Genomic DNA, 576,716 nt, shown 5'->3' with positions numbered 1-576,716 from the left:
AGTGGGCCTGGTTGGCAGACATCTGCCATGTCCTTGGTAATTTTGAAGAGTCTACCCAGGTGGTGAGCGGCGATGCTACAATCATTAGCGTCACCATTCCTCTGCTATGCATCTTGAGAAATTCCCTGCAAACCATAAAGGCAGCTGCTTTGCGCTCGGAAACGGGGGCGGTGGAAGACAGTATGCCGCTGGATAGTCAGGGCACCCTCCTGTCTATTTCTCAGCGCGTACAGGAGGAGGAGGAGGAGCATGAGGAGGATGAGGAGGAGGGGGAAGAGACAGCTTGGCCCGCTGCTGACGGTACACCGGCTGATTGCCTGTCATCCTTTCAGCGTGTATGGCCTGAGGAGGAGGAGGAGGATCCTGGCAGTAATCTTCCTAGTGAAGACAGCCATGTGTTGCGTACAGGTACCCTGGCATACATGGCTGACTTCATGTTAGGATGCCTTTCTCGTGACCCTCGCGTTGCACGCATTCTGGCCACGACGGATTACTGGGTGTACACACTGCTCGACCCACGCTATAAGGAGAACCTGCCCACTCTCATTCCCGAAGAGGAAAGGGGTTCGAGAGTGTTGCTATACCACAGGACCCTTGCGGACAAGCTGATGGTAAAATTCCCAGCCGACAGCGCTAGTGGCAGAAGGCGCAGTACCGAGGGCAAGGTAGCAGGGGAGGTGCGGAGATCGAGCAGCATGTACATCGCAGGCAGTGCAACAGTCTTTAACCCATTTACGACCAGCCACTGTATATATACGGCGGCTGGTGCTGGGCTTAAAGGACCACCGATCGTAAAAATACGGCGGTGCTCTAAGTCTCCTTCCTCTGCAATCAGTCAGAGGCAGGAACGGGTTATCAGCTGTTAGTGACAGCTGATAACCTGGAGCAGAAGGCAGGAGGGGTTTTTAACCCTTCCTGCCTTCTGCTTCCCCGATATACAGTGCTCAATGAACACTGTCGGGACAAAGTGAAAGTAAGAAGTTCTTTCACTACGGGAGCCTCGGGGGGTCATGTGACCTCCCGGGATTCCCTGCTACTGCAGAGCTGGAGGGTCAGACTTAGACCCTGGCAGCTCTGCAGGTGACTAATGTCACCACAGGGGTTGCTTTCCCCTGTAACTGAGGGTCCTATGGACTGCCCAGCTACAGTGGGAAAATGTCAAATAAAGTTTAAAAAAAAAAAAAGTGAGTGTCCCCCAGAGGTCTTATATGATGTCATGGGGGACACAGATAGTAAAAAACACAATTCCATACATAAGTAAAACAAAACAACAGAATAAAACAACAAAACATACATAAAAAAGGGAATAACACAAAGCAGACGCCAACAAAAAACGTCACCGTATGCGCCCTATAAACCAAAACCGTACATACTATATATCAAAACGTCCGAAATAAATAGAGGAACCCATTTCCATATTTTATTTTAGTGTAAATATAAAAACAATTTTTTAAAAAACTATAAATGTTAAAAAAATCATTTTTTTTAGCATTTTACCCCCAATAAAACTAAAAAACGGGAAAAAAAGTCAGTGAAAAAGATATTAAAAAAATAGTCCTATATGTCACGGAAAAAAAAACGCAGCAAAAATAATTTTGGTAGCTAAAGGAAAAAAAATAGAGCAGTAAAACCGCCACATAGGTAAAATCCCTAAAAAGTGTCTGGTCCTTAAGGTACAAAACAACCTGGTCCTTAAGGGGTTAAGGGCCTGGCCAGCTTTATGGCTCCCCACCAAGACTGTGTCACCGCTCCCCAGTCAAGGCTGAGTCGGCGGGAGCACTGTAAAAGGATGGTGAGGGAGTACGTAGCCGATCGCACGACCATCCTCGGTGACGCCTCTGCCCCCTACAACTACTGGGTGTCGAAGCTGGACATGTGGCCTGAACTAGCGCTGTATGCCCTGGAGGTGCTTGCTTGTCCTGCGGCTAGCGTCTTGTCGGAGAGGGTGTTTAGTGCGGCTGGGGGAATCATCACAGATAAGCGTAGCCGCTTGTCAACCGACAGTGCCGACAGGCTAACACTCATCAAGATGAACAAAGGCTGGATTTCCCCAGACTTCTGTTCTCCACCAGCGGACAGCAGCGATACGTAAGCAATACGTAGGCTGCACCCGCGGATGGAAGCTACGTTCTCTCTCACCATCCAAAACGGGGACATTTCTGCTTCATCAATCTGTGTCTAATATTCCTCCTCCTCCTCCTGCTCCTCCTCCTGAAACCTCACGTAATCACGCTGAACGGGCAATTTTTCTTAGGGCCACAAGGCTCACTCAAATAATTTTTCTGAACAATTTTTATAAGTTTCAATGCGCTTAAAAGCGTTGGAACTTTAACTTGAACCAATTTTTCGTTACACTGGGCTGCCTCCAGGCCTAGTTACCACTTAAGCCACATTAACCAAAGCGATTCACCTGCCATCTTGGTTGGGCATGGCCAATTTTTACTGAGGTACATTAGTACTGTTGGTACACCAATTTTTTGGGGCCCTCACCTACAGTGTAATCATAGCAATTTGTATGTTCTTCGCCTGCACTCATGGTACAGAAAGGTGTGTGGGGTTGGCCTACACTTTAGCTACATAAATGTAACTTGGGCCTTGGCTATACTAAGGCTACTGAAATGGAACTAAGACTGCGCTCCCACTATACTGCTGCTTCAGAATTGTTACTGGGGCCTGTCTTGAGTGCTACTATTGCTGACATGGAACGAAGACTGCGCTCCCGCTATACTGCTGCTTCGGAATTGTTACTGGGGCCTGTCTTGAGTGCTACTATTGCTGACATGGAACGAAGACTGCGCTCCCGCTATACTGCTGCTTCGGAATTGTTACTGGGGCCTGTCTTGAGTGCTACTATTGCTGACATGGAACGAAGACTGCGCTCCTCCTATAATGCTGCTACTGATATGTTAGTGGGGCCTGTCCTAATGCTACGGCTGAAATGTTACGAATTCTGGGCTCTGCCTATACCGCTGCTAATGGTATGTCTCTGGGGTGTGGAAACAGAGGCTTCCCAAAGACATGATGGCGGCGAGGCCATTTCCCACCAACGCGGTTACTGTTAAGGTGCATATAACCACGGACACGTGGAGAGGACACGTAGTGCCTCAAAAACATCCCCCTCCTCCTCCAACAGGGAAAACATTCTTGGCAAATGCCTTTGCATTGGTTCGTCTGGTGGCAGTCCAAGAATTTCACCTTTACCGACACAACAAGAGAGCCCCCACACCATCCCCCCGCCACGGCCCACTTAATCCTGGCCGCATTCCGAAAACCAACAAAATACAACCGTGCTACTAGGTCCGCAGTCACCACCACATTACCACCAACGCGGTTACTGTTAAGGTGCATATAACCACGGACACGTGGAGAGGACACGTAGTGCCTCAAAAACATCCCCCTCCTCCTCCAACAGGGAAAACATTCTTGGCAAATGCCTTTGCATTGGTTCGTCTGGTGGCAGTCCAAGAATTTCACCTTTACCGACACAACAAGAGAGCCCCCACACCATCCCCCCGCCACGGCCCACTTAATCCTGGCCGCATTCCGAAAACCAACAAAATACAACCGTGCTACTAGGTCCGCAGTCACCACCACATTACCACCAACGCGGTTACTGTTAAGGTGCATATAACCACGGACACGTGGAGAGGACACGTAGTGCCTCAAAAACATCCCCCTCCTCCTCCAACAGGGAAAACATTGTTGGCAAATGCCTTTGCATTGGTTCGTCTGGTGGCAGTCCAAGAATTTCACCTTTACCGACACAACAAGAGAGCCCCCACACCATCCCCCCGCCACGGCCCACTTAATCCTGGCCGCATTCCGAAAACCAACAAAATACAACCGTGCTACTAGGTCCGCAGTCACCACCACATTACCACCAACGCGGTTACTGTTAAGGTACATATTACCAGTCTGACTGGGGCATGCAGACACCTTGACAGAATGAATAGTGTGTGGCACATAGGTTCCCCATTGCTAAGCCCACGTGTGCAGCTCCTGATGGCGGTGGCACAGGATTATATTTCTCATTGCTTCTGTACAGCATTGTGGGCTATCGCCCCGCCCCTTTTAAAGAGGGTCGCTGCCTAGCCGTGCCAACCCTCTGCAGTGTGTGCCTGCGGTTCCTCCTCATGGCAGACGCACTTCTAAATAGACATGAGGGTGGTGTGGCATGAGGGCAGCTGAAGGCTGCGCAGGGACACTTTGGTGTGCGCTGTGGGGGGGAGGGGGGGCGGTTGGTCAGCATGTAACCCAGGAGAAGTGGCAGCGGAGTGTCATCCAGGCAGTGATTGTGCTTTGTTGTAGCTAGTGTGGTGCTTAGCAAAGGTATGCCATGCTAATGAGGGCTTTTCAGAAGTAAAAGTTGTTGGGAGGGGGGGGGCCCACTCTTGCCGGTATTGTGGCTTAATAGTGGGACCTGTGAACTTGAGATGCAGCCCAACATGTAGCCCCTCGCCTGCCCTATCCGTTTCTGTGTCGTTCCCATCACTTTCTTGAATTGCCCAGATTTTCACACATGAAAACCTTAGCGAGCATCGGCGAAATACAAAAATGCTCCGGTCGGCCATTGACTTCAATGGGGTTCGTTATTTGAAACGAACCCTCGAACATCGCGGGAAGTTCGTTTCGAATAACGAACACCCGAACATTTTGGTGTTCGCTCATCTCTAGTAATGATCATGGAAGTTTGTTTAATGACGCACATGCTGACCAGCTGTCCCATCTCATCCTTGACATAACAGAAGATATACCTGTACTTATTTTTACAGCAAAAATGGCCTCTTCTTTAATCACACAAAAGCAGGCCTCTTTACAAAGGGACATTTGAGCCAGTGGGTCTCATACCGTTTTTTCTATTAAGGTATAATGTTTATAAACCACAAAACAAAAAATGTAAATATACAAAACAATTACAAAGTTAGCAAGCTAACCATCAATAACATTTTTCGGACTTTTAAAAAATGGTACCTGACTTTCTCTGTGGTCCAATGCCACATACCTGGTCTCCTCTGCTTTGCTTCTCGCTGAAACAGGACTTAATGATGTTACATTTGTTGCTCACATGACCACTGCAGCAAATCACTGGCCCCAACAGTTACGTGTGCATAAAGGCTATGTGACCACTAATTGTATAAAGAAATAATACAGAACAACAGAAATCGTTTAAAAAATGGGCTGAGCAGGGATTGTGGAATGCTCCAAACCCCAGGGTTAATCATTGATATCTCATTGGGTTAAAGTTGATGTGTCGGTCCAGTATAAATGTTTCTTCCCTGCAAAAAGGAAAATATGCTAGAGATGAAACAAGGTATTAAGACTTATCACTGTAGTTTACATGATCTAAAATATGAGTCAGAATTAGGCAGAACAGCCTTGCTAGTAAACAGTTAACCATTAGCAACTGGCCTCCTAAACTTGTTTTGCTGCATGTACAGCATCTTCAGGGGTAAGGGGCTAAGTACAAACAATACTGAGGCATGCTTCCTTGTAATAGAGGGTATTATTTATTAATATACTTCCTCCTTTTCGACCAGTTTAATCACTATTGATGATTTCTCTTGTAGTGACTAAGAGCCATTGTTTGCATCTAAATCTGTTTCCTTCCCACCTTAATTGTATAAAGGCCCATTTGCATGCAACGATTATCGCTCACAATTCGCTCAAAAGCCATCGTTTGAGCGATAATCGTTGTATGTAAATGCTCCCATCTTTTACTCTTCAGTTGAACAATGATTTTTAAGTGAGCATAAAATCCATGGTTCAGCTGGAAAGAAGATAACACAGACTGCATGCTGTGTTTGCTGTTCATGGTGCTATATCCTCCATGGAAGTGCTGATTACATTGTATTCAGCTTGCAGCCCTGTGGCAGAACAAAGGAGCTGAATGTAGAGAACAGACCACCTGCTGTTCTCTGCATACAGCTCCCAGAGGCTCATTTACATGCAAATGAAGGTGTTAAGCTGCTAATGGACATTAGTGTCCATTAGCAGTTTATGCAAAAAATAATCACTCAAAACCTTTTGGATGATTATCTTTGCGTGTAAACGGGCCTTTACAGTCTATTCCAATTGTTTAAAATCCTCTGCTACTAAATCCACAAACAAATTTATATTGTGGTTGTCCTTTGATGGTGGAGTGTTTTTGATTGGTCCCGCTGAGCCAATGAGAGGCAGCAGTCACTCACCCATTCATGGCTGTGACCAATTAGAGGCAGCTCATTCAGCAGGCAGGGATTTTAAAGCCCCGGCTGCTGAATAGTATAGAGAAGCAGTTCAAGAGAACTGCCGGCGGCCGCAGCTGAACTCCGGCTGCAGCGGAAAGGTGAGTATATATATATTTTTTATTTTTACACATTTCAGGATGAATTGCAGGGAAGGGCTTATATATTTAACCCCTTCCCGACAATTCATCCTGCGATCGCCCGCAGCGCATTGCTTTCAATGGAGCCGGCTGTATTGCCGGCTCCATTGAATTCAATGGGCTAACATGGGCTAACAATCAGAGGCAGCTCATTCAGCAGGCGGGGATTTTAAATCCCCGGCTGCTGAATACTACAGAGAGCAGTTCAGAGAATTGCCGCCGGCCGCCGCTGAACTCCGTCTGCCGGGACTGGGTGAGTATATATATATATTTTTTTTTTACACATTTCTGGATGAATTGCAGGGAAGGGCTTATATATTTAACCCCTTCCCGACAATTCATCCCAGGATCGCTGTATTGCCGACTCCATTGAATTCAATGGGCTAACATCTTTATGCTGACAGTGCGGGGGGGGGGGGGGGCACTCTTGCTGCTATTGTGGCTTAATAGTGGGACCTGGGAACTTGAGATGCAGCCCAACATGTAGCCCCTCGCCTGCCCTATCCGTTTCTGTGTCGTTCCCATCACTTTTGTGAATTTCCCAGATTTTCACAAATGAAAACCTTAGCGAAAATCGGCGGCGATATACAAAAATGCTTGAGTCGCCCATTGACTTTAATGGGGTTCGTTACTCGAAACTAACCCTTCGAGCATCGCGGGAAGTTCGACTCGAGTAACGAGCACTCGAGCATTTTGGTGCTCGCTCATCTCTAGTAGTTTCCAAAAGGGAAGCATCAGAAACTGGGAATTAGGGAGTGTGGTCACTTACAGTCTGTCACATTAACTATAATTTGCATAGAAACCAGCATAAAATATGGCAGAAATCCATGCCAGCTTGCAGCTGGCATAGATTTATTATCTGACAAATGGGCAGCCTGAAAGATGTGCCAAATGTATTAAAAGGCTTGCACTGCTTAATATATTTGGCGCACTTCACGCCAGCATTGGGTTTACTTACACCAGCATATAAAATGCCAGTCTAAGTAAATCTGAACCATAGTCCCTAGAAATTCCAACATACTTTTCATTGATTGGAATTATTTAAAGTAGCTAAAATATAACCCTTATTAGTTAGCCAATTTTAAAATTATTGAGCACAAATTGTATAAAGAAATAATAAAGAACAAATATTGTTTGTTTTTTAACAAAAATTGTTAAAATGTGCTAAATAGGCATTAATCATCTATATCCTATTAGGTAAAGGCCCATTTACACCAGTGATGATCGCTCAAAGATCGCTCAAATAATAGTTCGAGTGACAGCTTTGAGCGATCATTTTGCATAAACTATTAAGTAGCTACTCAGCTACTTAAGAGCAAGTAAGTTTGCAAATGAAGCTTTAGCTGAAAGCAGTTAACAGCCCAGGGCTCTTATCTGCATTCAGATCCTTTGTTCTCCAGCTGGAAACAATGCTATCAGCACTCCCCGTGGAGAACTGCTAATAAGGCTGAGTGGTGATTTTTAGTTTGGCCTGAATTTAACGATCAGCTAGCAGTGCACCAAAAGTGCAAGATGGGCGCACAGTTAGACGCAACGATTATCGCTAAAAGGATCGCCGATTAGCGATTTTTTAATGATCATCGGCTGGTGTAAATGGGCCTTCAGAATTGAATATTTTACATAATTTGTCCACTCTTAGAAATTTCCATAATTGACTAACCTAAGCTCCTCACATAGATCGTCCATTAGTAGCATTTCTCACCACTTCATATAAGATGTAGGAGAGTAAATACAGTTAGAGGTTCTTGATAAGGGAGAGAGCTATTAAAGAAAGAGCGAGCACTTTAGCATTACTTCTACCTACGGTATCCCTACCCTTTCTTGCATGACTGTTACTACTTGGTGGCTGAAGATGGGCCTATAGACTTTTTACTGAGCCCATATTTAGTTAGTGAGCATGGACAGTGCGTAGATTAGAACTTCCGCTGCCTTGTTCTAGCAGTTGGTGGGGTTCTCAGCATCTGGTCACTCCATGATCAAAACATTTGATATATCTCTAAGACATGTCTCTCGTGCCAGAACGGGTCCAGGGTGACATCAGCTGTTATTTAGCACTAGACAACAAAAGATTAATTTCTTCCTCTGGTGATAGCACTGATAGGGTGGGTGGGTTGTTTTTTACCCATTCAGCTTAGGAGATGTACCTGTAGTGTATATAAACTGGACCCTTAGTTCAAAGGTCACCAGTTATGCTGCCTGTATTCTGACCCTTCATTGTGCCAGAGTGTTTAGTATTTAGGCACTCAGTGGTTCCACTTATTTTTTTCATCTTAGCTAGGTTTAAAGTTCAGTGTAGTTGTCACTAGTTAGTCTTAGATTAGTGTCCAGTCTCTCTCCTGTTGTGGGGTTGCCCTTTTTGTGGTGGGTGCTCCACTTGAGGGACCAGTCTAGTCCAGGCGAATATGGTGCATTTGTTTCTAATGCTCCTTGTACTTCACCATATTTTATCCTGTTATCCTTTGGTAGTTTATAAAGATTCATATAGTTGGTTACTGTTTCGATCCTCTCTATTTCTTCATAGCTTGTCTCCTCCGGAGGTGCAAACTACTCAAACCAGACATTCTACTCCCTTTGTCAAACTTTTTTGCTAAGCACAGCGGCACTGTAAATGGGATGGGAGGTCTCTCTTAGATTAGATGCATATATTGTACAAAGCATCAGGAGAAATTCATTATATGTGAAGAGAAAGGGATTTATGCATCTGTATAGGAAAGGGTTCTTTATGACTATGGAATGTCCTACCCCAAGAGATAGTAACAGCAGATACTATGTCAGCATTTCAAAAGGACTAGCTGCTTATGTAACAATAAATAGTATTGAGTGCTGTAATTAATTTAGCATATAATTATATAAGGATGGCTTACATGGGCCAACTATCAGACAAAAAATCACTCAAATAAGTGATTTTCAGCAACATGTAAACGCGGGGCCTAACAGGGTACTGAGTGAAAAATCACTTATTGGTCTCTGGTTACTTGGTTTTAGCTCAAAGAAAATGAAGTGACTAGTGAGCAACTCTCACTCAGTCTAAACAGGCAGTCATTCATCATTGAATGACTGCCTAATCATAGTGAGTGGAGGCGGGTGTCTTGAAAAGACCTCCGGTGCACTCCATCTCTATTCACTGAGCAACTGTTGCTCCTGTGTAAAAGCCCAGGTGCGATAGTCATTGGGTCAACTGTTAGATGCTTCTGCACCCGACAGTTGTCCCATGACTCTAACTGGATGGACCTGTGTCTTTTTTTCAGTCTACGTAACTATTTTATTAGGTATTCATGTTGAATAGTTTATTGATATCTTTATATCTATTATGGAGATCAACGTCCTTTAATTGAAATATTTGCTTCTTTAAAAGGCCAAATGTCATGCTGTAAATTTGGGTGAAGGGTAAACATTAAACAATCACCCCCAATTTGCCTACCTTTCATCAAAAGTCATCAGATGCATGTCAATATTGTTTACTTATGCAGCTACTTTGCTAAACACAATCTAAAAGCACTATTTTATTTGAGCTCATATTCAGTCGCTGCCCTAAGGAGTTTTGTGTGCTGTTGAGCAATGCTTTTCTAACTCTTTTGAGACAACATCAATTTTATGTGTGCAAGCACTGCATGATTTATAGATCAGTATGCTGTGAGGGAAAACTTAAGACATTTAACTCTTGATCAGTTCAGATATCAAGAAAACAAGACGTTATGGTTGAGTTTAGACAAGGCTTTACAGTTTCCTTCAATTCAGCCTAATGTGTAAAATGCTTTGCTAATTGCTATATATCTATTAAACCACAGTTATTTCTAAACATCTGTTGAATCCTAATTCTAATTTTGATCTTCATATTTTTCCTTGCAATCATCCATAGTCTTCATTTAGTAATGCTGGTAAATCATTTTTGAATATCACAGGCATGGTCTAAAGCTTTGGTTGGGTTCCCAATGCAGAATGTGTACCAGAGCCTTCCTAACCATAATATGTAAAAGTTCACATTGCACACCAAGTGATGTAGGATTTCAATTTATTAAAACAATGAGAGACTTTTTTTGTAAAATAAGTAAGTACTGTAACATATTTTTGCACTGCCCTTGCCGTACGCTTAGGTGGTAGAAAGGCCTTATGGGCCCTTAACGAACTAGGCCAAGGAAGCAACTCCCGCTGCAACCATTATAGCTACTGTATGTTAATTATTAATTTACACAAGTGTGTATCCAGTTTGTGTGCTGTCTGAGTCTACAAGGAACTAAACTCTGACCGAACACAGAACCATAGTATTCAATGTGCAATTCACGCATTAGGTTTTCCGTCCATCTTTATTTCAGAGGTCCGTTTAATGAATTGGAGTTTGTTTCTGGTTTTGTTCGCAGACATGAAAAATGAAGGAGATAGGGAGGTAAAAAACAGACATAAAGACTACATAAGGACATCATACGGAACTGCACACATATCAAGACATTATTTTTTGTGGACTCAACACAGATGAGTTTTTATACACTTGTGTAATTTTGGCCTTATGGCCGATTCAGATGGCCATGGTTCAAAAAGATGGTAACCTGTCACTTCCAACTCTGATGGTCTCTCACTCCTGGGTCATTTGGTGCATCTTTTACCATTCCCACACATGATAGAGGAAATGTCTCTGGTCTCACAATTTGTGTATCTGCTCACTTGGCAGCAAATACAACAAACTGAATCCAGGCCATCTGTCTCCTGCCCAGCACTGTGGTGGCTGTTATACCTCTAAGGCCACTGTATACAGAGGTGAGTGCTCTCCATTCTAAGGCCATTTACCCTTGCTTCCCAGCGGACCTCAAAAAGTGAATAGCACACAAGCCAGGATGTGTGCCTGATTGACCACACTGGTTCCTGCTATGTGTTAGACTTATCTTAGGGATTAAGGTGAATACTAGAAATTGACATCACTGATGGAAGGGCTCACTAAAAGGAGGTAGGAGACCCAGGGCTGGGAAGACACTCTCACAATGCTGTATAAAGGTTGAGTATGAATCCATACTCCACTGCAGGCTTAGAGCGTGTATAAGGTGCACCGCATAACCCAAGAGTGAGAGACCATTGGAGTTGGAAATGATGGGTTGACATCTGTTTGAACAGCTCTGGTGTGAATGCTGGCTGGGACTGGCCTAAGAGTCTGAGCCTGGCAAGGTATGTTGCAATGGAGAGTAGCATGGATGCGGTTCCTGAGTATCTCAGGAGAAGAGCATCATAAATAGACTGAGTTGGAGCACCACTAACAGACGATGCAAATTCTGTGTATTACTGTGCTCAATTAAAGGCTTGTACTTCTCAGTGAGAACCACTAAGCTTTATTATGCCTGTTGTATCATGTTGCCACATCGAGGCTGGAGTCAGGTAAACAGAGACTGGCAGCGGATCCTGGAAATTTCGGCACAGGATTGATAAAGTATTACTTCTTTTGTTATTTTATAGCATAGTAAGCCGACTCTAGCTACATTGATTGATACAGATTCTACCATTTAACTGATGTAGTTGGATGATTAACTTGTTGCTCTGAAGCAAATGTGCACTATTGCCTGGACTATGAACGGTAACGTACTATTTAAATTTAGGTACACATGAACACTTTTTAAAATGTTGCGTCTTGTTGCTGGAAGTGTCTAGGAAGTGCTTGAGGGAACTGGATAATGGAAGCCTCTAAGTGTAATATGCAGGGATGGGGACGATACTTCAAATGGCTGGTTCTTGTCCACAATGGCTAATACCAAATATTTCACTCCTTAAGCTGGTTATTCACACTTTGAAATATTGGAGTGGATGTTGTTGTGCACTGGGCTGACTCTGTTTCCTGCTGTAGGTGTTTGTAGTGCAGTCCAAACCCTAAGTAATATTCCAGAGAGACAGGGAGGTTAGGTAAAAAAAAACTGACACCTTGATTGTCTAAATAAGTTGCAAACATCCAACATGGAGGTACTTGAAAAAGGCTGTATTTAGCCAAAACGTGTAGTATTGTTAGTGGCTCCCCAGTTGGGGAACCTTTTGTTTATGTAAATAAATCCATTCCTATATCATTTGAATCACCCATGGACTTGATTTGTTCCTGGTGGATGTGGATCTGGATCATCTTTATTCAAGGCTACCCTGGACCTTGAGAGGGGAGAATTGCTGCCCAGTTGTCTGGGTGCCTACTCCCCTCTCAAGTGAGTACATTTTCATTCTGTATGTTTGGAGCGCAGCTCGGTTTACAATTCTTGCAACATGGTATAGTTTTTGAACATTGACATTGGATTAGGCTTCAGTACTGATAGTGGCTGTTATCCCTATTTAGATTCATACTCCATACTGCACTATGAGCTGTCCCCACAACCCTGGAGTCTCCAGCCTCTTTTACAGGAACCCTTCCATGAATGACACTAATTCCTGGTATTCACCTGAATCCCTAAGATAGGTTTAACAGGTAGAGGAAACCGGTGTAGCCTGGGCCTAGATTTCTACTACCCAAAAGTAGGCCTCAACACCTACTTCCCCTAGAATGTGAAAACAACAGGAAAGCTACATGTAGTGAACCAACCAGAGGCGTAACTTGAAGCTTCTGGGCCCCAATGCAAAATCTGTAATGGGTCCCCCAATAATAATGCTTTATTCATAGTACTGTGCTCCCTATATGAAAAAGCAAAGCCTTATGGGCCCCCTAAGGCTCGTAGACCCAAGTGCAACTGCATCGCCTACAGTTACACCCCTGGAACTAGCCTAAACCTCTAACCAGCAAACTACTGTCTAAACTAGGCATGTGTCTGCCTTTATATAACTTTAGCTCCTCCCACTTGCCTAGGTCTGATTGGCTGTCTTTGTTTGGGACCAGAAGCTATCTGTTTAACCCTTACTATGGAGCAGCCACCATCTGTAAAATACTGTACAGTGAGCAATATACACACCATTAGACACTATACAATATTACAACACATCACCCTTAAAAGGAATACATTTTATAGTAATAAAGTTCAGTTCCCAGGTGCTACAACTATATTGAAGGTCTCTGGGAAATTGCAGCTTTTTTCCTTCCCTCTAATCTGGCTCTGTTTGTTGGAAATTAATTTAACATATCCGCTGGCCCTGAGAGTTTTAATATTGTGAAGCAATATAAAAAATGATGATGAAAGTAATAATAATTATCCCCTGTTTTAGATGCATTTCAATAGTTTAAAATTCTAAAAGCATTGTAACTTTCCAGTCTTCTATTAGGAGTGTGCCCATCTGACTTTTATGGCATATAAACAGGATATGCCATAAAAGCCTGATAGGTGCAGATGCCACCTCTGTGACCCATTTGAGCCCCACCATCTCTGCTCTCCCTGAAAATGGTAGCTGGAAGTTCAGAGGGATGGAAATAGCCAAGCTACGATGTTTCAATAACTCTTATAGAAATCAATGGCAGATACCAAACAGTGAAACAAAGCAAGCAACACACATTCCGTAACTAAGGGGTTGTGTAATATTTACCCTTGATGGGAACTTGGCTTTAAAGGGATATTCTATGGCATTCCAACATGGACTTAATTATGATTGTGATTGGTCAAAGTCAATTAAAATAGTACATAGTGGTCATGCTCAGTCTTATGCTTTCACTGCTTGAGTACATAGCATTTAACTAGTGGAAAGGGCAACAATAATTTGGAGAAGAATACCTTTAATCCTTTAAAGGGGTTGTCCCGCTTACCTGAATCCCCGCGCTTCAGTGACTTCTTACTTACCCGGTGAAGATGGCCGCCGGGATCTTCTCCCTCGGTGGACCGCAGGGCTTCTGTGCGATCCATTGCCGATTCCAGCCTCCTGATTGGCTGGAATCGGCACGTGACGGGGCGGAGCTACACGGAGCCGCTCTCCGGCACGAGCGGCCCCATTGAGAAAAGAAGAAGACCGGACTGCGCAAGCGCGTCTAATCCGGCGATTAGACGCTGAAAATTAGACGGCACCATGGAGACGAGGACGCTAGCAACGGAGCAGGTAAGTGAAAAATTTCTGATAACTTCTGTATGGCTCATAATTAATGCACAATGTACATTACAAAGTGCATTAATATGGCCATACAGAAGTGTATAGACCCACTTGCTTTCGCGGGACAACCCCTTTAAGTTTAAACATATATGATGTAGGGCTCCCGCACACAACCGTGTTATTACAGCTCACGGGAATAACCTGTACCAATTTGTCATAGACTCCCATGCTGCCAACTACACATATTGCATGAAATACGTTCACAATAAAGAATGTACCATGTTCTATCTTGGCGCATAGTACGCTCGCATACACACCAAGATACTACATAGCAATCGGCACCTCGCAGCAAGCACGCAATGTCATTGCATATTTGCTCTGTGCCGAGCGACTGTTACATGTGGGTGGCATGCAGCGAATTACGCTCATGTGCAACCGGAGTTAGGCTGCCTGTCCACAGGCGTTGCGTTTTAACGCAAGTGGATTTACACTTAAGGTCACCACAATTTTCCGCGATGAACCTATCACTATGACCAGCATGCCACGATTTTTATATGCAAGCGGAAAATCGCGGTGGATTTCTGCTCATGTACATCGGGCTGCGCTTTCCATAGGTGTCCTATGGAAAGTGTTTCACACATTACTCGCGTGTGGATTATCACCACGGATAACGCAATGAAGAATCGCCCGTGGACAGGAGGCCTTACTGACACAGAATAATTTTTACCATTGTAAACATATTTTTATTTTTCCTTTACTGCTCACATGAGAAAACTCAATAAACACTATTTTGGATCAGTTCCAAGTTACTGCAAGTCCTTTTTAATTAGGGCCAATTCAAGTTTTAAAGCAACCACAGAGCAGAGGTCAACAGCCCAGGGACCCGTCATTATGTGAAACTCTTGTGTGTGTGTGATGCGTATACTGTTTACCAACATTAGTATTGGAATACTAATGGATATCACAAATGTAAACGAGCTAACAAAATTTTGTTTTTTGCTCCTGGGAATTTTACATTAGTTTTATGTTGCCTAGGTCACATGTCATTGGTGTGCATTTATTGAGTTATAACTTTGGTTTTGAATGAGTTGAGCTGGTATTTTATTTGGCCCTACATCCAATGTAGCATCTCACTGCATGCATTGCACTCAGTCGCAGAGGTGTAGCTAGGTTTTGCTGTCACGCAGGGCAAAGATTTAGTTTGGCACCCTTCCTCCCCACGATGTGGTCAAAAAATGCACTGACCCCAAAATAAGCTTGAGATATTTTTATCACACCATGAATGAATTTGTGCATATATATACACCTAAGTAGTTCAGACAATACCATAAGGACTGAAACGCCTATCCTCCTTTTTACAGTCTTCCTCCACCTCTGAGTCATCCCAATGGAACTCCGAGCTGCTGCCTATGTCAGACTACAGGTACCACGAGAAAAGACCTGCAAGTGCTGGAGGGAGAAAGGAAGAGCATGAATGAAATTCTCCATGGTGGAGGACGCTCCTGCTTCAGCCTCCCAATTACAGGACTTCCGGTGCAGAATGTGACAAGTTCTGCACCCAACTATGATTGATGGAGCAGCAGACTGACAGCTGCTGCTCCACCAATCAATGAAGCACTGCTTTGAGACAACAGTAGGGAGGAAGGAGAACCTTGTTCCTGTCTCCCTCCCTCACTGATTGGCTGAGCTGATACCCCCTCTGGCTCTCAATCATCATGGCACCCAGGCAGAGGCGTAACTTGAAGCTCTTGGGCCCCAATGCAAAACCTGTAACAGGGCCCCCAACTATAATGCATTCTTCATAGTACTGGGCTCCCTATATGGAGAAGAGAGGCCTTATTGGCCCCCTAAGCTTCCTGGGCCCGGGTGCAACCCATCCCCTGCATCCTCTATAGTTACGCCAGTGCACCCAGGGCAAATGCCCACTTGCCCCTTCAGCTATGCCGCTACCCAATTATGGCAGGTTTGTAAACAAAAGTGCCATTGCGCACTGTACACGCATTCCTTTTTTTTAAGTCTGTAGCTGTCTATAATCTTAAGTGTACTTTCTGTTGTTTGCAGGAGACAATCAGACCCACAAAGTATCTGCATTGGTTTTCCCATGGCCTTGAGAGGTTGTAACTATAAGCAGATGCATGCACCGTAGGCAATGACACGTTTATGTATAATCTGCCATGAAAGGGTGTCATGTGTACAGTGATATACAGTCAGCTAAAATATTGTCTCTATTGATACAAAATCTAAGTTAGAACTCAATAAAACCACATGACCAGTTTCATGTGACCTAGGCAATACAAATTAGTGTTAAAGTCCTGGGACCAAAAAAAAACGTTTTTGTCCTACCTAATGTTATTCGTGTATAAATAAAAGTTAAAGAGGTTATACTAGAATTAACCTTTGTCACCTATCCATAGGCTACCTCTCTATTTATTTTAATGGGGCTGATGGAAATAACAAAGTGCTTGTACTCGGCTATCTCCAGCAGTCCCATTAAAAATGAATGGAACAGCACAGTGCATGTGCGACCATCACTCTATTCAATCTCCTCCTCACTGCTGGGGATGCAATGAGCCCACAGTGAGGATGGAGGAAATAGGACCCCCCTTCTTGGGATCGGTGGGGGTCTCAGCAATGAGACCTCCACCAATCAGACTTTTATTACTTATCCCATGGATTAGTGAGAAAAGTTAATTTTGGTACAACCCCCTTAATGGTACTTGTTTTAAATTAGGTTTACTGGTTTTACAAACAAGAATAAGAAAAAAAAATCACAGGTTTTATTGCATAGTAGGAATTTTTCAAATAAATCATTTTTATGATCACAAATAGAGATGAGCGAGCACCCAAATACTCGGGTCAGCGTTATTCGAGTCGAGCTTTTCGTAAAATTCGAGAGCTCTACTCAAGTAACGAACCCCATTGACTACAATGGGAGACTCAAGTATTTTTGTATGTGGGACGCCGGGTGCCAAACTTTTTTTTTTCTAGGTTCGTGTCTCTCTCTCTCTCTCTCTCTCTCTCTCTCTCTCTCCCTTCCTGCCAGACAAAAAATTTGCCAATGACACGCGCTGCTTCGCGGCGGGGAGGGGCCAAAACAGGCATGTCACAATGGGGAGGAGCCAAAAGCTGGGGCGGGGTTTAACACGGCTTGATGCTCGTTCGAGTAACGAGCACCATTGAGTACGCTAATAGTCGAACGAGCATCAAGCTCGGCAGAGTATGTTCGCTCAACTCTAATCACAAACCCAAAGTTTAAAGCTACTAATAGATATTTGCTAAATGTTTGTGACATAAGACATCAGAAACTAAGAGTTGCAACCTGGGAACAAAAAATGTGTTACATAATGTTATCATTTCTACTTCTATTGGCTAAGATACTGTGTGCATATAATTTAATGTGATGGGTACAATAGATTTCCCAAAAAAAGAAGTAATCCTATTTTATTTTATTCAAAATATATATTAAAGAAATCCATCATTTACCTTGATAACAGTCTGGCACACACTTGGCACTTTCTGAACCAATTTGTTTAGTTAGCCTCCAGGCTTTTCCAACAATTTTGCAGGAGATTGTATGTGTGCAGAGCACTTGTCACCTGTTTTTCTTTGTCTCATGGCCCAAGTCATCCCAAACCATCTCTATTGGATTTAGGTTAGGATACTGTGGATGCAGAACGTGATCACTCCCCTTTTTTATCTAGTACCCCCTACATAGCCTTGAGGCGTGTTGTGGGGTCATTGTTTTTTTGAAAAATAAATGTTGCCTTCAGATTGTTGCGTTATCCATGCTGATTAAGTGTGCCTTCAATTCTGTATAGTCCAACATGAGTGTCTCCAACAAAGTACTCACGCACCATCACACCCTTTCTACATGGTTGACATTGGGATGCACACCTTCATACATTATCAGTTCAGCTTTCTGAAAAATCTCAACTTTGGACGGAGCAAGCCAAAGAACAGTGAGGTCTGATGTCACTGCCTGTGCTCCTTGGCCCACGCAAGTCTCTTTCTCTTATTTATCTGCCTGAGAAGTGGGGTTTTTTGCATCAATTCTACTTTGAAGGCCTGGTTTATATAGCCTCTGCTGAACAGTTGAGATTATCTGCTGCTTCAACTCATAGACAAATTTAGCTGGGCTGTAATTAGAGATGAGCGAGCGCACTCGTCCGAGCTTGATGCTCGTTCGAGTATTAGCGTGTTCGAGATGCTCGTTACTAGAGGCGAGTACCACGCGGTGTTCGAGTTACTTTCACTTTCATCTCTGAGATGTTAGCGCGCTTTTCTGGCCAAAAGAAAGACAGGGAAGGCATTACAACTTCCCCCTGCGACGTTCAAGCCCTATACCACCCCCCTGCAGTGAGTGGCTGGGGAGATCAGGTGACACCAGAGTATTAAAGTCTGCCCCGCCCGCGGCTCGCCACAGATGCATTCTGACAGAGATCAGGGAAAGTGCTGTCTTGCTGTAGCTGCTATAGGGAGAGTGTTAGGTCTTATTTTAGTCTTCAAGAACCCCAACGGTCCTTCTTAGGGCCACATCTGACCGTGTGCAGTACTGTTGAGGCTGCTTTTAGCAGTGTTGCACAATTTTTTTTTTTGTATATCGGGCGTGCAGACTATTGCGTCCTCAGTCTGCAGTCATTGTACAGAGTATAGGGGCAGTACTGGTGAGGCAGGGAAAGAGGGAAAGGTGAAAGAGATATACTGTCTATATAGGCAGTGGGCTTTTTCAAAAAAATTGGGGAAAAATACTATATTTGGGCTGCCTGTGACCGTCTTCAGTGTACTGCGTGTCTGCTGGGGGTAGTAGTCCTAATTAATACGCAGCAAAGCGTTACAGCAGGCTTGCGCAAAATTGTTTCCTGGGTCTGCTGTGCCCGTTACATCACCGCCGTCATAGCGCCAGAGGGAAACAGTATACAATATATACGCTGCATACAGTATCTGTCTGGTGTTTCAGCTCACCATTTAAAAAAATTGAAGCAAAATACTTAAGGCCTACCACTGCCCTTTGGCCACTTGACTGCTTCTGCGCTGTGAATTCCACTAGCTCAGTCCTACGCACCTACGTCTCACTGCAGGCGTGCGCAAAATTGTTTCCTGGCTCTGACTGGGGCATGCAGTGTGGGCCGAAGCCCACCTGCATTAAACCTCACGTTACCTCAGCTGTGCTGGGCACTGCAGTGGGATTTATTTATGTACCGCCGGTGGGTTCCAGGGAGCCACCCATGCTGTGGGTCCACAGGGACTACACATTAGGGATTTGTACCTGCCAGTGTCTATGTATTAAAAACCCCGGTCAGACTGGGGCATGCAGTGTGGGCCGAAGACCACCTGCATTTAATCAGACGTTAGCTCAGCTGTGATGGGCAATGCAATGGGATATATTTATGTACCGCCGGTGGCTTCCTGGGACCCACCCATGCTGTCGGTCCACACGGAGTTGTAACTGCATATGTCTACTTATAAAGAACCCCAGTCTGACTGGGGCATGCAGTGTGGGCCGAAGACCACCTGCATTTAATCAGACGTTACCTCAGCTGTGTTGGGCAATGCAATGGGATATATTTATGTACCGCCGGTGGCTTCCTGGGACCCACCCATGCTGTCGGTCCACACGGAGTTGTAACTGCATATGTCTACTTATAAAGAACCCCAGTCTGACTGGGGCATGCAGTGTGGGCCGAAGCCCACCTGCATTAAACCTCACGTTACCTCAGCTGTGCTGGGCACTGCAATGGGATTTATTTATATACTGCCGGTGGGTTCCAGGGAGCCACCCATGCTGTGGGTGCACACGGAATTCCTATTGCGGAGTTGTACCTGCCTGTGACTATTTATAAAAAACCCCGGTCTGACTGGGGCATGCAGACCCCTTGACAGAATGAATAGTGTGTGGCACATGGGTTCCCCATTGCTATGCCCACATGTGCAGCTCCTGATGGAGGTGGCACAGGATTGGATTTCTCATTGCTTCTGTACAGCATTGTGGGCTATCGCCCCGCACCTTTTAAAGAGGGTCGCTGCCTGGCCCTGCCAACCCTCTGCAGTGTGTGCCTCCGGTTCCTCCTCATGGCAGACGCACTTATAAATAGACATGAGGGTGGTGTGGCTATGAGGCCAGCGTGTGGCATGAGGGCAGCTGAAGGCTGCGCAGGGACACTTTGGTGTGCGCTGTGGACACTGGGTCGTGCAGGGGGGGAGGGAGGTTGGGCAGCATGTAACCCAGGAGAAGTGGCAGCGGAGTGTCATGCAGGCAGTGATTGTGCTTTGTTAGAGGTAGTGTGGTGCTTAGCTAAGGTATGCCATGCTAATAAGGGTTTTTCAGAAGTAAAAATTGTTGGGAGGGGGGGGGGGCACTCTTGCCGCTATTGTGGCTCAATAGTGGGACCTGGGAACCTGAAATGCAGCCCAACATGTAGCCCCTCGCTTGCCCTATCCGTTTCTGTGTCGTTTCCAGCACTTTCTTGGGTTTTGCAGATTTTCACAAATGAAAACCTTAGCGAGCATCGGCGATATACAAAAATGCTCGGGTCGCCCATTGACTTCAATGGGATTCGTTACTCGAAACGAACCCTCGAGCATCGCGAAAAGTTCGTCTCGAGTAACGAGCACCCGAGCATTTTGGTGCTCGCTCATCTCTAGCTGTAATCTGAGACACTGGTGTAACTATAGGGGATGCAGGGGATGCGAGCCTTAGGAGTCCCATAAGGCCTATCTTCTGCATATAGGGAGCCCAGTACTATGAATAAAGCATTATAGTTGGGGGTCCTGTTACAGGTTTTGCATTTAGGCCCAGGAGCTTCAAGTTACGCCTCTGTGTTAGTGGGTTAAGAGAAGTTGGGGGGCCCCAAGATAAACTTTTGCACCTGTGTACCTGGGCCAATTTAGCTACGGCCCTGAGAGGGGTTTTGTTAATTAATGAATTCTGAGACTGATAACTCAAATATACTTGTCCTGTGCTGGAGAGGTAATTCTTGTTCTGCATTTTCCCTGGTGATCTTCATTAGAACCTATTCCATCATTCATCATAATGCTTAATGTTTTTTGTCACTGCACTTGAAGACATTTTCAGAGTTCTTGCAATTTTCCAGATTGATGGCCTTCATTTTAGAGTAATGATAGCGTCTCTTTTTACCTTTGCTTGGTTGTAGCCACATTTCAAAAGCACTCATCTTACCTTGTAGACATTGCTGATAATCATTAGGAATAAAGTAGGACAGACATTCCATAAATTACAAAATTTAAAGGGCCACTCTGGCAAAAACAGACTTTTCCATCTCTGCCCCCATTACCTGATTGCTTATCGCACTTTGGAGGTCTACTCTGTGTATTGCAGCCACTTCCATGCAGTGCAAACCACTATCTGATACTTATCAGGCAACATCTAGATGCTGAGAAATTTTGGTTTAATTTTCACATCAGTCCCATGATGTATAAACACAGCATCAGCAAGAGTCTATACCATTTCTGCCTGTTGGGTGGACAGTTTAATTCATTACCTTGTATATTCACCTAAATGTGAGGGGGTCCCCAAAATAAACAGAAGTCGATTTCTGGTGGGCAGGCCAGGGTTAGTACAGGCTTCTGTCACTAGGCAAATTTCTGCAAAACCCTTCTCAGGCGCTATGTCAGTCAACATTGTAGGGGAAGTTTGCGACCAGCCTATTTGCCTATTTTGTGATGGCTAATTCATACAAACAGCTGTGAAATTCTGTTTCCACTTCAACTGCTCAATGCACTCGTAAAAACAAAAGTCGCACAGAGTGAGATTGGGTAAATACGGAGAGTGAGGCAAGGGTGTCATTCTGTTTTTCATCAACAGTTGCTTAACACTTAGCGATGCGTGGGCAGGTGTGTTTTCATGAAGGAAGAACCAGAACAGACCAATACATACATTCAGGAGGCTGAGCTGTGATCTCCTCTAGTACAACTATGCAACAGGAGCTGTATAATCATCAGTAACTGTGATGGGAGTGCTTGGTCACCCTCTAGGCAGTACTGTGGTGGGAGCCATGTAACAAAATCATACAGACTGAGAAACTGACTAGTAACTGAAAAAAATAAAACCTAACTAAATCTGAGCTGGTCAGAGATTACATAGCTATCTGGGGAAAATGGAGTTTGAGATAGAAAGGAATAACTAACCAAGATAACACTAGCTGTTGAAGCCTGTAATTGGATGTCAGTCATGTGCACATGATCGCCTGCTTACTTCTTCCAGGTTCCGAGCAGCAGGGACTAGGATTCCAGCACTGGATGGGGAGCTGCTGGAGCAGGTCAGTATACATTTTTTCTTTATTTTACACTATTTTAAGCTATAAATATTTTTTTTTCCTGGTCAACCCTTTTAAATGCAGTGCTTCTCTCCATTGCAACCAGTAGATGTTTGTGGCAAATCTGGTGACACTCCATTTTAATGTTTTTGACAAGTAAATCAGCTTGGTACCTTGTACTATATATACTGTGTTTGTCAAATGGGCTTGAATGTACTGCATCTGCAGAAGTAACCAAGTATACATTTATTAACATATTTGTTATATGCTGCGTCATACTATCCTTTCTGATCACTAGCAATTTGCCTTCTTCTATGTTCTGAAAATATGGTTTAACCCCTTGAGTGGCACGCCCGGAAATTTTCCAGGAGGAGCTCCACTGCTCATAGTGACATAGCCCGATTTCCGGGCTATGTATCACTATGGGAGCTGCAGAGCACAATGCCACAAGCTGTGACAGTGTGCTCTGCCTGCACAGACCCACACAGAGCACTGCAAGGGCTTTGAAAAACCAGCAGAAGATATTGCCGATATGTCGGCAACCTCCTGCTTTGTTTACAGGTTGCCATAGAGACCATTGGCTTGTCAGAAGCAAGCCCATGGTCTCTGTGCCAGGGAGAGCTTGGTGCTTGTCTGTCAGAGGACAGCTAGGTACCTGCTCTTACAGCAGAGATCAGAGAAAACCTCCGATCTCTGCTGTGTTAACCCTTTACATGCTGCAGTCTATGTGACTGCAGCATGTAAAGGGCTTTCACTGCAGCATGTAAAGGGCTGTCACCATCGGACCCCTGGAATGTGATCAGGGGTCCTGATGGGTCCCTGTGGAAGTCCCCTAAAGGGACAAAAAAAAAAAAAAGTTAAAAATTATTACAAAAAATAATAAAAACACTTGTCTCCCTTTACTTTGTAAAAAATCAAAAATACAATCACATATGTGGTATCCATGTGTCGTAATGACTCAGAGAAGGAAGTTAATACATTATTTAACCCCTTAATGACATGGCCCCTTTTTTTCTTTTTTCCCCATTTCTTTTTTTCCTCCCCCCTGTTTAAAAAAATCACAACTTGTCCCGCAAAAAACAAGCCCTCATATGGCCATGTCAATGGAAAAATGAAAAAGTTATGGCTCTTGAGACGCAACTGCAAAATTAGTTGAAATTCAATGATTAGACCATTTTAAAAAACCTGCCCTGGTGGGCACGACAGGGTGGTAGGAAACCCGCCACTCAAGGGGTTAAACCCCTCAGAGACCAGACAGTTTTTAGGGATTTTACCCATGTGGTGGTTTTATTGCTCTATTTTTTTTCCTTCAACTACCAAAATTATTTTTGCTGCATTTTTTTCCCCATGACATATAGGGGCTATTTTTTGATAAATAGTTTTTCACTGACTTTTTTTCCACTGTTAGTTTTATTGGGGGTAAAAAGCTAATAAAAAATTATTTTTTTTTACATTGATAATTTTGGTTTTTTTTTAAAATCAGTATATTTATGCTAAAAAAAAGTATGGGATTGAGTTCCTCATTTTGTTTTAGACATTTTGATATATAATATGTACAGTTTTGGATTATAGGGTGGATATGGCGACGGTTTTGGTTGGCGTCAGCAGTGGGTCCATTTCTTATGTATATATTCTTATTTTACTAGATTGACCCAATGTTTGCTACGTGAACATAAAAAATGTATGGAAAAATAGTTGTTGTGAACTTCTCAATCTGCTTGGCTATGTGATTATTTTGAGACTCACTTTGTATTTGAAGAAGATCTCTCTTTCTCTCTCTCTCTCTCTCTCTCTCTTTCTCTCTCTCACTCTCTCTCTCTAACTGCTTCTTTCTCTCTCTCTCTTGCTGCTTGTCTCTTTTGCCACTTCTCTTTCTCTTTCTCTCTCTAGCCGCTTCTTTCTCTCATGGCTTCTCACCTCTCATTGAAAGCAATGGGAGAGCTCTGCGATCCTTTGCCATAACTGGGGAATCCCTTCAGCTACAGCTAGGGAAATCCTTCAGCCACAACTGGGGAATCCCTTCAGCCACGGCTGGGGAAATCCTCCAGCTGCAGCTGGGGAATCCCTTCATGCCCATGTAATGATACAAGGCTGTTTTAAGATGAAAACACCTTGCATCCACGAAGCTTTCCCATGGTTGAAAGTGCATTATTGGGCTGTAAATCATGGCACGATATTGCTCTCACTCGTGTGAAACGCGCCTCACTCTCTCCTCCTCTTCGCTTACGTCTTACGCTGCTTAGCAACACTTTACACTTCCTAGTGCCGCATGCCTATAGACTTAACGGTCCAACTTTGAGCTGCCCTCCCAGGTCACTTCATATATCAGACTCAAATTTTAGGATTTTACGGCAGTGGTGAGGATGTCACTAATCTAATAACACCAAAATCATCCACCAAAGTTCACGCAAAGGAGTCAAAGTGTGATGCAAGAAAAAGCCTGTAGGCTTTTTTTATATTAGATTCAGTAATTTTTTTAACTTATTTTTGTAATTTATTTTTTTCTCCATCTATGTCCCCAATGACATCATATAGGAGCCCCAGTTACAGGCAAAAACATTCCCCTGTAGTGACAATAGTCATTAACAGAGCTGATCAGGGGTCCCATAGTGGAAATAATATTTCTACTTTTTAGTACATGATGCTCATTGAGCGCTATGTACCCAAGAAGGGAGAAGGTTGAAGCAGTTAAAAAACGCTTCTCCCTTCTCCTCCGGGTCCTCAGCTATGACTAACAGCTGAGCACCCAACCTGCTCCTCTTGATTGCAGGAGTAGAGGCTTTAATCCCGCGCCGTATATCTGCTATCGGCTGGGAATTAAACCCCAGGACCAAGCGCCATATTTTTACTGTGCTTGGTCCTTAAGGGATTAATTTTACCTCCCAAAGAGTAGAATGCCTACGGTTTTACACTTTTGCTTTAGACTCATTTCTTTTTCGGGGGGAACCAAATGTGCCACATCATGTCACAATTTCTGTGTGTGAGCCTAGCATAATTGTTTTGTGCATCTGAATTAAAAGGTGAAGTGTAGAGATGTTCTGTATGAAATATCTGATATTAATAAAGCATAAATCTCTGGCTGTATCAAATGAAATAAGCAAAATCAGCCATTGAAAACAAGTCGGTGAATTTATTCTAAAAATGAACAGTTTCTCAAAATTACAAAGTGTCAAAGTCTATTTTGAGAGTGTTATTCATATGTCTATTCATAACTACTATTAAATGTAGGTTACATTGAAATATAAATCCTAGGGAGCAAATCTTACAGAGAGGAAGTGAAGGAAAAAACAAATTTATCCTTTCGCTTCATCAACTTTTACACTATGCACCTCTGTCTTTGACAAGAGCTTGAAACTGAACTTCAAACACATAATGCTTCACAGGGCAACAAGTCAGAATGTTCTAGAGCATTAAAGGGGTTGTCCACTCGTAAACTAATGATGGTCTAACCTTAGGATAGGTCATCAATTGTAGATTAGTAGGGGTCCATCACTAGGAACCCCCACTAAAAAAGCTGTTAGCAGGGTCATGCTATCATGCACTGAGCTGATTTCTTCAAGGACAGACTGCTCTGTTCTCACTGTAGTGGCAGGCCTTAGTATTGCAGGCCAAGTTTTCATTCACTTCAATGTGAACTTTGCCTTCAATACCAAGCCTAACCACTACAGTGAGAACACAGAAATCAGCTCAGTGCATGAGTACGGTGGCCCAGAGAACTGCTTATCGGCAGTGGTCCCTGGTGATGGGCCCCTGCTGATCTATTATTCATTATCTATAATAGTTTACAACTGGACAACCCCTTTAAAGAAACTGCTTAGGAAAAAGCTGCAAAACAAGACAGAGTTGTTCTGGTCATTGATTGATTCTGGTCTGGGGTATTGTGGGCATTCAGAACCAGATACTGCTTAGCCATATTGAGTACATGTTAGCTTAACAACTAGAATCTTTCACTTTTTGGACTACTGATAACATTTTTGTTTGGAAAAATATTACCCTAACATAGTTATTTTTGTGTTGACTATTATTAGAGATGAGCGAGCACCAAAATGCTTGGGTGCTCGTTACTCGGGACGAACTTTTCGCGATGCTCGAGGGTTCGTTTCGAATAACGAACCCCATTGAAGTCAATGGGCGACCCGAGCATTTTTGTATATCGCCGATGCTCGCTAAGGTTTTCATTTGTGAAAATCTGGGAAATTCAAGAAAGTGATGGGAACGACACAGCAACGGATAGGGCAGGCGAGGGGCTACATGTTGGGCTGCATCTCAAGTTCCCAGGTCCCACTATTAAGCCACAATAGCGGCAAGAGTGCCCCCCCCCCACTGTCAGCATAAAGATCATTCTTCTCTGCCATAGCTGTAACAGCTGTGGCAGAGAAGAACGATGTTTGCCCATTGAATTCAATGGAGCCAGCAATACAGCAGGTTCCACTGAAAGCAATGGGCTGCCGGCGATCGCGGGATGAATTGTCGGGAAGGGCTTAAATATATAAGCCCTTCCCTGCAATTCATCCAGAAATGTGTTACAATAAAAATATATACCGGCGTATAGGGCGACGGGGCGTATAAGACGACCCCCCAACTGTCACCTTATACGCCGGGAATACAGCGGAGCAAAGAATAAAAATCATTACTCACTTCTCCTGGTGTTCTGCGCAGCTGCTGCAGGCTGTCGCTCCCTCCTGGTCCCCGGCAGAAGAATGATTTGTCTTCTATATGTTCTCAATGGGGTCGGCGCTGCTGCCGCCGGCCCCATTGAGCGCATATAGAGAAGAGAACAGAAATCGCAGATCGCACATAGGTGTGATCTGCGATTTCTATGGCCTAAGTAGGACCGTTGGGGTTCTTGAAGCCTAAAATCACTCCTAACACTCTCCCTATAGCAGCTCCGGCATCAACAACACTTTCCCTGAACTATGTCAGAATGCATCTGTGGCGAGCCGCGGGAGGGGCAGATTTTAATACTCGGGTGACACCTAATCTCGCCAGCCACTCACTGCAGGGGGGTGGTATAGGGCTTGAACGTCGCAGGGGGAAGTTGTAATGCCTCCCCTGTCTTTCTATTGGCCAGAAAAGCGCGCAAATTTGTCAGGGAAGAAAATGAAAGTAACCCGAACACCGCGTGGTACTCGTTACGAGTAACGAGCATCTCGAACACCCTAATACTCGAACGAGTATCAAGCTCGGACGAGTATGCTCGCTCATCTCTAACTATTATCTAACAGCAATTTAGAAATATTACAAGACCAATTTAGGGAAACTTGGTCAAGGCTACCATTGATAAAGGCTAGCATTAAAGGGGGATAAGATTGGGGGCCATACGGGTGTCAAGGCAGCTAGGGGCCTTCTGAAAGGCCACAGGGCTGTCTTACCAGAATTTCTATCAAGCCATGCCTGAGGCAAGGTTTAATAGAATGCCTGTTAGAACGTGGTATAATGTAATGCTATTGCATTACATCATATCGCAGGAGCGATCAAAGCATCGCAAGTTTCTTGTGCCCTCTGGGGACTAAAAAAGAAAGTGAAAATTACTTTTTAAAAAGTTTTACTAATTATTATTAAAAAAAGATAATAAAAGGAAAAAAAAACCCTTTGCCATATTCATAATACAAAAATACATATTTGGTAACGCTGGGTCTGTAAAAGTCAGATCCATCAAGGTAATGCATTATTTAACCCACATGGTGAACGTCATCAGATGAAAAAATAAAGAACGCTAGAATTGCGCTTTTTTTGGTCACCCTGTCTCCAAGAAAAAATGTAATAAAATATATACTTGTATGTACTCGTGAATGGTAAAAACAGAAACTACAGGCCGTCCCCCACAAAATGGGACATTGCACAGCTACGTCGACAAAAAAAAAAAAGGTATAACTTTAAGAAGATGGTGGCAGAAAATAATTTAAAAAAATTAAATAGCTTTGAAAAAAATTAGTACACCCAAAAAAAACTATACAAGTTTGGTATCATAGTATGCGTACTGACCCATAGAATAAAGTTATCAGGTCATTTTTGTTGCAGTGTATATGCTGTAGAAACAAGATGCACCCAAAAATGGCGGAATTTCATTTGTTTTCCATTTCACTCCACTAGGAATTTTTAAAAAACTTTTTCAGTACACTATATGGTTCATTATATAGCGCCATTGACAAATACAACTCATCCCGCAAAAAACAAACCCTCAGATGGCGGCAGTGATGGATAAATAAAAAAGTTATAATTTTTTAAAAGGGGGTAGGAAAAAATGAAAATGGCTGCAGAATAGAGATGAGCGAATGTACTCGTCCGAGCTTGATATTCGTGCGAATATTAGGGTGTTCGGGATGCTCGGTACTCGTAACGAGTACCACGCGGTGTTCCGGTTACTTTCAGTTTCCTCTCTGAGACGTTAGCGCGCTTTTCTGGCCAATTGAAAGACAGGGAAGGCATTACAACTTCCCCCTGTGACGTTCAAGCCCTATACCACCCCCCTGCTGTGAGTGGCTGGGGCGATCAGATGTCACCCGAGTATAAAAATCGGCCCCTCCCGCGGCTCGGCTCAGATGCCTTGTGAGTTAGCTGAGGGACAGTGGTATCGTGCCGGAGCTGCTGTAGGGAGAGCGTTAGGAGTCAGTGTAGGCTTCAAGAACCCCAACGGTCCTTCTCAGGGCCACATCTAATAGTGTGCAGTACTGTGTTAGCACTGTAATTTTTTTTTTTTTTTCAAAATTGGATCTGTAGAGCATTGCGCCCTGCAATAGGGACAGAAGTGGTGGTTAGGCAGGGAGAGTGTTAGCAGTGAGTGTAGGCTTCAAGAACCCCAACGGTCCTTTCTAGGGCCACATCTATCCGTGTGCAGTACTGTCCAGGCTGCTGTTAGCAGTGTTGCATTTTTTTTTTTTTTTCTCAAAACCGGCTGTGCAGACCATTGCACCCGGCATTAATACTACAGGGATAGAATTGTGTAGGCAGGGCCAGAAGACATACATTATTCATTGAATAGACGCAGTGTGGCTTGTCCTTTGAAAAACAAGGGAAAAAATTATATTTCGCCTGCCTCTGACAGTCCTCAGGGCTCTGGGTACGTGTGTGCTGCGTGCAGAACGTTAAAAAAAATCAGACGCAGCCAGCTACGTTTTACTGCAGGCTTGCGCCAATTTTTTTCCTGCATGGGAAATCCCTGATCTGCTGTAGCGAATAACTTTGCATCACTGCAGTCCTCTGACACATTTGCAGGGCCACAACACAGTTATTAAACTTAGTAGTATTCATTGAATACACGCAGTGTGGCTTGTCCTTTGAAAAACAAGGGAAAAAATTCTATTTGGCTGCAGGCTTGCGCCAATTTCTTTCCTGCATGGGAAATCCCTGATCTGCTGGAGCGAATAACTTTGCATCACTGCAGTTCTGTGACACATTTGCAGGGCCACAACACAGTTATTAAACTTAGTAGTATTCATTGAATACACGCAGTGTGGCTTGTCCTTTGAAAAACAAGGGAAAAAAATCTATTTTGGCTGCAGGCTTGCGCCAATTTCTTTCCTGCATGGGAAATCCCTGATCTGCTGGAGCGAATAACTTTGCATCACTGCAGTTCTGTGACACATTTGCAGGGCCACAACACAGTTATTAAACTTAGTAGTATTCATTGAATACACGCAGTGTGGCTTGTCCTTTGAAAAACAAGGGAAAAAATTCTATTTTGGCTGCAGGCTTGCGCCAATTTCTTTCCTGCATGGGAAATCCCTGATCTGCTGGAGCGAATAACTTTGCATCACTGCAGTTCTGTGACACATTTGCAGGGCCACAACACAGTTATTAAACTTAGTAGTATTCATTGAATACACGCAGTGTGGCTTGTTCTTTGAAAAACAAGGGAAAAAATTCTATTTTGGCTGCAGGCTTGCGCCAATTTCTTTCCTGCATGGGAAATCCCTGATCTGCTGGAGCAAATAACTTTGCATCACTGCAGTTCTGTGACACATTTGCAGGGCCACAACACAGTTATTAAACTTAGTAGTATTCATTGAATACACACAGTGTGGCTTGTCCTTTGAAAAACAAGGGAAAAAAATCTATTTTGGCTGCAGGCTTGCGCCAATTTCTTTCCTGCATGGGAAATCCCTGATCTGCTGGAGCGAATAACTTTGCATCACTGCAGTTCTCTGACACATTTGCAGGGCCACAACACAGTTATTAAACTTAGTAGTATTCATTGAATACACGCAGTGTGGCTTGTCCTTTGAAAAACAAGGGAAAAAATTCTATTTTGGCTGCAGGCTTGCGCCAATTTCTTTCCTGGCTTGGAAATCACTGGTAATACAGCATGCTGAGGGGTAGGGGTAGGCCTAGAGGACGTGGACGCGGCCGAGGACGCGTAGGCCCAAGTGAGGGTGTGGGCACAGGCCGAGCTCCTGATCCAGGTGTGTCGCAGCCGACTGCTGCGCGATTAGGAGAGAGGCACGTTTCTGGCGTCCCCACATTCATCGCCCAATTAATGGGTCCACGCGGGAGACCTTTATTAGAAAATGAGCAGTGTGAGCAGGTCCTGTCGTGGATGGCAGAAAGTGCTTCGAGCAAGCTATCATCCACCCAGAGTTCTGCGCCGTCCAGTGCTGCAAATCCGAATCCTCTGTCTGCTGCTCCTCCTTCCTCCCAGCCTCCTCACTCCACTACAATGACACATGCTCAGGAGCGGGAAGACTCCCAGGAACTGTTCTCGGGCCCCTGCTCAGATTGGGCAGCAGTGGTTCCTCTCCCACCAGAGGAGTTTATCGTCACTGATGCACAACCATTGGAAAGTTCCCGGGGTCCGGGGGATGAGGCTGGGGACTTCCGGCAACTGTCTCAAGACCTTTCAGTGGGTGAGGAGGACGATGACGATGAGACACAGTTGTCTTGCAGTGAGGTAGTAGTAAAGGCAGTAAGTCCGAGGGAGGAGCGCACAGAGGATTCGGAGGAAGAGCAGCAGGACGATGAGGTGACTGACCCCACCTGGTGTGCAACGCCTACTCAGGACAGGTCTTCAGAGGGGCAGGCAAGGGCAGCAGCAGGGCAGGTTGTAAGAGGCAGTGTGGTGGCCAGGGGTGGAGGCAGGGCCAGACCGAATAATCCACCAACTGTTTCCCAAAGCGCACCCTCGCGCCATGCCACCCTGCAGAGGCCGAGGTGCTCTAAGGTCTGGCAGTTTTTCACAGAGACGCCTGACGACCGACGAACAGTGGTGTGCAACCTTTGTCGCGCCAAGATCAGCCGGGGAGCCACCACCAACAGCCTCACCACCACCAGCATGCGCAGACATATGATGGCCAAGCACCCCACAAGGTGGGACGAAGGCCGTTCACCGCCTCCGGTTTGCACCGCTGCCTCTCCCCCTGTGCCCCAACCTGCCACTGAGATCCAACCCCCCTCTCAGGACACAGGCACTACCGTCTCCTGGCCTGCACCCACACCCTCACCTCCGCTGTCCTCGGCCCCATCCACCAATGTCTCGCACCGCACAGTCCAGCCGTCGCTAGCGCAAGTGTTTGAGCGCAAGCGCAAGTACGCCGCCACGCACCCGCACGCTCAATCGTTAACCGTCCACATAGCCAAATTTATCAGCCTTGAGATGCTGCCGTATAGGGTTGTGGAAATGGAGGCTTTCAAAGCTATGATGGCGGCGGCGGCCCCACGCTACTCAGTTCCCAGTCGCCACTACTTTTCCCGATGTGCCGTCCCAGCCCTGCACGACCACGTCTCCCGCAACAATGTACGCGCCCTCACCAACGCGGTTAGTGGCAAGGTCCACTTAACTACAGACACGTGGACAAGCACAGGCGGGCAGGGCCACTACATCTCCCTGACGGCACATTGGGTGAATTTAGTGGAGGCTGGGACAGAGTCAGAGCCTGGGACCGCTCACGTCCTACCCACCCCCAGAATTGCGGGCCACAGCTCGGTGGTGGTATGTTCGGCGGTGTATGCTTCCTCCACTAAAGCACCCTCCTCCTCCTCCTCCTCAACCTCTGTCTCGCAATCTAGATGTGTCAGCAGCAGCAGGACGTCGCCAGCAGTCGGTGTCGCGCGGCGTGGCAGCACAGCGGTGGGCAAGCGTCAGCAGGCCGTGCTGAAACTACTCAGCTTAGGAGATAGGAGGCACACAGCCCACGAACTGCTGCAGGGTCTGACAGAGCAGACCGACCGTTGGCTTGCGCCGCTGAGCCTCCAACCGGGCATGGTCATGTGTGACAACGGCCGTAACCTGGTGGCGGCTCTGCAGCTCGGCAGCCTCACGCACGTGCCATGCCTGGCCCACGTCTTCAATTTGGTGGTTCAGCGCTTTCTGAAAAGCTACCCACGCTTGTCAGACCTGCTCGTAAAGGTGCGCCGGCTCTGCGCACATTTCCGCAAGTCCCACACGGACGCTGCCACACTGCGCACCCTGCAACATCGGTTTAATCTGCCAGTGCACCGACTGCTGTGCGACGTGCCCACACGGTGGAACTCTACGCTCCACATGTTGGCTAGGCTCTATGAGCAGCGTAGAGCTATAGTGGAATACCAACTCCAACATGGGCGGCGCAGTGGGAGTCAGCCTCCTCAATTCTTTTCAGAAGAGTGGGCCTGGTTGGCAGATATCTGCCAGGTCCTTCGAAACTTTGAGCAGTCTACCCAGGTGGTGATCGGCGATGCTGCAATCATTAGCGTCACCATTCCTCTGCTATGCATCTTGAGAAGTTCCCTGCAAACCATAAAGGCAGCCGCTTTGCGCTCGGAAACAGAGCCGGGGGAAGACAGTATGTCGCTGGATAGTCAGAGCACCCTCCTGTCTATATCTCAGCGCTTTCAGGAGGAGGAGGAGGAGCATGAGGAGGATGAGGAGGAGGGGGAAGAGACAGCTTGGCCCACTGCTGACGGTACCCATGCTGCTTGCCTGTCATCATTTCAGCGTGTATGGCCTGAGGAGGAGGAGGAGGATCCTGAAAGTGATCTTCCTAGCGCGGACAGCCATGTGTTGCGTAGAGGTACCCTGGCACACATGGCTGACTTCATGTTAGGATGCCTTTCTCGTGACCCTCGCGTTACACGCATTCTGGCCACTATGGATTACTGGGTGTACACACTGCTCGACCCACGCTATAAGGAGAACCTTCCCACTCTCATTCCCGAAGAGGAAAGGGGTTCGAGAGTGTTGCTATACCACAGGACCCTGGCGGACAAGCTGATGGTAAAATTCCCATACGACAGCGCTAGTGGCAGAAGGCGCAGTTCCGAGGGCCAGGTAGCAGGGGAGGTGCGGAGATCGAGCAGCATGTACAGCCCAGGCAGTGCAACAGTCTTTAAGGGCCTGGACAGCTTTATGGCTCCCCAGCAAGACTGTGTCACCGCTCCCCAGTCAAGGCTGAGTCGGCGGGAGCACTGTAAAAGGATGGTGAGGGAGTACGTAGCCGATCGCACGACCGTCCTCCGTGACGCCTCTGCCACCTACAACTACTGGGTGTCGAAGCTGGACACGTGGCCTGAACTAGCGCTGTATGCCCTGGAGGTGCTTGCTTGTCCTGCGGCTAGCATCTTGTCGGAAAGGGTGTTTAGTGCGGCTGGGGGAATCATCACAGATAAGCGTACCCGCCTGTCAACCGACAGTGCCGACAGGCTAACACTCATCAAGATGAACAAAGCCTGGATTTCCCCAGACTTCTCTTCTCCACCAGCGGACAGCAGCGATACATAAGCAATACGTAGGCTGCACCCGCGGATGGAAGCTACGTTCTCTCTCACCATCCAAAACGGGGACATTTCTGCTTCATCAATCTGTGTCTAATAGTCGCCTCCTCCTCCTGCTCCTCCTCCTGAAACCTCACGTAATCACGCTGAACGGGCAATTTTTCTTAGGGCCACAAGGCTCACTCATCTAATTTTTCTAAACAATTTTTATATGTTTCAATGCTCTTAAAAGCGTTGAAACTTTAACTTGAACCAATTTTTAGTTAAACTGGGCTGCCTCCAGGCCTAGTTACCACTTAAGCCACATTAACCAAAGCGATTAATGGGTTTCACCTGCCCTCTTGGTTGGGCATGGCCAATTTTTACTGAGGTACATTAGTACTGTTGGTACACCAATGTTTTGGGGCCCTCACCTACAGTGTAATCATAGCAATTTGTATGTTCTTCGCCTGCACTCATGGTACAGAAGTGTGTGTGTGGTTGGCCTACACTTTAGCTACATAAATGTAACTTGGGCCTTGGCTATACTGCAGCTACTGAAATGGAACTAAGACTGCGCTCCCACTATACTGCTGCTTCGGAATTGTTCCTGGTGCCTGTGTAGGCTGCTACAATGACTTAAATGGAACTAAGACTATGCTCCTCCTATACTGCTGCTTCGGAATTGTTCCTGGGGCCTGTGTAGGCTGCTACAATGACTTAAATGGAACTAAGACTATGCTCCTCCTATACTGCTGCTTCGGAATTGTTCCTGGGGCCTGTGTAGGCTGCTACTATTACTGAAATGGAACGAAGACTGCGCTCCCACTATACTGCTGCTTCGGAATTGTTACTGGGGCCTGTGTAGGCTGCTACTATTACTGAAATGGAACTAAGACTGTGCTCCCCCTATAATGCTGCTAGTGATATGTTAGTGGGGCCTGTCGCTAATGCTACGGCTGAAATGTTACTAATTCTGGGCTCTGCCTATACCGCTGCTAATGGTATGTCTCTGGGGTGTGGAAACAGAGGCTTCCCAAAGACATGATGGCGGCGTGGCCATTTCCCACCAACGCTGTTACTGTTAAGGTGCATATAACCACGGACACGTGGAGAGGACACGTAGTGCCTCCAAAACATCCCCCGCCACGGCCCACTTAATCCTGGCCACATTCCGAAAACCAACAAAATAAAACCGCGCTACTAGGTCCGCAGTCACCACCACATTACCACCAACGCGGTTACTGTTAAGGTACATATTACCAGTCTGACTGGGGCATGCAGTGTTGGCCGGAGCCCACCTGCATTAAGCATGACATTACTACCTCAGCTGTGTTGGGCAATGCAATGGGATATTTCTATGTACCGCCGGTGGCTTCCTGGCACCCACCCATGCTGTGGGTCCACAGGGAATTATAAATGCATCTGTTTCCACTTGTAAAGAACCCCAGTCAGACTGGGGCATGCAGTGTGGGCCGAAGCCCACCTGCATTAAGCACGACATTACTACCTCAGCTGTGTTGGGCAATGCAATGGGATATTTTTGTGTATCGCCGGTGGGTTCCAGGGAGCCACCCATGCTGTAGGTGCACACGGAGTTTAACCTACATGTGTCTACTTGTAAAGAACCCCAGTCTGACTGGGGCATGCAGTGTGGGCCGAAGCCCACCTGCATTAAGCACGACATTACTACCTCAGCTGTGTTGGGCAATGCAATGGGATATTTTTGTGTATCGCCGGTGGGTTCCAGGGAGCCACCCATGCTGTAGGTGCACACGGAGTTTAACCTACATGTGTCCACTTGTAAAGAACCCCAGTCTGACTGGGGCATGCAGTGTGGGCCGAAGCCCACCTGCATTAAGCACGACATTACTACCTCAGCTGTGTTGGGCAATGCAATGGGATATTTTTGTGTATCGCCGGTGGGTTCCAGGGAGCCACCCATGCTGTAGGTGCACACGGAGTTTAACCTACATGTGTCCACTTGTAAAGAACCCCAGTCTGACTGGGGCATGCAGTGTGGGCCGAAGCCCACCTGCATTAAGCACGACATTACTACCTCAGCTGTGTTGGGCAATGCAATGGGATATTTTTGTGTATCGCCGGTGGGTTCCAGGGAGCCACCCATGCTGTCGGTCGACAGGGACTTCACAATAGGGAGTTGGACATGCCTGTGTCTATGAATGAAAAAGCCCAGTCTGACTGGGGCATGCAGAGACACCTTGACAGAATGAATAGTGTGTGGCACATAGGTTCCCCATTGCTATGCCCACGTGTGCAGCTCCTGATTGCGGTGGCACAGGATTATATTTCTCATTGCTTCTGTACAGCATTGTGGGCAATCGCCCCGCCCCTTTTAAAGAGGGTCGCTGCCTAGCCGTGCCAACCCTCTGCAGTGTGTGCCTGCGGTTCCTCCTCATGGCAGACGCACTTCTAAATAGACATGAGGGTGGTGTGGCATGAGGGCAGCTGAAGGCTGCGCAGGGACACTTTGGTGTGCGCTGTGGGGGGGAGGGGGGGCGGTTGGGCAGCATGTAACCCAGGAGAAGTGGCAGTGGAGTGTCATGCAGGCAGTGATTGTGCTTTGTTGGAGGTAGTGTGGTGCTTAGCAAAGGTATGCCATGCTAATGAGGGCTTTTCAGAAGTAAAAGTTTTTGGGAGGGGGGGGCCCCACTCTTACCGCTATTGTGGCTTAATAGTGGGACCTGTGAACTTGAGATGCAGCCCAACATGTAGCCCCTCGCCTGCCCTATCCGTTGCTGTGTCGTTCCCATCACTTTCTTGAATTGCCCAGATTTTCACACAAGGAAACCTTAGCAAGCATCGGCGATATACAAAAATGCTCGGGTCGCCCATTGACTTCAATGGGGTTCGTTACTCGAAACGAACCCTCGAGCATCGCGAAAAGTTCGTCCCGAGTAACGAGCACCCGAGCATTTTGGTGCTCGCTCATCTCTACTGCAGAACAGTATGATTCAATAGTTGGAAAATGATTGGTGTGGTGGTCAAAAGGAATCGAAGGAATCTTATTATAAAGCATAGACTGACCATGCTTACTACAAACCATGTTTCATTCTTTTCTTCTGCTTCCACAAAAAGCATTAGACTGCAGTTGATATATATGAGGCCTTGTAAACAAAAAGTAATCTATTATATTATATGCTGCTTAAAAAACTTTAAAAGCATTGTTAATTACTCAGACACATTTGTAAGATTTAGGTTTGATATTAATAATGTATTAAGTATAAGAGCAATGTATCGTGCTTTGGTTACTTCTGTTCTCTACGCGCATTAGAATGACTGTATTAGGATGCATTAGGCAATAAGCAGTGTTATTCAGCCATGAAGTTTATGACTGTAGATAGCTATTAAGAAAAAGTTCTTCCGTAGATGGAGTGTTTACTACAAACGAGCTGGCACACAGAGATGTACATGTAGTCAGAGAGAGTTTACTGGTAGAGCTACAGTATATCATAGACCAACATATATAAAAGTGCTAGTGAGGATGTCTCTATACAGGGAAGAATAGAATTCATAGCAGATCCGTAAGAATATCTACAGTACTTGTATTCTTCTTAACAAAAGCTCAACTTTTTAATAACTCACAAGCTGAAGATTTAATAATTTTGCACATTTTGGTACTTTTTTTGTACTGATCTTATGTTGTGTGATGTTTTTTGTTCTTAAAGCAAAATTCTGAATTCTCCTCTTTTAGGTTAGCAGGAAGCAGTACATTGCAAAAGCTTAAATCTAGTATCATGGCTTCTACTTCTAGCAGAGCCAAGTCTCTTCTCGGTAAGATTAGGGAAAGTTTTTTGTTTTATCCCATTTGAAGATCTGGTAGTTGTGTCCAGTAAACTCCAGACATACAGTATAGTAAGCAGCATATGATGCACAGGAGCAGCAGAGAGTATGGGACCTAGGAACATGGTATGTAAAGTTGAAAAAAAGACATATGTCCACCAGGTTCTCTTTGTTATCCTTCAATGTTGATTAGAGATGAGCGAGCATGCTCGTTCGAGCATTAGCATACTTGAAAGTACTCGTTACTCGAGCGAGCACCACAGAGTGCTCGGGTGCTCGAGAAAAATTTCACACTCTCCTCCCCACATGTATATAGTATTTTGCATACACTTTAGCAAAAAATAGACAGTGTAAAATGAGTAGTGCAGATGGACAGGCCACACTCTAAATTGTGTGTCATTCATTCGGCGAGAGCTGCCTGTGATTGGCTGAGCACCTCAGCCAATCACAATCAGCTCTTTCAGCAGGCGGGGATTTTAAATCCCTGTCTGCTGATAGATCAGCACTACAGAGTCGGGGACAGCGGAGAGAAGACGCGGCAGCTGAAGGGAGGTGAGTATGTATTTTTCTTGTTTTTTTACACTACTTTCACTGGTTTTTCAGGGAAGGCCTTATATTTAAAGCCCTTCACTGAAATTCAATGACAGGAAGCTGGCAGCAGGATCCTCTACCGCAGCTGTCATTTGTGACAGTTGCGGTAGGGAATTGAAGAATTTCTCTGCTGCATCTGTCACAGATGTGGCAGGTGCAGCAGGGAATCCTTTTCCTAGTGGGGATGAAGAAAACCTCTGCCGCATGCGGGGACATGGCAGCGGCGGACAGGTACGTTTTTTATTTATTTATTTATTTTATTTTTACACTAAAATTATTGTTTTTCAGGGAAGGGCTTATATGTAAAGCCCTTCCATGAAAAACAATTTAGGGGTGCTGGCAGACCATTGTTTTCAATGGAGCCGCCGGCAGCAGCCACAGCTCCATTGAAAAATGCTCGAGGCTCCCATTGACTTCAATGGGGTTTGTTACTTGAATCGAGCTCTCGAGCATTACAAAAATCTCAGCTCGAGTAATGAGCACCCAAGCTCGCTCATCTCTAATGTTGATCCAGAGGAAGGGAAAAAAATATGAGGCAGAAGCCAATTTTTCTCATTTTAGGGCTCCTGCACACAAGTGTTTGAGCAAATACGCTTGATCCTGTACAACGTATTTGCACTGTAAAAAAGGCTTTTTTATGCATTGTATATTTTGTTCCGTTTCCAACATCTGCACATTTGTGCATGTATTAAAACTCACTAGCACTATGTCATGCTGTCATCATTGACCCAGCTCACTGTAATCACCCATAAATATTCAACATGTGTTGCGAGATGCTATCCTACAATGCTTCTGGTACTTTCTGGCTTTGGGAAACAGTAGCTGAGGTTGCAGACATGTCTTCTAATAACGAGGATGTCCTTTTGCCTTGGTAGCTGCTGCGCAGGTGTTTCCAGGCACGTGAGATGATGGTAGAGTTTGTTCCAAAAAGAAGGAGGAGGAGGTTCATGGTTCATTCTCTGGGGTACCAGAGTGCCGGCCTCTAAGCTATGAAATTTATGAGCAATTCAATCTTCAAACAATTGAGAAACCTGCCAAAAGGAGACTGTCCTAAGCACTATTCAAAATGTCTGCTGTGTCTTCCCTGCAATAAGCTTCAAACTTTATAGAGCCCTGACAGGTGGCTTCAGAAAATCGACGATTCCCACACGTTTGTTCACAGTTTGGGCACATTTCCAAGCCCCTATAGACTCCTATAGGGATTTTGGTGCACAATTTCACACAAAAATAAAGCATGCCGCATATTTTTGACGATGACAGAAATGCACTCAGAAAAACGAGCAATGTGAGGGAACACATTGAAATCCATGGGTTTTAATGGATGTGGTTTCTGTGACTGAAATTCTGAGAGTTCCACAGTCTCACTGCTCTTACAGTAAAGAACCCCCTTTCTGTGTTGGTGATAAAACCTTCTTTCCTTTAGACGTAAAGGATGCTCTCTTGTTACAGTCACAGTCCTGGGCATAAACAGAATGTAGGAGGGATCTATGTGTTGTCCCCTGATATATTTATACATAGTTATTAGGTCACCCCTCAGTTGTTTTTTTCCTAAACTAAATAACCCCAACAATGTTCTCATCATATTCACCTATGTGTTTTTTGATGCATGGGTCTATTCTCTTTGGCAGCAGATGCCTGGCACTGGTTGCTCCAGTTAAAGGGGTATTCCAGAGACTGGGCAAATTTTTCAAAATTTCCCTAACATTTTCACTTATTGCCATTATTCCAAAAGCCTAAATTATGAAATGGAACTCAAAACTTTTTTTTGACAACCTGTGCTACCACAGCTTTCCAGACAGCTTCAAATTTATAGATTGTTTTTTAAAATGGCCACCAGGGAGTTCAAAAACTACATCCCCCACAATGCCCCATTGCCAGTTACTGACACGTGTGCATAAACAACTATACACAAACTGCATCATTATTGCAGACACTGAAGGCCTTTAAGATCTGATGTGAAAATGAGCCCTGCTAAGTGGAAAACCACATTACTAAACTTTCAGAGTGAGACTGGGTAAAACCTCACTGCAGTGTATGCAAAGGCCAGTGTTTTAGAAAACTGTTGCGACTGTCAACTATAACCACTGGATACCAATAGAGAACTACGCTGGGCATGGAATGGGGGCAGTTAGGACAATGACAAGGAAAGCAATATCTCTGAAGCTTTGTAAATCAAGTTATGAGAATGTATTGCAGAAGTACATATTATCGCCTTATGAAGCATATAACTTTCACTGAGTTGCCAGAATACCCCTTTAAGTTTACAGTTAGCTGAGATCCTTAAGTCCATTTCCATGTCAGTTAGTATACAATTGTGACATGCATTTCCTCTGCCCATGTGCATAGCCTTACATTTATCAGTGGTAAACCTTATTTGGCACTTTTCTGCCTTCAACCTATCGAAATCCACTGGTAACCGCATTCTGTCCTCTCTTGTGTAAGTACTTTTCATAGTGTTGTATCATCTGCAAATATATTGATATTTTACTGCACAATTCTTCTACAAGGTCATTAAAAAATATATTTAAAAGAATAGAGCCCAATACTGCCCCCTGTGGTATGCCACTGGTAACGGTGACCCAATCAGAGTATGTACCATTAATAACCACTCTCTGCTTTCTATCACTGAGCCAGTTACTTACACACATTTTCCCCCACATCAAGCATTCTCATTTTAAAAGGTGGGCCATGGGAAAAGTAGCCCGCCTCTGGTAATACTGCAACAGGAACAACAAAACAGTGTTTTTTCCAAAGCTTTACCGATTCACTCACATGTTACAACACATGATGGAAGTGCTGCACATTAACTTCTATGCCCCTGTGGGCATGTTGCAACATGATGTTGGCTGATATTGCCTGCAGCTCTTCAACAGTGATATTGTGGACAGTAAGTGGTACTGTGACCACTTTCTCACAATTTCCTCTTCCGTAAACAGTTCATAAACCTCTGGGATCAGAGACGGCCTACTTGTCTGTAGCCTAGCCTGTATATACCAACCTTTTATGTGGCACAGTATCAAACTCTTTGGAAAAATCAAGATATACAAGATCCAATAACTCTCCCCAGTCCAGTCTCGAACTTACCTCATTTTAGAAGCTGATCAGATTGGTTTCAGAGGACTGATCCCTCATAAACTCATTCTGACAGCTATTTTCATTGAGGAACTCCATGATAGCATCTCTTAGACACCCGTAATAATTTTTTTACAGTAGAAGTTAAACTTACCTGCCTGTAGTTTCTGGGTTCATTTTTAGACCCCTTTTTGAATATTGGCAACACATTTACTATGCAGATCCTGTCACAATAGTCCTTAACCCCTTAGTGACGGCCCTATCGTAAAACTACGTCCTGCTGTTGCAGGACGTGTATGGAGGGAGGTAGCGGCGCTATCTCCCTCCATACAGCGCGGGCATCAGCTGTTTATTACAGCTGACACCCGCGGACAATAGCTGAGCTCGGCCGTTCGGCCGATCGCGGCTATTAGCCCTTTAAATGCCGCTGTCAATTCTGAGATCGGGGGAGCCGTGCAGGTGTCATGGCAGCCGGGGGCCTAATGAATGGCCCCAGGGCTGCCTTAGCAGACTGCCTATCAAGCCATCCACACAGGGTGGCTTGAAAGACTGCCTGTAAAAAAGCAGTATGACGTAATGCTATAGCATTACGTCATACTGCAGGAGCGATCAAAGCATCGCATGTTAAAGTCCCCCAGGGGGACTTCAAAGTAATGTAAAAAAAATAATCAATAAAGTTTTTTTAATTGTTAAAAAAAAAAGTTATAAAAGTTTAAATCACCCCCCTTTTGCCATATCCATTATTAAAAAATCAAAATCATAAAATAAAAATATGTATTTGATATCGCCGCATCTGTAAAAGTCGGATCTATCAAAGTAGTGCATTATTTTTCCCGCACGGTGAACGTCGTCTGAAAAAAAAAATAAAGAACGGCAAAAATACACTTTTTTAGTTACCCTGTCTCCCAGAAAAAACGCAATAATAAGCGATCAAAAAGTCGTATGTATTCCAAATTGGTACTATCGGAAACTTCAGGACATCCCGCAAAAAATGAGCCCTTGCTCAACTACGTCGACGAAAAAATAAAAAAGGTATTGCGCGCACAAAATGACCGCAGAAAATAATTGAAAAAAATTAAATATCTTTAAAAAAAATAAATAAAAGTACTACAGCAAAAAAAATACAATATAAGTTTGGTATCGTAGTAATCATACTGACCCATAGAATAAAAATATCAGGTCGTTTTTGTTGCAATTTGTGTGCTGTAGAAACAGGACGCACCGAAAGATGGTGGAATGTCGTTTTTTTCCCATTTCTCTCCACTCTCTACCCTGTCTCCCAGAAAAAACGCAATAAAAAGCGATCAAAAAGTCGTATGTATTCCAAATTGATACTATCGGAAACTTCAGGACATCCCGCAAAAAATGAGCCCTTGCTCAACTACGTCGATGAAAAAATAAAAAAGTTATTGCGCGCACAAAATGACCGCAGAAAATAATTGAAAAAAATTAAATATCTTTAAAAAAAATAAATAAAAGTACTACAGCAAAAAAAATACTATACAAGTTTGGTATCGTAGCAATCGTACTGACCCATAGAATAAAAATATCAGGTCGTTTTTGTTGCAATTTGTGTGCTGTAGAAACAGGACGCACCGAAATATGGTGGAATGTCGTTTTTTTTCCATTTCTCTCCACTAAGAATTTTTTAAAAGTTTTTCAGTAAATTATATGGTACAATAAATAGTGCCATTGAAAAATACAACTCATCCCGCAAAAAACAAGCCCACATACAGCGAGGTCGATGGATAAATTAAGGAGCTACGATTTTTTAAAAGGGAGTAGGAAAAAACAAAAATGGAAAAAAGCAAAAAAGCTCCATCACTAAGGGGTTAAATATAATAAATAATAGTCTATTGTATTACTTAATTTCCTTAGAACCCACAGCTGTATGCCATGTCTATTCTAATCTTTTTAAGGCAACTTTGTATTTCTTCCTGGGTTAAACTAGTGACATTTATCAATCTGCATTTGATCTGATATTTCATTTTTATCTGTGACTACATTGGAGAAAAAATGTATTAGATTTGCTTTTTCCTCATTACCCTCTGCAATTCCTTCCTCATTACTTTTAAAGGGCCAACACTTTTAGCTTTAATCATTCTATTATTTATAAAACTGAATAACATTTTAGGATTAGCTTTAAGGGTGCGGGCAGACGAGCGTAGGCGTATTTACGTTCGCACGAGCGCAACGTATAATCGCCCGAGCGATCGTTTTTCACCGATCACGACCAGAGCTAGAAAGCGTATTTCCGTTTGTTCCTACTTTGCAAACGGTCTTTTCGGCGATCGAATATGCGTTGGCGCGTATTTCGGTCGCATATGTTCCGTTTTTTTTCGAATTGCCGTTTTTACGCGCCGTAAAATCGCCCATGTGAACGAATACATTCGAAACCATTGCCTCAGATGGTCACGTATATACGTTTGGTCGCAAAAACGCGCCGTTTATGCGCTCGTCTGCCCGCACCCTAATGATGAGCTTTAATGATGAGTCTCTGTGTCCACCATTGTTGCTTTTATTTTCTTCTTACATCATTTATTTTTTCCTTGTAGCGTTTTAGTGCTACTTCACTGCCTTCCCATTTTAGTAGTTTTAAAAAGTTGTTTTTTTTGCCCCTTTTACATATTCATTTAGCCACACTAGTTTTCTTCTATTCTTAACCCTTTTATTCCCGTAAGGTATGTACCTCTCACAGTGAATATTTATGATGCTTTTAAAAATGTATCATTTATTGTCTCTATTCCTATTTTTGAGGACATTGTCCCAGTCAATAAGGTTAAGGGCATCTCTAAGCTTATTGATGTTTGCCTTCTTGAAGTTCAGTGTATTTGTAGCTCTTCAACAAAACGCTCTATTGAAAGACATGCAGAAGTGAAAATGCATTATATTATGGTCACTATTTGCTAGGTGCCCCCTGTCGTCCACCTTTGGTATTCTGTGAGGTCTTTTCATTAATATTGAGTCTAAAAGGGCCATCCTTCTAGTTGAGGTCTGCACCACTTGAAAAGGGTAATTACCTTATTTTATTGACTGAAATGTTCCTTTATGAGATAGGCACATTTCAGTTTCCTATTTTATATTCTGATAGTTGAAGTCCCCCATAATAACTACATCATTGTAATTTACTGCTTCATTTGTTTGCTTTAGTAATAGATTTTCAGTAGATTCTGTTATACTTAGTGGCTTAACCCTAATTAGGATTTTATTATTGTTTTTTCCTTCATTTTCTTCTACCTATAGATACACCACATATTCATTTCACTCACATATACTTTCCCAAAGTATGGACTTTAAATAAGACTTTACATAAAGACAATCCTCTCCCCAATCCGTTTTTTACGATCCGTTCTGAACAAAGTGTAATCCTATAAGTTAACTGTCCAGTCACAGCTTTCCGCCAACCAGGTCCTTATCAATTGTACTAACCCCTCCTACCTTTCCAACCCCATTTTCATTACTTAGTCACAGGTCACTATCTATACTATCTTCCCCTCTATATCTGTGATTACCCTCCCACAGACCATAGTTTAAACATTTTTTCAACCTTCTAACCATAATGTCCCCCAGCACAGTTGCCCCCTCCCTATTGAGATGCAGCCCATCCCTATGGTAGAACCTGTAGCCAACAGCAAAGTCGGCCCAGTTCTCTAGAAACCCATTCCCCTCCTTACTACACCAGCTCCTGAGCCACTTGTTTAATTCCCTAATTTCCTGCTGCCTTTCTGGTGTGGCACATGGTACAGGTATTTTAAAAAATATCACTTTAAAGGTACTTGCCTTTAGCTTACAACCTAGGTTTTTAAGGACCCTTCACCTACCACTGGCTTTGTCATTGGTGCCAATACGCACTATGAACACTGAACCAGCAGGATTTCTAATGGTCCAGAAATTCCTGGGCACTTTGTACAAATACACCAATTTTATTCTGGTATCCATGCAAAACAAATCAATGTGCCTGTGAATTTTTTGAGGCAGTTACTACTTGAGCAGGTTATTATGACTTTAATTATCATCATTTTACATCTCACAGTGAATGCTGATAATATCATATCAGTTTCCGACCTATCAATATGTATCATTTATAATCTTCATCATTTAGTATGGTTTTCCAATGTGTCCATAAAAAATGTTAGCTGTCCATGATTTTTTAATAACCTGTCCAGGAAAAAGAAAACATCGGGTTGGTAACCTGCTCACAAGACCCTCTCAATAATTATAATTAGATTATATTATGTCAACCAGATCTAAAATGTGTTAAACTCAAGTAGCAGGAAGACAACACACTGTTCGACAATCACAGTCTTTTTGACAGATTGCCCTGTCCGGCGCCATAATAATTGAGTCTCTTTCTACCTATACTTGTCTAGCCTGTCCTGTGCTCTTATTCCTTTTCTTACTAAGGGTGCGTTCACACGAGCGTGTTTTTGTGCGTACTTAGGTGTGTACATACATACGCACCTAGGTACGAGCAAAAACATGCGTGAACACAGATGCGTGCTTGTTGTCAATGGAGCCGTGGCTGCTGCCGGCGGCTCCATTGAAAACAATGCTCTGCCGGTCCCCTGCATTCTTTTCCAGGGAAGGGCTTTACATATAAGCCCTTCCCTGAAAAAGAAACATTTTAGTGCAAAAAACCCAAAAACTTACCTCTCCGCCGCTGCCGTGACCCCCGCGGGCATGAAGAACACATCTGCCGCATGCTAGTTAAAAGAATTCCATGCTACTACATCTGCCATATCTGTGGCAGATATAGCAGAGGAATTCTTCAATTTAAATCCCGGCTGCTGATAGCTGAGAACTACAGAGCCTGGGACAGCGCCAGAAGTCACGGCTGAGCCCCGGCAGCTGAAGGGAGGTGAGTACTGATTTTTTTTTATACACTTTTTTAAATGGCTTTTCAGGGAAGGGCTTATGAAGCCCTTCCCTGAAAAGCCATTGACGGGGATGCCGGCAGCAGGATTCTCTACCGCAGCTGTCATGCGTCACAGGTGTGGTTTAGAATTGAAGAATTCCTCTGCTGCATCTGCCACAGATGTGGCAGATGTAGCAGCAGGAAATTCGTTTACTAGCGGGGGTGAAGGAAGCATGCGGCAGATGTGTTCTTCATGCCCGCGGGGGTGACGGCAGCGACGAAGAAGTTTTTTTTTTACACAAAAATGTTTCTTTTTCAGGGAGGGGTTATATGTAAAGCCCTTCCCTGAAAAAGAATGCAGGGAGCCGACAGAGCATTGTTTTCAATGGAGCCGCCGACAAGAGCCGCGGCTCCATTGAAAACAATGCGTGCATACCCAATGGTGCACGCATGTCCTATCTTTGCAGGCACGCACCTGAAAAGTACGGACATGTGAACACTTCATAGGGAATGCATTGATGTAAATTAGAGATGAGCGAGCACCAAAATGCTCGGGTGCTCGTTACTCGGGACGAAATTATCGCGATGCTCGAGGGTTCGTTTCGAGTAACGAACCCCATTGAAGTCAATGGGCGACCCGAGCATTTTTGTATTTCGCCGATGTTCGCTAAGGTTTTCATGTGTGAAAATCTGGGCAATTCAAGAAAGTGATGGGAACGACACAGCAACGGATAGGGCAGGCGAGGGGCTACATGTTGGGCTGCATCTCAAGTTCACAGGTCCCACTATTAAGCCACAATACCGTCAAGAGTGGCCCCCCCCCCCAACAACTTTTACTTCTGAAAAGCCCTCATTAGCAATGCATACCTTAGCTAAGCACCACACTACCTCCAACAAAGCACAATCACTGCCTGCATGACACTCCGCTGACACTTCTCCTGGGTTACATGCTGCCCAACCCCCCCGCACGACCCAGTGTCCACAGCGCACACCAAATTGTCCCTGCGCAGCCTTCAGCTGCCCTCATGCCACGCCACACTCATGTCTATTTATAAGTGCGTCTGCCATGAGGAGGAACCGCAGGCACACACTGCAGAGGGTTGGCACGGCTAGGCAGCGACCCTCTTTAAAAGGGGCGGGGCGATTGCCCACAATGCTGTACAGAAGCAATGAGAAATATAATCCTGTGCCACCGCCATCAGGAGCTGTACACGTGGGCATAGCAATGGGGAACCTATGTGCCACACACTATTCATTCTGTCAAGGTGTCTGCATGCCCCAGTCAGACCGGGCTTTTTAATTCATAGACACAGACAGGTACAACTCCCTATTGTGAAGTCCCTGTGGACCGACAGCATGGGTGGCTCCCTGGAACCCACCGGCGGTACATAAAAATATCCCATTGCAGTGCCCATCACAGCTGAGGTAGTAATGTCATGTTTAATGCAGGTGGGCTTCGGCCCACACTGCATGCCCCAGTCAGACTGGGGTTCTTTAGAAGTGGAAACAGATGCATTTATAATTCCCTGTGGACCCACAGCATGGGTGGGTGCCAGGAAGCCACCGGCGGTACATAAAAATATCCCATTGCATTGCCCAACACAGCTGAGGTAGTAATGTTGTGCTTAATACAGGTGGGCTTCGGCCCACACTGCATGCCCCAGTCAGACTGGGGTTCTTTACAAGTGGACAGATGTAGTAACAACTCCCTGTGGACCCACAGCATGGGTGGGTGCCAGGAAGCCACCGGCGGTACATAAATATATCCCATTGCATTGCTCAACACAGCTGAGGTAGTAATGTCGTGCTTAATGCAGGTGGGCTTCGTCCCACACTGCATGCCCCAGTCAGACTGGGGTTCTTTACAAGTGGACAGATGTAGTAACAACTCCCTGTGGACCCACAGCATGGGTGGGTGCCAGGAAGCCACCGGCGGTACATAAATATATCCCATTGCATTGCTCAACACAGCTGAGGTAGTAATGTCGTGCTTAATACAGGTGGGCTTCGGCCCACACTGCATGCCCCAGTCAGACTGGGGTTCTTTACAAGTGGACAGATGTAGTAACAACTCCCTGTGGACCCACAGCATGGGTGGGTGCCAGGAAGCCACCGGCGGTACATAAATATATCCCATTGCATTGCTCAACACTGTCGTAGAATTCCTTTGCGGAATCACGGCTTACTCAATTTGGAATGTTTACACCCTTCCATATTATTTCTGAATTGATAATGCGCATAAGAAGTTCCCACACTGACACGAGGTTCAGCATGCATAGCTTCCTCAATTCTAACTTTAATGATCGGCGTGTAGCCTATTTTAAGAGTTTAACAAATCCGCCCATCTGGGCAGGTCAAAGATTACATAGATACAACGTATTGTTTAATTATTGGATAAGCATCTTGCAATTCTTCCATCCTCCGGTCATCTGTGATTGGCCATCAGGTGGTGGATGAAATGAGTGGGTTGTCTTGGAGCCACGTGGGGTTCCTTCGATATGATTGGATGTTACATCATGAACTATAAATTGCACAAACCTCCCATGTTATTTGCATACGTTTCCAGTAAAATTGCTTGGGTAATTTCTGCGGTTGTCCATGTCTGAGTTACTGTCCTTCAAAATTGCGAAACCGATGGAAAATGTAACGTGTTTATACTATATATTATCTTGTCAGCGTTTTGAGTACAGAAGTTTCATGTCAGCAGAGTTATAAAACAGATACTTTCATATGTAGGAAGTACCTATTGCACAACTGTCATGAACTATATTTGTAGCAAGACAGAAAGCTGTCTACTGCCGAGGCCCACCGATCCAAAATATAGAAATACTGGACTTCCACCACAGACCCCCCTTGAAACTATCTGTTTCACCAAACTCGCCCTGCTCCGTCCCACCCCAATCCCCCACTGCTGACCCTAGACTCGCATTGTGTTGTAGACAACTGGGCCTACTACTGCCATGGGGGTATAGGATGGTTCGACATCATCACATTCTGGATCCATGATGACGACGGTTGCGCTGACCGTGGGCTTTTTGTTGGACGTCGTAGTGGGACAGGTGGACCAGGCAGTCATCAGGGTCGGAATACACTGTATGCAACGACAAACAGAAATTAGAATGACTATAAAGGTGACAACCATAATTAGGTTAGGAGAGGTGCGACTTTTACTATCTCAGGTAAACACTGCATAACTTGTATAGAACCCCGTCTTCTTGACGTTACCTCGATTCATCAACAAAAATGCAAAATCAGGACTATGTAATAACTGATCAACATGACTGAACCCCTGTCTCATTAGTAAGTGCATGATCGTATATATTAGTCTGGAAGGAAAGAGCTACAAGCTGATTATTCCCACTTCCCTTTTCCAGAGGCGGCAAGGTAACAGGACCAGGGGCGTTGTAACACCGGCATGTTGTGTGGACATAAGCAGAGTGCACTGCAGATAAAATAAAGTAAAATCTTAGCGAAAACCTATCACAGTGTTCTAAATACACAATGTTTTAAAACTTATTTTTCCATATTTTTTCCTTCTCCCGTTAGGTACTTTACTGAGGAAAACAGACTAAGGTTAGCTCTTTTTAGTTAGTGCGGTCAGCTTCTTAATGGCAACTGCGTCTTTACCTGCGGGTCACGTTTTGTCTGGGATGTAGGTACAAGTCTCCCCTATCATCTTACAGACTCTCCCTTTTTTGGCTAAAATCGTACCTAGTGCCATTCTATTTTGAAAAGTCATAGTCGAGGTAGGTCCTATTTGTCGACTAGTCCCTATAAGGCGTCTCTAGTATAATTTATAAACCGCTGTTAATTATAATAAACATAATTAATCCAGTCAACATTTATTTACCCTAATGATCGGGAAAATGGACTCGAATCTAGTTTTAACTTGGTCTCTAATTTTTTTTAAAACTTGCCAGGTACCCCCCTTGGCTATTCTATGATGTCAACGTACATGTGTGGGTCAAAACTATCACCAGGAGCCTCTCCTCTCACTCTAATGTGCTGTACTAGAAGTACATACTAGTAGTGTGCACAGGTACGCACGGCGTGGGACTCCTTAATCTTCACCCACACCAATGTCCCTCCTGGAGATAGTCCTAATGGTGAACACGTTCAGTTCGCCTCACCCTTGCGTCAGGGTTTTCCCACTGCCCGTACGTCCCTACTCCTAGGGGGGGGGGGGGGATCCCTACCTCACCTCAGAGGGAGGCCATGGATTCCCTGGGCTCATTTCCGGGCATCCATACCCTCTATCTGTACAAGTTAACACCCCACAGGGTGTGCCCTCGCCGGAACCTAAGGTCTTCTGCACTATCCCTTGGCAAATGGGAATTCCACTGACAATCCATCTTAGGAGATCGGGGCAGGCACAGTACTAGTACATTTCTCCTTTTCTTTGGTAGCGTATGTGGTTGGCATTATCGGAACTGGCTCTTCATCTTTTTTAAACAAGGGAAATATTGGTGAGTTCCCCAAGAATCTCCCTCTACCCTGCCTAATTGCCTGGCAGGTGTAGTTTCCAGGGTAGTCAGTAATACTCTCTCCGGTGCAAAACACTTAAGTAGTTATAGAGTATTCCTTCTTCCATTTCTCACGGACAGTGTAATTAGCGGAAATGTTCGTGAAGAGACTAATAAACCACTCTTCAGCATCTACAGGGAGATCTAGGGGGACCATCCCCGAGTGTAGTCGGGCACTACCGCACACGCAACAGTTAGACTTGTTGCTCCTGTTAGCATTGTACCTCATCAACTCCAACCAGAGATTCTGGTCAGAGTAGCCAGTCGCTACTGTCAAGGTGTCCTCAAAAGGTAGGGTCGGCTATGATCATCATGTTCGTCAAGGTCTTTATCTTACGGCGGAGGGGGTTAATTATGGGGCATGGGACTAAGTGAAGGCTTCCATTCGGCTGCATCTACCATACCCCTTATTTTAAACTTCCCTAAGGGACCTGTCCTCCCGTACCGGTTATGTCCCCAGACGTCCCCCGGGCTTGGATCTCCCATGGTTAATGTAAAAACCGCATTAAAACCAAGCAACATTCTAAGTTCAAGACACGGGACCACAGTACAATAGTCGAAGGAATATGCGGCTACTTGAGCATTGAACGAGTTATACTAGAAGGTAACCATACCCCCATATCCTTCCGACTAAGGATTCCAGTTGCCACCCTCCTCTCTCACTAGCCCTATCCAGAGTAATGTCCTTGGCACGACTAAGACTGGTCTCCCGGATCTGAAGCTTTCTTACAGTATGAAGCATGGATGGATCCATGTAAGTCTTTCGGCTAGTTTCACAGCTGTGGCAGTAGTCAGAAGCACCTGGTAGGGGCCATCCAATCGGGGCTCAGGAGGGTGCTTCCTGGGGAACTTCTTGATGCGCACCCAATCCCCAGGCTGCAAGATATGTGTCCCAGTGTCTGCCTCTGAGTCTGGAAGAGAACACCTGTGTACCTTCGTTTACCTCATTCACTTCCGGTACCCTGTATCTGCAGATTACCTCATTCATGAGCTTCTGTGTGGTTATCTGCTCATTTACCTTAGTATCCGGGTGGGCCTCCAACCTGAAAAAGACTCGAGCAACAACAAGCACATATTCATACTCCCCAACAGGTGTGAGCTGAATGTGGTCAAATTGGCAATCTCTGAAATGCGTAGAGTGGTCAAGGCAAGTGTTATATGGCCACCTTACTTCTGTCCGGACTCGCACATGGCAAAGATCATGCTAACTGGACAAATGATGCAGCAGCTACAGAGAACCCAGGTGTCACCCATTCTTGTTCAGTGTCGCCGTCATCGCTGCTTTTGATTCTGTATACCAGCTGGGCCATCATGGGGAACAGGGACCTCTGTAGGCAAGTTCTGTTGATTGTTCGCCATACGCCGTCCTGTGCTGTCGCTCCCGTATTTTAGCCCATCTGCTTTCTTTCCTCGTTGACTTGTGACTGTAAAGTCCTTGACATATCAAAGTCCAAAGTCTTATCACTGACTCATGCTGTCAGTATCTATTCTTCTTTCTTCCACGGCTTGAGGGCCGCTGCCTTTGCTGTGTTGTCGGCGAGGGTGTCATCTCTCGCTTCTCCGTTGTAGAAATCGGTGTGGATTCTCCATTGCCAGGTAGTAGTAGTAGGGTTTCCATGAGACTCTGCACCGCTGCACCATTCTTAATTGGCTGTCCTACTGAGATAACAAGCTGTCTGGCCTTCCATATTGGGCCATAATCATGAGCTATGCCAAATGCATTCCAGGAGTCAGTGTAAAAAGTTGCCGACTTACCTTCTACCACTCCACACGCCCCAGTGAGGGCCTCCGGTTCCGCTTCTTGCCCTGAGACATGCGGAGGCAGAGCTCCTGCGTTTAGGACATCTTGTTGTGTGACCTCTGCATATCTGGTTCGGAATCATCAATCCTCACCCTGATACCATCTACAAAAGAAAACTCAAAATATGCATCATTAACAGTGTGTACATCACTACAATAATGCTATTTAAAAAATAGCTGATCTGCCATACTCAAATCACCTATGCCTCCCCTCCCCCCAGGAATACCTGATTAAAAGAAGAGTAGCCGGATTCAAGGTATTACAACATTGGGAAGCTCAGAGCAATCTTGGGGGAGGCATGGAAAGAGCACATTGTAGCCGGATCTAATAGGCCAGAGATAAGTGCTTGGGTTGCACTTGCATGAGTATGTTCTGGGTGTCATTTGGGGTGTGGACCACTAGGGGGTAGTCCAATACCAACTTAGAAGATTTGTCAACCATTGCCTGTACTGCTGCCACCGCAAAAGCAGATGAGGGAGCTCCTCAAGTCACTGGATCCACCCTCATGGCTGTGATTGTCCTCCGTGCTTTTGTGTCAATACTGTCGTATAGGCGGCAGTATGAAACAAGGTCCAGAAAGGTGCGGAATTTGGCAACGGGTGTATGTACAGGTATGGCCTGCAGAACTTGGTTAGTCTTTGGAGGCCTCCAGGCCTTACAGCCTTCTGCAAGAGAAATTAACAGTGAAATTGTGGCCGGTTGGCAGTTTTTTTTCCAAAGCATCAGCACACAGCACCTAACACCTAACCCTTTTTTTTTTTTTTTTATCTAGGGGGATACTGTTTGACCCAGGGGTGTGTATCTGGGTCTCGTATATATTATCATGGTCGATACATTCAATTTCCCTATGCCTGTCTTGTAGGTGTCCCATAATTTGTCAGGAACCGTGGAAAGCTGAGTTTGGGACAGGAGAAAAAACAAAACTTTTTCTTCTGGCTATCTATGATTCTTACCCCCTCCTTGGATAAGAGACGTGTTCTTGCATCATCTAGCTCCACCCCTCTGAGTGTGGCTAATCACTTACTTCCTTATTCCCTCATTCAATGTTTGGCAGTCCTTGGGTACACATCACAACTCAATAAAGATAAAGTCTTATGCACCACACAATTTACATTTTACAAATTACGGGTCAATCTGCCCCGTTCCTCCTGTGGATACCTGGCCTTATCGTTACCTGCTTGTTTCCTATTCCTTGGCTTCTCTACCGTCTCTCTTTCTCCCTGTAGTTTATTTATTTTATATTGTCTGTGAATATACGTTACTTGTGCTGGGACTACAGGGCAAGTAACTTCCTCTTTTTAAGGGCAGCATTGAAAAACGGAAATCTATGTACACCAGGGACTATAAGAAGCTGGGATTTACTCATGTAATCAGAGCACAGAATGCGATCAATAATGAGATGGCACACCAGCTGTATGTACTTCAAGTGCTCACCTTCAACTTACTGGAAGATCGGATGATGACAAAAATGGATCCTCAAGACCAAGCCCAGAGGGATATTATATTTGAACTACGTAGGATTGCATTTGATGTAGAACAAGACGAGAATAACCTTGGTGACAGCAACAGCTGGGATTATAAGGCTAATTTTTACTTTTACAACAGTTTTGTCCCAGACTTCCGGCGACTGGGCAGATGCAGTCTTAGATGCCGGGCATCTCCATCTGATTGGTAATGTACTGCAATTCTCTCTGTTCACTAAACTGGTGTCTTTGGCGTGTATTAATACAGACGCCATTGCAGCCCACCTTCACTTCCTCTTTTTAAGTCTCTTAGGGAAATTCTAACGTCTAATGCATAAATCACATATATTATGTTGTAACTTCTGTCACAGCGGTGACCACCTAACATTGTATGTGGTTACAATTGAGTTGGGGACTTGGCAAACATAGATGTATTTTCTTGAGGGCATGGTGGGCTACGCAGTCTGTATTCTTAAGAGCCCCCTCAGGATGTGAGTGGCATATAACTTTTTACATTTATGACGGGCGTATGACAAAGATTAGATTAGATTACGGATAACAAGACATACTAGTAGTTTTAACATCCAATATTAGTTAAATAACTAACAAATGTTACAGCACAAGAATTGCTCCGCTTCTATTAAGAGTTCCACTTCCTCTTTTTAAATGAAGTTAGCAGCCTCTTTTTTTTTTCTCTTCCTCCAAACACACTTACGGGCACAAGCCTATACTTCTATGCTATTATTAACGTTTAACAATTCAAAGGCAATATAGTTTAGTAGTCTGTCTTTTACTAGAAGGGATCCAATAATGCAACCTAACCTATAAAGTCCAAACCCACAGCGCGCCGCTGTGTACGGTGCATTATCTTGGCTATAACCAATTGCTAACAATCCCTTCTTACAGTTACTGATACTAATTCTATATGACAGACAAACCAACAGACTATTTCTATACAACAACTCAGCAGGATTAGCTCTACACAACAGACAAGCACACTAACTTTATATAAAAGACAGATAGGACACTCAGAAAGATTGCTTGATTAATCAATGATAACTTGACTCTCCACCCCTTTCACACTTTCCTGGAGGGTGTAAGAATTAACCTTGGCTCATTGTTTGCTGCCTTTCAATTTCAATCATGGCTGCCAAATTCATGATTATAGAAGTCTCCTCAGACGCCGGACACAGTATGCCCCGCCCTAGAGTCTCTAGCATTTCTGTCGCTACACAGTTTATCAATCTACCCTCAGACGGAGGGATCTACTCGTGGACATTTAAACGATAAACAAATATTTGTGGACACACACAAATAGACAGAGCACCAGTACGGCTGGCTTTAGTCTTACTGCCCCTCGGGATCCGGTCTGTCAGTTCCCTTTCTTCGGAAGCCTTTTACCAGACTTTACCGAAGTAGCGATACCTGCCCAGACGTTTGACGGCTTCCTTACTCTTAGGCTTTGTAACCAAACCAGACCAGAGCAGGACAGCCTTTTAGTCAAACTACCCTCACAGGTCCCTTACTCTTAGGTTTTGTAACCAAACCTGGACCGAGTAATCGGGACACCTGCGCAGGGTCAACCCCCCCTTAAGGCAGCTACTGACCTCGCCACTCGACCAGTACTCTCAACACAACAGGCATGTAAACATTCCTTTATATCTTATGACAGGTTCTTATCATGTGATCGAGACTTAAAGAAGTACCTGTCGTCGTGCGTCTCCAAATCTATCGGCCTGGCACGGCACATAGGCAAGCCCGGAGTTAGCCACACAGGTATAGATAATTAATTTATCTCACCGTGTATTTGGTGGGCCCGCCAAGTCCAAGGTTGTCCATGTCCGTGCCTTGTGTCCGATTTCTTCGGAGCCTATCGATCACAGTCCCATCTGGGGTGCCAGCTGTCGTAGAATTCCTTTGCGGAATCACGGCTTACTCAATTTGGAATGTTTACACCCTTCCATATTATTTCTGAATTGATAATGCGCATAAGAAGTTCCCACACTGACACGAGGTTCAGCATGCATAGCTTCCTCAATTCTAACTTTAATGATCGGCGTGTAGCCTATTTTAAGAGTTTAACAAATCCGCCCATCTGGGCAGGTCAAAGATTACATAGATACAACGTATTGTTTAATTATTGGATAAGCATCTTGCAATTCTTCCATCCTCCGGTCATCTGTGATTGGCCATCAGGTGGTGGATGAAATGAGTGGGTTGTCTTGGAGCCACGTGGGGTTCCTTCGATATGATTGGATGTTACATCATGAACTATAAATTGCACAAACCTCCCATGTTATTTGCATACGTTTCCAGTAAAATTGCTTGGGTAATTTCTGCGGTTGTCCATGTCTGAGTTACTGTCCTTCAAAATTGCGAAACCGATGGAAAATGTAACGTGTTTATACTATATATTATCTTGTCAGCGTTTTGAGTACAGAAGTTTCATGTCAGCAGAGTTATAAAACAGATACTTTCATATGTAGGAAGTACCTATTGCACAACTGTCATGAACTATATTTGTAGCAAGACAGAAAGCTGTCTACTGCCGAGGCCCACCGATCCAAAATATAGAAATACTGGACTTCCACCACAACACAGCTGAGGTAGTAATGTCGTGCTTAATACAGGTGGGCTTCGGCCCACACTGCATGCCCCAGTCAGACTGGGGTTCTTTACAAGTGGACAGATGTAGGTTAAACTCCGTGTGCACCTACAGCATGGGTGGCTCCCTGGAACCCACCGGCGGTACATAAAAATATCCCATTGCATTGCCCAACACAGCTGAGGTAGTAATGTCGTGCTTAATGCAGGTGGGCTTCGGCCCACACTGCATGCCCCAGTCTGACTGGGGTTCTTTACAAGTGGAAACAGATGCATTTATAATTCCCTGTGGACCCACAGCATGGGTGGGTGCCAGGAAGCCACCGGCGGTACATAGAAATATCCCATTGCATTGCCCAACACAGCTGAGGTAGTAATGTCGTGTTTAATGCAGGTGGGCTTCGGCCCACACTGCATGCCCCAGTCAGACTGGGGTTCTTTACAAGTGGAAACAGATGCATTTATAATTCCCTGTGGACCCACAGCATGGGTGGGTGCCAGGAAGCCACCGGCGGTACATAGAAATATCCCATTGCATTGCCCAACACAGCTGAGGTAGTAATGTCGTGCTTAATGCAGGTGGGCTTCGGCCCACACTGCATGCCCCAGTCAGACTGGGGTTCTTTACAAGTGGAAACAGATGCATTTATAATTCCCTGTGGACCCACAGCATGGGTGGGTGCCAGGAAGCCACCGGCGGTACATAGAAATATCCCATTGCATTGCCCAACACAGCTGAGGTAGTAATGTCGTGCTTAATGCAGGTGGGCTTCGGCCCACACTGCATGCCCCAGTCAGACTGGGGTTCTTTACAAGTGGAAACAGATGCATTTATAATTCCCTGTGGACCCACAGCATGGGTGGGTGCCAGGAAGCCACCGGCGGTACATAGAAATATCCCATTGCATTGCCCAACACAGCTGAGGTAGTAATGTCGTGCTTAATGCAGGTGGGCTTCGGCCCACACTGCATGCCCCAGTCAGACTGGGGTTCTTTACAAGTGGACACATGTAGGTTAAACTCCGTGTGCACCTACAGCATGGGTGGCTCCCTGGAACCCACCGGCGATACACAAAAATATCCCATTGCATTGCCCAACACAGCGTATGTAACGTCAGCTGTAATGCAGGTGGGCTAAAAATTCATTTGATTACACTGTAGGCGAGGGCCCACAAAAATTGCTGTATCAACAGTACTAATGTACATCCAAAAAATTGGCCATGGCCAACCAAGAGGGCAGGTGAAACCCATTAATCGCTTTGGTTAATGTGGCTTAAGTGGTAACTAGGCCTGGAGGCAGCCCAGTTTAACGAAAAATTGGTTCAAGTTAAAGTTTCAACGCTTTTAAGAGCATTGAAACATATAAAAATTGTTTAGAAAAATTATATGAGTGAGCCTTGTGGCCCTAAGAAAAATTGCCCGTTCAGCGTGATTACGTGAGGTTTCAGGAGGAGGAGCAGGATGAGGAGGAGGAATATTAGACACAGATTGATGAAGCAGAAATATCCCCGTTTTGGATGGTGAGAGAGAACGTAGCTTCCATCCGCGGGTGCAGCCTACGTATCGCTTACGTATCGCTGCTGTCCGCTGGTGGAGAAGAGAAGTCTGGGGAAATCCAGGCTTTGTTCACCTTGATGAGTGTTAGCCTGTCGGCACTGTCGGTTGACAGGCGGGTACGCTTATCTGTGATGATTCCCCCAGCCGCACTAAACACCCGCAGGACAAGCAAGCACCTCCAGGGCATACAGCGCTAGTTCAGGCCACGTGTCCAGCTTCGACACCCAGTAGTTGTAGGGGGCAGAGGCGTCACGGAGGACGGTCGTGCGATCGGCTACGTACTCCCTCACCATCCTTTTACAGTGCTCCCGCCGACTCAGCCTTGACTGGGGAGCGGTGACACAGTCTTGCTGGGGAGCCATAAAGCTGGCAAAGGCCTTGGAGAATGTTCCCCTGCCTGCGCTGTACATGCTGCCTGATCTCTGCGCCTCCCCTGCTACCTGGCCCTCGGAACTGCGCCTTCTGCCACTAGCGCTGTCGGATGGGAAGTTTACCATCAGTTTGTCCACCAGCGCCCTGTGGTATAGCATCATTCTTGAACCCCTTTCCTCTTCGGGAATGAGAGTGCAAAGGCTCTCCTTATACCGTGGATCGAGCAGTGTGTACACCCAGTAATCCGTAGTGGCCAGAATGCGTGTAACGCGAGGGTCACGAGAAAGGCATCCTAATATGAAGTCAGCCATGTGTGCCAGGGTACCTGTACGCAACACATGGCTGTCTTCACTAGGAAGATCACTTTCAGGATCCTCCTCCTCCTCCTCTTCCTCCTCCTCAGGCCATACACGCTGAAAGGATGACAGGCAAGCAGCATGGGTACCGTCAGCAGTGGGCCAAGCTGTCTCTTCCCCCTCCTCCTCATCCTCCTCATGCTCCTCCTCCTCAACGCGCTGAGATATAGACAGGAGGGTGCTCTGACTATCCAGCGACATACTGTCTTCCCCCGGCTCTGTTTCCGAGCGCAAAGCAGCTGCCTTTATGCTTTGCAGGGAACTTCTCAAGATGCATAGCAGAGGAATGGTGACGCTAATGATTGCAGCATCGCCGCTCACCACCTGGGTAGACTCCTCAAATTTTCCAAGGACCTGGCAGATGGCTGCCAACCAGGGCCACTCATCTGTAAATAATTGAGGAGGCTGACTCCCACTGCGCCGCGCAAGTTGGAGTTGGTATTCCACTATAGCTCTACGCTGCTCATAGAGTCTGGCCAACATGTGGAGCGTAGAGTTCCACTGTGTGGGCACGTCGCACAGCAGTCGGTGCACTGGCACATTAAACCTATGTTGCAGTGTCCGCAGGGTGGCAGCGTGCGTGTGGGATTTGCGGAAATGTGCGCTGAGCTGGCGCACCTTTCCGAGCAGGTATGACAAGTGGGGGTAGCTTTTCAGAAAGCGCTGAACCACCAAATTAAAGACATGGGCCAGGCATGGCACGTGCGTGAGGCTGCCGAGCTGCAGAGCCGCCACCAGCTTACGGCCGTTGTCACACACGACCATGCCCGGTTGGAGGCTCAGCGGCGCAAGCCAGTGGTCGGTCTGCTCTGTCAGACCCTGCAGCAGTTCGTGGGCCGTGTGCCTCTTCTCTCCTAAGCTGAGTAGTTTTAGCACGGCCTGCTGACGCTTGCCCACCGCTGTGCTGCCACGCCGCGTGACACCGACTGCTGGCGACGTGCTGCTGACACATCTTGATTGCGAGACAGAGGTTGCGTTGGAGGAGGAGGAGGAGGAAGGTGCTTTAGTGGAGGAAGCATACACCGCCGCAGATACCACCACCGAGCTGTGGCCCGCAATTCTGGGGGTGGGTAGGACGTGAGCGGTCCCAGGCTCTGACTCTGTCCCAGCCTCCACTAAATTCACCCAATGTGCCGTCAGGGAGATATAGTGGCCCTGCCCGCCTGTGCTTGTCCACGTGTCCGTTGTTAAGTGGACCTTGGCAGTAACCGCGTTGGTGAGGGCGCGTACAATGTTGCGGGAGACGTGGTCGTGCAGGGCTTGGACGGCACATCGGGAAAATAGTGGCGACTGGGAACCGAGTAGCGCGGGGCAGCCGCCGCCATCATGCTTTTGAAAGCCTCCGTTTCCACAAGCCTATACGGCAGCATCTCTAGGCTGATCAATTTTGCAATGTGCACGTTTAACGCTTGAGCGTGCTGGGGCGTGGCGTCGTACTTGCGCTTGCGCTCAAACTGTGGCACTAGCGACGTCTGGACGCTGCGCTGAGAGACATTGCTGGATGGGGCCGAGGACAGCGGAGGTGAGGGTGTGGGTGCAGGCCAGGAGACGGTAGTGCCTGTGTCCTCAGAGGGGGGTTGGATCTCAGTGGCAGGTTGGGGCACAGGGGGAGAGGCAGTGGTGCAAACCGGAGGCGGTGAACGGGCATCGTCCCACCTTGTGGGGTGCTTGGCCATCATATGCCTGCGCATGCTGTTGGTGGTGCCTCCCCAGCTGATCTTGGCGCGACAAAGGTTGCACACCACTGTTCGTCGGTCGTCAGGCGTCTCTGTGAAAAACTGCCACACCGTAGAGCACCTTGACCTGTGCAGGGTGGCATGGCGCGAGGGGGCGCTTTGGGAAACAGTTGGTGGATTATTCGGTCTGGCCCTGCCTCTACCCCTGGCCACCGCACTGGCTCGGCCTGTGCCCACACCCTCACTTGGCCCTCCGCGTCCTCGGCCGCGTCCACGTCCTCTAGGCCTACCCCTACCCCTCAGCATGCTGTATTACCAGTGATTTGATTTCCCAGGCAGGAAAGAAATTGGCGCAAGGCTGCACTCAACCGTAGCTGGTTGCGTCTGATTTTTTTACGTTCTCCACGCAGCACACACGTACCCAGAGCCCTTAGGACTGACAGAGGCAGGGCAAATATACTTTTTTCCCTTTTGTTTAAAAGGATAGGCCCACTGCGTCTATTCAGTGAATAATAAGTTTAATAACTGACACTGTGTTGCGGCCCTGCAAAAGTGTCACAGAACTTTACTGTTGCAGAGTTATTAACTGTGGCAGAGCAGGTATTTCCCAGGCAGGAAAGAAATTGGCGCAAGGCTGCACTCAACTGTAGCTGGTTGCGTCTGATTTTTTTACGTTCTCCACGCAGCACACACGTACCCAGAGCCCTTAGGACTGACAGAGGCAGGGCAAATATACTTTTTTCCCTTTTGTTAAAAAAGAAAAGGCCCACTGCGTCTATTCAATGACTAATATAACTGTGTTGCGGCCCTGCAAAAGTGTCACAGAACTTTACTGTTGCAGAGTTATTAACTGTGGCAGAGCAGGTATTTCCCAGGCAGGAAAGAAATTGGCGCAAGGCTGCACTCAACCGTAGCTGGTTGCGTCTGATTTTTTTACGTTCTCCACGCAGCACACACGTACCCAGAGCCCTTAGGACTGACAGAGGCAGGGCAAATATACTTTTTTCCCTTTTGTTTAAAAGGATAGGCCCACTGCGTCTATTCACTGAATAATAAGTTTAATAACTGACACTGTGTTGCGGCCCTGCAAAAGTGTCACAGAACTTTACTGTTGCAGAGTTATTAACTGTGGCAGAGCAGGTATTTCCCAGGCAGGAAAGAAATTGGCGCAAGGCTGAACTCAACCGTAGCTGGTTGCGTCTGATTTTTTTACGTTCTCCACACAGCACACACGTACCCAGAGCCCTTAGGACTGACAGAGGCAGGGCAAATATACTTTTTTCCCTTTTGTTAAAAAAGAAAAGGCCCACTGCGTCTATTCAATGACTAATATAACTGTGTTGCGGCCCTGCAAAAGTGTCACAGAACTTTACTGTTGCAGAGTTATTAACTGTGGCAGAGCAGGTATTTCCCAGGCAGGAAAGAAATTGGCGCAAGGCTGCACTCAACCGTAGCTGGTTGCGTCTGATTTTTTTACGTTCTCCACGCAGCACACACGTACCCAGAGCCCTTAGGACTGACAGAGGCAGGGCAAATATACTTTTTTCCCTTTTGTTAAAAAAGAAAAGGCCCACTGCGTCTATTCAATGACTAATAACTGTGTTGTGGCCCTGCCTACACAATTCTGTGCCTGTAGTATCAATGCAGGGTGCAATGCTCTGCACCGCCGATTTTGAGGAAAAAAAAAAGCAACACTGCTAACAGCAGCCTGCACAGTACTCCACACAGTTAAATGTGGCCCTAGAAAGGACCGTTGAGGTTCTTGAAGCCTACACTCACTCCTAACACTCTCCCTGCCTAAGCACCACTTCTGTCCCTAATACCGGGTGCAATGCTCTGCACTGCCGATTTTGAGAAGAAAAAAAAATGTCTCCACTGCTAACAGCAGCCTGCACACACGTAGATGTGGCCCTAAGAAGGACCGTTGGGGTTCTTGAAGCCTACACTCACTACAAACACTCTCCCTACAGCAACTCCAATAGAACAGCACTTTCCCTCAGCTAACTCACACGCCATCTGAGGCGAGCCACGGGAGGGGCCGACTTTTATACTCGGGTGACATCTGATCGCCCCAGCCACTCACAGCAGGGGGGTGGTATAGGGCTTGAACGTCACAGGGGGAAGTTGTAATGCCTTCCCTGTCTTTCAATTGGCCAGAAAAGCGCGCTAACGTCTCAGAGAGGAAACTGAAAGTAACCAGAACACCGCGTGGTACTCGTTACGAGTAACGAGCATCCCGAACACCCTAATATTCGCACGAATATCAAGCTCGGACGAGTACGTTCGCTCATCTCTAATGTAAATACAAGCGTGTTTTTGTGCGTGCGTATGCACGCACAAAAACCCGCTGGTGTGAACCCACCCTAAAGTAGACATTCCCTGTGCATTCTACCTATTCTAGTCCCAGATAACCTGTTCTATCTTGACTATTTAGATACGTAATATGGAATCCAGAAGGATGAGTATTTAAGTGAGGCTGCTATGTATATGCATATACATCAAGGCTTGCAACTCTTAGTTTCTTACTTACTGCTACAGCACCACCAAAAATCAATGAACTTGTTATCCAAACCTTCAGTTTCCCATTAGTCATCCATTATTTTCCCAAATCCATTACATGCACATAGAGGAATTACCATAAAATTGCCAGAAAATTAAGGCACTCTCCAATGATTTCCATATAAGAGAAAAGTGTTTCTTTCAGATTCTAATTAAACATCAATTCTTAAATTATATTTTTTCTCCAAACTAGCAGCATTGTGCAGAAAATTAAATAACCTATTTCAGCTAGTTAAAAAGTTTTGACCATTATACTTTCTCAAAGTGATGTACTGTGTAATAAAGTGGTCAGATGACAATAATTCTTTATGCTATGTAATTATACGACAATTGCAGCCTAGCTATTGAATCACAAAATCCCTAATATGCCGTGAGTGCCGAAGCAAGGATTGAACTGCTTGTACTTTTCTGACCAATATTCGGTCAATGCATTTATAAGTGGTCAGTCCTTACGGGTTTTAAGCCACAGTGTGTGACCTGGACCCCACACAAAGATGATGCAGATAATGATATTTATGCAACAGGTTAACCAGAACAGATGTGTGTTATTAGGCACCAGGCATGGCAGTACACTCTCTCATACACTCCATTTGGGTTATACCCGAGTGCATAGTCTGTCACTCTTAAACATGCGTCATGGGGTTTTCCATTTTGCAGGGCTTATTTTCATATCAGATCTTCAGTGCGACTTGTTCCACTCGAGCAGGCCTCTCTATACCTCCAACACAGGAATTCTCAAAGCAGCAAATGGGATAATCAACATGGCTCAGGTCACACACTCAGGGACTCTTTGGGCATCGGCTGCAACCACCTTTGGGATGCCCTCCAGATATAGCTTCCCCACTCTATTCCTCTATCTATCTGGACTCTGTCTATCACTAGTCACCATCTCCAGGGCTACTTCTTAGGGCAGAACAGCATGCCCAAATTTTCTCAGTCTCAGAAGCCTTCATGTAGCTCAGAGTAGACCAACTAAGATGGTGCAGCCCTTCTCTGTGTGCTACTTGAATCTAGAATCGTCTTAATAATGACCCCTATGCTTCCCGTTTCACTCTATGTATTGTCACAAGGTGCTCTGAACAACTTTTAATACATGTCCCTAGTCATAGAACTGTGTAGCATGATCTTAGTGTGTCTGCACATGTGTCCGAATACCCAGCCAGGAGGCTCACCTAGTGCCTTCAAGAGGTGTTCCTATCTTGGCCAAACATGGCTGAGATGGGAACACTACTGATTATAAGGTGGCTGGGTGGTTAGGATGATAGAACTAGCTCAGCTTGGCTGATCTACACTGTTTCTGTGCCTTCAATGGAAATCAATGGGAGGTATGTAAAAAAAATAGTATAGTAAGTTTCGCTCTTTCTGTAGCTTCTTAGTTACAGAACCCGAAACAGCATAGCCTGCTGTTCTATGCTCTTGGCATAATTTCCATTGACTTCTATGGGAATTAAGGAAACAACTCGGCTGTCTCTGTCATTCTAATTACCCCCGCCCACTGCATTGAGATGAGACTGCCCCTTTAAAGTTAAAGTGTACAATTATAATTACGAACTTTGTAGGTAAATATACATTTTCCAACCAACATTAGGTGAATGAAGTGCAGTTAATATCAGCTTTGGAAACCTCAACAGTGCAGTGTCATACATAGACAAAATTACTGTATAGCAGTTGCTATGGGGCCTAGCCGGAGTGGACTAGATCAGAAAGCAGAGCAGGGGCGGACTAGATCAGGGTGCAGAAAAAACATTATTACTCACACTGCTGACTGACAGAGAGTGGCTCTGTGTTTAGCCTTATTTTGTGGGGATACAAAGGCACTGCTGCTTTGTGGGGCACATAGGGAGCTCTAGTTGTGGAGGCACAGAGAATGCACTATTACTTTGTGGAGCACAGAAAGTACACTATTACTTTGCAGGGACACAAAGGGGTACTATTAATTTGGGAGGCAATATTGCTTTGCTGGGGCACAGAGGACTACTGGGGAACAGAGGGGATATTATTACTTTTCAGAGCATCGTGTGGGCATTATTACAATCTGAGGGGAACAAAGGTCAATTAATAATATTATTAGTGCATTCAGGGGTATTATTAATGTGTGGTGGCACAAGGGAGAGCTTTATTATTGTGGGGTACAAAGGAGGCATTAATTCTTGTGTTGGTCACTATAGGGGAATGGCTATTTGTAGTGGCAAAAACTGGAATACTAGTACTGTTTGAGACACAAAGGGGCATTATTTCTATGGAGAGGAGTATTGGGTGTAGCAGCAGGATGGGAAAAGTATGCAGAGACAAGTCATGGTTGGAAAAAGCTGTCATGGTGGTCTGGGACCAGATAAAGAGGAAAAGGGAAAATGGACAACTGCAGTGAGAGTGGTCACCTAAGTCATTGAACGTAGCTGTACTGTAAGCCCTTTTCTATGTGTAGAGCTGGTATCTAACCTGTCATGCTGTGGGGCCATGGCCAAGGCTACTGACTTTTAGTTTTCCAAATCAGATAGGCTGCAGTCTACTTAAGGCGCTGTCCCATACTAGAGGGTGTCTGAGCAATTAGTGTACTACTCTGCAAAGGCGTTTGAGTTTTCTTTATCCTATGCCTGTCCCACTTGGCTTCACTGACTTCTCCTTTCTGACTTCGGCTAGGTATTTGACTATGAATATTTTGTCTGCTGCCTACCCTGAATCTTGGTCTGATTCTTTATTTGGAAAGTACTCCACCTGCCCTGTTACATAATAGTGGTCCTCCGAAATGAAGACCAGATCCCAATTAATGGCATTAAAGGGTGAAAAACAGGGAACCCCATGTGCAGTCCTAGATCTAGTATTAAGCCAAATCACAATTAATCTATACAGGTGATGGTCTCTCTTATGAATTGATGATAAAGCTTTTCAGTGTGATAACTCTTTAGGAATATTTTGGAGAGGTGACGGTTTTAATTGCAAATGCACTATATAGTGTCAAATACTTTTCCTACATGCAAACCAAATATAGGGATGGATTGATTAGGCACCGGAACATCTAAGAAAGAAGTGGCAGAGGTGATATACTTCAAACTACTTATTGACTACATAAATGTTGGAGCCCAAAGCAAGAAATTCAGCTAACACATCAAGTCATGATTTGAACCACAGTGATCTCTATATACTACAAACTGACATGCTTTTTTCTTTTCACCTTACGCTTCTTCTAAAGTTTTGTTTTTCTATGGTGAACCATTAGTGTCTCTGGTGAAACCCCACTTAGGTGCATAAATACAGCAGCTGCAAAAGTTGCAGTCTTAGGCCTCATTCAGACAACTATTAGCCGCAAGAAAACATTGCCTTAAAATTGTGAAAATGTAATGCATTGGATTCTAATGCATTCATTTACATGCGCGATTTTTAGTAGTAAAAGAAATCGTGACTTAAAGGATCGCTGGCGGTTTTCAGCCGTGATTTCTTCTCGCGGCGTCAAAATATAGGCCATGACCTATCTTTTGACGAAATTTGCAGGGAGCTCCCGTAGATTCCCATGGGAGCTGAAAAAAAGGGAGGGAGAGGGAGTTTACCTGGGTCCGGCATTGAAGAAGACATTTTGCTATATTTAGCTATTTAAGCTAAATAAAGCCATTCTGCTGAACGACGATGCAGCGTCCTTTTCACGTGATGCGGCCGTGTGAATGGACGAGAAAACACTAATTCTTTTGGATTTAGATCGCAGCAATGCAGCGTTGCCCCGATTTTGTGGTGTGATGCAACCTGTGTGAAAACGCATCGCTCGCGTAGAAGGGGCTTTACCTGGGCCCCGGCCAACTAGAAGATCATTGTAAGGCCTCATATCCACAGGCCGATCGGATTCCGCATGCAGAAATCTGACCCTGCCCACGGCCGAGGACACCTTACACGTCTGAGTCTTTTATTTCCTTCACTGCTGATATGTGCAGTAGCACCAGCCATGCGCAGTGGAGTTTTTTTTTTTTTTACTCCTCTTTCCCACAGAATCTGTGGCCTGTCCACAATTCAATTGCAGACGGGCCACGGATCGGACGGCTTCCATTAACTTCAATGGAAGCCGTATGTGCAGGAACTGCACTGAAATTGAGCACGCTGTGATTTTTTTTTCCAAAAACAAAAGTTCCGCAAAACAAATCCTCATGCTTTAATTCAGCTGTGGACGCCCATGTTTCTCTATGGGTGGCTTGAACTGCGGATCGTCCATGTGGGTACTCCGCACGCATTCTGTAATTGAAATTTCCCCTTGGACATTGGGCGTAAATGGAAGTTAATAGTAAGTGGTCCTGTTACAGACTTTGTATGGAAACCTAGGAGCTTCAAGTTATATCTTGTACTCAAATCTTGGTTAGAGAAGAACTGTAAATGATGTTGCTGAATTTGTCTACCAGGAGCTGCTGCTCATTACATAAATGTGACCGAGAACCCCAAATTTAGCAAGGTTGTTAGCTAAATATTTACATGCACTGAAATTTGGGCAGCTAAGGGCCTGTGGGTTGGAAAGAAGAAACAAGAAGAAATATTGGATTTTGTATCTACTTTAAGCCATAGAAAGTGTTGCAACACTTTCACATTGTTCTAGTGTAAAAGTGATCAATTACAAAAGTGAGTGTATGCTTAAAGAACTTCATATGTAAGACAGACTCTTGTATATTTGGACAGGGCAACAATATTTTTCTCACACTGACTATTCCATTTCTTCTGCTGAGTATGAAAGCTGGAGCAAGGCTGTGTCCAACTGAGCAGGTTCAGCAGAGGTTTCTGGAAAATCCAATCCTAGGCCACTAGGACATTAGCACAGGGGCCTACAGGTTGATGGCTCACAGGACTCTTTAAGAGGGCTCTCGCTGTCGACCTCCTCAGCCCAGCTCAGGACTCTCAGCACCAGAGACACAGTGGGAATACGTGGCGTAGTTGCTAACCAGAACATATCCCAGTTCTCACACTCGCTGGTCGGCACATCAGGAGACATAGAAGCGGAGGCCATAGTTGCAATACCAACTGGAACTGTTTATTCCACATTTCTACGTGTGTACTGGGGAACAACTTGTGGTACTCTCAATGGCCCATTCATCTCTCACTTTTGCCTCTTGCAACTTTTCTTGAGCGCAGCTCTTACATATGTCACTAACTCTGCTTTCATTTTCAATTCTGAACTTTCAGACTGTCCAAAGGGTGATAGAGGAAAAAGACACGTTGCACCAAACACAGGTTGGCCTGCCTAGCACATAGGGGCACATGAATGAACAAGTTCCAACAAGTAAAATGAAAACTATCCATCGCCATCAGTACAGGATGCCAAGCACTTACACATGACAGCTTTTACAAGTACACAGTAACTCTAGAACATTTATTGTTGATATTTTGTATTTTATTTTTAAATCTTAAACATGGTACGTTGAGTAGGTGGGTGAAAAGGAACATCTTGCAAACACAGGACAGGTGGGCTTCTTAATTAGCAGTCCAATAAGTTATGCTTCTCTCAAAGATTAATTAATGAGAAGTAATCCGAGCCAGATTTCTCATTAAGCACAAGAGACACGTGCTTCCATCGCTACTGGAGCTGGATTACTGCACATACAATGGGAGTCAGTGTGCTAGTTTCCATTCCCTCCTTACTGTATGTACTTGAATGTAGCTCAAGAATACTCCATTGTACTGCATGTCCTAACATATTAACTCCTACATGTTATTCAATAAACACCTAATAAATATGAATATACTGAAATATAATACAATTTTAATTAATGTAATCACGTACAGATTCTAGGTTTATGCAAAAGCTTATTGATTTTGAGTGTATCAGTGCAAAAAATGAAGCAGAATGAGCTTAAAGAATACCTTCCACCTTCAATTATGTTGCATTATTTAGTTACATGACTTACATTTTGAATTCCTTAAAGGGGTTCTGTCATTAAAAAAAAAAAAAATCTATACTCCCCTATTTCTTCCCCATCATTCTCCCTACCACATCTACTTCTGGCTGAGCTTCTCCAGTGCCTCCCGGGTCACCTCAGCCCACCCTGGCTGGGTTGCTATGAAGCTGGCATTTCTCACATTCTCCTCCGGCCGGGTCAGTGAAGGTCACATGTTGTAGCGTTCACTGCCTAGGAAGGAATGCTAATCTATTGCCGAGACAGCGTGCATGAGCAATCTTTGAAGTAGATGGGAACTCCCCCTGCTGGCCTGTGAGCTGTGACATAACATACATTGGCTGGCAGGAAGAAGGCTGCCGGCAATGTACGTACCCTCACAGGAAGGAGAAGAATCAGCCAGCTGAAGGTGAGGTGATCCCCCTGGACTGCAGGAGGCAGGAGAAGATCGGTGAGGTCAAGATTTGGTAAGTAGACTGATGGAGAAGGAATAGGTAACTATAGAATTTTTTTTTTACTGACAGAACCCCTTTAAGGACTTTGCCTATTTTGATCTTAATGACGCCACAATTTTTTTTTTTGCTTTATCATTGTTGCATTCTGAAAGTCATTTTTTTTGTAAATGTAAGTGTTGAAAGGCTTATTTTTTTGAAGGACAAGTCATTTTCAATGGCACCATTTCTGGGATACATATAACTTACTAGTTAACTGTTAGGCCTCAGTCAGACGGGCGTTTTTTCGCGCCATTTGCGCATGTGCATGCGTCCGGCGATTTTATAGAACCATTGCTTTGCAATGGTATCGGACACATGAACGCTTTTTATGCGCTCGTCCGATAAATTATAGAACAGAAATCGCAGATCGCACCTATCTGCGATCTGTGATTCCTGTTCTCTTCTCTATATATTCGCTCAATGGGGCCGGCGGCAGCAGCGCCGACCCCATTGAGAACATATAGAAGACAAATCATTCTCCTCTGCCACAGCTGTAACAGCTGTGGCAGAGAAGAATGATGTTTGCCCATTGAATTCAATGGAGCCGGCAATACAGCTGAATGACAGCTGAGAGCTGCCCCTGATTGGTCCCTGCGCTGAGCCAATCAGAGGCAGCACTCACTCACCCATTCATGAATTCATGAATGGGTGTGAGTGAGAGCTGCCTCTGATTGGTGAGGCTGTGATCAATCAGAGGCAGCTCATTCAGCAGGCGGGGATTTTAAATTCCCGGCTGTTGAATACTACTCAGAGCAGTTCAGGAGAACTGCCGGCCGCGGCTGAACTCCGTCTGCCGGGACCAGGTGAGTATATATATTTTTTTTGTTTTTACACATTTCTGGATGAATTTCCAGGAAGGGCTTATATTTTTAAGCCCTTCCCGAAAATTCATCGTGAGATCGCCCGCAGCCCATTGCTTTCAATGGAGCCGGCTGTATTGCCGGCTCCATTGAATTCAATGCGCTGGACAGCTCCGGCCCGTTTCTAATGAAACACGGCTAGGAGCAGTTCTTTTGGGCGATTTTTCGGCCCCGGTCACGCGATTTGCGGATGCGCATCCGTCATGCGATCCGCAAATCGCAGGAAAAAACGCCCATGTGACTAAGGCCTTATTCACTCTTTCAGGGAGGATTGAAAACCCCCTTTTTAAAAATATATAATTTGTTTTTGCGTTGCCGTATTCTGAGAGTCATAACTTTTTCATTTTTCCATAGCAGGACCTGTGTGAAGATTTTGTTCTTTAAAAGGAACAAACTGTAGTTTATATTGCTACAATTTTAGGATACATACACGATTTTGTTTGCTTTTTATTCCATTTCTTTTTTAAGAGGGGACCGAAAAAAAGCTATTCTTTTTTGACACTTTTATAGCATTCGTTTTGCATCATAAATAATGCATAGGCCTTTATTATTTTTATTTTTTACACAATAAAGCGTTTTTAATAGAAATAAAGTTGTTCTTTAGTACTTTTTAAACATTTTTTAAACATTTTTTTACATCTTATTTATTTCCACTATGGTACTTAACCCCTAGGGCAATCAATCACTATCACTTCTGTTTTGCAATGCATTATTCTTGTCAATTTACCACTGATAGGCATTCTATTGGACCATGCCTCAGGTAGGATCTAATGGGCACATAAGATGATCAATATAGAAGTCTTCATTATGCCCCCACAGCAATGAGAAAATGACCACAGAGTGCTAACGGGGGTGACAGTATCTCTGTCAAAAGCTTCAGATGCTGCAGTCACTATTAACCATGGCACTTAAAGGGCTTAAACAGAGGGGATTGGAGTATGATACAGTTGATACCTGCTGCTGGTGAAATGGTCCTATCTCTTGAGCTTGCTCCATTGCAATGTGGAAATAGTATGGTATTTTGTGTTTAGGCCTACTCATCTATTATGGAATATGTCATGGGGGAGGGGACCATGTTTGAAAGGTATTTCCTTAAATAATTTTCTTATTTCTTTAGGAACAGTAGATGCAGTAGAGTCATAGAGAATAACTACGTAAATATATTAAAACATTTTAACTGGTTTTTCTATGACTAATATACTCATGACTAAAGGCCCATTTACACGCAAAGACAATCTTTCAAATGATTGAAAGATTGACAGTTTAAGCGATCATTTTACATAAAATGTTAATGGACACTAATGTCCATTAACACTTTATTAGCTTTGTTTGCAAGTAAAAGGGCCTCTTGGAGCTGTTTTCAGAGCACAGCATTTGGTCTGAGCTCTGCACACAGCTCCATTGTTCTTGCATGGGCTGTCGGCAGAGTACAATGTAATATTCGACTCCAGTGCAGAATACAGCGTGCGGTCCCTGTTATCTTCACTGCAGCTGAAAGATGGCTTTTAAGCTCCCCTTAAAATCATCGTTCAGCCAAAAAGTAAATGATGGCAGCATTTACACGCAACGATGATCGCTCATATGCCATCATTTGAACGAATTTTGAGCGACAATCGTTGCGTGTAAATGGGCCTTAATCCTAAGGATATCAGATCACTGGGGGTTCATCACTTGGGCCCCCCTCAGTCAGCTGTTTAAAGTGGAAACAGTGCTGTTTAATGTATAGCGGCTATTCCTGGTATATCAGTTCTATTCTATTCACTGGAATGGGACTGAGATGTTTTTAGGTCATGTCATCAGTGAACATGATGTCACTTTGCATGTCTGAGAAGAGGCCGCAGCGCTCACATGAGCTCTGCAGTATGTTATCCTAAAGGGTGGAATCCCACAGATCTGATATTGATAGCTTATCCTGGGAATAGATTATCAATATCTTATCCCAGGAAAGCCCCTTATTTTTATGAGAATTTGTAGTAATTATGGTATTCAAAAAGGGGGATCGTTTTCTCAGCACATAAGCAGATATGCACAGGGTATGGCTGTGTCACGAATGATCAAAATCCAACTTGATGTTATGGAGCCACTTCGGCAAATTCACATTTTCCTTCCCTGCGCAGCTCACCTGATTGCCTGTCACACTCTTGACATCTCCTATGAATTGCAGTCACTTCCATGTAGTGCAGCCTTCTTTCTGAGGCGTATCAGGCACCATCTTGATGCTGAGATTTCTCCCTGCTTTGTCTTTCACTATTTTGTACTATCAATCCCATGATGCATCAGCACATCATTACATAAGAAGCTAGAGCCTGTATCATCACTGCCTGCTGGGAGGACACTGCCATAACCATCTGCATTCTATATTCATCTAAATAAGCTACAATACATATGTATACAGTCAGGAGGATAAACTATCATCTCTTTTTCATTATAGCTGTGTGACAGACAGGAGCCTCTAATCAGGAGTAGTAACTGTGATAGAAGTTTCTGTGTCCCCCTCTAAAGAGTTTGTGTGGTAGAGTCCATCACACAAGCATTATGCTTTCTGAAAAACTGACTAATTTGGGAGCACATATAGTTAAATAAATCTGAGGTGGTCAGAATGAGATCATATGACCCACCTGAGGAGAAGGACTCCTGATAGAAAGGAGTAACTAAACAAGGTACCGTATATACCGGCGTATAAGACGACTTTTGAACCCCGAAAAATCTGCTCTGCAGTCGGGGGTCGTCTTATACGCCGGTAATTCAAAAAAAAAAAAAGTGTAAAAAAAAAAAATTCATTACTCACCTGCCCCGGTGTTCTGTCGCGCTCCGGCAGGATGTCGCTCGCTCCTCGTCCCCGGCGCAGCATAGCTTTCTGAATGCGGGGCTTGAAATCCCCGCTTCCAGAAAGCTAATACACACGCCGGCAGCCATGACAGCATTGAATGGCTGTGATTGGCTGAAGGCGCACGTGTTAGCAATCACACCCATTCAATGATGTCATTGAATAGTGTGATTGGCTGAAGCCACGTGCGCTTTAGCCAATCACAGCCATTCAATGATGTCATGGCTGCCGGCGTGTGTATTAGCTTTCTGGAAGCGGGGATTTCAAGCCCCGCATTCAGAAAGCTATGCTGCGCCGGGGACGAGGAGCGAGCGACATCCTGCCGGAGCGCGACAGAACACCGGGGCAGGTGAGTAATGAATTTTTTTTTTTTCTCCACTGAATACCGGTGTATAAGGTGACAGTTGGGGGGTCGTCTTATACGCCCCGTCGCCTTATACGCCGGTATATACGGTAATACTGAATATATAATGAATGGGGGAAAAATCACTGGAATGGCTCTTTAAGCTGTAGCTTCAAGACAGAATATATTCACTCATTGCTTAGGAGAACTATTGGTGGGTGTCAGTAAACCTCTCCTACATGTCTAGGAAGGAGATTTGGAGCTCTGTATTCAAAAACAAGGTGCTCCATTTGCCATATAAATAATCAGTTTAGAATGGTGGACTTTAATTTTAAAATTAACAAATGAATATGTATAATCTTTATCTAACATATCATTTATAACCTTTAACCCCTTAAGGACCAGGCTGTTTTGTACCTTAAGGACCAGACACTTTTTAGGGATTTTACCCATGTGGCGGTTTTACTACCCTATTTTTTTTCCTTTAGCTATTAAAATTATTTTTGCTGTTTTTGGCCGCCTGCAGACGAGCGGGTCGGATCCGGCAGCGAGAATTCTCGCCGCGCGATCCGACCCGAGCGCCTGCAGGGACGAGCGTGTACTCACCCGCGCCTGGCGGCCCCGGCTCTTTCATGTGCCGGCTGCCCCGCAGAAAATTAGGACATGCCGCGGTTTGTTTGCCGCGCGAGAATTCGCGCGGCCAAACCGCGGCCGTCTGCATAGGAGTGCGTATTTTAATGCACTCCTATGCAAACTTTCAGCGGCGGAAATCCCGCGGGAAATCCCGCGGCGGGATTTCCGCTCGTGTGCAGGCGGCCTTTCCGTGACATATAGGGTGATTTTTTTTAAATATCTTTTTCACTGACTTTTTTTCTGTTTTTTAGTTTTATTGGGGGTAAAATGCTAAAAAAAAGGATTTTTTTTACATTTATAGTTTTTTTTTTTTTATTTAGTGTATTGATGCTAAAATAAAGTATGGTAATGGGTTCCTCTATTTGTTTCGGATGTTTTGATATATAATATGTATGGTTTTAGTTTACAGGGCGCATACGGCGACGTTTTTTGTTGGCGACGGCTTTGTGTTATTTTCTTTCTTGTGTATGTATTGTTGTTTTATTCTGTTATTTTGTCTTACTGATGTATATAATTGTGTTTTTTACTATCTATCACCCCCATGACGTCATGTAAGACCTCTGGGGGACATTCATTTTTTTTTTATTTGAAACATTCCCACTGTAGCTGGGGCATCCATAGGAGCCCGAGCTACAGGGCAAAACAACCCCTGCAGTGACATTAGTCACTAACAGAGCTGGCCAAGGTCGAGTATGACCCTCCTGCTCTGCTGTAGCAGGGAACCCAGGAGGTCACATGTCCCCCCCCCCCCCCCCATCTACCTGGGCTCCCGATGTGAAAGTTACATGAGCACTGTGTACTCAGGGAAGTAGAAGGCGGGAAAGGTTAAAAACCCCTCCTGCCTTCTTCTCCAGGTTATCAGCTGTGACTAACAGCTGATAACCCATTCCTGCCTCTGACTGATTGCAGAGCCAGGAGACTTAAAGTGCCGCGTTATTTTACATACGGTGGGCTTTAAGCCCAGGACCAGGTGCCATAAATTTACATTGCCTGGTCCTTAATGGGTTAAAACAAAACTATATATCTGTACTACACAGTTCAACCTGTATATGAAAATCATCTGAACATATAGCAAATTTTAATGGTGCAATTGTTAAAAGCTTCTGATACATCATGAATGCATATAAGAGGATAACAATGGTAAATTTTGATTTCCAGAAAGAAAAGAGTACGTCTTTGACTTTTCTCCTGTTAGAGTATTTAGTTCACTTTGCATAATACTCAAAGGATATTGTAGCCTCATCAATCAGGTATGTCTAACCTGTACAGTGCACTGGAGAAGAACTTGGACACAACGCAGAAGTGGTTGAGTAGCAGCTCTGACCTCTTCTGAACTACAACTTCCCTTTCTTATTTTTGAAGACAAATGAAGAACATTAACCAACAATATCAGCCACAACCTTCTAGTTATCCAATGACGGATTTGTCAGTGAATGATCTTAAAGGATCATTAATATATGATGCATGAATTTATTAATCTTATGAGCGAGCGAATATCTCTAACCATATATAGTAATGCCTTAACCCTGAAGATTTTCTGCTCAGCAACTGCCCTTAGAAAGGCCGAATATAGTTCGGTCTACAGGATGTTCCTTTTTCTCGACTGTTTATAAATCTAAGTAAAATTGCAATAACCCAAATGAATAATGTGTAAAACTATTTAAAGGGGTTGTCCCGCGGCAGCAAGTGGGTCTATACACTTCTGTATGGCCATAATAATGCACTTTGTAATGTACATTGTGCATTAATTATGAGCCATACAGAAGTTATAAAAAGTTTTTCACTTACCTGCTCCGCTGCTGGCGTCCTCGTCTCCATGGTTGCCATCTAATTTTCGCCGTCTAAAATGGCCTAATGGCCAAATTAGACGCGCTTGCGCAGTCCGGGTCTTCTTCTGTTCTCAATGGGGCTCCGTGTAGCTCCGTGTAGCTCCGCCCCGTCACGTGCCGATTCCAGCCAATCAGGAGGCTGGAATCGGCAATGGACCGCACAGAAGAGCTGCGGTCCACGGAGGTAGAGGATCCCGGCGGCCATCTTCAACCGGTAAGTATAGAAGTCACCGGAGCGCGGGGATTCAGGTAAGCGCTGTGCTGTTCTTTTTTTCAGTCCCTGCATCGGGGTTGTCTCGCGCCGAACGGGGGGGGGGGTTGAAAAAAAAAAAAAAACGTTTCGGCGCGGGACAACCCCTTTAAGATAGAATACTCTTACACTCCAAATTTCTGATTCTCAAAATCTGAGACCATTTACTCTGGGAATCTTTACTCTGGAAGTCAGGGGCAGTCCAAGATCACAGGCCTCACCATTGTGATCTTTTCACTTGCATCGATCATATTCAGCACATTACATATCTATATCTGGTCATTTGCATTGGTGCCATGGTTTAACATGTTAAAGGGGTTGTCTCGCGAAATCAAGTGGGGTTATACACTTCTGTATGGCCATATTAATGCACTTTGTAATATACATCGTGCATTAAATATGAGCCATACAGAAGTTATTCACTTACCTGCTCCGTTGCTAGCGTCCCCGTCGCCATGGTTCCGTCTAATTTCGGTGTCTTCTTGCTTTTTTAGACGCGCTTGCGCAGATGGATCTTCTCCCTTCGGATCGTCTCGGAAGCATCGGCGGTTTGGCTCCGCCCCCTTGTACGCGTCATCGCGTAGCTCCGCCCCCGTCACGTGCCGATTCCAGCCAATCAGGAGGCTGGAACCGGCACATGTCATGGGGCGGAGCTACGCGATGACGCGTACAAGGGGGCGGAGCCAAACCGCCGATGCTTCCGAGACGATCCGAAGGGAGAAGATCCATCTGCGCAAGCGCGTCTAAAAAAGCAAGAAGACACCGAAATTAGACGGAACCATGGCGACGGGGACGCTAGCAACAGAGCAGGTAAGTGAATAACCTCTGTATGGCTCATATTTAATGCACGATGTATATTACAAAGTGCATTAATATGGCCATACAGAAGTGTATAACCCCACTTGATTTCGCGAGACAACCCCTTTAAGAACCATGGCACCAATGCATAATAGAACTGAAGATAGAGAGGAAGAACTCTAGAAAGTGAAATCTTTGCCCCTTGTGTTAAATTACATGTTTCTAGCACTTTAAGAACTGTGTTATATTGGCAGTGAAAAAGTTTCAAAAAAGAAACTAAAGCAATGAACTAGACTCCCCGGTTTATGTATTGCCAGCCAATCGATATATTATTCATCAAAGCAATAATAAAAAGCTTTCACATCTTCTTTGGCTGCTTTCACTTATTGTAAATCAGGACAGGATTTGCCTGATATAGCAAAAAAAGCAAATGTGATATATTATTGCTCTAACACTAATGTTCATGCATTATTGTACCATAACTTTCTGGTTTGAATCAAACTGAGAATATCGCATGGGCTTCCACACATGGATTATATACCAATATATGCATAATAGTGCAGATAGTGATGTACAATATTGCAATTAATTCACGTTTCTAAACAGAACTTGTTATAAGATTTACAGGTAAAGTTTTGGCGTGTACTGTAGAGTTCATGATCTCATATGCAGTTAGAAAGCAAAATATGATTATCATGGACTCTCATGCAAAAAGGTAGCTGTTTGTTGTACTCTTTCAGGCAAACTTTCTCTACAGCATATGTTAAAGAGCGGTTAGCAATAAACATTGAGCAAAACTTTAATGACTTATCAGTTTCCTTCTTAGCTTAAAAGACGGCTAATGTCTGAATATCCAGACAGGTCATCTCTGGAATATGTATTTGGATAAATAAATTAATCTTGTTATTTTTATAGCGCCAACTTATTCATCAGCGCTTTTCAGGTAATTTATTCATTACTTAACATTGCAGGATCATTAGACAAGTCTTTGAAAAAAGTGTGACATATTAGTAAAAGTGACTACTACCTGAAAAGAACGTCTGCTAAACATTGAATGTATAAATCAAATAAAAAAGGTTAAAATTTGTTGTCTCATCAAAGACAACTCCTTTCAGATGACGGCTTCTACTCACAGCACCACTAGCAAACAACTTATTTTGCTGGGTCAAGCCTGGACTAGCCAGGCCTTTCCCCTTCAAATGAATGGCCATCAAAGTAATACAAGGCCAGTGAAAGTTCACCAGAGTAGAAGCCCCTCACATAAAGTTATTCAATGTCATGGGATCTTGAGCAGAGATGGATCTTGCTTATTTATTTGCTTGCATTTTGGGTTCACTTAATGGCATTCATAGGGTGAGAGGTGGAAAATGTGATGTGGACGCTCATGGCAGTATCACCGCTGAAGTCAGTGATTCATTGAGTGGTCACATGTACAGTGAATGGCACATGGCCACTGCAGCCTCTTCTGGGACCGGAGTGGATTTGAATAAGGGCTACGGCACTAGACTGAGGGGAGTCCTGACCAGTAAGAATGTATTTTGTTTTTTTATTTGAGCTCATTCTCTGACCAGAGAATATTTTCTACTCTCAGAAAACCCCTTTGATTGAAAGAAATGCCTGTTAGAATTTTTGTTATACAACATAAATAAACCTATATTTGAAATTATGTTTTCTAGAATTGTTAGTTATAGATATGCAACATGCAGGGGCATAAGTATAGGGATGCAGAGGATGTGGTTGCACCCAAGCCCAGGAGCCTTAGGGGGCCAATAAGGCCTCTCTACTCCATATAGGGAGACCAGTACTATGAAGAAAGCATTACAGTTGGGGCCCTTGTTACAGATTTAAAATCGGGGCCCAGAAGTTTCAAGTTACACCTCTGGTAACATGTATGACATCCTACAATATCTCATATAACCGGCACATAAGCCTGTTAATGTGCGATATCTGTTTAATTCTAGAAAGCTTATAGGCTTGATGCACGGATCACATATTAAAATGTCCAAGATAAGGAATTATTGACCAAAAAGCTGGTTGTATTTTGTTCAGCTAGTGCAAATGACATACTTCTACACAAATCTGTAGCTTTAAGATAATTTATAATGAATTTCAAAAAGTTATATGTTTATTTAATTTTCTCTCAATAATGTCATTGTGTTTCTTTTACAAATGAAGTATTTCAAAACATATGACATATACTATGCAATATGTAATCTTCTTAGCACACTGTATATGAAGACTTAGATTTGAAAAAAAATAAAAATTTTCAAATCCTAGTAGATGTGGCTGATATCCTTCATATATTTGTCTATTTATTTCTGGCTAAGAACGGGAGCAATACCCACTATAGTGAAACAAATATTAAAGAATACAGTTTTACATTTTTGCCTATTGAACTGAGTATATATCTCATCATCTGCTTGCTTTTAGATATTTGTTTTATTTTAAAAAAACAACTTTTTCCATTCCATGTTCTTGATAAATTAATATGCATGTAAAAGTATTCATCTTACATACCTTTGATCATACTATTAATTAGTTAAAAGTATTGATTAGAGATGAGCGAACATGTCCGTTACGGACACATCTGCACCCGGACACCGGCTTTGCCGAACACTGCAGTGTTCGCGCGTAAAGGTCCGGGTGCCGCCGGGGGGCGGGGAGATGCGCGGCGGCGCGGGCGGCAGTAGCGGGGAACAGGGGGGAGCCCTCTCTCCCTCTCCCCCCCACTCCCCGCCGCACCCCCCCGCGCTGCCACGGCGGCCCCCGAACTTTTTCGCCCGAACACTGAAGTGTTCGCAAAGTTCGGTGTTCGGGCGAAAAAGGGGCGGGGCCGAACGTGTTCGCTCATCTCTAGTATTGATACAAAATTATTATGATTATTATTACTAGATTGACCCGATGTTTGCTACATGAACATAAAATACTTCAAAAGTGGTGGTTGTGAACTTCTAAATCTACTTGGTTAGGTGATTATTTAGAGTGTCACTTTGTATTTGGAGTAGATATCTAATATAAAAAAGTATACAGGTCTGTCTCTGTTTGCCCATCTTTCTCTCTATGTATCTGTCTGTCTCTCTCTGTATGTCTGTCTCTCTCTCTCTCTGTATGTCTGTCTCTCACTCTGTCTCTTTCTGTCTCTTTGTCTGTCTCTCATTGTCTGTCTCTCTGTGTTTGTCTCTCTCTCTGTCTGCCTCTCTCTCTCTCTCTATCTGTTTCTGTCTGTCTATCTCTCTCTCTCTCTCTTTCTTTCTCAGCATCACTCTATCTCTCTGTCTGTCTATCACTTTCGTTATCTTTCTGTCTCTCTGTCTCTTGCTCTCTCTTTCTGTCTCTATCGTTTTCTCTGGGTCTTTCTATTGCTCTCTCTGTCTGTCTATCGCTCTTGTTCTGTCTGTCTATTGCTCTTGTTCTGTCTACTACTATCTCTCTTTCTTTCTATCGCTTTCTCGTTCTTTCTATTGCTATCTCTCTCTATTTGTTTCTCTATCACTCTCTGTCTGTCTATTGCTCTATCTCTGTCTCTCTACACTCTCTCTCTGTTTCTCTGTCTCTCTATCGCTCTCTCTCTCTGTCTGTTTCTCTCCCTATCACTATCTCTGTCTCTCTATCCTTCTCTCTTTTTGTCTGCCTCTCTATTGCTATCTCTCTGTTTCTCTATCATGCTCCCTCTGTCCGTTTCTCTCTCTCTCTCTGTTTACCTATTGCTCTCTTTCTGTATGTCTTTGTATTGCTCTCTCTATCTGTCTGTCTCTCTATTACTCTATCTCTCTACTGCCCTCTCTCTGTCTGTCTCACTATCTACTTCTCTCTTTCTGTCTATCGCTCTCTCTCTGTCTCTCTATCACTTTCTCTCTGTTTTTATCGCTCTTTCTCTCAATGTCTCTCTCTCTATCTCTCTCTGTCTCTAGCACTCTCTCCCTCTGTCTCACTATTGCTCTCTCTATCTTTGTCTCTCTCTCTATCGCTGTCTCTCTATCACTCTCTCACTGTCTCTCTCTCTATTGCTCTCTGTCTCTCTCACTCTGTGTCTGTCTATCATTGTCTCTCTCTCTCTATTGCTGTCTCTCTATCATTGTCTCTCTCTCACTGCGCCTCTCTCTCTATCACTCTCACTCTGTCTCTCTATTTCTCTCTCTCCGTGTCTCTCTATCGTTGTCTCTCTCTTTATAGCTGTCCCTCTCTCTGCCTCTCTATTTTTTTCTCACTGTCTCTATCACTCTCTCTGTCTCTATTGCTCTATCACTCTGTCTCTCTATTGCTCTCTCTCTGTCTGCCTCTCTATCGCTGTCTCTCTCTCTGCCTTTCTATCGCTCTTGGTTGGGCAGTGTATGGTGCAGCTTAGCAGTGTATGCAGTGTTGCTTAGCAACACTTCACTCATTCCAGCGCATGCCTGAAGCACAGCAGCACCGCCCATAGACTTAACCTTGTAACTTTCAACTCGCCTGACAGGTTCCTGAATGTATTAAACTCACATTTGATGATTTTACGGCACCGGTGAGCATGTGTGTCATCTAATGACACCAACATCATACACCAAAGTTAAAGTAAAGGGGTCAAAGTGTGGTGCAAGAAAAAGCATGGAGGATTATTTATATTAGATTGAAGAGTAGCTAAAGGCTCATAGTGCTTATGCAAAGCATGACAGAGGAGGACGCCTCTAGACTCCCCAGGTGAGAGGTGGTGATGGATACCCTGTGGATTGTGAACCCTGAGGACTGTATGTGCCAAGTATTGAATGTGCTGTAGATGGAATAAATACTGGCAGGCGCCAGAACCTAAAAGAAACTCCAAATCTCCTGAGTCTTTTATGCACATGTGCCAAACATCCTTACTGAAAGGTGGCAATCTAATAGGCGAGAAACCCCAACTTGCCACAGTCCTCACAGACTGGTGTGATGGCAGCCAATAACAGGGTTCAGCTTCAGGTCTGTTCATTACTGAAACTTCTATAGCTACTATACTCCACTGTACACCATTATAACCTGCTTTACATTATGACACCAACCTCTCTGTAAAGTACCCCTGGAAATTATGTCATGTTGACTGCATAAAAACTGTAACATCCTTGTAAATATTTAATATCAGTACTTCCATTCCCACTTATCTTTCACTGCTGTTGTGTCAATGTACATTTCCGATGCTTGTATGCAAGAAAGGTATTAAATAACTGTAAGCTGGTGCTGCTGTTCCTGCCTCAAAACGAAAACATCAGCAGTCACAGTCTCTAGTCCTAATGATGATCAATAACCTAGCTAACAGAGTCAAACAGCACATGTCACACTTACAAAGACATTGAACAATTCCTGTCAGCACAGTGAACGTTTAATAAATAATATGGCAAGGAAAATGACATATAAATGCTCATAACTAAGGAAGCTACAGTCACTTTAGTATCTTGAGGAACTTGTTTATCCAATTACCATGTTTATTGAATAAAAAGTATGGCAAATCTATGAAAACATAGAGCAATGTGTCATCACTCGTACATACAGAATTGCCTATATTTGTATAGAATTATGAAACTTAAATAAAATCTTGGAAGTCGAGATGGTTCAAGATTTCATCCTCCTTGGATCCAAAATCAATTGCAACAGGCAATCTAGACCTGAGATCAAGAGACAGATTAGATTTTGTAGGAATGCAATGCAAGGAATGGAAAAGATCTGGAAACGCAAGGATATTAGCATTGCAGCAAAAACCAGACTGGTCAATGCAATCGTCTTTCCCATCCTAAAAGTTGGATGCTCAGGAAAATTGATGCGTTTCAACTATGGTGCTGGAGGAGAATGCTACAGATACCTTGGACTGCCATCACAACGAATAAGGTAGTGTTAGATCGCGTCAAACCGAAAATATCACTAGAGGGCAAAATCATCAAACAGCGGCTCTCTTTTTTTGGACACATGATGCACACTAACTCACTGGAAACAGTACTGATGCTTGGCAGAGTCAGTGGAAAGAGAAGATCAGGACGACAAGGAACAAGATGGCTAGATACAATCAAGGCCACCACGAACATGTCAGTTGCGGAACTGAAAGATGCGGTGAAAGTCAGGAATGTGTGCAGGACATTTATTACCCCTTTCCAATCCACTGTTTAACGTCCAAAGACATTATGATTTAAGGCTGTACAGCTCCAATGTTGGAAGACGCCCATCGAGATCTCTTACTGTATATTGCCAGCCTCCCTATTGTCGGAGCCTATCCAATGTGTCACCTCATGCAGTACTGGCTTTAGCCAGCAGATAGCACCGTTGTATAACAGCAGAAAAAGAGTAAGCCCCCTAGGAAAACCAGGATACAAATTGGATTGGAAAGGGTTAATGGAGTGACCGAGGGTCTGATGCAACTGTACGGAATTCAATCAATCATGAAGCTTAAATTGTAATTTTTGAAATTTTTGAAAATACTTGTAACATTTTGCAGACTAGAAGAGAGGATGGGGTCTAGTTTTTACAATATATGAAGCAGCTTATTACTACAAGCACAAGATAAATTTTGCACATTTCACATAGTATACTAGATACACGTTGAGCTGACTTTCTTTTTTAATGGAGTGATACAGATCATCAGTTTGAAACTTTATTGGTATGCCATACTTTTAGATTGCTCTCCAATGCTGTTTTTTTTAAACATCCTGCAGCCAATATAGTCTACATTAGAGATGAGCGAGCGTACTCATTTAGGAAAATTACTCTAGCGAGTATGGGCATTTTCGAGTACATGCCTGCTCGTCCGAAAAGATTCGGGGCCGGCGGGGTGAGCGGTGAGTTGTGGGAGTGAGCATGGGGGAGCGGGGTGGAGAGAGAGAGAGAGATCTCCCCCCCCCCCCCCCCCCGTCCCCGTCCCCCCTGCCGCCCTCCGCCGGCCCCCAAATCTTTTCGGGCAAGCAGGCATGTACTCAAAAATGCCCATACTCGCTCGAGTAATTTCCCTTAACGAGTACGCTCGCTCATCTCTAGTCTACATGTATTCAAGAATACGTCAACTATTTAAGTGCAACTTTTAAGCTGCTATAAAGCACTATTATACGGTATATCTCTCATTCATAAGGTTTGTGGCAGTAAAATCTGGACTCTCAGGAAAAAAGTATTAAAATCTAAAATTTCCCTTTTCTGGAGTCCAAAGGCAGCATATCATGAGTTATATTTTCCATCTCTAGTTAAAATCAGAAGTGACAATTAATTAAGAATAAATTAACAAGCTTTAATTAGGACGCTATTTAGGCACACTAAAGAATGGCACCAGTAGCATTGTATGCAGTTAAAATAAAGAACATTTTTGGGAGGAAAAATTGTAATGCCTACAAACTTCAGGAAATTAAAATTTCAGGTAAGTAAATTTTATTCTTTCCTGGATGTCCTGCAGCAGCACATCATGGGAATTCAAAAACTATATATGTTAAATATCGAATTGTCAAGTGAGAATAGGCATATTGAATTCACGAGAGCCGAATCCTTTTAAATTTAGCTTTAGAGTCTAAAAGAGAACTTGCAAGTTTCTAATGGGCACAGACATTGTCTAATCAGGACTGAACTTCACGGAAAGAACTAAGTCTTTCTTCTAGGTTCGTGCGATTGTTTGCTTTTCAGCTAAAAAAATAAATGTGAGTAACTTAAATTGTGATTGAGTGAAAAAAGGGGGTTTCCCATGTAGCAAAGCCACCAAAAGTTCTCTGCTTAATATAAAGCCTGAGAGGCTCTGAAGAAGTGCAAAGACCTGGTCAAATGTGGGCAAGAGCACCAAGTATGTAGAACATCACCAATCTCAGAGCACCTGTGGAATCCTATTGCAGGGTAATTTGGTATTACATAGGCAATATGATTAGGAACTTAATGTGCATTTATACACACAGATGATCATTCAAAATTCACCAGAAGCTGACAGTTTTGAGCGATCATTTTGCATAGGTACTAATGGGCTAAATCAGCCCTTTAGTACTTCACTTGCATGTATTTAGAGAACAGCCGGTGGTCTGTTCTCTAAATACATAGCTATTGTTCTCCAGGGGGACAGTGGTTGTTAACAGCTGTTAAAGAATGTTATCAGCTGTTATCAGCGCTGCCCGCAGAGAAGACAGTGAGCGGTCCCTATTATCAGGGATGAGGATTTCAAGCTTACCTGAAGTCAGCGATGGATGAAAAGTGCATGGTAAGTGTGCAATGGGCACACATTTGCACACAACAATTATCGCTCAAAAGATGGCTTTTGAGCTAATTTTGAGAGATAATCGTTGTGTGTAAAAGGGCCTTAAGAAATAACACATAATTACCTTGGAGGCTGTTTCCCTTGTAGTAATGTTAATAAAACAATGGGAAATCCTGTCCTGTATGGACTCCCAATCTGCCCATTCTATAGTAGTGCCCAAATTGCCCACATATGTATGTGCACACAGAAATGTTGAAGCTTATTTCATGAGTGGAATCTTGTCTAGAATGTCTTCTCTACATACACTTTCTTCTAAATCTTTGGATAACTGACAACCAAATTCTCAGGGCCTTGGCTACCTGAATAGTAGCTACAGCTACTTTGGAAACTACTGCTGAGGCTAGATGGTCCTTTTTGTGCATTGGATTCATCAGTAAAGTTCCTTTGTATAGAAAGACAGATTTTTGTTTGCAAGCTTGGCTACTGCCAAAGCTACTTTGAGAGGTTTGTTTTATCCAAGTTTCAGATGCACTTTGATCCGCTTCATAAACACCAGTAAATCTTGAGCCTGTGTCCACTTTCACTTTTGGTTCCTTCCAATCCATTTTAAACAAACTTTTTAGCAATGGATGATCAGAAAAAATAATATTTTCAGAATGTAGTACAGTGCTTCTTTCTTTGATTTCCCTTCAGTAACCTAATTGGATTCAACGGTGTTTGACAGCTTTATGCATCAGTGAAAAGATCAGCTTGTGAGGATTCTTCAGGATGTTGGAGAGGGAATATAAGATGTGAGCTTCTGTTTATGCTTATTTAACTTGTATATGTCCAAAGGTTTGTCAAGAAAAAAATAGCTGTGCTTCAGGTTTAAGCTCCCTCTCAGCAGTCAGTGATATATAAAGTAACGGGTTTGAGCCTACATTAAGAGAGACCCTTTGCAGAAAATGAGCAGCATTACTGCTCTGATGCTGCTTGAGCCTTCCTTCCAGGTATTCTTATAAGTAGCTGAACTGTACAAGTACTGACCACTAGATGATGTTGCTGCACCACCAATGAACAGAGGGGAGTGATAGCCCCATGTATTAAGTAAGTGATGTCCAGAGTAGGATGGGCCCCCATTTAAGCTCGGGACAGAACCAAAGTGAATAGTTCGAAGCATGTTACGTGGTAAACACTCAATCCCTTCTTGGGGCTAAGTGTCAGAGAGTCCATGCGGTAGCAACTTCGACAGCCGGAATGCCTTATACAGAAGGTGCAGTATACAGTAGAGAGGCCAGTAGACAGTTGAGGCCCATCTAACACCTACCGTGTTTCCCCGATAATAAGCTCTACCCCTTGCTAGAGGCAGGGTATTCAACCCACGTTACCAGGAAGAGAATGCTCTTTCACCCGTGAGGATGACACTGAAGACTGCCGGCGTGTTTGGAGAGCACCGAGAGGGACAGGGACGCCGCTGCGAGGTGAGTATTAAGACAGCCCCCGAAAATAAGATACTGTGCCTCTTTTGGTCCAAAAATTAATATAAGACAGTGTCTTATCTTCAGGGAGATACGGCAGTAGACCAGGCCTGGTCCGAGTCTCTTACTGGGAATGAGCAATGGTCACCATGACTGCAATATTCAGATGTCCCTGTAAGAGTCTCCTTCCCACTTGACCAGTGAATAGTGATGACAGCAGGGGGATTATACTCTCTGCTTGTGTATCCAGGGCCTAGTGTTTGTCACCCTTTCCTGAGAGTCAACAGTGGAGATGGATCAAGGAGACAGAAAGCCAAAACCAGAGATGGCCGGGCAGTGAGTTATCTTTAGGGGCAAATGCAAAGCTGGGCGCTGTGCTGGTGAGTTTTTACTTGAACGGTGGGTTGTAGTTTGCCTCAGGTCAGTGCACTGGAACACAATAGAGGAAGTCACCAGAGAGCCCTTATCCTACATAATTATCCTTTAGGGACTAGGACTTTCTAGCCACCACTACCATAGCACCATGTGGTGCAGCTGTAGATAATAATAGGAGATTGATTGTAACCCTTATGGCAGTAAGACCTACTATCAGTGGCGTAACTAAAGGCTCAGGGGCCCTGATGCAAAACATGAGCTGGGGCACCTCCTCTATCTGTATCTGTACTTGTACCCATACCTAAACCATGCTTCACATAGACATAACTTGGAAGCTTCTGGGCCCCAATGCAAAACCTGTAACAGGGCCCCCAACTATAATGCTTTATTCATAGTACAGGGCTCCCTATATGGAGAAGAGAGGCCTTATGGGCCCCCTAAGGCTCCTGGGCCCGTGTGCAACCGCATCCCCTGCACCCTCTATAGTTACGCCCCTGCCTACTATCCTATGTGAACTGTTACCATTTAATGCAACCTTCAAAGTGTATATGTTCTCCCAAAGACTGATAATGTATAAATTATATGCAGGAAAGTTTATGTTGTATATAAAATAGGACTCCACATAAATTCAAATTGAGGGCTTCTTCAGACAGGCGTATACACAAATATGCTTGGAGCGACTTTGCGCATAAACCTGTCAAAAGTCTTTTTTTAATGTTCAAACTTTGCGCTGTGGTGAACAAAAAAAAATAAACAGAAAGATAGGTCCTGTCCTATCTTTCTCAAACGTATAAACCTACATGCGAGAAAGATAGGACAAGACCTATGTTGCGAGAATCATGCTGGTGAAAACGAAACCATTGAAATCAATGGTTACATTTTGTCACGTTTTGCAGGCGTGAAAATCCATCCTGCGAATTGTGACAAAAACACGGTCATCTGTTTAAGCCCTGAAGAAGTTAAATTTGCCAGACATCTGCATGAAAAACTGCAGCAAATCGCCGATCTGTGAACGCAGCCTAATAATACAGAAGAACGTAGCTTACTTAAGGAGCGACCCTACTTATATTGGTGGACAGCAAGCTCAGCTCCCTGGCAGAATATAACTAGACAAAGAAAATAGCTGTGTAATATTAAACTGTGGGACTCGGAATACTTTTGCAGTCCTACACATTTAACCCTGTTCACTTTCAGCCGCTTAATGACTGAGTCATCTGTGTAAGAGAGTACCAAGAGTCAAGCAGTCAATCCGGGGTCTTCATATTACAGTGAGGGGCAAGAAAGCCACATTGTCATACCAAGAGGGAGCGCATCAGTAGAGGAGGCAGGCTAGTTCAGTGGCATCATCCTGAGAGGCAGAGTTGCTGGAGTGGGGTCCACACAGTAATAAGGAGAGGGGTCTCATTCCAGGCAGCCAGATCATTCCCAATCAAGTAGTTAACTCTGGACACACTTCCTCAGTGCATAACACCAGAGACCACTCTATCTAAGGCTAGCTTCACATGGGTGAGCACGATATAGGACCGTAAATCCTGCCCCCATATCGCGCTCACCATCCATGTGAAGTCCCCATGCATGCGAGGCGTTTTCATTGGAAAACAGCCTTGCATCACTTTGGGGGTGAAGCAGAGGCGTAACTTGAAGCTCCCGGACCCCAATGCAAAACCTGTAGCAGGGCCCCCAACTATAATGCTTTATTCATAGTACTGGGCTTCCTATATGGAGAAGAGAGGCCTTATGGGCCCCCTAAGGCTCCTGGGCCCGGGTGCAACCGCATCCCCTGCATCCTCTATAGTTACGCCCTTGGGGTGAAGGAATCTTCTGCTGAAGCTGTCACAAATGAGGCAGAGGATCATGGAGTTTCTCTCATTGCTTTCAGTGGAGCCGGCGATGCCATCCCTGGCCCCATTGAAAACAATGGACGCTGCGATACGAGAGCACGCACTAGGTAAAACATGCTGCGATTTGTTTCTCGCATAGTGTCGCATCATGATGCCATGCACGAAAACATCACTTATGTGCATGACCCCACAAATCTTGCGCAATTTTGATGCCCATGTGAAGCCGGCCCAATTCATTGATCACCATTCAACTTCTCATAATGTGGTTCATTTACATATGCAAACACTATTATAGGAATTAGTATTGGCAACAATTAGTATTTGTAAACATATTGAGGTACTACAGGAAATAAAGCAATGGTAGTGTTACAGTAATTACAGGGGACGCTACCCTAGTAGCTATTTGTGTGGCAACACCGTTTTGAACACGAGATGAATGTAGAGCTTTCACCCGGGTTTGTGGCTCCCTTTCCTGTCACCCAGTTTCCTACACTACAGACCAGTCAGCTGTCTAAAAAAATAAAAATGTACTATACTCACCTCTCTTTCACTCATCCTGGCTGCTTCAGGTACTGTCTCCGTTGGGGAGATGCCAGAAGGTCAGCTGACATTCCCCAGCCACATGGCTCCAGCAGAGGTGGGCTGAGAGATGTATAGCAGAGGCAGCTGATGGAAAGCAGGTCTGGAGCTACAGCGAGAATGCCTCAGGTGGAGAGCAATTGAAAAGTGCATGGGGGGCTGTAAGAGCTTTTGGGGGCACAGGAGGCCAGGGTGTTTCTGGGTTCATTACATGAAAAGCACATGGCAGGGAGCTGTGGGATTCTTGTGGAGGTGCACTGTGTGTTTATGTGGTGCGGGCTGTAGGATGCTTTTGAGGTGCACTTTAGCCCATTTTGTTCTAGACCCGACTATCCCCCGCTGGTCTCCAATCACTTCCTGCAGCTGACTATGTAATCAGCTGTGTGAAAGACAACAGAAACTAGTGAAACAGTGACATGAACAGCCAAAATGGAGGACCAAGAGGTGAGTTTTCTGCCCAGCAGAAATCGAAGTAACATAGCAGCCCATTTTAGGTGTTTAGTAACCACTAATCTAGCACCATCTAGCTGTGTTCAAAATGTATGACACCTTGTTTTTCTATCATAAAGACTAATATATTATGGGTAGTTTGCAAGGCATTGTGGGAAAAGGAGGAACTTCCAGCTTCAAGACAGACTTGCCTTCTGCACTCTCCTCTTCAAATTCCACTATCCTTGTAAAAGTATATCTGGTAAAAAAGTTACCTTTGTTTCTGATACAGTATGTTAAGCAGAGATGTTCCGTGGTCAGTTGTGTTGTTACTCACGGAGTTATAATTGTTTAGTTAGCCATGTAGCACTATGTGTAGCAGCCATTTTACCATGTACCTTCATGGTAATGTTATGTATGTTATGTGTGCTTCCTATGCATCATATGTCAATTATCTGTATTCTTATAGTTTTACCATTATCATCATCATCATGACATACTCATTCTATGATCTGTTAACCAATAAACCTGTCAGATTAAGAAGAACAGTTTGTTTATTTGGAAGACAGAAATGGTTAAACTGAATGTCAGACTGCATACCGTGTGAACGTGTAAGAAGACAGAACAGTGAGTATAGTACTTTTTTTTATTTCACCACTTTGGGGCCTCAACGGGAGTCATCTAAATACCAAAGGGGCTACATAAGAGACATTTAATTACTATGGGAGCCATAATTATGGAGGCATGGTGTGTAGAATAAGTAATTTCTATGGGCATGGTGTGTAGTATAGTTAATTTCTGGTGTTATTGTGTGTATTTTAATTTATTTCTGGGGCACTTTGAGGGGCGTTGTTTCCAGATTACTCAGTGTCTGATGCTATTATTTTCAGAAGAGCCAAAGACATCTGAGCCACAGACTCCACAGGGACAAGAATTTGCTGGAAAAGTCATGAAAGTTTGGAGCAGATAGAAGACAAGGAAGGAGTCCAGAGCAGGTCACCTGTGAGTTGCTCAGTGTTAATGTATATTCTGTTGTAGTGGTCGAGCCGTGGACCGGGCCGTTGCAGGTGAGGCCATGGGGTTCTTAAGGTGGTTGTCACGGGTGGCTCTGTGATCTCTCCCTGGCAATGGTGGAAATAGGGCCAGCTCAGTTGCACACAATGTAAAATACAACAGTCAAATGGTAAACAATGATAAGTCCCAAACGGTGTTGTCACGTGATTCCAGTACCTCTGTTCTAGCAAACGGATAATCGTAGTTAAATAAGAGAGTCCACAAACCAAAAAGATAATTTTCAAACTGGAGTTACATGGTTTCTCTTTACTCACTGAATCCAACTTTGATATTTCCAGAAACAACATAAGTTAACAGTCTTAGACACGACACTCCTGAGAGCCTTCTTTTCTACTTCCATTTGGTTACTCACACACACATTCTCTTAGGAGACACTTCTCCTTCCTGTAATCTAGATGTCCTCAGTCCAAGTTATCTAAGGTACAATCCCTGGGGAGTATTCTCCTGACACGGTGGGGCAACACACAACTCTTGCCTTTTTCCCTTGCATCTAGTTTCTCCTCGTGACTTGTCATAGCAGGGGTTGTTACTCTGCGCTTCGGTTCCCAGAGGGAAGATTATCTCACGGAAAATTAGATAGGCCCACGGTTCTGCATGGGCAGAAGCAAAAATGAGCTTCAGCCTCCCGCGGACACATCCTCCTCCACCGACTACATCTCTGCACCCTCTTCAAATCACACTTACTCTAGACTACACCTCCCATCTACTTCTAAATTCCCACAATACAACACACAACCAATAAGTTAAGCGAGACGGGACTGCCGCAACAAAGCTTGTTAGCACTACACAGATCACAAACCATCACAGATACACACATGTACATAAAAGACAGCTTACACATAACGAACATACAACTACCATAAAGACACCCCAACTCTGGGCCACTACAGTTCCCCTCTAATTAATGGAAGCCGACCCCGGTATCCTCTGATAACAGAGGGAAAAAGTCTGGAGCATGGGGTATTACTCCCAAGTGTAATACCCCATTATCTTAGACATCTAACCACCCAGTAAAGAAAGTATCTACTGACTCCAATAAAGAGCAGGCTGAAGACTAGAAACATCACTAACCCAGACATGGTGATGACATGGCTGAACCACAGCAGACTCCTCCTTTGGTTCTCTCTCGCTCTCATTTTCTTTCTTTCTCTCTCATTTTCTCAATGTCCATTCTCTATTTCTTTATTTAACAGCTTCACACCCCAGGACCTATATTTACATCTTGGGTACATACGGTTTGCATGAGGCGAGACCAGGAGCCTAGCCCGCTCCATACACAGCCAGTATAAGCCATGTTTCGCAGCTGACATGCAGCTGTTGACCCCTTATATGCTGCTTTCAACACTAAAAGCAGCTTTTAAATGCCCCAATTGGCATTTGGGGGCTCTGAACTGCCCTCTCACAATGAGAGCAAAGGGTGCTATTCGGTAGTCATTGCAGCTGGGAGGCTTCTGAAGGCCCCTAAAGCTGCCATGTATTTCTACCTACTGAGACAGACCTGTGGTCTGCAAAGTGCTTACAGAAAACCATATACTGCAATACTGAAGTACTGCAGTATATGGCATAAGCGATCAAATGGTCGTAAGTCCAAGTTCCCTATAGGAACTAAAAAGAAAAGTTAAAATTGGTGAATTCTTTTTTAACTGCTGTAAAAAAAAGAATACTAAAAGTTTAAAACTAAAGCTAAAAGCATTTTGTAACACTGCATCTATAAAAGTTCGATCTAACAAAGTAACAGATTATTTATTCTACAAGGTGAATGCCGTCAGGAAAAATAATACACAACGGCAGAGCTGTGCTTTTGAAAAGTGATCAAAAGTTGAGTGGAAGAATCCATCATCACAGGACCTACAGCTTCCACTGTTTAACTCCATCTCCATGTGGGATCATCACAGGTCTTTCAACCCCACTGCCCAGCAGCATACATCCTAGTTACACCGCTGAGCTTTGCCCCACTTGTGACATCACCAAAGATCTTTATCCACTTATTCTCTACATTGCAGGTCTTCTTTTCTCCTGTGTGTTGTGCCGAATTCTCCCTTCCCGAATTCTCCCTTCCCTGCCCTGAGGCAGAAGGTTTAACTTGCCTCATTAATGACATGACACTGCATACAGTATAGAAACTTAGGAAGGGACAATACTTATTGAGATCTGTTAATATTTCTTACTGATTATATCGGGGTATCCAACTCGCTGCCCGTGGGCTGCATGCGGCACATAGTAGCTAAGAATGTGACCCACAGGGGTAGATTGACTGTTTACTACACCGGGAAGATTCCCAGTGGGCCGACCTCTATGTTGCGTTTTATTATACACAGGTCCATCTGCTGTCAGTGACAACTTGACTACATTTGTCTGACCCTGTGTGTAAGAACCGCAGTGGCCCGTCTACCCAACTATGTGTGACTGTTAAGTAACGGAGTACGGAGACACTGGCACACAAAGGGGAGTAGCCCGTGAGTTGCCACTTACAGTTCAACTGCTGCTGTTGCTGCTCAAAGCTAAAGGAGAGCAATTGTGAAGAGGAGAGCCAATAGGGAGACATGTTGGCTGAGTCTAAGCGAGCGAGCCCTCTCATTGGTCCAGGGCTTAGTGGTCCTGTCTACAGGCCATGCTGATAAGGTGACACACTGCCCACCTTGGGGCATTGAGACATAGTCATTGGAGCAATAGCGAGTCACCTGGCCCCATTGTTAGCTCCGCCTCTTCCTGCCCCCTCTCTAATGCTCTATCGGGCTGCAGCTAGCCAGCACCAAGCGCTCAGTAGTAATACTGTGAGTTAGGCTGTGTGAGATAATGAGCGGGCAGCCAGTGTAGAAAGCAGCTAGTAGACTAGCCAGGTCAGTCATCCTAGCTGCATTAATTTATAATTCATCAATTCAGTGCTGCCTGCCTCTGTGTCTCAGGTGGGTATTAATTGATTATGTGAATCCTAAGAGTATGTTCACATTGTGGAATTTTGACATGTGAGAAGAACTGCAGCAAAATCCATATCTTCCTGCCGTAGTTTTTACCATGGATCTGCATGTGAATTTAGCCTTGGCAATGGGTAAAATTCACATACGAAATTCAAATGCATTTCGTTAGTGTTCGTGTGTTTAATACCTATCACAAGATAACTCATTTTCTTCCAATGCGGTCCAGAGACACCAAAAGGTTGGACACCCCTGGTTTATGTAGTGCCAACATATTCTGCAGTGCTGTTCAGATACTATCATCACTCACATCAGCCTCTGTCCCTAATGAGCTTCATAGTCTAAATTCTCTAGCTCACACACATGGGCCACTTTAATGGCAAGCCAATTAACCTATAAGGATGTTTTTGGACTCTGGAAGGATACTGTGGTTACTGGACAAAGCACACAAAAATAGGGGGAGCACATACAACTCTATGCTAATGTCCTAAGTTGGATTCAACCCCAGTATTGCAACGCAACCGTGCCAAGACTCATATCTTATTACAAAAAGATAGACTGAAAATATAGATTGCCTTTTTTAAGTAAAATTTTGTAGTGTCTTCTCTATAAACACAGTATTCATACAACCTTATTCCAAAGCTGGAATGGAAATTATTTCAGTGCTTTAAAATTAATCATTCTACTTTACTTGCTTTGACACTTCGTTAAACTTTTTATGTATCCACCTCTATGAGATACAACCCCTTGCCAGACAAGCCAGAATTACTGCAAGGAAGGCTCCTTGTCACACATGATATAGCTGTCATCTTTCCTTAACCCTCCATACTGTAAACAAGTAAGTGCTGGCCGTGGATCATAAACAGAACTGTAATCTCTATGCCTCAGTTTTCCACATGCCTCGCCAAGAAAGGTATCTCTCCATGACATCATTTCATCTCATCTACTTAACTTTATATCTTCCCCTCAATTCACTTCATATTATTGTCATTATTATTTTTGTTTGAGGAGTGATTGACTATTATTGAAGTAATAGATATTCTTAACTAAAGACTTCTTTTTTTTACATTTCATTGTGTTTGCTCAATAAAGAAGAGTAAAAGATAGCAAAGACCAATAAACATGTAGTCATGAATCTTAAAGTGAATGTTTTTATCTAAATAAGTCCACTATTCTGTGCAGATTACTTTTTAAGTATATCTTTATAGAGGTTGGAGTTCTGTTTTTTTCTGATACAGAACTCCAGATTTTCTGCATAGACATACTGTTAAATGATAAATTCTAGCTACTTCCAGGCACAACTAAGGAAAGCTCATGAGCTTACTGTTCAATGTTGATATATTGAGCTCAATAATAAAATGTACTATGCAGTAAACTCCTAAATTTCCTCTAATGGTGATGGGAGACATACAGAATGCTTTCATTTAACTCTGTGTATGCAGGGGATTTGGAGGTTTAGATCAGAAAAACAGAGCTCTAAGCACTTTGCAAAAGTAAAACTAAACTTTTTAAATATAATTTTTACAATATATTTTAGCAGGGACTGCCACCTGGGTCCCTGCTAATCAGCTGCCTGCTAGGCTAGTACGCTTGTGCACTAAGCTGATTTCTGCAGGAAATTGACTGTAATACCAAGCCTGACCACTGTAGTGGGAACAGAGCTGTCTGCTTCCTGCAGAAATCAGCTCAGTGCACAAGCACACTTGCCTAGCAAACAGCTGATTGGCAGGGGTCCCATATGGTGCACCCCCACTCCACCTGTTAGGTCTGGCAGACGTGGGTGTTGTTCTCTGAATCTGTGATTGCCTTTTTTCCAGCACTGCCATGGTTAAATTGGTTCTGCCTCTTCCACTTAGCTGCAAATTCTTGATCATCTCTTCACCGCTACATAGAGGCCTCTAACCTGCCAGCCCCTTCTGCAGTGTTGATGTATGAGCCTTCATATATGCATGTGTCACAGCTGCTCCTGTTTGTTCCTGTGTTTGCTGTTTATGCTTGGTCTACAGTTTGCTCTAGTACTTCCAGCTTGGTCCTGAACTTGCTCACTCCTTGGTTCTACAGATGGCGTGGTGTTATCCAACTTCCTGGCTTACTGGTGATCAGTCCTGACAAGGTTAATCAGTGCCTAGGTTCCCATGCAGGGCTGCCCTTGTCAGGGCGATTCTCCTCAGTATATGCACACAGAGGTCAGTGATATTCTCTTTCATATATACACATAGAGGAGCATTAGATTCTCCTCAGTAGATACACACAGAGGTGAGGGAGATTCTCCTCAGTATACAAATCATTTCCCTAGGCTTTATGGTTTCTGAGGACAGAACTATGTCATGTATTACGGATTTTCACAGTTTTCCACGCTTAGGATAATGAAGTTGCAGACCCTTTACTTTTCCTATGTAGGACCTAAACAATGGTTGTGCCAAATTTCAAGTTTGTACAACACGGGGAACCAGAATAAACAAAATATATATATGGTTCTACACTCTTTATATGGATAGGATGTGTATACAAATTTCCTTTTTATGTTTTAAAAGAAGCCCTTATTTCTTAGGGAGGTCGCCTCCTTGGAGACCTCCCTTTTTTTAGTTGAAAAACCCTTAAGGTATCTCCACCGACAGGATGTCCAAGTCACAATCATCCGGAATTAGCAAACTCTAGTTTTATAGAACAAACAAAAATACCATAACATACATCACAAATGGCCTACACATGGTGATGATGCAATACGTTTCGGGACAACAGCGCCCCTTTTTCAAGCACGAGGAAGTTAGAGAATTAGATTAGGTGCATTACATAGGGGTGCACTTACTTTTGTACTTAATTAAATAATCAAGTTGTGCCCCTTTTACTTTTCCTATGTAGGACCTAAAGAATGCTTGTGTCAAATTTTACGATTGTATGACACCAGGAAGTTACATAACATAGGAGTGCACTTACTTAAGCACTCAGCATTGAATAAACAAGTTGTGTCCCCTTTACCTTTCTTATTCAGGACCTCAAGAATGGCTGTGTCAAATTTCAAGTTTGAAAGACACTGGGAAGTTAGAGAATTAGGTTCATTAGGTACATAAGGATGCACATACTTTTGCGCTTAGCATTGAATAATTGAGTTGTGACCCCTTTACGTTTCCCATTTAGCACCTATAGGATGGTTGTGCCAAATTTCAAGTTTGTACAACATCGGGAAGTTGGAGAATTAGATTAGGTACACAACATAGGGGTCTCTTACTTTTGCAATTAGCTTTGAATAATCAAATTGTGAGTCCTTTAATTTTCCTATTTAGGACCTCAAGAATGGTTCTGCCAAAATATCAAGTTTGTACGACATCGGGAAGTTAGAGAATTAGATTAGGTACATTACATAGGGGGTCACTTACTTTTGCACTTAGCATTGAATAATCAAGTTGTGATCCCTTTTCTTTTTCTATGTAGGACCTAAAGAATGGTTGTGTCACTTTCACGCTTGTATGACACCGGGAAGTTACATAACATAGGGGGTCACTTACTTTTGCAGTTAGCATTGAATAATCAAATTGTGACCACTTTACTTTTTCTATTTAGGACCTAAAGAATGGTTGTGCCAAATTGCATGTTTGTAGGACACCAGGAAGTTAGAAAATTAGCGGGGAGTCAATGAGTGAGTGAGTCAGTCTGTCAGTCAGTCTGTGAGGGCTCTCGCCTTTATATATATAGATACAGTGGGGGGGGGGGGGGGTGTAGAGAAAGAGCCTGCATAATTACACCGCAACCTAATTGACTTTTAGAGTGTACTAAATCAAACACTCCAAATTCTAAAAGTGTTTTTGTCTTATATGTAGAATGCAGGTCACTATAAAAACAAATTGTCACCCAACCCTAAGATTCCTGTTTATAAAGACAGAAGACTGTAAATTAGGAAATAGTTTTCAACACACTTCAATGCCCACAGTTCAAAAATATGAAACTTTGCTAACTGAATTTTATACATTCATAGCTTTCTGGAATACATAAAGTTCTACTTGACAACAATTCACAACACACTGGTTATGCCTCCCATGGTGCACATGCAGCATTTTTGCAGTTTTTCCTTAATATATTATGTAGTTTCATTATGTTTGCCTTCTTTACTGGAAGAAACTTAAAATATAGTCCTCCCTTGAATTCAAGCAGGAACTGATTGAATAAATGTTTAAAGCACATACTTTTTCTGATAAATGTCTAGTAATTGTACACTTATGTGTGTATCCTTAGTGGGAGGGCAGCTACTAAAGACTCACACTCCTAGGAGAGCCCCCAGCATGTTTTATTATGTGACTGCAGAAATTCAATATTATCTGCAATAGAACTTAACCATTGTTAACCAGTTTGTATTACAATTAATAAGGAATTTAGAAATGCTCTTTGGTTTGTAAAACCCCTGACTAAGGTCACTGTCGGAGATGAAGGGCAAGCAATATTGTGTCCCTAACTTATTGCTTTATTGATGTTTATTTTCCTCTTTTCAATTCCTTTAAGGGCCACACATTTTTCATTTCTGTGCCCCTCACCTAACTGCCTGTCACTTCTGAACTTCTTCTATGTATATTGCAGTCACTTTTATAGACTACAGTCTCCTGTCTGATGATTTTTTTTTTTCAGTTTCACATCAATCCCATGATCCATCAGCACAGCATTAGTTAGAAGCTACACCCTTTCTGCCTGCTGAGTGGACAATTTAATTATCATTGCCTTCTATAGTCTTCTACAAAAACTACATTCCATAAATATGTAATCAGGAGGCTGAGCTGTGATCTCCTCACTAATAACTGTATGACAGGAGCTGTGTGATCATCATCAGTAACTGTGATAGTAGTATCTGTGTCCTCCTCTAAGCAGTTTATGTGGTAGACTACATGTAAGACTGCCTGTCCACGGACGGGTTTGAATTCCATTCCCCGCAGCGATGATCTGGCCGCGGGGAATGCAGTGAATGCTCTCCGTAGCGTTGCTATGGAGAGCGCACCCCCCCCTGTCCACGAGCGGAGAAGGATTGCGATTCTCCGCTCACAGACGGCAAATCGCAGCATGCCGGCTCCTGCTCCCGGGTGGTGGCTCCGGCAGGATACCGCAACGCCCGTGGACAGGCAGCCTAATAGACTGAAAAACTGACTAGAAACGGAACACATAAACCTAAGTAAATATGAGCTGGTCAGAATGAGATCACATGACCATCTGACGAGATAGAAGCCGGGTGTTCAGATAGAAAGGAATAACTAACTAAGATAATACTAGCTTACTTATCTATACTGGAGGGATAGCTACATGATGAATAAAAAAATAATTTAATCAGAGCGGCCCTTTAACCACTTGAGTGGCGGGTTTCTTACCACCCTGTCGTGCCCACCAGGGCAGGTTTTTTAAATGGTCTAATCATTTAATTTCAACTAATTTTGCAGTCACATTCCAAAAGCCATAACCTTTTCATTTGTCCATTGACGCAGCCATATTAGGGCTTGCTTTTTGCGGGACAAGTTGTACTTTTTGATGGCATCATTTTTGGGTATATATAATGTATTGCATAACTTTTGTAAAAAAATTTGTAGGGAGATTGGGGAAAAAAAAAGAAATTCTGCCGATTTCATTTTTACGGCGTTCAGCGTGCAGAATAAATAATGTGATATCATTATTCTCTGAGTCAGCATGATTCTGGTGATACCAAGTTTATACACTTTTTTAATGTTTTGCTATTTTAGCACATTTAAAACATCCAAAAAAAATACAAGTGCTACAGCAAAAAAAAAACTGTACACGTTTGGTATCGTAGTAATCGTACTGAGCCATAGAAAGAAAGTTATCCTGTCATTTTTGTTGCAGTTGGTGTACTGTAGAAACAAAACGCACTGAAAGATGGTGGAATGTCATTTTTTTTTTCATTTTACTCTACTTTTTCAGTACATTATATGGTACTTATGTAGCACCATTAAAAAATACAAATTGTCCCACAAAAAAACAAGCCCTCATACAGCGACGTTGATGGATAAATAAAGGGGTTATGATTTTTAAACGGGGGGAGGAAAAAAAGAGATGGGGAAAAAAGAAAAAAAGTGGCCGTGTCATTAAGGTGTTAAATAATGTACTAACTTCCTTCTGTCGGTCATTACGATGCAGGGATACCATATGTGCAATTTTATTTTATTTTACATTTTTTACAAAGTAAATGGAGACAGGTGTTTTTATTTTTATTTTTTAAATAATTTTTTTCCTTTTTTTTTATTTTTGTCCCTTTAGGGGACTTCCACAGAGACTCATCAGGACCCCCTGATCATATCTGGGGGGTCTGATGGTGACAGCCCTTTACATGCTGCAGTCGCATAGACCGCAGCATTTAAAGGGTTAACACAGCAGAGATCGGAGGTTTTCTCTGATCTCTGCTGTAAGAGCTGGTGTCTGGCTGTCCTCTGACAGCCAAGCACCAGCTCTCACTGCCACAGAGACCATCGGCTTGCTTCTGACAAGCCAATGGTCTCTATGGAAACCCTGTAAACAAAGCAGGACTTCGAATTTAGAAGCGGGAGATTTCCGGCAGACCGGTCCTACACTATTCTGTGTGGGTCTGTGCAGGCAGAGCACAATGCCACAGCTTGTTGCATTGTGCTCTGCAGCTCCCATAGTGAAACATAGCCCGGAAATCTTTCGGGCTATATCACTATTGGCAGTGGAGCTCGCCCCGGAAAATTTCCAGGCGTGCCACTTAAGCGGTTAAGAAAGGGTGGGAGGGGAATGGGAAAAGAAAATATGTATCAAATTAACGTGTATTCAGTGTAACATTTTTGTTTTTAGGTTTGTAAAAGCACATTTATAAATTTGTACTCTATGGGCTCCATTTAAAATGAGGCTGTCTTGCAGGAAGAAGGTATAATGTGCAGCCGTGTATGTGCAAGAAAGGTAAAATTGTGTTTGTACCAGTCAATTGAAAGGCCATCAGGAGGAGATTTATTATTAGGAAAGAATTTGATAGTGTTTTCTATTTTCTTCACCATTATGTCTTTAATAAAGTCACACTGCGTAAACATAAAGTAGACAAGGAAAAAAAAACACCTGTATATAGAACTCTATTTATTTTCCATTTATTACATAAATGGAACAATAAAAGTGGGCGAACAGCGTATTAATCTATTATTAGGTACCTGATGTACCACAGCTATTGGAGCAGCCACTATATAATTCCTGGCCTGGTCAGGAAATTGTCATTTCATCCTTGTTCAGCGAGGTCATACAGATTTACCAAGTGGTATTCTTGTATCTTGTCACCACCAGGCTGCTGGATGGAGACAGGTTGAGGTGAAGGGAACGCCCAAAGCTTCTTATTGGCAGCCACATACATACCCTCACTGCTGTACCCAGAGCTCTGTGCTAGCTGGTAATTGGCTACTTTTACACACACCTTCAGCCACCTTCAGGGAGCTGCAGAGAGCAGCAGCTCGATAAAGAGGCTTCACAGAGGGAGGGAGCTCCCTCTGTATCGCTGGGTTGTCATGCTAACTGGACGCCAGATATAGGCGTCCTGCTCTGCCAGCGACTAAATCAATAGTGTACAAAAAATAAAATAAAACACTTTTTTTTCTTTTTAAAAAAACCCTCTTTTGCTCTTCTTTCCCCTATTTTCATGAAGCACATTAAACATTTCAGCTAAACCCCACATATGTCATATTGCGCTGGTCCCCTTTAGGGCGGGATTTCTGCAGAGGTTCCCACAGCGGCATGATGCTGCTGGCATGGAAAAAAAATCGCGGTATGCTGTATTTCAACATGTTTTTCTGATGCGTGAGGTGCCCATTAATATAGTATAAAAGGAGACCTTGCAGACACCGCAGAAAAACACTTTTCCACAATCGCCAGCAGGGACTTTTTGGTTATCTTTGCGGTATTCCGGCGGCTTTTAACTGTAGGCATATCCCACTCCACCAGCGGCATATCGCAGCGGAGTCCCACACAGTATCCCAGAAGACCCCATACTCACCTCTCTGGATCGCATGCCGCGCGAGTGGTAGCTGGTGACGCGTAATCACGAGATACTTCCGCTGTGCTTACAGCGTAAGTATCGCGTGACAGAGGACTTTCATATAACTTCAATAGAAGCCGGCCACACTTTTTTACCGTGGTACTTCCGCTCACAGCGGAAGTATCGCGTGACAGACGGTTTCCATTGACTACAATGAAAGCCGGATGCACGTTTTTTCGTGCAATTAGAACATGGCACGGTTTCTTTCACGCTGCGGAATTCCGCAGTGTGAATATTGAGCTATTTGGCCAGATGCTCACGGCCGGAGTGGGATTCTGCCCCTGCGGGGATAAACAAAATAGTCTCCGCTGGCGATCGCGGAATAATGTGCGTTATTCGGCGGTCACCGGGAGATCTCCTTTAATACTGTATTAATGGAGACCCACGCCCCGGAATAACGCGGTAGAATAGTACATACCGTGATTTATTTTTTCGTGGTGTTAATCCTCGGCAGAATCTCGCTTGTGAGCACTGAGCTATTAGGTTCAATACAACTTAACAGCAGCATTTTTCCGCCGTAGATTTACGCCGCGTGAACTGTGGTAGAAATCCAGGAGTAGGCATTAGCCCTTAGGTTCAATAGAACCTAATGGCTGCGGGATAACGCCACGGATTTCCGCCGCGTTAAACACGGCAGAATTCTGTCCATGGGAATTATAAGGCCCCCTGTCCATGGGAGCTGGGGGAGAACTGACAGGTCTCTGTTGTGAACTTATCTGATAGATAGGCTCACCGCGGAGAATTGCGGCAAATCGCAGCATGCCACGATATGAATCCCGCAAGCGGAGAATCTTAATGATTCTCTGCTCGTGGACATTGGGCTGCACTTTCCATGTTTAAGTCTATGGAAAGCTGTCACTGCGTTACCCGTGGCCAGATTATCGCCGCGGATAACGCAGTGACATATTGCCCATGGATAGGAGCTTAAGGCCTAATTCCTACTGCCGGATTTCCGCTGCGTAAAACATTTTTATAAATGTTTTCCCCTATTTTTATGTAACACATTAACCATTTCAGCAAAACCACACATATGTGGTATCAATGCGCCTGTAACGTCCAGTACAAGAATTTTAGCACACTAATAATCCTGAGCATAAAAAAAAACAGAAAAAAGAGGCAAAGTGCTTATTGTAATAATTTTACCTTCTAATCAGCGCGATAACAGCAAGCAAGAAAGCCATATGTACCCAAAAATGATATAAATATAACCTACAGCTCATGACGCCAAAAACAAGCCCTCACAGAGCTCCGTACATGGAAAAATAACAAACACATGCCACTTTTCATGTGACGCTTCAAAAATAAGTATCATTTTAAAAACAAAAGGTTTTTTGACTGCAGAAGAGAAAAAAACACACCAAACTCATAATGTTTTTAGTATTGTTATGCAGCCCATAATTGTGACCAAATTTCTGTACCTGGTGCAATATGGTGTTGCATAATGCCCTCTACAGTTCGGCAAAGGACGTGGAAAAAGAAAAAAAATAGTATTTCATTTTTTGTACACTATTGATTTAGTCGCTGGCAGAGCAGGACACCTGTATCTGGCGTCCTGTTGCCATCACAACCAGGCGACACAGAGGGAGATCCCTCCCTCTGTGAAGCCTTTCCATGTCTCCACTGAGCTGCTGCTCTCTGCAGCTCCCTGAAGGTGGCTGAAGGTGTGTAGAAAGGCAGTCAATCAGCAGCTAGCACAAAGCTCTGGGCACAGCAGTGAGAGGGTGTATGTGGCTGCCAATAAGAAGCTCTGGGCGTTCCCTTCACCTCAACCCCTCTCCACCCAGCAGCCTGGTGGTGACAAGATACAAGAAAACCACACACATGTCCCAATTAGAATCAAGCTGCTAAGTTTTTTTCTTTTTCTTTTAACTGTTGTAGGAATAAAAAGCTTGGAAGCAGAGAGCCATTAATGGTGGTAACACTAAACAGTTTCATAAGAATAAGCTGTAGACATGCCTGGTTTTAAAAAAATAATTGTTTTTATTCAAGTAGTTAGCAGATGTTTATTTTAGTAGGTATTCTAGTTAAAAGCATTACAGGGTTCCAACGAGTTATCTGCTATCTATGGGATAGGAGATAACTAGCTGATCGCTGGCGGTCCGACCAATGGGACCCCCACGGATCAGAAAAAAAAGGGGCTCGGTCGGAACCCGAATGAAGGCAGCGCAAGTTGGGCAGTGTAGGAAGAAGAGGTCGGGCCAGCACATTGCACTCCATACATTTCAATGAAAGTATTTGACTCGAGAATCCTGACCAATCAGCTGAGTGGGCGTATGCTTTCAGCGCCGCAATAACATAGAGGTTGGAGCGGAAGCAGCAGAAGTTTCCGCGCTGACCTCTGTGTAGTTGCCGACGCTTGTAACTGCAGATACGGCTCTCATTGAAGTCAATAAGAGCCGTGCCTGCAGTTACAAGCGCTGGCCACTACATATAGGTCAGCGTGGTGACTTCGGCTCCGACCTCTGTGTTATTACACTGCTGACAGCATACCCCTCTCATTCCTGTAACATTGTTGTGTTCAGAATTGCTCGCTCCCTATCCCACAAACCCCCACCACCACCCTTCCTATCCCACAAACCCCCACCACCTGCCTCCTTATCCCACTAACCCCAACCACCTCCTTCCCTATCCTACAAACCCTTCCCTCCCCCTCCATCTACCATCTGGTACTTAAAGTGGGTTTCCAGTGAAGTACTATTGATCATCTATCATCAGGATAGGTCATCAATAGTTGATCGCCTGGGGTCCGTCGCCCAGGACCTGACCGATCAGCTGCATAGGCGCATGCTGTTAGCGCTGCAATAACACAGAGGTTGGAGCGGAAGCCTCCACGCTGACCTCTGTGCAGTTCCCAGCGCTTGCAACTTCAGGCACGGCTCTCATTAAAATCATTATTGTGTTCAAAATTGCCTGTTCAGCAACTGCACTTCCACAGCCAGACTTGGCACTGGCTACTCTGGATAGCAGGATCTAGGGACTGCAGGTTTTCACCCTTTAACCCCTGTACAGGGATCTGGACTTCGCTGCTATGAATCCCTAGTTTGCATCTCCAGATTAGTCGCTGACTGGTGGAACAAACAGGCAACAAAGAAAACAACAAGCCCTGGAGTCAGTGCTGGGTAATCAGTAGAGATAAGCATCAGGCCAAATTAGACTCAACAAACAGAATCGGCATCTATGAGTAAAAATGCTTGACCTATACACACCGTCCCTCCCTAATCCCACAAATCCCCACCACCTCGCTCCCTATCCCACAAACCCCCACCACCCCCCTCCCTATCCCACAAACCCCCACCACCCCATCCCTATCCCACAAAGCCTGCCCCTTCCCTCCACATACCATCTTGAACTTAAAGGGGTTTTCCAGTGAATTAATATTGATGATCTATCATCAGGATAGGTCATCAATAGTTGATCGGCTAGGGTCCGTCGCTCGGGACCTGACCGATCAGCTGAGTGGGCGCATGCTGTCAGCGCCGCAATAACAAAGAAGATAGAGCGGAATCAGCGGAAGTCTCTGCGCTGACCTCTGTGTAGTTGCCGGTGCTTGTAACTTCAGGCACGGCTCTCATTGAAATCATTATTGTGTTCGGAATTGCCTGTTCAGCAACTGCACTTCCACAGGCAGACTTAGCACTGGCTACTCCGGATAGCAGGATCTAGGGGGCACAGGTTTTCACACTTTAACCCCTGTACAAGGATCTGGACTTCGCTACTACGAATCCCTAGGTTGCATCTCCAGAGTAGTCGCTGACTGGTGGAGCAAACAGGCAACAAAGAAAACAACAAGCCCTGGAGTCTGTACTGGGTAATCCGTAGAGATAAGCATCAGGTCAAATTAGACTCAACAAACAGAATCGGCATCGGTGAGTAAAACTGTTAGACCTATACACACTCTTCCTCCCTAATCCAACAAAGCCCAAACACCTCCATCCCTATCCCACAAACCCCCACCCCCTCCCTCCCTATCCCTCAAAGCCTGCTCTTTCTCTCCATATACCATCTCAAACTTAAAGGGGTTTTGCAGTGAATTACTATTTATGATCTATCATCATAAATACACCCAACACCTGACCAATCAGCTGAATAGGTGCACGCTGTCAGCGCCTCAATAACACAGAGATTGGAGTGGAAGCAGCGGAAGTCTCTGCGCTGACCTCCGTGTAGTTGCCAGTGCTTGTATCTTCAGGCACGGCTCTCATTGAAATCATTATTGTGTTCGGAATTGCCTGTTCAGCAACTACACTTCCACAGGCAGACTTGGCGCTGGCTACTCTGTATAGCAGGATCTAGGGCCGCAGGTTTTCACCCTTTTGCCGCTGTACAGGAATATGCACTTTGCTGCTACGAATCCCTAGGTTGCATCTCCAGAATAGTCACTGACTGGTGGAGCAAACAGGCAACAAAGAAAACAACAAGCCCTGGAGTCAGTACTGGGTAATCAGTAGAGATAAGCATCAGGTCAAATTAGACTCAACAAACAGAATCGGCATCGGTGAGTAAAACTGTTAGACCTATACACACTCTTCCTCCCTAATCCAACAAAGCCCAAACACCTCGCTCCCTATCCCACAAACCCCCACCACCTCCCTCCCTATCCCACAAACCCCCACCACCTCCATATACCATCTGGATCTTAAAGCGGGTTTCCAGTGCAGTACTATTGATAATCTATCATCAGGATAAGTTATCAATAGTGGATCGGCTAGGGTCCGTCGCCCGGGCCCCCGACCGATCAGCTGAGTGGGCGCATGCTGTCAGCGCTGCAATAACATAGAGGTTAGAGCGGAAGCAGCTGAAGTTTCTGCGCTGACCTCTGTTTAGTTGCTGATGCTTGTAACTGCAGATACGGCTCTCATTGAAGTCAATGAGAGCCGTGCCAGCAGTTACAAGCGCTGGCCACTACAAATAGATCAGCGTGGTGACTTCGGCTCCGAACGCTGTGTTATAACACTGCTGACAGCATACCCCTCTCAGCTGATTGGTCAGGGTCCTGAGCGACGGACGCTGACCAATCAAATACTGATGAGCTATCCTGATGATAGTTCATCAATAGTATTTCACTGGAAAACCCTTTCAGCTTCTATTTATTTACTCTCACATTTCCTATAATGCTAAATTCCTCTAACATTGTTGTGTTCTAAAATGCCTGTTCAGCAACTGCACTTCCACAGCCAGACTTGGCGCTGGCTACTCTGGATAGCAGGATCTAGGGACCGCAGGTTTTCACCCTTTAACCCCTGTACAGGGATCTGGACTTCGCTGCTACGAATCCCTAGGTTGCATCTCCAGAGTAGTCGCTGACTGGTGGAGAAAACAGGCAACAAAGAAAACAACAATCCTTGGAGTCAGTACTGGGTAATCAGTGAAGATAAGCATCAGGCCAAATTGAACTCAACCAACAGAATGAGCATTGGTGAGTAAAAATGTTTGACCTATACACACCCTCCCTCCCTAATCCGACAAATCCCCACCACCTCGCTTCCTATCCCACAAACCCCCACCACCTCCCTCCCTATCCCACACTCCCCAACCACCTCCCTCCTTATCCCACTAACCCCAACCACCTCCCTCTCTATCCCACAAACCCTGCCTTCCCCCTTCATATACCACCTGGTACTTAAAGTGGGTTTCCAGTGAAGTACTATTGATCATCTATCATCAGGATAGGTCATCAATAGTTGATCGCCTGGGGTCCGTCGCCCGGGACCTGACCGATCAGCTGCGTGCGTGCATGCTGTTAGCGCCGCAATAACACAGAGGTTGGAGCGGAAGCAGCGGAAGTCTCCACGCTGACCTCTGTGCATTTCCCGGCGCTTGCAACTTCAGGCACGGCTCTCATTGAAATCATTATTGTATTCGAAATTGCCTGTATAGCAACTGCACTTCCACAGCCAGACTTGGCGCTAGCTACTCTGAACGGCAGGATCTAGGGACCGCAGGTTTTCACCCTTTAACCGCTGTACAGGGATCTGGACTTCGCTGTTACGAATCCCTAGGTTGCATCTCCAGAGTAGTCGCTGACTGGTGGAGCAAACAGGCAACAAAGAAAACAACAAGCCCTGGAGTCAGTACTGGGTAATCAGTAGAGATAAGCATCATGCCAAATTAGATTCAACAAACAGAATCAGCATTGGTGAGTAAAAATGCTTGACCTATACACACCCTCCCTCCCTAATCCCACAAATCCCCACCACCTCCCTCCCAAATCCCACAAACCCCCACCACCCCCCTCCCTATTCAACAAACCCCCACCACCCGCTTCCTATCCCACAAAGCCTGCCCCTTCCCTCCGCATACCATCTTGAACTTAAAGGGGTTTTCCAGTGAATTAATATTGATGATCTATCATCAGGTTAGGTCATCAATAGTTGATTGGCTAGGGTCCGTCGCTCGGGACCTGACCGATCAGCTGAGTGGGTGCATGCTGTCAGCGCCTCAATAACACAGAGGTTGGAGCCGAAGCAGCGGACGTCTCAGCGCTGACCTCCGTATAGTTGCCAGTGCTTGTATCTTCAGGCACGGCTCTCATTGAAATCATTATTGTGTTCGGAATTGCCTGTTCAGCAACTGCACTTCCACAGCCAGACTTGGCGCTGGCTACTCTGGATAGCAGGATCTAGGGACCGCAGGTCTTCACCCTTTAACCCCTCTACAGGGATCTGGACTTCGCTACTACGAATCCCTAGGTTGCATCTCCAGAGTAGTCGCTGACTGGTGGAGCAAACAGGCAACAAAGAAAACAACAAGCCCTGGAGTCAGTACTGGGTAATCAGTAGAGATAAGCATGAGGCCAAATTAGACGCAACAAACAGAATCAGCATTGGTGAGTAAAAATGCTTGACCTATACACACCCTCCCTCCCTAATCCCACAAACCCCCACCACCACCCTCCCTATCCCACAAACCCCCACCACCCCCCTCCCAATTAAACAAACCCCCACCACACCCTTCCTATCCCACAAAGCCTGCCCCTTCCCTCCACATACCATCTTGAACTTAAAGGGGTTTTCCAGTGAATTAATATTGATGATCTATCATCAGGATAGGTCATCAATAGTTAATCGGCTAGGGTCCGTCGCCCGCGACCTGACCGATCAGCTGAGTGGGCGCATGCTGTCAGCGCCGCAATAACACAGAGGTTGGAGTCGAAGCAGCGGAAGTCTCTGCGCTGACCTCCGTATAGTTGCCAGTGCTTGTGTCTTCAGGCACGGCTCTCATTGAAATCATTATTGTGTTCGGAATTGCCTGTTCAGCAACTGCACTTCCACAGCCAGACTTGGCGCTGGCTACTCTGGATACCAGGATCTAGGGACCGCAGGTTTTAACCCTTTAACCCCTGTACCGGGATCTGGACTTCGCTACTACGAATCCCTAGGTAGCATCTCCAGAGTAGTCGCTGACTGGTGGAGCAAACAGGCAACAAAGAAAACAACAAGCCCTGGAGTCAGTACTGGGTAATCGGTAGAGATAAGCATCATACCAAATTAGATTCAACAAACAGAATCAGCATTGGTGAGTAAAAACGCTTGACCTATACACACCCTCCCTCCCTAATCCCACAAATCCCCACCACCTCCCTCCCTAATTCCACAAACCCCCATCACCTCCCTCCCTATCCCACAAACCCCCACCACCCCCCTCCCTATTCAACAAACCCCCACCACCCCCTTCCTATCCCACAAAGCCTGCCCCTTCCCTCCGCATACCATCTTGAACTTAAAGGGGTTTTCCAGTGAATTAATATTGATGATCTATCATCAGGATAGGTCATCAATAGTTGATTGGCTAGGGTCCGTCGCTCGGGACCTAACCGATCAGCTGAGTGGGTGCATGCTGTCAGCGCCTCAATAACACAGAGGTTGGAGCCGAAGCAGCGGACGTCTCTGCGCTGACCTCCGTATAGTTGCCAGTGCTTGTATCTTCAGGCACGGCTCTCATTGAAATCATTATTGTGTTCGGAATTGCCTGTTCAGCAACTGCACTTCCACAGCCAGACTTGGCGCTGGCTACTCTGGATAGCAGGATCTAGGGACCGCAGGTCTTCACCCTTTAACCCCTCTACAGGGATCTGGACTTCGCTACTACGAATCCCTAGGTTGCATCTCCAGAGTAGTCGCTGACTGGTGGAGCAAACAGGCAACAAAGAAAACAACAAGCCCTGGAGTCAGTACTGGGTAATCAGTAGAGATAAGCATGAGGCCAAATTAGACGCAACAAACAGAATCAGCATTGGTGAGTAAAAATGCTTGACCTATACACACCCTCCCTCCCTAATCCCACAAATCCCCACCACCTCCCTCCCTATCCCACAAACCCCCAACACCCCCCTCCCTATCCCACAAACCCCCACCACCTCCCTCCCTATCCCACAAACCCCAACCACCTCCCTCCGTATCCCACTAACCCCAACCACCTCCTTCCCTATCCCACAATCCCTGCCCTCCCCCTCCATATACCATCTGGTACTTAAAGTGGGTTTCCAGTGAAGTACTATTGATCATCTATCATCAGGATAGGTCATCAATTGTTGATCGCCTGGGGTCCGTCACCCGCGACCTGACCGATCAGCTGCATGGGCGCATGCTGTTAGTGCGGCAATCACACAGAGGTTGGAGCGGAAGCAGCGGAAGTCTCCACGCTGACATCTGTGCCGTTCCCAGCGCTTGCAACTTCAGGCACGACTCTCATTAAAATCTTTATTGTGTTCGAAATTGCCTGTTTAGCAACTGCACTTCCACAGCCAGACTTGGCGCTGGCTACTCTGAATGGCAGGATCTAGGGACCGCAGGTTTTCACCCTTTAACCCCTGTACAGGGATCTGGACTTCGCTGCTACGAATCCCTAGGTTGCATCTCCAGAGTAGTCGCTGACTGGTGGAGCAAACAGGCAATAAAGAAAACAACAAGCCCTGGAGTCAGTACTGGGTAATCAGTAGAGATAAGCATCATGCCAAATTAGATTCAACAAACAGAATCAGCATTGGTGAGTAAAAATGCTTGACCTATACACACCCTCCCTCCCTAATCCCACAAATCCCCACCACCTCCCTCCCTTATCCCACAAACCCCCACCACCTCCCTCCCTATCCCACAAACCCCCACCACCCCCCTCCCTATTCAACAAACCCCCACCACCCCCTTCCTATCCCACAAAGCCTGCCCCTTCCCTCCACATACCATCTTGAACTTAAAGGGGTTTTCCAGTGAATTAATATTGATGATCTATCATCAGTATAGGTCATCAATAGTTGATCGGCTAGGGTCCGTCGCTCGGGACCTGACCGATCAGATGAGTGGGTGCATGCTGTCAGCGCCTCAATAACACAGAGGTTGGAGCCTAAGCAGCGGAAGTCTCTGCGCTGACCTCCGTATAGTTGCCAGTGCTTGTATCTTCAGGCACGGCTCTCATTGAAATCATTATTGTGTTCGGAATTGCCTGTTCAGCAACTGCACTTCCACAGCCAGACTTGGCGCTGGCTACTCTGGATAGCAGGATCTAGGGACCGCAGGTCTTCACCCTTTAACCCCTGTACAGGGATCTGGACTTCGCTACTACGAATCCCTAGGTTGCATCTCCAGAGTAGTCGCTGACTGGTGGAGCAAACAGGCAACAAAGAAAACAACAAGCCCGGGAGTCAGTACTGGGTAATCAGTAGAGATAAGCATGGGGCCAAATTAGACTCAACAAACAGAATCAGCATTGGTGAGTAAAAATGCTTGACCTATACACACCCTCCCTCCCTAATCCCACAAATCCCCACCACCTCCCTCCCTGTCCCACAAACCCCCACCACCCCCCTCCCAATTCAACAAACCCCCACCACCCCCTTCCTATCCCACAAAGCTTGCCCCTTCCCTCCACATACCATCTTGAACTTAAAGGGGTTTTCCTGTGAATTAATTTTGATGATCTATCATCAGGATAGGTCATCAATAGTTAATCGGCTAGGGTCCGTCGCCCGCGACCTGACCGATCAGCTGAGTGGGCGCATGCTGTCAGCGCCGCAATAACACAGAGGTTGGAGTCGAAGCAGCGGAAGTCTCGGCGCTGACCTCCGTATAGTTGCCAGTGCTTGTATCTTCAGGCACGGCTCTCATTGAAATCCTTATTGTGTTCGGAATTGCCTGTTCAGCAACTGCACTTCCACAGCCAGACTTGGCGCTGGCTACTCTGGATAGCAGGATCTAGGGACCGCAGGTTTTCACCCTTTAACCCCTGTACAGGGATCTGGACTTTGCTACTACGAATCCCTAGGTTGCATCTCCAGAGTAGTCGCTGACTGGTGGAGCAAACAGGCAACAAAGAAAACAACAAGCCCTGGAGTCAGTACTAGATAATCAGTAGAGATAAGCATGAGGCCAAATTAGACGCAACAAACAGAATCAGCATTGGTGAGTAAAAATGCTTGACCTATACACACCCTCCCTCCCTAATCCCACAAATCCCCACCACCTCCCTCCCTATCCCACAAACCCCCAACACCCCCCTCCCTATCCCACAAACCCCCACCACCTCCCTCCCTATCCCACAAACCCCAACCACCTCCCTCCTTATCCCACTATCCCCAACCACCTCCTTCCCTATCCCACAAACCCTGCCCTCCCCCTCCATATACCATCTGGTACTTAAAGTGGGTTTCCAGTGAAGTACTATTGATCATCTATCATCAGGATAGGTCATCAATAGTTGATCGCCTGGGGTCCGTCACCCGCGACCTGACCGATCAGCTGCATGGGCGCATGCTGTTAGTGCGGCAATAACACAGAGGTTGGAGCGGAAGTCTCCACGCTGACATCTGTGCCGTTCCCAGCGCTTGCAACTTCAGGCACGACTCTCATTAAAATCTTTATTGTGTTCGAAATTGCCTGTTTAGCAACTGCACTTCCACAGCCAGACTTGGCGCTGGCTACTCTGAATGGCAGGATCTAGGGACCGCAGGTTTTCACCCTTTAACCCCTGTACAGGGATCTGGACTTCGCTGCTACGAATCTCTAGGTTGCATCTCCAGACTAGTCGCTGACTGGTGGAGCAAACAGGCAACAAAGAAAACAACAAGCCCTGGAGTCAGTACTGGGTAATCAGTAGAGATAAGCATCATGCCAAATTAGATTCAACAAACAGAATCAGCATTGGTGAGTAAAAATGCTTGACCTATACACACCCTCCCTCCCTAATCCCACAAATCCCCACCACCTCCCTCCCTAATCCCACAAACCCCCACCACCTCCCTCCCTATCCCACAAACCCCCACCACCCCCCTCCCTATTCAACAAACCCCCACCTCCCCCTTCCTATCCCACAAAGCCTGCCCCTTCCCTCCACATACCATCTTGAACTTAAAGGGGTTTTCCAGTGAATTAATATTGATGATCTATCATCAGGATAGGTCATCAATAGTTGATCGGCTAGGGTCCGTCGCTCGGGACCTGACCGATCAGATGAGTGGGTGCATGCTGGCAGCGCCTCAATAACACAGAGGTTGGAGCCTAAGCAGCGGAAGTCTCTGCGCTGACCTCCGTATAGTTGCCAGTGCTTGTATCTTCAGGCACGGCTCTCATTGAAATCATTATTGTGTTCGGAATTGCCTGTTCAGCAACTGCACTTCCACAGCCAGACTTGGCGCTGGCTACTCTGGATAGCAGGATCTAGGGACCGCAGGTTTTCACCCTTTAACCCCTGTGCAGGGATCTGGACTTCGCTACTACGAATCCCTAGGTTGCATCTCCAGAGTAGTCGCTGACTGGTGGAGCAAACAGGCAACAAAGAAAACAACAAGCCCTGGAGTCAGTACTGGGTAATCAGTAGAGATGAGCATGGGGCCAAATTAGACTCAACAAACAGAATCAGCATTGGTGAGTAAAAATGCTTGACCTATACACACCCTCCCTCCCTAATCCCACAAATCCCCACCACCTCCCTCCCTGTCCCACAAACCCCCACCACCTCCCTCCCTGTCCCACAAACCCCCACCACCCTCCCTATCCCACAAACCCCCACCACCCCCTCCCTATCCCACAAACCCCAACCACCTCCCTCCTTAGTCTACTAACCCCAATCACCTCCTTCCCTATCCCGCAAACCCTGCCCTCCCCCTCCATATACCATCTGGTACTTAAAGTGGGTTTCCAGTGAAGTACTATTGATCATCTATCATCAGGATAGGTCATCAATAGTTGATCGCCTGGGGTCCGTCACCCGCGACCTGACCGATCAGCTGCATGGGCGCATGCTGTTAGGGCCGCAATAACACAGAGGTTGGAGCGGAAGCAGCGGAAGTCTCCACGCTGACCTCTGTGCAGTTCCCGGCGCTTGCAACTTCAGGCACGGCTCTCATTAAAATCTTTATTGTGTTCGAAATTGCCTGTTTAGCAACTGCACTTCCACAGCCAGACTTGGCGCTGGCTACTCTGAATGGCAGGATCTAGGGACCGCAGGTTTTCACCCTTTAACCCCTGTACAGGGATCTGGACTTCGCTGCTACGAATCCCTAGGTTGCATCTTCAGAGTAGTCGCTGACTGGTGGAGCAAACAGGCAACAAAGAAAACAACAAGCCCTGGAGTCAGTACTGGGTAATCGGTAGAGATAAGCATCATGCCAAATTAGACTCAACAAACAGAATCAGCATTGGTGAGTAAAAATGCTTGACCTATACACACCCTCCCTCCCTAATCCCACAAATCCCCACCACCTCCCTCCCTATCCCACAAACCCCCACCCCCCCTCCCTATTCAACAAACCCCCACCACCCCCTTCCTATCCCACAAAGCCTACCCCTTCCCTCCACATACCAACTGGAACATAAGGGGTTTTCCAGTGAATTAATATTGATGATCTATCATCAGGATAAGTCATCAATAGTTGATCGGCTAGGGTCCGTCGCTCGGGACCTGACCGATCAGATGAGTGGGTGCAAGCTGTCAGCGCCTCAATAACACAGAGGTTGAAGCCTAAGCAGCGGAAGTCTCTGCGCTGACCTCCGTATAGTTGCCAGTGCTTGTATCTTCAGGCACGGCTCTTATTGAAATTATTATTGTGTTCGGAATTGCCTGTTCAGCAACTGCACTTCCACAGCCAGACTTGGCGCTGGCTACTCTGGATAGCAGGATCTAGGGACCGCAGGTTTTCACCCTTTAACCCCTGTACAGGGATCTGGACTTCGCTACTACGAATCCCTAGGTTGCATCTCCAGAGTAGTCGCTGACTGGTGGAGCAAACAGGCAACAAAGAAAACAACAAGCCCTGGAGTCAGTACTGGGTAATCAGTAGAGATAAGCATGAGGCCAAATTAGACACAACAAACAGAATCAGCATTGGAGAGTAAATATGCTTTACCTATACACACCCTCCCTCCCTAATCCCACAAATCCCCACCACCTCCCTCCCTATCCAACAAACCCCCAACACCCCCCTCCCTATCCCACAAACCCCTACCACCTCCCTCCCTATCCCAAAAACCCCAACCACCTCCTTCCCTATCCCACAAACCCTGCCCTCCCCCTCCATATACCATCTGGTACTTAAAGTGGGTTTCCAGTGAAGTACTATTGATCATCTATCATCAGGATAGGTCATCAATAGTTGATCGCCTGGGGTCCGTCACCCGCGACCTGACCGATCGGCTGCATGGGCGCATGCTGTTAGTGCGGCAATAACACAGAGGTTGGAGCGGAAGCAGCGGAAGTCTCCACGCTGACATCTGTGCCGTTCCCAGCGCTTGCAACTTCAGGCACGACTCTCATTAAAATCTTTATTGTGTTCGAAATTGCCTGTTTAGCAACTGCACTTCCACAGCCAGACTTGGCGCTGGCTACTCTGAATGGCAGGATCTAGGGACCGCAGGTTTTCACGCTTTAACCCCTGTACAGGGATCTGGACTTCGCTGCTACGAATCCCTAGGTTGCATCTCCAGAGTAGTCGCTGACTGGTGGAGCAAACAGGCAACAAAGAAAACAACAAGCCCTGGAGTCAGTACTGGGTAATCAGTAGAGATAAGCATCATGCCAAATTAGATTCAACAAACAGAATCAGCATTGGTGAGTAAAAATGCTTGACCTATACACACCCTCCCTCCCTAATCCCACAAATCCCCACCACCTCCCTCCCTAATCCCACAAACCCCCACCACCTCCCTCCCTATCCCACAAACCCCCACCACCCCCCTCCCTATTCAACAAACCCCCACCACCCCCTTCCTATCCCACAAAGCCTGCCCCTTCCCTCCACATACCATCTTGAACTTAAAGGGGTTTTCCAGTGAATTAATATTGATGATCTATCATCAGGATAGGTCATCAATAGTTGATCGGCTAGGGTCCGTCGCTCGGGACCTGACCGATCAGATGAGTGGGTGCAAGCTGTCAGCGCCTCAATAACACAGAGGTTTGAGCCTAAGCAGCGGAAGTCTCTGCGCTGACCTCCGTATAGTTGCCAGTGCTTGTATCTTCAGGCACGGCTCTCATTGAAATCATTATTGTGTTCGGAATTGCCTGTTCAGCAACTGCACTTCCACAGCCAGACTTGGCGCTGGCTACTCTGGATAGCAGGATCTAGGGACCGCAGGTCTTCACCCTTTAACCCCTGTACAGGGATCTGGACTTCGCTACTACGAATCCCTAGGTTGCATCTCCAGAGTAGTCGCTGACTGGTGGAGCAAACAGGCAACAAAGAAAACAACAAGCCCGGGAGTCAGTACTGGGTAATCAGTAGAGATAAGCATGAGGCCAAATTAGACGCAACAAACAGAATCAGCATTGGTGAGTAAAAATGTTTAACCTATACACACCCTCCCTCCCTAATCCCACAAACCCCCACCACCCCCCTCCCTATCCCACAAACCCCCATCACCCCCCTCCCAATTCAACAAACCCCCACCACCCCCTTCCTATCCCACAAAGCTTGCCCCTTCCCTCCACATACCATCTTGAACTTAAAGGGGTTTTCCTGTGAATTAATATTGATGATCTATCATCAGGATAGGTCATCAATAGTTAATCGACTAGGGTCCGTCGCCCGCGACCTGACCGATCAGCTGAGTGGGCGCATGCTGTCAGCGCCGCAATAACACAGAGGTTGGAGTCGAAGCAGCGGAAGTCTCTGCGCTGACCTCCGTATAGTTGCCAGTGCTTGTATCTTCAGGCACGGCTCTCATTGAAATCATTATTGTGTTCGGAATTGCCTGTTCAGCAACTGCACTTCCACAGCCAGACTTGGCGCTGGCTACTCTGGATAGCAGGATCTAGGGACCGCAGGTTTTCACCCTTTAACCCCTGTACAGGGATCTGGACTTCGCTACTACGAATCCCTAGGTTGCATCTCCAGAGTAGTCGCTGACTGGTGGAGCAAACAGGCAACAAAGAAAACAACAAGCCCTGGAGTCAGTACTAGGTAATCAGTAGAGATAAGCATGGGGCCAAATTAGACGCAACAAACAGAATCAGCATTGGTGAGTAAAAATGCTTGACCTATACACACCCTCCCTCCCTAATCCCACAAATCCCCACCACCTCCCTCCCTATCCCACAAACCCCCAACACCCCCCTCCCTATCCCACAAACCCCCACCACCCCCCTCCCTATCCCACAAACCCCCACCACCTCCCTCCCTATCCCACAAACCCCAACCACCTCCCTCCTTATCCCACTATCCCCAACCACCTCCTTCCCTATCCCACAAACCCTGCCCTCCCCCTCCATATACCATCTGGTACTTAAAGTGGGTTTCCAGTGAAGTACTATTGATCATCTATCATCAGGATAGGAAATCAATAGTTGATCGCCTGGGGTCCGTCACCCGCGACCTGACCGATCAGCTGCATGGGCGCATGCTGTTAGTGCGGCAATAACACAGAGGTTGGAGCGGAAGCAGCGGAAGTTTTCACGCTGACATCTGTGCCGTTCCCAGCGCTTGCAACTTCAGGCACGACTCTCATTAAAATCTTTATTGTGTTCGAAATTGCCTGTTTAGCAACTGCACTTCCACAGCCAGACTTGGCGCTGGCTACTCTGAATGGCAGGATCTAGGGACCGCAGGTTTTCACCCTTTAACCCCTGTACAGGGATCTGGACTTCGCTGCTACGAATCCCTAGGTTGCATCTACAGACTAGTCGCTGACTGGTGGAGCAAACAGGCAACAAAGAAAACAACAAGCCCTGGAGTCAGTACTGGGTAATCAGTAGAGATAAGCATCATGCCAAATTAGATTCAACAAACAGAATCAGCATTGGTGAGTAAAAATGCTTGACCTATACACACCCTCCCTCCCTAATCCCACAAATCCCCACCACCTCCCTCCCTAATCCCACAAACCCCCACCACCTCCCTCCCTATCCCACAAACCCCCACCACCCCCCTCCCTATTCAACAAACCCCCACCACCCCCTTCCTATCCCACAAAGCCTGCCCCTTCCCTCCACATACCATCTTGAACTTAAAGGGGTTTTCCAGTGAATTAATATTGATGATCTATCATCAGGATAGGTCATCAATAGTTAATCGGCTAGGGTCCGTCGCCCGCGACCTGACCGATCAGCTGAGTAGGCGCATGCTGTCAGCCCCGCAATAACACAGAGGTTGGAGTCGAAGCAGCGGAAGTCTCTGCGCTGACCTCCGTATAGTTGCCAGTGCTTGTATCTTCAGGCACGGCTCTCATTGAAATCATTATTGTGTTCGGAATTGCCTGTTCAGCAACTGCACTTCCACAGCCAGACTTGGTGCTGGCTACTCTGGATAGCAGGATCTAGGGACCGCAGGTTTTCACCCTTTAACCCCTGTACAGGGATCTGGACTTCGCTACTACGAATCCCTAGGTTGCATCTCCAGAGTAGTCACTGACTGGTGGAGCAAACAGGCAACAAAGAAAACAACAAGCCCTGGAGTCAGTACTGGGTAATCAGTAGAGATAAGCATGAGGCCAAATTATACGCAACAAACAGAATCAGCATTGGTGAGTAAAAATGCTTGACCTATACACACCCTCCCTCCCTAATCCCACAAATCCCCACCACCTCCCTCCCTATCCCACAAACCCCCAACACCCCCCTCCCTATCCCACAAACCACCACCACCTCCCTCCCTATCCCACAAACCCCAACCACCTCCCTCCTTATCCCACTAACCCCAACCACCTCCTTCCCTATCCCACAAACCCCCACCACCCCCCTCCCTATTCAACAAACCCCCACCACCCCCTTCCTATCCCACAAAGCCTGCCCCTTCCCTCCGCATACCATCTTGAACTTAAAGGGGTTTTCCAGTGAATTAATATTGATGATCTATCATCAGGATAGGTCATCAATAGTTGATTGGCTAGGGTCCGTCGCTCGAGACCTGACCGATCAGCTGAGTGGGTGCATGCTGTCAGCGCCTCAATAACACAGAGGTTGGAGCCGAAGCAGCGGACGTCTCTGTGCTGACCTCCGTATAGTTGCCAGTGCTTTTATCTTCAGGCACGGCTCTCATTGAAATCCTTATTGTGTTCGGAATTGCCTGTTCAGCAACTGCACTTCCACAGCCAGACTTGGCGCTGGCTACTCTGGATAGCAGGATCTAGGGACCGCAGGTTTTCACCCTCTAACTCCTGTACAGGGATCTGGACTTCGCTACTACGAATCCCTAGGTGGCATCTCCAGAGTAGTCGCTGACTGGTGGAGCAAACAGGCAACAAAGAAAACAACAAGCCCTGGAGTCAGTACTGGGTAATCAGTAGAGATAAGCATGAGGCCAAATTAGACGCAACAAACAGAATCAGCATTGGTGAGTAAAAATGCTTGACCTATACACACCCTCCCTCCCTAATCCCACAAACCCCCACCCCCCCTCCCTATTCAACAAACCCCCACCACCCCCTTCCTATCCCACAAAGCCTACCCCTTCCCTCCACATACCATCTGGAACTTAAGGGGGTTTTCCAGTGAATTTATATAGATGATCTATCATCAGGATAGGTCATCAATAGTTGATCGGCTAGGGTCCGTCGCTCGGGACCTGACCGATCAGATGAGTGGGTGCAAGCTGTCAGTGCCTCAATAACACAGAGGTTGGAGCCTAAGCAGCGGAAGTCTCTGCGCTGACCTCCGTATAGTTGCCAGTGCTTGTATCTTCAGGCACGGCTCATTGAAATTATTATTGTGTTCGGAATTGCCTATTCAGCAACTGCACTTCCACAGCCAGACTTGGCGCTGGCTACTCTGGATAGCAGGATCTAGGGACCGCAGGTTTTCACCCTTTAACCCCTGTACAGGGATCTGGATTTCGCTACTACGAATCCCTAGGTTGCATCTCCAGAGTAGTCGCTGACTGGTGGAGCAAACAGGCAACAAAGAAAACAACAAGCCCTGGAGTCAGTACTGGGTAATCAGTAGAGATAAGCATGAGGCCAAATTAGACGCAACAAACAGAATCAGCATTGGTGAGTAAAAATGCTTGACCTATACAAACCCTCCCTCCCTAATCCCACAAATCCCCACCACCCCCCTCCCTTTCCCACATACCGCCACCACCTCCCTCCCTACCCCACAAACCCCAACCACCTCCCTCCTTATCCCACTAACCCCAACCACCTCCTTCCCTATCCCACAAACCCTGCCCTCCCCCTCCATATACCATCTGGTACTTAAAGTGGGTTTCCAGTGAAGTACTATTGATCATCTATCATCAGGATAGGTCATCAATAGTTGATCGCCTGGGGTCCGTCACCCGCGACCTGACCGATCAGCTGCGTGCGTGCATGCTGTTAGCGCCGCAATAACACAGAGGTTGGAGCGGAAGCAGCGGAAGTCTCCACGCTGACATCTGTGCCGTTCCCAGCGCTTGCAACTTCAGGCACGGCTCTCATTAAAATCTTTATTGTGTTCGAAATTGCCTGTTTAGCAACTGCACTTCCACAGCCAGACTTGGTGCTGGCTACTCTGAATGGCAGGATCTAGGGACCGCAGGTTTTCACCCTTTAACCCCTGTACAGGGATCTGGACTTCGCTGCTACGAATCCCTAGGTTGCATCTCCAGAGTAGTCGCTGACTGGTGGAGCAAACAGGCAACAAAAAAAAAAAAAGCCCTGGAGTCAGTACTGGGTAATTGGTAGAGATAAGCATCATGCCAAATTAGACTCAACAAACAGAATCAGCATTGGTGAGTAAAAATGCTTGACCTATACACACCCTCCCTCCCTAATCCCACAAATCCGCACCACCTCCCTCCCTATCCCACAAACCCCCACCACCCCCCTCCCTATTCAACAAACCCCCACCACCCCCTTCCTATCCCACAAAGCCTGCCCCTTCCCTCCACATACCATCTTGAACTTAAAGGGGTTTTTCAGTGAATTAATATTGATGATCTATCATCAGGATAGGTCATCAATAGTTGATCGGCTAGGGTCCGTCGCTCGGGACCTGACCGATCAGATGAGTGGGTGCATGCTGTCAGTGCCTCAATAACACAGAGGTTGGAGCCGAAGCAGCGGACGTCTCTGCGCTGACCTCCGTATAGTTGCCAGTGGTTGTATCTTCAGGCACGGCTCTCATTGAAATCCTTATTGTGTTCGGAATTGCCTGTTCAGCAACTGCACTTCCACAGCCAGACTTGGCGCTGGCTACTCTGGATAGCAGGATCTAGGGACCGCAGGTTTTCACCCTTGAACCCCTGTACAGGGATATGGACTTCGCTACTACGAATCCCTAGGTTGCATCTCCAGAGTAGTCGCTGACTGGTGGAGCAAACAGGCAACAAAGAAAACAACAAGCCCTGGAGTCAGTACTGGGTAATCAGTAGAGATAAGCATGAGGCCAAATTAGACGCAACAAACAGAATCAGCATTGGTGAGTAAAAATGCTTGACCTATACACACCCTCCCTCCCTAATCCCACAAATCCCCACCACCTCCCTCACCATCCCACAAACCCCCCCCCCCTCCCTATTCAACAAACCCCCACCACCCCCTTCCTATCCCACAAAGCCTACCCCTTCCCTCCTCATACCATCTGGAACTTAAGGGTTTTTTCCAGTGAATTAATATTGATGATCTATCATCAGGATAGGTCATCAATAGTTGATCGGCTAGGGTCCGTCGCTCGGGACCTGACCGATCAGATGAGTGGGTGCAAGCTGTCAGCGCCTCAATAACACAGAGGTTGGAGCCTAAGCAGCGGAAGTCTCTGCGCTGACCTCCGTATAGTTGCCAGTGCTTGTATCTTCAGGCACGGCTCATTGAAATTATTATTGTGTTCGGAATTGCCTGTTCAGCAACTGCACTTCCACAGCCAGACTTGGCGCTGGCTACTCTGGATAGCAGGATCTAGGGACCGCAGGCTTTCACCCTTTAACCCCTGTACAGGGATCTGGACTTCGCTACTACGAATCCCTAGGTTGCATCTCCAGACTAGTCGCTGACTAGTGGAGCAAACAGGCAACAAAGAAAACAACAAGCCCTGGAGTCAGTACTGGGTAATCAGTAGAGATAAGCATGAGGCCAAATTAGACGCAACAAACAGAATCAGCATTGGTGAGTAAAAATGCTTGACCTATACACACCCTCCCTCCCTAATCCCACAAATCCCCACCACCTCCCTCCCTATCCCACAAACCCCCAACACCCCCCTCCCTTTCCCACAAACCCCCACCACCTCCCTCCCTATCCCACAAACCCCAACCACCTCCCTCCTTATCCCACTAACCCCAACCACCTCCTTCCCTATCCCACAAACCCTGCCCTCCCCCTCCATATACCATCTGGTACTTAAAGTGGGTTTCCAGTGAAGTACTATTGATCATCTATCATCAGGATAGGTCATCAATAGTTGATCGCCTGGGGTCCGTCACCCGCGACCTGACCGATCAGCTGCATGGGCGCATGCTGTTAGTGCCGCAATAACACAGAGGTTGGAGCGGAAGCAGCGGAAGTCTCCACGCTGACATCTGTGCCGTTCCCAGCGCTTGCAACTTCAGGCACGGCTCTCATTAAAATCTTTATTGTGTTCGAAATTGCCTGTTTAGGAACTGCACTTCCACAGCCGGACTTGGCGCTGGCTACTCTGAATGGCAGGATCTAGGGACCGCAGGTTTTCACCCTTTAACCCCTGTACAGGGATCTGGACTTCGCTGCTACGAATCCCTAGGTTGCATCTCCAGAGTAGTCGCTGACTGGTGGAGCAAACAGGCAACAAAGAAAACAACAAGCCCTGGAGTCAGTACTGGGTAATCGGTAGAGATAAGAATCATGCCAAATTAGATTCAACAAACAGAATCAGCATTGGTGAGTAAAAATGCTTGACCTATACACACCCTCCCTCCCTAATCCCACAAATCCCCACCACCTCCCTCCCTAATCCCACAAACCCCCACCACCTCCCTCCCTATCCCACAAACAACCACCACCCCCCTCCCTATTCAACAAACCCCCACCACCCCCTTCCTATCCCACAAAGCCTGCCCCTTCCCTCCGCATACCATCTTGAACTTAAAGGGGTTTTCCAGTGAATTAATATTGATGATCTATCATCAGGATAGGTCATCAATAGTTGATTGGCTAGGGTCCGTCGCTCGGGACCTGACCGATCAGCTGAGTGGGTGCATGCTGTCAGCGCCTCAATAACACAGAGGTTGGAGCCGAAGCAGCGGACGTCTCTGTGCTGACCTCCGTATAGTTGCCAGTGCTTTTATCTTCAGGCACGGCTCTCCTTGAAATCATTATTGTGTTCGGAATTGCCTGTTCAGCAACTGCACTTCCACAGCCAGACTTGGCGCTGGCTACTCTGGATAGCAGGATCTAGGGACCGCAGGTTTTCACCCTTTAACCCCTGTACAGGGATCTGGACTTCGCTACTACGAATCCCTAGGTGGCATCTCCAGAGTAGTCGCTGACTGGTGGAGCAAACAGGCAACAAAGAAAACAACAAGCCCTGGAGTCAGTACTGGGTAATCAGTAGAGATAAGCATGAGGCCAAATTAGACGCAACAAACAGAATCAGCATTGGTGAGTAAAAATGCTTGACCTATACACACCCTCCCTCCCTAATCCCACAAATCCCCACCACCTCCCTCCCTGTCCTTCAAACCCCCACCACCTCCCTCCCTATCCCACAAACCCCCACCACCACCCTCCCTATTCCACAAACCCCCACCACCCCCTCCCTATCCCACAAACCCCAACCACCTCCCTCCTTATCCTACTAATCCCAATCACCTCCTTCCCTATCCCACAAACCCTGCCCTCCCCCTCCATATACCATCTGGTACTTAAAGTGGGTTTCCAGTGAAGTACTATTGATCATCTATCATCAGGATAGGTCATCAATAGTTGATCGCCTGGGGTCCGTCACCCGCGACCTGACCGATCAGCTGCATGGGCGCATGCTGTTAGTGCCGCAATAACACAGAGGTTGGAGCGGAAGCAGCGGAAGTCTCCACGCTGACCTCTGTGCAGTTCCCGGCGCTTGCAACTTCAGGCACGGCTCTCATTAAAATCTTTATTGTGTTCGAAATTGCCTGTTTAGCAACTGCACTTCCAGAGCCAGACTTGGCGCTGGCTACTCTGAATGGCAGGATCTAGGGACCGCAGGTTTTCACCCTTTAACCCCTGTACAGGGATCTGGACTTCGCTGCTACGAATCCCTAGGTTGCATCTCCAGAGTAGTCGCTGACTGGTGGAGCAAACAGGCAACAAAGAAAACAACAAGCCCTGGAGACAGTACTGGGTAATCGGTAGAGATAAGCATCATGCAAAATTAGACTCAACAAACAGAATCAGCATTAGTGAGTAAAAATGCTTGACCTATACACACCCTCCCTCCCTAATCCCACAAATCCCCACCACCTCCCTCCCTATCCCACAACCCCCCCCCCCCTCCCTATTCAACAAACCCCCACCAGCCCCCTTCCTATCACACAAAGCCTACCCCTTCCCTCCACATACCATATGGAACTTAAGGGGGTTTTCCAGTGAATTAATATAGATGATCTATCATCAGGATAGGTCATCAATAGTTGATCGGCCAGGGTCCGTCGCTCGGGACCTGACCGATCAGATGAGTGGGTGCAAGCTGTCAGCGCCTCAATAACACAGAGGTTGGAGCCTAAGCAGCGGAAGTCTCTGCGCTGACCTCCGTATAGTTGCCAGTGCTTGTATCTTCAGGCACGGCTGTCATTGAAATCATTATTGTGTTCGGAATTGCCTGTTCAGCAACTGCACTTCCACAGCCAGACTTGGCGCTGGCTACTCAGGATAGCAGGATCTAGGGACCGCAGGTTTTCACCCTTTAACCCCTGTACAGGGATCTGGACTTCGCTACTACGAATCCCTAGGTTGCATCTCCAGAGTAGTCGCTGACTGGTGGAGCAAACAGGCAACAAAGAAAACAACAAGCCCTGGAGTCAGTACTGGGTAATCAGTAGAGATAAGCATGAGGCCAAATTAGACTCAACAAACAGAATCAGCATTGGTGAGTAAAAATGCTTGACCTATACACAACCTCCCTCCCTAATTCCACAAATCCCCACCACCTCCCTCCCTATCCCACAAACCCCCACCACCTCCCTCCCTATCCCACAAACCCCCACCAGCCCCCTCCCTATCCAACAAACCCCCACCACCCCCTTCCTATCCCACAAAGCCTGCCCCTTCCCTCCACATACCATCTTGAACTTAAAGGGGTTTTCCAGTGACTTAATATTGATGATCTATCATCAGGATAGGTCATCAATAGTTGATCAGCTGAGTGGGTGCATGCTGTCAATGCCTCAATAACACAGAGGTTGGAGCGGAAGCAGCGGAAGTGTCTGCGCTGACCTCCGTGTAGTTGCCAGTGCTTGTATCTTCAGGCACGGCTTTCATTGAAATCATTATTGTGCTCGGAATTGCCTGTTCAGCAACTGCACTTCCATAGCCAGACTTGGCGCTGGCTACTCTGGACAGCAGGATCTAGGGACCAAAGGTTTCACCCTTTAACCCCTGTACAGGCATCTGGACTTCGCTCAACAAACAGAATCGGCATCGGTGAGATAAAATGTTAGACCTATACACACTCTTCCTCCCTAATCCAACAAAGCCCAAACACCTCCATCCCTATCCCACAAACCCTAACCACTTCTCTCCCTATCCCACAAACCCCAACCACCTCCTTCCCTATCCCACAAACCCTGTTGTCACCCCCCATATACCGTCTGGAACTTAAAGCGGTTTTCCAGTGAAATACTATTGATGATCTATCATCAGCATAGGTCAATAGTTGATCGTCTAGGGTACGTCGCTCAGGACCCTGACCGATCAGCTGAGTGGGCGCTTGCTGTGAGCCCCGCAATAAAACAGACGTTGGAGCGGAAGCAGCGGAAATTTCCCTGCTGACCTCTGTGTAGTTGGCAGCTCTTGTAACTGCTGGCACGGCTCTCATTAAAGTCAATGAGAGCCGTGCCTGCAGTTACAAGCGCTGACCACTACATATAGGTCGGCATGGAGACTTTGACTCCAACCGCTGTGTTATTACAGTGCTGACAGCATACCTTGCTCAGCTAATTGGTCAGGGTCCTGAGCAACGGACGATGACCAATGAACTACTGATGACCTATCCTGATGACAGTTCATCCATAGTATTGCACTGGAAAACCCCTTTAACTTCTATTTATTTACTCTCACATTTCCTATAATGCTAAATTCCTGTAACATTGTTGTGTTCAGAATTGCCTGTTCAGCAACTGCACTTCCACAGCCAGACTTGGCGCTGGCTACTCCGGATAGCAGGATTTATAGACGGCCGGTTTTCACCCTTTAACCCCTATATAGGGATCTGGACTTCACTGCTACGAATCCCTAGGTTGCCTCTCCAGAGTAGTCACTGACTGGTGGAGCAAACAGGCAACAGAGAAAACAACAAGCCCTGGAGTCAGTACTGGGTAATCGGTAGATGTAAGCATCAGGCCACATTTGACCTAACAAAAAGAATCTGGATCTGAAAGTAAAACTACTTGCCCAATACACACCCTCCCTATCCTACATACCCCCGCCATCTCCCTCCCTATCCCGCATACCCCCACCACCTCCTTCCCTGTTCCACATACTCCCCCACCACCCTACCTATCCTACATACCCCACCACCCTCCCTCCCTATCCTACAACTGCCCCCCACCATCACCACCTCCTAACTATCCCACAAACCCCACCACCACCTTCTCCCTCCCTATAGGAGGCGCACTATTCCTATTGGGGCCGGTAAGAGGGCGCACTATTGCTATTGTCGCCGTTAAGATGGCGCACTATTGCTATTGGGGCCATTAAGGGGGCGCAGTATTGTTATTGGGGCCATTGATGGAGCTCACTATTGTTATTGGGGACATTAAGGGGGCAACCCTAACTACTAATGACTTACCCAGCAGGAGGTAGCGGCAGGATTACATCTTCATCTTCATATTGAGCTCCATTTGTCTGATACGTTGTTGCTTCCAGGTGTTGTATGTTTCTGTAGCAGATGGAAGACCCCCTAAGAAGAAATGTAGAAATGTTATGAGAAAATACCTTTATAAAAAATATGCGGTTAGAGAATTTAGGATGCTTGATTATCTATGAAGTACGATGTATGGAGGTGACCCTTTAGGGCCGCTGCAGGCCATAGATTGCAAGCTCTTCTGGGCAGGGTTCTCTTATAACTGCTGTATTGTCCTGCGGTTTCGCCCCTTTCGTACAGCGCTATGTAGCATGTTTGGTGCTTTATAATAAAATAATAGTAATTATATCGCCCCCCTCATATTTCTCTTCTGATCCAGCTGGTTTATGGAATTTTTACTAATCATTTAACGATTTATAAAACAAATCTCTCTGTCCTCGTAGGTTGTTGTTTCTTTTTATGCTCTATCATTTCCCATGTTACCTTCTCTGTCTACATTTAGGCCCAGGAGCTGCATACCCGTTTATCAAAATGGCTGCTGCTGCCATGGCAACAGTAGTAGCAATGCCCATACTGGCTCTCTGACTGTCGCTATGGATATAACACATGTATGTCCCCCCAGGAATGAGTATAGCAGGTGGGCTTGCAAAGTATCTGGCCCTAATATTGGGTACCAGGAGGGGCACCAACAAACCTCAGGCCTGATGAAGACATAGAGGTGGGGCAGGAAATGAAATCTTTGCCCCGGGTTATAGAAAGCCTCATCCTTCACGCCGTCAGAACTTTGTATTGGCTGGTCCACACGTGTTTCTTCAAATTTTACTGTGGCAGATAAATGGTTAATGATGCATTGTTTTCCATGGTTGGCAGTTGAAAATGATGCATCATGGGATATAACAGCTAATCTAACACACAAGGGCTGGGGATATGCATGACATCATCTAAAGTCAGTTATCTTTGTTGCCCATGGCAACCAATCACATTGCAGCTTTTTACTAATTACACTACTGTTATTATATAGGCCATTTTTGCTATCTGTTGTGAGTTGAGAGTCCCAACTGAGGATCAGTTACTGCGGCTGACGGTAGAGACTGCTAGGCCTCCTGCACATGGGTGGTTCGGACCCTGCATGTGGGATTCCCGCAGCGGAGATCGACCCAATGCCCGTCCAGTGACCCCTGTGTACCTGTCCAGTGTCTTCTGTTCTGCGCTGTGGATGTGCTGGTCGGCACTCCGTCGCGCCGGCGTTCTGCAATGATGCGGATCCCACAATACTCCTGTAGTGCTCACTGCGGAAGTGCCGCAGGATGGACAGCTTCCATTGAATTCAATGGAAGCCGCTTGTGCGTAGCCTGCACAAAATCGGAGCATGCTGCGATTTCTTCTCCGTGAACGGAAAATTGCAATCAATTTCTGCTTGTGGAGCTGAAATGGTGTTTCGCAATTGCATGCTATGGGACGGCATTTGGTGTGGAGTCCGGAGGCGATCACCCACCGCGGACTCCGCAATGAAAATCCGCCCTTGTGCACGAGGCCTTACTTAGATTATGTGTAATGTATGGCAGTGCGGTCTGTATTTACCCCCATTACACAATGCACAGTGCGGCATAGTCGATACATACACAATCATATTTATATCATTCTCTCAGATTTCTACTCTTTCCAGAGGTTTCAGTAATTTGTATTAATCACGTTTTATTTACTTCATATAATAAATCTCTCCTCGCCCTCCAGTTATCCTGTTTCTCTTTACATTCCGCCTTTTTCCACCTTCTGACTTATCGGCTCGGTTTACATTCAGGTCTGCATGCCCTCTCCCTCTAACTGACTATACTAAAATGGCTGCTGCTACCATGGCAACCGTGGTAACAATGCCCATTTTATAGAGAACATTTTGGGGTATGGCTGCCATTAACTTTGGTGGCCTAATTTATCCTCGTTGCTCAAAGCAACCAATCACAGCTCAGCTCTCATTTTTTATACTGCTGAGATAAAATGAGAGCTGCGCTGTGATTGGTTGCTATTGGTTGCTAGTCCCGTGTACCCTTTGGAATGGGTGTAGCAAGGGGCTTTCATGGTAGCACTGGGGGCACACTATATTATCAGGAGGGGCACCAACTGACCCTGGTCGGGGTATTTAGACTAAATATGGGGCAGGGAGTGAAATCTTTACCCTGGGTGACAGAAAGCCCAACTACAACTACATGTAAGTATGAGCTGCACCTTCACCTTCACCGGATTCACTCTGTCTGTTCGTGGGTCCGCACAGGTTTCTCGCTCTTCATATTTTACGGCAGCAGATTGCCAGCGGACGATCTGTTTTCCTCGTGTGGCAGATGGAAATGATGCGTCATGGAATCTTAATGGCCCCTAGCAACCAATCACAATGCAGCTTTCACTGCATATCCTGCTATTGAAAAATGAAAGCTGCTTGTTCTTTGACAGTTTTCAGAAATCTTTCGCAATAATCAATATTATCGTCGCAGATGCACCAATCGGTTCTAATAGTGTAAATTCACAGCAGCCTTTCTAAAAATGTGCCATATTTATCAGCATGTCCAATACTGGATGATAAATTTAATGCATCCTCAGACACGTCTATCTAAAGGCTCCTGCACACTTGGATTTTTCTTGCGCATTTTTTTCACGCGATATCGCTGCATTTTTTTCATGCGATTGTCAATGGGACTTTCTAATGGCAAAAACGCATCACACAAAAATTGCAAAGCACCAACTTGTGATGTGTTTTTAACAATAGAAAGTCTCATTGACAATCGCGTGAAAAAAAATGCAGCGATATCGCATGAAAAAAATGCGTCCTAACTCTACACCCCCTTATTGGTTGGCTTACATTGAGCCAAACTTTTGGTGCACACTGTTACATTTACGTTATGACTGCTTTCTCACTAAAACGCATCCTAGAAGTTACTGGATACTAATAGTCCGTAGACTGATAGACCTAATAAGATATGTTATTTCTATCAGACTAGAACTGCTCTGCCTCACTGCTGCCCCAACAAGAAACAATGGCCTGTATAATACCCAAAGAACATTAAAAATAATCCAGATTTTAATCCTCTGTTGTATAGAATAGTTTTTGCCACCTATGGCTAGCAAGGGGTCAAAATTGAGAACTGATTACCATGACTGGCATAAAATACACTATTTTTATGTTATTTTTATCCATGTCATACTACTATTGGTATCCAGCAGCAGCATCAGCCCCATTGAAGACGGTGGGAGAACATCGCGATCTCCTGCCTGGCTGTGACAGCTGTGGCTGAGATGAAGAGAACCCCTGCAGTGATCCAAGGCTGTTTCCATGTGAACACCCCTCGCATCCTGGGGGTTTTAGAAGGATTGTGGGGACAATATTGGGCTGTGACTCATGGTATTGCTCTCGCCAGTTTGCAGGCGTCCTTACAGTCACAGTCCTGGGTGTAAACAGATGATGGGAGAGATCTCTGTATTGTTCCCCCAAATCTCCAAGTCCTTTTCCAGGTCAGTGTTTCCCATTTAGGGTAACTACCCACTACAGTTTTTTTCACTGCGAAGTTCGCAGCGTTTTTTTTTCTGCAGGGGTCTATTGTATCGGCAGACTTAGCAGTGGCGCGCCGCACAACCCCCATGTCACTTTCACCTGTGCTTTGCCTTTTGAGCCAACGGACGGCAGCAGGGAGAGGACAGCGGCAACAACATACAGGCACAGCCGCCGTATGTCGTCCCTGCACTGGCAGCACGTCAGAGCACAGTGAGGAAGCCAGGGCCGCTGTGGCCTACAACAGAGGAATGCAGCGGAGAGCTTCTGGGGAAGCCTGTAGGAGTGGTGGGTGACAGTGTGGGAGAGGCTGTGGGGAAGCCTGCAGCGTGTGGATTGATTGTACGCGGCCATGCTGGTTTAGGGTGAGGGATCTTTGTCTTCTTAGGCTTATATTATTAGCGGAAAATGCCATGTTACAGCTGTAACATGGCAGCATTTACAGCTTATAATGTAAGCCTAACTGGAGAAGGAACCGTCATCATAAACCTGCAGGGATAGCTAACATCAATGTACACGCTGCTAGGACCTTAAAGCTTTGACCCAATCGGGAGCTAGGGGTGTGAAAGGGGCATTCCTCCTGTCAAACCCCTACATTCCTGGTGGCGTCAAGAAACACTAATACCGTGAAGGTCATCATACCACAATACATGAATGGTGAACACTACAGGGATCTGACCATCTGCACCCAAATCTTCAGGAAGTCTTCCTTGACCACAGTGCCATCTTTCGACCAGGCAATGCCTTAGGTTATCTAGCTTGGATCAGTAGGAAGTGATTGAAAGAACATGACAAGGAATTCTGATCTCAAACTCGCTGGACTAACTCTATTGAACATGTTTGTGATATGCTGGAAATGGCCCTGAGATCTGCTCCCACTTATCTGCAAAATGTGCACCAACTGATGGAGCTGCACGAGGCATGGCTTGAGTTGAGTATGGAGAATGTTTGCTACCTTGTAGAATCTGTTCCCTAATGTCTGCAAGAGGTTATTGCCCAAAAAGGTGGACCAGTCCATCATTCAGTAGGTGTTCCTAATGCATTGATCGTTCAGTGTATATTGGAGAAAATGAAATAGTAATTAAAGATTATCCAACCTGCACTTATTCAGGTCCCAAAGGTCATAGCTTCACTCAGATTGGAATGCTATAAATTCAGTAAAATCAACTAATCAGTAATCATCTCGGACAATCTTGCTGCTAAGTAATCATGTATTAGGTTACGAAAAACAAAGTACCTATTTGATCTTTTATTTTCCTAGTGAAGATATCTACCCTTCATGTCTATCACAGTGTAGATACAGAAAACGCTCAAACATGAGAACATTCAATCTTCTTGGCTCCAGGCAATAACTGAAGAACCCTTAATTTCGAAGATATCCCAATCCAAAATATTTCTAGTACATCAAGTATACAATGACAAGTTGTAAATTAAAATAAGAATAATAGGAAGCAAGACTAAAACCATTTACCAAAATGTTGAAAATAATGGTTACAATGCAGGGAGTAGCTATTAGCCTAGAGGGCAGAGACTCACTTTGCAGAACAGCATTTAGAAGAGCCAGCAATGTTCCACAGTGACGAAAGTCCATCATGAAGGGTGGGGAATATAGGTCGGGAGAATCTAGAAGCAGAACTCCCTGTGATTTGTTAATCAGAGGCTGCTTTCCTAATCAAAGACTTTTTTAACAAAAAATGTATTTTCCTAATAGAACAACTAGTTTAAATGGAGAGTCCAATTTCGATTCTTACTGGCTTTATAGTCAACAAAATAATCATTTATTTTGTCATATTAAATATCTTCATTATGTTTTTTTAGCATGTTAAAAGTCATTTTTCACTCAGACAGAAAATTTCCTGTTGCTTATACAAAGAGATTAAAAACCTTTACAGACAAAGTCCTGCAGTAGATCCAGTTCTGTTAAGTGTAGATAATCCTCTGTGAACTGAATATATTAACAATCCAAATCTCTCTTCTGGTCTAATAATTTACTATATTGCATTATTCACTGTGCAATGTTTGCCAAAATTATCAACCTTGCATTCAAGATACTTAGCTCACAAAGAACAGCCTACAGTTGATACAATTGTTTCTTCTCAGTTTATGTCTATACAGCTTTCAGCAATCTGGATGTAAACAAGAATGTTTTCATTCATGGAGGACAATCATGGATTTAAAGGGGTTTTCCATAACATTACTATTGATTACCTATCCTCAGGAAAAGTCATTAATAGTTAGTCGGCATGGATCTACCGCTCAGGATCCTCACCAATCAGCTGATATTTGGCCAGTTGTAGTTACAGACAGAGTGAAGGCAGACAGTGCTGTCATTAGTGCAGTAGTCTGGTTTAGTATTGTAGGCACAGTTGCCATATTTTCATGTTTCAACTATGTTTCATCAGTCTGAAGAGAAAGCGCAGGTGTGAGACAGATGTTCCCCATACTTAATATATGAGATATGTGGATATTCTGACACGTTCGACTGTAGCATAACATTAATAATAATAATATAATAATAAACTTTATTTGTATAGCGCCAGCATATTCCGCAGTGCTTACAAAAACAGGGGGAATGAAGAAAGACAAAAGTACAAAAATTACAGAACCACGGTTACATAGTAATCAGTTGATGGAAACAATAGGAGTGAGGGTCCTGCTCCAACGAGCTTACATACTACGAATAGTGGGGTGATACAGAAGGTAAAGGGGCTGGAGATGTGCATGGTATGGCGAGGTCGGGAGTGAGGGATGCTATACACATAAACAATGATCAGACATTCAGCTGTGTGCCGGCAGGATCAGTATGACTGCAGGGGCAGTTGGTGGTGGCTAGCAAGGATTGCAGTCAGTAGGTCAGGGAGCATGTTATCAGGCGGCGTACAGAGGGGTTTGGTTTAGGGGATGTGATATGCCTCCCTGAAGAGGTACGTTTTTAGAGCATGCTTGAAATTGGATTGCCATGTGTGTCCACCCTTAGCTATATGGGAGAATCAAACAGTTATCTATATTAAAGCATTAATAAAGAGGTTGTCCCAATCAGTTTCAAATGTGAATCCAGAGGGAAGAAAGTATTCTGCCCCATCGTGATAGTTTGTGCTCTCGGGTCCTGTAGTACTAAGCACTTTCAGGAACACACTGCTGCAGCAGTGGTTGATTTGGCTGGCTGTTGTGTGGATTGCTTCAGCCAGCCAATCACAGGGTCTTTGCACATAAATAGCAGTCCCTATTGTTAAAGGGTGCTAGTCATACATTATACCTCATCATTTCCTTTATGAACACTGGGTAGAGCATGCATGTGTTTCTGTCTGAATCCCTTTCCGTCCATAGGTGAGTAGATGCCTCAATTCTCCTTCGTCTCTAGGTGTGCAGTTGTTTGGTCTGAATTAGGGCTCCCACCCACTGGCATTTTTTTCTCCACTGCGATGCGATTCTAAAGTTAAAGTCTCGCATCGCAGTGCAAGAAAAACGCAGGCAGATATCCCAAAATTGCTGGGACATCGCCAGTCTTTTCAATGGGGCCAGCGGCAGCAGCGCTAGCCCCATTAAAAAGATATGGAGAATGCCGCAGACTTCTGCCACTGCTGTGACAGCTGTCACAGCTGTGGCAGGAATTTCCTTCATCCCCGCGGGAATCCTCTGTCACAGCTGTGGCAGAAGTCCGCGGCATGCTATCCCATTGCTTTCAATGGGATCGGCACTGCTGCCGATCCTATTAAAAGTAGTGGTTTCTGACAAGCCCTGCAGAATGATTATCGGAGAAGGGCTTGAAATATAAGCCCTTCCCCGATAATCATAAAAAAGGGGTTAAAAAAATAATAAATAAGTTACTTACCTCTCCTGCTGTCAGCCGCGTCCTCCGGCTGGCTCCCCGGGACTGCTGTCCAGCACTTTCAGCAGACGGGGATTTAAAAATCCCCGCCTACTGAAAGGGCTGTGCAGATTGGCTGAGGGCTCAGCCAATAGCAGCTACTGCTTAGCTATTGGCTGAGCGCTCAATGACAGAGAGCTCTTAGCTATTCATTCATCATATCCCACGGGGATGAAGGAAACTCCTGCCACAGCTGTCACAGCTGTGACAGAAGTCCGCGGTATTCTCCATAGCGCTGCTGCCACTGGCCCCGTTGAAAAGACTGTTGCAGCGATTTTCTCGCACTGCTTTGCGAGAGTTTTCACTTACTCTCGCAGCGCAGTGGAGAAAAAAACGCTAGTGGGTGGGAGCCCTTACCGTATGTCCTGTTTGGTTATGTCCTTAGGTGTGAGGACGCCGGAATTCCCCTCCTTTCCCGGATGTGTAGATGCCCATGTTTGAATTATGTCTAGAAGGGTATCATCTCTTATTAAGTAGAGCACCAAGAAGGTGTGAGAGGAGACTTACAGTATAAGGCCATACTTGCTCCCCTGGGAAATATGTAATTCCCAATTCTTATTATAAAGACAGTCTGACATTGATTTGCAGGAATGCTGCATTTCAATAGATGGCGCTGCAGAGGTATTGTCCCATCTTCCTTATTTGCATATTTCTCAGAGAAGCATGCATGGCCTTATAAGTTTCCTCACGCACCTCCTAGGTGCTCTCCTTAAGGAGTGATGATACCACTCCAAACTCACATCATACACATCATAGGCCTCTCACTAGCCAAGCCGGAATCCTACTGCACATTGATGAGGGGGAAAAATGCACCCAAACAGCTGTCTGTGTATGGATTCTGGCTTAGTTTTAATTTCCGAAACATTGTTATGAAGAATTGTATAAAGGGTCTGGCATTGGCTTGCAGGAATGCTGCCTTCCAATAGGTGGCACTGCGGAGGTATTGTTTCTTCTTCCTTATTTGCATATGTCTAGAGGAGCAAGCGTGGCCTTATAAGTCTCCTCACTCACCTCCTAGATGCTCTCCTTAAGGAGTTAATGATATCCTTCCCATCTCACATTTTTGACCTCTCACTAGCCAAGCCAGGATCCTACTGCACACCGATGAGAATCAAAAAACATGAAACAGCTGTACGAGTATGGTTTTCAATTCCCAATTATTGTTATAAAGACTTGTATAAAGGGTTGGACATTGATTTGCAGGAATGCTGCCTTCCAATAGGTGGCTCTGCAGAGGTATTGTTCCATCTTCCTTATTTAAATTATGTCTAGCCTGATTTGTTCCCTGGACTTGAGGGTTTGCCTGGGTTTGTTGCTCATGTTGTTCTGTTTGCTGGAGTTTGTATTAAGTGTGAACTATACCACTGCTCCCTGCTACCTTTAAGGGAGAGAGAGTTCGGCCCCAGCTTCCTGGTGTAGGACTGTACTTCTCGGGTCGATTACTTATAGGCAGGTTTTCTCTATTGGTACAGACCAGGTTCAGATGTTTCCTTGTTGTTATGACAATGTAATTGTATGTTGTATAATTGTCTTGTCTGATATAACTATTATGTGTTTGGTATATCCGAGTGGAATCTATATATGTCTAGACATTCTTGTCGGCAAGGTAAATAAGCCCTGTGAGTAAATGTAACAGTATGTTTTTGGAGCCGTCCTTTTTTTATCTCACAGTTCTGAGCGAAGACTATATGAACCAATAGGTTTAGGAAAAGGGCCATGGCTTAGGTCTAAGCTCCAACAATTTTCTTAAGGACTCTCACTTCTGCACATACCAGCCATAGAGAGAACTAAGGTGTGAAGAAACTCTGGTTCTGTTTACTTTCTACAAAACAGTGAGGCCCTTGTAAAAGTCAGAGCATATTGCTCCACATTTGCTGTAAATTAGCCCCTATATCTTGCAAACTTGTAAGCTGTGGAAGTTGGCGATGGGGTAGACCATGGAAGTATGGCAATGTTGTGGAGACTTTCCTATGACATACTTGCTGTGTTTTGACAATGAGTGTATTGTCTTGTAACTGGAGGGTGGGCCCTACCCACCCCACCCACCCCAGTTCAACACTGCCCATGTTCATACAGTAAACTAACATTTTCACCTGCAAATGTAATGTAATTACTCTTCTGTACAAGTTGTACATTTGCAAATAATGTAAATGGAATAATACCGCTATTGTGCCACCTATTGGAAGGCAGCATTCCTTAAAGTAAAAGTTAGACTCTTTACACAAGCCTTGTAACAATGAATTGAAAGCAAAGCCAGAACCCATGCACATATGGCTGTTTCAGGGTTTTTGCCCTTCATCAGTGTGCAGCAGGTTTCCGGCTTTGCTCATGAGAGGCCTGTGATGGGGGTCAGAAACGCTATCTTTTCAGCGTTGACATCTTGGTTGGTGGGTAAGATGAGCAAGGTCGGCCAGTCCACAATGTCGATCACAGGGAGTCCAAGTGCTTCGCAAAAGACTGGAGCCTCATCAGGATATCTCAGCTCTCTTGTGACCCTTCTGTGATGAACCTGCAGATGAAAGGGGAATCCCCAGCTGTAAGCCATATCACGGTAACGGAGTTCCTCCAGTAGCAGGCAAAGAGCCCTCCTTTTGGCCAAGGTGATTCTGGAAAGGTCAGGCAGAATCTGTAGTCATATCCCTTCATATAGTATGGCTTCCTTCATTTGGAACCGGTGTATCCTGCAGACAACATCATGCGGGTGGTCTGGATCTCTGGAACGAGGACTGAGAGCCCTTTGGCATTTGTCCAGCTCTAAAGGGGCGTCTGTAGGGCCCCCCCCCCCCCCCCCCCCCCGTAGATCATTGAAAATTTGTTGCACTGTTTCTTCCAATTAGAGGAGTTCTATAGCTTCAGTGTGGCCTCTGATACGAATGTTATTCCTGTGCCCCTGGTTCTCTATATCGTTAAGATAGTCCATAAAAAACTATAGCTGGTGAGATACGGTGGCCAGAGCGGACTCATGGTACTCCACTTTATCAGCAAGGGACGCAACAGCGCCCTCAGTCGTCGAGACCCTTTCATGCAGGTGAAGAACATCCTGGCAGACAAAGCAAATTTCGGTCTTGTATGCAGATTCTAGATGAGAGAGAGAGAGTGAGTGTTGGCGCTATGCAAATAAAGATTATTATTATTATTGTTGGCTATGACCCAAGGCTGCAATTTAGTGCCAGAACATGATGACTCCATACCTATCCTCATACTCTGTACTATATCTTGAAGACCTACGGCATGACAATCTTACAGCCTCACGCATTGTTGGTGAGCGAGTACATTTTTGGAGCCAATTTTGGAGCTGCACGTCACTGCGGACTCAACGCACCATAAGTGCGACATGACACCTTCATTTCACATATACTCAAAATTAGCGCAGAGTGGCACTGCCACGGATTGCCCTGTTCCCCGTCACATTTTTAAACATCACATATTAACAGTAAACATCAAATGTCACACTTCCCAATTAACCTCAGTCCCCTCAGGGAGGTACTCCTCCAGTCTGTACTCGTCCATCATAATGTCCCTAGTGTGCACACACTAATGTCTGAGACTGGTCTCATGTATCTAGCAGCTCTATTGCTGTCACGAGTCCATGGCATAGACCACTTAAAGGACTATGTCACCTTTGGAAATAGAGACTACCTCTCCTCCCATGCGACTTGCTACTGTACTTTTTGCCCCTGGGTCATCAGGGCCCTTCAGCATTCACCATCAGTCATCAGAGATCTTTTTTGCAGTCCTCTTGTGCAGCTTCCTCAGTATGGGGACAGCACCTTGGTCACCTCTCAAAATGACCGTTGCCATGTGCTGTGCAGTTCTCTGCATTTGAGCCTTTCCTGTGTGCTGCTGAACAGCACACACTGCTGCTGACACTATCTCACTCCCTGCTCCCAGACCCTGCGACGCAACATTATCACCTTTTATAAGGAGCTGACAGAAAGCCCCCTGAACATTTGAGGCCCCAGGCAGGCAAGGCGATGCCTAGCCCCATTCATCATCATTGTCCCTATTTTCAGTCCCACGTCACAACCCACATCATCAAGGGTGGAAACCCTCCTCTTTACACAGCTTTGACTGAGACTACAAGGAAATACCACCTGTCACCCTCTCTTCAGCACTCCTTAGTGCTACTTTCCTCCCTGCTACTGCTCTCTGGTAGGGAATCAAGAGAAGGACTCGAACCCATGCCTCCGTGCATCTCTTCACAGCGTCAACAGGTGCCTAGCACTCCTGGCACTTGGTTGGTACTTCAACTCTCTGCTCCCGTTTCTGGCTGGGTACCGGACTGGAGTGGACATGGTTTCACGGGGCAGCTCCTGAACCACAATCAGGTTGTCTGAGCCGCAGTCTACAGTAAGGGGTGCATTTCAGCGCTACCCCTTTACAGCTATTGCCAGCTTAAAAATGTTAAGATTAGAGAGTCAATTTACTGTAGAGGGAAAAATACAGAAAACTAATTTTTTCAATCCCCTTATTACATACATACTGCAACAACATATTAAGCAGCCAAACATTTGCTATAAGGAATTAGGTTTTTCTGATACAGAGTTAATTACTCCAGTAACTTTCTCATAATGTAAAACTTCCATCCATTTTATTAATTTTAGTCCCAGATGTTGGTTCCTTTCCAGCTTCATAACATCTTTTCCATGAAACGCTGCCCAGATCATTAGGTCATATTAAATAAAGGCTCTGATTATTGATTTGAGTAAAATAATACCTTGCATTAATTTATATTATATATTTATATAGGGAGAATATTCCCTGCAACCCTAGAGAAAGAAAAATTACAGAATTAAATTTTTAACTCTGCAGAGCAGTAAAGGAGAGAGAAATCTTAAACGTTTGCTCATTAATATGTGATGCAGGTGAATATATTTCCATCCTGGACTTTTCTATTTACATTGATGCAGCAATCTGTTATACATTTAGATTTAGATTTAGACGAGTGTATGCGTATTTAAGCGTGCATTATGTGCATGTGAACAAACCTATTGAAATCAATCAGTTCCATTCTCTGTGTATTGCGCGTGCAATTTTTTTGTGCGCAAATACATCTGTATGAATAAGCCCAAAGGCCCCCTGCATTTTTGCAGGATGAACTATGCTATTTTGTGTGCACATCAGTGTACTTTACTCCACTTTTTGCACCATCAAGGCATGTTCATTTGCGCGCCGTAAACAAAGACACACGGATTGAAATGGCTAATTAGTCTAATGAGTTCCACATTTGTTCTTTTTCCTGTACAATCCCGCATTGTTTCACGCATCTCCTAGTGTATTGTGCATGCATTTACACATCCGCAGTGACTTCTATGGGGAATTTGGGTGCCAAATGCTTAGGAAAATAGAGCATGCTGCATTTTTTGCATGACCAAAATATGCTGGAAAAATATGTGCATGTGAATGAACCAATTGAAATAAATGGTCTTGATTCCCTGTGAATTGCGCACGCAAATTTGCCCACAAATATGGTCTTCTGAAGAGGGCCTAACCCTAGGACAAAAAACCTCTTGAGAACTGTTCAATACTACCGTAGCATGTAGGAGCATTGAAACATTTGGGAAGTAGAATAGTAATAGAAGTTGTCCAATGAAGTTCACCTCATTTAAAAAGGAGCTAGCAAGGACAGTCCAGCCACACATTCTCTTCTAGCAGCCCAAAATAAAGCCGAGCATGCTGATCATTCAGGTGAATTGCCTTCCATGTAATTGCATGAACATGTTTGGTCTGCCATAGTGAGAACCACTCTTACAAAGCAGCTCTCTGATTTGTCACATAGAGTGGAGTTCTAAGCAGGAAACCCCTCTATAATGCCCATATGCTCTAATGAGGCATATGAACAGGTATTATCCTGATGGGACAAGCCCTTTAAATATTAGGCCAGATTCGTTCATTCAATTTTGATACAATTTTTGGCACAGTTTTTGCCAAGCAAAAAGTGGATGTGAATGAGAAAATAAATCTTTCCTCTGTACTTTTCCTCTCTCGGGTATCCACTTTTGGCTTTGGCTCAAAACAAAATTCTTAGGGCTTTAACACATTTCCATAGGCGCAACAACGTTTGGCAGTACGGAGGGTAGTTGTGCCTGCACAAGAGACATTATTTCTCCCTCACTGGCTTTTCAAATCTGCGCCAGGAGTTTGAAAAAAGAGGTGGGAAAATAGCAGCTGCCCGATCTTCCCCGCATGATATATTCACTACTTTGGGGAACATAGGCATGTCCCAGCTTTTCTCGGCCATAGTATTCATGGCAGAGAAATCCCAGCAGTTAAAACGAAACTACTGAACTCCTATTGAAGCCAGTGGTTTAGTTTTGTTCCCTTATACGGCCATGATTATCATGGCCATATAAGGGGAGTAGAACATGCTCATGTGTTTAAGCCCTAAGTAGTATTATTACTGTAACCAATGGCTACATTAAGTTTACATGTGCAAAGAGGGCTGCATAGGCTATGTTTACACGGGCTATATACTCCTGGGATTTTATAACACAAATGTCAGTAAAAATCTGCATCAGAAATCTGCATGACTGGGGATGGCTAACCCAGATTTTTATGTGTCACATGCGGATTTAAGGCTTCTTCACATGAGCCTGTTTTAGTCTCATTAGGCGTCTGTGATTATCAATTGTTTAGATTTTATTAGCTGCATTCTCGCCTGTAATAGTATGGGCAAGAAAAGATAGGACTTGCCCTATCTTTCTTGCACATAGTTAATATATTTTTTTTTTAAACTCACGCACTATGGCGCAGATTTTGAAGGGCCCAGAAAAAAAACAGCCCATTCATGTGCAACTACGCTCCGTAGTGGTGAGCGTAGTTGCACATACGCCCATGTGTATTTGCCTTTAGCCCAGTCAATAGGCAAAATCTACATGCAGATTTTCAGAAGCAAATTTGGTGCAGAATCTGCATCAATCAGTCACATGTCGCTACTCTTTGTTCTGCATATACATTTTAAGAAATTCTTCAGATGAAAGACTGTATTTGCGCTCATAAAATATACGCGCGCAAAACACAGAATAGAAGCCATTGTTTTAAATGGCTTTGTGCTCATGAATCTGTTTTGTGTGCGCAGAAAAATGGGACCTGTTCTGTTTTCTGTGTATTTGCACACCATAAAACTGTTTGAGAGGCGAGCAAATACGCAGTCAATACCTGCGCAAATGCAGGGAAAGGAACACATCTGGACCTCAATAAATAGTCTTTTAAATCAGGGTGTGGGTACTGATATGCACACAAAAATCACTCGTTCATGCGCAAAAACGTCTGGCTGAGGCAAGCGTACTTGTGCATATGGTCATCTGGAGCCGCCCTAAATCAGAACACTCAAAAAATCCATGCTTTACAGACTATGATGTGGATTCCCATTCAAGTCAATGGAACACTAGCTGGTGAAGATTTTTAGCAGATTCCATGCAGGTTCTATGTCAATTCTGTGTCCAAAGTTTTACATGTGAACGTCCCATTATAGTCTCATGTGGCATTTTAATGCATGATTTATATTCTTGCCAAAGACTCTCCATTTATTGAACTTCTCAACTATTTTTAGTCTTTTCCCAAATTTGATTGTTTAAAAAAAATTCCTCTCCTGAAGGTGTCCGTAGCCTTTAAGTTATCAACCAATAATGTGCTGTTTTATTAAGCTGCAGCAAAAGTAATTTTGTTACTTATCTGTTTAGTTTAACAGACATTTGTTGTCACAGCATGTTCTGAAAATGCTCTAATAATATAACTAAACAGAAGTGTACATGAGAAATATGCACCCAAGTATAAGTGACATTGATAAGCGATACGCAGTATGTTCTGGCAAAAACAAAGTATTCAAAAAAAAACCAATGACTTTCTGTACTGGAGGAATGGCTGAGTGATGACACCTAGTGGCACCAACAGATGAATTAATTTTAAAAAGGTTTATTAGCAAGCTGTTGTTAATAACACATTAGGATATTTATTGGAATATGTGCGTTCTAGAGGCTAAATGTTTTCAGTAATAACAAGGATACAATGTAACATAGCCCTGAAGGTTAGCACATAATGCTAAAGCTGCAAAATTCTAGACAATTTCATATAACGCACACCGTAAACCATGGTATTATCAATGAATATCACCTTTATCGTATAGTATGATATGCTATATTTTTAAAAAATATCTATTTACCTGCCATTCATAAAATATTCCAACTAGTTCCATAATTTTAAACTTTCATTTAATTAGATTTTGAATGGTGTCCAACACGTATTGTTTTGAAATGTTGCATGGCTCTATACTAACAAATATTCTAAAGCAAGCACAAGCCACAGTGTGTGTCAGGTCTGATATGCTATACATTTACTTCAGACTAAAATGAAAACATGTTGACATTAATATTAAAGATTGATATTGTAACTATGTTGCAGAAGTTGGGAAGCTGGAACCATGCCATCTCCCTCGAATTGCCATTCTGAAATGCAAAATTCAAAAATACTAAAAGGCTCATGCACACTATTCTATTAGATTTCTCTATAGCCTCCAAGTTGTAAAGGGCTGTAATATAATGTCCATAACAGTGTATGAGGCTCTATTGTATCTCCATATGACTAACTTATGTTCCATTGAAAAACCATACATGCGGGAAAGATAGAGCAGGTCCTATCTTTTCTCAGCTGTAGTATTAACGGGCGAGAAAAGAGCTAGTGAAAACAAAACCACTGAAATCCATTGAAATCAGTGGTTTGGTTTTGTCCTATTATATGGCCATCATTATCACGGACACATAAGGGGAGAAACACAGGTTCATGTGTTTAAGCTTTTAGGAGTAATTTTTGAAGTTCCATATAATCATGCAGCAGTTTGAATTTGGCACATACCCTTTGCAATAGTTTCTAAACACCACTTTCTCACCTAGAACATAATAATAATAAACTTTATTTGTATAGCACCAACATATTCCGCGGCGCTGATGAATTTTCTTCAATGTCTTTTTATTATGTGATTGTTCTCAGTTAGAGAAACAAAGTAATCTTGTAGATATGATACCTTTTAATGGTTCTTCCTCAGGCTTAATTAAATAGACCCCAAGAAGCTGTCTTCCCAGGTGTGGTTGTGTTCAGCTTTCTCTGTTCTCATTCTCTGTGTGTGGTGTGAACAGGTTCTATGTGTGGTGGCTGTAAGAAAGGTTTGTGCCTTGTGATTTTGTTTGGTTGTGTTGCTGGACTCATGGTTAGTGTAGGGACTAGCAGTATAGCCAGGAGCCATGATGTGGCCCACTAGCTTCCATATTTTGATCAAAATGTCAACTAATACCTGGCATTTCTAGCATTTACATCTGCTACTAATTGTTGCATATTTGCTACTGTATGGTGTGATTCTGGCTGTGTGTGTCTTCTTATCCTGTCTAGTTTGTCCCTATCATTGGTGTCATGTGTATGTGTCCTATCCATGGGGTGTGGGTTCCTAGGAGCAGCATGGGCCCAGACTGCTGGGCTGCCCTTCAGTGTCACTTACCCTAATAGAAGATAGGGAGAGGCATTAATCTGTGTGTGCTAGTTTCACCTGGTGTTCTTTTTCACTCTGGGTTAGGTTTGTGTGGGCCCGGTGCTCACTAGCCTACATGAACGTAACAGCCATCCTGGCCACCATGGATGTGGAATCCTTATATTCCAACATCCCACATGAGCATGGACTGACTGCCTGCCAGGTACACCTTGTGGCCAATGTGGTTGCCTCTCAATCTGTATTACAACTCACAAGATTCATCCTCACGCACAACTATTTCTCCTTTGGCAAAGAGATATACCTTCAACTCACCAGAACCAGCATGGACAGTAAAAAGGCACTGCAATATGCCATTTTTTCATGCCAAAACTGGAAAGTGGCATTGTGGCCTCCTGCTCCAGCAAACTATTGGCCTATTTACGCTACATTGATGACATCATAATCATCTGAACCAACTCTGAACAAGAACTAATAAAAATCCACAAGAGATTCAATTCATTCCACCCTACCATAAACCTGACATTGAGCTACTTGTATAAAGAAATCAACTATTTGAACACCACCATAAAAATTTTAAATAATTCAATACAGACATCCCTGTACCAAAAACTGATTGATCACCCCACATACCTCAGATGGACAGTTTCCACCCCAAAAACATCAAAAAGTTTATAGTCAACAGACAGGAGATCATAGGCGTAGCGTCAGGGGGTGCTGGGGTCGCCATGGCGACCCGGCCCCTGCGCTCAGGGGGCCCCGGGGCCGCCCTCCGCCATACCCACATGCACATTCAGTGCATATACCCGGCCCTTGAGCTGAGGGGGGCCAGGGGATCGGCGCTGTCGGCCGCATGATGGCTGAGAAGGGAGAGGAGAGAGACCGGAGGCAGCGCTGCAGGTCGGCAAGAGAAGAGGGGAGGACTGTTACACGTGGAGCCGGCAGCCAATTACAGGCTGCAGACTCCCACGGCGCGGCCCTCCAACTGATAGACTGCAGCTGTGAGTGGTCACAGCTGCAGTCTATCAGTCTCTGCCGACCAGCGATTACCAGGGGAAGGGGCTACTGCGGCTCTACTCACCTCCGGAGCGCTGGATGCACAGGACCTGGGAGAGGATCTGTGGCTGCAGATCACATGACCAGGCTCTGGTCATGTGATCAAACGACGGGGGACTTTCCATTACAGGCTGCCCAGAGACTGCTGCAGAGGTGAGTAGAGAAGGAATTGTAATTATATATGTATGGCTGGTATAAGTTATACCAGCTGCACATATATAATTATATACAGGGAATACACAGGTTACACCAGCATGGGACATGCCACTATATACAGGGGGATACACATCCTGTATATAGTGATATGGACCATGCTGGTGTAACCTTGGTATATAATTATATATGTGCAGCTGGTATAACATATACCTCTCCTGTATATATATATAATTATATACAGGAGATACACAGGTTACACCAGCATGGGACATACCACTATATACAGGGGGATACACATCCTGTATATAGCTATATGTACCATGCTGGTGTAACCTGTGTATCTCCTGTATATAATTATATATGTACAGCTGGTATAGGTTATACCTCTCCTGTATATAATTATATATGTATAGCTGGTATAACCTGGGTATATACATGCATTAAAATACAGCACGCCATGCTTTTTCCTCCGTGAGTGGAAAACCGCAATTGCTTTCCGCTCATGTAGAGAAAAAAACACTTTTCCATAGCATGCTATGGGCGGTACATGCTGCGGAATCCGTAGGCGGACGCCCACTCCATATTCCGCAATGCAGATCCAGCCGTGTGCAGCCGGCCTTGGGCTAATTTCACACGATTGAGTCTGATATTGGGCCGTGAAACTCCGCCCCCTATCACACTCGCCAACGTATGCCGTCCCCACAGATGTGAGCGGTTGTTGTGTTAAAACCAGCTCGCATCACATCATCATATTCTCGTGCGATGCAGAGAAAAACAAAAAAAACATCGCTCCTGTGTATGATCACATTCAGAAGAATATGCGATTTGTACGTCTTGCAACGCACCAATCTCACGCAATTTGTGCGGCTGTGTGAAAGCAGCCGAAGACATTACCAACAGCTTGTTACGTAGTCAAGGAAAGGAGTCCTGATGAGAAGGCTTACGCCAAGGGGCTGCATCATGTTTGTAAATTAGCACGGTTTAGGTATAGGTACGGGTACAGATGGAGAGGGGGGGGCCCAGCTGAACTTTTGCACCCGGGCCCCTTAGGCTTTAGGTACGCCCCTGCAGGAGATCATATACAACCCGGATCTGCTCTAACCCAACAGACAGAGATGAACATTTATACCATCTTAAAAGGATATTTTTAAATCAGGGCTACCATCCCATCTCAATTGATGATCATATCATCGAGCCAACGGGATACCCAGAAGTTAACTACTCTGATAAACAAAGCAAACGATTTTTTTAAAGTATTTCAATCAACTTTTGATTTACGCAGGTGCATGGCAGGAAGCTGACCTGAATAGATGTGTAGCTCTGAGGCTCCTGGATCCCACCAACTGCACATGAGCTTCTTTTTTTTATTTCAATGGCACTGTGGGGAGAAAATGTCCCTCGTAAGAAGTCTGGATACCGTCTGCTATCTACTGCTGGCACTGGGTCTCAGACTTTAGACAACTTCCTCCATCGCGTGCTCCAGAGCTGCCATCTTCCCCAAACATGGCTGCCTCTGACCACTCTTCTCCTGCTGCTAACAGCACACTCAGCGAGCCTGCAAGCCATTTGCATCACTCCCCCTCTCCACAGCACAATTCATGCAGGGGCAGTGCTTCCAACCCTGTCACCAGCACTGCAGTCCTGCACTGTTTCTCGGGCTCCTCTCTTTCTGGAGGCCACCGAGTTTCATCCCCTCCACATGACAAAACTCGTCAATACATCACACAATTACAAACAACTATTGCTTCCCAAGCCAATGCTTTTAAGACTGCAACTAAACATCTAGAGGATCTAGACAACAGAGAGCACTGCAATAATATACGTGTCTGGGGATTCCCTAGGGTAATAGAAGATGAAGATCTAAGACAGTGTTTCCCAACTCCGGTCCTCAAGGCACCCCAACAGGTCATGTTTTCAGGATATCCTATGGAAAGAACACTTGTGGCAATGTCTGAGGCGCTCACAAAAATTACATCACCTGTGCAATACTGAGGAAATCCTGAAAACATGACCTGTCGGGGTGCCTTGAGGACCGGAGCTGGAAATCACTGATCTAAGAGCTATGTTGAAGGCCATCATTAATCTGATCTTAGGCAAACCCTCCAGCCATAAAATTAAACTGGATAGACCGCACTGAGCACTCTAACCTAAAGAGTTGACTGCATGCCCACGTGATGTTACCTTTTGTGTACAGAATTTTGAACTTAAAGAAGTTATCATGTCATAGGTCCATCTAGATGCTATCTTACCATTTACTCTGTGAATTTTGGTTATCATTGCATACCATCTTGTTATTTTCTGTCCCCCTTCACTATTGGTAGATAGCTTTTTCTTCTTCTACCTGTTCTAACATGCTAGAAGAAGAAAGGTATTATTAATACATATCCAACTTTGATTTCCTGCTTCAGTACTGTTTTTATACCTTCCAGGATACATCACTGTCCTGAGTATTTTCAACATATTAGCTTTGCAATGTTTTTTTTACGTTCCTTGTGGTGTCTGTCCTTTTATTTTATTTTCCTTACCTTGTGTTGTTCCTTCTAGAATTTTGATAGTTTTCACCGCAGTATGTCAACATCGCTACTGGGTCTTCCTATATGCTGGATGCCAAGTGTCACGTTCGTGCGGCTCACAAGCACCAAGCTCAGCACAGACGCAGGGTGATGTTAACAACTGCAGTAGTAGATAGATAGATGCACTGCCGAACAGTACGTACCACAACTGAAATACGTAGCCCAGATGTAAAGCCCCTGCGACACCAGAGCACGGCGCAGGGCAACACTATGTAGATCAGTAGCAACACTCCAGGGGGATAGGAAGCCTGGCCCTAACCTAGCAGGGAGGTGACAGGTCCCTGCCTAAAGCAGAGTCATCGCCTTGATAAAGGCGGCCCCACTGTCTTCTTTCTGGGCCCCGATTGTCCCTATAGGAACCCCTGGAGAGATAAACTGACACCACAAAGCAAAACAGAAATGAACAGCAGGAAAACAACTGAAAAGGAATCCTGCAGCAACTTATCTGTGAGTCGCAATACACCCAGCAAGGAAGAGCTCCAAGGACTTCACCATGGAATAGAATAAGGAGCACTGATCACCAGGAGGGGTGAGAATATATAGCCACTCTGCACCTGAAAACTAGCAGAGTGAATAGAAAACCACACCTCCACCCTACTCCCAGGCATGACTAATCCAGCATGCATCCATGCAGCAAAGGCAGACAACAGCAGCAGACTATGCACATGGGGCATTAACCATTGACCTGCTTAACAAGGCAACTGGTTTTTACCTGTGTTGAGGCAACCATACCACAACGTTGTCGCGACTGACAAGCCGTGACCAAGCCTCGGTTGCATGACAGTACCTTGTGTTCCAGCTTGGTCTTGTCTGGGGTGATTTACCTACTTTTGCTTCCTGTTTAGTCCACCACTTTTTTAATGATAAAGAATGTTTTCCTAAAAATCAAGGGCCTCAATTCTAATACAAAGAGGTGCTTGGTACTTACTGAGCTACAGACCCTTAAGCCAGACATAGACTTTCCACAAGAGACCCATTTAACTAGACATTGCTCATTTAATTTTGCTCTCCTATACTACCCTAGTATCTACTCTGCGACTCAGAAGAGGAAAAAGGTGGGGGTTGCTATACTCTTCATAGATGTTGCCAACCTCACAAAACTCCCAGTTCTAATGTTAAGCCTTGATGCTTAAAAAGCGTTTGACCAAATAAGTTAGCTTTTTATATTTAGTGCATTAGGGTATATGGAATCAGGGGGCCATTCCTATATGCTATTTGGCACCTATATTCATGCTCTACAGCCGCAATTGGCTCTACTTCTACAACAATCCTGATTAAAAATGGAACATAACAAGGCTGTCCCCTTTTGCCCCTCGTTTTTTGCATAGAACCACTGGCAGCTTCTGTTCAAGCTAACCCTGGTATCAAAGGGATAAGGGTCAGAGGGAAAGAATTTAAGTTATCTTTGTTTGCAGAAGACATCTTGTTATCCCTCACTCATCTGTATACTTCTCTTTTATACTTGACTAAAACAGAAGCACTCCCTCTTAATCTTTCAGACACTCTCCTCTCCCAATTGAAAACTTATTTATTCTATCAGTAGTGAGATACGTCTATGATCTACCTGGGAACTAAACTAACCCCTTCATACTCCTCTCTATACTCTGCTAATTTTCCTCCACTATATAAAGACATTCATTGCCTTCTTGACAAATGCAAATATCTCCTACTATTGGGCCAGATTTCATCACTTAAAATGACAATACTCCCTAAACTTCTCTTTTTGAGACTCTCCCCATCACTGTCCCTCTTCGAGGCCTCTACACTTTACAGGCATACATTGTATTTGGTTGGGAAAGCATCAATTTTACCTGCTAGTAAAAAGAATTATTATTATTGGGCTTCCCAACTTTGGAGAGCACCAGCTTGGTATTCACTTCCAGCATATACTAAATCGATGCAAATAGAGAAGCTATTGTTAGCTCCTTTCCATCCTAATTCTCTTCTTTGGAAGAACCATTATAACCCTCTTTCTGCTGGACCCCATTGCCTTGCTAAGGGACACTTGGCAGACCTGTGTACAGTAAATTCCCTTGATGTCCCCTAACTCTCCATTGACCTCCTTATTTTATCCAAGCCTTTCTGATAGCTTCACTTCTCCTTTCTCTTCATCCTGGTTCCCATATTCTTTGTTTGTGTTTGCTGATATTATGAACCCTATTACTAGATCCTTAATTCCATTTGCGGATCTGCAAGCTAAACACTAGCTGCCTATTCATAGTTACTTCCACTATCTTCAGATTCATCATTTTGTGGTTTCTATGTTTGGCAGCACCATTTGAGAAACAGTCAATTTGTCTCCTCTACTAGGAGACTCATATCAGCCATCTATCATATCTTCATAAGTCTTCCCCCAGATGCAGCTACCCAACATTCATATATAAATTATGGAAGAATACTTGGATGAGGCCTTATTGGGGGATGTGTGGAGAATTATCTGGAGGTGAACAGCTAAAACCTCATTGTGTGTGACCAACAAGGGGAATCAATATAAGATATTCTTCTTTTGGAACCATACTCCTGACCTTCTCCATAAAGTTAATACAATAATTTTGCCACTTTGTTGGAGGTGTGGAGGCTCTAGGGGGAACTATATTTCAACTTTTCTCAGACTGTTTTCTTGATACACCTCTTCTGGGAAGAGATTTAAATTGTTATCCATCAGATTTTTGGTTGTGATATAGCATTTTCCCTTAACCCCTTAGTGACTAAGCTTGTTTGCGCCATAATGATCAAGCCAGATTTTGGAAATCTGACATGTGTCACTTTAACATGGAATAACACCGTAAAGGTTTTGCATATCCAAGTGATTCTGACATTGTTTTTTCACTACATATTGTATTTCATTAAGGTGGTAAAAATAGACCAATAGAATTTGTGTACTTATTAAAAGCGCCAAAATTGGAAAAAACTTTGAAAACAATTGTCATTTTTTCACATTTTCAAATGCAATATCTGAAATTTGTGCAAACATAATATAGAAATTTTTGACCAGATATATATTTCTATCTGTTTACTTTATTCTGGACGCAAGTTTTTTTTAACCATTTAGGAGACGTACATATTTAACATTGATTAACATTTTGGAGAACATTTTGTTTTCCTACAGCAAGCCAAGATTGCAAAGGCTCATAGGTGTCAGAATGATAGATACCCCCACAAATGATGCCAGTTTAAAAAATACACCCCTTAATATATTCACTGAGTGGTGTCATTTTGACCCCACAGTTTCTTTTCAGGAATTAATGCAATTTAGGCCTCATTCAGACGAGCGTGTTTATGTGCGTACATACATCTGCACAGAACCACACATCTATTAGAATGTGTTCACATGTCCGTGCTTTACAGGCATGCAAATGCATGTACCTGCAAAACATAGGACACGCGTGTACCATAGGTTCGTGCTCAGCATCAATATTCCCCGTGGGGAGTCCCCTTGCCACAGAACACTGTGACAGCACTGTTACAGTGTTCAGTGACAAGGGGACTCCCTGTGGGGAGTAAAGAATCCCCTGCCAAAGCTGTCACAGCTGTGGCAGAGTATCGCAAATCTCTCCCATAGGTTTCAGTGGGGTCCGCCGCTGTTGCCGCTGGCCCCATTGACAGCAATGACCTTCCAGCAACCCCTGCAGTGATTTTCGGGGAAGGGCTTTAAATATAAGCAGTTTCCTAAAAATCATCCCTAGCATGTGTAAAAAAATAAAAAATATATATACTTACCTGTCCGCCACTTCCGGGGCTCAGGTGCGTCTAGCTGCTTGTTTTCCTTGCACTGTAATGAAGTACTTTTAGCAGATGGGGATTTAAAATCCCCGTCGGCTTAAAGGGCTGCCTGTGATTGGCTGAATGCTCAGCCATTTAGGTGCAGCCCTTTAAGTGTCTGAATGGCTGAGTGCTCAGCCAATCACAGGCAGCACTCAGCCATTCATTGAATGACAGCTGAGCACTGCCTGTGATTGGTCACAGCGCTCAGTCAAACACAGGCAGCGCTGGGCCATTTATTCAATTCAAGGCAGCGGCGGACAGGTGAGTATATATTTTTTTAATTTTTACTACAACTAGGGATCATTTTCAGGGAAGGGCTTATATTTAAAGCCCTTCCTTGAAAAATCACTGCAGGGGTTGCCAGCAGGCTATTGCTTTCAATAGGGCCACCGGCAGCAGTGGTGGCCCCATTGAGATAATGTTTTGGCACGTGCGTGGATGCGTGTATTTGTGCGCACCTATACACATGCAAGTGCGCGCTCGTGTGAACGAGGCCTTAGAGGAGAAAAGAATGAAATTTCATATTTTTGCAAATATGTCAGTTTAAAGACAGGATTTTTTCCCATAGTGCACATGAAAATGAGGATTTGCACCCCAAAATGGATACCCCCATTTGTCCTGTGTTCAGAAACATACCCATTGTGGCCCTAATCTTATCTGTGTATGCATAATGGGGCCCAAACCGAAAGGAGCAGCCGGTGGCTTTCAGAACAGACATTTTGTTTGAAGGCGTTTTAGGCCCCATTGCACACTTGTAGAGCCCTTGAGCAGCCAAAACAATGGAGAAATCCCACAAATGACCCCATTTTGAAAACTAGACCCTGTAACAAATTTATCTAGGGGTGTACTGTATATCTTGACCCCATAGTTTTTGAATGAATCTAAGCAAAGCAGAAGGAAAAATTACAATTTTTATTTTTTTGGCAATTGTGTCATTTTAAAGTTTTTATTTTTTGTACAGCACACGTATGAATAAAGACTTTCACCCCTGTTTGTCCCACGTTCAGAAATATACCCATTGTGACCCTTATCTTCGGTCTGGCTGCACAATGGGGCCCAAACTGAAAGCCGGGATAACATCCACGTATAAATCTGGGGGCCTTAGGTACGTAATTTCATCTTCAATTATGAATGTGATTCATGAGGGGAGATGAAACAAACTTTTTCTTCTTACACATTTTTTTAATTTTTACATGATTACTGTTATCCATTTGACAACAGCGAACATGTGACCAGGAACTGCATACAGCAGTTCCCGGTGACAGCTCACTGCTCTCACAGAGAGTTTCAAAATTTCCCGGCCCTCTGCGCATGCGCGTGACATAATAATGTTTGGCGCACATGTGCAGATGGCGGCGTCAGGTCCTGGACGGCCAGAACACCACGGGACATCTTGGAGGATGGGGGTGAGTATTCACAGCTCCCCTCACAAATCCAATCCGTGAGGGGAGTCGAAACTTTAATTTTTTTTAAACTTTGTATTCATTTTAATGCGTTTGCTGGTGATCGCGTGACTGGGGGGGGGGGGGGGGGGGGGCTTCCCGCAGCCCCCCAAGACAGCTCCAGGTTGTCAGCCACCTTCGGGAACTGACAGCATGGAGCCGTCATGCCCACAGCCTGCAGGGCTTTAATTTCCAGAGTGAGCATGTTTTTACAGCCCTGGGGATTAAAGCCCAGAAAACCAGGACGTAAAAAATCTATGGGGAGGTCACTAAGGGGTTAAAAGGCACTAACTTTTCAGACATCTGCTCATCTACTAACTTGTGTTAATTTAATTATTTCTGTAATATACTTACATTAGAAATATGTTGCTTTACCACTGTAAATCATGTTTGAAGTGGCTGCCACTATGGGTTTCCCTTCCAGCTTCTCAACAGAGAATTTATTGCAAAGTACAGAGCTTCTGTAGTAACAAAGACACAGGGATGTTTCCTTAGCAATGGGTGAGGAGCTATCTTGATAAGGGTGCACTCAGAGGCTGCAGGCTGACAGATCTGCAAACAATGTAATATGATCTCCACAATCATTGCCTCTCCTGTGTGAGTAGACACATTATATTGCGTTTACTCACCATTTGGCCCAAATGCCTGAATCGTCTTGGGAGAGCAAAGAGGCATTCATATACTGTAACCTGCTGATTGGACCATAGACTGTTCAATGTAACATTAGATGTCAGGGCAAGGAAGTGCGGGACAGTGAACTACTGGCAGAATGCTAAGCTTGCTACATGGTCCCTGCATGAAAGTGGATTGCAGGCAGTAGGACAGCAGTAAAGTGGGGAAGATCACCTGAAAAATTCCAATTTAGAGACATGAAACGGTGCAAACCTCAGCAAATGAGGGGGTAAAGAGAACCTGTTATTTTAGAAAACTTGTTGAAAACTCAAGCTTTAAACTTTTAATACAATTTGAGCAATTCTGAAGAAAAACTATAATTGCCAGTCATCACTATAGGCACAAGAAGTGCCTGCAAGATCTTTCTTATTATGTGAGCCCTACTGGCTGAAATATGTACATATGAGCTGTCAGTGAAAGGCTCAGAAGGTTAATAGGTACAGTCATACTAGCCAAACACTATATAGTATAGCAGGATTCATAAAGGTCGGCCTTGTCAAGTTGGAAACATTACTGCAAAGTAGCTCAATTACCTGACCTTATATTGTCTAGATTCAGAAGAGGGGGTGAGACAGGGCATTTGACCTCTTTGGAATCTTTTCATACCTATTATCAGTATTACCAACTTTTTCATTTATTGACAGTCAATTAAAAAATTAGCTCTCCAGAGATCTTTAAGCAGAAGAGTTTCAGATATGGTTAACATATCCAGTACAGTAGAAATATACATTTGCACATACAGAACTACAATCAAAAAGAAAAGTGACGAAGTGGGTGATGCCAATACCTACATTGACAGTGGCATCACGTGAATAATCTCCTGTCACATTTCACTGCCAGGACGGTGAATGTATCCAAAATGTCCTAGACAGCCAACAATATGCAGGTGTAAGATGAATTGTAGATCTGTAATAAAATGGAAACAGTGAATATGAGTCCCACGCAGTCAGCATTTCATCTGATTACCAGGCTTAACAACTGTCCCATATGTGACAGAAAAAATGTGAAATAATTGGGGCTTCCTGTGTCAGGTTAGATTCACACAGAACATTTCCGTAATGTTTTTGTGACATTAATCACATTATTTGCTGTATTCTAACCTTAGAATGTAGCATCCCGATGTTTGATGGTGGTCAACAGAAGAATATGAAGTCCTATGTAATATATTTGTACTTCAAGTTTATTCTTGGTAAGGCATTTTTAAAGTTTTTCTACTTATCGGCCAACATATTTAAAGCAGTTTATTTTACGATTTGCAGCGAAAAAATATCACAAATAAGTTAGTAAGGGAGACAATGTCTATCCAGTTCAGCCTGTTTCCACCACCCCTCTGTTGATCCAGAGGAACACAAAAAACAATGAGGCAGAAGCCAATTTAGCCCATTTGGGGGGGAATAAATTCCTTCCCGACTACATAATGGCAGTCAGAATAATCCTTGGATCAACGTTTTGAACGTTCCTACCTGACTCCTAGACTCGGATCAACAACCCCGCTGGTTATTTAATGTCTATTTCCTGTAATGTTGTAGTGCTATAGAAAGGCATCTAGTCGCCTCTTAAACTCCTATATGGATTTTGCCATCACCACATCCTCAGGCAGAGAGTTCCACAGTCTCACTGCTCTTACAGTAAAGAGCCCCTTTCTGTTTTGGTGATGAAACCTGCTTTCTTCTAGATGTAGAGGATGCCCTGTTGTTACTGTCGTAGTCCTGGGTATAAACAGGTCATGGGAGAGAATGTGACAGTTTAGAGCCACAAGTGTTAAGAAAAATTTAGGTGAAAATAGTGCAAATGTTGGCACAAATCTACACCTGCTAATAGCAGTTATAGATGAGACTTTCTGTTAGGGCGGTATTACGCGGTTGTGTTTGCGCAGGTATCTGCACACACAAAATCTGCGCTCGCTAAACACAGAGAATAGAACCCACTGGTTCCAATGGGTTTGTTCTCATAAGTGCATTTCGTGCATGTGCAAAAAATAGATCCTGCTCTATTTCCCTGAATTTCGCGCAGCAAAAGTACCATAGAAGTGTATGGCAAGTGCGAAAATACACAAGCGCAATGGAATGACACTGTGCAAAACACAGGTAAAGGAAGACAGCTATACCTTATTAGGCTTAAATAGTAATTACATTCCACAGAAGGGTGTGTCAGGCGCGCATGTACATTGGCCTTGTGTGCGCAAAAACTACAGTAAAATGCGCAGACACGCACACATGCTCATTATAGTCCTCACTAATACGTATAGTTGTCACTAATACTCTGCGCTGTGGTGAGCCCTTGTGTGCAAATGTTCATGTGGCACCACCCCTATGGCAGCCTCACATGAGCAAATGCGCAAAAATGCTTGCATAGGTGCAGCACATTTGCACTGTGAATAACACGCTTTTGCGTGTGTGCTTATGCACATATTACTGTACTTTATGCGCTGGTAGGGCATTTCACATGGGCGTAGGACACATCCACGCTGTACAGCGTATTTAGCAATTGCGCGGGTATTAAGTGCACATTTGCTCGCCTCCCATAAACTTTTATGGGGCCCTTGGTGCGCAAATACACAAAAAAATACAGCATGCTGCATTTTTTTGGCGTGCGTGTAATTGGCGCGCAAAAAATGAGTGATAGAGATGGATGCATGGAAATCAATGAGCTATATTCTCTGAATATTTTGCACACAAGTCCACGCTTATACAGTGAATGAATCCTGCCAGGATGTGCAGACATTTTGATGGTAATGAAAGTGAATGATGTTTTTTACTTAATCATGTTCTGCAAAAATCAGCGTAGAATAATGGACACACTTTAAAAACCGCAAATTGTCTTTGACTTGATGTAGACTCCACATGGAAAAAGGTGCAGATTAGCCCTATTAAATTACAATGCAGATATCATGTTTGCTTTTTTGTCTTTCTCCTGTCCATTCTTCACCCAAATTGCCCCCTCTCCTTTTCTCTCTCTTATTTGCTCTGTTTGCTCTGTTTTCCTATTTTTCCAAAGTAAAAAAAATTCCTTTACCAAGTGTTTTATTTAAAAAATATTTTATATATATAGATAGATAGAGATATATAGTACTGTCATAATTGTAACAACTCATGGAATACAGTTAATATGTCATTTCCACTGCAGGGTGTCAGGTGGGTGGATGTGGATCCACTTTGCCACACACTGGCTTGACTTAGGATACCCCGGTTTTCACCTTTGACCCCACCATGCGTGATAAAGTCTTTGCTGTTGGGTCCCCAAGCTGTTAGTCATCCAGTGCTGGTAGTATGGTTGCCGATGCTGCACAGGGCCGAGGCACGGTAACTAATGGTATGAACTGTGGCGTAGTGGTCCAACAGGCAATAGTCAGGGCTGGCAGGACAGATGCGGTAACAGGGTATGGGCAGAAGGTCAGGGCAGGCATTATAATAGCAAAGCCCAATAATTAGAGAAAGGGTCAGGGAGCACAGAAGTCAGAATCCACAGGGTTCAAGTATCAGTCATAACTGGAGAAACACAAGGGGAGGCTGTGTCACAATGGTTGATGTAGACCAATTGCTTAGGCATCATCTATGGGGGGAGGTTGTCTAATACAGCAGGTTGTGGATTATTGTTAGTGGGGGACTGGATTAGGGAGTGAGCCTTGGCCTTTTAAAATATGGGGTGGGAGTGTGCGTGACCTATGGACAGGAGAGAGGGAGCAAGCAGAGGGTGCACAACATGGTGTGGATAGAGTCTGGTGTGCAGGACAAGAATAGCAGAGACTGACTGAGGCTCCATTGACAGGTGAGCCACGGTGGTAGAGTGCCATTGCACATGGTAGACACCCTAAAATCAAAACTAAAAAAAACAACAGATTCCTTTGTTCATCCTTCCAAACATAATATGAGTTATATGAAACCCTAAATGGTGGGGTTAACAATACAACTTTACCAACAAAATAGTAAGTCCTTGTTGTATGGCTATAGTGACTAAAAAATAAAAAAGTTAGTCTTCAGACTGCAAAGATAAAAAAAATGCTGCTTCCTTACAGCTCGAAACATTGAATTTACACTTTGAAGCCTCATTCACACGAGCATTTTTACACTGCTATTTTGCTGTGATAAATCCCGACTATGTGAAGCATTGGATTCCAATGCATTCATTCAAGGGGGCAAATTTTGAGGATAAAAAAAAAAAACAGAAAAAAAAACCGCACCATTAAATCAATAGCCATTTTTGGTTGCCAATTTTTCACGCTGCGTCAAAAGAAAGGTCTTGGTCTATCTCTTGACAAAAAATGGTGAAGGCTCCCATAGACTCTTATGGGAGCTGGGGAAAAAAGGGAGGGGGAGAGCTTACCTGCATTCGGCGCTTGAGAAAGAAGATGGCTCTCTTTAAGCATTAGAAGTTATTATGAGGATTTCTGCCAACTGACGGAATTACGCGCTGCTGCATTTTTTTTCATGCAGTACACCTGTGTGAATTGATGAGAAAATGCTAATTAATCGCAAAACTAATGAAGACCAGAAGGGGGGTGAGTATATCTGTCTGATGGTGGTGCTATTACTACTCGGGCCTCCAACATGGGGGACACCACTACTGGAGCTAAAACAGGGGACACTTACTATTGGGGCCACCAATATGCGGGGCACTAATACTCCTCGAGCCAATATAGCGAATACTATTATTACTGAAATGGACAGTATAGAGGATGCTATTACTACAGGGGGCGGTGAATATAGGGGATGCCATTACTACACGGGGCGAATTTGCCGTGGAATTTTCAGTAGCTGTAGCAGCAGTGTGGATAATATTTTGAAAATCTCATCCACATGCTGTGGAAAAAAAATGCATAATATCCATGCGGAAATTGAAATGCAGTGTAGAATTTAATTCCGCAGCATGTCAATTTATCGCTTTTTCTGCTGCAGAAATCACCTCTTCTCAATGAGGCGGTGAATTCCACACAAAAATACGTGAAAAAACCTGTGTCAAAATCTGCACCAAATGATGTTGGTATTGAGGCAGATGTTCTACTGCTGATCCTCTACAGAATGTCTGCTGCTAGGAAACAACCACAGGGTGTTCATCCCTGTCTTTTTTAAAGCATCCCTTCCCTTTTTCTTAACGACGGAGGTAAAATCATGCTATATGATAAGCTCCGCCCCTGACCACACCCCTCTGTCCTGCTTTGACCCTGGGAAATTCCGATCAACTTAATATAACCTTCCAGTAAAAGCTTTAGCTAACAAATAAAAATAAACAAATCCAATGACATGCTTAGTAAAATCTGGTATAGCAATCTATGCACCGCTTAGAAAGACAAAAGACAAATGCCAGATTATGTGGAAGTTGTGCGATTTGCTTCCAAGTGAACAAAATAAAGCTTTGTGCAGTTGTTGTCATAGTAACACATTACATGTCAACATAATTCTTTATCGGTTTGAAGCAAAAACATGAAATGTAAGAAACAACGTATTACATTCGATTAGTGAATAAGTTCCGGAAGGGATGTTTTTTGTTTTCACTCGCCTTAACCCTTCCTAGGCTGTTTTGTGAACCTACAAAATGACTACAGTCTGAATTTTTGGGAGACCATCACCTAAACGCTAAAGCTAAGAAAAAAAACTCAATGTTTCATTTCTGAAGATCCAGACACAAAAATAACATTACTCCATTGTAACAAAACATAGACGTGACATCAATAAATGTTACAGGGTGGTGTCCGATGCCGAAGAAGGCATAACATTCTGATATAATCTAGCCCTGGTTTGGGTTGCGTCCGTGTAGGTAGTTTACCTCACAGCCTTTACGGATGAGACAAATACCCTCCTTGCCCGGTCTGTACGTTTTGGTGCGCAGCCTTCTCTAGTCATGTTTGTAGTTGCACTATAACCTCCGTGGCAAGTTGGAGTCATTCGCCTGCTGTTCACCGACCTCTCAGACCGGAAATGGCACACCTCACATAAAAATAGGCTCCAAGACACTTGCTTTTCTTTTATAATCTGGCGCCTGCAGCACAGCAACGTCACAGCATACACGGCATATCATATAGTCCATTTACAATGTTCAGGGTACACAACCCACAGGGTTCCGTCACTAACTCCACCTGGGGCGTCCTCCTCCATCAGACAGGTGACAGGCCCACACTGGACCTCAGGCTCCAAGTCCCTGATGCAGCTCTTTCACCACCTCTCTCTGGTCCACACTGGACCTCTGGCTCCAAGTCCCTGATGCAGCTCTTTCACCACCTCTCTCTGGTCCACACTGGACCTCTGGCTCTCTCTCAGCCAACTTCTCTCTTGAGTGTGCCGGGAACAGACTTTTATTGCTTCCTGCCACACCCAGCAGGTGTTAACCCTTTCAGACAGGCTCAACAAAAGCAGTAAGCTGCACCTTGAGGCCTTCTACGGGCCACTTTTGCTACTGCCTTGCCACACCGCCCTTAGGGTGAACACCCACTGGCAATCCGTTACCCTTGCAATACGAGAATGAGTGAAAACGCATGCTAATGAAACCAATGATTTTCAATGGGTTCATTCTCATTTGTGATGTTTTCACTGTAACCTCGCATCGCAAAGAAGAATTTGCGATATCGCCCACTGTTCTCAATTGGGCCAGCGGCTGCAGCGCTAGGCCTATTGAAAACATAGGGAGAACATTGCAGAGAGGGGCAGCATATATCGGCCGGGTGTGAAAACCTGACCGATGTACGCCCGTCTCAATAAGCCCTTGATAGCATGCTATATAAAACTGCTTTTTCGTGCCCACGAGTGGAAATCTATTGCGATTTTCCGTTCATGGGGGAAAAAATCACAGCATGCTCTATTTTTAGGCAAATTTCTCACAGACAGCTTCCATTGAAGTCAATGGAAGCCGTCTGAACCGCAGCCCTTCCACAGTCATCATTGCGGAAAGGTTGGAGGATCCACATCATCGCCTACCGACGGTGCGGCATTATCTGTACTGCGCATGTGCACGGGCCAGCACATCTGCTGTACAGAAAAGAAGAATGCGGACAGGTACGCGGGAAGTCACCAGCAGGGCACAGGGTCGGATTCCGCTGCAGGATCTCGCATGCGTAATCCAACCCGGTCGTGTGCAGCCGGCCTTATGCAAAATAAAGTCCTGTAATTTAGGCAAAAACATCCTGTAATGAAGATATTGATTAAGTATCGAATTGACTAAATGACATCTGAGGACTTTTTGACTCCTCTTCGTGCTTCCTTCCCCTTTGACAATCCGGATACATGTTGCACACAGAAGCCGCTGTTGCTTTTATCACAGTTGTAAAGCTAATCACAAAATTTGATTCCTTTTATTGCTACCATTTTCTGAAATTGTCCATCGCAGGGAACTTCAGTCCTCGCACACAACGTTCAGTATGCATCAAGGGTTCTTTCTGCTGGAACCAGATCAAGGTCAGTGACATTTATCCCTGTGGAAAAATTGTTGACAGGATATATTGAATTATTTGGGTTTCTGTAATTTTCATGCCAGAACGGAATGTCCATTAAACAGGCATGGCATTCCAGTCATGTCCCCTCACTGAGTTCTGGGAGTTTTTCTAAAAGTTGCAGTGAACAAGAGTCCAATGTGGCATAATTCTGGAGACCACCCCATATTTCCCAATAATAATTGGTCTTGATTGGCTCTTCCTAAAATAGTCTTAGAGCTTCTGCAACCGGAAGATTTTGTTGTGCACAAAATAGTTCGGACAAAGTGCAGAGAATAGAACCCATTGATTTCAAAAGGTACCCTCACATTCTGCGTTTTTGCACTCAATTTTTGTGTGTACGAAAATACACACAATATGCTTTTTTGTGTGTGTATTTACACACCCAAGGCACCATTCTGGACCCCTTCATATTGTCATACATGTCTGTCTTATGTGGATGCACTGTGCAAAACTGTCATGTATATTTTCTGTATGTGTGTTGCACAGCTGCAGTGTCTGAAGGGTTAACTCCCTTAAAATCATTGCCTGTGAGCTTTGCTGCATGTAGAATGTATCTATCTTTCTGTGTCATGTGGTACAAGTGAGGAGATAAATGGGGGTATATGTGAGCGGGAAAGGGGTTGGTGGTCTTCCATCTGACCATGCTGTTGTAGGACCCACAGTTATGCAGGGAAGCATCTTCAGCTTCCCTGTATTGAAAATAAAGAAGGAGAGGCTCTCTAGTAGGAGCTGAGGATCTTCCCTCTTCTCCAATCAGCTGGAGAAACCGCAGGGGTGCAGAGAGACATCTCTGGTTTCTTTGCATCTAATATGGAGGAGACAGAGAGACCGCCTAACCATATGTGAAGCGAATGGGAGTGAGTGAGCCTGAGTGTTTTTCCCCCCAGAAGTCCTACCGTATTACCAGAGAGCCATTGTAAGTAACTACCTCTTCTAGTGACTTGTACGTTTCCTCAAGCAAGGCCAGAGCAGAAGTCTACCAAACCTCTGAAAATAATTTTATGTCTGTTTATAATTCCTATGTGGCCATCTGAAGTCTGGATCACCGTATAATGATACACCTTAAACTGATACCCACACGTATTGAAGTCTATGAGAGTCTAAGTTTTGCTGAAAAATACTAATTTGCCTGCACTGTAAAGTCTGCCTGCTCAAGTGTGTTGTTTTAAAAGTCACTAGTAAAATTTTACCGGGACTCTACCATTCCAGAGGACCCGAGGTACTATACACTTGTCCAGTGGTTATTGATTCGCCGTGTATGCATGCTGGTGTGTGGAACAGTGGCGTCATGAACTGACAACTACTACTCCCTTCATCTTGAGGACTACTGGCCCCATTCTTTGCTGCAGTAAGTTGGTAAGTGCCACCATGACAGGTCCATGCACTACACCCTCCCAACTCCAGCTGTATGCTTGGGTTAGCGATTCATCCCCTGCAGTATCCCACTCCTCCGTATTGTAGAAGTTTGGTGTCTCTAATAGGCCACCACAATTGCACAGATGTGCACCCCATCTGTAAGAAATAGTGCACTGAACTACCTGATTTTGCAGTGTTAATGGGGATTAATTAGGCTGCACAGCCGGTTCAATCACGATAAAGGTGTGTCTTGCACCGATGTGAACAGGCCCAGCAGACTAGAAAATTACAATAATATGTGCACGATTGCCGTCAAGAGCACTCCTTTCATAGCGCAATTATGTGACACTATCACAAGCCTATCTAAGCATCGGTGTGTCTACAGAAGCCCTTACTATGGGAATGAGATTTGTTAAAATATCATCCACATAGTTTGTATTGTAGCTTCTGAAGACTTTTCATGCAGAAACTCTGTAGGAAATCTGCCGCATTTACGCCGTGTGGATTTCACCCTTTCAATGTATAGGAGGAAATGCACTTCACAGCAAAATCCTCAAGTAAGGGCTTCTTCACACCAGCGTATGCACAAATACGCTCCTCCCAGAACAACGTATTTGCGCATGAATGGGGTTGGATGTTTGTAAACCAAACCCTAAATACAGCCCAGATAGCGCCTCCATCAGGGTTACAGTGCTTTCAGCCAAAATCAATGAAATATTGTATTGTCATCAATACTGAATATGTAACAAAGAGAATCAGTTTGGTAAACAAAGGGGTAAGCTACAGTAAATAAAATCCTTTATTATTAATAATAAAAACTTCCAGCTTCTCATCCTATTCTTTCAGCCATGCATTGGCCTTAGAATGGAAATCTGAACCGTTAGGTTGTAGAGGCTCCCTTCACACATAGGGAGGAAAATTTATTAAGATTTGCATTTCAAACACTGGTCTTTGGCCTCATGCACACAGGCGGATTTTTGCTGTGAAATCTGGAGTGGGCGTTCTGCTCCAGATTTTGCAGCAATAAACCTCCATAGCATGCTATGGAAAAATAATTTTTCATGCACAGGAGCGGAATGAAAAATCCCAGCATGCTGCATTTTACTGCAGTTCCTGCACGGACCGCTTCCATTAAAGTCAATGGAAGCCGTCCAACCAGCGGTCAGTCTGTAATGTGAATTTTCTGCAGGAAAAGCATGAGGTTAAAAAAAAATCTGTGCTGCGCATATCCGATGGCGAGCCGTCCAGACCAGCCACAGCTCAGAAAAAGAATGCAGATTTCAGGTACGTGCGGATGCCGCTGCGGGCTCCCGCATTCGGAATCTGACCCACCCGTGGACATCAGGCCTTAGAGCTCCTTCACACAGGCATATTTTTCATCATACTAAATATGATTAAAAAATAAACCCATGTGAAGGCGCTCTCAATATAATTTTTGCAGGTGCAACACATACCGTTTGTTTCAAGAGGCGCACACCTTGGGCTATCCATGCACCTAAAAAGAAATCTAAACCTGCTTTGAGCTTTAGATTTCTGGTATAATTTATGCCAGAAACTGGTGGGCCAGGGCAACCTGCTGCACCCCTTCCAGAAAAGGCATACTCCTTTTTCCTAAATGTGACGAGTGGTGTAAATATTAAAAAGTCACAAAATGTTTGCACAATCCAGTGTTGCTCCAAAATTTGTGACTTTTGTATGACAACTTTTACTTGTGTGGCATTTTTTGCTCACATGTAAAAAAAAGCGTTTTTGGAGGTGTTTTGGGGTGGCGCTTATTTCACAAACATATGCATTTGCTTCTGGTATTTTTTCTTACAGAGAAATCTATTTTTTAACTGCCACAAAAACTCCATACCTAAAACATGCTGCAATTTAAAAAATGCCATGCGCAGAATATGCACCACAAGTTAGAAATAACATCACCAAAAACTGCACTGCTTGTAGTGTACTGCTTCATCCCCTATTAATCTATAGCTAACATTTGAGTGTTGTACTTTTTGCCTAAAAATGTGGCAAGAAATAGCATTGTTGAAAGGCCAAAAATGAGGGGATTTTGAAATACAAAAGCCTGATGGTGCAACTGTAGTACCCCAGAGATTGGGTACCACAGCCATGCTATTGCTACCTCATGTAAAATGTGTGTATATATACCTTTAAATATGTAAACTGTGTTAAATTATGTGTGTACTACTTTAAATGGTTAATAATGAGTTAACTTTTGATGTTCCTATCACCTTATACTGCAGGACTGTGCATAAGACACCCTAACCTGCTCTTTTACCTGTCAGTCATCTCTAGCTAGCCGGGGATTGGATAGTCAAAGTTTCCCATAGCTTAGGATTGGTTGAGGAGAAGGGTATAAAAGTTACAGAGTTGAGGGGTTAGCCAGTCTACTCTTAGAGATATCTGAGAAAAGACAGCCAGAGATAGAGACCAGGGAGGAACAAGGCAAACATCTTCACAAAGTCTTCTTGGAGCAGTCTCGTCCAGGCCTGGAGAAAGTCTAAACAGCTCAGGAGAGTCTGAAGGAGACCGGGAAGGAACAAGGAGACCATCTTGACTAACAGCCAGTGCGGTGGGAAGTTGGAGCAGCTAAGTGTGAGTACCTAAAGCAAAGTTGTGTTGGGGGGTGAGCAGTGGAGGGAGATAAAGGGAAAGAAGAGAAACAGAAGAGCAAAGGAGAAAGAAGCAAGTCAGTAATTTATCTGCAAAACATTAGTCAAAGCAAGGGATGAAAGATGGAAGTGTTTTACTACAATGTGTTGCCACAGCCCCTTGGGAAAGTATTTTAATGCAATATCTACTAATGTAATTCCAAGTCATCAACTACCTCAAGTCAATGTGATTCCACAGTTACTACAACTAATTCTAAATTGTGTTTATCTACTACATGGTCCACAGTCCCTCTCTCTCCTTGCAATAAAGAGTTACACTGTTTTCATCATCTAAAGTCTGCTTCCTGGAGTTCCTTCCTATCACCAACATAATGCACTAGAGTACCACACTACAAGAGAGTCAGGACCATTACCCCCATTTTTGTTTATTTCTCTACTTTTTGTATTTTTTATTTTTTCCTAGAACGGGTCCCTACCCATATACGGACTGGTGTCACGACAACTTAAATCTTCCCCCATGGGGATGGGTAGCTATTTTGCTATTTTATTTATTACTGGCGTACTTAAATCCTAACACCGGCCTGTTTTTCCACTTAGCCAGCAGGAAGAGCAGAGCCACCGTGACTACCATCTCATTTTCCTTTCGCTGCTTAATATCTCCCAGGTCTGGGTCGCTACACAGTCACTTTGCTTTCAGCTGGTAGATTCTGAGGTTTTCACCAAGTTAGTGATGCTAGCTCAGTAATGAAATGACAAGCTCATACATGCTATCTATAGTCATATTGAAGAGCAAGCGAGACAGCCTCTAGAGTTTTCTGACTCGCATTAAGACCTGGAGTAATAACCTCACAGGTATAGTATAATCTCACAGGAAAAACTAATATGTCTTTGGATAAAAGCAGAGGCTTACCCAAGTACCGTACGGCCCTACGGATCTCTATGGTAGCGCTATTGCATCTTACCAACAATCTACTTTTTGCCTGATATAATAGCTAGAAACACTTCACTGTTCCGTAAGTTTTTAGAGTACAGCTAACTTTCTTAGCACCTTATATTTTGAATGATTGATCTAATTTTCTGCATTAAGTGAAGTATTTGTGTAGCGTTGTATCAGAGCTCTCTATCATTATTGCTGTATAAAATCAGAAGCATTATACACCGAATCAAAGACAGTTTGCTGAGCTATAGGAGAAAATATGAAAAATCACATACTCAATATGTGTGCAGGAGGACAAGCAAATATTGATTGATTGATCCTGAGGCTCTATGCGCTTTGAGGACATAAATGTGATTATGTTGTAGGCTGCTAACTGCACAGTTTTATGTGTGGCTTACTTTTATTGAGCATTGATTGACTCTTTGAAGCTGCTATTCTATGCAGTTACAATTGCAGTATGAACAGATGGTTTGCACCACAGTGTCTGAATCAATGCTGTTTACAATTAATTTTACCATTCAATTTTTTTCAATTTTTTAAAGAATACTATGCCGAGAGTGGAGCCGGCTCGGGGAGGATTATCGGAACAAGAGCAGTTTGCAGCTCTAATTTGACCTCAGGAGGGAAGTGGAAAACAGAACAGTACAGTAGTAAGGAAAACAAAATTGACAATTATTAAAATTGGCAAATGGCCTAGTAGACTCATACTGGCATGTTAAAGTGAGGCGTAAAGGTTTCCAGAAACCTAATTGTCAATGTGAAATGGCACTGCTGGAGTGTGCTGAAAAGCTGCGGGAAACTGAGATGCGAGAGGGGAGGGAATAAAGGAAATTGCAATTATGACAAAAAGTATTCATTCTGCCATACTTTTAGGTGCATTTCTCCTTTAGTGACCTTGTTTAGTTAGGAGTTCCTAATACAGCCCTGCTTAGTACTGAAAGACACCTAAATCTACTTTCTGTAGTTCAACCTCTGGAAGAAACACTAACCTACAGTAAAGCTGAAAGGAAGGAGATTTTTTGCAGGTCCTGCAGCAAGCAGTCCTGGGGCCTTTTCACGTTGGCGTGTTTTAGTCCTGTTATGCAGTCTTAAAAATCATGGCCGCATAACGGGCCGAAACAAAACCATTGCTTTATATGCTTTCTAGAGATGAGCGAGCACCAAAATGCTCGGGTGCTCGTTACTCGAGACGAACTTTTCGCGATGCTCGAGTGTTCGTTTCGAGTAACGAACCCCATTGAAGTCAATGAGCGACCCGAGCATTTTTGTATATTGCCGATGCTCGCTAAGGTTTTCATTTGTGAAAATCTGGGAAATTCAAGAAAGTGATGGGAACGACACAGAAACGGATAGGGCAGGCAAGGGGCTACATGTTGGGCTGCATCTCAAGTTCCCAGGTCCCACTATTAAGCCACAATAGCGGCAAGAGTGCCCCCCCCCCCCCCCGACAATTTTTACTTTTGAAAAACCCTCATTAGCAAGGCATACCTTAGCTAAGCACCACACTACCTCCAACAAAGCACAATCACTGCCTGCATGACACTTCACAGCCACTTCTCCTGGGTAACATGCTGCCCAACTCCCCCGCACAACCCAGTGTCCACAGCGCACACCAAAGTGTCCCTGCGCAGCCTTCAGCTGCACTCATGCCACACGCTGGCCTCATAGCCACACCACCCTCATGTCTATTTATAAATGCGTCTGCCATGAGGAGGAACCGCAGGCATACACTGCAGAAGGTTGGCACGGCCAGGCAGCGACCCTCTTTAAAAGGGGCGGGGCGATAGCCCACAATGCTGTACAGAAGCAATGAGAAATCCAATCCTGTGCCACCTCCATCAGGAGCTGCACACGTGGGCATAGCAATGGGGAACCCATGTGCCACACACTATTCATTCTGTCAAGGTCTCTGCATGCCCCAGTCAGACCGGGGTTTTTTATAAATAGTCACAGGCAGGTACAACTCTGCAATGGGAATTCCATGTGCACCCACAGCATGGGTGGCTCCCTAGAACCCACCGGCTGTACATAAATGTATCCCATTGCAGTGCCCTGGACAGCAGAGCTAACGTCAGATTAAATGCAGGTGGGCTTCGGCCCACACTGCATGCCCCAGTCACACTGGGGTTTTTTATAAGTAGACAAAGGCAGGTACAACTCCCTATTGTGAAGTCCCTGTGGACCCACAGCATGGGTGGCTCCCTGGAACCCACCGGCGGTACATAAATAAATCCTATTGCAGTGCCCAGCACAGCTGAGGTAACGTCAGGTTTAATGCAGGTGGGCTTCGGCCCACACTGCATGCCCCAGTCAGACTGGGGTTCTTTAGAAGTGGACACATGCAGTTACAACTCCGTGTGGACCAACAGCATGGGTGGGTCCCAGGAAGCCACCGGCGGTACATAAATATATCCCATTGCATTGCCCAGCACAGCTGAGGTAACGTCCGATTAAATGCAGGTGGTCTCCGGCCCACACTGCATGCCCCAGTCTGACTGGGGTTTTTAATACATAGACACTGGCAGGTACAAATCCCTAATGTGAAGTCCCTGTGGACCCACAGCATGGGTGGCTCCCTGGAACCCATCGGCGGTACATAAATGTATCCCATTGCAGTGCCCTGCTCAGGAGAGCTAACATCACATACAATACAGGTGCGCTTCGGGCCACAGTGCATGCCCCAGTCAGAGTGGTAATATGTACCTTAACAGTAACCACGTTGGTGGGAATGTGGTGGCGAATGCGGACCTAGTAGCGCGGTTTTATTTAGTTGGGTTTCGAAATGTGGCAAGGATTAAGTGGGCCGTGGCGGGGGGATGGTGGGGGGGCTCTCTTGTTGTGTCGGTAAAGGTGAAATTCTTGGACTGCCACCAGACGGACCAACGCAAAGGTATTTGCCAAGGATGTTTTCATTGTTGGAGGAGGAGGGGGATGTTTTTGAGGCACTACGTGTCCTCTCCACGTGTCCGTGGTTATATGCACATTAACAGTAACCGCGTTGGTGGGAAATTGCCTCGCCACCATCATGTCTTTGGGAAGCCTCTGTTTCCACACCCCAGTGACATAGCATTAGCAGCGGTATAGGTAGAGCACAGAATTAGTAACATTTCAGCGGTAGCATTAGGGACAGGCCCCAGTAACATATCACTAGCAGCATTATAGGGGGAGCACAGTATTAGTTCCATTTCAGTAGTAGTAGCAGTCCAGACAGGCCCCAGTAACAATTCTGAAGCAGCAGTATAGGGGGAGCACAGGATTAGTTCCATTTCAGTAGTAGTAGCAGTCAAGACTGGCCACAGTAACATTCCCGTTGCAGCAGTTTAGGGAGATAACAGTCTCTTTCACATTTCAGTAGTTGCAGTATAAACAAGGCCCCAGTTACATTTATGTTTATGTAGCAAATGTGTACGCCAACCCCACACACCTTGCTGTACCATGAGTGCAGGCGAAGCCCATAAAAATTACTAGGATTACACTGTAGGCGAGGGCCCAAAAAAATTGGTGTACCAACAGTACTAATGTACCTCAGAAAAATTGCCCATGCCCAACCAAGAGGGCAGGTGAAACCCATTAATCGCTTTGGTTAATGTGGCTTAATTTGTAACTAGGCCTGTAGGCAGCCCAGTTAAAATAAAAATTGGTTCAGGTGCAAGTTTCAACGCTTTAATGAGAATTGAAATGTATAAACATTGTTTACTAAAGTAATATGACTGAGCCTTGTGGGCCTAAGAAAAATTGCCCGTTCGGCATGATTACGTGAGGTTTCAGGAGGAGGAGCAGGAGGAGGAGGATGAATATAATACACAGATTGATGAAGCTAAAAGGTCCCCGGTTTTGATGGTGATAGAGAACGATGCTTCCATCCGCGGGTGCAGCCTACGTATTGTTTAGGTACCGCTGCTGTCCGCTGGTGGAGAAGAGAAGTCTGGGGAAATCCAGGCTTTGTTCATCTTTATGAGTGTAAGCCTGTCGGCACTGTCGGTTGACAGGCGGGTACACTTATCCGTGATGATTCCCCCAGCCGCACTGAACACCCTCTCTGACAAGACGCTAGCCGCAGGACAAGCAAGCACCTCCAGGGCATACAGCGCGAGTTCAGGCCACGTGTCCAGCTTCGACACCCAGTAGTTGTAGGGGGCAGAGGCGTCACGGAGGACGGTCGTGCGATCGGCTACGTACTCCCTCACCATCCTTTTACAGTGCTCCTGCCGACTCAGCCTTGACTGGGGAGCGGTGACACAGTCTTGCTGAGGAGCCATAAAGCTGTCAAAGGCTTTGGAGAGTGTTCCCCTGCCTGTGCTGTACATGCTGCCTGATTTCCGCGCCTCCCCTGCTACCTGGCCCTCGGAACTGTGCCTTCTGCCACTAGCGCTGTCGGATGGGAATTTTACTATCAGTTTGTCCGCCAGGGTCCTGTGGTATAGCATCACTCTCGAACCCCTTTCCTCTTCGGGTATGAGAGTGGAAAGGTTCTCCTTATACCGTGGGTCGAGCAGTGTGTACACCCAGTAATCCGTAGTGGCCAGAATGCGTGTAACGCGAGGGTCACGAGAAGGGCATCGTTACATGAAGTCAGCCATGTGTGCCAGGCTACCTGTACGCAACACATGGCTGTCCTCACTAGGAAGATCACTTTCAGGATCCTCCTCAGGCCATACACGCTGAAAGGATGACAGGCAAGCAGCATGGGTACCCTCAGCAGTGGGCCAAGCTGTCTCTTCCCCCTCCTCCTCATGCTCCTCCCCCTCCTCCTCCTCCTCCTCAACGCGCTGAGATATAGACATGAGGGTGCTCTGACTATCCAGCGACATACTGTCTTCCCCCGCCTCCGTTTTCGAGCGCAAAGCGTCTGCCTTTATGCTTTGCAGGGAACTTCTCAAGAGGCATAGCAGAGGAATGGTGATGCTAATGATTGCAGCATCCCCGCTCACCATCTGGGTAGACTCTTCAAAGTTTCCAAGGACCTGGCAGATGTCTGCCAACCAGGCCCACTCTTCTGTAAAGAATTGAGGAGGCTGACTCCCACTACGCCGCCCATGTTGGAGTTGGTATTCCACTATAGCTCTACGCTGCTCATAGAGCCTGGCCAACATGTGGAGCGTAGAGTTCCACCGTGTGGGCACATCGCACAGCAGTCGATGCACTGGCAGATTAAACCGATGTTGCAGGGTCCGCAGGGTGGCAGCGTCCGTCTTCGACTTGCGGAAATGTGCGCTGAGCCGGCGCACCTTTCCGAGCAGGTCTGACAAGCGTGGGTAGCTTTTCAGAAAGCGCTGAACCACCAAATTAAAGACGTGGGCCAGGCATGGCACGTGCGTGAGGCTGCAGAGCCGCCACCAGGTTACGGCCGTTGTCACACACGACCATGCCCGGTTGGAGGCTGAGCGGCGCAAGCCAGCGGTCGGTCTGCTCTGTCAGACCCTGCAGCAGTTCGTGGGCCGTGGGCCTCTTCTCTCCTAAGCTGAGTAGTTTCAGCACGGCCTGCTGACGCTTGCCCACCGCTGTGCTGCCACGCCGCGCGACTCCGACTGCTGGCGACGTGCTGCTGCTGACACATCTTGATTGCGAGACAGAGGTTGCGTAGGAGGAGGAGGAGGAGGGTGGTTTAGTGGAGGAAGCATACACCGCCGCAGATACCAGCACCGAGCTGGGGCCCGCAATTTTGGGGGTGGGTAGGACGTGAGCGGTCCCAGGCTCTGACTTGGTCCCAGCCTCCACTAAATTCACCCAATGTGCTGTCAGGGAGATATAGTGGCCCTGCCCGCCTGTGCTTGTCCACGTGTCCGTTGTTAAGTGGACCTTGGCAGTAACCGCGTTGGTGAGGGCGCGTACAATGTTGCGGGAGACGTGGTTGTGCAGGGCTGGGACGGCACATCGGGAAAAGTAGTGGCGACTGGGAACCGAGTAGCGCGGGGCCGCCGCCGCCATCATGTTTTTAAAAGCCTCCGTTTTCACAAGCCTATACGGCAGCATCTCCAGGCTGATCAATCTGGCTATGTGCACGTTTAACGCTTGAGCATGTGGGTGCGTGGTGGCGTACTTGCACTTGCGCTCAAACAGTTGCGCTAGCAACGGCTGAACGCTGCGCTGAGAGACATTGCTGGATAGGGCCGAGGACAGCGGAGGTGAGGGTGTGGGTGCAGGCCGGGAGACAGTAGTGCCTGTGTCCTGAGAGGGGGGTTGGATCTCAGTGGCAGGTTGGGGCACAGGGGGAGAGGCAGTGGTGCAAACCGGAGGCGGTGAACGGCCTTCATCCCACCTTCTTGGGTGCTTGGCCATCATATGTCTGTGCATGCTGGTGGTGGTGAGGCTGGTGGTGGTGGCTCCACGGCTAATCTTGGCGCGACAAACCTTGCACACCACAGTTCGTCGGTCGTCTGCACTCTCAGTGAAAAACTGCCACACCTTTGAGCACCTCGGCCTCTGCAGGGTGGCATGGCGCGAGGGGGCGCTTTGGGAAACAGTTGGTGGATTATTCGGTCTGGCCCTGCCTCTACCCCTGGCCACCGCACTGCCTCTTCCAACCTGCCCTGCTGCTGCACTTGCCTCCCCCTCTGAAGACCTCTCCTCAGTAGGCTTAGCAAACCAGGTGGGGTCAGTCACCTCATCGTCCAGCTGCTCTTCCTCCGAATCCTCTGTGCGCTCCTCCCTCGGACTTACTGAAATTACTACTACCTCACTGATAGACAACTGTGTCTCACCGTCATTGTCCTCCTCACCCACTGAAAGCTCTTGAGACAGTTGCCGGAAGTCCCCAGCCTCATACCCCGGACCCCGGGAACTTTCCAAAGGTTGGGCATCGGTCACGACAAACTCCTCCGGTAGGAGAGGAACCATTGCTGCCCATTCTGGGCAGGGGCCTGAGAACAGTTCCTGGGAGTCTGCCTGCTCCTCAGAATGTGTCATTGTAATGGAGTGAGGAGGCTGGGAGGAAGGAGGAGCAGCAGCCAGAGAATTCAGAGTTGCAGCAGTGGACGGCGTAGAAGTCTGGGTGGTCGATAGATTGCTGGATGCACTTTCTGCAATCCACGACAGGACCTGCTCACACTGCTCATTTTCTAATAAAGGTCTACCGCGTGGACCCATTAATTGTGAGATGAATCTGGGGACCCCTGAAACGTGCCTTGCTCCTAATTCCGCAGCAGTTGGCTGAGATACACCTAGATCAGGAGCTCGGCCTGTGCCCACACCCTGACTTGGGCCTCCGCGTCCACGTCCTCTAGGCCTACCCCTACCCCTCAGCATGGTGTATTACGAGTAGAGCAGAAACCGGAAGCTGTAATTAAATATGCCGCTTATTGGCCTGTGGTTGGAGGCTGACTTCGCTTACGGAACGGGCACAGCAGAGCCAGGAAACAATTTTGCGCACGCCTGTAGTGAGACGTAGGTGCGTATGACTGAGCTAGTGGAATTCACAGCGCAGAAGTAGTCAAGTGGCCAAAGGGCAGTGGTAGGCCTCTAAGTATTTTGCTTCAATTTTTTTAAATGGTGAGCTGAAACACCAGACAGATACTGTATGCAGCGTATATTATGAATACTGTTTCCCTCTGGCACTATGACGGTGGTGATGTAACGGGCACAGCAGAGCCAGGAAACAATTTTGCGCAAGCCTGTAGTGAGACGTAGGTGCATATCACTGAGCTAGTGGAATTCACAGCGCAGAAGCAGTCAAGTGGGCAAAGGGCAGTGGCAGGCCTTAAGTATTTTGCTTCAATTTTTTAAAATGGTGAGCTGAAACACCAGACAGATACTGTATGCAGCGTATATTATGTATACTGTTTCCCTCTGGCGCTATGACGGCGGTGATGTAACGGGCACAGCAGATCCAGGAACCAATTTTGCGCAAGCCTGCTGTAACGCTTAGCTGCGTATTAATTAGGACTACTACCCCCAGCAGACACGCAGTACACTGAAGATGGTCACAGGCAGCCCAAATATAGTATTTTTCCCCCATTTTTTTGAAAAAGCCCACTGCCTACATAGACAGTATATCTCTTTCACCTTTCCCACTGTCCCTGCCTCACCAGTACTGCCCCTATACTCTGTACAATGACTGCAGACTGAGGACGCAATGGTCTGCACGCCCGATATACAAAAAAAAAAAAAGTGCAACACTGCTAAAAGCAGCCTCAACAGTACTGCACACGGTCAGATATGGCCCTAAGAAGGACCGTTGGGTTTCTTCAAGATGAATATAACACCTAACGCTCTCCCTATAGCAGCAGCATCAGCAGCACTTTCCCTGATCTATGTCAGCATGTATCTGTGGCGAGCCGCGGGCGGGGCAGATTTTAATACTCGGGTGACACCTGATCTCCCCAGCCACTCACTGCAGGGGGGTGGTATAGGACTGGAACGTCACAGGAGGAAGTTGTAATGCCTTCCGTATCTTTCTATTGGCCAGAAAAGCGCGCAAATGTCTCAGAGATGAAAGTGAAAGTAACTCGAACATCGCGTGGTGCTCGTCTCGAGTAAGGAGCATCTCGAACACCCTAATACTCGAACGAGCATCAAGCTCGGACGAGTACGCTCGCTCATCTCTAATGCTTTCGTTTCCATAGGACTTGCCCCATTTTTCTTGCACATAGTTTTTCTACGTACAAGAAAGAAAGGGCGGGACATATCTTCCCGATTTTTTTTTTCAAATTTGGAATTTAAATAGTCAAGAAAAAAAACAAAAAATCCCAGTTCATGAACCAATATGTTCCATAGTGGTGAGTGTATTAGCGCATGCACCCACGTGTTTTTGCCCTTAGGGCTCTTTCATACAAGACTCAATATTGTACAGGATGTTGCAAACTATTTTGCTATCTAGAAAAACTGCACCAAAATTCTCATGTTTAGGGCAGGGACATGTTTTGCGCAAATATGCTCACCGCAGAGTATTTGTGCATGAACGACGGTTGAGCAGCAACATAATCAGCATCTTTCCCGCATGTCTGTGCCTATTAAAGTAATTTTTGCGAACACAAGGTCAGTTAACACGCTTGACACATCCTTTCTGTGGAATTTAATGGCCGTTTAGGCCTAATTAGGTACAGATGTCTACTGTGGCAGTTTCACTGCGCAAAACACAGAAAAATAGAACAGGTCCTTATGAGGATGATGCAGCATCCAATAGGGAGACCCCAGACACCTGACATATGTAGGGAGCTGGGAGGGTTAAGTGTTGGCTTGTCACAGTGGCACTTACCAGACTCCTTTCCCTGAGGGATAACACACAGCCAAGGCCAGAGTACATCTGCAGGCCACCTAGGATAGGGAATGTCAATAAACAGGAGGATGGGGGTAGTAGTTGTCACGGGTGACGCCACCATTCCCACACACAGGAATGATAATCAGCAGAGAATAATTTCAGACACAGACAGTCTTTGAGTACCTCAAGTCCCCAGGAACGGTTAGGGCCCGGTATAAACTTTACTTTGGCAAACTTGCAAAACAGTTATTACAAGGCAGTTTCACTTATGTTTGTACAGTGCAGGCAAGACTAGAGATTAAAGGTCAGGTAGGAAACTCAGGATGACACTGGTCCTGCAGTCTATGTTATCTGTCAGGAACCGCTCCCGGAAGGGGAAAACTCTGGTGGAGGAAAAAGAGTAGTCATTCCACAGACACTCTGTCAGCAATTATTAACTTGAAGGGAGTACTTCTACGCAGTAATCCTGGCTCTGAACGACCGCGTAGAAAAACTACAGGATTTAATTAGTACCTCTGCACTGGCCTTGTTTGGAGAATTACAACTGCTCACTCTCTCTTTGGGGCTCACTCCACTCACATCCAGAATTCAGTCATCACAGGATATCTCTCCTCTGCTTCCATCTTCACCACAAGGAAGCTAAAGGTGCTTCCATGTGGCTCTGTGTTTGGTGGTCATCCAGATGGAACACAGGTTGAAGATGAAGACAATTCCTTTCCCGCTCTCAAGCACTCCCATTTATACGCTCTCTCATACCACATGACATGACAGACTAATACATTTACAGGCAGACTATGATTTTATTTGAGTTAATCTCTTAAGCGCTGCAGCTGTGCAACACACACACTGGAAATAACAAGACAGGCTTTGCACAGTGCATCCACATGAAACCAACATGTATGACATTTTTGGAGAGGACCAGGATGATGTGACAGGCCACTACATTGAACCCATTGAAATCAATTGATTCTATTCTCTGTGTTTAGTGTGTGCAGATTTTGCGTGTGCAAAAACGTACGCAAAAATGGCTGTTTGATGCCACCACTTAAAATAGTTTTTAATGCAAAATTGAAAATGAAAGAATTCAGCTAGCAATTCTACATCAAAATCCACCAATATTAAGAAGGGAATGTTCAGTCCCATGTGAAGGCACCCTTAGGCCCCTTTCACACGGGCTTAATATTTCAATCAGGACACAGCAGAATTCTGCATCAAAATCCACACAGCTAACTAATTTAAGCCATTTTCATTTTGCATCAAAATCTGCATGGAGCTGTACAGATTTTGATGCAGAATTTATTGCGACTTGCAGTGCGGAATGCAGAAAACTCCACCCATCTGAAAAGCCCCTTTATAGGGATGACAGGTATTAACCCCTTGATGCTCCTTTTTTCTATTATGAGTGTGCTTACTGAAATATATGTTGTGGAGTCTCCCAGGTTCTGCCACTCTACCCAAGAGATCAGCAGCAGGTGCCTGGCTCATATGTATTACTAGGCTCCAACCGTAACTACCAGGATATAAATTAGCTCTAATCCAGGCAATTTAACCTGTTGGATGCTATGGCTGACTGTGGCATCTAAGTTGTTGACAGAGGAAGTGGGGGTTGCTCTGTCAACCCATTGGCTAACCTTAGAAATGAAAAAATAAAGAGTAACTATTTTCCTCTTACATGTCAGTTTTGAAAAAAATGTAAACAATAAAAAAGACAAATAATTGGTATTGCCGCATTTGTAACAACCTGAACTATAAAACTAATACACTATTTATTGCACATAGTGAACAATGTAAGAAAAAAAATAACAATACCAGAATGGTTATTTTTTGTCACCTCACTTTGAAAAATATATAGAATTTAAATATTTAATCAAAACTACAGCTTGTCCCATAAAAAATAAGCTCTCATTCAGCTCATTTGACTGAAAAATATAAAAGTGCTGATGATGCAAGAAGAAAAATTTAACGAAAAATGCTTTTTTTTGGTGAAACAGTAGAGAAAAATGTAAAAAAAAAAAAGGTATAACTTTTCTGTGGTTATGACTGTACTGACCTACGGAATAATGTCAGGTTATTTTTGCCACAAGGTAAACAGTAACCTAAATAGAAAAACAATGCCAGAATCAAAGCTTTTTTGGTCATCTCACCTCCAAAAAGATGTCATAAGAAGGATTCAAAAAGTCACATGTCAAATGGTATTAAAGGGGTTGTCCCGCGCCGAAACGGGTTTTTTTTTTTTTCAACAGCCCCCCCGTTCGGCGCGAGACAACCCCGATGCAGGGGTTAAACAAGAACACTAGACAGCGCTTACCTGAATCCCCGCGCTCCGGTGACTTCTTACTTACCTGCTGAAGATGGCCGCTGGGATCTTCTCCCTCGGTGGACCGCAGGGCTTCTGTGCGGTCCATTGCCGATTCCAGCCTCCTGATTGGCTGGAATCGGCACGTGACGGGGCGGAGCTACAAGGAGTCGCTCTCCGGCACGAGCGGCCCCATTGAGAAAAGAAGAAGACCCGGACTGCACAAGCGCGTCTAATCTGGCGATTAGACGCTGAAAATTAGACGGCTCCATGGAAACGAGGACGCCAGCAATGGAACAGGTAAGTGAAAAACTTCTTATAACTTCTGTATGGCTCATAATTAATGCACAATGTACATTACAAAGTGCATTAATATGGCCATACAGAAGTGTATAGACCCACTTGCTGCCGCGGGACAACCCCTTTAATAAAAACTACAGTTCAGCTCATTAAAAAGAAGCCCCCAAGCAGGCCTAGCAATGCAAAATTAAAATAACAAGCCATGGCTTCTTGAATATGGCAATGCAAGAAAAAAAATATTCTTGAATGAAATAAGATTTCTATTACGGTAATTCTGCATTTCATTATATCTTATGTCTGCTTCTACCTAGGCTCATTCTAATTGCTGCTATCGCTCCCACTATTTGGCTTATATACTGGGCTACTAGGTCCTTCCTAACTTAGCATATATTATTATAGCACTCTTATACTATTTCCTCCCACCACTATGCATTTACTTACATAGTAGATTGCAGTGCTCTCCTCATGATAGCCTAATATACTTTTTAGGAGATTCCTCTATTTTTACTGCTCTGTATACTCCTATCTGTTATGTGCTAGCTTTTAATTTTACTCCTTTGATGCTTGTAGCTCATGCTTTCTACTGTCACTGCCCTCCTTTTTTAAGTCCTAGGGACCTTTTACACGGGACGACATGTCGGACGCAGATGCCTGACAGGCCAGCCCAGTGATGATCATTTTTGTGCTTTAATACAGGAACTATCATGGCTCAGTGAATGGAGGTGCAGAGGGCTGGGGATCATTCCCTCCTGCCCTCCTCCATTCCTAGTAAACAGTCATTCATAGATAAATGACTGCCTGTGTACATGGGCCAATTCGTCATTCAGTCTGTGCATGCTTTTATACTAAATGGCGATCATTCCGATTCTTACTGATTACGGTAGTCTCAACAATTTGTCGGCCCTTGTAAAAGCTCCCTTACTTGGCACTTCCTGACTTTGCATTGCGCTTTTGTAAATTTATATTACACTTAATAGGGCAAAACCTATTTATGCTTAAATTTATATCCTACTCCTTTTAGAGGGATATTATGGTTGTCCATCTTCCCCCTGAATCTTGAACACCAGCCATTATTTGCTTTATGTTTGTACGTTTCCAGATGACTGCATTTTGGCCTCATAATATTTTTTGTAACATTATGTGCTTTCTTTATACAAGTATTTCTTTGTTTTATTATTACTTGAGAAAGGGCGTCTAACGCAAAATGTTGCCTTTTACTATGTGACACCAGTGAAGGCTTGATAGATTATATATTATTTGCATGTGCTCTTTTGATTTTGGTCTATAATTGTGGATCTGTGGCACTGTGAAACCCTTTTGGAAATAAGGAAAATGGAACAATAACTGCAGTGACACCTATTGGAAGGCAGCATTTCTGCAAGCCAATGTTAGACTCTTTATACAAGCCCTATAACAATGACTGGGAATTGAAAACTTAACCAGAATCCATACACATACAGTTGTTTCGAGATTTTTACTCTCTATCAGTATGCAGTTGGTTTCTGACGTATCTAGTGAGAGGCCTATGACGTAGGTCGTGAGCACCTAGAAGGTGTGTGAGGAGACAACTAGAAAAGTTAGTGAGGACATTTTTAAGACTATCCATGCTCCTCTGGGTAATATGCAAATAAGGGAGATAGAATAATACCTCTGTAGTGCAACCTGTTGGAAGGCAGCATTCCTGTAAGAGAATGTTAGACTCTTTATGCAAGTCTTCTAACAATGAGTTAAAAACCCCAAAACAGCTGTCTGTGTATAAATTATGGCTTAGTTTTCAATTCACAATCATTATTATAAGACTTGTATGAAGAGTCTAACATTGGCTTGCAGGAATACTTCCTTCCAATAGGTGGCACTGCACAGGTATTGTTCCATCTTTCCATTTGCATATTTCCCGAAGGAGTGTGGATGGCCTTATAAGTCTCCTCACTTACCTCCTAGCTGTTCTCCTGAAGTAGAAACTATACCCTTCCCGACCCTTTTGGGAAAGCATTCTCCCATGTCATCAGAGTAATTTTCAGAGAACCTATCATTATAACAGACTAGAGATGAGCGAGCGTACTCGTCCGAGCTTGATACTCGTTCGAGTATTAGGGTGTTCGAGATGCTTGTTACTCGAGACGAGCACCACGCGATGTTTGAGTTACTTTCACTTTCATCTCTGAGACATTTGCGCGCTTTTCTGTCCAATAGAAAGACAGGGAAGGCATTACAACTTCCTCCTGTGATGTTCCAGCCCTATACCACCCCCCTGCAGTGAGTGGCTGGGGAGATCAGGTGTCACCCGAGTATTTAAATCTGCCCCGCCCGCGGCTCGCCACAGATGCATGTTGACACAGATCAGGGACAGTGCTGCTGATGCTGCTGCTGCTATAGGGAGAGCGTTAGGAGTTATTTTAGGCTTGAAGAACCCCAACGGTCCCTCTTAGGGCCACATCTGACCGTGTGCAATACTGTTGAGGCTGCTTTTTGCAGTGTTGCACTTTTTTTTTTTTGTATATCGGCCGTGCAGAGCATTGCGTCCTCAGTCTGCAGTCATTGTACAGAGTATAGGGCCAGTACTGGTGAGGCAGGGAAAGAGATATACAGGTTATATAGGCAGTGGGCTTTTTCAAAAAAATTGGGGAAAAATACTATATTTGGGCTGCCTGTGACCGTTTTCAGTTTACTGCGTGTCTGCTGGGGGTAGTAATCCTAATTAATACGCAGCTAAGCGTTACAGCAGGCTTGCGCAAAATTGTTTCCTGGCTCTGCTGTCTCCGTTACATCACCGCCGTCATCCTGCCAAAGGGAAACAGTATACATAATATTATACACTGCCTACAGTATCTATCTGCTGGGGGTAGTAGTCCTAATTAATACGCAGCTAAGCGTTACAGCAGGCTTGCGCAAAATTGTTTCCTGGCTCTGCTGTCTCTGTTACATCACCGCCATCATCCCGCCAGAGGGAAACAGTATACATAATATTATACGCTGCCTACAGTATCTGTCTGCTGTATCAGCTCAGCATTTAAAAAAATAGAAGCAAAATACTTAAGGCCTACTACTGGCCTTTGGCCACTTGACTGCTTCTGAGCTGTGAATTCCACTAGCTCAGTGATACCACCTACGTCTCACTACAGACGTGCGCAAAATTGTTTCCTGGCTCTGCTGTGCGTTCCATAAGGGAAGTCAGCCTCCAACCACAGGCCAATAAGCGGAACATTTAATTACAGCGTTCTGTTTCTGCTCTACTCGTAATACACCATGCTGAGGGGTAGGGGTAGTCCTAGAGGACGTGGACGCGGGCGAGGACGCGGAGGCCCAAGTCAGGGTGTGGCCACAGGCCGAGCTCCTGATCCAGGTGTATCGCAGCCGACTGCTGTGGGATTAGGAGAGAGGCACGTTTCTGGCGTCCCCACATTCATCTCACAATTAATGGGTCCACGCGGTAGACCTTTATTAGAAAATGAGCAGTGTGAGCAGGTCCTGTCGTGGATGACAGAAAGTGCATCCAGCAATCTATCGACCATCCAGAGTTCTACGCCGTGCACTGCTGCAACTCTGAATCCTCTGGCTGCTGTTCCTCCTTCCTCCCAGCCTCCTCACTCCATTACAATGACACATTCTGAGGAGCAGGCAGACTCCCAGGAACTGTTCTCGGGCCCCTGCCCAGAATGGGCAGTAATGGTTCCTCTTCCTTCCACCGGAGGAGTTTGTCGTGACCGATGCCCAACCTTTGGAAAGTTCCCAGGGTCCGGGGGGTGAGGCTGGGGACTTCTGGCAACTGTCTCAAGAGCTTTCAGTGGGTGAGGAGGACGATGACGATCAGACACAGTTGTCTATCAGTGAGGTAGTAGTAATTTCAGTAAGTCCGAGGGAGGAGTGCACAGAGGATTCGGAGGAAGAGCAGCAGGACGATGAGGTGACTGACCCCACCTGGTTTGCTAAGCCTACTGAGGACAGGTCTTCAGAGGGGGAGGCAAGTGCAGCAGCAGGGCAGGTTGGAAGAGGCAGTGCGGTGGCCAGGGGTAGAGGCAGGGCCACACCGAATAATCCACCAACTGTTTCCCAAAGCGCCCCCTCGTGCCATGCCACCCTGCAGAGGCCGAGGTGCTCAAAGGTCTGGCAGTTTTTCACTGAGAGTGCAGACGACCGACGAACTGTGGTGTGCAAGGTTTGTCATGCCAAGATCAGCCGGGGAGCCACCACCACCAGCCTCACCACCACCAGCATGCGCAGACATATGATGGCCAAGCACCCCACAAGGTGGGACGAAGGCCGTTCACCGCCTCCGGTTTGCACCACTGCCTCTCCCCCTGTGCCCCAACCTGCCACTGAGATCCAACCCCCCTCTCAGGACACAGGCATGACCGTCTCCCGGCCTGCACCCACACCCTCACCTCCGCTGTCCTCGGCCCCATCCAGCAATGTCTCTCAGCGCAGCTTCCAGCCATCGCTAGCGCAACTGTTTGAGCGCAAGCGCAAGTACGCCGCCACGCACCCGCATGCTCAAGCGTTAAACGTGCACATAGCCAAATTGATCAGCCTGGAGATGCTGCCGTATAGGCTTGTGGAAACGGAGGCTTTCAAAAACATGATGGCGGTGGCGGCCCCGCGCTACTCGGTTCCCAGTCGCCACTACTTTTCCCGATGTGCCGTCCCAGCCCTGCACGACCACGTCTCCCGCAACATTGTACACGCCCTCACCAACGCGGTTACTGCCAAGGTCCACTTAACAACAGACACGTGGACAAGCACAGGCGGGCAGGGCCACTATATCTCCCTGACGGCACATTGGGTGAATTTACTGGAGGCTGGGACAGAGTCAGAGCCTGGGACCGCTCACGTCCTACCCACCCCCAGAATTGCAGGCCCCAGATCGGTGGTGGTATCTGCGGCGGTGTATGCTACCTCCACTAAACCACCCTCCTCCTCCTCCTCCTCCTACGCAACCTCTGTCTCGCAATCAAGATGTGTCAGCAGCAGCACGTCGCCACCAGTCGGTGTCACGCGGGGTGGCAGCACAGCGGTGGGCAAGCACCAGCAGGCCGTGCTGAAACTACTCAGCTTAGGAGAGAAGAGGCACATGGCCCACGAACTGCTGCAGGGTCTCACAAAGCAGACCGACCGCTGGCTTTCGCCGCTGAGCCTCCAACCGGGCATGGTCGTGTGTGACAACGGCCGTAACCTGGTGGCGGCTCTGCAGCTCGGCAGCCTCACGCACGTGCCATCCCTGGCCCACGTCTTTAATTTGGTGGTTCAGCGGTTTCTGAAAAGCTACCCACGCTTGTCAGACCTGCTCGGAAAGGTGTGCCGGCTCTGCGCACATTTCCGCAAGTCCAACACGGACGCTGCCACCCTGCGCACACTGCAACATCAGTTTAATCTGCCAGTGCACCGACTGCTGTGCGACGTGCCCATACGGTGGAACTCTACGCTCCACATGTTGGCCAGGCTCTATGAGCAGCATAGAGCTATAGTGGAATACCAACTCCAACATGGGCGGCGTAGTGGGAGTCAGCCTCCTCAATTTTTTACAAAAGAGTGGGCCTGGTTGGCAGACATCTGCCAGGTCCTCGGAAACTTTGAGGAGTCTACCCAGATGGTGAGCGGCGATGCTGCAATCATTAGCGTCACCATTCCTCTGCTATGCCTCTTGAGAAGTTCCCTGCAAAGCATAAAGGCAGACGCTTTGCGCTCAGACACGGAAGCGGGGGAAGACAGTATGTCGCCGGATAGTCAGAGCACCCTCATGTCTATATCTCAGCGCGTTGAGGAGGAGGAGGAGCATGAGGAGGAGGGGGAAGAGACAGCTTGGCCCACTGCTGAGGGTACCCATACTGCTTGCCTGTCATCCTTTCAGCGTGTATGGCCTGAGGAGGAGGAAGAGGATCCTGAAAGTGATCTTCCTAGTGAGGACAGCCATGTGTTGCGTACAGGTACCCTGGCACACATGGCTGACTTCATGTTAGGATGCCTTTCTCGTGACCCTCGCGTTACACGCATTCTGGCCACTACGGATTATTGGGTGTACACACTGCTCGACCCACGGTATAAGGAGAACCTTTCCACTCTCATACCCGAAGAGGAAAGGGGTTCGAGAGTGATGCTATACCACAGGACCCTGGCGGACAAACTGATGGTAAAATTCCCATCCGACAGCGCTAGTGGCAGAAGGCGCAGTTCCGAGGGCCAGATAGCAGGGGAGGCGCGGAGATCAGGCAGCATGTACAGCGCACGCAGGGGAACACTCTCCAAGGCTTTTGACAGCTTTATGGCTCCTCAGCAAGACTGTGTCACCGCTCCCCAGTCAAGGCTGAGTCGGCGGGAGCACTGTAAAAGGATGGTGAGGGAGTACGTAGCCGATCGCACGACCGTCCTCCGTGACGCCTCTGCCCCCTACAACTACTGGGTGTCGAAGCTGGACACGTGGCCTGAACTCGCGCTGTATGCCCTAGAGGTGCTTGCTTGTCCTGCGGCTAGCGTCTTGTCAGAGAGGATGTTTAGTGCGGCTGGGGGAATCATCATGGATAAGTGTACCCGCCTGTCAACCGACAGTGCCGACAGGCTTACACTCATAAAGATGAACAAAGCCTGGATTTCCCCAGACTTCTCTTCTCCACCCGCGGACAGCAGTGGTACCTAAACAATACGTAGGCTGCACCCGCGGATGGAAGCATCGTTCTCTATCACCATCAAAACCGGGGACCTTTTAGCTTCATCAATCTGTGTATTATATTCATCCTCCTCCTCCTGCTCCTCCTCCTGAAACCTCACATAATCACGCCGAACGGGCAATTTTTCTTAGGCCCACAAGGCTCAGTCATATTACTTTAGTAAACAATGTTTATACGTTTCAATTCTCATTAAAGCGTTGAAACTTGCACCTGAACCAATTTTTATTTTAACTGGGCTGCCTACAGGCCTAGTTAAAAATTAAGCCACATTAACCAAAGCGATTAATGGGTTTCACCTGCCCTCTTGGTTGGGCATGGGCAATTTTTCTGAGGTACATTAGTACTGTTGGTACACCAATTTTTTTGGGCCCTCGCCTACAGTGTAATCCTAGTAATTTTTATGGGCTTTGCCTGCACTCATGGTACAGCAAGGTGTGTGGGGTTGGCCTACACTTTTGCTACATAAACATATTACCAGTCTGACTGGGGCATGCACTGTGGGCCGAAGCACACCTGTATTGTATGTGACGTTAGCTCTGCTGAGCAGGGCACTGCAATGGGATATATTTATGTACCGCCGGTGGGTTTCAGGGAGCCACCCACGCTGTGGGTCCACAGGGACTTCACATTAGGGATTTGTACCTGCCAGTGTCTATGTATTAAAAACCCAGGTCAGACTGGGGCATGCAGTGTGGGCCGAAGAACACCTGCATTTAATCGGACGTTACCTCAGCTGTGCTGGGCAATGCAATGGGATATATTTATGTACCGCCGGTGGCTTCCTGGGACCCACCCATGCTGTTGGTCCACACGGAGTTGTAACTGCATGTGTCCACTTCTAAAGAACCCCAGTCTGACTGGGGCATGCAGTGTGGGCCGAAGCCCACCTGCATTAAACCTGACGTTACCTCAGCTGTGATGGGCAATGCAATGGGATTTACTTATGTACCGCCGGTGGGTTCCAGGGAGCCACCCATGCTGTGGGTCCACAGGGACTTCACAATAGGGAGTTGTACCTGCCTGTGTCTACTTATAAAAAACCCCAGTGTGACTGGGGCATGCAGTGTGGGCCGAAGCCCACCTGCATTTAATCTGACGTTAGCTCTGCTGTCCAGGGCACTGCAATGGGATACGTTTATGTACAGCCGGTGGGTTCCAGGGAGCCACCCATGCTGTGGGTGCACACGGAATTCCCATTGCTGAGTTGTACCTGCCTGTGACTATTTATAAAAAACCCCGGTCTGACTGGGCCATGCAGACACCTTGACAGAATGAATAGTGTGTGGCACATGGGTTCCCCATTGCTATGCCCACGTGTGCAGCTCCTGATGGAGGTGGCACAGGATTGGATTTCTCATTGCTTCTGTACAGCATTGTGGGCTATCGTCCCGCCCCTTTTAAAGAGGGTCGCTGCCTGGCCCTGCCAACCCTCTGCAGTGTGTGCCTGCGGTTCCTCCTCATGGCAGACGCACTTATAAATAGACATGAGGGTGGTGTGGCTATGAGGCCAGCGTGTGGCATGAGGGTAGCTGAAGGCTGCGCAGGGACACTTTGGTGTGCGCTGTGGACACTGGGTCGTGCGGGGGGGATTGGGCAGCATGTTACCCAGGAGAAGTGGCAGCGGAGTGTCATGCAGGCAGTGATTGTGCTTTGTTGGAGGTAGTGTGGTGCGTAGCTAAGGTATGCCTTGCTAATGAGGGTTTTTCAGAAGTAAAAATTGTTGGGAGGGGGGGGCACTCTTGCCGCTATTGTGGCTTAATAGTGGGACCTGGGAACTTGAGATGCAGCCCAACATGTAGCCCCTCGCCTGCCCTATCCGTTGCTGTGTCGTTCCCATCACTTTCTTGAATTGCCCAGATTTTCACAAATGAAAACCTTAGCGAGCATCGGCGATATACAAAAATGCTCGGGTCGCCCATTGACTTCACTTTACTCGAAACGAACCCTCGAGCATCGCGAAAAGTTTGTCTCGAGTAACAAGCACCCAAGCATTTTGGTGCTCGCTCATCTCTATAACAGACCTATTAAATTAAGGACATACATATGATACCCTAATAGAGTTATTAAATGGGAAACATAAATGAAAGGTTGGCATGTTTTTTTAAAATATTTGAACACTAAACATGCATTACTACAGTGCTTGAGACTTGCCTATTGCATCCTGAGTTTTTTGATGAAATGTTTAAATATGAGAGATCCAGTGAATGAGTTAACAAAGCTCCAGTATCTTGCAATAAGTTCTGTTTGCACAGTAGGCAATTTTCTTTCCTGAAGTTAGAAATGGCAGAATTAACTCTATGAGCAATTTATCTGATTTTTAACATATGCTTTTGTTTTTGTAGAGGCGCTTCTTGCTGCATGCACACGGGATTAATGACACATACCTATAATAAATCACTGCGATGAGTAAACAAAACGTGACATTGATAAATCAGTAAATGTGTCGACTATCATACTAATATCTAAAATGGCTACAGTCTGCATTCGTGTACCTTAAATAACCTACTTTACGTCTGTGCTTTGAGCATTGCTTACAATATAATAGCTGCCCGGAAAATTCTTACCACAACACAAATTCTTTATTTCACAGAGCACAGAAGGATTACTTAATCAACCACTTTTATGACCAAGAAATTACTCGGAATTGTAATTGCTTTATTAAATAATAAGCACATCTCTCATATCCAAGAATAATTAAATGCAAATCAAAATTCAGTTAAGAAGAATCTAAATATGAAAAGTACAAAGGGAAAATAAGGATGTCACCCGTAATACTCATTCACTACTTAATAAGCTTTAAATAGGAAGCAACAATTAGCGTATCCTTATCCATCACTAGCTTGCTGTATTGTCTTGTAGAGGTGATTGTGCAACAGTTGCTGGGACCACCCACACGCTATCTACACTATCCTACCAAAGTAATTGGACACCTGAGCAAATACTAAAAGTTTTTTTTTTTTTTCATACGTTAATACTTAGTGGGGCTCTTTTGGCCCTAATGACATTGGATACTCTCCGTGGCATATTTTTTGCTAATGGCCGATACACTTTAGCTGGTATTTTCTTCCCTTCTTCTGGCAAACAGTTCTCTCAAAGAAGATGGATATTGTTCACATTTCATGACCAATGTACTGATTCATCCCATGGATGTTCAGCCAGGTTCAGGTCGGGTTGGGCAAAACTGACACTTCCAGTGTCTTTTTGACTAAATCCTAACCAAGACTGACATATCATATGACCCTCTTAGCATTTGAAACATCTGAGTTAAATTCCATTTGGCAGAGTTAAAAATGGCCTCCAAAAATGTCTCCTCTAACAAAAAATGCAGCCTTTCCCCCAATTAATACTTTCACACATTCCTTATTATTACACTAAATAAAGGGGTTGTCCAAGTTGTAAGATCTTGTTACAAGCCCTTCACCATGCAGTAACGTTGTTATTGTTGTTGTTAGCCGTTTGGTCGTTCATGACCCCTGGCAACCCTAAAGGTGGGCTCCCTCCCTGTTTTTCAGTTTCGCAATGTTTTTTTTCAGTTGTGCGATATCCATACCAGTATCAGCTTTGACAGTATCAGTCACTGAGTAATATACTTACCTATCCCCGCTCTCAGTCCCCTGCTCCCTACACTCCCGCCTGATTTACAGAGCTCTGTTATCCACTGCTGCCCCTGTCATATCCCGTAAACTAGGTGGGAGTGCAGCTGTAAACAAAGACCAGAGCAGAGGACCAAGCATTGATTATTTCTAATGATGCTGCTTGGGGAAAGGGTTGTAATGAGATTTTATAGCTCAGACAATCCCTTTTAAATGGGTGTATCCAGACTTTTGTCTCACATTGTATAAAAGATTTATGGGCACATGTCCTGACAATAGCAGTATGAGCATGCAGACCCGTGGAGCTCCCACTGCAAGGCTTCAGACCAACAATAAAGGCACTGGAAGTCTCCATGGGGAAGAGGCAGCGAAGAGGCATCTCTACATCAGGGCATAAGAGTTCAGAAGAGGCACAGAAATGCTTACACTGCTTCTTTAAGGCTGGGTTCACACAGGACGGATTTCCAGTGTAATTCTTGCCGATTGGCCGCACCGAAAATCCGCGAGGATTCCGCTGGAAAACCACAGCTGCAGCTTTTGCATTTCCGCTGCGGCCATCTCTCCCCATAGAAAATTGACATGCTGCGTCTTTAATTTCCATGCCGCATGGCCGTTTCCGCATGGTTTGGCCACAACGGATTGGCTGCAGCATGTGGATGAGATTTTGGCAAAATCTTGTCCACTTTGCTGGCTAATTCCGCGATTAGGAGCCGCGTGCAGAATTTCCGTGCGGACAATCCGCACAGAAATTCCGCAGCGAATCTGTCCCGTGTGAACCCAGCCTCATGGCGGGTGTGATAGTGAAGCGGTGGTAGCAGGCCGCAATCTGGAAGTGGCACTTTTTGCTCCATCTCTACAGCAGCAAACACACTGGTTCTAAGCAAGGCACACTGACACAGGAGGTAAGCACCCCTGCATTGCACCCTTCTTCCCCTGCATCTTACCAGGAGGTCAGCACTATAGAGCCTGCACTATCTCTCATTCCATTGCCACAAGGTAGTCAGAGCTCTCTTCCACAGTGGCATCACATCTCCCCTCCCACCACCCCCAACATGAGCTCGACCTCACAGCATGAGTCCTCTCCATATCATGCTTTAACTGTTCCATCACCCCAGTACAGTGATACAGACTGGGAGTGGAAAGAGCATGTAAAACACTTCCCGGTATTACTACAGCATGTATCCACTTTGCCATTTAGCATGTGTCCATGTAAGGTTTTTAACACAGAAACGGTCAAGAAACAATGTCAAGCATCAAGAACTTCTTTTTGTTTTTGTTTCCTTGCTGTTTGACATTGTTTCTTGACCAGTTTCTTTATTAAAAGCCTTATGTAAACACATGCTAAATGGCAACGTGGAAACATGCTGTAGTAATACCACAGCTCCCTACCAGACAGATGGAGAGCTTTGTGGAGAGGCTAAAACAATCACATATGAGGTAAGCTCCATGAAACCACCATCCAAGGCCTGGACATTAAAGTACTGTAAATTATGTTGCCTCAACTCAGGGATTTGGATCTTCCATGGTCTCTCCACAAAGTGGGACATTCATGACCAACACATTAAACAGCTATATCATTTACATGACGATTCTGAAAACCAGAGCAGGAGAAGTACAGTAATATCAGGACGCGGGCTTTCTGAAGCAAATAAAACTATTGATCTTGTCTTTTCTTGGATTGATTGATTGATAGAAGAGCTGGAAATAGACAGAGCCCTGTGGCATGTAAAACCCAATATTTATGAACCACGGGACGTAATCTATCTCCTTCACTATTACACAGTGCGAAGTACAAAAAAATAGACTTGACAAAGATCCCTGCTGGGATGGAAACGTCACTGTCTGCTTTATATCTGGACCAAATGGAATAAAGTGTCTTTTTACCATTGCACAAGTGCCATGGATGCTGCCTTTTTTTGCATTATATTAGAAGTACAAAAAAGGGACAGTGCTCCTGAAGAAACGTAAAGGGAAGGGAAACAAGCAAGATCCTCGTCTAATATAGACATCTACTTAGGAGAGCATTAAACACATCCGACTGTCCAAAGCAATGGTCCGTGGTCAGCGAGATTCAGGAAAAAGAGAAAAACAAATGGTAGAGAGTGCTCAAAGACAACTTTTGTGCAGTAACTGGGGGAAGGAATGAATAAAAATCAGTAAACTTACTCTATTAGGAAGGTGTGTGGGCCCTAGATGGGCCTTCACATGTGCATAGATCCACATAGGTGTTCCACAAGGCAGGATTACACAATGCAAGTGTAGTGTTCAGTGGAAGGGTTTATTGACAATGATATCAATATATAAATGGTACTAAAAATACTAGTGTTTAATAAAATAAACATAAAATAAATAAAATGTTAAAACTAATAGAAGATACTAACATGGTACATAAACTATATAAATATAAGGATAACAATACAACGCGTTTGGGGGGTAGACCATTCCTCCCATTCTCAAGCATCAACAGAAATGATACATTTGTCAGGTTTATATAGAGCTAAGGAGCCTTCTAAATTGATGTACAAATGGCAGAAAAACGTTGTGCTGAGAAAGAATCCCTCAGATGCGTTCCAAAGGCCTGAAGTGGCCGTTGGACCTCACCAAAAGTTGGTGATATTGGAAATACAAGAAATGTCTATAGATACATATACAGTTACAGCAGTGTTGGATTACATAAACTGATGACAAGAATATTCAAAAAGATAACACATATTAAAAACAAAGGTAGATACAGAAATGAAGATAAAAATACAAATAAAAAGTGCTACTTGTCCTAATTACTAATTAGTAATCCAATCTTATAACACAATGGTTAACAAAAAGAAGAGGGGGTTATGTTTATGGGTTGAAGCAAACATCTCAATGTACCCTTGATGATTATTCCCACAACGTTTCCATCTGGGGGGCACTATGGGTTCCTATAACGCACATCGTAGCAGAAGCTTTGGTGCTCCTTCAGTATATTACCTAAAAAGTAGCAAGTAGGCCTGGGGACTTATTTCAGTATTCTTCTCATACATGTTATCTTTTGATGACATAATTGCAGTTTTTCTAATGTTCAACTTATTGGGCTTTCACTTAGTTATGAAGGGTCCAGACTCCAGATACATCACCCTTAGGCCTATACATATGTCAGTATTTTTCATCAGTATGTAGTAAGCCAAAACCAGGAACGGATCCAAAATATGGAAGGCGAAAGGTCAATGAGGAGATTTTTAAGACCATCTTTGCTCCTCTGGGAAATATGCAAATAGAGAAGATGGAACAATGCCTCTGCAGCGCCACCTATTAGAAGGCAGCATTCCTACAAGCGAATGTTAGACTGTATACAAGTCTTATAACAATGAGTTGAAAACCCCAAAACAGCTGTCTGTGTATGGGTTCTGGCTTAGTTTTCAATTCTCAGTCATTCTTATAAGACTTGTATAAAGAGTCTAACATTGGCTTGCAGGAATTCTGCCTTCCAATAGGTGGTGGTGCAGATACAGTATTCCATCTTACAATTTACATATTTCCCAGAGGAGTGTGGATGGCCTTATAAGTCTCCTCACTTACCTCCTAGCTGTTCTCCTGAAGTAGAAACAATACCTTTCCCAACCCTTTTGGGAAAGCACTCTAACTTGGGAGAGGCAGCGATCTCCGCTTTGTGTTCTACTGACTGTTTCTTGCAACTGTATAGTGAACGTTATATCAAAGATATCCAGTGAAAATATGGGAATATGTGCTACATGACTTTATTGAGCAGCATCCATGCTTATGTAATGTTTTGGTTTTTTTTTTAAACATTAGGTTTTTATTAAGTGTTCAACATAATAAGTGATAAGTAAAAAGAGAAAGAAAGAACATGTGACCGGCTTCATTGACGGTCATGTGTTCTTTCTTCAGCGCTGGGGGGAGTCATCCGTCTTGAAGTACGGCCGTCTTCTTCCTGCAGTAAGGGCTCAGTCACACGGGCGCAGCGGCGCCTGTGTACGGGTGCCAATGCGCCCGTGTGACTGAGCCCTAAGAGTAAACATTAGGTTATCAATTAAGGAAAAGAACAGTAAGAACTTTGAAACTTTTGGCTCTAAAGTTCTTACAGAGGGATTTTCAGAGAACCTGTATAACAGACCTATTAGACTAAGGACATACATATGATACCCTAAGGGTGGACACCCACTGGCGATATTTTCTTTCTTGCACTGCGAGAGCACGGGAAAACTCTCACCTCGCAGCGCAAGAAAGACGCCGGAATAGAACCGGCATATCGCTAGTGCTTCCAATGGGGCCAGCGGCAGCAGCGCTGAAGGGCTTGAAATATGAGCCCTTCCCCGATAATCATCAATAAGTGGTAAAATTTTTTTTAATTACTCACCTCTCCACCGCTCACACGCGTCCTCCGGCTGGCTCCCCTGCACTGCTGTTAAGCTCTCTCAGCTCTCTCCTGAAAGGGCTGTGCTGATTGTCTGAAGGCGCAGCCAATAGTAGCTAGTGCTTAGCTATTGGCTGAGCACTCAGCCAATGACAGATAGCCCTTAGCTATTTATTCATTCATGAATAGCACTATGCTGAGCTTAACAGCAGTGCAGGGGAGCCTGCCGGAGGACGCATGTGAGTGGCGGAGAGGTGAGTAATTTTTTTTTTTTTTTTTTTACCACTTATTGATGATTATCGGGGATGGGCTTATATTTCCAGCCCTTCCCCGATAATCATACTGCGGGGCTTGCCAGAAAGCAGTGCTTTCAATGGGATCGGCAGCAGTGCTGATCCCATTGAAAGCAATGGGATAGCATGCCGCGGACTTCTGCCACAGCTGTCACAGCTGTGGCAGAAGTCTGCGGCTTTCTCCATTTCTTTTCAATGGGGCTAGCGCTGCTGCTGCTGGCCCCATTGAGAAGACTGGCGATATCCCGGCATGATGCCGTTTTTTTTCTCGCACTGCGCTGCAAGACTTTTCCTTTACTCTCGCAGCGCAGTGGAGAAAAAAACGCCAGTGGGTGTGAGCCCTAACAGAGTTATTAAATAGGAAAAATAAATGAAAGGTCTGCATTTTGTGCGGATCCAAAAGATGGAAGAAATGCGAATCTTTCCATTATGCTTTCTCTCTGTACGTTCTACTTCTGGTTTTGGCTGACAAAAACCGATGCAAAATACTGCCATGTGAATAAGCTCTTATGGCGGAGATGCGGCATTCGGGCTCCTTGGTTTAAATATATATAAAGTTATTAGCTACCGTAAATAAATGCGTACCTTCTGAGCCTGTTCAGTTATTTTTTTCTGTTGGCCTTGTAGTCTCCTTTAAGCTGCTGTTAAAAACACCGTCCCCTAATAGGGATAACACTGGATGGCGTTGTATCCCCTTTATAGGGTTTTTTAATATAACTGTGTTGATTAGTTCCTATATTGTTTAATGAACCTGTCTGTGATTTCATTGTTCTCTTTGTCTTTCTTTAGCCTTCTTTTTTCTTTCCCTGTTTCTTCCACTCAAACTTGCTCCATTTAATTTTTGTTCTTCCAGTCAAATTGGCTTCTCTGAATGTACAGGGATTTAATATTCCTCAAAAGAGATTGTAAGTGCTTCATGGGATGCACAAAGAGCGGGCACAAATTCTATTGCTTCAGGAAACTCACTTTAAATTCCATGTTATAGAAAAACATAGCTCACTGTGCTACACTGTTTGTGTTACCTCCATTGGCAAAAAAGTTGTCAGCAGCACAATATGAGTACCATATGGTTTGAACAGGTATCCTGCACGCCCACTGGGTTTGGGATCCAAGCCAAGCCGCTCTTTAGTACAAATGTTGATGAAGTAGTGGAAACAGCAGATCAAGGTGCAAAGCAATGAAGTTTCTTTATTTCTTTCCTCCCAGACAGAAAAACACGACGTTTAGACTCGTTGAAACGTCGTGTTTTTCTGTCTGGGAGGAAAGAAATAAATAAACTTCATTGCTTTGCACCTTGATCTGCTGTTTCCACTACTTCATCAACATGTGTTACCTCCATTAACTTCTATGGGAGTTACAGAAAAGGAGTCACACAGCTGTTTCCTCAATCCCGACCACCTGGCGGCGTCACACGTTACTAGGGACGGCTTGGCAATTTTCCCAGTGGGCTGACCACCCCTGTAATTATGTGCTGGGCTGGCTGCTATGATTTATTACACATACGGCTGACCGCTGTCACTGACAGGTAACTAGAAGTGACCAGCCCTGTAACTGAAGTAATACAGCAGACCATGCTACCATGCTGACAATATGAGAGGGAGGAAGGGGTCGGGGCACAAGGCAGAGAAATAGCATTTCCCACCTCCCCTCTCTGTCTGCTTTTGGACAGGAATGAGCCAGCAGCACTGATTAGTGAAGCAGCAGTCAATCTGCTGCTCCACCAATCACTGTACAGAGCTCTGTCACAAGTTTGAGGTAACAAGGCACGGCTTGCAGTGCTCTGCTTGCATAGTCATTTACAGTTTGGAGATACTGTTTTATAGTATTTCATGCAGTTCTTTCTTTTGTGGCATTTCAGCGCCACCTTGTGCCCAAAGAGTGTGATTGTCCCACTGTTATAAATTTTATTTCAGTAAGTGTGATTCAATTGGCTGGTGGCAACGAGGAGCATGGTATGATAGGTAAGAGCCTTGGGACAGGAAGAGAAGAGACAGGACGTCTTGGTGTATCTTTTGCCTGCAGTCAGTGACATGGCCTCTGAGCCAGCCCTGGTTTGAGCAACTATAAATAACAGTCAACGACTTTCAGTGAGCGGCTTACAGCCATGACTGTATGAGGGACTGCGAGAAAATTCAGAAGTGACTGTGTTCTGGCCCGAAGGAACAGTGAATGTTCTAAAAGCTACAACTTTTGGAACTGCTTAATTATTCTGGTCATGTGATCCTCACACCGGTGATAATGCTACGGTACATGTATCGGAGCCCCGTCTTGTTATAATCTGTGTACCTGTGTCTGCATGACCAGAACAGATTTTCATCCACTGAAAGTAAATAATGATACAGAAAGCTTATGGCAAAATTGTATAAAATTTAACTATACAATACATAGCCTATATTTGCTGAAGCCAAAATATCCCCTTAAGACCTCCTGAATTGTATATTACAAAACTGCATGAGCAGCAACTTACAATTTCCCATGCTTACCCAGTAAACTGTTTAGCAAACTGCAATCACCAGCTGCTGTAACACAATATGTGCTGGGCGACCCGTCCTCAGATGAATACTTTTATCTACTTATATAGAACACTCCAATAACTCTAACAATTTTCTGATTGGTTAATCAGTGATGAAAGAGATTTCCACGAGAAGGAGACCTACTGGTTGCATCCCAGTTATTGTCTCTGTGTGCCACTATCTATGATAGTAGTCTGATTTGCTAATCATCCTTTAAGGAAGATGTGTCAGCTCTCCTGCCATTGCCTGCTTTAGTAAATACTTGTATTCTTCATGAAATAATAACCCTTACTGACTTACATCATAGGCCTCTTATTAACCAAGCCAGGATCCTACTGCACACTGATGAGGGGCAAAAACCCTGAAACAGCTGGCTTTGGTTCACAATTCCCAGGCAGTAGTGGTAAACCTATGGCACGTGTGCCATAGGGCACCATTGGTGCGGACTTAGACTGGAAGGCAGCCGTGTTATCTACAGCTGATCTCATACTATGCGGCGCTCCCCCTCACCTCCTCCGAAGGCTTCCTGCTGTCAGTGCACCCCGGCTTCCAATTCCCTCCAGCCTGGTCAGGTGAGGCGTCACTGGTCAGGTGATGCTGGTAAGGTGACGCCAGTACAAGCCGCTGGAAACTGGGAGCCAGGGAGCACTGACAGTTGGAATCCTTCAGAGGTGAGGGGAGCTCCACATAGTATCATATGAGCTGCAGTTACGCAGCTTATTTCCAGTCAAAATCCGCACAAATGGTACTCTAAGGTTCCAGCTAGCTCTGTATTGTGCTGCTCCTCTGTTATTCCTCTTAGAATCTGTTGATAAATCGACAGCTGAGTGTCCCGCCATGCTCTGATATCAGTGCTGACAGTACCAGACTGTAAACTTCCAAAAATCCACAAAGGGTCTGCAGCACAATAGTAAAATTAAAGTTTATTGAAACAGAAGTTAAAAACAGAACTGGTGTGCATCCAGTAACAGCTTACATGTTTAGTATTAAGATAGATCCTTGTTCATGGCTGAAGAACAAGTGTTTTAGGCACATACTATGCACCCAACTTATTTGAAAGAGACCACTCCTCATTCTTCTGTTAATGAGGAAAGGTTTCACCTGAGAGCAGGTATCAGCTTGGTTTAGCTCTGTATTAAGCCCCATTTACACGGGACAACTGTCGGGCAAACGATGCCCGACACTCGTCCCTGCAAGTACTCGCTCCCGTGCTGCTGCACAGGAGCGAGTATCGTCGCAGCACGGCAGCTGGAGGAGATTTCACTCCTCGCTCTCCCCCGCCCCTCTCCATTCACTTAACACAGCGGCCATTCAGTACTGAATGGCTGCTGTTTACACTGAACGATCATTGTTCAAGATTTTAAATTGCATAAAATCCCAAACAATGACTGTTCAGTGTTTTGAACGGTTGCTGGTAAAGTGAATGGAGAGAGGCGTGGAGAGAGCGAGGAGTGAAATCGCCTCCAGCCGCCCTGCTGCGAGCCAGTGATACTCGCTCCTGTCCAACAGCATGGGAGCGAGTACATGCACGGACGAGTGTCGTCCAGTGTAAATGGGGCATTAAAGGACAGGTGTACAGAAAACAGAGAGGTATAGCCAGAGTATGTGCTAATTAAGAAATATAGATTAAATGGTCACTAACCTTTCAAACAACTTGTGCTTATATGATACCAGTGTAAGAGCTAGCAAACGTTAATTTCATTTACTAAAAATTACTTTTGTGTGCTAAAAATCCCTCTAAAATGCTGGTCCATGGGTGTCCACTGCTTACTATCAAATGTGTCACTGGAGATGGGACTGTGATAGAACAGGAAGGGTAATGAGATATCCTGTTCATTGAAGTGTACAAAGAGCAGAGGGGAGGGGAAATCAGGAGGGAAGGAGAGATTTCCACAGACATTGTCTTCAGCTTATAGCAAAGGCCCATTTACACGGAGCGATGATCGCTCAAAGATTGATCAAACGACAGTTTAAGTGACAGCTTTGAGTGACCATCTTGCATAAACTATTAAGTAGCTACTCAGCTACTTAATAGCTTATTAGCGTGCAAATGAAGCCTTTAGCTGAATGCAGTTAATAGCCCGAGGGCTACTATCTCCCTTCAGCTCCATTGTTCTCCAATGGGTAACAATGCTATCAGCACTACCCTTGGAGAACTCCTGATAAGACCACAGGACGATTTTTAGGTTGGTCTGAATTTAACGATCAGCTAGCAGTGCCCGAGAAGTGCATGATAGCTGCGCGTTTAGACGCAACGATGATCGCTCAACCGATTGCTTTTTAGCCATTTTTGAGTGATCATCACTCCATGTAAATGGGCCTTTAGTGTATATTAACTAATTAAATCACATCTGCTCAGTACTTTTGTAATGACCTCCATTATTTTATGTCTGCGTGTATGTTACAGTTAGAAACAAAGATTTGTAGTTCTTTGTGCCCAATCTACAGAACATAGCACACACAGCATTGCAGCTAGGCTGCTCCCACCAGTCTTGAGAGAAATGTGTGTCAGATGTTCACTCAGTATTGGGGAAAAATGCAGGATACAAGTCACATGATACTCAGAAATAGGGTTATTTATCATGTACACACAAGGTAGATTATTCTCAAAAGGCAAATGAAAATTTAGGCATGCTTTAAAGGGCCACCCTGTGACTTTTTTCATCCATTATGTAGCTATTGCCCCAGTATATGTAAGTCAGCTACGGTAGTATTACCTTGATTAATTTTGTCTTTCTATCTGAAACTCCAGGCCTCTCTTTTCTCAGGTGGGTCATGTGATCTCAATGTTGACTAGCCCAGATGTACTCGGATTTATGTAAGGGGAAGTCACCAGTAAATGACCAATTTTAATTATTCTGTTTGTTTTTGCTACAGAGACAAATTAAGTATTTCAATTGGACCCTGACATCATGTATACAAAATCACATTTTTTAAAAAGTTCAAAAACAGCGTTGAATATACAACTGTTAGACCAGTGGATGACTGGGTCTGTTTTGGTCCCAAACATCAATGTAAGAAATTAAACATTGGTCTCTATCTAAGTGTATCCCAGCTACAATATTTTTTAATTTTTGAAACTCTGTAATGTCCATGATCACTAATGACAGTTCGAGACAATATTACCTGTTTGATTTTTGTCTATTTTTTGAGTCTAATTCCAGTGTGTTTAGTCATTGTGTTCACTTCATAATCTTCTTCCGATTTGCCTGTCACAATTCCTGGAAAGTACTCGCCTTCATATTGTACAAATAGAAACCACTTTACTGAAATGTATGCAGCATGGAAAGGACTGTCTGTGTGTTGCTTCATTTATGTGTACTGTCGAATCCATGCTTGGCACATCGTTGGCCATTCACTGGAGTTTTACGGTTACCATGAACCACTGTCTGACCACCCCAAAAAATGTTTCTAACAAAGGCATCTGCCAAATTTTTATGTTAAGGCCCATTTAGACACAACGATTATTGCTCAAAAGCCATCCTTTGAGCGATAATCGCTGCGTCTAAATGTGCCCATCTTTCAGTTTTCTGCCAAACGACTGTATTCAGTTCTGCTTGAAAACCATCTCTCCGCAGAACAGCTGATAAGCAGGACTGCACACTGTGTTCTGCCTGGGGAGAGCTGATTACAGCTGATTGCATTGTACCAGCTGTTCTCAGCTGTCAACTCCGCTGGAAGAACAAAGGTAATGTAATCAGGGAACAGCGGGTGGTCTATTCCCTGACTACAGCTCCCAGTGGCTCACACGCTGTTACTTGACGCTAATAGGCATTAGTACAAAGTAGTAGTTTATACAAAATGATTGCTTAAAGCCATCTTTTGAGCAATCATCTTTGCAGTGTAAATGCACCCTTAGTCAGGCTTCTAACAGCTCCGGAGATTGAATGCTAATGTAGATTAACATAATGACTTAAAGGGAACCTGTCATGTCCCCACAACACATTGGCACAAGACTCAGAAAAGAGCCAGATTTTCAGGAAGTGTGTGGACTTCACAGGTGACAGTGCTGAATTGTGTGATGGGGTGCTTCAAAAATGTACAACACCTAGCTCACTTCCAGAAAAAAGAGTTGTACAAGCACCACTCACTTATTGCCCACAGGGCGGGATCTGGCAGTGCAAAGCCACAAAAAGGGAACCCGGACTATAGTTCCAAGATAAGGCATAAGAGACACCTAGTCTACAGCAGCACGATGATGCAGTAGAAAAGTAAAAAAACTTTTATTCCTCCATTTCAAAGCATGGCTGCAGCGTTTCGACCAGTATACCATCGGTCTTTGTCAAGCATATCACATATCTTAACTGCACCATAACTTAGTTAATTTTTTTCACTGACTTTTTAACAGTTTTTTAGTTTTATTGGGGGTAAAAAGCTAAAAAATGATTTTTTTTTAACATTTATAGTTATTTTTTTTTAATTAGCAAATTTACACTAAAATAAAGTTTTGGAATGGGTTCCTTATTTTGTTTCAGACTTTTTGATATATAATATGTATTGTTATGGATTACAGGGTGCATACGGCGACAGTTTTGGTTGGTGTCGGCTTTGGGTTATTTTCTTCTTTATGTATATATTTTTATTTTATTTTGTAATTTTGTTTTACTTCTTTATGCAATTATTTTTTTTTACTATCTATGTCTCCCATGATGTCATACATACTTCCACTCTCACTTCTTAGTACATAGCGCTGATTGAGTGCTATCTACCCGGGAAAGGAGAAGGCAGAAGTGGTTAAAAAACACTTCTCCCTTCTCTTTTGGGTTCTCAGCTGTGACAACCCGACCTGTGTAACAGCTGACAACCCGACCTGCTCCTGCTTGATTGCAGAATCCCTTTTTACCGTGCTTGGTCCTTAAGGGGTTAAGCCTTCATGATGAACATCCTATGTACTGTAAGAAGCATTGTTGGTACTCCAAAAGATATATAATGTGGGTGCTGTCACAGTTAGTAAATGATTTAATCAGGAAGATGGAAACTGATCAAATCTAAATTCTGTAGTTAGTAGTAGAGATCAACATAGTGCAAATGTATTTTGTCCACAGTAAGACAGCACCAGGCTGTGTAGGGACATACACCTTCGACAGGCGAATAGTGACATCCAGATGTCCATTTATTCATTAATATTCATGTAGAATAACAGGAACAGCATAGCGTTATAGGAAAGGATGCTCCAGTTATTTTTCGGGGGAAAACAAGTATTTACTCAGTCTGACAGAAGATAACGTCTATCAGTTCCATTATTACCATCATTATTGTCTTGTTTTCACAAGACTGGCTATAGCACACGTCAACTGAAAAATTCTTGAAAATTTTCATTGTGGTGCAACTTTTATTAATGCATATGAGGAAAAAGTCAACATTTTTGTACAAGTGAGACAAAAACGCCTCATAGAGTACTAGTGTAACAGTACATTACTGTAACCCTTGGAACCTATCCTAGCCATAGTATCTACTCTATGCCTTTTAAAGGTCTTGTACAGTTATCAGACAGCCTTTCCTCTGTGGGTTGAGCTGTACGTAAATTGTCCTCATTACCCGTAGGACAGCACGGCATCCTCACCACAGTCCCAGTGTTTTTTATGGAGAATGGCATCACCGGATGTCACATGACCACTGCAGTGTTCTTGTTCTCAACTTCTGGCATCATGGCGCCCAAGATGTAAGCAATGATGCGAGGAAAACAGGCAAACAGCAATCACCCAATCTTTACTATAAAAAATATTCTGGTAGATGAGTTACTTAGGTCTCGTAGGAACTGTTTCATAACAAATGATGCTATAGATGAACATGAGGCTGGCTGTCATCAACGCAGGAGCGGGGATATTCCCCATGGGTGCTGAAACGGGCATTTAATATAGCCGATAATAAGCCAGGCCAAGAACTATGGGAAAATTCCCCTATCTCGAGTTTCGTTGAGAGAAATAAGTCACAGTTTATGTGACTGGTTATAGTCCCCAGTACAATCGATTCAAGAATACTGTGTGTAGATACTTACTGGTTCTTTCTGATGATCATAAACCTCGAGAGATTTTACCTGATGGGTGTAAATTTGCAGACAAAAAGGCACCTCCACTTGCCAATCTTTTATCCCCTGGCCTCTATGTTTTGTCTAATTCTATTAGGGATACGTGGTTACATCTTCGGGGTCTCTTCACCCTGTACATGTACTTTTGTTAAACTTTCAAAACAGTTTCACGATTCTGAAAACAATCATAATTGTAGATCAAAGTGACATTAGTTGTAACACGATGGAGTGCGCAATCTGCAATACATTTTCTTTGGGGTGTACTTCCAGGACGCTTCGAATACGCTTTTTGGAATACTTAAATGATTTAGTGACGCCTTCTTATCGACACATTTCTAGTGCTTTGAGGTGCTCATAAGAGATCTGCATCCCCTTTAAGATTGGTTGGTATTGAGAAGGTGAGGCGCTCAATAGGCGGAGGTGATATAAGACATCTCCTTTTCAAATCACCTTCACAATCTAAATAGTTTTTACCCCACGGATTTAACATCAGAAGTGACATTTTGAATGCTTTTTTGTATTCTTTTTTCCATCATTATTTTCAGTTATAGCTTTATTTATTCTTGTCTTCTCATTACATGATGGTTGTTTGGGTATGGGTGGGATATGCAGGTTTTGCTTGATATTAACGAAATCCTTTAGTTGTTTTTCTTTTTACATATCACATATCATTTGTTAGGGCTTTGTATGTATAGCTAGGGTAGATCAGCATCATGCATTTATATTTCTGGACCATCCATGCTTTGTTGATCTAGACCTGTGGTTGGACATTATTGTTTTTCAGTATTACTTGCTTGTCAGAAAATAGCTGCTAACCTTATGCAAGATTTTAGTTCCGCTGACCACCAATAGTGTTACATAATTACTATTTTATTTATGTGACATTAACAATATTTTGTGCCTCATGACATGTGGCTTCAGCTCTTTTAGGTAAAAGGCACTGCGTCCATTAATTAGTATCATGGTAGGACTTCTATCCCCTGTATTGCGGACGTCTGGACAAGTAAGGGCATCCGTGATTCCAGCACTTCCTGAGCAAGTCGTGAGAGGGTGCCGCTGCATTAGTGATACTACTGTTTTCGGCGAAGCACGTTTTTGCCATTGCATAACTGAGGAACTACAGGTAACAGTATTCCTGTTTTGGTTTGCATTACAAGTGTCAGGTAATTAAACCGAAGCTCTGGGTAACATGTGCAGTCTGTCTCAGAACACCTAGTGCATGATGTGCAGTATTCATGTTTGGGAACACAATGTTTAAAGTCATCTAGTTTTGTGATTGTACTTATGAATATTTACGAGCTTTATAGAATACATGAATGGCCATATCTTTTCTGCTGCGCTTCATTTGCTGTACGTATATAGATACTATGCAACTAATTTGAGATGTTTTTTTATTGCTCTATCATGTGACCTGTTAACCGGTGCTCAAGTGTATCGTAAGCAACTATTTTCTTATTAAACGGTCTGTTGGTGGTTCACCTCTGCTACAACTAAGGGCGCAGTTACGTGTAAAGAGGTTTTCTGTAGTGGTGGTCATATTTCATTTTTTAATATTTATTAAATAAAGTAGTTTATTTTATATCTTTTGGGTCTCTGGATGATCTGGAATTCCCTACAGGTGACAGCTGCAGCAGTCAGAAGACGTCATCCATCACAGCAGATGTGACCACAGTGCTGGATTGTGGGGGCTGAGGACAGGTAAGTACAGCTTTTTTTTGCACAGCTGGACCCATAGAGGGAAGGCTGTTTGGTAATTGGACAACCAATTGAAGGCCTCGTTTACATGGGCGATGTTTTTGTCATAGCCTTGCTATATTCGTGTGCCTTTACTCGTGTGAACGAGACCTAAGTAGAAGAGTAGAAAATCTATCAAAGTTATCTAAGAGAAAAAAAATGGACATGTTTCTCATAACCAATCACAGTGCATCTTTCACATTTACAGAATTTTGGGGGGAAATGAAGGCTAATCCCTGATTGAATGCTATGGGCATGGGCGACAAGTCCAGTTTTCATGTCAAAAAGTGTTTGTACTGTAAATGAATCCAGTTGTATTATCTGACAGGCATATTGTCATTGTGCGTTGCGCAGGCAACATGTGATGCCAATAGCCCCTTGATTTCTATAGATCCCCTCTCACCTTGCGGAATGTCCAATGTTGATGTGTATTACACGCACATACACGCCAAGATAGTGTATGAGGATTGGTGTTATACAAGCAGTATGCACGTGGTTGGGTACTTCTTGCATGAAGTGCGTGATCCACAGGTAAATACGGTCATGTCCCCCTGGCCATACTCTGAGTTGTGCTGTTAATTAATGGTAACAGTAGTTATATATGATATATTTTATATCATTTAGGCTGGTCACATGACTGGATTTGTATTGTGGATTCTGCGATCGGTGCCCACGCGGACGTTTTTTGCAGTAAACTGCGTGTATTTTCAATTTTTACTTCACACTCAGATACGAATTGCGCATTCCGTGAGCGGAAGCAAAATCGCAGTCTGTTCTATTTTACCGCGGAATCCACGCAGACAGCCTCCATTGATGTCAATGAAGTCATCCAACCAGCAGCCCACACGTAATTAACATTGCGTATGGGCTGTTAGTACTCTTGTCATCGCTAAGAGATGATGCGGGAAATACAAGCAAAAAAAAACTGTACTGCACATGACCGCCTGTGTGCCTCCGCGGTCATCCGCAATACAGTTTAGTGACATACGCAGGGTCACCGGCCAGACTGACAGCCACAATCAGCTGCAGGCCTCCTGCATGCGGAGTCTGAACCCCTTGTGCAAGCCCGCCCATGCGGAGTCTGAACCGCTTGTTCAAGCCCGCCCATGCGGAGTCTGAACTGCTTGTGCAAGCCCGCCCATGCGGAGTCTGAACTGCTTGTGCAAGCCCGGCCTTAGTTTTTATTTATTGTAGCAAACGAGTTGTCCTCTTCGATGCTTCGTAACGTCTGAAAACAGCAACATATTTTTAAAGCAAAAGCCAACAATAATGGACATGAAAAGTAAATTTTATTAAACATGTTTACATAACATGAGTTGGAAGTTTATTTAAAAGCACAGGGGGGTGTTAAGACAAGTGGTCAAATAGAAAGATACTACCCAATTATAATTAGTTCAGTTGTTTTGGCCACTAAGACAGTACATAATCTAGTAGTGCACCAGTGCTTCAGTTCTTCCTGCTCAGCAGGTCAAGCAGTAACCTACCTATGCCCTCCACAAATATGGGCATAATGGTTTCAGCCTGTATATTAACAATAAATAATTCACTTGGTGCAGGCAGTATGTCTATGAATCAAAACCTAGTGTGTACACAATTTCTACATGTGTTACAGCCCCACAGTAGGAATTTACACCAAAATATTAAGTATAAGGAATTTGGTCCGTACTACATTACGTTTCCATAGGGTATAAAATAATGTCCATCTATAGGCATTTAGCACCAGACTAAGACTTCTAGTCTGGTAAAAACCTGCAAAATGTCTATCAGAAAAATGGATGGCTTAGATTTCTTGGTTATGTCATTATCATTACGGTCAAACTGTACAAGTACATGCAACATACAAGCCAGCCTATGTGGAACTAACACACATTATTAAGTAACCTTTTTTTTTGTCTCTTTAAAAAAAAAAGAAACAAAAAAAACAAAAATAAAAAACATGCATGCAGCGTTGAATTACTCCATGACATGCTGCTCTACTCGTGTGATCACAAAATTGAATGGCCCAAAAGAGGAGGGAAACATTTTCAATGCACCTGCACAGTCTGCAGCTTTTTAGCACACGTACAGAGATCACGAGGAACTTCAAGGCCAAAAAGAAAAAAAAAGGAACAAAAAAAGAAAAATGCAAATTGAAATTTAAGTATTTTCTTTTTTTCTCCCAAAAAAGTAAAATATTTTGCGTTATAAAATCAAGCCTTGTGCTTGCATCAATCTCAAACAAATGTAAACGAAAATCTGATAAAAATATTAGTAAGTGCAGAATATCTCAACTGGAATTTCCAGTGATTTTTTTTTATATTTTTTTTTTAAACAGCTCATACCATGCTCTATCCAGGACGGACAAAAAGTGTCTAAAGTGACACATATCAGAGACCTGGATACAGCTCAAAGTGTCATATGCTCATCCCCACCATTGGTCAGCATTACGGGATGTAAACTATACAATTTATACACAGAAACAAGTATAGCAATTGGCTAATGATAAAAGAAAACAGCTCAGACGGTACATTATCTGGAAATGCCAAAGGAAGGAATTCTCTTGCAGCAGCAGCAGCATTAGTTGCAACAAACAGGACTTCTTCAAATCTCTCCCATGCACAGAATCAAATCAAAAGGAAAAAACGTTAAAGCCATAACTTGCACTGCAATCCAAAATATACAAAATTAAATGTGGAAAAAAAAATATTTGTACAATTTTTTTTTTTTTTTTACATTTTTTTGATAAAGCATAATCAATCATTCTACAGTTTCTCATACGGCAACGAGGAGTAAAACACAAACATGTTGGCATTTTTCAGATGAGAAAATGTTGGCAACACAAAACATATCCTGTATCGGTAAAATAATGACAGCTATTGCATCCACCACGACAATTCTGTAGTGTTAGTCACATCATGTAAGAACATAGATGCATTTCATTGCCCTGGACCGTTTCTAAAGGGGGTCTGCTTCATGCGACTGCCGCACTGCAGCATCTGCATTTCTCCCTAGCCCTGATGCTAGAATATGGGGTTAGTGCTGACAATTGCTGTGCTCCAATAGAATTGCAGCATGCAGTATAATACATAAAATACATCTGTGGTTCCCAGTGGTCAAACACTACATGAAAAAGCAATGTCAGTAATAACAGGAAAGCACTACATAGCAGTGCTCTTCAAAGTCACTGTCAGGATTTCAGGCAACAGGGAATATTAAATGGAACCACAGCCATCATCACTTCTGCAATGCTCAGCTCTTACGAAATCAATAACCGAAGGACGAAAAAAGCGGTATGTGAGAATTATCACAAATGCTTTTTATGAAACTGGCAGATTAACACATTATAAAAAAAATAATGGAATTAACAAGTATAAAATATGCTGAAATACCAATATGATAACACTGCTTATGGTCTGTAAAAATGTATCACAAACATTTCTAACAGAGTGAAAGCTTCCAGTTTGTAATTCAATGTCACCCTTACTATCCCATTGAGCATGTGTGACTTCAATAGTGCTGAACTGTATTTCATTTACAGTACTCATATTCTTGCTTTCCTCTGCCAATAGGACTCATTTTCAGAACTTTTTTTTTTTTTTTGGATCGTTACAACAGGCAAAAAAATAAATGATTGTCTGTCTCCAGCAATGCTTTTGATCATACATATACCGTTCAGAATCTTTTATTGGGCATTAACATTGTGATTACATCAGGTTACACTGCCTTCTGGGTCGCTATGACCTAATGGAAGGAGGACCTGTTGAACTTTCAAGAGATGATTGGGAAGCCCTGCGAGTAAGGGGTGTCATTGTTGGATCCACCAGTGATGAGGGTGGAAACAACTTATACCATCCAATCACCACGCTGGACAGGTCAAGTTCTTCCAGGAGAATCTGTGCAACACCCATGAAACTTTTGTGATCCATTCGGCCATAGTCTCCCCAGACAATCACCTTAAAAATGACAGAAAACAAGCCAAGTGTTAAACATAGTATAGTAGAGTACAGCGTACTATATTGTATATTACTTTCAGTTCCATGTTTGTGACAGAGGTAAAAAATGTGTGGTGTACAGATGTAGAAAAGTTTAACTAATGATCATAACTTTCTGTGACAAGTTACCTTAAAGGGACACTCCGGGGAAATTTTTTCATTCATTATGTAACTAGTCCCCCAGTATATGTAAATCGGCTAGTATTACTTTTATCTAAAACTCCTGGCCTCCTTCTCCTTAAGTGGGTCATGTGATTTCAATTCTGACTAGCTGAGATTTACTTGGGTTTATGTCTTCTCAAATTAGTCAGTCCTGTCTGATGGACTCTACCACACAAGCACTTTAGACTGGGACACAAAAACTTTAACCACAGTTACTACTGATGATTAGAGTCTCCTGTAATGCAGTTAGAATGAAGGGGATAACAGTTGAGCCTCCCAACTGTAAACTGATACTCTGTATCTTATTTAGGTAAATATGGAATACATAATGGCAGTGTTCTCCCTGCAGGCAGAGAGGGTACAGTCTCTACTGGTTCATGTAATGTTTTGCTGATGCATCATGAGAGTGTTAGTCGAGCATAGAAAAAGTGAGCAGGGAGAAATCTCAGCATCAAGATGGTGCCTGCATGGAAATGACTGTAGTATACATAGAAGACCTCCAGAGTGTGACAGGCAATCAAGTGAGAGAAGCAGGGCTGGAAAAATGTGTTTTTGCCAGAGCGGCCATTAATTAAAATAAAATACATGTTAAGCTATTGAAAGTGGGTTCATGCATTCAGTATATGTCAGGAGATGTTGCAGATGTGAATGCCATGCATGCACTGAGCCTAACTTTATATAATTTAAATATAAATTGACAGTGAAAAAAAAACTAAAAAAAAATCACATCCTTCTGCTTTGATCAGAAAATGTAGTCTCATAGACTAAAATGTGATAAGTCAGTCCTCATTTTCGCAGTGAATAGTTTTTAGTGACCACACAAACTACGGAGCTCAGACAGTAGTGACTACCAGAGCCTCAGAAGCAAAGTCAAGAGCGGTCTAAGATCTCTCAATGTCTTTCTGCCCACTACTGTACTCAATGAGCAGTGTGCATCGAGTATGCCAGGTAATTCTCCCATCGATAAGGAAAATAAATACGAATTAAAACTTCAACCTCAAATGTATCATATTAACCTATCCGTTCATTTACTTTAATCTGAATGGCTTCCAACAGATCTGTCTCCATGCTGACTGATCTCACAATATACGTAGGAACTCTGTCAGAGCTCAACATCTCCGGCTTCGCCTCACATAGCCATAGCTTTACAAGACAAAGTCCTGTTGGTCATCACCAGGTGAGTGCTGCATAGTTTTGCCTTCAGCAAGCTGCAGGCCTTTAGAAATGTATTATTTAAGTCTATGGCTTTGTGAACAGAAGCAGGGGATTTGGAGCCCTGAAACAGAAAAACAAGGACAGAGGCAAGTCAGTAATTTGTAGACAAGCTTAGGGTTTCTTGAGATGAGAATGTCTGAATTTGGTCAGTGAAAGAAGGACTGGTTCCAATTCATGTGCACGCCTGTGTTGCATGTGTACGTGTTCTGTGTGTCTGGTTTATTATTTCTATAAGTCATCCAATTTTTTTTCTTGAGTGTGAAAAAAAGGAAGGAAGTCAAATTGTTTTTCTGGGATCGCTTTGCAATGATCAGTGAAAAACGTTATCTGTAGCGCTTTCTTTTTTTATTTGCATCCAATGACTTGAATGGTTGACTTGTGTCCGAGAAATCGAATCAGAATAGGTCATGAATGATACAATTTTTTTTTTTTTACATGGAGCACTTGTATAGATAGCCCTATTGCCTGTAATTGGTCAGCTGATTAAAATCACGTAAAATTTGTGCGTTGTGAGACGCACAACTATGAACCCCATTCTTTTGAATGGGGTCATACACATGAGCGATGTTTTTCTGCATGGCACCACGATGCGATACTGTGCAAGAAACAAATTGCGGCATGTTCTATCTTGCTGCATGATCTTGCATCGCAGCCCCATTGTTTCCAATGGGGCTGGCGGCAGCAGCGCCAGCGGCATTGAGAACCATGGGAGAACTATGTGATCCTCTGCCACGGCTGTGACAGACATGGCAGGGGATTCCCTTTATCCCCAAAGTGAGGCGAGGCTGTTTTACATGAAAACACCTCAAATCCACGAGGCTTTCACATAAATGGCGAGTGCGATATGACGGTGGGATTCACGGCCCTATATCGCGCTCACCTGTATGAAGTTAGCATAATATAGCTTACTTTTGAAAATGAGGGCTGCAGTCATAAGAATAACAATAAAATAAAAAAGGAGCAATTTCCATTGCAGAAATTGCAAAATGTTATTTGATCATTGGGGGCTATATACTTTGTTCAAGAAGCTTATAAACCAGAGAACCAATTCAAAGGAGAAAATATCATCATTTCTACATCAACTGGATCAGTACAATTGTACCAATGGAAATCTACATGCTACCTTTATAAAGAAAGAAACGTATATTCTCATTTAGGATATCATGTATCATCTGAAAATTATGTATTATTTAGCAACATATGATTTTTTTTCTACATTTTAGTACTTTTTTTTAACAGTTTCCACATTAGGATAAGGAGCACATACAATTAGAATGACATTCCTGGTTTTCAGCAGACTTATACATATTGATGTATTTTTTATGTGGTGCGGCCTGTGGCTACATTTTCTGGGACGTTATGGAGGTTATGTCACATGACCTTTATCAGAGGTGCCATACAATGTATGCTGTGTTTATCAAGTCATTCCATTCTGTATTATTTGTTAAAACGATGAAAACTACACTTCAAATTAGTACTTAAACTGCAGCAAGATACAAATAGCTAAAGGATTATAATTAGAGATGAGCGAGTATACTCGCTAAGGCACATTACTCGAGTGAGTAGTGCCTTAGCCGAGTATCTCCCTGCTCGTCTCTAAAGATTCGGGGGCCAGCGGGGGGCGGGGAGCGGCAGGGAGGAACAGAGGGGAGATCTCTCTCCCCCCCTGCAACTCACCTGTTACCCGCGCCGGCCCCCGAATCTTTAGAGACGAGCAGGGAGATACTCGGCTAAGGCACTACTCACTCGAGTAATGTGCCTTAGCGAGGATACTCGCTCATCTCTAATTATAATCCTTGGTCACATAGGATGCAAATGTCAAAAGATACCATGGACAGCTTTACCTGGAGGACCTTTCCATGAGGGCTTTCTTCGAAAACCAAATTCTGTTGATAGAGAGGATCAAGGGTTTTCCGTGCAATCCTTGTCTTCTTCTTGGCTATACAAGCTCCATTTTCTAATAGATATACCTTCACATATGGAGCTGAAAATAACGTGGCACATTAAAAAACTTTTATTACTGCATTTTATGCTACATTCATGTCACATTTCACATTTTCACGCTCCGTTTGACAAATACGCTGGCAAAGTCTTCCAAGGTATACCTTTGACAGAAGGCTGCCGTGTATCCCGCTGCATAGAAATACAGTGGGATACATCGCCCATTGCCTTCCATAGTAAATCGTATATCATGCAGTATACTTTTTCGTACTGTATACCATAAAAGTCATTAACATGGTGTGAACAGAGCTTTACACCATATAAAGATCCATATTCCACTGTTGATTTCCACCTGCAGGCTGTCCAGTTTAGAGTTACTTAGAGGAGTTGCACCATCTGCCATCCTATCAGGTCCCATGGATATCATGGGGGTTCCTGCTTAGAATCCCATCTATTAGCCAGAGTTATCAATCTGCAGGACTCAGTCTGATCATATATTCATGGTCAGCCATATGAATGGGTGATGTTCAGTACTACATTTCAATGGCAGCTTCATCCCTAAGGTGACTGCATTTAGAAAGGGTGGGTTCTAAAGTGTGGGAAAGCATAAACCATTTCTTAGATCTACTCATTGTTTGGCTAAAAAATGAATTCTGCCATGGATAAATTCAGGAATATTTCCAGTGTATTTGGGGATGCTACAGTTTTCCAATGTCAAGAAAAATCTGAAAACAGGTGTAACTTAGTGCTTCTGGACTTCAATACATATTTGTTCCAAGGCCCCCACCGATCATGTGCCACTTACAATACTAGTGGCAGAGATGGCTTTCGGCCTCCTCAAGCACAAGAGCTGGGTACAACTGTTACCTCTCTACCCCAGTACCTGCCTATAACTGATGCTTCAGCCACTGTGAGCATGTGAAATGTGGGATACTCTGGATTGGCACAACTGCTGAAGTATCACTAGTTTGGTTGATATTAAAAGCAATAATAATTAAAGGGGTTATCCCAGAATTGACTACAAATCTAACTGATGGGGACTCACCACTGAGATCCCCACTAATTTCGAGAATGGAGGTTCCGTGTTCCCTTCTCCTTCTCACTGCACCCTTCTCCATTAATTTCAATGGGACAGCCGAAGATAGCCAAGTACTAGTACTCCAATATCTCTAGCAGTCCCACTGAAATTAATGGAGTATTAGTATACATGCATTCAAGCACTTCTCACTGCAGGGGTGCAGTAGGGAAGAGAAGGGGACATTCCCCCTCCCCCTCGTTCTTGGGATTGGTGGGAGTCACAATAGTGAAAAGCCCACTGAGCAGAGTTTTATCCCCTATTGAGTGGATAGGGGATAAAAATGGATTGTTGGGTAACCAATTTACTGCAAATAAAAATACTCATTCTTACCTGGTGTGGATTTGGAGCCTGGCTTTTGTATGAGGCCTCGAGCTCTTATTACTTCAACCTCTAACTGTCCTTTCTTGTCCACCATTCCTATCTGTATGTCACCTGGAAGACATGATAGGTTATAATATAGTTGTATATGTCTGCTTTTAAAATAAACCACTAGAACATATAACTTAGAAATTAAATGTTTTAGGCCCCAGCAAGAACCATGGATGACACTGAATTAATTTCATCCTATAACATACAGCCTGAAACTGCTTTAGTTACTATGTACCACAACACATACAGTACTTAATGGAATGTGAAGTGTTTGGCTAGGGAATAGATAACTATAAGTTCACTGAAGGGGAGCAATAAAGTTCTATAAAAGTATGCAATGTGTAATTACAGACACAATTAATCAAGTAGACCATTACATTAACTACAGTACCCCCAAGTCTGCAGATGGATGACTAGTTAGATAAGATATAAAACATGTTTTCACAGTGCAGAGACATTGAAGAATAAAATATAATGTAGAAAAAAAGAGAGCGCGAAGTCAGTAAGATATAATGCAAGGGGGATTTTAGCTCAGGCCCGATGGCGTGTGCAGACTCTGGCATCTAAACAAGATCATATTGATATGCCAATGGGTATAGCTATGCACAAACTGTAATCTTAATTTTTACAGCAAACTGCTACAAGGAAACAAGATGGCAGATCATAGACACCCATGGATATAAAAATGTGCTTACAAAAAATATATTATTTTTTCCATTACTTTTTAACTTGATTTGTATGGAGCCACATGAAGTCCCTATGAGCCAGGATAGAATACCACTGTACTACAGGCGGTAAACAAAACTCTATATAAATCAGGCATAGCCTTCTATGGGAGCTTTATTACGACTTTGTGCGTCTACGAATATTGATAGTGAGTATTAGATAATACCCTGTTTCCCTGAAAATAAGACATAGCATGATTTGCCAGAATTTTTGAGGATGCAAAATGATTTTTCAGGCTTTTTGAAGATGCTTGAAATATAAGCCCTACTCCAAAATTAAGCCCTGCTAACAGGTAATTAAAAAAAGTCAATTTAAATAGTGTCAAGGCAGCTATACATGTAAAAAAGTTAAACCTTTTTGAACAAAAATTAATATAAGACACTGTCTTATTTTCGGGGAAACACGGTAGAGCCACAGAGTTCCATGGAGGACTTGACAGTTCAGTTTGGCCTCCAGCCTCAATGATGTTGAAGTTTCGTGATAAACAGAAAAGCAGAACTCTTGTAAATAAAGCAAAAACTTCCAAAATGGCAACCTCAATGTCCTCATAATAATTTGCTCAGGTCAATGATTTGTTTGCTTACAGACCAACTAAAACAACATTTTCCCGATACAGTAATATTTCATTTGATATTTATCTACTATGTTCAAAAAAAGACATATAAAAACAAATGTTACGGTCTAGAGATGTTATCTACGCACTAAATGTTCCATCAGCAGCTATTTACGTAAGTGGAACACAGTAGAACTCAAGTACGGTCGTCACTTTTAATATAATGTCAACACATACTGCATGAGTGCTATACACAATCCCCGCGCACAGAAGTATGCTGCGGACCTCCATGCAAACATTTCTTAAAGAAGTATTCCTAGACTTGCTTCTATGTGTTCTGTTTGCAATAAGCATGACCGTGATTTTACAAGTATGATGTATGATGCAGTTTTTATCAATGGGGAAGAAACCTAAGGGAAAGAAAAAAAACCCTTGTGGAAAGCACCATTCCCCAGAATATCTTATTTCTGTTTACATATAGAGATGAATGTCATTTACATCAGTCCCTCTCTCTAATGGGGCTCACAAGCTAATTTCCATATCTCAGACACACTAGAGCAAATTGCATAGGAAGCCAATTAACCTATCAGTATATCAGATCAGAGGGATTGGGGAAACCTGATAACACAGAAGAAACTGTAGTCAACTTGGGGAGAACATACAAACTCAATGCAGATGTTGCCTTTGGTTGGATTTGAACACAGAACCCCCACTGCTGCAGGGCAACAGTCCTAATCACTGAGCCACCGGACTTCTGGTCACATTAGGACACTTTAAAAAAAAAAATCTGTGCCAGTTATAGCAGAATTGTATGGCAGGTCGGACCCGGGGTAGTTTCTCTGAAGGCGCACAGAGATTCTACGGATACTCATAATACATGAAGATGACTGCGCCAATGAAAATTGTACTAAGCATGGAGTCGGAACTGGCTTAATAAATTTACCCCCTTGTGTGTTTAATATAATGTCACATCTGGCGGCTGTAACTAACAGCATTTGTTTGTTTCAGGGATGGTTTAAGTGTGTCACAGTTGGGGGGGGGGGGGTAGGTAATATATATGGGCCCCGGGCTACTAATGAGTACAAATATTTACAATATATTAGCTATAAGTAACAAGTTCTGTAAACTCATATGAAGGCCCAGTAAACATGTATGTCAGATGTTATGACCCTCATGAACATTTATTAATGACATATACTTGATACTATGTGCCTTGCGATTGTAATAAATAAAGGCTGGTTTCATTCTTCCATATAAACATCCGGGCGCTGCAGTGCTTACTCTATTATTTCAGGATTTGAATGCACTCATAAAATACTGACATTCCAAAGTAGTCACTTGTCTTCTACACACTGCTTAAATAGGAGCTGGACCGAGCCCCGCGTGTTCCATAGACAGTAGATGGTGCCAGTACGATACAAGAGAGGAAGCACTTGTACTTGCAGCGTGTAACATTGTAACTAAATCTCCATGAGAATTGCTCTATTTTTATTGTTGGAAGCTCTCATGCTTGCAATTGTGATTCCCATGTTCAGGAATAGTGGAGCACAAATCAGATAATATATGTTAATCTGGCATACACAGGGGATTACATTTATTACACACTGAATAACCACATACTAATTCCCTGGTTTAAAATATTAATGTGCGGCTTTGAAAATGTTTTCAATTGTTATTTTCCCCCCATAACATCAATAAAATAGGCTCTATATGTTAATGCATATAGGCACAAGTGAATGAAAAGCTGTCCCACTTCTAACTATTGAAGACCTATCCTCAGTATAGGACATCAATAATAGACCTAGCAGGGATCCCATTCACCTAAATGGGACTTGGCCAGCAATATTAACAATAAAAAGCACTTTCAAGCATGGGATAAATGCAAACAAAACAATAATTACAACGTGAGGTACAATCAGTATGAAACAAATGGAGTGTGGGGGTGGTACAGGAAATACAAGGAGGGGCGAGGCATGGAGGAACACAGGCAGTAGGGGATTTCATGTGGAAATCAGTTATTAGAAAGCAAACGGGGTGGAGCGGTAAGGAGGTGCAGGGGTAGAGGTCGTATGGTGTGGGGAGCCATAGGGAGGGGCATGGGGACTACGTCAGGGGATTTGGTATGCCTCCCTGCAGAGGTGCGTTTTTAAGGCGTGTTTGAAATTTCGTGCATCGGGAATTGTCCGGATGCCTTGGGGTAGAGCGTTCCAGAGGATGGGTGCTGCTCTGGTGAAGTCCTGGAGGCGAGCATGTGAGGTTCATATTAGGGGAGTGTTTAGTCTGAGTGTGTTAGTGGATCGGAGTGAGCGGGCTGGGTGGTGTACAGACAGGAGGGAGGCGATGTATGGTGGCCCGGCGCCATGCAGAGCTTTGTGGGTGAGGTTATGGAGGTTAAATTTAGTTCTGCAGTGGATGGTCAGTCAATGCAGTGACTGGCATAGTGCAGAGGCGTCTGAGTAACCCAGGAAAAATGTACAATGTATGAAGCTGCCTGCTTCCGACAACATGGCAGACTAAACCCCAAACCTTTTCTTGCGACTTTTCGAAAGCAGCAAGATTGGTGAAAATGTAACAGAAAAAGTTGCAAATTTTAGTACGTATATGGTGTACGCCAACATTTGCAACTTTCTTACACAAGAAAATGGATCCTGCTAAGATACAAGCTGGAAAGCCCCAGGTTTCTTGAAGTTGCTCCCACTGGGCTTGAAGGGAGCTGACACCAATGATTGTCCTGCGTGCCCTCAAGGCAGGCTATGAGTTGCTCACAGCTATCAACATGTTACCTGAGAGTTCGGTGTAACAGTGTTTATTGCTATAAGAGCATTAACCAAAACTGTGCGTAACCATATTCGACTGATCCTGGGAAGGGAGATATACCGTACTGCACTGTATATGACTATAGGCCCCCAGATGCTGAAACTATCAGTGGATGGGGTCTGCAGTTGTGATATTCCTTGAGGTAGATGGGGGAACCTCTGAAATCCACTGAGACGCGTCGACTCTATAGAGCTGCTGCTTGGATGTGGACAGACTCTGGTAAAAACTGCCATGTAGTCAAGTTCCCTTAGGTCTCAACTCATTCCAAAAGCTGCTCTGTGTTTATATGGCACTAATAAGGTTGGGTTCCCATATATCAGTTGTATCCAGCCAATGCTTTCATGTTGGAGCTGGATATAACTGATGTAAGTTTGGTGCACTTTTTGCACTGGCCCACCCTCCATAACCGGACAGAAAAACACTACATGAAATGTTTTTCTGTCTGGTGCAGGGAGGCATCCAGTATCAAAATTGCACTGTATGTCATGAAGTGTCTCAGAGAAAACTATGGGATCAGATTGGCACCTGTTTCCTGCCTTTATTTCACTGCAACACTGTAGGGAAAAAGCCAGAGGGGTATTCATATGGACACCGGCCTGCGAGTACAGGATTTGACATTCTTATTTTGGTACTGTACACCTTGGGCATTTGGGCAATGCACAGTCTCTATGTATAATATTATTGAGCAGTGCACAAGTTCTCTTTTTTTTCGATAGGGGTATTTCCTGATGTTTGCTATAGGGTAAATTACCATGAAACCAGTATTTTTTTTTTTTTTTTTAACATTGCAAGATGTGGATGCAAGCATGACACTCTTATGTTATTCTTACCCATTGCAGGTGTTGCCAATGTTTGTCGACCAACTAATTGAGCAGGTCCAAGTCCATCTAAGAAGTCACTGAACTGGCTGTCGACCCCCAATCTTACGCCTGGAAATATTAAACTAGAAGAAAATAAAATATACTGAATTAGACTGGAAATATTTATTTTCCTTTACTTTGTTATGTCTGTAATATTATCATTTTTTATCAGATTGCTATGTATGGTAGGCTGATGGCTAGATGAAATGAAGGCTTTTTCTTGGCATCTATACCAGCTACTTTTGCCTTTTCTGCACATAATCATAGAGGTGCGTTCAGGGGCCTCAATGCAAGTGTTACGTCCGCCGGGCACACGAAAGTGCCACGCCTCCGTGCGGACGCAAGATTGTGTCCATTTTAAAACAGCAACAACTCTCATCATGTGTTGCACGCACCAATTGCACCTCGCCAGGCAATGATGGAAGGACCCCTGTCCCTTACTAATCAGAGAAAGATGGGAAACCCCTGCCTACAAGTGTAGTGCTCGTCCTGATAAGGTCGGCCCAACTGTCTTCATCTGGGACCTGGCTATATCCCTGATTAGGAACCTGGCGAAGTGCACAAAAGACACACAGTCCATGACACTGATCACACACACTGAATACAGAACAGGAATGCACATAGAGCACGTCTGGCCATCTGCACAGACATATCACATATCACTGTTCACACCAACAAACATGGTTGTGCATACAACATATAACGAGAACCGCATCCAGAGCTCACATGCATACAGATGGTAAAGCAGTGCTAGCCCAAGTGTCCTCGCACCAGGGGAATAGGGAGAGTCAGTCACCATGCTAACATAGGGAACAGTGTCAGGCATCACCCATCTGACCATCACATAGGATATCAGACATCTGGAGGCATCACCTGCCCAGGGATAAGGAGAAACCTGCGGGTCACCTGCACCTGTATGGTCACTATACCACACAATACTCAGCGCACGCACCCCAGAACGCAAGGAGGGGAGGAACAGTAGGTGTCCAGACCATCTTCAGGGGAGGAGAGAGGGACACTACAGACAAGCATGCAACCACCAGCTATGAGTGGGATTACACAAAGATACAGGGAAGCACTAAAATGACCAGCAATATCACCAGAGTTTGCTGGTATTTACCTGCCACAGACCGGGGGGGATTGGCTGGTGAAGAATACCCCATTAACCCCTAACTGTGAAGGTGTGCACAAGGAAGCCTGTAGAACCACAGGTCCCAGATGCACAACCTTAACAGTAAGATCTTTAAACAGGTTCCTCAATTTAACAATCAATTTCTATTAGTGGAATCATATTTTGAAGCACTTGAACCATTAGGCCATCACTGCTTCCAGGTGCAACTGCAACATCGGCATCTCATATACATACACTCCTGAATATAGACACAGCGAAGTTACCAGACAGAAATAATTCTTAGTTACATCACAGATCCTGGAATATGCACACCCCAATCTCTTATCACAGGGATAATAAGAGAGAGACAACACCCCTCTTGACCAATATCTATAGGCCTTTCACCAGCCCAGCCAGAAACCTACTGCGCACTGATGAGGGGTAAACACCCTGAAACAGCTGTCTGTATATGGATTCTGGCTTGATTTCCTATTCCCAATCATTGTTTTACAGACTTGTTAAAGAGTCATACATTGATTCGCAGGAATGCTGCCATCCAATAGGTGGCGCTGCAGAGATATTGTTCCATCCTCCTTATAGGAGTACTAAGGACAGTTTTGTTACAGCACAATGATAATAAATACAACCTAATAACAAGAGGATAATGCATGCAACAATGCCATTGTAATGAGGTAATAAAGCACTGCATTAACTCATGCAGCAGATTGTTTATTAGGTCCTCAGGCCTATGTCCTCTGTGCGTCAATGGGAATAACTTGTGATCCTTTGACGTGCGTGAAGTACATGCATGAAGATTGCAATTTCACAGATGCAATGCAATGCCATTTTTGACCAAAAATGTTTTGCATTGCCATTAAAATCGCTCATTGGCAAGCGTGATATTGCGATCGCCCGTGTGAATGCAGCCTTAGACCGTTTTGATAAATGAGCTCCATAGTGTCTGTGGTAAAAGCAGTCCAGAATTTCATTCCCTAAGTAAAAACAGGTCCTTTTCCCTGCAAAATCAATTAGACGCTTTAACAGAAAAGCAGCAGTGACTCACTGACGACGGGCCCGTGTTACCGTATCCAAACATTGCTGCATGATGGGAATTTAGTCTGTGACCGGCATCCTTTCCACATTAACGCATTTTACAGGAAGCAGAGTGTGGAAGATGGATAACTGCGACATTTATTTCATCCCACAAAGGAGCTCATACGTCTGGAGCACAAACCGACGAATGTATATGTACTACCGTACCATGGGTGCCCAACGTGAACCGCAGCTCATACGTGTATACTAGGGCAGCACAGCAACTAGACATAGTGCTAGTAAGTGATGACTATGGATGATGAGAGGGGATGTGGAACATAGAATGCAACCCGATTTCAGGCTACATTCACACCAGCGTGAATCTCACACCAGTTTTGTGCATTGCGAGAATATGAACTCCATTCTTTTGAATGGGGTCATACACATGAGTGATGTTTTCCCTCACAGCGATGCTGCATGTTTTAATTTTTCACGTTCCCTGGAACGCATTGCCCATTGTTTTCAATGGGACAGTCAACCACATTGCATGCGGTGCGATGTGATGTTTTCCAATGAAATCAGTGGAAAAAAATTGCCGATCCTCCCACACGCGTGAAACAGGCGCCAGAGGATCGCAATTTCACAGAAGTAATGCCACAAAGTGTTTTTGCATGAAAAACGCCTCACATTCGCAGGTAAAACGCACGGTATTGGGCTGGGTTTCTGGATTTTTACCATGCAAAGGGAAACCTTAAAGGGAATATGTCATCAGAAAATGACTGTGAGGCCAGGCATATGCGATCGAAAGATTACCACGTATTACACGTGCGGTGTATGCGCATATGATATGTGGTAATTCGAAAATAATCAAATACATTGCCTTACACTGCTACACTCACATTTGTATGTAATAATTGCATAATAGGTGAGTGCAAAAATGAACGCAGCACGTTTTATTTTGCCGTGTATTACACGCGAGAGAGCCCATTAATCTCTATGGGCACATAATCAATGTCGCCCATACGCAATTATATTATATACGCGCTGTTGTGAAGTGACAGAGCAGAAAATTTACGCATGAAAAAAACCAGAAAGACTGTGCAAGACAGCATGCGTGAGATACGCTGTCATGCGCAGTACAATATCGCTGCCATACGCAGCGATAGTCCCACTCCACAGCTGTGGAGTCACGCTGGGTTTTCCGTATACAGCCATGTCGGCCTGGCCTTATTGTATAAAATCAGGTTTCTATGTTAAATGTAATTTTTAAAGACAATTTGGTGATTTTTTTCTGCTGTCACGATCTATATTTTAAACTAATCCTAAAATCCTGCAGTTTTCCCACTGACCAATAAGCTTAATAATAAACTGACATTTCCAATTTTTTAGAGAAAACTTTGAAAAAATAAAGATAACATAGGATTCATCATTCACAATAGGTGATGATCACAGCTCACCTCCTCCCCCTCCCTGCTCAGGTCCAGGCCTGTATTTGTCACTAGGCACTGAAGGTCCAGTGCCTAGGGCGTCTATGTGGGAAGAGGGTGGCTCAGGAGCAGACAGTTATTATTTTTTTTTCATTTGTTTTCCTTGGGACCTCGGTCTTCACAGTGACGCGCACATGCAGATTTGCAACCTATTTCCCCCTTATTTCCTGGGGATTTCACCCCCTCATCTGAAGAGGTGGAATCCATAGTGGAAATCTGGAGCAAAGATTGACATGTTGTGGATTTGAAATCTGCACTGCAGGTCAATGTTATGCTGGTGATTGTTCCGGCAGCGTGTGGATGAGTTTCCTGAAATCTAATCCACATTTCTCGTACTATTACACACAGTGTAGTTTCCATATGCAACTCCACAACAGAAAATCCACAGCATGCCCAGGACTGTGGACGTATCCTAAAGTTGTCTCGGGTATTTGGAAGATGCGTTGTTATGTGTGCTGCGGTACTACGAGTACAGATGTAGAAGTGTTAACACATGGTGCGTTAGTGTGCTACTCTGCTAATGAGTCACGCTGAGCCGCTATGATAATTGCATAGCACTGCCACCATTCACTTTGAATAGCAGTGGCCACGCTAAGCAATGATACAGCATGCCAGCAGGCGCTGGTCAGCCCGTGCAAAAGATGCAGCATGTCAACCTTCCGTGTTGGCGCTGCTACATCTGTATGTAAAAGGGCATCACTGTCTGAAAACATTTGGATGTCTGTGGCTTATTTTCAAAATCTGTAACTTGCATGAGATTTGTACCATGTTTTAAACTGTATCGAAATATGGTTTACTACATAAAAGGGAATTTAATTACATGCTGTTTTTGGTGGATTCTCTTTTACAATGGCAGTGGAAATATTTTTTATGACAGAGGTAAGCTCAGTTCTGATACTATGTCGATGTAGTAAGTTTCCTTCTGTTATTGTATCTATGTAATAAGCTTGGTTCTGGTATCTTTTCTATTTAGCTAGCTTGGTTCTGGTATCATATCTATGTAGTAAGCTTGGTTCTGTTATTATATCTATATAATAAGCTTGGTTCTGGTACCGTATCTATGTAGTTAGCCCGGTTCTGGTACTGAATCTATGTCGTTAGCTTGGTTATGGTACTGGGTCTATGTGGTAGGTTTGGTTCTGCTATTGTATCTATGTAATAAGCATGGTTCTGGTACCATATATGAGTAGTAAGTGCAGTTCTATTAACATATGCATGTAGTAAGCTTGGTTCTGTTATTATATCTATATAATAAGCTTCATTCTAGTACTGTATCTATGTAGTTAGCCCGGTTCTGGTACTGAATCTATGTAGTTAGCTTGGTTATGGTACTGGGTCTATCTGGTAGGCTTGGTTCTGCTATTGTATCTATGTAATAAGCATAGTTCTGGCACCATATATGAGTAGTAAGTGCAGTTCTATTAAAATATGCATGTAGTAAGCTTGGTTCTGTTATTATATCTATATAATAAGCTTCATTCTGGTACTGTATCTATGTAGTTAGCCCGGTTCTGGTACTGAATCTATGTAGTTAGCTTGGTTATGGTACTGGGTCTTTGTGGTAGGTTTGGTCCTGCTATTGTATCTATGTAATAAGCATGGTTCTGGCACCATATATGAGTAGTAAGTGCAATTCTATTATATATGCATGTAGTAAGCTTGGTTCTGTAATCCTATTTATACAGTAATCTTCATACAGATATGCCCTAGTGTGATATGTGGGACAAACACCTTAAAGCTTTTGTCTGCCAGAATCTGACTGATTCCAAATCACATCCAACAGAATTTTGAATGTACTTCTGAATGTGGAAGGAGAACTCAACATGGCGCAACAGAAGGTCAGTTCAAGTACAAAGGCTTCTGTAATATTATGTGTCGGTTCCGACAGTACATTGATGTTCAGAAGTGTAGCTAAACTTTACTGTCCTCTGAAGATTAAAACAACTAATTCAGTGACCTAAATCTCCACCAGCGGCATGAATATAATGTATTATGCTTTGTACATATTTTCTATTCAAGTTCACATCTGTGGAAATCTATTCAGCATAGAGAAAACGTGTTCTGTCATTCCATTTCAGAAGATCCAGAAATCACAATTGCTGATTCTTTTTTGTATGAGATTAAAGGAAATGCGGAGTGTTAGCAGACATATTGCTATTAATCTTCCTCCACCATGTACTTACTTTCCCTCAGAGCTGTAACTGTTAATACTTCCATCTGTCGACTCTCGGCTTGGCTGCCGCACCATACGACTCCTCATTTCAGCTGCCATTCCCGTCTCTGTGCTTCTCTGAATTGTACTTTTGAACTTTTTGTTGCCAGAATCTACAGAAGTAAATGAAGATTTAGTTAAGTGACACAGAGCCAATATCCTCTTATTAACGCCATCAACCAAATCCACGGAATTAATACAGAAGCAAAAGGATAAATAGTGTTTACCAAACTAGTATTGTATCACATCAAAGACACCCCAATTAAATTTGGGAGGTACAGAATATTGTTAAAGCTAGTCAAAAACATAAGAAAGAGAAGAGAAAAGGTAAATATACTAAAAGTTTTGTCTGCCCATTGAAATATCAAGTTGAAACACAAAATTTGTGGCAGATTTAAGTTTTCCCTTTGTTTTAGATGAGTTCAACTCTTATGACACTCTGAGCCGCCGGGCTGCCTTCCGGTTAGATAGGTTGCCAATTTACTTAAATGCAGTAATAGCAGAAGAGGTTTTGGCTTCTTCTTTCACCTGCGAATAATGATCTCCTATGAACTATAAGTGAGATCAGCCTACAGCTACCGAAAACAGATAAGTGAAGCCAAAAGTAGGTTTCATAGTGTATTTGTATAGAGATACACAAACATAATGCACTTGTCTGAAATAAACGACTGAATATAAGACTAACACCAATCGCGGTGCAGTGTGTAACTGGATGAGAATAATCTAATAGAGCTCCTTATTTACCTTTACCAGTAACATGCGTCCTTGTATGCCAGAGCTATGATGCACTGATACTAATAAACAAGGTGGGGCCCTTAAAATTACACATTTACACCCCAATAAAAAAATATAATAAGCGTTATTTCAGTAAAATATAAATCTTACGTAGAAAGTGTCCTAATACACATATAGTACAAGAGTAGTGTTTGCTCAGCAATGCTTAAGAGTTTGGCAGCTGTATAGCAACAAGATGGCTACATTCTTGTGCAGATCAGAATAGTCAGCACAAGGGCACCTGGAGTAGCAACTTTTGCATTTTAGGCCGGCTCCACAATAGTGTATGCAGATTTACGCACGCCTGAGTGCAACTTTTTTGCAAGGTTTTTTTGAGCGTGTATCAGCATACTTTACTGTATTTTCCCGGCCGCAGGACATGTTCATTTGTGCGCGACAAACACAGATCCACTAATGGCTAATTAGACTTAATGAGTCCCATATGTGTTCACGCATCTCTCTGCTTATGCAATTGTGCACCACCATTGACTTCTATGGGGACCCTTGGTGCGCAAATATGCAGAAAAATAGAGCATATTGTATTTTTTTCTGTGCGAACAAAAAGGCACGTGCAAAATACAGAAATGTGAACAAACACACTGAAATCAATAGGAGCTGTTCTTTGCAAACTGTGCGCGTAAAATTTGCATGCGCAAATACATCCATATGAAGAGGTCCTTAAAGAAGAACATCGCCTCCTTTCTCCGGCTCTGGAGTGGTGGTTATATTAGGTTCGTTTTTTTTTTAATTACTGATCAAGTTTGTGTTGAAAGAGTACTGCAAATGTTCTTCTATCAGTAGTTGTGATGAGTGGGGCCCGGGGGTTGAAACCTCAACAAGCTATAAGACAAGGGCTGTAGCTCTTCAATTTCCCAGTTACCATTGGCGTTCCTTAGCTCTCCAAGAAGAGTGGAATCTGGGGCAAATGCTGACTATGGAACCACTAACTAATACATAGGAGAAGTAACGGTGGCTCCTGCAGGATACTAGCAAGTACTTTTCTGCAGTCCTACAGGCTTTATAGTCAACAATGCTTTTGTCCAGAGGCGTAGCTAAAGGCTCATGGGCCTGGGTGCAAAAGTTTATCTTGGGGCCCCCAACTTCTCTTAACCCCTTAATGCAGACGTGTAACTTAAAGCTTCGAGCCCCAATGCAAAACCTGTAATTAAGCCCCCAACTATAATGCTTTATTCATAGTACTGGGCTCCCTATATGGAGAAGAGAGGCCTTATGGGACCCTAAGGCACGTGGGCCCGGGTGCAACCGCATCCCCTGCACCCTCTATAGTTACGCCAGTGTTCCTGTCAGATAATGTATGTCTAGTAAGAAATGGATCATATTCCTTAATACATATAATATTTAAAGTGGCATGAGTTTTCCGAACATTATACAAGCCTTACTTGTAACTGTTTCCAGAAAAGGAAATGTTGCTCCAGTTCACACAATAAAATAATAATGTATAAAACTCCACAAGATCCATTTAGGTTCTTCTTAAACAGCTGAGCGGACTTGCTAATAAATATTATGCAAGTATAGCATGGCATTAATACTCTGAAGAATGTAATAAAAGTTCAGTAGTTTTCTGGAGGATCAAGCCTTAAATACATACATAATAAATTTTTATTCTGAATAACGGCTTTGAGTACACGTTAAAATAACTGCGCCATTCCAGTGTGATAAGGAGCGCCTGTGAGCGCACATACCCACAAACCTCCCCGCTTCTTATGTAAGCTTAACGGCTTTTAGAATATAACATTCGCTTCAATGCACCAATGTTAAAAGCAGCTTGCCAGACTTTGAATATGTTTTGAGAACATAATGTGCTTTGTGAAGATTAAAGCGCGTTTCCAGTCGGAGTTGTTATTAACATCAATGATGCAGTAAACAACACTAAGTAAAATAGTAAAGATGCTGTAAAAGTCAGTTTTGCTAAATGGCTATGAAATTCAATCCCTTTATCACTCAGAGCAGGACAAAGATGGAAAAATTCTTTTATCTTGTGCTCAGTGTTTCACCCTGCTGGACAAAGATACACTTTGTATAAAGCGTACAAGAGAGAAGTGGTAAATAATCAAAGCAACTATTATGTTTGACAACAACATAAAAAAAAGTTTTCACCAGTACAACTACTGTCATCCTTTTTTTTCACATGTATTTAAAGGGACCTGCCACCTCCCAACAACTGCATAAACTAAGTTGTGGTAGTGTTAGGGTAGGTTACAAGGAGGTGGGTGATGTATTTTTTTATACTCACCAGCTCTCCCGATCCTGTGCAGTCATTTAGATAAGATTGCCATGCAGGTGCTCTCTCATAGAAGTCTATGGAGAATCTGAAAAGGGTCAGATTTTCATGCTCCCTTCATGATCTTCAACAGGTACAGTGCAGGTGTAGTCAAAAAGACTGATCCAGCGCTATATCTCAATATTGGTATCCTATGTTGAAAGAATAATAGCATACTTGAATAGAAAGGCATAGATGCACTGCACAATGGTATGGCTCACCGGCCCGTGGGAAACCTGGAACTTGGATTTCAATTTTGTGTAAAACCCAACAATATGCTTTTCTTACTTCAATCACAGCTGCGGTCCCACCGGACCTAGAGAGAAGCATAATGCTTTCCTATTCAACTAAGCCATTGTTATTTCAATATAGGACACCAGTATTGAGATAACGCGCTGGATCCGTCTTTTTAACTGCACCCTGTATAGCTTGCATACAGAGGTTACCAGTGTTAATAAACCAGATTGTGGCCTTATTATTAGTACATTGTTAATGTTGCAAACTAAAGGAGTAGAATAAAAAGAGAGGAAAAGAAAAGAGCGAAGACGTTTACTTTTTTGCTTTTAACGTCTTAGTGGCGAAGCCTGTTTGCGCCATAGTGGCCGACTAATTTTTCACTGTCATATTCCAGGAGCCATGAGGGCTTATTTTTTGCTGGGCGTGTTGTATTTTTAATGACATTATTTTGAGGTACATATAATATATTGGGGTAAAAAACAAAATTCCAACATTTGTTTTTTGGATTTCATTTTTACGGCATTGAGTGTGTAAAATAAATAATGCAATAACATTACTCTCTAGGTCAGCATGGTTCCAGGGGTGCTAAGTTCATGCAGTTTTTTTATGTTTTGCTATTTTGCACACTAAAATCACTTTGATTTTGCAGCAATCCAAGAGCTATAGCATTTTATTTTTCCAGTTATGGAGCTGTGTAGGGGCTTGTTTTTTGCGGGATGAACTCTAGTCTTCATTTATCCAATTTTTGGGAACTTATAAGATTTTGATTTCTTTTTATTCCATTTTTTTAAAGGCAAGATTAACAAAATTAGCAAATCTGGTATGCTTTTAAAAAAAATTTGTTACAGCGTTCACAATGCAGTATAAATAATGCGCTAAATTAATCCCTGAATGCCAGTACAATTACACCAATATCAAATTTATATATATATTTGATATTGATATTTTACTGTACAATCCTTCTACCAGGTCATAACTAAATACATTAAAAAGAATAGGACCCAAAACTGCCCCCTGTTGTACCCCACTAGTAACAGTGACCCAATCAGAGTGTGTACCATTTATAACCACCCTCTGCTTTCTATCACTGACCAGTTACCTACCCACTTACACACATTCTCACCCAGACCAAGCATTCTAATTTTATACACCAACCTTTTATGCGGCACAGTATAAAACGCTTTGAAAAAGTCCAGATACGCAAGATCCAGTGACTCTCCCCGGTTCAGTCTAGAACTTACCTCCTCGTAGAAGCTGATCAGGTTGGTTTGACAGGAGCGATCTCTCATAAACCTGTGCTGAAATGGAGTTATACAGCTGTTTTCCTTCAGGTACTCCAGGATAACAACTTTTAGAAACCCTTCAAAGATTTTACCCACAATAGAAGTAAGATTTACTGGCCTGTAATTTCCTTCCTGGGTTAGACATTAAGTGGAGAGTTTACTTTATCACTCTGCATCTCATCTGACATTTCACTTTTCTCTGTGATTACACTGGAGAAGAAACTATTTAATAGTTCACCCTCTACAATTTCTTATACATTATTTAGTAAAGGGCCGACGCTTTCAGTATTAATCTTTTTACTATTTATATAGTTAACAGTTTAGGGTTAGTTTTACTCTCTTTGGTAATAAGTCTCTCTGTCTCCATGTTTGCTGTTTTTATCTGATTTTTCCATAATATATTTTTTTCCTTATAGGTTTATAGTGCTTCTTCACCGCCTTCTTGTTTTAGCATTTTAAACGCTTTATTTTTACTGTTATTGCCCCTTTGTAAAGGATGCGGGAAACAATTCCGCTACCTCTGGCAAGCAAAGGGAGAAAAGCTTTGAACGAGAAAAGCAATGATCGCTATGATAACACATTGCAGGACTTATGAACTACAATGCCTTATCGCTTACAATAGCAATCACAGGCCATGGAAGGCTGATTATATAGCGGGGGGGGGGGGGGGTCCAATTATGTCACAGAGAGAGCGTGCTCTCAATGTGAACCCATTACATGTCACAACATGTAAGGGATTAACAGCGAGGGTCAGTGTTCTCACCAATCTCTGCTGTGGGATCACTTCTAAGTCCATGACATCCACGGGATGTAAGTTTACATTCTGTTGCATTAAGTACTATGCACCCAGGACGTAAACTTATGTCCTAAGGCATTAAGAGCTTAAAGTCCAATTTCCGTAGGTAGGATGTGTTCCAGAAAACTGTGTAATATAGCATAAGAATGCAAAATCCTGAACAAAAGCAAAACTGGAAAAAAGAGAAAGAAAAGTGGAGAAAAGGGTGAGAAGTTGATAAAAGGTATTAAAACAAAATCAGCCTACACTATGCTGTGCTATGAGTGAGCATCCCCCTTGACTCAAACATACATGGCAGTAGATCAGAATGTAAACCAGTAACACCACGTTTTAATGAAGAGATCATATAAATCCATATAGATTGCTATCAATTCCTCCATGCACATAATACAATTTAGACGATCTGCAAATTCTATTCTGGAAGAGATAGAGCATGAGTCCAATGGCTGCGAATCACAATTCCCACAGCACTCATAAAGTGATGTAATAAGCCTCTTTTTGCCCTATAGATAGGATCCAGAAACTGCCGCTGACTGTTACATAATTAAAAAATTGCCTTGCAGAAGGGCTGTAGGACTGGACAGTCCCACAGATATGCCTATATGGCCCAATTGCAGATAAGTCTGGGGTCATGGGGAAAATCTTATGCAGGGTCTTTCATTTATACCATCTGGACAATATTTTGTAGTTCCTTTCCTGACATTTTCCAGATATTGTAGATTTATGTTTCAAATAAAAGATTTTATATTTCTCTTCTGAGGAAAGGTCCTGTTAAGTTCTAATTCCCATTTAAGAATGAAGGAGGGACCTCCAATTGGAGAAGTATCATCCCCAGTGCATAGACCCAGGAAAAAGTGTGCAGCAGAGGAGAGTATTCAAATTGAGTAAAAGAACATAAAAGTGGCTGAGGGGGTTAAAAGGGTTCTGCCATTACAATAAAAATTCTATACTTACCTATTCCTCATCCATCAATATAATTACCATATCTTCACCTCCACCTATCTTTTCCTGTCTCCTGCAGTCCAGGGGGGGTTCTTCACCTCCAGCTGGCTGATTCCTCTCTTTCCTGTGACGTTACATACATTCACAGGCAGTCTTCTTTCTGCCAGCCAATGTACGTTACATCACAGGCCAGCAGGGCGAGTGCCGATCTACTTCAGAGATTGCTCATGCACGCTGTCTCAGTAATAGATCAGAATTCCTTCTTATGGCAGTGAACACTAGAACACACGGATGTGACCTTTACTGACGCTGCCGGAAGAGAATGTGAGGAATGAAGTCTTCATAAAAAGCCAGCCAGCGTGCAGTGAGGTGACCCGAGGCACTGGAGAATCTCAGCGATGAGAAGATGTGGTAAGGAGACTGATGGAGAGGAAATAGGTGATAGTTTTTTTTTATGACAAAACCCCTTTAATGTAGCTAAGAGGTGTTAAAGTTGAATACATAATAACCAATCCCTATGCTGAGACCTAAAAAGTTCTGACAGGTAGTGCAGATTAGAAGGATCTATAACATCTCTAACTCTTAAAGAAATGAATGAAGATCTCTGCACTCTGCTGTTCCTCTGTTATTCCTACTAGAATTTTAAAAAATAAATTGTCAACTGAGTGTTACCAGTTGGGGTGTGTCCTTACACAGTCTGACATTGTCCAATCATTGCTGATGATACAAAACTATGAAGGGAGCAGTACCTCCCATAATCTCCCCAATACGCCTCCCAACAAACTCAAACGCATCCATCCATATCAGCCCCTTCCCATATCCATAAATATGTATGCACATTTGTTTAGTCCCCTTTCCCCCCTTCCCCCTTTTTCTTATTCACTCTCTTTCTTCTTCTAGCCTCCTTCCTTTTTTTCTTGGCCTCTTTCATATAAACTATATTACCGGTATAAATCCAAGGAAATAGGGTACTTTATTGAAAAAGTGTCCTGCTTTATTAGATGAACGTGACATAAAATACAGGAATACAGAGAACACGTTTCAAACCCTTCAAAAACCAATCGAATGGTTCGAAACGCGTTCTCTATATTTTATGTCACGGTAATCTAATAAAGCAGGACACTTTTTTCAAGTCAATCGAGTACCAGATTTCCTTGGATTTATTATCATGAAGCCACTACGACTACGCGGGATGATTTGACAAGGAGAAGTGTGCCTGCGAGAGCGGTCAGGTGCAAGTTCCCAGCAAAGATGAGCTCTTTTTTTCTTTACTTTGTATATTACCGGTAGTCCACTCTGAAGTTGCTACAATATTGGGTTCAGCTGTAAAGCAATAATCCACTAAAACGATTATGCACCACAAGTAATTTCATGATGAGCAATTTGCTCTGACGAAGAGACTCATAGCATAAAAAGTAACTTTACAAGTGCTACCAAAGAAATGTCTGGGAACGTTAATCCAACAGTTTTTCAGTTGTTACATGCCTGTTGTTATCGTTTTGGAAGGATTTAAGAAACGCTGGAAAAAAGGAAAAAAAGATGTACAAAGATGGACTACTTGGTACAACCATTGCTATGGAATTCAAAGCCGTGCCTTAAAAATCTATAATTGTACCTCTGCTTAAGAGTTTTAGGATGCTGAAGAAGGATTATTTCATGGAGAATACATATTTAGCAGAACAGAGATGACAGGCCCTCTTTAATGTTAGGAACTGTACAATATATCATTCAGAAGAGAATTCAAAGAGATGCATTTTGGATAATATTGCGTTAATTATTATTACTGCCATCAGTAAAATGTGGCCAATTCAAACGCTCCCGCATAAAGTAACGAGGCAGAATCCTTCTCGCTGTGCTAATGCTTTTATCAGAGTCACAAGCTGTATTCCCAGGCTTGTGATCGCACTTTCATCTTGGCTTTTTCAGAGGCTGAAGATGAAATTTAATTTACCAATTTGGTAAACAATACAGTTGTTACAAACATAAGAAGTTCAGAGCTCTAAACAATCCTCTGGTGAATACATGGAAACTCCACTCGTTCTGATGGAAGATTAGAGGCGATGTTTATGCCCCAGTGCAAGACAATTCCTTTGGACATTTCTGTATCACATTTCTCTTCCCACAGAGAAAAGTTACTTCAATGTATTCTGTGGGAAAACTCTGAAAATAATTATTTATAGTTTTGTGGCCTAAACTTTCTAATTGGTGACATTACTGTCAGGACTGAGAACATGCTCCATTGTGACTCTTCGGAGCTGATTTATTGTGACATTATTTAGATTATGTAGAGAAAAAACAGAGAACAAAAAGACAAGAGCAATATGTGTGTGGAAAGCTTCCCGAATGTAAATAGCAAGCGTTGTACTGTACTCACCTGCTATAGCTTTGTGCAAGGGGGGGCACAACTCTTATATGGTCATATCAGTCTAGAGCACTGCGTACCTGCCGCCATCCTGGCGGTCTTCCGGGCGAGAGCCGGTACCAATGGAGAGGAAATTCTACACAAGAAAAGGGGAATTGCTGGCGCTGGTATCCCAAGTATTAATGAAGGGATCCTGAGCAATATAAAAAAACACACCATCCTTTATTACATATCTAGAGACTAGCTACAGGTAATCAGACAACGCATCTCCTGCCCATGCAGAGCACTTCATAAAGTCCAATAAAAAAGGGTGGTGTGTTTTTGTTTTTTTTAATAAAACCGCGTCCCTTCTATAAGGCCAGACTCACACAAGCGTATTTGAATTGCATATATTTTGTGTGCGATGTACGCACGTATCTTAGGCAGTACATCACGGTAGTTCAAAAACACAGATTTTTGCTGTTACACTCACACTAGCATTTTTTCATTGCGTATAATACGCAAATAAAAAGAGGCCAGCATGTTCTATTTTACTACATATTACGTGCAATAAGTGCCATGCTGTTCGCTATGGGTGTATACTAAACGCCATACATATGCAATTACATTGGTAATATGTGGTACTTATATGTAACGTTGCTAAGTGACAGAGCGAGAAATAAAAAAAAATGCAACCAGGAAGACTGCGCATGACAGCGTGCATCAGATACGCTGCTATACGCTGTCAAAAATCGCTGCCTTATGGCAGCCCACAGAGCGGTAAGATGCGCGGAAATGGAGCAGACAGCACTTGAAAACTGTGGCGTTTCTTGCTGGTCTGCAAGGCCCCATTGCGGTAAAAAGCGGGGAGTGTGAGAGCAGCCTTAGGATACCAGTAGCAAGAGTTCCCCTCTTCTTGTGTTATTTATATTATATATTAATAACTAATAATTTCTCAATCTCTGGCCTAATGTCCACGGGCGGATCTGATTTGCAGAATCCATGTGGGTCACCCGCACAGAAGATCCGCAAATCAAGCTGCCCATAGGGAAGCATGGGCATGCGAACAAGCATGCAGATTTGTTTTGCAGACTTTTTGGTCTGGAAAACAGATTGCAGTATGCTCCATTTCAGTGTGGTTCCGCATGTGCGGTGGCGGGCCAGACGGCACTTCCGCACAGATCTGCAGTGAAGAAGATAGAAGACCCGGACAGGCACGCAGAAGACCCGGACGAATAAGCAGTTTCCTCTGCCGTGGGCAGGGTTGGATTCCGCTGTGGGCTCCTGCATGCAGAATCTGATCCGCCCGTGGACATTGGATCTCTCTCTGTGTTTAGTGTATTTTGAAAACATTCTTACTTTGCAGCATTTTTCCCACACCTGTCTAAAACGTTTGCACAGTACTGCATATGTGGCAAATTCTGCAGAGATGAGTCATAGTTGGAGGAAGTAGTCACAGTACTCTGGGTTGAATGTAGAAGAAAAGAGACAGTGAAGGACTCCAATCAGAGATGATGTCACCTTATGTGTCACTGAATTTAACAATATTGCTTTCACTTATATGATCTGGTATTTCGTTGTTGCTGTTGTCAGTAATATGGGTGCTACATGGCGGTATTTGTTTGCTGGTGAGCTACTAGCATTGGCATGGATTGATTGCTGAAGAAGTCCTGATCTACAGATTCCTTGTTAATTGCTTATCTTAGCCAACAAATATGTAAAGTCAACTGACATTTTATATATAGTTACAAACAAGTTCTTTGCTTACATTTTTAAAAACATATACCGAAGATAAGACAGTACTGCATGTCAGACACTAGAGAGGGCTTGGCATGTGGCAGCCACTGGAGGGAGCACTGGCATGTAGTACTGCGCATTTACCACTAGGGGGAGATCCAGCATTGGAAACAGCTGAAAGATGATACCGGACAAAGAACAAAACAGACATGGTAAGTAGTTGCTTTGAGCAGTTTTCTTACCCTGTAGAGATTTGTTTTCTATCTGGTTGTAATTTGTGCTTACATTTAAAACCGTTATGCTGAATAGCCGGTTTAAAGTGTTAGTAAAAGAGAGACGTCCTGATATCCTGTGGAGATTATTTGGCTGCACAGGAATGAAGCTCTCACTTCCAAAGAAGGCGATAAAAGTAAGTGTTAGCACCCCAAGGGACTCCATTTCTTCATTTTTGGAAAGCGACCACCCCACAACTGTAGCACAATGTTTTGCATTTGCTGCCCACATTCCTTTTACAATAATGATCTAAAAGGGAATCAAAGAAAAAAGCAAATATGCAAATAAAAGGATGCTAGTTGTGCGCGGAGGCTTCAATAGATACTGTATGTCTAAATATGGTCATCAGCAAAACCTTTGGCAAGTCTGTCAAAGACAATGAGTTATGATACTCCTTCCCTGTACTCACAAGTACTGTATGACAATCATAGCATCATGTGTATAATCCAAGTATCTTGAAATACAAAAAAGGAGAGAAAACAAGAATCATTAGACTACTATTCCTCTATCCCTGGCAAAATGCACCGCACATGAAGAAACTAATCATTTAATTAAAAAAAAAGTTTTATGGTTAGAGTATCTAGAATATTCAGCCCAAACTACCACTGCATGGTACAATGTTTGCTATTGACTACAAACATTACATTCCGCTTACAGAACTGACTGAGGTTGTGTTCGTCATGGCAAATACTCCCAACGTATATAGTAATTGCCTCCATATACTCTGAGGAGATGACATATGCCAGAAGACTGTCAAAAGAAGCATTACACGATGCCATATTGTTGTTTTCACTAGTTAATCCCACAAAACTAGCAATCTAGAGGCGACATACACAACTGTATAGCATAGAGATAGGTAGGGTTAAGTGCATTGCAGACAGTGGAAGGAGCACAGTTGTTCTATGGTAAAACTGATCAATCCTAACTATAAATTCATAATTCGGACCTGATGTGATATATACAACAGCAGTTACCATATATAAGCTTATAATGTTCAAGTTATTCTTCAGAGACATAATACTATATATTTCATAGAAGTACGCTGCAAAAGTTCTATTAGCTCCCAGAACTGCCATTCACACCACTACAGCTGGAACATATTGCTAACAACATCAGAAATCCAGCCAGAAAATGTTTGGCTTTTATTTTGAACATGAAGACCTCATACAAAGAAACCAAAAATAGTACTTTTTTCTCACTCTTCAAGTGTGTTAGCGGAGGCGCCTCGCAGTCCTTCATGAAACGTTTCATTAAACCAGAGCTATTAGAGACACAATATGCCTTAAACGTTCACAAACTAGTAGTCATCTTTCCGTCAGTAACAGAATATCTCCAGTGTAGACATTCAGCAATGTAACATAGTAAGTCCATCTAGTTCAGCCTATTACCCCCCAATGTATGTTACACAATCTATTTGTTTATGAAATGTAACAAGTAAATTACACATTGTATAACATGCAGCTATATAATAAGCTAAGGCATACTAAGCATAAAATATAAAACATCCCGTCTCTTCAGCCTCTGTTCTCCAGAGGACAGGATATTCAGTATTATATAAAGTGCTTGAGACTTCCATCGAACACGTTTTCAAAAGTACAATATATACAGACATAGCAAACACTTATCATGATGTGCCTGTTATGTAATAGCTGCTAGAGCTGTAGGCTTTCTGATCTAAAAATTCTAGGATTGTGTTGTTGATTTTATCATTTTTGAACACCATTAAAATTCAGGAATCAGAAGCCTGATATACAGTATTTGTAAGGGGCCACCATAAGACAGAAGGCAGCATAATCCAACGCTCATAACATGGTGTATGGAACAAGCTGAGAACTAAACTGCACTTCATTCATTTCAATATACAGTACCATTGTAAGTCTTCATTTTTCATTACTGAACATACAAAGCTAGTTTGTGCTGAATGGCCAATGAAAACTGTGATCACTACTAAAGCCCCATTTACACGCAAAGATGATCGCTTAAAGTTTGTTCAAAAGATAGGATGAATGACGGTTTGAGCAATCATTTTGTATAAGCTGCTATTGGGCATGAATGCCCATTAGAAGTTTATTACCTCCATTTGCATGTAAATGAGCCTCCCTGAGCTGTATGCAGAGAACAGCAGGCGGTCTGTTATCTGCATATGGCCCCTTTGTTCTGCGGCGAGAGTGATGCTGAATACAATGTTATTAGGGCTCCCTTGGAAAATCACTGCGTGCCGTCCCTGCTATCAGCTGGCTGGCCAAACGGTGGATTTTAAGCTTAACATAACATCATCGTTCAGCCGAAAAGCTAATGATAGTAGCGTTTACATGCAATGATTATCGCTCAAAAGACATCATTTGAGCGAATTTTGAGTGATAATCGTCCCATGTAAATGGGGCTTATGTGCGGATGCTTTGATAAGAGAAAAATGCAAGGAAATCAAGGCTCAATTCATTTGCAAATAATGGGGCAGATTTGCTATTCAAAATGCAAGTTTTCTGGCACAAATTGTACCATAAAGCTGATTTACATCCGCTTTGCCACATTTAGTATGTGTTTTAATGATGGAAAGGGGGCATGACCAAAATTTGCAGCAGGAGTAGACTGACAGATAGCTGGCCCCTGCTGTAATAGTGGGGATCATCAAGAACACTGATTGCTGCTAATAACCTTTCACATTCTGCATTGTTGATCATGGCATGCATGGAGTTAACGGAGTACAGGCTCTCTGGTCTCTGGTGGCCTAACATTGGCATCTGAGTCTGACATAGCAAGTGCTGGCAAGGAAATCACACAATACAGTGCAGCATAGAAGTAATGCAGTATATTAACTGAGCGATTCGAAAGATTGCAGGTAGAAACTTTCCTATATTTACGTAAAAAAAATTAAATACATTTGTAGTCTCATAATCGTATTCACCTGAAGAAAAAAGCTGTGGCATTATTTATACAGCATATTGAAAGCAGTAAAAAGAAAATAGACAATGGCAGAATTCATGTATTTTTTCACCCTGCTCTCCCCAAAAATTAATAAGAGTGATACAATACATTATATGTACAAAAAAAGCTCCCCACGCATCAAGCAAGCCCTCATATGGCTATGTCAACAGAAAAATAGAAAATTGATGGGTTTTGAAAAGTGGAGATAAAAATCCCCAAATATTGTCATGTCCAAAATAGGTTACGTCATTAGGGGGGTAAGACTGTCAGTAGAGATGAGCGATCGTACTCGGTTCGGGCGTTTTTGCACTCGAGCACCACTTTTTCCGAGTAACTGACTACTCGGATGAAAAGATTTGGGGGGCGCCGGGGGCGGCGTGGTGGAGCGGGGGGTAGCAGTGGGGAACAGGGGGGAGCTCTCTGCAACCCCCCGCTCACCCCCGGCGCCCCCCGAATCTTTTTGTCCGAGTAGTCAGTTACTCGAGTGCAAAAACACCCGAACCGAGTACGCTCGCTCATCTCTAACTGTCAGCCTTAATTAGTTTGTATTGTCTAAATGTGTCACTATGTGTACAAGTATAAAGCAGGTTGATTTGTCCTATTTCTGGTGTAATAAATTATGAGCTCTAGTGTATATTAAATGTTAATAAATATGTAGGCCAAACTATTTTTATTTGTCCCAGAAAAAACAAGACTTCAAAAAAAGTTATGGTTGACAGAATGCAGGAAAGAAAAATGAAAAAATTCCCATAGACCTAAGTTATCCTTCAGGGGTTCAATTGTAATACTAGTGTACCAGTATTATCTTTATGAAATAAAAGTAAACGATAAACTGGTTTCATTGTAGAAAATGTTTATGGTCATTACTGTAAATATAAGTTCATATCTATTCAGTAGATATAAAAAAGAGGAATGACTTCTGATTTATTCCCACCTTCGATATGACCCGTTATCTGTACAATTCCATTGAAAAACAAACTGAAATCATTTAGGGTGGAAAAATAACAAAACTAAAATAATGCGGTTCTATAAGTGTGAACCCCCTCTAATATTAGGGGATGTGGTTGTGTTCAGAATTAGCCAATCACATTTAAACTCATGTTAAATAGTCAGCACTCCGCTGCCATTATTTACAGTGATTCTGATTTACCCCATATAAAGTTCAGCTCTTCTAGATGGATTTTTCTGACATTTTCTTAGTTGCATTTTTCAGCAAAAGTCATAATCTGTAAAAAGCTTACAGCACATCAAAGGGATCTGATTGTGGGAATGTATTAGTCAGGAGAAGGGGCCAAAACATTTCCAAGGCATTACATATACAATGGAGCACAGTGAAGGCAGTCATCAAGAAATGGATTTAATTTGGCCCAACACTGACATTACCAAGAACTGGACGTCCTTTGGAAATGTATGAAAACCAGAGGAAAATTGGTCCGGAGGCTGCCAAGAGGCCTACAGACACATTAAAGGGGCTGCAGGAGTCTCCGGCAAGTACTGGTTGTGTAGTGGATGTGACAACCATCTCCCATGTTCTTCATATGTCTGGGTTGTGGCGTAAAGTGGTAAATTGGAAGCCTTTTCGAACAACGAAAACATCGAAGTCCAGCTATGTTTTGCTAAAACCTACATCAAGTCTGCTAAAAGTATGTGGGAGAACGTGTTCTGGTCTGATGAGACCAAGGTTGGTCATTTTGTCCATAATTCCAAAAGGTATATTTGGTGCAAAGCCAACTCTGCCCATAACCATTATGACACCTACCCACAGTGAAGATGGTGGAGGTAGCATTATGCTTTGGGGCTGTTTTTCTGGAAGTAGAGCTTTAGTCAAGGTGGAGGGAATTATTAACAGTTCCAAATATCAGTTCATTCTGAAGAGGAATTTCACTTTTCAGCACGACAACGACCAAAAGCATACCTCCTAATCAACAAAAGAATGGCCTTGTCAGAAGAAGATTAAAGTTTGGAATGGCCCAGCCAGAGCCCAGATCTGAATCCTATAGAAAATCTGTGGGGTAACCTAAAGAGGGCGTTACACATGAGATGCAATTGCAAATTGACAGATTTTAAATCCTTTTTAAAGGAAGAGAAGGCAAAGATTGTCAAGTCAAGATGTGCCATGCTGATAGACACCTACTAGAGATGAGCGAGCATACTCGCTAAGGACAATTGTTCGATCGAGCATTGTCCTTACCAAGTATCTCCCCGATTGGAAGAAAAGGTTCGGCTGCCGGCGCAGGTGATAGGTGAGTTGCGGCAGTGAGCAGGGGGGAGCGGGGGGGAGAGAGGGAGAGAGAGATCTCCCCTCCGTTCCTCCCCGCTCTCCCCCGCCGCTCCCCACCCGCTGCCGGCAGCCAAATCTTTGCTCCCCAGGGGGCAGGTACTCGCTAAGGCCAAGGCTCGATCGAGCAATTTCCCTTAGCGAGTATGCTCGCTCACCTCTAACACCTACCCAAAAAGACTGAACTGTCATAAAACAAAGGGTGTGCATATTTATGCAACCACATCATTTGGGCTCACACCCACTGGCGTTTTTATTTCTTGCGCTGCGAGAGCGAGTAAAAACACTCACCTCACATCGCAAAAATAAAACGCTGCGATAACGCCAGTGTTTTTATAATGGGGCCAGCGGCAGCGGCGCTAGCCCCATTGAAAACATGGAGTATATCGTGGACTTTTGCCACTGGTGTGACAGCTGTGGCAGAAGTCTAGGATGCTATCCCATTGCTTTCAATGGGGTCGGCGCTGCTGCGTCAAACAGACATGTCAAAATTCGCACCATGGGCGGATCTGCAGCAAAGTTCATCCCTTCAATTGAAAGGGTAAAACCTGCTGAAGATCCGCATCAAAATCCTTGGAGGGCATTCCGTACCATTTTCAACTACATGGGAATATACCCTCAAACTGATATTTTAGACATAGTGAAGTAAGCAGCAAAATAACATAGAAAAAAGAAAAGCATTAAATCTTAAAAAAGACTAAAGAACAACAAATCTTGCAATGATCCCAAAATAAGAGACCAATGCTATATGAATGTATGATGCATATGAACAGAATGTATGGGAAATGTTTCAGAAAGGTCAGCTAGCAACTGCCATTCATCTAATCTGGTGCCAGCTTGTCCATTGTCTATGCCACGCCTGGTAATAACGCCCACCATGTTGTGCTACTAGAAATCCACAGTAAACCACCTACCTGACTGTGCTCATGAAGGTAGTTCTGAACTATGCACTGAGTATTCCATGGAGGCCTGATAGCTTCACTTTGCTTAAGGCTTACTCAGACGGCCGTATTTACGCAGGTATTTCGGCACATAAAAAAATTGCCCATAAAACGCGACAATGCAAAACATCGGATTTCAATGGGTTCATTGAGACGACTGATTTTTTTGCCAGGTAAAGTAATCGTGCGGTTGCCTTTTTTATAAGGCGCGTGAAAAGATAGGTCTTTCCTTATCTGTTGACATGATACTCGGCGATCAGAGGGGGAGGGAGTTACTCTGCGCACAACGCTGGAAAAAGAAGACAGCTGGCCGTAATTAAGCATTATTGGCCATTCTGAGCATTTTGTAGCGATCATTGGTTTCTATCGCTTCTGCGTGTTTTTTTAGCATTCACATGTGTGAATGAATTGAAATGCGCGAATATAGATCGGGACTCGGTCGAGTCAAATCTTCATTCACGCAATTATTCGATGCGTACAATTCATTTTGATTATTCCAATGGGTGAGTGAAAAAACACATGCGGTCATGTCAAGGAGCCTTAATGTAGTATTCTGCTACCAAGGACAACAATTTTAATGGGAGCTTTCATGCAGGATGGAATCAGTCAATGTGGACATTTCCGCATCACCATGTTATCCCTATGGGGCTTTAATTTAGAACCTGTTGAAATCTGCACATCTTTACTTCAAAACCGGAAGATTAATTTCTTTGGTGGAAAAGCTTTCTGCTGCAGAAGTGAGGACGTCTTACAGAAGTCTTGTTGCGGATTTTTAACATATAGGAGATCTAATTCATCAATTAAAGTCTGTGTAAAAATGCACTAGAAGTTCCGCAGTATTGAACGGCCGCTATTTTAAGGCAATGGAGAGGGTCGGGGGAGAGCGAGGAGAGAAATATCCTCCAGCCTCCCCACTGTGAGCCAGTGATGCTAGCTCCTATGCAGGTGCTTGCTTGCCCGACATTCGTCTCATATAAATGGCCCTTTAGTCCACGGTGATCAGACATTGATCACCTGTCCTGTTTATTTAAGATTACTGATGTTTATATACAAAGTAAAAATGGCAAATTTTGCTTTGTTTGGTCAATGTCCTCGCCACTACCTTATAGTAGGCCCCTCTGTCAACCTGCCAACTCAAGAAGGAAAAGGCAGCAAAACATAAATACTTTACCGCACAGTCAGGTATAGGTAAACATTTGCTAGTTCACTTAGGAACAAGTGTACGCTACAACTCTACAAAGACCCATATAGCCAATAATACCATCATACAGTGACCATATAGTGGTCAGATTCCAGCTTTACACAAGTGCTCTGCAAAGTGTAATCCAGAATACACAAGGGAATAAAACACTAATCGGCCATATATTTATGTGCAGAATCAGGGTGTCATGAGGCGAGTTGAGCCTCTTCCCTCAGGGCGGCGCTACCTAATGTGCAAGGGAAGCGGTACTGGAGCACCGCACTTTACAGTATATAAGTAAAGAACTGCCCAAGGATGCTCCTCAAGAACACTGAGTGTGACATATCCTGGGCTGAATCTCCTGAGAGTGAGATGGCAGATTATAAGGGACAGTTCGGAAGGAGGTACAGGGTGGCATGAGCGGGAGTGCAGCAGATACAGAAGAGTCACATAAGCTGAACTAACTCAGCCTTAGCGTAGCTTAAACAGTGTGGTCACAACTCCTGCTTCCTTGTCTCCATCTCCCTAGCTCCTCAGATGAAGTGTTTTCTTCAATTGGTGTGCAGTCAGTGTTAGTTAGTCTGTAATATTTCTCTGAACGAACCTTGAGTCATCCTCTTCACCAGAGAGACCCTTCCTGACAATTGATGTACATATACATCATCAGTGGGAGGTGGTTCCCGCAAACTGGCGTACATATGAGTCATGATGATTGCGGAGGCTCAGTGATTGTGCCCATTGGTGATTGATAGTTGGACTCCTACCATAAAGGGCAGGATCAGAGAGAACTCTGATCCCTGCCATTTAACCTCTTAAATGCCACAATCAATGATGATAGTGGCTTCTATGTGGTTTAAAGAGAAAAGGTCCATTTACACGGGATGACTGTCGGGCAAATGGTGCCCGACACTCCTTCCTGTGTGTCCCTCAATCACCCCATGGCACCCCTGTGATGTGAACCAGCTGTGCTGATTGTTGCTATGACAGCCAACTCCTAATGATGCACTGCATAATACACTGCAAGACAAAAGCATTTCAGAGTATTATAGCAATCAAATAATTTAAGAAAAACTTGAAAAATAAGTAATATTAGAAAAAACACTAAAAAACCTTTGCTATGTTATTATGTAAAAGTATCTAAACAATAAAAAAAGGTTCACGACTGATATCAACATGTCCATAACGACTCAAGCAATAACATTGCTATGCGATTTAAAAAAAAATAAGTTTATGTTTTTCTTCCTCTTTCCTTTGAAAAAAATATATTAAAAAGTGATCAAAATGTCGTATGTACCCCAGTACATCAAAACCACAGCTCACAGTGCACAAAAAATCATGCACTCAGCTCCGATGACAGAAAAAAGAGAATGTTATTGCTCTCAGAACATAAACACACAGAACAAGTTGTTAAAATTATATTTATTGTAGTAAATCATAAAAACATGAATTTTGGTAGTTAATCATATTAACCAAAATAATAAAGTTAACAAAGCAGGCACCAGTTCTTGCTGTGATCGATACTGGGTAATTATTATTGTGTGCCAGCAGTTTTACTTTGTGGGTTACAAGAGGGGGCACTTTTACTGTAGAGACACTATGGGGCCATGGGGCTAATGAGAGGATGGGTAGAGTGTACAGAGACAAGTTGTAGCTTTAAGAAATCTTCATGATAGCAATGGAAAGTGAAAGTGGATGGCACCAATGAGAAAAGATATGACTTGTGATCACTGGACATAACTGCTCCATAATCTCGAGCACTATAATTCCCTCCTGTCTACCATCAAGACAGGAGTTGCTGTTCTTTCTCTCTTCTTCCCACTTTGCTCTATCTCTAACTGGATTGGTTTTTTTTTTTAACCTTTTGTTTTGGAGCACTCTCCATATATTGTGGAGACTCTGTTCTGTTTGGGATATTGTTCCCAGGATATTACTTTATCCTAGCACCTTCTAGTGAGGAATCAGTGCAACATTTGTAACGCTCATTTCTCCATAGGTGTTTCAATCAGCCTGGTTAGTTTTTATTTTTATGAGCATACTCCTTATTTTTCTGGGAGTTTTTCTATTATTGGGGGAAGTGGTATTTTGGTACATTTGTTCTGTTTTGGGCAATTGATCATCTTTTTATTTGCCCATACGGATAGGTACCACCTATTTTACCATATAACAGCATAGCTCACAGCATAGGGCATCTGCTTAGGTTAATCCAATTATACATGAGATAGATATTTTCACTATCAAGGACAACTATTCTTTTTCCGTATCTTATGACATTATCAAGCATTAAGGTTCCTGATGAGTCTGTATGAGACAGAAACGCGTTGAACCAGTCTGAACCAATCTTGAGACAATTTTTCAAAATATCTTTTTTTTTTTTTGCTAGGAGAACCCAGTCTGATTGTCCACTGGTGTTCTGAACTTGTCTTTTATTGGTCTTTGAAACCACACGTTGCATGAGAACCCATCTTATCTTTGAATGGGGTTCTCCTGCTGTTTCATTAGAAACTATTGTATTTCTGGATTGATAACCTGTGGCTTTTAGTCTATCAGCCACTTGTGTTTATCTCTCGGAGGTACTCAGCGGAAGCATTGATTGGTGTCCTTGTATTCAGAACTAATTTTCATCTAGTTCTGTGGATAGAAGCCAATCATAGACTTCTGCTGGTTTCTCGTTCTGGGATTATTTCTTGCCCGCTACTATTACTTAAACAGGGCATTCCTCTGGATAGAACCGCACTTGTCTCTTACCGGGACGTCATTTTCATAGCTCTGGGGCTTTCACTGGGTCACTTGCTCATTTTTGCTCCTGGTCTAGCTTATGGGACATAGGGCGAACCCAGGGGCTCGCCACCACTAGAAGCTGACTGTAAACCACCCACTTGGTGGAATTTTTTTCCGCTTCCATCTTTTCTACAAGGGTAGACCTTGATATGGTCCTCTAATTAGATTTGAATTGATTTTGGAGCGGTTGATATAGTGAGTCGGTAGTGTCTTATCCATCAGTACACTCCCGTACTACCTTGGAGGGATTAGCTTCGTAGATTTTTTCTCGGTTCTTTTCCAGGGTTCTATCTCCTGCTCTGTTTCTGTTTTGTTTTGTTTTGTCTGTTTTTTGTGAGGCCCAAACATTTTATATATATTTGTCAATAAAAGTTATATTTTAAGGGATATACCCAGTGAATAATCTCGAGCACCGTGTAGAACTGATATCTGACTATTATGGTGACTGCATTATAAAAAGGTAACTAGAGTTGAGCTGCTGTATGTAAGCCGCTGTCTGATTTTATATAATGTATTCATTTCTTTGGGTGAACCATAGCTGGTAGCTACGCAAAGTAGCTTTGGGTGGGGGGCAGTAAGGAAGCCTAAGCCAAATGTTTACACCCAGGCACATGTGCCTTCACCTACACCTTTGCCCCACACTATACCCTAAAACTAATTCAGACCCTAATCCAGCCCCCAAAATGAATCAGATCCCCGATTAGACCTCCTAAATTAATTCAGGACCCATATCAGACTCTCCCCCAACCCCCTCCCCCACAAAAAATATCATCAGGCACCAGCCCTGACTCCTAACGTCATACCAGAGTAAAAAAAAATACCTAGACCTCAACCAGACACCTCCGTATACTCACTACTCTTTGCTCTCCAATTCTCTTCAGATCTCCAAATAAATACAGACCCTAGACCAAAAATTAATTCAGGCCTCATACCTTCTGTTTTATTTAGACTTCACACCAAAACTCCAAATAAATTCAAACCCCAGATCGGACTCCAAAATGTATTCAGATCTCGCATCAGATTCCTCAGACCCCATACCACTATCAAACTAATTAGACCTCTAAATCAATATAAATTCAGAGGAGACCCCAAAGTTAATCAAATCTGGAAAATGCTATCACATCACGATAAAAGGGCATGCAGATACAAGGAAAAGTATAAACATCAATTTGGTGTTGGTAGCTGTCCTTTTAAAATAAAGTACCATTTTTCTGACTATAAGAAAAAAAATGGAGATGTCGATAAAATCTCTGTGCGTCTTACCTTGTGAATGTAACTTTTAAGATAGCTGTTTAACCGTCTTTTGAGGAGGAGGGGAGGTCTGGGTAGTTTTTATGGTTATGTTCTGAGAGAGTCCTTATCTCTCTCTCACTGTGTGTCCTCTTGGGTCACCTGTACTTCGGGCTACCTTTAGTGTGGAGGCTAGGGGAAGGAAAGGGGATACGCGGCAGAATGTATCCCTCTGTGCTGATTGATTGGAATTTTCAGAGTTTTGTTGCCTTGCTACTGTTAGTTTGATGCCCGAGGATGGAGGGTTGGGAGAGGTCTCTCTGCACTAAAAATCTGCCACTTCATATTTGAGTCTTGGCATCCATCAACTAACTTCATCTTTTAATCCTACTTCTAAAATTTTCCAGCACCACGCGGTTCCAGTGACTTGGAATGTAATACAAAGAGGAGCAGAGAATAGGCTCTGCTTTCTGTCAATCAGCAGTCAGTCCTACATTTTTCTCTGGCCAGCCTGCTTTTGTATATAACAATAGGAAGCAGCCATAACAGTACGAGTCCTCCTGAAAGTATACTGCTGCTTTGTATTATTGATACATTGGCAAGTTATATAAGAGGCAACCAGTGTGATATTCAAGGTACAAATCCCCCAATCCCCCACCCCCACCTTAATATCTACATATATTGTGCATTATAGTAGAGACCACCATGTCCCTATATCAGAGTGTCGGCTGTAGATGTCCCACTAACAGTGTGTCGGCTACAGATGAATACTCTGTTAAACATTTTTGCACACCACTTGGTTTGAAATATTTTTTCTTACTTTCTTCCAACTAAAACTTAGGTGCTTCTTATGGTCCAGTGCATCTTATAGTCTGAAAAATATGTTATGGCTTTGTGATTTTATGTTCAAAAAGATTTTGATGAATTTTCATATGTAAATTACTTTCAACATTTGAAAATGGGACATTAGCTGTTGAACATTTTTATAATTACAGAGACATTTTTCACATACATATTGACATTGCTAGGTTTGATGTCTTCTTCTGTCCCTTCATTTGCTTGTATGTAACATAAATACATATTTTAACCTTTTCTATATCTTGCCCAATGATTCCTCCGCTAATGGGTCCCCCTGGTCATCTGGCAGTGGGAGCCCCCCATAGAAGGCCCATTAGGGACACTAGCTTCCCTCTTGTCCCATTTAGTCCAGTCCTGTGTAACCTTATATTCGTAAGATTTGGGTGAGAAAACAAAAGAAAGTGAGAAAGAAGAAAGCACAAAGAGGGGACATTTCGAGGGGTAAGGGAAAGGAAGGTGCCCTAGGTCCAAAGACCAAAATTGATAACAGAATTTACTCAATCACCTGGGGTCTCTCATGTTATCGCTCCTCTCCCCAGCCATGACATGAGGGAGGGAGACTCTCGGAATTCTATCCAGATGGCTCAAGTAGCATAGAATCTAGAGCATTCCGCTTCCATGTCAGTACATTTAAGCTCCTCCATAAATTTCAAGGAGTCCATGGCCTCCAGCCACGTTACTCTCGGGATTGCGACACTCTGTCTCCAATACCTGAGGATAATCTGTCACATAGCCATAATAAAGTGCCTGAGCAGTCACTTTTTGAGCTGAAAACTGGGCCCATGGCTTTGTGAACAGCCGCTGTTTAAACTGATGATGAGTGATCAGCTGATCATCCATCATTTATGAAGCATAAACGATAGACGATGAGCTTCACCGCTCATTGTTCAGTTTAAACAGCGGCTGTTCAGTAGCGAACATCCACTGTGTTATCTCAATGGAGAGGGGCGGGGGGCAAGAGGAAAGAAATCTCCTGCACTGCTCCACCCCACTGCTGGCCGCTCTGTGACCCAGCCAGCTGTGCTAGCTCCCATGCAGGAGCACAAGAGTGCAGAGACACAGGGACAAGTGTCGGGCATCATTTGCCCAACACTCCTCTAGTGTAAATGGACCTCTAGTGTAGGGACTCACAAGATAGCAAGAACCCATAATGCAGGTTGTGAGCTTGCATATTTTGGCCAAAATATCAACTAATACCTTATGGTAATTATTTTTGCCAGTTACAATATGGCTTTTAGTTGTTGATGAAGTCTGTGTTGTCAATACTTTGTGTGGTGTGAGACAGTCCGCCTAATCTAATAGTATGACAGTGACTAATAGGCTGGAAGTCAGCATGGTGTACTACATGTATCTGGATGACTGGAACCCTTTAGAAGTCTTATCTATGTGCAAGTATAATACTAAGCAGCCCCCACCCCAATGAATGGTAGATGTGTGAGTGATTGTTCATCAGTATTTGGCACCTGTACAATTGGAATTTGTGTTTGCACTTACTCTTTTATGAGGAAGTATGGCCTTTTCCCCTAAATTAATCAGTCCCCAGATCAGAACCTCAAATTAATACCAACCCTAGACCAGACTTCTGAATTGAATCAGACCCAAGATTTGACTCCTGAATCAGAAGAACAAAATATTCACAACGTAGACCATTCATTGCTCCCTCCAGGCACTGGGGCATAGTGGCTCATCTAGTTTTAGAATGAATGTTGAATGCTCCACCGCAAACTGTATTTTCTGTGGGTGCCAATACTCAATCCACAACATATGAATACATTTACATTCATATATGGCTTGTAATCTTATTTATATTATCATTCTCTTTCTGCAGAAACGTTTTCCAATATGTTTTGCTTGCCCAATAAGTAAACTATTCAAGGCTGTAGATAATCTCATATTAGGGCCCTGGCATATATTGTGCTGCCTTATACAGTATGATTTAAAATACTGTAAGCTTCATTATTAGCCACGGCAAATCTTAGACGCAAACTATTGGCAGCGTAAACTGAAACCTTTTGGGAATTAATATTATTTACTATTTCATTTTAAGCTTTTCAAACAAAACTTTCATATATTACGGGATCATTTGTATTAATCACCAGCTTATTGTAGCAATAATGAATTACTAAGCTCCATGGAGACCCAATTTCCCCGTTACTTGATTAAGTAGAATATTGCTCTTCTAATTTAATTTCTGCAGTGTGTACATTGCCTAAAGCACTGAGATCTGCAGGGCTTCACATGGGTTTTTTTTTTTTTTAAGATGCAAGTATATTTTGTAAGGTGCCTAATTTGCAGGTGAAATACAAAACACAGTAACTATGATTCCATTTTGTTTTGTGGATTTTAAAATTAGATACATTTTCCTTAAAGGGGTTTTCTCACTACTTAAAATTGCTTCACAACCACCATTTATTTCCGGGTTGCTTCTGAACATGTGACTGCAGCAGCCAATCACTGGCTATAGAAGGTCACTGCTGTGGCCAGTAGGTGGCTGCAGCAGTCACAAGTTCTGGTCAGCAACACCGAGGAAGTACAGAGTGACTGTGTTGCAATTTTAAGTTTTGGGAAAACCCCTTTAAAGTTTAACCGTCATTTTTTTTTTAATGTACAGATTAGTTTATTCTAAGCATTTTTTATTTGCTTTATTAACTTAATCTGTACATTCTTCGTTCAAAACACCTCTTTTGTTATGCTAGGATGTTGCTAGGGAAATCTGCATTCACCTGACTATGTAGCAGAAGAGGAAGTAGAGGGCGCTACAGTTTTTTCTGCACTGTACTTGATACAGGCTTGAATATAACTCCTACTGTGATCCAAATCTGCATATCTGTCCCCAGTGCTCGTGTTAAGTATATTTCTTTTTCCTCTGCTCATATGTCTACCGGCATAGTACTATGTTTGGAGAAGCCATTTTATGCCAACGGCTTCTCCCCTTCACAGTGCATCCACTGTCCGCCCAACCCGATGCACTATCGGGGCTCTCAGATCATTGGCTTGTGACATATAGTACTGTACATACGATGGACTGAAAGCCCTGTCAGTGCATCAGGTCTAGTGGGGAGTGAGCGATCTGTGAATGGGAGAAGCCATTAGCATAGAACAGCTTCTCAATGCATAGCGGGCTGCAGGGGAACAAATGACTGGAGGAAGAAGAAATAAACTAAACACCAGCACTGGGGACACATGTGCAGATGTGGGCCACAGAAGAAATTATATTGAAGACTGAATAAAATGTATGCAGCAGGTTTCAAGTGTTATAATAGTAACATCTGTGTCTAGAGAGAACAGTGCAGACACAGCTAGAGTGCCCTCTACTGACTCTTCTGCTATGCAGTGAGGTGAATACGGATTTACCTAGCAACTTCCTAGCAACATACTCACCTATACTCACATATTGCAAAAATGTTAAGAATCACCAATACTGTTTAAAATAAAATTTTAAATCATAGTTACACTTTAAGGACTCATTCAGACAAGCCTGTTTATGTGCGTACAATCGTGCGTCCATTGGTTCTCTATGCTGTGTTCACATGTCTGTGTTTCACAGGCGTGAAAACGCGTGTACCTGCAAAACATAGGACATCTGTGCACGTATAGCTCCGTGCTGGGCGCAACATTTCCCGAGGCGAGTCCCCTGGTCACTGAACACTATGACAGCACTGTCCCAGTGCTCAGTGAGGGGAGCAAAGAATCCCCTGCCACAGCTGTCACAGAATGGTGAGAGCTGCCTGTGATTGGCTGAGCACTGTGACTAATCACAGGCAGCGCTCAGCGGTCATTCAATTAGTGGCTTAGCGCTGCCTGTGATTGGCTGAGCACTCAGCCAATCAGATACAGCCCTTTCAGCAGGCGGGGATTTTAAATCCCCGCCTGCTGAAAGAACTTCACTACACTGCTGGGAGATCAAGCGCACATTGATCTAGACGCACCTAAGCCCCGACAGCGGCGGAGAGGTGAGTACATATTTTTTTATTTTGTACACAAGCCAGGGATCAATTTCAGGGAAGGGCTTATATTTAAAGCCCTTCCCTGAAAAATCACTGCAGGAGCTGCCTGCAGCCCACTGCTTTAAATGGGGCCGCCGGCAGAAGCGGCGGCCCCATTGAAGGTAATGGGCATGAACCTGCATTCACCTGTGTTTTGGCACGCCCGTGGACGTGCGGATTTGTGCGCACTGAAGGATGCCTAAGTATAGGGGACATTGTGCAGCTCTATACAGGAAAAAAATGCATATGTTTTATTAATAATTTAGTATAGCACAATTTACCTGACCTCTATGTATTAAGAAAGACGTAAATACATTTCCATAGTTACTTAGGTTATAAAAAGATATGGGCCCAGCAAGTTGAAGGGGGTTTCCCACAAATCCAACTAACTTAGATACTTTTGTGACCACATGCAGAATACATTTAAAAAATTGGCATATGTTAGTGTAAAAATCCTAACTAGAGATGAGCGAGCACCAAAATGCTCGGGTGCTCGTTACTCGGGACGAAATTTTCGCGATGCTCGAGGGTTCGTTTCGAGTAACGAACCCCATTGAAGTCAATGGGCGACCCGAGCATTTTTGTATATCGCCGATGCTCGCTAAGGTTTTCATTTGTGAAAATCGGGGCAATTCAAGAAAGTGATGGGAAGGACACAGCAACGGATAGGGCAGGCGAGGGGCTACAGGTTGGGCTGCATCTCAAGTTCACAGGTCCCACTATTAAGCCACAATAGCGGCAAGAGTGGGTATCCCCCCCGCACTGTCAGCATAAAGATCGTTCTCCTCTGCCACAGCTGTAACAGCTGTGGCAGAGAAGAACGATGTTAGCCCATTGAATTCAATGGAGCCAGCAATACAGCAGGTTCCACTGAAAGCAATGGGCTGCCGGCGTGCGCGGGATGAATTGTCGGGAAGGGCTTAAATATATAAGCCCTTCCCTGCAATTCATCCAGAAATGTGTTACAATAAAAATATATACCGTATATACCGGCGTATAAGGCGACGGGGCGTATAAGACGACCCCCCAACTGTCACCTTATACGCCGGGAATACAGCGGAGCAAAGAATAAAATTCATTACTCACCTCCCCCGGCGTTCTGCGGCGCTGCTGCAGGCTGTCGCTCCTTCCTGGTCCCCGGCAGAGCATTGCTTTCTGGACGCAGGGCTTGAAATCCCCACCTCCAGAAAACACACGTGCCTTCAGCCAATCACAGCCAATGACAATGATGTCATTGAATGGCTGTGATTGGCTGAAGGCACGTGTGTTACAGCTGTGGCAGAGAAGAATGATTTGTCTTCTATATGTTCTCAATGGGGTCGGCGCTGCTGCCAACGGCCCCATTGAGCGCATATAGAGAAGAGAACAGGAATCGCAGATCGCACATAGGTGCGATCTGCGATTTCTATGGCCTAAGAAGGACCGTTGGGGTTCTTGAAGCCTAAAATCACTCCTAACACTCTCCCTATAGCAGCTCCGGCATCAACAGCACTTTCCCTGAACTATGTCAGAATGCATCTGTGGCGAGCCGCGGGCGGGCAGATTTTAATACTCGGATGACACCTGATCTCGCCAGCCACTCACTGCAGGGGGGTGGTATAGGGCTTGAACGTCGCAGGGGGAAGTTGTAATGCCTTCCCTGTCTTTCTATTGGCCAGAAAAGCGCGCAAATTTCCCAGGGAAGAAAATGAAAGTGACTCGAACATCGCGTGGTACTCGTCTCGAGTAACGAGCATCTCGAACACCCTAATACTCGAACGAGTATCAAGCTCGGACGAGTATGCTCGCTCATCTCTAATCCTAACTATTTGTGGGTCTCTTTGTCCTCATTAGATCTTTGCACTTCCTGCCTCTATCTGTAGGGTGTCAGCGGGTAGCGCCTTCCCATAGTTAGAATGTGCAAAGCTCCATATGCTGCTAAAGTAACCTTTATTTTCAAACAATTGGGGATAATTATAACTTTTACACTATAGAAAGGCAACTATCTAAAGAAATATTTTCTCTGGTTTGCTTCCAGGGTTGGGACGGTGTGGGGAGTGTTTGGGCTGATGTATCACCTGTGCATATGGAGTGTACAAACAAAAGGCGGAAGGGCTTGTGCATGCACTGAAAAGATGTTGGGTATGAGAATAGCAGTGACTATTCAGAGGCATATAGAGGGAACTGCACATGTGTGATCACCCACTTAAAGTACCACTAGTGGATGTCACCACCATCAACAGGAATTCAAAACAATATATGAAAAAAGGACCAGAGGTGTGCCAATATGTTTTCAAAATTGATTAAGATGATAGACTTCAATGTTTTAGAAGGCTCTAATGACTTGACTAGATTTATGTTAGTGGGAAAGCCCCTTGAAACCTGTCTCTGACCCAGTTACCTCATGGCAGTAGAACAAATTCCTAAGTTCAATTACTATATACACCATTCATTGCCTTATTAATTTTAATTCTAAATGCAATTTGTAATTAGATTTGTAGCTATTTTTAAATGTTGTCATAGAATCTGCCATTATTAGCTTTTGGGATAGGGCTCCATGTTTTGACTGCTCTAACTGTAAGGAACCCTATGCTATATTGATGTCTGAATTGTCTCCACATATAAATAATGTCCCCGGGGCCTTTGTGCAGTTCTTTATGTGCCAATTATGTGCCATCTCTTTATATGGATTATACATATAGTTATACATTAATCTATACTGATATTTAAATTGTAACTCTAATATAGGGGTGCCTTGAATAAAATATTTTGGAACTGTATTACAATCAATTTATTACATTGTTGTCCTTAGCCAAACACAAGACTTATGTTCTCTAGGGTTTGATCACTCCTAATAGCATTAGATAGTATTAGGTAATTTAATATAATGCCATTTCCTATATTTGTTTTAGTGAAAAGAGGCATGCTATAACACTAGCCCTTTAAAGACAATATGAATATGAATTATGCCATTTTATAAAAAGAAAAATAACAAGGGGGAGAGTGAAGAAAAGGGAAAGGAATTCTTATATTTAAGGGGTTGTCCAGTTAAAATTAACTTTTTTTAAATCGGACCCCAACAGATATCAGAGATTGCAAGCCTGCAGCATTGGATCCCTTTGTTTCATTGTTTTAACCTTTTTGGCTATAATTTGAAATAGTTAATTCTAATTGGACAACTCATTTTATCTGGTAACTATTTAGGAATGATAATCTTGTAATCTAGTCTTAAATTAAACAAAAACTGAAGGAGAAGAATCTAGATTTAAATTTAGTAGCATAGAAGGGCCAAGGAAAAGTGTTGTCTTATGTATATGTGTAAATCTGGATTTACACTTTTGGCTTCTGATTCAATGCACATAGGTAGCAATCAATAACATGACTGGCACATTAGGATAACTACAGTGCTGTAAATCAAGTTATCATAACACCTGAAATCTCAAGTTCGAGCTTGTTACATCTGCTGAGCTCTAGACATATGAGTTTCCTATGAGCCAACCCAAGGCACCGGTCACCAAAAGACTGTTGAGCCATCCATTAAATAGATACCTTGTGAGCATTTTCATGATAGATCCATTAAAAGGATACTAGTATAACCTATGGTATCAGAACAGCACCTGGACAGGGCAGTATAGAGATGTAAAAAGGTTGAAAATAAGGGCACTCACCCGGTGCAAGCAGCCAAACCCGAGTAGGGAAAGGGGGATGACTGCTAGACCCAGAAGGCATCCCAAAGTCTTGATACAGATTTCTTTTAGTACTCACGGTCCCTGGAGCTGCAGGATCCAATACCAGACACCAGGAAGAACAATATAGAGAGCAAATAAAAAAGGAATCCACACTCCTTCTGGGGATGGTAGTAATAATAAAGTGAAGAACGAATAATCATTTACTTAAATGAGGGTCCTCTCCATGAAGACCCCCAACAATGAAAATGAATCCCATCAAGGGTATAAAACTCAGTGATGATGTCCAGAGAAATCATATTAGCCAATAGGTAGTCGATGCCACTGACATCCATTGCATGCACCTATTTAACAGTTATGTCTCGAACATTTCCATAGGTTTTCATTAGGGATCTCTTAAACAGATACAGTTATAGCATTTGGGTGACAGAGCCGTTAAATGGATGCCTAACAATGGTATCACTCACCCATAGGTTATACTATAGAAAGCAAATAAAAAAGGAAACCACACTCCTTGTGGGGATGGTAGCAATAATAAAGTGAAGAACGAACAATCACTTACTTAAATGAGGCTCCTCTCCACAAGGACCCTCAAAAACAAAAAGGAAGCCACTAGAGGTAATAAAACCCAGTGAAGATGTCCAGATCAGTCCAAGGGAATGACATAAAGGACCATTTATTAACTGAACATAATAAACGGAGACACACATGTCTCCATTTATTATGTTCAGTTAATAAATAGTCCTTCATGTTCAGTTAATAAATAGTCCTTTACACAAGAGTTATAACTCACTGAAATAGCCGTATAAGTTGTATTTTTTAATGACACCCCTCCGGGGTATAAATAATGCGTTGTATAGCTTTTACTAGTTTATCTTTTAGGCGGAGATTGAAACCCCTCCTAGAAATTCCACCATGTTTTTAAGCAAAAGCAATTGAGTCTGCATCGCTGCATTCTAAGACCCATAACATTTTTAAACAAAACTTTAATGAATTAAGGGTTCATTTGTATTAATCTCCAGTTTATTGCAGCAATAACAAATTGCTAAGCTCTGTGGAGACCCAATCTCCCCCTTACTGATTAAATAGAATGTTGCTCTTCTAATTTAATTAAGTAAGGTCTTGTTTTTGTAGGAAAAGTTGTAGTTTTTATTTGCACCATTTTAAAGGTAGATGTGGCTTTTGAGTTGCTTTTTATTGCACTTTTTGGGAAACAAACACAAGAAAAATAGCAATTCTGGCATTACTTTTTAAAAATATATTTTTACAGCATTCACTATGTGCGTTAAATAACAAGATATTTTTACTGTCTATGTCATTACAAATGCGATAATACCCATTATGTGTAGCTTTTTTGAAATTTTGGGGGGACTTTAATCTTTTTTCAAAAAAGTTTTTTTATGGGGAAAATGTATATTTTTTTAAACTGGATTTTTTTCTCTTTCAATTAAACAGTATTGAACTTTTTTTGATGGTATTTTTTTTAGTCCTTGTAGGGGACTTGAAGATGCAATCATTTGATCGTTAGGATAATACTCTGTATTACTTATGTAGTGTATTCTACTAAGCCTATGACAGCAGCTTATTAGACTCTGCTGGAGGTGAAGCCTAATAGGCTGAGTTACATGGTAGACATGTAAGCCTTTGTCAGTCTTCTGGCTGCCATGGTACCTTGTCATTTGTACTGTGCAATTGCACTGTGGGGTGCCAGTAAGTAACAGAAGGAGCCCTTTACCCCTGTCATCTGCTTACGTGCTGCAGTTGTTATTGATTGTGGCATATAGGGGTTAAGCTGTCAGGATCAGAGGTTGCTTCACTACTGAAGATCACAGCAGGAACCTGGCTGTCAGTAGTCAGCCAAGCCACCACCTTAAGGCTGCCTGTCCATGGCCGAGGCGGAATATCACTAGCGATATTCTGCCGCGGGGGAGCAGGGGGGAGAACTGATAGGCTCACCGTGGAAAATGGCAGCATGCTGCGATTTGAATCCCACGATTCTCCACTCATGGACGTCGGGCTGCGCTTTCCATAGTTAGCCTATGGGAAGCATGTCAAGCGAGGTCCATGGGCGATTTATCATCATGGAACTCACAATGACAACTTGTCTGTGGACAGCCAGCCTCAAAAGATGTAAGTGCAGGTTTAAAGCTCATTAGTGAGGCCAGTAAAAAGGCGTATTGTCCATCATTAAGGAATTAAGATTACTCACTGCACAATGCAAATACTACTGTGCTGTTTGGCCCTGGCAGGACAATGTATAATGCACTGTACAGTATAGCAAATTTAGCAGCTTCTTTGCCATACAAAGTAGTCATGTCTCCTAGCAGAGGAGGTATAAGAACTTTGGAAAGTGTTGGGAAGACGGCACAGAACAAGAAAGCAGCTCCTAGTCATATTTCTGCCTATATTTAGACTGTCATGTCTTCTTATAATCAACATCCATGCAAATGTTTAACTGCAGGAGATAAATGCCCCTCTGCTGCTAAAACTGTCTTGTGTTAATGAACAGTAGAGTACGGGCGCACAGTAACAGCTTGTATAACACACTCAGCTTCATGCATTTTAAATGGGATCTATTTTTACTTACCTGATCTGCTTTATTTCATGGCAGCTTGGATGCTAGTGGAGAGAGCATCACACTTAGGGTCATAAAAGCCAGACTACTGGCCTTCTACATCCTTCACACTCCAACCTTTACGCTTTTTTTTCTAACATGGCTCACATTAAATAAGGCGAATCTCTTCTCTGCTCTATTTCTTATTTCAATCTAATATGCTGTTGTCAATAATCCACCTTATTAGCTGCAGCATCTGCTAGATGTCTAAGGTTGGCCATATACTTTGACTAGCAGATACACCCGGCTTTGCCCGAGTTAATTTGATGCAGGCGTTACGTGTTGTTGGCACTGAACATTTTATGAAGTCAGGGATACTTTAGAGGAAACGAGGAAAAAAATATGTATACACATAGAGGAGCGTTAGATTCTCCTCAGGATGCATGTATGGATGTCCCTCTGCAGAATGTGCCACCCCTCCCACTCTCCTCATTTAGGACCTAAAGAATGCTTGTGCCAAATTTTACGCATGTACAACACCGGGAAGTTACATTACATACTTAATTTGCGCTTAGCATTGAATAATAGAGTTGTGAACCCTTTACTTTTCCTATTTAGGACCTAAAGAATGCTACTGCCAAATTTCACGTTTGTATGACACCGGGAATTTAGAGAATTAGTGGTGAGTCAGTCAGTCAGTGAGGGCTTTCACCTTTATATATATAGATAACTGTTGGCTCAACACTCATTCCGTCATATACAATCACTCTTGACTTGGCCAAGCATGCATGTGTTCTCAATAGGGAGAGTGTCGTAAACCACTGCCATACACCTCTGGTGGTGGCTTAACTCCCCAATGAACAAAAGGATTGGGCATTTTGAAATTCAATATGCTTGCCCTTTCTTTTGAAAGTTGTGATGACATCCTACATATTAGATGGTTGGCCAGTCCCACCAAAATCAGCTGGTTCAGCAGAGATTCATTGAATGGACATAGCCCTCTTAAAGCCAACATATACATTAAAACTTTATTACGAGTTAAAATTCATCGAGCAGCTCATGATCCAGCGTAGTAATATATGATTTACACTATAAGGCCTTAGTCAGACGGGCGTTTTTTTGCGCGATTTGCGCATGCACATGCGTCCGGCGATTTTTTAAAAACCATTGCTTTGCAATGGTATCAGACACATGAGCGCTTTTTATGCGCTCGTCCGATAAATTATAGAACAGAAATCGCAGATCGCACCTATCTGCGATCTGCGATTCCTGTTCTCTTCTCTATATGCGCTCAATGGGGCCGGCAGCAGCAGCGCCGACCCCATTGAGAACATATAGAAGACAAATCATTCTTCTCTGCCACAGCTGTAACAGCTGTGGCAGAGAAGAACGATGTTTGCCCATTGAATTCAATGGAGCCGGCAATACAGCCGCCTCCATTGAAAGCAATGGGCTGCCGGCGTGCGCAGGATGAATTGTCGGGAAGGGCTTAAATATATAAGCCCTTCCCTGCAATTCATCCAGAAAAGTGTTAAAATAAAATATATATATATACTCACCTGCTCCCGGCAGCCGGAGTTCCGCGCGGCCGGCCTGCAGTGGGTGTGAAGGGGGTGTGAGTCAGACCTGCCCCCTGATTGGCTCAGCGCTGAATTTTAACACTTTTATGGATGAATTGCAGGGAAGGGCTTATATATTTAAGCCCTTCCCGACAATTCATCCCACACTCGCCCGCAGTGCATTGCTTTCAATGGAGTCGGCTGTATTGCCGGCTCCATTGAATGCAATGCGCTGGACAACTCCAGCCCGTTTCTAATGAAACGCGGCTAGGAGCAGATTTTCGGGCGATTTTCGGGCACCGGTCACGCGATTTGCGGATGCGCATCCGTCATGCGATCCGCAAATCGCGCGAAAAAACGCCCGTCTGACTAAGGCCTAACACAGTCCTGCAGCATAGTGTTACAGTTTGCTATCTGTAACAGGTAGTGGAACCAGGGTGGCATTATTACGTCGGCCTGATGTACTTCGCTATGCTTTCACTTTTGCTGTTTGTTTCTTAAGGTTACCTACACACACAACCGAGCGCGATATCGGGCTGTGAAAGTCGGCCCAATATCATGCTTAGAAACGTGCAATGTACACGCGGATGCGAGGCATTTTTGTGTCTAAAGCATTCAGCCATATCAGAGGATCAGCAAGTTTTTTCCACTGTTTTCAATGAGAAACCTTGCATTACATTTGCGTGCACATCACATTGAAAACCTTGGGCGATGTGTTCCTAGGAACATGAAAATATCTCGCGATTTTCCCCTCGCACCGCATCACTCATGTGTATAATCACATTCAATAGAATGGGGCTGACACTCATCTGAGATTTGTGCGTCTCGCAATGCACAAATCTCACACAATTTTCTTGGCTGTGTGAAAGCGGCCTAGCTGCAAAAGGACCCTTTGAGATTGTTTGCTGGAAATACCTCACTGGAGCCTTCTTCTCCACCCTGCTGTAACATCTCCTATGGTGTATGGACTGATTGCTCAACAGGGAGGTGTGTGTCCTGGTTGGCCAATCAAGTTTACATAGTTTGAGTATATTTAACCTTGTTAAACTCATACTTAGGTGTGCTTCATTCTGTTGTCTGTGCAGTTGATTGGATCCAGTTTGGTGTGTTAGGGTCCCTTTCCATGGGTCGATAAATCATTCAGATTCCGACAGTAGGAATGTGATCGATTATCGCTCAGTGTAAATACATGCTCCGACTAAATGACAAACGAGAATTCATTTGCTTTTCGTTTGTCATTCAGTTTCTGCATGCAGAAAATTGAATGAGGGATTGGCTCATGTAAACAGGTAGTACCACTTATGGACAACTGCCTGCTTAGTGTGAATGGAGACGGACAGACCAGAATGTTCCCCGGCCTGCTCCGCCTCCATTCACTAGTCAAGCTTGTTCCTGTGTAAAAGTACAAGAACGATTATTGCTGGGATGACCTGTTGGGCATCTGTTGCCTGACAGATCGCCCCATGTAAAAGCACCCTTAGTCTACTTCTATATAGACTGTTTGTTGATGTTTGAGCTTAGACTAATGTTCTGCTTGGTGTTGTTTGTGCCTCTCCATCCATAGTTGTGCTGTGGGCATGGGATGCTCTCTCCGTCCATAGTTGTGTGGACCACAAATCCCCCTCTGTCTATAGGTGTGTGGACGCCCAAATCCTTCCCTGTCCATAGGTGTGTGGATGCCCGAATCTCCCTTTGTCCATTCGTGTGTGGACGCCTGAAACCATCTCTGTCCATAGCTGTGTGGATGCCTAAATGCCCTCCTTCTATAGGTTGTAAACGCATAAATTCCCCTCCGTTCCACAGCTGTGTGGATACTTAGTCTTGTCTTAACATATCCCTTCCGTCTGTGGGTGTGCAGATGCATGGTTTAAATGCATTCCTCCTGTCTGTTGGTGTGCAGATGCCTGAATCCATGTTGGTGTGCAGACACCTGAGTCCATGTCTTGTTTGGTGCTGTGCATTATCCCTATTTGTAGTGTATGAGGAGTGTATGTGGACATCTGTATATCAAGTAACTTTGGGCTTATTTCCATCTGCCTAGTCTGTCAGCTTCTCCTTCAGCTGTACTTTATCCCTGTCTTCCATTTAGGGACAGACTAAGCCCTTAGGTACGACATGCAGGGTTCTTCTTGTCAGGACGATCATCCTGCTTGTAGGCAGGTTCTGCTCCCTCAAAGGCTGCCAGGAATAATTTTCCCTTATATGTTTGCAACTGTGGTTCATTTTGGACCGTTATATGAACTCCTTTCTTAGTTTATTTGTGCAGGCCAGGTGGATAAGCCCTGCATGAACGTAACACTATCAGAAAAAAGACCATGATACATACACCATAGCATGCTGCATATTGCAAAAACAGCAACTGCCTTAAAAACTTGCTCCTCCTCCATCACTGGGATCCAGTGCTGCAGCTGTGGTTCCAGTGTCTGTTGTGACAGATGACGTCACCGGAAGTCAGGTGACTGGTGCAACCAATTAGAGGCTGCAGCATCATCGCATGTTCTCCTGGGTGCCATGATACCAAGAGAGACAAATGGTGATACTCGCACTGCAGCCTCTGATTGGTTGCAGTGGTCACCTGATTTCCGGTGATGTCATCTGTCACAACAAACACTGGGACCACAGCGTAGCTGCAGCTCTGGATCCCAGTGGCGGATAAGCGTCAAGTACTGATCAGTTTGTGATTTTACTGTAGTGAGCACTATTGAAGAAACATTGTCAGGTAACACCTAGCCAAAGAGATTTTGGCCAAGAAAAAAGTACAACCAAAAACACTGTGAAAGACTACAAGAAAATGTAGTGTTTTTCTGAAAAATGTTATAAATGAAACAGTCCTTAGGTCCTTTTGGACTTTAAACTAATGCAAATATTAGTAGCCATCCATGTGATTAGAAAACAATGATTAATTTTTCACTCTTGCTAACCTGGTTAATTAGTTAACATCAATTAAATGCCCATACATATTTCTAAATAATGACTGCAATTTTATGTGTTGACTTTTTCAGTTGAGCATTCACATAAACAGACCATTCATTAAAACAATGTAATGCATATCAGTAGTACTTCATCATTAATGTACTGTATATATCAGCTTTGTCGCCCTGAGTCAAAAAAATTTCAACAGAGTTCCCCAAAGATACGGTCCAAGGAAATTACTTGGCATGTATCCAGAGACTCAAAACTGTTTGGTTGATTCTTCTTGGATTTAAGAAAATTATTTTCCTAAGCTTTGGGTGACGTTTTCAGAGATCGTTACCTGCGCAAATATGAAAATCATTTTACATGATAAATATAGGTGGCTCAATGTAATTTTTCACAACACAGCGTTGTCATGGAATGTAAAGATCCTTTTACACATACCAATGATAAGGTTCAGACGGTAATCTGAACACTCGTTGTTGTAGGTCCAACAGAAATGCGTTGAACCCACTTGAACCTCTTCATTAATTTTGTTTTTGGCTCAACCATTTTGAGTCAGGGATTAATTCCCGAACTTCTATCTATCTCTATAAGGTGTATCAATTGTGTTTTATCATAGTAACTAGCTCTGCTTGGATTTGGAGGACTTGTTATTTAAGCTGAGTCAATCCACGAAACAGTCATTAATAGGAAATTGGAAACACCTGGTTTATTCCTACATAAATTCTGGATACCTTTGCTTTCAAAATTAACCCTGATACATAGCATACAGCCACATTCCAGTAGGACACCTCTCTGGCGTGGGGGTTAGAGACAATCCAGTCAGGGAGTTTTTGAGCTTGGGGTTGTCCTACTCCTTGGAGCTATATACTCCCATTTAGGGATCCATCCAAAGAAGGTTGTGGAGGACAGGTTCTCCAACTGTGATACTTATATGTTATGTTTTGTCTGTTTTACTTGTTAATCTGTAGCCCTTAGGGCGCCTACCCACTTGCGATTTTTTTTCCTGTGATGTTTTGCGTTTTTTCTCAAGAGCAATTAGTATAGAATGTGTTCTTGTCCATCTGGGGTTTTTTTTCCGTTTCGTGGGGTTTTTTCACATAGGAACTGTCAGTTGCATATGTCTCCATTTTTTTCTCTTAATGCACCCATGATTGTCAATGGAGGGCTGCAAAAAACGCCACGAAAAACGCGCGAAAATGCCGCGTTTTTCACGAGCGAAAATCGGCAACGCAAGTGGGTAGGCGCCCTTAGTTTTAATTTGATATCAATAAAGGTTCAATTTTAGGGCACTCGTCTGTATTTAAATTTGGGTTCCCTCTGCGTCAGCGAATTAGTCTTTTAACCCCTTCCCTCCATATGACAAAAGGGTACGTCCTTGAGGCGCAACTGGACGTACCCTTACGTCATGTGGATAGCAAGAGATCATAAAAAAACTCGCGCTATCCGGCAGTGGGAGCTGGCTGTCACTGGTAACCGGCCTCCTGCTGCAACAGCGGGGGTGCATCGGAGATGCGCGCCCCGCTGTTAACCCTTCCTTGCCGCGATCTATATAGATCGTGGCATGGGGAGGGTTCACAGAGGGAGTGCGCTCTCTCTGTGATGTTATCGGGCTTTCGCGATGTAATTGCAAAGAGCCCAGCTGGTTGCCATGGTAATAGGATGTTACCTACAGGCATCCTGTATTACCATTGCCTATGATCGCTGTAATAAGTGATAAGGCATTGCGGCAGAAAAGTCCTGCAATGCCTTATGATAGCGATCATTAGTGCTATGGTGAAAGTACCCCAGAGGGACACAAATACCGGTAGTGTGAAAAAAGATAATAAAAATCTACAAAAAATAAAAATGTAAAAAAAAAACCTTTTTGGGGTCTTTTTCTCATGTCAACATAAAAAATTTTAAAAAATTCCACATATTTGGTATTGTCATGTCCCGTAATGACACGTACAATACGTTGAATGTGCTTTTTATCCTGCCCGGCAAAAAGCGTAAAAAAAAAATGCTAAAAAACTGAGGCAAATTGCTAATTTTTAGCATTTTGCCTTCCAAAAAGCGCAATAAAAGTGATCAGAAAAGCCATATGTACCCCTAAAAATGGTACCAATAAAAACTACAGCTCGTCTCGCAAAAAATAAGCCCTCACAGAGCTCCGTCCATGGAAAAATAAAACAAGCTATAGGACTTTGAAAGAAGCAATTTAGAAAAAGAAAAGATTTTCAAAAAAAGAGTTTTTATTGCAGAAAAGTGGAAAAACCTAAAAAAAATAAGAATTTTGGTATCCTTGTAATCGTACCGACCCACAGAAAACAATGTATTGTATCATTTATACTACATAATTAACACTTTAAAAAAAAAAGAAAAAAAATCTATGGCAGAATTGATGCGTTTTCTCTCCCTGCAATTATAAAAAAAATAATAAAAGTTTTACAATATAGTCTTTGTACCCAAAAATGGCACCGATAAAAACTACAGTTCGCCTTGCAAAAAACAAGCCCTTATACGGCCGCGTCGAAGGAAAAATAAAAAAGTTATGACTTTTGAAAAATGGAGATTAAAATCCACCAAAAATCGTTGCCCAAAATAGGCCATGTCATGAAGGCTTTAAAGAGAATCAATGAAAGGTATTAATTAGTAAAATTATCTTTTGAGGACATCTGAAGCTTTAAAGAGGATATTTTACCATTTTGTTAAGTTATTTCTGATGCGATAATAAATCTGAATTCATACACATTGCCCTAAAATATTTCATAAGTTGACATTTCATACTTTTTAGTGCCTCATTGAAGATTTTTAGGAAAAAGTAACAGCAATGCATTTAAAGGCATTGTGTTTCCCGTCATCCCAGAGAAGGCCTATGGTAAAAACCATCCACAAATCTACAAACATAACCCCAACCACATTCACACTCAACTGTCTGCATATATTGGAGGGTGCTAAATTCAGGAGCCAAATAATGTGATAAAGATTTCTAAGCTGCATTTTACTTGAAGTGCATTTTACAGCACCTTTGCAAATGAATTGCCCAAAAATCTTGAAACTCGGCAAATTAATTAAAGAAAATAATCATCACATAGTTCAAAATATACTTATAATATATTATTAGTCTAAGCATATAAGAACTATTACTATGATGGATATCCTTAAAGGGGTTTTGTCACAGTAAAACATTTTGGTATACTTACCTATTCCTCCCCACTCAGTTTCCATAACAGGTCTTTACCTTCCTACAGGTCATGTGACCATGCCAAATGCCGATTCTGCTGCTTCCACTGAGGTAGCATACAGTCACAGCATTGTACTTCCTGACAGGTCAATGTACATTATGTCATTAGTGCTGTAGCGTACATTCCCTGGCTGGAAATGCTGAATCCTCGGCGGCCTGTCAAACACTGGGCATGCGCGGAATCATGCCAGGAGTGCGCAAGCGCTATCAATCTGCACTGTGCAGAGCAGGGAAGTGGGTGGAAGTAGCGCTGTGAGGGCGGAAGCAACTCCCTAGCACTAGTATTTCTGTGAATTGACCCTGCTGGCCAAATGGAGGAAGTACTGCAGATGTAAACAACGTTATGAAGAGGAGAAATGGGGACAAGGTAAGATTTGCATAGAAAAAAAACATATTATGTGTATAGTCTTATCACACTTATGCTAGGCAGGGCAGTATAGTGGGAAATGCAAAGTGCAGCTTTTAAAGACAAAACTCCTTTAAACTCCCAAATCTTTTACCAGCTTTTACCATCAAGTTATGAGCCGACAACAAAAGCATAACCAGAAACTCCTGAGCTCTGATGTACAACATGTAACAAGGCACCCACTTACCATGTGCCATTGTGTGTATGTGGTTGTTGCAGAAGTGTGTGTGTATGTAGCAGAGTTGTGTATGCTGCAGCGATGTGTGTGTATGGAGCATGTACAATGTGCGTGCAGCAGTGCTGTGTATGTATATAATGTGAATTTATGCACTTGCACCATTGTTTAAATGAACACACTAGGTTTAATAAGAAGGGACTGTTAAATATTTCCCACTTTTCTATACTAGAACATAAAAGGTAATGATGGTAGCCCCTCCACTTTGTTAGACCCCCAGAGACATTTAAATTAACATGAAATATTATTTTCTGTTGTCTAACCTGGGGTCGTCTTATAGTCTGAAAAATATGGTAATAAAACATGCCAGGAAAAGTGACACACCCTCCGTAAATTCCATTTCCAAATAAATACCAGCAATATAATGAGATCTGTTGTAAATAATATAGCAGCTGTAATTTGAGAGATATCCACAATATATATACAATAGGTACAATTACAAAAATCCCAGATGACTAGCCTTTTAGATGATTAACTACAAAATACCATAAAGGTATTTGCTAGAGATGAGCGAGCATACTCGCTAAGGCAAACTACTCGAGCGAGAAGTGCCTTATTCGAGTACCTGCCCACTTGTCTCTAAAGATTCGGCTGCCGGCGGCGAGCAGCGGGGGAGAGCGGGGAGGAACGGAGGGGAGATCTCTCTCGCACTCTCTCCCCCCACCCCCGCTCCTCCCTGCTCACTCCCGCAACTCACTGCTCTCCCGCGCCGGCAGCCGAATCTTTAGAGACGAGCTGCACTTAGTAATATAAAAAGCATGAAACAGTAATTTATCGTTTCTTAATTTGGTCATGCTGGATCAATCATGCATCGTTTACTTGAAATATATACATTGATTCCCTTGGAATCTTACGCAGTACGGTAATGGATGTACAAAAAGGTTATTTCCATCTCATGAAGTGATAACACATCACGAGGATCCCTTTGTAATAGGTGGGCGATCAATCTCTGGAACCACCACTGAATGGGGCCATATTGGAGTTCTCTGCACAGCAGGTTCACGTTGTGCATGGAAAACAGTGAAGGGAGTGCAGCAGTAAACCTGCACTGTGGTCCTTCCATTCTCAGGATTGATGAGGGTCCCAGGGGTTGACCTCCCCCCAGCCAGGGGAATAACCCTTTAGCACATGCTTCATTGCGAGAGAAAAAAAAATCACGGCATGCTCTGTACGGCCACAATTTGCAATGTTTTGTAGCCCATGTTTCCCCCTATGGAGCCTTCCTTCATGTTGCATTGGATCACGCGAAAAACCCGTTTTTTGTGTGGTGCGATGCAACTTTTACAGTAGAAAGTCCTACTGTTTGCATCCTAAAATAAACCCTAACTGTATTAAAAACCTTCTCTAACAGGCACTGTCCGCTTCGCCGCACTTCTCCTCTGCAGCTCCGACACACTTGTTTGTAGTCTTCAGCCAGTGCTTTCTGGTCAGGGGTTTCAAAAAGCCCGCCTCCAGGAAGCGCTGGCTCCGATTGGTTGAGCAGCAGCGCTCGAGAACCAATCATTGCAGTGCTCGATGAACCAATCACAGCCATCGCATTGAATGCGGTGAAGCACCTGCTAGGTAATGCATTGTTTTTTGTTTTTTTTTAAATGCAGATAGGGCGTATATTTCAAACAACCCCCCCTCCCCCACCCCCCACCCCCATCCGAAAATTCTGGTAAAAGAGCACTACATAGTTGCGATAAAAAACAACTATGGGATTCCAGTCTCTTAAAGGGCATGTCCAAACATAGCAGAAATGCAGCAGATTTTCAGCAGCGAAAAAACTTACAGTAATACCCGCAGCATTTCTACATCAAAAACTTCTTAAAAATCCAAATCATTGGTAACTGCTACTGAGCACCTCTGTCACTTTTCATGTGATGAGGAAGTGCTATCACATGACTGGCGCATCACATGAATGCCGACAGCAGTACTCAGTAGTTGTTACTGGTGTGCACTGTACTCTGGGTACAGCAGTGTGCAGTATTGGGAGGTGAGAGGAGCGCAGCGCAGGCTAAAATAAACTATGAAACCGCAGCCGATTTTGAGTCAAAATCGGCACCAGTGGAGAAAAGTTTGCTTTGGAATTTTCTACTACAGAGAATCCACAGCATTTCCGTTACATGTGAACAAAAAGATGTATTCAAAAAGATACATACGAAATTCAATAGTGTAAAGTATTAGACCACTTTACAGTAAATAACTAGTGCTGGGATAGTCCTAGTAACATACATAGTAACATAGTTCGTAAGGCCGAATGAAGACAATGTCCATCTAGTCCAGCCTGTTTATCCTCCTGTGTTGTTGATCCAGAATAAGGCAAAAAACCCCAAGAGCAGAAGCCAATTAGCCCTTTTGGGGAAAAAATTCCTTCCCAACTCCCTAATGGCAATCAGACTGTTCCCTGGATCAACCCCTAATAGTTCCTACCTGCCTGTATACCCGGATTAACAATTAACCTAAGATTTATAACCTATAATATCCTTCCTCTTCAGAAAGACATCAATTCCCCTTTTAAACTACTCTATGGATTTTGCCATCACCACTTCCTCCGGCAGAGAGTTCCACAGTCTCACTGCTCTTACAGTAAAGAACCCTTTTCTATGTTGGTGATGAAACCTACTTTCCTCTAAACGTAGCGGATGCCCTCTTGTTACCGTCGCAGTCCTGTGTATAAACAGATCATGGGAGAGATCCTTGTATTGTCCCCTAATGTATTTATACATGGTTATTTGATCACTTCTTAGCCGTCTTTTTTCTAGAGTAAATAATCCCAATTTGGATAGCCTCTCTGGGTATTCCAGTCCCGTCATTCTGTTTATTAGTTTAGTTGCTCTACGTTAGTCCTCTAATGTTAGTGAGATACTGCCTGCACTTGGCATAATAATATTAGATTGGAACATCTGATACATTTAGAATAAAATCTAAACACCTGAAGTCTGATGACAGTGTGACAGATGCTGCTTCTGGCTGCCCTGCCTCTAATAAGCAGCGATAACATGGTTATGGTATTACAGGGTTGCTTGTCCTGAGTCACACAGAACTGGATCAGCAAACTATCAATTATGTTCATGTGAATTTCAAATGCATTCACAAATTCAAATCTAATCTGTTCCTGATAATCTCACCCAAAATATAAACTCCGGTAATAACCGTTAGAATGTTTCAAAGATAAGAAAAAGGAGAACAAAGGAACAGGTAACTTTGTTAAAGCAATGGGACCACCGTATTAAAATAAGACATAACAAAGGTCTATACATACAGGTTGATTTAAGGTTCCGTTTACATTAGCGTATTTGTTTCCGATTTTCTGCTCTGTTAAGGAAGCGGGGAAATGCAAACTATTGTCTGAATGTCAAACAGACACCACTAATAGGGTTCTTTGGTTTCTACATGACTTGTGTTCAGAAAGTGCTTGTAGTTGACAATGATATAAGAAGATCCATTAGTTGTGTTGCCAAATACTGTACAAGTTAATGTATGTGCAAACCAATGTGTACTAAAGTAAGACGTGATAAATCTATTACCAGGCACATGCCTCTTAATACATTTTGCACATATAAAACTGCCTATGCACACAAATTCATATATCTATGAGTGCTATGAGCAGAATAGTAAATCTCCCGTCTCCCCAAAAATAAGACAGTACCTTGTATTATTTTTTGTTTCAAAAGGCTTTACTTTTTTACATGTGTGGCTGCCTGGAGACTATTGAAAATGACTTTTCTATGAACTGTAACTAGAGTTTATATTTCAAGCATCCTCAAAAAATCTGAAAAATAATTTTTTCAAGGTAGGTCTTATTTTCAGGGAAACGGGATCGTATCTGTGGAGGCCCTGACCAGCCTGCTAAACCTCACCCACTTTTCTTACCACTTTTGAAAACCGGTGATAGAAGAGTAAAACAGCAAAAAGTAGCAAATTATTGCGGAAATGAGATATACGCCTTAATTTGTGCCTTTTGAACAACACAATTTTGGTGCCAATTTTCTATTAAACTTCCCCCAGAGAGTCCATATTCATGAAGACACTATAAGTATGATCAGTAACATTATTTGAATTTTGGGATAAAAATCCTTAATAAAACAAGGAATGAGTTAGTTTCTAGAGAACAGTAAGGTCATAATATAATTCACAAAAATATATGTAAAAGAACAGTGTTCAGTATTGTAACAAGATGGCATTCATCTATTGTATGTTGGCTACAAACACATAGACTATAGCAACCAGGCAAAAACCTAATTCAACATAAAATTATACTAAATGTGGGCAAAACACATATTTGGGCACGAATTGCAACAAAAAGCACATGATCAAACATTGGCTTACTACAACAACGTTACATATCATAGATTCCTGAATATTAGTAAATACCTGTCCGGAAGACATGAATGAATATAAAGTTTTACTACAGCTAAAAAGTAAAACTAATGCTGTTCTTGCTATAAAGCTGTAACAGGATGCAGTGGCATTCAGATTCATTAACTGCATGTCATAAGTCATTAGAGCAGAATATATACTCACTTGTGCTGACCGTGATCCAAAGAACAGCCAAACACTTAAAGCAGAGAGCACAAAAAAGCCTAAGACAGCAAAGTAACGTAAAATCCCAAATATTCACTGTGTTTCTGCCACACGTTCCATTCTCGTGGAAGGAAAGAAAACTATGCACCATGCGTTCAACTACGCAGAAAGGTTTGTTTAGAACATGAGCCCTTATTAGGTAATCTTTTTTGAAGATGAGTAAGTAGAATCAAACTGTGTCTTTAATCTATTAATGGCGGAGAATTCTATTAATGGAATAAACTCTTCAGCTTCATAAACATAAAGGAACATTTGATAACATCTTTACTCAAAATTAATGTGATTGATACAAACAAATAACACATACATGGTAAAAAGCTAGACAATCAACATGTATACACATTACAATAAATAGGATTTAACCCCCCAACGGTCACGTCAGAAATAGAAAAACCTAAGTGAAAATATTACTAGATTGTGAATTAAAGGGGTTGTCCCGCGCCGAAACGGTTTTTTTTTTTTCAATAGCCCCCCCGTTCGGCGCTGGACAAACCCGATGCAGGAATAAAAAAAAAAAAACGGCCAGTACTTACCCGAATCCCCGCGCTCCGGCGACTTCTTACTTACCTAAATAAGATGGCCGCCGGGATCTTCACCCACGGTGCACCATGCGGTGCACTGTGCGGTCCATTGCCGATTCCAGCCTCCTGATTGGCTGGAATCGGCACACGGGACGGGGCGGAGCTACGAGGAGCCGCTCTCCGGCACGAGTGGCCCTATTCAGAAAGGAAGAAGACCAGACTGCGCAAGCGCGTCTAATCGGGCGATTAGACGCTGAAAATTAGACGGCACCATGGAGACGAGGACGCTAGCAACGGAACAGGTAAGTGAATAACTTCTGTATGGCTCATAATTAATGCACAATGTACATTACAAAGTGCATTAATATGGCCATACAGAAGTGTATACCCCAACTTTGTTTCGCGGGACAACCCCTTTAATGTTTCATTTACAAATATTTGCCGCAGAACTTAGTCGACTTAAGAGCTTTCTTAACTCCTTAGTGACGTAACTAATTCTAGCCTTAGGAGACAGTAAATCGTATCTCCTTTTGTGTTCTAGTGGTCATAACTTTTTTGCTTTCTGTCAGTGTAGGTGTATGGCACCTTGTATTATCTAGATTGAGTTCTTGTTTTTATAGGAATTCATTTCAGGTACATATGATGTGTTCAATAACTTCTGTTACTTTTTTTCTGGGGCGATGGGAAAAAAGCAATTTCACCATTGTTATTTGCTATTTATTTTTATGGCATTCACAGTGTGGAATTATTTACTGTTACCTTTATTATGACAACACCAAAGAGGTTTTATTATGTTTTACCACTTTTGCACAATATACTCTTTTTTTTTCCCACAGTACGTTTTGTGTGGCACCACATTCCAGGACCAGAGCATTTTTATTTCTCAGCAGTAACGCACATGTTTTTGTAGGACAATTTATAGTTTTTTATTGGTACCATTTTGAGGTATATGACTTTTAAATTATTTTTATTCTTGTGTAGTGAGATGATGGGAAATCTGCTATTTTGCTTTTTTTTTCTCTATCGAATTTACCATGCTGGATAAATAATATGTATGGTTTGTTATGGATGTGGTGATACCAATTATGTACAATTTTTTTTATTTTTTGAATACTTACAGCCTTGTGTAAGGGGAAAAAGTTTTTACATTCTTTTTCTGTAAAAAACATTTAGATGCTAAGGTCAATAATGACTGAAGCATCTGTGGGGTTAAATGATGTAAAGGAGTGATTAGATTATTAGCAAGTCCTTATATTTTCATTCCTTTTGTGGGGAAAACACCATACGTGACAATCAGAGTGATGTAGGGGGGTAATAACATGAACTAAAATTCATGTCACCCCTCTCCCAAGAAAGGGGGACACACAGGAGAATCACAGATCTTCTCCCTCTCTCCTCTAGGCACAATGATTGAAACTGATACTTTGTTTCCCTGAAAATAAGACAGTGTCTTATATTAATTTTTGTTCAAACAGGTTTAACTTTTTTACATGTATAGCTGCCTGGACACTATTTAAATTGACTTTTTTAATTAACTGTTAGCAGGGCTTAATTTTGGAGTAGGGCTTATATTTCAAGCATCCTCAAAAAGCCTAAAAAATCATTTTGCATCCTCAAAAATTCTGGAAAATCATGCTATGTCTTATTTTCAGGGAAACTGGTTATCTGCAAATTCAGTATTCTCATCTAAACTTTGAACAGCTGTAGATCCGATTCTGTAAGGACTTTAAGGTTCTGTCTACGGACATGCTTTTGTTGTCATTTTTAAAGTGAAGTATCTTAGCTTTAAAATGACACCAAATTCATGTTTGTGGCTCTGATAGAACCAGAGCTACAGCCATATAAACAAAACACCTCTGTTCGTCCAAAACTAGTATCCTTTTCCATCAGAAGGAACACAGCTCAGCCTAAACTGCCCAGGGGTTAAGATTAAGTAGTACATTAGACTCATTGCTAACGTACCCAACTGCATTACAGCTCCCTACAACCCCCAAGTGGTGTGGAACTGTAAAGGTTCAGCAGCTGATCTTGGCTTGCACAGTGCTCCTCTTTCCCCCAAAATATTGCACCCTCACTGTAGCACCAAGAGTGCAGTGCATTAAATCTACAGCACTTCCGCTATGTGTGAACATACCCTAATATAGCATGTATAGAAAACTGTGGGGTTCTATTGTAACTCCTATTTTATTATGCAGGATTCCATTTGAATCAGATATAGAAATAAATTGTGTCATGTTATCTCAAAGGCCATTTACTCCGTCATGAGGCCTAATAATACGCTGAGTAAATAATGATGAATTCCATACAAAGAGGACCCTAGTGCACTGGAGCAGATTAAGGGCTCAGTCACATGGGCGTTTTTACGCGCGTAAAAATGTTTGTACTGCGTTCGTCAAAAAAAAAAAATCGCACCTACAAAAGATAGAACATATGGGTGGCAATGGACATGGTCACGCGCTTCTTTTACGCGCGTATATAAACGCCTGTTAAAATGCCCGTGTCACTGAGCCCTCAGTATAAACCATATATATATATATATATATATATATATATTCACAGTAAAGTAATAAAATGAGACCACAGTAAAATATGAGGTCAAGTTACTTGACCACAGCAACGTACTTGCAAAGTTAAATAGACCCACAACAATCTATACAGACCTGAAAAGGCATTCACTAAAACTACTAGGTTCCCTAATGCAGTACTTCATGTCCATCCTAAGGGCTCGGTCAGACGAGCATGGTTTACACGCTGCTGTCATCCTGAAAAAGATTGCGTGACCGGGCTGCTTCTAGCTTCATGAAGCAGCCCAGTCTCACATCCGTGGTGCGAGCTGCGTGCTTCCACGGCTCCCATAGGAGCCTATGGAAAGCACCCTGCATCGCTGCGCATCATGGAGCTGACAGGCGAGTCGGAACTCGCTGTCCATTCTTTTTTAGAAGAGCACATTCTGCGTTTCTAAAAAGGGTCTGTGTGAGCGCTTCCATAAGAACCTATTTGTTCCTATAGCAGCGTGCTGACCGAGTACTATAGCTGTATTCAGACCAGCGTTTATAAGTACCTAATTTAGCCAGGGTAAAAAATAGAGACCATATGAAGCATTGGATTCCAGTGCACTTCATTAGCTACGTAAAAACGCCAGCAAAGATAGAACGCCAGCAGACAAATACGCCAATGTTTTCACGCGGCTGGAAAAGATAGGTCTTGCCCTATCTTTCGGCCTCCATCAGCCGGCAGCTCCCATAGGCTTCTATGAAAACTGCCGGCAAAGGGATGGGGAGGGAGTTTAGCACCGGCTAGTGCTGCTAAACTATGTCAGCTGGCTCTATTGAGCCAGTTGAAGTATTTCTACCGACCAAAGGAATTCTCGGCTGTCGCGTATATACGCCTCAACTGTGAATGGGTGAGAAAAAGCAAGATTTAGCTGCGACTTGGTAGCGCCTTCTTCTCGTTCATGCGATGCAGGCTGCCAAAAATCGCAACACTCGTGTGAATGAGGCCTAAAGCAGTACTGCCTAGGTCCCACCAACAAATCTCAAGAGTCATACATTCACAAACCTCTCTATAGGTTTTCAAACATAAAGTTAAGGAAGAGTTGTAAAGTATATCCTCAATTGTTAATCTACTTCCTATTCTTATTTCTATTATGATGTTTGCTTTTATTCCTAGAGAGCATGTTTTTCTCTGGCATGTACTGTATGCATCTTTACAATATAATTTTTCTCGTGTCTAATGTAAATATAGTATTAATATTATAATTGTACACACAATACCAATTATAACACTTGCCACAAAATTCCTAGACCTACTCACTTCATTTCTGCACTACCAATTATTCTTAACTATGATATTATTCCAATATGTTTAATTCTATTCTCAATTATATGTACTACTTGTCTAGCCTTTATACCTACGGTTATTAAATATTTAAAATTTCTTTGTTGCTATCACTTACACACTACCCTAGCATAGCATGTGACATGCCTGCGACTGCAAGGGTTTATCTATTTCGCACAAGCAGTCTCGTGCTTACATTCCGTTCAGGTTACAATTTGAGACTAACACAATCCACACACCCTCAAATACTTACTGTTACCACTTCTGGTGAGGCCAGAAGATTTGCATACACACATTCCTTTCCAGTGTTAATGCTATCAAAGGCCATGAGGTTCAGAGCAACAAGAACTAAGCTTATTAAAGTTTTAAGCTTTGATACAAAAAATGCAGTGCTTACAAAAATATAAAATGAAGAAAAAATAAAATTACATAAAATACAAGCCAAACAGTTCTAAACAGTTATAAAAAAAAAAAGAATATATAAAATTATTTAGAAATACAAGCAAAACATTTATAAAATAAAATGGAGAAAGATACAGAAGACCAGAAGCAAGTTCTTAAAGTCTTTGTGTCCCCAAGGCTGGGATGAAAAATGGAACATGTTTTAGCATAGACTGGCCTCGCAAATATGAACATATTTCTATTATCCAACACATGTTTTATAGTATCTCAGGTTGAGGAACTGCCCATGAATTCCTGACCTAGGATTGAACACTAAGGCAATAAGTAGCAATTTCAATTAATATTCAACAGTCCATCTTCCTGTAATCTTCCTCCCTATCAGGTGATGAAGGATACTCGATTTGGATGGACAGATGTCAATCTTATTTCCCTTTGAAACTTTTCTAACCAGACTTTAGGTGATACTCCTCTCCAAGGAATGATATCCCCCCCCCCCCCCCCCCCCCCCAGAGCTCCTCCCTGCAATAAAAGTTCTTGGCCAGTTTAAAAAGCTTACAAGTCAAAATGAAGTTAGTTCTGTGCAAACCACTTACATACAAATACATGTTAGCCTTCATCCCAGTTGTGCTGTCCTATTATTATAATATACTACTACTGTTATTAGATATTTGGTATATTATATATATGCCGATTCAGTTTAATTGTCGTATTACTTGTTGATAGTATTACTGAAATTATATGACATATTTGATATCACGAACTAACTCTAGTATAATTTATTTTTGTTACTCTTGAAAAACTCCAAAACAAATGAAACATAAAAATGAATTCTAAGCTAATATGATTCCATTATTATATACCGGTAGTAGAGTCAATTGGCTTTTATCTTTCATTTAGTTAAAGGATTAACTAATTTTAGCATTCACTCCCTTGAACGTTACTTACATGCCTTAAGAATGAGGTATTTGCAACCTGGACAGTGCCCCTTTAACAGAAAAGAAGCCTCACCTTACTACTGATTAGAGCAGGGTTTCTCTCTCTGTGGAGCCCTTGGTGTTCTGCAAGAGCTTCTCAGGGGCTCTGATGGAGGATATCTGGATAGTTTGTACCAAGGAAATCGACATGCAAGACCTGCGGTCAACATAGCAACGCGGATCACATGAGCTGGCTCCGGTCATGTGATTAACGTTGCTATGCCATCCACAGGTCCTGCATGCTGATTTCCTTAGTACAGGCTGTCAGGACACCACTAGAGGGGTGAGTAGAGCCGGGAACAATGGCGGGTTATAATAGGGGTGACTGCCCCGGGCCCGAGACTCCAATGTGGCCCTCGGCCGCCCCAATCGCCCATATTGTAATCTGCCCTGCTTAACCTCTCCCTCCCAATGAGGGACCCTATAACTACTGGAGCTGCAATAGGGGAGCCTATTACTACTGGGACAGCAATAGGGGTCACTATTACTACTGGGGCCAATATAGGAGATGATATTACTACTGGGGGCAATATATGGGACACTATTACTACTGGGACCAATATAGGGGACGCTATTACTACTGGGACTGATATAGGGAACGCTATTACTACTGGGGCCAATATAGGGGACACTATTACTACTGGGGCCACCAATATAGGGGACACTATTACTACTTAGCATCAAGGATATGTGGCCCTTCTTTGTGTGAGTCAAACGTATATACTAAGGATGACGCTTCATGATACTTAGCACATTATCGGGTGAGGCATTGTACAGTCATTTTCTCATCACTTGTAATATGAAGCTTCTTCAAATTTTTATTTTCTTAAGGAATGTAAGCAATAATTAAGTGATTGAATGATAAAATCAATTAACCCTTCAGCTAAATGAATGCTGAAAACAAATTGACTATACTATACAAAAAACGGCCAAAAATTCCTGTAGTTTTACTGGCAATCAACTTTATGTGCCAAATTCTGATTCCCTGGACATGAGTGTTGCAGGTTCTTGCTGTGCCCCAGGGTGCTGCAGCATCATGGTTGAGAATTACTGGTCCATGCGTGCTGTCTGGACCACTAGGTACAACAATATCAACTCAATTGTCTAGACAGAAATGAGAAATATTTCACGCAGCTCTATCTATGCAGCTAATACACTTCCTACACAATTTAGGGAACATATGGCAATGATAGTAGGGCAATGTAGTACAGCTAGTATTGTTAGCTCTCAGCGGGGAGGCTGCAGAAGATTTCTCTTCTTGCACTCCCCCGTCCCTCTGCATTGACATGTGTGATCATTCTCAGTGAGAGAAACCACGTAATCTTGTAGATATGATACCTTTTAACGGCTAACAAAAATGCATGATGTTACAGCAAGCAAGCTTTCGGGAATATCTCGCCCCCTTTGTCAGGCTAATGAATAAAACTAGTTTGGATGGCAGATAATTATAACATACAGATGCAGAGGGGAGGAGAACACACTCCTCTTGATCTAATTAAATGGTCACACAGAAATTTGAGACTGTTTTGTACTCAAAACTCAAAACAACAGACAAACTGAGCTGAGACATAAATCCCAAATCAGTCCACTGAGCTCAGGACAGTTTTTATGATGTGTCTTATCTCTCCTTCAACCTGTACATGGAAGGAAATGCAGCACCACCTATTGGATGTCAACATTATTACAAGTCAAATTCTGAACTTTTATAAATTTGTAATGCAGCCATCAGCTCGCCAATCGGATTATGCCCACTTCAAAAAATAGATGATATATAATCATTTTAGTATTTCAAGTCCCAAAGGGTTTATAGTTCATAGAACCTTTCTTGGACTCAGCAAGACGAAGAAAGTATTCTTGGTATAGCAAGACTGGACCTGGAATCCAAGAAAGTCCCATTGATTCATGGACACAATCTCACTGCAACTGGATGGCACTCGGTTAGGAACTTGATGAGCAAAGGGAGGAAGCAAAGCCCCAGAGACATGCTTATATAATCATACAGGCTTGCAATGTTAGAAAGAAGACTGGGACACCAGTCTGTAGCGCCATGAGATATCAAACTTGCATCATACTTCCTGGCCTTCAATGACTGAACAATACTGGAGGAGAAAATGTAAAATTTTGGAGAAAATGACTTTACATACTTACTATACATGTGAATTATGGAGCAATTTTCAGAATTGGCTACAAATTAAACGGTTAATAAAATACTCAGAACCAAAGTTGATTCAGACAACAAGACAGACAATAATAAAATAATTCATCTGTAGCAGCTAACATGCTTGCTGATGGTTTCAACAACAACAAAATTAAAGGAGTTTAACCACTAAAGACATTTATCTGCTGGGAGACCAGCGATCCCAAGAACTATACCCCCGAATGCCCACGTGAATGCTTGACTACAGCTTAATTGGGACAGGTGGAGATCAATATGCTTATCTCCGTCTGTCCCACACAAGTGAATGGAGCGGTGGTCATGCATGCGCACTGCTGCTCCATTCTAATGGGTATTTGGGGGCGCAGTTCTCGGGATGTTTGGGGGCCAAGCAGTTCGCCTCCTAGGGATCAGATATTTATCTCCTATTCACAGGATGTCTATGGTAAAACCCATTTAAGTTGCTAATGTATAAAATAACTTTTCTATATCTCTGTTATTTTTGTCTACATTTAATAACTAGATACAATGACGGACACATTCACTTTAACTAAAGAAACCCCCATTTCTATCTGTAAATCTGTATAGGTTAAAACGGATCAATGATACATATTGTCTATACAATTAATTGCAGAAACATTTTAGCATTGAGCTTTGAAATTGTAAATGCTGGTTTTGCTTCCTATTATGCTCTAAGTAGATGCTTGACTCTTAATTTTTTGTCCATTTGTCCAGCTGACAATAGAACATCCACCTCACTGATAAAGAACAGATGATTCCACTTCTAATGTTTGTACTCTCTGGTGATTCGAACAGATCAGATAAACAGTGTTGCAGTAATTAATCTTGGGAAAGCACCGGAATGTCCATTAGTGGTGGTCACATAAGGATAAAATATTTGCTATGAAACAGGAAATGTTAAGATTTAGTGGTCACTTTGCATAAGAACAAGTGCATGCAAAAACCATCAAAACGAGCAGCTAAGCAGTTTACAAGTTGTAATTTTTGTAGGAAAAATGGCTACAATAGATGAAGCACTCTCCAACCCAAAGACAAAGACCAGAGTGCAGGGAATGGGGCCAAATGATCATATGACTGATCATTCATTCCCAATATTAACTTGTGTGAAGGACCAGTTCAATAAGCGCTAATCTTGATGATTGGCGCTCATTTAACGCTGATTTCAGCCCGTGTAAATAATGCAGTAGATCTATCAACCAACTGTCCAAGACAGCTGTGCGATAACCCCTGTAGGGGCCGTGATGATGTTCATAGTGCTTATCCCTCAGTAGAAAATGTCTAAAAGTGATTTCTTTGAGAAAAGGACAACTCAAAGGGCAGACTTACTGCTGAGAAATAACAGCGGGAATGGGATTGATTTTTATGGACAACTGCTCTGCTTTTCAAGGTTTCTTTTGATCAATTTCCCCACGGATACTGTATACATTTATAGAGACTTTTTCTAAATTCTGTGGAGCATTATCTCTACAGCACAACACAAATTGTAGTACTACTTTTATTTTAAATCGTTTAAGTTTGCTAAAAATGAATAGGTAACGTTCTGATCACTTGAGTCTTGGTCCAGGTAAACACAGCTGACGTAGCGCAAGCTAAACTGGAGTGCCGAGTCTAAGGGATCCCCTGTTCTTCACTCTTGCCTTCCATAAGAAAGCCCTTTGACAATGAATGCTGCCTAGTTACCCAACCGTAAAATGACCCTCCGGGCCTGGAGAAACAAAGATGGCTGAATCACTTCTCTGACTACCCGATGCACACCATGTATTAATATGGAAGGGTAGTGTAAGACACTACATGCTGCTCTGACTGGCCAGCGCTGTCACGTAGGCAGCACCGGTGTAGTGTCTTATACTAATGATGCATACTAGTGCACAGTGTACATCGGGGAGTCGCAGAAGTAGTTTGGCCACCTGTTTTTCTAAAGGGTTGCTTTAAAAATAGAGGACAACATTAGTAGGAGATCAGCAATGAATATTCAATAAAGATACATGACTCAAGACTGCAGGGTGCATTAGGGCTCCATGTAATACCCACATCTATACAATCCCTGAGGCTAACCGCCACATACTGTCTACCCCCTGAGGCTCGTATAACACTCCGTACAATTCCTGCAGTTAGACTAACGCTCAGTACAAGTCCTGTGCCTTGTAAAACGTTCTATATAAAATATACATGCTTAACCTGCTTACAATACCTAAAAAAGGGTCCTGGTCACCTACTGTGTTTCTAAATTCCTCAGATGCACAGATGTGCTAGGCAGAACTGCTAATGCTCCGTAAAGAATGATTCCAGAATCCAGACATGCAAGAAGAAAATCACTCCATTTTATTGAGCAATCATAAAATCCGTAGTAAAGTGCAGGACAAACACACTACTTACGCATTTTAGGCCCTGAGTCATAGCCAATATATTCTTAAATTGTTAAACTTACAAAACTGTTCAGTGTGAAAAGACAGAAACCAGAACAACCTGAAGAAAAAGGATGAGGAATAAGGATGAAAGGGAAAAGAGAAGTCCTAGACGTAATTTTAAAGAGGCAAATGAAATGGCAAGGCAGGATGGGAAAGGGAATGAAGTACAGATGGTAGTGGGCTTTAAACTAGCGTATTTTAGGATTTAATATATCAAATTGTTGCCTGCCAATCAAATTGTGCACAAATGTCTTTTATTTACCAGTGGACTCGAACCTTTCTTCTAGCATCATGCTAAAGTTATGCTTCTACGGATCTTAAGGGGATTAAGAAGAATGGCCGAATGAGAACTAAGTAACTGGATACTGTATGAGTAGCTGTACACTATGATCCAGAACTGTTAAACATTGGGGCAAGTCCTTCTAATGTGAAACATTAAGCTGCTGTGGCCCCAGCTCCTAGCAGATCCTGAGTCTGCAGGAAACCATTCATTGTATCATGTAAAAAGGTCTTTCAGATCTCTAAATGCCTTTTAAAAAGTACCCATCAGCTCTTCTGATATGTCTATTTAATACTTGTATTCTTCATGAAATAGTTCTGAGGCGCCTCTTCTCATAACTCTAAGCTATACTGTTTCTCTGTCATTTCCCGTAGAATTGTATGAATTAATTGACAACTGGGTGTTACCAGTGGGGGATGTATGGCTACACAGTCTGTCAAAAGGGGTGTCGTCTCTCCTTAAGGAGATCACCCAAAAAGTGTGTGGCGGTACCTAGGGGATGGGTGAGTGGGCATTGTCTCTCCCAAGAAAAGCACCCAGAAGAGGTGTGAGAAGACATATGAGAGGTGAGGAGACTTATAAGGTCATGCATGCTCCTCTGGGTAATTTATGCAAATAAGGGAGATGGAACAATACTACTGCAACGCCACCGATTGGATGACAGCATTCCTTCAAATCAATATAAGACAAGTCTGTAATCCAATGATTGGGAATAGCATTGGGATTGGTTTCCTATTACCAATCATTGTTTTATAGACTTGTTAAAGAGTCGTACATTGATTTGAAGGAATGCTGCCATCCAATAGGTGGTGCTGCAGAGGTATTGTTCCAACTTCCTTACTTGCATAAGCTACACAGTCTGACACTCTCCAACCAGTGCTATATGTTTTATTGTGTAGGGGCATGGGGAATGGTAACACCCAGTTGTTCATTTATTAATTTATATTCAGCAGGAATAACAGAGGAACCACACAACATATATTTATAAGAAAAGATACCCCAGAATGGTTGCTTCATGGGAAACGCAAGTATTTACTAAAACAGACATGTCAGCAGAGATGACAGTTCCTCTTCATGACATGACAGGTACTTTTTAAAGTCAGCAGGTCTGGCTGCATAGATCTGCAAACTATGGTCTTGCTGACTCTATCACCGCTTTTTTTCTTGATATTTCTTATATCCGGATCCCAGTGCTGCAAATCTGTCAAGTGGGTGTTACCAACTGCTCACTGTCAATGGCTGACACCAGACTTGATTGAAAGTCTGACAGTGAGCAGTGGGGACCACTCACTTAAGAGATTCACAGTGCCAAGAGCTGGATCTAAGAAGCGTTGGTACGGATAAATGGAGGTGAGTATCAAGAAAAAAAATAACAAGTTGCTAAGTCCGAGACTGCAGAGCCATGCCGCCAGCCCCGCCGGCTTTACGACATAACAGGTCCTGTTTAGGAGCCACTATAAGGCTTCATTCAAAACTGCATTTTGGTGAAGATCTGTATCAAATAGGCACTAAAATCCACATCAAAGGTCGCACGGATCTTGATGCAGCTTTTATGCCCTCACTTGAAGAGGTGAAATCTGTGCTGAAAACCTATAGAATAAATTGACATGTCATAGAATTTAATTTCACACTACAAGTCAATTTACACTGTGCATTTTTCCACAGCATGTGGACTACATTTTTTAGAATCCTATCCACACTGGTGGTAATGTAAAATACTGCAGTTTTTCCACTGTGGACCAGCAAGGAACAGGTGAGATAAAGCTCAGGGAATGGGGGAAATGTATTTAATAGCTTAATATGTCTGAAATTTGGGACCACAGAACTTTTATGTTTATGGACCAGAAAACCCCTTTAAGTGTCCTGGTTCTTTTATTGGATCTCACCTTACCAATAAGGTGAGTGATTCTGAAAGCAGTAGTATATAACAAAATTTCTCTGTATCCTTAGAAAACAAATTATGTAAATTTTCTGACTTTGCTAAATCTGCTGAATTGCCACACAGCTTAGTAAGAAGCCTCCACAATGCATATACTGATGAAACAACACAATACAAAAATCTAATCATCTACCTATCTGCAAAAGATTTGCTTTACCTTTCAACTATAAAGAGCTTGGAAAACACTGGATTACTATGTTTACAGCAACAACACAACTTAAAAAGTCAAATAGTTAAAGAGGTTTTCCAGGACATAAAAAAAGTTAAAAGTGCTTAAAATAAAATAAAACTAAATACTCACCTATCTCCGCCAATCCTCATCCAGTAGTCCTGGTATCCATACAACCCAGAAGAAGCAGGAGGCAGTCATGTGCTGTACATTGTGTATATGAATGCTCAGTCACTCGCAGGCTTCAATGGCCATGGAGGAATCATCAGTGAAGCCTATGAGTGGCTGAGGACGGACAGTGAACGGCACGTGACCATCCGCCGCTTCTTCCAGGCATGGGCTGCAGTGCTGGGTCGGGAGCAACAGGGATAGGTGAGTGAATTTTTCTACATTTTAAGCCTGTTTGACCTTTTTTCATGTCCCGGAAAATGCCATTAAGAGTGATCACTTTACTGTTTAGTAGGTGCCATCAGAATACATGATGTATATCATATGTCTATTACTACACATACTGTACTGACAGCACTATCGAGCTTATATAGATAGAGCTACTCATCACAAAAAACGTGAGCTACAGTACAACACGTTCACAGGACACCAGATTCCTCTTATGCCAGTTTCAGCTTTTATATATCATTTGTCAGAAAATAGCAACACAATGTTGGCTAATGAAACTACAGAGAAAACAAGACTGCTGGATGACCAATTCTCAAGTATTTCCTAAAAGCTGGATCACACGCTTTTAGCCCCCAATTCAGGCCAATGCCAATACGAAGACATCTGGCCTGGACTGCTGTAGATGGACAGATGGGTATGTCTATTATAAATTAAAGTCACGTCCTCCAATAATAAGTTTGTGAAATCACAATTCTTAAGCAGGTCCAATACATTTTCTGCAGGCTCACCACATTCATGACAATAAGATTATCTATGTACATAAACCAATTTAGACTAATAGGAGACCATGATCTCCAAAATCAGCCGGATGGAGCTCAGAGATGAAATACAACAAGATACAACGTAATAGTATTGTAACAGTTAAGTAATGCGGTTGAATAAAGAAAAGTCTTGTTGACTGCTGACAACCTGCGATGTGAATTTCTAAGCCTCTTAGAGAAAACATGTCAGATTTGATTAAACAGTGCTAACAACATATCAATTGGAAGCAACGTCCTTACCTTTTCCTTATCTCTCTAGTCGTGACCAGCATTCTGCTGTGTAGCCAAATATCTCAGAGTTTTAAGGCAGATTAAAAAGGAGGCCACTTAAAGCCTGTCCTCATCCGCAGCTTCATTCTACTTGAATTTGCTTAGGGCAATGACATAGCAAGCTTTTAAGATGTTTGAATTGAAACTTATATAATCGTACGCAGGCTGAAACTCACTGACCTAAATTTGATAACAGTCTTTAAAAAATATATTTGCTTTTCATCTGGATGTGATTAAACCATCTCCTGAGAATATATTATTCAAATTGTTCCAACTTTTTAACTTAGTTTGCAGATTTAAAAAAAAAAAAAAACAACTGAAAATATTTTTAGTATTGATCATTACAAGAGTTTTTGGTCCTATTATAAGTTATGCACCATTCTAATATACAGTGTATTTCCATTTTTTCTCAGGATCTCTGCTTGCTCTCTATGAATGATGTTGCTTTTGTTTATATGAAGAGTCTGAATTGCTCTACAAACCTAACCATATGTTTACATGTGGCAGATTTATAGCAGAAGTCTCTACCAGTGTTCCATATCTGTTACTGGGGTTTGTACTGACCTATGCACATGGAATAGGGAAAACCCTATTCAGTTGTGTGGAACAGATTTTCAGTCACTGAACTTTCTGTAACAAATCAGCGACATAGGGATATAAAAAAAGTGGACTCACACGGGGCATAATTATGTGCCATAGGTAAATCCGCCATAAAATCTGCATGTCTTAGCCTTTGCAAGTCAATAGAAATTCTGTATTTTGACTTACATATAGTGTACCTTTCTTTAAAGGTCACTCCAGTGATTTTGTAAATAATTCATTATGTAGCTAGCTCCTAGTATATATAAGTGAGCTAGTATTATTCATTCCTGTCTGAATCTCCCAGCCTCTTTTTCCTTAGATGGTCATGTGATCTCACTTCTGATCAGCGCATATCTACTTGGGGTTATGTGCTCATTGTCTAGTCAGCTTCTCAGTCTGTGTGTTGCTGTTACATGGATCTACTGCAGAAACTGCCTAGAGAAGGACAGACACTCCTGTCATAGTTACCAATGATATTCACACAGCTGCTGTCACATAGTTATAATATCACAGCTTATCCTCCTGACTGTATATGTATGGGCTGTAGCTTATTTAGGTTAATATATAAGGTAATGATAATAAAACTGCCCCCTCCATCCCTGCCGTAAAGAATGGTATAGCCTTAACTAAAGCTGGGCTGATGGATCTTGGGATTGATTGAAAGTGAAAATCGAAAATCTCACTATCAAGGTGGTGCCTGATAAGCATCAGACAGGGGGCCGCAATACACAAAGGAGACCTCCAGAGTGTGACAGAAAATCAGGTGAGGGGGGCAGGTATATGTTATTTGCCAGAGTGGCCCTTAAAATAAAAAATATCACAGCCCCCCTAGGCAGCTGTAGATGTATAAAAGAAATAGTGCACCCAAAAGCGGTGTCTTTTTTCTACTCCACTGCATAATCTCTTAAAATGCTAATTTTCTTTCTATGCTTGTTGAGTGTTTGGGTCCTCCTGATGAATAAGATGTCTCCCCATTTCTTTACCACCCTCCAATAACATACAGTCTAACAATTAAAGAAAAAAAATGCAACATCCTCCTCCTTTATGTCCTCTATTTCCTGTACTACTCTAAGGCCTCATGTCCACGGGGAAAATCAGGGACATGAGGGCTGAAAATAACAATTACTCACCTCTCCGCACGCTCCGGATCTTCCCTTCTTCGCGGCTTGATCTTCTCTCCGTCGCGGCCGGATCTTCTTTCTTCGGCCTGGCGGATGTGTTCGGCACGCCGGCTACGTGCCGCGCGCATGCACCGGGCACAACCACCGGCCCGAAGAAAGAAGATCCGGCCGCGACGGAAAGAAGATCAAGCCGCGAAGAAGGGAAGATCCGGAGCATCCGAAGCAGGTGAGTTTAATTCTGGTGCGGGTCTCCCCGCGGGAGACCCGCACTACAAGGGAGCATGTCTGGATTTTTTCCTGCACGCGGGACCCGCGCCTGCAGAGAAAAATGACATCCGCAGGTATTTAACTACCTGTGGGTGTCTAATGCATCCGTATGGGGCGTGGATCCGCATGCGGGAAAAACGCTGCGGATTGTAAATGTTAATTTGCCCGTGGACATGAGGCCTAAAAGGTTCATAAACTACCATAGATAGTCTGTAGGCAGGTAAGGCGAAACTACAGGCTGTTGGAGGGTGAGGAAACCCTATTTTCACCTAGAAAGCTATGATGAGGGCTTTTTCCACAGGCTGGTGCTCACCCTTATGATCATCTGTTCCCAATCATCTGTTCCGTAAACATGTCCAGCAATCAAATGCGAAGCGATAATTCATTTTTTTTGTCTCTCATATCGCCTTCTATGTGTACATAAAAGTCATCAATTCAACAGGAGATGTGCTGCCGACAATAATGTCGATGGAGGAATGAGCATCTGCACACACAATCTTTCCTACGATTATTTGTACAAAACCTCCCACTTACTAATTATCTATATATACATCATATAAATGCCAGTAAACAACTTGTTATAACGCCAATTGGTGCTCGTTGCAGGCAATTTATCAGCCTATTTTTTTTTAATTAAAGTATTTTTTATTAAACTTTTTCACCTTTTGCATATTTTAAAACATTTTTTTAAACAAATCTTTGGTTTCCCCTCCCTCCCTCCCCCTCCCCCTCTCACCCACCCCCTTCCCCTCACCCCCCTCCCTCCCCCATCCCCCCTAAGATCTCTCTCTCAACGTTCTGTTCTTTGGGTAAACTGTCTCTGAATGAACACAGTGTTGTGTCGTAAACAATAATAACAGTTCATGTAACGTATATTTGTTTTCTTCTTTGGTCTTCGTGTTGCTTATCTTCTTGCTGTTTTCTTTTATTGATTCAGGGTTAGATTTTTTGTTGCATTCGAGGGGGGGGTCATATTTCTTTTGCCCGTTGCCCGGTCTCTCTCTCTCCAATCCCTCCTTTCTTAACTTTTCCCTATTACTCCTTACCACTTTATTTTATTGTATATCGAGTCTGTAATTTGTTCTACATTTCCCAATAAACTTTATATATATCCATTACATACGTTGTTATGTCTTAGTAAATCCCCGGTTTACTGGTGCCTCCCCACACGGCTCACCACTCCCTATGTATTTGATCCAACATTACTGCTCTGGGCGTGTATCCATCTCAGCCATATGTCCTGATATTTTTGACTGGTCTTACGCTTAGTGTAAATACTCCTTTCCCACGGTAAAATTTGGTTGACCTTATTTTTGAATTCTCCCAGCGTGGGTGGTTCTTCGTCCAACCAGCGCTGGGCTATTGTTTTTCTGGCTATATACAATAGTCTGGCTACCGCTAGTTTTTCATGATCATCTAATGTTAGATCCTGTATGTATCCCAGAATGCACACGTATGGTGTAAAGTCCATACGTATGCCAAATGCCGCGTTAATTGCATTTCTTATTCCCATCCAATATCTGTGCAATTTCGGACAACGCCATAGCATGTGGATTAGGTCCGCCGTGTGGGTTTTGCACCTTACACATATCGGGGAGGTTCTCATTCCTATATTGTGTAAGAAGGCCGGGGTGCGGTACACTCTGTGTATTAGAAATATTTGTGAGACTCTGTGTGATTCGCTCAGAGACAGCTTGGGTGTCATTTGTAGGATTTCCTCCCAGTGCGACTCCTCAATGGGCCCTATGTCTGCCTCCCATTTTGCTCTTGTTGATAACGGGTTGTGTGCATTGACCGTGTCCTGTATATGGGAATATAGTACAGATATTTTCCCCGCTGTGGTGGTGGCTTTTCCTATTATGTCCGCTACTATATTTATTACCATTGTTATTTCCGCCGTGTTTTTTTCCGCTTGTATAGCGTGTCTAAGTTGCAGATATTTGTAAAAGTCACTATTGGGGATGTCGTGGTTTTGCCTTAACTGCTCGAAGGTTTTTAGTTCCCCCCCCCTCCAGTATCTGGTCCATTCTCCTAACTCCCCTGTCTTTCCACCCTTGGAATCCTTTTAGCTTGTTGATTTCTGGCAGGTGCGGGTTATTCCATATGGGGGTATGTTGTGTGCAGTTTTTTATATCAAGCATGTTTCTGGTCTTCCACCATATTTTATGTATCAATAATAGCGTGGGGGCACTTTGACCGTTTTTTTTAAACGCTCCACGTTCCAGGGTTTCAAACAAATGTGATCCGTTAAAGAGATTTTTAAGGATTCTGAAACTAGCGTCGTGTGTTTCTTCTGTCTCCCATCCCCTGAGATGTTGCAGCTGGGAGGCCATGAAGTACGAGAACGGATTGGGCAAGGCTAATCCTCCCTTTTCTTTTGAATTGTATAGCAGTTCTAATTTTATCCTGGGTGCCTTCCCTCCCCATATGAGTTCTCTAAACAGTCCCTTGGCCTTGTGGAAAAATTTTTGTGTTATCCAGTGTGGGGAGTTGTGTATTAGATACAGTAATTGGGGCATCCATATCATTTTTATTAGATTCACTCTTCCTATGATTGTCATGGGTAGTTTTTTCCATATGTGAAGTTTTTGTTTCCATTTTTCCATAAGTGGTTCCAGGTTTATTTTCCCGTACTCACTAACCTTTTTCGTAATTTTAACTCCCAGATATTTAATTGTTGGGGTGCATTTCACGGTTAATTCTCTGTTGGCAACTTGCATGTCTGGGGTGTCTATTGATAGTATTTCGGATTTGGTCCAATTGATAGCGAGTCCTGAGAAGGCTCCAAATTCTTTTATTGTTTGCATCGTGGTTTCTAAAGATTTTTCCCTGTCCCCTAAAAATAATAACATGTCGTCTGCATACAAAGCGATTTTCTCCTCCATGTTTCCTCTTATGAATCCCACTATTTCCTGGTGTGACCGAATTTTGCATGCTAGGGGCTCTATTGCAAGTGCAAACAGGAGTGGCGATAGTGGGCATCCCTGCCTTGTCCCTCTGTGTAGTGGGAATGTTTCTGATGACCCCCCGTTGATGGACACATCCGCCTCCGCTCTAGCATATAGGAGTTTTACTCGTCTCACAAATATTGGGCCACAGCCCATTTTTTCTAGTACCTTCCACAGGTATTGCCACTCAACGCTATCAAACGCCTTGGCCGCGTCCAGTGAGCATATGATTCTGTCTCCGGTATTATCTACGGGTATTTGTAGGTTTAGAAATACTCTACGGATGTTCGTTGCCGTTGATCTTGCTGGTATAAACCCACTCTGGTCTGGATGCACCAAGGTGGATGCCACTTGTGATAGCCGCTTGGCTAAAACTTTTGCTATAATTTTGACATCCGCGTTTAACAGCGATATCGGCCTATACGAGTCCATCAACAGGGGGTCCTTTTCTGGTTTTAACAGGATTATTATTTTTGCTTTTCGCATTGTTTGTGGCAATTCCCCTTCCTTTTCCGCCCCCGCCCATGTCTCCAGGAGTTGTGGTAATAAAGTGTCTGCATGTTGTTTGTAAAATTCTATTGGGAAACCGTCCTCCCCTGGGGCCTTGTTATTTTGCATATCTTTTACTGCCTCTTGCATCTCCTCCAAGTCTATTGGTGCATCTAGAAACTCTCTCTGTTCCTCCGTCAATTTATGTGTTCTTATATCCGCCAAGTATTCCTCGATTTGTTCTACCGTTTTTTCCAGTTTCGAGGAATACAGAGAGGAGTAAAATTCCCGTGCAATCTCTCTTATGGATGTTGCGTCCCTGACTATCTCGCCTTGTGCGTCTTTTAGTTCAATGATGTATGTGGGGCTGGTTTGTGCTCGGGCTATAACTGCCAGCATATGTCCCGTTTTTTCTCCCTCCTCATAATATGTCTGTTTCCTGAACCCATTTTTAGTGGCCGCCGTTTCTAGAACGTATTTATTAAGGGCCTCTTGGGCCTGTTTCCATAGGTTGAGTGTTGTTATAGTTTTCTCTTTTATGTAATTTTCTTCTGATTCTTTTAGTTTGTCTCGTATTTTTTGCCCTCTTTCTCTATGTCCTTTTTTTGCCTGTGTGATTTGTTGTATGTATACCCCCCTCACATATGCCTTCATGGCCTCCCAGCAAATCGTCATACTTGTGGTATCCTTATTTAATATGAAGTATTCCTCTAGTGTTTTTTTCACTATTTCCTTGTTTAATATGTTTAGCCAGTGCGAGTTCAGATTCCATCTTTTTTGGGAATGACTCACAGTGTTACTGTGCTGTATGTCCAGACGTAGGATGGAGTGGTCAGAAACAACTCTTGGTAGATATTCTATCGAGGTTATATCTCTATATACCTGAATATTCCCTACCGCTAGGTCTATTCTAGATAAGCATTGGTATGTGGATGAGTAGCAGGAGTATTGTTTGTTTGTGGGGTGCCGTGTTCTCCATATGTCTATCAATGATATCTCGTTTATTAGTTTACCTAGTGGTGTCAGGTTCCTTTCTTCGTTTGCGTTTCCTGCCCTTAGTCTGTCCTGTGCAGGGTTAATGACCGAATTAAAGTCGCCTATGATAAGGACTGGAATGTCCGGTTTATCTGTTATGAAACCTATAACTTGCCTCATTATCATGTTATTATATGGTGGCGGGATATATACTGAAGCTATAATGCATGTGTAGTTGTAGATTCTGCAGTGTAGGCATATAAAGCGGCCTTCTGGGTCAATTTTTCGTGAGAGACATTTAAACGGTATATTTCTGTGTATCACTATGCTGACCCCCCTGGAATACCTCGTGTGTGTGGAGTGGAAGCTCTGACCCATCCCCCCTATTTTGAACGTGTCCGTATTTTCTTTTGATAAATGTGTTTCCTGCAAGCATATAATAGCCGGGCCTTGTTCCTTTATGACTTGCAGTACTGCTGATCGTTTTGTTTGGTCACTCATACCTCTCACGTTCCACGATACGACCCTTATCCTACTACCCATTTTCCTTGTTTTTGTTTTCCGCAGGGTTATTATTTTCTGGGCGCCTCCACCCCTTTTTGTTTTTATGAGTGAGACGCACTGGGAGGGTCCCCATCTCTGTATTTGTGTCTCGCCCGTGTCGCCCCGTATATGTGTATGTGTATTACTGTTTGTTCTCCGCATAGGGCTTCTCCAGTAACATTTTGGTTTGGTCCCCCACATCCCCCAGTACAGACATTTATCCACATTTACTATACATATTTTCGTTATTTGCAACACATTTATCATTTGTACATTTACGTTGACATTTCTTCCCCTTATCCCCCCCTGAATCATTTTTCTATCGTTTAACCTTATCCCTTTTAACTGTATCTTATCTAATATTCCCCTAATATGCGAGAGAGAGACCAAACAACAGACACCCCCAACATTTAACTCACTGATCCGTTGTCTCATCGGATCGGGGTACCAGTCCTCCATTCTCCTACGCGATGCATCCTGTCGTCCCAGGAGCTCCTTTCAGAAATTTTCGGTTCCCTTTGCATGAACGTTTCTTTAGGTGCAGCCTCTTCATGGTGTCTTGCGCGGCGATCTTCCCCTCCGAATCTGTTCTTCATTTTGATCTATCCAGGCACCTGCATCTTTTGGGTTTTCAAAGAATTGTGTCGTGCCCAGCGCCGCCACTCTCAGTTTAGCCGGGTACAGCATCCCGTAGGGCACTTGTAGGTTTCGCAGTCGTCTTTTTATTTCTACAAATGTTGCTCGCTTCTTTTGTATTTCCGTGGAGAAATCTGGATAGAAGGAGACTTTCACGCCATTATATTGGATTTCACCCTTTTCGCGGGCCTTTTGGAGTATGGTATCACGGTCTCTGTAATGCAGTACTTTGATGAGTATCGGTCTGGCTGGAGCCCCCGGGGGGAGGGGTCGTGTCGGTACACGGTGGGCTCTTTCGACTGCAAACATTGCAGTTAGAGTGTTTCTTCCGAACAGTTCGGGCAGCCATGTTTCAAAAAATTCTGCAGGGTTTCTTCCTTCCGTCTTTTCTGGGAGGCCCACAATCCGCACGTTGTTCCTTCTTGACCTATTTTCTAGGTCGTCTACCTTGTTCTGTAGATATTGTATGTCATGCAGATTTTTTTCCACGTCTCGCTGCATCGGCTGTATTGCGTCTTCTACGTCGCTTATACGTTGTTCAGTTTCTGTCAGACGCTCTGATATTTTCCTCATATCTTGCCGTAGCAGGTTTACATTACTTTGCATCGCCCCCATCTGCATATTAAGGTTGTTCAGTGATGCGTTGCCTTTAGTGATTTCGCTGAATATTTCTTTCAACGTAGGCTCCCTGGCGCACCTTTCGTCCTCCTGCCTTTGATCTTTTTTGGCGGCATCTTCTGCACTTTGGGAGGTGTCTCGTATAGTGCTTTCTGAGGTGTCTGCGTGATTTGCGCTGTGCGTGCATATGCCTGGGCTGCTTGCATTATTCATGCTGTCTTCTGTGTAGTGTTCGTCTGGATTGACACTGTTTGCACCTTTATTTTTGTAGTTGGGGTTGTCTGCCTGACTTGTGACTTCCTGCTTATTTCCAGCATGATCTTGTACAGCATGTAGACTATTTTGTTTTTCCTTGTCCTTGCTGTGTTTAGCAGGATCCGTTGTTGTGTTTGCTTTGTCTGCTCTTTCCTTTTGACTTTCACTTTCTGCAGGTACTGTGTCTGCAGTTTCTTCCTCCCCTCCTGCTCCCTCCGTTTGTGTGCTTCTCTGTGGGCTCTCCCGCTCTCCCCTCTGTTGTTTTGGGCTTATGGAGTCCTGTTTTCTGCCCCCCTCCTCCCTGGCATACCTTGCCAGCTTACGTGCTGTGTCTGCACTGTTTGTGCTGGGCTGCGGTATGAGCGTTCTCGGCTCCCTCCCTCCGGCGCCATGTTGTTTCTGCCGGCCCCTGGCTTCATCTGCCTTCCCCCGCTCCTTGCCTCGCATCATTAACTCTGCTGCTGTCTGTTCTGTCTCCGGAGCTTGCTACTGTGCCTCCGCTGCTTTTTGATTGCCTTTCGGCGTCTCTGGGTCCCGTTAACAGGATGGGAATGTCGGATCTTGCAGGAGCTACTCTGAGATGCGACTATCTACATCTCCGGCCAGGCTCCGCCCCCCATCAGCCTATTTAAACAAGCCCTTATAAAGTCGCAAATAAATAATATTGATGGGTTGTAACAATGCATGTAGGATGAGATCTGTTTCGGTATTCCATATGAAAACAAAGTATTCCATATATAACATATAGGCTTATCTGGTGCTGACTAGTAAACATAGTACCAATTAAAATTAGAGCATTAATGAGCTACATTATATATTGCTAAGACTTACCGTAAGTAATACAAAATACTATGTATGGTAAAAACATCAACACACACTGTAGATGTACATTTGAATAGTATGGCTTACCTAAGCGTTGCTTACCCCTATATGGCAGCTGCTTACCCTATATACTTTCAGTAGGACAATGCACCATGTCACATGGGTCATAAAACCATGGATTGATTCCAGAAACATGATAGTAAGCGATCCTTACTTCTCTGACCTTTAGGGCCCATCCTTATGAAAGTTGCACCCAAGATTCTTGGGCGTAACTCACATTAGAGAGCACATGGATGCGCATCTGTGTACTTTCCAAGCGGTGTGGGCAGCAGATATTGCATGACCTACTCTCGTCTATCGTGTGGACCAGAATAGGACATTCAGCAATTTTTTTTCTCATGTGGATCACTGGTCATGAAAAGTAGCTCATGTGAATAGCCTAATTGGCTATAAGGGGTCAATGTGCTCTCCATGAAATACAAGGACAGCACACAGACAGGATATATGCCCATAATATAGTCCCTAAAGAGCATTTCGGGACTAGGTGCATGTCAGTAACTCCTAATTTGAAGTAAGAAGATTTTCTGTCTACATAAGCCAATATTCCTACATAACAACTTCCGCACTTTGTAGAATCTATGCCACAATACATTGCTGATGTTCGGAAGGCCAAAGGAAGTTCAATGTGCTAATAAAATGACCATTCTATGTATGTGAGCGACTACTAAACTAGATAAATATAAAAAAACTGAAATAAAACTGATTTACAAATACATTACTGGAAGAAGTAAATATACAGAACTGTCACAGCCTCACATTTTCCACATCAAATGTTTAGTCTTGCATACATTCGTAAGCAACTATAGGGGATTGCGCAAATACCATAAGCTTCATAAAAAGTAAAGCAGTAACATACAGCATGTTCACCAATATACAGCATATTTCTTTTTTGCTTATACCTGTTCCTGTACAATACTAATAGCAAGTACATTTCAGTGGTAATTATGAGGAACAGTACCACTCACCTGTTTGGCTAAGCTGTGATGTGCTTCTACTTCTACGGGACACCATGGCAACAACTTTGGCACTCAAACTTGGTCTTCTTTTCTTTCCACTAGTCATAACTGTACCCACTGCTGTATCCGATTGGCTTCCATCATTGTGTTCTAGCTTGTAGATCTCTCCACTTACACTTGTGCTCTTAGTAATGGTTCTCCCTGAAAAACCCATCCGTCTGCCTTGCATCCTGCATGGAAAGCAGTAAATTATAATGAAAGCACAATGCTCCTGAGATATTAAAGGGGTTTTCCAGGACTAAAGACCCTTTTACACACTACGGTTATTGTTTAAACAGCCACAAGACTTAACGAACTGACAACACTTTTTAATAAAATTACACGTGCAGATAATGGCTTTAATCCCCTGAATTTCCCTCCACAAGTTGTTTGCTCAGCTGGGCATGTGTTTATGCAATGGTTATCACATAAACACACACCCAGCTGAGCAAACATCTGGCCAGCAGATTCCATTGTTCTCCTCCTGGCAGAGTAAACAGTGTGCTCATTATATATCTAAAGCAAGCACAATCAGTACAATGTTAAGAAAGTCTTTTGAACTGCCAGCAAAGGTTTTTATGCGGGCTAAAAACCAGTGCTGAACGACGATTGAATGAATAGTTCACGACTGACTGCGTTTACATGTATGAATTATCGCTAACTTTTGGCCGTTAGAACAAATTTTGAGCGATAATCAGGATAGATCATCAACATTAGATCTGTGCGGGTCTGCAGCTTAAGACCCCTGTCAAGCAGTTGTTTAAAGGTGGCGCAATGCCCATGTAAATAGTGTGGCCACTTCAATAGATACCAGGTACAGTGCCATACACTTCACAACATCTATGACTGGTATAGCAGCTCAGTTTCATTTAGTTGAGCTGCTCTTAAGTCCTGTGACTGATAAACGTGACGTCACATGCGTGAGAAGAGGTCGCAACTCTCATCGAAGCACGGGCAGCTTCTTCAAACAGCTGATCAGCGGGGTCTCGAGTGACGGAATCCCCATTGATCTGATATTGATTACCTATCCTAAAGATAGGCCATCAATATGTGAGTCCAGGAAAACCCCTTTAAAAGATACTAAGAAGCACATAATATTTTGGTGTAGTTTATAATACTATGACAGCATACTGTTATAATATTTACTTTTCATGGTAAGATTTGCAATTTTTGTATCCATGTGACACTGCTCTATTGTATGCAAATTAGCTTTCCTCCAAGAGGAACTAAAGGTCCATTTATAGGAGCAGATCACTCAAGGATTATTCAAACGACAGTTTGAGCAACAGCTTTGAGCGATTATTTTGCATAAAAAATGATTGATATTTAAGTAGCTACTCAGCTACTTAAATATCAATTATGTATGCAAATGAAGCCTTCACTGAATGCAGCTAATAGCCAGAGGCTATTATCTGCGCTCAGATCCTTTGTTCTCCATGGGGAAACAATGCTATCAGCACTCCCCAGTGGAGAACTCCTGATAAAAGTGAATGATGATTTTTAGGTTAGCTTGATTTTAACGATCATCTAAAAGTGCCCGAAATGTGGGTGCCCCGCGCCCATTTATACTCCCCGATTATCGCTAAAACGATCGCCGATTAGCGAATTTTTAGAGATAATCGTCCAGTGTAAATGGGCCTTAACTCACATGTGTCAAATTGAAGGTCCGTGGGCTGAATATGGCCTGCCACGTCATTTTATGTGGCCCACGAGGTCCAGATGCAGAAGCGCCTTTTCTAGATCATAGAGTCTTGAGCTGTTCCAGAAAGACCCTCTGGCGCACTATGGACTTGTTTGCAGCCTGCCGCTGGGCATTGGGATCACAGCCGCCATCTTGGTCCTACACTGCAACATCGGTTGTATGTGTAATGAGCGCTGTGATATTACTAAAGCCCCCGCAGCTTTTGGCGTGTACTCCCCTGCCTGCTTCTCACTCTGAGTCTATGCTGCAGTATATCGCTACCTGTCGGGCTGCATGGATCATAGAGGATGTTGTGTAACACTGATGCCTAACCCAGTGAGTAACAGCTCTGCCCTAAGGAATTTTTTGGAAACCTTTCATCAGGTTCAGCTAAATCCAGTAATTTTTCCTTTTCTCTGACTACCCTGGTGGTTTAAAGTCAAATATCTGTGTTGGTGGACTTGCTCTGGTCCATCTGTTCTCATCTCCCCTCTTTTTAATACATCCTTTAAATTACAATCTTACAATTATTAACAGCCCTTTGAAGGCAATCATAATGCTGACGTGGCCCTCGATGAAAATAAGTTTGGTACCCCTGGTTTATCTAGTGCCACCTATAAGTAGCTACCTATATGTGGTGCTAGAAATGAATCTTTCTTCCTACTGGAGTAGTGATGGTTTGCATGCTTTTTCCCCACACAGCAAGGCCAATAAGACTCCCTTCACCAGCTGGATCTCCATAAGGAGACCAAGTATCTTCTATGAGTTACAAACATTGCTCTATTGTTAACATTTAAGTGTACCCATAATTTTTTCCCCATTTTTTTTTTTATCTAAGTAGGACCCAAATTTGGTGCTGAACGATACCTTCTTGCTTTATGCTGTACATTTACATCATAGGAATTATGTAGTTCCCCCAAAATGAGGCACATATATGGTAAAGTAATGGCTTGGGAGTAGGAACTGGTACCATCTCTTTCCCAGGTAAGCGACGTACACATTCAGCCATCTAAACAATGTAAAATAAAATGTGATTCATCAGACCAGGCCGGCTTCTTTCTTATAGCTTCCAGCGGTGTTCCTGGTTTCAGCATGGGAACTTAGCCTGGTCTGAGGCTCCACAACAAGATGCAATGCACTGTGTGTTCTGACATGTTTTTATCATGGCCACAATTAACCTTTTCAGCAATTTGTGCTATAGTACTTACCATATGATATTCTCCACTGTAAGCATTTATGGAAAGGTGACTGGATATTGCATAAGTGTCTGATTTTATATACACTATGACTATATCACTATGCCTATGGGGGAACCTCTTCGCAGAAAATGGATTACCAGGCATCTCATCCCTGAGATCAGGCACCCAACAATCAGATATTTATGGATTATACAATCAATATGCCATAAATGTCTAATGTGATAACGGTCCTTCAAATTGCAAGATCAATTTTCTCTACATTTCTCAATTATATGGTTTAATAATTTTATTTTCACTAAGGGCTCCCACCCACTGGCGATATTTTCTCCACTGCGATGCGATTCTAAAGTTAAAGTCTCGCATCACAGTGCGAGAAAAAAATCGGCATGATGCCGGGATATCGCCAGTCTTTTCAATGGGGCCAGCAGCAGCAGCGCTAGCCCCATTGAAAAGAGATGGAGAATGCCGGGGACTTCTGCCACAGCTGTAACAGCTGTGGCAGGAGTTTCCTTCATCCCCACGGGGACCGCGGGGATGAAGGAATCCTCTGCCTCCGCTGTCACAGCTGTGGCAGAAGTCCCCGGCATTCTAGCCCATTGCTTTCAATGCTGCCGATCCCATTGAAAGCACTGCTTTCTGCCAAGCCCCGCGGAATGATTATCGGGGAAGGGATTGAAATATAAGCCCTTCCCCGATAATCTGCCAAAAGTATGTTAAAAAATAAAAAATTATTACTCACCTCTCCAGCGCTCAGCCGCGTCCTCCGCGGCTCCCCGGCACTGCTATGAAGCTCTTTCAGCAGTCAGGGATTTAAAAATCCCTGCCTCCTGAAAGGGCTGTGCAGATTGGCTGAGGGCTCAGCCAATAGCAGCTACTGCTTAGCTATTGGCTGAGCACTCAGCCAATCCCACATCGCCCTTAGCTATTCATTCATGAATAGCTATATCTTAGCTGCTGTCGCTGGCCCCATTGAAACCACTTGCGATATGCCAGTTCTATACCGGCCTCTTACTTGCGCTGCGATGCGAGAGTTTTCGCCAGTGGGTGGGAGCCCTAAATCTAATAATATGCAAAAAAAATAACTCATATAAGGTGATTATATAGATACTTACTGTACTTTGTGCACCAATTCCTCAGTTTTTCCAGAGCTCTACGTGCAGTCAGTGAATAGAAACATTAAAGGGCCACTCTGGTGAAAACACATTTTTTCTTCCCTGATCCCCTTCACCTAATTGCTTGTTACACTCTGGAGGACTCCTATTTTTTTTGCAGTCACTCCCATCGACTGCAGCCTTCTGTCTGATGCTTGTCAGACACCATCTCGATGTTGAAATTTGTTCATGCTTTCTCTTTCACTATTCTGTGCTACCAATTCCATGATGCATCAGCACAACATAACATAAACAGATAAGAGACTGTACCATCTCTGTCTGCAGGGAGGACAGTATCATTACTATCTGTAGTGTATATTCACCTAAATAAGCTATAGACCATAAGTATATAGTCAGGACGATGAACTGTGATCTCCTGCATTATAACTGTGTGACAGGAGCCATGCAATCATCAGCAGTAACTGACAGGAGATTCTGTGTCCACCTTTAAAGAGCTTGTGTGGCAGGGTCTATCATACAGGACTGACTAATATAAAAGCACATAAATGCAAGTAAATCTGAGCTGGTCAGAATGAGATCACATGACCACCTGGAGAGAAGGACTCCATTAAATCTCAGATAGAAAGGAATAGCTAAACAAGGTAATGCTAGGGGAAATATGTACTGGGGGCTACTTACATAATGAATGAAAAACAAAGTTCACCGGAGTGGCTCTTTAAATGAACGGTGCATCTGTATTGGTAGCACATTACCTGGACAGATTTTCAGCCACTGAAAATAAATAATTAATCTGCCATTCTCTGACAGCAAGCATGGATCTTGTAAACTGGGGAACTAAAACACAAAATACAATAATAAACTGTATACCTTTTAACCATACAGTGATGATACTATTTACTACATGAAACTTAAAAAAACAACCCTTAACCCTTTCCAATCCACCGTCTGATGTCTTCAGGCATTCTGATTGAAGGCTGTACAGCTCTGATATTGCAAGTCGTCCGGCAGGGTATTCTTACTGTATATTACTCTGTTGTCGGGGGCCTCTTCAGCACGTCACATACTGCAGTACTGGCTCTAGCCAGCAGATGGCGCCATTGTATAATGGCAGAAAGAGAAAGCCTCCTAGGAAACCCTGAATCAAAAATTGGATTGCACAGGGTTAAGGCCTACGTGCACCTTCAGATGACTTTTTAGAATAAGCTGCTGTGTGTGCATGAGGAATAGCACTATATCTAGCCGCTATGTGATTTCTATTCTGTATTTTCCATCAATCGTGCCCTCTACCGTCTGCAGTTCTAATTCAGTAAGCTGCTGCATCATGTGTGCAAGTCTCTCTCCTTCCTCCTTCGCTGCATAGACTTCTATGACCAGATGAGACAATTCCCTCCACTATCTGTTATCTGTCTTGCTTTAGAGACAGGCTTCTCTTGACAACAGCAGTAGACAGCAAATTAGAGGGAAGGGAGACTTAGTGGCCAACGCTTTAGAGGAAATTTTCAGCACAAAAACATCATTTTAGGTAAAGTGATTTGCACTTTTCCTAGTTAACACATTGGCTATCATATAAGCATAAGTTGTCTCTAAGTGCAGTGGTCATTTTCACTTACCAGAGCCTTCTGCTTGGACGCTCAGATTGCTCGGACATAAAGCTTGTGCTGCTGAGACGTGAGGCACTACTGGTACGGGAAATGGCTGACACATCGCTGACATCGCTATCTGATGATTTGGCTGAGACATTGTCACAACTTCGATATTGATCTTTATGCATGTTGTACTACAAGGAGAAAAAAAACTTTTAGAAAATAAGTACTCTAAGGCTACATTCACACGTAGCGGATGCTCAGCAGCACAAAATCAGCATCAAAATCCGCCAGTGTCACATGAATTTTGGTTCGCATATCACCACCTCAATTAAAGAGGTGAACTTCCGCGTGCTGAAAATCTGCAGTATAAAATGGACATGCTGCGGATTTAATATCCACACTTCAGGTCAAGTTACGCTGCGGATTTACACTGCATCAAGTGGATGAGATTTCTTGAAATGTCTCTCTCTCTCTCAGCCAGCCAAGAAATTTGCTATTAACGCGCGCTGCGTCACGGCGGGGAGGGGCCAAAACAGGCACGCCACAGCGGGGAGGAGCCTAAAACTGGGGCGGGGTCGAACACGGCGTGACGCTCGTTCGAGTAACAAACACCATCGAGTATGCTAATACTCAAACGAGCATCAAGCTTGGCAGAGTACGTTCGCTCAACTCTAGTCGTGTTACATTCCAAATGCATTGAGAAGCTAAAAACGATCAATGCCCTTTTTCAGAGAATTCAACGCATGCAGAAAATTTTCCGTTAAGTGCCAAGGATTGAGTGCACCAAATGTAATAACACTATGAAATATATGCCAGCTATGAGCTCATGTAGACTACAACGCACAACAGATTTTGGCAGAATTTATAATTTTAGAAAAGTCTCAAATGGGGCACAAAAAAAAGAACTAAAAGTTTTGTGCAAGTATGTAAAACGTTGGGACTTATGTAAAGCAGAATTCTGGCATATAACTACATTAATAAATGCCTCCGTTGCCTGTACAAAAGCAAAATGCTACTGGCTGAATACAGAGTGCACTCCAGCCCTTGGTAAAGTATATGCCTCTCATCCAGGCACCATGCACTGCTATACAGCCTCTGTGCCAGTGTGCATGAGCCCCAATGATAAAGTTCATAATTATAAAGTAGGCAATCTTCATATCTGTGTTTGAGGCTCAGCTCTGGCACAGATGCAGCACTGAATTCTGGACAAAACAATTAAAAAACGCTGCACAATTTTGTCCTACAAAATGACAGCTGGGTGAACCCCATTATAGTCAGTGGGGTGCATAAGGTGCCATTCATTTCCACCGTGGGACAGATTTTCTACTTGAATGACAGAACTGGAAATTGGAAAGCATAATGGTAGTTTGAACAGAGCCTAGGGTTTATTCACACAAGCGTACATACGCGGCTATATAGGCGCATTTTTACAGCCGACTAATATATGCGACCATCTGAGGCATTCGTTTCCAATGCATTCGTTCACATGGCGAATTTGCGTCGCGTAAAAATGTTACACCGTAAAAATATATAACATATGCGACCGAAATCCACACCCACTATTATATGCTGGGTAAAAAGATAGTTCAGCTTCTATCTTTCAACTGATATACGCTGGCAGCTCCCATAGACTCCTATGGGAGCTGGGAAAAAAAGGGAGGGGGAGGCAGTTTAGCAACATCCAACGCTGGGAGAAGCTTATAGGTGCCTCTATATAGACATTTAAGGTCATTCTGAGGATTTATGCCGAGCAAGGGATTTCCAGGCTGCGACGTATTTTTTCACTAAAACATCGCACCCAGGCATGTGAATGGACGAGAAAATGCTAATTAAGTTTGGGAGAAAGAAAATATTCTTGTGGTAACCAGGGACGACGGAGGAGCAACACAGGGGGGGGCATCCCTTCAGGTAAGTCCAAAACTTCTGTTTGCTTCATTTTCCATGCACAATGTATATTACAAAGTGCATGGAAATGGGCAAACAGAAGTAATGAGACCTAATGTTTATGGCCGGACAACCCCTTTAATTTGGGAAAATCGTCCATGCATGCAAATTCACGGCGTGTGCCAGTGAACATAAAAACGCATACGCTCGTGTGAATGAGCCTTTATAGAGCACATATTTACGTGAAGCTCCATCTCTGGGACCACTTTAACCCCTTAGTGACGAAGCCTGTTTGCGCCTTAGTGACGGAGCCAAATTTTGGAAATCTGACATGCGTCGTTCAACGTAGCATAACTCCGTAAAGGCTTTACATATCCCAGTGATTCTGACATTGTTTTTTCGCCACATGTTGTACTTCATTTTGGTTGTAAAAAGAGCTGATATAATTTGTGTATATTTATTAAAAGTACCAATATTGGAAAAATTTTGAAAAAATTATCATTTTTTCACATTTTCAACGGTAATATCTCAAATATGTCCAAACATACTATACAAATTTTTGATAAGATATGTATTTCCATCTGTTTACTTTATTCTGAATGCACACTTGAAAAACTTTTGTGTTTTTTTTAACCATTTAGAGGACGTACAAATTTAACATTACTTTTCAGCATTTTGAGGAGCACTTTGTTTTCCGGCACCAAGCCAAGTTTGCAAAGGCTCATGAGTGTCAGAATAATAGATACCCCCCCTAATGACCCCATTTTAAAAACTACACCCCTTAATGTATTCACTGAGGGGTGTCATAAGTATTTTGACCCCACCAGTTTTTTTCAGAAATTAATTCAATTTAGAGGAGAAAAAATAAAATTTCATATTTTTGCAAATATGTCATTTTAAAGACATATTTTTTTCCTATAGAGCCCATGAAAATGAGGATTTACACCCCAAAATGGATACCCCCGTTTCTCCCGTGTTCAGAGACATACCCATTGTGGCCCTAATCTTATGTCTGGATGCACAACGGGACCCAAAATGAAAGGAGTAGTCGGTGTCTTTCAGAACATAGATTTTGCTTGAAGTCCTTTTAGGCCCCATAACACTTTTGTAGAGCTATTGAGCGGCGAAAACCAAAGAGAATCCCCACAAGTGACCCCATTTTGAAAACTAGACCCCTTATCGAATTTATCTAGGGGTGTACTGCCCATTTTGACCCCACAGTTTTTGAATGAATTCAAGCAAAGCAAAAGGAAAAAAATTTGATTTTTGTTTTTTTGGCAATTCTGTCGTTTTAAAAACTGCTTTTTTTGTACAGCATACATATAAATGAAGCCTAGCACCCCAAAATGGATACCCCTGTTTGTCCCGTGTTCAGAGATATACCCTTTGTGGCCCTAATCTTAGACCCCATTGCCCACTTGTAGAGCCCTTGAGCGGCCAAAACGACAGAGAACCCCCACAAGTGACCCCATTTTGAAAACTAGACCCCTTAACGAATTTATCTAGGGGTATACTATGTATTTTTACCCTACAATTTTTGAATAAATCTAAGCCAAGCAGTAGGAAAAAAATTACAATTTTCATTTTTTGGCAGTTGTATCAATTTAAAAACTGTTTTTTTTGTACAGCACACATAGGAATGAAGACTTTCACCCCAAAATGGATACCCCCGTTTGTCCCGTGTTTAGAACCATACCCCTTTGTGGCCCTAATCTACTTAAAGGACACATGGCTAGGCCTATAATGGAAGGAGCACCCGTTGGATTTCAGGGTACAACGGAATAAATTCCAGGCCCCATAGCCCACTTGTAGAGCCATTGAGCGTCCAAAACGATAAAGAACCCCCACAAATAACCCTATTTTAAAAACTAGACCCCTTAATGAATTCATCTAGGGGTGTACTGCGTATTTTGACCCCACAGTATTTGAATAAATCTAAGCAAAGCAGAAGGATAAAATTACGATTTTCATTTTTTTGGCAATTTTGTCAATTTAAAAACAGGTTTTTTTGTACAGTGTACATAAGAATGAAGACGTTCAACCCAAAATGGATCCCCCCATTTGTCCCGTGTTCAAAAACATACCCCTTGTGGCCCTAATCTACGTAAAGGACACATGGCAAGGCCTGTAATGGAGGGAACACCCGTTGGATTGCAGGGCACAACTGAATAAATCCCAGGCCCCACTGTTCATTTGTACGGAATAAAAATTGACTCCCTAAAAATATCCCCCCCCCCCTCCGTGCCCTTTTCGGCGTTCCCCAAATCTTAGATAAAAGTAATAATGTGAACTGTGTGGTATTTCCGAAGACAGGGGTAATTACGGAGGCTGGTTGGGATGGGTACATGGGGCAATAAAACAGTGTATGCCCCCTCCTCTCATGCTTTTTGGGAGTATTTCGTGACCTCAGTAGCGGGTATGGGGTGTAAAAAGTGGCGCACTGTGAGTCTCCGTAAGCTTGCTGAGGTGCGGCGGTCTCGCACAAAAGACGCTCAACAAGGTGCTCCTGGAACTGCAGGAAGGCGAGCGTTCCCGGGGCTTCTTGTAAATTGCGTATCACAGATAGCGGTCTGAATAACGCCGGGCTCACACAGCTGTAGGCGGAATTCGCTTGCGGAGGCCCGCAGTGGATCCCAGCTGTGAGCCCGGCTGTGACCCTGCGTACAGCCGCATAATGTACTGCGCATAACTGCCTACTCACACAGGCGGTCATGCGCAGTACTTTTTTTTTGCATTTTCCGCATCGTCGCTTAGCGATGACACGGGTACCCGCCCAATGGGCTCTATGTTGCGGATATCCGCGGTAAAATAGAACATGCTGCGTTCTCTTTTCTGCCAGTGGATTATGCCATTCCGACCCGCTAATGTGAGCGGAATTGTGTAATCCAATGTGATTGATCTGCGTATTACCGAGGATCAGATGCATGCGGAAACCGTAATTCCTATCCGGTCATGTGAGGCCGGCCAAAGGTAGATCTCTACCTTTTTTTCACGTGAACGGGGACCGCTCAACGAGGCCAACCGTCACTGCTCCAGGCTCTCAGCGACCGTTGGTCGCTGGGAGCAAGGAGATTTTAAATTTCCTGGCCTCCCCGTCTCCTGCGCATGTGTCCGGTGTTTTGCCGGCGGTCGCATGCGCAGAATCCGGGAAAGTTCACGGAGGAAGATCGCGTCGGGGTGCAAATACGGAGGCCTCTGGTAAAAAGTTTCATCTCCTCTCACCGATCGCATCGGCGAGGGGAGATGAACCTTCACCTTTTTTTTTACTTTTACATGATCGCCATTATCCATTGGATAACGACGAACACGTGATCAGGAACCGCTCACTGCAGCCCCCCGTGAAATCCCCAGGCTCTCGGCTAAGTTTTGTAGCCAGGAGCAGGGAGATTTTAAATTATCCTGGCAATCCACAGCTTTTGCGCATGCGCCTGCCATTTTGGCGCCGGCCGTGTGCGCAGAAGCTGGGGTAAGGTCCGCGGATAAATCCGCGGGCCTTAGGTACGTTATTTCATCCTCCCTCACGGATATGATCCGTGGGGGGAGATGAAACGCAAGCTTTTTTAACTTTTTTTAAACTTTTTTTTTTTACTTCTACACTTTTTTTTTTTTTACTTTTTACCCTTTTTTTTTTTACTTTTTATACTTTTTTTTTACTTTACAGGATCACTGCTATCCATTGGATAACAGTGATCATGTCCCCGGTATAATCTCTCTACTCCTGGCTACACATGGCAGCCAGGAGCAGAGAGATTTTAAATTTCCCGGGGCTCGAGCCCCCTCTGTGCACGCGCCCGATGTCAATCATCGGGCGCGCATGCGCAGACGGGGACTTTGGGTCCCGGGACATCGGGAACGACTTAGGTGAGTATTTTCACCTCCCCTCATGGATCCGATCCATGAGGGGAGGTGAAACTGACTTTTTTTAAAACTTTTTTTTAACTTTTTCGCGATCGCCGCTATCCAATGGAGTGGTCCCCGGTAACACCTCCTGGTTCCCGGCTACCTTCAGGAGCCGGGAGCCAGGAGATTTCAAATTTGCCGGGGGCTCCCGGGCTTCTGCGCATGCGCCTGACGTCATCGTCTGGCGCGCATGCGCAGAAGGCCGCGGCGGGTCCGGGAGCACCCTTCTTCGGGGGACACCGCGGACAAGCCGGGTGAGTATTTTCAGCTGCCCTGATGGATCCGATCCATCAGGGCAGCTGAATTACTACTTTTTTACACTGTTTTATTTACTTTTTTGCGATCGGCGCTATCCATTGGATAGCGCTGATCGCAATTCCGGGGAGGACTGCCCGCATCCTGGGATGACAGCTCCATGCTGTCGGCTACCTGCGGGCACCGACAGCATGGAGCTGTCACGTCCTCAGGCAAGTCGGCATTAATCCTAAGAGGATGCATAAAACTACGTCCTCTAGGATTAAAGCCCACTTACTGAGGACGTAGTTTCCCGATGGGGCAGTCGTTAAGGGGTTAATGTATTAGGGAATTTTAAGCAATCTTAGGAGTTAAGACAAAAGTGGCCAAAGAAATGTGTCAAAAGGAATCAAAATAACCCATTCGCAGAACACAGGTGGCGTTTAGGACATAAGTAGCTAAAGAGAATTTTAATTAATCGCTACTGGATTATTGGCAGAAAATAGATACTGTAAGCATTTTGGAATTGCTCATAATACAATTACATTATATATAATATAATCTGGCAACAAAGCCGGGGGAGAATCTCTTTAATTAGTACTAATTAAACTGGATATTTACTTTATTGATCCCCATGTTTACAATGTTTCCAAAAAAAATTTAATCAAAGTGGTTGGCAATATCAGCAGGGAATAGAACCTCATTATCTGCTGATGAGTTCTGCTGGTATGTTATTGAAACTTTTTATCTGTCAGTCACAGGATTGCCTCTAGCTTTGTCGTACCAGTGCAATGTAATGACAACTTAGGCCGCCTGTCCACGACTGTAATGGAATATCGCTAGCGTTATTCCACCGCGGGAGAGGGGAGTGAGCACTAAAAGGTCTCCGCGATGAGCTCACCACGGATAATCGTGGCATGCTGCGATTTTAATCACGCGAGTGTAAAATCGCTATGATTTTACGCTCGTGTGCAGTAGGCTGCACTTTCCATAGTTAGCTTATGGAAAGCGTGTCATGCGAGCGCCGCATGTGATTTATTGCCGCAAACCTCGCAATGACACCTCACCCGTGGGCAGCCAGCCTTAGCTAAACAAATATTCCCATCATCACCATAGACATAAAGTAAAATGACAAGGCTAGTATCCTCCACAGCTCCAAAGTTACATTTAAAGTACCGTGTGCCTGCCAGCTCAGTGCCATGCATTCAACGGGCACTAAATTACAATGTGCAGCAAGTGAATGGGACTGAGGTGGCAAAGCAACTTTGGTGTCTGATCCTGAATGGGACATAGCACTTCAGTCAATTGCTATGCAGGCATTCTGTGAGCTGGACTCAACCGACTTGATATAAAGATAGACCATCAATATTACAATCCCAGAAAGCCGCTGTAAATGATTGTGGCATGGCTGTAGCTTTTTAGTGTTGAGTGGCGTGATTTCTTTAGAATTATCTGCTGAGAGAATTCTGTCTTGAAAGAATGGATTGCTTCCTCTTTGGTGTGCATAGTGCTTGTGCATGTTCTACGGGGTATTTTGATTAGTGGCCGAAATCCCACATTTTCACTGATTCACTGGATTGATAAGAATTGATAGATGGTCCAATCACTGGGACCCCCACCAATCCTAAGAATGGGGGACCCATGCCCACCTTATTTCGCAATGCAGGATCGCTTCTTCTTATTTTGCTACTGTATCAGTGAATGGACGCTGGTCATGCATGCATGCTGCCGTTTCATTCATTTCAATGGGGTATAGAGTAGACCGATAGCCAAGCACTATGCCTGGCTATTTTCCTCAGCACTATAGAAATAAATGGAGCAGCACAATGCATGTGCAACCAGCACCCATTTACTGATGTGGTAGGGAAATAGGGAGAACCAATCCTGCATTGTGAAATAAGGAGACTTGGGTCCCCCATTCTCAAAATCAGTGGGGTTCCCACCTGTGGTTATATTAGGCACCTCCCCCCCTAAGGAAGGTGCCTGAGCTTTTGGTCTCCATGTCCAGTTAAAGGTGCGTCTTGTTTGTTATGATGACTGGATAGTGATTCTTGCTATACACCGATTACTTTTCATTCTCCCTTTTTGACCTTGGCTTGGTTTATTGACCATTCTCCTATTTGTTGCCTGCCCGGACTTCTGGCCTTTTTATATCCTGCTGAATCTACTCTGTGTGCCCTGACCCCTGGAGTCTCTCTTGTGCTGACGTATATGCTCGCTGCCTCCATCCAAGATTCCTCTGATATTGCATCTGTTGACAAGCTCATGTACTGCACCTTGGTCTGTAGGTGTGTCAGTAGCCACATAACTGGGACCACTTCAAGTGTAATGGCCTGAGAACCCTACAGAGAAGCTCAGATCCTGTGTGTTGTGTACCCGTGTTTTACTACCTCTCCTGCTTTTGACATGTTGTGTCTGTGCTGGCCCGTAAGGATAAGTGCTGTGCGACGTTGCCATCATTATTCCACTGTGGGTTTGTGCACTTTCTTTGCAGACCGTTGTGACTGAGTCCATTTGTGTAAGGCACAGTGGCTTTGTTTAGAGGTGCACGATAGGTTACTCTCTACTGTTTACGACGTTCATGCATTGGTGTCAGGTCCGTAGGATAAGTCCTGTTTGACGTGTGTCTGTTGGAGGTGATGATAATTTTTTTTTTATGCCCTAAGGGTCCAAAGACACCATTTTTAAAGGGGAGGTACTGTTAGGTTGTGCTCCTGGGATCTGTAGTTCTGTGGGTTTCCAGGAGCACACCTCCACAGTTTTGGGATGTTTGAGCTGTCCGGGTGTGGATTTCTCCAGCCAGCCAATCACCCCCGGACTGCTACACACCATATACCAGCCCCTCTGGCTTAAGGGTGCTGGTTTCCCCATTGTCCTGTCAGTAGCCTGGTGTTTGCATATGTAGGTGTGAACAGCGACATGTATGTGTGTCTGTGCAGGTGGCTGGACATGTGGTGTGAACAGTCCTGTTCAGTGTGGTATGCATTCCATTGTGTGTTGGTGTGAACTGTGTCCTGTTCTGCTTGGATCATTTTCCATCCAGGGCGAGCCAGGTCCTTAGGTTCCAGCATGGGGCTGTCCCTATTGGCACAATCGACCCGCTTGGAGAAAGGACTCATGGTGCAGGTTGTTTTGTGAAAGAAGGGACCCACGAGACAACAAGGACCCTTGTTGTGGGCTTAAGTATATTGGAAAAAATATAAACGAATACCCCATACCATAGCAATTCCATCTGTTTATGTGTGCATGCATGCTAGGTAAGTGTTCTGGGTGTTTGCCAGCCGATGTGTCATGTCTGCTTGCGAGTCCCATTTGCACTTCACTCGTTCACGTATAAAGGAGACATAGTAACATAGTTTGTAAGGCAGTGTCCATCTAGTCCAGCCTGTTTATCCTCCTGTCTTGTTGATTCAGAGGAAGACAAAAAAAAACCAAGAGCAAAAGCCAATTAGCCCTTTTGGGCAAAAAATTTCTTCCAAGACTCCCTAATGGCAATCAGACTAATCCCTGGATCAACCCCTAATAGTTCGTACCTGCCTGTATACCCGGATTAACAGTTAACCTGAGATTTATATCCGGTTATAGCCTTCCGCTCCAGAAAGACATCAAGTCCCCTTTTAATCTCCTCTATGGATTTTGCCATCACCACATCCTCAGGCAGAGAGTTACACAGTCTAACTGCTCTTACAGTAAAGAACCTCTTTCTATGTTGGTGATGAAACCTGCTTTCTTCTAGACGTAGCAGATGCCCTTTCGTTACCGTCGTAATCCTGGGAATAAACAGATGATGGGAGAGATCCTTGTATTGTCCCCTCATGTATTTATACATAGTTATTTGGTCGCCCCTTAGCCGTCTTTTTTCTAGAGTAAATAATCCCAATTTGGATAGCCTCTCTGGGTATTCTAGTCCCTTCATTCCGTTTATTAGTTTAGTTGCCCTTCTTTGAGCCCCCTCCAGCACTGTAATATCTTTCCTAAGCACCGGTGACCAGAACTGTGCGCAGTATTCCATGTGAGGCCTGACAAGTGCCTTATATAGTGGGAGGATAATGTTCTCGTCCCTCGCCCCTATACCTCTTTTAATGCACCCCAAGACTTTATTAGCTTTTGCAGCAGCTAACTGGCATTGGTTACTCCAGTTTAGTCTACAATCCACTAGTACCCCCAGGTCTTTTTCCATATCACTTTTCCCTAGCAGTACCCCATTTAGTGTATATTGGTGACATCCGTTTCTCCTGCCCATGTGCACAACCCTACATTTTTCACATTGAACTTCATTTGCCATTTTTCTGCCCAAGCCCCCAGCTTATCTAGGTCTGTCCTCCGTTGCATTGATTATATTGTGTAATTTTGTGTAATCTGCAAATATTGATATTTTACTATGCAGCCCTTCTATCAGGTCGTTAATAAATATATTGAACAGAGTGGGGCCTAATACTGAACCCTGTGGCACCCCGCTAGTGACTGTGGTCCAATCAGAGTATGAACCATTTATTATCACCCTCTGCTTTCTATTATTGAGCCAATTCTTTACCCAGATACACACGTTTTCACCCAATCCGAGCTGTCTCATTTTATAAATCTATTATGCGGCACGGTGTCAAATGCTTTAGAGAAGTCCAGATATACGAGATCAATAGACTCTCCCAGGTCCAGCCTAGAGCTTACTTCATCGTAGAAGCTGATCAGATTGGTCTGACATGATCGACCCTTTACGAACCCATGCTGGTGAGGAGTTATCCTGTTGTTCTCCTTGAGGTACTCTTCAATGGCGTCTCTCAGAAACCCCTCAAATGTTTTTCCTGTTACTGAAGTAAGACTTACTGGCCTGTAGTTACCAGGCTCACTTTTGGTCCCCTTTTTATAAATTGGAACCACGTTGGCAATGCGCCAATCCAATGGTACGACCCCGGTCTTGATAGTATCCACAAATATTAGATATAGCGGCCTAGCTATCACATCACTTAGTTCCTTAATACCCTTGGGTGTATTCCATCTGGGCCTGGCGATTTATCGATTTTAATCTTCTTTAACTGGTTTCGCACTTCCTCCTGCGTTAGGTATGAGATATTTTGTGAGGGGTTCATTTTATTCCCCTGCATCTCGTGTGGCATTTCCTTTTCGTTTGTGAATACGCTTGAGAAGAAACTATTTAATAGATTTGCCTTCCCTCCATCATCTTCAATGATTTCTCCTACGTTATTTGTTAAAGGGCCAGTGCTCTCGTTCCAAATCCTTTTGCTGTTAATATAGTTGAAAAATAGTTTTGGGTTGTTTTTGCTCTCTTTGGCGATTAGTCTTTCTGCCTCCTACTTAGCAATTTTGATCTTATCTTTGCATATTTTGTTTTTTTCCCTATACAATTTTTAGAGACGTGACACTATGTACAACTTTGCACTCTTCATTTTTAATCAATACGTCTTTGAAAATAAAGACTTTTTGTAGCTGGTTTCCATTAAAAAATTTAGATTTCCATGCTTTTATTGTTTTCCAAGGCACTGAAGACAGGAGGACTAAAAACGTAGGAGATTCTGTCAGAGTAAGGCCTTAGTCAGATGGGCGTTTTTTCGCGCGATTTGCGGATCGCATGACGGATGCGCATCCGCAAATCGCGTGACCGGTGCGCGCAAGTCGCCCGCAAATCGCCCGAAAATCTGCTCCTAGCCGCGTTTCATTAGAAGCGGGCCGGAGCTGTCCAGCGCATTGCATTCAATGGAGACGGCAATAGAGCCGCCTCCATTTAAAGCAATGCGCTGCGGGCGAGCCCGGGATGAATTGTCGGTAAGGGCTTAAATATATAAGCCCTTCCCTGCAATTCATCCTAAAATGTGTTAAAATAAAAAAAAATTGTATACTCACCTTCTCCCGGCAGCCGGAGCTCCGCGCGGCCGTCCTGCAGTGGGTGTGAAGGGGGTGTGAGTCAGACCTGCCCCCTGATTGGCTCAGCGCTGAGCCAATCAGAGGCATGCCTCACTCACACCCATTCATGAATTCATGAATGGATGTGAGTCAGACCTGCCCCTGATTGGCTCAGCGCTGAGAGGCAGCAGTCACTCACCCATTCATGAATTCATGAATGGGTGTGTGAGTGAAACCAGCCTCTGATTGGTCAGGGCTGTGACCAATCAGAGGCAGATCATTCAGCAGGCGGGGATTTTAAAGCCCCGCCGGCTGAATAGTGCCGAGAAGCAGTTCAGGAGAACTGACAGCGGCCGCGGCTGGACTCCGGCTGCAGCGGAAAGGTGAGTATACCATTTTTTTTTTATTTTAACACATTTTAGGATGAATTGCAGGGAAGGGCTTATATATTTAACCCCTTCCCGACAATTCACCCCGCGCACGCCGGCAGCCCATTGCTTTCAATGGAGTGGCTGTATTGCCGGCTCCATTGAATTCAATGGGCAAACATCGTTCTTCTCTGTCACAGCTGTTACAGCTGTGGCAGAGAAGAATGATTTGTCTTCTATATGTTCACAATGGGGTCGGCGCTGCTGCCGCCGGCCCCATTGAGCGCATATAGAGAACAGGAATCGCAGATCGCAGATAGGTGCGATCTGCGATTTTTTTGTTCTATAATTTATCGGACGAGCGCATAAAAAGCGCTCATGTGTCCGATACCATTGCAAAGCAATGGTTTTATAAAATCGCCGGACGCATGCGCATGCGCAAATCGCGGCTAAAAACGCCCGTCTGACTAAGGCCTAAGCTGACGGGCTGTTTTTCTGCTCCTCCCCTAGCCTACTTTTCCTGTTGTCAAAGTGCATTTACTGTCTTTCCACTGAGCTATTACAGAGAGCTGTATGATAGTGCTGGGGAAAATGGAGATCAGAGCAGAGAAAACTACTGTTAGAGAAAGTTGTATAAGAGTGTCGAAGAAAGGTGAAGGATACCAGAGCAGGGAAAACTACTATTACAGTACCAGGGAAAGCTACTATTCCAAAGGGCTGTAACTAATTTCAAGTGAATTTTCTGCTCTTATCAACAATAAGGTGAAATACAACAGCAGCTACTCAGAGAGAGGATGAGATACACAGAGAGAGAGAGAGAGAGAGCTGGAGTACTGCAGTATACAGTATAAGCGATCAAGTTATCAAGTAATTGCTAGTTCAAGTCCCCTATGAGGATGAAAAAAAGAAAGTGCAATAAAGTTCTTTTATATTATTGTAAATATATCCAAAAATAAAATAAACACTTCCCCCATTTTTAACCCCTTCTAGGACCAAGCTGTTTTGTACCTTAAGGACCAGACACCTTTTAGGGATTTTACCCATGTGGCGGTTTTACAGCCCTATTTTGTTTCGTTTAGCTACCAAAATTATTGTTGCTTTGTTTTGTTTCCCGTGACATATAGGGCGATTGTTTAAATATCTTTTTCACTGACTTTTTTTTCTGTTTTTCAGTTTTATTGGGGGTAAAATGCTTAAAAAAATGATGTTTTCACATTTATAGGTATTTTTTTAATTTAGTATATTTATGCTAAAATAAAGTACGGGAACAGGTTCCTCTATTTGTTTTGGACATTTTGATATATAGTATGCATGGTTTTGGTTTACAGGGCGCATATGGCGAAGTTTTTTGTTGGCGTCGGCTTTGCTATTTTCTTTCTTGTGTATGTATTGTTGTTTTATTCTGTAATTTTTATTTACTTGTGTATGTAATTATGTTTTTTTACTATTTATGTCCCCCATGACGTCATATAAGACCTCTGGGGGACATTCTTTTTTTTTTTTTTATTTGACACTTTCCCACTGTAGCTGGGGCATCCATAGGATCCCCAGTAACAGGGAAAAGCAACTCCTGCAGTGACAATAGTCACTGGCAGAGCTGGCCAGGGTCTAGTATGACCCTCCATCTCTGCTGTAGCAGGGAACCCCGGCGGTCACATGACCCCCCCCCCATCCCCCGCTCCCAGAGTGGAAAACTCCCTTCCACTTTTACTTTCAGTACACAGTGCTCAATGAGCGCTGTGTACTCTCCAAAGGAAAAGGCAGAAAGGGTTATAAACCCCTCCTGCCTTCTTCTCAGGGTTATCAGCTGTTACTAACAGCTGACAACCAGTCCTGCCTCTAATTGACTGCAGTGGCAGGAGGCTTAAAGCGCCGCCATAATTTTACTGTGCCTGGTCCTTAGGCCTTAGTCAGACGGGCGTTTTTTCGCGCGATTTGCGGACCGCATGACGGATGCGCATCCGCAAATCGCGTGACCGGTGCCCGAAAATCGCCCGAAAATCTGCTCCTAGCCGCGTTTCATTAGAAACAGGCTTGAGCTGTCCAGCGCATTGCATTCAATGGAGCCGGCAATACAGCCGACTCCATTGAAAGCAATGCGCTGCGGGCGAGTGTGGGATGAATTGTCGGGAAGGGCTTAAATAAATAAGCCCTTCCCTGCAATTCATCCAGAAAAGTGTTAAAATAAAAAATATATACATACTCACCTGCTCCCGGCAGCCGGAGTTCCGCGCAGCCGGCCTGCAGTGGGTGTGAAGGGGGTGTGAGTCAGACCTGCCCCCTGATTGGCTCAGCGCTGTTACAGCTGTGGCAGAGAAGAATGATTTGTCTTCTATATGTTCTCAATGGGGTCGGCACTGCTGCCGCCGGCCCCATTGAGCACATATAGAGAAGAGAACAGGTATCGCAGATCGCAGATAGGTGCGATCTGCGATTTCTGTTCTTTAATTTATCGGACGAGCGCATAAAAAGCGCTCATGTGTCCAATACCATTGCAAAGCAATGGTTTTTAAGAAATCGCCGGACGCATGCGCATGCGCAAATCGCGCAAAAAAACGCCCGTCTGACTAAGGCCTTAATGGGTTAAATTCAAAAATTAAAACAACAAATCTGTAAAAGTATGATCTGTTAAAATAATCCATTATTTATCCCGCATGCTGAATGCCTTTAGAAAGGAAAAACAGAATGCCAGAACTGCTCTTCCTTGGTCACCCCATCTCCAAGAAGAAATTTAAAGGGGTTGTTCAGTTGTAAACTACTGCTGACCTATCCTTGGGATAGGTCATCAGTAGCAGATTGGCAGAGAGTCTGTTGCTCAGAACCCCAGGCACTTGTGTACTGAGATAATTTCTGCAGGAAGCAGACATCTCCATTCTACAACAGTGGTTAGTGGTTTTGGAGGCCAAGTGCCCATTTAAGTGAAGGGGAAGTTTGCCTGTACTACATGCTTGGCCATTGCAGTAAGAACTGAGCTGTCTGCCCAGACAATGGACCCACTTCAGTCTACTATTCATGACCTATCCTGAGAACAGGTTATCGATTGGACAACCTCGTTAATGAAAAGCAATTCAGAAATCACATGTATCCAAAATACTACCATTACAAACTCTAGGTCCTGCCAAAAAAATAAGTCTTTACACAACACAATTGATAGAAAAATAAAAAGTTACGGTGGTCAGAAGATGGCGATAGATATTTTGTAGAGATGAGCGAGCACCAAAATGCTCGGGTGCTCGTTACTCGAGTCGAACTTTTCGCGATGCCCGAGGGTTCGTTTCGAGTAACGAACCCCATTGAAGTCAATGGGCGAATCGAGCATTTTTGTAAATCGCCGATGCTCGCTAAGGTTTTCATTTGTGAAAACCTGGGCAATTCAAGAAAGTGATGGGAACGACACAGCAACGGATAGGGCAGGCGAGGGGCTACATGTTGGGCTGCATCTCAAGTTCCCAGGTCCCACTATTAAGCCACAATAGCGGCAAGAGTGCCCCCCCCCCCCCGACAATAATTTTTACTTCTGAAAAACCCTCATTAGCAAGGCATACCTTAGCTAAGCACCACACTACCTCCAACAAAGCACAATCACTGCCTGCATGACACTCTGCTGCCACTTATCCCGGGTTACATGCTGCCCCCCCCCCCCCCCCCGCACGACCCAGTGTCCACAGCGCACACCAAAGTGTCCCTGCACAGCCTTCAGCTGCCCTCATGCCACACCACTCTCATGTCTATTTATAAGTGTGTCTGCCATGAGGAGGAACTGCAGGCACACACTGCAGAGGGTTGGCAGGGCCAGGCAGCAACCCTCTTTAAAAGGGGCAGGGCGATAGCCCACAATGCTGTACAGAAGAAATGAGAACTCCAATCCTGTGCCACCTCCATCAGGAGCTGCACACGTGGGCATAGCAATGGGGAACCCATGTGCCAGACACTATTCATTCTGTCAAGGTGTCGCATAGCTCAATCCACACTGCAAGGGGAAAGTTGTCTGTGCTCTGCCCCCTACCCAAGTCAGTCAGTGTCTTTGTGCCAGACAGGTCAAACACCGCGATGGGAGCTAAGTTTGCACCAACAGCATAGGTGGGTCCTAGGAAACCAAAGGCATGAACCAAAAATTGATCTGACCGGCCAAACATGGCAGACTTGCACCGCGGCCACGACATAGGCCTCGGCCCCCAGCTTCAGCAATCCTAGGCAGGAAGCAGACTTTCACTGCACCCAGGACATAGGCATCTGCACAAACCCTCAGCAATCGCAGGCCTACAGCGGACTCCAATGCTAGCGTAGCTGTGCACGTCTCATTAGCGCTGTATTGCTCCTGTAGTTTGTCCCAATGCAGTGCATCGGATAGTAGAGCTAATATCAGATTAAACACAGGTGGGCTTCGGCCCACACTGCATGACCCAGTCAGACCGGGGTATTTTATAAATAGTCACAGGAAGGTACAACTCCGCAATGGGAATTCTGTGTGCACCCACAGCATGGGTGGCTCCCTGGAACCCACCGGCGGTACATAAACAAATCCCATTGCAGTGCCCAGCACAGCTGAGGTAACGTCAGGTTTAATGCAGGTGGGCTTCGGCCCACACTGCATGCTCCAGTCAGACTGGGGTTCTTTATAAGTAGATACATGCAGTTACAACTCTGTGTGGGCCGACAGCATAGGTGGGTCCCAGGAAGCCACCGGCGGTACATAAATATATCGCATTGCAGTGCCCTGGACAGCAAAGCTAACGTCAGATTAAATGCAGGTGGGCTTTGGCCCACACTGCATGCCCCAGTCAGACTGGGGTTTTTTATAAGTAGACACAGGCAGGTACAACTCCCTATTGTGAAGTCCGTGTGGACCCACAGCATGGGTTGGTCCCAGGAAGCCACCGGCGGTACATAAATATATCTCATTGCATTGCCCAGCACGGCTGAGGTAACGTCCGATTAAATGCAGGTGGTCGGCCCACACTGCATGCCCCAGTCTGACCGGGGTTTTTAATACATAGACACTGGCAGGTACAAATCCCTAATGTGAAGTCCCTGTGGACCCACAGCATGGGTGGCTCCCTGGAACCCATCAGCGGTACATAAATGTATCCCATTGCAGTGCCCTGCTCAGCAGAGCTAACGTCACATACAATACAGGTGTGCTTCGGCCCACAGTGCATGCCCCAGTCAGAGTGGTAATATGTACCTTAACAGTAACCGCGTTGGTGGGAATGTGGTGGCGACTGCGGACCTAGTAGCGCGGTTTTATTTAGTTGGTTTTCGGAATGTGGCCAGGATTAAGTGGGCCGTGGCGGGGGGATGGTGGGGGGGCTCTCTTGTTGTGTCGGTAAAGGTCAAATTCTTGCACTGCCACCAGACGGACCAATTCAAAGGTATTTGGCAAGAATGTTTTCATTGTTGGAGGAGGAGGGGGATGTTTTTGAGGCACTACGTGTCCTCTCCACGTGTCCGTGGTTATATGCACCTTAACAGTTGGTGGGAAATGGCCTCGCCACCATCATGTCTTTGGGAAGCCTCCGTTTCCACACCCCAGTGACATAGCATTAGCAGCGGTATAGGCAGAGCCCAGAATTAGCAACATTTCAGCGGTAGCATTAGGGACAGGCCCCAGTAACATATCACTAGCAGCATTATAGGGGGAGCACAGTATTAGTTCCATTTCAGTAGTAGTAGCAGTCCAGACAGGCCCCAGTAACAATTCCGAAGCAGCAGTATAGGGGGAGCACAGTCTTAGTTCCATTTCAGTAATAGTAGCACTGAAGACAGGCCCCAGTAACAATTCCGAAGCAGCAGTATAGGGGGAGCACAGTTTTAGTTCCATTTCAGTAGTAGTAGCAGTCAAGACAGGCCCCAGTAACAATTCCGAAGCAGCAGTATAGGGGGAGCACAGTATTAGTTCAATTTCAGTAGTAGTAGCAGTCAAGACAGGCCACAGTAACATTCCCGCTGCAGCAGTTTAGAGAGATAACAGTCTCTTTCACATTTCAGTAGTTGCAGTATAGACAAGGCCCCAGTTACATTTATGTAGCAAAAGTGTAGGCCAACCCCACACACCTTGCTGTAGCATGAGTGCAGGCGAAGCCCATAAAAATTACTAGGATTACACTGTAGGCGAGGGCCCAAAAAAATTGGTGTACCAACAGTACTAATGTACCTCAGAAAAATTGCCCATGCCCAACCAAGAGGGCAGGTGAAACCCATTAATCGCTTTGGTTAATGTGGCTTAATTTGTAACTAGGCCTGGAGGCAGCCCAGTTAAAATAAAAATTGGTTCAGGTGCAAGTTTCAACGCTTTAATGAGAATTGAAATGTATAAACATTGTTTACAAAAGTAATATGACTGAGCTTTGTGGGCCTAAGAAAAATTGCACGTTCGGCGTGATTACGTGAGGTTTCAGGAGGAGGAGCAGGAGGAGGAGGATGAATATTATACACAGATTGATGAAGCTAAAAGGTCCCCGTTTTTTATGGTGATAGAGAACGATGCTTCCATCCGCGGGTGCAGCCTACGTATTGTTTAGGTACCGCTGCTGTCCGCTGGTGGAGAAGAGAAGTCTGGGGAAATCCAGGCTTTGTTCATCTTTATGAGTGTAAGCCTGTCGGCACTGTCAGTTGACAGGCGGGTATGCTTATCCGTGATGATTCCCCCAGCCGCACTAAACACCCTCTCTGACAAGACTCTAGCTGCAGGACAAGCAAGCACCTCCAGGGCATACAGCACGAGTTCAGGCCACGTGTCCAGCTTCGACACCCAGTAGTTGTAAGGAGCAGAGGCGTCACGGAGGACGGTCGTGCGATCGGCTACGTACTCCCTCACCATCCTTTCACAGTGCTCCCGCCAACTCAGCCTTGACTGGGGAGCGGTGACACAGTCTTGCTGGGGAGCCATAAATCTGGCAAAGGCCTTGGAGAGTGTTCCCCTGCCTGCGCTGTACATGCTGCCTGATCTCCGCGCCTCCCCTGCTACCTGGCCCTCAGAACTGCGCCTTCTGCCACTAGCGCTGTCGGATGGGAATTTTACCATCAGTTTGTCCGCCAGGGTCCTGTGGTATAGCATCACTCTCGAACCCCTTTCCTCTTCGGGTATGAGAGTGGAAAGGTTCTCCTTGTACCGTGGGTCGAGCAGTGTGTACACCCAGTAATCCGTAGTGGCCAGAATGCATGTAACCCGGGGGGTCACGAGAAAGGCATCCTAACATGAAGTCAGCCATGTGTGCCAGGGTACCTGTACGCAACACATGGCTGTCCTCACTAGGAAGATCACTTTCAGGATCCTCCTCCGGTCATACACGCTGAAAGGATTACAGGCAAGCAGCATGGGTACCCTCAGCAGTGGGCCAAGCTGTTTCTTCCCCCTCCTCCTTATGCTCCTCCCCCTCCTCCTCCTCAATGCGCTGAGATATAGACATGAGGGTGCTCTGACTATCCAGCGACATACTGTCTTCCCCCGCCTCCGTTTTCCAGCGCAAAGCGTCTGCCTTTATGCTTTGCAGGGAACTTCTCAACAGGCATAGCAGAGGAATGGTGACGCTAATGATTGCAGCATCCCCGCTCACCATCTGGGTAGACTCCTCAAAGTTTCCAAGGACCTGGCAGATGTCTGCCAACCAGGCCCACTCTTCTGAAAAGAATTGAGGAGGCTGACTCCCACTACGCCGCCCATGTTGGAGTTGGTATTCCACTATAGCTCTACGCTGCTCATAGAGCCTGGCCAACATGTGGAGCGTAGAGTTCCACCGTGTGGGCACGTCGCACAGCAGTCGGTGCACTGGCAGATTAAACCGATGTTGCAGGGTCCGCAGGGTGGCAGCGTCCGTCTTGGACTTACGGAAATGTGCACTGAGCCGGCGCACCTATCCGACCAGGTCTGACAAGCGTGGGTAGCTTTTCAGAAACTGCTGAGCCACCAAATTAAAGACGTGGGCCAGGCATGGCACGTGCGTGAGGCTGCCGAGCTGCAGAGCTGCCACCATGTTACGGCCGTTGTCACACGACCATGCCCGGTTGGAGGCTCAGCGGCGAAAGCCAGCGGTCGGTCTGCTCTGTCAGACCCTGCAGCAGTTCGTGGGCCATGTGCCTCTTCTCTCCTAAGCTGAGTAGTTTCAGCACAGCCTGCTGACGCTTGCCCACCGCTGTGCTGCCATGCCGCGCGACACCGACTGCTGGCGACGTGCTAGACACATCTTGATTGCGAGACAGAGGTTGCGTAGGAGGAGGAGGAGGAGAAGGAGGGTGGTTTAGTGGAGGAAGCATACACCGCCGCAGATACCAGCACCGAGCTGGGGCCCACAATTCTGGGCGTGGATAGGACGTGAGTGGTCCCAGGCTCTGACTCGGTCCCAGCCTCCACTAAATTCACCCAATGTGCCATCAGGGAGATATAGTGGCCCTGCCCGCCTGTGCTTGTCCACGTGCCCGTTGTTAAGTGTACCTTGGCAGTAACCGCGTTGTTGAGGGTGCTTGGCCATCATATGCCTGCGCATGCTGGTGGTGGTGAGGCTGGTAGTGGTGGCTCCCCGGCTTATCTTGGCGCGATAAACCTTGCACACCACAGTTCGTCGATCGTCTGCACTCTCAGTGAAAAACTGCCACGCCTTTGAGCACCTCGGCCTCTGCAGGGTGGCATGGCGCGAGGGGGCGCTTTGGGAAACAGTTGGTGGATTATTCGGTCTGGCCCTGCCTCTACCCCTGGCCACCGAACTGCCTCTTCCAACCTGCCCTGCTGCTGCACTTGCCTCCCCCTCTGAAGACCTGTCCTCAGTAGGCTTAGCAAACCAGGTGGGGTCAGTCACCTCATCATCATGCTCTTCCTCCGAATCCTCTGTGCGCTCCTCCCTCGGACTTACTGAAATTACTACTACCTCACTGATAGACAACTGTGTCTCATCGTCATTGTCCTCCTCACCCACTGAAAGCTCTTGAGACAGTTGCCGGAAGTCCGCAGCCTCATCCCCCGGACACCGGGAACTTTCCAAAGGTTGGGCATCGGTCACGACAAACTCCTCCGGTGGGAGAGTAACCATTGCTGCCCATTCTGGGCAGGGGCCAGAGAACACTTCCTGGGAGTTTGCCTGCTCCTCAGAATGTGTCATTTTAATGGAGTGAGGAGGATGGGAGGAAGGAGAAGCAGCAGCCAGAGGATTCAGAGTTATAGCAGTGGACGGCGAAGAAGTCTGGGTGGTCGATAGATTGCTGGATGCACTTACTGCCATCCACGACAGGACCTGCTCACACTGCTCATTTTCTAATAAAGGTCTACCGCGTGGACCCATTAATTGTGAGATGAATCTGGGGACACCAGAAACTTGCCTCTCTCCTAATCCCGCAGCAGTCGGCTACGAAACACCTGGATCAGGAGCTCGGCCTGTGCCCACACCCTGACTTGGGCCTCCGCGTCCTCGCCCCCGCCCACGTCCTCTAGGCCTACCCCTACCCCTCAGCATGGTGTATTACAAGATTAGCAGAAACAGAACGCTGTAATTAAATGTGCCGCTTATTGGCCTGTGGTTGGAGGCTGACTTCGCGTACGTAACGCACTGCAGAGACAGGAAACAATTATGCGCAAGGCTGGGTATTAATTCACCAACTACTACACCCAGCAGAGACGCTGTAAACGGAAGGCACTGACAGGCAGTCCAAATCTTGTATATTTTTAAACTTTGTGGGAACAACCACACTGCCTGTGATATGCACTGTATTTCGATTGCCCTGTTGGAGGCTGACTTCGCGTACGTAACGCACTGCAGAGGCAGGAAACAATTATGCGCAAGGCTGGGTATTAATTCACCAACCACTACCCCCAGCAGAGACGCTGTAAACTGAAGGCACTGACAGGCAGGCCAAATCTTGTATATTTTTTAACTTTGTGGGAACAACCACACTGCCTGTGATATGCATTGTATTTCGATTGCCCTGTTGGAGGCTGACTTCGCGTACGTAACGCACTGCAGAGGCAGGAAACAATTATGCGCAAGGCTGGGTATTAATTCACCAACTACTACACCCAGCAGAGACGCTGTAAACGGAAGGCACTGACAGGCAGGCCAAATCTTGTATATTTTTTAACTTTGTGGGAACAACCACACTGCCTGTGATATGCACTGTATTTCGATTGCCATGTTGGAGGCTGACTTCGCGTACGTAACGCACTGCAGAGGCAGGAAACAGTTATGCGCAAGGCTGGGTATTAATTCACCAACTACTACACCCAGCAGAGACGCTGTAAACGGAAGGCACTGACAGGCAGTCCAAATCTTGTATATTTTTAAACTTTGTGGGAACAACCACACTGCCTGTGATATGCACTGTATTTCGATTGCCCTGTTGGAGGCTGACTTCGCGTACGTAACGCACTGCAGAGGCAGGAAACAATTATGCGCAAGGCTGGGTATTAATTCACCAACCACTACCCCCAGCAGAGACGCTGTAAACTGAAGGCACTGACAGGCAGGCCAAATCTTGTATATTTTTTAACTTTGTGGGAACAACCACACTGCCTGTGATATGCATTGTATTTCGATTGCCCTGTTGGAGGCTGACTTCGCGTACGTAACGCACTGCAGAGGCAGGAAACAATTATGCGCAAGGCTGGGTATTAATTCACCAACTACTACACCCAGCAGAGACGCTGTAAACGGAAGGCACTGACAGGCAGGCCAAATCTTGTATATTTTTTAACTTTGTGGGAACAACCACACTGCCTGTGATATGCACTGTATTTCGATTGCCATGTTGGAGGCTGACTTCGCGTACGTAACGCACTGCAGAGGCAGGAAACAGTTATGCGCAAGGCTGGGTATTAATTCACCAACTACTACACCCAGCAGAGACGCTGTAAACGGAAGGCACTGACAGGCAGGCCAAATCTTGTATATTTTTTAACTTTGTGGGAACAACCACACTGCCTGTGATATGCACTGTATTTCGATTGCCCTGTTGGAGGCTGACTTCGCGTACGTAACGGATTGCAGAGGCAGGAAACAATTATGCGCAAGGCTGGGTATTAATTCACCAACTACTACACCCAGCAGAGATGCAGTAAACGGAAGGCACTGACAGGCAGGCCAAATCTTGTATATTTTTTAACTTTGTGGGAACAACCACACTGCCTGTGATATGCACTGTATTTCGATTGCCCTGTTGGAGGCTGACTTCGCGTACGTAACGCACTGCAGAGGCAGGAAACAATTATGCGCAAGGCTGGGTATTAATTCACCAACCACTACCCTCAGCAGAGACGCTGTAAACTGAAGGCACTGACAGGCAGGCCAAATCTTGTATATTTTTTAACTTTGTGGGAACAACCACACTGCCTGTGATATGCACTGTATTTCGATTGCCCTGTTGGAGGCTGACTTCGCGTACGTAACGCACTGCAGAGGCAGGAAACAATTATGCGCAAGGCTGGGTATTAATTCACTATCTACTACACCCAGCAGAGACGCTGTAAACGGAAGGCACTGACAGGCAGTCCAAATCTTGTATATTTTTAAACTTTGTGGGAACAACCACACTGCCTGTGATATGCACTGTATTTCGATTGCCCTGTTGGAGGCTGACTTCGCGTACGTAACGCACTGCAGAGGCAGGAAACAATTATGCGCAAGGCTGGGTATTAATTCACCAACCACTACCCCCAGCAGAGATGCTGCAAACTGAAGGCACTGACAGGCAGGCCAAATCTTGTATATTTTTTAACTTTGTGGGAACAACCGCACTGCCTGTGATATGCACTGTATTTCGATTGCCCTGTTGGAGGCTGACTTCGCGTACGTAACGGATTGCAGAGGCAGGAAACAATTATGCGCAAGGCTGGGTATTAATTCACCAACTACTACACCCAGCAGAGACGCTGTAAACGGAAGGCACTGACAGGCAGGCCAAATCTTGTATATTTTTTAACTTTGTGGGAACAACCACACTGCCTGTGATATGCACTGTATTTCGATTGCCCTGTTGGAGGCTGACTTCGCGTACGTAACGCACTGCAGAGCCAGGAAACAATTATGCGCAAGGCTGGGTATTAATTCACCAACCACTACCCCCAGCAGAGACGCTGTAAACTGAAGGCACTGACAGGCAGGCCAAATCTTGTATATTTTTTAACTTTGTGGGAACAACCACACTGCCTGTGATATGCACTGTATTTCGATTGCCCTGTTGGAGGCTGACTTCGCGTACGTAACGCACTGCAGAGGCAGGAAACAATTATGCGCAAGGCTGGGTATTAATTCACCAACTACTACACCCAGCAGAGACGCTGTAAACGGAAAGCACTGACAGGCAGGCCAAAACTTGTATATTTTTTAACTTTGTGGGAACAACCACACTGCCTGTGATATGCACTGTATTTCGATTGCCCTGTTGGAGGCTGACTTCGCGTACGTAACGCACTGCAGAGGCAGGAAACAATTATGCGCAAGGCTGGGTAATAATTCACCAACTACTACACCCAGCAGAGACGCTGTAAACGGAAGGCACTGACAGGCAGGCCAAATCTTGTATATTTTTTAACTTTGTGGGAACAACCACACTGCCTGTAATATGCACTGTATTTCGATTGCCATGTTGGAGGCTGACTTCGCGTACGTAACGCACTGCAGAGGCAGGAAACAATTATCCGCAAGGCTGGGTATTAATTCACCAACTACTACACCCAGCAGAGACGCTGTAAACGGAAGGCACTGACAGGCAGGCCAAACCTTGTATATTTTTTAACTTTGTGGGAACAACCACACTGCCTGTGATATGCACTGTATTTCGATTGCCCTGTTGGAGGCTGACTTCGCGTACGTAACGCACTGCAGAGGCAGGAAACAATTATGTGCAAGGCTGGGTATTAATTCACCAACTACTACACCCAGCAGAGACGCAGTAAATGGAAGGCACTGACAGGCAGGCCAAATCTTGTATATTTTTTAACTTTGTGGGAACAACCACACTGCCTGTGATATGCACTGTATTTCGATTGTCCTGTTGGAGGCTGACTTCGCGTACGTAACGCACTGCAGAGGCAGGAAACAATTATGCGCAAGGCTGGGTATTAATTCACCAACTACTACACCCAGCAGAGACGCTGTAAACGGAAGGCACTGACAGGCAGGCCAAATCTTGTATATTTTTTAACTTTGTGGGAACAACCACACTGCCTGTGATATGCACTGTATTTCGATTGCCCTGTTGGAGGCTGACTTCGCGTACGTAACGGACTGCAGAGGCAGGAAACAATTATGCGCAAGGCTGGGTATTAATTCACCAACTACTACCCCCAGCAGAGACGCTGTAAACTGAAGGCACTGACAGGCAAGCCAAAACTTGTATATTTTTTAACTTTGTGGGAACAATCACACTGCCTGTGATATGCACTGTATTTCGATTGCCCTGTTGGAGGCTGACTTCGCGTACGTAACGCACTGCAGAGACAGGAAACAATTATGCGCAAGGCTGGGTATTAATTTACCAACTACTACACCCAGCAGAGACACTGTAAACTGAAGGCACTGACAGGCAGGCCAAATCTTGTATATTTTTTAACTTTGTGGGAACAACCACACTGCCTATATAGCCAGTATACCTCTTTCACCTTTCCCACTGTCCCTGCCTCACCAGTACTGCCCCTATACTCTGTAAAATGACTGCAGACTGAGGACGCTATGGTCTGCACGCCGATATACAAAAAAAAAAAAAATTGTGCAACACTGCTCCCAGCAGCCTCAACAGTACTGCACACGGTCAGATGTGGCCCTAAGAAGGACCGTTGGGGTTCTTGAAGACTAAAATAACACCTAACACTCTCCCTATAGCAGCTACAGCAAGACAGCACTTTCCCCGATCTCTGTCAGAATGCATCTGTGGCGAGCCGCGGGGCGGGGCAGATTTTAATACTCGGGTGACACCTGATCTCCCCAGCCACTCACAGCAGGGGGGTGGTATAGGGCTGGAACGTCACAGGAGGAAGTTCTAATGCCTTCCCTGTCTTTCTATTGGCCAGAAAAGCGCGCAAATTTCTCAGAGAAGAAAATGAAAGTAACTCGAACATCACGTGGTGCTCGCCTCGAGTAACAAGCATCTCGAACACCCTAATACTCGAACGAGTATCAAGCTCGGACGAGTACGTTCGCTCATCTCTAATATTTTGCTTTTTAAAAGTAGTACAATAAATAACTATATATATATGTATATATATATATATATATATATATATATATATATATATATATTTGGTTTCTATTTAATCGTACTAACTCTCATAATAAAGTTAATATGTCAATTTCGCCACACCATGTATGCTGTAAAAACAAGACCACCCAAAATAATAGTGTAATTTCACGCCACTTTGAAATTTTTCCAGTGCATTATATGGAATATTAAATAGTAATATTGAAAAATACAACTTATCCAGCAAAAATAAGCCCTCAGACATGGTCATAATTCTTTGAATGTAAGGTTTGTGCTGGTACATGTCACATTTTGCCCCTACATTTTGTACACTAGTACATGTACGTCTCATGAACTGATAGGCTATCATTAGTCGGATGCAGCCTAAACTTATATTTGCCTTGTGTGTTTTAGAACACCTTTACCCAAATGTTATAACACCATTTGGTGTGCAATATTTACAGGGTCAATGAGAATATCAGACATATGCCATATATACTCATACAGTTGCATACAAAAAATATACATTTCAAATTCTGTACTTACCTTAGTAAATTGTTCTCTCTCGAGCTCCTGACTGGAACTAGAGCCAGCTGTCTGCTTATATCGCTGAACCTTTATTTTCATTTGTCTTGTTCGCTCCTCCACTAACAAATTTGCTGAAAAAATATGAGTGCAACTTATTTCAGAAGTAATGACAGACAATAGGCGATATACACAGTGTTTTTAGCAATAACTTCCCATTGTAGCATTTACGTATTCATTTATGTTCATTAGATGGCAGAATTTCACGTAAATACCCGCAGCCAATATTAAGGGTTTATTAGGCAATATAACCATCAGACAACAACATTTCTCTGCCTACGCTGTACTAATAAGGATAATTAGAATGAAAACTGATTGTCTAATAAGTTGTGTCCTCAACTTCATTACTTATCACGCCATTCAATCTGCATTAGTCTTTCCATCACAAAGTTGAGTTAAATATACATATTTGTTTCATTAGAGTGCATAACTAAAAGCAGAATGAAAATTGAGATCAGAAAGGCAAAATACTTTATGGAAAGTACTAGATTGTTATATCTGTACTGTAACATCAAAAAGGGGAGTTCATGTGTTAAACTGACAATCATTTACACCCAATGTCCACAGCTAGATTTTTGCTGCGGAATGCGGAGTGGATGTTCCAGTTCAGATTCTGCAGCAATAACCCTCCATAGCATTTAACATAGGGTTGCTTTCTTGTGTTTTCACATCGTAACAAGATAAGAGCTTAAGTACATCTCTGTTAGGGCTCCATTGGGGCTTTCACCTCTCTGTTCAATTTTTGGAACAGAGAAACACAATTAAAAAGGAAATAAAAAATGTTCTTTTTTTCTCCATTGATTTCAATGGGTTTTATAAAATGAAAAGTTTTCAGTTTACTTCCGTTCTGTTGGGTTTCCATTTTTGTTGGGTTTTTTTAGTCATGTGAGTCACATGAGTCATATTCTGAAATCCAAAACTATTATTTTGTGCATGATTGCTTGCTTTATTGTGGGATGGGTTGTAGCTTTTATTGGCACTATTTTGGTGTACATCTTTTTTATTGATTGACTTTTAATACTTATTTCACATGGAATAGAAAAAAATGCATTTCTGTTTGGATTTTTGTGCTTTTTTTCACAACATATGTGATATTAGTTAATCTCTTAATGACCACCCACTGTAAATACAGTTAACTGCAGTGTGAGGCCTTAGTCACACGGGCCTTTTTGGCCGTGATTTGCGGATCGCATGACGGATGCGCATCCGCAAATCGCGTGACCGGGGCCGAAAAAAATCGCCCGAAAAAACTGCTCCTAGCCGTGTTTCAATAGAAACGGGCCGGAGCTGTCCAGCGCATTGAATTCAATGGAGCCGGCAATACAGCTGGCTCCGTTGTAAGCAATGCGCTGCGGGCGATCTCACGATGAATTGTCGGGAAGGGCTTAACTATATAAGCCCTTCCCTGCAATTCATCCAGAAATGTGTAAAAATAAAAAAAAAATATATACTCACCTTGTGCCGGCAGACGGAGTTCAGCGCGGCCAGCCGGCAGTTCTCTGAACTGCTCTCTGTAGTATTCAGCAGCCGGGGAATTAAAATCCCCGCCTGCTGAATGAGCTGCCTCTGATTGGTCACAGCCTGACCAATCAGAGGCAGCTCTCACTCACACCCATTCATGGATTCATGAATGGGTGTGAGTGAGAGCTGCCCCTGATTGGTCCCTGCGCTGAGCCAATCAGAGGAAACGCCCGTCTGACTAAGGCCTGAGTCACATCTGGTGCCCCAACAGCACTCCCGCAACATGATTGTGGGGTGCAGATGTGCTCACATGGCAGCCCAGAGCCTAATGAAGGCCCTCAGGGCTGCATTGTATTGCAGTTTAATAAGCTTTTTCAGTGGCATGAAGCCAGAACTGCTGGGTTTTTGGGGGGAACCCCATCTCCTATAAAAAATTGAACAAAAAGTGATCAAAAAGCCATATGTACTCCAAAATGGTACAGGTTGCCCTACAAAAACCGAGCCATCCCACAGCTCTATTGACAGAAAATATTAAAACATTATGGGTCTCAGAATATGGTGACAAAAGTTTTTTATTTATCTTTTTCAAACAGGTTCTTTGATATTTTAAAAGTAATAAAGCATAAAAAATGTAAAATTTCCTTTTGCACCATATGTACTGAACCACAAAATAAAATTGCTGAAGGGAACAAGCCCATAGCAGAGAAGATCTGTGATTTTTCTGTATATTTTCCTGCCCGACGGAGGGGTTACATGAACTTGTGTCTGTTAGGTCTGCTACCCGTGTCTGCCTCCCTCTTGTTGTTCCAGGCAGATGCGGTCATCACCCTGTTCCTTCTATATGAATATACTCTTTCTTTCCACTTTCTATCAGCACTGCACTAATTAACCCAGCTCAGCGCTCACAGCCCAGCTGCAGCTTAATTGATAATTACCTCCCTATTTAGCTGAGCTGGGAATCCTCCATTTTTTTCTCAGTATTGTTGAGTGTTTGTCTCAGACACCCAGCATATCTAGGTCACCTGTCTCAGGATTGTTTTGTCCATTTGATCCTGTATCTGTATCTGTTTATTCTGTATGTTCTTTGCCTTGTGCTTTAGCCTGTGTGTTTGTCCATTTTCTTCCAGTCTGTGCATCGTTCCCGTGTCTGTGGTAAGTCAGTCTTGTCCTGTGTGCCCTGTGTTCAGTACATTGTCCCTGTATCTTGTCAGGAATAGTTAGCCTGAGGTGAAGACAGTAGGGCCATTCTTATCAGGACACCGTCCCTGCTTTTAGGCAGGGGTCTTCCCATCTTCCTGATTAGGCTAAGGGCAAGATTCCCCATTTGAGATTACCTTGCAGCGGTACTTCTGACCACTGGGATCAGCTTCCAGCCACACTACGTCTGGTCCAAATGCCAGGCTGGTTAGTTAGCACAGTGGGTCCACTTTCGCTATACGTAACAGTGTCTGATAGGCTATCAAGACTCTACACTTCTACAGACCACTACCCATTCTTACAAATACAGATAGGGACAAATGACACTGCAAAAAAAGACCTTGCAAATATCTGCAGAGTCTTCGAAGAGCTCGGCAGAAGAGTGAAGGAACTAGAAGCACAGGAGGTTTTCTCATTCATCCTCCCAGTGGATAGCCATGGAATAAGGAGATGGAGCATGATTCTAGAGGTGAACAACTGGCTGCATCAATGGTGCCGTCAGCAAAGATTTGGATTTGTAGACCATAGAGTGAATTACCTATATGATGGACTCCTTGCTAGAGATTAGTTGTACCTTACAAAGACAGGAAAGTATATATTTGGCAGGCTCCTTGCTACACTCATGAAAAGAGCTTTAAACTAGAAGAAAGTGGGAAGGGAAGTAAAAGGCCAGGCTATTAGAAGTGGAAAGAAAGAACAAAGACAAAAATTCAGAAGGAAAGTAGAGGAGCAAGAGACGCTGATCACAAACTAAAATCTTTCTACACATGTTTTCAAAAAAGTATGGCAGTAATCGTGGGAGCTTTTAACTATGCAGATATTTGTTGGCAATCTCTCTTAGGCAAAAGTAATGGGTTCAACAAATTCTTATCCATTCTTACTGTCAACTTTATTTTCCAAAAGGTAGAAGAGAAAACAAGGGGATCTGCTATTTTGGACCTAATTCTTAAGAAAAGGATGAAAATCGTTGAGGAAGTAAGGGTGGCTGGGACCTTAGGGGGCAGTGATCATGCTATCATTGAATTTTGGTTAACAAGGGGAGGAAGACCTGAAAAAACTCAAAGTTAACCCTTTCCAATCCAATGTCGGGCCTGCCCCGACATCATCATTTTCCTCCACAGCTCCAATGTCGGGGCAGGCCCGATACTGCAGTGCAGGAGTGCATCTGCACCTGATCGGCAGACACATCGGGTGCAGATACACTTGTGCACTGGTCCCCATCGAGGACCCCCTAGGAGAAGGCAGAAAGGGTTTTTAACCCTTTCTGCCTTCTTCTTTACCCATTACATAGCGCTCAATTAGCGCTATGTAATGCAGAGAGATTCCGGCTGGCTGGCGATCATGTGACCGCCGGTGTTACCTGACCCCCGGCGGTCACATGAACTCCGAGCCGGGAGCCTGCACTGTGGGACCTGCTTACCTGACCGGCGTCTTGCGCGTTCTCCTTCTGTCTCCCGGCCCGGCGATCATGTGACCGCCATGTGCCACCTGACCCCAGCGGTCACATGATCGCCGAGCCGGGAGGCAGAAGGAGAATGCGGAAGACGCCTGACAGGTAAGCAGGTCCCTCCACGGTGCAGTGAGCACCTGCACCCTCCTGAACTCTGTCAGTTCAGGAGGGTGCAGGGAAAATGTATTTTTTCTCACCCATTTTCCCCAGCTCCAATTTATTTTGGAGCTGGGGAGAATGGGTGAGAAAAAATAAATGGATTGGAAAGGGTTAAAGGTTGGATTTCAGAAAGGCAGATTTTAATGGACTTAGAAAGAGTGTAGACAGGATCCAATGGCTGAATGTTCTTAAGGACAGAAATGTCCAAGAAGGTTGGGAAGTATATAAAGCACAATCATTAACAACCCCTTAAAGAAGGAAGAATGGGAAGCATTTAAAGAGACCAGGATGGATGAACACAGAACTAAAATACATGCTAAAAAGGAAGAAAAATATGTTTATCAAATGGAAAGAGGAGACATATCTAAAGAAAAATATAATGCGGTCTGCAGAAACTGTAGGGCAAGTGTCAGAAAAGCTAAAGCTAATAATGAATTGAGGCTTGCAAGAGAAACTAAAAGCAAGAAAAAAGAATTTTGGGGGTATATCAAAAGCAAAAGAAAAGTCAGAGATGCTATATGATGTTTACAGGATGAAAATGGTGAATTGGTTAAAAATTATGTTGAGATGGCCGAACTTTTAAATTCCTATTTTGCATCAGTTTTTTTTTCTCAGAAAGTAAATGTATCATCAACTGATCTTCACTGTGCTATTCAAGGAATAAAAGAATGCAGGCTATTTATAGATAGAGAGATGGTGAGGGAACACTTAACTAACTTAAATGAATTCAAGTCTCCAGCTCCAGGTGAATTAAATCCTAGCATACTGAAGTAATTGCAACAGAGGTAATTGCTGAATCACTCGCCATAATCTTTGAAAATTCCTGGAGAACAGGAGAAGTCCCAGAAGATGGGAGAAGGGCAAATGTTCCTATCTTCAAAAAAAGTAAGAAGCTGGATCCAGGAAACTACAGGCCTGTGAGCCTGACTTCCGGGAAAAATCTTTGCACAAATTATTAAACAGCATATATGCAAGTGCTTGGACAATTAACCAGAGCCTGAATGGGTTTCTAACAAATAAGTCATGTTAGAGTAATCAAATTTACTTCTATGACAGAATCACGAGCTGGGAAATACAGTAGATATACCATAGTATATCTTGACTTGAAAAAGTATCTCATACCATCCTTATTGAAAAAAATGACCAAATATGGGTTAACAAGGCATAATAAATGGCTACACATCCAAGTGTAACAAATGTCTCAAGTTGGGTACCACAGGACTGTGCCCTGATATCAGTGTTGTTCAACATTTTTATAAATGATCTAAAAGAAGGAATTGAGGAATAGCTAATCAAATTTGCCAATGACACAAAGGTAGGAGGGACAGCTAACACTAGAGAAGAGAGAAATAGGATACAAAAAGATCTAGACATGCTTGAACAGTTGGCAGCAACTAACAGAAATGTATTTAACAAGGGGAAAGCAAAGTTCTACATCTGGGCAAGAAAAATGAGATAAGCATATACAGAATGGGAGGAATTGAGCTAAGCAGCAGATGTGGAAAAGACTTGGGTATACTAATAGATCACAAGCTGAACATGAGCCAACAGTGTGAGTTACTAGGATGGTGAGCGGTCTGCAAAAAAGAAGGCTGAGAGGAGACTTAATAGTTGTCTACAAATATCTGAAGGCCTGTCACAGTGCAGAGGGACCAGCTCTATTATCATTTGCACAAGGAAAGACTAGAAGCAATGGGATGAAACTGAAAGAGAAGAGACACCAATTATATATTAGAAAACCCTTTCTGACAGTGAGTATGATCAATAAGTGGAACAGGTTGCCACAGCAGGTGGTAAATTCTCCTTCAATGGAAGTCTTCAATCATCCGTCCAGCCTAATTTAGAGAATCCTTCATTGTGCAGGGAGTTGGACCAAATGACCCTGGAGGTCCCCTTCAACTCTATGATTATATGATTCTATGAACAAGCCCTCGTACAGCTCTGTTGACTGAAAAATAAAAATGCTGTGGTCCTTCACTGTGGTGCCACACAAAATGATTTTGTAAAAAAGTGTTTATAATGTACAAAAGTGCAAAAACAGAATAAAATCTTTATAAATGTCATATTGTCATAATTATACTGACTCACACAATAAAATTATCATGATATTTATACCACTTGGGGAGCACCTTAAAATAAATCCTAAAAAAGCAATGTTGAAATTGCTTTGATTCTACCGCTTATCAAAAACAAAATAATAAAAGTGATTCAGTACATTATATGTATCCAAAATTTGTTCCTATAAAACCTAATACTCATCATGCAAAATACAGCCACAGTGACAAAAAAAACTATAAAAAAGTTACGAGTGCTGGATCACTAAAGGAGATATGATTTACTGGCTCTTAAGGCTAAAATTAGTTATTAGTCACTTAGGCTGGTTTCATCTTTGTGTCTGACCCTCAGTCTTTGTTTTTTCTCAGATTTTTTTTTCAATAAAAAAAAAATGGAAGCAAACTGGACCCATCAAGAGCAATACATTTTTTCGCTCCCAGTTTTGGTGCAGTTTGACTTCGTTCCATTCACGGAAAAACGTGCAGCTTGCAACTTTATTGTTTCAGTTTAAAAAAGCCAGGAATGTGTTTTGTGCTGGCATAAAGGAACAGCTCTGGCAGACCTCCCAAAGTTAAACCTGTGGAGTGTGCAGTGACCAAACGCAAGTGTGAAAACACCCAAAGTCGTTAAAAATGCAGTTAAGGCAAGTTCTGTGTCAAATGTATTCGCATAAGACATAAACTCAAAATACAATAAACATAAATTCAATGTAAATAAAACAATAAAAAAGTTCAATTATTGAGCACATTTTGCTAATTTTAGCGTGACGTTTAGGGGGTTTAATTCTATTGATCATTGGTATAATACTTTGGAATATTTGGTATGCATCTGGCAAGACCTAAAAGGTTATGACCTACTGTGTGCCAAATTTGGATCTCTTTTTAAGATAATGCAAGTTAACGTATCGCATCTCTCCAATTCTTTATAGAGAAAATGCTATAATGGACTATAACTTCAATTCCCCTATCTGTGGTTAGCACATTAGCAAGGTGCAAAGAAAATGGTTTATAAATATTGCTTAAATTTGCTGGGTAAAAATAACAGGGTCTAAATTTGTCACAAATGTATGGATGTACCCACTACCTACACTTCTCTTACGTCAGACATAGAGTCTAGGGGATTATACACTTATCCTGCTTAAACGTATATTGCGGTAATTTGCAGAGGAAATCCTAAATAATTTTCTAATGACCTTCCAGTTATTTATATTGTATATTGCAAAAAGGAGAATCTGCCGTTTTCCACATGTGCAGTGTATTTAAGATAGTACAGCAGCACTCTCCAACCACTAGCTCAGAGAGAACTGAAAATCAGAGATTTAGCTTGCAGGAGAGGAGACTGAGGGGGTGGTGAAAAACATAGAAAAAAAGTCATACATTGACTAGAAATTGTGTTATACCTCATTCTAGAAAGTGGCCTGAAAAGTTAAATGCACTTTAATTTTCTCATTGATAAATATAAAAAACTGCAATGTGATAAAAAATATAAGCGGATTTAAGTACAATTATTAAAAACAAAAAAACGACAGAATACATATTTATTAAACACCGTTGCTATGGCGAACCTAAAGTCACAAGAAATCCCATCATTAGTCAAATTGAAATACACCTGTATCTGTAAGATTTCAATAGTTTATGAGTTGGTTTCCTAGCAAACACCTCCATAACGAGGTTTTGGAAACGTACCAGTCAGCGGATGAAGCCAAGGTTTCCAAATCACTAATTCCATAAAGGAAGTGCAAGTCAAATATTAAAATGAGGAAGAATATAGCACAGCTATCAATCTGCATAGATTAGACGGTCCTCAAAAACTAAACCCCAAAACATAATAACTGAACAGATTCTAAGCTTGTGTGGCTAACATAGGAGAAAGTGTGCTCATATCTTCCATGCTCTCAAGATGGAGAGAAGAAGCCGTTGTAGAAAAATTAATTTTAATATTGGCCAGTTTAAAAAAAAGAAACACTGAGATTCAGGCCAGCGTCACATGGGTTATTTGCACGTGCAATACGCAGAGAATAGAACCCATTGATTTAAATGGGATTGTTCGAATTTTCGCATTTTGCACACGCATTTCGATTGTGCGTATTTCCGCACTATGCAAGGAGATACCTGAAACACTATAATGCCGGCTTCACACGGCCATGACAGGCCTCGCCGCGGAATTCGGTGGCGGAGCCCGTCACGGCGCCCCCCCCAGAGACCCCAATACTTACCTGCGGATCCGGCGTCCTACGTCCCGCACGACGCTTCAGTGCGCATGCGCAATAGAGCGCGTGACGAGCCGTCCGCGTCATACGACACGCCCACCGCGTTACATGATGCGCCGGCCGCGTCATACGCCGCGGCTGGCGGTAGGCGGGGAAGCGGTTTCACGCTATCTTCCGCTGTGCTACAGCGGAAGATAGCGTGACAGGCGGCTTCCATTGACTGCAATGGAAGCCGTCCGTGCGTACACCCGCGGGTGAGGTCGGGTGATTTCACGGTGCGGAATTCCGCACCCTGAGCATTGAGCTATTAGGTTCAATGCGCAAATCCGTCCGTGGGAAGGAGTCCACTGAAAAAAGAACATAGCCAGAACTAATTGTCAATTTCAATTGGTGGATCCTTGTTTTCCGCCTGCAAATGAAAATGCCTTGCAGGTGCAAAAAGTACAGTAAAATGCACCAATGCAGGCACAACAAAGCATTATTCATTCCATATGCAGCGCTTGTGTGAAGGTGGCCGCCGTAGAAATAAGGTTCACTGATCTAGTGTATGCTAAAAGACCTTCGATTTCTATTGGGCCACTCACACCTACATTCTTCTTCACGCACGTATTACGCACATGAAAAAAAGCGCAGCATGTCCTATTTTGGTGCCTAATACAGATTAAGGCTATTTTCACACAGGTGATTGTGATTTTGCCACAAGAAAGATGCAGCTTTGCTGCGATTTTTGAGCAGAAGCGCTGCTTTTTCTCGCAAAATCATGACTGCCGCTTGTGATTTTCTCATGCATTTTTAATCGTGCGATATTATTGCGACTTTTTTGTCAAAGTCAAAAGGACTTTCCAATGTTAAAATCGCATCGCAATGCTTTCTTTTAGAATAATCCCGCATTGCATCACAACAGCCTGCGACAAAATTGCACTATTTTTTATCGTAAAAGTCAATAGGCGTTTCTAATGTTAAATTCGCATCCCATTCGCATTCCATAGGGAAACATGGGAGATTTTTAAAAATCGCACATCACAGAAAGATAGAGCATACTGCAATTTTTTGTTCTCTCAACATCGCATGAGTAAAAACATCACTAGATCCTCGGTAAAATGGAGAATGCTGCGATTTATTATCCGTGCGTGGCATTCGCGAATCATTTAAAATCAAATCTGCAGGTGTTGAATGAAGTGCAGATACGCTATGCTTCTCTATGGGCGGCTTGAACTGCGGACCTGCCACACGGATTTTGCAAATCCTAAGACTGCTCTATTGCAGGTGCATTTTACCGCTGCATTTAGCATGCCACGGTAATCGTGGTATAATGCTCCAATTGACTTCAATAGGGCTTCGCAGACATGCATCCGATCGCGGTGCTGGACTTCAATGAGAGTGGCCTAACATAGCGTATGGGAACTTAACATTCGCAGCACATAGGCATGTACATGCAGATTTGCTGTGTACTGCATATTTAAAACGCATTAAAAATTTGCGCCTAAAACGGGGGACACATACACCTATGTGAGTGAGCCCTTACACTGAGCTTTTTGAATAGAAGCAAGCAAAACAACCCAGATCACCAAGAAAACACCATTTGCAATAGACAAGTGGAGGTCTACTTGGGCTCACATCCACAAGTCTTACAGGTGCGATGCACAGCCACATAATGCACGGTGATTTAGTTAGTGAAAGTCAATGGACTTTCATTGATCCATGCACATGAGTATGAAGACACTGTGTGTAGATACGCCCAAAAAACAGAACACAGCATGCTCGATTTCTCAGCATGAGCCCTATACTTTTGTATGGGCAGTGTAGGCAAATGCTGTCCATAGGCAATACATTGCCTATGGGCTGCGATTTCATACACATCCCTGCTATGAAACAGAACGGGTAATTTTTAAAAATGTCATCACAAACACCAGTTAAACGCATATAGAAATCATGAAAGGAAAACTTGCTGCAGTCTACAGGGAAGCTGCAACTTGGAAAAAATGTATTTTTTTTAGTTATGTAATGACCTCAAACTCAACTGTCATGGCTAAAAAGTAACAATGTAAAAGGGATTTTCCAGAATTAGAAAAGTATGGCTGCTTTTCTTCCAAAAAACAATGCAATACCTGGTATTGCAGTTTTACTACACTGAAGTGAATTCTAACAGGTGTGAAACTGTTTACGGAATAAAGCAGCCATGTTTTTTCTAGTCTTGTGCAACACCAGTAATGTAGTCTTCAAGACACAGTCCAGACTTCTGTCCATTATAGACTTCATATTCAATAGCCAAGTGAGAGAGTTCTTCAAGCAGTTCTTCAAGCAGCTTTACCTACAATGCTGTGGGAGCAATCATGATGGTATGCTAAAACGTGTGATATTTAAGGTGATAGTCGGTAGGCCTTATAATGATTGTGAGCAAATGGCTAGGTGCATGCTAGTTGTAATGCGAGCTACACTTGAGAGACTCAAGTACAACTTGCATCAGAAAGCATATGGATAGCTGTCCGTATGCTGGGCGATATACACAGGTGATGCATATTGACGTTCACTGCCATGTCCTATTTCTAGTTCATGAAAAGGACAGCAATCGGACATGCTATTAGTATTTTCACATGGACCATCAGACTGTGTGAAGAAACACCCATATGCACAGCCTCATAGGCTATAATGGGGCTGTGTGCTATCCATGGATTAACATGGCCCCAAATACACAAGTCTGCTGGAGGCCTATTTTGGTGTGTATCACATACGAATTAGCCCATATTAAACTTAATTGGCCATTCAAAGGGAATATGCTTGTATGTTTTTTTGCACGCAAATACACAGGGCATGCGCACGTAAAAATTACAGTAAAATGTAAAACACAACGCCCATCATACAAATACATAGCTCAAATGCGCACGTAATTATGCTGACGCCAGTGTGAAGCCGGCCTGAAGGTCAGTTCGAAACCTGAATCCACTGCATTTGACTGAAGTCCTTCATGTGCCAATCACCTTATCACCATTTGATCGGAATTCTGTGAGCATATTTAAAGGAATTGTACCAAGATTGCAAGTTATCCGCTGTCCGTAAGATACAGGATAACTTGCTAATCAGTGGGGGTCTCACTGCTAAAACCCCCATTCTGCCTGTAACTGTGGGGGTCACTTCTCCCTCCATAGTAATATCATCATAAAGGAAGCACTAGCCAAGCAAGCGAGGTCAGCACTCAATTTGTTTCAATGGGGCTGATGGACATACCCTAGCACAGTGATGGCGAACTTTTAGAGACCGAGTGCCCAAACTGCAACCCAAAACCCACTTATTTATCGCAAAGTGCCAACATGTCAGGGGACGGGGCTTATCACAACATGATTTTACCCCCGTCGTTCTAAAAAGGACGCTTCAAAATAGACCGGGTGCAGATTTTAACTGCTTTTTGGATGCGGAAATCCTGCAGAATGTCCTCAGCGGAAAATACTGCAGCATTTCCGCATCCAAAAAGCAGTTAAAATCTGCACCCTGTCTATTTTGAAACAGCCCTGCCCATTTCCGCCACATGTAAACATACCCCAGCGGTAATAGTGACCCCCTCCCAGCGGTAATAGTGACATCATACAGCGGCCCCCAAGCAGTAATAATAGTGACACCCCCCCAGCGGACCCTCAGCAGTAATAAGAGTAACATACCCCAGTGGACCCCCAGTAGTAATAAGAGTAACATACCCCAGTGGACCCCCAGCAGTAATAATGCCCCCCCCCCAGCGGTCCCCCAACAGCAATAATGCCCCCCCAGCGGTCCCCCAGCAGTAATAACGCCCCCCTCCCCCCAGCAGTTCCCCTAGCAGTCATAATACCCCCCCTCCCCCAAGCAGTCACAATGCCACCCGCAGTGGTCCCCCAGCAATAATAATGCCACCCTCCCCCCAAGCGTTTCTCCAGGTAGTAATAATGCCCCACAGCGGTCCCCCAGCAGTCATAATGCCTTCCCCCCACAGTGGTCCCCAAGCAGTCATAATGCCCCGGCCAGCGGTTCCCCCAGTGGTCGTAATGCCTCCCCTTCCCCCCCAGCGATTCTCCCAGCAGTCAGAAGACCTCCCCCCCCAGCGATTCTCCCAGCAGTCATAATGTCTCCCCTCCCCCCCAGCGATTCTCCCAGCAGTCATAATGCCTCCCCTCCCCCCCAGCGATGCTCCCAGCAGTCATGCCTCCCCTCCCCCCCCCAGCGATTCTCCTAGCAGTCATAATGCCTCCACCGCAGCGATTCTCTCAGCAGTCATAATGCCTCCCCTCCCCCCAGCGATTCTTCCAGCAGTCATAATGCCTCCCCCCCAGTGATTCTCCCAGCAGTCATAATGCCTCCCCTCCCCCCCAGCGATGCTCCCAGCAGTCGTAATGCCTCCCCCCCCCCCAGCGATTCTCTTGGCAGTCATAATGCCTCCTCCGCAGCGATTCTCTCAGCAGTCATAATGCCTCCCCTCCCCCCCAGCAATTCTTCCAGCAGTCATAATGCCCCCCCCCGTGATTCTCCCAGCAGTCATAATGCCTCCCCTCCCCCCACCAGCGATTCTCCCAGCAGTCATAATGCCTCCCCCCTCCCCAGTGATTCTCCCAGCAGTCATAATACCTCTCCCCCCCCAGCGCTTCTCCCAACAGCCATAATGCCTTCCCTCCCCCCCAGCGATTCTCCCAGCAGTCATAATGCCTCCCCTCCCCCCCAACGATTCTCCCAGCAGTCATAATGCCCGCCCCCCGCCCTCCATACCTACCCCTCCTCCTCGTGGGAGCGCCGTTCCTCTTCTGCCTGATCCCAGGTGCATACTGACGGCAGTGTGCTGTTGGATGCCTCCTCCCCCTGCTCTTGCGGAACCAAGTAGGAGATGTTGGGGGACAGGGGAGGAGGATCCTGGCTGCACACTGACGTCACAGTGTGCGCCGGGATCAGCGCAGATAGCAGCACTAAGTGAATGTCGGCAGGGGAGCCACGGCCCCTACAGGCATTCACTAATGTGGTGAGCGGCCGATGGTAACGCGTGCCAGCAGGGAGGGCGCTGCGTGCCGTCTCTGGCACGCGTGCCATAGGTTCACCACCACTGCCCTAGCAAGTGCCTCTTGAGTACCTCTGCAGCCCCATTGAAAGTCAATTGAGCACCGGTGAGCTTGCGCAAGCGGCGCTCCATTCAGTCTCCTCCTCACTGTGGGAGGTACTGTAACCTCGCAGTGAAGAGGATGAGAGACACAGGACCCCCGATCTCGAGATTGGTGTCGGTCTCAGCAGTGAGACCCCCACCGATCAGCAAGTTACTTGCAATCTTAATGCAACCTCTTTAATCCGCAAGTGTTCCATAACTTGGCTTTTTTGGATATATTAAATTACAATTTAAAGTTTGCATCTGTTTTTTTTACTGCTTGCTACATTTGTATATAAACATATATACACACACATGTACACACACTTATCAGACATAACATTACGACCACTAGCCTACAGTAATACTCTGTAAGGGTGCATTCACACGAACGTATATCGGCTTGGGTTTTACGCCGAGCCGATATACGTTGTCCTCGTGTGCAGGGGGGGGGGGAGGATGGAAGAGCCAGGGCCAGGAACTGTGCTCCCGCCCCCTCTCTGCCTCCTCTCCGCCCCTCTGCACTATTTGCAATGGGGAGAGGAGGGACGGGGGCGTGGCTAATTCCCGGACTTTAGCCCCGCCCCCGTCCCGCCTCCTCTCATTGCAAATAGTGCAGAGGGGCGGAGAGGAGGCAGAGAGGGGGGCGGGAGCTCAGTTCCTGCACTTGGCTCTTCCATCCTCCCCCCCCCCCTGCACCCGAGGACAACGTATATCGGCTCGGCGTAAAACCCGAGCCGATATACGTTCGTGTGAATGCACCCTTAGTCCCATTCATGCCACCAAAACAGCTCTGATCCATTGAAGCATGGAGTACACCAGACATGTGAAGGTGTTCTGTGGTATCTGGCACCCAGACATTACCTGCACATCTTGTAAGACCTGTATGTTGCATGGCACCAAAATGGCATTGAAATGAAAGGTATCTTGGACTGCTGGATTAATGCAGTGGGGAGGAGCTGTCTGCTTCTGGCAGAAATGAACATGATGGCTGAATGCAGCAATCCTGAAGACAGTCTACCAGTAGCTCCTTGGGCAACTGCTTTAGCTTATGTATTCCTTCCATCTCCCTTGTTGTATAATGGAGACCCACTCTCCAGCAGTGTAAGAGCAATACAGTAACTCTTAGAGGTTTAATGTTGTGCCCTAAACAATATGAGACCAGGGAGCTATGGCTTCAAGCGCCATAATTATGTAGGTTACGTCAGAGCGCAAAGGCACAACCACACCGCAAGCACTGATAAGAATATTAGTAAAACTATTTAAGGGTATGTTCACATGTGGCGGATTTGCTACAGAATTTTGGGAGCGAAAAATCTGCAGCAAATCCATTTCAAAATCCATGCCATTTGTTGTTGTTAGCCGTTTAGTCGTTCACGACCCTCAGTGAGCCTAAGGATGAGCTCCCTTCATGTTTTTCGGTTTTGCACTGCTTCTTTCAGGTGTGTGATATCCATGCCAGTATCAGCTCTGACAGTATCAGCCATTGTGTCCTTTGGCGGTCAGATCGTCTTTTGCCACTGATCTGTCCAAGCATTATAGATTTTTCTAGTGACTCTGCTCATATTACATGGCCAACATATGTGAGTCTGAGTCTGGTCATCTTGTCCTCCATGAGTCTGAGTCCGGTCATCTTGCCCTCCGGTGATATATCGGGTCTTATATGATTCAGGAGTTTGTTACTCTCGCCGTCCAGGGCATACGCAGCAGCTTTCACCAGCACCACAGCTTAAACACATCAATCCTTCTTCTATCAGCTTTCTTCGCAGTCCAGCTTTCCCATCCATACATGGCCATGGGGAGAACGGTGGTTTGCACTATCTTAGTTATGATGCCGATATCCCTGCTTTTCCAGATCATGCCCATGTTTAGCATCGCGCTTCGCCCCAATGCTATCCTACGTTTTATCTCTGGCATAGATTCTCCATCCGGGTCAATTTTTAAACCAAGGAAGATGAAGTCTCACACGCATTCTATGACCTCATTGTCGATTTTGATTTGAATTTGGCCATTTTTTGCAGTTATCATAATTTTAGTCTTCTTTAAATTCAGGTAGAGGCCCATTTTTTCACTTTCAGTTTTAATCTTATATATCAGCAGCTTCAACAGTGAGTCATGTGATAGCAAACACCTACGCTAACAAGAGAGGTGCTGTTTACCAACGGAGTACAGGAGTATTGCTACCTAATGAGAGGAATGCTGATTGGCAGAGCCATTGTGGGGCTATCCACTTGCTGCTGCATCACGTCCTCAGTTATAACTAGTGTTGGAGACCAAAAGTTGGACCATCATTGTGACTATCTATGGGTTGACACAACAGAAGAAGCTGAAAAGCATTGGGACTGTGACTAAGGTTATGGTCCATGTGTCTGAGACAGTGGGGATGACGTAAGCTAGCAGTTGATGCCAGGGTCCAAGGGAAGTGAGTAAGCTGTATATATATTAAGCTGATAATCTGGGAGTTATTGCACCAACCCACCTACATAAGTAGAGTGTCTCACCACGAGGACCAGAAATCAATTGATTGCATTTATAATTATATTACATAACAGACTATTTCCCTTAAGACTAATTGCTACACAGAATGATAGACTGTGCATATTAGGGTCCACAAGGTCTGATGATTTTCTCAATGTGGTTGACTTATGTTCTGTACAAAGTTTGCGTTGTTTCAATCTTTGTGACTATTCCTGGAGGGTGAATGCTGTACAACTCCCTTGGAACCTTATATCGGAATGCCTCAAGTTGTGATGCTCATCGCAAGTACGTTCAGCAGTAGACATGGGTGAGAATGGCCACACTAGCTAGTCTGCCATTACAAAGCATTGTACATAGCAAGCTACAATGCACTGCAAGATTCTTTTCTATCTTAGCCGGCATTAACTTTTTTATCAGCTTCTACTCTTTTGTGGGATCAGACAAGACGATCCCCTTGCTTACCAATGAGTCGGATGTCCATGACCCTGTTGCTTGTTTACCGGTTGACCTTCTTTGGACTACTATTGGTAAGTACTAACCACTGCATACAAGTAACACCCCAGAAGGAATATAATTTTGGATATACTCTCACCTGGTGTAGTCATCACAAATTTGTCCCTTTCACATGTTACACATACAGATTTTGCTGTATATTTTACCCCTATACATTGAAAGGGTTGAAATCCATACTAAAAATTCTTCTCTCCAGAATCCAAATTAATTCCATCTAAAAGCTGTTAGTTTGGAAATGCTATTACTAGACATATTAAAAGTATACAAATATGTCAGATACACCTAACTATACAAATATCTTATTACCCAATGACTTACTATATGTAAGCTTCTGATACAATGCAGAGGTTTTCGACATGATTAACAATAGCATATACTGAAACTAGGCAGGACACGGACATTTTATCATATTATCTCCACAAAAATAACCTTCCCGCATGGAACACAATGCTATAAACAAGTACAAACTACATATACAGGTACTTGTTTAAAAGAAGGAGAAAGGTTATGGCTAGCCTTTCTAATGGAGTAAGCTACTGTGTTAGTGGCAGCTATAGAAAGCAGATGATTCAGTCTAGAGGAAAAGGAATGCTCCAGCATGTCCTACTATTATATACTCACTCCATCACGGAGAAGTCTGTTTATGCAGAATAATTACATTAGAGAGCTTATCCAGGCTTTTAAAATTGATGGTCTATCTAAGGGACCAGGCTGAAATGAAGAGAACAGTCGCTAAGAAAGGAAGTGTTTTGATTACGAACAAGATCGCAAGCAGATGTGAACACTGAAGATGCCACTGCGCTTGCATAGAGCCGTGGCCCCTTCAAACAGCTGTTCAGTGGGGGTGCTGAGAATCAGACCCCCACTGATCAGATATTGATGGCATACCCTAATAACAGGTCATTAATTGTTAAAGCCTGGTTAATCCTTTAAGGTTTTCTTTTCGCCCAGATGAGCCAATACTGTAGTGAATGGTCCTGTATTTGTGTTTCAAAGACAAGCTATAATCATAGACTGTATAGTAATTATGGTGCTTCTGGCTAATGAGTGGTTATGTGCTGATATACGAAGCATATGACAGTATTGTTTCGTTTGGCATTAATGCCAGAAAGGAACAGAAACCAAAGTGGCCTCCATTTGACTAATGAAAGCCTACAGTTCCATGGAAGGTTTCCCCTGAATGCCATTTTTGGCAATTCAGATGGAATCCTGAGACAGAAAGGCTGTGATTAGCAATGTGAACCCAGGCAAAAGCGTATGCTCTCAGCAAACCTGCCTTCTAGTCACTATACTATACTAGGAAATACTACTCCAAAGTTTCTAAAGTAGGCTCACCAATTACCGAATTGGCATGAAAGCACTTCCATCCTCATCTTTAAACTGTTGGTGGAATACATTTTCTGTATTGTTACATGATAGTGACACCTCAAACCTAATTACATTACCCCATGCGTTGGGGTTATCACTTAGATGGGGGGATACATCTGACCCCCTGCTGGCACTCTGCTGAATAATTGTTAAGGACTAATTTACATTCCCGATTTTACTTTTCATGATTACTGAATAGAAGTAATCCCGCTCAACGAGGTTTTTTTCACTACGACTATTTCCCTTTCTGCTTTCTACTCCTGTGCAATCTAAGAAAGAGTTTGTTAAAAAAAACCACCCTGTTTATAAAATGCCCACATTTATTTATGTATTTGTGCCTGTTCCTTTATCGTTTTATTCAAAATAGTGCCTAATCTGCTGTTTGACATTTATTTAATCAGTTGCATTAGAATTTGGAGCCTTTGGGCAACACACGTCTTTTTTTTTAAGTGGGATGAAAAGTGGGAATAGGTTACTGCTCGGACCAAATTTAGACACATTTGTGAAATGTGACTTTAAAAAACCAAGTCACAGAAAGTTGCATCACTACTCCATCAAGACATAGAAAAAGTTATGTTAAGTGACATTAGGTAAGTTGTTACAATTTTATCAAATAGGAACCATGCAGTCATGAATCTTTCACCACATAAGCCTATAAATTAATCGAGTCTTAACTACACAATATGCCATATTTGATAAATGTGGGTCATAGGTTGTTAATTCAATTAATTTTAGCAGTATCATTGGATTAACCACTATGTACCAATATGTATAAACATGAAGCCGCCTATTTTATGCATTTTAAGGCACGAGTGTACGGAGCTTATGTTGGTTATAGTGACTTATTGTGATGTAAGTTATGATTTTAAGTTATTGTTCCTTTTGTCAATAGGTCATTTATGGTTCTCCTCAACAAGAATAGGTGATAGAAATGAACAATGATAAGTTTATTTCAGATGTAAATTATTTACTTAGTCTTCACAACTTTATTTTAGATTATAGAGTACTTTAAGGAAATATAAAAATGACACTTTTTTCTGGTTAACCAAAATGTTGTACTTATTACTAATGATTTGTCCTTTGCTCTATGTGATTATTTACATCGTTTATATGTTGGCATAGCCTCATATAATGCATCTTATATAGTCTTGACATTTTAGACATTGATATGTACACATAGAATATACACTCATTTTTACTTAAAGTGACCCTCTGGGCCTGAAACACAGGGGACTGCACCCTACTGTGGCTACCTGATACACACTGTACATGACTATACTACATGTTGCTTTTATTGGCCAGTGCTGCCTGGCTACAAAATAACTCACAACCTGTGGACAGGTGTCTTACTGTTTTAGGCAGAAACAAAATTCCATGTTTTTCTAATCCTGAGCAATCCCTTTACATGGATACATTGTGTGCTCATCCTCATCATAAAATGTCTGCTCATGGAATACAAGAATAAGCCCAAACTCATAAAACTCACTAGCACCTTAAGGGCCCGTTCAGACGAGCGTGTTTTCGCACGCATATACACGCGCACAAAATTGCGCTCCTATATAAAACCATGGAGTTCCTATGAAGTGTTCACATGGGCGTGTTTTTAGTGCGTGTGAACACGCGCAGCAACGGATAAAGGACATGCGTGGCAGTTTGCTCCGTACTGCGCTGCTCTTAACATTGGCTCCTATGGGACACGCTGCACGCGAGTCCGCTCGTGTGAATGACCCAATAGACAGCAATGTAAATTTTTTTTTTTTATGCTAAAGCTAAATGCTTTTGTGTCTTTCCCTTGGCATAAAGCACTCCATGTTGTGTTCCAGATGTGTTTGGTTGTAAACACCAATAAACGATGTGCAGCCTGTTATATAAAGGAAGAAACTTAGTAATCCAAAGTTCGCTGGGGCGCCAAAGAAATCGTCTGTCTCACAACTATCAATACTTAAAATACTGGCGCCGTGTATATTGGCTGGGATGCTGATACAGCTCAAGGTATGAAGCGCATCTACATGCGCTCCATGCAGCCAACATCACATTTGCTAACACGCATATGTAAAGCATGGACCTTCATTCACGCGCATTTTTGTGCGCACGTTCAAACGCGCGCATTAGCGCATACGCATACGCTCGTCTGAACGGGCCCTAAAGGGGTAAACTTGCAAATAGTTCAGCTTTAAAACAAAAGGGCAAACCAGGTTGGTCAAATGAAATCTCTGCTACATTATACGGACTTGAAGATATTCAGTATTGATTCATAATTACCTGTTGAAGATGAGATATAACTCTCTCGTTCTTCAATGATATAATGCATAGTATGATGAGAAACAAAAGAAAGAAATCAGCAGAGCATACATTAGACAAATATGTGCTACAAAAGACAAATGAAAAACACAATACAATATGCTCTAAGGAAAAACAAAGTAAAATGGTCAATTTATTAAACACACAGAAACTGAAATAAAGGAAAACTACAACAAGGATTAAAGTAATATCCATGGACAATCTAGAAATATCACCTCAGTGCTACGATCTGATGATGAACTTAGATGGGTTGCCTCAGTTCTAGCTGTTTTGCTGCAGGATGCAGACAGCTCCGTACATTGCACAGTGGCCTGGGTTAGTACTGCAGGCCGAATCTCATTCATTTCAATAGGACTCAGCCTGCAGTACCAGACCGGGCTACTGCACAATGTACGGAGCTGCCTTCTTCCTACAGCAAACCAGTTAGAAGTGGGATAAGGTGTATTTTTGAGGTGTATTTTCACTTTTAACAATACCCCACAGTTAAAATCATATATATTGCATCTACTATAGGTCTCATTTCAAGCAAAACGTTCATTTCTTATACTACTCTGAAACAATTTTAGCAGTACTGTGGTTGTTTGTCACTGGCCCTTTTTTCTACTGCACAGTTTAGATTAAGGGACTGCTGGGCAGATTCATGAAACTGTCTAAAAGAAAAACTGTCTTTTTGTCAATTACAACCAATCCCAGCACAGCTTTGATTTTTTTAGATCAGTAATATGAAATGAAAGCTGCGCTGTGATTGGTTGTTATGAGCAACAATGCCAGTTTTTCGTATAGACAGTTTCATAAATTGTTTCTTTCAAAATTCTGCAGGCTGCCGCATTAAACAGACAAGTGTTTGAATTCTCTCAGCTCCCAGACATGTGACCGATCTCCTGAGCACCCACAATGCAAGGAACCAGCTGACTTTAACTTTCGGTGAGAACTTTTTATGCAGAGGTACACTGTGAGATGTTGGATTTGTTATAGCATTTAGGATTTTTGTTTTGCCCTGTTTATTGTATTGTGCTGGTGTTGCCTCCCCTAGGTAGAATGTTGTTGTAGTTTTCCTTTGAAACATATTACCAAACATAAATAAAATAATACAAACAGCATAAAATAATGTGCTATCAAGTTGACAACTGCAGTCATTTGTGCCATCTTTGAAATTACTGTAATGATTTGAATAGTAAGATTTATTGCTTCGATCAAAGGACACAACTAACATTTTATGACAATTTATATTATTTTGCTATGCAAAATGACACAATTAAAGCATAGGTGTTACAAAACATCAAGAAATTAAGAACATGCTGAAATTGGCAAGACATGCATAGATATAAAGACCATGCTATTCAGACATTTCATATAACATTCTCTACTGCATCTGGAGTCATCATAGAGTACATCCCGACTACCGATTATCTGAGACGTAGTAAAACAATGCTCCTATAGAAGACTCACTCATATAGCACCTAACTATAAAATACAGATGGTACATTAACATATTACACAAACGGTTTTCATGATAATAATAGCGTGGATTATAGAAAACAACAAAGTGCTCAAAGGAGTCTCACTGCAAGAGATTTAGCCTTTTCACTAACCTCTACAACATACAACGGCGTATTCCACACCTACATCACCAAGTTGTATACACAAGGAAAGATCATATGTGGGTGCAGACCATGAAATACAATTAGACACGTTGCTAACTAAAATGAATTCTGCATCTGCTCACCCACATAGTGAACTTTTTATAATGATATTCTTGCCCACGACACCGGACCACTCCATAAGACATGATATTCATTGATTTGACGAAAGTATGTTGCCACAGTTAGAAGATGCGAACAACAATGTAGCAAATACACAATCTAAAATGTTAACTAAAATCTTAACTCAAGACTACAAAGCCGGCGCAGCGATGAGTTGTAGACATTGAGGCTGACCATACTAATAAATGCCCGGACCATGTAATATAGAACCATGTCTGTGCTGGCAGAGCTGTTCTTCGTTAGCAGCTGTTGCTAAAAGAAGGCGATTCTGGGTCTGTAACCCCTCTTTTATGACGTCTGCATGCACTAATAGGGTATATGGGTAGGAGATGCCTTATTGCGACGAGCATGGAATGATTTCCCCGTTTTGTTACTTATGTGATTGAGACATTTACAGAGAGGAGAGCCAACCGCAGAAAAATGTCCTAATAAAAATGTGTCATCAGCATTGCCCACAGCAGTCACATCACTGCTCTCATTTCCGACCTATTTCAGCAAATAGACCTGTTTGCACGCCGTATGTTATAAATGAGAATAACAGAATTTAAATCTCATATTTAAAAAAAATCTCTGTATGAAATAGAAATAAAAACAGTATTTTCAATTATCTGAACAAATGAGATGTAAGTGTGTAGCTTTTATGCATAGATACATAGGCTGGCTGCACATGACTGGTCAGGTTCCGCATGTGGGAGTCCGTAGCGGAATCCGACCCTGTGCCTAGCCAGCGTGCACACGTATCTGTCATTCTGTACTGCGGATGGTACGCACTGCTCGCCTACGAGGAACCCGCAACCTTTCCGCAATGTCAATTGTGGAAGGGCCGTGGGTTGGACGGCTTCCATTGACTTCTATGGAAGCCGTTCGCGCTGAATCCACACAAAAATAGGGCATGCTGCGACTTTCTTTTCAGCGAACGGAAAATTGCAGTCACTGTGCGCTCATGTAAGTGGACATGCAGATGCTCTACTGGTTTGAATTAGGGCGGAATGTGAGGGATTGTCCACACGGGCGACGACTGCAGATTCCGCAGTTTAAACCCGGTTGTGTGCAGCGAGCCATAAGCCCACAGTTATGAGAGTATTTACACCTTTTTTCTGGTGCAACTTACTCCAAAATAGTATCTAATCTGCTGTGGGACATTTTTATAAACCATCTGCAGCAGAATTTAGAAGCATTTGGGATATACATGTCAGTAAACTGCAGTGAAAAGTCAGTGTGGCTTGCTGTTAGACCAGGCTTAGGGTCAGTCACACGGGCGCATCAGCACCCATACACCGGCGCCGATGCGCCCGTGTGACTGAGCCGTTACTACAGAAAGAAGACGGCCGTACCTGAAGACGGACGTCTCTCTGCAGCGCTGATGAAAAAACTCATGACTGGAAATGAAGTCGGTCACATGTTCTTTCCTCCGGCGCTGCAGAGAGACGTCCATCTTCAGTTAGGGCCGTCTGCTTCCTGCAGTAACACGGGCGCCGATGCACCCGTGTGACTGAGCCCTAAGACATATTTATGATGCAACTTTTTTAAAAACACACAAAAAAATTCACAAATCAGAAAAAAAAGCTACATCTCTACCCTAGTGTAGAAAAAGTGGCTTCATTGTGGCTACTTAATTGCAGTGATGTCTGTTGTGACAGATTTATCAAGGAAGGGAGCTTGTAGTTATAAATATGTCACCATATGTGTCAATAAAGCAGTGTAGCTTTAACTTACAAATTGGCTCAAATGACACAACTTTTGATAAATGTGGGCCAAAGTGCACAGAAGTAGCATCAATTATGGCAGGATAAAATGTGTGCCTGAAAATAAGGTTGGCCTAAGGGGTACATTTACTTAGATGGGTTTTCTCAGCTATTTCTATTAATGACATTTCCTTAGGATAGATCGTCACTAGTTCATCGGCTGGGGTCTACTGCTCAGAACTCTGGCCGATCAACTGTTCGTGTGCTGACTGTTAGCACCAAAACACAGTATACAGAGTGGAAGCAGATAGCTCCAACCCATATGTAGTGGTCAGCACTGGTAATTGCAGGTGCAGCTGTCATTGAAATCAATGGGAGCTGCGCCTGCAATTACCAGCCACTACATAGTGCAGCAACTATCAGCTTCTGCTCCGTACGTTGTGCTTTGATGCTAACAGCAGATGCCTGAATGGCTAATCGGCTGCGGTCACAAGCGGTGGAACCCAGCCGATCAACTATTGATGACCAATTCTAAAGGGTAGGTGATCAATACAAGAAGCCTAGAAAACACTGAGTAAAGTCTTTTACTAAATGTATAGCAATATATAATGGATTTTTATCGGTACTTACTAACATTACATGAAGGAAGAAGGGATGCGCTTCCTTCATCTGATCTAAGTAGTATTGACTAATTGAGTAGCAACTCAAGAAAACAGTCGTGGGGATATCATCTCTCTTTAAGGAGGGCACCTAGAAGGTGTGTGAGGAGAAACCTAGAAGGTTAGTGAGGAGACTTGTAAGGCCATTCATGCTCCTCTGGGAATTATGTGCAAATAAGGAATATGGAACAATACCTCTGCAGCGCCACCTATTGGATGTCAGCTTTCCTGCAAATCAAATTCCCAATCATTCTTCTACAAACCTGTATAAAGGGTCAGACATTGATTTGCAGGAATGCTGCCATCCAATAGGGGGCGCTGCAGATGTATTGTTCCATCTTCCTTATTTGCATAAACTTAAGTCAACAAAATGTTAAAGATTGAAATGTCACGGAAGTCATAACAAGAAGTAAGTGGTTAGTAGGGGCCTTAGAAAAGATATCCTTAATCCTATTTGTATATTTTATTGTATCTGATTTTGGATACATCTTATATTCATCCCTTTATTGTACCAATCAGTACATCTTGTTTTATGTTTGATTGTGTGTCACAAGTCACTGAGGAGCACTTCACTTGCACCTATCACTGTGTTGTCTAAGCCCTGTCTGATGTTATTGGTGAATGCGCCAATGTATGACATGTTAACTAAGCTATACAATGTAGGAGAGCATTATATTTATGGAACACGCATGCCGAATTTAGATCACTCGAGATGAACCGGAGATGTGTGGTGACGTCTTGCCACGTGGTATTTGATAAGAAGGGGGCAGTAACTTACAATAAATATTAGTATCAGATATGTGGAGATGTTCCAATTGGTTACTGAAGCTGTTATATACTAATCCATAGTGTTATGACAGTACGTCCAGGGGGTGGCGTAAGGGCTGCTCATTTTACTGCTTTCTGTATATGTGTTTTGTAATATATATATATATATATATATATACACACACACATATATATATATATAGTATGTGTGATGATGGTGTGATATGATATGTCCACGTGTCATAGGCTTTATTGGTGCTATACTGTAGCTACATCATTACAACTCCCATTTGCATTTCATCGAGTGGGTTCCTGGTTAGGGCATTTTGTAATATCACTTTTTCAACTTTTACAAATGTTGCAGAGCAAACTTTTTCGTTCCCTTTCTTCTACCATTCTGCTGATAGCAATAGGAGAACAACAGCAGTGAATTTTATTTACTTATTGCTTTTTGTTATTTATTTCAAGTCTGTCTTTTATTCCCCAAATTGCTCCTGTCATTGAAGGAGCTGTGTAAGAATAAAAATCTCTTTTTCACGAATACAGTGCCATTCCTGCCCATGGGTTATGTCTTATAAAGCAGCTCATCCCACTGCAACTGAATCGGACTGAACTGCAATACCAGACCGGACCAGAAACAAGAGTGGGGGTATCTCCTGGAGAAACAAAGCACACCTTTATTCTAACCCTGTTACTAAAAGGTGTTCACTGAGGAATGGTTCAAGCAGTTCTCTAATGTATAAGCATTGGTTTACCAAATGTGAGAACTGGAAGCAATTAGTCTATAATGTAGGCGGGAGATAATGGAACAACTATGTACTCTTTATTTAACTTGAAAATTAATTTTGCGTTTTGAACAATTCTCAGGGGAAAAGATTGTTCAGGATCAGCAGCACATAACTACTGACATCTGTGAAGTCAACAAGCCATCAGTTTAATTAATTAGTTTCAAGTAAATTGCTCAAGCAAGGACTGTACACTGTGAGAAGGTGCCAGCATCCTCCTGAGTACATATGCATCACTAAGCAATCTCTAAAAATATTGTGCTTTTTCCTTGGTGGTCCTCAGGTCTGACGAATCCATCTAATGATGTGTAACTGGCACATCAGTACTATCAGTGCTATGCAAATGTCATGGTTGACAGTAAATGAATTGTACATTAACCACATATTCTAAAAGTCCCAAAGCCCTTTTTAAGTATCACAAAGATGCCAAGTGCACCTAAGTTTTGAAATACTAATAATCTTAAAGAATCAATTTAAAGAGGTTATCTCGGAAAGACTAGTAGGGAAAATGTAGAATTACATTCAGGCCTTTAAAATAAATGGTTGACCATGTTGTCCAAGGCCGGGCAGGGGCTATCAGAGCAGAGGCTGCACTTCTATAATATCTTTCCAAGTGGGGGACCCCCACTATGATGACCATACAATCTAATCGGACATATGGACAGGATTACTTGTCATTAGACAGCCGCTTTGATCCATCAGTATTGCCTATAAGCTTGCAACTCAAAATTCAAGTATATCTGCCTGATTTAATTACAATGAAATCAATAACATGCATAAATGTCATACAATGCTCAATACAAAGTAGAACATTTCACATGCATAAACAACTGGAAAACATAAATCAAAGTTATGATTAAGCACGCCGCATATAACTTCACAGTGATAAACTAGGCCACACTAATTGGACCATGACCCAGAATCAGTAAACAGGTCCTGCACTACTTAGCAAAAACTGCATTACAATGGATTGGTCACACACTAGTCAACAAACAAATAATTGAATATGCAGGTTTAACAATAATAATGATGATGAACAGAAAATGTCCATGTCGAGTTGCGGAGCTACCAGCACAACCAATGTACTAAGTGAATAAACCGTCAGTTCCACATGTTGATAGCCTAACTAACTAAAGTATCATATCTGCAATATAAACAGGCAAAATATTTAGCAGCTGATAGAAAAACTTAGAGTTTGGTTTCAAACTATGTTTTATGTTTCATATCTAATATCTTCATATCTCATATTAGACCACCATTTATTATGTAGCATGAAGCACAATGGAACGGAATATTTAAAAAAAACCTGCTGTGGTTCCTCCAGTATTAAATAGCATAAGGGTACACGCACACAGTCAGCCAAGCTATATTCACAGATACACACACCAGAAATATTATTAATACTCATTTTCTGCATACATTTTCTGTAATTCTTGCACTAAAAAAATAAATTCAAAGAATATGCCAATTCTCTTTCTATATATATATATATATATATATATATATACACACTATGGAATGCAGTATGATAGCCATGAGGACTAAGGACACCAAACATGGAAATATTTTGGTAGCTTCATAGTACCATCGATGGTCTGACTTGTATACATTTTTACAGCTTCTGTTACATACATTCTTGTAAGTTACCAGCATAGCTCAGAGCCATCTTATCCGAAAGCTTCATTGACCTATGTCTCCATATATTAACTAGCTGAGCACCACTCCATATTGCAAATTGAATCATTGCTGCCAAGGACATTTTGGGTGTTAAAAAAGGCGAAGACACTTTGCATAACAGTGATTTTTTAGGATCTATAATGAAATTCTTCATATAACATAGATAAACGCACAATGGATAGCTGAATGGCTAGATAGATAGAAACCGTATTTTGGGGCATTGCAGGAAGGAGGTATTGAAGACCGCAATGTTATTGACCATTTAAACAGTATAGGAAGAGATGCAATTGCTCTATCATCTTGACATCAGTAATGGAAGAAAATAGTTCTCAACAACCTGACTAAAAGACACCTTACGCTTGACATTATTGAGACGGTTGAATTGCCATCACCCACCCAGAAAACAGAATCCAGGATGTAAATTTGAACAGATCCTTACATATTAATGCAAAATGCAACTATCAAGATATGTTCCAGTATAACAGCACATGAATTGCATAAATACTATGTCACATGGATCACTGACTATAATATACATTGTTGCCTAAACCAGTTTTGCTTCTGTATCAAGTTCATGGTTTGGTCATGGTCTTACTAGCAATACATTGGTTAGTAAAGTCAAATGTTCTATCACAAAAAACACCAAAATGTAGAGATAGAATGCAGCCATTACTGGACATGAAACCTTATATGAAGATTTACACTGAATGGTAAAGAACACAGTGAGTACATTAATAATCCACCAATCCACACCACTTCAAAACTCATTGAACGTACAAAAGCACAAAACACTGTTTGCAAGTGTGGCTGGTCACTTGGGCTACCTTGTTCTACACTGTTGCTTCTTAAAGGAACCTGTGGAAGTTGCCTTCCTCTCCGACTAAATGAAGAGTCCACCGCAGATGACTGGCTTCCTACTTGATGATTTCTGTAAATTTAAAAAAAAAAAAAAGTTACTTAGGAAACAGATAAAGGAAACCATGCCCATAGGTTGTCTTTACAATCTGGACCAATAGGGAAAGAGGGGGACACATTCAAATGCAAAGATATATTTTTATTAATACCAACTTTGGCTTAAAGTATATTAGCAAATGCACAGTGATTCAGAATAATTTGAACTAGAGGCATAAAGGGGTTAGTCAGCCTTTAAAAATTCTCGGGATAGGCCATCAATATCTGATCAGGGAGGATCCGTTGCTTCAGACCTCTGCCAATCAGCTGATTAAAGGGGCTGTGGCGCTCATGAGAGCACGATCCTGTTTGTACTCAGAAAGCCATGTTACTCATGGTGGCCATTCTGAGAACCAGAGGCGTAACTTGAAGCTCCCGGGCCCCGATGCAAAACTTGTAACAGGGCCCCCAACTATAATGCTTTATTCATAGTACTGGGCTCCCTACATGGAGAAGAGAGGCCTTATGGGCCCCCTAAGGCTCCTGGGCCCGGGTGCAACCGCATCCCCTGCATCCTTTATAGTTATGCCACTGCTGAGAACTAAAGGCTTGTCCTACTGAAGCCTGTAGTACTCAGTATGGCTGCTATAATTAATACAGCATTCTGAGCAATGACAGAATCTTGGTCAGATGTAAACATTGAAGAGGCCATAGTGCAAACACAAGCAATTCAACCCCTTCAATCAGCTGACTGGCGGAGTCCCGCGCAGAGGACTCCGAAGATTAGGTATTGATAGCCTACCCTGAGCATAGGATATACATTTTTAAAGACTGGATAACTCCTTTAAATTCTTCTCTTAAAAGAGTTAGGCCATATGAATGTCATAAAAGAGGGTTTCACTCTGATGGACTCGAGCTTTCCATGTGTTATGTATACGGTGATTCATCTGAATGAACACCTGCGATACTACTTTTCCCCTGCAGTGACCCGTTTAGGAAAAATAAACAGCCAGCAACATCAACATCCCAGAAAAGCCAACTGTTTGCCGATGGTCTCTAAAGCTGAAACTTGAAATTGAAAGAGTTGAGGTGAAAACACTTTAACAGGATTATTCGAAAATTCATATTTTCTCTGTTGAGTTTGAAAGGATGATTGCTATAGACTTCTACTCCTCTTTCCAAAATCCACAACCTAAGAACATCTTCCAGACATAAGACGATAACTAACAGAATTCTAATGCATATAAGAAACTTTATACACACAAAATGCAAACAATTGAGAGTATGATAAGGAAAAAGTTTGACTTTGGGGTAGGGTAGTTAGTACATGTTCAGGTATAATAACGACAGCATGTAGGAAAATGGTGGGTATACAATGTTACTTTGGGTCTATTCACAATGTCCAAAGAAGGGTGACATGCAAGGTCTAAATTATAGGCCTTAGTCACACAGGCATTTTTTCCCGTGATTTGCGGATCGCATGACGGATGCGCATCCGCAAATCGCGTGACCGGGGCCGAAAAATCGCCCCAAAAAACTGCTCCTAGCTGCGTTTCAATAGAAACGGGCCGGAGCAGTTCAGTGCTGTCCAGCGCATTGAATTCAATGGAGCCGGCAATACAGCCGCCTCCATTGAAAGCAATGGGCTGCCGGCGATCGCACAATGAATTTTCGGGAAGGGCTTAAAAATATAAGCCCTTCCCGGAAATTCATCCAGAAATGTGTAAAACCCCCCCAAAAATATATACTCACCTGGTCCCGGCAGACGGAATTCAGCCGCGGCCGGCCGGCAGTTCTCCTGAACTGCTCTGAGTAGTATTCAGCAGCCGGGGATTTAAAATCCCAGCCTGCTGAATGAGCTGCCTCTGATTGGTCACAGTCTCACCAATCAGAGGCAGCTCTCACTTACCCATTCATGAATGGGTGAGTGAGTGCTGCCTTTGATTGGCTCAGCGCAGGGACCAATCAGGGGCAGCTCTCAGCTGTCATTGGTCCCTGCGCTGAGCCAATCAGAGGCAGCAGTCACTCACCCATTCATGAATTTATGAATGGGTAAGTGAGAGCTGCCTCTGATTGGTGAGGCTGTGACCAATCAGAGGCAGCTCATTCAGCAGGCGGGGATTTTAAATCCCCGGCTGCTGAATACTACTCAGAGCAGTTCAGGAGAACTGCCGGCCGGCCGTGGCTGAATTCCGTCTGCCGGGACCAGGTGAGTATATATTTTTGGGGGGGGTTTACACATTTCTGGATGAATTTCCGGGAAGGGCTTATATTTTTAAGCCCTTCCCGAAAATTCATTGTGCGATCGCCGGCAGCCCATTGCTTTCAATGGAGCCGGCTGTATTGCCGGCTCCGTTGAATTCAATGGGCAAACATCATTCTTCTCTGCCACAGCTGTTTCAGCTGTGGCAGAGGAGAATGATTTGTCTACTATATGTTCTCAATGGGGTCGGCGCTGCTGCCGCCGGCCCCATTGAGCGCATATAGAGAAGAGAACAGGAATCGCAGATCGCAGATAGGTGCGATCTGCGATTTCTGTTCTATAATTTATCAGACGAGTGCATAAAAAGCACTTATGTGTCCGATACCATTGCAAAGCAATGGCTTTACAAAATCGCCAGACGCATGCGCATGCGCAAATCGCGCAAAAAAAACGCCTGTCTGACTGAGGCCTCAGAGAAAAAGTAAAAGGGGCAAATGCTCTGAAACCGGTCTTACCCTCCTCTGTAAAAGGGGCAATTGCCCTGGAGTCTGCCTCACACTCTTCTGTAAAAGGGGCAATTGCCCTAGAGTCTGTCTCAACCTCCTCTGTAAAAGGGGCAAATGCCCTAGAGTCTGTCTCACCCTCCTCTGAATGATTCCCATCGGGATCTAGCTACAAGCTTCTCATGCTTGACTTGAAAGAGTGGTCACAATTAATGCTATACATGCTGTCTATGATGTTATTTTTAGTGCACTCTATCGCATTACGATTTAGACATTATATAGCTCTTTTTTGGAGTATTGCAGAGCTGTAGTTTTGCACACTGTGAAGAGTTTTCATTTGTGCCTTGCGTGGTACTGTTATTTACTGTAGGTGTGATTGTGCTATTGTTGGCTTGCTTTTTATAAATTGTAGCATGTCAGATTTTTATGCTTAATCTCCAACATAGTTTATCTAAAAAGGTAAGGCCCCACGTGGTGTTTTGCCATAAGGCTTCCTTAAACCCTGAACCAGCTCTGCTTACACGAATCTATTTGCATAATGACATATACACATTATTCTGTGGCAGATAAAACCAAAGAGCGTTTATTAAACTAGTACCTAGTTACTAGATTTAGAGCATCACATAAGAGTAACTGCATGCAACTAAATTCAGTTGTTCGGACCATGAAAGGAGCAGAAACAACTGCAAAAAAGGAGACTTTCTGAAGAATAATACTTTTGCAGTGACGTTATATACAAAATGGTTGTGCAATAGTCTGCAGCATTCAATCCCAAAACATAGATTGCAATTCCTGGTAGTTGATGCGGGAATTGCATTAAACATTGGCATGTCAATTATTTTTCTCCACAACGTGGGCTTAAAAATCTGACCTAGATTTCAATGCATACGAATGAATGCTAAAGTAGGTTGGATTTCAGGATGGAATCCACATCAAAAATATACCATGTGAACGGGGCCTTAGTGTTTTTGTAAAAAACCTATTTGAAAAATCCATGTTACAATGTATGTGTTTTTGAAAACGCACATTTTTTTGTAGCAAATAAAAAAACACTAATGTGTAATAGCAATATAAAAGAAAAACTAGGCATCATAGGGCAGCTTTCATTTTTACACAGCAGTTTAACAGATGAAATTGATGTTCTCATCTTGGCTTTTCATGGCTGAGATGGGAAAACCTGGCCTGCTGCTTGTGTAGCTCTTATTAAAGTGAATGAGAGCTGCGAAAACCGCGGTAACTATAGCAGCGGTTTCCCATCTCGGCTATGAGAAACTTTAAAGCGGAACTCTGGTTGCCTTCTGCTACAGGGCTGTAAATGTTTACAACTCTGGTCCATTGTTTTATGCAATATAAATAAAAATATAGATACAAGCATGCAAAAAAGAGAGGCATCAGGAAAATAATGACATAAAGTTAGTAGAACTAATGGATACATGGTAAGGAATTGTAAAGAACATTTCACAATGGAAGATACATACAGAACACATTTATAGAATTGCCTTCTAAAATCTACAAACTGGATTAACTTTGAATAAAAAATATGATTAAAGTGTAACAAGACTTTATAACAATTTCTGATATCTCAGAGTGACACATCAGAAATTTTGATTGGTGAGGGTTTGGTCTACTGAGACTTCCATCTATTGTTAAAATGAATGGGCAAAAGTGCTCAGATCTGTGACTATTTGGCTGTTTCCAGATTTGCTCAGAGTGGTATAAATCTATGAAGTTTATACACTGTTCTCCGATGACAGAAGAACCTAGACAGCGCTCAAATGAGCTCTTCTGTCCATTCATTGTAGTGATCGGTGGGAGATTCGGCATGTGTAGTCTTACTGATCAAAACTTCTAACATGGGCTTTATGGTGACTTTGACCATAACGACCTCTATGCGATTGCCAGATTACAGGGCAACACTGCGATCTTTGATCGCGCAACATCTATCATGGCTAAAGAGGAAAATATACAAGAAACTCCAGATGTGATACATGAGGATAAAGACTTGGTGAGTTAATTTTTAAACATACATTACTAAGTAATTATAAATTAAAAAGTCACATTTTCAGCTATTTTAAATGGAAAACTGCTTGAACGACCACTTTTTGTTCAAAGAGTTCATCAACAATAAACTGATCATACAGTATTCACTTCCCCTTCAGTACCCTTAAAGTGTCATTTCTTCACTGTAGCCATTCTCCACAATGGCTAAGCACCGGAAATGAATTTGGGCTGCAGGTGAGACCGCATTTACTCATTACTGTAGCAATACATTTGACATTTTGCTGTAAGATACTAGCATGCCAAGAAAAGTTGCAACCTTCCTTTCTTACACTTTAACACTTCCTTTTCTTCGTGACGCTCCCAACAGCTTAGAGTTGCATACTTATCATTGTGCTCTATAATGTATCTAAATATGCATGGAAAACCTCATACCTTTTTACTTCAGAAACAGCACATTTATTGTTTGGTTTCTGGTTGCTAGATTTTTCCATTTTTCTGGGCTGCCTGAGATGAAGTGATAGATAGGAAAGAAAAGCCAGAGCCAAAAATAATAATAAAAGGAAACAGCAATGAAGAATGAGATTACATGTAAAGCATTGAGATGATGAGCATTACACAAATAGACTACCATTCACCGTACATGCAGAAACTAACAAATAAGAAGATACAAGTTTCTTTAAAATAAACAAACATTTCCAAAGACTTGAATACTCCACTGAATATATGACTGCAAGTACTGAATGTTAAGGCTGCTTTTCACACTACACTGGGCATATTTGATCTCTTCTTTCATCAAAAGTTGAAACGGATCCTACAAAGGCAAAAGAAGGTGTTCCCAAAGGACGTGTTCACACAAGTTGGAAATGCTGCTGATGTTCTGCAGTAGAATTAGCTGTGAAAAAGCTCTTTCACACGGGTGTATCTGTGCACGCTACATGCAGAGAATAGGAACCCACTGATGTCAATGGGTTTGTACACATTTCCCGTTTTTGCAAGCACAAAAAGTAGGACATGCTCTATTGACCAGCTTAAAGGGGTTGTCCCGCAGCAGCAAGTGGGTCTATACACTTCTGTATGGCCATAATAATGCACTTTGTAATGTACATTGTGCATTAATTATGTGCCATACAGAAGTTATAAAAAGTTTTTTACTTACCTGCTCCGTTGCTAGCATCCTCGTTCCCATGGAGCCGACTAATTTTCGCCCTCCGATGGCCAAATTAGCCGCGCTTGCGCAGTCCGGGTCTTCTGCAGTCTTCTATGGAGCCGCTGGTGCAGAATGCCGGCTCCGTGTAGCTCCGCCCCGTCACGTGCCGATTCCAGCCAATCAGGAGGCTGGAATCGGCAATGGACCGCACAGAAGAGCTGCGGTCCACGGAGGTAGAGGATCCCGGCGGCCATCTTCACCGGTAAGTATTGAAGTCACCGGAGCGCGGGGATTAAGGTAAGTGCTCCGGTAAGCTTTCTTTACGTCCCTGCATCGGGGTTGTCTCGCGCCGAACGGGGGGGGGGTTGAAAAAAAAAAAAACCCGTTTCGGCGCGGGACAACCCCTTTAAATTGTTTGCACAGCAAAGGTCCCCCTAGATGTCTATGTGAGGTGCACAAATGTAAGCTCCATGCACAATATGCACGCAAAGCCGTGGGGAAAAGAACATATCCTGGACTTCAATTGGCTAAATAACCTTGGAAATGCGCAAATCTGAGTAGGCCCTGCATGTGCAAAAAAGTACAGCACAATGTGCAGACACGCGCGCAAATCAAGCTTCTTCATAGAGCAAATACGTTGCAATGAAGTGTGTGCATTTCTGCATACGCCCGTGTGAAGGAGCCCTTACAGTAGAGACATTGTGGATTTTAGGTAATTTGACTTGCAAATTTTAAATCCGTAGCATGTCACTTCATGTTGCAGATTTTCACAGCAGATTTCTATCTTTCAAATGAAGGGGTGAATTCCAGACAGAATCAACACCTAAAGCTACACTATTTGTTGCAGAAAATCCTCATAGAATCCTCCACATGTGAATATACCCTTAGGATAAGTTCACACGTAGCGGATTCCCAATAGATTTTCCAAAAAAACATCCGCAGCAATACTGCATCATTTGACCTTCACAGAAAAGAACTTTACCGATACTGCATCATTTAGTGCGGATTTTGACACGCACCTGCAGCAGACCTCACCCCTTCAACTGAAAGGTGGAGATCTGCTGCTGATCTCCATGAAAATCTGAACCAAACAATGTGGATGGTGCCACAGATTTTTGTGGGATCCAAACCAAAACCTGCAAAGGGAAATATGCTGCAAATGTATTTGCAAATTCGCACCAAAATCCACTATGTGTGAACGCACCCTAAAAAAATGTTTGGGAACGTGTACTAGGATCGGTTCCCACATTCGATGAAAAAAAAGGAGCACGGATGAACATTCTAACAAAAGTTGTGTGAAGGCAGCCTAGGAAGTACAGATTGGAATGCAATGCATGAATATTTCTAAAGCAAAAAGACTATACAAATACTCAAAGACATAAATGTATATATTTCCATTTACGCCATGCACATGCAATAAAAAAGCGGTAATGCTCAACAGACTGTCTCGTATATACAACCACTTTCCAGATTGTTGGTTCCCCATAGTAAAACTGTTGTCGCCAGGAAGAATCACAATCAATAACATTTCTTATCACATCAGGGATCTATTGATTTAGGGTTGGGCTATGCAAAAACATATTGTAGTATGACAGCTTAAAGGGTAATTTTCCTGAACCTCTTATGTCATAGGTAGAGGTCACAAGTTGTGATTGGTGGTGGTCTTAGAGCTGGGAACCCCATCAACTGCTAAAATACAAGCTGTGCTGTATGTTATGACCCCCTTGGTTCCCGTCTTCATTCTTTGCTTCTCTTGAAAGACCTGTGCATGGGAAATATCAAAACTCTTCAAGAAAATCTAACGGGGGGCAATATGAATAACGATCATTCCCAGTGTCCTGGACCCCCACCGACAACAACTTCTGGCATGTCTCTGTGACAAATATTAGAATTTGCAAAAAAATGAAATTGCAACTGTTGCAAGACAGCAGCAGTCTATAGGAATAAATGGAGTACTCTTAAACTTTCATAGACATGGGGCGAAAATAGATATGTACAAGCCTTGGAATTAGAGCTGTCAGCATAGGCATGGTGATGCTTTAGGACTGAGAGGCCAGGTTTGTACTCCCTAAATACACAGATTATGCTTTGTTAACTCAAACAACCCCTTTAATTTTGATTGAAAATTGATCTGCATACTAATAATAGCTTTCAAACTGCCAGTAATATAATCAATTAGAGGTCAATATGTGATAAGAACATTTAAAGAATGTGACAAAATATGAAGCATGTGGTCAAAAAGCTGTCATTAACTGTGAGAAGAAAAAAGGACTTTCCATACAAGCAAAAAATTGGGGCTGTAGAAGTGAAATGTATATGATATAAAAATAACAAGAATGAAGAGAACCCAAACTTAAAGGACCACTCCAGCAAAAACATATTTTTCCATCCCTATCATACTCTGGAGTTCTATATATATTGCAGTCCCTTTCATGCACTGCAGCGTTCTGTGTGATGCTTATCAAACACCATATTGATGTTGAGATTTTTCCCTGCTTTCTCTTTGTTATTCTGTGCTATCAATCCCAAAATGCATCAGCACAGCATAGCATGCACAGCTAGAGACTGATTACCATCTGTATTCTATATGCATTTAAATAAGTTATAGACCATAACTATATAATCAGGAGGCTTAACTATCATCTACTTCATTATAACTGTGTGGCGGGAGTCTCTAATTATCAGCAGTAGCTATGCTAGGAGTTTATGTGTTACCCTCTAAAGAGCTTGTGTGGTAGGATCTACCTTTATGTTGACTGAAAACTGACTAATATGTAAACTGCCTGGGCTCAAACCCATGACCTCCTGCACTCCAGTCGGCAGCTCTCCGCTAGGCCATCTAGCCCTTGGACAGCTCCTCTGCTAAAGCATATCAATGATCCTGTGTTCCCTGGCCTGTTACCCTTTTCGCCCACTTCCCATTTAGGCTAACTATAAAAGCCTGACCCTGCCACTGCTCAAGTGCGTGATTACTGTGCTTCACAAGCCTTGATCTATTTCCAATGCTGCCTCCTCCTCTGCTGTCTAAACTGAGACCTTCTGTTACCGACTTCTGGCTTCCCTTCTAACAATGCTACCTGCCTCCTCCATTTGTACCACAACACGAGACCTCCTGTTACCAACTTATGGCTTCCCTTTTGACAACGCTACCCGCCTCTTCCATTTGTACTGAAACATCAGACCTCCCGTTGCTGACCCCTGGCTCTTCTCTAACTACTCTCTAGATCTGCAGCTGCTAGACCTGAAACTTCAACTTAGTGCCTGAACGCTACATAAAGTCAAGCAAATCCCATGTGTTCAAAATGAGAGCACATGATCCAACCAAGGAGAAAGATTCCAGGACTTCCCGATAGGAAGGAATAACTAAGCAGTATAATAATAGCTGACATATATACACTGGGAGACTAGTTACATAAAGATTCATCACAGTGACTTTAAATGAGAAAATATGTTATGAATTTGCAGGTAATCAAAGGAAGGTAGAGGAACAACAGGTAATAAGAATTATTCAATAGGAATTACAGATGTGGTTTTAAAGGGGTTTTCAGTGTTATGTAAATTGAGGTCTAAGGATAGGCCATTAATGTTTCATCCAGAAAAACCTCTGTAGGTCACTTTCACGTGGCAGTATGTTAGTCGGTATTTTGCACCAGTATTTGTAAGCTAAAACCAAGACTGGACCTACATGGAGATATAGTATAATTGAAAGATTTGTACCACTCCCATATATTGGACCCACTCCTAGTTTTGCTGCAAAATACTGACCCATCTGAAAGTGGCTTTAGACACAAACAATACATGGAACATGTCATCTACAGTGTTAATTGCCTAATTTACTATTTAAATTAACTATTCAATTGTATACAATGCTTACATTGAGCATTATACAGTACTATGTAAAATAAATATTATTAGCACAGAGTAAGGGATCATTGTTTTGTGCACGTCAGAACTGCAATTTTTCTTTTTCTTTTTGAGCTCTTCTGAACTTTCACAATATGGGTTCCTGATATCAGTTCTAAAATCCCTAAGTTACAAAACATGACTGTATTTACGCTGTTATTTAGCCGTATAAAAAAATTCTGTCCATCTGAAGCATTGGATTTCAATGTATTCATTCAGATGAACAAGTTTTGAGTGCATAAAAAAAAATCGCGCCGGGAAAAATAGTACATTCGCGACTGTTTTCAGTTGCCGATTATATACATGGTGTGAAAAAATAGGTCTTGCCCTATCTTTTGCAGAGATACGCAGAAAGCTCTCATAGACTTCAATAGAAGCTGGAAAAAAGGGAGGGGGAGGGAGTTACTCTGCATACAACGCTGGGAAAATAGTGCAGCTGGCCCAATTTAACCATTATTGGTCATTCTGAGCTTTTTACAGAGATTAATGGTTTTCATCACTATTGCATATTTTTTTGCCAATAAGCAGCAGTGGCCTGTGTGAATGTCTGAAAATATGCGTCTAAAGTTCGGGACTGGCAATTATTCATTCACGTGATTATATGGTGTATATAGGTGAACGTAAAAATGCATATGATTGTGTGAAGGAGGCCTAAAACTGAGTCTTGTGTTACACCAGCTTACACTAGTGTTATATTATGTCACTAAGTTTGTCTATCTGGTGAAGTAGAGCTTAATTTGCCTTTTTTTTCAATTTTGTAAGCTGCAGATAATACACTGTGAAATCAAATTTAACAGTACAAAATGTCTAAAACAGTACTATTCATCTGCTTTGTTACTGGCAAATTGAAAAAAGCTGTGTGATGTAAGTACAGTACAATAGTGGCACTTGTAGGAGAAAATCAATTGCGAAACCCAAGAGTAAATATTTATGTCATATTGCTCTTCCATAGAAAATCGAGAAATGAGCGTTGATACCATGGATATTACATGAGGATGTGACAATTTACAGAAATAAGAAAGTTGGAGCAATACCTCTACGGCGCTATTTATTGGATGGCAGCATTCCTTCAAATCAAAGTGACTTTATAACAATTCTGATCAATGATTGGGAATAGGAAACCAAGCAAGAAAACCATAGACAGACAGACTGCTTTGGGGTGATTGCCCCTCATCAGTATGCAGCAGGCTTCTGGCTTAGTCTGTGAGGGGCATATGATTTGGGTCAGAAGCAGTGTTGTGTCTCCTTAGGAGAGCACCCAAAAAGCTGTGGAAACACCTAGGGGGTGAGTGGTTCAGGGGATGTTATAGTATCTCCCCAAGGAGAGCACTCAAAGGGATGTGGGAACACCTAAAAGATGAGTAAGAAGACTTATAAGGCAATGCTAGCTTCTCTGGGAAATTCATGCAAATTAGAAAGATGGAAAAATACCTCTGCCATCCAATAGATGGTGCTATAGAGGTATTTTGGCAACCTGGTTAAGGTTCCCCATTATGGAATTTTTACTTCTGTGTTGAGCTCCCTGCGCACCATGATGAACACAGTGATTTATTAGCAGAGTAGTTTTCACTAACTGCACAACTCCTAGCACATTGTAAATTGAGGGTGTACAGACTATTATAGGTAATTCAACGCTGCACTTAAGAATATCTTTTATTGCTTCCCTGCAAGTTACGCTGCTAAACATTCTTGTGGTATAAGCCATTTTAACAAATAAAACCTAAGTTATTGAGAATAAAAACTAGTTTGCACGACACCTCATGTGTTATTTGCCAGTGGGAGTAACATATTACAATAATTCTAAGCTAACACTTTACTATACCAGTTAGGAGTTACCACTGATTTAGTAGTAGACACTGCTTTTTCACATTCTAGTGAAGCTAGCTTAAAATGACATCCCTATCCTATACACAATTATATGTGTCACTCTATAGTACTGTAGCTTTCATGTCTATTTTCTATATTCCATTTCACTATATCATACCCTTCTGAATGGGAAGTGTGAGACATTTATTGCACAGATAAGACCCCCATCAACAGTAATTCAGGACCATAAACTTTCACTCCTTATCAGTGTTTAGTTAATAATGTCAGTGTACCTCTTGTAGCATTTCTAGCCTGCCGACCCCCCCCCCCCCAACAGTAATTTAGGGACCATAAATAGGTTTATCTTCACACACAGCAGATTTGCCACAGAAATTTCTGCAACTGTCCCATTCATCTGAAGAGTGCTTATAGAAAGCCATGCATATGTTACAGAAACAATCCCATTCAGATATATGGAACAAATCTTCCGCGTATGAACTTACCCATAATGTTCCAACACCCACTAAATCGAGGACAAAAGTTGTAAAAGCAATACAATTCACAAATTGTTCATCAGAACTTAATAAACTTCACAGAAAGCTGTGAATGAGGACTGTTCTCCTATACAATTAGTCCTATAGTATCCCCATAGTTTAGTATCAGTATGTGTCTATTCCTGCCAAGATTTGGTCATATTCCAAAAAAAAGTGTACCAAAGAAGTAGTTACTACCTAACCAGTCATTACACACATCAAAGTACTGACAGTTTGGGGGCTTTTCTGACTTGTTCAAGAGAATACGGTAATTAGGAACCATACACTAAGACACAAATATATTAGTGGTTTAAAAAAAAATATTAAATGACATGAAAGAAAAAAAAATGAAATCACTAAGACACATGTTACGAATGAAAAAGTCTGTTTTTATACCTTTCTCGTTCTGGTGAATGCAAACTAGTATCTGGTCTCAAGCAGTTGGTACTAGCACTTCGAGCCCTGTCAAGGGAGGGCTGTAGTTCACTAGTGCCAGTGCATTGCATCCAATGGTAGAAGAGAAAGAAGAATAGAAAAGAAAACAAAGAAAGGAATACAATGTTAGAGATAAAATCATAAAAAGTTATGTTATCTTAGCATAAGATGTAAAATCATCATGACAGTTAATGCTTGTAGGAATATGAATGTGCCCTTCTCAGTATAAACACACTAAGTTATGAAGCCAATAAACTGCAAGCGCAAAACCCACCTGGGTTCTAAAGTTGGCAGGGGAATATTAAACTTACTGGAAAATGTGTTTGCAGATAAAGCCTCTACTGAGTTAGTATTTATTTTAAATCTTTTAATAGAAAGTTTGGTTGGAAGTTGGAAGGGAGAACTTTTAGAAGTTTTAGAAAAGTATAAGCTCTTAAATTCAGCAGCCTATGGCAAACTCTTAGATCTCGTCTTAGCAAAAGAGCGTAAACAGGTTGTGGATGAGATCTATCTATATGTTCTACTACCGTGTTTCTTCTTCTGTACCTACTATATTCATACTACTGTGTTTCCTCGAGAATAAGATCTTGTCTTCTATTAATTTTTGCCCCAAAAGAGGCACAGTGTCTCCAGACCTAGCAGGTGCCGTCCGGGTCCCTCCCGCTGGTCTCCGGTGTTCTTGCAGGCTTCCATGCAGTTGTCAGTGCTGACAGAGCATCGTTTTTGGAAAACCCGCCTCCAGCAAGCGATTGCTCTGATTGGTGCTCAAGTCACCACGGCTCAGCCAATGAGAGCCAGGAAAAACAATAAACCAATCATAGCCATTCCATGCCAGCAAACGATGCTCTGTTGGCGCTGAGGACTGCACGGATGACTGTCAGAACCCTGGGGGCCAGCGGGAGGGAGCCAGACGGCGCCTGCTAAGTCAGTATTGGGTTTTTTTTCCATGTAGCATAGCTAGGGCTTATTTTCAGGGTAAGGCTTATATTTCAAGACATCCCCCCCCAAAAAAAAAAAATCAGGGCAGAGCTTATTATTGGGGTAGGTCTTATTTTCGAAGAAACACGGTAGTACTCTCCTACATATAGGTCAGGGTGCTGACAGTACGACACCCACTGTGCAGTCAATTGATAGATCAGCAGATTTTCTACATCAGTGACTAACTTTGAGATACAGTCCAAACATTTGCCATTCATATGCAGACTTCAATTAACATCCACCAATATTCTGCTGCACTTGCTGGCTAATAATAGTCTGGTAAAACTACTTTCATTCTCTTCTCCAATCACAATGAAATAGCTAATCATGACAAACTATCAGGGGGGATAGTAATAAATTATATGATCTGATCTGAGTGAAAAAAGAAATAAAACATGGCATGTCATGATGGAAAATCAAATCAAATAATATGCATGTTCTGGGGTCTGAATATTCTTCTTTCTTCATGTATTATATTTGTGGACTCTGGAGTTTACCAAAATTGTTACAATTGTAATATAATGTAAATTCCACATATGTCCCAGGTTATTGTTATGAAAGGCTTAAATCACATGTCTACAACTGAGCATCATGTTACAGGTGAGTTATAGAACTACTCTACATATGAAGCTGCATGAGGCTAGGGGCACACTCAAGTGCAGCTCCGTGTGGCCTCTGTATTCGGTCCATATTCTGCCCGGTGTCCATTCTTACTTCCATATGCCAACTGTTTTTTTCTGTCCATTAAAAAAAACCTGAAACAAGCCCTATTCTTTATTCCTTCATCTTTTTAAAGGGAACCAGTCAGCAGTTTTTAGCACAGTGAACCAATACTAGCAGTACCATTGTGTAGTATCTGTTGTTTGAACACTTCTTTTCCTGTTGATAAAAGCATACCATCCTTGAAAAATACCCACACTGCATGAAAATGTAGCAGAGCAGTCCGGTGGTCGGTACGAACTGTCTCCGCTAGTTGCATTTTTTTCACCAAAGTCTACCTCTCGAGTCTCCTGTGAAGTAGAGGACATAGTAGGCGTCATCCACGAATGACTCTGAAGTCTGCTGCCTGCGCAGTGCGGTGGGCTCCCGGCGCATGAGCAGATTAGCTCCTCGATTCTGCCCACAAGAGTTTATCTCCGCATGTGACAGGAGCCCATGACATCAGAGCAGTGTGTGGATGACGTCTACTACATCATCCACGTCACAGGAAACTAAGGGGGAGACTTTGGTGAAAAAATGCTAGCGGAGACGGTATGGCCTGCCCACTGGACCGCTCTGCTTCATTTACACGTGGCATGGGAACTTTTCAAACATCTATTATTCAGTTATGCTTTTATAAACAGTGTTAGCAAAAGCAGTGTTAGAACAACATGTACTATACAATTATAGCACTGATATTGGTTTACGAGGCTAAAAACTGCTGACAGGTTCCCTTAAAAAGAAGGACTGCACATGGTTGGCATCTGAGTGCTGTCTGTTTTCTTTTATCCCCATTGACTTGAATGGGTGAGATGTGTTCGTAAGACAGATCAAAAAAGTACGTGCGATGAGTTTTTCCATGCAGTATGTAACTGCGTGAACTCACTCAGCAGTTTGTGTTACACCAAAGAACAATATGGACCCGTATGCTGTCTGTTTATAGTCCGTTTTTCTAACAGACTAGACATGGGCTAAAAAAAAGCTATTGTTCACAGGCCTAACTTTATAAATATGTTGCACTTCTGATCCTGAGTTAAGCCCTATTTACACGGGGCGAATGTCGGGCAAATGATGCCTGACACTCATCCCAGGACATACTAGCTCACGTGCTGTTGCACAGGAGCGAGTATCGTTGACTCGCAGCGGGGAGGCTGCAGGAGCTTTCTCTCCTCGCTCTCCCCCGCCCCTCTCCATTTACTTAACACAGCGGCCGTTCAGTACTGAACAACTGTTATTCCCACTCATCGTTCATCATTCAGATTTTATGCAGCATAAACAATGAGCGATGATCCTGAACACTGATCGTTCAGTGTAAACAGCAGCCGTTCAGTACTGAACGACCGCTATGTTAAGTGAATGGAGAGGAGCTGGGGAGAGCGAGGAGAGACATCTCCTCCAGCTGACCCTCACCCCTGCAGTACACTCTGTCAGAGAGCCAGCGATACTCACTCCTGTGTGACAGCACAGGAGCGATACATGAAGGGACGAGTGTCAGACATCGTTTGTCCAACAGTCGTCCCATATAAATAGGGCTTAACTCTCTGTATTATAGTCCAGAGCTGCATTCACAGTTCTACTCGAGGGCTTAAACAGACAAACGTATGCGCAAATACTCTCACCGCAAAGGAGCGTATTTGCGTATGAACAAGTTATAAGTCTTTGTCAATGTGGTATATTTTTTACTGTTAAAAACCCTACATAAAAAAAAGCACAAATATAGTGCAAGGCCTATCTTTTTTTGCGTGCAGGTATTGCATACAAGAAACACGCTTGTCAATGATTTGCAAGCTCTGTGACTATAGCACTTTGCAAAGTCTGGACTGCAGCTTAGGGTCAGCAATATATAATAAAATGTATATATATATTTGGAAACTGTGTAAATACATGTTGTTATATTATAAAATGTATAATCCCGGTTGTTGATGATTGTTGTTATATGTCAAATGATATGACAAGTATTTACACAGTTTACAATAATATAGCGATATGTATTTACAGTTTCTTAAATGTATCATTTGACATATAACAACAACCATCAACAACCGGTATTATTATTATTATTATACAGTGTTTTATATATAATACCAGCTGTTGATGATTGCTGTTGCCGATATAAACCGTGATACAAATCATCAAAAAAAAAAAAGCAAGAAGAGACAACTGATTCATTATGTTGTACGATATCTGCTGGTGAATCTGTTACAAATGTTCATACTGCTAAGTATTGTGAATGCATCCAGATCTTTGGACGGGGTCCACCGTGTGTCTTACATAAACATATCACCATGTATCTTACATTTACTTACAATGAGTGTTTAAGCTGAAAAAGCCTTGTTAGACACCAACATTAAATTTAACCAGAACAGGGCTCTTCAACCCACGTCCGTCAACAATACAGCTGAATTGGCCATTGAGCAGAAAGAAGCAGATATGATCAATAAAATGTCATAGCCTACGTACATTTACCGGGAATTAGAAATGAACATTCCCATTTCATATTATAATAGTTGAAGAGCCCTGTTCTAGCACACAAGAATACAAAACCAGAAGTTCATACAGTACAGAGCAGACAATAGAAAGCATATAACACTACAAGGACAAGGCATACTGAAAAAGCAAACACAATAGTTGCCCCGTACAGAGAAATGTCAACAAAATTTGTTTTTCTTGGAAAAACATAGTGACTGTAACAAGGACAACATAACTGTTAACTCCACAACACAATTCTTACCTGTACAGTCTCCAATTAGAACCAAACTCTAGCAAAGGCATCTTGGGTGGCAAAGTTTTACTGTGCCTAACAGTATTTCTTGTGTATTGCAAAACACAGGAGAACACAAAAAAAGAATGCAATAGTACTTCAGCAAAACAGGATACGTAGTCAGAAATATAATAGTTGTACAGCCATTAGTGTGTTTCTCTATTAGAGGGTGGCTACATGGGACGTAAGGACAGTCAACGCCACAGTGGATGGGCTGCAATTACGTTCATAAGAGTAAGTTTTAGCACTAAAACTTATGGACACCTATGGAGGCATTTTTTTTACTTAAATGCATGTACTTTTGGCTGAAAAATAATTTCTGCAATAGGGTTTTATTAAAAATGTTGTATTCTTTGATTTCTGCAGGTTCTATTTATCACAGTATACACCAAGCCGCAGAGCTATTCACTAGCAGATCCATTGGTGAGCTCGTCTGATGGCTCAGTCTCAAGACCTCTCTGACCTCTCCTCAAAGATCTTCTAAGCTGATTTATAACCAGACCAAAGTTCAACTTTGTTTTGGTCAAAATCGGCTTAAAAGAGAGAATACATGAGGGTCAGAACCATGATCTGTACCGTATAGAGAGAAATTCTAGAAATTGTAATATTCTTTTACTTATGACAAGGATTAAAGGCTTTTTTCAGGAATATGCATTAATGTGTAATCTGTGGAAATCTAACCGTTGGGACCCCCACCAATGAGGACAAAGGGGGCATTTTTATGTGTCCAGCTCTATTCAAGTGATCGGAGGTGGGGTGGGGGGTTCTGACACCTTTCTATAACATATTGATAGCTTATCCTATGGATTGACCACCAATCTATATTTCTGATAAAAATCTATTTGACAGACCACTCTGGCTGAAAGGATTCTACTAATAATATGACAATATAATCTAAGTATAACAACAAGGTACATTTATTGGCTTTATAATATCTATTCATCGCCCACAAAGTATTCATTTCCTTATATATAATTCATACAAAGCAGTCACTGTAAATCACATCGTTGTATGTGAATCAAGTTAAAAATAAATGACAACGTACTGCAGGATTTACAGTATATGTAAAGAAAAGGCTAAATTAATATCCTCGACTTACAATAATATATGTCTTACTTCTGAGTAACAAGGTTACAGTATACAGATAATATACTGCATTGTTTTTTATGTTTTTTTTAACCATACTATGTAACTCATAAATTACGCACTGATGATGTCACTATTGTTATTTCGGATCAGATCTGTCTTTACTTTATAGAACTTTAGTTATTAGTAAATTGAAATGACCGCCAGCAGCATATGCCCTGCAGCGCAACCATGAATTGTGACTGCAACTGCTAAAGGACGTAACACTATTGTACAACTGGCAACCACTCTAAACATCTCTGATTTCTTCTAACCCGACGTGCACTTTGTAGAGATGAGTTTACCAACTTGTGATCAGATTATTTCAATAACTGTGCACAATTCTGTTTTTGAAGAGATGCATGTGAGGACTCATTTACACAAATGCATGTAGCATGCGTGTTTTTTCTATGCGCGTAATACGAATCGTCCAGCAAATGCATATTTAACACGCATATCTGCTGCGTTTGTTAAATCCCCATAGCCTATTAACCCTTTCCAATGCAATTCGTATCAAGGTTTTCCTAAGGGGCTTACTCTTTTTCTGCCGTTATACAACAGCGCTATATGCTAAAGCCAGTACTGCATGAGGTGACACATTGGATAGGCTCTGACAGCAGAGAGGCTGGCAATATACAGTAAGAGAACCCCGACGGACGTCTTCCAATATCGGAGCTGTACAGCCTTAAATCATAATGTTTTCAGATGTCAGACAGTGGATTGGAAAGGGTTAATATGGACCCAAATAGGACATGCTGCATCTTTTTTCATGAGCATAATATGCCCGTACAAAAGAAAAGCATGTTTTAGTGACCCAATAGAAATGAATGGGATTTTAGCAATGCATATTACGAGCATGAAAAATACACTCGTAATACGCTGTCCATGTACGCCCACATGAGTGAGCCCTTATTGTTACAACATTAATCAGAGTCTGGTTGGGCATTGTAAGGCCAATTTATTCCTTTACTGAAAAAGACCCCTGTTTAAAGCCAGAAACCACCACAATCTGGCCAAATACTTCTCAGCTTCGCTTCACCTATGATAGCAGTGTTCATCACATGATTTATCTTGTACTATGTGAACACTTCTTTACTCAATAAAATGTGATATTGTCCTATTAATTAAGATATCTTAAGACTTAACGATTAGTTGTCCATTGATATCTGTGTTACATTTAGTTTTGCACTATGTAAGACATTAAAGGGGCATTCCCACCTTAGACATTTATAGTACATCCATAGGATCTTATACCCTCTGGGACCCATGTCTATCTTGATATATGCCCTCACCCGACCCAGCTGTATGTGCTGCCTTGGGGTGAATGGAGTTATGAAAACAGATGAGCGGGCTCTGCTATGCTGCAACTCCCATAGAAGTGAAGGGGAGTTACAGAAAGAGTATAGTATGGCAAGCTACTCTGTTTCTGAAGCTCCCGAATTACATAAACAGCACAGCTTGCTTTGATATGCTGTTTTTCGCACCTCTTATTTAAGGAAACACCACAAGACAACCTTCCCAGCTGTTTCCATAGCTCCTAACCACCAAAGCTGCCTCCTTCACAGGAGAATTTCCATCCTTCCCAAAATTGTCCAAGATGGGAATACCCCTTTAAGGCATGGACTTCAAGTTAACATCTAGAATATATCTGACAACAGTGCCCTTTCTATTTAACTATGGTATGTGATCTGGCCTTTGGAACAACAATGGGGGTTAGTTCTTCCATATGGGAGTAGTGGATGCTGCTGTTTGGGATTCAGGCTGAATTCAAACATCTACTAGTATGAGGAGGTCTTCTCATGACTTATTTTTTGGGTAAAACCCACCAAAAGCTGTAAGAAAATCTTATTCAAAACCATTATCACTTCGGCAACTCTCTAATAAAATCTCAGTATATCAGTAGTTGTCTTTATCAACTCATGAGGTCTAGGGTGATACTCAGACAGATCTGTTACATGATGGACACAACAGCACAGACAGACCCCACTAACTTATAATAGAACCTGCTGGGTTCCATCATGGTGGTGCATAATTTTTCCGGGAAAAATAGGACTATTTTTTCTGACAACTATGACTGAATCTGTGCGGGAGGCTCCTAAGAGCCTCCAAGCAGATATGAGACCGAAGGACTTCTACATAAGTGGCTAATCTATTGCGAACTTATTATGTGGATAATGCACAAAGTTCAGTTCAACACATATGAACTTAGTTTTACAAACCCCCATTCACATGCTGTGAAGTTTCTGTATTTGAGGGCATGTAGTGAACGACTATATAAAGGGGAACAGGAAATCCATGAATCTACCATATGGTTCTGATGGTGTTCTCTTGTTTAGCCCAAAGTCCACAGGCAAATTTGCGTGGGACACCTACGTGGACGATCGGCAGTTCAAGCTGCCCATAGCAAGACATGGGGGTCCATAGCTGAATTCAAGAATGAGGATTTGTTTTCTGGACCTATAGGTCTGCAAAACAAATTGCAGCATGTTCTATTTTGCTGCGGTTCACCCACGGATGGCTTCCGTTTAAGTCAATGGAAGCCGTCCGATCCGCGGCTTGTCCGCAATTGAACTGTGGACGGGATTCCAAAGAAAAGCAGGAAATTTAAAAAAAAAACAAAAAAAACCTCTACTGGGCATATATGGCAGAGCGCCAGCCGGTGCTTCCACACATATTCATAGTGAAGTCCCAGACAATTAAGCCCTATCCTCGGCTGCAGGCAGGGTTGGATCCCGCTGCGGGCTGCAGCCCGTGGACATAATCTATATAAAATTATGTTTTTGATTTGTAGGCCACATATATGGCAATGCATAACCTTATCACTACAGTCTGCCATATGCCATGCATCTGTAATAAAAGTTTGTTAAACCATAAATCCACATTCACCAACGCATTTTAAGTCTATTAAAACTATAACAATTTTTCAATCGATTTTGAGATTTTTCTCGTCTTTATCACCATTTATATACATAGGTATGTGCAGCTCGGCAGTAAGAGTGCAAAAGAAAAGGCAAAGCAAATTATTAACAAATGTAGATGAATGATGCCTTTCACATGGCAGACCTCGCTTGTCAGCATTATAAATTTTGTTAGGTCTTGTATAGTAAAACAGAAGTAATCTTATAAAGATACAACCCATATCGTCATGCTAGCTAATGTAGTATACTAATTAGAAGATGGACAGTGGAAAGCTAGGATACATTTTATTAGCGATGTCTCTATATTTTAGCTGCTGGCATTCAGGATGATTTTGCCAAAGTGTCTTTATATAAAACTGAACTGCTACAGACTCAGCGTCTATTACATTAAAACTGCTTTAGCTGGTCTAACGGCTCAGTCACACGGGCGCATCGGCACCCGTACACCGGCCCTGATGCGCCCGTGTGACTGAGCCATTACTGCAGAAAGAAGACGGCCGTACCTGAAGACGGACGTCTCTCTGCAGCACTGATGAAAGAACACATCACTGGCAATGAAGCCGGTCACATGTTCTTTCCTCTGCAGACAGACGTCCGTCTTCAGATACGGCCGTCTGCTACCTGCAGTAACACGGGCGCTGATGCGCCCGTGTGACTGAGCCCTTAGGCTGCGTTCACACTTGGTGTTTTTTACTACATTTTTGAACCGCACCAAAAAAAAAAATGTGGTAACCATATGTAGTTTTTAAAGACCTGCGTGCATTGTTTTACCGCGATTCAAAAATGCTGCAAAAAATGCCAAGTGTGAAGAGAGCCTTAGTAGATCTGTCTGTAAATCCTACCCATGCTCAATATTTTACTGATAATTAAAAAAATGTTACTGAAAGGGTCATTCAATGAAAGATATATGCAAAGGTCAGAAAGAAAAAACCTTTGATCCCAAAGTTGCAAATATCACTTATTTGCATTCCTACACATGCATATTATTAATTAGAAGGCTAAAAGGACTTTCCAACATGTACTGTTTGTTATAGCACATTGCTAAGATGTGATCATTTAGTGATCAGTAGGGGACCAATTCCTGAGAACAGCACAGATCAATAGAACAAAGGAGTTGCTGTGCAGAAGTTATGACTTTACTTATATTAGTGAAGACCCCCTTTAAATTCTATGATTGTAGTAAGCAGTAAAGTCCAGAAATAGTTTTTAATAGTTCTATACTTCTGGTTGGAACAGATCAGTTTCATACCATAATTAACAACATATATATTATTAGAAACACATATTTTAGATTAAAGGGCTTTTTCCAGGGAGAATACTACTGATGACCTATCCTCAGGATAGATCATCAATAGTTGCTCAGCTGGGGTCCGTCACTCAGGACCCTGACCAATCAGCTGAGCAGGTGCAAGCTGTCAGCGTTGTAAATACACAGAGGTCGGAGCTAAAGCAGTGAAACTCTCCGCACCGACCTCCGTGTAGTGGCCGGTGCTTGTAACTGCAGTTTGGGGTCTCATTCAAATCAACGCGAGTTGCACCTGCAGTTACGAGCGCCGGCCACTAAACAGAGGTCGGTGCGGAGACTTCTGTTGCTTTCGCTCCGACTTCTGTGTATTTGAAGTGCTGACAGCATACACCCACTCAGCTGATCGGTCGTGGTCCCAAGCGATGAACCCCGGCCGATCATCTATTGTTGACCTATCCTGAGGATAGGTCATTAGTAGTATTCTCCCTGGAAAACCCCTTTAATATAACCACCTATCACAATCAGATCACTTTTTTTACATTAATGGTCCTCACTAGACAAATATTGAGTAGATTTTTTAAAAATCATTTAAAGTGAGACAAATCAGTTAACAGTTTTTACTGATTACAGTAGAGGGATGAGAAAAGAGGCCCTTTGATCCTTCATCTGCAGCCTCAAATGGATAAGTTTACTTTTGTAGTAACGAGCCTTCAATATTTCCTTACTTTGCTACGGCAGACTCATCATTTAGGCCACATTATCACAAACCACATTTGCATGGAAATCTGAATTAATCTATTTCTTGTAAACATTTTTATTCTGGATCAAATAATCAATTTCTATAAGAAATGCTAAAACTCTTAGAAATGTATGGTACCTGATAGTATGTAGGCACTCAGCACTTCGTCCACGTTTTGCTCTGGGCAACATAAGGAAATCGCTGAAGAAAAAAAAGTCAAATCATCAAATAATTTTAATGTATCTATTTGCAAGTTTAGTAAAGATTATGTAATATAAAATGAAAGATGAACATTTCGGTATTGTTATACGGCGCTCTCAGTCACCAAGACTATAGCACATCCTACATGCAAGTTAGGAGCTTTTTCTTTGAGCACTCCTACAACGACTTTGCTTTTGTGTGATTTAGTTTAAAAACATGAAGACCATTCTAGACCTGTAATGTTACTAAAACTAGGAAATCACGTCATCAAAAAAGCGAAATTAATGAGGTCATGTTGGGCCTACGGCCCCATGGACAGTGATCAGTAGCTCCGCACTTTGTGCATGAAACCTGTGCTCACCGTGTCACCATATGGCGTCTCCATACCTGAGTTCTCCCCTTGAAGCAATACTTCTAGGACATAATGGACATGTAATACAGCATTTGATGGAGCAAGTCATGATTTATCTGCTTACAGATTCATGCTAACTTTAACCCCTTAGTGACAGCCCTATCGTAAAACTACGTCCTGCTGTTGCAGGACGTGTATGGAGGGAGGTAGCGGCGCTATCTCCCTCCATACAGCGCGGGCGTCAGCTGTTTATTACAGCTGACACCCACGGGCAATAGCTGCGCTCGGCCGTTCGGCCGATCGGGGGCTATTAACCCTTTAAATGCCGCTGTCAATTCTGACAGCGGCATTTAAATCCCCCGAACAGTCCCGCACGGCCCCCCCCGCGGTGAGATCGGGGGATCCGTGCAGGTGTCATGGCAGCCGGGGGCCTAATGAATGGCCCCAGGGCTGCCTTAGCAGACTGTCTATCAAGCCATCCACACAGGGTGGCTTCATAGACTGCCTGTAAAAAAGCAGTATGACGTAATGCTATAGCATTATGTCATACTGCAGGAGCGATCAAAGCATCGCATGTTAAAGACCCCCAGGGGGACTTCAAAGTAATGTAAAAAAAAAATCAATAAAGTTTTTTTAATTGTTAAAAAAAAAAAGTTATAAAAGTTTAAATCACCCCCCTTTTGCCATATCCATTATTAAAAAATCAAAATCATAAAATAAAAATATGTATTTGATATCGCCGCATCCGTAAAAGTCCGATCTATCAAAGTAGTGCATTATTTTTCCTGCACGGCGAACGTCGTCTGAAAAAAAAAATAAAGAACGCCAGAAATACACTTTTTTAGTTACCCTGTCTCCCAGAAAAAACGCAATAAAAAGCGATCAAAAAGTCGTATGTTTTCCAAATTGATACTATCGGAAACTTCAGGACATCCCGCAAAAAATGAGCCCTTGCTCAACTACGTTGACGAGAAAAATAAAAAAGGTATTTCACGCACAAAATGACCGCAGAAAATAATTGAAAAAAATGAAATATCTTTAAAAAAATTAAAGTACTACAGCAAAACAAATACTATACAAGTTTGGTATCGTAGCAATCGTACTGACCCATAGAATAAAAATATCAGGTCGTTTTTGTTGCAATTTGTGTGCTGTAGAAACAGGACGCACCGAAAGATGGTGGAATGTCGGTTTTTTTTCCATTTCTCTCCGCTAAGAATTTTTTAAAAGTTTTTCAGTAAATTATATGGTACAATAAATAGTGCCATTGAAAAATACAACTCATCCCGCAAAAAGCCCACATACAGCGACGTCGATGGATAAATTAAGAAGCTATGATTTTTTAAAAGGGAGTAGGAAAAAACAAAAATGGAAAAAAGCAAAAAAGCTCCGTCACTAAGGGGTTAATTCTGCCCCTTTAAGTCTGATGGTCCTCAACTGATGAGGAAGTGACGGAGTATGCTAGCCATATGCTATCCCTTTTCATGGGGGCAAAGCATCTTTAAATAGGTTTTCCAGTTTCTAATGGCAAAATCCATAGAGGAGTTTAAGAGGGGACTAGATTTCTTTCTAGAGCGCTATGATATTACAGGATATAGACATTAGGTGACCAGCGGGGTTCTTGATCTCAAATGTTGATCCAGGGGTTACTCTGCCTGCCATTATGGAATCAGGAAGGTTTTTTTTTCCTCCAAATGAGTTAAATTGGCTCGTTGAGTTTTTTTGTTGCCTTCCTCTGGACCAACAAGAGGGTGGAGGGGGGGTTGAAACAGGCTGAACTAGATGTACATTGTCTTCATTCAGCCTAACATATTCTGTTACTATGGTATTTTATTTAAGAATTAACCCCCCCATCCCAAATAAACACATTGAATACAATAAATAACATAGTGTTGCACCAAAGCACCATTTTAGTACCGCATCATGTGATCGCTGACATCACTGGATATTCTGGCTCCAGTAAAGTTCTGTGTACAGATCACATGGCCTTAAAATGGAGAGGCCTAAGACTGTTTATGAGACATCACTGATGATGTTCCATTTTGCGGCCTCACATTGAGAAACTACCACATCACTTGGAGAATGGAATTGGTGGCATAGGAGGTCAGTATTAATTGTTTTTGTTATGTCATCCTCGCCACACTGCCACCACTGTTTTTCTATTTATAAAACCCCTTTGACACTAGTAATGTGATCACCATGACAAGGGCAAACCGAATATGCAAATAAGGAAGATGGAACAGTACCTCTGCAGCGCCACCTATTGTATGGCAGCATTCCTGCAAATCAATGTCCAAACCTTTATACGGGTCTGTAATAAAGGTTTAGGCATTGGGTTGAAGGAATGCTGCCATCCAATAGGTGGCGCTGCACAGGTATTGTTCCATCTCCCTTATTTGCATATTACCTAGAGGAGCAAACATGGCCTTATAAGTCTCCTGACTCACCTTCTTGGTGCTCTCCCTAAGGAGTGATGCTACCCCTCCTGACCCAATGGCAGATCAAGACATTAATAAATGTGGTACATTCTATTTCAATAGCAACAAATTTACCCAAAGCCAATGTATGAGCGTGGGGTACCCCAAGCTAATAAACAAATCACTTCTAGTGGTGCACACAGAGTCCATGAACTTGATGATTCAGAAGTCCATTAAAAAATATTAAAACCCTGAATACAATGTGTTTCAGGGTACTAGGGGCCCTTTATCAGAGGTAATGGTCCTCCATGTAGCATTCTGATAAATGCCTGAAAACTCCGTTAGTATCTACTGTATACAAATAAAAGAAATACTTGTCTCTCATTAGAAAGCACCACAATTAAAGGGGTATTCCATTAATATCAAGTTATCCCCTATCCAAAGCTATAACTTGCTTCCTCTGATGGTCCTACTAAAATACATGGAGCAGTGGCTGAGCATGCATGCTGCCACTCTATTTATTGCCAGTCACACAGGTGGACATCGGACCCTTGTCCTGGTGATTTGTGGGGGTCCCAGCAGTTGGCCGCCCAACAATCAGGTAGTTATCCTCTATCCTCTGAATAGGGGATAACTTGAGGTAACCAGAATACCCATTTTAGGCTATCCTGTAATTATGTATCACATAAACTTACTTTTCTTGATCAGACAAATACTGACTGTCCGAGTCCCTGGACTTATGAATAACTGGACTGCGGGAGGCATCATGGTGTCTTGTTGGAGAGCGTGATCGTCTCATTTGATGAATTTCATCTAGGCTCCTATATGTTTGCACAAGGGATATAATAATAATGCCCATTATAGCGCAACATTTATAACTAAATAATAAAAAAAATACATTTGTAAGACAAAAAAGTTCTAAAAGTGGGGACATTAGCACATGGTGTTTAGTTCTGATACCTTACAGCTCCGTAGTAGTGTTTCGGTTATAATCATATGCAACACACTTTGCTTCATATTTGCATGTACAATAATACGTTTTTAGGTTTTCGGCACTAAAGCTTACAAAGAAAATTTCTGCAATCATTTTTGAGTTTCTAATCATTTCAAGATCTGTTTGCTGTCAGTATATGGAGACACTTGGATTCACATGCAGCTAAACAGTCCAGACCGCAGTCTGACAAATGTTTGATAGAAACAAATGATTCTAATGATTGACAGCAAGCAGAGATGTTTACTTTTTTAGAGAGCGCCATCTAAAATCATATCATCATATTACTTGGTCAACTGTATTCACAATACATCATCACAAATGTGATATGTGTATTAGACCAGTGACACAATCATTACTAAGTATTGCACAGTTCTCTGGAGACGTCTAGTGCTCACCAGAGCTTTTATTCTGTCTACAGACTCATAATAAGATTATTGTAGCAATTTGCTTTGGACATTTAGATGTGGCCAACAATAACTCATGCGCTCCCTCAGGACTGTGTGGGTCATCTAGAACATGTTATACATAAGAAGGTCATGAAGATGTTTGGAGAAGTATAAATGCCCAGTCCCAGGCTCATACATGAAACTTCTGTTGATCATACACTACAGAGGAGCCAGCCCTACCTATTACATTGCACGTCAATTTAATAGATTATTATAAACAGTAGTAAGAACACAAGGTTTTTATAACTCTTAGGGCTCACACCCACTGGCGTTTTTTTCTCCACTGCACTGTGAGAGTAAAGGAAAAGTCTTGCAGAGCAGTACGAGAAAAAAAACGGCATCACGCCGGAATATCGCCAGTCTTTTCAATGGGGCCCGCGGCAACAGCGCTAGCCCCATTGAAAAGAGATGGAGAATGCCGCGGACTTCTGCCACAGCTGTGGAAGAAGTCCGCGGCATGCTATCCCATTGCCGATCCCATTGAAAGCACTGCTTTCTGGCAAGCCGCGCAGTATGATTATCGGGGAAGGGCTTGAAATATAACTCCTTCCCCGATAATCATCAATAAGTGGTAAGAAAAATTTTTTAAAAAATTACTCGCCTCTCTGGCGCTCAGACGCGTCCTCCGGCTGGCTCCCCTGCACTGCTGTTAAGCTCTTTCAGCAGGCGGGGATTTAAAAATCCCTGCCTCCTGAAAGGGCTGTGCTGATTGGCTGAGGGCTCAGCCAATAGCAGCTAGTGCTTAGCTATTGGCTGACCGCTCAGCCAATGACACATAGCCCTTAGCTATTCATTCATAAATAGCTGCAGTTTTCTATTGCAGTTTTACAAGTTGATTCCACATAGAGAATTCTACGGCAGAACCCAGCATGTGAGCATACCTTTGGGTATGATCACATATTGCAGAGTAAATCCATAGCAAAATCTGCTTTAAAATCCACCTACAGATTTTGATGCAGAATTTGATGCGGATTCTTAAAGCTGAATTCACTCACTGTGAAAATATGCAAAATTTCTGCAACAAATCGAGCATGCTGCGGAACTGAAAATCTGCAGCGTGACAATCTTTTGTTGCTGATTGTTGTCGCTGTAATTGAATGGGATTTGTTAAAACCTGATTCAGTTACATTGCACAAACATTGCTGCAGAATTTTTTGCTCACATTCCGCAAGTGAAATTCTACAGCAATTCCGCTCTATGTAAAACTCACCCATAGCGTACTACATGTTCACATATAGCATGTACCCTGGACATTTTTTGCTATGGATTTACATGTGGAAAATTACAATAGCAGCAAAGGGAATGTGAGAAATTTCAAGAAGCCACATTCACATGCTGTGGAAAAAATTCACTGCGCAAATTGTCTTTGAGACTTATCAGAGAATTTTGTGGATGATGGATCAGCAGCCTGGATTTGATCTCAAGCAGTATACTTTGTAAGACGATGGACTGATATGATCGGAATCGTGTTCTGTTGGCTTTTTTTAAATTTTAAACTAGTTATGTTTTTTTGTGAGGTGCATGTTGCGGCAGGTTTTATTTTTCATTCGTGGAGTTCTAGTTTATGCTAGTGCTGTTTTGTAGTTTTCTTTCAGCTTTCTCTAGTACTGGTGAGAGTGTCTATGGGAGTGTTCTGCTATCTGTTGCACCTGCCTGGCAATTTGGGAGGGATTGTATTCCTGTCTTGACTGTGGACCTATGCTGATTATTCTCAGTCTTCATCTGATTGTTGTTAGAATCAGAGCTGGATCATGGTCTCCTGTTTTACCCAGCTCATCTCAAACTAAGTACTATGGTTGTTACTGGTGGTGGTTGTATTCTTACTTAATTGCTTACTTCTGTCCCAGTTAGGGACATTGAGTGGCCAGGGATTGTGGGTCGAATGCGTTCGTATCAGGACCGGACATCCGCTATAGGCAGGTACGGTCTCTTATTCTGAGTCATCTAAGGAAAGCTCCTATCTCCATCTGTTGTTCCACATGTCACCTGTGGTGGTTTATGTTCTTTGTTCCACTGTGTAAACATAACCTAGGAACTGTTCGGGGGACTGGTTTCGGTACATCCTGGTCAGACATGACAGTGCAAAAGTCAGAGTGATGTGGAATGTCAGACCATGCTCTGGAAGAAGCTAACATAAGTTGAATGGTCTACTATGCTGTAAAGATGCCACAATGTGTGTTAAGATGCCTGCATTTTGTTTTCTGGATATAAGACTTCCTCATATTTAATAAATATATGCATTTTTACAAGTCCTTTACTCCAGTTGTTTTTCTTCTGTTTGATACATACCATAGGAGGGACTTTTTGTTATATGTATTAGTTATATGAGAGAAATATTATCTACCCCTGATATATGATTTATGATGCCTTGCGGCTTTGTTAAACTACTGAGTATAATAAAAGCCGGCATGGTTTTTCTGTTCTGGAAGTTTTTCTTCTCTTCTTTCTTTTGCAGCCATAATACTGGCCGACTACTCAAAACATTTGTGGTGCGGCTTTTCAAAACCCTTAGGCCAGGCTCCAGCGTCTCCTTACAGCACTTCTTTTTCCTCTCCTTTGCCCTCATCGCCCCCTTTTCCTTTCCTTCTCTTTGTAGCTTTTTCTCCATTCTTATCACTGGCGGGGCAGCAGGCCCTACTTTTAGTTTCAGCTAAGGGTTTAATAGTTTTTTTTGTTTAATCCAGCTCACTCGCCTCCAGTTTGGTGGGCGACGCAGGCCTTTAGTTATTTTTCTGATCTTCCCCACGTCAATTTAGGTTTCGCTGGAACATCTTTTATATATGTATTTGGAGCATTCTGTCTTCTGGCTGCCAACTTGAAGCCCTCATTATATTTGTTTACTCTACCCATATATTTCTATGTTCAACTGATTCTCTCTTTGTAATTTTTAAAATTAATAAAGTTTTGAATTTGCGGAAAGCCTGTATGGAATATTAAGATCTCTGTCATATTTCACGGTGTTTTTTTTCCCGTTACTTGTTCAGTCATTTGGAAACCTTGTACATCATGTCCATTGGTCACCATCGGTTTTCAAGGACTAATGAACATTACCGCTCCAAGATAAGTGATTAAGGAGAACTTTTTTCACTATATTGGCTTTTCTAATAATCCTTTTGCCAATTAAATCCTGTGAATTGAGGAGCAGCGCTGGTCTGTTTTATCTGATTTTGAGTATACAAGAGTTTATCCACCTCCTGGGATTTCCTGCAGCGCTCTAAAAGGTGACAGTTTTTTTTAGGATAATGTAGACTCAGAGCTTTTTGCATTACTTCCGTAAACTGATTTGTGGTGCAGGTCTGAAATCTGCAGCATATGAACTTGTGCTGTGGATTTTCAGCCTGGATAGTACCTGCACAAATGAGGGGGGAAATCCACACTAAAATCCACATGTTGCACGCAAATTTTGACGTGGATTCGTACCAAATTGAGAATTCTCATATAAACACCAATACTTAAGATAATGGGCAGATATAGTATATTTATGGAGAGGGTACTCATGATTAAATAAGTCTCTACAGAACAAGCTATTACACTAGCAAATTCAAAGTAATAGTATCAATATATAGGAACAGCGAGTCCCACATGGTTTTCACTTCATCACTAGTGAGACAGTATATATTGATACTACTACTTTGAATTTCACTTCTCCTGTTTAGCTCTGTTATGATTGCTTTTATTATTATCTTACCAGCTTGGGGCACCTTTTTATGCTTTTACGCTACTGTAGCATCGTTTTAATGGGTGCTTACACATAGAGAGCGTGGCATTCATTATATTCTCCTAAGTTTTGGACTAGCAGTGTTACTGTTGATTACTGCTCATTTCTCTCACCTGTTTGCACACTGGACTGCTGTTGTAATAGATTATTTTAAGTTATGATCAGTTTTTCACATTAACCCTTTCCAATCCAATTTGTATTCTGGTTTTCCTAGGGGGCTTACTCTTTCTGCTGTTATACAACGGCGCTATCTGCTGGCTAAAGCCAGTACTGCATGAGATGACACGTTGAATAGGCTCCGACAGCATAGAGGCTGGGAATATACAGTAAGAGAACCCCGACGGACGTCTTCCAACATTGGAGCTGTACAGCCTTAAATCATAATGTCTTTAGACGTCAGACAGTGGATTGGAGAGGGTTAATAGCTAGGTAGGCGCCATTATTAAGCTGCAGCATGAGGTCAATTGATGTCATGGCGTGGATACCCTTAAGATTATTTTATTTAAGTCTCAACAAAAGTTAATCCCTGAAAAACGAGTACAGAGCCAATGTAATAAGTATAGTGGTGGGTAACATTAACGCACAGTGTAAATGTTCACATGACACTGCATACCTCTGTAATGGCACATTTGGTAAGCGTGAGCGGGTCCTGCCCTGATCATCAACACGGTGAGGAGATACGGAACGGGAACGATGATGGGTCACTCTTTGCTGGTCCGGCACTGTTAATGTTGTAGATCGGCTTTGTCTAGTATTAGACCTTGAGCCTAGCAATACAAAAATTTCAGCATGAAAAAATTAAGATTTAATTGGTGGATAAGACCTTAAAATACTTGAAACATTTTGTACCAAGATTAAGGGGGAAAACTGTGCAAAGATTATTAAAATAATAGTATGCCATTAGGTTGTATGGCTACAGCTTAGTTATCATATAAGCATCAACTTTTGAGTTCCAAATAACTGATACATGATCATTTTCAATAAACATTCATTTTGTATTTGACATGCAAAAATATCTACATTAGGAAAAAAAATGAAATAAAAATCAGCCTTTAATGAAGTAAATCAGAATATGATGAAAGCAGAATGAATTGGTCCACTGGAGGTTTAGCTAATAGTTCGTTCGTAGGCCTTAGTCTAAAAGCTTAACTTGGGCTTAACAACACCAAAATCTCATCATATCTACATTTGTGTATATATCATATGATTAGACCCCTAAGCCAATCCGAACCTCAGACCAGACTCTAAAACTAATCCAATACTTAGACCCGACCCCAAAATAAATCCATTATAAATATTCTCTGGGTGTATCCCCTTAAAAAGTAACTTTTATTAAATGACTTATTAAAAACGTTTGTGCCTCAACACACAAGAACAAACAACGAAAGACGAACAATGGAACAACAAGTTCCACACTGAACCAGAACCAAAACAATGGTCATAGCTCATCAGCCGATATTATGAAAACACCAGATATTGTTAAAGGCCATAATGGAATACTTAGTGACAATGTTAAATGAGGCTTGTGGCGCCCTTTTTAACGAGGGAATGACAGATGAATAATCGCTACTCAGATACAGATTTTATGGGTAGGATGCCCAATTCTGGAATTTCCACGTTATGAACTAGGCTGAAGGTCTGCCCGAAAGTAGGTTGGACTTGGAAGTCCCTTGTCGGAGACAACAAGATATCGGTTATTGTTGCTGCAACCGACTAAAAACGGGGATCCAAGTAACCCACCCAAATGTTTGGTTCAATACAAACAGGGTGCGAGCCCTTGTTTCTATGCGAAATCAAAAATTCTGTATTCGATTCCCAATAAATGTTGATTCTTTTTACCGAGGGCACCTGATGTACGAATCAGAGGGCCCAGCTATGATGACAGTATGATGACAAGTCAGATGTAGATCAGTGAGAATCAAATTTTGTACTGAATTCCCACCAAGTATTGGTTCAGGTGAGTGAGAATATGCTAGATTCTCACCAATTATTAGTTCAATGCGTTTCTGTCGTTTTAGGACTCATCAGGAACCTTATTCTAACCAAAAAAGTGTCTCATCCGCTAGATGTGCAGGATTACAAATGTGCTCATAACACCCTTGATGCAAAGAGTACTGTGGGTGTGCTAAAAATGTGCTCATAACACCCTTGATGCAAAGAATACTGTGGGTGTCCTAATATAGGGGACCCTTCTGTCGAGCGATGAGGCGTTTAATGATATAATGTCCGCCAAACGACCAAGGGGGACCCTAAACTGCATAAATACTCTATAGGTCAGGATGCAGGATACTATAAGACTGCATAATAGAACCTGCAAACAAAAATATCCCAAGTAATGTCTCTATGCCCGCAGTGCCAATATCTGCTAACTGCTAGCGATAGAGATGATCCGATAGACCAAAAAAAGAATACGATATTAGTATCCCAAATGGATGGTCCCACTTGAGGCCCAAAAAAATACAATATTATGGATGGTCCCAAAGAATACGATATTAGTATCCCAAATGGATGGTCCCAATTGAGGCCAAGGGAAAGCCCACACTCACTGATCTACAATGGAATCAGTGTGTCAAAAAATGTCCCAATCAATAAAAGACCAAAAGATAGAGTAAAGTAAGAAAAGCAGTATAGGACAGCATCTCCTGTCTTGATGGTAGACAGGAGAGAAAATAAATCCAGACCCTAAGACCAGACAGCAGAATTAATCCAGATCAGACCACAGAATTAAACCAGAGCCCAGCTCAGACCCCAAAATTGATTTAGAGCCCAGATCAGATCAATAAATATAATCAGATCTCAGATTAAATTAAAGCGGTTCTGCCAAAATGGCACCCCCTTCTCATATGCCCTATTAGGGGATATTAACATCATAAGGTAGGGCCCTCTCCTTTCGTCCTAGAAGGGACAGCAACTCAGTAAAAGCAGCTTCCATCCTGGCGGACCTTCTGCCATTTGGTTCTTACAGGATGGCTATTCATGTGAATGGCTACCCTATATTACTATATTTATTCTGCAGTGTGCAACTTGTGCATCTTGGCACAATTCTTTTAAGACCTCAAAATTTATTCTGACACCAGTCTAGACTTCAAAATAATTTCAGACACCCAGACTAGAGCCTCCAATTAATTAAAATTTCAGAGCAGATCTAAAAATCAATGCAAACCCTAAACATGACCCCTACTTTTACCAGTATTTACTGCAGCTTGCTCCAAGTTTGGGTCTTTCTCAGCTCTGGGTGCTGCACAGTGTCCTGATGCTATGCATGACATGCACAAAATCCTCATGCTGAACAGTGTAAGAAACCAGTCTAACGGTGCCCGAAGCTGAGGAGAACCCAACATGGGAGAAAGGGCAGTAAGTAAGTGAAGGCTGAAATATCAGAACTAGAGTCTATGAAGTCTTGTCAGTGATATCAGATGATCTTCAGGGTTTGCAGCAGCTGGACCCACCATGATCAGCAGATCACAAGGGTGACTTACTTTAGAGATTGGGTTCCTCAGGAAGGACAGGCCCTTTAGGTTGCTACTTAATTTAAAGGATTAATCAAAGCATGCATTTCAATGAACTGTTTGATTTCCACAGATGGATATCTGTTTTGAATACATTTATTGGACATGCAAACAATGTTCACAAAGTTCTGTTTATGGCTGTTTACAGCATGTGATCAAACACATGTGAATCAACTGGTAGAGCTCTACAGCTATACACAATGAAGTACAGCTTCCAGTGTAGCCCTTTGACAGTAAATGATCAAGGGTCTCCTATGCAGTGTAATGCCAGTGAAAACCTCTATGTTTTGTTTTGCTACATGCACAAACAAGAACAATGAGTGCTGTGACTGACGTGCCAGTCACTTGTAGAAAACGTCTGAGGTGAATGATCACAAATCAGTGCAAAAAATAACAAAATGAACAACAGATCAAACAAAATTAATATAGTCTTATTGATATAAAGTTACTTTGAAATTTATGCTGCAATAGAAATAATAGTTATGTACTCCCACTACCATCTCCAAGATTTTTCCCAAGCTAGCTACTACCCCAAACAATCAAGTAATTCCCAATACCCCCGGTTTTAAACGTGCCCTAAAAACACATCAATTTAGGGAGGCCTACTATATTCCCTTATCTATCTCTTCTCTATATTCTATGTTCCCCCTTTGGAAATCTGACCCTCTTCTTTCCTCACACCTCAAGCACCCTAATACATTTCATATCTGTATATACACAGATACTGTCTGGTGAATGGTTCACACAGATTTATGTATAGTAGCCTATTAATTTAAGTGATAGCTGGACCAATGTAGAGAACAAGCACTTGTACCTTTTGTGCCACCCCTGTGTGGCAGGACCATCACCCCTAACATTCACATAGTCTATTGGTTTAATACTGTTTGTTATGTTTTATTTTCTCTATGCTCCCTCTGACTTGTGAAGGGAGGTGGAATATGTTGGCGTGATATAAATATAGATTAATATTATTGTTATTCCTAGATTGGAAAAATGTTTGGAAAACCGGGTGTAAATGTCAAACTGGTAAGCACTTGATATGAAAGTCGTTTAGCAATGCTTGCCTCTCCCTAGCGGCGCTGTTGACTGAAGCACAACTGCGCCAGTAGACTTAACATAGGAACTTTGACCTGGCCTGCCAGGTCACTAAATGTATCTAACTCTAATTTTATGATTTCACGGTGGTGGTGAGGATGTAACAAATCTAATGACACCAAAATCATCCGCCAAAGGTCACGCAAAGGAGTCAAAGTGTGCGGCAAGAGAAAGCCTGTAGGCTTTCTTATATTTGATTAGTTCAGCAGTACTATGTAGAAGGCATACATATCCTTCCTGTCTGCATAAAAAAGTGAGATTTACAAAACAAAATCAGCCTAGAGTTCTATTGCCACCAGTGTTAAATATTTCAGAACCATTTTTTTGAAATCATAAAATATATTAAAAATGGAATTACAATATTTTTTTAACAAAAATATGGTTTCAATAATAATTCATTTTATGGAAAAAAATTGCCATCTTTCAGCAATAATATATGTATGTGCCATATTTATACTTGTTATATCACTGTATTACATTCAGTAAGCAAATACAAAACACAATAACAGCGTTAATATTTAATTCCAGTATTCTGCAAACCTGCTTTCAAACCCATCACCATAACTCTCTACAGCGCCTCGTGAAGTCTAACTGCGGACTCTAGGCTAGGTTTTTTCCATTGGAATTGTACAGGCTGTATTCACAAATCACAGTAGAATTGCTGGAGTTTATGTGAAACAAGGTTGTGGGCCAACTAATAACTATAACAAACAGTTCTTCTATACCTGTGTAGTATACCACTTTGCATAGCATACCCATGGAAAACTTAATAGTATACTTTTTGAAGAGCTGCTATTACCTGAGGTACTGTAGACCATGATATTAGAGCATCTAAAATATGTGCTATCATGCAGGTAATAGCAAAATGGTCCCGTGATCCTCTGATTGGGGAGGCAAGCTATGGCACATTGTACGCTAATTAAAACAAGCAAGCTCTCTCAGCCAATCATATGCAGCATAAAGTAATACTGGGAGCGGAGATACACCATTATCATCTATAACAAGTATTGAAAGAGGACCCGTAACAGTGGGACTCCTTCATTTATTAACAAAGTATGATCATCCATGACTTTTGTTCTCCTGCTCCAGACAAGGGCAACTGTTCTGCTCTGGAGACTAGCGCAATCGGATCTCTATTTAAAAGGACTAACCTCCTAAAAAGTCATCTTTTTTGCTTAATTCAAACAATCTGGGATGCTATCTGTTGGAAATGTGTGATATAAAGTAGAGATCACAGAGACAGACAGTTTTAGGGATTGTCAGTGATCCCACTGAAGAGTACGTCAATCAGCTTTTCCCAATCCTGGGAACAACAGACTGCATTTACTGTAACTCGATACCAACTAGATAAATACATTCTGTAGGTTTTAGTATTCATTTTATACGTTAAGTTCAAACATAATTTTCAAGCATTTAAAAATAAGTAGCGAAGAGACTATTAAAGTCTTATGATATGTCCAATGGAAAAAAAAGCCTGTGGGCAATGCCATTTTATGTGCTGACATGACATCATGCCTCTTCCATTTAAATCTATCTAGTAAAAGCTATGGAAAGGTTTGAGAGCATTTTTTTTTCACTTAAATGGATGTATTTTGCATTTTTTGCAAAAGTGTTTAATTAAAATTTTGCACTGGTTGTCTTCTGCAGTTTCTACTTACCACTGTATATACTAACTGCAGTCAAAGATGTTCAATGGAACATCTGTCAGTGAAGCTGGGCTGATGACTCGGTTTTCAGCAGGAGAGGAGAGAGCTGAGGCAAACTAAGCTGTCAGTCCAGCCTCACTGACAGATCTCCTACATGAGACTCAAGACTGCAGTATGCATATACAGTGATATGTAGAAGCTGCGAGAGACAAACCGTGCAATTTGCTAAATAAACGCTAATTCAAAAATGATCAATACATGTATTTAAGTGAAAATGAAAATTTGCCACCCAAAAATGTCTATAGCCTTTTAAAGTCTCACCTTTTTCTTCTTTAAAAAGAACCCACCTCTGTCACACGTACTACTGGAGGGTTTGGGCTAGGTTTGAAAGCTTTCAGCATTAGTGTGGTGCTATAATACTATTTCTATATTATATCCTAATTGCAAAATAGAAAAATTGTCAGCCATGCATCATGCACTGTTAACACTTCCGTGCAGCAGCAGTTTCATGAGAACTACAAACTAGTTAATTCAACAAGCAGAACAAATAAACAAATAGGACAAATCTATGTATCTTGGAAGGTTAATTGATGTCATGGTGTTCACGCTCTATAAACAATGTTGCATTTATTAGCTCAGAGCATTGTGAAGTAAAATATTTAATAACCCCATCGTTTACCAGTTTGATAATAAATCAAGGCCTTGTAAATGATTTGAAGTGCTTAGTTGGTTCCATAAAACATAAATCAAATGATGTTCTTTACTCATTAGAATAGGCTCCACAATACACTGAATCTCTAAAATGAACATCCTGCTGGAATCTGGATTAGTGAAAAGAAGCAGAAAGCAAAAGAGAAGATGGGACCATGCCTTTTACCAACGCACCTGGAGGCACAACTCCAATACCATCATCAACATCAAAATCTGAGAAGTCACTATCAATGATTCGCTGAGATCCTGTACAACAGCAAACCATAGGTGGTCATTTCATGGAGCACAAGAGGGTTGATGCACACAGTAATATGCAGACATGACGTTGCTGCCCTTTGAGTTCGGGGTACTTACTTTGTAATTTTTTGCTAGAACTCTCTCCGTGTACATGTCTCCTTGGCATGAAAGGTGATGGCTGAGGCAGAGGTAGTGAAGACTCATCATGTGTTTGCAGTTTATACCAGTGAGGTTCATCATCTAATAGTGCAGTCTCTAGCTCTATGAGAATCTGAGAGGAAAGTCACACCATGAGAGGGCAAGCCAAATACAAAACCCGCCAAGGTTCATGAGTGATGATCGCTATCGAAACTTCAACCTGAACAATCTATATAACAGCTGGAAGTGGACTCAGAAAAAGATGCAAACCTAAGCTTTATCCATTACAGTTTATTTGTAAGCCTGTGAGTCGCTGACTAATTTTATTTCTATCTCTAATTGTACAGGATGCTTTAAAACTACATATGATAATATAATGATACAAAGTTCATAGAGGTATTCTGGGGAGTTATCTATCATTAGGATTAGTCATGAGTGTCTGATTGGTGGGGTTCCAACACTCAGTACCCCTGCCAATCAACTGTTTTCTGGAGCTGCTGTACACCAGATATAGTACAACTACATACAATGATAATATTAGCTAAGGGTAGGTCATCAAAAAACACTCTTTGAATACCTTTTGAATCGATTTAGAAATATCAAGTTTGATGACTTTTGATGTCCATCTAATACTTAAAACTAAGATATTGATGGCACGTAACTCCTTGTCCACCTCGTTTTTGCAGGATTCTGCTTTCAAATAGACTGGAATTAAACATCGAATTTAAGAGGTGATTTTTAGGGTTCCATTTCAATCTTGAATAATATTAAAATCAGCTCAGTTTCAATTCAGCACAGTTCATTAAATCTAAGTAATGTGAGACAAACTCGTCTTTAGCTAAATAATGCATTTCAGGGACATGAAAAAAGTTTGCACCCGCCCCCCTTCATTAACCACTCCAGATAGTTACTAAATTGGTAGTGATGCATACATGAAGATATCCTACTTTCTGCCATTAGCACAACATTCAGTTTACCATTTTATTCTCTATATGTCCCACTGAATTCTATTGTATAATGTATCTCTTTACCATCCCATACAGTCCATCTCCTTATAACTTTGTGCTTTGTAATTTACATGGTATATAAATGCATTGGGTTGTCCCACTTCTTACTGTTTTACTGAAGGAAGCAGACAACTCTGTACATTGTGCAGTGGCCTGGGTTGGTACTGCATGTTGAGTCCTACTGAAGTGAATGGGACTCATAGAATCGTAGAGTTGGAAGGGACCTTCAGGGTCATCTGATCCAAAACCCTGCTCAGTGCAGGATTCACTAAATCATTCCAGACAGATATTTGTCCAGCCTCTGTTTGAACACTTCCATTGAAGGAGAACTCACCATCTCCTGTGGTAACCTGTTCCACTCATTGATCATCCTCGCTGTCAGAGAGGTTTTTTAATATCTAATTTGTGTCTCCTCCCTTTCAGTTTCATCCCATTGCTTCTAGTCTTTTCTTGCACAAATGATAATAGGGCTGATCCCTATGCACTGTGACAGCCCTTCAGATATTTGTAGACAGCTATTAAGGCTCCTCCCAGCCTTCATTTTTGCAATCTAAACATTACCAAATCCTTTAACTGTTTCCCATAGGGCATGATTTGCAGACCACTCACCATCCTGGTAGTTCTCTGAACTTTTCCAGTTTGTCTTTTTTAAATTGGGGTGCCCAGATTTGGACATGGTATTCCAGATGAGGTCTGACCAAGGAAGAGTAGAGGGGGACAATTACCTCAAGTGATCTAGACATGCTTCTCCTAATGCATCCCAGAATTGTGTTTGCCTTTTTTGCTGCTGCATCACACTGCTGACTCATGTTCAGTCTGTGATCTATTAGTATATCCAAGTCTTTTTACATGTGCTGCTGCTTAGTTCAATTCCTCCCATTCTGCATATGCTTTTTTTCATTTTTCTTGCACAGATGTAGGACTTTGTATTTCGCTGTGCTAAATACCATTCTGTTAGTCACCACCCAATGTTCAAGCTTGTCTAGATCTTTTTGAATCCACTCTCTCCCTTTTATCTAGTGTTAGCTATCCTTCCTAGCTTTGTGTCATCAGCAAATTTGATCAGTTTCCCCTCAATTTCCTCATCTAGAGCATTTACAAGTAGACCCACCCCAGACACTGCGCAATGTGCAGAGCTGGCTGCTTCCTGCAGCAAACAGCTAGAAGTGTGAAAACACCCTTTAACCCTTTCACTGCCAAGGACATATATCATGTATCCTTGCAGGGAGGCACCTAACTAGCCAGGGACCTATACGATACATCATTTATACTAATGGCTCTACCTCAGGTTGTATTGCAGCTAGAGCTTCAAGCTTGTCCTTGCTATAAAGCCAAGCCCGGGATCATAGCTCTAGCCATCATACAAACAGAGCAGATTAAAGCAGGAGCTAAATATATCTGCAGTTCTCACTGCCACCCATGTTTCTAGGCCAGAGAAAAAATCTTATCTTTAAAACAAGGGCAATATAGCAGTTGCAATCCAGCTGGAGATAGAAAAGTTGAAGGGCCACCTCCCTTCATCCTACTATCACTTCAGCCAGGAGGAGGAGGGGGTCTGCACAGGATGCACTGACCAGCTGCAGGGAGAGGAGGTAAGACGTAGATCCTCTTGTCTGACCCTGTACGTGACCCAAGGAGGAGAGGCAATATGGACTTATGCATGATATCACCCCCTTCCCTTTTCAATCTGAGGATATACTTTCTCATGGCAGGCATAAGACTTCAGTTTCTGCCACATAATCAGGTAAATTGTGCCTCTTAATAAATTCAATGTAGTTTTCTCCAATATATCTTTGTTTAAGACTGGTGTATGAAATGCCAATCTAAGTAAATCTCCTTAAACGTACCCTGGATACCCTTACAACCTTAACGATATTTACTAATGCCTCATCATTGAAATCATAGACGTTATTTAACTTTTGGTAGAAAAAGTTTTCGGAGACATCTCCCTCATCACCAAATTTTAATTGCCAGGGCTCATGCTATGTGAAAATCTGAGGGGTCTGCAAGTCAGCTTCTTTCAAAGCATGCTACCAGGATAGCATTGTGCTATTCCCTAGGTTTTCCCTATAGAAATGCTGGATATTTACTATCTACTGGATATTGCAGTTGTCACACAGGTAGAACATTTGTGGTGACTGAGGAAATGTTGACAATATCATCTGGCTCTCATGTTCTGAAGGAAGCAAACCAGAAGAGCCTATGAGACATTGGTAAACCCTAAGAAAGAAAGATTTGGGGCATCAAAGAGAAAAACTAACTGGGGCAAAACTAGATTATCATTTTGTAGCATGCAGTTAATACTTTTTTGAGTACAAATGTAAAGATGCAAAGACTGAGTTAATAGAAACAAAAGCTACTAAACAACCAAACCACTTAGGAACAATAATGGAATAAATTACAGATTTTTCAAATTGAGTCTTCTCGCTAATAGACTTAGTCCAGAAACCCTATAATCCAATAGAGAAATTAGACTCATGGAGAAAATTTAATATGGAAATGTATAACTCTTAGTTAATAGATAATGAACACTACTTCGTTTATAGTAACTAATGCCAGTCCGCTTTATTCATTCATTCAGTTACTGAAGCCAGAATAGTTTTTGCGCTTATAATTGTGCAATTAGTACAAATAGAAAACGAACTTCCAGCAATGTTCAAGAACATAAAATGCTATTAGGTTCTAATTAGATTGCATTCATTTAAGTGTCTGATCTATGACAATATGTGCATGATTAAATTTGTTTTCCGATGATAAGCATAGATGCCATATTTATTAGATATAGCATCAAGGTCTGCTGACCACTGGAATGTCACGGACATGGCGCTGCGTCATAGCCTCTGCTGTGCAGAGATTAATGGTATATCTAGTCTACAAAATGCTATGCCGTCAATAGGTTTATTGTGGGAAAATTACTTCCCTAAGTGTTACAATTACTCCCATTCATGTAGTACTGGTGGACTAACACACAGGCAAGGAATTTTTGGGGAGAGCCAAGACCCTGCTATATCAAATTAGCAGTTTCTGTCCTGTACAGGTGTTGTTGTCATCTCCTCCATCCTCCTTCCTTCCTGGTAAAGCAGAATGGTTGTCTAGGATATACTAGCCTACTTCTATACATTTCCGGAAAGGTAGCAGCTATTTTCACTTGTATCAAGGTGAAAGTTTGATCTTTAATTGGAATGCAGATGTGAAGCAAGTCTCACATAGTTGAAGTGGTGTATATGTCCTTGTCATATGAATACATTAGACATAGCCCTTATTTCTTTAATGTACTGAAAGGAATACCTCTCCAAGAAATTCACTTTCCTCTTCTTGCACTCTTGGCTGATCCCATACAGTTATTTCTAACATTCGCTCTCTAAAATTTTTACGATGCACATGGGAGTAAACAAATGTTTGGTTCCATTTTGGTTCGGAGCTTTTCTTCACTGTTTTGGTCCTCCGCTTACTTTTATCGCTGCCAAAACATAATTTAGAGTACAGTTACCTTCTGCCATCTAGTGGAAATTTATGAGACTGCAGTGTGGTGTTTACAGTTCTAAAGTCACATCATGTGCCAATAAGACGTTTTCTTGTTAGTCTCTGAATTAACAAATAATTGCTTCTAACACTGTCAGAACATAATAAACACGTACAATAAATAAGATGTATTATTACCTTCTATCCGGAAGAAAATACATTTTTACATAGGGATTCCTGGGGCGCCCATCTGGCCTCGGTGGGAGATCTATTGCTTGTAGCACAGTGACTATTAGATGATGTTCTACTTTATCATACAATAATTTTACCTAAAGCAAATGAAATATAATTAATACCAGTGTTAAAATAGCATACAATTCTATACACAGTGTTACACTATACAGAACACTGATATGTTCCTTCATTAAGAGGCTCTGCAGTAAAGCCTAAATGTTGTACCAATCAGATTCCAATCCTGAATTTTTCCAAAATTTGCTTGAAGATGAAAGAAGTCCTTTAATTGGTTTTCTTAGAATAGTTGTCAGGCAGATTGCACTCTTTAAGATTTCAGCTCGGCAGATTGAGTTGGTTTGCAAATAAATGTGAAAAGTATAAAGCAGTAATTATTATCGCCAACAGGTCATGTTTTCAGGATATCCTATAGTGAGAACACCTGTGGCAATGTCTGAGGCACCAAGAATAATTACATCACCTGTGTAACACTGAGGAAATCCTGAAAACAAGACCTGTGGGGGTCCCTGAGGACTGGAGTTGGGAAACACTGATCTAAAGAATGTGGAGACATAGAAAAGTAAGTTTAACCCTTAAAGTGACCCTCTGTTTTTTTGACAAAACTCTGTCCCGGGACTAAAGGGGTGTTTTATTTGTACTTTATCTTACTGGCCCTTTGTTCCACTGGTTCTAGTTTCATTTCTCAGGCAGAGAAGATACCATCTTTAAACTACCAGAGCACTAGAGACTACAAAAGCACTGTAGCTGCTCTGTGATTGGCCAGCGCTACTCAGATGATCAGCGAAAAGGATGTGAAAAAAACTGGTATGGAGGCGCAACCCTCTAAGTTACTAGAAGATGAAGATCAAGGTCCAATGTGTGATGGTGAAAGCACTTCTTTTTTATTTTTTCACAAATTAAAAACCAGCAATAGAATACGCGTTTCGGGGATGAACCCCTTTGTCAGTTCGTCGGGGTAGGACAACAGGATGCCTGAGGGTGACACAATTCCAAAGGTGCATTGGATGTGTCGGAGGTCCTGTGTATGCAGGAGTACAGGGAAGAAAGAAGTGCTTTAGCAGCATCTCCATCATTGGAAACACTTTGTACTCCAGAAATATTCCACCACCCTCACGGGTCTTGCTCCACCCTCCTTTTTCATTTCTTTTACTCACTCAGATGATCAGAACTGGCCAATCACAGAGCATTTTGTAGTGTTTATTAAACCATGGGCCCCTCACCTAGCCAACTAGAAACCTAATGTACACTGATGAGGAGCAAAACCCTGAAATAGCTGTCTGTATATGGTTCTCTTTTGTTTTCTCTGGAGAAAACTCTGTTTTTGGTTTCTATTGCCAGTCTTGTTGCAAGGCCTGTTAAAGGTTCAGATATCAACTTGGAGGAAAGCTACATTCTAATAAATGTCCGCTGACATCATCTTTCAGAACAATCACTGGGCAGAAAGTGGGGCAACATCGCTGATCCTCGCAGCAGGGGTTGGGTAAATATTGTTCTGCTTGTTATTTTACAACAGTCCGAGCTATTGCAGAGATGTTGTTTGGTAACTAGACAACCCCTTTAAGATATGTTCTTTTACACTAAAAGTAAATGTTAGCGGTAATTGTATACAGACATGTTATTTTATGAATGGTAGAAGGCTGCTCTTCTGCTGATAGATTCCAAGAATGCTTTTAGCATCCATTCTGATGTACGGAGAACAAATAATGCACACAGCAGGAACAGCATTTTGTCCTACAGGCGCTGATGGGCTATATTGTACAATTTACTTAATGCAGCTAATAAAAGCGTCCTGGAAAGAGATCATATGGCAGTTAAAAAAGATAAACTGATTCTTGTCACTGTTCCGTCTAAGCTGTGCGCTCTGGGACTGATAGAGTTAACAGTGATTCCTGGACATTTTCATGTGTGTATCCCATAGATCACCAGACAGAATAATAAATGCATATAGAATAATTTGTAATGCTCCAGATTATGCATTTGGATGTCAGGATAGCAGTACCCCTTAGGACATTCATTGGTTAGCTGGAGCATATAATATTGGTATATAAAGCAAGAGAGTAACTGTACCATCCATATGGTGCTCTAGAGATGATTAAGAACACCTTCCTTGAACCATGCACCAACCCCATGGATGGTGTGAATCTCAGGGCTTCCACACTGCTATCATATAAAAGAAGTGTCAATCAATAATAATAAAGCATCTGGGGTACGAAACTTCACAGGCAATGTGATATTCTCACAAGGTTCCTTTTTATTGCCATAGTCTTGCATATAAAACAGCAACGTTTCGCGTGAACTCAGTCAGTCTTTTTCAAGCCAAAGACTTGAAAAAGACTGACTGCGTTCAGTCGAAACGTCGCTGTTTTGTATGCAAGCCCAGGGGCGTAACTATAGGAGATGCAGGGGATGCGGTTGCACCCGGGCCCAGAAGCCTTAGGGGGCCCATAAGGCCTTTCTTCTCCATATAGGTAACCCAGTACTATGAATAAAGCATTATAGTTGGGGACCCTGTTACAAGTTTTGCATCGGGGCCCGGGAGCTTCAAGTTACGTCTCTGTGCAAGGCTATGGCAATAAAAAGGAACCTTGTGAGAATATCACGTTGCCTGTAAAGTTTTATATCCCGGATGCTGCTTCATTATTGATTGAGATTGCATGGATATGGGATGACGTGTCCTCATCCAGAAAGCGTGCATCAAGTGCCCGGAAGTGCTCCCTTGTGAGTAGAAGGTGGAGTGTCAGGGTGCTGCATCCATATACATTACTACATTATGGTACATACAAAGGAAGTGGACACCAGCCTGAAGTCATGCTTTAGGGGGGGTTATTTGTATGAGGTCAAATTAACACTTTTCCTAGGAAGCCCCATCACCACTATGTAACTCTTCTGGATAATACAGAAGGTGATACTATGTCTCATTTAGATGGAACGAGTCATCTAAAAAACTACATGAGTGCTGGTGTCACCGCTAAGATCGTTAGCGCTGGTGCAGAGCATTCAGACAGGTAAAGGACAGTGTAAATGGCCCTTAACAGTGGAAAGACTATATACTGCAATTATTGCCTCCTGAAAAATAAAATCTGCCAAGTGGTGCCATATGGCGTTCACAAAGGCAAATGTTCATTAAGATGTTGCTACTCTGATGGCATAGTTACACATTTTTGTAAAATATTCCCTGGTCACAAATCTGGAGACAAGCATGAAATAAAATCTTATATCCTACTGTAACATTATACCAAATACTTACAGACAGCTGTCCTGGCAAGACCTGAGGTGCATCTTTAAGAGCTCCAGGACTAGTTGGAGATATAACAGATATTGAAGGCCTATCCATCTTCTGAGATTCAAAGGAACTAGAACCTTGAACACAAAGTGCATTAGATTAATGATTGGATTATGCAAAGCCACTAAAAAAGATAAGCCACTGGAAAATGGGATAGTATTGACGCGGTCACTTATCTCCAGATGTCGGCGTTTGATAGACTGTAATGCATGTTTGTCTTTGTAAAGAAAAAAATGTGAAACTGAAATTAAGAAAAAGGCACTCAGTACAAGAGATTGTACGTATAACTAAAGATGATATTTCTTCAACTGGCATACAAACTGAAGTAGCTGCACTTACTAGATACACTGTGGGAGATTTGTAAGAACTAGTGCAAAGAAGTATATGAGCTATTCACAGAGCCCAATTAAGCCATTTCGTTAATTGTACTCCCTGGATTCTGTTGAACAAGCAGGCAATTTTTTAAAACTTTTTTTTACAGTTTTTGAGAATTTTTTTGTCTTTCTGATCAGTGGGGTCAACAACTGGTACCCCCAGCAATCCCGAGAAAGAGAGTCCTCGCTTGAACTTGGCCTACTGAAATGAATGGAGGCAGTACGCGTGCTTGACCACGGCTCATTTGGGGATCTCTGGGACCCCGGTCCTCATAACTAATGGAAGTCTAAGCAGTCAACCCCCCAAATGATCAGAAAGTTACATAGTAAGATAGTATGTTAGGCTGAATGAAGACAATGTCCATCTACTTCAGCCTGTTTCAACCTCCTTGTTGATCCAGAGGAAGGCAAAAACCCCAAGAGGCAGAAGTCAATTAGCCCTTTCCGGGAAAAAAATCCTTCCCGACTCCATAATGGCAGTCGAATAATCCTAAATGATGGCACAACTCCTTTATCCACTTCCCACCCAAGCAGTTTTGTCCTATGTGACCAAACCCAATTTTTCAACTCTGGCATTTCACTTTATAGACCCAGCAATGCAGCTGAAAATTATGGATGGGCCGTGACCTGTGGTGATGAAGAGAAGTTGCGCTGACAGAACAAAGTCAACTTTTTAAAGAGGAACCAATGAGCTTTTAGCTATGGCTCTCTGTGGCATGGCTTTTATGGGGCAGTGTGGCTAGTACTCTTATGGCGGACGTCAGTTACTAGTACTGGGATCACTGTTGTCAGCACTTATGGAAGCACTGTGACTATTGGGCCTCTCTCACACAGGTGCGTTTTACTGCGGTATAATACTCCCATTGAAATCAATTCAGCCTTGCAGACATGCGCTTGACCGCGGTACTGGACACCGCTTTCCAGCGCCGTGATTTTCAAGTGGAGTCTGTTCTATATTTGTCCGTTTATCGCACCTCATCACCCATCACAATGATAGGGTGTGCTATGGCTGAAAGCGAAAGTAAAAATTCAGTCAGAAATGCTATCTTTTCTCCTTAGGAAGAGCAACTATAAACTAAGTGAGGAGACTCAAATGGCCATGCACGCTCCTCTGGGTAATATGCAAATAAGGGAGATGGAATAAATCCTCCACAGTGCCACCTATTGAAAGGCAGCATTCCTTCAAGTCAAAGTCAGACTTTTTATACAAGCCTTGTTACAATGACCGGCAATTAAAAGCAAAGCCAGACTCCATGTACAGACAGCTGTTTCAGGGTTTTTGCCCTTCATCAGTGTACAGTAGGAGTCTGGCTTTGCTTTTAATTCCCTGACTTTGGCTTGAAGGAATGCTGCCTTTCAATAGGCGGCACTGTGGAGGATTTATTCCATCTCCCTTATTAGAAAAATTGCAGCAAAGCAACGCGCTTCAAATCGCGGCGCTTTACCGCATTCATGTATGAGAGCAGCCTTTAACACATAGGAGCAATGTGGTGGGCATTAGCTGGGGTATTATGCCTGTAATTCATGAAAGTATTATGGCAAGTAGTCATAGCAGTGTGTCTATCATTGTTTGGGGACACTGTCATTGCTATGGGGGTACTGTAGCTGAAAATCTGCTAGTGCCAGGAAATCTTGTTATTTTGGCAGGTTTTCCATGGGTGTGGTACAATGGACAGTGCTAGGTCTAACATATCATGCAGGATGTTGTATCACTGTCCTTACATATAGCATATAGAACAAATACTTTGCCTGGGTATGTGGTGCAGGATCAAAATCTTAAAGTCACAAGACCTTAAAAAAACACGAAAAACCTTAAAGTTGCAAATTTATATGTTTATCATAAAAAAAATAAAGAGCACCTACTAGATTCTAATGGAGGATGCGAGCTTTCTGGGATCCTTGGAATGTCACTGGAAGTAAATAAGTTAATAGCAATGAAAAGAGGAAGAAAATATTACTACAACAAAAGGACACTGGTGGCAACAAAGTCTAAAGACGTTTAGGAGCATTACGGAGAGTTCTAGCAGAGAATAACTATGGCATCTCATGAAGATCTGTCATCAATGGAACTAAAGGGTCATTCACGGATTCCGTCAAGGTTATATCATTTTTGAGCACAAGAATAACAATATTCAGCATCAATCTTGCAGTAAAAAAAATAAGGAAACCGCCCACGGAGCCACCAATGCAAATCTGAACTGGTCTTACTGGTCTTTCATTGCACTTTTTTCATATGTACATATAGTGCCATATAACATGACAAAACAATAAGCACCACTTCCATTATCTATGTACAGTATATACAGCACATACAGTTCCTTGCAAAACTATCCACTGCCTTGGTGTGTTTCCTGTTCTGATACATTACAACCTAGAACGAAAGTGGATTTTTTTTGGTAAGGGGAAGGGAGGGGGGGTATTATTTGATTTGGACAACATAATTACCATTTTGAAGGTGCAAAATATTTTTCTTTCTGTGACACAAACAATTAGGGCAAAAAACAGAGTGCTTTAACATGTATAGGTATTTACTCCCTGGAAATCAATTCTTTGCGCAGCCATCTTTTGCTGCAATTACAGATGCAACTCTCCCTGGGTATGTGTCTATTAGCTTAGCACATCCAGACACTGGGATCGTCACCCATTCTTCCACTGCTCCAACTACTTCCAGTTAGCTGGGTTGTGTTTGCGTATAGCAGTCTTCAACTCAAGCTGCAGACTCTCAGTTGGATTGAGGTTTACAATAAATAGTAGTTAGTCCCACACAAATGTTTGGAATAACTTAAAAACATGCAATGGGGCCTGCGCTACACCACACCTAGATGCTGGATGCCAAACGAAAGAGACAAGAATATTGCTTACTTGAGGAGGGACCTCCCTTCCTGGAGATCCCTCATATATGTGAATGGCCTATAGAATGAGAAGATCTTAAGACTCTTCTATCGGGTGGGATCCTCCCAAGGATGTCTCCAGGCTTGTCAAATGTTTCACAACGTTTTATTGCAGATAAAACAGACAAGAAACTAAAGATGCACTGTGAAGTGCAAGTAAGTAAGAAACAAACTGGTTGCAACGCGTTTCGGCCTGCTAAGAGGAATATCTGGGGTATGCGCATGCACAAGAGGTGGTGCGCAGCATGTGTTCCAAGCAGCGCACCTTTGCCTTCTAGAGGATGCGTACCCTTCGTCATCCAGTCACGGCCCACCGTCAAGACACCATTGAGCAACTAGGAGGTACGGCCTCCAGCGCTTCAGCAAGTTCTGGGTTGAAACGCACGCTGCGTTCCACCACAGCGAGACACGTGACTCACGACGTACAGCGCCCGACACCGGTGACGTCACACCAGCGACCGGTATGGGCAGCGGGAGATCTAAGTGGACTACATATAAATACAGGTACATGTTGTAATGGGAAATATGCTTGAAAAAGGCCTCTTAGCAGGCCGAAACGCGTTGCAACCAGTTTGTTTCTTACTTACTTGCACTTCACAGTGCATCTTTAGTTTCTTGTCTGTTTTATCTGCAATAAAACGTTGTGAAACATTTGACAAGCCTGGAGACATCCTTGGGAGGATCCCACCCAATAGAAGAGTCTCAAGATCTTCTCATTCTATAGGCCATTCACATATATGAGGGATCTCCAGGAAGGGAGGTCCCTTCTCAAGTAAGCAATATTCTTGTCTCTTTCGTTTGGCATCAAGCATCTAGGTGTGGTGTAGCGCAGGCCCCATTGCATGTTTTTAAGTTATCCCAAACATTTGTGTGGGACTAACTACTATTTATTGTTCATACCCTGGGCACCGCACAGTGCCTGGTGTTTTTTCTGTTTGGGCCTAGCAGCTCTCCATTATATAGTGGATAACACCGATGGTGCAACATTTAATATATATATTATAAACACTTTAAGCACGGATAGCTTTAGCCTGACCGCTTTCCTATCAGTTTTGCTTTGTTTGGATTGAGGTTTGGGCTTCTTCTATGTGTTTGGGGAATTTATCGCATGTTTGGTGAACTCCAAATAGGATTTCTAACGTTTTTCTTTAAGCAATGGCTTTTTCTGGCCTCTCTTCCATAAATCCCCACACTGTAGTGTGTACAGCTTATAGATGTCATATGTGGACAGATATTTCCATCTATAGATCTTCAAAGCTCCTTCAGAGTTATCATTAATGGTTTTGCTGAATCTCTGATTAATGATTAATACCTCCAGTCTGTGAGTTTTGGTGGGCGTTCTTCTCGTCAGGTTTGTAGTTGTACCATAATTAGAGATGAGCGAACGTACTCGGCCACGCCCCTTTTTCACTCGAGCACCGCGATTTTCGAGTACTTCTCTACTCGGGTGAAAAGATTCGGGGGGCGCCGTGGGTGAGCGGGGGGTTGCAGAGGGGAGTGGGGTGGGAGAGTTAGAGAGAGAGAGCTCCTCCCTGTTCCCCACTGCTACCCCCGCTCCACCACGCCATCCCCCGCTCCCTGGCGCCCCCCGATTCTTTGCACCCGAGTAGCCAGGTACTCGAAAATAGCGATGCTCGTTCGAGTAATTACTCGAAACGAGTACGTTCGCTCATCTCTAACCAAAATCTTTCCACTGTGTTATAATGGATGTAATGGGAATCTGCGGAATGTTAAAATTTGGGGATATTTTTTTTTTATAACCCAACCCTGATCTATATTTCTCCACAACTTTGTCTCTGACCTATTTGGAGAGCTTCTTGGTCTTAATGTTGCTTGATTAGGGGTGTTATAGACTCATGCTCCATTTACACAGGAAGATAGTCGTCTAAACGACTGCACGAGCGCTGATGTTACCTCTAAGGCCGTTAGTGCTTGCGAAGAGCATTTAGACTGACAGACTTCAGCGCTGGATCGTAGACTTCTCGCTCAGTGCTTCACCTTCTATGTGAAGCGCTCAGCGAGGAGTAATTATATGGCACGAGAAGCCAGCAATCCAGAAATAGTTTGCATGCTGACTGAAAGTCAGTGATAACGACAGTTGAATGAATAGTGGGCAATTGTTTTGCATTTACACTTCACAATTATCGCTCAAATTAATTTGTTTAAACGAATTTGGAGCGTTAATCGTTACGTGTAAATGGCCCATCAGGGGCCTATCAGAACAGGTGTGTTTATACTAATATCATGTGGCACTTTGATTGCACACAGGGCTCCTTAATCCACTAATTATGTGACTTCTAAAGTTAATTGGTTGAATCTGACCCTATACATATACACTCACAACTTTTCAGTTATTTAAATTTTTTTTTATTTTTTTAAACAAGGTATTTTATTTATTCTACTGTAAGTTTGGACTATTTTGTCTACAATGAACTCTAAATTGAAATCCATTTTAATTTCATATTGTAAAACAACAAAACAAGAAAAACATCAAAACATCAAAAAGGTGACTACTTTCACAAAGGACTGTATATGTATATGGGGGGGGGGGGGGTTAGATAAATAATAACATACCCTATGGGTCGTGACACGATGATCTCCACTTGGGGTTCTGATTTTGATTGTAAAATTATGTTGTAAACATCTTCATTTGTTGCTCCTGGCAAAGGCTTCCCATTCCATTCTAGAACTTCATCACCTTCAAAGTGGAACAGACAGAAGTCTTTAGAAACTACTTCAACAGGAAACATGGTCATTGATTATCACACATTCACAACTGAATGGCAATATATAGTACATATGTGATGCAAGACGATCATGTGCAAAGCGCGAGATGAGCCTTAGGGTCAATGCACATGGCACTATTGTGTGGACTGTCACTCTATATACTACTCAAAGAGAAACCTTCAGTGAAACAGCACACGATGGAGCATACTATGATGTTTTTTCTGTGTGTCTCCATATAGGATTGGATGCATATGAAAATTCTGTATGAGTCCATAGAATCATTAGCCCTTGTAATGTCTACAAAAAGACTTGGAATACTGCATTTGTATTAGAGTAACACTTTTGAAATAACAAAGTGATCTTATTAACAGTGAAGGCTCCACATTTAAGAAAAATATAGGACAATTGAGAAAATAAAAGTTACCTAAAACACTATATGGGTAAAAGTATGTGGACTCCTGACCATCACACCTACAGTACTGGACCTGTTCCAAAACCATGGGCATTGACATGGTGTACACCCTTCTTTTGCAGTTATACCCATTTCCACTCTTCTGTGAGGCTTTCCGCATGATTTTGAAGTGTGTCTGTGAGAATTTATGCCCAATTCAGCCAAAGGACCATTTGTGAGGTCAGGCAGTGGATGAGAAGGTCTGGTTCACAATCGACATTCTGATTAATCTCAGAGGAGTTTGATGAGTTAATGGCAGGGCTCTGTGCAGTTTACTCTAGTTAATTCACACCAAACTCATCAAACCAAGTTTTTATCGACCTCACTTGTTGCAGAGGAGTACTGTCCTGGTGGAAAAGTAAAGGACCTTCGCCAAACTGTTGCTCAAAGTTGGAAGTGACAACTGTGTAAAATATCTTTGTATGCTGTAGTTTAAACATTGAATTCACAGGTAATAGAGGGGTCTAGCCCAAACCCTGATGAACTGCCTATGACATAAGCGCTTCTCTACCAAATTCTACAGCAAGAATTATTTAAGTAGAGTTCTCCTAACATCCACCAAACCTGGTTTTGTCCACCACACTGCCAGATAAAAAAATGTTATTCATCACTCCAGAGAACATGTTTCCAATGCTGGAGAGTCCAATGATTGAGTACTTTACACTATTCCAATTGGCACATAGTATATGGCAATGTTTTGTCTGAAGATGCTCATGTTACGTGTGCTACTGAGACATGTTGTACTACTGTGCTTCCAGCAGCACAGCACTCTCAGGGTTAATTGATTGAGCTGGCTGGGTGTGGTACTTCCTGCTGGCCAATCTCCTGGGTCTGTGCTCACATATAAACCCAGCTCCTGGTCAGTCTGTCTGGTGTTCAGGGTGAGCAGTCATGAATCCTTGTCTGTTGAAGTTTGCTGTATGATTTGTGCCCTGTGCTGGTTCATGTCCGTTTGTTCATTTATATTCTGTCAGTTTTGTGTCAGCTTGCTGTGTGACCTGTGATCTGTGTCCTGTCCTGTTGCAGCTTACTGTGTGAACTATGTCTGGTGCTGCTGGACTCCTGGTTAGTGTAGGGACTAGCAGTATAAGCAGGAGCCGTGAAGTGGCCTGTTAGCTTTCATGTTTTGTACAAAATGTCAACTAATACCTGGTATTTATATTCAGTTTATCATCTGCTATTAGTGTTTGCATTGTGGCTGCTGTATGCTGTGTATTCTGCCTCTGTGTGTCCTGTTGTTTAGTCCTGTCATGTGACATGTGAATGCATCCTGTTCTGGTGCGTGGCTCCTAGGATCAGCTAGGGCCCAGATCCGAAGTCCGCTGGGCTGCCCTTATTGGGGCAATGTCCCCACTTAGGTAGGGCCAGATCAACTTCCCTGTAGCACAGGGTCAGTTGCCTGAAACCCGTGTGAATACCTGGTGCAACCTGTGTGCATACCCAGTTCTCTATGGTCACGATCGTGTGGGCTCCGTGCTTAGTTTGCCCACACAATCGTAACAGCTCAACTATGGAAAATTATGTCATAATGTTCTCACAAACAATTCTAGCATTGATATCACTTCTGAAGGCACTTTGGAAATTTGTAGTGAATGATGTAACACAAGATGAGTGATCTTTGGTTCGCCACACGATCCAGTGAATTTATGTAACCTACTACTTTGTGGATGAAATGTTGTTACTTCTAGATTCTTTCACCTCACAGTAATATCATTTGACTGGGCTAAAAGATCCCAAATATCTGAGCTCTCTAACATAAATCATATGCATATTAATGTTTAGTCTCTATGGAGACTGTACTGCTGTTTGCTTGATTTTATGTACCTGTTGGTAATGGGTGTGACTGAAACACCTGAACTTATTAGGAGGGTCATCCACATACTATTTACCATATAGCATAATCTTTATAGAAGGGAGCAATAAGAACAAAGACATTTTAGGCTGTTTCTGTTGATAGGTCTACGGGTCAAACATGGGGAATATAAATTCGCTGTTGCCCTGAAGGATATTTGTTGACTACTCCAACAGCTAAATGGAGAATTGCCAATATTAACATTTTATCCAGGAAATGTTAATTCTGTAACTTTGCTAAGAATTATTTAAAGTGGCTATAAAGATTGCTTTTACTTTAAAGGCATTTGTCAAATAAACTTTGGGTCAGAAGCAGTGTCGTGTCTCCTTAAGGAGAGCACCCAAAAAGTGTTTGTCGACACCTAGAAGGTGAGTGGATATGGGGATGGTATAGTCTCTCCCCAAGGAGAGCACCCAGAAGGCGTGTGGGGACACCTAAAAGATAAGTAAGAAGACTTATAAGGCAATGCTCCTCTGGGAAGTTTATGCAAATCAGAAAGATGGAAAAATACCTCTACAGTGCCATCTATAGGATGGCAGCATTCCTTCAATTCAAAGTGACCTTATAAAAAAATTCTACAATGATTGGGATTTTTCTGGCTTGGTTTAAAATTCCCAATCATTGTAGACTTTTTTTTTATAAGGTCACTTTAAATTGAAGGAAAGCTGCCATCCAATAGATGGCGCTGTAGAGGTATTTTTCCATCTTTCTGATTTCCAATAACATTTACATAGTCTATCCTTAGGACAAGCTATCAACTTGTGATCAGTGGGGTTTGACTCCCAGGAGCACAACCGATTGAAAGAATACAAAGGCCCCTTTACTGTTGTATCTGACATAGCGGTGACTGGGCCTGGTACTACAGCTCATCCCACATTTAGCACCATTCAAATGAATGGAGCTTATCTACATTACCAGGCCAAGCAACAAGTACAAGCATCAGATACAACAGTGAAGGAGTAGTGGTGCTCTAGAAAGTGCTGCAATCAATTCATTCCAATCATTGTGAGGGTGACACCCTCACAGATCAGTTAATGATTCCCTTTTGATATACTATATTTTCCTTACTAATATCGAATTTAAATCTTACATTTAATTTAAAGAGGTTGTCCAGTTGATGGTCTGTCCTCAGGATAAGTGATCAATAGTAGATAGACAGGGGTTTGTTGCCCAGGACCCCTAACAATCAGCTGTTCAGCAAGCTAGTGCAATCATGTACTGATCTGAACTCTGCAGGAAGTAGACAGCTCCATTGTTACTGTAGTGGCCAGGCTTGGTATTGCAGGCAAAGTTACAACTGAAGTAAATGGAAAATTTGCTTGCAATATGACGCTTGACTACTGTAGTGGGAACAGAGCTGTCTACTTCCTGCAGAAATCAGCCTAGTGCACAAGCATACTGGCCTAGCAAACAACTGATTGGCAGGTATCCCAAGCAGCAGAGCCCTGCCAGTCTACTATTGGTCACTTATCCTGAAGATAAGCCATTATTAATTCACAACTTAATGACCCCTTTAAAGATTACTAATGTATATTACTTATACATTGAAATTATTCCTTTTACAACCAGGGGTGTTTAAAGCCTTCATACCCAGAGCAAAATTTAACTTTCTGGAATGCTGTATTCTAAAGGCAAATCTTTTTTTATTTCTTAGTACACCCAAAAATGTTTGGCTTCCTTTTTTAAAATTGGAGTGGATTTAAATTTTGTAGTTTTTTTGGGGGGGAAAAGGTTTAAAAAATGAAAATAATACAGTTTTTCCCTCATTTTCCCAAGCTGTGTTTTAAGGTAGTGTAGCCATGCAGTGTTAGTGTTGGCCAGTAGGGGGCTTATGGGCAGGTTACAGAAAAATCTCCAGCAAGAAAAGGGTTCTTTCTGCTAATTAATGAGTAGACACAGGTGTGGGTGTCCGTAAGACAGAAATACCTCTGAGTTGCTATAATCGGTATCCCTAGAGGTCCATTTGGAGCTCCTGTTGCTGGCTGAATAGTCACAAACCTGACAGGGGTGGACAGCCCCTAGGTTTGTACCCTGGATGGGTATGATTTGATGGACTTTCATGCTATGCTTTTAGGTGCTAAGCCTGTGTAAAAGGTCTGTGTCATGCAACATACCAAAAATTGGTGTTTGTGGGTTCGGAGAGGTGTGCAATATTTTGGGGGTGAGGGATGGTAGCTTATTTTTAATATATTTTTATTTTACATTATCTTTTTTTCTTATTGTATTTATTTTTGCTTATTTGTTTTACATTTTGCTGTCCTTTTTTTTTTTTTCCCACTATGGGAGCACTTTATATATGTGTTCCCTGCTGCCCCTACATACAGCTCACTGATAACAGTAATCTAATGGTAACAGCCTGTTCAGGAATAACAAGTATGAGCACTGTGTTCAGTGTTCTTTGTGACAGGGAAGTGATTATTTCAGTTCTCTGTCACATTACAGGTTCAGGCTGTTCCCGCCAATGGCGCTGTGTGCAGGAGCGCCTAGAGCCCTCAATCTCCTCATGTAAATTAGCAGGCTGCAGGTCTAAGGACCCATCTGTTAGCTCGTTAAATTACGTGGGCTGGTCAGGAACAGATGAATTATAAAACGTGCCGTTCAGCAGGGTCCTAGAATCTTCCTAAAGGGGGCTACTTAGGAGCCAGACTGTTACAGCATCATGTAACTCTGCGGAGTTCGACTCGGTGCCCGGCCAGTGACCCCTGCATACCCGTTCAGCGGCTTCTGCGAGCGCTGCACATCTGTCACGCTTACGCAGTAGGCGCCGGTGCACTGCAATGACACGTATCCCGTGATACTTCCGCAGTGTTTATTGTGTAAGTGGCACAGGACAGATCCCGCACAAAATCGCAGCTTTCTGTGATTTCTCACCCACTAATGGAAAATGGCAGTCAAATTCCGCTCGTGGGTAGGAAATCCCGTTTTGCCATAGCATGCTATGGGCTGGATTTGCTGCGGAATTCCACTCCGGATTTGGCAATGCAAATCCACACGTGTGCAGGAGGCCTAAATTCCAATAGTTGCAAAAATATGTATTGAGAGGGTTGAACAATGACATTTTCTTAATATTATGTGAAGCATATAACCGTAAAAAAGAGTCTATGAGCTCTAACACACTGTGCAAACTGCAGGCGTGATGTTATAGAGCAGGAGTAGCTGAGCAGATGGATATATAGCTTTATGAGAAAAGATGCAGTATAATGCTGTATTTACACAAGCAATTTTAGCATGTGAGTTTTGCATGTTGCGAGACGCACGGAAATAGAACCCATTATTTATATGTGCGATTTTTCTAGGAGATGGAAACACTGCAGCAAGTGCTAGTTTTGGGTGATATTGCCTATTATTTCCTATTGGAGGCAAAAATCGCATTGTACTTGCATTGCATGCTATGTGTGAGTGCAATGCGATTTTTGTCATTGAAAGTGCTGGAGCAATATGCTTTTTTTTTTTTTTTTACGTGAAACTTACATGTACAGTGATGCAATGTGTTTTTCTTGTGAAATGCATTGCACTCGCAGAAAAATTGCATCTTTACAAGGGCAATATTGGTCCGAGTTTCTTGGACCGATATCGTGCTCAACCGTGTAAATGCAACCTAACTTGTACGCTCTGCACATTCTGCGCTCAATGATCCAGAGGGCGGTCCTATCAATGATTGACAGCTATCTGTGTATGACTGTACATACAGGGGTAGTTGTGAATCACTAATAGCTCCGCCCATTGGACTGTTCAGCTCAGAATGTGCAGAGATATAAATGAATAACATACTAGGTTCTACTGAATCTATCCCCATAAAACTATATATCAATCTTCTCAGCTCCTCCTGCTCTAGAACATCATGCCTGCAGGATAAACTGCCTATTCTAGCTGACAGATTCCCTTAAGGGTCTGGAGAGTAGTGTTCTGTGTAGTTGACCACAGCCTGGAAAAAAACATACAAAGTAAGTGCTGATCCAGCAAGCAAAAACCCTTACTCAGCAATACTAAACGCAGCACCAACACCTAGCAAAACTGATTAGCTTAGCTATCGAGCAATATACACATATATATAGATAGATACATACATACACACACACACACACACACACACACACACACACATCTTGCTAGACATCTTCTGAGATACTTTACACTCATGCAAACAGTGACAGCACATGCATGGACCCTGTATAGTGTCATGCAAAGTCCCTATGGTCTGTAAGCACACCAAAAAGGGAGAATACGTCCACAATGTAGCATGCAAATAAAATCCAACTCAGATGAATGGTCATCTTCAAATTATATATATATATATATATATATATATATATATATTCCATCACTTTTGGTCTGTTCTACAAGCAGTGACCCTACCTTTGAAAATGCAGTTATTATAAAAATCAAGGTTAACCCTTTCCAATCCAATTTGTACCCTGGTTTTCCTAGGGGGCTTACTCTTTTTCTGCCGTTATATAATGGAGCTATCTGCTGGCTAAAGCCGGTGCTGCATGAGGTGACACATTGGATAGGCTCTGATAGCAGAGAGGCTGGCAATATACAGTAAGAGAACCCCGACGGACGTCTTCCAACAATGGAGCTGTACAGCCTTAAATCATAATTTCTTCAGACGTCAGACAGTGGATTGGAAGGGGTTAAATAAAAAGGAGAGATGTTCATATAATTAATGTACAAATACGGACTACAGACAGTCACGACCCTTGATGGAAGATGTGGATTTTATTGTAAATGAGGATGATAAACATTTTAGATGAGGCCATAAAAAGTCAATTCACTCCTTAGAAATGAGCAAGCCTACAGCTTGGCTGTTGAATACCTGCTCGTAAGTGACCCACAACATCCGCCAGGCTTCCCTTCTTTACTTTGGTGATGAAGGCACCAAGCCGTCCCGTTTCTGTCATTTTTCCACCAACAACCTGAGTGTAAAATTCAAGCAGTACACACACTTAGTGAAAATATAACTAACATTTCTGTACACGACATCAATAAGAAGTCATTTCTAAATGTATACCATATGACATATGCAGAAATGTTGGACATTCTCCACATACTCATTGTATCATTCTACTTCTTGGAAGCCGAAAACTAATAAACAGGTTGTACTAGATAGAGAAAACCAGTTCATTTTAATGGAGGTGCCCGAAGATAAAGGAGTTACAGGTCCAGATTCTCGTGTATCTACATCATCCAATCCTTATGCCAGGTTTAATCTCTATTTCAGATGGGAATTTTGCAACAGTCCTTGAGCAGTTCAGTAGGACACTGGGAAACATCATCTAATCCTTCAACTGTCAGGTTTATTGAATGTCTTAAAGATATAAGGACGGGAGAGAACTGACTGCTATTGACTGGCATCATCACATGGATGGTCTATTGTGCCATATCACGCAAGTGCCAGCAGGACTAGATCTGCACTCATGCAGAATGAGTTGCTGCTTCCTTTCATACGCTTGCCTCGAGGGCCACTCTTTGTGACAGTTAACCGTAATCCCTTCCCCTTTATCCTTCTCCATACACTTGTCTCTCTTTTCTATCATTCTTCCCACTTTTCTCTCTTATCTGCTTCTTCTATGTACAGATATATTGATTCTGGCTTGTTTTCTTGTACATGGTCCAATGATATTCCAATAATGAGTATTACTTGTTAGACTTCAATATCAGGGATACTTGTTTACATGCATTTTCATATTAGGAACCAATAGCCTTATTTCTGGGGTCTGTTTATTTTCATTGCAACTCAAAAATGTCAGTATTTATGACTATTCCATATATGTGCGTTTCATATGTTTAGCAACCTAAGTGGAAGAAGAGCCACTAGAAAGCGTCCAGCCTTTCATATGTGTACTAGATCTTTTTAGTAGACAGACAATTGACGAAACAGGATGGTAAATATTCTGCATGACTAGCCATGTTCCCTTCTAACCAACTGGAGTTGCAGCCAATGTTGGCCTTGTGGACATAGTTCAATTTTTCAATTATGACATGTCACTTTGTATGATGATAACTTTGAATGTTTTTACTTAAAGGGGTTGTCCCGCGGCAGCAAGTGGGTCTATACACTTCTGTATGGCCATACTAATGCACTTTGTAATGTACATTGTGCATTAATTATGAGCCATACAGAAGTTATAAAAAGTTTTTTACTTACCTGCTCCGTTGCTAGCGTCCTCGTTCCCATGGAGCCGACTAATTTTCGTCCTCCGATGGCCAAATTAGCCGCGCTTGCGCAGTCCGGGTCTTCTGCTCTCTTCAATGGAGCCACTCGTGCAGAATGCCGGCTCCGTGTAGCTCCGCCCCGTCACGTGCCGATTCCAGTCAATCAGGAGGCTGGAATCGGCAATGGACCGCACAGAAGAGCTGCGGTCCACGGAGGGAGCAGACCCCGGCGGCCATCTTCAGTAGGTAAGTATGAAGACGCCGGACCGCCGGGATTCAGGTAAGCGCTGAGCGGTTTGTTTTTTTAACCCCTGCATCGGGGTTGTCTCGCGCCGAACGGGGGGGGGGGGGGGGGGGGGTTAAAAAAAAAAAAAAAAAATAACCGTTTCGGCGCGGGACAACCCCTTTAATGATTTAGAAAATTTTTGCTTGTTGTTATTTTTTGTGATGCATTCTACTTTATATTGTTGGTAAATTTTGTTTGCTATATTTTACATTTTGACCACACAGATGTTTGGTTAATTTTATCAATCTGTGCTATGAAAGTGAAAAATTAACTTTTCCAATAAAACAGAGGTTCAGTCCCAAATCTTTCATTTTTATAAGGGGCAAATGGAGAAAAAGTACTGCGGATATGGATATGCCCCATATGTGGATGTAAACTGCTTGGCCACATGGTAGAGTTCAGAAGGGAAGGAGTACCGATGTTGCATTTGCAGAGCCCTGAAAGTAGCAAGAACAGTGAAAACCTCCAAAAGTGAACCCATTTTGAAAAAAAATGCAAGTGTGTGGGAGCCCTCGAGGAATGCATTGAGGGGTGTAGTGATTGTTTTGACTGTAAAGGCTTTTGGCAAATTTTGTTACAATGGGTTGTGAAAATGAAAAATTCTATTCTTTTTTCCCCCAATAAACGTAGCTCTAGTCCAAAATTTTTATTTTCATGTGGCAACAGGATAAAAAGCGCCCCACAATTCACTGCACAATTTCTCCCAAGTACAAAAATGCCCCATATATGGACACAAGGGATGAAGGACTATTTGTACGGGCCCTTACTCACTAGCGATATGTTTACTTGCGATGCGAAAGCGAGTGAAAACACATGATTATGAAACCAATGATTTTCAATGGTTTCATAGTCATTTGCGATTTTTACACTCAAGCCTTGCAGCGCAGAGAAAAATCTGCGATATTGCTCATTGCTCTAAATGGGGCCAGCGGCAGCAGCGCCAGCACCATTGAAAACATAGAGAGTAGACCACGGATGTCTGCCACAGCTGTGAGAGCTATGGCAGGGACTCCTTCATAATTCAATGAATGGCTGAGCGCTGCCTGTGATTGGCTGAGCACTTAGCCAATCAGACCAGCTCTTTGTGGGGGCGGGGATTTTTCAAGACGACAGCCGAGGTTAGAGAGAAGAGAATGCCTGGGTGCTGCCCCCAGGGATGAAGCAATCCCCTGCCATAGCTGTCACAACTGTGGCAGAAGTCTGCGATGTACTCCCTATGTTTTCAATGGGGCTTGCACTGCTGTTGCCGGCCCCATTTAAAACAATGAGCGATATCGCAAGGTTTTCTTAGCACTGCGAGGCTTGTGTTTTCACTCGCTCTCGCATTACAAGAAAAAACATCTCTAGTGGGTAAGTGCCCTGAGGTAGATTTTGCAGGAATAATTTTTGGACTCCATGCCACATTTGCAGATACCCGGTGCCAGAATAGTAGAAACCACTCAATATTAAAACAATTTTGGAAGCTAAAACCCTCAAGGGATTTATCAAGGAATGTACTGAATGTTTTGATTCCACAGATGTTAACTAAATTGACTGAACATTGGGCTGTGAATATGAGTACTTACAATTTTTCCAATTATACGCAAGTTTAGACCCAAACTTTCATTTTCATAAGGCATAATAGAAGAAAAAGTACCACATAATTTGCTACCCAATTTCTCCTGATTATGAAAATTATTGTGGACGTTCACTATTTGTGCCCCTTCCCTTCTGAGCACTACCATATGGCCAATTTGTCACACAGATTTAGCTGGAATATCCCATTTGCAGAGCCTCTGAGGTGCCAGTACAATACAAACTGCACTCTGGAATGTACCCTTATGGTATTCATCTAGGGCAGTGATGGCGAACCTTTTAGAGACCAAGTGCCCAATTTGCAACCCAACACCGACTTATTTATTGCAAAGTGCCAATACAGCAATGTAACCGAAAGGGCGTTTTCAGAGGAGTTTGAATGGCTTGATTTAAAAAAAAAAAAAAACAGTTCATGCGCAACTATGCTCTGTAGTGGCGAGCACAGTTGCACATATGGCCTTCTGTTTTACCCTTAGGGGTAGTTTTTAGGCAAACGTGGTTCCCCCCTTATGCTGCTGTAATAATCACGGCCATATAACGGGACAAAAAATAACCACTGAAGCCAATGGATTTCAGTGGTTTTGTTTTAACTAGTTCTTTACTTGCCCTTTAATACTTTGGCCGAGAAAAGATTAGCCCTGCTCTGTAGTAAATAGATCGTGCGGGGAAGATCGGGCAACACCTATTTTCCCACAGTTTTTTTTAACTCCTGCGCTCTGGTGCAGTGTGTGAATGACCAGCAAAGGGGAAGAAATTGCCCTCATTCAGGCGCACCCACGCCCTGTACTGGTGAGCGGGGGTGCGCATACGGCCATCTGTTTTTACCCTAAATGGCCTACTCTGGTCTTCAGCTCAGTTGTGTAGGCAGAGATAAGGTAGGCTTAGGGCCCCCACCCATTTGCGTTTTTTTAATGCTGCGATATCACTGTGTTTTTTTTAACGCAATTGTCAATGGCACTTTCTAATGTTAAAAACACATCACACTAAAATTGCAAAGCACCAACTTGCAATGCGGTTATTACATTAGAAAGTCCTATTGACAATTGCAGTGATATCGCAGTGTTAAAAAAAACACAAGTGGATGCGAGCCGTCATTGAGAGGGATGAACTTTGCAACAAAGACAGCGATAAAATTGACAGGTCGCGGATTAAATTCCGCACCACAAGTCCGTTTCGCACGTTTTTGTCCGGGTTATTTCCGCAGCTCGTGGACGAGATTTTCAAAATATTGTCCACTTTACTAATACTGTAAACGTTGCAGAATACCACTCCGGGTGAACCACACTGATATGTTTACAGTTTGCTTATTAACCCTTTCCTGCTATATAACGTACATTTAGGTCATGCAGGTGCGGGGTATGTATGAAGAGAGATCGCAGGGCGACCTCTCTTCATACAGTATGGGTGAAAGCTGTTCAGTACAGCTGACACCCACGGGCAATAGCTGTAATCGACAGCAACTTTTAAATTCCCGCAAACAATGTTTGGGGGTCCCGTACGCCCACTTCCCGTGTGAGATGGCTTAATAGGCTGCCTGTCAGATCGCAGTATGATGTAATGCTACGGCATTACATCATACTGCAGGAGCGATCAAAGCATCACTAGTTGTGGTCCCCCAGGGGGGGGCTAAAAAAAAAGTACAAATAAGATCAATAAAGTTTTATTCATTGTAAAAAAAAAAAAAATCATAAAACAAAAATACATATTTGGTATCACCGCGTCCATAAAAGTCTGATCTATCAAAGTAGCAGAATATTTACCCCGCACGGTGAACGTCGTCTGAAAAAAAAATAAAGAACGCCAGAAATGCACTTTCAGTCACCCTGTCTCCCAGAAAAAATGCAATAAGAAACGATCAAAAAGTCCTACGCATTCCAAAATAATACCAAAATAAACTACAGGACATGTTGCAAAATATGAGCCCTCGCACAACTATGTTGATGGAAAAAGTACAAAGTTATTGCGCACAGGAGATGGCGGCAGAAAGTAATTTTAAAAAATTAGATGTCCTTGAAAAAAAATAAAAGTAGTACAGAAAAAATAAACTATTAGTTTGGTATTGTAGTAATTGTACTGATCTGTAGTATAAAGTTAACAGGTCATTTTTGTTGCAGTGTGTACGCCGTAGAATCAAGACGCACTGAAAGATGACAGAATGTAGTTGTTTTTTTTTTCATTTTACTCCACTTAGAATTTTTTAAAAGTTTTTCAGCACATTAAATGGTGCGTTAAATAGCACCATTGAAAAAATACAACTCGTCCAGCCAAAAACAAGCCCTCATACAGCGACGTCGATGCATAAATAAAGGAGTTATGATTTTCTTAAAGGGGGGAGGAAAATACGAAAATGGAAAAAAAAGGGGCCGCATCATTAAGGGCTTAAATGTGACCTTTGAGACGCCTGCACACAGGTGGGTCAGATCCCGCAGCGGAATCCAACCCAGTGACCCCCGCGTACCTATCTGGATTCTTCATAATCTGTACAGCGGACGTGTCAGACAGCACGTATGCGCAGTACAGATCATGCCGCATCGACACGGGTCCTCCGGCCATTCTGCAATCATGACTGCGGAATGGCTGCAGGACAAACTGCTTCCATTTACTTCAATGGAAGCCGTCCGTGCGTAGCCCTCACAGAATTGCTGCATGCTGCGATTTCTCCTCTGCGAGTGGAAAATCGCAATTTCTGTTAATGGAAGTGAAACCACGTATTTCCCTGGCATGCTATGGGGCGGTATGTGCTTTGGAGTCCGGAGATGGACGCCTGCTGTGGACTCCGCAATGCAAATCCGCTGTGCGCGTTCGGCCAAAATAGAATATGTTGCGATTTTCCATCCGCGAGCGAAAAGTTGCAATTGATTTCCGCTCGTGGACTTGGAAAAGTGATTTTCCACAGCGTGTCTGTGCAGTATTTGCTGTGGAATCCGGAGGCGGCCGTCCGCTCCGGATTCCGCAGTGCAAATCCGCCCGTGTTCATGTGTGCAGCGGGCAGTTGGTGAGCTGAGTAGTGTTTAGCAGTGAAACCCTTCTGCCAGTTACTTTCTTCCTGAAGCTTCTGTACATTCAGGTGTTTCTTACAGGATCTTATACTAATGATGCCCGTATCTTTGCAGTAAGTGCTGTTATCTTCCATTACCCAGACAGCTACGTCTTGGTCTTCCTTTTAACATCCGCCCAGGTTTTCCTTACTGCTGCACTCCAGCTCCACTCCACTCGCTCACAGGACAATCACATTGAGTGTAGGCTGCCGTCGGCTCCGCATATGAATTGCCCGCCTTCCTTCTGACAGGGGAGGAAGCGCTCTGATTAGGCTGCTGTGCGGAGGGGATGGGACGAGGAGCTGCTAGACAACAGTGTTTGCCGGCAATCCCCTTCACCTCAGGCTGCCGTCAGCTCTGGATTTGAACTGCCCGCCTATACTTCTGACAGGGGAGGAAGCTCTCCTATTGAGCTGCAGTGCGGAGGAGCGGGTGATACTAGCGAATAGCACGCGTGCCGGCAGAAAGGGCTCGGCGTGCCCTCTCCGGCACGCGTGCCATAGGTTCGCCAACACTGATCTAGGGCTTTAAGAAGTACCGGTATATGTAAGCTGGGTGGAGTACACGAAGGGATGGGAAAAAGTGCAATTCCATCACTGCTCTATGGGGGTTTTGTTTTTACGGCATTCACTGCGCAGTATAAATGACAAAATTCTGTGGATTAGTACAAATATGGCAATACCACATTTATATAATTTTTCTCATGTTTTACTAGTTTTGCACAATAAAAATGTTTTTCGTGTCCATTTTTCTTTTTTTGCATCTCCATATACAGAGAGCCCTAACTGTTATTTTTCTGTCTGAGGAGCTGTGCGGGGTCTTCTTTTAAGTGACCTGAGCTAACATTTTATTGATACCATTTTGGGGTTCAGATAACGTTTGATTACTGTTCATTATATTTCTTGGGCGAGGAGTACAAATACCACAACTCTAACCTTGCTTTTTATATTTTTTCTTACGCCGATCACCATACAGTATAAAAAACATATCAACTTTGTTTTATGGGTCCGTATGATTACAGTTATCTCAAATTCATATATTTTTTTATATTTTATCACTTTTAAACCATAAAAGCATTTTTCTTTTTCTTTTTGCATTGCCATATTCAGAAACAAATTCTTTATTGAATGTGTGCTGTACATGTACAGTGAATGTCAGATATCTGTGTATGGAACAGCCTTGGGAGCCAAGCCCACTACAAACAAGGTGGGTGTCAACCATCTTTGACAGCTCACACCCGCCAACAACAACTGTGGATGGAGATAACTCAGATTACGGCTTTTAATCTTTTAAATGCCCCGATAAGATCGCAAGTTGCGATCTGGGTGTTATGGCAGGCTGGGTCCTTCTGTCATAGTATGCTAGTGAAAAGAGTATAACGCGATACTATAGTATCACATTATACTGTACAGGAGATCAAACAATCACAAGTTCAAGTCCCCCATAGGGAATAAAAAACTATATGTAAAACTAACTTTAAAAAGTATATTAATTATTAGGAAGAAGTAAAACATTAAAAAAGGAACCCTTTTCATAGAATCCCCTGCTCAGTGCAGGATTTACTAAATCATCTCAGACAGATATTTGTCCAGCCTTTTTTTGAACACTTCCATTGAAGGAGAACTCACCACCTCCCGTGGTAAACTGTTCCACACATTGATCACCCTCACTGTCAGAAAGTTTTTTTTCTAATATCTAATCTCTGTCTCCTCCCCTTCAGTTTCATCCTATAGCTTCTAGTCTTTCCTTGTGTGAATGAGAATAGGGCTGATCCCTCTGCAGTGTGACAACCCTTCAGATATTTGTAAACAGCTATTAAGTCTCCTCTTAGCCTTATTTTTTGGAAACTAAACATTCCCAGATCCTTTACCCATTCCTCATAGGACATGATTTGCAGACCGCTCACTATCTTGGTAACCCTTCTCTGAACTTGCTACAGTTTTTAAAATCTTTTTTTTTAATTTGGGGTGCCCAGAACTGGATACAATATTCCAGATGAGGTCTGACTTAGGAAGAGTAGAGGGGGATAATTACCTAACGTGATCCAGATTATATTCTTCTCTTAATACATCCCAGAATTGTGTTTGACATTTTTGCTACTGCATCACATTGTTGACTCTTTTTTCATTTTTCTTGCCCAGATGTAGATCTTTGCAATTCTCCTTGTTTAATACCATTCTGTTAGTCACTACCTACTGTTCAAGTTTGTCCATATATTTTTGAATTCTCTCTCTCTTCTCCAGTGTTGGCCATTCATCCTAGCTTGGTGTCATCGGCAAACTTGATCAGTTTTCCTTCAATTACCTCCTCCAGATCATTTATAAAAATGTTGAACAACACTGGGTCTAGGACAGAGCCATGTGGTACCCCACTTGATACATTCTTCCACTTGGATGCAGCCATTTATGACCACTCTTTGAGTACGATCACTCAGCCAGTTGTGAATCCACTTAACAGTTGCCTTGTCTATCCCATATTTGGTCCTTTTTTTCAATAAGAATGGCATGAGATACTTTGTCAAATGCTTTACTAAAGTCAAGATATACTATATCCACCGCATTTTCCTGATCTACCCAGTCGGTTATTCCGTCATAGAAGAAAATTTAATTTATTTGGCATGACTTGTTTGTTACAAACCCATACTCGATCTGGTTAATTACTCCATTTTTATCCAAGTAACTGCATCACATGTAAAATTATAAAATTAAAAAGATACTAAATGGTATCTGTAAAACTCCAATTTAGTAAAATATCACAACCAATTTTAGATCGGACAGGAAAAATTTGTTGTAGCAGCAAAGTTTACTGGGTTCTGTGCTGTAAAAAAATCCTTTCTCTCCTCGTGTGTCCTGTCAGAGTGAGAATAAAGGAAGAAGAGAAACCAACTATTTTAAAAAAGAACATGAAAATAAAGAGAAAATGTGTATTTTCTCCTATTTCTGCCCATTTATAACTACATAAGACCTATCAAACAAGAAATGTCTACTCTAATTTGTAAGATGTAGAAAGCTCTATGAGGGAAATTTACTAAGCCCGGCCTTAGTAGCACAAATTCGAATAGTGCTCCCACTTTCAATGGGAGTGAAGTCGGGGCTCCCACTTCCTGCACTGAATGCTGATGATGACATCTGGCCAGCTGCAGCAGGATGGATGATCAGGTTATGGACAGGGATCTGCCGCTCAGGACTCCCATTCATCAGCTATTAATGACCTATCCTGAGAATAGGTCAACATGTTGAAGACCAGAACACCCCTTTAAAACTGCACAGCCATTAACAACGGTCAGTAATCACTTAAATACTGTCCAACGCACTAAGCAGGAGCTTTGGAATGCATTATGGCCACATCCAGAATAGTAGAGCTTTTAGCACTTCACCTCCCCCAAAAATGTAAGTAAAAGGTGATCAAAAAGTTGTGTGTACAAAAATAAAAGCTCTGGTGTCCCAAATGTAGTAGACGCATTAAGATATCTGAACTTTTTAATCTAATGAATGAACTTTAATCACAAGAGGAGTCTAACTAGTGTATACCTAAAAATTGTAGCAATAGAAACCACAACGTAACCTGCAAAACCAAGCCCTCACATGGCTGCTTGAACGGAACATTTAAAAGGTGTGGAGTTCAGAATTTGGCGCATAAATTTAAAAAAATAGAGTTTTTTGAAAGTAGTAAAACATAAAAAGAATTTTAAAATACTATTATCATAATTAGTGACCCATGGAATTAATATAGTAAAAAATATTTACTTGTGGGACAACCCCTTCAAAACTAGACAATTTGGAGTGCTGCCTCATATTTTGATCGTTATATTGCAGAGGGACACTGAGTTTGTAGTCCCTGGAGGATCTGCACCTCATCCTTATTTAGCAGTGTTGCTGTCTTCTGTTTACATTGCAGAATATACATCTGTATGCTAACGAGGTCCCCCAGTAGGTTAGTACTACAGTATTCACTCTGTATAGAAATCCTTTAAGAATGTATCTCCTTGCAATATACAGGGTGGGCCACGGAAAAGTAGTCTGCTTCTGACCCCAGCACCATACTCTTCGAACGAGCATGGAGCCCTTTCATTTTACCTCAGCAGTATAAGAAGTGAAAGCTGCGCTGTGATTGGTTGCTGTAGGTAACAGAGACAGATTTTCTTTTAGACAGCTTTCAGAAATCTGCCCCAGGGGGTGCTTCCTGCAACAGCAAATAGTTATTGTGGAAGGCTATGTGCAAAGCGGATCAACTAAGAAAATGCAAAAGACCTTCGCCAACAAGGACCAAGTTATAATGCAACCTGCTGAATGCTGTATTCAGAGGCTGGTTCAGAAATGGTGCCAAACATGATGAAACAAAGGCCTCTGCCCGCCTGGATGTCTGACGTTGTCCATGATATTCAGCAGTAGATTGCAAATGGCCCTCAAAAATCAACTTAGAGATTGTCCCAGCAAGTTGGTGTATCACAAACATGTCAGCGAGTGCTTAAGTCTCTGAACCGGAAAGCCTACTGAATAACGTGCAGAAACTGAGAGAGCTCGACAAAGCTGAACACGTGAATTTCTGTGCATGGTGGATAACAATGATTGCTATAAACTTTTAGAACCATTGCAGTACTTAATGAAGTGTGGTTTTATTTAGCACAGTCACAGAATACGAGGTACTGGTCTACTGAAAATCCTCACCTGATGCTTAAAATACCACTGGACGACCAAAAAATTGGCGTTTGGTGCACAGCGTCAGAAACACGAACAGTGGGCCCAATTTTCTTTTGAATGAACTGTGAATACTGCTGTTTATATGAACATGTTTGATCAGTTTTACCACCAACTAACAGCAGGAAAAAAAATGTACTGCTTTTTCCAACAACACAGGGCAACATCCCACACCTCCTGTGATGCAGTGGCACGAGTTCATGAATTGTTTAAGAGGTTAGGGCCACCGTGTTCCCCAGACTTGTACACATACAATTTTGATCCATGGGGAAATTTAAAGCAGAAACTGTAGGCCAATAATCCGCATACTCTGGATGACTTCAAGGAAAACATAACAAAGACTATCTGAAGGATCATTGTCGAAGAGCTACAGGCAGTATTAGCCAACATGTTTAGCGTTATTCTCATGAAACTGAAAGGGAGGAGATAAAAATTACATATTAGAAAAAACTTTCTGACAGTGAGGGTGATCAATAAGTGGAACAGGTTGCCACGGGAGAATGTCTTAAGTGGGGTACCACAAGGCTCTGTCCTAGGCCCAGTGTTGTTCAACATTTTTATAAATGATCAGGAAGAGGGAATTGAAGGAAAACTGATCATGTTTACCAACGACACAAAGCCAGGAGGGATGGCCAGCACTGGAGAAGAGAGAGAGGATTCAAAAAGATCTGGTCAAACTTGAACAGTGGGTTGCGATTAACAGAATGTTATTTAACAAGGACAAAATTCAAAGTCCTGCATCTGGGCAAGAACAATGAAAAAAGTTCACACAGAATTGAAGGAATTGGGCTAAGCAGCAGCACATGTGAAAAAGACTTGGGTATACTAATAGATCATAGACTGAATATCAGTATACTGAGTCAACAGTGTGAAGCAGCAGCAAAAAAAGGCAAACACAATTCTAGGATGTATTAAGAGAAGCATGGAGTCTAGATCACGTAAGGGTAATGATCTCCCTCTACTCTTCCTTAGTCAGACCTCATCTGGAATACTGTGTCCAGTTCTGGGCACCCCACTTTAAAATAAGCCATCGACAAACTGTAGCAAGTTCAGAGAAGAGTTACCAAGATGGTAAGCAGTCTGCGAACCATGTCCTATGAGGAACGGTTATTGGATCTGTGAATGTTTAGCTTGCAAAAAAGAAGGCTGAGAGGTATAGGGGCGAAGGACGAGAACATTATCCTTCCATTATATAAGGCACTTGTCAGACCTCACATGGAATACTGCGTACAATTCTGGACACCGGTGCTCAGGAAAGATGTCACAGTGCTTGAGGGGGTTCAAAGAAGAGCGACTAAACTAATACATGGAATGACGGGACTGGAATACCCAGAGAGGCTGTCCAAATTGGGATTATTTACTCTAGAAAAAAGAAGGTTAAGAGGCGACCAAATAACCATGTATAAGTACATGAGGGGACAACACATGGATCTCTCCCGCGATCTGTTTACACCCAGGACCACGACGGTAACAAGAGGACATCCGCTACGATTAGAGGAAAGTAGGTTTCATCACCAACACAGAAAGGGGTTCTTTACTGTAAGAGCAGTTAGACTGTGGAACTCTCTACCGGAGGAAGTGGTGATGGCAAAATCCATAGAGGAGTTTAAAAGGGGACTTGATGTCTTTCTGGAGAAGGATATTACAGGATATAAATTTTAGGTTAAGTGTCAATCCTGGTATATAGGCAGGTAGGAACTATTAGGGGTTGATCCAGGGAACAGTCTGATTGCCATTAGGGAGTCGGGAAGGAATTTTTTCCCCAAAAGGGCTAATTGACTTCTGGCCTTGGGGTTTTTTGCCTTCCTCTGGATCAACACAGTAGGATAGACAGGCTGGACTAGATGGACAATGTCTTCATTCGGCCTTACATACTATGTTACTATGTTACTATGTATGAGAGGAGACTTAATAGCTTTGTACAAATATCTGAAGGGCTGTCACAGTGCAGAGGGATCAACCCTATTCTCATTTGTACAAGGAAAGACCAGAAGCAATGGGATGAAACTGAAAGGGAGGAGACACAAATTAGATATTAGAAAAAAACTTTCTGACAGTGAGGGTGATCAATGAGTGGAACAGGTTGCCATAGGAGGTGGTGAGTTCTCCTTAAATGGAAGTGTTCGAACAAAGACTGGACAAATATCTGTCTGGGATGATTTAGTGAATCCTGCACTGAGCAGGGGGTCGATGACCCTGGAGGTCCCTTCCAACTCTACCATTCTATGACTGCGCTACAGACAGACTGTAGCTTTCTGCAGCTCAGTCCTATTGAAGCGCAAGGGAACTGTGGTAAAAGGCACAGCTGCTACTATATGATCAGTGGGGGGTGCTGGAAGTCAGACCCTTTCCCGAACTGATATTAACCCCTTAACGACCAGCCCATAGTGTTTTTATGTCCTCCCGAAGTGGGCTTTATTCTCTGAGGACGTAAAAACATGTGTCCTGCAGAGAATAAAGCCCCTCGGGCTGTGGACGTGACAGCTCCATGCTGTTGGTGCCTGCAGGTAGCCAACAGCATGGAGCTGGATAGCGCAGATCGCAAAAAAGTAAATAAAAGTGCCCCAAAAGTTAAAGTTTCAGCTGCTCTGATGGATCGCATCCACCAGGACAGCTGAAAATTCTTACCTGGCTTGTCGGCGGTGTCCACCGGAGATCTGGTCCTCCTGGACCCGCCGCCGCTCTTCTGCACATGCGCGCCAGACGATGACGTCACGCGCAGAAGCCCGGGAGCCCCCGGCAAATTCAAAATCTCCTGGCTCCCGGCTCCCGAAGGTAGCCGGGAACCAGCAGGTGTTACCGGGGACCGCGATCGCCGCTATGCAATGGATAGCGGCGATCGTGAAAAAGTTAAAAAAGTTTTTAAAAAGTGCTCGTTTCACCTCCCCTCATGGATCGGATCCATGAGGGGAGGTGAAAATACTCACCTCGGGTCCTCTGCGATGTCCCGACGTCACGGGACCCGAAGTGCCCGTCTGCTCATGCGCGCCCGATGATTGACGTCGGGCGCGTGCACAGAGGGTCTCGAGCCCCGGGAAATTCAAAATCCCTTTGCTCCTGGCTGCCATGTGTAGCCAAGAGCAGAGGGATGTCACTGGGGACATGATCACTGTTATCCAGTGGATGACAGTGATCATGTAAAGTTTAAAAAAAAGTGTAAAAAAGTTAAATAAAATTTTTTTTTTTAAAAAGTTAAAAAAAAGTTTTAAAAAAGTTTAAAAAGCGTACGTTTCATCTTCCCTCACGGATCATATCCGTAAGGGAGGATGAAAGTACGCACATAAGGCCCCCAGATTTATCCACGGACCTTACCCCAGCTTCTGCGCACACGCCCGTCGCCAAAATGGCGGATGCATGCGCAAAAGCTGTGGATTGCCAGGATAATTGAAATTCTCCCTGCTCCTGGCTACAAAACGTAGCCAAGAGCCTGGAGATTTCACGGGGGGCCGCGGTGACCGGTTCCTGATCATGGGTTCGCCGTTATACAATGGATAATGGCGATCACGTAAAAAAGGTTTTAAAAAAAATTGAAGTTTCATCTCCCCTCACCGATGTGATCGGTGAGAGGAGATGAAACTTTTTACCGGAGGCCTCCGTATTTGCACCCCGACGCGATCCTCATCCGTGAACTTACCCGGATTCTGCATATGTGACCGCCAGCAAAATACCAGACACATGCGCAGAAGTCGGGGAGCCCAGGAAATTTAAAATCTCCTTGCTCCCAGGCGACCAACGGTCACTGAGAGCCTGGAGCAGTGACGGGTGGCCTCGTTGAGCGGTCCCTGGTCACATGATAAAAAGGTAGCGATCTACCTTAGGTCGGTCTCACATGACCGGATACGAATTACGGATTCCGCATGCGTCTGATCCGCGGTAATACGCAGATCAATCGCATTGGATTACACAATTCCGCTCACATTAGCGGGTCGGAATTATGTAATCCACTCACAGAAAAGAGAACGCAGCAGGTTCTATTTTACCGAGGATATACGCAGCATAGGGCCCATTGTGCTCCATGGTCGCGGATATACCCGCTGCCCATACGCAACTACGTTGTATACGGGCTGCGGGTACCCGCGTCATCGCTAAGCGACGGTGCGGGAAATACAAACAAAAAAAAAAGTGTACTGCGCATGACCGCCCGTGTAAGTACGCAGTTATGCGCAGTACATTATGCGGCTGTACGCAGGGTCACAGCCGGGCTCACAGCTGGGATCCGCTGCGGGCCTCCGCAAGCAGATTCCGCCTACGGCTGCGAGAGCCCGGCGTTATTCAGACCGCTACCTGTAATACGTATTTTACAAGAAGCCCCGGGAACGTTCGCCTTCCTGCAGTTCCAGGAGCAGCTTGTTGAGCGCCTTCTATGTGAGACCGCCGCACCGCATCAAGCTTACGGAGACTCACGGAATGCCACTTTTCACCCCATCCCTGCCACTAAGGTCACGAAATACCCCCAAAAAGCATGAGAGGAGGGGGAATACCCGGTTTTATTGCCCCATGGGCCCATTCCAACCAGCCTCCATAATTACCCCTGTCTTTGGAAATACCACACAGTTCACATTATTACTGTTATCTAAGATTTGCGAACGCCAAAAAGGGCGCGGAGTGTGTGTGTAGGGCGGGGGGGGGGGGGGGGAATTTTTAGGTAGTCAATTTTTATTCCGTACAAATAAGCAATGGGGCCTGGGATTTATTCAGTTGTGCCCTGAAATCCAACGGATGTTCCCTCCTTTATAGGCCTTGCCATGGGTCCTGTAAGTAAATTAGGGCCACAATGGGTATGTTTCTGAACTCGGGACAAACGGGGGTATCCATTTTGGGGTGAACGTCTTCATTCCTATGTACACTGTACAAAAAAACCTATTTTTAAATTTAAAAAATTGCCAAAAAAATTGAAAATCGTTACTTTTTCCTTCTGTTTTGCTTAGATTCATTCAAATACTGTGGGGTCAAAATACGCAGTACACCCCTAGATGAATTTGTTAAGGGGTCTAGTTTTCAAAATGGGGTCATTTGAGGTTTTTTTTATAGTTTTGGCCGCTCAATGGCTCTATATGTGGGCAATGGGGCCTGAAATTTATTCAGTTGTACCCTGAAATCCAACGGGTATTCCTTTCATTGTAGGCCTAGCCATGTGTCCTGTAAGTCTATTAGGGCCACAATGGGTATGTTTCTGAACACGGGACAAACAGGGGTATCCATTTTGGGGTGAAAGTCTTCATTTATATGTGTGCTGTACAAAAAAAACAGTTTTTAAATTGACGCAATAGCCCAAAAAATGAAAATCATAATTTTTTCTTACTGCTTCGCTTAGATCTATTCAAAAATTGTAGGGTTAAAATACACAGTACACCCCTACATAAATTCGTTAACGGGTCTAGTTTTCAAAATGGGGTCATTTATGGGGGTTCTCTGGTTTTGGCTGCTCAAGAACTCTACAAGTGGGCAATGGGGCCTAAAAGGACTTCAAGCAAAATCTATGTTCTGAAAGCTACCGACTACTCCTTTCATTTTGGGCCCCGTTGTGCATGCGGACATAAAATTAGGGCCACAATGGGTATATTTCTGAAAACAGCACAAATAGGGGTATCCATTTTGGGGTGCAAGTCTTCCTTCATATGTGTGCTGTACAAAAAAAGTTGTTTTTAAAATGACAGAATTGCCCAAAAAACAAAAATCCTAATTTATTCCTTTTGCTTTGCTTGAATTTATTCAAAAACTGTGGTGTCAAAATACACAGTACAACCCCAGGTAAATTCGTTAAGGAGTCTAGTTTTCAAAATGGGGTCATTTGTGGGGGTTCTCTATGATTTTGGGCGCTCAAGAACTCTACAAGTGGGCAATGGGGCCTAAAAGGACTTCAAGCAAAATCTATGTTCTGAAAGCCACTGACTACTCCTTTCATTTTGGGCCCTGTTGTGCATCCAGATATAAGATTAGGGCCACAATGGGTATGTCTCTGAACACGGGACAAACAGGGGTATCCATTTTTGGGTGCAAGTCTTCATTCATATGTGTGCTGTACAAAAAAAGCTGTTTTTAAAATGACAGAATTGGCTTGAATTCATTCAAAAACTGTGGGGTCAAAATATGCAGTACACCCCTAGATAAATTCCTTAAGGGGTCTAGTTTTCAAAATGGGGTCGTTTGTGGGGGTTTTCTATGGATTTGGGCGCTCAAGAACTCTACATGTGTGCTATGGGGTCTAAAAGGACTTCAAGCAAAATTTCTGTTTTGAAAGACACTGACTACTTTCATTTTGGGCCCCGTTGTGGACTCAAATATAACATTAGGGCCACAATGGGTATATTTCTGAACACGGGAGAAACAGGGGTATTCATTTTGGGGTGTAAATCCTTATTTTCATGTAAACTGTAGGAAAAAAATATGTCTTTAAAATGATAGATTTGCAAAAATATGAAATTTTACTTTTTCTCCTCTAAATTGAACTAATTCCTGAAAAAAAACTGTGGGGTCGAAATACTCATGACACCCCTCAGTGAATACACTAAGGGGTGTAGTTTTTAAAATGGGGTCATTTGTGGGGGTATTATTCTGACACTCATGAGTCTTTCCAATCTTGGCTTGGTGTAGGAAAACAAAGTGTTCCTCAAAATGCTAAAAAGTAACGTTAAATTTATACGTCTCCTAAATGATTAAAAAAAAAGAAAGTTTTTCCAATGTGCGCCCAAAATAAAGTAAACGGGTGGAAATATAAATCTTAGCAAAAATTTCTATATTATGTTTGCACATATTTAAGATATTGCAGTTGGAAATGTGAAAAAATTATGATTTTTTCAAAATTTTCCCAATTTTTGGCGCTTTTAATAAATAAACACAAATTCTATCGGTCTAATTTTTCAGCCTAAATGAAGTACAACATGTGGCGAAAAAACAATGTCAGAATCGCTTGGATATGCAAAACCTTTCTGGTGTTTTTCCATGTTAAAGTGACACATGTCAGATTTGCAAAATTTGGCCTGGTCATTAAGGCGCAAACAGGCTTGGTCACTAAGGGGTTAATAATCTATTATAAGGATAGACCATCAAAATCACAGAGAACCCCTTTACTCTTGGGAGCTTGTCTACACTGGAACTGATACTAGAGTTACAAAGTATAACATTGCAATACCTCACACTATCTACAGTACTAAGACCTATGAAGGGGTTTTCTGACTTTTATGACATGTCCACTACATACTGTAAGCCATATATGTCAGGCTGGTGGACAAGTGGGATATGTAGAAGTACAAATGTACAAAGGGTTGAAACTTTATCATAATAAAAATACATTTTTCTCCAAAACCTGTTATATTTTAGGTTAAAGGGGTTAGGTTAAATTCTATTTTACTGTAATGGGGCGTTTTCCCAATCAGGACCCTTATCTCCTAGATACAGTAGAGAAGAACCACAAAGAGCATCTCATACTCTTGAGGACCTGTCACATCAGTGTTACATTAAATGGACAACCTGTGGATTTCAGCAATGCTGTACTTTCCCTGTGAGGGTGCTGCATGTAAAATGAAAATTTCCTGCTGAGTCCCCCACCAAACTATAGGCAATTCTTTGGGTCCCAGCATCGGCAAAGCTTGTGATCAGGACGAGCCCTTTCACAAACTGGGAGGGCATACAGTTTCCAGTGCATAATTACAAATAGCATGGTACCGTGTTAGCCAGAAAAATCTAGGTTAAATATTGTTGTATGACGAAGACAAAAGTATTGTGGAAGTGATACTTTCATTGGCTAAACAGAAAGAATACATATGTGAAAGCTTTCAAAGCTTGCAAACCAGTGACTCCAGATCTGTAACCTCCAGTTTGACCGTTCCATACATAAAGCAGAACAATAGCAGTCAGGATTGTCTATCTTAATGATGCTTCCACACATTTGCATCACTATTTTGAGCCTTTCTTAACCCCGGATAAATGAGTCTAAAAATGCTTGATCGCCCGCACTTTACTTGAGTGTTATCTTTTTTTGTGTGACTTTTTTACCTATTCAATTTCTGCCCAAACCAGCCATAAACTGAAAAATAAATGAGGGCCTGTGTGCTTAGTACATACATGTGATATATCACAGAGCTGATCTTTGTAGAAGAATTTACGGTTATCTAGAAAAGCTTACTTACTTTCAGACCTAGAAGAGCTCCAGATTCTTTTGGCATACTTGTTCTCTTATTTAAAATAACACGTCCAATTAAACGATCGCCCTCCTTCGATGGCTGCCAGGTAACAGGGTGCTGGAGGAAGACATCAAAGACAACGTGGGAAGGTGCTTACTATTCATTTCTCTATTTTTTCATACAATAACTATTTCAGCAGGATATATTATGTCAAATAGGTTGATTCAGAAAAGCAGAGAACATTTTACTATACACAGGTCAAAGAGTCAGGGTTTAGAATAATCTTCATTCCTTTCTACTGCAGATTTTACCATAACTATAAGGACAGAGTAGGAAAGCAATTCAGCTCTAATATCTGAACTAGAAGTTAAAAGGGGAACATCCACCTATGAATACCATTGTTAGCATCTAAATAGGTTCAAAATGCTGCGCTGATTAATTTCTAAATATACTGTATAAGCTTTACTCTTCTCTCCATGTAATACATCCCTTGACTATCTGTTTACTTCCTTCACTCCTTACTTCAAGCTTTCCTCTTCTCTACATGCACTACCTGCCCTCTGTCCTCTTCTTACTTTTCTTGCACTTTTTCTCTTGTCCTCCATGTACTTTGTCCCTTCTGTTCTATTCCTACTTTTCCAGCCCTCTTTATGTTCTGTTCCACTCATGTAAAATCCTGCAGTTTGTGTTTATTGCTTGTTCTTTATTCCGTGTACTGTATGATAATATCACTTTTCAAAATGTAAATGGCCAATTTGCCAAGTCGATTTTTTTAATACTCCTCTTGAATATTATTTTTCTTGATTACACCTGTCCCCTCATTGTAGAGTTTAAATAACAAATATCTCCACTGGAGGGCGCACAGTATATTCAGCCATGAACTGGACATATTCAGGGCTTGTTCACATGTCCATATTTGTAATCTGTGTTCAATTCATATATCTTTATACCAAAACAGGTCTGCATTCTAGAAAAAAATATTTCAAAAGTAAAAGTTTTCCCACTTTCTTCTACCAAAATTTGCTCTTGCCCTTAGTAAAATATAAACTGAAGGAACACAAACCCCAAATACAGTTGTGTATGTATGAGTTACAGCAAATTTAGATTTCATAGACGCATCCATTTTTTATGGGCACTGGAAAAAAGTGTCTTAGTTTTATTTTCTGTCCAGGAATTTATGGATAGTTGGAAACCCTGAATTAATTTAGATCTCCCCTCCGTTCCTCCCGCTCTCCCCCGCCCCCTGCCGGCAGCTTAATCTTTAGAGACGAGCGGGCATGTACTCGAATAAGGCACTACTCGCTCGAGTAGTTTGCCTTATCGAGTATGCTTGCTCATCTCTAATTACTAATAATTGGCAACAAACAACTTTAAGAGTCTATATACATTACTCTGAGTCTCTGCAACCATCATTATACCTTCTTCATTAGGGTATATTCACACCACATTTGAATTTCTGTCCAGGGGTTCCATCCTGGTTAACGTCCTGAAAACAAGATTGGCACAGACTCCCTGGATGGAAACTGTACCACCACTTTACCAATATGAGCAATGTAGACCAATGGCCCTCCATTCCAGCAGGTTTATATTAATTTCCATAATTCTGTGCCGGAAAGAATAACATAGTTTCTGGCATTCTATGGTCCACCATGTTTTTTGTAGAATGGCAAACCTAGCTTCTGTCTAGGAGTTCTGTTCCAATGCCGTTTTGGGGATTTGGGACATAACGCAGGATGGAACTGAAACGTGATGTGAATATGTCCTTTAATGTATGACACAGACACTAACATTTTTTGAATAATCTTCAATTTTATATTGTATCCATGTATAAAGAGGAGCATATCAAAAACATCGTCCAACAGTGAGAGGTATTGTACAATTTATGACTGTCGCTAAAGAGCAGAAGACAAAGGTAATCTATACAGCGCTGCATGCAGAGATACAGCCAGTGTGACCTCCGCCTTTCTCAAGCTGCTCTATGCCATAGTATTATGCCTAGCACTACTTTTGATATAGTAGTGAATGTTCTTACCGAACCAAGAGGGGATGTGTCTCTAGTGTGCCATGTGGCAGGGTCCAGCCAGTAATAGTCCAAGTCGCCTGTAACAATGAAAAAGAATTAAAGATAGGTACTATTGCAAGCCTCCATATTTGCATTCTTGCCTTTATTATTTTTCGCCTTCCCGGTATGAACAGAGTATAATTACTAATGTAGATCTTCATCAAAATAAATTGTATGGTTGGAGTCAGAAAAATGTACATATACTGTTCTGAGCATTCACCAGCCATTTGCAGTGGAAAATACTGCAAACCATGAGCATTGTGTTTCATAGATATGTGTAAAGTATGCTTAATCGCTGTGTAGTGAAAAGGTATGGAGCTCTGTAATAAACACTGTTCAGCTATAGCTCGTCATGGTGAAGAGCTCTGCTTGCTGTCTGTGAATGGGACCAGAGGTTTAGAACCTGAACCTACCTAGTCCTACACCTGTTTGAAGTATGGCCAGATCATGAGCCTGGACTCTAGGCTAGTACATGGATATAATGTAGCAAACCATCACAACAAGAGAAACTTGTGCAGCTATCTCACTATGAATTGCCTAGACTGGATGCAACTGTAATAAACTCACAGTAAGGGCTCCCACACACTTGCGTTTTTTTTAACACGATTGTCAATGGGACTTTCTAATGTTACAACCATTTCAGTGTGAATCCCACACGGACGGCTTCCATTGAAGTCAAAGTAAGCCGTTTGATCTGCGGGCTGTCCACAACTGAACTGCAGGTGGTCCGCGGATCCCACGGAACAGTAGGAGTTGAAAGAAAACAACTCCAAAGGTGCTTTCGCACACATTCATAATGAAGAAGATAGAAGACCCGGACAGGTAAGCAGAAGACTAACACAGTATCCTCGGCCGCGGGCAGGGTCGGATTCTGCTGCATGCTCCCGCATGTGAAATCCGACGCGCCCGTGGACATGAGGCCTAATAGGTGTGGATGTACTGTAATTTCATCCACTGACAACAAACAAGGATCTTAAAAATGGTGTAGAATTAGAGTACAAATATACACTAGAAAAGTGCAGAGCTTTTCACTACACTGTTACTATGCTTTAGTTCATAAAACTGGGAAATGACTACAAAAGCCTAAAAACAAATTTACGGTAAAAATCAAGTAAAAACAATAAAAAACTGTAAAATTATACAATTACAACATATCAAAACAATATCACTGGCCATTTGGATTTATATGCAATTTCTAGATATAACTTTAGAACTAAAGTAGTGTATGCACAACTACTTTAACCCCTCACTGCATGAACTTCCAAAAACATGACAAAAATTATGTTCTATATAATCTGCAACTCACCAGCTATGCCATCTAGTGGCTGCTCTGAGAACCACATAGTAATACCATGGAGTGTCTCATATCTGTTACACCATGCAGTAGAGGTAAAACTATTCCCTTAAGAAATATACGGCGATATGTGTACTGTATCATATATGATACAAAATGCAGTGAAGAGTTAAAGCGACCAGTGCATGTAATTTTACCATCACTAACACATCCACATTTACTAATGAAACATAACAAACAGTACAGAAGTTTTCATGCCTTGTTTGAACCGGAGACAGTAATAACATAATTCTCATTGTTATAGTAACATATGTACTACCCGCAATGTTACACTAACAGAATAGTATCTAGAATTGCATTTCCCCTTTAACAGGCATCAGCTCATTGCATCACAAATTAGTAGATACTCTGAAAAGCATGAATGACTAGAGTCCTATTAAACTTGATTGTGGAAAATGCACTTAAATATTTCAAATGATCCAGAATTAATAATAAAATTGATACTATAATTGAATTACAGATACAAACTTGATAGTAAATACTAATAATAGTTTGCTTTGGTCGCTCTGCCTTGACTTGGTATCAATATTAACAGAGTTAAACATTTAACACACCCTAATAATAATAGTAATACATCATATAGCATTTTAGGAGGCAGATGATATCATAGTGACTTATTGACTAATGCTAATGTATAAGTGCTGTTGTACCCTACATTACATACAACGGTCTACAGAAAATGACTTTCATGTGTTAAGCTGAACGTGTTCTTCTGTTATGACACCCCATCCCAAAGGTGGCAAAGGGTTGATCAATTGCTGCACTCTGTAATGCCTCGGTAAAGAGCGAACCGCAGACGCCTTCCATCAGAGCTCTGTCTCTTCCTCCTGTTAATCACAGCACAGAAATAGGCACTCATTGCTTTTCAATAGGCTCTTAAAATGTACTAACCACAGCACGACTGAGGGGACACAGGACACTCCAATTGTCTTCTGCCAAACACAGCCGCTAAAAATAACCCAGACAATCCGTATGAATGTTATCCAAGACAATACAAGGTGCCGGACATGCAATTCATCTCCCATAATGCAAATTAACCCCTTCCACGGCCAACTTCATTCTTCCACCAGATGAATGATGATAGATCTTTCTGCACCAATGGGGGGGGGGGGGGGGGGGGTAATAAAACATACTAAAGAAAAACCTATTCTATAAATCTATACATACATAACATCAGTATTTCTCAACGGGTTAACGGCAGGCCGAGCACATTCCAGGCAAGTCTCATCATTCTTCTGAATCATGCAACGATGACTGCGCTACCGTGAATGCTGCATTCTGTGTTAAGATGAGCATACAAAACCTGCCCCATCTGCAGTACCACGATGGTTACCTGTCCCTGAGTGTAGCGTCTGGAGCAGAAACTGGACAAGCCCAGAGAACATATCAGAGGCATGAGAATGCTGCCGTCAGGGATGGAGCTGGTGAGCGTCGTATGAACGTACAAGCAGCAGTGCAATGTAACCATTGACGGAAATGTTCAAATAAAACACATCAGCGACTGCTTTCCTTGAGGTCTGAGCCAAAATACTCTGCAGTGTCAAACAACTCGCGTCGAAGAGGCCGGGGCTGCCATATACAGCGTGCTGCTGTCATCAAAACAAATCTCTGCAGCGGATTGCCCTCATTGATTACCACATTAATCAATAGCTACTCAGTGCAATGCTAACCAGCTCTCGGCTTTCCCCGATACATCTGCCCTGATGACTTGAGAATTAACGGTCTTATGAAGAGGGATGCAAATGCTGCTCATTTCTAGATGTGGCATGAAATATATATCGGACCTCATAAGAGCTGACGGGAGGAAAAGTAGGAAATTCAGGAATCAATAGGACTGCCGCAACCATTATTCCTGGTTATTTGGACTGACGTCTGATGGACTATGTACTAAAAGGATAGTGTCAAATAATGTCACTCCTTATCATTTGCTTCACGGCTAGACATGGGATAAACAAGAGGGTATCAAAATGGGTTGCAGAACTGACAAGACTGAAAAATTCTATTCCTCGGTGTAGTTCAAAGAAGCTATCAGTGATATGAACAGGATTGGATTAAAGGGGTATTCCCATCATAAAATGTTATGGTAAATCATAAGGTTATGCCATAACATTTTGATCGGTGGGGTCTAACTCATGGGACCCATTATAATCTTGAGAAAAGGAGCAATATTCTGTTATTCCTTAGGTAAAGGTAAAGCACTGAGTCATGACTGACTCCCATCCTGACGTTTTCTTGAAAGACTGTTTTTGGGGGATGGTTTGCCATTGCCTTCCCAGGTCATCTTTTTACCCCCCAGCAAGCTGTGTACTCATTTTACTGACCTTGGAAGGCTGGAAGGCTGAGTCAACCTGAACCACACAGGGATTGAACTTGCAACCTTCAGGATGTGAACAAGAGCTTAGGACTACATTTCTGCTGCCTTAACACTTACAGAGAGATTTCCACAACTGCACAGCAAACCCATTCAAGGGAAATCAGTGGGTTTGGCTACCATCCATCTAAAGTGTATGGCTACCTTTACAGTTGAGACACATGGATAGTACTTGGCATTTATCCACCACACAACATAAAGCTTGCAGTATGTAGTGTTATATCCAGACAGTCCTCTAACGTGAAGGTTCACTTCAAAACATGTCAGAAGATGTCACTGGTTTGGACTTGTTTCCCATGATATGCAATTCACCAATAGTATTTCTCCAAGCACCGTGCTCCTTTGTCCTCAAATAAGGGAGATGGGGGGCGTGGCTTGGTGAGGCTCCGGAGTGGTTGCTTGAGCTTGTGCTCCGGTAAAGATAAAGACTCCAAGCAACTTTAAAGCGTCGGAAGAGGGAGAAAAAAACATCCCAAGGCGCCGGTATACCTCCCCAGCACCCGGAGATGACAAAACGGAGGACGACCAGAGGAAAACCGGCAAGACTGGAGGACTTCTTCCCAGCGCGCGCTACCGCATCTGACATGGCGCCGGAGGAGACTGCAGCTACCGGCGCGCTGATGGAGGAGAGGCAGACAGCCCTGAAAGCTGCAGAGCAAGGTGAGCCGACGACAGCAGGGAAAACACCAGCAGTCACGGAGGAGGGCTCCGTTATGCAGCCAGAGGGACTAGCGGCAGAAGCAGGCAGAGAGGGTGACAGAGGGAAAGGGGACAAAAGTCACAAAATGGCGCCACACATGAGGCTGCAAACCCCCCCCTCACCCACAAACAGCCCAGAAAAACAAAAGCAAAGGCTGTCAGACGAGCCCTGTTCAAATAGCTCAGACACCACATACAACCCCCCTGACAGTGTGAAAGAGAGCAGCCTGGCTGATCTGTCAGCTTCAAATAAACCAGCTTCAGAGCTTTATATTAAAGAAATCATCATGGCTCTGCACAACACTATTCACCTCGATATTAAAAACTTAACTTCCTATGTCGATTCCTCAGTCAAGGAAGTTAACACTCGCATAGAAAAAACGGAGACAAAGATGGGAGAATTGGTCAGGTCCCATAATTCACTAATAGACTCTCACTATGATTTAGAGGCGAGTGTCACCAGACTGCAACAAAAGCTAACTGACCTTGAGGACAGGAACAGACGTAATAACGTCAAAATAAGGGGTGTATCAGAAAAGGTTACCAACTCTGAAATTATGAGCTTTATGTTGCGCTTCCTACGCAAGGTCCTCCCGGAAGTCCCAGAGCAGGAGCTAAAAATCGATAGAGCCCACAGGCTCCCTCTCCCGAAATTTTTGAAAGAGAATACACCGAGAGACATTATCATACGCATTCATTATTTTAGCACCAAGGAGGCTCTGATGAATGCCGTCAGGAAATTAAAAGTATTACCAAGCCCATATGCAGACCTCCGTGTTTTCATTGACTTGTCTCAGGCTACAATGGAGGCAAGAAGGAGCTTTGCAAGAGTGACGGCGGCTCTCAGAGAAGCTGGTGTTCCCTATAGGTGGGGATTCCCCACGAAGCTAATTGTTTCCAGAGAGAACGCAACACACGTGCTCCTGAACCCTACCTCTGCTTCTGCAACCTTACAATCTTGGGGCATTAGGATACAGGACCGCCCCCCGAGCAACCCCGGCAGCGGTGGTCTGGGAAATCCCGACACAAGAAGCAGGAATAATAACACTTACTCTTGAGAGTGAGAGGCGAACCAAGACCCACCAGGGACTCTCTTTACTCCTTCTCCCCCTTTACTCTGTCTGAAAGTGAGTCTACTCACCACAAGGACTTATCCCCCCCAAGAACGTGAATGCAAGCGATAGCTTGTACAAAACGTAGGACTAACCCGAGTTCCTGCGGTGCCAGGTCTTCTGCACACGGCAATTCTACCCGCCAAAAAATGTGTAGGGACCTCGGCGAGGAAATGTTACTAACCATGCTACTTGTTAAATTGTATGTCATGGATACTGTTGTTTTATGTTTTTGTAGTTTCTGTTTTTGGCAGCATCATGCAGATCTTTCTAACCCCCGAACATCTATAACAGAAGCAAAACCAGGATGAGATGTCGATCAAAATAATGTCACAGAACGCCAACGGCCTGAATACTCCCTTTAAAAGAAATGCAATATGGAAGGAAGCCGTCCGCCGCGGAGTGGATATAGTATGTATGCAAGAAACACACCTGCTAGCTACAGATAGCCATAGATTGTCACATAAAAAATTCCCACAAATTATACACGCATGTGCACATAAAAAACATGCAGGGGTGTCAGTTGCGTTCAGAGACACAGCTCCATTCAAAATAGAAACACAACTGTGTGATCCGAAAGGAAGATACATAATTTTGGTAGGTTCCTTAAAAAACTCACAACTTACAATAGTCAACGTATACGTCCCCAATTCTAAACAAATACATTTCTTAAATAAACTCCTAAAAAAGGTGAATCGGGTGGCCAAGGGAGCGCTGACTGTTAATGGTGACTTCAATCTAGTTCCAGATAGAGCTATTGATACCTCAACCCGCGAAACTAGAGGGGGAAGATCTCTGAGCGAGTGGATCAGAGGAGCTGCATTATACGACACATTCAGGTGTCTTAATGCGTCGGCTAGAGAGTACACCTTCTTCTCACCCCGCCACAGGTCTTTCTCCCGTATAGACCTAAGTTTGGTGGACAAATCACTCATAGCCTCGGTGGTTAAAGCAGAGGTGGGAGTTATAACGTGGTCGGATCATGCTCCAGTTATAACCTCCCTGGCTTTTGGGGAAAATAGACTGGCCAATAAGCTGTGGAGGAACAACACCTTTCTGATGAAGTTACCTAAATTCCAAGAAGAAATCCAAAAAGAATTAAAGAACTATTTCATATCAAACGATACACCTGATGTCGGCCCTGAGCTCCTCTGGACGGCCCATAAGGCCTACATGAGGGGTATATTCATAAAAATTGGGGCGAGATACAAAAAGGAAAAACTAAAAAATATGGAGACACTAATGGGGAAAATTCATGAGTTAGAGAAACAAATTCATGCCCATCCCACCCAAACACTATTCTCAGAACTATTCAAAACCAGGCTAGAACTACGCAGAGTGTTGCAAGGAGACTTTGACAAAGAAATAACCTCCCGCCGTGCCAATATTTATGTCTCGACCAACAAACCCACGAAATGGATGGCTAACTTAATAAGAAAAAAAACAATTAAAGCTAACATCCCTTATGTTTGGGACCCCAACAAAAAAGAATGTAAGATTACCCATCCAAAACGAATACTCGAGACTTTCCGTAGCTTCTATAGTAAATTATATAATTTAAGGGAGGACCCGCAACTATCTCACCCAACGGAGGCGAGTATTGGTTCCTTCTTGAGTAGGATAGACCTCCCACGAATTAGCAAACCACAACTAGCCACCCTAGATAGTCCAATATCAACTCAGGAATTGTTGGACACAATAGTTTCTATGAAGGGTCAGAAAGCCCCTGGGCCGGACGGCTTTTCGTCCGAATATTATAAGCTTTTCGCGGAGCATCTCTCCCCATATTTGGGGAGGACCCTAAATTCTATAATGACCAAAGGAACATTCCCAGAAGAGATGCTCCAGGCCACCGTAGTGGTATTGCCTAAACCGGGCAAAGAACCGAATAACCCTGCAAACTTTAGGCCAATATCTTTGCTCAACACGGACACCAAAATATATGCAAAGATATTGGCTAGTAGAATGCTCAACATACTTCCTAGCATTGTGCATTCCGACCAGGCGGGTTTTGTAAAGGGGCGGCAGGCTTCGGACGGCGCGAGGAAGTTACTCAACCTTATCCATTCAGAAAAAATCTCGGGCACCCCAACCACTATACTAGCCTTAGACGCGGAAAAGGCGTTTGATAGGGTTCACTGGGGATACGCCTTCCAAGCCCTAGAAAAATTTGGTTTTGGGGAGGGTGTGATTCGCGCCGTCCGGGCCCTGTACTCCTGCCCTACCGCCAGGGTTTTGATTGATGGGGCATTGTCTGATAAATTTGTAATATCTAATGGGACTCGGCAGGGTTGCCCCCTTTCACCCATTTTGTATGTCCTAATGGTGGAGCCTTTGGCGGAGGCGATAAGATGCTCTCCCGATACAAGGGGAATCTGCCAAAACCTCCGTCAACATAAGATCGGCTTATTCGCCGATGACATCGTCCTCACGTTGTCATCACCTTTAGAGTCCCTGAGAGAAGCCTACCATATCCTAAGGCAATTTGAAAAAGTTTCATACTACAAACTCAACGTAGATAAATCAATAATACTGGGAGTGAATATTTCAAAAGATCTCAAACAAAAAATTCAAACGGAGTTCCCCTTCAAGTGGAAACCGGAAGGTATCCCATATCTAGGCACAACACTATCAGCAAACCTAAACGAACTAGAGGATCTAAATTTCATACCACTCATAACTTCCATTCAGAAAGAGCTGGACCGCCTATCGGAGATTGGCCTCTCTTGGCTGGGGAAAATTATGACATATAAGATGAAAATCCTGCCTAGGATCCTGTACCTCTTTAGAGTGTTGCCAATCCCGATCTCTGGCAAAACTCTTAAAGGATTGCAAAAACAATTAACAGGCTTTGTCTGGCCGGGGGGCAGACCGCGGGTAGCCCTCTCAATTCTGTCCTTACACCGCAGAAAAGGGGGTGCGGATGTACCAGACATAGGGAAATATTACACCGCCACTATTCTAAATCAAACTAGAAACTGGTTGAGGACTAACGGAGCGATGGCTTGGGTCGGAATGGAGACGTCTTACATCCATCCCCTCAAGGGAGACTCGTTACTATTGGCCGCGTCGCTTACAGCGACAAAAAATCACCCCAATTTAAAAATCATCCTGAGGTGCCCGCCCCCGACGGTAGAGGCCTCTATAGAGGCCTGGAGGGAGTTCTCAAAAAAAGCAGCCTCACATAATTCAGATAAGAAACCGGTCCTTCCACTGAGAATATTAAGCTTATTCATACCAGATATAAATGTTGATTCCTGGGTCCAGAAAGGTATGAAAACACTGGACAACCTCACCACAGGAAAAGGGATAAAACCCTTTCATATATTAAAATCCGAATTTGACCTGACAGGCAATGATTTGTTTAATTACACTAGAATATCAGCCTTTTTAAAGAAAAATCCCATTTCTGGCACCGGGATCCCGACGACTGTTCTTGGGAGGATTAATTCGCCTCCCTCGATGGGAAAATCGGATACCAGGTATTTCTATGATACTCTAACTGATAACCTTATCACACACAAAAAATCTCATATTCTCAACTGGGAAAAAGAAATAGGCGAAAGTATCCCAATCGAGAGATGGGAAACAGCTTACAAATATGCATGTAGATCTACAAAAGGAATGGGTATCCTGGAAACACAACTTAAAATATACCTGAGATGGTATTATACACCTAGCTTGCTTGCCGCCAGATTCCATCATAATAACGACAGATGCTGGAGAGGCTGCAATCAAAGGGGTACAATCTCCCATATATTTTGGTCGTGCCCAAAGCTGAACAACTTTTGGAATTCAGTCCTCAACCAAGTAGATAGGACCCTAAATATCCGCATAGAAAGGAAGGAGAAAATCACCCTATTATTGCTAGAGATGGAACAATACCCCCCTGGTACTAGATACTTGCTATCTCATGCAATGATGACAGCCAAGGCGCTTATAGCTAAACGCTGGAACTCCCCTCTCCCTCCTACATACAGCGAATTTATAGACCGTATGGCTGAACAAAAAACATTCGAAAACTGGTTAGCGCTGAGAGATAATACATTAAAAAAACACAAAGAGGTTTGGGGATGTTGGAAAACAACCTAACACAACTCTATGATCTGCCAATGTTTTGTTTTGTTATGTTTGGTATAACTGTTTACATTATAGTGTATAACACAAATTTACAAAGGTACATGAGGACAAGTTAGACAACTGAACTTCAAGTACATATATAAGTTTGTTGTGTAATGTTTATTCCCTCCCCCTTTTACCCCCCTCCCCCCCCCCTCAACCCCTCCCCCCCACCCCCCAACTCCTCTCAAAATCCATGTTTTCCGACCTTGGCATGAAGTATCAGAAAATACAGATTGCACCAACTTTACTGTCACTAACATGTGTCGTTGTTCAACTTATAAACTGTACGTATGCAGAAAATGCTAATAAAAATTTAATGTTTAAAAAAAAAAAAATAAGGGAGATGGAATAATACCCTCATAGTGCCACCCATTGGAAGGCAGCATAGGTGGCACAGTGAAGGTATTACTCCATCTCCATTATTTGCATATTACCCAGAGGAGCATGAATGGCCTTTTGAGTCTCCTCACTCACCTTCTAGGTACTCTCCCTAAGGAGAAAAGATAGCGTTTGTCCTCAGACTTGGAGATCTAAAGATATCAGAGATCGAAGTTGAAATCTTTTGCTCAGTGTGATGGGGCCACATATGCACGATTTTAAGAGGTAAAGCAGTGTGGCCCCTTTGTTCCAGCGATAGGTGGGGATCACAGGGTACAACCCCCCCCCCCCCCTCCCACTTCCCCAATATCACATCCTGCTCCCTCTCAGTGACATATGAACCTACCCTTTCAGTCAATTTTTCTTGATAGACTGGTTTCATTACAGAAACACAGGAAGGCACTCTAAAGAGTAGTTATGTGGACAGAAGACCAGAACAAATACACATTTTATGCTATCAGTGAAGACAAGTTAGAAGACACTTCCAAGAAGACTCGGACAAGTAGTTTTCCAGGTTTTGTGAAAGAAAGAAATGCAGTTTACCAGTTCCACAATGTAAAAGCAGCTAATCACTCTCATCTTGCCTGTTTTCCAATTCCCTTTGACAAGATCCATAAATGTTTTATTTCCGGGTTGCAGCCATCTTAGAGCTAATGCATTTAACCCCTGCTGTGCCTTGTGAAGCATGTAAAGACCTTATGAGCGAGGACGCAACAGCACAGGGTTGTTTCAGGGCAAGGCTTCTTACTTATTAGCACTCATTTTTAGATTATAAAATGGGCTTTAGTTAGAATTCTAGAACAAGATTGATAATGGCAGGAAACATCACAACCACTCCATTACTGGGGAACACAAATTTTGGTGACTGAAGTGTTAGAACTTTTTTGGTATTTTGGGGTCACAGATTCTGGAAATGACATTAGGTTTTCTCCATCAGGTCTGCTTATCAAGATATGACATATGTCCATATAGATGTATACCTGTACACATATTGTATTGTATGTGTAATGGCTATCAATCAAAATCAGAAGGTACAAAGATAGATCCCAAAAAGCCTAGAACACGAATAATACCAAAGCTGTCGATGAAACTACATTTTTGTGATTTCTTGCGAAGAGATATTCCTGGACATGCTACTGGATGTTTTAGCAGTAGTCTGCCATCATATGCATATCCCGTCGTCTGCAGTCTTGTTCTTCCATGGTCACCAGTAGTCGCCATCATATGGATATCCCATCATCCGCAGTACTGTTCTTCCACAGTCACCAGTAGTCCGCCATCATATGTGTATCCCATCGTCCACAGTCCTGTTCTTCCACGGTCACCAGTAGTCTGCCATAGTATACGTATCCCATCTTCCACAGTCCTGTTCTTCCACGGTCACCAGTAGTCCGCCATCATATGTGTATCCCATCGTCCACAGTCCTGTTCTTCCACAGTCACCAGTAGTCCGCCATCATATGTGTATCCCATCATCCACAGTTCTGTTCATCCACGGTCACCAGTAGTCTGCCATCATATGCGTATCCCATCGTCCACAGTCCTGTTCTTCCACAGTCACCAGTAGTCTGCCATCATATGCGTATCCCATCGTCCACAGTCCTGTTCTTCCACAGTCACCAGTAGTCTGCCATCATATGCGTGTCCAATCGTCCACAGTCCTGTTCTTTCACAGTTACCAGTAGTCCGCCATCATATGTGTATCCCATCGTCCACAGTCCTGTTCTTCCACGGTCACCAGCAGTCTGCCATCATTTGTGTATCCCATCATCCACAGTCCTGTTCTTTCACGCTCCTTATTTCCTGATGAGATCCTTCACCCTGTTCATCACTTACATCACCAAGACAATCTGGAAATCCATCCAGAGTGGCTGCAGGTTCTGCAATCTGATGGTCATGTTACAACCAAGTGTTCAGGAGCAGAAGTGACCATACTCTCCACAAGTTCACCGGAGTTTACGGCCTTATAGTTCCCAAGGAAATGCTTTATAACTCTACAACACAACGATCGCGCACGCCCCTCAAAGTTGTTCACTGAATCTTGGAAACGCTGGTCTTTCATGAGTTCCCAGATTTGTGGTCCATCGAATTTACCTTCTCGTAGCTTCTCCATGCTCATTGCAGGAAATTTTCTACATTTTTAGTCGAAACGTATTCCATTTCCCTTCAATGTCTTTACAAATTGTTTTATCAACCCAAGTTTGATGTGCATTGGTGGCGATATGTACCATGTGTACTAATAGTAAGCAAATGCTGGCGGGAAAATAACGTAAATATAACAAAAATAGATAATGATATCAGGAATAGCTCAAAAACTAGAGCTCCTAGAATGCAATGGGTGGTATTTCCGTAATCAGCGGCACAAAAATACCCAGAATAAGGTCTTAAATTCCAGGCACCATGGAAAAAATTTTTTTGTACCCCAGAAAATCGACCTTATTGCCATAATTATAACCTATTTTATGCCTATAATACATATCCAGATAGCATTTCTTTGGTAGAAGACATCAATTACTCCCTACTCTCATTACTATAACAAACACAACTATGCAGCAGGAAACTTAAAGGGGTTTTTCAACTTTTTGCTATTGATGACCTATTTTCAGGGTACGTTAGTAATAGCAGATGAGCAGGGATCCCTACTGGTCAGCTAGTTATGGAGCTGTCTTTGTGCCGAAAGCAGATAGCTCCGTACACTGCTCAGTGGACCAGGTTAGTGTTGCTGGCTTTCCATTCACTTTGTTAGAACTCAGCGTGTAATATTAGCTGGGGCATTGCACAATGTATGGAACTGTCTGCTTCCGGCACAAAAAGAACTCCATACCTACAGTGACCGGTCCAGGGATCAGCTGGGATCCCAAGCGGTAGGCCCCAGCCAATCTGCTATCAATGACCTATCCTGAGGATGGGTCATGTATAGTAAAAAGTGAGACAACACATTTAAAGGAAACTCCAGTAATTCCCCCTGTTACTATAGGCCCATTTACACGGAGCGATGATTGCTCAAAGATCGCTCAAAGGACAGTTTGAGTGACAGCTTTGAGTGATCATTTTGCACAAACTGTTAAGTAGCTACTCAGCTACCTAATAGCTTAGTAGTGTGCAAAGGAAGCATTAGCTGAATGCAGTTAATAGCCTGAGGGCTCTTATCTGCATTGATCTCCTTTGTTCTCCGACGGGTAACAATGCTATCAGTACTATCCGTTAAGAGCTCCTGATAAGGCCGAACGACGATTTTTAGGTTGATCTGAATTTAACAATCAGCTAGCAGTGCACAATGGCCGCGCGTTTAGACGCAACGATGATCGCTCAAACAATCATTTTGTAGCGATCATCGGGCCTTAAGAGTTAATTCCCACTGTGTGCAGTTTATGCTGGAGGTATGTGTCAGTAGGATTTCCCAATGTATACCTCTGACGGATGCCTCCAGTATATGCTATTGTATAGGTATACATGGGCATTTGTTGCCCATGAGTTCCCTTGTAAAATAAATGCATACCATGTAGTGTATGTGTTTTTTACTGGATGCCTCTGTTTAGAATAGCATAGTCAACTACACTATTCTACACAGCAAAAACAAAGGTATATTGATGCATACAGGCCCAACAAATGCCAAAAAGAAAGTATTTTGGCATCCATTGAGTGAATGGCAGCCTCTAAGTTTTTATTGACAGATATGCCATACCAAATCTACACAGCAGTGTGCAAACACCCTAAATAACAGCAGAAAGAGACAATTACTGATAAATCTTCCCACCAATGTCCTTTGCATTACAGGAGCTCAACTAAGTAGTCAATTCCAAAAATAAGTAAAAAGGACGAACAATCCTCCAGTGATTCTCCGCTGTCCTGCACATGCTCAGGGGATCCCTGTTCACTGCTGCCTCCTCTTCTGGGAGAGCCGCCACTTTGGACTGCACTGAGAGTTCTGTAGACTTATATTCATGTTTTTTTTTTATCTTATCAGTCGCAATGTAAAAAGTTCATAAAAACTATTTCTGTAATTGGATCAAGCTGAGCAAAAAGCGGAGCTTCACCTTAGATCAATAATGTAATTTCTTGGGAAAGAGTTTAGCAGTTCTCAAAATGTAGTCTTAAAATTATGTGTAATTCATAATCTTTGTGTAAGGCCTTATTCACACAACCGTATATACGCCACTATTATAGCCGTGTCAAAAAATCGTGGCCATCTGAAGCATTAGATTCCAATCTGTTCATTCAGATGAAGGATTTTTAGGCGCGTAAAAAAATCATGCTGGCAAAAAAAGCGCATCAGCATATGAAAATGGCAACCGATTTTATACCATGCATGAAAAGATAGGTCTTGCCCTATCTTTTGCTGAGATACACTGGAAGCTCCCATAGGCTTGTATGGGAGCTGAGAAAAAGGGAGGGGAGGGAGATTAGCTGCGTCCAACTCTGGGAAAAGAGTAGAGCTACTCCAGTTAAGCATTAGAAGTCATTCCGAGTGTATTTTAATGCCGATACCCTGCAATCAAGAAATGGACAAGAAAATGCTAATTAAGATCGGGACTTGATTGAGGCTAATCTTCACTCAAGCGATTTTTAGCCGTGATTGGCCGAGCGCAAAAACGTATACGGTCGTTTGAAAGAGGCTTTATGCTTAGGCTTCTTTCACACCTATGTCCGTAACTTGTTTTGCTTTGTCATCGGACTGGCATGAACGGTACCCGCCTGACCTCGTTAACCATAACAGGGTCTTATGTCTTTTTCCATCATGTCCCCCGGGATCTTAACAGACAAAATAGCGCAACATGCTGCACTACTTTGTTCGATATCTTGTGCAGAAACACAGATATGAACATAATCTTATTGTAATTACTTTTACTTACTGCTGTCTGAATGGCTGCTTCTTTAGTTTTTGCTGTAACTACAGAGTATCTGCAATGCCTAACACGGGTCTGAGGTCATCTGAGACACCCACATCCTTTTAGATGAGCCGATTCTCGCTTGAACGAGTGATGTTGCGGCTAACGCATTCGCACTCATGCAACCTGTTTAAACAAGCAAATACCTTGTTGGCGCATTCCAACTAGGATCATTCAGTCCCTGTAAAAGCGAATAAGAGGGATTGAATGATTGCTGTTGAAACCGAATGATACGTGAATGGGCCGACGATAATTGTTATGCCTGCAGAAAATGAACGATGAATGAAAAGCAAACAATTATCAATCGCTTTCACTCATCGGATTGATTTCAAAAATTGTCTAAAAGCACCAATTGTTGTCTCTAAAAGAGAAAAGAGAGGCACAGAGAGAAAAGGAAGCCTGCAGCTCTTCAACCCACTTAGGGCCGGCTCACATCAGCATCAAAGGTTTCATTCGGAATCTCCATCACTGAATAGTGTTAAAAAGAATGAAATAGTGCTGCATGCAGGGCTATGCTGTCCTGTGAAATGCCGGATGGACGGCAAGAGGCCAAATGGAACCCAATGGGGTTCGTTCGACGCTATTCGATTCTGTCATATGACAGTTCCATTTGGTCAGAGGGTGCCATTTCCTGCTCCTTTATAGGAGAAGAAAAGGAAAATCCTTTAGCGCTAGTGTGAACCGGCACTTAAGGGTTAACCACATGTATAGTAAGATAAAAGAAAGTCACCTGTGCATCTGTGAAGCAATAAGGAACACTTATTTTGTACTGGCCCATATTATGTTGTCCACAGATCTGACCATCTCGGTGCCAGCAGGACAGCAGTATATTTGGCAGGTTAGCCCCGATCATGTGTGGTCATGTGATAGGGTTCTTTCACATAGAGCAATTACCCGTTGGAACAAGTGAATTAGTCGTTTGCTTTTAAATGTCATCTGTTTACATGCACCAATAATCGTTTACGTTTTTTGTCAAAACTCATTCCGCCCATCATTAGTCTGCCAAGGAAGTCTGGAAATACTTGGGGCTGGTTTGCAAACAACTGAACAATCGTCTTTTACACGGAATGAAAAAGACAATATGTATGACGAAAAAAGCCTTCTGCACTCCTAAGAGGAACAATAGCAATGACATAGTTCCACTTACTTGGGAGGAGAGGGGTATGGTATCAGCATATACCCCCTCCTGAAGGTGCGTCCAGAGGGTCAGTGAAATACCAAGAACAGATTAGCTGTTTATTACCATGAACTCGACCATGGTCACGGCATACATAAATCCTTCCTCCACAAAGCAATGGTTGTGATTGGTTCATTGAGTTCTGCACTGATTGGCTGATCAGTGCTTGAAGAACCAATCACAGCCATCACTTTGAGGAGGAGGGACTTATGACTTGGCTAAGCCGCCGCTTAGTCAATTCATAAATCCTGCCTTCACTAAGCTATGGCTGTGATTGGCTGAGCCACGGTGCTCGAAGAACTGATCATAGTTATCACTTTGTTCAGGCTGGATTTATAAATCTCGTAACCAGGAGGTGATCCAGTGTGGGCGGCTGAGGACTGCAAAATGGTGGCGGGCTCTGGAAATCAGCGGGGAGGACCTGGACCGAGCCTACTGGGTAAGTAAAATAAGACATTTCCCAAAAATAAGACCAAGCACCTGTTTTGGGGCAAACATTAATATAAGACCCTGTCTTATTTTGAGGGAAACATGGTAGACACAAGTGCAGAACAAAAGAAATAATGCAATGCGTTTCGTTGTGCAAAAGACACCCTTTTTAAGTGTCTTTTAAACTCCGAAACGCGTTGCGTTGTTTCCTGCACTTGTGTCTAATAAGCAGCTAATGTGTCTTTTGCATTTCATTGACCCTCTGGTGAATAATGATTTTTACATCTGCATAAAATGAATGATGAGCGATAAGCGTACAATTATCGTTCACTGTTTACACACTACGATTATCAGAATGATATTGTTCCATGTGAAAGGATCCTTAGGAGATGACATCGCACAAGACAGGACTGTTTTCTTATCACATCATACACATAAGAGCTCAGTGTGGAAGGATGAGTTTGGTGACACAATACAGACTCAACACCACAAAAGTGACGGCAGCAGGGAGTAAAAGACATATGTAAGCCTACAGCCTGCGCTTTGTCTTGATGGACACGCAATGATGCCCCTCTTGGCTATGAGACAACAACGCGTGTCTGCATCTCCTGTTCAGTATTATGCACACGTGGCTTTTCTGTTTGCTTTTGTGCAAGAGATCCTGTTTAAATAGCTTTTAATGCTATGGCCTTCAAAATAGGAGAAGTCACACATGAGACACACACATATTCTCATAAGTCACAACTATCACACATTAACCCCTTCCCGCTGCAGTTCATTTTGTTTTTATTGTATTTTTATTTTTCCTTTTAAATAAAAAAAAAAAATCATAACTTTCTTAATTTCCCAGCAACATAAAGCTACGTGAGTAGGGCCGTCCTTAGCTATGTGCTACCTGTGTGGTCTCGCAAGGAGTTGGCCACCATCTGTTGGGGAGGAGACAGGGCATTGGGTCGACCATTCTCCCCTCCTAGAAACCAGCCTTTACCCTTCTGTCCGCTGTCTCTCATCAGCGGTCAGCAGAATGCAGAACCTGGTGATCAGCTGAGCTTCCTGCTCTATGATAACCACTTCCTGCTGTGTGAATGTGTATGAGGGCGCCCACCCACTGGGGTTTTTTTTTTCTTTGCGTTTTGCGTTTTTCCAGCAGAGCCATTAGAATTGAATGTACTCCTGTCCACTGGCGTTTTGCGTTGCGTTGCGTTTTTTAACATAGGAACTGTCAGTTGCATATGTGTCCTTATTTTTCTCCTAATGCACCCATGAAAGTCAATGGAAATTAATGGAAAAGCCGCGAAAACGCCGCGAAAACGCGGCGAAGAACGCCGCGAAAACGCTGCGTTTTTCACGCACGAAAATCGCAAGCGCCAGTGGGTGGGCGCCCTTAAGCAGGGAGAGAGTACATAAATATATATATTGTGGGCGATTAGCTCGGTAGCATGCGGGTTTCGCGATATTCAGGGACGGAACACCAGCGGATGCAATCCAAAAGCAGGCGTGGCATGCGTTTATTTTTATAACAGCAAACAAAAGTCCAACCTTAGCTTCAGGCAAACAAAATTATAGTCTAACATATAGTTATCCGACCGTCCCGGCCTGATCAGGTCACACTTTGCAGGTGCAGCGCACAGCGGGGCTTCTATCTCCAAGCCGGTCACACACGCTGCCAGGGTCCAGCAGCCATTTTAGCTAAGTCTGGTCCTCCCAGACACACACCTCTGCTAGGTGTTTCGTTGATGGGCGTCTCCCTGTCCACCTCTGGCCTATTCAGCCACACACTCGGGCTAACAGCCCTGCAGCTCCACTGAGCTTTCTTTCCTTACTCTCAGCCAGACACTCTCCATCTCTCCTTGGTAGGAACTGGCTTTTTATCTCATTCCTGCTCCACCCCTTGATTAACCCTTGCAATAGAAGTCCTGTCTCTGGCCCTCTACTGGCCCTCCTGTGTACTGCACTACTATATATATTGTGAGGGATTAGCGTTTAGGATCAGTAGCAACCTGGGCATAAGCAGTCAGAGACAGTGACACTTGGGATAAAGTCTTTAGTCCAGGCTTCGCCTGGGTTTATTTCAGTGCAAACAAAGCAAAATACAAGCCTTAACGCCAGGCAAACATAAAGTAAATCGTGCTCGTCCGAGCACTTACTAAACAGGTAGCGTCCCTGTCTACACACTGGTAACACAAATGGCTGCTGCACACAGCCAGCCAGGACTCTCAGACCTGCAAAGGTTTCAGCTCTCCCTCTAGGCCCAGGCTTTATAAGGCCTGGTACTAGCCCCACCTGGTACGTGGGAGTGACCATCCCACCCTTCACTTTGGTCACTCCAGGAAAAGCCGGCCCGGATTATGCGGCTTGGAGCCACTTACTTACTACAACGTGTTAGTAGCTTAATGCTACTAACACTATACTGCCGGCTTCCTCCACTGAGCCCAGGCTGCTCGGTGGCCCATATCTGCCCAAGCGCTCCCCAAGGCAGCATAGGAGAGCATCCTAGGCGACACATACCTGCCCTCCAGCACCTTGCCGGTCACCGTCTCACATACCCTCCCCCTCTGTTCGAGCCTGTGGGGTCGGACACCTTTCGCCGTCATGCAATGCGTCCTTGATAAGGCATCGGCATTGCCCTGTAGCTTTCCGGCCCTGTGCTCTACCGAAAAACTAAAGTTTTGAAGGGTCAGGAACCATCTAGTGACTCTGGCATTTCTTTCTTTTGCCTGTGACATCCAGGTTAAGGGGGAGTGGTCTGTGATCAGCCTGAAGTGCCGACCTAGCAGGTAGTATTTTAGGGATTCCAGGGCCCACTTGATGGCTAGGCACACCCGCTCAACGATACTGTAATTTTTTTCGGGTGGTGTGAGCTTCCTGCTCAGATATATCACGGGATGTTCCTCTCCCTCTACTTCCTGGGACAGAACTGCTCCCAGTCCCACATCGGACGCGTCTGTTTGGACAATAAATTCTCTTTTAAAATTGGGTGTCACTAACACTGGACGTTTACAGTGGGCCCGTTTTAACTCTTGGAACGCCTTTTCTGCGTCAGGGTTCCACTTGACCATGACTGACTTACTGTTCTTGGTCAAGTCTGTTAGGGGTGCTGCCATGCTAGCAAAGTTTTGCATGAACCGCCTATAGTACCCTACAATGCCTAAAAAGGCTCTCACCTGCTTTTTAGTTGTGGGTTGTGGCCAGTTCTGAACAGCTTCAACTTTATTGACCTGGGGTTTTATAATACCCCTACCTATTATATACCCCAGGTATCGTGCTTCTTCAAGACCCAGTGCGCACTTCTTTGGGTTTGCTGTGAGCCCTGCTTTTCTAAGGAAGTTCAGTACTGCCTGTACCTTGGGTAGATGGCTGTCCCAGTCTTCGCTAAAGATGATGATATCATCTAAATATGCTGACGCATATTGACGATGGGGTTTGAGTATGATATCCATCAATCTTTGGAAGGTTGCTGGGGCTCCATGCAAACCGAAGGGTAGGCAGATGTACTGAAACAACCCTTCTGGTGTGGCAAACGCAGTCTTTTCTTTCGCGCTCTCTGTAAGGGGAACCTGCCAGTAGCCTTTAGTAAGGTCGAGAGTGGAAAAGTACCTGGCATGACCCAGTCTCTCAATTAACTCGTCTACTCTCGGCATTGGGTATGCGTCAAATTTTGACACTTCATTTAGCTTCCGGAAGTCGTTACAGAAGCGCAGAGAGCCATCAGGTTTTGGTATCAGCACGATAGGGCTGGACCATTTGCTTTTCGACTCCTCAATTACTCTGAGGTCTAGCATTTTCTTGACCTCCTCTGAGATGGCTCGTCTGCGGGCTTCTGGAACCCTGTACGGTTTCAACTGAACCTTTACCCCTGGTTCAGTTATGATGTCGTGTTTTATGACACCAGTACGCCCTGGCAAATCAGAGAACACATCTGAATTACGTTGTATAAATTCCCTCGACTCTTGTTGTTGGGATTTGGACAGGGACCCTGATACACACACTTCTGGGACCCCACCATGGGGGGTGCTTACTGCAGTCAGGGCTTCTCTGTCCTTCCATGGCTTAATTAGGTTTACATGGTACAACTGTTCTGGTTTCCGCCTACCTGGTTGGTATACCTTATAATTTACCTCTCCGACTTTCTCAATTATTTCATAGGGCCCTTGCCATTTTGCTAGGAATTTACTTTCTCGGGTGGGCACCAACACTAGTACCCGATCCCCAGGGTTGAAGGTTCTCACCTTGGCGGACCGGTTATATACCCGGCTTTGGGCTTCTTGAGCCTGCTGTAAATGTTCTCTAACAATGGGCATGACCACTGCAATTCGATCTTGCATGAGGGAGATGTGTTCAATAACACTCCTGTAGGGGGTGGACTCGTGCTCCCAGGTCTCCTTAGCTACATCAAGGAGCCCTCGGGGATGTCTACCATAAACTAATTCAAAGGGAGAGAACCCAGTGGAGGATTGTGGGACTTCACGGATTGAGAACATTAAATATGGCAGCAGACAGTCCCAGTCCTTCCCATCCTTATTGACTACCTTTTTTAGCATGCTTTTTAGGGTCTTATTAAATCTCTCAACCAGACCATCCGTCTGTGGGTGGTACACAGAGGTCCGTAAGTGCTTAATATTCAGCAGCTTACACAATTCCTTCATGACCTTTGACATAAAGGGGGTTCCTTGGTCCATCAGGATCTCTTTTGGTATGCCCGTGCCGGAGAACATGTGAAGTAGTTCCTTTGCAATACCCTTGGATGACGTATTGCGTAAAGGAACGGCTTTGGGGTAACGGGTGGCGTAGTCTACAACCACCAATATATGTTGGTAACCCCGGGCAGACTTTACCAAGGGCCCAACTAGGTCCATAGCGATCCGCTCGAACGGCACCTCTATGATGGGCAAGGGCACTAAGGGGCTCCGGTAATGGGGCATAGGAGCTGTTATTTGACACTCCGGGCACGACTCACAGTAACGTTTTACATCACCATGTACCCCCAGCCAGAAAAAACGCTGAAGGATGCGTTCCTTAGTCTTTTCGCTCCCGAGATGACCTCCCAGCACATGCTTGTGCGCCAGGTCTAAGACCATCCTACGATAAGACTGAGGTACCACCAGCTGTTCCACAACCTCCCCACGGACCTTGTCAACCTGATACAACAATTCTTGATTGACTGCCAGGTGTGGAAACACAGTATCAGCCCCTGGGAATTGAGGCTCCCCATTTAGTACTTTAACATTTTCCCTGGCCTTTACTAAGGTGGGGTCTCGGAGCTGCTCAGTTCCGAAATTGGCACGCGAGACCTCTAAGTCAGGCTTAGTAACCACTTCGTCCTGTACCTCCGTCTCACCCGCTAGTACTGTTAAGGGAATGTTATCCCCATTCTCTTGGGTCACCCCTACTGCTGGAACCGTACCCTCAGGGTCAAACGGTTCTGGACACACATCATACACATTTGCATTATCATGAACCTTATTTGCAGACGACCCTCGGTGTCGCCACAAGTCCCAAAATAGGGGAAAGTCTCTCCCGAGGATCACGGTGTGCATTAAGGATTTTACGACGCCCACCTCATGGGTGGCAAGTCCACACGGAGTCTCAAGTCTTACAAGGGCAATAGGATACTCCTTGGTGTCCCCATGCACACATACAACCACCATGCGACGGCCGGTGAAGGTTGTGGGATCGACCAGGCTGAAGTGCACCAGCGTAACCAAGCTCCCTGAGTCCAGTAGAGCTGTCACCACAAAGTCATTCACCTTTAGGTGACATAATGGTCGATCAGTCTCTGACACAGTCTCTGCAGAACATACTGGCCGTGCGAACATCGACCTCCGCCGGGCAGAGTCACAGTCCATGGGTTCCACAGTGAGGGGACAGTTGGCAGCAAGATGCCCGGGCTCATGACAGCGCCAACATCGTATGGAGGCCCGGTCTCCTTGGGGTTCTACCCGGGACCCGAATGTCCATTTGGGGCTCCTACTCTGCCCCAAACGATCCCCCTCTGAGCCGCCTCCCCTGGGGACACTTTTGACACCCCTTACATATGGAACAGTCTTACCAGGTGCTCCGGCCGACTTGCTGTTCCCGGGGTTGGAACGTCGAGGAGGCACGGCTTGCAGTAAGTCCTCCGTGGCTTTATGCCTCTCGACGAGGCTCACGAGTTGGCCCACATCCTGGGGACCCCCTTGTCCCACCCAGCGCTGGATTGCGGGGGGCAACGAGCGGACGAACTTGTCCAGAACCACTCTTTGTACGATCTCCACCGGGGACGACTCCTCTGGCTGCAGCCACTTTCTCACCAGGTGGAGCAGGTCGTACATCTGGGAGTGAGCTGGTAGGTCATCTGCGAAAGTCCAGGCGTGTACTCGTCGGGCCCGCACATGGGTGTCCACGCCCAAGCGTGCCAGGATCTCACCTTTGAGCTTGATATAGTCCTTGGCATCCTGCTCACCGAGGTCAAAATAGGCCTTTTGGGGTTCTCCCGTCAGGAAAGGCGCTACTACCTCAGCCCACTGAGGCGCTGGTAATTTCTCCCTCTCGGCCACTCTCTCAAAGACCGCGAGACAGGCCTCGATGTCATCGGTGGCCGTCATTTTTTGTGAGGCCGCCTGTACAGCGGTACGGGTGGTGGGGAGCGAACCAGACGACCTCTGCACACTTTGCGCCAGGAGAGCATTAGTCTCGGCCTGAGCTCTCATGGCCTCCTCATGGATCTTTTGCTGGGTCGCCGACACTTGTTGCTGCTGGGCCAACGCTTGCTGTTGCTGCACGTTCATTTGTACCATCTGCTTTATCAGTTCCTCCATCTTGGCAGTATCTGATGGCTGTGCCGTTGCAGCTTTCACCCAGGACATGGGGGTTACAGCACTCTCCAGTCAATCTCTCTTGGGCAGTTGCCCTTAGCAACGGTTCTCCAGCTGCTGCAGCAAAATGTCCATTAATTGGTGTATGTCTTTTTGAGACCGCTGCCCGCATCCAAACACCATATGTGAGGGATTAGCATTTAGGATCAGTAGCAACCTGGGCATAAGCAGTCAGAGACAGTGACACTTGGGATAAAGTCTTTAGTCCAGGCTTCGCCTGGCTTTATTTCAGTGCAAACAAAGCAAAATACAAGCCTTAACGCCAGGCAAACATAAAGTAAATCCTGCTCGTCCGAGCACTTACTAAACAGGTAGCGTCCCTGTCTACACACTGGTAACACAAATGGCTCCTGCACACAGCCAGCCAGGACTCTCAGACCTGCAAAGGTCTCAGCTCTCCCTCTAGGCCCTGTAGGCCCAGGCTTAATAAGGCCTGGTACTAGCCCCACCTGGTACGTGGGAGTGACCATCCCACCCTTCACTTTGGTCACTCCAGGAAAAGCCAGCCCGGATTATGCGGCTTGGAGCCACTTACTTACTACAACGTGTTAGTAGCTTAATGCTACTAACAATATACTGCCGGCTTCCTCCACCGAACCCAGGCTGCTCGGTGGCCCATATCTGCCCAAGCGCTCCCCAAGGCAGCATAGGAGAGCATCCTAGGCGACACATACCTGCCCTCCAGCACCTTGCCGGTCACCGTCTCACAATATATATATATATATATATATATATATATATATATATATATATACACACAACCCCAATTCCAAAAAGTGGGACCCTGTGTAAATAAATATAAAGAAAAAAGATTGCAATGATTTGGAAATCTCGTATAACAATATTTTATTCACAACAGAACATAGAACACATATCAGAAGGTGAAATGAAAAACTTTTCCATTTTATTTTTAAAAATTTTTTGGCAGCAACTAGAGATGAGCGAATGTACTTGTCCGAGCTTGATACTCGTTCGAGTATTAGCGTGTTCGAGATGCTCGTTACTAGAGGCGAGCACCACGCGATGTTCGAGTTACTTTCACTTTCATCTCTGAGACGTTAGCGCGCTTAATAGGAAGACAGGGAAGGCATTACAACTTTCTCCTGCGACGTTCAAGCCCTATACCACCCCCCTGCAGTGAGTGGCTGGCAAGATCAGGTGTCACCCGAGTATATAAATCGGCCCCTCCCGCGGCTCGCCACAGATGCATTCTAACAGAGATCAGGGAAAGTGCTGCTGGTGCCGGAGCTGCTATAGGGAGAGCGTTAGGAGTGATTTTAGGCTTCAAGAACCCCAACGGTCCTTCTTAGGGCCACATCTGACCGTGTGCAGTACTGTTGAGGCTGCTTTTAGCAGTGTTGCACAATTTTTTTTTTTTGTATATCGGGCATGCAGAGCATTGCGTCCGCAGTCTGCAGTCATTGTACAGAGTAGAGGGCCAGTACTGGTGAGGCAGGGAAAGAGATACTCAGGCTATATAGGCAGTGGGCTTTTTCCAAAAAATTGGGGAAAAATACTATATTTGGGCTGCCTGTGACCGTCTTCAGTTTACTGTGTGTCTGCTGGGGGTAGTAGTCCTAATTAATACGCAGCTAAGCGTTACAGCAGGCTTGCGCACAATTGTTTCCTGGATCTGCTGTCAATGTTACATCAGCGCCGTCATCCCGCCAGAGGGAAACAGTATACATAATATTATACGCTGCCTACAGTATCTATCTGCTGGGGGTAGTAGTCCTAATTAATACGCAGCTAAGCGTTACAGCAGGCTTGCGCAAAATTGTTTCCTGGATCTGCTGTCTCTGTTAAATCAGCGCCGTCATCCCGCCAGAGGGAAACAGTATACATAATATTATACGCTGCCTACAGTATCTATCTGCTGGGGGTAGTAGTCCTAATTAATACGCAGCTAAGCGTTACAGCAGGCTTGCGCAAAATTGTTTCCTGGCTCTGCTGTCTCTGTTACATCAGCGCCGTCATCCCGCCAGAGGGAAACAGTATACATAATATTATGCGCTGCCTACAGTATCTATCTGCTGGGGGTAGTAGTCCTAATTAATACGCAGCTAAGCGTTACAGCAAGCTTGCTCAAAATTGTTTCCTGGATCTGCTGTCTCTGTTACATCAACGCCGTCATCCCGCCAGAGGGAAACAGTATACATAATATTATACGCTGCCTACAGTATCTGTCTGCTGTATCAGCTCAGCATTTTAAAAAAATAGAAGCAAAATACTTAAGGCCTACTACTGGCCTTTGGCCACTTGACTGCTTCTGCGCTGTGAATTCCACTAGCTCAGTCATACGCACCTACGTCTCACTACAGGCGTGGGCAAAATTGTTTCCTGGCTCTGCTGTGCGTTCCGTAAGGGAAGTCAGCCTCCAACCACAGGCCAATAAGCGGCACATTTACGTTCTGTTTCTGCACTACTGGTAATACAGCATGCTGAGGGGTAGGGGTTGGCCTAGAGGACGTGGACGCGGGCGAGGGCGCGGAGGCCCAATTCAGGGTGTGGGCACAGGCCGAGCTCCTGATCTAGGCGTATCACAGCCGACTGCTGCGGGATTAGGAGAGAGGCATGTTTCTGGCGTCCCCACATTCATCTCACAATTAATGGGTCCACGCGGTAGACCTTTACTAGAAAATGAGCACTGTGAGCAGGTCCTGTCGTGGATGGCAGAAAGTGCATCCAGCAATCTATCGACCACCCAGAGTTCTGCGCCGTCCACTGCTGCAACTCTGAATCCTCTGCTGCTCCTCCTTCCTCCCAGCCTCCTCACTCCATTACAATGACACATTCTGAGGAGCAGGCAGACTCCCAGGAACTGCTCCCGAGCCCCTGCCCAGAATGGCTAGCAATGGTTCCTCTCCCACCGGAGGAGTTTGTCGTGACCGATGCCCAACCTTTGGAAAGTTCCCGGCGTCCGGGGAATGAGGCTGGGAACTTCCGGCAACTGTCTCAAGAGCTTTCAGTGGGTGAGGAGGACGATGAGACACAGTTGTCTATCACTCAGGTAATAGTAATTGGAGTAAGTCCGAGGGAGGAGCGCACAGAGGATTCGTAGGAAGAGCAGCAGGACGATGAGGTGACTGACCCCACCTGGTTTGCTACGCCTACTGAGGACAGGTCTTCAGAGGGGGAGGCAAGTGCAGCAGCAGGGCAGGTTGGAAGAGGCAGTGCGGTGGCCAGGGGTAGAGGCAGGGCCAGACCGAATAATCCACCAACTGTTTCCCAAAGCGCCCCCTCGCGCCATGCCACCCTGCAGAGGCCGAGGTGCTCAAAGGTCTGGCAGTTTTTCACTGAGAGTGCAGACGACCGACGAACAGTGGTGTGCAACCTTTGTCGCGCCAAGATCAGCCGGGGAGCCACCACCACCAGCCTCACCACCACCAGCATGCGCAGACATATGATGGTCAAGCACCCCACAAGGTGGGACGAAGGCCGTTCACCGCCTCCGGTTTGCACCGCTGCCTCTCCCCCTGTGCCCCAACCTGCCACTGAGATCCAACCCCCCTCTCAGGACACAGGCACTACCGTCTCCTGGCCTGCACCCACACCCTCACCTCCGCTGTCCTCGGCCCCATCCACCAATGTCTCTCAGCGCACCGTCCAGCCGTCGCTAGCGCAAGTGTTGGAGCGCAAGCGCAAGTACACCGCCACGCACCCACACGCTCAAGCTTTAAACGTGCACATAGCCAAATTTATCAGCCTGGAGATGCTGCCGTATAGGGTTGTGGAAACGGAGGCTTTCAAAGGTATGATGGCGGCGGCAGCCCCGCGCTACTCAGTTCCCAGTCACCACTACTTTTCCCGATGTCCCGTGCCAGCCCTGCACGACCACGTCTCCCGCAACATTGTACGCGCCCTCACCAACGCGGTTACTGCCAAGGTCCACTTAACAACGGACACGTGGACAAGCACAGGCGGGCAGGGCTACTATATCTCCCTGACGGCACATTGGGTGAATTTAGTGGAGGCTGGGACAGAGTCAGAGCCTGGGACCGCTCACGTCCTACCAACCCCCAGAATTGCGGGCCCCAGCTCGGTGGTGGTATCTGCGGCGGTGTATGCTTCCTCCACTAAACCACCCTCCTCCTCCTCCTACGCAACCTCTGTCTCGCAATCAAGATGTGTCAGCAGCAGCACGTCGCCAGCAGTCGGTGTCGCGCGGCGTGGCAGCACAGCGGTGGGCAAGCATCAGCAGGCCGTGCTGAAACTACTCAGCTTAGGAGAGAAGAGGCACACGGCCCACGAACTGCTGCAGGATCTGACAGAGCAGACCGACTGCTGGCTTGCGCCGCTGAGCGTCCAACCGGGCATGGTCGTGTGTGACAACGGCCGTAACCTGGTGGCGGCTCTGCAGCTCGGCAGCCTCACGCACGTGACATGCCTGGCCCACATCTTTAATTTGGTGGTTCAGCGCTTTCTGAAAAGCTACCCACGCTTGTCAGACCTGCTCGGAAAGGTGCGCCGGCTCTGCGCACATTTCCGCAAGTCACACACGGACGCTGCTACCCTGCGCACCCTGCAACATCGGTTTCATCTGCCAGTGCACCGACTGCTGTGCGACGTGCCCACACGGTGGAACTCTACGCTCCACATGTTGGCCAGGCTCTATGAGCAGCGTAGAGCTATAGTGGAATACCAACTCCAACATGGGCGGCGCAGTGGGAGTCAGCCTCCTCAATTCTTTACAGAAGAGTGGGCCTGGTTGGCAGACATCTGCCAGGTCCTTGGAAACTTTGAGGAGTCTACCCAGATGGTGAGCGGCGATGCTGCAATCATTAGCGTCACCATTCCTCTGCTATGCCTCTTGAGAAGTTCCCTGCAAAGCATAAAGGCAGACGCTTTGCGCTCGGAAACAGAGGCGGGGGAAGACAGTATGTCGCTGGATAGTCAGAGCACCCTCCTGTCTATATCTCAGCGCGTTGAGGAGGAGGAGGAGGAGGAGCATGAGGAGGATGAGGAGGAGGGGGAAGAGACAGCTTGGCCCACTGCTGAGGGTACCCATGCTGCTTGCCTGTCATCCTTTCAGCGTGTATGGCCGGAGGAGGAGGATCCTGAAAGTGATCTTCCTACTGAGGACAGCCATGTGTTGCGTGCAGGTACCCTGGCACACATGGCTGACTTCATGTTAGGATGCCTTTCTCGTGACCCTCGCGTTACACGCATTCTGGCCACTACGGATTACTGGGTGTACACACTGCTCGACCCACGGTATAAGGAGAACCTTTCCACTCTCATACCCGAAGAGGAAAGGGGTTCGAGAGTGATGCTATACCACAGGACCCTGGCGGACAAACTGATGGTAAAATTCCCATCCGACAGCGCTAGTGGCAGAAGGCGCAGTTCCGAGGGCCAGGTAGCAGGGGAGGCGCGGAGATCAGGCAGCATGTACAGCACAGGCAGGGGAACACTGTCCAAGGCCTTTGACAGCTTTATGGCTCCCCAGCAAGACTGTGTCACCGCTCCCCAGTCAAGGCTGAGTCGGCGGGAGCACTGTAAAAGGATGGTGAGGGAGTACGTAGCCGATCACACGACCGTCCTCCGTGACGCCTCTGCTCCCTACAACTACTGGGTGTCGAAGCTGGACACGTGGCCTGAACTCGCGCTGTATGCCCTGGAGGTGCTTGCTTGTCCTGCGGCTAGCGTCTTGTCAGAGAGGGTGTTTAGTGCGGCTGGGGGAATCATCACAGATAAGCGTACCCGCCTGTCAACCGACAGTGCCGACAGGCTTACACTCATCAAGATGAACAAAGTCTGGATTTCCCCAGACTTCTCTTCTCCACCAGCAGACAGCAGCGATACCTAAACAATACGTAGGCTGCACCCGCGGATGGAAGCATCGTTCTCTATCACCATCAAAAACGTGGACCTTTTAGCTTCATCAATCTGTGTATAATATTCATCCTCCTTCTCCTGCTCCTCCTCCTGAAACCTCACGTAATCACGCCGAACGGGCAATTTTTCTTAGGCCCACAAGGCTCAGTCATATAATTTTTGTAAACAATTTTTATACGTTTCAATGCTCATTAAAGCGTTGAAACTTTCACCTGAACCAATTTTTATTTTAACTGGGCTGCCTCCAGGCCTAGTTACAAATTAAGCCACATTAACCAAAGCGATTAATGGGTTTCACCTGCCCTCTTGGTTGGGCATGGGCAATTTTTCTGAGGTACATTAGTACTGTTGGTACACCAATATTTGGGGCCCTCGCCTACAGTGTAATCCAATAAATTTTTTGCCCACCTGCATTAAAGCTGAGGTTACATCAGCTGTGCTGGGCACTGCAATGGGATATATTTATGTACCGCCGGTGGGTTCCAGGGAGCCACCCATGCTGTGGGTCCACACGGAGTTGTAACTGCATGTGTCCACTTCTAAAGAACCCCAGTCTGACTGGGGCATGCAGTGTGGGCCGAAGCCCACCAGCATTAAACATGACATTACCTCAGCTGTGATGGGCAATGCAATGGGATATATTTATGTACCGCCGGTGGCTTCCTGGCACCCACCCATGCTGTCAGTCCACAGGGACTTCACAATAGGGAGTTGTACCTGCTTGTGTCTATGAATTAAAAACCCCGGTCAGGTTGGGGCATGCAGTGTGGGCCGAAGCCCACCTGCATTTAGTCTGACGTTAGCTCTGCTGTGATGGGCACTGCAATGGGATACATTTATGTACAGCCGGTGGGTTCCAGGGAGCCACTCATGCTGTGAATGCACACGGAATTCCCATTGCGGAGTTGTACCTGCCTGTGACTATTTATAAAAAACCGCGGTCTGACTGGGGCATGCAGACACCTTGACAGAATGAATAGTGTGTGGCACATAGGTTCCCTATTGCTATGCCCACGTGTGCAGCTCCTGATGGAGGTGGCACAGGATTCTATTTCTCATTGCTTCTGTACAGCATTGGGGGCTATCGCCCCGCCCCTTTTAAAGAGGGTCGCTGCCTAGCCGTGCCAACCCTCTGCAGTGTGTGCCTGCGGTTCCTCCTCATGGCAGACGCACTTATAAATAGACATGAGGGTGGTGTTGCTATGAGGCCAGCGTGTGGCATGAGTGCAGCTGAAGGCTGCGCAGGGACACTTTGGTGTGCGCTGTGGACACTGCGTCGTGCGGGGGGGGGGGGGGTTTGGGCAGCATGTAACCCAGGAGAAGTGGCAGCGGAGTGTCATGCAGGCAGTGATTGTGCTTTGTTGGAGGTAGTGTGGTGCTTAGCTAAGGTATGCATTGCTAATGAGGACTTTTCAGAAGTAAAAGTTGTTGGGAAGGGGGGGGCCCACTCTTGCCGCTATTGTGGCTTAATAGTGGGACCTGGGAACTTGAGATGCAGCCCAACATGTAGCCCCTCGCCTGCCCTATCCGTTGCTGTGTCAATCCCATCACTTTCTTGAATTGCCCAGATTTTCACAAATGGAAACCTTAGCGAGCATCAGCGATATACAAAAATGCTCGGGTCGCCCATTGACTTCAATGGGGTTCATTACTCGAAACGAACCCTCGAGCATCACGAAAATTTCGTCCCGAGTAACGAGCACCCGAGCATTTTGGTGCTCGCTCATCTCTAGCAGCAACACATCTCAAAAAATTTGGGACAGGGCTAATAAAAGGCTGGAAAAATAAGGGGTACTATTGAAAAACAGCTGGAGGGTCATTTTTCTAATAAGTCACGTGATTGTGAATAAAAAAGCATGTTAGAGAGGTAGAGTCTTTTAGGTCGCCTGCACACGGGCATGCACAGATTCCGCCCGTGCCCCCTGCTGGCGACCTTGCATACATGTCTTTTATTCTTTTCTTTTGTACTGTGGGTGGGCTGCCAGCACACCTGCGCAGTACAGATTTCCGCGGTAGGCAATGACGTGGATCGCGCAGCCTTTCCAAAATGATGATTGCGGAATGGCCACGGATTGGACAGCTTCCATTGACTTTAAATAGAGCATGCTGTGATTTTTCATCCGTGAGCAGAAACAGCAACTGGTTTCCGCTCGTGAGCATTAAAAATCACCTTTCCATTGTATGCTATATAATGCAGACGCCCACCGCAGATTCTGCAGCAAAAATCTGCCCGTGTGCATAAGTCCTTATGCTAGGTTCACACAGGGCGCATTTGCCGGAGAATTTCCGTGCGGAATTTTGCTGCTGCAGATCTACCTGCAGCTGCTAATCCCAGGATTAGACAGCCATGTGGACAAGAATTTGCAAAAATCTCGTCCACATGGCGGGCCAAATCGCTGCGGCAAATCCAGGCGGAACGAGCGTTGTGGTGGGAATTCAGAATATACAGCATGTCTATTTTTTTTTTTTTTCGCTGCGGCTTTGCTTCTCTCTATGGGGATAGAAAACCACAGCGGAATGCCGGCGGCTGTGCTTTTCCAGCAGAATTTTCGGTGTGGCTAAACCGCGGGAATTCCGCTAGAAATCTGCCCTGTGTGAACCCAGCCTTAGAAACAAAGATGCACCGAGGTTTATCAATCTGTTAAAAACTGTTTATAAAAATTGTGTAACAATTTAAAAAAAAATTTAAAATGTAAAATTGCAAATACTTTCTATATCCCACCCACATAATATCATCAAAAGATTCAGAAAATCTGGAGAAATGCATGCACACAACGGACAAGGCCGATGGTCAATATTGGATGATCGGGATCTACATGCCCTCAGGTGGCACTGCAATAAAAACAGGCATGACTCTGTAATGCAAATTACTGTATGGAATCAGGAATACAGTTTGCCATGCAATCCATAAATGCAAGTTCAGCATGCAAAGAAGCCGCCATACATCAACACAATCCAGAAATGCTGGCATCTTCTCTATGCCAAACCTCAATTAAAATGTACCGAGGCAAGATAGAAAACTGTTCTTTGGTCAGATGAATCAAAATTTGAAATTCTTTTTGGAAACCACAGACTCAGGCCTCGGTCAGACGACCGTTTTTTGCGGATCGCATGACGGATGCGCATCCGCAAATCGCGTGACCGGGGCCGTCAATTCGCCGAAAAATCTGCAGCTAGCAGCATTTTCGGCGAAACGGGCCCGATCAAAGGAGCGCTGTCATTCAATAGCTGAGAGCTGCCCCTGATTGGTCCCTGCGCTGAGCCAATCAGAGGCAGCACTCACTCACCCATTCATGAGCACCCAGAGTCCAGTTGTCACTAACCACCCTGTTTGTCGATGTCCGCCATACAGTGAAGTCCCAGAAGTATATCAGAGTGGAAGATTCACTGTGCCAGAAGTCCACAAAGTGACGCTAGTGAGGAAAGGTAGCAGATAAACACTAAGCTGAAAGAGCCAGTTCCACAGGAGTGAGGGACTGTTGCTGCAGAACTGCAGAAATAAACACTTGTCTTGTGTTTATGAGTTTAACACAGAAAACCCCAGAAGAAGTGTAAGGGGTAATATTGTTCAATTGTTTTGAGTGGAGGGCCAAGGATGGCAATGGCTTCACCGAGGAGTAGAGTAATTGCATTAAATGTACTTTTTCCCTTGAAACTAAGACTGTACATGTATCTTTTGTAGATGGTTGTATTGGCCTTTAGATGGTCTTATGTAAAAAGAGAATCATAGAATGGTAGAGTTGGAAGGGACCTCCAGGGTCATCGGGTCCAACCCCCTGCTCAGTGCAGGATTCATGAAATCATCCCAGACTGATGTCTGTCCAGCCTTTGTTTGAAGACTTCCATTGAAGAAGAACTCACCACCTCCCTTGGCAACCTGTTCCACACATTGATCACACTCACTGTCACAAGGTTTTTTCTAATATCTAATCTGTGTCTCCTCCTTTCAGTTTCATCCCATTGCTTCTAGTCTTTCCTTGTACAAATGAGAATAGGACTGATCCCTCTGCAGTGTGACAACCCTTCAGATATTTGTAGACCGCTATTAAGTCTCCTCTCAGCCTTCTTTTATGCAAGCTAAACATTCCCAGATCCTTTAACTGTTGCTCATAAGACATGGTTTGCAGACCGCTCACCATCGTGGTAAGGCCAGCTTCACAGAATTGGGTTTGATTCCGCATGCGGGATCCCACAGCTGATTACGGCTGTGAAGCCGGCTGGTGACTATACATACAATTGGTTTCTGCATTGCATATGACCGCAGCGGCTCGCCATTGGTCATGCGTAGTACAGACTTAATGTTTTCAATATTTGTATTTACCGCGCCGGCGCTTAGCGATGACGCTGGTATCCGCGGCCCATACGCAATTTTAATTAGGTATGGGCTGTGGGTCAGACAGCCTCCATTGAGTCCGCAGCAAAAAAGAGCATGCTACGATTTTTCCTCCGCTCGCAGAATGCACAATTCTTATCCATGAGTGTGTGTGAAAAAACAAAAGCACATGCCTTTCAATGCATGCAATTTACTACATTGATTGCGGATTCTGCAACAGGAATCCAGTCGTGTGAAGCTGGCCTTACCCTTCTGTGTACTGTATATATGTGATTGTGTATACTGTAAATAAAACATGAAAGTGTCTGCATTATGTTAGGTTGTAGTGTTTTGCTGTGGCCACTAGATGGCTCTGTTATAGTGTATGTATAAGAGGCTGACAACAGACAGGCAGGAACAGTGTGGCTGAAGACACTTGAGAGAGGAGCCTGCTGTCGTTAGAAATGCTGCGCCAGTACACAGATAGGGGGCAGAGGAGAACCCATAAAAGAAGGTAGTTTGGTGCAGTTGAGTGAAAGTGCAGGAGCTCACATGAGGTGCAGGATCTGTGTTCTAAGAGAAGTCTCAGTTGCTTTGCTGAGCAAGGCCTAGAGGGCGGTTGACGAAGTACAAAGGGAACTAATTGAATTACAACAATGGTATGTGCATATGGCAGAATCTGATGAGGAATCCATTCTGCTGCAGATTTGGCTGCGGATCCACAAGTGCATTTAACCCTATCAATGGGCAACATCTTGGTGCAGATTTTCCAATAAGTTTCCACGAGTATATGCATGCAGAAGTGCTACCCCTCCACATCAATCCATATGGAAACACGTCAGAAATCCTGCATGCGGATTTTGCTAACTGACAGGGCTAAACCCATAGCTTATCCACAGATTTCTGCTGCAGTTCTAGAGCCGAATTCTGCACTGAAAATTCTGCATCGGACTCAGCTGCATGAACTGCCTTACTGATAGCAGGTGGGCCTGCCAGGATTGCATGTGGGTTGCAGCTTAGCAGCTGCATCGTCAGTTTGTGCTAAGCTCTGCAGAATCTGCTGAAGCTCAGAAAGAAGTATGGAAACCAGTGTGGGGGGTCCAGTGCTGTGCTCGCACCCAAGGGAGGCCATAGCTACATCCTAAATGTGGGTTGGTGAGATACCTACAGTATGAACTGTTTGCTCTGCAGTCTTGAGATATGGATACAATGCTCAACTATACTGGGAGGAGTACACAGCGGGATGGGTGCTGAAGAAGGATTCAAGTTGTCCCGCAGTGAGACAACCTGCTGGATAAATCTGGAGAGAAATGTGAGTGCGGCTGAACTCCTGAGAAGCAGGACATGGCAACGAAGACAGAACCACTGAGACAGGGTGTATTTACAGCTCACACTGTCCCTGGCATAGAGACTAAATAAGCCCGTCAGAAACTGTTCTCCACTTGTTGAGTAAGGGGTCTTCAAAACTTCACTAAAACTGTGTGAACAAGTCATCAGGACCCTTTTACATGGAATGATTACTGTTCAGATTCTTGCTGGATCGCAGGAATCTGAAGATAATTGTTCAGTGTAAATCCTGCCAAGTGACTGAAGGATGAATGATAATTCATTCACTTGTAATTTGTCGTTCAGTTTTAGCAGGCATAAAAATTAAACACGTTCCCTATGCGATGCGCTGTCAATATACAATACATTTTACAATTTTTTTTAAAGCAGCAAGAAAGGTAGTATCGCTTATATAACGACCCAAACAATGAAAATGTTTTGTCACTTATCTCAATGATCAATGCCATAATAATAGTTTTAAAAACTAATGATGGAATTGCTATTTTTCATTTATTTGCCTCCCGAAAAAGCAATAAAAAGCTATCTAAAAGTCATATATATCCGAAAATGTTACCAATAAAAACTACAACTCTTCCCGCAAAAAGCAAGACCTCACAGAGCTCCGTTGCCATAAAAATAAACATGTTATGAGTCCCAGAAAGCAGGGAAGCAGATTCAGTCATTTTTCTAAAAATAGTGTTGTTATTATGCAAAAGTAGTTAAAAAATCTATAAAAACTTGGCATCGCAGTAACCATACTGTTCCAGATAAGAAAGTTATCATGCTATTTTCACCGATTGGAGGAGGCTGTAAAAACAAAATGCATAAAACAATCTCCCCTCAAAAAATGTAATAAAAATTATATAACACATTATATGTGCCATTAAAACATACAACTCATCCCACAAAAAAATAAAAAAACAAGACGTTATAAAGCTATGTCAATGAGTTATCGCTCCTGCAAGGCGACAATGAAAATCGCTTGGTCCTTAACCCCTTAAGGACGATGCATTGTAAATATACGGCGCTCGGTCCTGGGCTTTAATCCCGTCTGATAGCAAAAATATGGCGCAGGATTAAAGCCTCTGCTCCTGCAATCAAGCAGGAGCAAGTCAGGTTGTCGGATGTTAGTCGCAGCTGAGAACCCGGAGGAGAAGGGAGAAGCAGTTTTTAATCCCTTCTGCCTTCTCCTTTCCTGGGTACATAGTGCTCAATGAAGGCTATGTACTGAAAATGTTAAGTGGAAGTGTTAGTTCCGCTATGCAACCGCTGGGATCCCCTGTTACAGCAGAGCTGCAGGGTCCTGCAGGATTGACTATTGTCACTACAGGGGGATGTTTTTCCCTGTAACTAGCTACAGTGGAAAATTGGAGAATTTAAAAAAAAGACAATGTGAATGACCCCCAGAGTTACAAAAAAATAAGTAAATATGAATTACAAAATTAAATAAAAATATATATAAAAAGGAAAATGACCCACATGATACAAAACCATTGCTGTAAGCGGTCTGTAATCCAAAGCTATACAAATTATATATCAAAACATCTGAAACAAAATGAGGAACCCATTCCCATAGTTTATTATAGCGTAAATTTACTAATTTTAAAAATAAAGAACTATAAATTTAAGAAAATATTTTTTTTTTAGCTTTTTACCCTCAATAAAACCCGGGGGAAAAAGTCAGTGAAAAATATATTAAAAATACCCCTATATGCCACGGGAAAATAAAGCAGCAAAAATAATTTTGGTAGCTGAAGAAAAAATGAAAAACCCTAAAAAGTGTCTGGTCCTTAAGGAGTTAGAGGGGTTTTCCCATTACTTAAAATTGTTTCATAGCCACTATACTTCCAGGTTTCTGCTGACCAAGACCTGTTACTGCTGCAGCCAATTACTGGCCATAGAAGGTCGCTGTTGTGCCCAAGGCCTTTTTTTTTTTTTCAATTTTTCCTCCATATTTTTTAAAAATCATAACTCTTTTAATTATCTATCATCGTAGCTGTTTGAGGGCTTTCTTTGCAGGACAAGTTGTATTTCTTAATGGTACTATTTAACCATTTCCAATCCAATTTGTATTCTGGTTTTCCTAGGGGACTTACTCTTTTTCTGCTGTTATACAACGGCGCTACATGCTGGATAAAGCCAGTACTGCATAAGGTGACACATTGGATAGGCTCCAACAGCAGAGAGGCTGGCAATATACATTAAGAGAACCCCGACGGATGTCTTCCAACATCGGAGCTGTACAGCCTTAAATCATAATGTTTTAAGACGCCAGACAGTGGATTGGAAAGGGTTAATGTAATATACAATGTACTTAAAAACTTTTTAAAAATTTTATGGCGTACAAACTGCAGCAAAAACAAGATGATAACTTTATTCTATGGGTCAGTATGATTACTTAGATACGAAATGTATTTAGTTTTTTTTTTGCTGTACATAACATTTTTATTTTTTCATTGACATACCTCAGTTTTAGTGGGACGCCCTGTAGTTTCTATTGGTACCATTTTATTACATTTTTTCTTGGAGTGACCGAAAAGGTATAATTCTGACGTTGTGTTTTCTATTCTCTTTCTGACATTGTTCACCATGTGGGGTAAATAATACATTGCTTTTATTGCTTGGGCTATTAGCTTAGGCTAAATATGTTTGGTTTTTTTGTTTTATATTTACATAGTATTACATTATACCGTGATCTGACAGGCAATCTATCAAGCCACCTCACGGGCATGGCTTGATAGGCAATCTGCGATGCCAGCCCTAGGGGCTTTCAGAAGGCCCCCAGCAGCAATGGGAACTGAATGGCACCCTGCAACCTCATCACAGGGGGCCATTCAGGACCCCCGAATACCGATCAAAGCATTTCAAGGCCGCTGTCAGAAGACATTTAAGGGGTTACCAGCTGCGAACAGCGGAGTTGCAGGCGAGTGTCAGCTGTAAGAAACAGCTGGCATCTGCATTGTATGGAGTGTGATCGACCCCCGATCCTCATCCATACAAACCCCGAACCTCCATGACATAACTGTATTTCATGGACTGTTAAGGAGTTAAGGCACAAAATAGGCCCATCCCTAAGAACTGTTAACTTGAGACCTAATGAGTTAAATACATAGTTTCAGCAAACTTTAATTTGACACCTAACACTAAGTCAAGTTAAAGTACGATGAAAATGTGCATTTGTATGCATGAAGTATATGATGGTATATATGTACATGACTTATATGTACAGAATATGATGGTACTATATACGCGTACAATCTATAGTAACATGAGTTGTATATACAGGTCTGCAAAAGTAGAGTCAAAGGGAGACTCACTGCTGTGTCCTACATCATCACAATGACGACCATTTAGATTATTTGGATTAAGTGGTTAGGCAAAAAATTTGTGGAGAAACAAACTAAAGTACAAACTTCGCTTAACTTTCGAGTTGATACTGGTGGGATTATTCTACACCAATTAACCTAGGGTCTGCTCTGATTATGGAGTACCTACCTGCCTTTGGATTTTTGCTCCCCTATGTATAATTACTGTACATTAATTTTCTCTATAAAGGCGCATTCACATCATCGTCAGAGCTTCTGTTCGGAACCTCTATCAATTAATTCCACTAAAAAACAAGCCAAAATAGCACAATACCCTGTTTCGTCCTGAATAATGCCAGAAGCCCAGCTGAAAACCAAATTAATTCTATTATAGTCCATGGGATCAGTTTGGCGCTGTTCAATCCCATCATAATATGGTTCCGATTGGGCGGGAAAACAAAACTCAAAAGCGCTGATGTGAACGAGCCTTTAACGTTGGTTCATCCTGGTGTTCAGCTCAAAAGTTCTGCCTTATGACCACCCAGATGCGGCCACTGCTGCTCAGACTCCCCTCTCATGGCATCAATCTAATATACAGTATTAAAGCGATCCTCCAAGCCTGGATAGAGGTGGCCGCATGGCTTCTCTGACTACCTGATGCACACTGTGCATTAGTATGCATTGGTAGTCTAAGACACTACATGCTGATCTACCTGGTCAGCACTGCTCACATGGGCAGCATCGGTGATACAAAGCAGACATAGTGTTTTAGACTAATGATGCATACTAATGCATATTTTGCATCAAGTAGTCAGAGAAGCCATGCGGCCACCTTTGTCCAGGCTTGGAGGGTCGCCTTAACATTACAGTGTTACTACTGACCAATTCACCAATGAAAAATTGGAAGAATTGAAATACTACAAAACAAAGCATCATCTTACCTTTTTCACTAACGCTTTCGCTTTCGATTTCCACATCCTCACAACTGGTATATTCTGGTGTAGATGCTCCTTCTTCTTCTGAGCTGCTCACTGACATCTGTCTTCTCTTTCCACCTCTTTTAGATCGGTGGGGTTTTGGTGGGGATGGCCTAACAGATTCTGATTGATCTGAACTAAGAGAATCGTTCCTTGAAATGGTCTCCATTTTTTCACGGTTACTCTTTCGCATTAAAAGAGCAGAACTTGGGTCTAACCGAGTTTGCTTTTTGAAAGAATCATGGTTTTTAGCCTCGATGTGTTCTGGTGGCACAGGGCTACGTCTAGGACTAGGTGGACTGTGATTTGACACTTGGTTTGGTTTAGAAACTACCCCATCAATAGAATAGGACTGCTGACTTTCTAGAAGAGTTCTTTTGTCCTGCGTCCCGTGCGCTTGAGAATTCTTCCCTAGTTTGTTTTCAGGAACTTCTGGTTCATCTAATTCTGTATGTGGTAGCGATGCATCACTGTGTCTCCTCTCATGCCGTGCCTTGGAAACTTTGGCATGCATGCGCATCTGTTGTTCCTCGGGTTGTGGCTTTACAGGGTACCTGGCTAAGTTAGGGTCACTTCTATATCTTGTTTGATACTCTTCATCAGCCCGTTCCTTATCTTCTTCCATGTTGGTTGCTTCTTCTGATTTTTCTGGAATGTCCTGTGATCTCCCCTTTCCCAGTCTTCTACTTTCTCTTCTTTCTTTATGTTCATCTGTATAAGCTTGCCCTTGTTGGTTAGGAAATTTCTGGTTTCTCTTACGATCGCTTTTTGCAATTTTTCCATTCTGTTCAGAAACAGACATGACCTTCTTCCTATAAACAAGCATGCAAAAAAGAAACTAATTATAATGTAATGATCTATGTAACTCATGTTGAATATTCTTATTTTTACAGTGAACTCCATTCCCCGAATAGAAGGGAAGTTGCAGTGCAGATTTATCAATGTGCTTAAGCCAATTCTAAGCCCTTGCATCACAAAGTCTAATAAGAAAAATGGCTTACAACAATGCAGGTCCAACTTGCAATTCTTCTTCATCCACTCCACAGGTATAAACAATGTGTGTGTCCTGTTGATGAATGTGATGTGCACTGCATAGCACGACAGTATTAATAAATCTCATGCTGTGTCTTCATTAACCCCTTCCTGCAGCAGCCCTGCTTCGTTTTCACTTTTTCCTCCATAACTTTTTACATTTTCCATCGACATAGCTACTTGAGGGCTTGATTTTTGGGCGGGATGAATTGTATTTTTCAATGATACCATTGAACGTACAATATAATGTATTGAAAAACTTAAAATAATTTTTTCCCCCCATGTTACCTAACTTAAAAAAGTTAGGTAACAAGGGGGGAAAATGCAATTTTAACATTTTGGGAAGGATTGTTTTCACTATGTTTATGATACAGTGAAGATGACATGCTATCTTTATTCCGTGAGTCAGTACAACTACAGCAAAACCAAATTTATATAGTTCATTCTATGCCGTACTGTTAAAAAAAATAAAATACCTTTAAAAAAAATAGCATTTTACCGCCATTTATTTTTTTCACATTTTTTATAAATTCTCTCTATAAATGCTCTCTTTTTTTCCAATAATAAACTACCACCGTCTTTTGACCATCAAAGCTTTCACTATCCTGTTGATGGGTGATGTGATGGCTTTTTTTTTTCTTATAAGGGGCAAACTGTACTTTCTATTGGGACTTTGACAGGGTGACCAAAAAAACCCCCGCAATTCTAGCATTCTGTTTTTCTGATGGCTTTCACTATGTCGGATAAATAATGTTATATTTTAATTAACTGGAATTTTCTGCATGCAGTAATATCTATTTTTTTTTTGCTGCAAAGAGAGGGTTTTAATATTTGTTTGCTAATAAAAAAGGCTATTAATCTTATTTTTATTTTTATACTCTCCATAGAGGGCTTAAATGATCATCTGATTGGATTTGCATTATACTGCAATACTTCAGTATAGCAGTGTATCATACATTTGTAGGCATTCTATTAGGGAAGACAACAATGCCAGGTCTGGGGGCCTCACAATGCCAAAGGCTGGTATGGTACTCAATTGACATCCTGTGATCTTGTTTTTGGGTGATAGATAGAGCTCCCTCACTGTGTCAGGCCAAATTCTGCTGCCACTACTCACAGTGACATCTAAAGGGATAATGGGCAGCTGTTACCTGTCAAAGACAGCCTGCTCCATACAATGACATATGACTTGTTGCTAAGGGAATAATTGTAAAGTTAAATACTCACAAGACAGTGACTGGCTACTTAAATACGGTTTTCACATTTTAAAGGTTTGGCTGCGTGAGCATCAAATATTAAAATAATAAACTTTTTAATATTTTCACCTGACCCTCTTTGCTCTTTTCTATTTCTATTATTTTGCCATATTAAGTTACTTTTTTAACTATTTAAAACCCCTTCATGCAATATTAGAATTTTATGTTTACTTAGAGATTTATTCTGCGCTAATAACATGACCAATGAAGGTTCTTATTGACAGGAAGCAGAGATCCTGAAAGCTGCCCAGAACTGAGCCCGAAAGTATATAAGAAATTTTATTAATCTTTATTAAACAAAGAATGATATTTATTTGCTGACCGGGAATAACTATTTAAACAGCATTTATTACCTTCCTCTTAATCACCACTGAATGTTACATGTTGGCTGCCTGTCCACGGGCGGGGATTCGCATGCAATAAATCCCCCGATGATCACGCTTTGTAAAGCTTTCCATAGGATTACTATGAAAAGCGCAGTGCCGGCGTCCAAGAGTGGAGAATCATAGCGATTCTCTGCTCACAGGATTTAAATCGCGGCATGCTGCGATTGCCGCGATTCTCCGCGGCGAGCCTATCTATTAGATAGGGTCATCTCGGAAATCTGTCAGCGCTCCCCGTGGCAGAATATTGCTAGCGAGTGGACAGAGGGCCGTTCAGGGAAATCACCGCTGAAAATTCTACTCTCTGTCAAGCCTTGTTTAAGAGACGACCCAGAAAAGGTCTTACGTCCATTTTACATCTTTTACCACACTCAGGTCTACTATGCACAGGAATATGCCAAGAAAGAGATCCAGATAACCCAACTCAAATCTGAATTTTTTAATTTTATTTTACAGTCATGAGAAAAACTAAACATACTCTCCTTGAATTCTATGGTATTATGTATCAGAACATAATAAATAGGCCCAATGTTCACAAGTGGATTTGAATTGCAGAATTTGCGCAGGTCACCCACTGGTATGATCAGCAGTTTAAGCTGCCCATAAGGAAATAGGGGCGTCCAAAACTGAATTAATGTATGCCGATTTGATTTGCAGACCTTTAGATGCGGAAATCAAATTGCAGTATGTTCCATTTCAGTGTGCTCCATTTCAATTGACATTGCGGACGGGCCGCAGGTTCCACAGAAAAGCAGGAGTTTGCAAAAGTAAAACCTCTACTGCGCATGTGCGCCGGCCTGCTGGCCGTCACTTCCGCACACATCCGCAGTATAGAAAAAAGAAGACCCGAATGGGTAAGCAGGGTCCCGCATGCGGAATCTGATCCACATGTGGACATGAGCCCTTATGCCTCAGCTCCACAGCATGTGCGGATTCTACACACAGATTTCCACAGTGGAAGACCTGTGAGTCAGTGCAGAAATTATTTTTAAATGCTTGCCGACGATGGAGGTGCGGACACTCCATGCTTTCCTATGAACGTCTTGAACTGCGGATCTTCTGTGCGGGTGCCGATCATGGACTCCGCAAATCAAATCTGCCCGTGGACATGAGGTCTTAGAAATACTTAAAATGAGGTGAATGCAACCTCATATATACAACAATACATGACAAATAAATCGTGTCATTATTTATTTAACATAAACTAGACCACAATGCAGAAGCAGTGTGTGAAAAATTAAGTACACCGCTTGCATCAATAGCTTGTAGAACCACCTGTAGCAGCAAACACTTGAAGTATTTGCTTTCTGTATGATTTTATCAGTCTCTCATATCGTTCTGGAGGAATTTTTCCCCCCTCTTCTTTAGGGCGGTAAGAGCGTAGGCGCAACTACGGAGCATAGTTGCACCTGAACAAGGGAAATTTGTTCCTCTTCGTCGGCTTTTCAAACTCAGTGCCAGAGCGCAGGAGTTTGGAAAGAATCAATGGAAGATAGGTGCTGCCCGATTATCACAGTCGCATGATGGAAGAAACACACGTTCGTATGAAATCGCCCTTACGAGGTTGCTTCAGTTCATTGAGGTTTGTTAGCATACATTTACGCACATCTCTCTTAGGGTGACTACCCACTACAGTTTTTTTTCACTGCGAAATTCGCAGCGTTTTTTTTTCTGCAGGGGTCTATGGGACTTGTAAAGTTAAAATCGCGATCGCGCAAAATACGCAATGCCCATTGCGCAAATACAAGTTAATGAGCGTCTATGTGCTTATACCCGTGTAACAACGGTGTTAAGGTTCTGCCACAGCATTTCGCTTGAGTCGATATTTGGACTTTGGGTCATTGTGACACCTTGATTCTTTTCTTTTTCAGCCTTGATAATGTAGATTTGCTGGTATGCTTGGGATCATTGTCCTGTTGACACAGGTTTCAGTATCCACATTTTAGCTTGAAGCGGTGGCCTCACATTCGGCTCTAGTATACTTTAGAATACATGAGGCGTTTACTGGCATGAGCTTCAACATTTAACATCTTGGGTTCTTGCAATATCTCTGAGCATTGCATGTTCTGACCTTGGGGTGGATTTGCTGGGATGTCCACTGCTAGGAAGATTGTAAACTGTCTTGAATCTTTTCCACTTGTGTATAATCTTTCTCACTGTAGAATGATGGACACCAAATTGTTCGAAAATGGACTTTCTCAGATTGATGGGCAGCAACAATTGCTTCTCTAAGATCACTGCTGATAGCTTTTCTCCTTGGCATTGTGTTAACACATGCCTGAATGCTCCAGACCAGCAAACTGCCAAAACGTCTGCTTTTATAGAGGCATTCACAGTTGCTGATGATCAATTAATCAAGAGTAATTGTTTAGCAGCATCTGGCTGCTACTTACTCTCTAAAATTCCTATGGAAGCAGTAAGGGTGTAGTTAAATTTTCCACACACTGCTCTTACATTTTGGCCTAGCTTTCGTTATATAAATTAATAATGACACAGAGTAATTTGTCATGTGTTGATGCTCATGAGGTTGCATTTACCAAATTTTAAGACCTCCTAAGGAACAGATATTTTTTTATTATGTCCTTATATGTAAAACCATAGAATTCATAGAGAGGGTGTACTTACTTTTTCTTATGACTGTTAGTTTCCATAATCTGTGTAGACGTGTTAGCATCACATAAACAAGTATTTTGTACTTACTACTCTGGTAATCTGGAATGTGTGATAAATTGGTATCAGTTATGCCCCAATGATACTTCATTTAAAGTTTCATGTTTTCTTTTATTTAAATTAAAGGGGTTGTCTCACGAAAGCAAGTGGGGTTATACACTTCTGTATGGCCATATTAATGCACTTTGTAATATACATCGTGCAATAAATATGAGCCATACAGAAGTTATCCACTTACCTGCTCCGTTGCTGGCGTCCCCGTCTCCATGGCTCCGTCTAATTTCGGGGTCTTCTTGCTTTTTTAGACGCGCTTGCGCAGAAGGGTCTTCTCCCTTCTGGACGGTCGGGGTACGAGCGGCATTGTGGCTCCGCCCCCTTCTACGCGTCATCGCGTAGCTCCGCCCCCTCACGTGTGCCGATTCCAGCCAATCAGGAGGCTGGAATCGGCAATGGAACGCACAGAGCCCATGGTGCACCATGGGAGAAGACCCGCGGTGCACTATGGGAGAAAACCGCAGTGCATCCCTGGGAAAGGACATCTTGGGAGAAGAATTTTATAAGTTCATCTTTCATCACATCGGTGAGTAGCAAGCGGTTTAAAAACCGCTTTAAAATGCTATTTTATGCCAGGGGGGTGACAGGGGGAATGGTCTAATGTAAAATTTTGATGTTTGTCGCGAGACAACCCCTTTAAGTAGTAGGTTTCAAAGCAGTAGTTTTCTGAATTTAAAGTTTTCTACACTTACATTTCCAATCAAATCTAAATTTACCATTTTATTTCTATGAAGAGTAGCACTAAAAATGACCTAAATTCACCAACACAGCAGTCATTACTTTTAGGAATTGTACAAAAGAATATACATAAGTAAATGCTAGTGAGAAGACAAATTGTAAGAACAACACGTAGGTCAACATATGCTTACCTCTCTCGGGGCGGTTCACTTCTTGACCTTGATGACTGCTTTTGCTCTTGGACTGCAGTTTGTAATGATGGTTCTGACCCTTTGCTTTGATCAGACTGTAAACTAGCAGGTGAAGTCTCTTGAGAACCAGCTGTTGCGGCAGTACTTAGAGGTGTTTGAGATCTAGATCTCTCTTGTAGTCTGGCTTTCTTTTCCCTTGGTGCATCAGAGCCAGCACCAGTACCAGTGTCACTTAATGTCCCATCCTGACTCGGAGGCTGCTGTGGCCCACTTCCAAAGAACCAAGCTCCTGATTTTGTAAGAATTTCTTGTTGTTTTCGGCACAGGTTACAAACCCACATAACCTATTTAAGAGAAGCAAGAAAAGAGCTATGAGCATAGAGGGAAAAAAAAACACCTCACAACATTATTTAACACATTACACCCACAAAGCTTTATTTGGAATTCATACTTGACAGGTCCAAATTTAAAGGAGTATTTTAGCTTCAGTAAACAAAGGTTATTCGTTGCCTAATGAAAAGTTCTACAATTTTCCTTTCTACTATGGGGGAGATTTGTTAAGCATGGCATTTCATACTCCATGCATTATTGTTAAAGTAAATTAATTAGGAGGCACATGTAACTTAATAGATATGGTGCTTCTTTGGCTGTCACTGCGCCAAAAATTTGCATGCTTGCTAATAGCAAAAAAATGCATGCTTGCTAATAGCAGTCATAGATTTGTTCTATAATTTACACCAATATGCGCAAGCTATAGTAAATATGTTGGTTCGCAGAAGGCCAGCCTCTTCCACTAAACTCCACCCACTTACCCAAACCCTGCCCTCTTTTCTCACTCTTTTTGAAAAGTGATATTAAACTTACAAAGTTGCAGTATTCAGTGCAAATATAGCATGCGCCAAACTTTGCACCTTTTTTTTGTAAGAAAAGTAGCCTAAAGCATTTGATAAACCTACCAACCTTTATGTATTAATCCCTCTTGATTTTCAAGATCTCTGCTTGTATTCATACATTAGGAGTAGAGATGAGTGAGCATACTCGCTAAGGGCAATTACTCGATCGAGCATTGCCCTTAGCGAGTACCTGCCCGCTCGGAAGAAAAGGTTCGGCTGCTGGCGGCGGGCGGGGAGGAACGGAGGGGAGATCTCTCTCTCCCTCTCTCCCCACCGCTCCCCCCTGCTCACTGCCGCAACTCACCTCTCACCCGCACTGGCAGCCGAACCTTTTCTTCCGAGCGGGCAGGTACTCGCTAAGGGCAATGCTCGATCGAGTAATTGTCCTTAGCGAGTATGCTCGCCCATCTCTAATTAGGAGCCTTCATTGCTTACTTCTAGTGGATAATAACTGTGTTGGTCATGTGATCGACACTTATGTGATCAGCTTATTACAATAAAATCGTCAAAGCACTCTTGTAACAAGCCATGCACCTGTGTAGTCATCAGTCACATGACCATTGGCAAGTTTATAGTCTCCTGTAAGTAAAGAATGAAGGCTCCTTGAAAGATATCAAGCAGAGATCTTCTAAAATGTGAAAAGATGATAAAAAAGGTAAATAGGAAAATTGTACAAATTTTCAATATAGAAAGAATACATTTTTTGCTGAGGTTGAACTACCCCTTTATTTTTAAGGCATTTAAATGATAACCATATTACTGATTAGTAATGAATGTGAGGTGACCATGCCAGGAGGAAATGTGGTAGAACAATACCTTGAGCAAAAATATACACCAAAATGCATAATGATATTGGATGGACTATGATCAAACAAGGCATAAAGCAAGACAGGCAGGATAGTGTAGTACATATGTTTCCATCTTTTAGGCCAAGAATGATGTGGAGACGGACACCGAGATGGAAACTTATGGTATAGTATGTGAGATGGAGACCTCTCTAGTTTTCATTTAGTTTTTTTTTGGGGGGGGGGGGTTCTCACAGCTCAGAAAACTATGAACTTCACCAACACTTGGTAATGTTAGTCCCACCTCTCAGGTAGCAAAAGTCCTTTTTTTTCTCTCTCTCTCTTTTCACCTCCACCTTCTCCTTACAAGTGAGAGAGTCATTATCACCTTTTAAAAAAATTGTATTCTGTGTCCCAATATGGGGACTTGAACATGCGATCTTCTGACCACTGATATAATACACTGCAAATGTGTATTGCAGTGTATAATTTTACTTTAAGTTTACATTTTACAGTCATGAGAGACTCAGATGGACAAAAAGAACTGAGTGAAAGATGGCGGAGCAACTCAAAGGGGTCTTCTGCAGGAAAGATAGGGATCTTCTACACAGGCTTATCCAGTGGTTGTAAGAAGCTGTGTAGCCAGCCTAGGAAAACTCTAATCCAGTGGGGAGTGAGTGTAGTAAACTTCAAAGTTTTGACCTGGCTTCTCTTTTTATTAATGCTGTCATTAATAAAGGGAGAAGTCCGGTCAAAACTTTGACTTGGTTTATTGTTTCTTCACCATGACACCTGTCTACCAAAGATTTTTTTTACCATCATCTACCCTGGCAGTTACTGTTAGACATCTGGTCAATCCATTCCCTCTATCCACCCTGGGCTGAGAGTCATACAATTGAGATGCAATATTTAATCCTTTTAACTCCAAATCCTTGGATGGGAAGAAGACGGGCTCGTCCTGGATATCCCACCAATGGCAAAACTTGATCAAAACAAATTGGGAGATCATACGGTCTCCACGGTATTCTTCAAACAGCAAATATCTCGTTAAAAAGTAACATATTATTTATTCCTGATGGGAGATTGTTTAGCATAGAGTGAGCCACTAAAATGTAAAAGAAAAAGACAATGATGACTCTAATGAAAGATTAGTAAATTTCTAGTAGCTTTTTGGTCTAGTTTAAAATGTATCACCATATGCACATCAGATTATAGAAGCAAACATTCAAAAGATCCCTTATGGCTTATGCCTTGAAACATATCTTTTTTTTGCTGGATTAATTGCTAAATAAAAGACTAATCAGGTTAGTTTATCCTGTCTTTGAATTCTTCTATACGTGGATGATTGTGCTATGCATCGGTTTTTATTTCTCTATTTAATTCTATCACCCCCACTATGCACAGTATGGCACTATAACCCCGGCTGGCAGTAGATTCCGTAATACACTATTCTCTATTTATCACTGTCACTGTAGCACTACACCCCTTAAGGAGGTATTCCTCAACATCTATAGAACTGCTTCACCTGTTTTTCTCTACACCCTCTTTATATATAGCACTATTGTCAGAAGAGGATAGAAGCTTTATGTTATTGTTGATATATAGGATGTTTGAACTATAATGGTGGGGTTAGTCAAGACAGACCGGAGGGGAGAATGTATATCAATGTATGCATGTATGTTTGTGTATATATTTATATATATTGTGTATTGTTGCTAAATTTGTTTATGTATTTTCTATTCTTATGAATTTACAAATTGAAATTGTGTAATGTTTCCTTTTGCCTGTGGTGGCGCTGCATGGGAAATGGAATACTCGCTTCTAGGTTGACTCATAGATTACAGCTGATTGGCAGCAGAATAGAACCCTACGACTAGTTTATTGTTGAGGCCGCCATGTAGTGAAAAGATACTGTCCAAAGAGGACAACCCCTGTACTATTAATGAGAGTGTGACCCTAAAGGAGCAGCCTCTTCTGATGTTAAGAGATAGCAGGGGATGGGGGGGGGGGAGTTGTGAAGTCAGACAAATAGCAATCATCTGATCTTCATGAGACATCTCCGGCAATATACCTCTAAAAATATAGCTTAGCCTACAATGTAATACTGCCATGACCGCTTGTGTTTTGTTATCTGGATAGTTACATTTGGCAGATTTTGGTAAGGTTCAATATTCCATAGTATGGAAATACTAAAAAAAAAATGAGAACTTGAATCTCAGAGATAATATTTGACACATACTAATATATGGATAGTGATGGCAATTTTTTTTCCAGGTCTAAAAATACATTCCAACTATGTAGAATCCTTTATTGCATCAGCCAACGGCACATGTCCTATACATATATACTGTACCGGCACTTACTGTATAAAGATACTCATATTGTGCATCTAGGTCAGACCATTTCTAAAAATACACAGTATTTTAATCCTGCCATGGAATGCAGATGTCTATGTCAGCAAAAGAATGCAGATTACATGAATTCCTGGTAATAATGCGCCTGCTTTTCTAGTCAACCTTTATAAGAACATATCTGTTACAAGCATGATAATCACTTTCACTGAAGTCTTATATTAGTCCGACTCTATTTCAGCTTCTAGTCAAGTGGGTATATTTATAAAGAAAAAAAGCAAAACAAAAGCCAATTGCAAACCCTACTATGAGGACCTAGCTGACTGCTCAACGTTTCTTATAAGTGAGTTTGTGTAAATGTTGTGTTTGTAAATTTCTGTAAGAAAATGCAGGTTTTTATAGAGCATCTCCAATGCAAAGCCATACAGGGGAAACATTAGGCCCCTCTGTCAGGAAAAAGATAACAGATGGTATATGGCAAATGAGGGCCCTTGTTACAAAATTTGCACTGGGGCCCCACAGCTTCAAGCCTCTGCATACAAGTATTTATTGTAGATTACATGTAGCCTCATTGTATCATCTTCTCTTCTTTCATCTGTCTATGCACGTTAGACCACTTTCACATCACATTTACGGTATATTCAGACATTGCAGAATTTGACGCAGATTTCACCCTGTCAGGGCTTGAGTCCAGGACCACGTGCACTCCAGTTGGCAACTCTTTCCGCTGAGCCATTTAGCTCTTGGACAGCTTCTCTACTAACACCTAGCGATGTGGTTCCTGGTCTGTTTCTCTGTCCTGACCCCGTCTCTGTTCCTGATTAGGCCCTTTATAAAAGTGTGTCCCTGCCATTACCTCAACGCGTGATTATTGTGCTCCACAGCCTCAGTCAAGCTCCATTATCAGACTGCACCTCTGCAAATGCCTTGAGATCTTCCGTTACCGACCTCTGGCTTTCCTCCTGACAATGCTACCTACCTCCTCCTTTGTATTTTGACCTGAGATTCCCTTTTGCCAACTCCTGGCTTCACTCTCTGTCTGGACCTGCATGGCTACTATACCCGCGGCTTCAACCTAGTGCCAGAAACACTACACAAATCCATACCATAAATAGATATTCTGTGGATTTACACTATAGATTTTTTTCACAGCATGTGTAGTAGAATGATTCATTCATTCGGGGAGAGCTGCCTGGGGATTTTAAATCCCCGCCTGCTGATAGATCAGCACCACAGAGCAGGGGACAGCAGGAAAGGACGTGGCTGAGCTCCGGCAGCTGAAGGGAGTTGAGTATCTATTTTTTTTTTTTAAAGCACTTTTACTGGATTTTTCAGGGAAGGGCTTATATTTAAAGCCCTTCCCTGAAATCAATTGACGGCAGCAGAATCCTCTACCGCAGCTGACATGTGTGACAGCTGCGGTAAAGAATTGAAGAATTCACTGCTGCATCTATCACAGATGTGGCAGATGTAGCAGCAGGGAATTCTTTTAACTAGCGGGGATGAAGGAAACATCTGCCGCATGCAGCAGATATGTTCTTCATCCCCGCGGGGGTCACGGCAGCGGCAGACAGGTAAGTATATATTTTTTACACTAAAATGTTTCTTTTTCAGGGAAGGGCTTATATGTAAAGCCCTTCCCTGAAAAAGAATGCAGGGGTGCCGGCAGGCCATTGTTTTCAATGGAGCCGCCGGCAGCAGCCGCGGCTCCATTGAAAACAATGCATGCATTCCCTATGGTGCACGCATATCCTATCTTTGCAGGCGCCTGTAAAGCTGGACATGTGAACACACCATAGGGAATGCAATGTTGCTAATAGAAGCGTGTCTTTGTGCGTGCGTATGCATGCACAAAAACACGCTGGTGTGATGACACTCTAAATATGTGCTTTATCATAGTGCATAAGCTGCATATTTTAGGCTTTGTTCACACTGGTATCATGATTTCCGTTTCAACAGGATATGTCCGATCCATTATAATCCGTCATGATTAATTATGTTCTATTGGACTGATTAATGGATCATTTAGGTTTCTGTCCTGTATCAATTTTTTTTCCTAGATACAATACTACAATATGCTACGCTATTATGTCTGTAAAAAATGACTGAAGCCTGATGGAAAGGAGCTAAAGCCTCGTTCACGTAGCCATTTTTCACTTTCGTTGTTCTACTCCAAAGTTTGAGCAGAACAATGAAAATAATATCTCTGCCGAATCCCTCATATGTCAGACACCAAGGACGCCCAACAGACCCCATTAGTCCTATGGAACTCTGCCGGAGGATGTGGAGAAGGTGAAATCACTAAAAGAGTATAAGAGGAGCCTGGACGCCTTTCTTGAGTGTAATAATATTACATGTTATAATCAATGATTACTTCAGCAGGTTCGGTGATCCGGGGATTATTCTGACTGCCAGATTGGAATTGGGAAGAATGCTTTCTCACCTAAAATAAGGAAAATTGGTTTCTACCTCACTGTTTTTCTTTCCTTCTTCTGGATCAACATTGCAAGATAATAGTTTGAACTGGATGGACATGTGTCTCTTTTCAGCCTTTGCACACTATGGTACTATGAGCATAATAGGGTCTGTGCAGTTTCCGTCACAATGTCCAGCATTTGAGCAGAAAACATTGTGCAGCATACTGCACTACTTTTTCCAGTTAATTTAGCAGAATCTGAGCTCTTAATTCAAGCTCCAAAGCAAATGTGAACAAAGCCTGATGCAACTTTCCAGAGTCTAATTCAATACTGTATTTGTGTCCAGACTTGACAACCAAGCCCATATAGACGAACAACCATTTTCAAAAATCATCATGAAATAAAGTTGTTTTTTGTTTTTTAAATGGAGGCTTTTTCTTTTATCTCTACCAACAATGCTGCTAGTTCACTGTAGTAATATTTTTCAAGCACGATTTATAAATGTTGACTGCGGTTGCATCCCACGAGGAAGTAAGACTCTACAATGATTAATCACTGTTCTTATAATAAGATTGCAATCTCAATAGAAAAAAAGAAAAAACTCTACAACTAAGCAAACATCCTCCCTTGGTGATCCAGGAATATGCAGTCTCCTAGCATCTCATGCTAAAGAAACCCATTTTTATTAGCTGTTCTAGATGGCCAGATGTACATTAATAACATATAATCTTAGCTATCTTAATTAGGGCCAAATCTATAACAAGGTGGGCCCATTCAATCTGCTTCTCTTTTTCTATTACCAAGTATGCAAATACATCATGCTCTACAGTATGATGCAGATGTGCTACGTATAGTTATTCCCATTAAGTAATAAACATTTTCTAACCACCAACAGTAAGTATGGAGAGCCACTTTGTCTACATTCACCTGTCCTGGACCACCGCAGCTCCAGCGCTGCATTTCCCACTCTGCCCACTGGGTCTGCTGGCAAGCTGCAGTCAGTCTGTACACAAAACGTCACAGACTGCTGCAACCAATCACAGGCCTCAGCCGTGCACAAGAGTCATTAACTCCTGTAGGGGCATTATTAAGAATACTCATTCTGTGGCATAACAATGTTCAGTTGGTACTAAGTGGCCCTATAAGTAACATCCTTCTTCTGTGTACAGTATTCAGCACTATATAAGTGCTCTATTATAGTGTGATACTACTGTGAATGGCATGTGATCACCAAAGCCATTGTTTGGCTGAGTAGTCACATGTAGAATTAACGTCACATGACTGCTGCAGCTTCTTCTAGGCTCTGAGCTACAAGGACCAGCCCTCCTATGCTGGATCGGGATGGAACATCTAACCATTGAGTATTGCTTATTTTTTTTTAATTTTAGCAAATTCCCCGACCCAGAATTTTTCCTCTCTCTCAGAAAACCCCTTAATGCTCCATGATGTACAGTTATGTCATGGAGATTTGGGGTTTGTATGAAGTGGATCAGGGCTTGATCCCAAACCATAGAATGCAGGTGCTGGCTGTTTTTTACATCCAACACCCGCCTGCAACAGCTCTGATCAGCACTGTCACTGATCGAAGCTGTTAACCCTTTAAATGTTGCCGTCAATTCCAACAGCAGCATTTTAATGCCCAGATTGATGTTTGGGGATCCCAAGTGGCCTTCCCCACTATAAAGTCTTCTGAAAGGCCCCAGGGTTGCCAATGCAGAGTGCCTATCAAGCCATGCCTTTGTTGTAGCTTGATAGATTGCGCGTCAGATCGCGGTATGATGTAATAACATTGCAAGTTCATGTCTCTGTGGGGACTAAAAAATATATAAAAATGAGTTTTAAAAAGTCTTATTAATTTAAAAAAAAAGAAAAAGCAATAAAAGTTATGAAAACCCCTTTTCCATATTTCTAATAAAAAAAGCTTAAATGAAAAAAACAACCTATCTATCAAAGTAAGGCATTATTTACCCCGCATGGTAAACGTTGTCAGGAAAAAAAACAATGCCAGAATTGCACTTTTTTTGTCACCCCGTCTCCAAGAAAAAAATGGAATGAGACACAATCAAAAAATCATATGTACTCCAAAACTACAGGATGTCCCGCAAAAAACAAGCCCTCATACAACTATGTTAACGGAAGAAAAAGTTATGGCTGTCAGAATTTGGCGGCAGAAAATAATTTAATGTTTTTCTACAGATATTTTATTTTTTAAAAGTAGTACAGCAAAAAAAACAAACAACCATATAAATGTTGTATCGAAGTAATCGTACTGACGCATACAATAAAGTAATCCTGTCATTTCTTGCGCTGTGTACACCGGAGAAACAAGATCCTGCCAAGGATGTCAGAGTTTCTTTTTTTTTCTATTTCACTTCAAATTTTTAAAAACTTTTTTAGTATATTTTACGATTAAATGGTGCCTTAAAAAAATACAACTCCGCCACCCAAAAAACAATCCCTTAAACATCTACATTGAAGGATAAATATAAGAGTTGTAAAAACCGAAAATGGGGAGGGGAAAGCGAAAAGAAAAAAGGGCCGCATCCTTAAGGGGTTAACATTGAAACAATAAACTTGAGAAGTAATTTGCAGTACTCTACCAATGCAGCAGAAAGTGACAGAGGCAAAAAGCCCCAGCATTGATAAGAGTTTAACAATATACTGTGCAAATATTTATCCATCAAGTAAAACTAACTTCAGAAGAATCCGAGGGAATTTCATAGCAGCAGAGAAGCAGCAGCTAACACCCATGACATGCTACGTGGGAAGTGTGGTTTACAGCAATTAAACACATGCTAAAGTTGTGAAGCTCAGCAACATCTATATTAAATGCTGCAAAAACAAATATTTTTCAGCAGGAGTTTGGAAAACACCATATTGTTAAAAAAAAAGTATCAGTTTTAAAATTCCAACTTCTTTTGTATTTTGGGGTGTACCCTCATCACAGGGGCATTGTAGTAAGGGCTCCTGCACACGGGCGAATTTGATTTACAGAATCAGAAGCGAGCGGCTGCCCCTGGATTCCGCAACAAATACTGCCCTTAGCCTCCTATGGAGAACTGCTGCTTCCTGCACACAAGTGGAAATCAACTGTGATTTCCACTTGTGGCAGAAAAAACGCAGCATGCTCCATTTCTGTGCGGTTTTCGACTTGGCGGCTTCCATTGATGTCAATGGAAGCCATCCTTCCCGCACCCAATCCGCAATCATCACTACAGAAAAGTTGCGGGATCTGCATCATCGCCTAGCGCATGCATGTACTGCGCATGCGTGCATAATGAATGTTGTGGAACTTTATGAAAAACTATTGAGGGAGATTTCACATTAGTGTCAGGTTGCGAAGTTTTAAGAGTTTGCAAAAATGTATCAGGCTTAATAAATTCGCTAGACATGTTAGAAATGTTCCTCTTCTCATCCAAAGGGCCCCCCCTGATGAGATTGCAGGAAGCCCAGCGGGTGTTATGGCAGCCGGGGGTCTTCTGAAAGGCCCCAGGGCTGTCATGGCAGAATGCCTATCAAGTGATCCCTGTGGGGTGGCTTGATAGACTGCCTGCCCGATCGCAGTATGATGTAATGCTGTAGCATTATATCATACTGCAGGAGCGATCAAAGCATCGCAAGTTGTTGTCCCCCCTGGTGACTAAAAAAAAAGTAGAAATAAGCAATAAAGTTTTACTAATTTTTTTTTTTTAAAAAGTAATAAAAGTTTGAAAAAAAACCCTTTTACCAAATTTATAATAAAAGAATCTAAATAATAAAACAGAAATACATATTTGGTATTGCTCTGCCCTTAAAATTTCGAACTATCAAAGTAACCCATTATTTACCCCTGATGATGAACGCCGTCAGAAAACTAAATAAAGAACGCCAGAAAACCTAAAGGACAACCCACAAAAAAATGATCCCATGGAGAAATAAAAAAAGCTAATGCATACAGAACAGGGGGGCAGGAAATAATTTTAAAAAATGTAATATCTTTGAAAAAAAATACAAGTATACACCAAAAAACCCCAAAACATGTAAGTTTGGTATCGTAGTAATCGCACTGACCCATAGAATAAAGTCTTTTCATTTTGTTGTAGTTTGCGCGTCGTAGACACACTGAAAGATGGCAGAATTTCATTTTTTCTATTTCACTTGACTTAGAATTTTCAAAACGTTTTTCAGTACATTATATGGTACATTAAATAGTACGATTTAAAAAATACAAAGAAACAAGCCCTCATACAGCTATGTCGATGTGTATAGGCAGCTTAGGGCTCCTTCACAGCAGCGTCTAAGGCTCCGTTCGGGACCTCCGTCGCTAATTTCCACTAGAAAACAGGACGAAATAGCAAGCACTATTTCATTCTGTAATTTCCGACAAACTGCTGAACTGCTAGCCGGAAATCAAACAGACTCCATTATAGTCAATAGGGTTCTGTTTGAACCAATCGGCCAAGGGTCTCCATTTTCCTGAAGCAAGAAAACCGAACTCCTGAATATGTAGTGGCCCAAACACCTATTCCTGGCCCCTCCATAAATGTTATACATGTCATATCTCTTGTGTGGATGCACTGTGCAAACTGTCTTGTCTCTTGTTATGTGTATTGCATAGCTGCATCAGATGAAGGGAGATGTCTGCAAATGTATCAATTTATGTCCTGTCACTTAGGCCCCCTGTCCATGGGTGTGATTTCGCCGTCGGTAAATCGCCAGCGAATCACGCCGTCTGATGCTTTCCATAGCGTTGCTATGGAAAGCGACGGCCCCGTGTCCACGAGCAGAGAATTATTGCGACTCTCCGCTCGCAGCTGGCAATTCGCAGCATGCTGCGAACTGCCACGATAATCCGCGGTCAGCCTATCTGTCAGATAGGCCGACAGCGAAGATCCGTCTGCTGGCTCCTGCTCCCGGACGGCGGCTCCCGCTGCAGGATACCGTAACACTCAGGGACAGGCAGCCTTAGTGTGTTAGAGTCTATAAGTATGAGTGTTGGCAAGCAAGGTGGGGTCTAGAATCTTCAACGATTAGGAAAGGAGTGTAGAGCCAGCCACATGTGGGTAACTTCAACCCTTATGTGATGACGAGGATGGAAGAGGAAGAAAGATATGTTCAGGACATTAATGTGAATAGCCAGTAGAGAGTAAGAAGAGCATGAGAGTTTGTCCCCTACTCCTTCCAGGAGTGGCAGCTTACAGATAATGGAAACTGTAGGGCCAGTATCATCCTGACCTTTCTTTAGTCTTTCCTTCACCGGTGTATTCCTAAATTGTGAAGTGTACAAGTTTTCCAGTAAAGCTTTGCCAGTTCCCAGGGACTGAGGTACTTAAACAACAAAATGTGTGTGGACTCTCTTTATTATCACCGAGGTTCATTCCGGTGAGTAAAGGAACGGTAGCATCACGTGGCAATCTAAAGTTCTACGGCATGTATATTGGCCACCCCTCTCCTAGAGGTGTTCCAGCGATACTCTGGCCGAGGCTGCATGTGTCCCTCTGGGAGGAGTCTGGTAAGTGCCATTGTGACAAGTGACAGCTTTACCCTCCCAGCTCCTCAGCGTGTGCCTCGTGTTCTGAGTTACCCTTTGATGTGAACACACGCTTGATGGACATTTACAGTGTCCATCAATAATATGCTGCTACATTTGAATTTTCCTTTGAAACTGGCAGCATATGTAAGGTAAAGGTAAAGTCCCCTGGTGCAAACACCGCGTCATGACTGACAGGGTGATGTCACGTCATGATGTTTTCTTGGCAGACTGTTTTTGAGGAAGGGTTGCCATTGCCCCCCTCAATCATCTTTTTACCGCCCAGCAAGCTGAGTACTCATTTTACCAACCTCAGAAGGATGGAAGGCTGAGTCACCCTACCCAGAACCACGCAGGGATTGAACCCACAACCTTCAGGTCGTGAGCAAGAGCTTAGGACTGCATTTCTACATTTCTGCATTTCATTTTGTTTGTTAGTGGCTTGAAGAAATGCTATATATAAATGCAGCTTTCGATGAATGTACTTCTAAAAGACTGATAAAAACAAATACTCAATAGGGAATATTTTTTAAAATTGTGCAAAGCAAAAGTGGAGTAATTTCCCATGGAAACCAATTTGGTTGTTGCTTTCATTTTTTTCAGTTTGCTGAGTCGCTTTAAAAAAGAAAGTTAGAGTCTGATTGGCTGCTATAGGCAGCTTCTTCACTTTTGCCTTGCACCAGTTTTAAAGGAGATGTCCCGCGCCGAAACGGGTTTTTTTTTTTTTAAACCCCCCTCCCGTTCGGCGCGAGACAACCCCGATGCAGGGGTTAAAAAAACCACCCGCACAGCGCTTACCTGAATCCCGGCGGTCCGGCGTCTTCATACTCACCTGCTGAAGATGGCCGCCGGGATCCTCTGTCTTCATGGACCGCAGGGCTTCTGTGCGGTCCATTGCCGATTCCAGCCTCCTGATTGGCTGGAATCGGCACGTGACGGGGCGGAGCTACACGGAGCTACACGGAGCCCCATAGAGAAGAGGAGAAGACCCGGACTGCGCAAGCGCGGCTAATTTGGCCATCGGAGGGCGAAAATTAGTCGGCACCATGGAGACGAGGACGCCAGCAACGGAGCAGGTAAGTATAAAACTTTTTATAACTTCTGTATGGCTCATAATTAATGCACAATGTACATTACAAAGTGCATTATTATGGCCATACAGAAGTGTATAGACCCACTTGCTGCCTCGGGACATCTCCTTTAATAAATCTCCCAAAAAGTGTACATTAGGACAGTGTGTTCTGCTGCTGTAGTCTAAACACTTTGTGCACAAAGTTTTTTGCTCAATGCAACTGTAGTGGCCCGGAGTTAACAGGGCCCCTCCATAACGTATGCATGCATTTGTCTTGTGGCTATGTGTTGTCGGTGTCTTTTATGTTGCATGAATATGATGTGTATTGCATAGTTGCATAAATGGGTTGACTGTCTGATATGTGAAATGTCTGGAAAATGTATCTTGTTGTTTGTCATGTGATCGTGCTTTGTATATACTGTATGTGTTTGCAAGACATTTTGCAAGAGTTCCAAACTGGGCTTGCAAAAGAGAAGGAAGGAGAGGTTGAAGTTCTGCAAGTGAGCCACACAGACACCATCTGCTCTGTGTGGTCCGGAATGGCAGAGGCAGAAAGGCTTCCACCAGCCTGCCCTGGGCCTACTTTACTTCACTGGAGATTCCAGTGTTACCCCTAAACAATGTAAGGAAGAGAGAGAGAGGAACCGCCATGCAGCGTGGAGCGTTTGTCTGCCAAATGTGAGTGCTGGAGAGAGTAAAGGAGTTTGGCCGGGAACAGAACCCCACAGATAACTTGGACTATGGATTCTTCTGACATCCTGTGATTTTCCTCCCTGTCATATCACTTTGTGTTCTGCACCATTTTCCTGCTGGTGTGAGTTTGTACCATTGTAGGACTGTACCCAGTTATCTTTTAAGTAAACGAGCAATGCCAACCATTCCCGGCTTTGCTCTTTGGATGTTTTCCCTGTGTGTGCACTGCTTATTCCTGCTACCCCGATTCACTGCAGAAGAAGGAATGGTGGTATCATGAGTGACAGAACTCTTAAGGTAATCAATATATTGGGGTACCCTCGTGAAAGATGGTAGAGCCCTGTGACAAGGCCTCAATCTACCCCGCTATCTCCTCGGCTGTGGGCCCGCTCAGAGGCTGCACATCCATTTTCTTTTTTTCCCAAACAGCTGGCTATGTGGCAACTGAGTCTTAAGGTAACAAAACTGTATGGAGCCAGGAGAGAGGAGCATAGGATCTTTTATTGTTTTACTGATTTATTGATAAATTGGTTAAAATGGAATGAAAAGTGATTGTGGGATAGTGGTTTTAGTTTTTACTGCATTCACTATTTGGTAAAAATGACATGATAACTTTATACATAGTTTATGTTTTATCACTTTTAAAAAATTTAAAAACTTCCTGTCGTGATTTACTGAGACTCATAGCTTTTTTATTCTTCCATGTATGGTGCTGTGTGATGGCTTATTTTCTGCACGCTGCTGCAGTTTTAGATTAGTACCATTACACACAACTTCTTGACTACTTTTTATAATTTTTTTTTATAAATGGCAGTGACAAAAAATGCAGTTCTGCTTTTTTTTCTTCAGACATTTAGCATGCAAAATAAATAATGCAATATTTTAAATAGTTTGGACATTTACTTTTATTTTATTATTACTTTGACTTTTTAATGCAAAAACTAGGAACAAGTGTTTTTTTTTAATTTTTACAATATTAAAAAAAGTATTTAACCTATTTTTACTTTATTTTTAGTTCACATAGAGGACTGTATGAAATAGCCACTGGGTATGAAGTAGGTTCAGCTGGCAAACCTGCTCCAGTCCCACCATGGTGCTGAAGGGCGTATATGTATGCTCTGGGTTGCCAAGGCTAATCCAGTCCCTTACACAATGGAGCTGATAATAACAACATCTTTTCCAAAGATACGTATATGCACAAACCTAAAGAAAAATTATTCACATCCAGTAGTAGCAAAAATCAGGGTTATCACCCGTTATGGTGGCTGTCCTTGAATTATATGGATAGCCGTTCATCTGGGTAACATGTAAGGCCTCGGTCACACGACCGTTTTTTGGTCCGACCTGCAGACGCACTTGCGATCTGCAGATCTATAGACCAAATGCATCCCAATGGGATCAGTCGCATGTCCGCTTTTTATGCGGATGTGCGATCAATTATAGGACACAACGATTCACAGAACGTGCTTATCTGCGTTCTGCGCATTGCTGTGTTCTATATATGCGCTCAATGGGGCCGGCGGCAGCAGCGCCGACCCCATTGAGAACATATACTAAAGATCGTTCTCCTCTGCCACAGCTGTGGCAGAGAAGAACGATGTTCGCCTATTGAATGACAGCTGAGAGCTGCCTCTGATTGGTCCCTGCACTCAGCCAATCAGAGGCAGCACTCACTCACCCATTCATGAATTCATGAATGGGTGAGTGAGAGCTGCCTCTGATTGGTGAGGGCTGTGACCAATCAGAGGCAGCTCATTCAGCAGGCGGGGATTTTAAATCCCCCACTGCTAAATACTACACAGAGCAGTTCAGGAGAACTGCCGGCCAGACGTGGCTGAACTCCGGCTGCTGGGAAAAGGTGAGTATACATTTTTTTAAAATTTTTACACATTTTAGGATGATTTTCAGGGAAGGGCTTATATTTTTAAGCCCTTCCCGAAAATTCATCCCGCGCTCGCCGGCAGCCCATTGCTTTCAATGGAGCCGGCTGTATTGCCGGCTCCATTGAATTCAATGGGCGAACATCGTTCTCCGCTGCCACAGCTGTGGCAGAGGATAGAGGGCAGTGTGGGGCGGTTTCACTGAAAACACTGCTAGGTGCAGCTTTTTCAGTGAATCGTCGGCCCCGGTCACGCAATTTGCGGATGCGCATCCATTATGCGATCCGCAAATTGCGGGAAAAAACGCCCGTGTGACCGAGGCCTCATATTGCGTTTCCTCTGCAGCAGCCACTACAGGGGAGATACCCAACTGGTTGTGGCCTCCTCTAGCAAATTAGCTGTTTGCTAGGCAACTGCAGCAGCATTCTAGAATCGTCTGTCTCAGATAAGCCAACCCATCTAACGTAATGACTATGTAGAGACCATGTCCTATTTGGAATGAAATCTCTGCCCCCTGGCTACAGGGTAAAAATAATATCTATGGCACGGATCCTCAATACTAAAATATAAAACTTAAGCTGCACTTTATGGGCTCATTTACAGAAATGAGGCTTCATAAATATGCTATGAAGTTTGACCCACTTTAGGAGTCAAGAGCCATTGTCAAATATGATAAATAACCAGCAGTACCTTGCTTTGCATATACGTCCTCTTTAATACAAGTGACAGTACTACCTGTGGGCATGCTACTTCAGCAAAAACATGGCACTACATTAAGGATCTACAGTCACCGAACAGAAGATTAATTTATTAAATAGTAATTAAAAATGGGACACAATGAAAACACGGATCATGTGAGCAATGTGGAAAATGACATATAATGCACTGTAATACTGTAATGTAATACTGTAATGACAGACTCAGCTCTCCTACATCTGTATAAAGAAGACACGGCATACATGATTTTCTGGCCTATAAAAGGAGATGACCTACACTTCGGTTGCTCTGTAGGGCAGATTTTCTTGCTCAATTACAGAATTGACAAAATAAACACCCAATAAGGCCAAGTACTGCATGAGCAGACTGGAAACAATCCAGGGTCTTTGACTCTTCAGCTGGATTACTGCAGCTCCATTAAAGGCTATTAATGCGGCAAAAAGATGACTGCATGCACATGTCAACAGACTGCCAACCAAAGCCTATTCGAAATGACTCACATATATTTGTCACCTGGTGATAAAGCAATTGTTTATTCAATCTACCGGTATATATCAGGAGCAGGGGCGTAAGTATAGAGGGTGCAGGGGATGCAGTTGCACCCGGGCCCAGGAGCCTTAGGGTCCCATAAGGCCTCTCTTCTCCATATAGGGAGCCCAGTACTATGAATAAAGCATTATAGTTGGGGGCCCTGTTACAGGTTTTGCATTGGGGCCCAGAAGCTTCAAGTTATGCCTCTATGCAGCATGGTTTAGGTATGGGTACGGGTACAGATACAGATAGAGGGGGGGGGGGCCCAGCTCACCTTTTGCACCTTTTGCATCAGGGCCCCTGAGCCTTTAGTTACGCCCCTGATCAGGAGTTTGTGAGATAGAGAAACCAGCCGACAAATATAAAGTCTCAGTAGTCACAACATTTCCCTTCATACTTAAAGCTTCGATACACATTAATATCGGTCAAATTTGGACCAGCCAATCATCTCATATGGATGGGTGTATCTGCTATCAAAGGAACTAAGGATCAGGCTGTTGTATTTTAACAAACTCAATAATTTTGTTCTTGGGGAAGAGGAGGAGTCTACCATTAGCTTTCACCCCCTGCCTATTAGGAGACACATGCATGCACAGCATAGGAGGTAGGTTCTAGACTGGCAAATTAGATTTAACACTGATAAATGTAAGGTTATGAACATTGGCAGAGAAAATACATGTCACCATAACACATATTTTCCAGAGGAGCAAGGATGGCCTTATAAGTCTCCTCACAACTCCTAGGTGCTCTACCTAAGGAGAAATCATACCCTTTCTGACCCATATCTATAGGCCTCTCACTAGCCAAGCCAGAAGCCTACGGCACACTGATGAGGGGCAATCAACTCGAAACAGCTGTCTGTATATGGTTATCTTCTCCTTCTGGAGAAGATTCTGGCTTTGCCCCATAACTCCTATTGTTACAAAGCTTGTTAAAAGGTTTGACATTGACTTGCAGGAATGCTGCCTTCCAATAGATGGTGCTGTAGAGACATTGTTCTATCTTCTCTTTTACAATATTAAATGTTATAATCCCCGATTACTTCAGAAGGGCCAGTGTTCTAGGGATTATTTTGATTGCAGATTTTAAGTCAGGAAGGTTTTTTTCCCCTAAAATTAGGAAAATTGGCTTTTACCTAATGAGGTTTTTTGCCTTCCTCTGAATTAACACTGCAGAATAATAGGCTAAATTGAATGGACATATGTTTTTTTCAGCCTCACATACTGTGTTCCTATGTATGAAACGGTTGGGAGGAACAGCTGTCAACCAAATGCACAGATATCTGAAGTGTATGGCCAGCCTTACTCTGCCTTCATTGTTTTATTCCATGAGAGAAATAATTATTTTTTTCTGTTACTCTTTAAAAATGTTGACCACTTCGGAGAATACCTTTTTATTAGAAAGCTAGGAGGTTTTCAGGATGATAAACTAATCACAGGGTGTCCTCCTGCTAGGAACACTAGCTAGTAGGCGGAAAAATGAGGAAACCAAGCATTAAGTGTTCACTTCTCCCGCAGTGCTGCCGCAGAAGAAATGAACTATTAGACAGAGCTCATAGAAGTCAGTGGGCTGTCTGTATAATGCAAGGATGAGACAGGTCCTCTAGAACAAGATGTAGTCTTTGTTCCTTCTCCAGATTCCATAATAGTGTACTTGAAAATGGGTTTTCTAATCCACACAACCTCTTAAGGCTATACACCCACAGGTCTGTTGCATTTCCTCCACAATATCTTACGATAGCATGTTTCCAGTCTCAGGACACCCCCTAAATCTTTCCACAACATTTTCATTATGTAATATGGCATTTCTCATACTTGACTCACCCCCAACAGGCCCTATCCCTTGGTTCATGACCACCATCCCACCCCTGCTCAAGATTATTAATGATTTTCTTGAGCCCATAAACTTTTTTTTGTACATTTTGTGCACCAGTATGTTATCCATCCTATGATTGTCTAACCTTAGTCCCTTTACTGTTCACATATTTTGTTAAAACCCACAAAATCCATTAAAAAAAACATAGAAAATTGTATATGGGCAGCAAATTTAGTTTTTTATCTCCTTTTAATTTATGGGAAATATATCTAATAATTGCTAAAACTACACTTCCTATTATTGTCAGAGTAATCTTGGGGCTACAACTGTCAAGTGTATCTATGTACACAAGATTCCATGTGTAAGGATGATCCCAGGGAGAGTCAGCTTGAACTGTGGAGAAAGCTATATAAAGGTAAGAGGTAAGATGTCAAAACTCATAGACAATACATATATGCAACTCCAACTTAAAGGATATGCAACTCCAATTTAAACAAGAAAGGGGATAAGTATCTGGTGGGTAAGTCTAAGCTCTGGAGACTATCCATGCACACTACCACCACATTCATTTCTATGAGACTGATAGTACAAGTACTAACAGATAAGGTAAGGTAAAGTCCCCTGGTGCAAGCATCGAGTCAGGACTGACTCCTAGGATGACATTACAGACTGTTGCAGAGTAATTTGCCATTGCCTTCTCCAGTCATCTTTTACCCCCCTGGGTACTCATTTTACTGACCTCGGAAGGATGGAAGGGTGAGTCACCCTTGAGCCAAGCAGGGGTTGAACCTTCAGTTCATGAGCGACAACTTAGGACTGCATTTCTGCTGCCTTAACATTCTGCGCCACACAATTTATTTGTGAACACTCTGAACCCCCATTTTCAGTGGGAGTCCTAGCATTTGTACCAAGACAACATCACTAGTTATACATATTTCTTACCAAACACAGCAGCAGATTACTGTAGGGGAAAGCAGGAACATAGAAACTGTATTTGTCATGAATGGTCTACTACTTTTAACTAATGGGATTCAATGGTGTCTTGGGCAAGAAATTTGAAGGTGAAACACAAACTGAAAATACAACTGTATGATCATTCCCTTGAAATTCTACTAGCTGATGAATAGTATATATATATATATATATATATATATATATATATATATATATATATATATATTTGTCAATGTCTGTTTGTTCGAGCATCACGCACAAACTGTACGACCGATCAACATGAAATTTTGCACATAGGCTTAAGAAATTCTGAAATGTTGTTGTCTTGGCAGCCTTATTTGCATTATTTTGCTTTTGCTTGAATTTTAATGCTGCAACCCCCAAACTTGCTTTCACCATTGGATTCTACATACTTGATTTAGTATTCCTGGTTGTTTCCAACAAGTAATTCCCACTAGAAGATTCAGGCTGAGCGCTGACAATCAGTGTTTCAGGACTGCTTTTTAGCCGCAGTCTAACCCTGGTGGAGCCACCAATCATTCCGTCTTGGATGTCCGTGTGGATAATAGTTTGTAAAAATATGTCCCCAGACAGGAGTACATGGAGCAAATTTATGAACACCAGCCCTCATTTATTAAAGCTGTCTAACAGTAAATCAACAAACAGTAAAAAACTGTTTTTGGTGCCCATAGAAACCAATCACAGAGCAGCTTTCATTTTACCTCAGCACTAAGGATTAAATACTGTTGCCCACAGCAACCAATCACAGAGCAGCTTTCATTTTATCTCTGCACTGAGGATTGAAAACTGTTGCCTATAGCAACCAATCGGAGCACAGCTTTTATTTTACCTCAGCAGTATAATATATAGTAACCAATCACAGTACAGCTTTCATTTTAACTCAGCAGAATAATAAATGTAAGCTGAGCTATGATTGTTTGCTATTGGCAACAAAAAATGACAAATTTTACTCAAATCGGACCATAACTGGGGATTTGTATATGGCACAAACAAACAGATTTTGTGTTATAGTTATCACATTTAGTTTTGCACGCGTTCTGTATTGGGTACCCAGGCTAGTGTATTATATGTGTATATATATATATATATATATATATATATATATATATATATATATATGTATATAAAAGGAATTTTACTAGTATTGTAGGGGAGGGACATTTTCTGTATGTAAGATGAATTAGCATTAACAAAAGTAACAATTAACAAGGATCTAAGTATAAAAAAACGCCATCGACTTGATTTATATGAGGTGGAGAATCAAGATTTCCTTATTTCGTACATTAGCTTTGGCTATTTATATCCTCTTTTCATAAAAGGAACAGCTGTAGTTTTCTCCTAACCTATAAATATAGGTTACCTGACAGAAGTCATTTACAATGCAAATTACATCTAATATAATTTACTGAAGGAGTGATTGAAGAGCAGCAACACTATGATTGTCAAAACTACACAATAACAAAACCCACGCATTTGGCACCATAATGTCTGGAAAAATATTCCAACATTGTATCATACACAAGAAAAAAGAAAGAAAAAGATTCTAACCACTTTGTCCTCCTTTGGGAAAGCATCCAAGAAAGCAGAATAAAAAGAGAAAAAAATAGAAAATGAATGGTAAGCAAGTATTATTGAGCTAAATAAAAGGTCAAGGTTAAATTAAATTAAGAAAATGCATTATTAGTGAACAGAAGAAGAATCATCTTAGTTCCATTACTTTTTCCTTCAGCAAGGAAAAATCTAATTAACACCTTAAAGTGAATGTCCATTTTTTTTAACCTAAATAGGTCCAAAATTCTGTGCTGATGAATTTCTTTACATATCTTTGTAGCAACCTAAGTTCCATTTTAAAATACAGATATTCAAATCCTCAGCATAGACAAAGTTAGAAGATAATTGCTTGGCTCTGTACAGCCACACTGGAAGAAGCCTAGGAGCTTACTGCATCCAGTTTATTATTTTTTATTGAGTTGCACATATAATAGGTACACAATAAACTTCTATGCCCTACCTAGTTGCGGCTGCAGGTAGACTGGCGTAATTCATTTAACCCCCCAAACAGTTTAGATGAGTTCTGCTTGTTCTATTACTCAGGTTCTATTACTGCTACAGACATGACTTTGGTATCATTTTAAGATTCTTGGCTTAGTATGTCTGTACTTATAGAACCGAAGTTACAGCTGTTTGAATTAAGTTCTGGAATATTGAATCTATAGCTGTCACTTTTCGGTCACTGCGTAGAGGGGGGGATGACGAAACAAGCTGGAAGCAGAAAAGATCTGTGATTCTCCTATGTATCTTCCTGTCCCATGGAGGAGGGACATGAATTTTTTTTCATGTCATCAACCCCTTCCATCAATCAGAGAGCATATTTATTGTAAGATATTTTGTCACTGATCTTTTTTTAATAAAAAAAGGACTGAAATAATGAGTACTTGCTTATATAATCCCTCCTCTATACTGGTTAATCCCACGGATGCTGCAGTTACTGCTGACCGTGGTATCTAAATGTTTTTACAGAAAAAAAATTGCAAAAACGTTTTCCTCTCATTTAAAGCTTTAGTGTTTAAAAAATTAAAAGAACAAAAAAACAAAGTTAATTGGTATCACTGCATCTATAGCAACCCGTTGTATAAACTACTAAACTATTATCCACTATGGTATATTGCTGAAAAAGAAAGAAAAGATAATCCCAAAATAGTCTGTTTATTTAAAAAGTTACATTTTCGGGATGTTTTTTTCCATTTTAAGGATGACTATTGGGTGGTTTAAAGGGGTATTCCTATTTTGGACTTTTATAGCATATCCACGGGATGTGCAATAAAAGTCTAATAAATGTGGGTCCCTCTTCTGTGACCTGTAACTATTTTGAAAACTTTCCTGGCTCAAGTCCTGCTATATACAATGGCTGGAGGGGGTTGGGCATATGGAAAGAGCCAAATGGTGTGATTTACACTGTTTCATTAACTCCCACAAAAGTAAATGGGAGCTACGGAAATAGTGTAGCACAGCCCACTTGGCTGTTTCCACTCTACTAGCATCCCCAGCCATTGCACACAGATGGCTATTCATATCTCTGCTATGACACTATGTATATATAGGCAGGGATGGTGAAGCTCTGCATTAGAAAAATTAAGCTCAGGTTATCAAAAAGATACATCACACAACTAATCATCACAATTGTGGACTTTAAAACTACATAACATTAGGAAGTGGACATTCACTGTAAAGTTCAGCTAACTGGAGAACTACCAGAAATTTTGTAAACAGCAAATAAAAAACCTTTTAACATAATAAAAAAGCAATTTAGTAGCGGACTTGCTAAGTTATTAAAGGGGTTGTCTGGTTACTGAACAACCCCGCTACAATAGAGGTTAAAATAATAAACTGAAACATACTTATCCTTCTGCGGCTCCGGGATCCAGTTTGCAGCCCTGCTGTGGTCCTGTTGGTTGTTGTGATAGGTGACCTCACAGGAACTCAGGTGACCTCTGTAGCCAATGAGGGGCTGCAACATAACTGCTCATTCTCCTCCCATCAGCTCTCACATCTTGATCGCCATGATGGCAGGGGTTCAGGAACGTGACAAGGCAGCCTCTGATTGTCAGATAAGTTCCTGTGACATCACTTATCACAACAACCATCAGGACCACAGCAGGGCTGCTTCAGAAGGATAAGTATGTTTTAGTTCATTTTAACCCCTGCAGCCCTATTGAAGCTCCATTTAGAGTAAACAGGCAGTTGCTCATAGATGAACAACTTCCTGTTTACACGGATCATTCAGTATTTGATTTTTATGCCTGCATAAACTGGATCATGAATGATAAGCAAACGAATTATCATTCATCCTTCAGTTGCTTGCAGTGTTTGCATCGACTATTATCGTCCAGTTTCACAGGATCCATGCGTGTAAAAGGGCTCTAAGCGTATCTTCTAGATGTAATATAGAAAAAAGAAGATCCGTAGGCAATATATCAACAGGTTCTATTGTACCCACTGGAGGCTAGCCAGAATTCTTGTTGAGGACACTTACTGTATTTAAAGAATGTGCTCTATTTGAACCAATGTGCCAATTAAGCTGAAAGTAGCCACATGCTCACAGTCATGGTATTTAGTGCCTGAAGGCATCTTGTCTATATCTCTTTGGTGCCCCACTTACAATCTGGCCTAGACGCAAATCATTTTACAGGGTTCAGACACCCATTCATGCATTTTTAATACATAATTTAAGTGACCCACTCACTATAATACTTTTTTGGGGCAACCTTGCCAATACCCATACATTGTAGGATATAGTGTGCTGTATTTTCTGAGGTTGAGAAATGACTTGACCCTTTTCAGATTCTCTTATATAATACGATGTTACAAGGCTGCTCGCCTGTAAGGTCTAACAATCCCTTAGTTCACCTCCAGTATCCAAAAGTCATTTATCACCACTGGCACTAGCCCACATTTATTATACAGTTTATGCCAGGCTTTGCCATAAACTGTGCCGCTAAAATGTTGCAAATGATAATGTGCAAAACTTTAGCTGTAAGCCTGGGTTCAGACGGGGCGGATTTGCTGCGGTTCTGCCACGGCTTGCCGCTGCATATCCGCACTGTGGCAAAACCGCTGCGATGCAATGCAAAACCGTGCAATGCAGTGCAAATGAGTTTGGGCAAAAAGTTGTTCTCACAGGACGGATTTTGTCCGCTTTGCCGCAGAGCGGAAATGCAACTGCGGCGCGGTTTTTTAAGACACCGCATGTCAATTCTTTTGACTTTTCCACACCGCTTTTTTGTCCATAGACCTCTATGGATGCAGCAAAATCCGCACCAAAATACACTGCAAAAGTAAAAAAGCGCTGCGGAAAAAAACGCTTGTGGATTTTCCACGCGGAAATACGCAAGACAAAAATAATCTCTGAAGCGGCTTTGCCGCAGAAGCAGTTCTTCTGCGGCAAAACCGCAACAAATCTGCCCTGTGTGAACCCAGCCTAAAACTACTAACATTTTCAAAGAACTTACCAAATTGGGGTGTTGTCTTCAAAGAAAATGTAGTTTATGGCAGATTTATTATGTGCATGCAATAAGATGAATTGGAAAAAATCAACTTTCTTCTTTACTCAGTCTGCCGTAAATTATTAAATGTGGGCCAATATGTTGTAGACTTGTGCTTTTTATGATGCTCACAAAAGTGTGAAAACTATCTGAAAACATGCAATGGTTTTGACTATGCTCCCACCAAGGTTTCACCCACAATCTTCTCACAGATCACATCCTGAACCCTTTATGTCTTACCCTAAACACATTGGTAGTTTCCTGAGTTCATTCGCCTTTTGGCTTCTTTTTGCCTGTTGGCAATATCTGCACAAGTGTCTTCCTGTTCATAATAACCTGGCTACTACTATGTTTCCCCAAAAATAAGACACTGTCTTATATTCAATTTTGCCCCCCAAAGAGGCACTGTGTCTTGTTTTCTGGGGAATGGAGGGCTCTGTAATCCTACCCGCTGTCAAATCTCTCTGGTAAACGGGGCTTTGAATTCCCCGCCTCCAGCAACTAAGCGCTGTGATTGGATCACGCGCCAGCCAATTATAGCCGGCGCTTTATGAACCAATCACAACCATTCAGAGATGTTATTCACTGAATGGCTGTAAATGATTAACCGCCGGCTGTGATTGGCTGGCGCTCAATCCAATCACAGCGCTTACTTGCTGGAGACGGGGGAATTCAAAGCCCTGTTTACCAAAGAGAGATGACATCGGGGAAGATTACAGAGCAGCCTGCCGTACCGCCGGGGGGACCATAGCGGGGGACACAGACACTGGCTTAGCGGTAAGTATTCCGTTTTGTTTTTTTTACCTAGTGTAGCTAGGGCTTATTTATGGGGGAGGGTTATACTTCAATCCCCCTCACCCTGAAAATCAGGGTAGGGCTTATTGTCAGCGTAGGTCTTATTTTCAGGGATATACGGTATACATATCAATTAAAGTAGTTACAGGAATTTTCCAGAGCATAACAATAATAGTCTATCAATGTGTGATCAGTGGAGGTCACACCCCCTACTTCCTCCATGATCAATAAAAAGAAGGCGGCCAACGAAGTTTTCTAGAAGACCACCGGACACAGCGCCACTTTTGTTCATGGGGTCGTCTCTAGAGCTACTACTCAGCCCGGTGTATATTCAAATTCATATCAGTAGTGTTTGTCCATCTCTTACATTTTCTTTCCAAAACATATAGAAAATAAGTGTTAAGTAAAGCAGACTTACATTATTGGACCGAAGTGAAACACGACCACCACAACGGGCACAGAATTTTGTTCGACAGTAAGAGCATAAATGTCCGCAGCCGTCTGCAAACTTTGTTTTGTGACAGATCCCACATGTTGGTGCATCATCCTTATGTTCTCCAGGGTACCGATGAGTGTCCTCTCCTATTTTTCTGATTTGTTCTTTATAGCTTTCAAACTGTTGATGCAGCCTCCTGTGAAAAAGCATGGGACATTGGATCAAACAGAAGAAGAAACATCACAGAGTACTTAGAGACTTCAGTAAGAAGCAGAAAAGGAAAACTAAGAACAAATACCAAGGCAAGTGCAATCCACTGCAATGTGTCTGTAGTGTCACATGCAGCAGCTCTGCTGCAGAAATGTCTGAGCATCTCTGATAGTTTCTGCAGAATGTGCATGGATAGCTACAGTTCCCATTCAGATGTATGGGATAGTTGCAGAAATGTCTGAACAAATCAGCAATGTGCAAAGTTAATCTTATTTCTGCTTACATAGAACAATATTGGTTGGTGAGTCCACTCAATATATAGAATCCTTTTTTTATTTTTATGTGTGATTGCTGGAAAACACCTTTTACCTTCCATGAGAACGCATCTGCCAAAGCACAGAATACTGGTAAAATATCACTTTACATTCCTGTACCTGAAATGAAGACACAAAGTGTCTCCCTTATGTCGAATATCTTATGTCAATTCCTGCAGCAAAATTCACAGGCGGATATCCCACATATTGTATACCGCAACCAAACGTGGCCACATAAACAATCCCTCTAGATTTGCAATTAATAAATTGCTTGATCTTATTGACACAGCCAGTAACTGAGCTTGAAAAAGCTGCACCAACTTCCAAGAGGGGGTACACTATGCATCCCTCACACTTAAAAACGTCCACTTGCCGCTATCAACCATGTAATGTATTTATGTCCTGAAAAATGGCTCCTCACAATCTGGCCCTCTAAGATCTTCCCCTCTTGTACATTACTGAAGGGTTCAATGTTACCACCCCTTGTAAGTCGGGATCCATCAGTAAAATCTCCCAGTGGCGCTGCAAGACCCCCTTCTTTACATTAGAAGCCCCTTAAACGTAGTTATAAATCTGATGGCTTCATCATCTGTGTTGGAACCTCAGAACCTCATGCCCTGTCTCATCACTCAGAATACTTTCACACATCTGTTGGTATTTAGAATGATCCATATAATGTCCTCACCCTTATCGGATGGTTTTATAATTGGAATCATCCTTCTCTAGTTATTGGATTGCCAGAGCTGGAACAATTAAATTAATCTTCAGCTTTTTCTAATTCTCCCAACACTCTCTCACCACTCTTTAGTACCTCTATCATCCTCATATCCAGAAGAATGTCCAGTGTCACACCCAATTCATGTCTTTCTTTTTTATAAAGCATTTCATGGTACCGCCACGCAAAACAAACTTAGTGACAACCTGCTAATAAAATCCCGACAAAACAGACAAAAATTAGCGCTGGGAATTGCCTCTACACCCTTTTCGGCAGACTGACATAAGAACTCCAGTATGCAGCTGATTTTAAATATCCTCTCTGGATGCCCATTAAAAATTAGCTGGCCAGTCACCCGGCCTTGTGTTCCAGAATGCTTATACCATGCACAGCTAACTTGGGAAAAATCTAGAAAGGTGAAACCATAAACAACCATACATTAGAGGGCGACAGGGTCATGCCACATTTCCATGTGACCACATTCTTATACTTTGGAGCCCTTTAGCATACTTGGTACAGGCAAGGCCTCTATATGCTTAAACTCTAAGCCATTTTCACACTTAGGCCTTAGTCAGACGGGCGTTTTTTGCCGCGATTTGCGCATGCGCATGCGTCTGGCGATTTTTTAAAACCATTGCTTTGCAATGGTATCGGACACATGAGCGCTTTTTATGCGCTCGTCCGATAAATTATAGAACAGAAATCGCAGATCGCACCTATCTGCGATCTGCGATTCCTGTTCTCTTCTCTATATGCACTCAATGGGGCCGGCGGCAGCAGCGCCGACCCCATTGAGAACATATAGAAGACAAATCATTCTTCTCTGCACAGCTGTAACAGCTGTGGCAGAGAAGAACGATGTTTGCGCATTGAATTCAATGGAGCCGGCAATACAGCCGACTCCATTGAAAGCAATGGGCTGCCGGAGTGCGCGGGATGAATTGTCAGGAAGGGCTTAAATATATAAGCCCTTCCCTGCAATTCATCCAGAAATGTGTTAAAATAAAAAATATATATATACTCACCTGCTCCTGGCAGCCGGAGTTCCGTGCGGCCGGCCTGCAGTGGGTGTGAAGGGGGTGTGAGTCAGACCTGCCCCCTGATTGGCTCAGCGCTGAGTCTGACTCACACCCCCTTCACACCCACTGCAGGCCGGCCGCGCGGAATTCCGGCTGCCGGGAGCAGGTAAGTATATATATATTTTTTATTTTAACACATTTCTGGATGAATTGCAGGGAAGGGCTTATATATTTAAGCCCTTCCCGACAATTCATCCCACACTCGCCCGTAGCGCATTGCTTTCAATGGAGCGGGCTGTATTGCCGGCTCCATTGAATGCAATGCGCTGGACAGCTCCGGCCCGTTTCTAATGAAACGCGGCTAGGAGCAGATTTTCGGGCGATTTTCGGGTACCAGTCACGCGATTTGCGGATGCGCATCCGTCATGCGATCCACAAATCGCGCGAGAAAACGCCCGTCTGACTAAGGCCTTACTGTACATATTCTGGTCAGTATTTTGCATCAGTATTTGTAAGGCAAAACCAGGAGCGGAAACTACATAGAAAACCCATAATGGGAAGATTGTATTGGAGACACTCCTGGTTTTGGCTTACGATTAATGATGCAAAATACTGCCATTTGTAGCAGCCCTGAGATATTCATTTTGCTATCAATGTATACTACTGTTTATATTTTCAGATTTGTACAGTGCAATGTAATCTACTGGTATTTGCATAGTTATATTGCAGCTATCTTAGAGGGACCATTGACAAATAAATCCTGTTGTGCTGTATTTGGAGTCAGGAATGTATCACCTATATTTTCTTTTACTAATTAATACCAGATAGGCAGTTTCATAAATCTACTCCACAGTGAGCTAAACAAATAACTCAGAAGGAGGATTTAAGACTGGTTTCATTGAAGTCTAATTTAAAAAAAATGGCAAGTGCAGAAAAGACTTTCTAAGCCCAAAATTGACACAAATTGAATAATAAATTCCTCCTGATGTATGTGACCAGATGAAAACTTTCACGCAACAAATATATCCATACGATTTCATGCACATATCAGAATCATGTATACGGGACCTTTACACTAACACAAGGGGTCTCTATCTGCGTACCATGTAGACACTGCCATAGGTCCCCTGCACACAGGCGGAAATTCCGCAGCGGTATTTCCTGCAGAATTTCCGCCCGTGGCTGCTGCCATAGGATTGCATTTGAAAAAACAATTGTAGGTAGACAGCTGCGACTTGTACACATGAAAGCACACGCGGAAAACAAATCGCGGCATGTTCTATTTCTGTGCGGGTCTTGTAGAGGCCCGCACAGAAATGTCAGTAGTGTCGGGCTGGCTTCTCTCTGCGCATGCGCCGGTTAACCGGCAGCCGGCGCCTAGCGGAAAATGATGACGCCGGAAGCGGGTAAGGCCACAGGCCTTTGCAGGGGCACAGGACCGCATCCGACCCGGCCGTCTGCAGGCGGCCATATAGTGCCTCACTAGGGGAGAATATAGTACCTTTGCCACATGTGACTGAAGACAGCACAATTTGCTCTTCTCTTGGATTCTATATATATATGCAGAGGGGTACCATAGACTTCTACAGGCATCTAATTCTGGCTTTGTACGACCCAGACTTATTACAGACTTGTAATAAGTACAGATGGGAAAAAAAAGATATAGTATAGATGGGAGAAAAAGTTCCTTGAAATGTCATGATGACGTACTGTATAGTTCCATCAGAGATTATTCCATCATACTGAAGTACTTTAATTCTAACGCTAATAGGCTTCACAAAGAAACATAATTCAGCCCTGAAACAGTATGTTCACATATATAAACAGCGCTTATCTGGTGTACAGCATGGCATCCAAAAGAGACAAAATGGCGATAATTCCCGAGTGGATCCCCAGGAAGTTACCACCATAAATAGAAGCAAGAAGGGCTGAGAAGATTCCTCATAACAATGCCAGCTCATACAAGGCTGGTAATGATGACTATAAATAAACGGCAATTATTTTATTTTTAAACGCTCTATCCCATCCTATTCTTCTTCTCAGCTTCAACTAAATGACATATTTGTGCTCCATATTCCAAAAGTGGATGCATAATCTGCCACGGCCAACGAAAGCTCACACTTCCTGTAATGTAAAAAATTAATGGACATGCACTGTAAAGCACAAAAGGAAAAATGGATCAATAAAGATTAATGTTAAGTAGCAGAGACATAAATAATTAAGGTGCAGCACATTATATCTCCAGCTCTTGTAGTATTATGCTTTAGAAACTGCTGATAACAGCAACTTTCACATTGGACTGTGTATCCATTTGTTGCCCATAACCAACTTACTAAAGACAGTAACTAAAATTGTCCTGTTCTCCTTTACTACACAAATATAGTTACTTATCTCATGTGTCCTGCTACTTACCCCTTCAGATCCTGCCACTAAACTTAAAGTGCGTACATTTCTCTTTACAGAACCCTACATTCATAGAAAACATAAACTACTGTAGTGGCTACAAGCGGTGCAGGCGCAGCTGGGGCTTTGTAATATTATTGGTCCTAAAAAGACGCACATATTTATAAAAGGGACATGATAGCTGGGAGGACCGTTACAGGATTTGATTTGGAGTCCTGAAACAGAAAATATAAAAAAGTGCAAATAAGTGTTGATGTAAATAGAAACTGATTACATTAAGGGCTCATGTCCACGGGGAAAAGAAGAATTAAAATCCGCAGCGGATTTTAACTCTTCTCCCGCGCGCGGATCCGCACCCCATAGGGATGCATTGACCACCCGCGGGTAGATAAATACCCGCGGATCGTCAATAAAAGGGATTTAAAAAAAAATGGAGCATGAAAAAATCTGGACCATGCTCCATTTTCATGTGGGTCTCCCGCGGGGACGGCTCCCGCGGGCTTCTATTGAAGCCTATGGAAGCCGTCCGGATCCGCGGGACACAAAAATCACATTTTACTTAGGCCTCATGTCCACGGGGAAAATAATAATTAAAATCCGCAGCGGATCACCCGCGCGCGGATCCGCGCCCCATAGGAATGCATTGACCACCCGCGGGTAGCTAAATACCCGCGGATGGTCAATAAATGTGAATTAGAAAAATCATGGAGCATGAAAAAAAATGGACATGCTCCATTTAGGTGCGGATCACGCTCCGGATGGCCCCATTGATCTCTATGGGGTGCGGGAAATCCGCTGCGGGTGTTAAATGCCATTTATTTGGGTGCGTGAAATCTGCATGCGGATTACAAGTTTGGCTTCTTTTTCAGTGGCCTTGCATTTTTTTTCACGCGCAGATGCAAAAATGCCATCCGCGTGCATACACGCGTGAAAAAAAACGCATCCGCGTGTCATCCGCATGCAATAAAATACTATTTTAAGCTCATCCGCACTGCATCCGCGGCCCAAATCCGCGTTACAAATCCGGAGCAGATTTGATTTTCCCCGTGGACATGAGGCCTTACCCGCTCCGTTTCTTCTCTTCGGCGCCGCGCCATCCTCTCTCAGCCGCGGCTGGATCATTTTGCTTCGGCCCGGCGCATGCGCGGGGCACGTCACCGACGTCATCGTGCACATCCGCCGAGCCGAAGAATGAAGATCCGGCCGCGACGAGAGAAGATGACGCCGCCGCGAAGAGAAGAAACGGAGCGGATGGGAGGTGAGTTTATTGTCATTTATTTTTCTTTTCAGCGCTCATGTCCGCGGGGCAGGAGGGACCCGCTGCAGATTCTACATGTAGAATCCGTAGCGGGTCCGATTTTCCCCGTGGACATGAGGCTGTAAGGTTAGGCCTCATGTCCACGGGGAAAATCAGATCCGCTGCAGATTCTCCATGGAGAATCTGCAGCGGGTCCCTCCTGCCCCGCGGACATGAGCGCCGAAAATAGCAATTTAAAAGCATTTACCTATCCGGCGCGGGCGGAGAAGGTCAGCTGTTCCTCACGGCCGGATCTTCATTTTCGGCCGGCGGATGAATTCCTGACGCCGGCGGCACGTCGCCGGCACGTCGTCGACGTGCCGCGCGCATGCGCCGGGCACATCCGCCGAGCCGAAGCAAGGGAGATGCGGCCGTGAGGAAGAGAAGAGCTTCGCGGTCCGCTGCGGGTGAGTAAATGCTTTAAATTCCTATTTTAGGTCTCCCGCGGATCCGGACGGCTTCCATAGGCTTCAATAGAAGCCCGCGGGAGCCGTCCCCGCGGGAGACCCGCATGAAAATGGAGCATGGTCCAGATTTTTTCATGCTCCATTTTTTTTTAAATCACTTTTATTGACGATCCGCGGGTATTTATGTACCCGCGGGTGGTCAATGCATCCCTATGGGGTGCGGATCCGCATGCAGGAAATCCGCTGCGGATCCTAAATCCTATTTTCCCCGTGGACATGAGCCCTTAAAGTTAGAACATGTAAACCAGAGATGGACAAAACAGATGAGTGTTAGCGTGCTTTCACATCTGGCCTTCAGCCACAGTGCCCTAGAGGGCGCAGTCGTGGATTTCCACTTTCACGGGATCAGCTGACGCACCTCCAGGATAAAAAACCTTAGTAGTGATCTCTTGGCTTGTGCTAGTGAGCCCGGAACCATGGAAAGGAGTGCCAGCTCTGGGGTCAGCCGAAACCCATCCCTACACACCCAAGAATAAAGGGCGCCAACCTTTCTCCATAACGGACCGATCAGGAGGCAGGACCACCAGATATGAATATAGGTACATCTCTCCACCAGGCATCTCCAGCAGTTGTCCAGATACTGGGGGAAGATCCCACCCTGGGTAACCATGGGAGGCCTGCTCCTTTGTACCATTTCTGTGATCCCTTGTGGATCAAATCTAGTATCCGTCGTGATAAGGTGGTTCTGTAGTAAAGAGTAATGTTTGGTATTCCCATCCCCCCCTGTTTCCCTCGGACTCCTTTATTTAACCATTGATGTAGCTGTATGAAGGCTTGTTTTGTTTTGTTTTTGCTGTACTACTTGTATTTTTTTCACAGTTATTAAATTTTTTAAATTATTTTCTGCGCAATCTACTGCACGCAATAGTATTCTATTTTTCTGTCGACATAGCTGAGCAAGGGCTCAATTTTGCGGGGCGTCCTGTAGTTTGCGTTGGTAACACTTTGGAATACATACGACTTTTTAATCTTTTTATTGCAGTTTTCTTGGAGACAGAATGACCAAAAAAGCGCATCCTGGGGTTCTTTATTTTATTTTTCTGACGATGTTCATCGTGCGAGATATATAATGTGTTACTTTGATAGATCAGACTTTTATAGATGCAGCGGTACCAAATCCGTATTTATAGTTTATTATTTAGTTTACTTTATTATAAATATGACAAAAGGGTTGTTTTTTAACTTTTATTACTTTTTTTTAGAATTATATATTGGAATGTGAACCATATGTTGACTTACTTGATTGTCTATAGTAAAGTTATCGACTATAAATTGTGTTTTCTACACCCTATGCACTGGGTAAAATTTGCAATAGGTAATTTACATGTTCTCTTTTTTCATGTTAAAAAAATCCAATAAAATATTTGTTGAAGAATAATAAGTAAAACTTTATTGATCTAATTTTTACTTTTTTTTTTAGTCCCCAGAGGGGACAAGAACTGGTGATGCTTTGATCGTTCCTGCAGTATGGCAGGCATCTATCAGGCCACACCACAGGCATTCTGCCATGACAGCCCTTGGGCCTTTCAGAAGGCCCCCGGCTGCCATGACACCCTCATGGCTTCCTGCGATCTCATCGCAGGGGGCTTACGGGACCCCCGAACATCGTTCCGAGGATTTAGAGTTAACAACTCTGATGAGCCGTGCGGCTGACCGGAGCTGTTGCCACTGGGGGTCGGCTGTAAGAAACAGCCAGCAGCCGCTATGAAGGGGGATTACCACACGATCTCTATTCACACACAGACAGGAAAAACAGGATGTAAAAACACTATAGGCTGGTCACCAAGGGGTTAAGCTGCACAATTAGCTAGAAACTAACGTCACCTCTTCTCATTCTTGATCTTGCCGGATGTAGGGACTGTATGACCAACTGCTCTTGCCGATAAATTGGTGTATAACTTCTATTCACATTGCTTCTATGGGAGATGAAAAAAAAGGAAGAGGGAGGGAGTCTGGCTGCGTCCAACGCTGCAAATTGATTAGAGCTGCCTCTATGTAACTATTAGAAGTCAATTTTTGCCGACTGAGGGATTCCCACGCTACAGTGTACATTTTCGCTAATATGCCGTGTGAGTGGACGAGAAAACGCATCTGAAGCCTGGGACTTGATCGCGCTATTCTTCACATGAAGTAGCCCTAAGGCCTCCCGCAGACGGCTGGGTCAGATTCCACTGCGATAATTCACTGTGGCTCACCCGCACCCGCTCTCAGCGTCTCCTCTCTCTGCTATTTGCCGGCTGCTGCCCAGCTCACGCATGCGCAGAGCGGAGTCGGAGCGTCACTAGTGACATTTCTGTTCGGGTCTCTGCGAGGCCCGCACAGAAATAGGGCATTTCCCGCGCGTTTTCACGCGGACAAATCGCGGCTGTGTGCATAGGACTGCATTATCTTATGCAATCTTTTGGCAGCGTGCACAGGCTGATATTCTGCGGGAAATCCTGCAGCGGAATTTGAGCCCGTCTGCAGGAGGCCTAAGTGTCAGGCTATTATTACGTCAGTGGTCAGTGTGAGAACTGCAGGATTTAACGATTATTTTTAAATATAGATATAACATCAGAAAGTCACTCTGGAGTTTTAGATTCACCGCCAGCATTGTATCTGTAGAGAATTGTGCACACTATAGTCATCAATGCTCCTATTGACTAATTATATCAAATCTCAGCAGTGATCCTTCCATGTTCATTATTCAAACACATCAGTAAATAACCATGTCCATTAGCATAACATAGATTTACCCCCGGTATAAATGCAGTATATATCCTATACGGGGTATTCCACAAGTTCCCTAACTTTTTACACTGAATTTATAGACAGCACTTATGTTGCTCGCTACACCAGGAAGTCATTTATGTATTTTTATAGCTTGCATGCCTCTGTGCTCAATTGCCATTATCATGCCCTGTTCCCTACCTCGCCAGTTATGCCAGGGAGAATATACAGTAATCCTAAAATGCCCATCTCTAGACATCATCACTTACATCTCCTTGCCAATGTATAAATCATTGAATTTAAGGATAAGGTGGTTGAACATAAACTGCTTCATTGCTCAGTTCTTTGGAGCCGTTTAAAGCTACAAGAGCTGTTTAAAGCCCTTCTGTTCTGCCGCGGGACTGCAGCTGAATACAATGTTATCAGCGCTCCCGTGGATAATCACAGCATGCGGTCCCTGCTATCAGCTCTCCGTCCGAAAGATGGATTTTAAACTCAACAAAAAATAATTGTTCAGATGTAAAGCAAACGATGGTAGCATTTACACGCAATGATTATTGCTCAAAAGCCATTGTTTGAGCGAATTTTGAGCGATAATCGTTGCGTGTAAATGGGGCTTAAAACACTACGGCTGCCTTATAGTTTTTTTAAAGTGTGTAATACGCATGTGAAATAAAACGCAAATGTGAGTGGCCTGATAAAAATCGATGTGTTTTTAATACTACGTATTACGCACATGAAAAATACACGCATCATACGTGGGCGACACATGTCAGTGTTCGTGAAGCCTTAGTAATGCAGTCTTGTTACAAAGTTATTCAACAAAACGGTTGAGTACCTTTGTAAGTAGATGTCTGATCGGTGGGGGACATAGCATTGATTATAAGGTCTGGTTGCTGCGGGCCGCACCGCTGGATCCCATATGATCACTAGAACAGGGCTCACGAATCCCCCTATTCCTTCTCATTGCATATGCTTTTGAATGCGATGGTGATCAAGCATGCACCCCGCTACTCTAAGTCTGTGGCACTGATTGCAGAGTACTGTAGTCGGCTATCTTTATCTGATACATAGACTTTGAAGGGACCACTAGCACACATGCTTGACCACCACTCCAGTCAAACTCCTGTGCAGCGCAGTAGTGGAGTGAGGAAGAACGGAGGGGGTTAGTGATTGGTTGGGGTCCCAGCAGTTTGGCTCCCAGTGATCAAACATTTATCCCCTATCTTGTAGAATCTTTTAAAAAAAGCTGCCAATGGTATAAAATAACAAAACGGTTAAGGGTGGTTTCACATCTGTGTCGGAACCTCTGCTGCATGCAGTGCTTTTTATTTTGTCCAAAATCCATCAGATGGGCATAAATTCTGTGGACTCCATTATAGGCACTGTTTGATTCCGTCCAGAGATGGAGCAATTTGGCTGTGAGGATTCCCCTTTCTTGCTCCCTGAAGGGAGCAGGAAAGTGGAATTCCTAGCTCAGATGTGCAGCCCCTCTAACACCCACCTTACCAACCTCTAGGCACACCAACACTTCTCTGGAACACTGCATGGCTGTAGCAGTGATGTTGGAAAACTCCTTCTAACGCAAAGATCATTCTCCACTCTTCAGTTATAAGTTGATGCAAAAAACAAGCAAGGAGCATTAGTGTATGGTGAAAATCCTACCTGGGATTTAACAAATTGATCTTCTGTAATAATTAGAGTCATTGCCTTCTCTAAGGTTTATTATCAGTCTCCACGGAAGTCTTAATAGGAATCCATTTATTATTTTCACATTAGTGACTTCTGGGTAGAAATTGATTTTAGAGTCTAATAAAATAATAGTAGGATAATTTATTGCAAACCTGACAGGATTTTTTTCTCATTTACTTGCCTACTTTCTCAGTTTTTTTATGTTTTGCCACATTTTTTTTAACTAAAACAAAGTAAATTCCAAACTATAAAGATATAAAAATATATAAAAAATATAATGTTGCTCAAAAATAAACATTAGTCTTTTCAAGGGATAGACATTTAGTACATACAAATGCTTTAAAATGAAATTGCCCAATTTAGGCTAAAATACTAAGTGATGTTGCATTACTAAGATATGCAATCACTTAGCGATTGCTAGGGGGCCTAACTGCTAGGACTTACCAGTGATCCCTAAAATAAAGCACTTGCAGCACTCAGTAAGCATTCTGTTCCCTTCAGCTTTTCTTCTGCTACGTTTAGCTCCTAGAGACCTAACATAGGGGTGCCAATACTTTTGCACTTAGCATTGAATAATCAAGTTGTGACCCTTTTACTTTTCCTATTTAGGACCTAAAGAATGCTCGTGCCAAATTTCATGTTTTTTTTCCAAACATTTTTTTTATTTTGAGCTTTTGTAAACATTTTTTCATTACAATTAAAAAAAATACAGAAATAAAGTACATCTTGGAACAATCCAATGATATTTTTTTAAGAACTTTGCATTTACAGATATAACTAACATTGTCACCTTGGGAAAGAAAATACTAATCATATTACACTTGTATCTCCATATTATGGCTCACTCGCCACTTTCAATCCTCCCATTATCTTCGTATAAATATATTTATTTCAAATTAGGCAAAAAGAAACAAAGCAAAAAGCAAACCAAAAAAAACATAATAAAATGTAAAAAGGGAAATAATCAGAAGATTTTAATGTTTCCGTCTTTCTCTACTCTTCCCCTCCCGTCCCCGTCCAAACTCTATTTTATGTATCATATTCCATTCTGGTCTGTCCCGTTATCCTGCCCTCTGTTGATTTTTAGTCTTCCCAGAGAGTCTCTAGCATCCTCTATTAGATAACAGGTTGTATATTAAAAGGTAGTCACTATCTTTCTACAAATTTCATGTTTGTACACACCGGGAAGTTACAGAATTAGATTAGGTACATTACACAGGGGGTGCCAATACTTTCGGACTTAGCATTGAATTAGTTGTGATCCCTTTACTTTTCCTATTTAGGACCTAAAGAATTCTTCCGCCAAATTTCACACTTGTACGACACCAGGAAGTTAGATAATTAGTGGCGAGTCAGTCAGTGAGGGCTTTTACCTTTATATATATAGATTTTAAGGAAATGAGACCCCTAAATCTTTTCTACTTTCAATGTAAGTGCTCCTCTCTGCCCATGACTACTCCAAAAATGTCAGTGTTTAGATCTCTCCTTTAGGCTTCCTAAAGCACAATACTGGGCAGTGAAACTTGTGCTTGTGCAGGTGCGATGTACCGGTGGATGCAAGTTGCTGTTCTGTAAAAAACGCCTCCCATCACTTTGGTGAGGTTGCGATCCTCCGGTTCGGCTTTCGGAGGATCGGCAAGTGTTTCCCCATTATTTTCAATGGGAAAACTTGCATCTCACACGGCATGTGATGTGTTTTCTTATCCCACTGAAAACAATGGGTTATGAGTTCCGAGGGAAAGCCCAAAGATAGGACATGTTGTGACTGGGGATTGTTGCGGCCTCAAAAGAATAGGGTTCATATTTGTGCGAGATTTTCATACCCATGTGAAAGTGGTCTTAGAAAACATATTTTTTTGGTATTGACTGTTGTAGCATCACCAGCCAGAAAAGTTTTTAAATATAAAAATACTTTAACCCTTTCCAATCCACTGTCTGACGTTTTCAGACAGTCTGATTGAAGGCTGTACAGCTCCGATGTCGGTAGACGTCCGGCAGGGTATTCTTACTGTAGATTACTGGCCGCTTTGTTGTCTGGGGCCTCTTCGGCATGTCATATACCACAGTACTGGCTGTAGCCAGCAGACTGTGCCATTGTATAATGGCAGAAAGAGAAAAACCCCTAGGAAACCCTGAATCCAAAATTGGATTGCAAAGGGTTAAAATCTTGATATACAGAAAGCATAAGATAAACATCTGAAATCATTATTTTACTACAAACATTTGCCTACACAGTAAGAACAGTTTGAATAAGAGTATTTGGTGATGGCTCCTCCTGACTAAACTTTAATCTAAATGGAGAATGAGGGATTTTAAACAATTAAAACATTTAAAGCGAGAATAATTAGATAGTGTTAATCTTCCTCTATGAGGGGTGACAGTGCCTATAATTAGACTACATTAAAAGCCATTCCCAATTTTTCTTTAAGTTACTGTCACAGTAGTCTGGGAGGCTGCCAAGGCGCTATTTACTAATAAGGAAATAATAGTGTTCTGTTTAATTACAGAGCAGTGGAAATTCCTGAGTTCTTGGGGAGCAGCAAACATAATTCATGAACTAACCATGAGCAATGCTATGTGCACCTCCAGACGGATCCTGCTTCCACTACAAGGCAGGATTGCACGATTTCAGGTTAATCACCTAACGTTACTTAGGCCAGGCTCACACAGCCGTAGGTGGAATACGCTGCGGGAACCCCGAAGCGGATTGCAGCTGTGAGTCCGGCCGTGACACCGTATATGGCCGCAAGATAATACTGCGCACCGTCGCTCAGCGATGACGCAGATACCCACAGCCCATGCATAATGTAATAGCGTATTGGCTGCGGGTATATCTGCGAACATAGAGAACAATGGGCTTATGTCGCGGATATCCGTGGTTAAGTAGAACATGCTGTGTTCTGTTTCCTGCTCACGGATTGCACAATTCCGGCACGCTTATGTGATCAGAACTGCGTAAATCAATGTACGAGTTCTGTCCAAGATGGACAGAACTCACACAGCAAAAAACCTAATTAAATTAATTCATTCACACAAGCGTCTTTAGCTCGGACTTCGGGCTTAAACAGATGGGCGTTATTTTGTCCTGTTATGTGGCCGTAACAGGACGAAACGAAAACCATTGTTTTCAGTGGCTTCGTTTTCACTAGCAGTATTCTCATGTGTTAATAGTATGGGTGAGAAAAGATAGGACTTGCCCTATCTTTCTCACACTTGGTTAATATTACGCGCGAGCAAGATAGGGCAGAACTTATCTTTCTGTTTACTTCTTCAAATTTGCACGCAATAGCAGGGAGTTTGAATGGTCCGAAAAAAAAGAATAAAAATGTTTCATGTGCTAATACGCTGTGCAGTCCTAAGACCACTTTCATATAGGCCATTTTTTACAGCATCCGACAGTCATACTGTGTCAAAAGACCTTGGTTGACGTCTTTGCTGTGAATTACAGATTTTTTTTTAAGCTTGGTTTATTGAAAAAATAGCATATTTAAAAAGATGCTGTATGAATACATTTCTCAGCATTCTGTACACAGAGATATTAGGATAACAGCCTTAACTTGCATCTTTCAACATACATGTTGAGTACCCTATTTTTCACTCTATAAGACACACCTTTAACCCTTTCCAATCCAATTCCTATCCTGGTTTTCCTAGGGGGCTTACTCTTTTTCTGCCGTTATACAACAGTGATATATGCTGGCTAAAGCCAGTACTGCATGAGGTGACATGTTGGATAGGCTCCGACAGCAGAGAGGCTGGCAATATACAGTAAGAGAACCCTGACGGATGTCTTCCAACATCGAAGCTGTACAGCCTTAAATCATAATGTCTTCAGAGGTCAGACAGTGGATTGGAAAGGGTTAATGTGGCAAATAAACCTAATCTGCAACAATAGGGGTTGAATAATTTTGATTGCAACTGTATATACTAATCTGCTCAGCAACTCCTTATACTCTTAACCCTTTCCAGTCCACTGTCTGACGTCCTCCTACATTCTGATTGAAGCTTGTACAGCTCCAATGTCAGAAGACGGCCGACAGGGTATTCTTACCGTCTACTGCCAGCCACTCCGCTGTTGGAGCCTCTCTGGCGCACACACTGGCTTTAGCCAACAGATGGCACCATTGTATAACAGCAAAAAGAGAAAGCCTTTTAGGAAACCCTGAATTTAAAATTGGATTGGAAAGTGTTAAATGCTGCCTGCAGCTTAGACACCATGTTCAGACGGTCAGATTCTCTTTAATGGGATCAGTCCTGCTGACAGACTTCCTTTAATCACAACTTACTTATGTCTTAGGCCTCCTTCACATGAGTGTCATTTTGACATTCCGATAGCTGCGCTAAAAATTGCAGCTAACGGAGAACAAAATTGCATGAACGAAGAATAGCCACAACCACGTTGTGGCTTACCTTCGTGATTTTTCACGGTTGGCTGCCCCAAAATCCCTTGGTCGGCAAAACAACTGTAACCACTTTAAATGCTTCAGTGTTTAACAGTGCTAGCCGTTGTTAAACTCCCTCTCACTCCCTTTTTTGGACAGCTTGCAAATACTTCCATAGGAGTCTATGGAGCCCCCAGCGTTTTGCCGTCAAAAGATAGGACCAGACTTAACTTTTCACACATTTGTCGTTAAAATACCGTGCCTATGTTCTATCTACTGGCCCACCATTTTTTAGGTGTGTTACAAAATTGTTCGTCTGAAGGAACCCATAGGAAACCATTGGTTCCAATAGGTGGGATTTTTTGACGCTCCTACTTTGTGTCAAAATGTCACTAGTGTGAAAGAGTCCGTACTGCTGAACCATATTTCTGAAAAAAATAGGCCAGTGATAAATGAGCGTTTTCTAGCCAAATTCATGCATCCGCAATACGGATAGCTAAATCAAGCAGCTGAACCATTTAAGAAAAATGTGGACTAGAAGGATAGGAATGGATTTCCCAAATTCTGTAAATGACTCTGACACCAATTAACAACAATCCAGAAAAACAAAAGATGCCAAGGTGCCAACTGAAAGTACACAATATAACTTTTCTTTCTTTGCTGAAATATACCACATTAAATTCACATTTTCTTCCAGTGTTATACTTTAAGTTCTAGGAGCTACAAAAAAAGTAACATTTCACAGCAGGACGGAATCATTATTTTCCAATTCTTTCAATAATGTCCCTTCAACTTTTAGAAATACTTGCCCATTCAACAATCTCTAACATAAGAGACCGCTTGCCCTACACTGTGTTTCTGTGAGGCTAGTTCACCTTGATATAACAAAAGTAAAGGTGTTCTACTATTTCCAACTGTGCAGCTATATGGAATTACTGAAATAAGAAGGCTGCCAAAATACACGCTACACAGCTATATATTTTTGATCTCAGCTTCGGGAAAAACGGAGAATGAAAAAGATGCATTTTTGAACCAGATATTCATTGCAAAACCCTTGAACTATTTTCCAATGGATCTTCCTTCACTTCACAATGTTAACGAATAATGAGTCATAGGAAATGGTGTAGAAATTCAAGTGAAGCAGCACTGTGCCATATATTAACTAGTGACACATTGATTCAACCCTATAACACCCAGCTAAGTTAAAAAGGATAAATAAAACAAAAGCTGCAGACTGTATTAACGTAATAGGCTGATGAATTGCAAAGAACTCTTCAGAATAATTGAAATTCCGCAGAAAAAATTTTAAAGGAACAGTGCTATATTTTTCAGACTACTAGAAGCAATTATTTTTTCTTAAAAATCGTGCAACAATCTCCTGGTGCATTTAATAATCCAGATGAATGCATCAGGCATTGTTTAGAAGCAAGAAAATCTCAGCTTGTGTGTATGTAAGGTCCTGGCAGTTCAGAGTGTGGAAGCAGAAGGGGCTGCATATGCAAGGTCCTGGCAGTTCAGAGTGTGGAAGCAGAAAGGCTGCGTATGCATTATCTCTGTGTGTATATGCTCATTGAGCAGTCAGATTTTACACAAAATGTTTGTAAAATTTGACTATTCAGTAAGCAGATAACACAGTACACAGAGTACAGTAACTCTACGCAGTTCATGCTCTGCCAGGACCTTTTAGCCATGCCCCCAGGTACTGCACAGAAGCTGCCAAGATGGTCTCCTCTTCTATGTTGACAGTAAGCTACCCATACACACTCTACAACTGTTGGACAAATGATCGTTGATTTGACAGTTGTTTCCAATGACCCCCCATACACCTGAACATTCTGCTCAGCCGAGCTTTTATCTGTTTAGGGACATAAAATGCAACCAGACAGCAGTGGTGTTGGCTTATCGCCCAGGAAAAAAACAAAAACGGAAGTTGATATTCAACCTTCCTGATCTTCCTTTACCCTGACATCATCTGTGTGGGAAAGATGAGCCACCCCCAGTCATCTGAGCCTACTGTTATCGATGTCACTCACTTGTTGGAGTCACTTGTTTTTTAGCTCACCCAAAGCCAAGTGACTATCGGCCCATGTAAACAGGCTGATGAACATATATCTATCTACTGTAAGACTCAGCATTTAGAGGACCTGTAAACAGTATTACCAAGTTCTGTGGTTTATGCATATTATACCAGCACAACTGCCAGGAAGAGAGGAGACATACTCTATTTGTCAAATGGCACATAACAATGGTCTGAAGAACATGCAATTTTATAATAGCCACAGAAACAAGGCCAGTAGTGTCCCCATGAAAGTGTTAAGGTTGTGCATTTGGGACCGGTGGTTCTACAGGCTTCCTTGTGCACACCTTCACAGGTAGGGGTTAATTGAGCTGGCTGGGTGTGGTATTCTCCACCATCCAACCCCCCTGGTCTGCAGCAGATAAATACCTGGGAGAGATTACTGGTCATTTTAGTGCTGGTGGTTGCATGCTTGTCTGTAGTGTCCCTCTCTCGTCCCCTGAAGATGGTCTGGACACCTGCTGTCTTTTCCCTCCTTCGGTTCTGAGGTGTGTGCATTATGTAGTGTGAGGTACAGTGATCACACAGGTGCAGGCGGCCCGCAGGTTTCTCCCTATCCCTGGGCAGGTGCGGCCTCCAGACATCTGATGTCCTATGTGTGTGTCAGATGAGTGATGCCTGACACTGTTCCCTATGTCAACACAGTAGCTGACTCTCTATTCCCCTGGTGTGAGGACAATTGGACTGGCTATGGTATTCCATCTGTATGCATGTGAGCTCTGGGAGGGGTTCCCGTTATATGTTGTATGCACCTGGTGTGTTGGTGTGAACAGTGACATGTGGTATGTCTGTGCAAGTGGCCAAACATGTACTTTATGTGCAGTCTTGTTCTGTATTCAGTGTGGTATGTGTAACCTGGTATGTTTGTGTGAACAGTGACACGTGTTATGTCTGTGCAAGTGGCCAGACATGTGCTTTATGTACAGTCCTGTTCTGTGTTCTATGTGGTATTTGTAACCTGGTATGTTGGTGTGAACAGCGACGTGTGTCTGTGCAGGTGACCAGACATGTGCTTGATGTGCAGTCCTGTTCTATGTGGTATGTGTAACCTGGTATGTTGGTGTGAACAGTGACACGTGTTATGTCTGTGCAAGTGGCCAGACATGTGATTTATGTACAGTCCTGTTCTGTGTTCTATGTGGTATTTGTAACCTGGTATGTTGGTGTGAACAGCGACTTGTGTCTGTGCAGGTGACCAGACATGTGCTTGATGTGCAGTCCTGTTCTATGTGGTATGTGTAACCTGGTATGTTGGTGTGAACAGTGACATGTGTTATGTCTGTGCAAGTGGCCAGACATGTACTTTATGTTCAGTCCTGTTCTGTGTTCGGTGTGTGTGAACAGTGTTGTGTCCTATGTATGTTTAGTGCATCTCTCCAGGTTCCTGATCAGGGATACCTAGGTCCCCGATGAAGACAGTGGGGCCGACCTTATCAGGACGATTACCCCACTTTTAGGCAGGGGTTCCCCACTTTCCCTGGTTATTAAAGGACAGAGGTCCTTCCATCTTTTAACTGGAGAGGTGCAATTTGTCAGTGCAATACTATGTGTGTGATTGCGGTTTTAAAATGGACACGCTTGCATTCGTTCTGAGGAGTGCTGCTTTAGTGTGCTGAGCGGACGTAACAGAAAGGTGCTACATTGTATTAATAAGGTACTAAATAATGGGGCAGATTTACTATTGAAGATGCAAATTGGGGCCAAAAAACAAACTGTCTCACATGTTTTGCACTACATTTATGAGGTATTTTAGACAATTTTTTTGATGTGTCAGGAAAGAGGGCATGGCTTCACAAAGTGTCTTCATGGCAAAGGGGATATGGTGTTTAAAGCAAATTCATGTGCCAAAAATTGTGTTAAAATTTTGGCAGAAAAATTGTCATAAAATGAATCCAATTGGTGGTATAAAACATCCTAAAGACGTATCAGATTTATGCACACAGACTGATAAAAAGTTATGCCCGAGTTTCTTGAGCGCAACATGCATGGGACAGCACACAGACGTCTGCATACATTGACAATTTTGTATAAGAATCAGACAAGAAAAGGACATGCTGGTTTTTTTTTTTTCTTTTTATTTGGAGTATTAGGGCTCCCACACAGTTGCGTTTTTTTAAGGGTGGACACCCACTTGCGTTTTTCTTGCGGGTGTTTTTCACGCGATTGTCAATAGGACTTTCTAATGTTAAAAACGCATCGCACAAAAATCGCAAAGCACAAACTTACGATGCGTTTTTAACATTGGAAAGTCCCATTGACAATTGCATTACAAAAACGCAAAGATATCGCGTAAAGAAACCGTGCAGGAAAAACGCGTTTTTTTCACCCAATTGTCAATAGGACTTTCTAATGTTAAAAACGCATCGCAAATTCGTGCTTTGCTATTTTTGTGCGATGCATTTTGATCATTAGAAAGTCCCATTGACAATCGTGTTTAAAAAAACGCAAGTGTGTGGGAGCCCTTAGTCCAAGTAAAGAAAGCCCACGTGCATTCATTGAAATTAATGGGTCCTATTACTATCCAGATTTTTGGTACGAACATCGGATGGAAAAAAAAATTTGCGTGCCTGCACCTTAAGCCACTTTTTTAAACCTGTGCATTGTCTAGTCTAAGGCTATATGCACACGGATGATTTTGAGTGCCTGATATTCTTGGGTGCTACCCTGTCCGTGTGCTGTCTGATGTATGGGACGCCCCACATTACATGCCCTAATATTGTCCGAGAATCAAGCAACAATAGGACATGCTACAATTTCTGTAACTCAGTCTATTGGTCAGAGTGAACAGTCACTGGTGTGAATGAACCAATTCAAATTATTTTTTTGGGTCCGAAAATCAAACCAAAAAATTGCCCATGTGCATGTAGCCTAAGTGTGCACTGTCTGAGTATTCTACATTATTAGGGCGGATGAAGACGAGCGTAGTCACAACTATGCTCGCTGATACGGAGCGTAGTTGTGCCTGAACAAGGAGAATTTCTTCCCTTTCGTTGGCCCCTTAAACTCCGCACCAGAGCACAGGAGATTGAAAAAGACAACGGGAAGATAGGTGCTTCCCGATCTTCCCTGCGCGTAGTGAATAGGGCATGTCTGATCTTTTCTTGGCCGTACAGTAAGGCCTCATGTCCACGGGCAAATTTTGAATTAGGATCTGCAGCGGATCACCAGCATACGGATCCGCATCCCATAGGGATTCATTGACCACCCGCGGGTACATAAATACCCGTGGATGGTCAATAAAAGTGATTTTTTTAAAAATGGAGCATGAAAAAAAATGGACCATGCTCCATTTTCGTGCGGGGCTCCTGCGGGCTTCTATTGAAGCCTATGGAAGCCGTCCGATTCCGCGGGAGACCAAAATCGGAATATACTCACCTGCTCCGGATCTTCCCTTCTTCGCGGCTTCATCTTCTCTCCGTCGTGGCCAGATCTTTTTCCTTCGGGCCGGCGCATGCGCGCGGCACGCTACCGACGTGCCGTGCGCATCCGCCGAGCCGAAGAAAGAAGATCCGGCCGCGACGGAGAGAAGATAAAGCCACGGCGAAGGGAAGATCCGGAGCGGGTGAGAGGTAAGTTTATTGTAATTTTCAGCGCTCATGTCCGCGGGGCAGGAGGGACCCGCTACGGATTCTCCATGGAGAATCTGTAGCGGGCCTGATTTTCCCGGCGGACATGAGGCCTTAAGGGCCAAGAAAAGAACTAGTGAAAACAAAATCACTGAAATCCATTGTGATCAGTGGTTTGGTTTTGTCCCGTTATGAGGCCCTGACACATAAGTGGAGAAAGCCATGTTTGTCTGAATCTGCCCTTAGTAAATCTGCCCCAATGAGTTTGTCCTTGAACACATTTCCTATCTACACCTGGACCAGACTGTGGGGCCGGGCGAAAGAGATCAGTGTCAGCGCTATGCATCTCTGACGATAAACTTTAGGCCACCTTTAGACAAGCGTATTTTAGCTCCGTATTTCATCCATGTTTAGTGGACCGTAATATAGAGCTAATGTAAACTATGTCTCTCTTCCCATGGCCGTATTTTTCATGCCCGTTTTTTTAAAAATACAGCATGACCTGTTTTTCTATTCTTTTCTTTTGGGCAAACACTGTTGAAAATACCGATGACATACGGTTGTATTGTCATCTGGAACACGTCGGAAATATGGATCCGTATTACGGACATGCTACAATACGCTCGCCTGCAAGTGATTTTACACTACTCTGCAGTAAAGAAACACGGATTCCGTTGTGAATTCCAAAGATAGATCCCTTTCAAAAAGTAGAAATCACAAAACAAAATGAAGAACAAGAGATGAGTTACATCTTGGACTACATGTTGCCGTTTACAGTGTGGTTTAAAAGCACCCTTACGTGGGACGACTGTCGGGAGAACAGGTAAATTGCCTCTCCCTCCTCTTTTTTTTCAGCTCCCATAGGAATCTATCGGAGCTCCCAGCAATTTTCGTCAAAATATGGGTCATGGCCTATATTTTGACGCTGCAAGGAAAAAGTGCGTCTGACAAATCACCAGTGATTTTCGAGCGACGTTTCCCCGCAGCTAGGAGGCCCTGACAGCTGACAGCTTCCTATATATTTTGCCAAAGATCCACAAGGATCCACAGAACCCGTCTGGCAGACCAACTGACTCACTCTTCTGCAATATCGCACGTTTTCTAGATAAGATCTTGAGACGATTTGCAGAAGAGGCAGACTGGCATATCAGGGATACATCTGACTTTTTGAGAAAAATTGCAGAGCTCGAGGTGACCGATGATACTCTCCTGGTCACTTTCGATGTCACTGCTCTATACACTTCCATCAGTCACAACAAGGGCGTGGAGGCTGTCAGACAGTGTTTGATGGCCTCTACAATGTCATCTGAGTGCATGCAGTTTGCCCTGTCGCTGCTGGAGTACATCCTCCGGAACAATTATTTCTTGTTCGGGGGTGGGGGGGTGTACTACAGACAGCGACAGGGCACTGCTATGGGCTCAAATATGGCGCCAACATACACCAACATATTCGTGCGCCAATTTGAAGAAAATCACATTTATACCTCTACATATGGAACGTCGTTGATGTACTGGGGTCGGTACATCGACGACGTGTTTGCCATATGGGAGGGTTCCTCTCAATCTTTGCAAGAGTTTCATGCCTTTCTAAACTCCATCTATCCAGAGCTCCAGTTCTCTATGTCCTATTCCACTGTAGAGATTCAATTTCTAGATGTGTTGATCAAAAAGCAGGACATGAGACTACAAACTGACCTATATACAAAACAAAGTGATCGCAACAGTTTATTGCTCTATAGTAGCAATCATCCTGTTGCCATGAAAGATTCGCTCCCATGGAGCCAACTTCTACGAGTAAGAAAGATAGCACACGATCAAACCGTAGATGTAAGGTTGGACGAGATGCGCAGGAGATTCCTCGAGAGGGGATACCCTGCACATATCGTCAAGGAAGCGGCTGCTAAAGCCAGGGTAATACCACAACAAAACCTACTAGTACAGAAGTTGAAAAATAAAACGATGGACAGAATCCCATTTGTAACCACATACAACAGCTTGAGTGGGACTGTTGGCAACATCATTAGAAAACATTGGCCACTATTGACATTGGATGGCTCCTTGATACCTGAATTTCACAAAAAAACTATAATGGCATACAGAAGGGGAAAGAGCATAGGTGATCGGTTGGTTCACTCACATTTTGTTCAAAAGAAATCCGGGATTCAGAGTACCTTAAAACCCCCTAAAAAGGGAAATTTTCCATGCCTTGCCTGTAGTTGTTGTAACAATCTAATTCGAGGTGACGAATTTCGTCACCCCTCAAGGGGCAACAGGTATAAAATACGAGAAAGGTACACTTGTGCTTCATCATACGTGATCTACCTCATCACCTGCCCTTGTGGCATGGGGTATGTGGGTGAAACCACCATGGAGGTCAGATCACGTATGGTGAAGCACAAGAGCACGATCCGGACCAGAAACTTGAAGTTGCCTGTATCACGGCACTTCTTGGAAGCCAAACATAATATCAGTCAATAGAAATTTAGGGTCATTGACCATGTCCCTTTGCTTCCACGAGGTGGGGATAGAGAAACACTACTTAAGAAATGTGAGTTAAAATGGATATATGAACTTGACACCATGCACCCCAAGGGGCTCAATCAAGAATATATCTTCCAGCCATTTCTCTGAGTTCTTGGAACACACATCAGTATATATATTGTGTACATGCTTTTAATTGATTACAATTATTTGTTTTTTAATATCATGGCATATGTGTAATTGTATTTTTTTTGTTTTTTTCACAGGAATCCTCCATCGTTGGTTCCCTTGTCTCACGTCAGCTGTCATAATCTGTAAAATGTGTTTATGTATAACTTGTATGCAATAGCAATAAATCTGTATTTTGGCACGTTAAATACTATCTCTGTCTTTAATCACCCTCTATCTCTAAACTGCTTTAGGTGGAACTGTTTAATCAATATGAGACATAACTTTAGGTAATTGTATGGAAAATATATGGACAGGACCGGTTGGTCGTCCAATTTTTTACTCTTTGTCCATTATAACTCCATCCAACCCCTATTCTTCAGACGTGGTTGTGGTCATTATACATATGACAACATATTAGATCCACCTGATCGGTTTTTGTTCATATCTGTGATATATAACTATCATCTTCTATATATATATATATTGGATGAGATGGAGGTTTACAAAATGCATACAATTTGATTAAAGGAGAGAATGTTTCCTGCACAAATTAAATGGGCGATTATTGATGATGCAAATATAGTAATCGCTGCTCCATGTGAATGCAGCGGGATGTCATCTTGTTGTTAATACCGGCCGAGCTGTGCACATGCCTTTTGCATATTGCACTTGCGCTGATAGCACGCTGGGTGTCTGTGCACAGTAATAGAGCCCGATACTGGCTCCTGAAGTGACGGACATCCCGCGCATGCGCATTGGAGATCGCTCTGTTGAACCCACGTGACCGGGCCCGGAGGAATCTGGTCGACTGGGATATGATGTCATACATTGTGCGCCGGACAACGGCCAGGACGTGGATGACGGGGCGATCAGCGATGGATGAGGTACATCTGTGTGTAGGTTGATTTTATTGGTTTGTGTATGTCACATTTGTCTTTATATAGTGTGCACTTACATATCTTTGTATGAGCTTGAGGAAGGTCTACTTGACCGAAACGTCGCTTCTTTTTGTTATGGGGTAAATAAACAATTTTGCATTTTTCTACATCTTGGATTGCTGCCAGTTATTCTATTTACGTAGCTTCCTATATATTTGACAGGTGTTAATTTGCTAACAATAAGATAATGTAATTAGTTAATCTGCTTTCAAATGATTTTTCCTAAATTCATTTATGTAGATAAAACAATGATAACAAACCTTAAAATGATTAGCCAGAGAGCTCAATAGGACAAACTCTCTTCATCAGGGGTCTCAATCACTTACAGAAAAGCGTACAACCCTCTGAGGATTCTGACATCTCTGAAGTGTTAATGCTCAATTTGATAAGCATGAAGTGACAAAAGTAGCACTTAGTAAAGGACCTTTCACACAGGATGGAATATTCTAGAACAGCGTTGTGCAATATGCCCTCCCGTGGAATATTCTGCGCCAAAATCCCCACTGCCAATGTGCAGTTTTTAATGCGAAATGGAAAACAGCAGAATTCTGCCTGCAATTCCGCATCAAAATCTGCAGTTAACAGTGCCGATTTTGGTGGAGAAAGCTGGAATTTTGCACCACAGACTTATAGAGTGGAATGTTATCAAGGTTTTACTATAAAGGAATTATTATTTATGTTGAATGTTGTTTGTGTTCTATTGAAGGCCAAATGCACGCGAATGGGTCGGATTATGGCTGAGAGATCCCGCAGCGGAATCTAACCATGTGCCCCACCGGTGACCCCCTGCGTACCTGTTAGTTGCCATCTGTGCTGCGAATGTGATGGCCATCGCACATGCGCAGTACAGAGTTACCCGCGCCATCACTAGGAGATGACACGGATCCCGCCACCCTTCTGCAGTGCTCACTGCGGAAGGGCCGCGGGACTGTTGGCTGCAATGGAAGCCATCCACACAGCAGCTGCACAAAATCGCAGCATGCTGCAACTTCTCCTCCGCAAGCAGAAAATCGCAACCAATTCTGCTCGTGGGCCGAAAATTACTATTTTCCATAGTATGCTATGGGGTGGCTTTTGCTGCGGAATCCAGAATTCCGCAATGCAAATCCTACTGTGTGCAGGCGGCCTAAGGTGGAGAAGGGGTAGGGGTTTGGTAACAGGAAGTGCAAGAAGTAAGAGATGAAAGGTTATCAGCAGACCACAACTGCAATACCCATAATAAATATATTCTGATTTTGATGACTGGGCAATCATGAGATTTCACATACTCCACTAAACCACAGTGAATCTGATTGTTCACAGCCCTTTCTGCAGATTCAGCGTTTAGAAATACAAGCCATCCCTTTTGGGGCTATGTGTCGAACTCAAGGCCCATGGGCCGAATGTGGCCACCACATCATTTTGGGTGGCCTACGATGAGGTCTGGACACAGAAGGATTGGCTCTCCATTTTCTCCAGAAGACACAGGCAGCGCTTGGCAGAAGGGGCAGCGCCAGTACGAGGAGTGGGTGCCATCTTTGATTCTGAGCTCTGGCACACACCTCCACATCGCACTGGTCAGCAACTCACAGGCAGTGGCACAGCTCTGACAGCGCTACCCAGGTAGGAAGTTCGGTGCTAAAGAGGTGAAAGGGGATAAACACCATAGTGCATACAGCTCAATAGCTAGGGTAAGGAAAAGAAAGATAAATTAAGGGACAGCGCTCTGAGTGATAACTGGAAATAATTCTACTGGGGAGCTACCATAGAGGTCAGCGTAGAGATTGCAGGGAGATGTGCCAAACAACAATCGTGCACAAAAAAAAAATGCGTACATAGAAAGTACCAGGGGCAGAGAGCAAAGAGGGATCAAAGGTACACTGGGTTGTCAAACAAAATGAGTAATGATTGCTAAAAAGGGGGCATGTCGGCGTTGGCATCACCGCGCTTATGGATCCCTCTCCTTTTTTTATATTTTTGTTGTCCACCGTTTCTTCTATATTACTATATGCCGCCCAAGCTGGCCAACTCGGGGGCAGGCATTCAACATAAGGTATTATACTCTGATCATTAATGTTATTCATTTGTCTCTCCACATGTACACTGTGATGTCACCAAAAGGGGGCGCTTCCCTCTTTTTAGCAATCATTCCGTTTACAGTTTCTGCTATAAATACGCACCTTTTGTAATGTATATGTATGCATGAAAGGGGCCGTGGAGCCCCAAAATGCATTGCACTTTACTCCTTGATGGTTTTTTTACCTTATCATTTTTTACTTGGATTAATAAATACTCTTTTGATTGAAACCTCTGGACAACGGACATTCTATGCTTGAATACCTACCTTTTATGCAATGAAAATCACTATTTGGGGGGTCTCCTGCAAAGAGACCTTCTGCTAAGACTAAGTGGTTTTACTTTTTCACCTATGCCATGAGCACTAGATCCCTCTTTTTTATATATTAATATTGTTTATGTTAAGGAGAAGTTACATTTAGGTGCTCATTGACCCGAGCGGATGCAGTTTTGTCTGTGAAATACGCAATGTTTTCAGACTGAAGATGTGCGTATTCACAGCGTTTTTGAATGTTTTTGCATTTATTTTGTGCAAGCATTCACTGTGTTTTTTATGTATGCAAAAAAAAAAAAACCCACACAAGAAGGTCCCACAGATTTTTCCTGTCTCCATGCATAAATATATAGTGAATACACAGGTATCATGTGTATTTACGCAATCCCATTGACTTTAATGGACAATTTTGGTCCGTAAAACAGATCAAAATAGGGCATGCTGTGATTTTTCATGCACACATTAAAAATACACACACGAAAAACGCAAATCTGGCTACGCCAATACAAAACAATGGGATATAAGCTGTCTGCATTAAGTGTGTAAAATATATGCGTTTAATACAGAACGCAAAAACGCCCGTATGAATGAGCCCTTTTAAATGGCCCTTTGAAGGTAACCATAATGCTGATGTTTGCTCACATCTAGTTTATTATACCCACGGATTTAGCTCTTTTCCATTGGCAAATCCGCGTGCAGAATCCTGAAGTGGATTCCGTGTCAGGACATGGCACTTCTTTTTATACACCATCTCACGGATTTCCATTCAAACTAAAGGGACGTGGATTTGAATCTATGTGGGTTCTAAGTCAAATCTGTGGCAAAATTCTACCATGTGAATATTTCCTTAGACTCATACAGAAGCCAGATACACAGAGCTACATAGTTATCACTCATCTAATAGTTTTCAGCATAAAACACTAACCCACGGGTGTCAAACTCATTTTCACTGGGGGTCACATCAGCCTTATTGTTGCCTTCAAAAGGTCAATTGTAATTGTAAGACTGTATAGTTATAGTGAACCACATAGTGGCCCCAGTAGTAGTAGTGTCCCACATAGTAGCCACAGTAATTATAGTCGCCCCCCCATAGTGGTCTCAGTTGTGATATTGACACCCCTATAGTGGCCCAAAAAGTAATAGTGCTCACAGTGGCCCTAGTAGTAAAATTGTCCCCCTTAGTGGCCCCAGTAGCAATATTGTCCTACATAGTGGCCCCAATAGAATTTCTCTCATAGTGGCCACATAAAATGAGGTGGCGGGCCATAATCGGTCTGCGGGCCTTGTGTTTGCTATGTGTGCACTAACCAATTCTAGATAAACATTGCATACAGCATCCAGAGACAAAATGGAGGAGAGATGAAATCGTAACATCTAGGGCATGGAAGGAGATATTATCTGCTCCCATGGTGGTCTAGGGCAGTGAAGGGATTAATTTCAGCATGCCTGGTGGAGTTAGTGTTAGTTTCCACCGGTGCTCAGGAAAGATGTTACAGTACTGGAGGGGGTTCAAAAAAGAGCGACTAAACTAATACATGGAATGACGGGACTGGAATACCCAGAGAGGCCATCCAAATTGGGATTATTTACTCTAGAAAAAAGAAGGCTAAGGGGTGACCAAATAGCTATGTATAAATACATGAGGGGACAATACAAGGATCTCTCCCAGGATGTTTATACCCAGGACTACGAGGGTAACAAGAGGGCATCCGCTACGTTTAGAGAAAAGCAGGTTTCATCACCAACATAGAAAGGGGTTCTTTACTGTTAGAGCAGTTAGACTGTGGAATTCTCTGCCTGAGGACGTAGTGATGGCAAAATCCATAGAGGAGTTTAAAAGAGGTCTTGATGTCTTTTTGGAGAGGAAGGATATTATAGGTTATAAATCTAAGGTTAATTATTAATCCGGGTATACAGGCAGGTAGGAACTATTAGGGGTTGATCCAGGGAACAGTCTGATTGCCATTAGGGAGTCGGGAAGGAATTTTTTCCCCAAAAGGGCTGTTTGGCTTCTGCTCTTGGGGTTTTTTGCCTTCCTCTGGATCAACAACACAGGAGGATAAACAGGCTGGACTAGATGGACATTGTCTTCATTCGGCCTTACGAACTATGTAACTATGTAGTGTAAGGAGTCCTGGCCATCCCAGACATAGAGGGGTTTATATTTTATACCTGGTGTGTGGTGGTTTTCTTACTACTCCAGGTTTCAGCGTTATCCCTTAACAGGAAGCTGAACACTGATCTCGTTCAGCTTCCTGTACCCATATGCACCAATCATGAATACTGTTTTAATATTGGAAGCTGTGTTCATTTTATTAATTAATCATGTATGATTGAGGACCGCTACGTGTGAGGAACGAATCCTGCAGAAAAGTATGGAAGTATATCTGCGAGCCCTTCATATAACTGCTCTTTTTCATTTGTATTTAACCATTTGAATCATTTTTCATACACAATGTTGTGTTTCTTACATTATAAATAAGTGATATTAGAACAAAAGCCATTAACATATTTTGTAAATGTCCATTACTCCGGTATTCTTTATGGTAAGACGCGTATTATAATCCCCCCCCCCCCCCCCTCATTATATTTCCTAGCCAGCACTGCAGTAACCCAAGTAATCGTATTGCATTATGTAAAGCTCCAGCTCCAATCCCTTCTCATTGACTCCTCCTCTCCCAGCTCTGCTTTTTTTATGAATGACTAGCAATCAATGAGAGAGAATGACTGCCAACTGCCCACTCAACCTTCTCTACGCTCCGCACGTACACACTGTGGCATGGAGCAACACTCGCTGACTGCAGATGAGGCATCAAGTAATTGGACAAGGTACTTATCAAGGGAGCTAAATGCTTTTTATAATGTATGAGGCAATAAAAGCAGTCAGTGAACGAGGACTGGCGGATAGAGTGGGTTCCTTTGCGACAATTCAATCATTGTAGACAGTATAATATATACAGTACATGCGTGTATTGTCTAACCACATTGTACGTATTCCGTAGGAAAGAAGTTCTCTTACTCAAAAACGCCTCGCATTGCTTCGGTGAAATTGCGATCCTCAGGTGTGCGTTCTACGTGCGTCAAAGGATCGCCAGTGATTTCAATGGGAAACATCACATTGCACTCGCATGCACATCGCAAGTCATACCAGTGCATGCAATGTCTTTAGGGGTCCCATTGAAAACAATGGGCAAGGCGTTCCATGGGAATGCCCAAAGATAGAACATGGTGCGAATTTTATGGCTCATATGAATCAGTCAATTCAAAAGAATGTTCATATTTGTTCATATATCACACAACTCGGGCAATATTCCCATCCGTGTGAATAAGCCCTTAGGAGGTAGTTCTACCGTGAGCTTAAAGGGGTTGTCCCGCGCCGAAACGGGTTGTTTTTTTTTTTAACCCCCCCCCCGTTCGGCGCGAGACAACCCCGATGCAGGGGTTAAAAAAACAACCCGCACAGCGCTTACCTGAATCCCGGCGGTCCGCCGTCTTCATACTCACCTGCTGAAGATGGCCGCCGGGATCCTCTGTCTACGTGGACCGCAGGGCTTCTGTGCGGTGCATTGCCGATTCCAGCCTCCTGATTGGCTGGAATCGGCACGTGACGGGGCGGAGCTACACGGAGCCGGCATTCTGCACGAGCGGCCCCATAGAAGACTGCAGAAGACCCGGACTGCGCAAGCGCGGCTAATTTGGCCATCGGAGGCCGAAAATTAGTCGGCTCCATGGGAACGAGGACGCTAGCAACGGAGCAGGTAAGTATAAAACTTTTTATAACTTCTGTATGGCTCATAATTAATGCACAATGTACATTACAAAGTGCATTAATATGGCCATACAGAAGTGTATAGACCCACTTGCTGCCGCGGGACAACCCCTTTAAAGGGATTTTTCAAATTATTTATTTTATATAGTTTTCGGTCCCCCAAAACTATATAGAATAAATATATTCACTTTATATAGTGCTGGATCACCATTTAGGCGCCTGGTACAGCGGTATCTGACAGGTGACATCACCCAGATAGAAGGCCTGGTGACATCCCATAAATCTGTCACGTGGGCTTCTAATGTTACATCATCAGTAACATCCCTCCGAGGGATTTTATTGGCTGCAGAGGTCACGTGTGTAAACAACTCACATGACCACTGTAAATAGAAGACAAGGAGTGGGGCGGGGGAGCATTGCGGCAGTGGGAGGTGAGTACTGTGTTTTTTGTTTTATGTAGTTTGCATCTCCCCACTGCCAAACATAATTTAAACAACCCCTTTAACTCTAAGTAATCTGTGGCAGACTGATTACAGACCTCACTGGAAAAAAAAATGGATATTAGCCTCAGCTGTATCCTTCACAGCCAGAACATCAGACATGAAGCAGCTGTCCATAGAGGTGTATCTTGAAACTCCTGGACCCTAGTGTAAAATCTGTAAAAGGGCCTCCCACTGATCATGTGGTGCCTTCATCTGTGGCAGAGGGGTCTCTGTGCTCCCTTAAGGGTACGTTTACATGTAGCAAAAATGCTGCAGAGTTTCCGTAGCAAAAAATTCCCCAGCATTACTGGTGCAGATTGTGATTCAAAATCAGATGCCTATCTGCAGCTTAATTTAGAAGATACAGCACTCCCCTCACCTCCGAAATCTTCACCCAGTACCCGGTTGCTTCTATGGTGCACAGCGCCGCTGGTCAGTTGATGCCACTTCCGCACCACCTGACCAACAAAAATAGACCCAAATTTTCACAATGGGTATATTTACATGGACAACTTCTCTTGCTGCGAGATGGAAAGATTGCACAAGAGTAGTATATGCAAATGTGCGGAGTCCCACAGAGCCCAGGGACAGGATGTCTGTGTGCTGTGCGATGCTAGTTGTGCCCGGCACAGCCCGCTGTCGGCAGTGTAAATGCAGCCTAAGAAGCTGTGATATTTTTTAAAAATTCATTTTGGTGCCCTTACTAATATAATTTTCTGTTCTACAGACTATGGATTCAGCATTTTATCTCATAGGACTTTGCCTACTGTTCAGGTTGACGGATCACTAATCACGTAACCTCAAGGAGTTGGCGTAGTTATTGGATAGTCAGAGTGGCAGTCCCTGCGGTTATGTGACTGATGTATTTAACCCTTTCCAATCCACTGTCTGACGTCTGAAGACATTCTGATCGAAGGCTGTACAGCTCCGATGTCGGAAGACGTCCGTCAGGTTATACTTACTGTATATTACTGGCCCTTCGGTTGTCGGGGGACCTCTCCAGCATGTCCCATACCGCAGTACTGGCTCTTACCAGCAGATGGCGCCATGGTATAATGGCAGAAAGAGAAAGCCCCCTAGGAAACCCTGAATCCAAAATTGGATTGCAAAGGGTTAATAATGTATCTGTAGCCTTTTCCATCTTCATGTGTGTTTATAATACCTCTTCTGAGATCTTCTGAAAGTTGTCTGCATCTAGGCAAGGTTCACACTAAGCAAGAACAGATTTGTAATGGACAAAACATCTGTAAAATCTATACTTTCAACCTCATTTCCTGAATCTAATCTAAATGAGATACCTTTTGCCAATTAACTCTATGAAACGTCATTTATATATAGGGTTCACTTACTTTTTCTCCCAGCAATGTGCTCTATTAAAAACACTGGAGCCATGGTTGGCTGCCGCCGTTCTCTGCTGCTGGCCCACTGCTCCTCCGCTGAGGTCTGCCCTTATGGCTTTTGTATGCTCCTGTCCCCTTTCTTAAAGGGCCAGTTTGTGCTCCCTTAGCTGCACCCCAAATTACCATTCACCTCTGACTATATTAGGAGTCCTCTCTCTATAGAGGATGCCTAAGCAATTGGACCATTATAATCATTGCGAAAAAGCCCCAGTTTGTGTACATTCTGATTTTGACTCTTCCCTGACTCTCGACTATGCTGACTTCCATGCTCATACTTGAAGTGGTCTTCATTTGCTACGATACACACATGGAGTCGTTGTTAGATGTGTGTTTGTTCCAGAGACTGTCAACACAAATTGCAATCTGAAACTTCTGCAGACAACGATAGACGACTAACTGAATAATCTGCCCCTATTATAGCAGAAGAAGGCTACTTCGAGTATGCTTTCCTTACTTCAGTCATGGCAGCAGTCCACGGGTATTAGAAACAGGCAGGAAGTGGGTATCTGCTTCTCGCATGCTACTCTTCATTTTGCAATTGGGTTTTACTCTCTATCTGTTACAGGGGCCACAACACAAAATTGAAATCCATGTTCTGAGGCCCCCAAGGGCCATGCATCATACCGTCATGTAGTGCATTCATGCCTTCCTATTCAAGTACACCATTGTTATTTCACTATAGGGCACCAGTAATGAGATATAGCACGGGATCAGTCTTTTTGACTTCACCCTATACATAAAGACTAATATGAAGTGCAGCTCTGAAAACCTTAGCTATGAAAAGATCTTCCTATCCTGTTAGCGCCTACACATGACACTGCTCATCATCAGAATAGAAGATGAAAACAAAATGTTGCTTATTTTTACGCCCAGCTGTCCCTTGTTTTTGCCAAGGACTGAACAAAAATACTTCTGTCATTTTTCCAGTTACTGAGAAGAAAGTTGTAACACCTCAGGCATCGCATATTTCAGAGAACATATATTTTTGTGTACAGACAGACAGGCAGACAGACAGACAGTCATGAGATAGATAGAGAGATAGATAGAGAGATAGATAGATAGATAGATAGATAGATAGATAGATAGATAGATAGATATGAGATAGATAGATATGAGACAGATAGATAGATAGATATGAGACAGATAGATAGATAGATATGAGACAGATAGACAGATAGATAGATAGATATGAGACAGACAGACAGATAGATAGATATGAGACAGACAGATAGATAGATAGATAGATAGATAGATATGAGACAGACAGACAGATAGATAGATAGATAGATAGATAGATAGATAGATAGATAGATATGAGACAGACAGACAGATAGATAGATAGATAGATATGAGACAGACAGACAGATAGATAGATAGATAGATAGATAGATAGATAGATAGATAGATAGATATGAGACAGACAGATAGATAGATATGAGACAGATAGATAGATACATAGATATGTGATATATAAATATGAGATAGATAGATAGATAGATAGATAGATGTGAGTTAGATACATACATAGATATGCGATATATAAATATGAGCTAGATAGATAGATTAGATATGAGATAAATCAATAGATAGATAGATATGAGATAGATAGATAGATATGATATAGATAGATAGATAGATAGATAGATAGATATGAGACAGATAGATAGATAGATAGATAGATAGATAGATAGATAGATATGAGACAGATAGATAGATAGATATGAGAAAGACAGACAGATAGATAGATATGAGACAGATAGATAGATACATAGATATGTGATATATAAATATGAGATAGATAGATAGATGTGAGTTAGATACATACATAGATATGTGATATATAAATATGAGCTAGATAGATAGATTAGATATGAGATAGATAGATAGATATGAGATAGATAGATAGATAGATATGAGATAGATAGATAGATTAGATATGAGATAGATAGATAGATAGATAGATAGATAGATAGATAGATAGATAGTGTGTAAAGGCAAACAAACCTACAAACCAGGACAACAATAATTATTAACTCCTTTACAGTTATTCGTGTTTTCCTCTGTGTGCACTCACCAATGGTAACATAAAGTTATGGTAAGTTACCTTCATACGGAGCTATTGTATGTGCAGTAGAAAGCAACCAAAAAACAATTCCTTTGGCATAGATGGGAGAGACTGGGCATACAACTATAATCAGCCCAATAAAATCCAACAGGTGTCCAGCTGTTTGCAAGAAACATGAAAAGACTCCAGAAGGTTGGAAGGGGGCTTAAAGGGGTTATCCCAAAATCCCTAAAGTTACTCCCTATCTACAGAAAAAGCACTTGGCAATTTCCCTTAGCCGCAATGAAATGAATGGAGCGGTAGTCATATATTAGTGGTGAGACCCCCACCGATCATAAAATTGTCACCTACCCTGTGGATAGGGGATAACTGTAGATTTTGGGATAACCCCTTTAGAGGAGTATTCCAGTTTCAGCAAAGAAATGTAATTTTTTGTATGAAGAAAAGCTATGGCAATTTCAAAATCTTTGCTTACTGTCATTCAGTAGGAACTTGCCAAAATACTAATGACCACCTGTCTGTGAGTGACTGTATGACTATGTTACATGTGATGATGTCACCGTCATGGATCAGTTACCGAGGATCTGAGCTCCGCCTCTGATCACATGACGGTGACATCATCACATGTCCTAAAACATGCAGAGCCTGACAGCAGCCATGTGCTTACAGGACCTGTGAGGTCACTGTCATGTGATCAGGGGGCGGAGCTCAGAGCCCAAGTGACTGATCACATGATGGTAATATTATCACAAGTCCTGCAAGTACACGGTTGCTGTCCGGCTCTGGTTTAGGACCTGTAACCAACTCGAATCCCTTTCACTATATTATATTAGTAAGTGGTGCCACCAGAAACACTGGTACTAGTTATTTGCCATGGATAAGAAATGTGTATAGTTCATTAGAGCATGACCATTGCAGATTGTTATATCCTGGAAGGAAACAATGGAGTTTCCTGCTGAATAACAGGAAAAAGATATTTTGAAAACCACAAGGAATTGATACATATAAAATATTAACAAATTGTACACATTTTCATGATCCAAAAATATCATTTGTTCGCTGAAACCGGAATATCTCTTTAAGCACTATATGTACACATACTAAATGACAGTAGAGATTGATGTGATGTAAGAAATTAAAAGTAAATCTTTTTGTTGGATCTTCAGTTACAAGCACAAGTTATAAAGTGAAAGAGAGTTTTAGGAAAACAAATTGAAAATGCAATGAACTGGTTGAGTAAGCATAGGGATCTCCAAGCATCTTATCAAAAACATCCGTTATCTACTGTGAAAAAGAGCAGTAGCAGCACCATGGCTTGTGACCGCCTTGCTGTGACAGGTTCTCAAGTCAAGACAGGATAATGAAATAGAAAGAAACTCTGGTCCAAAACCTATCGGCCTTTGTCAGAATGAAAGGCTGAATATAAAAAGAATTGCCACCTTCTAAAATAAAAAATAAGCCGCACAGCCAAGTCAAGCCAGAGAATGGCTTCATACAAGCATGATCAAAGTTTTGGAAGAGTTTAGTCAGAACCCAGATCTCAGTTTGAATTTTCAGAAATGTACAGTATGGGGTAGATTCATAAAAACTGTCTACAAGTTAAACTGCCTTTATTGTCCATAGCAACCAATCACAGCATGGCTTTCGTTTTTCAAAAGCAGAATATGAAATTCACGTTGTGATTGGTTGCTATGGGAAATAAAGGCAGTTTAACTTGTAGGCAGTTTTTATTCCTTTTCATCTCTGGCTTTTAAAAAAAATTATTGTGTTGGTCATGTGCAGATCCCAGGCATTAATATCCTGTCAGGATTTTTCCCACCAGGGAAATTGTTGATTTTCCCCTCAGACTGTGGTATATCTAGCTGTGGCTGGTAACTGATTGGATCTGGATGATGTAATTAGCTGGTTACTGGGGGAAAATGTTTGTTCTTCCCAGTTACATGTGGGTCATTGGATACAGGTGATACATGTGACCCACCTGTCCTTTTCCTATAAATAGTCTGGGGAGCTGAGGGGGAGCTTGTCATCTCCTAACTCCAAGCTCAGTCAGGGCTGCATGCTGCAGGTGGCCACTTACCATGGAGCTATTGGTGGCAGAACTTCGGTGAAAGACAGAAGAGAGTGGAACATCAGTTTGGCTGGAGGAGTGTCTACGCAACTTTAGGGTGCTTCCAGTTGAGGTGTCGGTTGCAGTTTCCAGCAGTCCGGATCCTGTGGTTTCCACGCCTCCCTGGGAGGATGCTGAACTGGTGGCAGGAGTTTTGGGTTTCCCATGTTAGGGTAGCCAGTCTTCCCAGAGGCTCTAGAGGCAGTGGCAGAGGTTCTCCCCATCTCCACCATGCAGTCAGCACCAGGAGTACTTGGTGGGGTGAGCGATAGTGCTTCCAGAGGATGTTGCAGAGTAGAGGACAGGACTTTCGGTGGTCATTGCACAGGGGAGAATGGGACTTGCAGTGGACATCGCAGCGGAGGGGTGGGTAGTGTGCACCCTCCAGCAGAGGCTTCCAAGAATAAGATGTTGGCTCCAATGGTTTGTCCTGAGGCCGGATTGTCAGTCTGGTAGCTGGGCAGTGCCGGATAAGTGATAGCTTTTGTTGATCACCTGGCGGAGGTGCACTATAAAGCCCCGGGCATTTCATCTTTGCAGACTGGCCTTTTATCTGTTGAGTTCTTTCGGAGTCCCCCCTTCCACACAGGTCTGAGCAGAAAGAACAGGGTCGGTCCTGCTCTAGTACTACAAGCGCCTTCTTCGATGATCCAGCCTTCTGTGGACCATCAGTTACCGTCTCCACCTAGGCCTGTGCTACAGTTGGCTATGGGTGGTGAGTCTGCCATAAACTTGGCACCGGTGCTGTTTTCTCTGTCACAGGTTCTTTCTTCTTTACAGTGTGTTGTTCAGTCTTCTTAGCTTACTGTCCCTAATATTTTTTCTACCACCTCTAAACATAGGAATGTTGCTGATGCCTGGTTGTCTGCTGAATCTCTGTGTGTATGAGACAGTGACGTGGAAAATTCAGTGTCAGTACATGTAGCTCCCAGGGCTAAACGGATGGCTGAGACTTGTTATAAGGAAGCTTTATCTTGTGATGATTCTCCTCTTGGTTTTCACCTTCCTTCATTTGTTAAAGAAAAAAATTGGAGTAACGAATTTGTGGATTTGTTATCTTTGTTGCATGCTTTTAAGGAGTCTACATCTAGGCTGGACAGGAAGGATAACAAATTCAAGGAAGACAGACATAGGCCTATTGTGTACAAATTTAATAGCTGGTTACAAGTTTTTTGCATTTTAGTAGTGTGTTAGGGGAGAAGTTCCCGAATAAATGTTCAGCTCCTTTCCAACATGTGGACATTGTGTTAGTCTGGGTTGGTTTTGTTACGATGAGAACTTCAGCCAAAAGTTGTCCGTTTTCCCTAGTTTACATTGGGGTGTGAAGGATGTGGGTCTATGACTTAATCTCATGATCCCTCCTAAAACCCCATTAGCCAGTGCAAACGGTGATATTCGGTGAGTCTGGCAGCGTGTTGAAGAAAGACATCCATTTTGCTTTTAATAAGTCTCAGTGCAGGGGGCCTAATTTATGCAAATATAGACATGAATGCTTCTTTTATAGTGGGAGTTGTTTCATAAACCGATGTTTCAAGAAAGCTAATTTGCCCAGACAGCCTTCTGCTGTAAAGCTGGAGAACATGGGTCTGTGGTTAGACAAGGACCCAAACTGACAGATGGTGGAATTTCTTAGTAAGGGTGGCTTCACACGAGCGTGTTTTTGTGCGTACATAGGTGCGTACATAAGTGCGCACGCATGCAAAAACACGCATGAGTGCAGGTCAATGCATTGCTTTCAATGGAGCCGTGGCTTCTGCCGGCAGCTCCATTGAAAACAATTGTCTGTCAGCACCACTGCATTCTTTTTCAGGGAAGGGCTTTACATATAAGCCCTTCCCTGAAAAAGAAAAATTTTAGTGTAAAAAAAAAATAAATAAAAAATAAATAAACGTACATGTCTGCCGCTGCTGTGACTCCCACGGGGATGAAAAACACATCTGCCACATGCATTCCTTCATCCACGCTAGTAAAAAGAATTTCCTGCTGCTACATCTGTCACATCTGTGACAGATGTAGCAGAGGAATTTTTCAATTCTCTACCGCAGCTGCCACACATCCCCGCCTGCTCAAAGAGCTGTTTGTGATTAGCTGAGGTGCTCAGCCAATCACACGCAGCTCTTGCCAAATGAATGATGGGCGAGAGCTGCTTGTGGTTGGTTGGGCACCTAAGCCAATCACACAAAGCTCTTTCAGCAGGCAGAGATTTTAAATCCACGCCTGCTGATAGATCAGCACTACAGAGTCGGGGACAGCGTGGAGAACATACGGCTGAGCCCCGGCAGCTGAAGGGAGGTGAGTATATATTTTTTTTTTGTTTTTTAAACCACTTTTACTGGATTTTACGGGAAGGGTTTATATTTAAAGCCCTTCCCTGAAATCAATTGACTGGGTGCCGGCAGCAGAATCCTCTACCGCAGCTGTCATGTGTGACAGCTGTGGTAGAGAATTAAAGAATCCCTCTGCTGCATCTGTCACAGATGTGGCAGATGTAGCAGCAGGGAATTCTTTTTACAAGCGGGGATGAAGGAAACATCCGCCGCATGCGGCAGATGTATTCTTCATCCCCGCGGGGGACACGGCAGGTCCGTTTATTTTTGTATTTTTTTACACTAAAATTCATATGTAAAGCGCTGCCCAGACAGCCTTCTGCTGTAAAGCTGGAGAACATGGGTCTGTGGTTAGACAAGGACCCAAACTGACAGATGGTGGAATTTCTTATTAAGGGTGGCTTCACACGAGCGTGTTTTTGTGCGTACATAGGTGCGTACATAGGTGCGCACGCATGCAAAAACACGCGTGAGTGCAGGTCAATGCATTGCTTTCAATGGAGCCGCGGCTTCTGCCGGCAGCTCCATTGAAAACAATTGTCTGTCGGCACCGCTGCATTTTTTTTCAGGGAAGGGCTTTACATATAAGCCCTTCCCTGAAAAAGAAAAATTTTAGTGTAAAAAAAATAAAAATAAAAAATAAACGTACATGTCTGCCGCTGCTGTGACTCCCACGGGGATGAAAACACATCTGCCACATGCATTCCTTCATCCACGCTAGTAAAAAGAATTTCCTGCTGCTACATCTGTCACATGTGTGACAGATGTAGCAGAGGAATTTTTCAATTCTCTACCGCAGCTGCCACACATCCCCGCCTGCTCAAAGAGCTGTTTGTGATTGGCTGAGGTGCTCAGCCAATCACACGCACGCAGCTCTTGCCAAATGAATGATGGGCGAGAGCTGCCTGTGGTTGGTTGGGCACCTAAGCCAATCACAAAAAGCTCTTTCAGCAGGCAGAGATTTTAAATCCCCGCCTGCTGATAGATCAGCACTACAGAGTCGGGGACAGCGTGGAGAACATGCGGCTGAGCCCCGGCAGCTGAAGGGAGGTGAGTATATATATTTTTTTTTTTTTTTAAACCACTTTTACTGGATTTTACGGGAAGGGTTTATATTTAAAGCCCTTCCCTGAAATCAATTGACTGGGTGCCGGCAGCAGAATCCTCTACCGCAGCTGTCATGTGTGACAGCTGTGGTAGAGAATTAAAGAATCCCTCTGCTGCATCTGTCACAGATGTGGCAGATGTAGCAGCAGGGAATTCTTTTTACAAGCAGGGATGAAGGAAACATCCGCCGCATGCGGCAGATGTATTCTTCATCCCCGCAGGGGACACGGCAGGTCCGTTTATTTTTGTATTTTTTTACACTAAAATTCATATGTAAAGCGCTTCCCTGAAAAAGAATGCAGGGGGCAGGCAGACCATTATTTTCAATGGAGCAGCCATTCACTATGGTGCACGCATGTCCTATCTTTGCAGGCACACGCTTGTAAAGCACGGACATGTGCACACACCATAGGGAATGCATTGGGGCTAATAGACACGTGTTTTTGTGCGGGCGTATGCACACACAAAATACACACTCGTCTGCAGCCGCCCTAAGGGTTTCTATGTGGGCTTTAGTATTCCACCATTCAGTGGTTCTTGCTGTGAATGGGAGAATAATTTGTCTTCCGTGAATTTACACCCTTTTGTGAAAAAGGGATAAATCGCTAAAGAAGTTTCATTGGGGTGAGTTTTAGGTCCTTTTGCAGCACCCCCATTTGCAAATTTTCATTTGTCGCTTTTGGGGTTGTTTCCAAAAAAAGAGCCAAGTTCATTTGTCCTAATCCACCATTTGTCATTCCCTTATGGGGGATTGCTGATGGTTTATTTGACTTTGATAAGTGCCTCCCAACGGGTTGTTCTCTATCATGCTGCTGTTTTAGGCTCTTTTCTACTTTTTTGGAATAGGTTGTGACTGTTGAATCCATGCAAGGAGTTGTTAAACATTAGTTGGATAGCTTTTTTGTTTGTTGGTCGAGCCGATTCTGCTGTTTGTTCAGATGTATTGAATTTATTTGTTTTTATTTGCGATGTATTTGGTGTTCCTTTAGCAGTTGACAAGACGGTTTTAGCCATGTGCTGTATGGAATATTTGGGTATAACCATTGATTTCTTGTTAGGTAAGTGTCACATTCCGTTAAATAAAGTTAACAAGGTGTGTGCTGCTATTTCGGTCTTGTTGAACAAGCGTAAGGCTGGTGTTAAAAATATTCAATCTGTTCTGTGTCTGTTAGCTTTTTGTTCTAGAATTATGCCCATGGCAGAGCATTCCTGGCATTAGAAATCCCTCTGTTCATGTGCACTTGGGGAAGGAGGTTAAGGAGGATTTGGGGATTTGGTTGGAGATTTTTTTAGCAATATAGTGGTAGATCTTTTTGGCAGGTTGAGTTTTTAGCAGCTAATGGTCTTCATCTGCTTACTGATGCAGTGGGCTGTTGCGGCTTTTGGGGCTATATGTGAATCTCACTGGTGTGCGGCACCTTGGCACGCTTCTTGGCTTGTGAATAGAGTTACATCCAATGTGGTCTTGTTGGAGTTATTTCCATGGGTTGTGTCCTTAACCTTGTGGGGACATAAGTTTGTCAGCAAATGTATCCTTTTGAATACTGACAATAAGGGTGTTATGTTTGCTGCTAATTGGCTGTCATTTAAGAGTGATATTGTTGTGCGGTTGCTTAAGCATATGTTTCTGTTATATCAAATATTGAATATTTTTATTAAAGCTAAGCCTATCTCGGGGGTTTCTAATGAAATTACTGATGCCCGTTCTCAATTTCAGTTTACAGGGTTCCGCGAGTTGGCGCCATGGGCAGATGTGGCTTGGGCGGAATGCCTGGATCATCTTTGGGGAATAATAATTTGGTTTTAGCTATGGATTATGTGAAGCGGTCAGTGGGTCAGCTACCTGGTCTAGTTGTAATGCTGCTTGGTTGCGCTGGTGTTCTTTTGCTTCTGGACTTGGTTGGTCTCCCTTCTGAAGTCACAAGCATTTTGCATTGGCATTTTTTGTTTACATCCATTTCAGGATCACATATACGTCTGTTTAGAGAATATTAGCAGGTGTATCTTTTTCTTTAGCCTTTTCGGGTCTAGGACATTACTGACTATTTTGTGGTCAAGCAAGTCTTGAAGGGGTATAAGAGGGATAATCATTTTGTGGATGAAGTGTCCTGTTTCTTCTCATCTGCTGTCTCGTCTATGTCTGTTATGTTCTTTGGCGCATTTCGGATTGGTAAAGTGCTTCCCAGCAACAGGTAGATTAAAGTCATTTTAGAGTTTACTTGTGTTCATGTATATTCTAATTCTGTTCAATTTTTCCTTCCTCAATCCAAAATGAATTGGGTGAGTAGAGGAACTTGGCTGCAAGTGGGTAGTGTTGTGGCCAGTGATATCTGCCCAGTAAGTATTCTTTGTAGGTATTTGAAGATCCGACTTGTAAGTGGGTATCAATCTTTTGTATATTAAGAGTTGTCACCTATGACTCAGTTTCAGATTTGGGCTGTCTTTTCTTAGTGTTTAGTTTCTTTGGGTGTGAGTGGTCATGCTCTTTCTTCACATTCCTTTCGGACCGGGGCTGCCACTCTTCTGGACAAGGCAGGTTTGTCTGCGGGGGTAATTAGGTGGTTAGGCAGGTGATCCTAACCTGTTAGTGTGTTAATTGTTCCTGTGTTGTTTAGCTTTTACAGATACCACCGTATGGATCATTGAACATTCTTTTATTCACTGGGCCAAACAACGAGCAGAAGCAAGATCATGTGGTGAAAATCTATCTATGCCAGCAGATGCCGTCCGGATCTTTTGGATGGGCTTTCATGGTCTGCGGCTGGATGCATTACTGGATGTGCTGCTTCAGATGTGTGACGTCTGTCCGGATCCTAACGCGATAGTATTGCATGTGGGAGGTAATAATATTGGTAAGCAGGGCACCATGATTCAGCATTTGTTCCCAGATATGTACTTTGCTTTTTTTCAGAAACGGTCCCTAGATTGGTATGGTTGTATTGTCCAAAGATGCAGTTTTTGGACTGTATCTGGTAGAGGGTGAATAGGCTCATGATTAAACTTATGCCATTAGTTTGGGGTATGTCATTCCAGCTTGGCCTTTGCATTCCGGATGGGGTACATCTGTCTAATGTAGGTCTCGATATATTTAACTTAGACCTGCATGGCATGGTTGAATTGGCTGTGGGTTGGGCCTTGGTTACCTGTGTACGAGAGACGTGGGCCTTTTAGGGTTAGTCGCGCACTGTGTGAGTGGACATTTACTTGATGTTTATATTTAGTTTGAACTTATGGTTGGACTTTTACCAGGTTAAAGTTGATTATCTACTTCCAATTTATCAAAAGCATCACTTTATTTAGAGTCCAATTTATAAAAAAAAAAATCATATTAATACCACATAATGAACACTGTCCAAAAAACCCTGCAAACCCCTTCTCGTGAGAAAAAATTGAATAAAAAGTAATCAAAAAGTCATCTGTATGCCAAAATATTACCAATAAGAACTGCAGTTCACTCCGCCAAAGATGAGCCCCCACACAGCTGCATCAACAAAAAATGTAAAACATCATGCAGATCAAAAGATGGTGACAGAAAGTCATCTTTTCTTTTTAAGTTTTTTTTTTAATAGCACATCATTAAAAAAACTACATAAAGTTGGTATCGCCATAATTGTACTGCCCCACAAAATAAAGATAACATGCCAATTTTACTGCACTGTGAATGCTGTAAAAACAAACACCCCCCAAAAAAATTCACACTTGTTCTTTTTTTTTCATTTTGCCCCACTTGGATATTTTCAAAAATTTTCCAATACATTATACGGTATGTTAAATGGTACCACTAAAAAATACCACTCGTCCAGCCAAAAACAAGCCCTCATGTAGCTATATCGCTTGAAAAGTAAAAAAGTTATGATTTTTGAGGAGAGAAAAAAAAACTAAAAAAAAATATAAAAAGGACTGCAGTGACAAGGGGTTAAAAGACAACTCATCTGTCAAATCCAACATGGCTGAAATAATGATGGACGTCAGGGCACCTAACAGCTATAATAGAGTGTAAGAATGTGACAGATACTAGGGTTCTTCTTACACGGAAGGATTATCATTCATAAAATCGTTCGAGTGAGCAAAAGTAAAGGTAGTCATTCAGCCTAAACGCAGCCAACGATTGAACGACGAATAATAAATTGTTCGCTTTTCGTTCATCATGTGTTATAACAACTATAATATACTGTATTTTTCGGCATATAAGACGACGGGCGTATAAGACGACCCCCAACTTTTTATCTTATATGCCGGGAATACAGTGTGAAAAAAAAAAAGAAAACTCACCTCCGGCGCCGCAGCTGCAGGCTCTCGCTCCCCCGTGCACGCTGGCAGAGCATTGCTTTATTCAAGCGGTGCTTGAATGCCCCGCCTCCAGAAAGCTAATGCTCTGATTGGCTAACTTAGTCTGTCATTAGCCAATCACAGCCATTCAATGACGTCATGAAATATTTTAGGGTAAGTGGCTGGTTTCACATCTGCGGTAGAACGTTAGACCGGAGGTTCAATAAAAAGTCTGTTCAAAATGCTGGAAGAAAAAGTGTTGCACGCTGCGCTTTTTCTTCTGGCTAAAAGCTGGGTGAAAATCGAACTGACCCTATTATAGGTAACAGGGTCCGTTCAACACTTTTCCGTTCCATCCAGAAACGGAGTCGGTCGGCCGTGGAGATTCCCCTTTCCTGCTCCACGAACAGGAAAGCAGAACCCCGAATGCAGCTGTCAACCCCCCCTATGAGTTTGATTAAGGTCTAAACAAGTTCACTGGATTGGACTGATAGAAAACAAGCTGGAAACTTGTAGGGATATTCAAGATTAGAAGAGGCGCATGAAGCGAGGTGACCATTGTGCTACTTTGCTGTAGGAATAAACATCATATACGAATGGTTTCCATTCAAACTGCTATTCACTAGTCGGTGGACTGTATTTCCTAGTCGGCATGTTTTTGCATACAGTCCACTGGTTGTCCTCAGCCGTATGCCAGCCTTCATAACAGTTTGAGAAGATGACACCATTTCAAAGTTGGAGTCACAAAATCACAATCACAGGACATTATTTAATTATGCTCTTCGTATACATATGATTCACACAGTCTGGTCCCTTGGCAGTCACTCATATGGGACATATTTCAGCACCTCAATTAATTGCTACCACATAATAAAATCAAGACATTATACCATTAACTAAAACTACAGTATTGCACCAAAATGTAGAATCTGGGCATGGAACCAAACACATTATTATTTCCTATTCTTTCCGATCAGTAATAACTGAATACAATGTGATGCCCAGGATTGGCTGCCACTAGAGATGAGCGAACGTACTCGGATAAGCACTACTCGTCCGAGTAATGTGCTTTATCCGAGTATCGCTGTACTCGGGGCTAAAGATTCGGGGAGCGCCGCGGAGCGGGGAGCTGCAGGGGAGAGCCGGGAGGAACGGAGGGGAGATCTTTCTCTCCTGCTCTCCCGCCCGCTCTCCCCCGCTCCCTGCTGCGACTCACCTGTCAGCAGCGGAGCGCCCCGAATCTTTAGCCCCGAGTACAGCGGTACTCGGATAAAGCACATTACTCGGACGAGTAGTGCTTATCCGAGTACGTTCGCTCATCTCTAGCTGCCACACTTGCTCCTACTTGCTAGTTAATGTCATGCATTGTCATGGCATTCGATTTGTATTAATTCTGAAAGGTTAAATACTGTGTTTTATCTGCATGTTTTTAGATGTTTATGCTTTTTCTATAGCATGATGTTAGTGTCTGTTTAGATGAGCCGATATATTGTTTTAACAAGCGGACGATGTCAGAGTTTGCTGGGACAGCCTGTTTATACGGCAGATACATCGCTGACTCATTCAAACGAGAATCGTTCAGTCATTCACATTTGTTGTATAAGGGAATGAGAGATTGAAAGATTGTTCTTTAAACCGAACGATTAGTAATCGAGTGAACAGTGAACTCATTTACCGTTGGTCGTTCGATCATTGGATGCGTTCAGACTGAACAATTATCGTTCACTTTCGCTCATTTGAACAATGTTTTGAATGATAATCGCTCTGTGTAAGACAGACCCCAGTAAGGGAGGCTTCACATGGATGTATTTGCGCATGCAAAATTGCAATACACAGAGAAAACAATCCATTGATTTTCAATGGTTTCGTTCCCATATCTACTTTTTGCAGATGCAGAAAAAACACACATGCTCTAATCTTGTGCAAATGTTCCCATAGATGTTTATGGGAGGTGTGCAAATGCGCTCTCAATATGCAGGGAAAATGTGCAATACGCTTCTGCAATTTTGTGAAAAAAAAAGGACACATCTGGACCTCACTAGGCTAAATAGCCTTTTAAATCAGGACATGGTAGTGTCCCGTGTATAAGAAAAACATGCCCTGCTTGCGCAAAGTCTACAGCAGAATGCGCCAGTACATGCAAAAATCTTCCTTATTCATAGCACGGATACGTTGAGCTGAAGCTTGCACAATTGCGCATACACTTGTGTGAAGAAATACTAACAGTCAAAGAGGATAACATTGTTACACCTCATTACTCCAGCTAAGATCTTATTAGGACTATATGGGCCAGTAAAAGGCCCATATAGTCCCACGTGCGATTATGACAGCGGCAATAAACATTTATGAGATGTATCCAACTGCCAGTAACTTTTCAAGCTAATGAAAATGATTGAATCGACCTGATCACCTGCTATAAAGCCCAGCTGTCAGGGATTCAGGTGTACAATACTGTATGTCACAAGCCCATGCACTGAGATCCTGACAGTACATTAGGTCTGGCGGGTAATGGGCGCTGTGAGGGTGCTTTCACACTGGTGGAATTAGCCCACCTAACACACCAAAACTCATGGTAGCCCTGCGGATTTTGGGGTTGAATTTACTACATGCTGCAGTGCATCTTATAGGCTTATTCCACCCGTGCGAAAGGAATGCAGCACAGAACAGCTTCTCCTCACACAGCGCCAGGAGCCAGAGAAGCGGAGACAAGAGACTAATAAAAACAGCACTGGGAGACAGATCATGGGAGCACAGACCAAGTATGTTTAAAATTGAATAAATTAATTTATTAATGAACTGTTATATGGAACCAGCTGTGCCTGCAGTAGAGAGGACAATGCAGGCACAGCTGGAGCTCCCTGTTCAGCTATGCAGTTAGCTAGCTGAACATGGATTTCTTAGCTCCGTCTTCCCCTAGCTGCATAGGGGTTTTCTACCAAAAATGCACAAAACAGGCGGATAAAACCTATTGCAAAAATGCTTATAATACCCGATTCTATGCAGTTTTTATTTAAAGTGCAGTTACTCTTTAAATTATTTTATGAATGTAGTGATATCACTCTGGACAAAGTGTCACTACTATCATGCGACATGTCTACATTATGGATAACATGTCATCATCCAAGACTGTATACCGAAAGCAACAGGGGACCAAGGAAACAGCAGGGAGGAAACAGAACAGAATCAGTAGGATTAGTATATACTTAGGCCTCATGCCCACGGCCGGGTTTGATCCTGACTGTGAAATCTCGCAGTGGAATCAGACCCGACGTCCCCCAGAGACCCATACTCACCTGTCCGGACCTGCCGCGAGTGTCTCGGCAGTGCAGGGCATGACGCTCCCATGCTGGGCTATAACACAGATTCCCGTGATACTTCCGCAGTGCTCGCTGCGGAAGTGCCACGGGATGAACAGCTTCCATTGACTGAGATGGAAGCTGCGAGCTGAAAATTGCAGTTGATTTCCACTCGTGATCAGGGAACCATAGCAGGTCTATGGACGGACATTGCTGCGGAATTCACGGCGAGTGTCTTGCCGCGAATTCCTCAGTGAAAATCCGTCCGTGGGCATTGGGCCTTATAGAAAGACAGAGGTAAAAGTTTAGATCATTTATGAAACTAAACGACAACTTGTGGACACTTAATAGGCATATTAAATAAGGAAATTCTTTCCAGTACCTATCACATAACAGCTAACGCTTCCTAAACTGCATTACCAAAATGACATCTGCGATCTAAGTGCCTGCAATGGACAATGCTACTTTGTTTTTCCCACTATATTTTCAAGATGAGGTCTGTTAGATATTATAATTTCATTTCCCAATTTCTCTTATAAAGAAAATAAATGTATGTGCCAAGTATCCTTCTCATAGTGCAGCCTACAGCAATCTAGTATATATTACTCATTTTCCGGTGAAAAAGTACATGAGTAATATATAGAACCCTTTTTTTTTCAATGGAATCTTAAATAAGCTAATGGCATATGACTAAACCATTCTTGGCACTGTAAATTGATGTGCAAACCGTATAAAGCGGAAACACTTGACAGCAATACCCTATATGGCTAAAAGTCAAAAGCAACCAATTTACCAAAGTTTTGGTTACATGTGGTGAGCCCGTACTTCCTAATACTTGGACCATGTAAGATGGAGTTTGCTCCAAAGGTCAATACCCAAGGATGAATACAAGCCAATAGGCCACTGACATTTGCATTTGTGTGTTCCACTATTTATATATCTCACCTACTGTTCATCTTGTCATAGCAGATGCATAAACATAGATTCCCATTTTAAGGGCTGGTCACAGACACGGAGAAGAATAAGCAGATGGGCACAGACAGATTGACATGGGAACATTTTTTTTTCTGAGTACAGTTATAAATAAGCAAAACAACTTGTAGCACAAACTGTCTATGCTGTTAAATAATGGCCTTTTACATAGCTGCATATTCTATATATTCAGCGTCACACTAAATATTTGTGTTCACAACCTACATGAAATACAAAAAGCCCAACTAAGTGAAGAAAGGGTTGTCTCAGTGCTAATAAATAACACTAAATAGGCGGCAGTCATTAAGATAAACAACTTAGTAATGTAAATCATGGAAAATTGATAATAACTGTTGCCCAGAGCAATTGCCCATAGCAACCAAGATGTTCCAAGCTCGCATTTTCACAGAGGCTCTTGGCGAACGCAGCAAATATTTGTTAAAACAACTTTGCAATTTCACTAATTCTGATCACATGACTTATGGCTAGCTTTACCACAGATGGTACAATGTGCAGTACCTTCTTTGGATTCCATATAGGGTGTACTGTCATACAGCGTACAAATAACCATATCACATAGCGTCTAATTATAAGTACCACTCCTATACAAATCACAAGCTCCCCTACTCCTGCTCACACACACAACTACAGTAAAGGGGTTATCCCAGGAAGGATATCGTATCCGATCCAGTTCAGGTCCACCTGTATCCGCACCTCCACTTCTGGCCCGGTTCCAGCACCGGGTCATGTGATATGGACTTTCATCGGTGACATCTTCACCATCATCAAAGGGAGCTGGCTGCCCAACTTATTTCAATATATAAGCCAGCCCCCATCACTATCATGGCCGAGGCAGAGATAGAAAAGGGGCCTTGCTAAATTATTAAAATGAGCTTGTCATCCCTGTGATGACTTCACGGATAATGATTGGTCCATACCATATGAACTGGCGTTGGGAACAGGACAGGAGTGGAGATTCAGTAACACTAGATTCAAGCTGGATAGGGTAAATGTTGGCCTCTCCAGAGTTTGAATGTATTGCTGGTCGAGTGTGCTTACTCCTCGAGTGTGCTTACTCCTCGAGTGTGCTTACTCCTTGAGTGTGCTTACTCCTCGAGTGTGCTTACTCCTGCTCTATTCAAAGTCTATAGGGGCACTTTTCATAGTTGATATTTGTAGATTAAAACTATAAATTAAAATAGTTTGTCTCTATTACTGCATATGACAGGCACCTCTTCATTTACAGCAAACTCAAGCTACAGGACCACGGCTAGCGCTTGAACATGTCTACAGTACTATGGTCAGCTCCAGCTATGAACAGTAGAGTTGACTATACTGCCTGCACTTACTTTGCAGTAAGGCTGGGTTCACACGAGCGTGTTTTTGTGCGTACTTAGGTGCGTACATATGTGCACACCTAGGTACGAACAAAAACACGCGTGAACACAGCTGCGTGCTTGTTGTCAATGGAGCCGCGGCCCATACATATAAGCCCTTCCCTGAAAAATAAACATTTTAGTGTTAAAAAAAACAAACAAAAAAAAAACATATCTCTCCGCCGCTGCCGTGACCCCGCGGGCATGAAGCACACATCTGCCGCATGCGGCGGATGTTTCCTTCACCCCCGCTAGTTAAAAGAATTCCCTGCTGCTACATCTGCCCCATCTGTGCTCAGCCACTCACAATCAGAGATACCAGCAGGCAGGGATTTTAAATCCCCACCTGCTGATAGCTGAGATCTACAGAGCCGGGGACAGCCAGGAGAGGACGCGGCTGAGCCCAGCAGCCGAAGGGAGGTGAGTATTTTTATTTTATTTTTTACACTATTTTAAATGGCTTTTCAGGGAAGGACTTATGAAGCTCTTCCCTGAAAAGCAATGGACGGGGATGCCGGCAGCAGGATTCTCTACCGGAGCTGACATGTGACAGCTGCGGTAGAGAGTTGAAGAATTCCTCTGCTGCATCTGCCACAGATGTGGCAGATGTAGTAGCAGGGAATTCTTTTAACTAGCAGGGGTGAAGGAAACATCTGCCGCATGCAACATATGTGTTCTTCATGCCCGCGGGGGTCACGGCTGCAGCCGAGAGGTACGTTTTTTGGGGGTTTTTTAACACTAAAATGTTTCTTTTTCAGGGAAGAGCTTATATGTAAAGCCCTTCCCTGAAAAAGAATGCAGGGGGCCGTCAGAGCATTGTTTTCCATTGAAAAAAATTGCTTTCATTCCCTATGGTGCACGCATGTCCTATCTTTGAAGGCACGCGCCTGCAAAGTATAGACATGTGCACACACCATAGGGAATGCATTGTTGTAAATACAAGCGTGTTTTTGTGCGTGTGTATGCACGCACAAAAACATGCTTGTGTGAGCCCACCCTAAGTGCTTACTTTGGGTCAAAATGTTGCTGCAATAACTGCTGTGTGCTGAGATGTAAAGCTCTGTAATGTAGAACTATGGCCAGAAGCTTCTTGTTTTCCTGATCACCAGAAGATATAAGATTCTGTTTTTTTAATATAAGATCCAGTAAAGCACCCCCCCCCCCTATTTTTGCATATGCATTAAATATATACTTTATGGAATACAAAGTCAAAAAAATCTCCAAAAACACCATCAAAATATGCAAAAAAAATATCACTTTATAATAACCATGCCTCCTAATGGATGACTGGAGTGGAAGGTATTTGCTTGTTTCTATAAGGTTCTATTATTGCATAAATACTCTCCACCCTAGTCATCCATTAGGAGCAAGGTTATTATTATGTGATTTTTTTATAATTTGCCAGGTGTTTCTGGAAAATTTTTAAGCCTTAAATGTATCTAATATATATATACAAAAATCCTGAAAAATCATGTTAGGGCTTATTTTTGGTGGTAGGTCTCATATATATATAATGCCCAGTTTCCCTGAAAAATAAGACATATGTATATGTATATGTATATGTATATATATATATATATATATATATATATATATACACACACACACACACAGTTTCCCTGAAAAATAAGACCCACCCCGAAAATAAGCCCTAACATGATTTTTCAGGATTTTTGAGGATGTTTGAAGTATAAGCCCTGCTCCAAAATTGAGCCCTAGTTACAATTAATTAAAAAGGGCAATATAAATAGTGTCCAGGCAAAAATGCAAAATCTATTAGAGCAAATAAGACACTGTCTTATTTTTGAGGAAACAGGTTATACATGTATGTATGTTTATATATATATATATATATATATAGGATAGGGGGTGTTTTTTCCAAGAATATCTTTGCCTTTACATTACTTATATTTCTGTAGATTGTTTGTTCATTATAACCTTTATGGATTTCCGGATTAATGGCAAGAAAAAATGCTGATGATTTTGAGCAATCAGTCGTCTGGGAAACTTCAAAGTAATGGGTCTCCAACCTCATATTGCTAAAGGGTTTTTTCAGGGAAATAATATTAAGGAGCGGGCGCATGCTGTCAGAACTGCAATAACACAGAGGTCCGAGCTGAAACAGCGGAAGTCTCCACGCCGAGCTCTGTGTAGTGGCCGGCGTATGCAACAGCAGGCATGGCTGTCATTTATTTCAACGCAAGCTGTGCCTACAGTTACAAGCGCCGGCCACTATAAGGCTGGGAAAGCACTGCTTCAAAACCCACGGCACTTAGCCGCAAGTTTTGGGGCGGCTTGGCCGCACGCTTTTCCGTTGCGGCCGGCGCTTCACTAGAGGAGAGCGCGGATGCAACGCAAAAAAAAAAAGGCAAATCCGCGCCATAGTGCCGGCTTTGCTGGGACGAATTCGGCGTCCAGTGTGGACGAGATTTCTGAGAAATCTCATCCACATGGCTGGCCAACCCCAGGATTAGCGGCTACAGGCGGACTTGCCACGGCAAATCTGCCCTGTGTGAACCCAGCCTAAGTAGGTCGGCGGGGACGCTTCTGCTCCTACCTCTGTGTATTTGGAGAAGAAGCCTCCACACTGACCACCATGTAGTGGTCGGAGCTTGCAACTGCAGGCACAGCTCTGATTTAAATCAATGGGAGCCGTGCCTGCAGTTACAAGCGCCGGCCACTACACAGAGAGTCTTGAATGTTACATAATAACCACCTAACTAATACAACATATATCCTTAACCCCTTAGTGACCAGCCTAAAGACATGGCAATTTCTTTTTTCCCCCTTTTTTTTCTTTGTCGCCTTCCTAAAGCCGTAACTTTTTTATATTATCATTTAAGTAGCTGTATGAGGGCCCTTTGTGTAGAGTGAGATGTAATTCTCAATACTAACATTATCCGGGATGTAAAGCTTATTAATTAACTTTTATTAACTCTTTTTGTGGGGCAGGAAATAAAAGAAAAACGTCAACTCTATCATTTTTTCATATTTTAAATGTTGTGCCTTTTGCCATGTGGCATAAATAATGTGTTATTATTTTACGTCTCAGTCCGATTACAGCGATACCAAATTTATAAGGTTTCTTCTATGCTTTACTACTTTTGCGTAAGAAAAACACTTTTTAAGAAATAAAGTGTTTATTCTGTGAAACCATATTCTTAAACGCATAACCTTTATAGTTTTTTTCATCCGCAGAGCTGTATGAGGGTTTGTCTTTTGGGGGCGCAAGCTGTAGTTTTTATTAGTACAATTTAGAGATAATCGTAAATATGATTTTTGATCACCTGTTATTCTCGTTTTTGGAGGCAGAATGACAAGAAAACTGCAATTCTGGCATTTTATATATATATATGGTGCCCACAATGTAAAATAAATTAATACATTAGTTTTATAAAATTGGCTTTTAGGTGCTCGGTCAGATGAGTGATTTTTACGTGCGCGTATAGGCGCGTTAAAAAAAACACACTTTGCACGTAAAAAAAATGCGTGACCGCCTCCATTGACACCCATATGTTCTATCTTTTGCAGGTGCAAATTTTAATGACATGTAAAAATTGTACATGTGACCGCTTCCATTGGAAACCATTAATTCTATATAGATGCGATTTAAAATCGCACCTATAAATGCATGAACAAATCGCTCGTCTGACCGAGTCCTTACAAATGCGCTGATGCCAATTATTGCATTTTTGATTGTTTTTTATATAATAAGCTATTTTTAAATAGTAAAGGATTTTGTTGTTTTTTAGGGGTTATTTAAATTATTTTTAAGCATTTTATTCATTTTTTTACATTTCTTTTGGTTCAAGAATAGACCAAGTGATCACTTGATTCCTCATATAAAACACTGCAATACTCCTGTATTGTAATATAGACTATCATCATAACCCATCAGTACTCTATGATCACATTGCAGGGATACAGATGGGAATGACAGTTCCATTGATTCATATTTTAGATACTGCAGCAGCTTTTCCTGGTGACATCTATAGGGTTTAATAGCCAAGATTGTAGTTATCTCCAATCCCAGCCATTGCAGCAGGATGTCAGCTATATGTTAGAGCTAACACCCATTACTGATGACTCACCATCACTGAGATATAAATGTACGGCGGCTCCTGGGACAGACCCACCGCCTGCGCCATATATTTATAGTGCGGGGCGTTAAAAGGGTTGTCCAGTTAAATACTAATTTTTAAAATTACAGGCAAAATGGAGAAAGTTCAGCGTTGGGTTAAAAGCTTTCAGTCTTTATTAAACAATCCAGGCAGACATAAAGGAACAAAGGACATGAGCCGTCTTACATGTTTCAGGCAAGCATGTTGCCCTTAAAGGGGTTTTGTCATTAAAAAAAAATTCTATACTCACCTATTCCTCCCCAGGCAGACTCCTTACGGCATCATCATATATCACATATATCACAATAGACAGCCAATGGGGTGCTTGAAACAAGAACACATGACACCAGAGGCAAAATACAACTACAAGGAAACAAAGTAAAAATATATAACTCAGGGCTTATTCCGACATGCTTATATCTGCCGGGTTTTCACAGCCCGACGATATATGCTGTCTCTTTCTGCAGGGGGAGGGGGCGGGGCAGGCTGGGAGCAGTGCACTGAGTTCCCATCCCCTCTCCGCCCCTCACCACTGTTTGCAATGGGAGGGGTGGGACGGGGCGGAGCTAAATTCCACGCTGTTCTGCCACTCTCATTGCAAATAGTGGTGAGGAGTGGAGAGGGGGCCAGAGCTCAGTGCACTGCTCCCGGCCTGTCTTCTTTCCTTGCAGAGAGAGACAGCATATATCGGCCAGGCGTGAAAAACACGGCCGATATACGCATGTCGGTATAAGACCTAAGGCTGAATGCACATGGCCGAGTCAAATCCCGGATGACCCCTGTAGACCTGTCTTGCGGATGTTCCGGGTGGGTCATGCGCAGTACAGATGACGCCATGCCATCGCAAGGCAATAATGCGGATTTCGGAGCGGACGGCTTCCATTGACTTCAATGAATGGATGCGTGCAGAAGCGCTGCCCAGCACGTATGCGCGGTACTTTTTTTTTGTAACTTCTGCTTTCCCACAGAATCCGTTCCCTGTTTGCAATTCAATTGTCGACGTGCCGCACATTGGGCGGCTTCCATGGACTTCAAAAGAAGATGCCCGTGCGGGATCCGCACTGTAGTGGAGCATGCTGCGATTTGTTTCTGGACCAAAAGGACCATGTTTCACTGTGGGCGGCTTCATTTGCGGATCTTCCGCACAGGTGTCCTGCGTGGATTGCGCAAAACAAACCTGCCCGTGGACATTGGGCCTAACTCTTTCAATACTGCAGACTTGTAGAGAGGAAAAATCTCCTTTATGAACCAAAAAGGAAATGGGATGAAACAGCCAATACATTTTCCCTTCCAGCATGTTCAATATCAAATATGTCTTCTTAGACAGCAGCCAGTACATCCAACATGCTGCACATGACAGGATAGACATGTGATGAGAAAAACCACAAAAGTAGTTTCACAGTTTATATTGAGCTATGCTGAAAGCTTTTTTTCGTGACACATGCCCTTTGTTCCTTTATCGCCTGGATCATCTAATAAAGACTGAAAGCTTTTTACCTAACGCTAGATGAGTATTATTGTATCTTGATGCCACTAGGAACAACTGGTGGAGTCAAGTTGACGGGGGGGGGGGGTAATGCCCCCTGAACGTGATTGGCTGGATATCTGGCTTGGCTGCAGGTCCTGGCAGCCCAGTAAGGTAATGCTGCAGCTGCAATCCAGGGCGGCCTGCACCTCCGTTGCCTCCTGGCCCTGCTCCAGGCGCGCATTGAGCCAGCTGAAGCTCCTTCCCTGCCAGCTTGCACCTCCGTCGGCTCCTGGCCCCAGGGCGGCCTGTACCTCGGTTGCCTCCCGGCTCTCGCTCCAGGCACACATTGGCCCAGCTGAAACCCCTTACCTATCGGCCGGCCAGAAGGCGGTACCCCGCTCTATGTTAAAGCGCAGAGCGGGGTCGCTATGAGGGAGGCCACAGTGCCATGAAGCTTTTGCCGACGGCGCCGCAAAAGGCGCTCCCCTCCCCAGCTGTGTTTGCGGTCGGCAGCAGGGGGACACAGCGGTGGGGGTCCACGAACTCACAGACGCTGTCCACCCACAGCAGCACAACAGCAGGGAGCCGGCAGCGGTGCCCCACACTTTGTGACATGAGGAGAACAGGGAGGCTACAGCGGCGGGGGACTCACAGTTATGGGCACTGGTCTGCAGACAGCAGAAGGAGGAGGACAGCTGAGAGGCCGGGGGACAGGCGGTTAGCTGCTATAACAGCGCTGCAGCAGAGCGCCGGCTAACAAACACAAAGGAGCTTCACCTCCTACCAGGACCTTCACCTCTTGAGTCAATCGGGAGCTAGGGGTCTGACAGGGGCGTTTCTCCTGTCAAACGCTTAGCTTCCGGTGGCGTCAAGATACAATAATACCCGCTGGACGTTCTCCCTTCTCCTGGGCATCAGTTGTGGTTTCCAGCTGGTCCATGCGTGGGAGCCATTGCAGAAGAGCTGGTCTCTGGTTTGCATTTCTGCTGTGAATTTTTAAAATTACATTCAAATGTCTTAAGAACAATAAAACAAAGTGTACTTGCCCATCCTAAGCACCGCCGATCCAATGCTGCAGCCCTGCCAGTTTCTGTTGACAGCAGACATCAGGAGACTGCTGTGTGCCAATTAGAGGCCGCAGTGTCCCCGCCCATTCCCCTGGCATCAATGTTCACATATTAAGCTCCTCATTGGCAGGCAGCAGTCATCTGACTTCCGAAGTCAAAAGAGACCAGCAGAATGGTATGGCTGCAGCGCTGGATCACCAAGGCTGGAGACAGGTAAGTATCCTTTGTTTTATTATTTTCTGTCATTTGTATGTCATTTTAAAAATTTGTTTTAAATACACAACCCCTTTAAGGGCTTAAAGCCATTGCCTTCATTTGATGAAAGAAGGAATTGCAGCTTAACGAACGGCCTATCACATCTCCTGACAAGTCTGCTTTGGTAAATACTGGTAATTCAAATGACATAATTCTGAAGCAACGCTTGTTCTCATGGATGGTGGTCCAGACAGAAACCCATGCGCATTTTTCAGCTGCATATAAATGGGGAACCCTCATTCACTTGTATGAGCGCCTGATTGAGCACATATCTCATGCTGATTTTGGAATGGAATTCACTCCCACAGTTAGCTGTAGGATGTGTTCACATGTGGCAGATTTTGGTGCAGATCCACACCTAACTGCACAGGACTTTTTCCCCTGAGGATTTCAGTGCTGATTAGCACCTTTTCCTGAGGATTTTGACATGGATACACAGCAGATTTCAACCTTTCAGTTGAAGGGGTGAAGTCTGCTGTGTATCCGTATCAAAATCTGCACCAAAAAATGCAGAATTTGACATGGATTTTGCTCCCACATCTGCTACATGCGAACAGACCCTTATGGTTCTTTTATATAGGAAACTAGAATGAGCCTCCGCATAACATACAACTTTGGAATGAAAAAAAAATTATATATAATGCTATTGTGATGTTGGTTGGATCTCAGTATATGTAGAAAACTATAGTTGCATATACCTCCTTTCCCTACATAGGCTACCCTGAAGCGTACTGCACTTCTTTCAGATGGCTCTTCAGAATAAGCTGCCGTGTAAGAACATGAGAAATAGCACTATTTCCGGCCATTACGTGACTGTATCCTGTATTTATTTCCAGTTTTTCCCCCGAAGGCTTTATCTCTAATTCTCAGTTCTGTCTGTGTTGGTGAGTGGAGACTAGCAGGTATGATGGCACCCATACATTATGTACAGCAGATTCTGCTCCCTAACTCCTCAGCACACAGAGAGGAATAACAGCATCATGGAAGACAGTGTACAGCAGTACCAAGCAGTGTAGATGGGATTTCAGTAGCTAAGGGAGAGTAAATTACCAGTTAGCCTCTGCAGCATGTGACAGTCTCCTCCCCTACTCTTTCCATAGACTCATTTGGGCAGCATAAGACAACACACCCTCCACTACCTGTTATCCATCTTACTATCTATTTTAATAGAGACAGACATCACTTGCCAACAGCTGTAAACAACAAATTAGAAAGAGGGGATACTCCTAGTCACCAGCATTTTAGAATAATATTTCAGCACAAAAACATCATTTTAGGTAAATAAAGCGATGTATACTTTTACTAGTTATCACGCAGGCTATCATATTACAAGTTGTCTCAAACTGCGGTGACTATTTAAGACATGTATTAAAGGGGTTGTCTCGCGGCAGCAAGTGGGGTTCAGCACTTCTGTATGGCCATATTAATGCACTTTGTAATATACATCGTGTATTAATTATGAGCCATACAGAAGTTATTCACTTACCTTTCCTGCGCTGGCGTCCTCGTCTCCATGGCTCCGTCTAACTTCAGCGTCTAATCGCCCGATTAGACGCGCTTGCGCAGAAGGGTCTTCTGCCTTTGGCTCGGTCTGGCACGAGCGGCGTTCTGGCTCCGCCCCTTCTACGCGTCATCGCGTAGCTCCGCCCCGTCACGTGTGCCGATTCCAGCCAATCAGGAGGCTGGAATCGGCACACGTGACGGGGCGGAGCTACGTGATAACGCGTAGAAGGGGCGGAGCCAGAACGCCGCTGCTGCCGGACCGAGCCGAAGGCAGAAGACCCTTCTGCGCAAGCACGTCTAATCGGGCGATTAGACGCTGAAGTTAGACGGAGCCATGGAGACGGGGACGCCAGCGCAGGGAAGGTAAGTGAATAACTTCTGTATGGCTCATATTTAATGCACGATGTATATTACAAAGTGCATTAATATGGCCATACAGAAGTGCTTAACCCCACTTGCTGCCGCGAGACAACCCCTTTAAGCTTTTTATAACACCATAGTTTTCCAGTACAGAGGTTACCCCTAATATTAAAACTATTAGTGTTAAAGGACAAACACAGGCCATATCAGTGACTAATGTAAGAAAAAAGATGGAAGATTTAGGGCACTTTGGATGTATTTCCAATTTCTTGTACAGGTGCTACTGTGCCCTGTTCAGTCCACAGGTAATGAAGATGTCCAAAAGTGCTAAACAAATGTTGGAAAAGAACAAGCAGTATGTACATTAGATATTTCAGGAATATCTATGGTCAGTGTGGTATATGGGGCAGAAGTGGCAAATGTGACAATTTTCCTGGCACACCAGAAGAAACCATTCCTACCACTGAAATTTGCTGATCCTGCATCTACTGCCGTTGCTTTCAAATTTTGGCAGGATATATGCCTCACCCTTCACGATCATGTGTCATTTACAGACGGGCAATGAGAAGGGGGTTTACAGTGCTTTGGCACAGAGTAACATCTAGAGCCCAACTAGAAATGTTTTCATCATTGGTGATAAAAAGGACCTGTGGCTGAAAGTGAATGAATGAATGAATGAATATATATATATATATATATATATAAAATTATAGTTGTACTGTGTTGAAATGTTTCTCACCATGTGCCCCATTGCTATTGGTCTCTCGACACTTGACAAAATCCCCCCCCCCCCCAAATTGTGCAAATTTGGGCATAATGATAAAAAGACCTGAACTATGGAAAAAGAGTCATCTGTTAAAAAAGGGGAAAATGCACAGAGATTTCATGGATCTCTGCGACTCTTGCAGGGAAAACAAATCCCCCGCATGCATTACAATGTATCTGATATAGCGCTCTCAAATAGAAACAAGACTATAGTATAAGTAGCAAAATAATGGAAGCAGAAGATGTTCATTGCTTGCAGACTACATCTGCCTCTGCATAAATAAAGCTATCTTGTGTGCCATCTCAACGAAATGTTGTCCTAAGCATTTCATCATGGAACAGCAGCACCAAACAGGATGATAGCATTATCAAGTATGTCCAAGTCTCCAAGACAGTAAAATCAATGCCATTATGCTGCCCACCTTAATGTGCTCGATAAATTAAGAACAGAAGACTCTGGATAAGGTTACCCATGTTCTGTGCGCCATATTACCCTACTGCCAACTGTTAAAATGTGCCACACCCACCCAGAACCACAGGAGTATCATTGCTGTATGTCACATATAACCATTCCATTCATAAAAGGCCAGCTTAATCCTAATCCCGTCCATGTACCCTACTGTATATCAAGTTCTGCAGGGAATTAGCTCAGATTTCTCAGTATGCGGTTAACAGGCTCATTTGCTATTAAATCTTGGCTGTTGACCAAAAGATGCAGATTTATGATTCTCTATGTTTTTCAATAGTTTCTCAATTTTTGTTTGTTTACTCATTTCTGCTACATTTCTTTATTTAAAAGATCCAGGTCTATGTAAACGATTGGTCATCGCTGCTGTGCTGGACCTGGTCAATAGGCACAGTAGGTAGGCACTAGCTCTGTGGACCAGTTCTGGGCACGGTTAGAAGTTTCTACTCTTCTACTGATACTCAGCTATATAATTCCAGTAACAGAATGATATGACTGGTAAAGACAAAATCCAAACCCTCCCAAATGTAAACTGATTGGGTCTTATGACAGTACTGAGAATGTTCTCTTCCTGCAAGGCCCATGGATTATAAAACACCAGGGGATTAATGGCACACCAGCAATTACATACCACCTCATCCATTCAGTCTATTGAAATGAATCCATGCACATGTGATAGATAGATAGATAGATAGATAGATAGATAGATAGATAGATAGATAGATAGATAGATAGATAGATAGATAGATAGATATGAGATAGATAGATAGATGAGATAGATAGATAGATATGAGACAGATAGATAGATAGATAGATAGATAGATAGATAGATAGATAGATAGATAGATAGATAGATATGAGATAGATAGATAGATAGATAGATATGAGAGCTATGAGATAGATAGGAGATAGATAGATAGATAGATAGATAGATAGATAGATAGATAGATAGATAGATAGATAGATAGATAGATAGCAGATAGATAGATAGAGAGATAGATAGATAGATAGATAGATAAATAGATATGAGATAGATAGATATGATATAGATAGATAGATAGATAGATAGATAGATAGATAGATAGATAGATAGATAGATAGGAGATAGATAGATAGATAGATAGATAGATAGATAGATAGATATGAGATAGATAAATAGATAGATAGATAGATATGAGATAGATGGATAGATAGATATGAGATAGATTATATATATATATATTTCAACCAACCCATTGAATTGTTCAGTAAAAATGGGCACTACAAGCCCCACATGACAGATTAAGATGGCTACAGCTTTCCTTATCTATAAGATGAAAACACTTGGACATTTTAGTCCATGAGAAGATGCAACCACACCCCGTGCTCCCTGGACCAGCAAGTCAAGTGCTCCCAGGAAGGAGTCAGCTGCCCACTTCCCCTCAATCATCTGGAGGCATTACTGAGCTGACCATGGCACACGCTTCCAGAAAGCCTGTGCTGGCATGTGTAACCCATCTGGTGCCATCCTCATTGTATGTGATGAATGGGATTGAGCAGTCAGGTGCCAGCCATGCCAGGGGTGGATAGGCCTGGAGCTCTGTCCAGCCAGGTCTCTGCAGGCCACATACTGTCTTTTGCAGTGTATCTGGATCCACCTCTTCCATTTGCAGGCAGTGCAGTGATCACAGCTGTGCTACCTGTCAATGGATGGAAATGACAGCTGACAAAGATGCCAGCCTGATGGGCAAGAGGAGAGCTGCCATCCTCCAGCCAGCAAGAAATGAATGAATGTCCTTACTTGAGCATGGCCTCTTCCTTCTCCTCCTCCTCCTTCTGTCGGTTCATCACTGCCATGATCGTGTTCCTCTCGTCCTCGGTCAGATGGCTGAGATCGGGGAGATCCGGCATCGGGGGAGGCACTATGGGTGGCCGGGGCCCTCTGGGGCCCATAGAAGAAGACATGGTCTGGGTATGGAGGGCGGGCGGAGCAGCCACCTTCAGCCAGCACTGAGCTCTGGACCGCTGCTCTCCCCACCCACCTTCTTACTGGAGCGCTAGCGGCCACTCACACATCCCTGGCGGCCGGGAGAGGCTCTGGGGAGGGGGACGCGTCCCCCCAGGTGTCACACAGCTGCAGGCGTCATCCCCGTGGAGTCAGAGGAGCTGCCGTCCTCCGGAGCCGCCGCTGCCGCTGCTGACATACAGGCTGATGTGGGTGTGGGGAGATGAACACAAGCTGTTAACACTGTGCGCTGGGGGAGGGGCGGATGACTGCATCCCTCCCTGGCAAGACAGCAGCATCCCTCATCTTCCTCCTTCCCTGGCTGGCATCATATGACGTCCTGCATCATACGTGCACTACACATGTGTCACTACACATCACACACCATCTGCATTACACAGCTCCACCCTTCATGCGGCCAGCGGGAGATAGCCGGCACAAGTGCAGGTGGGCAACCCAGCCATACACTGGCATCATGGCTATAGGGGCTCACCAGGGTCACTGGGCAAAATAGGGAGTATGCCCTCTTGTTCCAGCTCCACTAACTTCTGGAACATGGCTGCTGGGATTTGTCTCCATGGACCGCAGTGATGTTGGGTGATAAGTCCTGCTGCCCAGACAGCTCATGGGGGTTGAGGTCAGGAGGGTCTAGTTCTTCCAGACCGAATTCAGCAAGCCATCTTTACGGACCAATAAGTTATAATTTCTTATGAGGACCGTAAATATATATTATATAGACCGTATATATTTATATATGGGTGTAACTATACGGGATGCAGGGGATGCAGTTGCACCGAGGCCCAGGAGCCTTAGAGGGCCCATAAGGTCTCTCTTCTCCATATAGGGAGCCGAGTACTATGAATAAAGCATTATAGTTGGGGGCCCCGTTACAGGTTTTGCATTGGGGCCCAGAAGCTTCAACTTAAGCAGCTGTGTGTGTGTGTATGTATATATATATATATATATATATATACACACAGCTTCAAGTTCCTCCTCTGTGTATATTTACTATGCTGCACATGACCCTCTTCCCATTTGAAGAACGGTTCAAAATGGCCATTGTAAACACTTCCTTTCGCCTTAAAAACGCAGCCTCCCTCCCAAATAATACTTTCACACATCAGAACTCGATTTTCTCATCGCTACGCTAGTTAAATGGATGTGTCCAGAATTTTGCCTCAACCTGTATGTATATACATATATATATATATATATATATATATATATATATATATACATACATATATATTCATACAGGTATATATATACACATACAGGTTGAGGAGCAGAGGAGCCTGCTGGGAGATGACCCTGCTGCAACACAACAAAGGTAAGTATTAGGTTTTTATGCTTTAGCACACCAAAAATTGTGGGTTCCTTGTGTCCATTAGGCAGACCAGGGAACAATGGCTGTTAAAGCATAAAAACCTTATTTGTGTCAGAACCCCTTTAAGTGAGGTCAAAGTTGGTAAATTGAGTCTGGCATCCAGGAACTTTTTTCATTAACAGATTACTTAAAGGTGAGAAGTACCTCCAGCGGTTACCAGGCACCATATTCCCATCCGTTTAACCTGCTGGTGCAACTCCATACTTTGCTGTGGTTGGATGTGCAATACCCTGGGTATTGGATTGGGAGTAGAGGTCCAGTAAAGTGGCCAACAAGGCTACCAGACTTATCGCCTTAGGACTTTTATCTCTGGGGCCATTTAATGTCCCTTTGTGTATACAGAAGCATACGCAATATGGTTCACATGAATTGGCGAATTCTACAGTGCTGTGTAGAAGTATCACCTGCAGCTCTTCACTGTGTTCTATCCGGCAGAAAGGGGGACATATCGAACGTGTTCTGTAAAGCTTTTTGTGAAACTTTGCTCTCAATGAACTCCTAAACCAGTAAAGACGGGGCAAAATGGACATTGTGCTTCTGAATAAATTCTAGCCAAGATTAATATATCACATGACCCCCTTCCTATTTGAAAAACCTGAGCTGAATTCAAAAGGCCACCGAAAACATCTCCACCAAAAAATGCAGACTCCCTTCCAATTAATACTTTCACACATTGGAAGTCATCTTTCTTATTATGCTAGTGAAATGCGTGTGTCCAGAGTTTTGCCTCACCCTGTGTATACACACCCATGGCAGTGTACCTGTGCAACCTTTTCTTGTATAGTGCTGCTAAGGATCAGCAGACAGGTTACAGCACCATGCGAGGTAAAGGGCTGGTATAGACATCACTAAAACTGCAGTTTTTAGTAAGTGCAGTAAGCGGGTTGTAGTAGCACAGTACTTACTTCAGCTCAGCATCTCCCCTCCCCTGAGCTACGGTAGTTTATAAGGTATGTCAAGTGTTTAGCTCATTGGCGAGCCGCGCCCCCCTTACTGTTTGCCAGGTGTAGCTCCATCCATATTTTCCATTGAAGTCAATGGAAGCCGTCCTTCCCTTGCAGTTCACATTGTGGACTGGCCGCGGGAAAAGCAGGAGTTTAAAAAAAAAAAAAAGCTGTACTGCGCATGTCCAATGGCGAGCCATGCGGACCATCCGCAATACAGAAGAGGAGAAAATACAGGTACGCGTGGATGCCGGCCCGGGCACAGGGTCAGATTTCGGCAGTGGGCTCTTGCATGCGGAATCTGGCCCACCCGTGTGCGTGCGGACTAACACAGATGAAGAACACTGGGTAAAAAAAGAATTAAAACCGCTCATAAAGAAAAGAAAACCTTTATTTTGTGGAGAGGGGGTTAGAAAATACTTGTTTATTGTTTTATTGGTTTAATGATGTTCTTACGTTGCTTTGTTATAGCATTTTTGAAGACTGTTAATACAGAAAATGGCACGGTGAAAAAGGAAATGGACTTACGTAGTGGAGTTTTACCGCGCGTCACATGTAACCTGGTGGGCTCTAGTGAACGCCAAGCCACCGGTCAGGTGATTTGGGAGTGGCGTTTGACATGTGACTAGGCACAATATATCCTGAGGTAAGAGGGAGCGCTGTAGCTGCTAAAATCCGCAGCGGATTGCAGCCATCTCCTATGCAGAAATGTTGCAGCATTTCCGACTCGTGTGAACGTATTGTGTGAACGTAACTTTAACCTCTTAAGGACGCAGCCCTTTTTTTTGTTCATTATAGGTTTTTCCTCCCCCCCCCCCCCTTTAAAAAATCGTAACTCCTTTATTTACCCATCGACGTAGCTGTACGAGGGCTTGTTTTTTGCAGGATGCGTTGTATTTTTCAATGTATTGAAAATCTTTTAAAAAATTCTAAGTGGAGTAAAATAAAAATAAAAAAACGGCATTCCACCATCTTTCGGTGCGTCTTGTTTATACGGCGCGCAAACTGCAACAAAAATGACATGATAACTTTATTCTCTGGGTCAGTATGATTACTACGATACCAAACTTGTATAGTTTTTTTTTGCTATACTACTTTTATTTTTTTTCAGACATTTAATTTTTGAAAATTATTTTATGTTGTGATCTTCTGCGCGCAATAACATTTTTATTTTTCCATCGACTTAGTTGTGCGAGGGCTCATTTTTTTTGCGAGACATCTTGTAGTTTGCTTTGGTTCCATTTTGGAGCACATATGACTTTTTGCTCACTTTTTACTGCATTTATTCTGGGAGACAGTGTGACTAAAAAAGTTCATTTTTGGCGTTCTTTTTTTTGGACGATGTTCACCGTGCGGGGTAAATAATGCGCTACTTTGATAGATTGGATTTTTACAGATGCGGCTATACTAAATATGTATTTTGATCGCTTTTGCAGTATAATATAATGCCACAGCATTACATCATACTGCGATTGGGCAACCAGTCAATCAAGCAACGCCATGGGGATGGCTTGATAGGTAGTCTGCTGAGACAGTCCTGGGGCCTTTCAGGAGGACCCGGCTGCCATGACACCTGCACGGCTCCCCGCGGGGGCGTAGGGGACCCCAGAACATCGTTCGGAGGATTTAAATGCCGCTGTAATAAACAGCTGACGCCCGCGCTGTATGAAGAGAGGTCGCCTCGCGATCTCTCTTCATACATACTCCGACGCTGCATGACATAAATATGCGTCACACATTTTAAACACACATGAAGTGTGTTTAAACAAAAAGCTGTTCGCATCAGCGGCAACCAATGGGAGGCCGGCAAGGACATCATCAGTGACACCCCGTATACCTGCTTCAGGGATTCTACATTAGAAGCCCACGTGACAGATATACAGCATGCCACCAGTCCTACTGGCCAGGTGACATGACCTGTCAGATGCCACAGTGCTGCAGTGAGTATATTTCTTTTATATAGTTGTGGGCTCAGAAATCCCCTTTAAAGTTTTTTTCCCTATTATTTAAAATTGCTTTACAGCTCTTCTGTACTTCCTGTTTGCTGCTGACTAGGACATGTGACTGCTGCAGCCAGGGTGGATGTGCTGGATTCCACTTTTATAAAAATGGCATGAAATATGGGCATTTCAAGTTACTGTGACCCAGGAATGATTATTGTATGTTAAAATATTGTAACTTGAATGACCACTGTACATGTACTCTATACAGGTGTTAAAGTAAATACGCTCTTAGATATATCGTGGGTGCCATATTACATATAGTTAATACGAGCTCAGAGAAGCCAATGAAAAACACGCATTATAGTGTGTGTACCATAAAACATCTGGTTTAATTTTGCCGGGAAAGAGTTTATATTGTAACTCAAACAAAAGAAGGTGTGACATTGAGATACATTACAACATATTGTGTGCTCATTGGTTATTCTCAAGGGGAGTGTTCATGAGGTCACCAGAAAAGGGAAGGAGATTAGCAGACATGCTCAGTAGAGATTTTGCCATGTGACAAAGTTAGCAACAGACTGTTGAATCTTCTCTCTCTCTCTCGGTTTCTGCTCGCTAAGATAGGATTCCTGTTTTTTTCCTGTTAGTCCTATTTACTTTGAAACATCTCTAGATAAGAGAAGAAAATAAATTAACACTTTCTTTGTGTATGGGGACGGTTACTGACACAAGCAGGTTTAAAGGCTGAAACACAAAAAACAACTCCCCCATCTTAGGGCTCATATCCATGGGCGTATGCATGAAACGCTACATATCAAAGCCTGTGTATTCCTTGCATATTTGCCTGCTTCTGAGTGCCTATGGCTGCATATGTAATCGCGTTTCCATATGTGTGCGTGAAAAAAAAAATGCAGGCTGGCAAATAAGCAAATACAGTGGTTAATTAACATTTTGCTAGGCAACAAGCGTTTCACATGGGTTGTGTAAGCACTGCATATGCGCATGCATCCATAAAGTTCAATGGGGGCTGTACACACGTAGTACACAGTTATATAGAGCATCCTGCGATTTTTAGCAATTTGCTTGTCTGCATGCTGAGGCTATACCTGCCCTTGTATTTTGTATCAGCATACCATTAATGGCTCATGTCCATGGACAAATGTGGGCAGGTCTCGTGCAGCGTTTTACACACTACAGCCTATACGCTGCCGTTAGATAGCACGTATGTGCTGAGTATGGCACTGCGCATGTCCGTGAATCACACATCACGGACATGCGCAGTGTGATTTTTTTTTTTAAATGCATATCGAAACAAAGGGCTGTGTATGATACGCAGAGAAATACAGCATGCTGTGATTTATTTCTCCTGCGTATCAATATGCAGTGTCAGCAAGGTAATGTGCTTAGAAGAATGAAAGTCCATTGACTTTCATTGCCTCCATTCACTGTATATCATGCGTGCATGCAATGCTCGCGTGATATCCAGTGAACACACGGTCGTGGATATGAGCACTAAGTATGGCCGCCTTCTGTGAATTCTTAATTGATATGTGCTTTATATTTGATTTGAATATAAAAACATTGCACGTATTCACTGCATATATTATGTATATATCGAGGTATTGGCTCCGAATTGTATGAGGCTTCTTCACAAGAAAGTCAAGTGGGGAATAGCAAAGAAATGTCTATTCATGCAAATGCTATATGTAATGAGTTTACTATGATTGCTGCCAAACCAGGGAGTGACCTATTCAGTGCAGTTTCCTGTGAAACTAATGTTGTTGCTAGTAGCATAAACCTTGCATGTACATGGGCGAATAGGAAAAGAGAAATAGAGAAAAGTTTGATATCGCCAGGCTCTGTAGGAGATGTAGATCCACAGTGAAAGAGGAATGAAGCCGTTCATGTTAAAAGTGACCTATAAGGTGTATCAGCCAGGTAAATGGAAACCGGAACAGATTTATCATGTGAATCTGATAAAACTCTGGAAAGATTGGCACCAACTTATCTGGGATAGTCGGAGACAAAGGTAGAGATAGTCTCTATCTGCTGTATGAAAAACAAAAAGAGGCTAACCAGTTGATTAATAATAGAATTGTTTGTACAGGCTGTGGGAGCCCCAAACACTGGTTCTCACTGGATCGGCAGATTTGGTGAGAAGCAGTCGGCCTAATAGTGGTTACAAAAACAAAATACAGCTCTATACTTACCCGCCTGCACAGCGCCCCCAGGCACAGTGTGGTCACATGATATGTGCCATGACATGTGATTTGTGCTGGCCTATCCTGAGGCCAGCGATAAGTTAGCGCTGAGCACGTGTCACAGTACATCTCACATGACCATGCTGATCCCAGAAAAAAGGAAAATCAGGGGACTGGTCCCTAGTAGTATGGGGGCAATGTGCAGGGAGCTGAGTTTTTGTTTAAAACCAAGGCAGGGGGCAGAAATGGATGATTTATCTAATAAGGGTGAGAAAAGGCCACATTGATAACTACAGAGGCAGAAAGGCAGCACTATTAATAATGGGGGCTAAAAGGTGGCATTATCTATGGGGGGTGGAAAAAGTAAGCATTATATTAATTACTGTGGCAGAAAAAAAGTGTCATTATTAATAATGCACCAGAAAAAAAGCAGCATGATTAATTACAGGGACAGAAAGGATGGCACTATAACCTACATGAGAGTTATTAATAACAGGCAGAGAAATGCGGCATATTAAAGGGTCAGAATTGGCGACATTATCAAAAAATATCTGCCCCCACAAGTAATAAATAGGTTGGACTAGATGGACATTGTCTTCATTCAGCCTTACAAACTATGTTACTATGTAGATGTGATGGCCTTATCTATTGGATCAGAAAGAATGGCATTATTTATTATGGTGGCAGAAGAGGGGCAGAAAAGGAGGCATTATTAGCTATGGGGGAATGAAAGGCAGTATTATTACCTAGCAGGGCAGTTTACCTACAATGGAAGAAAAGATAGTATTTTTACCTATGGGGCAGAAAAAGCAGCATTATTAATCATAGGGGCAGAAAGTGGGCATTATTAATTATGTGGCAGGAAAGCGGCATTGTTACTGCTTGGAGGGTACTAAAAGCAGCACTTACTGTGTGGGGTCTAATTACTATCTGGGGAACTATGGACTATGTAGAAGTGTGGAAAACATAGGAAGGGTGATGGAGCTAGGGGTAATTGAAGAGTCTCATAGCGAGCGATCGAGCCCTATTGTGTTAATTCCAAAGCCTACTATACGGTAGGTACTATACGGTTCAGCAATGACTTTAGAAAAATTGAATTCCATGTCCAAATCTGACGCCTATCCCATGCAAAGAGTTGATGAACTGATAGACCAACTTGGTACAGCACATTACATCACAATGTTAGATTTGACCAAGGGATACTAGCAGATACCCATGACTGATTCTGCTAAAGAGAAGATAGCCTTTTCTACACTAGATGTTTTTTTTAACAATATATGAATATGTTATATGGACTACAAAGGGCCCCCTGAGACCTTCCACAGACTAATGACCAGAATCTTATGGCCCCAACGACAGTATGCTTCTGTTTATTGGGATGACATTGTGATATTTACTTCGGACTGGAAGACACACCTAGCCAAGGTACAGGCTGTGATTGATGATCTGAGAACTGCAGAGCTGACAGCGAACCCCAAGAAATGTCACATTGGCTTGGAGGAGGCCAAATATCTTGGTTACATAATTTGGCAAGCAGTAGTCAAGCTTCAATTTAACAAGGCTAAAGTGATCTAGGATTGGCCCCAGCCGGTTAGTAAAAATCAAATGAGAGCATTCTTGCGATTCATCGGATATTATAGATGGTTTATACCCAATAACGGACCATACTTGAGGGAAAGAGTCAGTTATGATAGAATGGAGTCCGAAAGCAAAGAAAGCATTTCAAAAGTTGATATTAGCTATTTGTTCACATCTGGCTTTGGTAATCCCTGATTCTAGAAAAGAGTTTGTGGTACAAACTGACACCTCTAGCATAGGTATTGGAGCCGTTTTATAATAAAATACTGCTGGAGAACATTTGGTACTCCACTAAAACTTTAACTGTGGAAGTGGAGTCTCACAGACCCCTCCCCATTCTAGATTTCCGAGAACTGCGTACTTCTCCGCTCCCCCCTCCCGACCGAATGGCTCAGCGGCTTTTGTTCTATATAAATAAAAGTTGATTATTTCTACATGTTTTTTTACTTATTTAGAACCTGAAAATTAATA

At 43.2% G+C, this 576,716-nt stretch overlaps 1 protein-coding gene across 2 annotated transcripts; it reads right to left on the bottom strand.

Moving 5' to 3' along the window:
• Positions 1–204,715: 204,715 nt before the first annotated feature.
• On the bottom strand, positions 204,716–568,275 carry RIMS1 (regulating synaptic membrane exocytosis 1). Of its 2 annotated transcripts, XM_066604485.1 has the most exons (29): positions 567,989–568,275; positions 506,246–506,459; positions 480,353–480,696; positions 474,053–474,900; positions 434,916–434,983; positions 432,890–433,000; positions 413,825–413,924; positions 406,553–406,676; positions 402,951–402,997; positions 400,678–400,790; positions 397,377–397,507; positions 397,005–397,176; positions 392,689–392,842; positions 392,509–392,580; positions 385,987–386,140; positions 380,911–381,036; positions 377,384–377,446; positions 366,741–366,830; positions 359,388–359,459; positions 354,182–354,285; positions 345,982–346,011; positions 325,699–325,811; positions 298,775–298,941; positions 293,143–293,363; positions 222,949–223,090; positions 217,106–217,218; positions 212,141–212,242; positions 210,636–210,775; positions 204,716–207,375 (listed from the first exon to the last, which is right to left on the bottom strand). In XM_066604485.1, exons 1-29 carry the CDS (start codon positions 568,150–568,152, stop codon positions 207,157–207,159), a joined length of 4,518 nt encoding a protein of 1,505 aa, XP_066460582.1. In that variant the 5' UTR covers positions 568,153–568,275; the 3' UTR covers positions 204,716–207,156. The 2 variants fall into 2 exon arrangements, with proteins under 2 accessions (XP_066460582.1, XP_066460590.1); XM_066604493.1 differs by lacking the exons at positions 293,143–293,363; positions 298,775–298,941; positions 325,699–325,811; ... (19 more) ...; positions 506,246–506,459; positions 567,989–568,275 and adding an exon at positions 268,888–269,018.
• Between the last annotated feature and the right edge of the window lie 8,441 nt (positions 568,276–576,716).

Source organism: Eleutherodactylus coqui, chromosome 1, assembly GCF_035609145.1.
Source record: "Eleutherodactylus coqui strain aEleCoq1 chromosome 1, aEleCoq1.hap1, whole genome shotgun sequence".
Lineage (NCBI taxonomy): Eukaryota > Metazoa > Chordata > Amphibia > Anura > Eleutherodactylidae > Eleutherodactylus > Eleutherodactylus coqui.
This window is presented reverse-complemented; position numbering and strand designations above follow the sequence as displayed.

Excerpts from the sequence above, each read along its gene's own strand:
- RIMS1 (XM_066604485.1), bottom strand. The coding sequence starts at position 568,152 with ATGTCTTCTTCTATGGGCCCCAGAGGGCCCCGGCCACCCATAGTGCCT. Across the intron at positions 397,177-397,376 it reads TATTTTCTTCCGGATAGAAG|CGATAAAAGTAAGCGGAGGA; the intron begins GTAATAATACAT and ends ATGTTTTGGCAG. Across the intron at positions 366,831-377,383 it reads GAGTGCCTACATACTATCAG|TGAACTACAGCCCTCCCTTG; the intron begins GTACCATACATT and ends CACTGGCACTAG.